The 572,046-nt window shown below is 44.9% G+C and overlaps 6 protein-coding genes across 13 annotated transcripts; 3 read left to right on the top strand and 3 right to left on the bottom strand.

Moving 5' to 3' along the window:
* Window positions 1–28,518: 28,518 nt before the first annotated feature.
* Window positions 28,519–71,455, bottom strand: Tmem71 (transmembrane protein 71). The gene is made up of 10 exons (XM_041672495.1): window positions 71,306–71,455; window positions 69,848–69,928; window positions 68,350–68,410; window positions 64,767–64,979; window positions 62,423–62,571; window positions 50,827–51,015; window positions 43,759–43,834; window positions 34,248–34,309; window positions 34,087–34,147; window positions 28,519–29,744 (listed from the first exon to the last, which is right to left on the bottom strand). Exons 2-10 carry the CDS (start codon window positions 69,885–69,887, stop codon window positions 29,729–29,731), a joined length of 867 nt encoding a protein of 288 aa, XP_041528429.1. The 5' UTR covers window positions 69,888–69,928; window positions 71,306–71,455; the 3' UTR covers window positions 28,519–29,728.
* Window positions 71,456–86,046: 14,591 nt separating this feature from the next.
* Window positions 86,047–154,258, top strand: Phf20l1 (PHD finger protein 20 like 1). Of its 4 annotated transcripts, none has more exons than XM_041671718.1 (21): window positions 86,047–86,317; window positions 88,294–88,409; window positions 103,312–103,483; window positions 103,625–103,709; window positions 107,329–107,417; window positions 107,648–107,725; window positions 112,206–112,419; window positions 112,932–113,057; window positions 117,982–118,064; window positions 121,471–121,720; window positions 123,704–123,892; window positions 124,142–124,351; window positions 131,855–131,911; window positions 133,081–133,188; window positions 138,974–139,138; window positions 141,019–141,200; window positions 142,173–142,272; window positions 144,069–144,264; window positions 148,448–148,802; window positions 149,971–150,136; window positions 152,241–154,258. In XM_041671718.1, the coding sequence occupies exons 2-21, from the start codon at window positions 88,327–88,329 to the stop codon at window positions 152,381–152,383; spliced, it is 3,051 nt and encodes a 1,016-aa protein (XP_041527652.1). In that variant the 5' UTR covers window positions 86,047–86,317; window positions 88,294–88,326; the 3' UTR covers window positions 152,384–154,258. The 4 variants fall into 4 exon arrangements, with proteins under 4 accessions (XP_041527652.1, XP_041527651.1, XP_041527653.1 ...); XM_041671717.1 differs by having other exon boundaries at window positions 88,290–88,409; XM_041671719.1 differs by lacking the exon at window positions 107,648–107,725 and having other exon boundaries at window positions 88,290–88,409.
* Window positions 154,259–165,084: 10,826 nt separating this feature from the next.
* Tg (thyroglobulin) lies at window positions 165,085–343,418 on the top strand. Of its 2 annotated transcripts, none has more exons than XM_041671938.1 (48): window positions 165,085–165,151; window positions 166,461–166,569; window positions 167,551–167,648; window positions 168,556–168,759; window positions 169,071–169,230; window positions 174,085–174,191; window positions 174,857–175,000; window positions 175,162–175,347; window positions 178,922–180,019; window positions 180,725–181,312; window positions 182,271–182,510; window positions 185,493–185,630; window positions 186,008–186,085; window positions 186,625–186,737; window positions 192,826–192,928; window positions 193,776–193,976; window positions 195,280–195,489; window positions 196,678–196,832; window positions 197,046–197,202; window positions 198,858–199,073; window positions 204,982–205,131; window positions 207,136–207,306; window positions 212,929–213,045; window positions 214,329–214,444; window positions 216,602–216,710; window positions 221,432–221,623; window positions 224,693–224,860; window positions 230,133–230,198; window positions 230,950–231,030; window positions 232,416–232,553; window positions 233,611–233,787; window positions 235,245–235,356; window positions 236,823–236,902; window positions 237,994–238,137; window positions 245,646–245,711; window positions 254,769–254,903; window positions 256,252–256,416; window positions 258,773–258,995; window positions 261,328–261,421; window positions 262,302–262,461; window positions 269,237–269,439; window positions 321,379–321,543; window positions 322,600–322,767; window positions 330,761–330,942; window positions 333,797–333,904; window positions 341,712–341,846; window positions 342,176–342,363; window positions 343,223–343,418. In XM_041671938.1, exons 1-48 carry the CDS (start codon window positions 165,085–165,087, stop codon window positions 343,339–343,341), a joined length of 8,304 nt encoding a protein of 2,767 aa, XP_041527872.1. In that variant the 3' UTR covers window positions 343,342–343,418. The 2 variants fall into 2 exon arrangements, with proteins under 2 accessions (XP_041527872.1, XP_041527873.1); XM_041671939.1 differs by having other exon boundaries at window positions 342,176–342,366.
* On the bottom strand, window positions 276,735–326,211 carry Sla (Src like adaptor). Of its 3 annotated transcripts, XM_041671941.1 has the most exons (10): window positions 325,744–326,211; window positions 318,115–318,224; window positions 308,199–308,314; window positions 297,532–297,629; window positions 288,445–288,544; window positions 287,074–287,160; window positions 284,473–284,576; window positions 282,566–282,697; window positions 278,917–279,064; window positions 276,735–277,633 (listed from the first exon to the last, which is right to left on the bottom strand). In XM_041671941.1, the coding sequence occupies exons 4-10, from the start codon at window positions 297,590–297,592 to the stop codon at window positions 277,420–277,422; spliced, it is 846 nt and encodes a 281-aa protein (XP_041527875.1). In that variant the 5' UTR covers window positions 297,593–297,629; window positions 308,199–308,314; window positions 318,115–318,224; window positions 325,744–326,211; the 3' UTR covers window positions 276,735–277,419. The 3 variants fall into 3 exon arrangements, with proteins under 3 accessions (XP_041527875.1, XP_041527877.1, XP_041527874.1); XM_041671943.1 differs by lacking the exon at window positions 318,115–318,224; XM_041671940.1 differs by lacking the exons at window positions 308,199–308,314; window positions 318,115–318,224; window positions 325,744–326,211 and having other exon boundaries at window positions 297,532–297,742.
* A 41,529-nt stretch (window positions 343,419–384,947) lies between the features above and the next one.
* Window positions 384,948–414,900, top strand: Ccn4 (cellular communication network factor 4). Of its 2 annotated transcripts, XM_041672447.1 has the most exons (5): window positions 384,948–385,165; window positions 399,840–400,119; window positions 407,107–407,367; window positions 410,848–411,041; window positions 412,662–414,900. In XM_041672447.1, exons 1-5 carry the CDS (start codon window positions 385,097–385,099, stop codon window positions 412,959–412,961), a joined length of 1,104 nt encoding a protein of 367 aa, XP_041528381.1. In that variant the 5' UTR covers window positions 384,948–385,096; the 3' UTR covers window positions 412,962–414,900. The 2 variants fall into 2 exon arrangements, with proteins under 2 accessions (XP_041528381.1, XP_041528382.1); XM_041672448.1 differs by lacking the exon at window positions 407,107–407,367.
* Window positions 414,901–426,131: 11,231 nt separating this feature from the next.
* Ndrg1 (N-myc downstream regulated 1) lies at window positions 426,132–466,122 on the bottom strand. Its single transcript, XM_041672299.1, has 16 exons — window positions 465,941–466,122; window positions 454,484–454,564; window positions 453,404–453,439; window positions 444,111–444,216; window positions 442,181–442,301; window positions 439,860–439,922; window positions 439,099–439,159; window positions 437,751–437,837; window positions 435,860–435,916; window positions 434,472–434,575; window positions 432,993–433,049; window positions 432,167–432,218; window positions 431,462–431,509; window positions 430,428–430,463; window positions 429,923–429,974; window positions 426,132–427,006 (listed from the first exon to the last, which is right to left on the bottom strand). Exons 2-16 carry the CDS (start codon window positions 454,544–454,546, stop codon window positions 426,765–426,767), a joined length of 1,185 nt encoding a protein of 394 aa, XP_041528233.1. The 5' UTR covers window positions 454,547–454,564; window positions 465,941–466,122; the 3' UTR covers window positions 426,132–426,764.
* Window positions 466,123–572,046: the final 105,924 nt, after the last annotated feature.

Below are 572,046 nucleotides of genomic sequence, written 5' to 3'. Positions count from 1 at the left end.
TTCTTTAGAATAGAAAGGGGAACACAGGTTGAGAGGCTACAACACTACCCAAGATGAATGCTCATGCTGCTCTAAGGGTCATCTCAAAAGACAAGGAGAGGTGGCTGCAAAGCCAGTCCTGGGAAAGACAGGCCAAGAGTATTGCAAAGAAGCCTAAAGAGGAAGTCTAAGCAGCTCTGGCTTGCTGGATCCCTCCGCTATGTCTGGAATGTCACTACTCATTTAGAAGCCAGCTTGCACCACTATTTAAGTAAAAGGATCAGCAAAGAAAAGCAACAGCAGCAACAACAAAAATCTTCCTAGTAACCAAACATTAAAATGGGATATTAACTTGCCCTCCTACTGGGGACACACACACACAGAGATGGGGGGTTATTTTGCTTGTTCCTGTGTATTTTGTTTTTGTTTTTTGTCTTTAGGGGTAGGGATCAAACCTGGGACATCTGCCACTAGGCATGTGACCTATGGATCTACACCCTTAGTCCCCCATGTTTATTAAATAATTGAAATCAACAGACAATGCATAAGTAATGCCACCCACTTGAGACTACAACAAGTCAGTTGTATAAACTAAAATCGTCACCTTTATCTGTAATCTCCAACAAGCATGCAACTTATGGGTGGAGAGGAATAACCCATATTATCAGAGCTATTTTAATGAGATATACGAATTATTCACCACTACTAACTAGACTCTCAAGTGCCTAATAGTGTATCTGTGACTTAGACTACAAAACCCAAATGGAGAGGATGGATTTTTGGAGGCCATGCTGTTAGAACTAAGATGTCCCCATCCAGAAATTGCTCCTTCCATTTAGACCATGCCCAGGGAGGGAACAATGAGATTCATCACCCAAGGAGTCCCGTATCTGCTCCTAAGCTCCTCACAAGTCACTTTGGAGGACCATTTCCAAAACAGGCTATGCCACAGTGTTTGCATTCCCAATAAACACCGCTTCCAGGGAGCATCCATTTGCCAGACACATGGATGACTTGGATGTATAGGCTGAGTGAGCATGGGGTGGAGGAAGAATAGGGGATACAGGCAGGGAACGAAGAGAAGAGGGAAATGAACCAGAGGACCAGCTCTTCCTGAGCCTCCACACTCTAGCAAAAACCCACATGAGTCTGAAAAGTTATATTAAGTGTATCCTTTGGGTTGTATGAAAATGCACTTCTCAAAAAAGGAATATGTACTTTATTAAGCAGTTTAGTTTATAACTTGATGGGCCATTATTTATCTTGTCCCCAAATTCTGGTAAGGCTTCATTTGGTATCCACATAAATACATAACCTAAGTAAGTTTGAACATCGAACATTGCCACCCATGGTCAAGTCAAATGCGTTCATGGGAACCCTGGCAGCATCTGAATTATCACGTGATCCATGAGTCCCTACATGGCCCACCCAGATAACCCGGCTGCTAACGCTTTCACAGCCTTCTCCAGCTCTTTGGCTCAAAGTCTTCACCACTTTTTTCAGGCCTGAAGACTTAGAGCATGGATGAGGTTCCTACTGGTACCAAAAACTACTTCTCTTGCTGCATTTCCCACAATAAAAGAAAGGAGTAAAGCAGGCTGTCAGCATGTGATTGCCAAATTTTCCCTTTCAGTATCATGGATATAGACATGAGGAAGAAATTATGCTTATCCTATTTTCTAAGCACAGAAGTTAAAATGGAAAGAATCACTAACAGTTTAAATGGTCAGAAAGAGGGAAGCTCCTTTAGCATGGATAACCAGTCCCACAGAGAGGAGGGATCCCACAGCTATGCTCAGAACAACGTTTCTGAATAGCAGCTACCGTATAACATTAGAAATATTTAAAGTGTAGAATCACAAAGGAAGGTAGAACTGTGATCATCTGAAGCTTCCTAGTGGCCCTTTCCTGAACTATTTTAAAAACTAACACTTTTATGTAGACACTGAAAATTTCATACATTTTTTTTATTTTGATCACACACATATACCACCACCTCCAAGTCTCTCTAGTATCCCTACCTTATCTTTCTTCTTTTGTCATTAATAAACCCTTTGTATCTAATAAGTGCAAGTCATATGAACATGGGTGTGGGCCATCTACTGGAGCATTCAAGACTCAGGGAACATCACAGAAGAGGGGCAGACAGAATGCAAGAGCTGGAGTGGGTGGATGGGAGGCGAAACTGTAAAATGTTCACTTCTAGACAGCGTAAGTTACTGTATTCATCAACTTAGAGCAACTGTGATTCCAAGCACAGGATCAAGTCAGTCAAAATTCTTAATAGGTCTATAGTAGGCCAACTGCTACATGACAAATTATGTTATGGCACTCGGGAAATTGTTGTGTAATACTGCCTTTCCTGTAAAGGCAAACATCAGCGTGAGATCTAGAGATGTCAAGCATGTCTACATGGTGCATGGAGATTATAGTGTTTTGCAGCTTTAAATGGGAAGAAATTTTGTGATTTTACATACCACCTAGTTTAAACTTTGCTTTTTCTAACTCTGAGCGGCGATGTCACCCACCTTCAGAACGTCGTACACCAAATAATACAGTACTATGCTTACAGAAGATCATTCTAAAACTTACAAATTCTCAGCAGCATTAAAAGCTCATCACACAACAGTTTCAAGAGCAATGGTGCTGCTCAAATGGTATAGAGAACATGACACATAAAATGCTGCTTTTGCTGTCATTCAGAAAACCACAAGTAAGAAAATAGAATCTTCATATGGAACTTAAAAAATGTCCTACTGCAAGGAGGTGCTAACCAATACCTGCTTGGCTGCAGGAATGAAAAACCAATGAAGGATACCAGTAGCTGTAACATACTTATCTCATTAAAGCAGGACACTGAGGAATCAAAGATTAACCAGCCTCTTAATTCTTTAAAGTATGTCTTCACAATGACCTTGTACAGCCTGAGAAGATGGATTAGTGGGTAAAACACATGTTATGGAAACATGAGAACCTGTATTAGAATCCCCAGAACTCAAATGAAATAGCACATGTCTGTAACCTGTTCCTACAGCAAGATGGGGCATGTAGACAAGAAAAGCCACGGAAACTCACAGGCCAGTCAGCCTGACAAACAGCAAAGATGGCCTATCTTTAACAAAGTGGAAGATGAGGACCAGCATCTAAGGCTGTCCTCTGACCTCCAAACGCATTTTATGGCATACACACAACTACTACACTCACACATACAAACATGTACACACACATGTGCACGCACCCCAAAGAACCTTGTAGGGGTTCTGTGTGCAACAGAATAAAGCTTCTGAGTTATGAGAGCACGTTCCAATATGTTCACTTTTGCATGATTTTCGAGGTATTCAGTAAAATTTAACAAAATTCCAAAGCCAAAGATTTAGTATTTATCTTTTAGGATTTGTTTGTTTGCCTGACTTGGGGTCTCATGCTGTAGCCTAGGCTGTCTGAAGTTCATTAAATACTGAAGGCTGGCCTCAAACTCATGACAATGCTCCTGCTTCAGCCTCTCACGTAAAGGCTGGCATTCTACCATCACATATAGATCATTTCTTTATAGTTTATGTCATGTTTTGAAAACAGCTCTACCTTTCTTCTAGGTTACACTAAAATCAACCAATATGTTCCCAGCAGATTTCACAGATTTTCCAAACATCTTGAAATACACATATGGGCATATATGTATATTATATACATGAAATAAAAGATATTTAATAGAAACACAGGATTACAAATATGTAGTTTACCTCTCATAGTATCTAAATTTTTTTCCGTTTAGAAGATACCATTTCCAAGATAACACATACTTCTTTTTCTCACAGACTTAATGGACATGAGGATATATACTGATCCCTAATTCAGCGATACCTTTAAGGGCTATTGATGTGACTGTGGCATTTTAATAAACACATACCACCATGACAGAAGAACTCAGAAAATATGGTTTGCACTACTGAGTCAAAGAAGGGAGGTCAGAAGAGGCTGCATGAAGGAGAGACCTGAACCTTGAAATGTGTGTAGTTGTTTGCCAGACAAACAAATGTGGAAAGTGCATTCCGGGCTATCTTGGAGAACACAATATGTTGCCCGATTTCCCCTTCAAAACTGACAGATTAATTCCAGCAGCTGCTGGGAGCTCTGCCAGCGGCTCATCCTCAGCTGCTCACCTTCTTTCCTTCCAGTTCCCTTAGCTGAAAAAATGTCACCCCAATCCCGTTAATGGCCGCTTACGAAAGTCCATAATGGATGACTTGTTGTTAAGAGCCTGTTGAGGCCCAGTCTTTTATCTCAGCTTGAGCAAATCAGAAGGTCCATTCCAAGTTTGGAGCCCCTGGGGTTGAGTATCTTATCCATCCTGTCTAATCTTGCTTTCTTGCCTACTTTCCCCAAGGATGCCCCAGAATAAATCTCTAGCATGCTAAACATGAAAACTCTGTTTCTTGCAGAGCCCAGTCTTTTCAGTGATACCCAGCACTGATACCCAAAGTGGTCCACGGAAGCATGTGCTAGGCAAGATGTGGGTTTGAATCCAAATCTGTTGCCAAAATGGCAACACAGATACCACTATGGGCACTTAGTGGGGCACAGGCAGTGCTGGGTCCACAGTTGCTGTGCATTTGTGGAGAATTTCTCTGGTTTTAGCAGTGATGGACTATCGGTGGAACGCAATAGTGAGTGTGACCTATTGGTCATGCCATTTAAAGGGCAGTTGCACTGAGAGGTTCTGACTAAACACAACTGCCAAGCAAAGGATTAGAGACCCTAATGGACTATTAGAGGCTAAGTGTGAAGACCATAAAGAAGGAATGGAAGGCTATAAAGAGGTTTTCATCTAGAAACTATAGACCAGAGAAAGCTGAGCGAGCACCAGAAGCAAGCTAGCTCATAAAAGAGCAACAGACTCTAGCTTCTGGGTATAATGGAGTCCTAGGTTAGGATTCACACTCCCAGACTCCACTAACTAAACCCAGGCATGATATATGAAAACATTATTTTTAAAACATCAGACATCAAGAAACAAAAAATAATAATAATGGTAACTGGCATGATGTCTGGCCATTTTTCAGCATCAAAAAAAGTCTTGATGACAGGAATGATTCAATCTAATCTAAAAATACCTGCTCATCCATCACCTTGCAGACACTTACTAGCTTTAGATAAACACCTTCACATTTACTAAGTCTATATAATAAAACTCTGTTGGGGAAGTGAGGCAGCTGAGGCTCAAAGGTGAGGTCCCAGAGCAAAGGCAGAGAGCTCATAGATGGTCATGGGGAAGGGTATGTGTCAAAGCATGGCTCTGGAATCGGTGCGCCCTATCTTCCTTGGTGAGGTGGTGGCATACAGATGGTGTGACCCAGGGCTTTACAGCCTAACCAGTCGTGTGCTAAGGATGATCCACCAAGTCGTCCTGAACTCCCTCTCTCCATGGTGCCCACTTCATAGACTGACCAGCTGCTCAGAGGACCTGTAGAACCTGAGGAGACCTGAAGAGAATTGACTGCGACCTAAAGAACTTGAAAGAACCTGATGGGACTCCAAGGGCTCCTGAAAGAATTTAGGGGGAACTACGTGATAATGCGAGGACATGGTAGGACTTCAAGGGTCCTAAGTGGGCCCGAGACCTGACAGGTCTTGAGGGGACCTGAGCAAGAACTCAGAGGGCCTGGTCCAGCTTTAGGCACCTGAAGGCTGCTGGTCCAGCCCGTAGGAGGAGGGGGAAGAGGGGAGGGAGTAATGTGGGGGTCGCTTACTCAGGCCCATGGTGCTTTTCTGGATCACTGGTCAGGGAAATACAGCGAGGAAGGATTCCCTTCAGCCCTCACAACAGTGCGTCTGCGTTTGGACGCAATCCGGGAGCCATGGTAACGCGGAATTCTATGGCGGCCGCAGGAGGTCAGGCGGCGCGGAGTTTCCTGACCTCCAAACCGAAGCGGGAACGAGTTCAGAAGTGGAACGCCCCTATCCCGGCCGACTCCTGCTCCTCGTCCGCACCTGTGGCACTTCTGGGGCTGTTTTGTCATACTAAGTCAGTCGCCCGCCCAGATCAAAGAATAAGAATAGTAGGGAGTTATTACTTCCCACTGGGGGTCTGTGCGCACCGCCGCCCCTCTCCCGCCACCGTGTGTTCTGCTTGGTCTCTGCCTATTCTCAATTTTATTTGATTTGTGCAGAGCCAGGAAGATTGGATTTGGATCCCACTGAACGGTATTCCCGCCTGCTGGGGGTTACCCGGATTAAGCACAACCACACCGAAACACCTGTTTTCACAGAGAAAAGTAAAAGTGGCTGCTTTCTGATTCAGGCAGATGTAATTTTTAAGAGAAGCAGAGGAGATCTGTGTTAGAATGAGCTAGGTGCCATGCTAAAGGAGGAAGGGAGACAGGGAAAGGGACAAGGGAAGGGGGTCAGGAGTATTTGTCCCAAAGGACAAAAGACATCGTCTGGATAGAGAGGAGACAGATTTGGCGCATTAGGTCAATGACAGTTTATAAAGGCAAAGGGGGAAATCCGGTGTTAGGATGGGGTTTTAAATTTTATTTATTTATTTTTAATTTTTTTTATTGCAAAAAGAAGAAAAAAAACATAAACAAAAAACAAGTTTCCACCTCCTCCCAGCCTCCCATTTCCCTTCCCCTCCTCCCACCCTTCTCCCCCTCCTCCCACCCTTCTCCCCCTCCCCCCACTCCTCTCCCCCTCCCTCTCCAGTCCACAGAGCAGTCCGGGTTCCCTGCCCTGTGTTAAGTCCTAGGTCCTCCCCCCTCCGTCCATATCTAGGAAGGTGAACATCCAAACTGGCTAGGCTCCCACAAAGCCAGCACATTAAGTAGGATCAAAACCCCATGCCATTGTCCTTGGTGTCTCATCAGCCCTCATTGTTCGCCATGTTCAGAGAGTCCGGTTTTATCCCATGCTTTTTCAGTCACAGTCAAGCTGGCCTTGGTGAGCTCCCCGTAGATCAGCTCCACTGTCTCAGTGGGTGGATGCACGCCTCGTGGTCCCGAATTCTTTGCTCATGTTCTCCCTCCTTCTGCTCCTCCTTGGGACCTTGGGAGCTCAGTCCAGTGCTCCTGTGTGGGTCTCTGTCTCTATCTCTATCCATCACCAGATGAAGATTCTATGATGATATGCAAGATATTCGTCAGTATTGCTCTAGGATAATTGGGCATGTTAATTAGGTGAGCCGAAGGGGGCTTCTGATTGCTGGACTTTAATACTTCATTAGCTGGAACTTGGTAGTCCGCCTTAGGAAAAAGAAGTGGCCAAGTGAGGGAATAGACCTTGGTGGCTCACTTTAGGAATGTAATCTAACAGTTTTTAGCAAGGCAGTGGGAATGGGGGAGAAAGGCAGGGCCTGCCAAACCCACACGCTTGAGTGTGTTGGTGTTTCTTCACTCACTATATTTAATGAAGATGTGACCTTAAAAATTTTAACATCTCTCTCTGTGTCTGTAAGATAAATTATAAGACACACTCATGCAAAAGTGAACAACACCCCCTCCAACCCCCCCCCCCACACACACACACAAAACGAATGAACAACAAAAAAAAAACCTTATGGAGTTTAAATACGGTATCTGAACTGAAAAACTGTTGTTGTTTTTTTTTTAATTATTGTTTAAGAATTTAAGACACATTTTAAAAACAGACGCACTATAAATTAGTTGTTACCATTAAATTACAACCCTTGAAATCATAGCTCTATCTTCACCCTCTTCCTACAATTATATTTTCTAAACATACCACCCACCATCCCTTCCCACTTCCCATACATGCCACCCTTTCCATTGTAAAGCACAGGGGAATCATTTCTAGAGCCCTAGCACGGGTGTGGTATCTCCTCTGGCCCCACTTCCCAAGTGTCCAAAGGCTTTAGGAAAGGTTGAATAACATTAATGCTTCACCCTGAAACATTCAGATACATTGAATGTGCTACAACTTAGTAAGTAAATTTGTGTATGCCATAATTGCAAAAGTAAGCATAACTCCATTTGTCTTAAAAATGTAATGGGGGTGAGGGGCAGGAGAAGGGGAGGGAAGGGGACTTGAAGTTGGTATGTAAATGAAAATATTTTTTTAAATAAAAAAATATGAAAAAATAAAAAGTATAATTTGTAAAAGGGTTAAAAAAAACACATTCCAATTACAATAAATCAATACGGTGCATGGCTCTTGATTTGTGTTATGTCTTTGCATTTTAAAAGATTTATTGAGCACCTCTAAGTGCAAAGGGACTTATAATTTCAAGAGGTGCCTGTTTGGCATTTGCTGGCCATCATCAGGCTTGGCCAGATGAGCAGATGGGTGTGGCAGAGACAAGAAAGTCAAAAGATGTGGCCTGAGGGAGGACTAGGTGATGTTCATCAGCGTGGCTTTGAGTGGGATGCACGGAGGGATTCTTGGCAGCAAATCCTGAGACAGCAGATAAGAGATAATGCACCTCACTGGCCAAGCCAAAGAACTGAACCGCAATGGCAGAATTTTACAGACCATGCCCCCTTAGTGGGAGAAGTTCCAAGGAGTTCTCCAAGGAGATGCCCAGTGGTACTCAAAATATAAATTTAGGTGGACATGTACTCCCTCTACAAATATGTCTGATTCTTAATTCCCTGAGTTTTGTTGTTGTTGTTGTTTCTGCTGCTGATGTTTGGTTTTTATTTTTGTTTTTTCAGCAGAACAAAGTAGTGCAAGGCTTAACTGCTCTGCCGTGAGACGTACGATTCAAATCTGCATGTTTATCTCTGCTTGGTACTGCACAGGTGACTCCATCTCTGAAAGCTGTACCTTCCCCCATTTCTACCAGGGCAACACCGGCAATCATCTCTGTCTGCGCCTCTGAACACTGAAGTCAGACTGCTCACAGAAATGAAGTACCCCAAACAGCGACAGTTTAGTGAATTTACCTCTGCTTGAATTGAGGAGTTTTGACATTCGGGGGTTTATGGAGGCTAAAAGGACCCAGTTTCTCAGAGAAAGTTGGTACTGGGGTATTTCAGGTAGAAAGATGAGTTCCTGGGATAATAAAAGCATGCTATCAGGCTCAGCATAAAGGATTTCAGGACTGTGTAGATCAGTAGTTCTCAACTTTTCTAATGCCATGACCTATTAATACAGTTTTTCATATATTTATGTGGTGACCACCAACCATAAAACTCTTTTGCTACTACATCATAACTATCATTTTTCTACTGTTATGAGTTGTCAAAATGTAAATATCTGATATATAGACTATCTGATATTCAACCCCTGTTGGGGTCGTGACCCACAGATTGAGAACCACTGCTCTGGAAGGTTCTCAAGAGCTTTTGTGATTCAAGTGCATGACGTGTTAGCTCTGAGGGTCGATTCTCACTCTGACACCCACTCACTCTGACCTTTACACCTTACTCTGAAACTGTCTACTTGTCACCGAAGATGACATGTTTTGATTCTCTTGGGAGTCTGTGTTAAGACTTAATCTCCAATGCAAACAGTATTAAGAGGCATGACCTTTAGAAGGTGACTGCACCATGAAGGTAGATTAGGTGCACCCAAAACAATTTGAAAGAAGCAGTTTTACCCTTCCATCCCTTCTACCGTGTAAGGACACATGGTGTTCCCTACTAGAGGACAATATATGATTTTGAAAGCAGAGGCATAGACCCTGTTGTTTCCTCAAGCTTGGATCATGAGTAATTAAATGTGTGCTGTTTATAAACAACCCAGGCTTAGGTATTTTTTAAATAGAAGTATAAGGAGACATGGACTGGGCCTTGGAATTTTCCTGTGAACTTTAATGTCTGCAGAACTAAATTATTCCATTCCTTCATTCATAAGCAACTAAAAGCTAGAGCATCTACCCTGGTTAAAAATCTAATGGCTAAATATTTCTTAGATGTTTTCAGCACTGTGTGCCCAACCTTGCTCACATACTTGGCTTTGGGATTGCTAACTTATTACTCCTCATAAAGGGCTTCAGATGCAGGTCATGTTATTAATAGCAAATAGTAGGCAGGGAAGCAGAACCTCAGCAAAATTATACTACTACAAAAAAGTGGACCAGAGTTTTGTGTGCAAACCTGAATCCCATGCTCCATAGTGTTCTAGATTGATAGCTACTGGGCAGAGTTCTTTACCTGATGGTTTGTTTCTACCTTTGAGTCCAAGCTCTCTGAACAGACATTGATACTTGGGTACTAATAAGTATTTGCTGAGTGAGTGACTAAAAGAAATTCATGGTCCAGTCTGTCCACAAGTTCAGTCATCCCCTGTGTAAGAATCGCACATGTGGCTTTGGTAAAATCACTATGCAGACATCCATGCAGGAAGGGTCTAGCAAATAGGCCAGGAAGATCCCAGACAGTTTCTCATCTTGGGTCATTTGCAACAAAATCTAGGATGAGAGCTATTCCATGTGTAGAGTCTTGAGAGACTGCCCCACTACTCTGGTGGGACAGCTTTGAAACCAGGTATATCATTGCTTTTTGTTACAGATTAGGCTAGGCTGCTTATGCCCTGCCATTCCTTGACTGACAACCCAGCATGGCATTTTTTTTCAGAAACAGAGGACCCAAGAGGTATGAGGGCATTGTGCAATGTGCTGTGATTGTTACAGAGTTCACTGACAACAGGGATTATTGGAAAATAGCTTGAGGTCTCCAAGTAAAGCCAAGTTCACTTCAAAGTGAGTGAAGTAATTTAAGATGTCAGGATGAGTGCTACTTATGCAAAACCTGGCTCATAAGGACTCAGTTCTTTGACTCCTGCAAAGACAGCCAGGATGAGTAGTGCTCCCCGCCCCCATGCAAACCACTGCGACATTTTGTGTATGGAAACAAATTAAATAAATCTCAAAGAGCATTCTAGTGTTAAGGTTTCAGTAACAGCAAACTAGTCCTCCTACTTCTTTGCTTTCCTTTTGGGACTGCGTCAGTTTCAAGGACACCCACCTAGAAAGATGCATGCTCTTATTTTCCATTGTTGCACACAATTTAGTGTTTTGACAATGTGTAGCCACTACAAGTGGCCATGGTGCCATTGTATTTGGTATTTATTTTCCTTCAAGAGGATTTCTTCACTGCAAAATCTATTTCCTCATTGTAAATTCCTGAGTTTACACATACTTTTACAACACACTTCCTTTCTCCCCCTCCCTTCCTTCCTCTCTTCTCTTTCCTTCCCTTCTTTCTTCACCTCTCCCTTATTTCTTTCCTTTCACTCTTCCATGTATCAGTCTCTATGAGAGGTGATTGGCATGGTTCATTTAAAAATCTTAGAGGAACTAACCTGAAATCTATGCTGCTTCATAGTCTAGATTGAAAGCTACAGGAGGGCAAGGATCCAGTAGGTTTGTCCTTATCAGTTAGTTTCCATCTCTGTGTCCTCTCTGTACAAATCCTGATAGTTGGATACTCAATAGATATTTGCTGAGTGGCTTAACACATGCATTATTTAGCTAGTCTGTTCTGGAGTTATTATTTTTTTTTTCTAGCAAAGTAATCACCACCATAGATGGTCTATCTAGAACATGGATACTAATATTATCCACTTTGTCCCAATCTGATAGAAAAGACCTGATCAACTCAAACTTCTTTTTTTTTTTTTTGGATAGAGTCTCACATAACCCAGGCTAGCCTCAAGTTCTCTATGTATCTGAGGATGAACTTGAACTTCTGATTTTTTTCTGTCTCCATCTCCTGAGTATTTGGAATACTGTTGTGTACCGCAATGCCCAGTTTGTGCGATGCTGAAGGACTGAACCCTGGGGCTCAAGCCTACTAGGCAAGCACTCTACAAGCAGAGTTACCCCCTACCCCCAGCCCTACATCATCCTCTCTCTCCTAGGTACCTAGCATGTCATGTTTCTTTCAAGATCTCCTGACTGGTTTTCTTATTTGTACTTCTCTGCAGGCTTCAATCCTCTCAGCTCCATCCTTCCAGTGTCTCTGGGAAAAGATAGCTAGTTGATATTTCTGGCTGCTCCTATCCTCAGTGAAAAGACTCTTCAGAGTCTTGTACTAAGTGAAATCTTGCTTGGGTTGATCATGCCTCATAGTCTTATACTTAGGGCACACATTTTTCATGTTTTGGTATCAGATACTTTTCCCTGGCACAAGGCAATCATATGACCCAGATTTTTTGTTTGTTTGTTGTAAAAGCTAAAGTAATCATATTTTTCTTTCAATTCTGGAAAATCAGCCAATGTGTATGCGAGGGGTAGGGGATGGGAGGGTATCATATGCGGGCCTTTCTTGGAAGGAGCTCTCACTGATGAAAACACTGGGGAAACCTGCACTCTTGGTGTCTTTGGCCAGACTCTTTCATCTAGAAGACAGCCGTTATTGAACCTGGCTCTAGCTTTGAAGCACCCACTGCATTCCAGCTTCTGATATTGCAAATTCCCCCATCTCTGTTGCACCTCATTAAGATGAAGTACAAAATTCCCTGTACACAACGTTCTGAGACATGACACTGGCAACAAGTTTGGACTGGGGGTTCCAATATCACCTTCAAATTCAGATCTTGTCTGGAAGGACTCACATATTTTACCGCAAGTTGTTGAACTCTCAGATAGTTTCCCACAGGAAGATTAGGTAGATAGATATCTACTGAAGGGGGAGACCTTGAAACAGAGGGCGGGACTTCCTGCTGTTCTCCCTGTGGTAAGGGTGAGTCATTCTCCCAGCACCCTTTATATGGAAAATACATGTCAACCTGGAAAGCTGATCTAAGCTTTGGGGTCAAGACATTTTTTTAATATGTGCTCCACCACATAGGGGTGATTCATTGACCATGTGGCTAGTTAATCTCAGTCTTTAGGTCAACTGACGTCATGTGAATTAGAGGATTTACCTCCAACCCCAATTATAAGGTTGGTATTTCAGATGTAGAAGTCCCTCACCCCAAAATATGTGAGTGCAATTGGCTCTCTCCATAAATCATTTTTTCAGGCTAATCACTTGATTCCAGGTCCCCAAATAAAGCCAGGAAGAAATTACCTAACATTGAGGACGAATGTCAGACCTCTCTTTGATCAAAGCTCTAGCACATCCCTCCCTAGATATCCACTATGTATAAGAACCTTCTGATACTTGTTCCGTTCTCTCAATTCTATTGCCTGGGTTATCTACAGTGCTGAGAACAAAGAAACTTTCATTGGTACCAAGTTTATGCCTTGGAAAGCTCAGAGGCATTATTCACATTGGGGAGGAATGCCAGGATCAGAGGGCATAGGAGACTACATGTTCAGCCTGTCTCCTGGTGGCAGAAAAGTTCGTCCCACAGCACGCAGTCACAAGGAAAGAAGACACTGCTGATCTGAGCAAGGCAGTGCCCAAGTTTTCCCTCAGTTGTTTGGTTTGCTTCAAATTCACTGAATCTGTCCCTTCAGGGCACTTCCTAGAGATAAGTGGCAACAGGTGCAAAAGGCCTGAAAAGATAAATAAATAAAAGGGAGAAAATTAGAAAAAGAACTTAAGAAAAACAGTCCCTTATCTAATTTAATTTTCTCTACGAATTGAGTAAACAACAGTTTTATTCAGACTCAATGTTACAACACCTGGGGCCAGCTCACAGAAAAAAAAAAAACCTGATGACTACAGATTATTTATTATCTTTGAACCACTGAACTTAGCTAACTCCAGATAAGGACAGAAGTAAATACAGTCTGCATTACAACAGTGTCTCCAAACCCATTAATCCTTTCTAATATAATCCACAAGGGAAAGAAAGTGAAATGGGGCCTCTAGGGAAATTGCAAGTAGCTGCCAATTTTGTTAATGATAATAAGTTTATTTTACTTGCTAATATATTCCTAATTACTCTGGTTCTAGAATGTTTATCTTGCTGTCAGTCATCTTCTTTGATTTATATTCTTTGTGAAAAAGCCTTCGTCATATCAATCAACCCTTTTCAAGTTTGGTGGCAGCAGCTGAACCTGATCTCACCTTCTCTGTCACACAGCCCTGCTAGGCACCATTTACCCCTGAAGGAGAGGGGCGGCATGGGCTACAGATACTTCTAGAATAAATTCATAGCTGTCCATTCCAGCTTGGAGAGAAAAAAAGCATTTTCAAGGCTTTGGCTCCAGGAAGAGAAATGACATTGTCTACACTGGAAACTGTTTTTATATTTCTGTGTTTCTAAAACACTGAGCCAGTGTCCGCATTTTCCAAACTATCATATGATGTTTGCACTTTTTTCGGCAACAGAAGATGATTATTCAATACATGTGCATGTGATACATAACAATAATCTAGGCTTGTACTCTTCTAAGCCTACTCTGTATTTTAACTGCTTCCTGTGGACACAGACCCGATGTGTGTATACATCTTTCATCTGTCATGTGTGTATGACAAAATATTGTTTCAAGAATATCATGTCTAGGGCTATGAAGTGACTCATCGGATAGATGTCCATGTGGGAAATCCTGATGACCTGAGTTTGGTCTTCCAAACCCATGTAAAACATGGATGTGGTGGCATCCATCCATCATCCTAGCATTCCCATGGTTATTGGGTGGTGGAGAGACCAGACCATCACAGAGAACCTCACAGGCCAGCATGCCTGGAATATGAAGTGCAGCAGAAACAGAAGAGACCCTGTTTAAACAAGATGGAAGGAGACCTTTGACTGCTGAAACTTGTTCTCTGACATCCACATGGCACATTCTTGCCTGCAAGTGTGCACACATACACACACACACACACACACACACACACACTAGTTTTATACACACATTTTTAAAATAATTAGCCTTAGAGTATCATGCTTTTAATGTAAAATTTTCTAATTTGCTTGCTTAGGAGGGAGCCGTTACTTCATTAACTAATTTCCAAAATCATTCTTGAGGTCCTGGGATTGAGGATAGAGATCAAGACAGAAAGGCCTGAACCACCTTTCCTTTTCTCCTTCTGGAGAGGATTTGCAAATGATAGACAAAAGAATACTACATTAGACTGAGGTCTACAAGCAGGGTAAGAAAGAAAACTATGGAGACAGAAGAAGCATGGAGGAAGTATTCTTTCAGTAATTGAAGTAAGTCACTGCAATCAAGGGCTGAGACTTGCAGTAAGAAGGAAACGGCTCTATGGAGAACTGTCAGACTTCGTCAGGAAAGAGCAAGGCAAAACGCTCACGGTGGAGAGAGAGAATCTGGCTTTCTAGAAGGACAGGAGTGGGAGGCTGATGGGGAGTGACTGGTGAGTGAGGATAAGATGCCAGGGGGAGGTAGACAATCAGGCTCGTGTGGAGACTGGGTATGGTTCCAAGTGCAATGGAGGAGGTGTGCTTTATCGCAGCTCTAAAGGACAGTTGTGGCTGTGGTGTGGCAGTGGATACAGGGAAGTCTAGCGAGGGAGGCGGGAACAGCAGTCATGAGAAAGATAAAAGAGACAAGAAAACAAGGCGGATGGCATGGCAACTGGTCCAGAGGGAGGACAGTAGTTGTGGAGAGAAGCAGATGGTAGTAGGAAGAGGAGACCCTGGGACTCACTGAGGGAGAAAAGGAGAGGAATCTTTGGTCTTCCAACTTTCCTGTGTGCAGTTTTTGCTGAGATGAAGAATGAGTGGGAAGACTAGAGAAATATGAATTTACATGTAGATTCCAGATGTTGGATACAATAGATACGATACCAATTTCTGTCCACCTGTCAACTCCTTCGTTGCTGCTTCTGGGTTCAGTACTTGTCGGATTTGGTTTAAACCTTTTCCAGCCTGTACATCTTCTGGGCTGTGAACTTCATGCAGACAGAAACCATTCTATTATTATCATTATTATTATTTGCTTTTATGAGTTAGGGTTTCTCTATGTAGCCTTGGCTGTCCTGGAACTCACTCTGTAGTCCAGGCTGGCCTCCAGTTCACAGAGATCCACATGCCTCTGCCTCCCAAGTGCTGGGATTAAAGACACACATCACCACCACCTGGCATTCATTTTCTAATTTTGTCTCCATAGAACCTACCACAAAGTCTTATTCATGTCCAGTTCAATACTAATACAAAGCAGAAATCAAAGAGGGAAAGTTTGCGTAGAACCCCAAAGGATGTTGGCACTCCAATTAGACAGTGGTTATATATCCTTACCACTTGGTGAATTCTTATATCACACTGGTGACTAAATCCCATGATAGAAATGATTTGCTCAATCATTCAATCGGCATTTTTGGAGCAGCTCCTACATATGAGCCATCATTCTCAGCACTTTGGAGCACCCGTGAGCAATGTTGTCAAAAAGATCTCCCTCCAACAAAATGGTGGTGCCACTGTCATCCTGCTCCAACCAGTCTTTGTTTTTCTCTGTCACTAAGGTCCAGGGAAAGTGTGTTTCCCCGAAGCAAATACTGTTTCATTTCAACGTGGTGGATAAGCAGCTGTCGCCATTCTTGTCATTAGTAGGTAAGCCCCACCTTCATTGACTTCTAATGCTTCTACTGCATTCTGCTAATTACTCTTCACGTGTATAAAGAAACTGGGTTTACTGACTTACAGATGAAGATGAATTAGAAATTCAGGGGACATCTCAGTCAGTGTTCTATTGCTGTGAGGAGACACAATGACCACAGCAACTCTCGCAGAGGAAAGCATTTAGCTGGGGGCTTGCTTACATCTTCAGAGGCTTACTTAGTCCATTATCATTATGGAAGGAAGCATGGCAGGTCACAGGTAGGCATGATGCAAAGGAGCTGAGAATTCCACATCTGGATATGCAGGGAACAGGAAGAAGTTGAGAGCCACTTGCTCTAGCATGGTTTCTGAAAACCTCAAAGTCCACCCCTACTGACACACTTCCCCCAGTAAGGCCACACCTCCAAATCCTTAGTAGTGCCACTCCTTGATGACTAAATATACAAATCTATTAGCCTTTGGGGACCTTTCTTATTCAAAACACCATAGGGGATAAGTGATTTTGCACAGGTGGGGAGTTCAGAAGCTCAGCCTAACTGTGTCTGACACCAACCACCAAATAATACTATTTTTGCTTTCTATGCACATCGTCATTCATTGTGTGCTAACTTACCACCAAGCCCATCAAATACTAACTGAGACGTGACCCTCCAGGAACCACCTCATTATCTCCCCTTCCCTGAGGTGTTTGAAGCTAGATACAAAACAACGCACGTCCGCAGCTTTATGACAAAAACCGCATCTTGCCCTAGACAGTGCAAATCTATCAGAAAGATGAAAGCTTTCCATGGTTTAGAATGAACTGTGGATGGATTCCTGAGTACACTCTTTGTAGCTCCACCTTCAGAATCTCCCTGTGCTCTGTTGTGTTGAAGACAGAGTTGTCAATTGCCCAATAGGGGTGCAGGGAATCAAACCCTAGTTGTCTGAAAGAGCAGCAAGTGTTCTTACCCACTGAACCCATCCCCAAATGCCAGAAATCAACCTCAGATGTCTTCCTCATTGTTCCCCATATGAATTTTTGAGACAGGGTCTGTCATTGAACCTGCAATTCATTGCTTCCTATGGGCTGTATAACAAGTGAGCATCTTATTGGTTCTGGTTCTTGAGTCTGCAAAGTTTAGGATGGAAATGTTTGCTTTAGGCAAGCAGTTTCTTACTGCATCATCCCAGGGAAGAAAGTGGAAGACCAAGGCAAGAGAGTGAGATTGGGTAGAACATGCCCTTTTATAATAGCACCAATACCATCCATGAGGCTGAATCTGCTTTTAAGTATCCCACTCTTGGATGCTATAACAATGACCCATTTCAATCTGAGTTTTCTAGGAGACAGATATTTCAACCACAGCACCAGTATCAGCACAGGAAAAAAGTTCTCTGCTGCAAACATCATCAAGTTAGACATTATTTAATAGTATCACCTGGCCAGCATTCACTGTGTACCTCCTTAGCTGGCTCTGGACAGGCCCCAGGCAGAGAGTGATCACATGCCTGAGAAACACAGAGGGAGAGAGGAAGAAGAGAGAGAGGGCAAACTGATTAACACTGAACACACTAAGGGTACTTCTAATAAAAGGTCTAAAGGTAATTTTCCATGTGTTCATCTTGCCCTATGTTGAAAGCAGAGCTGGGAAGATAGTAGTACCACATGACCACTGATAGTATTGCCTCCAGAATCATCACAGCAGGGTCTGGGCCTGTCATCTGGTCAGTGCCTCTTCTTCCAACAGGGCAATGGCATATGACCGACCACAGATGGTAGCTTCTGTACCTTCCAACGTCTCTCTGGGTGGCCTGTTTCCATAGCCTCTCAGCCTTGCAAATAAGTTTCCTTCGGTCAATACTATGGTGTCAGTCTTAGCCTGCATGTGCCTGCTCACACATACTCATGCATGCACACTTATATCAAACATACATACACACATCATACGGGGGTGGGGGAGAGAGGGAAAAGGATGAGTTGGAAGAAGTCGAAAAGGAGGAGGAGGAAGAAAACACAACGAGAAAGATGAGCAATGTGGAAGACACTGGAATGAAGTGTTTGATTTTATTTTGCCTTTTACAGAAAAAGAAAACAGGAGAAAGAAAAAAAAGAGACCAACAGAGAAGATGCCACTGGGTCTCACCAGACTCCCACAAGCCCATTACTTATGAACGGAACTTGAGCTTCGTTTACACAAAGGTAGCTGCTTTGGTTGAGTTGGGCAGAAGACTAGGCTGCCCTTTCTTTTCTAAATGCAAATTCAAATGTGAAATGATTTTTGCATTGGAGTCTTAGCATTACCATCCTGTTTCCAACCACACCGCCATCTCATCTTCTTTGTTTTTATTTCCTGTGAGGCTACAAAAGAATGAGACAATTTTTGCAAATTGGTTGCCAGTCTTTGGCATCCACCTGCTTATGTGCCCCCATCCCAAGGTACCCTGTCTGGTCCTCTAGCAGGTGTAGCTAGCAGCTGTAGCCGACTTCACGCAGCATGGGCAGATGGATGGGATACAGCCCACACAGTGGGATAGATTTTGAGAAAAATAATAGCGGATCAGACCTTCATCAAGGCCCGCCACGGAAATGTGGCAGCGAGGCAAAGTGTGCCAAGTTGGCAGGTGCCTGGGTCTGCTGTTGTGTGTGAGCAGTAGTGGGATTCCTGTTGGGTGGAGGCTGGCAGGCTCGGCAGAGCAGGCTGATCATTCTGCATCTCAGTTGTTTGCTGTAACCATAGTAAATAGCTTTTGGAGCAGATTTGCAGTGGAGGTAGGATGAGGCTGATGGCAAAGGAACCTTCGAGACTTGGGGCAGTGGAGCGAGCTTTGGTCTTCACTGAGCCACGGGACTTGGAGCAAGCTATGCATCCACTCTCACAGCTGACCTCTTCTCCTTTAGTGCAGTAGAACTACACCAGCCCTGGGTGTTTCCCTGATCTCGCCCGCTACCATGCAAACCTTTCCTAGAAGGGATGCTCCAAGCAAGTTTGGAGGCTGCGTGTGGTGGGTGGGGGTGGAATTCTTGTAAGCTGAAGGGGAACTGTCTAAAATGATACCTGAGTTGGCTTTTCGTGGCAGCAACATGAGAGAGGATGGTGATGAGGCCTGCAGGTGAGGTAGGGAAAGCATTAGGCACCTGCAGGTGCTCCTGATGTGGGAGTGATTTCTTATTAATAAAGAAACTGCCTAGACCCATTTGATAGGCCAACCCTTAGGTAGGCGGAGTAAACAGAACAGAATGCTGGGAGAAAGAAGCTGAGTCAGGGAGTCGCCATGATTCTCCCACTCCAGACAGATGCAGGTTAAGATCTTTCCTGGTAAGCCAGCTCGTGGGCTACACAGATTAATAGAAATAGGTTAGATCAATATGTAAAAGCTAGCCAATAAGAAACTAAAACTAATGGGTCAGGCAGTGTTTAAAAGAATACAGTTTCTGTATAATTATTTCGGGTAAAGCTAGCCATGCGGGCGGCCGCATGCCAGGGACGCAGCCCTGCCGCTCGTAACACAACAGAATGGCGCCCAACGTGGGGCTAAATCCACTTAAAAACCTAAGAAGGCTTAAAAATAAGGGAGAGAGACTTTAACACAGATTTTTGCTGTTTGTTGGTGGCGTGCTGTAGAGAGATTTCCTGATTCGGCAACAGCAACAGAAAAAAAAGCTGCGTCATTTTAAAGTGCGGCTTCTTGGGACTGTGCCGCCAGTGCAAACTCTGGCTTTAAAGCATTTCAATGGATTTTATGGGACTGGATGTTTGTGTTCCCACTTGGGATCTGAAGGAGAGTGCTCTCAGCGCTCCCCGCCTGCACCTGGGCAGATGGCAAAATCAGGCTTAGGCAGGCGGAAGAGCATGGTGAAAGAGAAGTGTTTTCAGACTGCGCAGTGCTCTGTGTGTCAGATTTGGTTGTAACTTGGATAAAAAGAGTTTCTGTGCTGCATGCTCAGTCTCAAAATTAAACTACTGAGTGCGGCTCCAATGAGGACTTGCTGTGTGCCTGGAACTGTGCACAGCTCAGGGGCACCAAATGGATCTGAGGCAGGAGCTGCTGCTCCTTGCTGAACTGTGCTGGTTGGCAGGAACTACCGTAATTACCATAATAACAGCACAGTTAAGGTTTAGACTGGGCAGGACACAGGTGGTACCGTATTACCTGTACATGGCACAACTTAAGTTTTTAAGAACTGCTTAACATTTTAAAAAATGCTCCTGGATAGTAAAAAAAAATGTTACAGATTCACAATAAAACAGATTCAGACATAAAAGACCACAGTGTTGGATGAGTGTACGTAGGCTTGAGAGAGAGAAGAAAAAAATATAAAAAATAAAGTTAATGGTTTAAAAAAAAAGGGTAAAGTCTTTAAAGAGACAGAATACAGATAATTAAGAGATTAAAAGAAATAAAGAAAAATAAGCCACGTAAAAATGGAAAATTCACAGAGAGTCTGGATAATGTACATTGTGTTTTCTTTAAAATTTTTGACTATGAAGGAGCTAAGTACAGAGAGACATTTCATTCTATGGGCTGCCAAATGGAACCAAAACAGATATCATGAGGGTATGACTTTAGAATTTGGGTCTAAGGATATGATGCTTTGGAAAGGGTCTTCTTTTGTTTTCACAGAGGACCAGACCCTATGGATTACATCTATCCCGATATGGTATGATAGACCACGACCTCCGGAAAAGTTCCTGTGAACACCCTCAAAAAATTACTTCACTCAACTGGCAACTGAGATAAACCTGGCACACAGGTTACACCCTAAAGATCTGATTAACAGCGCCCCCATTCAGCAGAAAACAGTTTGGAGAGAAAAAACTGCGCCCATGTTCCCAAAATATTGTTTGTAAATGTTCTTTTACATTTAAAGGGGGAAATGATATAGGTATGAGTAATTTGCATTGGTGTGGATTTTACAGTCAATTTTGTTATATGTATATGTATTTCTGATCTTGATTAAGGTATTGTGATTGTGTAGTTCCTTTAAAAAATGTAATGTATAATTAAGAAATATAGGTTAATGGTTAATCATCAATAATAGTCAAGCTTGTAGTCATGTTAGTTAGATTTTCTAGATATATAGAGATACATTTCAGTTAGATAGACATTCTTCATATCTTTCAAAGACTGCAGAATATGGCATTTAATGTTTTAATAACTTAGGACTTTTCATGACAATGAGACATATCTGCTCCTGGTGGCACCAATCTACTTCGAGAGGAAGATGGGCATCGAAGAGGATCCTTATGGAGTTGGATAGCCATTTGGGCAAGAAACTGCTCTTGCCTGGACTGTTGCATAAAATGGACACAGAGAACCCGCAGAGAGAGGACTGCTGAACTTGCCTAAAGGTGAGACGGTCTTTTGGGGTTCATGACTCATGAAAGAGTCTGCGAGATATTCTGCAGGACACAGCAGATAGTGACTGAACTGTCTTTGAAATTTCCTGCTTCATGGAAATGTCTGCTGGATACTATGGGCCTGAAGGCTGAAGATGGATGCCCCAACCATACAAAAGAACTTTGGGTGACTGTCCAGGCAGCAAGATGTCTCTGTCATTTCTAGAGTTTTCTTATTTCTTGTTTACTTAGGTAGTATTATATCCTTCTGGAGTCTTTGATGGAGTTGAAGAATGAATAGATAGTTATAGTTTTCCTTAGTTATGATAAAAGATAAAATAGATATAAATATTGTAACTGTAATTCTTGCTTGATAACTGTTTTGCTATATGTAATTTTACTATGTTAAAGTTAAAGCCTTTCTTTTTTGTTTAAACAGAAAAAGGGGAAATGATGTGGGAGTGATTTCTTATTAATAAAGAAACTGCCTAGACCCATTTGATAGGCCAACCCTTAGGTAGGCGGAGTAAACAGAACAGAATGCTGGGAGAAAGAAGCTGAGTCAGGGAGTCGCCATGATTCTCCCACTCCAGACAGATGCAGGTTAAGATCTTTCCTGGTAAGCCAGCTCGTGGGCTACACAGATTAATAGAAATAGGTTAGATCAATATGTAAAAGCTAGCCAATAAGAAACTAAAACTAATGGGTCAGGCAGTGTTTAAAAGAATACAGTTTCTGTATAATTATTTCGGGTAAAGCTAGCCATGCGGGCGGCCGCATGCCAGGGACGCAGCCCTGCCGCTCGTAACACAACATGCTCCACTAAGGAAACAGCTGGCTTATGAGCCATTACAGCTACATAGGCCTCTGTCTGCAGCAGACATTCTGAAACAGGACAAGCAATCGCATTGTCCTTACTATGAAGCTCATTCATAGAAATTCTGGAATATTGCTTTGAGGACCTTGAGATACAAATGGAAAAAAAAAAAGATCATAGCTCTCTTGGCTTTTAATTCGTCTTCCACCTCAAGGAGAAAGTTTCCTGAGTTAGCTATCTAATGGAAATGGTTCTTGAACTATTTGATCTTTAAGGTAACACCCCCTCTCATGCTCCTCAGTGACAGTCAGCAGTGGGGAGAGCACTACAGTGGATCAGACAAGCCCGACTGAAATTTAGAGCTCCTACTTTGTTCCTCGGGAAACTAAAGACACCTTTAGGGTAGCTATAAGATGCATAGGATGAAAGTTTCCATACCTGTTGGAATAACCAATTGCCCCAGAGAAATATCACCAGTGTGGTATATGAAGTATATTATCTATAATTACATCTTCTATATCCTATATCCCATTGATCATAACATAGATTAAATTTATATATTGCAGATTGAATACTATATTATATATTCTACAAATATGCTGTACTATAAAATTGTATTCTCTATTCATGCTATATATAGTTGTATTATATGCATTAACTAATAAATTCTATTGATTCTGTTCTCTGGAGAGCTTGACAGTGTATTCATCGTGTGCTTATGTGTGTACATACTCACATACATACATACACACAAATACACATACATACAAACATACATATGTACATACATACATACATGAGTATGTATGTCCTCTGGGATAGCATCAAGCTCTCTTGACTAAGGAGTCATCTCTGGAGCTCTACCAGGAACAATGATTTTAGGATTTTCTAGGCTTGTGGTTGCTAGCTAGTACAAAAATCATTGGGAGTAGCTCATGACCTAGTGATTCAAGTTGAGATGATATGCAGCTGTCTTGGGTCACACACAACTCACAGCGTTAACCTGATGGAGTGGTTTTTGGGACGTTTGGTAGATTATGTAATGCAGCCCTTGCAAGGGCAGGTTTGGGTAAAAGGCATGTTCTTCCAGTGATTCTTTCCTTTCACTGCTTGCTAATTCTCATGACTATGGTCATTTTTACACTCATCTTTCCTTTTCTTAATGGTTCTTAATGGTTTGTTGTCTTGTCTTTCCCTACTCTCAAGAGAACTACAATACCTAGGTTCTCAGTATCCTTAAGGAAAAATTGACATAAATTACTGAAACTTTGGTCTTTGTAAAGGCCTTGTAAATGTTTTTGTTTATGTCTATTTTATCTTGTCCCTGAGCATATTTGACACTTGAAATTATACACTTGGTTAGTTTTAAGTCTTTGACACATGTTCCTGGAGAGACATTTTTTTCCTGATTATCTGTGACCAGTAATTATAATGAATGACTCAAAATTTATATAGGTGAATAAGATCAATAGCTATAAATTATATGTAGCTTCTAGAACAAAAATAATATCTATAGTAAAGATCATTAGAAAATTCACATAAATGAAATTTGAATCTTTTAATGCTGGGCATATATTTTCTAGTTTCATTTCTGTGATGAAATGCCCAACTAAAAGAAACTCATTTAAGAACGTATTTAAGCTTAAATCCTAAATTTTAATCTGTCATTGTTAGGGAGTCAAGACAGGAACTTCAAACAGTTACCAGAGCATGTCTAGTCAAGAGCAAATAGAAATGAAAACAGGCATGCCCATATACTTGCTTGCTTGTGCCCACATCAGTTTCTAATACAGTTCAGGATCCCCATCCAAGGGAATGTATCACCCACAGTGGGCTGGGTCTTTCTACACCAATTAAATTAAATATGATAATCCCACATAGACATTCCCAAAGGCCAACACAATGTAGACAGTCCCTCACTGTGACTTTAGGTTGTGTTGTCAATTAGAGATAACCATAGTGAGCATCATAGCTTTTTTTTTTGTCTTGTTCGTGTCCAAATTCATATGCTGAAGCCCTCGTGCCCAGCGTGATGGTATTAACAGGTAGATGTGATAATATAACTAGATCCTGAAGGTGGCCTCCTGTGAATGGGCTCAGTGACTTCATAGGATGAGAAAGGGATACGGTACCTTTCTTCTCCAAATGAGGACACAATGAAGAGATGGCCATCTGCAAACCAATAGTGCCCTCGCCAGACACTGAATCATCAGTAACTAGGGCTCAGCCTTCTCAGCCTTCACATGTATGAGAAATAAATGTTTTTATTTAAATAATGACATATATCATTTTATCCGGCATCCAGAACTAAGACCTTCAATGAACAAGGTCTTCAGTGTGTCCTGTCACTAGTGGCTATATTATATTCTTCTTGTTTTACATAATACTTTCTTTCCCTACTAGACAAAGTTCTTGAAGGCATGTGCCAAATCTTAAATCATTTTTTTACCTGCCCCAGTTCTTGCAGTAGTGTGTCCTCAAAAATAATACATGCCGGCTGAGTTACTCTCTTGACACATATTTTTGTACTTTTTCCCTTCCACTTTGGGATTTTGAGATATAAACTGCCCAAATATTGGAAGCTAAAGGCATGCTTTCTGAGAGAAATCTGTATATGAAACAAATTCCTGCACAGCATCCTCGTCACCTTTGAAAGATGGTAACTTTTTGTTTTGAAACTCAGTAAAGAAAATTAAGCATTCATTCTTCTAGACAATGCATACTGCATCACCAAAGAGCAGGCAGCACATTGTCCATAATAATAAACAAATGAAGGACACAACTGAACTGGAAAGCCATTTTCATCTGCTAATGAATTTAAAGTTTTAGCATGCAGAAATAGCTGTTGACATCAAAATTGTTTATTGTGCTCCTCTCAGTGAAGAGCTTAGAAAATGTTTGAAGCAACTATGCCCCCAAACCTCAAAACTGAAAAGGATTAAACCACCACAATCGACTTTCTATTAGCAGGAATGCAGAAGACTGCAGTGGGGGATCCTCTGCAAGTCGGATGGTTTCTTCTGCATGAAATCCCCAATAAAAAAGCTTCGAGAACTCAAGAACAATGGCAATGGGTTTTTGATCCTACTGCACGTACTGGTTTTGTGGGAGCCTAGGCAGTTTGGATGCTCACCTTACTAGACCTGAATGGAGGTGGGTGGTCCTTGGACTTCCCACAGGGCAGGGAACCCTGATGCTCTTTGGGCTGACGAGGGAGGGGGACTTGATTGGGGGAGGGGGAGGGAAATGGGAGGCGGCGGGGAAGAGACAGAAATCTTTAATAAATAAATAAATGAAATAATAAAAAAAGAAAGAAAGTTTCACAGTTTGCCAAGGGTGGAAGCTGGAGGAAGTGTGTGTATAGTAGAGAGCCCGCAGAGATATTACATAAGCAAAGAAAATCGGGCCATGCTCTAGAATGGTATTTAGAGTACACACTGGCAGGAAAAGTACAAAGCAATGCACTGAAGGACTCATAAAAGACAGGACACAGACGGGGATGTGGATGAGGATAGTTGGAGGCCTGCTCATGTGGCTAGAAAATCTTATCTCTTTTCATGTTTGCTGCTTACAGGACATTCGTCCTTAAGAATTTACAAGTGTATTACTTTTGTACCACCCACCTCTCTGCTTCTCTAAGACTTTTACCCTAAGGCTACCTGGATCCTGGGGTATCTTTACAGACAGGTTTTTTGTTTGTTTGTTTTACTGGCAGAAACCAAAGTCCATAAGTAAACAAATCAAATTAGGTTGAATACTTAGAGGTCTCCACTACATCAGCCACGCCTCCTATAATGAGCACTGGACCCAGAGAAGGCCTGTGTTCTTCCAGGTTGTTTAGGGGTGGTGTTCCTCTCCATACTCACCATGCTTGCTGCCAAATGCCACATCTGGCACCAATACCCTGCCAGTTATTGGCATCACTCACTGGAACAGATGGGTGGGAACCATCCCTGATGGGTCAAGATGGGGATGACAATGGATTTATAGAGGACAATTACGTTCATCCTCAAATCTCACAAAATCCAGCACCTCCTCTCTAGAGAACATGTGGTTAGAGTTTCTAGGTTCTTGATTAATAGTGGAAGAAGAAAAAACCACAGAGACAGAATCACCTAGAGCATCAGTGATCACATTGTCTTAAAATCTTATTCGTGACTACTTTTGAAGCCCTATTGGGACATAATAGGGACACTATTGAAAAAACTGAGTATCTACATGCAAAAGAATGAAATCAAATCCATACCTAACAGCATTCTACAACAATACCTGTCATAAATAAGCACAGGAAGAAAAGATCAGTTGTGCTCACAATTTTATGCATTCCAACCCCTGGCTACTTGAAGGCAAATATCATGGTAGAGAGATGGTGTTGGAACAAGGGTGTTTAACTCAAGGCAGTTTGGATAGGAAGGGGCCAGGTCCCAACATGCCTTTTAAGGGTGTATTTCAAGTGACAAATTACCTTCTTAGGTCCACTTTCTAAAGTTCCTATGACTTCTCAACTGTGTCTTCATTTGTCAACCAAACCTTCACCATGTGAGCTAGTGGGGGCATTCCATATCCAAACTACAACATGTTACATGTAATATCAACTCAAAATGTGTTGAAGTACTAAATGTAAGCCCTGAAACCACGGGAAACAGGAGGGGAAAAAAGGCTTGTTGATATTGGCTTCAGAATCATTTTTTTTATTACCACACAGAAATCTCAGGCAAAAAGGATAAAAATAAACATGTGGGAGTATAATAAATTAAAAACTTATGCACAGTTAAAGAAACAATCAGAAAAGTGAAAAACACAAGCAATGAGTTTAGGAAAAAATATCCCTATGCTATCTATCCCATAAAATCCATAGGACATTCATGTAATTTAAAGTAAAAGTGCACAGTTGCTTTTCGAGGCTCATGACTGTTATCACGACACTCAGAAGGCTAGGACAGGAGGATTGTCATGAGTTCAAAGCCATCCTGATTTACAGAGAGAATTCTAGGCCATTTGGGACTGTAGAATGAAAGATCCTATTTCTGAAAACAAATACAAAAAGAAAGGTCAAAACCCAAATAAACTAGTAAAAAAAATGAGCAGAAAATCCTAATAATCAAGGCTAATAGGTGTGAGAAAGGTATATGGACATAGGTAAATATAAACTATAAGACACACATACTATATATGTATTTTGATGGTGAGTCTGCTTACTTATTAGTATAATTTCATTCAACCAAAAGGTACAGAAGCAAAAAAAAAACGGTATTATATTAGTTACTTTTCTTATTGCTTTGATAAAATACCTGACCAAAGCAACTTAAGGATAAAAGGTTTGGCTCAATGTTTAAAGGGATACAGTCCATCATGATTGGAAGGCAAGAAGCAGAAGCCTGTGTAACTGAGTACATTGTGTCCACAGCCAAGAAAGAGAGAGATGCTGATAGTCAGCTTCCTTTCTCCCTTCCTCTTTTTTTTTTTTTTTTTTTTTTTTTACCAGCCCAGGATACCAGTCCATGGGATGTTGGTACCCATATTCAGGGCAAGTCTTCTCTCTTCAGTTAAACCTCTCTGGAAACAACCCACAGACATGCCTAAAGATGTGTCTAAGGGGTTATGCTACATAGAGTCCAGCTGACAGTGACTATTAACTACCACAGGGTTAACTACAAAAGCGGTTAATGTGGCATTATCACTTTAATGTATATAGTTTTCGACACACAGAAGTTTCTCACCAGAGGAGATAGCATAGAACATCCTCAGCAGTCCATATTAGAAATTTCCTGATGAGAGGTAAGAATAAATGTCTTCTATAACTTTTCAGCCAATTTTTTAGTTTTACCATTTCCTTGTGTTTTCAAACACTCTAATTTTCCCTTTATTTTATACTTAAGGATTTTTTTTTATTTTTAAGGTGTGTGTGTGTGTGGTTTTTTGAGACAGTATTTTTCTGTATAACAGTCCTGGCTGTACTGGAACTTGCTTTGTAGACCAGGCTGGCCTCACTGAGTTCTGCCTGCCTCTGCCTCCCAAGTGCTGGGATTAAAGGTGTGTACTACCACTGCCTGGTTTAGGATTACTTTTTAAAAAAAGGAACCTGGAGCTCTTCATAATTTATTGAAGTCTCCAGTGAAAACCACTAGCAACACCAGAGCATCTTTGGTTTAGTAATCTATAAACAAATGATTTCTTCCTCCCACACCTCCTATGTGATGTGATGCCAAATACCTTGAAATCACCACTAGAATGAAGGAGATGCTGGCACCTGCATTTGAACCTCCAGAACTGTGGGTCATAGGAATCCTCTTTCATTTCTAACTATTCTGCCTTGGGTATTTCATTATAGTAATGGGAACCAAAGGTGAAAAATGAGCAAGAGAGAGAGCTGTTTGTTGGAATACTAATTCTTCTCTTGAATGACTTTCATTGGTAAGTGTTTTTTTTTAAATTTCTGTGAAATAAAGATAATTTTTCATTCAAATTGTGATTAAAATGTGATACCTAAAAATTCCCTAAGGACTGAGGGGTGGACAGAAAGCTGGAGGCAGACTGGGGGTTTGACCATTGACACGTTCTGAAGGAAGTTCCCCAACAAACTAAAGATGTTCCACTGCTCCTGTTTCTTAAACGTCCTACCACTTCTTAACATTGTCCCCACTGACAATCAAGATTTCAACACATGGACGTTTGAAGACAAATCACAGCACCTAATATCACCATCTAATATCAATGGACATTTCAAAATGGGATGAATTTTTCCAACAATATATTGTATGTACAAACTGTTCCTATTTCTTATACAGCATGTATCAACTATATAAGCTTGTTTGCATTGTTTAGAGTAAGTCAGCAAGGCATAGCTGCATGCTGGCAGACCAGAGACATTTATGCTCCAAGCCACTCACAGAACTCTCTAATTAAAATTAATGTTCCAGGTCCATCGCCTTGGGAACAACAGAGGAACATTACCCCAGGTGGTCTGTGCTCTGTCACTTTCTCCCATCCCTTCCCTTTCAACTGACAGTGTTCACAAAAGAAAGGAAATTTAATATTGATGTCACGAGCTAATTACTATTACATGTGGAAATTGAGATTTTTAGAAAGAAATTACATGATCAAATTAAAGGTTTTTTTTTTCTCAGTTGTCCATTTACTCATCCCCTTCCAATAAAGTGGTTGATTCATTCCAAGGAGACTACAAACTGTGTTTCCAGATATTCAGATTGAAGATCTTCATTACCAGTATTCTTCAAGGGCTGTCAAATCTAGATTAGAGAAAGAAAAAATGAATAAATGTTTCATATGTGCGCGCGTGCACACACACACACACTGCAGTATCTAATCATACACAAAGGAGCCTGAACAATCACAACTAGTAAGAGCAGAGGCTCAACTTAGGTTAACTCTACACCAATTTCCCACTGGCAGTTTTCAGTGACCTTTCCTCAGAAACTATAGAGGTTTTAACCTTTGAAGTTCACCACAGAAATTGGGTAATTACCATTTTATAAAAATTTCTCATCTGCATCATCACAGGAGGGGAGCCTAGAGCAGAGGTTCTCAACCTTCCTAGTGTTGAGACCCTTTAATACAGTTCTGCATGATGTGGTGACCCCAAGCCATAAAATCATTGTCATTTCTACATATTATCTAATATAAATATCTAATATGCAAGGGTATCTGATATGTGACCCTTGTGAAAAGGTCATCAGCCCCCTCCTCCCCACATGGTGTCAGAACCCACAAGTTGAGAACCACCACTGGCCTAGAGAGTAACATGGCTGTAGTTTCCATGACTTAACCATAGAGTTGATTGATTCGTATATCATAAGCATGAATGAAAAGTTTCCACCTAACAAGTAGAAAGCACGTGTGTATTCTGGTTTCTTTTAACTGTTAACTTGATACAACCTCCTTACTTGAGAAGAGAACCTCAGGAGAGGAATTACCTGGATCAGCATGTCTGTAAAGAACTGTTATAACTGTTAATTGAAGTGAGAAGACCCAGTCTGTTGTGGGCAGCCTAGGCAGGGGAGCCCTGACTAAATAAAGATCAAAACCAACCAAACAAACAAACAAAGCGAGCTGAAAGGAGAAAGGATACATTTGCTCTCTTTGTACTACACTGTGGATGCAATGTGACTAGATACTCGAGTTCCTGCCTTGATTTCCCCTTAGTGACAGACTATAAGCTAAAATTTTAAGCAAACAAACCCATTCCTCTCCTATATTGATTTTTCGCAGGACATTTTATTATAGCCACATAAATGAAACTGGAGCAATATGCTACCTGTTCTGGCACAGGATGTCTGTCATAGGTATGCAGAGCATTCACACTGATGATTAAAAAATAAAATCATTGGAGGCATAAGACACCTGTGATGACCTTCATGAGTAAGGGCTGCTCCAGCCACGTTGAGTAAGTAGTACAGCCCTCACAACTATAGACTTCAAATTCAAGAGGGAATGCGGGTGAAAAGAAATCAATTTATGGTGTAAAAAGAGATATGACTTGAGAGGACTGAAATGCCAAGAAGGAGGCACCTCATCGAATTCATCCTCACAAAGTTCAAGATGAGTGTGGGAGGATTGCAGTGTGGATGTTTGTTGAACTGAACTCAGTGATTTCCCCCAATGCCTTAAACACTCATCATTGATTGTGAGAGGAGACTTATGAGTCATTCTTGACTCTTTATATTAATCACCACGTATGTGTCTCATCTTTTAGATACATTCATGCAAAAAAAAAAGAGTTGCAGCATCGTTAATGTACAGGCACAGAACTCTTTGCTGTAAAAGGAGTCCTTCAAGCAATGATGCAGAAAACACCTTTGGGCTGATGAATATGCGTAGAGCACCTACTATTTTAAAGGCATTGGGGTGTCTACAGTTCTTGTCTTCACAGGTCTTCAATGTAAGGGAGTGTGTACAGGCAAGCTGGTGCGCAGAAAGCAGGAAAAGATGAAGAGACAATAAGAGAGGAAGAAGAGAAGGAGAGGAGGGGGAGGCCAAAGTATCTATATAAATTATTAGAGAAAGGCTCTTTTCCTATAAATGAAGATGCATATGAGAATGTCAGTGCAGAAGGACTTGCAGTCTTGATGTATTTGCTTCAAGAAGAGAATAAGGAAAGAACTCAGAGCAATGGGGAGGTGCCTAAAATCCAACTCGGGAAAGTAACTGTGGCAGCTCATCTCACACGGTACCTCTTCCAGGAAGGCTTGCCTCTCCCAGTCTGGAGAAACTTCCTTTCTCGTGTTCACTTGGCCTAATTACTAGCTCCATACTTTTATTTACCATTCAGAAAAATTTTACCATGCCTATTGTATTTATGTGTTTATTATTAAGCTCTGAAGTATTAAGACTGGCCACACGCCTTGGTTTTGTGACCTTGGAACCCATGTTGAATACTTGTTTCATGACTGTTCAGAAGAACTGAGCACTGTACTTGGTACAGAGTACAGTTCCCTGCAGAGTTTGGTAGGCTAAGTAATGCCACAAATCAAGGATTAAAAGGTACATAAATCATCTTTCCAAGGTTATCATTGCAAATTGCAAAGAATTACCCAGAGAGACTGTTATAAGTCCTTCAGGACTTGGATTCAGAAGGCCTAGAATGGGGGCAGAGGATAGCTCTTCCATGGCTTTAGCGCCTAGAGACCCTACCATCATCCCCACTTTGAGGAATTCTTCTATAACTGATGGCAATGTATCTTTCCAATTAATTGTACACTTAATTCTTTTAATAGGAGCAATTTGTATATATCACACTAGCAAACCTTAGTGATGTTATTGCTACTGAATTTTGGTTTTTAAAATAGTTCCTTGGGTAAAACAAAAAAAGTTCTTGTTTGTTTATTGTGGTGCTGGAGATCAAATATAAGCCTTGTGCATTCCTAAGCAAACTATATACAGCTGGGCTACTAACCTTCAGGTCACCTTCTTGCTCCCTTTCATTTTGGTGGCTCTGATGAGTCAAACCTAAGGTCTTGAGAATGCTAGGGAATGCTGGGACCATTTCTGTTAGTCTGTTATTCTGGTGTCATCTTAGCATACAAACCTGAACTACCATGGAACATCACAGAATAACAGAGGTAAAAAAAATATAAGACCTAGAGGTGGGGAGCAGCACTGAGAATCTGAGTTACACGGGCATGACACACAGCACACGGTGTATTTGTGAACTCACTACAGTTGTGGTTGCTTGCAGAAGAGCTGTATGAGACTGAGCCCATCAAAATTTCATCATGGGAAGGGGAAGGGCTCAGGAGTCCACACACTTCCCCGAGGGACTTTTGACAGTGAATGATGGTTAGGGGAAGGGTGTTGCTACACCACTGATAAGTTGCTCATGCTTCAATAAATAACCTCCATCTATATTCATTTTAACTCATTGGGTCACAGATACAAAAAAGATATGAAAAATAAGAGGGGTACTTAGTAAGAAGGAGGGTTTCAGCAGAAGAGGAGGAACTGAAATAGGGTAAGATTGGGCAAAAGTGACTAAAATTATTATATATATAATATAAACTATATATATTCACATATGAATGAAACTGTCAAAAATAAAGACTTAGTCAGCATACTTGATCCTACCTAAAGAAAAAAAAAACCTGTAGGTAGGACTGGATAACGAAGCCTGTGAGTCTCCACTTAGATCTAAAATGACCTCAAACATAAATAGGAGGTAAACAGTTATCTTAGAAGAATTTTAAACAAATGTGACTAACAAGGGTTAAAGAACAGGGACTTGGGAGATGGTACCAATACCCAATTATCTCAATATTAGATTCAATAAATCTTAGTTTCATCAATGGCTGTCTTCAGAAACCTGAATGGCTGGGAATTATGGGAAATGTCACTCAGTGTGTCAGAAAATTCTCTATACTACTTAGAGTTGTAAAGAAAATAAATCTCCACACAACCCACTGTGATTTCAGAATCAGAACCAAAATTTCATAAACAAGAAAGCAAAAAGGCAAGTGCACTGGCCAATAAACTGATTTGATTTGCAGACCCTGCTCTGTCTTCAAGCCATTGTAGGTAGCTGTTCTCAACAACCCCAGGGAAGGTCAACAACACAGCCAGTCTTGCAATGAGAGGAGCCCGAGGGGTCTGATTTAAATTCTGTGAGCATCTCCTAGACCATAGAAGCCCTCTGAAATACTCATTAGGAGAGTTAGCGAGGACAGAAAGATTGTAGCTCAGAACAGATCATTTCACGGGCACTTTGCCAGACATTTGGGAAGCTGTACCACAAAGATGTCTTACTAGGAGATGTTTAGAAAGTGCAATGCCATGAATCTCTAATGACACTTTTAAAAAGAACTGAGGACACTGATTTTCCTATTATTTCCAATATCTTCAGGCCCTAAAATATCATTCTAGTTATTTTTTTATATCTTTTTCATTCTAGTTATTTTGAGACTAAAGCGTAATTCTATGACTGTTGCTAGTTTTTATCAGTAAAAGAAAATGTTCTTCACGTGCTGATGGGGCTGTTCACCTATGTGGCCCTCACCATCTCTCACTCAGCAGAGACCTGCCACAAACACCATATTCTGGCATCTTTGATTACACAGTGATGACATCAAAGGCAGCACTTACTTAGCCCAGGCGGTGGCTTTGAAATATCTGGCAAGGCTGAGAAACAACGGCTTCGCAACGTCTTGGGTAGAAAAGAGAAATACACATTGATTTTTATTTAAATAACAATGATTTGAGCAAAGTTCAAGAATTAGAGCACAAACTTTGGAAAAGTTACTTACATGCTGTTGTGACCACCACTGTGCAGGTAAAGATGCTGGCTAATTCTCCTCCCATAAACCACCTGAAAAAACATAATTGTGTCATTGTAACATATTAATCCTGTATTCCCAACATATCCAGTGTTCTTTCAGACCAAAAAGAGACTCTGAATGTCAAAATTGACTGTATAGATGCAGAATAAAAATAATATGTTTCAGCAAAAGGACAGACAGGGCGACAAAAGAGACAAAGAATCCTGAACTAGAAACACATCAATGCACTAAATGAATTTTTTTAAAAAAATATTTATTTTTGTTTTTGATTATGTGTGTTTCTATGCATGTAGGAGGGACAGTCTGTGCCTGTGAGTGCAGAGCCCACGAAGGTGGACGTCAGAGGTATGAGATCACCCTGTAGCTGAAGTTACAGGCTATTATGAGCCACCCAATGCGGGTTTTGGAACCTGAACTTGGGACCGCTGTAAGAGCTTTTGTTCTTTTTTTTCTCTTAATAGATTTATTGGCAAAGTAGACACAGTAGAAAGAAACCTCACTGAACAAACTAGGGCAGTAGAAATTCTTCCAGTGAAGACATTACACAAAAACTGAGGAAAAGAACAGAGCAGCTAAGAGCTCGAAGACAATCCCAGTCTCTCTAACATGCAGAATTGATGTCCTCTTTGACAGAGAAGAAGGAAAACACTCCATAAAGGGTATCAAAAGTAATGGTGAAGAGCTTTCCAAAATCTATTGCTGTGCTCTAGAGTGAGGAATATTTTCCATTGCCACATTTATCTCAACTTGGTCTCCAGCAGGCGACACTGTTTGCAAAGGTCATGGAGTCTGAGGAAGTGGTCATGTGGGAAGGTATTGAGAGTTTAGAATTGACTTATTTCACTTTGCTCTCTCTCTTTCAATTTGCTTCATTTTTTAAATTTTTAATTGTTTTTATTGAGTTATATATTTTTCTCCATCCCCTCTTTTCCTCTCCCCTCTCCTTCTACCCTCAGCCATGGTCCCCATGTTCCCAATTTACTCAGGAGATCTTGTCTTTTACTGCTTCCCATGTACATTAGATCCATGTAGGTCTCTCTTAGGGTCCTCTTTGTTGTCTAGGTTTTCTGGGATTGGGAATTGTAGGCTGGTTTTTCTTTGCTTTATTTTTAAAAGCCACTTATGAGTGAGTACATATGATATTTGTCTTTCTGGGTCTGGGTTACATCCCTCAATACGATGTTTTCTAGATACGTCTATTTGCCCTCAAATTTCAAGATGTCATTACTTTTTTTCTGCTGTGTAGTACTTCATTGTGTAAATGTACTATATTTTTCTTATCCATTCTTCAGTCAAGGGGCATCTAGGTTATTTCCAGGTTCTGTCTATGACAAACAATGCTGCTAGGAATGTAGTTAAGCACATATCCTTGTGGTACAATTGAGCATCATTTGGGTATATACCCAAAAGTGGTATTGCTGGGTCTTGAGGAAGGTTGTTTCCTAATTTTCTGAGAAATCACCATACTGATATACAAAGGGGCTGTACCAGCTTGCATTCCCACCAGCAATGCAGGAGTGTTCCCTTTACCCTACATCCTCTCCAACATAGGTTGTCATCAGTGTTTTTGATCTTGGCCATTCTCAGAGGTATAAGATGGAATCTCAGAGTTGTTTTGATTTGCATTTCTCTGATGTCTAAGGCTGTTGAGCATTTCCTTAAGTGTCTTTCAGGCATTTGAGATTCATCTGTTGAGAGTTCTCTGTCGAGGTCTGTACCCCATTTTTTTTGTTGGGTTATTTGTTCTTTTGATGTCAAGTTTCTTGAGTTCATTGTATATTTTGGAGATCAGTCCTCTTTAGGATATGGGGTTGGTGAAGATCTTTTCCCATCCTGTAGGCTGCCGTTTTGTCTTGTTGACTGTGTCCTTCACTGTACAGAAGGTTTTCCTTCAGTTTCAGGAGGTCCCATTTATTGTTTCTCTAAGTGTCTGTGCTACTGGAGCTATATTTAGGAAGTGGTCTCCTGTTCCAGTGTGTTCAAATGTACTCCCCTCTTTCTCCTTTATGAGGTTCAGAATGGTTGGTTTTATGTTGAGGTCTTTAATCCATTTGGACTTGAGCTTTGTGCCTGGCAATAGATATAGATCTATTTTCACTTTCCTACATGTTGATAGCCAGTTATGCCAGTATCATTTGTTTAATATGCTTTTTTCTATTTTATATTTCTTGCTTCTTTTTCAAATATTAGGTATTTGTAGATGTGTGGATTGATGTCTGGGGCTTTTATTCAGTTCCATCGGTCCTCCTGTCTGTTGTTATGCCAACCCCAGGCTGTTTTTAGTACTGTAGCTCTGTGGTAGAGTTTAAAGTCAGGGATTGTAATGCCTCCATTAGTTCCTTTAATGTTTTCTTTGACCATTGAGTCTATTTCCTCTATTGTATCTTCAGTGCTTGAGATTCTCTTTTCCTTCTCTTGTATTCTCTGGTTTATGCTTGCATTTGTGGCTCCTGATCATCTTCTCACAATTTCCATTTCTATAATTCCCTCAGTTTATGTTTTCTTTATTGTTTCTATTTTGGTTTTCAAGTCTTGAATCATTCCTTTCATCTGTTTCATTGATTTTACTTGATTTCTTTAAGGGATTTGTTGATTTCTTCCAATGTTTTGTTTGTCTTTTCCCCCATTTTTTGAGGGAATTTTTCATTTCCTCTTTAAGGGCCTCAATCAGTCTCCTAAAGTTAGTTTTTAGGTCGCTTTCTTCTGCTTCATCTGTATTTGGGTGTTTAAGTCTTGTTGGTTGTAGGGCCACTAGTTTTAGTTGGTGTTGTGTTGCTCTTTGTGGTGTTGAGTATGTTCTTATCTTGTTTACCGATACTGTCCTTTGATTAGTGTAGTTGGGGCTGTGTTTCTGGTGATCAATCTTCCAGGTGCCAATTGATCCAAGGCTCAGATGGTTGCTCCTCATGGTGCAATCAGGGCCACAGTTCCAGTCACCCAGGAGGTCACAGGGTGTTCCTAGAGGTTGCTCAGAGATCCTGGGAATCACTCTGCAATCCCTGGGGTCATTTGGGCCTGCTCCTACAGATGTTGCTTGCTTGGGGCTGCTTCTGCTGAGGTCGCTGCCTTGGGCCTGCTCTGAAGGAGGTCACTGACTCAGGTCTATTCCCACAGATGACCCTGGCTTGGGCCTGCTCCCGCAGAGGTCCTTGGTTTGGGCCCAGTTCTGAAGAGGTCTCTGGCATGGGTCTGCTCCCTCAGCCTTCGCTCCCTTGTACCTGTTCCTGTGGAGGTCACTGCCTTGGAAGAGCATTCATTCTTAACTGGTGAGCCTTCTCTGTCATCCTGTAGACTGATTTCTAACAGAAATGTAAAAGCCATTCAATGGAAAGAAAGTACTTTTAACAAAAGGTCTTGAAAGAATTGAACATTTGAAAGCATGAGAATGAACCCTCAAGCATATATCTTACCTCACATAACATTTAAAGTAAAATGAATCAGAGACAACATTATAAACCATGAAGTATAATACTTCCAAAAGAAATCAAAGATGGAAACTATATGACTTTGTATTTGGCAATGAGTTGTTAAGGACAGTATAAAGTGCAGAGTCTATTGAAAGAAAAAACTTGAATAATTGAACTTTCTGAAGATTAAAGAGCAAAAGCTTTTCTCCAGGAAGAACAGTGTCAAGAGGATGAAAAGACAATGCAAATTCAGTAGAAAATATCTGCAAATCACAAATCTACCAAAGGGTCCTGTCCAGAATACATAAGAGGGTCTGAATAATAACAAAGTATAATGGCATATATATGAAATACCATAATGAAATCATTACTTTGTATGATAATTTAAAAATAAAACTCAACAACCAGAAAACAAACAACCTTCCAAATGGGTAGAAAATGTGAACACACATCATATGTCAGCCAAGATACCATGTATATGAAGATCAGCATGTAAACATCATTTGTCATTAGACAATGCAAGCTAATTTATCAGCATAGCTCTAACTGCAATGCTGAGCAATAATTGAGCATTTATCAGAACAGTTAAGCCTCTAAATGGCCAAAATAAGTGACAGGATGAGAGCCATCATTGCTTATGGAAAGAAAAATGGTGAAAATATTTTGGAATTGTTTGGCACTTCTTCAAAATTAAAGACAGACTTATCATATTATCCTACATTTTCATTCATTGGTTCATATCCAGCTCAATCAAGCCTTTCTTCTTTGTATAGATTTTATTAAAAAATATTAAAAATTGAAGCCAGCAAGATACTTTTTTCCAGTGACTACATAAAAAATTTGACATACACCTACACAGTGGGACACTGTTGAACAAAAAAAAATGAAAGGTCATAATGTCACATTTATTGTTGCTATTAGGAACACATGTTAAGGAAGTGGATGGTTTTACATATTAATTATTTACATGAGAAAAATCTCATAGAGCTAGGGAACAGAAAAAAACTTAATTTTTGCTAATAAAAATTCAGTATTTTTGAGAATATTTGCATCTATGTTCAGAAGGAATATTTTATAAAAATATTTTATACAAACAACAATTCATTTTATTGTTGTTGGATCTTTGTGTGGTTTTGGCATCAGGGTGATAGTGGTTTGTATACAAAATTAGAACTGTTCCTTCAGTGTCTATTTCATATAAAATTTGAGGACTATCAGCATTAGTTTTCTTTGAAGGTCTGACAGAATTTTGCACTGAATCCATTTGGTACTGGCCTTACTTTGGTTTGGAGATTTTAATTACTGCTTCTGATTCACTAAGGGTTATGGGTCTGTTTGAATTGTACATTCTATCTTGATTTAACTATTGTTGGTCAGGCAGATCAAGAAATTCATCCAATTTGTTGAGGCTTTCTAGTTTGGAGGAATACAGATATTTTTTAAAGTATGTCCTTATGATTCTCTGAATTTCCACAGTGTCTGTTGTAATGCCTCCCCTTTTCTCTTTAATTTTCTTAACTTGGATCTTTTTTATCCATCTTTTGGTTAATTTAGCTAAAGATTTATCAATCTTGGTGATTTTTCTCAAAGAACCCTCTCCTTGCTTTATTGATTATTTGTATTTGAACTCAGCCCTAAGTTTATTTCCTTCTGTCTACTCTTTTAGAGCATCATTTCTTCCAGCTTTTAGATGTGTCATTAAGTTGTTAATATTAGTTCACTACAATTTTTTATATAAGCACTTAGTATTGTGAACTTGCATCTTAATACTGCCTTCATTCTGTTATTTTCACTTTTATTCAACTATAAAATGTTTTAATTTCACTCTTGGCATCTGCTTGACCCAGTTTTTATTTAATAATAAGTCGTTTGTTCAGTTTCCATGGGTTTGCATACGTTCTGCTAATTCTATTGTTTTTGCTAACCACCTTTAATCGGTTTTGGTAAGGTAGAATGCAGGGTATTATTTCAATTTTTAAAATGCTGTTTGCACTTCCTTTGTGCACTAATATGTGGTCAGATTTGGAGAAAGTGCCATGAGCTGCTGAGAAGAAGGTATGCTCTTTAGTGTTTGGGTGGAATAGTCTGTAGATGTTAGGTAAATTTGGATTATGGCATTATTTTCAATTCAAGTGTTTATCTGTTTAGTTTTTGTCCAGATGACCTATTTATTGAGGAGAGCCATTCAAGTTACTGACTATCAGTGTGTTAGAACTAAAAAAACAAAAATTCAATCAGGATATTGGAAACCATGAGGATAAGATGTTGACAAAAGAAAATAACTGTGTTACAAATGGATGATGTAACCTTACTTGGAAGAAGGCAAGAGGTACCAATTTAGAAAATTCGGGAAATGGAGCTTCAACTGGAACTCTAAGACTAGAGATGGGAGGCATTAAGCATAACCATTGTGTTTGCATCAGACTGCCTCTTCAGCGGGCATGAGTTACTAATTCAAAAACTCTTGTACATATACAGTAAGACTGAATCAATTCAGTGCAAAGTAGTGAAAATCAGTTTCATGACTGCCAGGACCGAAACCTGTGGACAACTGAGGTGACAGGAAAACATGGAATGAATCGTATGATATTGGGTCAGGATTAGATATATTAATATAAACACATTTGCGTTATTATATGTGTTTATATATACATAATTTCCACACATGTATGTGTCAAGGGTATTATATACGCACAGATATCCTTCATTTCTGTCAGTACATGGCCTAGAAGCAATGACACCCTGACCTATTCTGCGGATTTCAGAGAAATGACTAAAGCTAGGGCAGATACAAGATGAGTCTGAATTATTTGTTACTTAATTGCTTTCTAAAAAATATAAGGAATAATGGAAGTACTAAGAAATGATGATTCATAATATATTTTGAGGCAGAAATAAGATTTACTGATTGGGAAATTAGAATAAAATCATGAGGAGAATATAAACCCAATGTGACTAAGGATATTTGGTTGAGCTGGCCAAGTGAATGTCAATTTTGCACACAAGCCTTATCTCATCAGTTTAAAGGGACATGTACATTCTTTTAAATCAGGAGTCAACTTACAGATGATAGTGACTCACTATCACTGTCAGCATATGGTGGTGCATTCTCACTGGACTATGTCTTCATATTTTTATTCCTCGTTGCTATACTGTTATTATTTCAATTAAAATGTGTACATTTTATACATGTTGGTTGATTTGAATTGCTATTAAATGGCTTTTTCTACAAAAAGCAAAAGCCAGGTGTGGTAGTACATGCCTGTAATTCTAGCACTTGGGTGATAGAGTCAAGTGATGGAAAAGTACAGCTGCATAGAGAATTAAAGAGCATCCTGGGTTATAGGAAACACACACACACACACAAGTAAATCTAAAATATAAAGGTATAGGAAAGGGCCATAGTAGCCAATCTGCAAGATTGCAAGAGTCCCTGATAGAAGTATTGAGCAAGAAAATTTTCTAGGTGACCAAACCATAGTGCTGAATTATAATCCCAGAGTACAAATTAAAATTCTGTAAAGTGAGAAGACGATGGAGAGGGTGAAGGGATGAGTATTATCAGAATGTGTTATACACATGTATGAAATTGTCAAAGAATGAATTCGGTGAAGCCCATTTAAAAAAGTCCTTGTGTCTATACAGATATGAGTTGATATTTCAATTTGGATTTACCAGTTTTCACCCAATGGCCTTTTCCTGTCCCGGGATCCCATCCAGGAACCCCATTACGTTTAGTCGTCATGGCTCCTTAGGCTCCTCTGGGATATGACAACATGGTCCTGATGGCCTTGCTGGCTTGGAGAAGGACTTCTAATGTGCTGAAAGTCCTTCTTTTCGATTTTTTTCTTCATTTTTCTCATGCCTGGACCAAGGTTTGGGGCATTGAGGTAAAGCTCCACTCTTACTGCCCCCTGTCAAGGGCACATGCAATAATCAGTCTCATCTCATTGATGTTGACCTTGGTCACCAGAGGGGGTGCCAACCAGCTCTTGTCCCCATACTCCACAGACACCATTTCTCCTCTCTTCCTTTAGCTACCCTTTGGAAATCAGTTTCTAAACACAGCTCACACAAAGGTAACATAGAGTTAAGCTCTACTTCTCAAGGCTGAATGCATTCACATAGGTTAAGTCATGAGGAATGTTTCACTGACAGCCCTGTCTAATGGGGTTTCCTGACCAACTTGGAAGTTTGGAGCACACTTAAAAGAATGCTGATTGTGATTGCTCTGCATAATTTCTTCCAGTCATTATTGTCCTAACTCACATTATCAGTTTCCAGCTTGAACTAGGCAATGAAGAATGTTACAATCCATTTTTAGCCAGAGATCATCCTCCTTTTGTTCTTTTGGTCCCATTGTGATCTAAAATCTTTCTCAAACCTCATAATTAAGTGGGAGGCTTATTTTAAAATACCAACTCTCAACAGGACTAAATTCATATCTCAGATGAGAGGATCTAGGAGTTGGTATTATAAAAATCAACCTTCCTGAGCCATACGGAGACATTTGACCCTCAGGATGCAGGAATTCAGAGTGTGTAGCATTTTCCCACCAGAGTCCAAAGACTGTGGAGCTTTCAGGGCTTCACTGTTCTTTTCGTCTCATCCAGTCAAACAAAAGTACCAATGAACTATTGTCATTGAGGATATGGAAGTAAGGACAATACATCGGTAGCCCTTCTGGATTGTCCATATTCTTTAAGAAATACTTTAAATTTTACCTATTTTGTGTGTGCATGCAACCTAATTGTAAGATTTATGTGTGTACATGTGCATATGTTTTCATGGTGCATGTGTGTAATGGGGTAAGTTTTAGAAGTTGGTTTTCTTGTTCCAGTGTGGGTTCCAGGTATTGAACTCAAGACATGAAAAATTAATAACATAATTGCCTGACAGTAACTATTCCAAAAGACTCCACCCAGGCCCAAAAATTTCTCCCAGCCCAATGCAACCTTACATCCAAGTACTTCTATTGGGACATTTGCCCAACAACTTCCTTTCAGTCTCAATACATCATTCTTATTCTCAGTCATTGTGGCCAAGCATTGTCATCTCAAACTACGTGATATATTTCTCTTTATTTCTCCTTTTATAAACAGCACCTTCTTTTAGCCTCTGAATCCACCTATGACTGCCTATGTGTTTCCAAGCAGAAATCTGTTAGTTCCAAATAAGTATTGTTACTCTTTAGAGAACATCTTTTTTTTATTTAAATTTATTTATTTATTAAGGATTTCTGCCTCGTCCCCGCAACCGCTTCCCATTTCCCTCCCCCTCCCCCGATCAAGTCCCCCTCCCTCATCTGCTCGAAGAGCAATCAGGGTTCCCTGACCTGTGGGAAGCCCAAGGACTGCCCACCTCTATCCAGGTCTCGTAAGGTGAGCATCCAAACTGCCTAGGCTCCCACAAAGCCAGTACGTGCAGTAGGATCAAAAACCCACTGCAATTGTTCTTGAATTCTCAGTATTCCTCATTGTCCACATGGGAGCACCGGACAGAAATCTCAAGGTCCAAATCAGGAGCAGAAGGAGACGGAACACGAGCAAGGAACTCAGGACCACGAGGGGTGCACCCACACACTAAGACAATGGGGATGTTCTATTGGGATCTCACCAAGGCCAGCTGGCCTAGGTCTGAAAAAGCATGGGATAAATCCGGACTAGCTGAACATAGCGGACAATGAGGAATAGAGAACATCTTTTGATTCTTCAGTATTTAAGGATAGAAACTACAATAGGAGAAGTGCAGACTCAGTGGGGATTTCAAGTGTTCTGGAATGCATTGGAATGGGAATGTAGATTGTAACTACCCTTGCCACCACTGCTTAAACAGAAGATAGCACATAGTAAAATCCATTTCTTAGCAAGGTACACTGGCTTCTTTATGTACTGTAGAGGATGGAGGGGCTATGTAAAGAATAAAAGGTACTATCATGGCAGATAAATGAACAAGTTTTAGCTATTGAGCTGCCTAAAATGGTTTGTAAAAGGGGGGAAGGAAATCATCTACCAATTATAGCTCCCCATTGATTATGAATTGTTAATGCAAGAAAGCAAAACTAGAATTACCTTGCACATGCAGAGATGATTAAGCACACTGTGAGCAGGATTGCTTGAAAAGAGATCTTATGCATCAGACCAGCTTCTGCAGGACGAAAAAGAAATGAGTCATAGATTTCTGATTAAATATCTGTGAAGAACAAATTCCTGCCAACGTTGCTTCATAGTTTTTAAATGTATGCCAGTTTAAACAATTGACCGTCAGTAACAAGGTGGAATGATAACTCAGTGTTTAAGAGCATGCCTAGTACCTATATGGTAGGTAGTTCACATCTCTAGTTCCAGAGGATCTTATGCCTTCTTCTGGCCTCTGTTGACTCCTGCACAGACATAGTACTTATAAGCTCATGCATATATGTACATATACTCATAAATTTAAAAGATCTTTTCTTTAAAAATATGTCATATTATATGAATCCATTGATTAGAAAATTCCACAGTCAATAAAAAAAATCCTTTTATAACAAGAGTCTATATTCTAAATCTCCCTGCCTTGCTGTTTGCTTTGATATTGGAGGAAGCCTTTGTAGAGCTTATGCTAAAGTCAGAACTCTTAAAATGTGATGATGATTATGACTGTGCCAGCCACAACAATAATAAAACCGCCTACAGTTTACAGAGCGCTTTGTTATTCACAAATACTTTTCATACGTTAGCTTACTTCATCAGCCCCAAACCATGCAAAGTAGGGAGCATGTGGATGAGTAGACCAAGACTGAGAGACATGATGCAATAGTCCAAGATCAGACAGCTATGAGGTGCCAGCACCAAGATTTAAAAACCACATCTAGACAGGACATAATGTTTTGTCTGAAATGAGGCATAGAAAGACAATTGCAACTTCACATACTGGAAATCTCTAAAGACCAAAGAGACAAAAAAATATGTATTATGAAATAGTCCTTTCAAAACTCTGAAAGCTCTGAACTATTTCAACATTGTCAAATCATGGTAGAAAGAAGTACAACGCTTCCAGCAGTTACAGCCACAAGAATCATGACAATCATGACCTTGAGTCTCAGACTAACACCTGTAAGAAATCAGAGCTGAGTTAGATTACTACCACATGAGGACTTTAAAAAATATCTATGAATAGATTTCAATTTAATTTCCCCCAAAGGCTTCAGGGGTTTAATTTTACAATAGTTGTTTAAAACTCAGAACAAGTTTTACAGTGAGTGTTTTTATTTTTGTGATTTATGCTGAATATCGGGTAGAGTTAGCTATAAATCTCACTGAGCCCCTGGTGCGAGTGGAATCCTGAAGTCTGGCAATTCAAACTGGAACAGTAGTAAATTATGTCACTCAAAGTGTGGAGGATTTATGTATACTGTGTGAATTAAATAAATTATTGCGGGTTCAGTGGAATGTCAACCATCCATCTAAAGCGTGTTTGAATCCTATATCTATCCAGATTTCATGGGCAATTAGGAAAATAAATCCAGTTTGAGACACAAAAAAGATCACTGGCTGTGCACACAGAAGGGTGAGTGGGTGTATCTTTGAATTTGATAAAGAAATCAGTTGTGTGACTTTGGACCTGATGTTCATTGCTCCTTCAGTGGTGATTGACTTGGTGCCTATTTTGACTTATCTTCTCAGGAATCTGGCCTTGATTCCTCCAACTTCTCCCAACCTGTAGATGCTTTCTCTGTCCTCCCACTTTACCACCTTCTATTTACTTTAACATCTTTTCACATTTAAGGTTTTTTTGTTTCATTTCTCTATTCCCCACTGAAAAAAAATCTGTCCCGACACACCATCTACCTCCTGGTTTTGAAGGCAATGCCTATTCTTGGTGGTGAATCACTTTTTTCTGCTAGAGGGTGGAGCAGCTGATTTCTTTTCTTTTTCATCTCAGCATCTGACACATTCAACAACTTCTGGAACCTTACATACTTATCAAGAATGTGACTGCTTTTGCCATGAAAATGGAATCCTCCCAGAACTGATGTAGCAATTTCAGGTCTCATGTCATAACTATAAATGAATGAAATCTCTCCTGACAGATTAGAAATCTGAAAGGTATGTGTTTGCAGAATCACAAGGAGCCATCATGGGAAGATGGGCTCTGAGGAACAACACCAACACAGAAGAGAGGGCAGGAGGCAAAGACTGGTAAATGGGTCTCTGCTAGGAATTAGCACTTGCAGGAGACAGTACATCCTATCTCTGTAACTTAGGCCTGGAACTCAAAAGCCATAACTAATACAAATAATGATGCAGGCCAGTGTTCTAAACGTCTTCTGTACCACCTGGAACAGAATGCTCACTCGGGTCCTACACATACAGAGCAGAAATGATGGAGATGGCCAAGAAAGTCGGAGCCCAGCAATAAAGGACAATAAATATTTCAGTGAAGCAATACATGCAAAGTGCCCTGGAATCATAGGAAAATAGTTTATTTCATCCACCAACCAGAAAGATTCAAATAAGGTCCATCAGAGGTAGTCCAATTTAGAGCGGGCTTTGATGAAGAATAGGGGCCATCTAGGTACAGCAGGTACAACAGACACCCCAGATACAACAAGAGCATGCATTTGTCATGATCACATCCTTGGCCATGAATACAAAGGCTTACTCCATCTGTAGAATGTTAGTAACTCATCTGCACAATAAACAGATACACTTAGAAATTGCTTCACCACAATCAGGGAGAACTTGTCCTGCCAAGGCACCTTAGTTAGGGATCAGAGAATGAGGAGAAATACAGACAAGCATGCCATAGTGGTGCAGCTCATGGGCATGATAAAGAGGAGTTTTGGGAAGCAGAATTGTAAGGGTTAGACTCCCTGGAAGAGGTGTCTGCTGAGTCTCAGTAGCCTGGCACTTAACCAGGAACTCAAAGCTAGCTTTTCTGTTATTGAAACTCCTGCGTGGGGAACTTAAAGAACCTTGAGCACTTCCTGAACAGTGAGAATATAAAGCACAGGGCATGAGTGAGTCTTTGGAGGGATACGCAGTGGGACACTATTCATTCGTGGTTTATCAAGGTAAATAAAGATCATGTCCACTCAATCTCTGCCCCCTGCAATGATAACCTCAAATCTGTTCGGTATTCATGTGGACAAGACACATTAAATCGTTCGGACCATTTTAGACACCGCAAAGTAAAAAGTAGGATTATCTCTCTGCACAGAGGCAGGATTAAATGTTAGAGTTTGGCAACCTGCTTGCAGAGCCTAAGTTAATGCCACACCACAGCCCCTGGCATCCATATATCCAAAGAGTCTGGAATGTTCAGATGAAAGTTCCATCCCAAGCCCCCTCTCCTGGGAGTTGCCTCAGTCCAGACTCTACCTCCAAAAATGTCCGCCAAAGATGACTCCCTCCCCAGAGATGCTCAAGACCACTCCCACAGGGTATTTAAATTGTCCCCCAGAGAACAAACACATGGTTTTCTGGTCTCCCTTTCCAGTCTCCTCTCTGGGGGGCTAGAAGGCCACCTGGGAACATTGATATCCATTAAACCTAGGCTTTTCTCATTTTGATTGATTTGGTCTGATTTGGATTATTGCATGGGTGGAGAGGATTATCGGGGCACAGAAACTTTCCATCTGGAGGTCCCACCAAAAGGTTGTTTTTCTCACCTGCCCAGGGCCAAATGGTAAGAAAGCACCCTCCCTTGCACCTGCTCTCCACCAGGCTAAGCTTGGCTTCATCTGGGTAAGTTCCTAGTTCCAAGTCAAATGCCTTAGAAGCCCAGGGCCTCATGCAATTTTCAGACTGTCCTACGAAAGACGTGGCCAAACCAGGTACCTGACCTGACCAAGACAAGGACCTGCCTTGTCCATGTGGGATTCCTTTTTTAGGAGATGCCCTGTTGTAGATATTTCTTACCCCCCTCTGTTTTCTTGATCCAAAGTCTACCACAGTGGATGCATTGCGCTAGGCTATGGATCCTGGCATAGACTTGCAAAATGGTCACCTACAATTCGAGGCCTAATCTCCAAATACTCTTGGGCTACCTTTTAAGCCTGCCGATTTAACAGTCTTTTTTAAATTGGGGCTATCGATCACAATATGTCCCTAACGCCTAAAATTTTTTTGCAGGCATGAGAACAAGTAAACACCACCCACCCACCTCCACCCCACCCCAAACCCCAGCTGCAATGCCCATAGTTTCTGGATGCTGTGCTCCGGCTCCTCCTCCCCACCTCTCTCTTAGCTGTTTGCTGTTTGTCTGCATTCCTGGCATGTGATCTGGTCACGCTAGGATTCTCCTTACAATAGATCCATTCCCCATGCCCTTCCACTCTAAAACTGTATAGGTGTTCTGTCCTTTTGTTTCTGTTCTCCCTTACAGCATCTACTGATCTGACCCTAATGAGACCACCTGTGTACTCGCCTATTCCAAATAGCAGCCTATTCAAAAATTTCCAAGCTGGTCAGCTGACAGAGGTTCCTAAAAAAAGTTTTGTGCATCTGTCTGTTAATATATATGTGTAAACAATGTGACCACAATATGCTTGTTTCATGTCTGTGCGTGTTTGTGTGCTTGTTTTAGAATCTGTAAAACTTGTAACTCCAGATTACAACAGCTCTGGGAAAATACAAACACGTGGATAGCCACCATTTTTGGTTGAAGTCAAAGTAAAAACCTCAGTGCCATCTTTGGTAAGAGTACCCACATGTGCTGGCCCTATCAAGGAGACATTCTGCCTCCAATATACTTTGGCTTACTAAAATATTCTTTCTAATTTTCTTGCCTCTACTGACATTGGTAAGCTGTAACTGATTGGGTAAACTATATGTCCAAATTTAACTTATGTCTAATTTAAATACACCTGACAGATAGTGGTACCCTGACTCTCAAGTACCTTTACAGATTTGAGAGTATGACATTTAACAAAAGTCGATCTTAGGACAGAGAGACATGCCAGCTCCTGCAGCATCCTATAACTTCTCCAAGAAGATGCATGCTTGCAGAAGACTGTCCTGGAGGCTTGCCCTTGGATATGGCAAAGCCACTCACACAGCAAAAAGTTGCCTTCCACCTCATCTACTTCCTGGACACTACACTAAAGGATCAATGGTTTCATCCTGCCAAGACAGGTAGACTGAACCCTACCCCCACAGGAAAATCCACCAGGCCTCCTGGGCTCAGCAACTAAAGGCAAGTACTGCTTCTAAGACTGGTATTTGCTAAAGACTACAGAGAGACTTGGGACTGCCTGCATAGCTAAAACATCTGTCTTGCTTCTGCTTATTTACTTATCCCTCTTATATCTCTCTGATGGCATTTGATGACTGGTACTGGTAGCTCATTACTTCCTTTGTTAAGCTCCCTGCTAAAGATACAGACAGGTGTACCTCTTTCACAGGCTTCATAGTCCAAAATTAACAGGTTTAAGATGTCTCTTCAGAGGTTCAAAGTTTCCAATTTCCTTTAATTGTCTTCTAAAATGTTTGTGCCTTTTAACCTAAAGTTTGCTATGACACCAAGATGTAAATATGCTCAAGCTATCTTACAGAGACCTATAGGTTCATTGGAAAAGTTCTGCTGCTGTATCCAGAAATCTGGTCTGGTGAAGAGTCTCCAGAGTCTATTTTGATTCCACCCATTTTCAAGCATATTTTATAGGTCAGTCCTGTTGTCTGGACCAAGTTCAACTTACAGAGGGCCCTCCAGATAATGCCAGCACCTGCACTAGCTCCTGGAACCTCACCTTGGTACCACCTCTCCCGGCTAAAATGGGCACCTACCCAACAACTAAATTCTGCTTTTAAAGGGAATATCAGTTCTCATGTCTCACTTATTCACCTGAGCCTCTCCTGTACAACCAGGGCAGTTCTTTCTGGTAGCTCATCCCCCTTCCCATGGCTAGCCTCATTTGTAGGACCAGTAATAACAATCTATTTTTTTCTCCTAGCAACCTGCCTTCTCATCTCCCTCAAGAAACAGATGCCTGACAGAATAGCAGTTAATCAGAAGCCTCTCCAACCACACCTCCCACTGAGTGTGAGCCCACCAACTGCCAACTCTCCCCTCCCCCACATTGCCCTATGCCCGCAGGAAGTAGCCAGACTTGACCTAGCACCCCATACCCAAAAAGTCTGGGATGTTTGGTTGGAAGTGTCACCTCAGCCCCTGACATCCATATACCCAAAAAATCTGGAACGTTTGGGTTAAAGCCACACCACAGGCCCTAGCAAACATATATCCAAATAGTCTGGAATGTTTGGATGGAAGTTCCATCCCAAACCCCCTCCCCTGGGAGTTGCTTCAGTATAGACCCCACCTTCGAGAAAGCCCACCAAACAATAACCCCTCCCCAGAGATGCTCAAGACCACTCCCACAGGGTATTTAAATTGTACCCCAGAGAACAAACACATGGTTTTTCTGTCTTCCTTCCCCACCTCCTCTTATGGGTGCTGGAAGGCCACCCAGGAACATTGGTATCCATTAAACCTGGGCTTTTTCTAATTTTGTTTCATTTGATCTGATTTGGATTATTGCATTGGCAAAGAGGCTTATTGGTGTGCAAAAACTTTTCAGAGCCTAGCACATTTTCTTCCCTATAGTGGCTTGTAGAGCTGTAAATTATGAGTGGAGGCCTGAACTTAAATACTCGGCAAACTCAACAGAACCAGCCCAGCTCTTTTTCCCTGGATGAGACTGCATGAAAATGTCATTAAGTGCAAAACTGGGTCGGCAGCATACCGGTGAGCTTCTTTCATTACTCACGTAAGGATATACCAAGAGCTGAATACCATTTTCCTTCCTAGGGGCCTAGCACTAAAAGGTGTGTTTTTCTTCTCTTCAATGTTTCTCTTTTTGAGTATGCCAAGCACACAGTTCAAAAATCAAGGCACAAATAATCGAGACCTGTGCTCCTTCACAGCTTTATCTTGAAAAAGAAGACACTGTAAAGTCAGGGCTGCTGAGGACTTCATGACTACACTCAAAGGCAGGCACTTCCTCTGCATCATCTGCACACCACCAGGAGCCTAGGCTGCCCCTTCCTCAAGCAGGTTGATACCAGTTCCTTAGCAAATATTAGTCACTGTTAACTCGTTCTCAGATGGCAAGAAGAAAGAATTCTTTGGGTGTGGCAAAGATTAAAAGGACTCACTTGAATGCACTGAAATGTTCTTTTGGAAATGTCCTGATGTTCTCATCTGAGGCTGAAGAGAGGAATTCTCGGAGCTTTCTTTGAGATGCTGAGACAGGATGTGGCCAGAAGAGGAGGCTTCTGAAGTGTCTGTGATTGGCTTCTGAGACTCCCATCCATCAGTCAGGGAAGAACAGTCCAGATCACTTTCTGGGAAAGCAAAAGAGTTAATCTCTCCCTCTCTCCCTCTCTCCCCCTCTCCCACTCTCTTTCTTTGTGTGTGTGTGTGTGTGTGTGTGTGTGTGTGTGTGTGTCCAATGATGCTATTGTAGTTTTATTTCTCTTGTTATGATGAAACACCCTGACCTAAAGCGATTTAGGGGAAAAAATTTTATTTGGCTTATAGTTCCAGGTTACAGACCATCATTTCGAGTAAGTTAAGGAAATAACTCAAGCAGCTAGTCACGGAGCACCCCCACCCCCGGCAATATTTAGAAGAAAGAAGTTTACTCGTACCAACTGCTTGTTTCTGCTCAGATAGCTTTTTTATTCTCACACTGTCCGGGGTGCCAGCCGAGGAATTGGTGCATCTCACAGTGGGCTGAATCAATTAATAAACAAGATAATTGCCCATAGACTTGCCCACAGGCCAACCTGATCTAAACAAATCCTAGGTTGTGTCAAGTTGACAGTAGAAATTGATCAACAAAGCTGACCTATGTACGGTTCCCAACAATCAGTGTCTACTGCACTAGTGGGGGAGAGGAGGAGGAGCCTTTCTGGATAAGATGGTATTTTAATATGTCCCTATCCTTTGGAGTCTAAAAGACTTATCTTCAGAATGCTAAGCAAAAATAAGAGGGATGAGTGTTTTGAGAAGGAAGACAACTATAGTGGTGACAATAACATGACCCCATAGAATCCAGGAAAATATAATCTTACAACAAGATAGAGGACAGATCACAGAACACACTGACTTCCCCAGGGTAGGGGATCCATTTATAGATGAAGGGGAGTGATGAACTGTGCCTTAGTAAGGGTGTCACCATGTACACATTCATGTGGTATTTCAACTAGGTAAAATAACATACAGTATGATATATATAGTAAAATCCAGGTGGCCCTGGAAGAAATAATGAAATTGTATTCTAATACCCACATAGGCAAGGAGATGTGTTATCTCACCCTCAGCCTCCATGTGATGTTAGATGGTGAATGGATTTTTTTGAAGTATACATGTGAGCAATTGAGCATCACGTCTTTACAACATTAAACTTCATAACAAAGATAATTCCTCCTTCCAATTTGCATTTCACTTATTTGGCATTTATTGAATGTGACTGTATATCAGACCATGCTGTTGAGAAGCAATATTCAATTAGACACATGTCACCATTTGTTTCATGAGGTTTATATTCAGGTAGGAAGTAAGTGGCAGAATATATTGTGATAGGTGTCGCTATGGAAATCCACTGTCTATAAAACACATGGAAACACTGAATGAAATATTGAATAGCAAATACATGCTTTGTTTTATCATTCACAGAGGATGCTTGGTGCAAATAGTTTATAAAACACACATGTGCTCTCTTATAATGGTTCATTCATAAATACGTTTTACTAACTCTGGAACTAGACTACCAATGCCTCCCAAAGAACGGTCAAGTTTAATCTCAAATCCTGTAACACAAAAAGTTGAAACATGCTAAGATAACTCCTAGGAACATCTGGTATCCTCAGCATGGGTCACTTGGCTGTTGACTCTTGAGCTGAATCTAAGGTTAAAAGACCCCAAACCTTCCAAGTGAGAACATTGCTGGAAAGAGTGAAATCAGTAAATCAGGATGACTTTCAACTATATAGGTAGAATCCAATGATTTGATTCATCTGGAATGAATGTCCTAAGAATTCTCAAGGCTCCGGCTTTGATGGTCTGTGTGATATCTACCCAAAGCTTAGTTTCACTCCCGTGTCTCTAGGTGAGAACTTGAGACAATGCAGAACACTCCGGCTTGGAGACACAGACATTAGCAAAGAGCAGGCAGAAGTCCTGCCTGGAATGCAGGTGTTTCCTGGGCTGGCTCAAAGGGTGGCAAGTATCCAACACACATTCTTTTCAAGCTGCGTACTTAAACTCAAAAAAAAAAAAAAAAAAAAAAGGTCATTCCCAGCAGGCAAGCTGAGGCCACTCATACCCCTAAACAAGAACTGTGGCTGAAACTGACAGGGACTGGGGGATGGAAAGAGCATTTGAATGAAAGTCATAACTAAATGGTTCCTGTTGAAATGGTGCTATAGCGCATGAAGAAAGGCTCCTTATTCTTAAAAAAGGCAGAAAATGAGAACCAAGTCCCTGCAAGGTTGAAATACTCTGTTCCCCCCCATGAAAAGATGAGAAAAAAAAAACAAAACAAAATGAACAAAAATATGTTCAATAGCTCAGACCCAGGCAGAAAACTATCTCCTTGAAACTCTCTTGAAAGTGAGTTTCAAGTTCAAATTTATACTAATCCAAGGAGTTAATATTTCTTCCACCAGTGTTGGCCCTCAATAGCTGCCAGGAGCCAGTATAAAGCCTAGATATAGCATCACTCAATCCAAACTGCATGGCTTCCTTCAAAGAATGTCTAAGAGAGCTGTTCACAATCCCACATTGCGAAATGTATAGAGATATCATCGCACATGGCAAAGAAAAGCAAATGTGGTCGTGAAAGATGGAGAACCCTAGGTAATAGATACCCAGAGTACTTTTGCCATCATTGCTTGGATTTCAGTTTTGACCAGCTGGCCTGGTATTTGGAGAAATTGTTCTAACTTACTTCTGTTTGTTTGGAAGCCTCATCCCCGCCCCTTGCATCAATATATCCAAAGAGTCTGGAATGTTCAGACGGAAGTTCCATCCTAAGCCCCCTCCCACTGGGAGTTGCCTCAATCCAGACTCCACCCCAGAGAAAGCTCACCAAACTATGACCCCTCCAGGGATACTCAAGACCACTCCCACAGGGTATTTAAACTGCCTCCTATTGAACAAATGTCCAGTCTTCCTTTCCTGTCTTCTCTCTAGGGGGCTAGAAAGCCATCCAGGAGCATTAGTATCCATTAAACTTGGGCTTTTTCTAATTCGGTTTGATTTGGCTAGATTCTGATTATTGTGTCAGTGGAGAGACTTATTGGGGTGCAGAAACTTTTTAATTTTATCTTAGGGAAGATGATGGAGTGGAGATTTATATTTTGTTTTTCTCTCATTTGCAATATCACCTAATTTTTTCGATTGTCTGATTAGACAATAATTTTAGACGTAGGAGTCTTGGTTCCATGACTAGTGGAATATTCCGATCACAGACTCAAAATGTTCGCTGAGTCTATATGTCTTGGGCCACTTATATTTGTATGGGAGGGATAAAAGGGAGCAGAGACAGACACTGACCCAAGGGAGGTGAAAATCCTAGTGTGAAGAAGGGCGGGGGAGCTCAATCAGGGGGAGACAGGAAGAAAGGCATTGTTGGTTGGGTAGAGATGCATGTAACCAGATCTCATTGATTAAAATACATCATAAAATTGGATGGAAACTGCCAAGACTTAGGCTTCAGGAAATCTGAAATATGAATTATAATAAGAGCGACATAGGTCATTTTATTTTAATTTTATAATCTCTAATTTCTTCATCTCTAAAGCAGATAGTTTCCAACTTCCACAGTGATGTGATGACTGAGGAAGATGAGGAGCAATGTAAACATCTCATGGCGTGGGATAGATGAAGGACCGGAAGCTTTTACTATTAATATGGATTATAATATGCAGAGTTTGTGGTTAAGTGTGGGATGGTCACTTCAGGGGTGGAGACAGGAAGTCTGGGTTGTCATTAAATGATGTTTCCAAATGGGAAAGATTATCCAGAATATCTCCTTGGCAAAAAAAAAAAAATATTTTGAATTGGACATCTAGGAAATTGTCCCTCCATGTAAGGATTTCTTGATTCTTCCCCCAGATTGTTCTAGGCTCCATTACTTATCACGTACTCTAACCTCCCCTGAATTTACTGTGGGATAAATGATATCCTCTGCCACCTGCTCCTTACCTGGCTGAATGTGTAATGAGAGGATCTCCAGAAAGGACACAACCGAAGTGTGGTGGGGAATAACTATGGCCCTAAAATGATTTTAGAGAGAGCAGAAACTGAAGAGCAGGGGGGAGAAAAAAAGAAGCAGTCTGGAAGGCAGTTTTTTTTCCCCATGCATTCGGAACCTTGAGGGAAGCAAGCTGAAGTTGATCAGTCCTAGTAAACAATCAGAAAGGCTTTTTCTGGTTCCACTGCTGTCAGGGAAAGCCCAACACATGAGAAGAAGGAAGAAAGATGCCAGATGGGAGGACAGAAGCAAGGCAGGCTCCAGTGACACCTCAGGGAAATTCTCAAGCCAGAGGATTTCAAAAACTGCCGCAAAACATGGAAAGACAGGTGCTTCGCAGAAGTAGAGAGGGGAAAGTCTATTTATTTCCTCGATGCACTTATTGTATATTCTGAATGGATTGTTATTTAAGGAACTAGAGGAGCCAAGTCCTATTATAGGGAAAGTCTAGAAAGAATGCCTGTGTCTACCTGGGAGAACACAGTAAGGTTTCACAGAGGAGGCAGGGCTGAAGCAGAAACCTAGAGGGTGAGCAGGAATTCTACTAGAAGGTAGTAGGAAGATAATGAATGGGCCAGGCACAGGGGGAGTAGATGAGAGGGAAGGGAGGGCAAAGCCAAGATATCCGTCTCAAGAGACAATATGGTAGGTTCCCAGTGAGCTAGACGGCTAGATGGAAGAATGAGCTTGGTGAAGAAGACCTCAAGATGGTTCTCATTGGATAATATGATATTTTCAAAGCCTCCTGTCATGTTCGGTTTCTAAGACTATTCTATTAGGAATTTGGAGTCACTAATGAATCTCCAATGCAAATGGGACACAAGCCTCCTAGCTAAAACACTCTAAGCAGTGAGCCCTTAGAGCTCCTGAGTCCTCATTGGAACTAGAACGGGTTTGGGAATACTAAGACACTTGGGGTCCCCTTATAGCAAGAGTTTTTATTTATGTGATATTTGTCTTCCCTAGGACTCTTTGATAACATCTGAAGGCACTGTTGCTTATCATAACTGGGGATGTGTAGGCTATTTCTGTCGTCTGTAAATAGAGGCTGCATGCTCTGAACATGCTTTAAAATACCGGATGTCTGACACACTGATGCACAACCATCCCCCAAGGCCAGTTATACGAAGTTGGAGAATTCTGTCAAAGGGATAACAGACCAAGATAATAAAGTGCTGTGAGCTTTAGAACTCTTCCAATTACTCTGAGGAGTGTTGTGTTAGCTGTTTGCCCTTACTCTTATCCAAATATCCTGTTCTCAGCCTTCATAAGACAGTTCATAATTTACAATATCTTATAAAACTCGACTATGGAATATGTAACTCATGTGACCTTTTGATTCGTGCCCACCTCCATCAGCGGTTAGACTGAAAGCTCCATGAGGAACAAGCAACCTCATCTGCAGCAGAAAATGTAATCAGTACTTAGTTCATAGCTCACCCTCAATTTAAAAAAGAAAAGTTGACTATGATCATGAATGTGGAGATTATGTGAGGCTGAGAAATTGAGACAAGTACAAGGCTTCAGTAACCATAGGCAGTGGGTCAGTGTTCACCCCTATGGAAGCTGAGGCTGATGTAAGACATAGGCTTCAAGAAGTCCAACCCTGTGGCCTCATTCAACCTGGGGTCAAACATAGCCTAGACACTGAACCAATGAGCTGGTACTTTTGGATGGTGGAGTCCCTGCCACACATGCATATCCCTTCCTGCCATTCTCCCATGTCTTCTGGGCACTTGCCAAAGCAGTCTAAGGAAACATCTTTATTGGTTGCCATAGATAAAAGAAAACAACAGATAACCAGGAAGGATCACATGGTAGAGATTGTCCTAGGGCATGTGCTCACAGCAGCCCAAACACAGATGAAACTTGAGTGGCTGCCCACAGACGAATGCATCGAGAAAATGTGGCATGCGTATCTAATCGAATGTCACTCAGCCTTAAATAAGGAAGGTAATCCTGCCACTTGCAACAACACGGAAAGACCTGCATGACAGTTTGCTAAGATGATTGATTCAGTGCAAAGGGGCAGATACTGAGACTACTCCTATAAGGATCTAAATAGATAAACTCACAGAAGCAGAAAATTCAGTTATGGTTACCAGGGCTTCGAGAGTTGGGAGGTGAAGAAAAAAATGGGAGCTTAGCATTTCCATTACATTAAGTGGATGAGTTTTAAGGATGTGTGTGGCACAGTTAGGTGCCTGTATTTAACAATTTGTTAAGAAGATGGATTTGTTACCTGTTCTTAAAACACACCTACATCTGTGCACAACACAGAGAAGGACATAAAGTGTCTTAAAAAGTAACTTTGTATTTCCTTTATGTTAATTATGCTGATAGCTAACAGGTGTCTGCATATAGTGAACTCATTAAGTTGTGCATATTACATGTGTACATTCCTTTGTGTATCAATTACACCTCAGTAAAGCTGTTTAAAAAGAGAGAATGAGATGGCTAGATGACCAAATCAATATGGAAGTAAGAAAGGGTCCAGGATATCCTGGCTGATGACACATTCCTGAAAAGCTAGCTATGATCCCAGAACACGAGGCAGGCTCTGTGGCAACGGAAAAAAAAATATCCCATGCTGTTTTTCAGGATTACCTGGTCTAACTTAGAGAATTAGCACTGATAATTGAATTAAATAAAGCAAATGCCTCTTATGGGGCATGTTAGCAATCCTACAGAGAACATTTAAATGATAGCATTAAACACAGAAATCATAAAAATTCTTAATACTCAAAATGACCAAAGAGATATCTGTCTCCAAAAAGACATAATCTGCTCCAACTCAAACTTTTCTTTGACTGGCTTTCATCTTTTGCTAAATTTAATAATAAATGAATGGCTCTTAACACATCAAATATTTCAGAAAATATATTTAGTTGTGTTATGCTTGAAAGCATTAATTTTATGCTGTTTCATCTATTTTCTTTAAATTCAAGACAGATTGTATTTGCTTAAAAAGGACAAGTTTGTATTATATATATATATATTCCATGAACATTTTCTACACCTTTTCACATAAAATAATCATTCTATTATTTTAGAGAGAAGCACAAAGCCACAGATAAACATAACCATTGAGGGCACATACAGAAGTCCTAGCTAGAGAAAAACTCAGAACACAAGCTTGGGACTTGCCTGTCCAAGGGCCAACAGATGGGGCTAAAGGAAGACCCTGCTCCATTCAGTTCTCCCTGTGCTAATTCTCTGTTCTCTTTCAGGGTGACCCACAGCTCTAGAAACACATTCCAAATTGCAGTGTGGGGTGGGGGTGGGAACTTGGGAACTGCAAAAATGCCAAGGCTAAAGAATGAATTGCGACTAATGAGGGAAGGTATCTGTGTGCAGCTGGGGAAGGGGTGAGAGGAGGACAAACCAAGTAGGCAAAAGAGTCTCTTGTCTCAAAAACGAAGTATGAGAAAATCAGGGGAAATAGTGTTTGATTGCAGCCGCCGCACAGAGAGAAAATAGCAAAACAATTTAATTTTGAATTCTTCTGGAGTCTTCTAACTAGGCTCCATTTCCAGAGAAAAATAAATGGCTGATAAATCAAGAGGCCTTGGGTAAAACCGGAAAACTAGACATCTGAGGAAATTTGATTACAGCTGAGAGCTGAGATGAGAGCTTTCCAAGTCTTGTGTGCACCCAGGTTGACTAATTACTGATTTTTGGAAGGGGTGATTTGATTTGTTATATTTAGAAGATATTTGACAACCATGAGAATCTTAATAAGGTACCTCATGCATGTGCAGCGCCACTGTGGTCCAACTGCTTTCAAGTTGTTTGGGCACATTTGGAAGAACCAACTATGGATGCCAGATGCCAATTTCCAAATACGTGAAAGTGGCCTTTGTACAAACCATTCCCCAGGGCTGTGGTCTAGGTGTGAAATGTCTTCCATGAGCTCATGTGTTGGTCACCTCCTGGTTGAACATGTGGCAGGGTTCTTAGGAGGTGGAACTTTGTGGGAGGAAGTAGGTAAATCAATGTAGGCCTCAGGGTTTTATAAACACAGCTGCACTTCCTCTTTGCTCTCTGCTTCCAGACCCATACACACTCTTCTGCTATCACATCTTCCCTGTGGTGCTGGACTGTATACTTTAAAACTGCGAGCCAGAATAAATTCTTCCTCCTCTAAATTGTTTCTTGTCCTTAATTTTGCCACAGAACAAGAAAAACAACCGCTGAGACACGAGCTATAGTTACCAGGCACCATTTTTGTGTTCTTTGCTACCTTATGGAAACTGGCTTCTCTTGGTCACTTCCAGTTTTTTTGCTATCTCTTTTGTGCTTTTATTTTAAAGGAAATTTGATCTTAATTATTTATAGTCACCGTGAGAAAGCAAATACACAGACACACATACATGCGCGTGCACACATGCACACACAAATGTAAGTCTGTTAAGTACTGAGCATGTTGAAAGACAAACGGGGATGGAGAGATGGCTCAGCAATTAAGATCACTTGATGCTTTTCCATATGACCCCAGTTTGGTTCACAGAATCGACACAGCAACTCATAGTCATTTGTAACTCCAGCCCGTGGGGTCCTTAGCCCTCTGGCCTTGAAGGATGCTTAAAAACAATAAAAATAAATGTGTTGAGTAGAGCATCAATCCCAAGCTCATTTGACACTTTTTATGAGTTACACATTTCATCTTAACAGCAGTCCACATGGTATTATCTTTGTCGTTATATTGACAAAGAAGTGGAAGATCAAAAAAGTTAATCAGTGTGCCTAAGGACACACAAGTGGGAAGAGGTATTTCCAGGACTTGAATTCAGAGGCACTTGACCCAAAAGACATGTCCTCTCATCACTCTGCCTTCCTGTCTATCAGAGCTGACACTGTCAGGTGTCTTTATACCGTGCCCCAAATAAAATCCATCCATTTGTTAAACTCCCCTCACTTCCTCACAGTCTCATTTAATTGTTACAAACCTGTCAATTCTATATATTTTTTAAAAAGCCCTTAACTCTTTTCCTTCTAGTTCCTCTACACTTCCTTGGAATGCTTGTTGCTTTTCTTACTTTTGAGCTCCTGCCAGTGACTCTCCATCCAATCTTCACTTGCATACTATTAGAAAATCAAAATCTGATGTGTCTTCACCCTGCTTACGATCCGTCAGAATTTCCTTGAATCATTCAATAAACTCCGTCTTTTCAATAAGGCACAGAAGGTTCTTCAGGACTCCACCATCTGTCTTTCTTAGTCCAACCCCTGAGTCCTGCTTCCTGTCTGTGTCCTGCTTAGATTTCCTTGTTATTGGAACTAGATTGCACTTGGTTCCATTATTCATTTGTTCCTATTGTGTGATTGATTCTTCATTTGATGAGCTTTTATTCTTTTAAATGAATCTAGCATTATACACACCCTCACACACGTACACACACACACACACACACACACACACACACACACACAAGAGAATCTTCATATCATGTCAATTGGGAAATTTGTAGTATCCATCCAGTTTTTCCCTTTTGGCAACAATGTATAGTACTTCAGAATATTATCCAAACTATGATAAGCTGGAGAGATGGTACAAATTTGTATCATTGCTTTCCCCTTAATTTTTCTCTGCGTAAGTCACAGTTTCTAACATGATAAAGAGTATATTTGGCCTATTTCTTACAACAAAATATAGTGTCCATAAGAATCAGCAGCTTCATTGGCTTTGTTCAACACTGTACTCAGGAAAAAGACAGTTTGGGGCTCCATTAGGAAAAAAGTTTTCCTAATTTAAGGGATGGATTCTTGTAGAGTTCTCAACCTGAGAGCACTCAGTGAAATGATCCATTCCTGCAAACAATGGTGTATCTGTGGTGATCACAGCACAAGGTATGTAAGGGAAAGGAAAGAAAGTGAGGTTGAAGATGGGACGAGAAGCATGGGAAGGAGGTGAGAGCGGTTGTGCAGGGACCTGTGCTCAGGTGTCCCTCACTTGACTTCAGCACACCACTACCACATTTCACACTGTTTGCCCAAGTCTCTTCCTTCTCACTTGTACTTGTTGCTAAAACTTAAGTCTATTCTAAGAATCACAAGAAAGCCAAAGGGATTTATATGTGTTATTAAGGAAAAACTAGCCACAATGTATACCTTGGAAAGGTCATAATCCCAGCAATTTGGAAAGTGGAATAGAGCAGGCAGCAATGCCATTCTGGCTTCCATCTGCCTAGTAAGCCATTTCTTTCTTAAGACCCTCTTGGGTGTTATTATACCTGAAACCCTTCTGGCCTTATCTAGGCTGAGCTCATACTATCGTTCTGGCTTATGTATTAGCTTTCTCACCACCATTCTCTCCATCTTCCTAACCCTGCTACAACACTTAAGGCATTATACTGTAACAGTTTGCAAACCTACTTCCCTCCTTATCTGAGAAAGGAGTTTCCCAAGGTCATCACTGTGTCTTATTTAGCTTAGAAAAAGTGCTTAGTACAGTGGTTTCCATAGGACATGTAGTAAAGGATTTGATGAGTGAATGGGCTTTGAGTTCCTAGCATATATATACACATAAGCACATCTTTATGTTAGATATGCAATTTATATATGTATATATCATCTATTTCAACAGAACACACACATATATGTATAAGCATATGATGTGGGATTTCCCTCTATATGCTGTGAATACCATTGGTTAATAAAGAAACTGTCTTAGGCCTTCACAGAGCAGAACAGAGGTAGGTGGGAAAAGCTAAAACGAATGCTTGCAGAAAGAAAGTAGAGTCAGGAGAAGCCATATAACCCTGCCACAGACAGACACTGGACAGAACCTTACTGGTAAGCCACAGCCATATGGCGATACACAGATTAATAGAAATGGGTTAAATTAAGATGTAAGAGGTAGCCAAAAAGAAGCTAGAGCTAATAATATATTTAATTATCATATATATTATATATTATTAAGATCTAATAATAATAATAATAAGCAGTGATTTAGTTAATACAGTCTCTGGGTGGTTATTTCAAATAACCATTCTGGGCAGCTGGGAGTGAGCAAGCAGCCTCATACTGCAGTCATAGGCATGCATATACCATGTTTTTAAACTAAAGTCATTGAGACTTAACAAAGGTGCTACACCAGGATGCCAAAACTGAGATTTGAACCCTGATTCCAGGTCACTGTCTCCAATACAGGTCTTCTAAATTTGTCTCCATTATTATTTCTCCACTTCTTTTCCATACATGTAAAGCCATGCTGGAAATGGGCCGATGTTTTCTGAGTACTATCAATATTCTGATGCAGAAGTTTACACTCTGACATTTTTGCATGATATGACCTTTGTATGTTTTGTCATTGGGTATGTGGAAGCATGTCAATGAAATTTTAAATTCTGGCATTACCCTATCCACCAAAATGATAGTCATCTCTAGACCATGCCTTGGGTCAGGACCATATGACTGTCATTCATAAATGGCATTGCATCATGAAATGCAAAAGCTAAGAACACCATTTTCATTGCAGTGGTACATACCCAAGCTTCTGATTCCCTCCAGCCAGATGTCCTCGCTTGGAAGTGAATCAGCATCTCCAAAGATTCTTCCATGCAGCCAAGATTTAGAGGCTCTGGGGTCCAGGAGAGAAGAAAGAGAACGGTGGGTTCTCTTCTTCTTTCTAAATACTCTGGGAAGAAATGAAAGCAGTGAGTAGCAGTCACCTCAGGTTGGAAACAATCCACTGGAAATGTGTTGTAGAAGGCCACTTGTTGGTTCCCGGCTTCTCAGCCCCAAAATAATCACACAGAAACTATATCATTTAAATCACTGCTTGGCCCATTAGCTCTAGTTTCTTCTTAGCTAACTCTTACATCTTAATTTAACCCATCTCCATAATCTGTGTATTGACATGTGACTGTAGCTTACCTGTTAAAGTTCTGGCATCTGTCTCATAGCTTCTCCCTGACTCTGCCTTATTCCCCCCAGCATTCAGTTTAGCTTTCCCTGCCTAGCTAAGTTCTGCCCTGCTATAGATCCAAAGCAGTTTCTTTATTCACTAATGGTAATCACAGAATACAGAGGGGAATCCCACATGAGAAATGATTTGATGCACAGAGTAGGTCTACAAAAAACCCATAAAGTCAATTCCTCAAAAGTTTTTTTTTACAGGTTACTGTGTTCTGGGGTTGTGAATTTAAGTTCCCCCAAAGTAATCATGCCTTAAAACATATATCCACTGTAGAAAGGCTTGAATGTTGCAGAGCCAGAGCATAAATACAAATTATCTTTGGTTCTCTTTAGTCCATTTATAGAAATTCATTGCCCATATCTGTTTGTGACTATTCCTGGAGACCCACTGGAATCTGTTGACATAAAAGACCACTAATTCCACTGACCTAAAAGCTAAGAATGTAGTCTGATTGAGCCTGGAACCTATAGTAGAGTTTCTCATTTGGTTGTGCTACCTGAAGGCTATATGGTTTGGCTAAGGTCATCCAACCAGGAAATGCATAGCTTGGAAGCAAATCTAATCAGTCAGACTCCACAAACAATGCTCCTAACCATCATATTATGTTGAAGATATGTGCTCTGAAGAATTATGTAGAAAATGCCCACTAAGAACTGGAATTGCCAGAATAATTGAGAATCAATAAAGCTTTCTGGGGTAAGTAAAGCATAAATTATATGAGACGATTGTTGAAAAATAAATGTCTTTCATATTGGGTCATGGTTAAATGTGAAGATGGAAAGATAGCAAAAAATCCTGCATGTTTCCTGGGGGAGCCTGGGGTTGAATGTTAGAGTAAAAGAAACCACAGGAGTGTGACTTGAGAAAAGGATGGGTAATGATGTAACTCAGGTTTTATTTCCAAACCACAAAGAATGACTTGGAGGATCAGGGAGATATTGAAAATTCATGACAATATCACTTCTTGTCCACCTGTGTGGAATGTGTCAAGCCCTGTGCTGAACACGTTATGTCAGTGAGAAATGCAAAAGGGCTGATCCAAAACCAAGTATCACAGAAAGGAAATGGATGCTTTTATCATGGCAACATTCAGACAGGCATCTAGAACCAATCTCAGAAGATGCATTTTGAAGTGGCTTTCCCATAGTGTAAAGGTAGGTTACAGCAAGTAACCGTGGGTTTTATTTATTTAATTTGCATGGTGTGTGTGTGTGTGTGTGTGTGTGTGTGTGTGTGTGTGTGTGTGTAGACCAGAAGTCCTGCTTGAGTATCTTTCTCTATCACTCTCCATCCTATTGTTTGAGACAAGGTCTCTACTGAACCTGGAGCTTTCTGATTGGACTAGATTGTGCGGTCAATGAATTCCATGATTGTACGTGTCTTTGCCTTCCCAGCACTGGGATTACTGATGCACAATGCTGTGGGTGACTGGCTTCTATGTGGTGCTAGGGGTCTGAACTCATGTCCTTATGCTTGTACGCAAGGCATTTGACCCACTGAGACATTCCCCAAGTCCTAAGCCCTAATTATTCATGATTCTCAATTCGGATATTTTATCCTTCTTTCTTGTAGTAAACCCCTTCCTTAAACTGTATCCCCACCAAGACTCTTGCATTTTCCCAATTGTATGAGGGTTTCTCAAAATCCTTTGCCTGTGCCTTTCTCCATGGCTCTCCATTTCCTACTTTAACAGGCCACCTAAATCTTTTAGAATTCAAAACTTCCACCCCAGCATGTGTATCACTTCATTTTATTTTTATTTGTTTTCATGTTTGCTTCCCCTGCTTCCAATTCCTCTTTTATTCTCATACTTTTGGGCAGCATTGTGTTCAGCTATGTGGATGAACGAGTGGTGTGCAGAATAGCCCTTTAACATTGTAAAGGACAAGGCCTTTACAGTGTTCTCTACTTACCTAACTAAGTTCTCCTTGTACATAACACTGGTATGGGAGGGGTTCAGAGTGATGTGGCCATCTGGGTCACAAAGGAAACTGTCCTCAGTCCAAATGTAGTAGCCATTGGTGAGGAGTCGGGGGCTTCTGCGACAGACATAGTGGGAGCCTGTCAGGGGGTCTATGGAGCAGCATTCAAAAGAACTCTCTCCATCCAAGAAGCCACAATCAAAGCTAAAAAGGAAAAAAAGAAAAGGTCCTTTAAGTCACTACCAAGTACTTACAATCACACAAACCCCATAGGACCATCTAGACACTATGAAGGTAATTTCATTCTTCATAATAAAGACTGCCAAATACTTCCTCAGCCCTTAGCAATGGTGCTCTTAACTTTCAGGACTTTGAACCACACAGCATTTAGTTCTTTCTTTTTTGAATTTTGGTGACAACATTTTGGCCAGTCAGCTTCATCACCTTATGATGGATTTACTACACACTTGATATTGGTCCATTCTTTTGAAAATATCGCCAAACAGCCTTTTCTGGATGTTGGAAACATGCTATTTTCCTGTTTATTTCCTGTACATCCTGTACAAAAATCTGTACACTAAAGGTTATTTAAGCCTCATAGATTTTTATCAAAGATGAAATAATTTCATGAACAGTTCTTTTTTTTTTTTGGTTTTTTTTTTTTCGAGACAGGGTTTCTCTGTGGTTTTGGAGCCTGTCCTGGAACTAGCTCTTGTAGACCAGGCTGGCCTCGAACTCACAGAGATCCGCCTGCCTCTGCCTCCCGAGTGCTGGGATTAAAGGCGTGCGCCACCACCGCCCGGCTTTCATGAACAGTTCTTAATACTGGTATCTTGTATATTCTAAACATTCTAAACCAAACACGTTGGCTACTATTTATATGTGTTCATGTTTTGTGTTTTTGAATTTGGGGGAGATTCTAACTGTTCTAATTTAATTTTTTGTTGCTGTGTTAAGCTTTTGGACTAAAGGCAACTTGGGGATGAAAGAATTCATTTCATCTTACAGGTTACTGTCCAACCTCAAGGACTGACAAGGCAGGAACTTAAAGCAGAAACCTGAGGGAATAGAGCTTATTGTTTTACTTCCTCTAGTTTGCTAAACTAATTTTCTTACATAGCCCAGGTCCACTGTCTAGGGCTGGCACCACTCTAAAAAGTAGCAAGTAAGAAAATGCCCCATAGGCATGGCCATAGGTCAATCTAATTGAGACAATTCTTTGGTGGAGGGTAATTCTTCACAAGTGACTCTAATGGTGTGTCAACTGTCAAGTTGAAGGTAACTATGACACTAACTCTATCAATGTAATAGTTTTAATGTCTTTGTATAATTTCATTAAAATGGAAATGTAGGTAAAAGCTAATAAACTAGAAAGAATACTGAGAGAAGATAAAAATAGGTGATGAAGAAGGATAGAGGGTAGGACAAAGGACACACAGCACATGAAAGAGGAAAGGAAGACCGATGAAGGAATTTAGAGGAGGAGAAGGGAAGCCTAGGGGCAACAAGAGTGGGGAGAACAGAGGGAGGAAAATCACTGAAACACAGTCAGTTCAAAAAAATGCCCCAATAATTTTTAATAATTTCCTGCCAATAAAAAACAACTTATAGACTTACTGATGGTGCCAGGTTCTTACTTTGAATCACTGATGAAAATACTGAACAGCACAAGTACAGGGACCTGAGACTTTGGAAAGGCCAGAAATGACCTCTCTCCAGAGAGGTCTGGACCACTTCATTTCAGCATCATTTTTTGTTCATCATTTCCTCTTTTTTTTTTTTTAGAAAAGGAAAGGAAGACACCAGTAATAACAACAGATAATAATTGTCCAAGATCTTGATGCTTCTGGGTGAGAGGTGAGTTACACATTTCTATTGTTATTATTTTTTTGGCCTCTTTACCTATGTTTTCCTCTCCATACTGTTTGCCTTCTCAAGAATCAATGGAGATATCCATAGTGCACTGGCCGCTTGGGAACTACAGAGCTCTGGACCTGCATTTCTAGCTGCCCTCTAAGGTTCAATCTTCAACAATTATTATCAACCCCAGTTTTTTCTAACACCAAGTCCTTTCTTGTCTTGAGAGATGACTGAAGAAGTCCTGGGAGAATTTTGATTTCTGGTGTTGATGAAGGGACAGACCCTACCATAGCCTTTAAAAAGTTTGTGTAGTTATTCATCTATTGTCGGTTGTAAGTCATGTCTCATCCCCTCTTTCTATATTTCCCACAGACATTTCTAACTTTTCAATTTAAAAACCTATGAACAATTAACATATGAGCTTGCTGTTAATAATATACTAATTAATAAAAATTATTTGTTGAACGGACTGGAGAGATGGCTCAGAGTTTAAGGGTGCTGGCTGCTCTTCCAAAGATCCTGAGTTCAATGCCCAGCAACCACAGGGCAGCTCACAATTATCTATAATGAGATTGGGTTTCCTCTTCTGGCCTGCAGGCATACATGCAGGCGGAATATTGTATACATAATAAGTAATAAATAAATAAATCTTTAAAAAGAAAAGGAAATTATTATTGAAGTTGCACCATGTATATAGCCCCCAATTTATTTGTTCTGCCTTTTGTAAATCTCTCTAAAAGGCAGGGATACTTAGCTTACAGGGGAGTTAGGATGGAATCCTAGTTAAACTGACCCAACACAAATTCATGTTTCTGCCTATGTATCCTTGGCTCATTCATATGGTAGTATCAGAAGACCGGATGTTTACAGGAAGGATAGATTCTAATATTGGTGTTAGATTCTCTTATCTTGCAGGTACATTTCAGAAAATGCTGGAGGAAACCTCGACTAAAGCCTATGGGAAGGAAAACAAAGATTCTATTGCAGGGTAGAAGAAAACGATGAAATCAGCTAGTGTGAGCAGAATATGAAATATGGCCAGCTTGCTGGTAAACACTCTGACTCTCGTAAAATGAAGTGGAAGACAAAAGTGGTTTGAATGGGAATGATCCCCATAGACTCGCACATTGGAATGCTTGGTCTCCAGTTGGTGGAACTGTTTGAGTAGGATTAGGAGGTGTGGTCTTGTCAGTGGAGAAGTGTCACTGAGGATTGGCTTTAAGGTTTAAAAAGTCCATGTCTGTTCCTGTTAGTTCTTTCTTTATCTGCCTCTTGCTTCTGGATCATATGTAAGCTCTCAGTTGCTGCTCTGGCACCATGCCTGTCCCGTTACTGCCATGTTCCCCTCTACGATGGTCATGAACTGTAACACTCTAGAATTTTAAGCATCCATAAACAATTTCTTCTATACGTTGTTTTTGTCATCATGGTGCTTTATTGTGGCAAAAGAAAGCAGCTAAGACACCAGCTTAAGAAACAAAAACCCAGTGATATCTAAGAATTCAATGTAGTTTTCCACTCAATAAAGAAATGATCGTACCTGCCTATGTACTCACACTAAAAAGGAAAAACAAGTCATTCTTCAAGTAGACAAGTTTTCAGTTACTAATGCACAGGGTGGAAAATATATATAGCCATGGTCCTTTTAAAGGAAGACAAAATAAGATGGGCAGGAAGGAAGTTTGATTTGACAGAGAAGAACCCTGTGACATACCTTGGGAAAATGCATGTGGGGGACAGCTCTCCAGAATGTCCTTTGTGTGACCTGGTGGAATCTGTGTAAGGAAAAAAAGAAAGAAATTTTCAACATCTCACCAACATTGGTGATCACAATTGGCCACAGTGGAGACCCATGAGCAGGTATGTCTAGATGTCCCAGTCTTAGCAAGAAGACAGCAAGGTAATAGAGCGGTGTGAAAAGCTAGTTTCGGGGAAGCCACCAACTTGTCACCTATTCCCTATGGGAAGCATAAAACAATGGAGAAATTTCTGTCTTCTGTCCTTTCTCACACTCCACAGTCCTTGAAAATTTTCTTTAAATCATGGCCACCAAACTGAGTTTATGAATGGAAAAGAGAAAGAAATGTGTGTGATGTTGTAAAAAAATCAAAATCCGTGGCTCATTGTATTGGTTATGGTAGGTTACTCCATAATCTGAGAAATTTAATCACTGGCCACAAGTTTTGTTATTTGTGTGTTTGTAGATTTTTACAACAGCAAACAGAAGGCATTGTTTGGGCGGAGTATAAAAATTTCATTTTGTGTGTGCAAGTGTGTGTGCATGTGTCTTCCTCTATTGCTCTTCACCTTTTTGAGATAAAGTCTCTCTCTAGAGCTCATCAATTCTCCTAGAACGTATACTATCTGTACCAGGATTACAGGTACCATCATCCATCATACCCAGTCCTTTCTGTGGGCTATGTAAATCTGAATCCAGGTCTTCATGCTCGCATGGTGAACACTTCACATCACATTGCCACATCCCCGGCCCTGGGTTTGATTTTGTTTCTTTTAAATATATGATTCTTAAAGGTATGAAGCCTGTGAGATCTTCATTAAAGAAGACTTAAATACAAACTCTGGCCTATGAAAATGGGCTTCACCTGGAGGAGGGTTGCAGGTTATTAATAGCCTAAGCTGTGCCACATAATTTTATAACAGGCACCGATGGTAGCAAGACTTCTAACAGTGGGGCTTAGTGAAACTTGGTTTCCTTACTGACAAATACTACTAAAAACAAATAAGGTAATTTAGACTTTCAGCTTGGACCTTTATTATGAGTAGAAAACTGTGGGTGTGAGAGAGGGAGAGAAAGGGGGTGTAGGCAGAAAAATAAGAGGAAGGAAGAAACTCAAAACCACTAGCATTTCAACAACACCCTTATTTTCTGCAAGTAGCTATCAATCTTTCAGCATTTTTTGTAGACAGTTTTGCATCTTAATTGTAGCCAGTAAACAGTCTGCTTTCACATTTATGCATAAGCATCTAAAAAAACAGTGATTTTTTTCTCCTAAAAAGAAAAAAAAATGCCACATTTCTCTCAAGGAAAGAAATGAAGTCAAAATCATTGCCAAAGCACACACTGGCATTTAAGAAACACAAGCTACTGACAGATGGCTAATGGTCTAAGTATCAGCAAAATCAAAGCAAGGAAATTGCTAAGAGGACTCTAATCATTCAAAGATAATTGCACAGAGCAGTTTCATATTTACTTGCTACTGGTGTCGACATCAGTTGAGAGACTCGGTACATCTTGAGAAGGCCGCTTGTTCAAACTTCACAGATTTTTTTTTCTGCAAAAGACGTTTAAAAAAAAAGATGGACCATATATTAAAAATAGACAAATGATGCCAAAACAGATGGCATCTACTAATTGTCCTAGTCAGATTTGTTTGCTGAAATGATAGAGAGACGTAAGATTGAAGACAGCAGACCAGATTGTGGAACTTCAATGAGGTGGTGCCTGCTTCAGAGACTTCAAATTCTATTTTTCATTGTCTCATTGCATAAGGCTGAATATTCTGTAAATAAAGACCCCGTTTTTGGGAGGAAAGCAATACTTACAAAGGTTGATTTGCCCTCCAGATTAAATAGTGTTCCTTACTTAATTAAGAAATCTGAAAGCGTGGCTGGTTCTAGAGTCCTTGAAACAAACTCATGTTATTTAAAGCAGCCTGCAGAGTGTAGCTTTATTATCAAGTTGCAGACAGTGCTTAGGGACTGGTGCCTGTCTTCTTTGCTCAACAACATGAACTATTGACAAGTGGCCATGGAGAAGCCTGGTGCTTTTTGTGGTGACTAACAGTTTAAACATTCCTAAAGAGCATAAGCTACCCTGAGCTACAAATAGCACACCACCACCCAGATCACAAAGCTCCATTTCTGAAAGCATATAATTTACTTTTCAATTACAAAGTAAGCGTACATCCAAGTGTACTCTTTGTGTAAACTTTGATCAGTTACTTCTTATCACATAGTTCTATCTCCAGGTGGCTAGTGTGTGTGTGTGTGTGTGTGTGTGTGTGTGTGTGTGTGTGTCTAATCACTACCCTGGTAGTTTTGTAAGGTGAAACTCATGTCTTTTATGATCCAGTATCTCTGTCTATACTTGTAATAAACATGACAACTAATAATTGACTATTGTAACATAATACGTTAAATCAATCTCATCAATTCTAGGACTCAATATAGAACAGTTTACTGATGTATGTATGAACCATTCAAGGAATCATATACTGCAGCTGATAAGATCCCTTTAAAGAAGACAGGAGGCATTTCTAGAATTCTCTGAAGGTTTCTAAACCAAAACACACATTTAAAATTCACTGATGTGAAAAATAAGATACTGCACACAAACATATTAGCTTGTCACTTGTCACTTCATCATTGACAAATACAATAAGAATATATCTGGTCCAAGTGACTGTATGCTAGTTTCACTTGCTTACTTTTAAGCTGTGACATTCTGCAGCAGAAAGCAAGGAAGGTCTCACTGTTTGATCTTACAAAAGCAAGTAGCTGTGTACAGTGAGGACAACGCCAGTTAGTCAAGCATTAGTAACTGTGAAAACAACTAGCGTTAACAGCTCAAGAACTTTTCAAGAAACAGACTCTGTCTACCCGTTCATCAAAGCAATGCATCTGTGTTCTGAAATAGAACTCGCTCATACATATTCCTCCACAGGGAGTCCCCAGGCTCTTCTTCCAACTGACAAATGACAGGATGGTTACTGAAATATGAAGCTTCCCCGTGGTTGGCAGTGCAGAAATCTGGACCCCGCAGTCCTTCAGCTGAAAGCCCCATTAGAATGCCAACAGGTGCAGAAGTTCCTTCACAAAGGAAATCCCGTCTTCCCTTCTGGTGCAAACTGCCCGCATCCCCGCTACTTGGAGGCATCCACAGTGCAGTTTAGTTCTTCGGTGGCCTCTGGAGCTTTCAACTGTTTCCTAGAATAGAATAGCTTGTCATTCTTGGGAGAGTCAAGCCTCGCAGCCCTTGTTTACTTTCAAAATCAGCCTTCTGAACCAGAGGCAGGGCAGCAGAGTGAGGTCATACTTCCTGTCATGATCATATCAGTGGTGTTCACATAGTGGAACATGGTGAAGATAGCAAATCTCCTTGACCGTGGTAGAACATGGGCAACCCAGAGTCAGGTCAGCTAGATACCTTCTGGTCAATGAAGGGTGCTTCTTAGAGTTACCGTGTCACCCCAACCTGTATGAACACGATAAAAACTTTTAATCAAGCAACTCTTCCTGTCTGTCATTTTCTGATCACATTTAATTATGGGTAGTATATAATTATGTTCTTGGTCCAATTAACCTAATTATATGGAAGATAATATATCAAAGCTGTTAAATTCAGGATGCTATAAAGATATATGATTGTGTGATTTTTATGAGAATTTGCACAGTACTAAACTGTTGAATCAAAAAAGTCTGATTTTTTTCAAAATGTTCAACGGGTAACATTCTACATTTACTTTTTATTAGGGTTCAAATTACTTTGTGCTTCTGTACACATCGATGCTTTTTAAGCGACAATAGAATTAAATCATCCCAGCAACACTGAGCTAACACCAAGTAGTGGAAAGAGCCTGGGATTCACAGTCTCACAGGCTAAGATTAAAATGGCCTACCATGCTAGCTATGGGACCTCAGACTTGTTACTTTGCTTCCTTGAGCTGCGATTTTCTCAAATTTAAATGTAATAATCTATACTCCCAAAGTTGCCTTGGAAAATTAAATGAGATGAAAGACAAGAGAAATAGCTGGGTATCTGAGAAAAAAAATGCAAGATGCATTCCTTATTAGATTTATCAATTGATTTCTCTTTGGAGAGTTGCTTGGTCAGTCTGTTGGAGAAGTTGGTGTCATCAGTTCTTAGGAATCCTTACAGTACTGATGTTTTGTTGATGCTGGGAGACATCAGTATTATTTCACACACAGAACCCACCTCTGCTGTCTCTTCCTAAGCTATCACCTCGTTCTGCCGAGGTTTTATGCTAACATCCCAACTGTCACTTGGTCTCTCTCCAATACATTATGCATACCACATACAGAATTAACTCACTATGAAAATCTGATGATGTCATTCCTTAAATTAAAACCTTCAAGGGCTAGTCTTTGCTACTTCCTCACAATAAGTTCAAAATCATCCCTGTGGCCTCTAAAGTCCTATGAAGTCCAGTGTTGCCTTAGTTTTAGCCTCATAGTGCATCCATTTTGTTGTCTAAAATCCAACCATTCTGACCTTAGCATTCGATCTTGCTCAGTTTTGCTTTCACCTTAGAGCCTTTGTAACGTACCACCTTTGTCTCTCCATCTTGTTCTTTAACCCGCTCTGTCCCACCTACATTGAGCTATAGAGTCCGTGGCTCTCTACGTTGTCCTTAGGAATGGGCATTGTTGCTACAGGTAATGAACCAAGAGTCTGTTGATGTTCTATCTTCTGCTTTACTGTGAGTGTTGGGAGCATATGGTCTGTTTTTCTTGTCATCTACCAGCTTTACATTTATTTCCAGGTCCACTGCACATTAGGAACTCAAAAATACATGAGTTGTGTGTTTTCCATCTAAGTCAGTCTGCGCTTTTTCACACAGAGTACAGAATTTGATCACAGCCTGGCATTGCTCTTCTGGTCATAGCTAGGGAAAGTTAATAACCCCTAAAGAGCTGTAGGGAAGTCATTTTATCACAGCAATTACTCCACAGGAAAAAAACAAATATTTGAACCTTAGTTGTTAATGGTGATATGCTTTTACTTTAACAGGTGGTGGCTTTGCAATTGGTCACCATGACTAAGCTGAACTTTTCCCCAGAACTCTTTGCATTTCATTCTCTACCCACGAACTTGCACAGAAGGCGAAATGTAGAAATGGAGTGGGAGCCTTGGCTGGCTATGAAAAGGTCCACATCTGGTTACTTTCAAATGTCAACTTGGCACAACTAGGATTTAACCGAGACAGAAGTCTTAATTGAGGAATTGCCTAGATCTGATTGGCCTGTGGCCAAATCTTTGTGGGGCTACCATATGGTTAGATCATATAGGAAGATCCAGCTCACTGTGGACAGCACCGCTTCATGAACTATATAAGAACAGAGAAAGCTAACTGAGAGCAAGAAAGCAAGGGTGTATATATTCTGTCTCTGCTTTTAACTGTGGATACAATGCAACGAGCCGCTTGAATTCCTGGCTTGACTTCTCCAAAATAATGCCCTGCAGCCTGGAATTGTAGTCCACATAAACTCTTTCCTTCCCATGTTGCTTTTTGACAGGCTATTTGTTACAACAAGCAAACAATCTGTGTAGGTCAGACTGTTTATATCTTACTCATACATACCTGCAAAAGACATTTGGATCTTTCTGTGGGCTGAGCCCACAAAAAAGCTCCAGTCCCTACTGAGTCCTCATCACCAACTTTACAAATCCTAAGAGAGACGTAAGTAAGTATGGCTGTGAAGAAACAACCTCAGATTCTTTTCAAAGCATCTGAGGTGTTGAGGGTTAGGACTGTCAGGTGGGAGCAGAATGAGACAGCTGTCAGTGACAGATCTGACTCTGGTTGATTCTTAAACACTTCAGTTTCCGTGGCTCTTCTCCCCTCCATGCAAATTTTCTGAACCTCATCAACTGTTGTTTGTGTTCCCATTCTGGACTGCTTATAAGAACACCAAATTCGGCCAGGCGGTGGTGCACGCCTTTAATCCCAGCACTCGGGAGGTAGAGGCAGGAGGATCTCTGTGAGTTCGAGGCCAGCCTGGACTACAAGAGCTAGTTCCAGGACAGGAACCAAAAAGCTACGGAGAAATCCTGTCTCGAAAAATCAAAAAAAAAAAAAAAAGCACCAAATTTGACTCTAACAATCGTGTATACTTGTGTGAGGTTTGCTCCCTATTTTACAATTGCATGACCTGCATCATTGCTAGTTATTCTCATGTCCTGTCCTGTGTTAGTTAGCTGTACAATGGCTACAGTCTAATGTACTTTGGGCTATTATAGTATTTTATTTTGGGGGTACTGGGTATTGAACTTAAGAATTTACACATACTAGGCAAGTACTCTACTTAGAGCTAAAGCCCTAGCCCTAGGCCAAGCTTGTTTTAGTATCAAAGACTGGAGAATCAGCCCCATGATAAGCATCTCCCTTTCTTCAAAATTCTATTTTCAAAAAGGTCTTCTATTTTATTTCATGTGTATGAGTGTTTTGTCTGCATGTGTGAAAGTGCCCTATGTGCATTCAGTGACCAAGGGACATAGAAGGGAACATTGGATTCTTTGAAACTGGAGTTACAAATGTTTGTTAGCGGCTACTACATGGGTTCTGGGAACTCAACGCAGGTTCTCTGAAAGAGCCACAAGAGCTCTTAACTGATGATCCACCTCCCAGGCACAGACATCCTCATTTTAATGCAGAGTGAAAAAAACAAGAGAGTTTACAGAAACACATAATGACTTGCAAAGCTCTTTTGTACAACAGGTGTTTGGAATTTCCACTCGTGTGCCATGCATGAGTTGAAGCAACCTGAATGGCCAAGCTCAATGTCTCCAAAGTGTAAAAAGTTTTTTTACCAAATGAATCATCACAGTCAGAGTAATAGACAAGACAAAGAGCAGATAGCTGGAGGAGGAGGATATTACTGAAATAATCCCTAATTTACTATAGTTCTAGGCTCATGTCAGAGATACATACATTCTCCGCCCTTGACTTTCAAGCATGGTGTATTCATTTCTCCCCAGAGGACATTCAAGAGACAAATCCATCATAATGGCAGAATTCAAATCTAGACTCTCACAATGGCCTCTTCCCCAATGTGATCCCTCTTGATACGAAGGCCATGGAACAATCTTGGATTCTCTGTCCAACAAGAACAACGCAGAATAAACTCCACCAAGACTCTAGAAAGAGGACTGATGGATGGACAGGGCAAGATCATGGAACTCTGAGACTAGAAGGTCTGATGCTCCCATGTGAAAGCCCTGGATCCTGCGAGTGATCAATGTGCTCAGTACAGGGCATGTTCTAGCAATGAAGCCAGCACCTCGGGCAACTGGTTTGGGCATCTTGCTCCGGATACTAAAAGCTTTTATTTCCAAAGCACTCATTGTCTACACCCAAAAGTTAAGAAAATGAGCTTTCCATGGGCCTGCAAAATTCCCCAGACAGACTTGATTCTTTGCAGAAGTTGAAAAATGACAAGAAGCTCTGAGTCTGTGGGTTCTTTCTCATAATCTTCTTGTACCTTAGCACCTCTTTGGCTATGTTTTATATCAAAAACACAGTTGGCATATTTCTTCCGTTTTATTTCATCACATTCCTTATGTTTGTATCACTACCTATAGTTCATTTTAGACTTGTTTCTGTCTTTGTTCTTAATTGCTGACATGCTGGGCTTGGGCCCAAATCTGTGACTTGCTTCTTGGATTTCCGCCAAGTGTCATAGGATTCATTCATGGACACTGTCTGAGTCACTGTTCTTTTGCTATTAAAGAGATACCATGATGAAGGCAACTCTTAAAAAAGAAAGAATTTAACTGGGGGTTTGCTTGCAGTTTCAGAGGCTTAGTTTATGGTCATCTTGGCAGGGGGCGTGGCAGCAACATGGCACTGAAGCAGGAGTTGAGTGCTATATCCTCATCCTCAGGCTGAGAGCTGGTAACTCTGGGCCTGTCTTGGGCTTTGATAACCTCAAAGCCCACTTCCCATGATGCATTTCATCCAACAAGGCCACGGCTCTTAATCCTTTAAATTCTTTCATAGTGCCACTCCTTGGTGACTAAGTATTCAAATATATGAGCTGGGGAGCATTCTTATCCAAACCGAAACACTGTCTTCAAAGTTTGAAGTTTGATGAAAACTAGGTAGATCATAATGACTGTCTAATCTGTCACCATATTGTAGGATATGAATACCAAGGGTATTCTACCTTGTGAAGATTGTGGAAGGAAGGATAGAGATTATTCACATGAGTATAGGGAAGATGTGATAATGATACAGTTGGAAGTTACACAGTAGGACAAGGCAAATAAGAAAAATCGTCAGGCTAGGTAGATTGTGAGGCACTTAAAGTGATTCAACTTTAACCCCTGTATAAAAGCTATGGTCTTTCTTGTTCAGATAGTGACACAATATGAATTCTCTAGTGGAGCCTTCTGAGTTTGGCAATCTATAATTTCTATGTGATTTAACTCACTTCAGCACATTTAGTATTTGCTTTCGGATTAAATTTTGTCTGTATTTGTTCCTAATAAATCTTTTAGGGTTTATCTATTTCCCTGAAACTTGAAGAACATGAGTGTTTTCAAAAGAGAAAGGTAACAAGAGGGAGAAAGAGAGAGAGAAGGAGAGCAGATGAGGAAAACCATCAGCTAGTTGTAAAACCCTAGTGTAAGTCTTTGCAAACATGTCAATCTAGGAGGCAACAATAGTTTTGGATTGTTCTCCATGATCCCCAGCAGAAAGCCTGAGGGTATATGTAAAATATCTAAATATTTCTCAGAAAATGTGTATTTTGATGAGCATGTAATGAGTGGAGGTAGAGCTACCCTCAGGTAAATGGACCACCAAGAAAGGTGAGAGGACCAATGGGAAGCCTCTGGCATATGAACATTCTTTATTGTTTAGGAAGCATGTGAGTCTTGTTTTCTCCATTCAATTCTCATTACAGCTCCATGAAACAGCTTTGCAATGCCCATTAACATGAAGAAAAACCAACCAGAGACACATCTACTTTCTAAACTGCTGGCTCCATATCAAGCCTAACCTAATTTCTAACCTTATTCCAAATCCCTGCCTCGGATACACTTTACTGTTTGGGATTGCTACTGAAATAAGCGATAGCATGGAAGAAGCCAATAGATTTATTTTCTTCAGCGTTACAATTTTCTATGATCTTTAAGATATGGCTAGTCCTAAAACAAGAAAAGAAAAACAAAGGATACTTGTCCTTATTAGGGTAAAGTTGTTTCTGTAGAATCTTGCCAAGTCACTAGAGAGGAAGTCCCAGTAGCTGACCACAGGGGATGTTGCTTCAGAATCTTACAAGGGGAAGCCAGCAAGCCAGGGGGTAGCAATGCTGATGCCAACATACCCTCTGGGATCATCCTCCCCTAACCCTTTCCACAGAGAATAACCTCCTCTATCTCAACATCCAGCAGTTAACTTGGGGATGTAGGATAAGAGGACGAACAGCGAGGCAAATTTCAAGTGGTCAAGTTTACATGATTGTGTGTTCCTGCATGCTAACCCTTGTATGCAATGCAAATAACCTGTTCACTATTAAATGTCTTATGGCCAGGAATTGGAGGCTGGAGATATGACTCAATAAGTCACAGCTCTTGCTCTGCAAGTATAAGGACCTGAGTTTGAATTTGCAGGACCTACATCAAAAGCCAGATGGGTTGTATAGGTGGATCCCCAAAGCTTCTGAGCTAGCCAGCCTAACCAAACCTATGAGCCTCTAGTTCAATGTAATACCCTGTTTCAAGGTGGGAAGGTAGAGATCAGTATTTTTGGCTCTGGCCTCTACAGAAGAATGTTTAGGTCCATGTACTGGCAAAGCTATGTGAATTGACGCCCACCCAATACACAGTTAAGCCTCACACTATTCTTGGATTCTTGGAACATTAGGGATATTTAATAAATGCCTGTGTGAAAGAAATGGAAATAGAGTCAAAATTCTGTTTCACTGACTCACACTTATGAAGAACTATAAGGGACCAATAATTACGGTTTGTAGGAGATGATTGGGGAGATGGCTAGGCAGTTAAGAGCACCTGTTGCTTATTCAGAGGACCTTGGTTTATCTCACAGTACCCACACAGCAGTTCACAACCATATGTAATAGCAGTGCCAGGGAATCTTATGCCTTCTCTGATATTTGAGGGTACCAAGAACACACACAGTGAACAGACATAAATATAGACCAAACACTCTTATACTCATAAAATAAATTTAAAATAAATTGTTGAATTTTGCATAGAGCTGTTATCCTTCAAATCCTAGTTAAAAGTCTGGCCCCTTCTCTTCATGCACTCTTTCCTGATCTCTCCAAGAAGAATGCATGGATTCCTACAATTCCTTTACTTCATGATGTTTTATCTTTGGCCTCACATCGTGTTTGTTACTGTAGCCATCTTCCATCACAGAAATTCACTTTAGTGTAGAAGTCTCTTTTTTTTTCTTTTTTGCTTCCTACACCCATACTTTAAGACACTCACATTTTAGCATTAGAGAAGGGATGCCTAATACAAACACAAACACCCTGAAGACTGCGATGACCTAAATATATACTTCCTAAATTCTCATATTAAAGTGCTAATCCTCAATGTGATGGTGTCTAGAGGTGGGGCCATTGGGAATTATGTGGGTCATGAAAGCAGGGCGTTCATGAATGATATCTGTGCTTTAGAAGAGGCAGCAGAGATGACTTCTTACCACTCTGTCAAGAAGCAATGAGAAGATGGCCAACTGCAGACCAATGACAGGTCCAAGAACCAAATTGGTTGGCATTTTTTTTCTAGAACTTCCAAGTCTCTAGAATAGACATACACTTTGGGTGTTTAATCTGCCTCCTTTATGTGAGGCATAAGCTTTTAAGTGATTTAATAAGTGAATGATGAAGGAAGGAATGCAAACCCCCGGCTGTCCATTGCATTTGAAGATGCCAACAGACTGAGCATGTTTCAAGAAGCTATCACCTAGAGACCTTGGTTTATCTTTTTCTGACCCAATTTATTTACTTATTTATTTTTAAGCTACTGAAGGATGGAACACAGGGTAGGAGAGTACTTTTCAATTTCCACCATTGAGGGACTCCCTTACCCTGATAATTTTGTATTCATTTTGTATATTCAAAGCTATCTAACTCAAAACTGAAGCCAATAATTTGTGCCTCATCTTACCAAACTTGTATACCTACTTCTGCACCAAACAATAGTTGGAGGTTTTTAAATCCAGAATTAAAAATTCAGTAAGTTAAATCAAAGAATACACTTATTGAAAGGGACAGTGTTGGTGGCCGTTAGTTTGTATGACTGCTGTGTTCTGCTACTCAGTCTCTTCCCTGAAGTTGCAACAATTCCCAACAATGTATCCCTAAATTGTAGAGTGGCCGAAAAAGGGAACACTCAAGGACTCTGGAACCAGCTCAGACCAGTCTCTCACTGGATTTGTCCTTCATTGGACTTGATTTTCTAATTTTGCGGCCCAGGAAGTACATGCTCAGCTGTGGAGGATGGCTGTAAACTGTAATTTGGAGCTACAATTAGTCTACACCATTTGAGCTAAATATTAGTTATTTTTGTTGCCAGCTCTCACTTTTTCTTTCAGAGGAAGCATCCCTGCTTTCCTTTAAAGTTCCCACTCACTTCCATCCCTCAGCTGGTAGGGTTTGGGAGAGTTCTGACTTTTACCTGCAGGATAGGGATTTGGGTTTCTGTCAGATCAGGACAAGCCACACTTATGGGCACTCTTCAGTCAGAGTTGAACTTGATTTAGGTCAGTGAAAGAATGGCTTCTAAAACTTGTCTTTTTGTTCCAGAGTATTTCAATGAGAAAACTGAAGCTGCTGGGAACCAAAATATAGATGTTAAGACCCAAGCCAGCCTCAGAAGTAGAGTGCAGGATGTTAGGTCAAACTGACCTCAAAGGAAGTCATAACCTTATCTCATACTAATTCTCCAGTTTAGTAAGTTCTCTTTGTGTTTAAGACTGTTTCCATTCAATTTTCCTGTGTGGTGTGTGCATGTGTGTGTACATGTGTTTGTGTTGCCCTCAGAGGCTACTGGAAGATATGGGGTTTGCTTTAAGTTTCCAGTTTACTCCACATGTGTAGAGTCTCTTGCTAAATCTTGAGTTAGACTGGCAACCAGAGTCCCAGATTACTTTCTTGTCTTTGCCACACAACATTGGAGTTATCGGCCTAAACATGGCCAAGACCAGATGTGTTGTTGTTGTTTATACAGGTGATTGGGATTTGAACTCAAATCCTAATGTTTGCCCAGCAAGTTCCTGTGAACCAGGTCTTCTCCATTAATCACAAGTGAACAAACAAGTCCTCACCCCCTTTGGATCTGATAATTTTGTCCACAGAAGGCCCATAGTGTGGTTTATTAAGACATCACCCCCAAACTCAAATAAAAATTAGAGCCTAGGTGTTTGTATTTTAGCAAACAACCCAGGGAAGTCTAATACAGATGAGTTGGTGGGGGTAAAACTTGAGAGATGCTATTATAGAGAGTAAAAATGATACCAGCAAATAAGAAAAATCAGAGAAGGTACCATCTGCCACCACAGCAGCTGAAAGAAAAGAGCCCTACTTCTTTCTTAGCATGGCTAAGGAGATCATGTTTTGAGGCCTCAAAAAGATTTCCCAAGTCAAATACTGTTTTAAATAAGGTACCCTTCTCCTCCTCCTCCTCCTCTTCTCCTTCTCTTCTTCCTCCTCCGTTTTCTCTCTCTCTCTCTCTCTCTCTCTCTCTCTCTCTCTCTCTCTCTCTCTCTCTCTCTCTCTCTCCAGGCTGGCCTTGAACTCACTTGCCTCTGCCTCCTGAGTGCTGGGATTAAAGATTTGCACCACCACTTCCTGGCCCTGACCTTACTATTAGCACTGTTTCTTGCTGTATATGGCATGATTTTGTATGTTTGTCTGTGGCTGCCAGGGGGTACACCTGTTGCTCTAAAATAATTAATAACTAGCACTTTCTTACACTCTTAAAAGTGTCCAGGGTTGCAGGATAAATGGCTGCAGGGCATTCTTGCTTCAGAACAATTGGCACACTGCAACACATTGTTTCTCTCATGGCATACGTACACCTGCACGTGGGCATGTTCACACATACATGCACACATATCTGTATACACACACACACGCACGCACGCACACACACATATATACTTTTAGAAGTAGGAACTGTGATATCTTAAAATACTTCTACCAAAGTAGAAAGTCTTTAAAATTGCAGAAACTTAAGTGAATATAAGTAGCACATAAACATTTCATAAATATGTACTTATATTAACTTATACATTCGTATAAATTATATATGTAAAATGATATCATCTGGCATCCTACTATTATGCTATAGCCGGTAGTCAATAAGATTGGTTCTTTAGCTATGTGAATAGAAAGGTCTAGTAACATCTGGAGATATGTCTTCCAGTTTGCTGCTAGCTTGGAGGTTTGTCTGTAATTGATACATTCTGAACAGCCTGATAACTGGGTATAGTCAGAGAATAAGACGTGCGAGCTTTAATTCAGCTGAAGGAAGTTACATTAGCACCATTTTCTAATCTGGTAGAATGAGAATATTTGCCAGCGCTGACTATTGCAGCAGCGGTTCTTCATTAAACTAGTCCATTAATGAATATTCTTGAATTATTATGTCTTTGATGAAGCTAATTACAAATATTGGATGAACAGAAAAATATCTGTCTTGTATTTCTGAGGATGGCTTCTATTTAGCAATGACTTTTTCCCTGCTATAAGTTACATACATGCTCAGTTGTTAAATATTCCAGCAAGCATTATGGTTCCACATTCATATTTCTAGTGTTGGAGGAATTCAGATCAATGATTCCTGCCTTACAAGTGTTGTTTCAAGATACTTTTCCCGCTGCTTGTTTGGTTCTGCCCAAACACAGCTGTAAGGCCTTTCTTTCTATATTTGGAGTTGGAGTGACTGATGGCTTACATCCACCATCTGGAAGAGGGTCTGCTGAGTGGAGAGAATAGAGAGGAGGCAGGGATATATGGCTCAGTTACATGGCTGGGAGATGCTCTTAGAGTCTTCTCTTCCCTGTGTCAATGCCCTGATCTTAAATTCAGACTCCATATGACAATGAGGGAATGCAATATGTGAGGTCTTTCTTTCTTTCTTTCTCTCTTTCCCTCCCTCCCTCCCTCCCTGTCTTCCTTTTTTCCTTCCTTTCTTTCTCTCTTTTTCGTTCTCCTCGGCCTCTTGTGTATGTGAGTGATTTTTCAAGAGTGTAGGTGCATGTGAATGTGTGTGCTTGTAGAGGCCCAAGGTTGATGGTAAGAGTCTTCTTTGGTAACTCTCCACCTTAGTCATGGAGGCATGGCCTCTCAATTAGACCCAGAGTTTAACATTACAACTAATCTAGCTTGCACCAAGGATCCCCTGTCTCTGCCATCTGAGTACCACCATGTCTGTCCACCGGCTTAGCATTTACTTGGGTTATGGGGATACAAACCCTAGTTCTTATACTTGCATGGAAAGAGCCTTAACCTCTGAACCATGTGCCTAGACCTAGGTGAAATTTTTGTTAGTTTTGTCGCATCTAATGCCTCCATTTTAGAGTAGATTATGTACTAATCTACTGTAATTAAGTAATTCCTTGAACACTCCCAAAATATCAATATAACTGTAGTGGTTTGGGTTAAAATGGGCACAAATAGGATCATAGGGAGTCACACTATTGGGAGGTGTAGTCCTGTTGGAGTAGTTGTGGCCTTGATGGAAGAAGTGTATCACTGGGAGTGGGTTTCAGGGTTTCAGAATCTAAAACCAGGCCCAGTGGTACTCTCTCTTCCTTCTGCCTGCAATCCAGATGTAGAACTCTCACCTACCTTTTAGGTTAGGGATAGGGTTAGGGTTTTCAGCACCATGCCTGCCTGCCTGCTATCATACCTCCTGCCATGACAGTAATGGACTAAATCTCTTAATTGTAAACCAGCCCCAATCAAATGTTTTTCTTTATAAAGCTGTGGTCATGGTATCTCTTCATAGCAATAAAACTCTAAGACAATGACACAGAGATAACCAAAAGATCAAGTGTAGAAATAATGTACAATAAAATAGCTCAATGCACTATTTTCAGTCGTGATTTACAAAAAGATACAATGTAGTACTCAAGTGTTTACATCTCAGTTGAATTCCTCTTGACTGCAATAGATGCAAATACATATGGATACAAGATTGCCCTAGCAGTGCCTCCTGTTGATGGGTAGAAAAAGTGCACAATTTTCCTTCCTAACATAGTGGCATCATTCTCTGGAAATTGAATATTCCTTCAAACTTACTTTGAGTTTATACCTGAGACTCAGTTTTAGGCATGTTCAATTTTTAACAAGTCTTTTTTCATTCATATTAGTATCTGGATGGACATTCAGATGTCATGCATGACGTGGGGGTAATTCTTCAAGCTAAAGAGCTGCATTGTGCACTTCAGGCTTTTTAGCAGATCTGGTGCCTTTTTGTTGAGTACTAAAGATTTCCTATTGCAGCTTAGTGACAACTACACATGACATCCTCATTTCCAACATGCAATCTGAGGGCGGGTATGAACTCCACGGGAACACAAGCCACTCAAGGCACCAGTTTACATTAGAACTCAGGGCCACTAATTTTTTTTCTATTCTTGATAATTTTACACACTTAGAGGACAAATTTTCATCATGTTCACACCCCATTACCCTTCCTTATCCCTTCTCTCACTAGAACTCCTCTCAGCAAGTCTCCATTCCACATCTCTGTTCTGTGTGTTGCCCACTGAGTTTGTTCAGGGTTCCTTGCCAGTGTAAGGAGGCAGTCCTTTCCAGTTTTCTTCTACTCAGTATTATTTGCAGGATTCTGTATTTGTGCTCCAGCTGAAATAGAAGAGTCATCATTCTTTAGGGAATTGGTTTGGTAGACACTCAACATAGTAAAGAATATATATACTCATATAAATATATGTATTCATGTATATATGTATATATGCATATATATATATATATATAAATTTACTGGTTTACAGATGAGTGGGGTTTATGCCAGATTTAAAGAAGATTTAGGTGTAAGTTGAAAGTCAGAAACTTTAGTGGTACTGCCACTGATGTGATGTGTAGAAATCTTTCCTTATTATGAACACTGACTGCTACAATATTTGCAAACAAATTCTTAAAGCAATATGGTTTAATTAGCATTTAAAGCCAGACCTTTTGCCACAAAGAAGACTAAGCTCATTAGATTCTAATATTTTCATTCCATTTAGTGAGAAGTTGATTCTCCCTCCAAGATTACTTTAGTTTTGGAGGGTTAGACTTTGCAACAAATAATTCATACACACACACACACACACACACACACACACATCCTCTCAACATTGTACATTTTTATGTTTAAATTCTTGTTTATAATTGCATGCTTGTTGTAGATGATGTGTGTTTTCTGGGCTCATCCTGATGTATCAAGGACATGTGCTGCTAAAACAGCAATTGTTGCAAACATTGCAAGTCACAGTTTGAGGCATAGGAACTTTGTTGGTCTGGCATCATACATTGCCAGTACCTGTAATAAATATTGCTTATATTTTAAGTTTATAGCAAATTAAATGAGCAAGCATATTACTAAGAAAAATAGAAAATATTCTGCCTGTGGCAGAAGAAAGATTCTAGAAATATTTAGTTCATTTGAACTAACGACAACCACGGAGGAAATGTATCAGACATTCAAAAGAAAAACTGGATGACAAAAATCGTCTATCAGCTGTCTTATTTACATTGTTTATAGCATCACCAAGCTCAGTATAACTGTGCAGCTATTAGAAACATATCTTTGAATGAATATCTTTTGAATAAAATGTTGAAATAAGTATGTTTGCTTAATTTACAAAATCTCAGTATCATTGAAACTTAGAGTTACTTTTCTGTTTTCTCTGTACACGATGAAGTAAGATAAATATAAGTGTCATTTGTATGCAATGATGCACTTTAAAAACGTGGGAGGCAGAGTGATAAGAGTGGAGAAAGAGAGAGAAAAATAGACGCTTCCTCTCAGTAGTATTTTGTCTGTGATCACTTTTGGGTTTTCTCAAAGCTGGGACAGGGACTCTTGTGCTTGATACAGACAGACTCTGGGGCATGATAGTTACCCAGTAAAGGTAGTCCTTCTATCGCTAGTTGTGTAGACTCATGGAAGTCATGTCATGGTAGCTACAGGCTCTATAGCTGCGCTCCACTTCTTAGGAACGTCTGTTAGTTGTTTAGTAAGAATTTCTGAGGTTGGAGAGCAGTATAATTGTGCGGTTGGGATTATTACATGTTATTTTTATAGAATAGTGTCAGTGATAAAGAATCCATTCAAGAGACACTCTGATTTTGTAATAGAGATCATTGCGTCTGTGGTTAATGTAGGCTGAAACAGATCTCAAAGGAAAGTTTGTGGTGCATTCGTTTGCCCAATGTGTCAGCTAAAGAGATAAGACGAAAACCTACAGCAAGGCCTTCATCCTTCTCCCAGCACTAAGGGTCCCTTCACTCCCTAGGTGCCCAGCCCGGACCGAAGCCCCGCCCCCAGAGCTGTCCGCCAATCGGCTGCGCCGCGTGAGCCCGGCCCTCGCATGTCACGTGATGAAGCCCAGCCCGCTTCCGGTGCGTCGCCCGCGGCTGACGTCCCCGGCCGGCGTCGCGTCAGGGCTGGCCGGCGGCGGCAGCGGCGGCGGTGGCAGCGGCGAAGGCGGCGATGGTAGCGACCCCCGAGCGGGCTTGAGGGCTCGGACCCGGCTCCCTCCCCGCGTTTCCTCAGGCGGACGCGGCGCCGCGGGCCGGGCTCGCTCGGCTCCTGCTCCCTCCCCGGCCGCTGCCCGGGCAGACGCGGACGAGGCCCGCGCTGGCTGCCTTGACGCACCCCGGCTCGGCCCCGGACGGCCCGGTTGCTGTGCGGAGAGGAGGCCGAGTCGGTAAGAGGCGGCGGCGGGGCCTGGAGGCTGCCGGGTCCCCGGGCCGCACTCGCGCCCTCGTCGCTCTCGGCCGGCACCCGGCTCCCTGCCACCCGCCGGCCCTATTGTCTGCGCGCCGCCGCTCTCCCCCGCCTTCTTTCCCTTGCCGGGTAGTCGGCTGTCAACCTGCAGCTCCCGGGCTCCGGGCCAGCCGCGCCGCGGCCTTTCCTGGCTCCTCTTGCCACCCTTGCCCATATGGGCCCGCCTCGTCCTGTCCTCCACCTCTGCTTAGCTTCGCGGTCTTTCCCTCACCGCTCACTTGCTCTGTGTTCCTGTCTCTGTCCTCTCACTGTCATCTCCACTAACTTCACCGTCCTCACACCGCAATTCTTTTTACCGCTTTTCCTGCTTTTTTTTTTTCATTCTTGTTGTGTTTCACCTACCCTTCCCTGTGTTGAGCAGTTTTGCTGTAAGGATCTTTCCAGTAGATTGTCTCTTGTAAAAGTTTTTTAATTCAGATGTCTTCTTCATTTTCCCCATTTCCTCACAAGAGAATGGAGGTGCCTTATTCCTGAGAGTCACGGGGGGATTAGATTTACAGGCTGGAAGTTTGATCTTAGGAAATGTTAGCTTAACTGGCACGTTGCCTCTTCAGATTCGATTTCCGCACATTTAAGTAACAGCCTTGTATGTTGCACACTTACAAGACTGCTATTTAAAATATTTAGATTTGTTGCCATTACACCCAATGCACCAAGGCTACTAATCTTAACTTCACTGAAACCATGCCAGAATATTCTATAGCCCCTTAGGCACAGGCTTGTAATCTTGATCCCCCCTATTTTTGTTTCCCTTTTCAGATTCTAAAAAAAACCAGGAAGGCACATTTGGAATTCTGTTTGCCTTTATGTTTTTCCCTGTTTTGAGCAGTAACCAAACCATTTTAAAAATAAATTTCAGTTGTGTGAGGTGTTTTTTTTTTTTTTTTAGGGTTTTTGTGTTTGTGTGAAGTTCTTTTTATAAGCCGGAGAGAGTCTAGTCAGTAGGAATGTAAAACATGTTTTAAGCATCTTCCTCCAACAATACCAGCTTTATGTTCCTGATTACCAATTGTGTTTTGATAAGACTTGGCATACCAATTGTATTTTCACTCCACTACCGATACTTGGAGAATGTATTCATTTCCCTCAAATACTTAGTAGTGGAAAAGGCCTCAAGTGTGCTAGGAGGCCAGTGTGACCTAAACAATAGCAAATACTTGATCTGTGAATGATCTACAGGGAACTCCTTTGCAGGTTTTATTTATTTATTTATTTTAATGATTATCATTGTGGGCACTATGTTGAGTTAATGATGAAACCATACTCAGAGTCAAACTCCGGCATTATTGATGATTAAACGTGAAATTTAAGAAAAATAACCCTCTGCAACTCTTTTTTGTCAAAATTATGGAGTGGTGTACTGCTGAGGTAGTATGTACTAATGCATGCTGATCTTACAGAAGATTGCTTAGAATCCTCAGTTCCTTAGGGCATGTCTATTGCTTCCTCCGGGGTCCTAATGTTTTATATAGGGTTATACATTTTGACATACTGAAAGATTTCTGGAAATTAAGCTGTATTACCCTCGAGGATTTCAATAAACAGGATTGTCTTAATTTTTAGAAACAGCATTTTCATCCTTGGGTGGAACTTTCTTGGGTATTTTTGAGTTAAGGTTTAAGGCATTTTAGCCATTCTTAAGTTTTAATAGCTTGTCCCTTCTTTTTAGCTAGTTTTCCTTTCTGTATTCCTTTTATTAATGCCATGCCAATATTGCCTTCATGTTGCATGCTTCCTGCAGGTATTGGTAATCATCTAACTAAAAAAAACTGGAAAGTATTATAACTTTCTATGTATTATTTTGAAAGTTACTTAAATTTTGTTTGTTCCTTTAAGCCATATTCCCTGTGCATTTCATGCATTAGAATCTAACTGTCTTTTTTCCTCTTGAGGTAGTGGAAAGAAAATACTGAAGAATAGGATCTCAAGATGAGTAAAAAGCCCCCAAATCGTCCTGGAATCACTTTTGAGATTGGTGCTCGTTTGGAGGCACTGGACTACTTACAGAAATGGTATGGAAAATACAGAACTTTGGCCCAAAACACCAAATATGTAGCTTTAGTCTGTCAGTGGCTATCCTAACCACGTGTCAGGCGAGTGAGTATATCTGTCCCTTGACAAATATACGTGCACATGGGGTTTTAGGTTTAGCCTTTATAAACTTCAGAGATTGTTTAGTACAGTACTTTAGATAGTTGAGATTTTTAAAATATGAGTCAAATAGAATGGTACCCTTGAATAACTATCAGCTATTTTTGGGAGAGGAGGAAGGTTAATTCACGTAATCGGCTTCGTACATTTGGACAGAGGCCTGGACGTGTCTGTTTTCTTGCTATTTATCAGTGGTTAGGATTTTCCCTTTCATAGTATCCATGTCCATCCTTTATTATCTCACAGAAAACCAAAATCACATCTAATCTCTTCCTTCCTAACGAGCAGAACCTCAAAGCCTGTTGTACGAAAAAGGCAGTCTTCCAGAACTGCACTTTCTCCTCTTATTTGTTGTGCATCTATGAAAGATGGTCAGTATAAACACCCTATGCGTGTCACTTACACAGTGGTGTAGGAAAGGGTGATATGCTAGTGTGATATCCATTTGGTTAGGAGGGGAGGGAAGTAGCACACAGAGGAATAAGGATGAGGGAATGAGTTGCTCATTCTAATTGGAGGCTCATCATTCTGCCTGTTAGGCTAATGTCCGCTTGTTGGTATTTGGGGGCCACTGAGAGAAGCATTTGATAGTTTCTGTCTTGCAACTTTGCTCTCTTCTCCTGATGCTCACTTGTTTTGGAGAAGGGCCTAGAAGCTTAGCTACTCCAGGACTTTATTTACTACACATTTTGACATTTTCTTTCACTGTATCTTCATTATAGCCATGATGGGAGCCAGTAGATTCACTTATGATATATTTGCATTCAGTCATCTTATCAAATTGTCAGTGGCAAACAGAAATCTGGTTTAGTCGTAGTATTGACTTGAGACTGGCCTTCGACTTTTGTTAACAACCTAGCCTTGGACCTCCGCATGTCTTTATCACCTAGCTTAATGACCTCATTTTGGGCTCTTTAGACAGTTTGGAACTCTTCTTTAAGGTTGAGTGACAATTATTTAATTATTTTGCCTCTTACTCCTAGCTCCTTATTGGATAGTTCTTGTAAGGAGCTGTTTCTTACGAGGTGAATTGTACATATATTGTTTCGTTGAACTTGGGAAACACCTGAGAAATAGGTTTTATCAGAGCAAGGGTGATTAAGAAACAGTCTCCAGATCTTAGCAGATATCAGCGAGGATGTGTTGATGGCAGTGACGAAATACTACTATGAAGTTTGACTATGCACTGTGCAGTAAAAGATGCCAGTTTGTGCAGAATGGCTTTCTTGTTTGTGATTTAACCAACATCGTTTTACTGCAGAAGTACACTGTTGAGTCTTTGTGAGATATGAGTATAGAAAGAATCCTTTTTTGATGTGAATCTTTACCTTTTTTAAGCTACTGCTTTTGTGAATAACAAGTTATTTTATATTTATATATTCACATAGGCTTCTCAATCAACAAAGTACCATTGAGCTATTGTCTAGCTTTGAAGAACCATTTAGTTTATTAGTTCATGCAGTAGTTTTTAGAGACACTAACATAACTTTGGCCTTGTTGTATAAGAAGTTTACTTTTGGTGATGAAATGTATTCTAATTTAGTGGCTGTTAAATTTGATTTAGTAATTAAATTTAAAAAATATTTTTAGAGAATTTTTGTTCAGACCTTGGCTGATAGTACTTTAGTGTCCTGTGCTTCAAAGTAGAATTCCTGAAAACATATCAGAATTGTAGCTTCTCAACAAGAGGTTCATGCTAGTCGGTATAATGTCTACCTGTATTTCTAGCGAGTTCAGTGATAATGGTCTTATTGAGAAACATTGGCCAGAGTAATCACATGGCAAACACTGAAATTTGTTCTGATTTTAATTTTTATAAACTCATTTATATGATGTGGCTCCTTAAAAAAACACAAACCTTTCAGAGTATTGTATATGTATACATATATACATATACACTCATTTGGGTAATTCAAATAATTTCTTAAGATTGAGTTTTGCTTTTTTTTTTTTGTCAGTATCAGGAAATAGAGTTAAATCAACCTTAAATTTAATATCAAGTGGTTTACCACAGAACATCTGTTGAAGTGCTAAGATCTACTTAAATTTCTAGGTGGCACAAAAGTTATATGAAGCTTTCTGTTTGTTTGTTTGTTTTTTTAAAAGTGGTTATATAGCTAAAGACAATTAACTATTCATACAGAATAGTATGTATGTATATCATCCTACTTGTAAAAAATTCAGTATTTCATGTAAAGTCTTCATATATTTGTTTTAGTGTCAAATAAAAATTAATAACAATTTGGTTTTTAAAACTTCAGCAATTTTATAAGGAACAGAATAGCTAATATTTTAAAATATACTAAATATAGCTGGGCAGTGGTTGTGCATGTCTTTAATCCCAGCACTCAGGAAGCAGAGTCAGAAGTATCTCTGTGAGTTCAAGGCCAGCCTCATCTACACAGTGAGCTCCAGGACAGGCTCTAAGCTACACAGAGAAACCCTGTGTCACAACGAAAACAAAAATAAAACAAAATACTAAATAGAACTTTTTTGTTCCCTCCATTCTTTAATATTTCTGCATGTATAGTGAATGCTTTTATCATCCATATACATTCAGTTCCATTTGAAAATTATTGGTTCATATTTGATATATATATGTGTGTGTATATATATATATATATATATATATATATACTTTGAACTGTTAAGTCACTGGACAGGCAGCGTAGAGCAGTATTGCAAATGTTTACTTTTTTTGATCTTAAGACATGTACACTGAACCACTTACTGTGGAATCAATTTATCACATTTTCTTTTAAAAGAATAATTAGAGGTAATAGAGAGGTAGCTCAATAGTTAAGGGAACTTGTGTCTTTCCCATAGGATTCAAGTTAGTTTCTAGTATCCATATGCAAAGGCTTACTATAACTGCCTGTAACTCCAGCTCCACGGGATCTGATCCTTTCTTCTAGCTTCTAGAGTACCCTCACACACACACGCACACACACACACACACGTTTAAAGAATATTTTTATGTTTTGTGTTAGCCTTTACCTGTTTGATTCCTGAGAAGATCAGAAGAGAGTTACAAAGGGCTGTGAACCACAATGTAGGTGCTGTTAAATGGACCTAGGTCCTAAGAGCAGCAAGTGTTCTCAACCACTGTGCCATTTCTAGCCACTTCTCCATATATAAAATTTAAGATAGAGTCCCTTGTACCACCTACCTAAACAGACAACAGCTAAAAAAGCACAAATATTGATAATGGTATAATTCTCAAAATGTCAATTAGTTTGATCTGTATATATAACAGGTTTTTCATGTACAAAAAAAGAACAATAATTTTTTGTGTGTCCTAGTAATAAAAGAATATACTAAATTTAGTGGGAAGAAATAAAATGAAGTTAAGCAACTTCTTTTATGTTTTTGAAGACTTGAATTACTAGGAAAATGTCAGTCTGTTTCCTAGGAAGAATACCATCAATAGTGCTTGAACAACCAACACCACATTCTCCTTAAAGTTCATAAAGATAGCTTCTCTTTGAAAATTCACTTATATTGTTAAGTGGTGATTTGTTACATCCTATTTTCAAAGTAAACATGCAGCTATATTTGTGAAAGCCATTGATGGCTTATGTATTTATCTCTCTGCACTAATGAATACAGGCCCTACGAAGTCATTGTGGAGTTTGATTTTGTATTTGCCTTTGTTCCCTAGATCTTTTCTACACAGAGTAAACTCCTGCTTTTAATTTTTCAATATTTTGTCATCTTTTTAAAGACATTTTCTTTTAACTTATTTTCTGAGCAACCGGCATAAGGACTTTAATGTTCTAGATTAGCTAATGTAATCAGCTGTTTTAAATTGTAGTTTTCTATCATATTATCCATTGTTGCCTATGTCTATTCACACCTTGACATTGAGTTTTATCTCTGGAAGCCATCATAAGAATACCATAACAAGTATTTTGGTATAGGAATATATTTGGAGAAAGAGAATATTTATAATAAAGTTTTACCAAGGATACTAAATGGATGGTTTTTAATTGATGCAGTTATTTATGATCTGGTAAGTATGGGCAAGTGTGGTTTTGTTTAACAGTGCCACTGACACTGTTATCCATACAATATTTTCAGAATCAAATAAAAACATATCTAAGCCTGGTTTGGATTCTACAATTTCAAACTTAAAACACTGACATAAATGCAAAGGGAGAGGGACAGCTAGAAAATAAACCTCTGTGTATCTGAAGTCTTCAGTGTCCAGTCTTTTAGTAGACTGTAATGTTGGCATGAGAGTGAGGTAGACTCACATAGGAAAAAGATGCCATTGCAGCAGGCTGTTAGAGCCTAGTATTTAACTGCTCAGCATATCTTCTCCTTCAGTAGACTTCTAGATTGCAGAGCTTCTGTAGACACATCAGCAGCTAACCACGTGGAATATAGTTGGTAAGAAGTGATGATACTGGTTTTAACAGTTTAACTGCTGCCATTTGATTAGGCTGTTATTCTGCAGTTAGTAATTTATTTATGAGAACACAGCAGATGGAGTGATATGCTGTTAACCTTAGGAGATTTGAAATACAAAGTATTCAGATGAGTTCTACTCTTCTGACTTCTTTTCTTATATTTCTGTTAATTTTCTTCTAGATCTAAAGAAAAGGAAAGTGAGAGATTAAAAAATGTGGAGATGTCTCCAAGTATGAGAGTTTGCTAGAACAGTTTAAATTTGAGTTGGCAAATGCTATTCCCACACATTTGGAGGGTTTGCACTGTATGGAACATTTGCAAATATGAGTGTTTAAGTTGTTCCTAACAGAATTTTAATATGTGAGAAAGTTAAAGAAGTTAAGATTGTAGTAGTGATACCTCTAATTGAAAATAAGTGCCTATTTCCAAAATAAAAAGTTAACTTTATATTGGTGGCTTTTCAGAAGAATAAAGCGATTTGTAGCCTATATATTTGGCAGGGAATGCCCCTGGAAATTAGTCACTTTAAAAGTAAAGTGGACTTAGATGAGTTCAAATAATTTCAGGATAGAGATTATTTAGCTGATGTGAGTAAAGTTTTTGTCTTTTTGTGTTTGGAATTTCAAAAGATTTTCTTTAATACTTGAAATGTAATTATTTTGAGTCATTCACTACCACTGAAAATCAGATTTCTGGTGCAACTCAGGAAAAAAATGTGTAGTTGTATGTATAGTACCAAAATAATTGAATTATATATTAGGTTCATAAATGCACATACACACACACACCAACACATACCAGAACAACAGTTTAAGGGCCCTTTGTGCAGAGAACTCAAATTGAAAGGTAAAAACTTCGTTTTAAATTCTGATGTTTAATCTGATCATAAGGTGGGCCTGTGCCTGCGTGTAAACACTAACTGTCTACAAACTAGAGCTCTGCCTGCTGTGTTTAAGATGCTAATGATGAGGCCCTACTGATAAAAAAGTATGAAAAGCAAGATTGGAAGTAGGTGGGCTCATCAAAACACGCTTGGTTCCTCTGTCCTTGTCTCAGTGTACTGATGTATTTTTAAATCCATTTTCTGGTTTATAAGTTTGGTTGGTTTTTGTTTGTTTTTTTTTAAGCCTTATTTTCTTTGGAAAAAAAAGATAAGTAAATTTAATTAGAATCCAGAAAATATGTGTTCTCAATGCTTTTTGTGTCACGTGTTTTGTGTCTCTGTGTTGGTGTTCTTCTAGTGAGTGTGTCCCATTGTAGGTTTTTTTTCCAGTTACAACACCCGTTTCCTTTATCTCTTTTCACCTTTTCTGGTTTGACAGATAATTGTATTTATAGATGGACCCGTCATAGATCTGAGATAGAAATAAAGTAGGTATGAAGAATCTATAGGTAGCTTTTCATAACTGCTAGTCACTTAGAAGAAGAAATGGTGTTCAGACATGTAGGGAAAGGCCAATATATCTTGGAACCAAAATATAGGGGTCTGAAACATTTGGATGATAGAAACCTTTCAGTCCAGGTAGGGTGAGGTCAACAGTACAGTCCACTGCATCGTGTAGATTTCCAAGAGCACTCACCTGTTGGCTAAATGTGCCTAGGTCAGCACTGTTCCTGACTTCTCTAGTGGTGTATGTACATGGTATGTAAGAGCCCTCAGGTGCCCTTGTTCTTAGGATTACAGTTTTAGGCAAGGCAAGCTAATTTCAGGTCTGCCTGTCCAAAGAACTTCCTCCTGATTTTGGCTTAGAAGCCAATCTTTAAATTGACAATTTTATTTCATGGCTTCATTGAGTTATAAATATATGAAGGTGAAATCTCAGGCTGGCTGTGCTTTATTTTGTGTGTTCATATAATGGCAGAGATTGGGCACAAACTAAAAAAGAGTGAATGTTTGATACATGATTTAAAGGCAGCCATTTTCTCTACATATCCCTTTCAGCATTCTTACTAAATGTTACCATTGTTGAGATACCATTATGCATAGTGGGTATTTATTTTAGATAATAACTGTCCTATATTCTTGGGCTAACAGAAACCGATTTCAGACATGTTTGTCTAAGAAACAGACTGTTTACAAGAAAAGGTAAATTATTTTAGTTTCCATATTGTTTTCACTAGTAAGAACCTACTAGATCTGAACCATCATAATGATGAGTTGACCAACTAATACATAATGAGAGTTATAAAAATTGGTTAAAAAATTTTGTGGACTAAAACCTGAGTTCAGGGATCTGTCATTTATTACTTCTTTAACTTGAACAAGTTACTGAACCTTTAGGAACACTGGTGACCTCACTTTTTTAAAAAAGTAGCAAGAGTCTGGTGTGGTAACTTATCTGTACTCCTAGCACACAGGAGGCTGAGACATTATTTTGAGACCTGGCAAGCTTTGTCTGCATGTAAGACTCTGTCTCAAAAACAGCAAATAGTGGGGATGTAGTATCTCACATAAAGAATCCTTTGAGGGTTAAAATCCCCATTACATTGAAAACTTAACTTAGCATGGCTTCTTCCTCATGGTAAAGATACATGATAAGCATTAGCATCAAATACAGTAGAGCCAAATGAAACAAGGAGCTAGTGTAAATCTGTAGCACTCAGTCGGGGTATAAACCCTATTTTTGGAAATATTCAGAATGCTAAATATCTAGAACTCTGGATTTTGCTGACATAATTTTTAAAAGTCTGGTTCTAGAAATTCAAACAAATTGTTCAAAGTACATGAACTTTGAATCCAATACCAGGGAAAGGAAGAGCATGCTTTAGTAAAGGTGGGAGGGAGTCCTTAGTAATCTAATGTTTATAATGTGAGAATGTAATGGGTAAACTAAGAAGCAGATTGAAGAAAGAGTTTCTGCTGACAAATGTCACAGGAGTGTTTGCAAAAATCTGAAAAAAAGAAATCACTGATGAAAACTTTTAGAATTCAGTGTTAGAGAGGATGTGTGGTTTTTTTTTTTACTCTTCCCTAATTAACAGTTTTTCCCTTTATTTTACATTCCAACCACAGTTTCTCCTCCCTCTTCTCCTGTCCCCCTCCCTAACACACACACTGCTTCTACTCCCCTCCTCATCCTCCTCTATCTCCTTTCAGAAAGGACAGGCCTCCCATGGACTTAAACATAGCATGGCACATCAAGTTGAGGTAGACTGATTTCTTCCCCGTGCACAAAGGCTGGGCAGGGTAATCCAGCATGGAGAACGGGTTCCCAGAAGCCAGCTAAGTGTCAGGGACAGGTCCTCATCTCACTGCCAGGAGCCTTACAAACAGACCAAGCTACACAACTGTTTTACACATGCAGAGGGCCTAGGTTGGTACCATGCAGTCTCCCTAACTGTTGGTACAGGGTCCATGTGCTCCCATAAGCTTAGATCAGCTGTCTTAGATCAGCTGTCTTTTTGGGTTTCTCTGTCATGACATTGATACACCCCCACCCCCACTCCCACTTGTACAATCCCTCCTCCCTTTCTTCAGGAGGACTCCCAGAGCTTAGCCCAATGCTTGGCTTCCATCTGCATCTGTTTCCATCAGATACTGAATGAAGGCTCTCTGTTGACAAGGTAGCCATCAATCTGATTACAGTAAATGGCCAGTTTAGGCACCTTCTTTACTTATTGCTAGGGCGTCTTTCTTTGCTGGAGTCATCCTTGTGGATTCCTGGGAGTTTCCCTAGCACCAGGTTTCTCCGTAGTCTTCTGTCCCACCACCAAACTACCTCCTGCACCAATAATCTATTATATCAATGTTCTTGAGAATCTAAACTATTTCATATATTTCTTTTTATAATACCAAGTTTAAATTATGATTTATGTTTACATTATTGTGTTAAAATGTAAAAAACTAGCATGCGTGTGAGACAGCAGTAACTTTAAACATACTAGCATAGTGATATTGTTGCATCTTTAATGTAGTAGGAGTGAATAGGTGAAGGAATATTGAAAATGACAACGCATAATATAAACTTAAAGTGCTTCCAGGAAGCTAACAAAATAAAACAGTTATTAGGTTACAAGACTATTGTATTTACCTTAATTTTTATTTGGCAAGTGATCATTCAACCTAATAGTCATACATAAGGCAGCTCTTACATCTGTTTCTGACTATCCTAATAGATTTTATATACTATAGTAGTTACATGATATAAATGAAATTTTCATCTACATAACTTTTATTGTCAGTCCTTACCTACTTGAGTGTCCTAACATTAGATTATTCTTAACTCTTATTTCAAGTTTCTTTATTACTATCATTTGAAACTTACCTAATTTTGTCAAGATTTCCTAATATTCTTTTTTAAATAATACTTGTGCATGTTTTATGTTAATGTTATATAATACTATGTCATTACTCATTCTTATATTGCCATGGCTTTGATTTTCCTTTACTGAAATGAACAAAGAACTGTTAATTCCTAAATTACAAGATTACAATTTTTGTTATTGACATAAATAACTATTACTTAAAAAAACAAAACTTGAAAACTTATTGGTATATTTCTTAAAAATATCTTTGTCATTTTGTTTGCTTGACATTTATTCAAAAAGATTGGAAGCCTGTTCTGGTTATATTTGCTGAGTTGTAACCTAAAAATAGTTGTCAACTCTGCCCTTTGGTTTGTGTGCAAAAGATTCAAAAGTCACTTTCCTACAATTGACTATCAGTATAAAAATATATCAAGATGTAGCAAGCTGTATGACAAATCAGAATGAATTCCTTCAATATAGATAATGCTTATTTTACTGCTTCTCTAAAATGTTTTTAAAATTAATCCATCAGATTATCATCTAACATTGCTATTTCTAGTGTTATACATGCCTGCTGTCTCATGCCTCTGCTCTCTAAAGATAATAAAGAACTGAAGGTAGTAGATTGCCTTGCTTTCTAGAAGATATGTGTTCTGGGCATTCCTTTAAAAATTTTTTCTTTTCATGCCCCCTCCCCTCTAAAAATCTTAATTCAGTTTAGGAGTACCTGTCTGAAGAAAAGTCATCTACATCTATGCTGCATTTGGCAACAAAGAAATTGTCCAGTCTCTTAGGGGATTAGTTAAGACAATTATAAAGTGAACAAATATAATCACACACATGCACATATATAACAAGTTTATTTTGCATATATATGTATATTTATATTTTATATAGCATATATGTGTTTGTAAATTTGTGTGTATACACACATAGCAAATATATATATATATATATATATATATATATATATATATATATCCTATAGCAAATATAAGACAAAATGAGCAGTGTGAGCCAGGGTTGGTATTCAGTAGCAGCGGTGGCTCCTTTTTTGGACTGCTTGTGTTCTCCTTGTGTTTTCCCAGCACTTTGGAGTTGATGCAGTTAGAAACTGAAACTGTTCATGTGAAGCTAACTTCTTTGTCCTATGGCTTTAGCCAGTGTCTGGTTCTTACTGAGTTAAGGATTTAGTCTACAATCAATAGGTCCTGTTACTCTCTGAACAGTCTTATACAAGTTAGAAGCATCAGTTACTGTTCTAAATAAACAAATTTTTATTCAAGTTGGAAATGCCAGTTACAGTGCTGCAATTACAGTATTTGGACAAGGCAGTGAAATCTCAAGAGTTCTGAGAAGGTGAAAGTGATTTTTATTTTTGCCAATAGCATTTTTCTTTATAGCCGGGCTGTGGTTAAACTTGGGTGTTAGAAGACATAGACCTGGAAAGGCTCAAATACCAAACCTAAAGGCCAATTAAAATTAGCAAAAAAATATTTTCAAGTCAAATATATTCTGTCTCCCAGCTTCCAGAATATAGGACTTAGAAAAGCCAAGTTAACCCAGAACAATGCAGTAAATCCTGCTGGACCAGACTGGTGTACTAACATCATCTGCCTTTTGAGGTGGCCTTTTTGCAGGGAAGGTAAATAGTGAAAGCTTTGTTATTTTTCAGCAGTAGTAGAAAAAGGGCCAGAGAACATTCTATAGGATTTTGGCATCGAGGAGTCATCCTTTTGGTGAGGTGACATTCTCTTCATCTCTTTCTATTAAATCTTTGAGATGGGGCAACTATGGAGATTCCCTCTTCACTTTTGTCTTTAGTCATTGTGGCATCTTACTTGACACTATGGATTCTGAAATCTTTATCTCCCACTTAAATATTTTCCTGAATCATTCATAAATGTCTGGGACTAAGCCTAATCACTATTCTTTACTGTAACAGCTTTCTGTGATTCAGCCTTTGAAAGTGTCAAAAACAAAAACATTTAACACCACATCTTCCAAATTCAGGAAGAAAAATCTTATGTTCAGTTCATAGTCAATTATAGTAAAGCCTAACTAGCATGTGAAAATAATACATGCTTTAAGATAGAGAGGCATTTGTGAATAAATTTGCTCAACAAACTTTTTTTTTTCACTGTGTGTATCAAAACATATACTATTAGTATGGGCCATCTGCTGGAAGAGAGGAAATATTTTACTGTCTAGAACTATATGTGAAATACCATGTTGGAATGTACATTGTACTTGTGTTGCAAAGATCTTAGCATGCTTTTTTCTTCCTAAGGTATAACCAAAGGCCAAATTAAATAGAAGCCTTCTGCTCCTTAGAACAAAGAATCATTTCATTAGCTTGCTATTTCAAAAACCCCTTAAGTTTGAAACAGGCTAACAAGTCCAGTTTAATGCTCTCCTGTTCTCATTTATCCCCTGGACTGTCTATCATATAGTCTAGCCAAATGGAATACTATGGTTGCCTTCAGGTGCCCTTAAATCTCTGAAGGTGAAGTCCTTGAGGACAAATGATGCTCCTTGTTTTCCTCTATGACTTATATGCTGTAGTTTCAGAGTCATATTTTTAATAATGAACATTTAGTTAACTATATGCTGTCATTTGTACTCAGAGTCTTAATTCTTCAGACGTCCCACCAAGTTGAATATGGACAGTGTTTCCTAAGAACCTTCAGTGAGGTTTCCATTGTCCTCATAGTTAAGCATGTGAAATAAGGTTGTCTATTCACTTAGAAGTTTTTCTGTATGTTTTAACCACTCATATATAGACTTCACCCCACTTCTACTGACATGGTAGAGAAGCTTTTTATCAGCCTCTGCTCTGAAAACTGTACCATGTATTTTTTTTAGTCCTTATCTGTTAAAGCAGATTATATCTATAGCATGGAAAGAAACCAAGATACAGCATATATAAAGAACCAAGTTTCAGTACACAAAGACGATATACAGGGCAGCATTTCTCATCCGCTTCTCCAAACTGAGCTCACTTATGAAATGCTAATAGAATTTAGTAATCTACCAACAGTGCCTGCCTGCCTTTTTTTCCTTCCTTCCTTTTTCCTTCCTTCCTTCCTTCCTTCCTTCCTTTTTTCCTTCCTTCCTTCCTTCCTTTTTCCTTCCTTCCTTTTTTCTTCCTTCCTTCCTTCCTTCCTTCCTTTTTCCTTCCTTCCTTCCTTTTTTCCTTCCTTCCTTCCTTCCTTTTTTCCTTCCTTCCTTCCTTCCTTCCTTCCTCCTTTCATTCCCCCCCACACCTTTTCATAGTGCCCATGAACCAAACTTCAGGCCTTGTTCTTGTAGGCAAGGTCTTTGTTACTAAACTAAACATCCATTACTACCTTTGACTTATTCGATGTTTAAGTATATGGTGGATTTCTTGATAATATTTCTGATACCTTTAACTAATTAAACTTGTGAAAAATAAAATAGATTATAATCCTGTGCATTTGCATTGTTTTAATTCTTGGCAGTAGTGTAGGTATGCATATCATTCTCTAGGCATTTATATAGAGACTGTCATGCTGTAACTTACCCTGAAGAGGTCCCCCAAGATGTAATTTGTTCAAGCTGTTGCTTTAGGCATCCTCTCAGCCAACAAAATTTAAAATATTTTTGGAAAACCATAAGTTGTTTAAAAATAACAATCCAGATTTGCATTATTTAAATTCATTCAGATTCTGATGTTTTTACTGAATTAAATCATGTAATGAAGTAGAGATATATTTGACTCTGTTACTGTGGACTCTTCTCACTTTGAAGACTGTTTTAAATATGAAGAATTCCATACATTTAGAATTTGAAGGAGCCTAGAGAGCAAAGCGCTTGGATTTTACATAAAATTTGAGGATGGGATCAGTGAAATTAAAAGCTCCTATGCCTTGAGAAAGATTTACCAGTTTTTACAATTAACGGAAAGATCTCTTTATGGTGCTTCAATGGCTAGTAATGTTGCAAATATAGGGCATCCTTGTTGAGAGTTTTCCTGTATGCTATAATACCTTTATATTTTAAAAATTAGAGCAACAAGACAAATCAAGTGTAGCACTACAAATAATGAACTTTGTACTTTTGATTTTAAGTGGCTGTATAGTCATGTCTACCCAAAAACTAATGGAGGTTTGCTGGGCCTGATGTTTTTCTGTAACAAAATGTTTCCTTATCCACTTCTCCCTGAAGACTTAAGAGTTAAGGTTAGAGTCAGCCAACAGCCCTCATAGTTGTTAGGAAATATGAAGACTGTCTGCCATTCACATTGCTTCCTATTCCTGATGAAAACTGCTCCAGTAGCTTTTGTGTGTTATGGCTGTGCCAGATGCTGGGGGCTATGGGAAAGGAGCAAGGCTTAATTATTAATTACATCCAGAGCTCATAGGATAGAGCAGTGTTCTAGCGTCATGATCCTTAGCTATGCATTGTTTTTAGACTTGATAAATATTTTGAGAAAAAAACATTTCCTGTTTAGTAAAATCAGGTGCTTTATCTCCATTTCCTGATAGCAGCCATAATTCTTCAAGTAACATAACTTTTTTGGAGTATTTGAAATTGGAAGCTTGAGACACATATAAATGCCTCTGGCAGTAGAAACACTCTCCAGCCTATAGTTTTGGAGCCTATCTAAAGGCAACAGAAAGGAGTCCAGGAAGTCAGATGTGAGCATCGCATGTTGAACAAGTCCTTAACAATGAACATAAAAAAGGACAGGAAGGTCAGGTTAGGGTACGCAGGAAGCGTAGAATTGAAAGGTATGAATGGAAGGTGAAGGAGCATGGTGTGTGAGGAACCACAACAGCTCAGTGTCATGCTACAAAACTAAGAAATCGTGTTAGGAAAAATCAGCTTATTTAGATGTGTAAATGACTAAACATGACTGACCTATAAAATAGGTAGTAACCTCGAAGTTACAAATGGCTTTATGCTTAGAAAGCTTTGAATTTATTTTTAAAATAGAAAAATATGAGACAAATTATTACAGCCTAATCATTTTCCGTGTATGGCATTTGAGTTCTAATGTTATTCATTTTAAACAGCTGAGTGGACATTTTAATGTAGTATGTTAGGAATAATGTAGTTTTCCTTATACAAAGTTTAAGTGAATTATTTTCTTTACTTTGAAATTAATCATAGGATAATCTACCTGTGAAGAAAACAATCAAATATTTTTAAATTTACGGTCTTGGCTTTTTCCTTCCTGGAATCTATGCTTATAATAGGATGTAGAAAAATAAAATGTGTGCTGACACGAAATGGAAGTATATGTATAGTCTGGGGAGGAAGCTCAATTGAAATTATGAAGTCTGCCCCTAAAACCTACTCCACAAAAACTGGAACTGATATTGTATACTCTAATCTCAGCTCTGGAGAGGCAGATATAGGCAGATGCCCAGGACTGACTCTCCAGCTAGCATACCTTACCTGGCAAGTTCCAGACGAGAAAAACAAAGTGGATGACATGTGGAGAGTGATAGCTGAGATTGTCTTCTGGCCTCCACATTAGTGGCTTCACACTGGCATGCACTCACACAAAAGGAAGCAGCTGTACATGTTGAAATATTTTCTAAATGTAATATACATATGTAATTCTAAATACAATCTTCATTTAATTTTTTACTATGTATGTTATAAAACATGACATTTGAAGATTGATATTATACTCTGTTTGATAGGTCATTGTTTATGTAACTGTGGAATGTCTTTAGCTCTTCCAACCTTATTTTTACCAAGTTTCTATTTTTTATTGTAAATTATACATTTCATATATATAGCTTTATAACTGGGATTATTAAGTCAAAAAAGTAGGGATGTGTTTACTACTTGATACATGTTAAAATATTAACTTTTTAAACATACAGCACTTTATGTTTTGCATTTGGAGTGTATCTGAGGGTTTATTTTCTCAGCTTTTGAGAGCAGTCATTGAAAAATGACAATAGCGATGCATAGTGTATGGGTTTACTAGTTTAGGAGTATACTGATTTTGTTTTTTCTCATAATTTTAATGGTAAGTTGTACCCATTAAAATATTTCTGTTTAATACTTTATACTTGACAATATAAGGATTACACTTGATATGAAGCTTTTTTATTTTTTGAGGTATCCATCACGAATTGAAAAAATTGATTATGAAGAAGGGAAGATGTTAGTCCATTTTGAGCGCTGGAGTCATCGTTATGATGAGTGGATTTACTGGGACAGCAACAGGTTGCGACCCCTTGAAAGGCCTGCTCTAAGAAAAGAAGGGCTGAAAGATGAGGAAGAGTTCTTTGTAAGTAGGAAGGTTTTCCCATTTAAAGCTTTTCTATCTATATAATGACATTTTAAAAGAATTGTGTCAAATTTAGCAGCCTGTTTTTGTTAATTAAATGGGTATCATGCATGAAATTGATCTTATAAGTTGTTTGACTAGGATTTTAAAGCTGGAGAAGAAGTTCTGGCTCGTTGGACAGACTGCCGCTATTACCCTGCCAAGATTGAAGCAGTTAACAAAGAAGGTATGCATTTGACATGACCTCAGGCTTAAATGTAGTAGGAAAATTCCTTTATTTTAAACTTCAGTTAAGGTATGTAATTGTTGTATAGAATCTTCTTTTTGTTCATGTTGTCCTGTGTGAGTTTCATGCTAGTGTTCTTTTTGGGACCATTGTTATATATTGCATGACTCATGATTCACAGCATAAATCAAAAGAAAAAACCGGCTGTGTTAGTGAGATTTCCCATAAGCCTGGGAAATCTTTCAGACAGATAATAAACTGGACTACTTACTGTTTTTTCAAAGAAACAAACACTACACACTGAGTGGTAGCTTCTTTGCAAGGGGCACTTGATCTACCCAGGGGATACTTCCTTTAAGTTGTGAACGACACATAAATTAGTTACAGAATAGCTGTTTATTCTGTTTGGGGTGGAAGAGTGAGGAAATGGTTAGACAGAGGCAAATATCAATATGTGAGGGACTTCAGAACCTTGCTAAAAGATTTGAATTTTATTTGGAAGTGATAAAAGACAGGGAGTAAGTTTAAACTTTGGATTAAAACTAAAAGTGAGCTTGAAAGAAATAGAAGGTAAAATAGAATCGGCAAACCTTTAAAAGGGTGTCAAGGAATTGTGTATGAAAAATAAATCACAGTAGTCCACCTGATAATCATGGTATCATTTTACAAAGATCTTAGTCCCATTTATTGTTGCAGTGATTTGGAGCTGCAATTGAGACTGGTTTCATTTCTAGTGCAGGAAGAGGTGTGAGATAGCTCTGTCATTGAGTATGCAGATTGTTTTCCCCTTTCCTTTGGGTGCTCACACTTCTGTGGAGCTGTGTTCCATAGTGTATTGTTTTAAGTCTTGTACCTGTGCACTCTTCAGCGTCCAGTGCAGAGCCTAACACAGAGTAGGTGGTCAGTAGCAGTGTTGGCAAGAAGAACTAAAGAATCTGTTTTCTTTTTTTTTTAACATTTTTTTAAAATTTATTTATTTATTAAAGATTTCTGTCTCTTCCCGGCCACCGCCTCCCATTTCCCTCCCCCTCCCCCAATCAAGTCCCCCTCCCTCCTCAGCCCGAAAAGCAATCAGGGTTCCCTGTTCTGTGGGAAGTCCAAGGAACCCCCACCTCCATCCAGGTCTAGTAAGGTGAGCATCCAAACTGCCTAGGCTCCCACAAAGCCAGTGTGTGCAGTAGGATCAGAAACCCATTGCCATTGTTCTTGAGTTCTCAGTAGTCCTCATTGTCCGCTATGTTTTCTTAAGATCCACCACAAACCAGACAAAGTAAAAGCACTTAATGCTCTGTAACTTCGATCAGCTTGATGAATATGGAGCATTTTAGGACTTTCCATAATTTGTAAGCACGTGTTTGTGCAATTGTGTACATACACACCATGCTCAAACAAACTACTGTCATTGTTTATCCTATTCTGTTCATCTACAGGTTTTAAAACAGAAAATTAAGTTGGCATTAGTAGAAATGCCACTGGTACTGTGGCTACTGCCATTTCTGCAGTAGTTCTGTGGATTCTTCTCTGAATATTGATAGTTATTTTTTAACTCTTCATTAGAAGTATTAATTTTGATTTCTATGTGCCTTACATAGTAGATGAGCTTGCCTCTTTCTTCCAAAGAAAAATAGGAGTGGGTGAACCTCTAGTTCACTGTAAAAGTGAAAGGAAGCTAGCTATTGTGGACATTTAGATATTTGTGATAAAGCTTACACAAGTGAAGAGATAGCACTATAAATCTATAATTATAAACATAAATATATAGAAGTCAGTTTAAAATCATGACCTTTTAGCAAAATAACATCAGAATGTTCCCCCTTGAGCCTATGACTTTCCTAGGCGCCAGTCTTGACCACGTTTACAGTATCAGTCCTGAGCCTATAGAATCTACCCACCCCGGTGCATATTGTCACTACTACACTAATGAGCACATCTTGTCCAATGGGTTAGTATTGTAACATGTAGGCTAAGACCATTGATTACTTTCTCCCCCAGCAAACTGTACATATTCACATGAGCCACAGTAATTAGATTCACTAGGCTATTTTATAAAAAAAGAGACCATGAACTTGTAAGTAAGTTATGAGTTATGAGGGTGGGGTTTTGCGGGAGAAAGTAGTTGGGGAATGGATATTATTAAGATACATATATCCATATATAACATTTTCTAAGACGAAAAAAGTGAAGAAAGGGGGTAAGAAATATGAACTAGAGTAGTCAGAGATGCTTTCTGCATAGGGTTGGTCATTGAAAAGTGCTTAGAGTTAAGTGCAGTAAGAGATACAGGGTAGCATCCAAATGGAGGAAATAGCATGAACAAGGGCTGGAGTAGCAGGCCCACCAGTAGCTATACAAACAACATGGGCTACCCAGGAGTGCCTTATGGAGGAAGGAATTGAAGAAACCGTTTTGCAGAAATGATGATAGTGCAAGGTATGTATACAGTTTGACATTCTTAAAATTTTGCCATTGTCTTTACATCCCTACTCTCACTTGACCATTAGTTTTTTTAAGTTCTACCTTAGGTTTAGAACTTTGTAATTATTTGTAGAATTATATTAATTATATGAAAATGTGAAATAAAATTGTGATTTTCAGATTACAAAAAAAAGAAAAGAAAGATCTTTTTTATATATGTGGCATTAGCTCTGGAGTTAACTTCATACCTGTTGATAATCATGAGCACATTTCTTATTTGTACTTCTTTGTAAAGGCCAGGTATCTACTTAAAGTGCTGTTCCATTTTTCTGTAAGTGTAAAATCTAGCACTACTTTTTCTAATAACCCTGATTTATATTGATTTGCTGGCATGAGATCTGCCACAGAAAGTGATGCAGGAAGGGAAAGGCACAGCTGGCAGCACAGCATGGTAGAAATGACTATACTGCTGCTGAGATGAGTATCACACAGTTGCTGTCCTCAGCTTCTCACGTTGGTCATGATGACCTGCTAATAACTTCCATCTTGATGTTTTCTAAATTATTTTCTATCTTAAACGTCATATTGAGGATATTCTTTTTTGCCACTTTAACACTATTGTAAATCTCCCTGAGAAAATGATCATCATATATCAGATCTTTTCCTCTGTTACCTACTATAAAAGTAACTTTTGAAGAGAGCCAATGATTCATGTAGAGATATTGTTTTTGTAAATAGTGGTTTTATTTTTATGAGATAGTCTAAGGATATTTATGTCTTTTCACAATAAATTTCAAAGTTCTTCAGTAAAGATCAAAGTTACATGCAGCTAAGTTATTAGGACTTAATTTGTGCTTTTTTTTTTTTTTTTGGTTTTTTTTGAGACAGGGTTTCTCTGTGTAGTTTTGGATCCTGTCCTGGAACTTGCTCTGTAGACCAGGCTAGAACTCACAGAAATCCCCTGCTTCTGCCTGCTGAGTGCTGGCATTAAAGGCATGTGCCACCACCACCCAGCAATTTGTGCATATTTTAAGGGAAATGCTAGTTGATAATTATTTAAAGATAGAGAGAGAAAATATATTTTGTAGCTCAATGGAATACTTACAGGAGACTATGCTTGAGTTAGTGCAACCACAATGCATCTTTGTACATCATATCACTGTTACATGACACTTTCTAATTATTCTGACTGCTCTTATTTCAGGAACATTCACTGTTCAGTTTTATGATGGAGTAATCCGTTGTTTAAAAAGAATGCACATTAAAGCCATGCCTGAGGATGCGAAGGGGCAGGTAAGAGTGTTCAGTATTCCTGGCTACTTAAGGGATGTCTTCCTGAATTGTGTTTGATCAACATACATATGTATATATTTTAATGAATGAACTAATTGTAGGCTTATGTGCTGAGAGCCCCAAATAGCAGCAAGAAAGAGAAGCTTAGACTGTAAAATAAATTATACAATTAATTTTGCTTCTTTGGCTTTAGACCTGCTAAAGTTATAGGTCACTAGTTTCTGTTCCAGGTGAAATCCCAGCATCCACTAAGCTGGTGTTGTCCTATCGACCCAGCTGGATCGTGTAACCAGTCTATGGGAAGTGAGGTAAGTGCCTTTTTGCTTTTAAATTTTGTTTTATTTTATTTGGTATAGAGTATTATTTAGAGAGCTAATTTTTAACATGAAATTTTACTTGAGTTTCTTATCTTCTTCTTTCCTTCTACAAATCATAGTTATTCACTTTCCTTAAAAGGCGCTTACCTGACACTCTGTAGGCTGTTTCAGGTAGGGCTCTCTAAATAGCCTATTGGAAGCAGTGCATTCTATGCTTTGCTACTGCTCAAAGCAGGAATGAATGGTGAACATTTGAAGGAGAATCTGGGATGGAGCTAAAAGCCATGTTCCGTTTACTGAATATGCTTCCTCAGTCATTGAAGAGAAAGGTGCCATTAGAAACAAAAACTGTTTTCTTTCATGTTCTGCTGTTATTTGGGATTTTCAGCACCTGGACCTACAATTAATTTAAGAACTTGAAAGTAATCTATGAAAATGTCTAATGTGAAAATATGTTCCCTGTTTGTTCCATACCATGTAGCAAAAATGTTATCCTGAAGTGTGTTAACAATTGCATGGTTAGTTTCAGTTAGGCATGAACATTTTATGGTCTGCAAATGTCTAATTCCACATTTAAAATAATTATTTTTGGGTATTATAGAAAGTGTGATTGCTTCTGAAATGATTATATATATATATATATATATATGCAATTAAAGTGAAAGTGCCTTCAACCAGTGAATTGCTTTATGTCCTCCTGTGAATTTGTATTCATAAAATAGCTATAGCATCCAGTGGTGTCCTTTTTAGTTACAGAAATAGGAAGACTAGTTAAAATATTGTCATATAACTTTAAATCAGTTTCTTCTTTTGCTTTAATACTGTGATTTTGTAGTTATTCAGATTTCATGAAATGACCCTCTTATTTTGCCTTGAAACTTTCAAAATGGAGCATTGAGACAATTTGGTTTGTGGTTGAATTATAGACTATAGATGTTAGACTTATTGGATGTCATATTTGGAAATATTTAGTCACATCATGGCATACATTAACTTTAAGGTCAGTGCCCAAATACAAAACTACTTAAAGTATACTTGATTGGCAGCATATTTCCTTTTCATTTAATTTTTAATTTTCCCTTATAATTTTTATTTATATGCAGATTGAAAATATTAACTAAATATTTTATAAATTATTTTATGAGTTTTTCCCAAACTAGATTTTTACCTCACCTAGGAAATATCATAAATTGGATAATTAGGCAAGGCTAACATTTTTTTCTAGAATTTGAGTACGTTTGAGAACCTTTTTATAAATATATAAAGTGAAGAATCTTTTACTAACTTAACAAAGAATAAATATGTAATAAAAACTTCTCCCCTAAACCCTCTTTAGGAATTATGTAAGATAAGGCTTTAGTAGCAATTTTATATATGAATTTCTAGAATAATTTTCTTAAGCTTAAATAAAAGTCCTATTAAATAAAAGTTCTTAACTTTGGGACAGTTGGTTGATTGTATTCCACCTCTGGCTGGATTCTGAAGATAACTTGACCCTTCAGAGAACTTTTCGAAATGCTTTTATTGAAGTGTAAGCTGTATGCCTTTTTTGCTATGTTTGTAGACATTGTTCTCCACTGAAGAATATGGAGTGCTAGACATATTGACTGTTCAAACTAAGAATCCTAGGACATTTACCATGATAGAGATCAGTTCTTACACTCAGTGTAACCCTATGTTACTACTTGCTATTCTCCTTGATGTTTCACCATTATCAAACATAGCAGCAGTAACTGCAGGGCAAGATTCTAAGGCATTTATTTGAAATTTAAAGTCTGTAACCACAGCTTCACATCTTCATTCTTTCTGCAAGTGTGCTGATGTAAAGTGTGCATTGAAATGCACTGAGGATTGTCTTATAAATGGATTTTAAATACCTTGGAACAGATTTTTTTCATATATACATAGTTGATGTTTTTAACCTTACAATGAAAACTTCAGAATTTAGGGTTTCATTCTCCCATTACTTGCTGAGTGACTCCTACCTCAAACCCTCTGATTTCAAAACTGCATTCATTGTTAATGCACTCCTCTATTGTACCGGCTACAGAGTGTTTCAAGTATGTCATTGATTCTGATTCATGGAAAAGCATCATCAGTTGTTTTTGATAGTGAGGTTGTCTTATGTAAAAGTTCAAAGGAGGTACACTGGAGGTATTTAATAGCATGGCTGTAATTTTTGCCATGACTATGGTATTTAGGATTAAAAAATATTTTAAAATATTGAAAAGCATTTTAAGTTTTTAAAATTTGAAAGCCAGGCTGATTTTCCTTTTGCTGTCTTTTTATTTTTTATTTTATTTATTTATTTATTTATTAAAGATTTCTGCCTCCTTCCCTCCACCGCCTCCCATATCCCTCCCCCTCCCCCAGTCAAGTCCCCCCTCCCTCATCAGCCCGAAGAGCAGAATAACTCGAGTTGGAAATGACCCTAACCTTGTCTGACATTTCTCTGACAGCTGAAAAAGAACCAAATAAACAACAAACAAACAACAACACCAATACCACTAATAACAAAAAAAAAGCAACAAACAAAAAAAAACAATTGTAGTGTGGAACCTGAAGTCACATTTCCTTCTTTCAATAAGTTTGTAAACTCTTCATGGAGCTGCTGGTGTGGCTGTGCTTACTCCTCCTTCGTCTGTTTTGGCCACTCCTGAATTCCTATTGTTGTTGGACTTACTCACTGCACTATTTTATTGTGAGCCTCAAAGCTCAACCTTTAGCTATAGTAGTCCCCAGCTACTTTCTCTTCGCCTAAAGTCCTTCCACATACATCTCACACTGGCTTCTTTGCCTTTGTTTAGTGTCTTAAATCTTGTTTGGAAGACTTGGTTTCCCTTTTTAGCTATCCCTTTTCCAACCAATTCTTTTTGTCTTTTGAGACCATCTCCTATGCCCTTAGCCCTCAATTCTCCCATTAGTTTTTCTTTTCAGTCAGAATACTCTCTTCTGTTGTCTCAAGTATTTTCATTTCTCTGTGTCCTGTCACATTATCTTTTCTTCTCCATATGTATATTTTTTAAAGATGGTCTCGTGTAGTCTAGGCTGTTCTTGAATTTCCCATATAGCTGAAGATAACTTTTAACTTCTGATCTTCCTTGCCTGTTCCTTCCCTGTCACACTGTCTTATGGTTAATTTTATCGCCTTATAAATTTCTTGCCTAACCCCTTCTATTTTATTAGCCATTGTGTTTTAGTATTATACTGACACCTGGCTTGTCTTGTGTATCATTCAATAGAAAATGAGTTAAAACAAAACAAAACAAAAAACCTTGTTAGGTAAATCACATGATATTTGCAGATCATTTCATTGATGGAGGGGAGGGATATCTGAGGATACATTTGTTGTTTGTTCACGATGGCCTCTTTATCACCGTGTATTTTCAAGGGCAACTAGTTAGTACCTTTATTTTTTGTTTAAACTTTCTAATGATCATTTTATTTGCTTATGTTCATTCATAAAATCCACTAATTAAATTCATTTTTGTTTTAAAATTATTTTAGTTGCTTATAATAGGAATTAATCATGTTGGATGAACTTTATTGCCCATTTAGACAATGCTTTAGGGACATGAGTGGAAGATTAACTTTGTAGAGACATCACAAGTCTTTATTTAAAAAATTTTCCTACTAAAATTCAATATAGTACCACTTTATACTATGTATAGTATAACCACCGTGTTATACTTTCACAATAAAGAATTTTGAGTTAAAAATGAAACATTAAGATTCAGGTAAGCAAGGGAGATGGCTCAGCATGTAAAGGCATTTGCTGACAAGTCTGATGACCTGAGTTTGAGTTGAGTTTGAACCCAACAACTCACATAATGGAAGAACTTTCGCAAATTTTTACCATATGCATGCCAATGCATGTGTGTCCCTCATCCTGACACAGAGTAAATAAATTTAAAAAACAAATTAATTTAGCAAGTAACAAATTTTCTTTACAAGTATTATGAAGATATGATAAACTGATCCTAAAGTTTAAATGTTTAAAAAGTAAAATCATAGTTTGATTTCTAAGAAATTAACTGTGAATTGAATTGTATGTGCTTCTTAAAGAGGAACAGTAGTAATATATCTCAATACTTATAAGAGTTTAATGTAATTCTCTTCTTATCCACTGTATTATGGGAAAGAAAAGTAATGTCACTTTTAATTCTGAAATAGCATATAGCATTCCATATTTCTATAGGCTTTATAAGTTTTTTATTTAATTATATAAAATCATATCCAAGAACTATATGCTGTTAAATATTTTTTATCTTATAGATGCATTTTAAACTTAGTCAACCATTAATTTATTAAACTAAAAACTCAATCAAAATGATAATCTGCCACATAAATATAGCTAGCCTATACATGTGTGTATGTGTGAGTAGCTGTCAAGATGTAATACATAATTTTATTTATTAGTGAAATTAAACTTGGATTTTTAATACTTCATGTTTTATGTTTTCCTTTGGAGGACTGGATTGCTTTAGTCAAAGCAGCTGCTGCAGCTGCAGCAAAAAATAAGACAGTGACTAAGCCTCGGACCAGTGCTAACAGCAATAAAGAGAAAGAGAGAGACGGGGGAAAGTGGCTTACAGTGCCTTCAAGGAAGGCAGAAACTCCAACTTGCAGAGCCACAGTAGAGACTGAGAAGAAGGAGGAGCTACCCACATCTAGTGAACCGTTTGGTACAAAATACATTCTTATTTTCCTTTCTTGTGACACAGGTAAACTGAGGTAGCAATAAGCCCAAATCTCTTGGTTACCTATAATTTTGAACTTAGAATTAAATTATTTGTTCCTAGTTTAATTAGGTGACTAACTTTATTATCTCATACATAATTATGAGGATACCGTCAAATACTGGCATTAGATGCTTTCACTATTCTTGATATAAAGCATTTTATATTTGTTAGTAGGATCTTACTTGAAAGTTTTGGTTTAAGTGTTTAAGGGATTGTGCTGTTTCCATGTGCTGTATAGAAGAAATTATTCTCTTCAAGCTTTCCTTCAAGAAGGAAGGGGACTTTTATTTCTGTTGTATCAATCCAGAGAGATTTTTATTTGTTCCAGTCATAATCAAGCATTAGATTTAAAACAGTAATGTACAAAGTACTTTTACTAATTTGCTATCTATTAACTGTATGTTTTAATTTTGGATTCCAGACAAATTCTCATATATGTGTTCTATTAAAAGTAGGACTTCACATAGACAGCGTTCCAAAGATCGTCTTTCCACAGCCAGAGAGCACATTAACAAACAAGAGGAAAAATAATCAAGGAAACTCATTTCAGGCAAAGAGAGCACGACTTAACAAGATTACTGGTAAACTACAATGATTCTTTTGGCAGTGGGGAAGGCTAAGGGATTCATGTTAGAGTAGTTTCTTTTTAATAAAGGAAAATGGATCTTTTGACTCAATGTAATGAGTTGATTACTTTCTGGTTCTTCAAAGTAAGCATCTCTCAACACTGTCAGCTTTGTCTGTTACAAGCTGAAAATACCATGAGTTTCTTACCTACCTCACAGGGATGTTGTGAGGATCCATCAGTTCCCATGTTATAAGAGTCTGTAGTCTTGAAATCTCTTGCGTGGTAGGAATAGTTTCTGTCAGAATGGGTTATCTGCATTTATCAACTTGTGGTGGCTTTGTTTCTCTGGTTTTAAATAATTTTACATATAAATATCTTACAGATGACAAGGCTTAAGAATGGAACCATTTGTTATAAAAATTAAGTTCCTTACTCATTTGTTACTCCCTGCTTTTTTTCTTGAGGTTGGTCTCTAGAGTACTTTCTTGTAAGGTAGCATATAGTAGTGTAGGGATAATGAAAATGCATACAACCCTAGCCAGGCTAATGCTGACAGAAGAGGGAATTGAAGTATTATAGCCATGGCCAAACATGCTACACCTAACATTTCTAGGCTGTCAGCCTTATTGGTTTCTAGTATTTAAATGAAACATTATTATAATTCATCATTTAAAGGGAAGCTTAAATATTTTAATGTTTCAGACATTGATTTTTTTGTTTTCTTATTTTAAAATTTTTATTCATTTTACATACAAACTATAGTTCTCCCTCCCTCCCCTCCTTCTGCTTCACATCACCTCCTTCCCTAGGCCCCATCCACTCCTCAGATATGGCAAGGCCTCCCATGGAGAGTTAACTAAGCTTGTCATATCACAATGAGGCAGGACCAAGTCCCTCCCCAGACATCTGATTTTTAAGAACAAAATATTTTCAAGGGCCTCTGGTTTAATAAAACTGAATAATTTCTTTGGCATTGATTTAAGTACTTTGAAGAAGATTAGCTCCTTTGTTAGGGCCACAAATAAATATTAAGTGTGGTTGTGTCTGTTTTCAGAAGAGGAGACCTACTGACAGATGCCTGGAGCAGAGGGCTTTTGTGAGCTGCTCTATGACAGGGCCCATTGAGGATTTTGACTCTTTCAGCACTGCAGGGATCAGGCTTATTCCATTTTTTTATAGTACTTTCATGGATTTCTATAATACGGGTTGTTTTTTCCCTTAGTACAGGAAATATCTTAGTATTACTTCACCCAATGAACCCTTTTCTTTAGAAATTGTTAGCCTTGGAGAAAGCCTGAATCTTCTCTAAATTGATTCTTCTGCTGTCAACTTGAGACTTCGGTTGTGGCTTAAAATACAGAACTCAGTGCTACTTGCAGGGCAGAATGGAAAGCTGCTTCTCTCTACTGTGATAAAGATTGAAACTACACTGTTGAGGATTCAAGACCAAGGAAGACGGAAATGCCACTGACAAGATACAACTAATTGCCGGCTTCCCAGCATCATGGGTTTTCCTCCTTCAGCCATATCACCTGTTTTTAGTTTCAGCCAATATTCTTTGACATATGCCTGCTTCTAAATGCCTTAATGGGAGGGGCAAGGTCATTTTTCAAAGAAATAACCAAACTAAAAAACAAGTGAGTCCACAGTGATGCATGGCTTTGGAGAGACAGTAGTAAGGATAAAAGAACCTTTTACCTTGTGCCTCACATTGTCATCCTGGTTGCTTAGTAACACCTCAGGCCTTCTGTGAAGGACTTTTTCTTCAGTTTTCCATAGGAATTTTAAATGTGATGTTTAGCAACAAGAATAACACATAAGGTCTTACCTATGTGAAGCCTTTATGGCCTTTTCCCATTATTAACTCAGAAGATTTAAATGTATCACAATTAGCTTCTCTACTTCTACTTTTGATTTCATGTCACAAATATGCCATGCAAAAGACATTAGATGTTAAGATTGTCTTCAGTTGGCTAACCCTGGATTTGCTTATGTACAAGAAATTTTATTTGTATCCATGAAAAGAAATGAGAACTAGTGTAAAATAGCAGATTCATATTGAAATTTTGCTGTATTTTAAACTTACCAAGTTCTATGTGTGTCTTTCCTTTACAAGAGAAAATGGGCAAGAATCATGGCAGTTTGTTCTCATTTACTCTCCTCTCATTCCACTCTACTTTTTAAAATCTAGGTGAAGATTAGTGAACCAGCAACTGGATAAGTTTAACTGTGTAATGATGCACTGTTTTGCTTTCCTTCCCTTCCTATTAATCCTATGGTGATTCTAACCAAATTGTTGTATAGAGAATGATAAAGTGATGAGGTTTTCAAAGTTTGCAGCTAGGAAGAAATAAAATTGTAGTTGGATTCTGTATATGTGTGTATTCCCCTTGGTTATTGCTTTTGAATATGTGATGTGCCTTATTGACAGTTCTATCATTATATATATATTCATTTGAGGTAGATAGTTATACACTGAAAGCCAGAATTCATAACTTTAAAACAAGTTGCAAGCAAATTAAGTTTTAATAGATTTGAAAATAGCAACTGTAAAATAATAGCACAGGGTAAGATAATAAAGAATAGTGTGTAGTAGTTGGTATACTCGAATCACTGTAGGCATTGCTGGAAGTAAGAAATGCTTGTGCAATGTCAGGGATTTTTGAAATATTTGAAAAAATCCCGAGATTAAATTTCCTAGTGATAAAGTTCACCAGTATTTTGAGCACTCCCCTTTGTGTTTCAGGGAGCTCTGGCCTCCTGCTTCTCAGTGAAGTAGATAATTATGAAGTGAATTTGTTTGCTGATAGGATTCGTGATGATTTGATATTATACTTCTACCTACTGTTTAATATCTTGATTCTGTATCAGGAATTCTCTAATATACTGTTTGTAATGTATTGATAGTAAGTATTTGCAATAATTAAAATTAATTTCTTTTGTGTCTATTGCGTCTGTTGCATTCAAATTCTCATTTATTTCTGGTTTAGAATTGGCAGGAAAAGGTAACTGGTTTTGGACTTTCTCTTCAGGCAGAAGTAGATTATCCTCGTCAAGTGTCTATTTTGTCATTTGTCCCCTTTTGTTTATGCTTAGTAATTAATTTTAAATAGTCATATCCGGCACACAAAGTCTTATTGCTTATATTTGGAGCTTTTGAATTCTCCAGATAGCAGTGTATTTTTAAATCTAATTTTAAGTAGTTTGTTGTGTCTCATTATTATCTATGGCCACATGAAAAGACTGTCCTTTTTCTTCCCAACAACTATATGGAAATAGCTTTTTAATCAGTATGGTCTATACTATTACAATAGGTTATGGATAAATTGTTTTGTTTCTTTTACAACTTGTACCATATTTTGAAATTTGAGCTTATAATTCGTCTCATCTCCTGGTGAATATAAAAAAAAACATTCTATCACTTCTATGAAATGAAGCAGAATAAGTATAATTTATATATTGAATGACAAATATTTGTCATGTTTGAATAGCTTTAAAAGATAGAACTTCTGCTCGTTTCCTAACATAAAAAGACCTTGATTCTGTATCGTTTAACAAAAACTTCAGTAGCTCATTTGTACTCAAGAATGTTAACTGGAAAAGAAAAAAGAACAGGGACTGTTGTTTTAAATGTTAAAGAAATAATCTAAACTACACCTTTGTGCTCATATAAATTATGCACAGTGTGATTAAGATTGAATTTGTGGGCTAAAACCTTTATAAAATAGTTTATATTTCTTTATTTCTCACTTAAATCTAACTATATTATGTGGGAAAGGAAGAAACTATATAGACTGTTGTTTCAAAATAGGTGGAGTACCAGTCACTGACGTAACAAAATCATTATTTTCTACTGAGCCTCCACTTCATACTCAGCTGTAGGTATTCAGCTTTCTAGTAAAGCCAGTGTGCCTTCTGCCTCATGTAATATTTATCTCTCTTACTACTTTAGGGAGGCCGTGTGAATATGTGTGTTCCCATCTAGGTCACTTAATACCTTTGGGATAGTTACTTGAGAAAGTCAGGCCATGTTGCCTTGTGAGTAGCTCTCTATCCTGTAGTGTTTCAAGGAACTCTTTCCCTTCTGTGAAGTAATGTTAACAGTTTCAGTAATAAAGCTGATAAAAATTGCTATATCATGTTTACTATTGGTACCACTTGTTATATGTTTCCTCTTCTAAACAAAGCAGCCATAAAACCGAGTATTTGTCATTTTAAAGTCCTGATAAACCTGGTCTCACAGAAAGTACTGAATGAATGAGCAAAGAATTGTATTCAACTAGATGCCTTTATTAATGAAGGCAGCCGAATTTTGATGTTTTTTTAAAATAGCTATATTATAAATCAAGAATTCTATCTTCTAAAATTAGGTGTTAGTGATAGAACTTTTCATTTTGTCACCATTTATAGAATGAAGTTGTCAGGCCAGGTGTTCAAATGACCCATACACTATACACTCTTCCCCTTTTATATAAAATGGGTCCATGAAATGGTCTTGAAACTTTTGTAGGAAAATAAGACATAAATGAACACTGATACAAATGCACAAAGTTTAGGTTAAAAGATATAGTTTGGAATTAAAATTTAGTAATACTTTTTTAAAGTTAGCAAGATGACAGAATGATATTCTACTCTGTTTTATGAGTATTAGCAAAATAAACTATCTTTATCTGAACTTTGAAGCCAGAAACTTTTTCCCAAAATAAGTGTGTGTATTTAAGGATCTCAAAAGTAATACCTAGAAAAATACTACCCAAGTTTGTGAACAACTCTCAATATTGACTTAGTCTCTTGTTAAGGGTGTTTGCATTTTTTAAAAGATAGCATTTTAATACTTTCTATATATGGGAAATTTCATCTGCTATCATTTTAGAAGTTTATTATGCAGAAATTACTAATTTTTTCTAACAAGCCATTTCTCTGCAATTCTTCTCAAGGTTTGTTGGCATCCAAAGCTGTTGGGGTAGATGGTGCTGAAAAAAAAGACGACTTCACTGCAACAGCTCCAGTCCTGGAGCAGGTATGAAATGGTAGCATTTGATTGTTTCACGTCCCACTGGAGTGGTCACGGAGCTGTAGTACCCACGTGATTGCAGTTGTCCCTCTGATCAGATATGGGAATAGAGCACTGACTCATTGATGATATATTTTTATCTCTGCCTTCTCCCGAGTATGCAGATAAACTATGGACTTCATTAGCTTATGTTTTCCATAGCCTGACATTAACGCCATTGTCTCCAAAATTAGAAGGCTTGGAGACAGACGTCCCAGGGTATGAGCTTCCAGCTGGACACCTTTAGCTTTCAAAAAGACCCTTACACAAATACTTTTTATTTGTGAGTTTAAACAGGGTTTTTTGACATCTAATTAAACTTCTTTTATAAGAAGTTTCTTTTATATTGTAACAGTTGGTGTTGTTAGACTGTGTTTTATGAATTGATCAATGAGCCATAAATTTTTTGCTAGGATGTATATTTTAATAACTACAATAAAAAGAGAATTTAAAAATCGTTTAAGGGTCTGTCTTAAACCACCTAATAGAGAAATTTAAAACTGAAGGCTACGGTTGCTAGAATTGGCCGTGTCTACCTTTGAGTTCCCACGATACTGTACATAATGAGCTGTGCATGCGTTTCCATCCTCTAAGGGCTGACCTGCTTAGGCACTGTACGAACACAGTAATAGCCATAACTGGATTTCTTTGGTTCTCCTGTTTTAAAATCTGAGCCTTAATGTAGTTTCAATATACCCTTTTTTGTATTAATTTTCTTTATTAGTAGCCTAGTAAAGAAGACTTTAAAATGAGTATCTTTTGTTCTTCTCTATATGTGTTTAAAGAATAGCCCAAATTTAATTGATATTGTATTGAGTTTTTCAGTGTTTATTCAGGCCTGATTTGAAAGCAGTAAATTGTTTTGGTGCCTCCATTAATGTTGTATTAAATTGGTGGTCTTTTAAATTGATCAATATGTCAATGACTCATACTTTCTGGTTTTCTATCAGCATCAAACGGTTAAGTCTTTGCCGTTATTGTCAGTATACCAACCAAATTTTAAATAATTTTTTTACTGTGTATGACTATATTCAAGGTCCCAGATATAACAATATTTTGTACTCCTACAACTGTTACGTTTTACTCAAAATGCAACATATCAGGGACTTGGGTAATAAAATATTTCTGGAAAATTCATTACAATGTCAATCTTTCATTACACATAATCTTTGAGGTAAATGTGATTGTGAAAATTAATATATGTGGAAGTTAGTTTAGAGGTCAGTAACCAATTCAGAAAATCAGTTTTAAAAGGAAATTAGAGTGACTCGGCTATTAGTACTTGCATAATTCAAGACTTTTCAAAGTCCTTAGCAATTTTGTAACAGAGACCAATAATCATTAATGGAACCTTTGTAATCTGTTCTAGAGTTTAAGGAACATCATGCTGTTCCCTCTTTTTTTTTTTTGTTATTCAGGTTGATTTCAATGTGAAAATGTTTTGTAACCAAACTCTTCATTTTTATGCTATATGTTAGCCTTGCTTCTAAGCTAAAAAGCCGAGTTATAAAACTCTTAACTATCTCAGTTGGTATCAGCAAGAGACCTAAATGAGTTTTGATTGTTGCTAACTTCTGTTGTCTAAGAAGTTATATTGCCAGTTATGACAGATTGATAACATGCCTATAGCCACAATTTGCTGTGCTAATGGAGTTATAGATTCAAACTATGGTCTTGGACCCCATTATCAGATTATTAGTTATAGATTACTTAATTGTATTAGGGAAATGTCATGTTATACTTACTTTTGGATAAAACTTGCATTTGATGCATAATAATTCAGTAAGGTTTAAATATGTTAATTTGTCCTTGTTTAGAAGTTAAGCACCTTACCAAGTTATTAATTTAAGTTTTAAAATCTTGTTTTATAACTTTGTAACTCAAGAGTAATGGATGCTGTAGTGATGTCTCTCACATATGTGAAGATGAACAATAAAATTGTTTATTTACAAGTAATGGCTCTAATTACTTTCCTGGCAACACCTTTTATGATAAGCTTAGGAATACTTTTCAGTCATGGAGTTCTTTGTCAAATGAAAGTTCCACTTGCACACATTTGTAGTGAAGAAATTCAAGAGTAGAAAATGAAAGTTGAATGAATGGGACACTTGACACAGGCCCTTTTATGTCAGATCCTAAGCATGCCATCTTAGAACATTCAGTGATGCCATATTTAATATCAAATATATAATTTCCCCCCAGAGTCTGAGTAACTTTTATTTTAATGAGAATAGAATTATTTATTTATTTGATTCCCAGCAATGATCTTTTATATTCTAGAAAACTGAAGATTACAAATTCAATGATCATCCCCCTTTCCCAAATACATGGAAATTAAACAATTTCTTGGGGACAGGCATGTTATTCATAGGACTAGTGACTTTACTCGTTATAGTAGCTTGCTATAATACCAATTTTTAGAAGTTCGTATCTCATGTTTTGCTATCAGATATCAGCATGAAAATCGGTGTAGGCATTGCAGTATGACAGAATGTGGACCAACTGTGGCTGCTTTCTGTTGTCTTTAACAGTCGATACTTTCACACTTATTTTTACATGTCCAGGGAATTTTACTGCCACGTGAATAAAATGTTCTTAAAGAAAGAACTTACAAAAGTTCTAATTTTTTAAAAAGTATCAGTTGGCAGGAATAAGGTAAAAACTCATCTAAGAATGCGACGTATTTTGTTTTTAAATCCAATGTTTTAACTTACACTTTATCTTTTTTGTGTTGTTGTTGTTGTAGTTGTTGCTTGTTCTGTATTGTTTTTTAGTCTTTTAACTCTCTACTGCTGGTGGCTCTGATTTCATGATGCATTTTGCTTATGAAACTAGCTTTCAGCACTAAAATGAGTTAAAGAGAATGTTTTGTTGATTTGGTCATTGTTTTCCTGTTGAGATCTTTCTTTAAAGGGAAACTGTCTACTGAGACAGTCACACACTTGATGACAGAGGCTGCAAAAACTCTTCTAAAAGGCAGACGTTTGAATGTATTCCTTCAGAGCTTCAAAACCTGAAATACTTATTTTCATTCACTTAGCTGATAGTAATAAGATTGACAATTAACAGTTTCAGAAGAGCGAAATTTCAAATTAATACTGAAAAAGTTTGTCCAATAGGATATTTAATATGGAAGAATTTCATAGGCATTAAAAACAGACTCATAGTTGACAGTATCCCTTTAAAGACAGCCTAGTCAACTTTTAGTTCATAATTTGTGGGGTTCGTTTTGGTTTTTCATTTGTAATAGAAATGTTATATGTTGCTTAACAATGTTTTTGGATACTAAAGTTGCATAACAATCAAAAATAGACTACAAGAAGAAAAATGAAGAAACCAAAATAAAAATATCAATTTTTTATTATTTATTCAGGCGATTTCACCTAAACCTCAAAGTCAGAAAAAAAATGAAGCTGTCATTAGCAGTTCTGCCAACACTCAGAAACCTGCACTGTTATCCTCAACTTTGTCTTCAGGGAAGGCTCGCAGCAAGAAATGCAAACATGAATCTGGAGAGTCTTCTGGGTGTATAAAAACCCCTAAGTCACCACTTGCCCCAGAATTAATACAAGCCAAGGATTTGACGCTTGTATCTCAGCTTTCTTCAGTGATAAATAAAACTAGTGAGCACAGACTTTACAAATAGTTACTTATCCTGTAAGATAGATTCAAAGCAGTTTTGTTGTAGTACTATTGTTTTTTATGAAGTTGCTTTTTGAAAACTCAAAAATTAAGTGGATATGACAGAAAGCTTAAAACTAATTCAAGAGTAGAAATCATGGACATTTCCTACTGCTTTACTGTTCCAAGTCTGTAGTGCACTTTAAGAAGCCCTGCCATCGAATGACAGGAGTCCCACTGCAGTTGTACTCTCCTCAACTAATAATACAAGGCCTGATTCATTACAAAAAACAAACAAACAAAACACCCCTGGAAACAAAAAGAACTGTAGAAAGACCCTTGGTGGATGTTTTACATAACTCCTCATTCCTCCTGTGGCCAGGTAGGAGGCATCTCCTTTTACCTGTAGTTCCCCAGTGTACTTTATATATTTATTCTTATGTTAACAAGGCAGCCTTGAGTCCTGTCTCATTCTTAGTGAAAGGAGAATGCCTTCTTGGTTATAAAGATTTGACTGCTGGCTACCACCATTTCAGTGTTAGATGTTTAAAAAAAGGGTTTTTGGTTTTTGTTTTGTTTTTAACATGGATTTGACTAGATAAAGATAAGGTTTATTTGACCCCAGGTTTAGCATTCAGAACAGTTATCTGGTACATGTCTAGCTAGGTGACACTTTCCTTTTGCCCCTTTATTCAGCAAATAGATTAGTGTTGTAATCAGAAAATAAGAATGGCAGATTTCCTTCTTTATTGTGTCTTCGAGAATAATGATATTGGCATTTGGAAGACTTTATTAAACATGCTAATCTATTTTTCTCTCAGTTCTCACATTTGTCATTAAACCACATATTTTAAACTTTGATCAGTCTGTATCTTTTAATAAATAAGGAGAAACAAAGGGAATAGAAAATTCTTATCTCTGAAACTTCTTTATAAAAGAACATCAGTAGAAGTCATTAGATTATCACCACACCAAAAAGCATTTTATCTTGAAGTTATTTTTTATATTAATACAACCACAGTATCATAAAAGTTACATTTGTCTTTTGATTTTTCCCCATTATCATCTTGTCTTTTTTCATTATTTTTCATTGTTATCCTTAAATACTCAAAGCATCAGCTCCTTTAAACTACTTCTTTCTAAATTAGCAATACTATATTACTTATACAATCCTACCTACTATATAATTCAACAATTCATAGTCCAGGGTAAAAGAGGAACTCTCAAGTGTTAAAGAATCATCCAAACATTTGGGTTAACATTGCTAAAAGTTAAATAAATGATACAATTAGTTGTTGGAACAAATGAAAATATTTAAGGGCAAGAATAGTGTCATGTTAATTATAGTCTAATTTGGCCATAATAAGCACATTGGTTTGTTTGTGTTCAATTTTTTGAATGAATCAGGCCCCTGATTTCTGTAAGAGTCCATGTGGGAGAGTAAGGATGGGATAGGTTATTTGCAGTAGCTTCACTTGGGGAAGGAAAGAAAGCAAAGCACCAACTGTGTAATGTATGTACAAGCTGTCACCTGTGCCCCTGCCTTCCTTTCCCTTTAGATTGCTTAGGCTTGCTACGTAGCAAAGGAATTTCTCTCCCTGCTTTCTCCCTTTCTCCCTTTACCTGCCTCCCCCTATTTTTGCTTACAAGATACTACTTTCCTGGAGGCAAATGACAGTAGCACAAGACTCCACTGTTGGAGAGCCCTTTCCAGTCTCACACTGTGGGAGAGCTACTGGAAATGAATATCCCATAGAACTGTCTTAGAGTTCTAGTAGGGTTAGATTTTAGAAGTTCTGATGAACTAACTTTTTTGTGAAGAGGACACTTTTTGATTGCCTCTGGAATGTTCCATTTCTTGTGGTTATCTAGTAGCAGTACCAGAGGGCAGAATATGGCTCATTTTCCCCCTGCTTATCTCCTTAAATATTATAAGATGATCCTGGTATGTATCTGCTTCGTGAACATTGAAGATCTTTTTCTAGGTCCTCCACAGCCTGTGAATCCCCCTAGACCTTGCAAGCATAGTGAGAGGAGAAGAAGATCTCAGCGGTTAGCCACCTTACCCATGCCTGATGATTCTCTAGAAAAGCTTCCTTCTTCCTCTTCAGCCACTGATGGGAAAGTATTCTCCCTCAGTTCTCAGAATCAGCAAGAATCTTCAGTACCAGAGGGTAATGTATATTGATTTCCTATAGAACCAAATGTAAAGGAAGATAAATATCTAACAACAATTGTTTGAACATTAAGTTTTCTTCTTAATGTCTCTTGGACTTAGAAGCACTTCACATATTCTACAGATACCTTCTGGTGTCTTCTTTTTGCCAGGCACTGTGTAAATACCAGTGATCTATACTGATATGAACTGAGCCATTTTGTCTGTATTAATATTATGGTTTTCTTTTCCTTTTGATTTTATATAGTTCCTGCTATCGCACATATACCACTCCAGAAGCTGGGACCCTGTCTCCCTCTTGATTTAAGTTGTGGTTCAGAAGTCATAGCACCTCGAGCCCTAGACTCCTCTTTTTCTGGTGGTGAATGTTCCAGGGAAGGAAAGGAGGAGCCACAGTCATTTGCAAATCCCTCCTCCAAAGTAGTGAGTGATGTAAAAGGAGCTTCAGCAGCCTCTGGTAAGGAAGCTCTTAGTTAAGTTTGGCCTAAACATTTAGTTCCACTTGATTAATATGAAATTAATATTTAGTTCCACTTGATTAATATGAAATTCCACTTCTAAGGACTTCTAAGGCTGGGTCAAACTACCAAGTTTTAGGTCAACTAAGACGATATAGCAAGACCCTGTCTCAAAACAACAAGAAATAGATTGTATGAAATCCTTACTTTTATAATTAGAAATTATTAGTTAAATACAATTGCAGAAATTCTTATTCATGAAGCAAGAAGATACTTCAGGGGATGAGTTTACAAATGTTGGTAGAATTTAAATCTAAATAGAATCTAGATTGAGTTTAATTGTGTTGCCTGTGTCATAAGTGTATGTCCATGTTTGGAGACAGAATATCCTGTCTGAATATAATTTATTATTACATTTTGGGGGTGACCATGTTTAGCTCATTTTTAGGTAATGTCATTGTTTATAATCCAAAAACATGGGTGGTAATTTTTTTATTAAGTTGATCTTTTAAATCTAACATAGTTCATATTTCTTATGTAAAGTTGCAACATTTTATTTAGAAATATTATAATTTTAAAGTTTCATAAATAATATATATGTGTATATATACACACATATATAAAATTTTCAGAAGTCAAATAGTACTTTTCCTATTTGTTGTCTTCTTCCCAAGTAAATTATTAATTTGGAACTGGCTGGTGAGAGATTGGAATCAAGTTAGATCAGGAGACAAATATAAAGTAGCTAAATGTGTTGGCAATAATTATGTTTAACAACATCTTCCACAAAGAATGTGGTGGCAGCTTCTTGGATGAAGCCAAAATATAGTTTGCTTTGTTCTGTCCATGCTACACACTAAAAAAATGACATCAGTAGCTTAATTTAATCTGCTGCCTTTAACTTGTTCTTCCTTTCAAAGTAGTAATGTTAGTATTCTCAGGTACATAATTATCTACAATTCCATTTTACCTATAAAGATTTAAATTGGTTTATAAATGATGATGTTTCCTTATTTTAAAAAAAGCCCACATCTGAAAATTGGTTGGTTTTGATAGTTTTTCATTGCGCAGATCTGATCTGTTGTCCTTAGATATTCATCTTATCCTGATCTTAGAGTAATTCAGTTCATTTTCTCTTTTTTTTTACACAAAATTCCTGACTTATCATTGACCTTTCAAGGAAGTTTTCCTCATAAAGGTCCCATCTACTATTTTAATGGTCTGTAACTCCTCACTGCATTCAATATATGAGAATGATCTTAATGTCATAATAACATGTACCTACTGGAAAAATGATTTTTTGATGTGTATGTGAAGATATTTGTATGTTCCTTAAAATACATATTTGAATTGATTGTAATAATAGATCAATAGAAGTACGTGTCATAAATAGTGTCATGTAGGACTGGAGTGATGGCTTGATAGTTTAAAGAGTACTGTACTCTTCCTGAGAGCCCTGCCTTTAATACCAAGCAAACACATGGCAGCTCACAACCATCTGTAACCTCACTTCCAGGGGATCCAGTGCCCTCTTCTGGCCTCTTAAAAATATAGTACAAATGTGGTGCATAGACATGCAGGCAAATACACCTTTTTTAAAAAAAATGTCCTGTCAACCATATTGTTTATTCCAAACATCGAAACAGTGTTTGTACACTAAAATCCTTTCTCTAGATGATTTTGCTTCTAACCAGGAGATAGATTAACTGGGTCCTCTTTTGTTCGGTTTGGCTGTTTTCCCTTTAAATTTCTGGCAGATTTGTAGCTATATGATTGACTACCTTGGAGAGGTAGTCATAATGTTCATAATGTTGAATTATGCAAGAGCAAAGAGAAGGCACAACCATTGTCTTCTCTTTTAAAATGATAGCAGTAACTGGAGAGTTTGGTGGGATGTAGGTCAGTAGGTAAAGGATTCACCCTTTCCACATCACATGAGTGTAGAAAGAATCAGGTTTCTTCAGCATATAAAAAAGAGCAGTGGACATGGCAGTAATAGAAGTAGTGTGTACAGCAAAGGTCTGGAGGGTTGGGAAACTGGGAGGGAATGACCCATTTTAAAAGGATCTTCATGGGGTTAGCATCTGTTACATTGCTTGTAGTTTTTTAGCAAGCGATTCCTACTATTTAAATGTGGGTGATCCAGTTTGAAGTGTTCAGTCCTGGGCAGTTAGAGCCACTCACATGTAATTTCACATCATGCAATTTGGGTGGTTTGCATGAGGACAACTCTATGGCAGCTGGTTGTGGCTAGTTTTGGTTGGCTGTTCTGTTTTGGTAACAGGAGCTCTGTTTTTGAGGAATACTCTAGGGCTAGATTTGCATTGGAGACTCAGCCCATCTTGGTCTCTCATTCATGCCCTCCACAGAAACTGAAAATAGCAAGACAATTTCCAAAGAAAGTGAAAACTTTGGATTTTCATGCAGTACATTTACAGATCTGTTTGTGGAACTGTAATTTTATTGGTATGCATGTAAGTGAGCTTAACATTTTACGAGCACAGTGCTCAGCAGTTTTGCTTGTTTTTGTTTTTGAAGAGAAAGGTTTGTTTGGCCTGTAGTTCTAGGGAATATAAAATGAGAAGACAAAATGGCAGGAGCGTTTGAGAGTTCATCTTATCACATTCACAGTCGGGAAACAGACGGATGAACGCTAGTGTTCTACTTGCTTTCTCCTTTTAATTCAATCCAAGACCCAGCTCATGAAATGGGGTTACCCATGTGTAGGCTGGGTCTTCCTACCTCGGGTACTCTAGATATTTGCTTAAAATAAGCAAATGCATAGTTCTAAGCTAGCTACTTAAAGTTGGGATGTACAAAATCATGTATAGTGTATACAGGGTATTTGAATGGGACAAGGTAAGAATTCGTTTCTGTGACTCTTGAATTTTTTCTTTTTGAAGAAAGTAATGCAGTTTATGCTGTATTTTTTATTTAAAATTGGGTCCATTTGTTTACTTTCAGTGAACTTCTGTGTGGTCTGCATGCTTTTTTCTCTTAGTGTTTTTCTGTTGTGGTAGTAGCTTTTTGTTTTGTTTCTTTGAAACATGATCTCAGCTATTGTCCATAGCTCAGGTAGTATGAAATATAATATGTACCCTGAACTGGTTTGGAAGTCTCAGTTTTCTTGCTTTAGCTTCCAGAGTGCTTAGATTGTAGGCGTGTGCCATCATATCTGGCTTTCTTAATATTTTTGTTACCTAAATGTTCTATACTATCTTGAAGTTATTTTGAATTTCTGTTCGTTCCCTATGTTGATGTACATCTAGAGTCAAAGAGCCAGGTTTTTGTTTCTTCTTTATGTATGCATGTAAATGAGTGTATGTGTACATGCATTTGGTGGGTGTTTATCCTAATTATAAAAATAAATTCTGTTTCTCTATTTTAAACCTTCTCTATAAGGAATTGCTTACAAGAACTTTATTGGCAGCTTTTTAAACTTGAAACTCCTGGGGAGCTTAACTGGTGAGAATGATAGTTAACTAGGAAGTAGTTTAGCAAACTTAGGACTCTTACCAGGTTAAACTTTGCTTTTAATTGTTTTTCCAATAGAGATTATGAGCTTGCACTAATTGATCTACATTCTTCCACTGGGATGGATGCCTACATGACTGACTCTCAGGTTCGGAATATTGTTGCTGCCCACTTTAGCAATAAGTTAAAATAAAAGAAAAAGAAATGGTACTTTTCTGAAAGTTAAGATATCAAAACAAAATAACAAAAATACCCAACACCCTTGATTTTGTGTTATGATAAGTATCAGAATGCTTTTTCTAATAGCCAGTGAATCAGAGAAAGAGATTCAACTTCAGAAATCTTACTTCTCTTACTCTCTGGGAGGAAAAGTAGATCAAGTTTCTTAAGAAGGATCCTTTTCAAAATAAACCTTTCCTGACCTGGGTCTGAGGATATCTGTGTCCTGTCTAAATCGTGCCTAAGGTAAAGGACACAGTACAGGGACACAGAAGCTGCACTCAGGATACTCCGCATTTACAAAGAAATGAAGTTAGTAACTGAAATACCCATATAAATGAGAACTGCTTATTGGAAGATAAAGAATTCTTAAGCATTAGAAGTGGGGCAAAGAGAGATAAGTCAGTGGGTAGAGGTGTTCCCTAAGCTTGAGATTTGGGGTTTCAGTCCCTGGTCCATGAGGTGGAAGGGAAAACTGGCTCCAGTCAGTAAATTGTCCTCTGACCACCAAGTGCACCATGGATATGTATACACCCACACACACAATAAATAGTTTAAATAAACATTTGAACGTTTAAAAAAGAGACACAAGATATGTTGCATACAAGGGAAGAAAATAGAAAATAAGGCCCTCAGAAGCCCTCAGACCAAGAAGAAGGTGTGCTATTACTAAGGGGACAGGAACCATCTGCTTGCCCTCTGTTCTCACTTTCTTTCAGCAAAATTGAAATCATTTACTTTCTTAGCACTGTTTTTTTTTTAATTTTTATAATGGGAATTTTATAGTAGGTAATGTCTGTGGCAACTTCCAGCTCTGAAGTTTAGATTATTTATTTATTGTATCATTCATCATTCATTTCAAGAATCTAAAGTCATTTGAAAGAAAAATCATGATATGACAATATTAACTTTCACTTATAATTTTCAAATAGTTTTAGAATGGTAGCCATTCTTAAGTAGCCTCCATTAAGATAAAATTGGAATTAATATATTGTATGAGTATAATTCTAAACAAATTTAGTTAGTCCTATATTGGGAGGCACATTGTAATATACTTTTATTTTTATATTTTTGAGTAAATCAGTAGAAAATATCAAGAAATATTTGTTTTATTACAGATTATTTTAGTTAACGTGGATACAAGTATTAGACTGATAAACGTATGAGCACTATATCGTTATATTATCAGAATGTACATTATCAGGCCATTCAACTTTTGGCAAATTTAGTTTAGTTTTAGATGAAATTCAATGTAATTTCTTAAATTCATTGTAAATAAAATGTAAAAATAATAGGCATGTAAATGTGTTGATTGTCACAGTTAAGTGAGGAGAGACCTCTGATAAATCTTTGGTAATGAGTCCAGGGATTGCATTATCTGGTTAATGTAAGCATGTGTTATCACCAAGAAAGCCATAGATGGGTCTGAGACTACTCTAAATGAGGATGGCAGTAGGTCCACATGCTCTTGACTGTGACTACCTTTTAAATGGCATTCATTTCCATCTCAATATTTGATTCTGACTCTACATTTACTGTTTAACAACCGTTTAAAGTTTTCCAGAACTTTTCGAAACAAAGCTGAAATTGTGTTTTCTGTTATCTGCTCCCCCCCCCCCCCCCCCACACACACAATTTTCATGGCTTTCCCCCCGGGATTACATTTTGTTGCACTCTGGAAGCTGGAAGACTTACTCAGCGCTCCTCACTCTGCAGATGTGTATAGGAGAGTGGTCAGGCTTCTCCTTTTCTTACTGGAGTCAGGAAAGCCCTTTGCTTTTATTCTTGTATTACAGTGGCTCTAAGAATTTATTTGAAGAAAATGTTCTCTTGAGAAAATTTAAAGATCGTTGTATTAATACCCTAATACTTAGGTTTGCAAATTGTCGCACGTGGTATTATAATAACAATCATAGTTTATAAAACCACTTGTATTCTTTTGTTGAATCTAGAAAAGGTCTGTTTTGTTTTTCTATTTGTAGGTACTTTTAAAAATTTTGCCAATATTGCAAATCTCTGTGTTCGTTTTAATGTCCTTTATCATATAAAATATTGATAACCCCATGTCAAGTTCCCAGTTTTGTTTTTGAAAGCTGACCATCTGTGAAGTTTTAGGCAGGAAGCCAGCATAGTCTGGAACTTGCTTTCCTAGAACCACTCAGAATGGCTGAGTGTTTTCCGGTGCCATCCCCTGGTCTGCAGTGCTGGACTGCTGCTATTACTATCTGTGTGTTCCATCTGTCTGAACTCCCTTAACGTAGATAATTTGATGGTTCTTTTGACATCTCTCTCTCTCTCACCTTAAGCAATCCTAAATCCTAGATATCTTTCACCGGGATATTCAGCAATCCAGATTAGGAACATAGGAGATGGAATCATTGTTAACTTTTCTTCTGCATGTTATGCCACCATTATGGCCTAAGCAGCACTTTTCCCTTTATTGGATCTGTAAATGCTTTCTTAGTTTTAAGAAAAATACATTTTTTTGTAGTTTCCGTGGTCCAGTAGTCAGCAGAAGGAAGTAATGAATGTGTTCAGTCATCTTGATAAAAGGGGCAATGTTACTGTGCTTATTTTTGCTGTGAGGTCTCTTTCATTCTTTCTGTCACAATCAATGTGATGATCATTATTCTTATTAATCTGAAATCTTCTAGAGCCTTGTTGCCACTTAAATTGAGTAATATTTTGATAGTTTTATATTTAAGCCATATAAAATATATTACATGGTTGGTATAAATTGATTTTTAAAAATCAAGAAGAAATCTAATAAGTGGAATTTAATAAAAATGTATTTCATATACTTCAGTATTTTTCTTAGATTAACCCAAGCCACAAACAAGACATTGAGAAATGTTGATCCAAGTTGTGAAGCTTCATTAAGGAAATCTGGTGCTTTAGTTATAGTTAGGGAGGTACAATATTTTTGGTTCTAATTGGATAATATATATCATTAACATGGTATATTTTTATTATATGTATACCTTTGCATTTCACATGTATGTACTCTAAAAATAATTAGCAAAATAGTTCTGTTTGGGTTCTTTATGTTACCTAGCAATAAGAGATTCATGTGGATGATATACAAGTGATATTCACATATACTACCTTGATTTTATGGAACAAGAGGTCAAATATCAGTTTACATGGTATTAGAATAAGTTATATGTTTTTGAAAGCCAGTATGCTATGAATTTGAATATTTCCTTTGAGTGTTCTGAAGAGTAAATGTATCCAGATTGTCACAGAAGCAGCAGTGATAATATGGGTTAGCCATTTAAAAATCTGTCGGTACCTTCTAGGTTGTCTAAGGTTGTGGTACTGCATCAACCTTCAGTGATGGTTAAGGACCTTTTCAAAACTTCTCTTTATGGTTAGAGCCCTATTTTCGCTATTTTTGAAATAGTGCAGCTTCAAATAACCCACTCCCAAAGAAAAAGTAAAGCAACATACTTACCAGGCACCAGCCTAAGCATTTTGCATACTCTGTTTCATACAATCTTAAAAGAACGTTGGTAGGTACTCTTACTCATATTGGCAATAAGGAAACAAGTACAGAGGCATTAAGCCACAAACTCGAAGCATATAAGTAATGCATTGTAGAGGCCAAGCATTCAACCCAGGCGGTATAAAGGAACACAAATATTCCTTGAATAAGTTTTGGTTACTAGTTCAGGTGATAAAATCATGCAGACCTTCTGGAGGTAGGGAAGGATTCTTATTTAGAGTTTTTCAAACAATAGTGATTTTAAAAACTGTATCATATTTTTATCTTTCTGACTAAATTTACATCTTGTCCCCCTAACCCACAGGAATATCGAAAACAGAAAAAAAAGTGAAATTGGAAGAAAAAAGCTCCACTGCATTTGGTATGGACAGAAAGTAATCTTTAAGCAAAAGACTAGAAAGCTTGACAGAGGACAGCATCTGTCTCTTTCCCGCCCTGCTAGTGCTCCTTACTGTGCCGAGAACATCTGCTTCTGTGTAACCTAGTTCAGCATCAGAGGCACCCACTCTCCATGGCATAGTCATACTCATGTGTGTTCTGTGGGAGTTCTCTGAGTAATTGCTTCTGAATGTCTCTGGTTAAAGCTATGGATAGCTGTTTAAAAATAAACCTCTATCTAATACTGAGACTTAGAGTAATGGGTGATATGTTAAAATAGTAATTCTTTTCATACGTTCTTCAGTATGCCTTATTAAAAGGTTACTGACTTTTCTACTGTCTTTTCTACCTTATGTTGAGTAATGACCAAAAGTCAAGAAATGATGGGTGACAATATAAAGTATTATTTCAGTTAGCTAGCTGGAGTCACTGAAAATTGACTTAAAATAATTAGAAAATTGTGGGCTAGCCCATTCTGAACTGGAAAAATCGCTTCTAGATTATCTGTTCAGTTTAATTTGAAATACAGTGTTCTGATATATTGCTTAGACTTATTTATCTTCTTTAAAGTAGATATGATTAAAGAAAAGAATGCTTTTTGGAGTTTTAGAATAATCAATAGAATGAAATAATTTTTTTCTTGTTCTTTTCATTTATGTATACCAGGGGAAATACTTAAATATGGAAGGAACTATGTATAGATTAATTTGATTAAAATTAATTTTGCTTTTCTTTTCTGGAGGAAAAAAGCCATCCATATTTTAAAAACTCTTTAAAACATTATTAAATCATATATAGAACTGCTGATTCTCCATAATGAGGTCTTTTTTAAATTATGGGATTTAACTTCTTGGCACATAGTAGGAATTTTAGTTTATTACGCATTTAAAGATTTTAACTACTGTCTGTGTTAACTTTAAGGTGTCAGGAGTTGGGATTTTTCAACACTGCTAATGAAGATCCCCTCTTATAGTCCAATAAGCTAAGCAAGAGTTCCAGACTCATGACACGAACAGTTTAATTGAATCCGTCCACTCTGGGCAGGTGACTGGAATCACTGATGAAAACATACATGCTGCTTTGAGGGTAACCACAAAGGAGCAACTAAGGATCACTCATGATTATTGAAGGATTTACTTTTATTTGTTTTAGGCAAAAGGAAAGAAAAGGATAAGGAGAGAAAAGAGAAGAGAGACAAAGATCATTACAAATCAAAGCAGAAGAAAAAGAAAAAGAAGAAAAAGAAATCTAAACAGCATGGTGAGTATGCTGAGATCTGTTTTACAGTATTTTTAGATTGTTCAACTCTCCTTTTCTCCCACCAAAGTAGGGGTATGATAAGGTAACCCACCATTTTGTTAAGAACTGAGATATCCTTGTAACTTTCCTTTGTCTTGTCATCCCAAAACCATACAAGTCTGTTCTATAAACTAAGTCCCAGCTGACTGGAGTCTTTTATTTTCAGCAGTATGGTGGAGTAAGTACTATACCACAAGCCCTTTAACATGATGAAGGCAGTTTATTTTCCCCACCGTATATGTGTGTATGTGTAAATGTATATGTGTACATGGTCTTTTTTTCTTTTCTTTCTGTCTGTGTGTGTCTATGTATACAGTCATGTATCCATGTGCACTTGCCCATGCATGTCTGGAGGCCAGAGGTCAACATAGTATCTTCTTCTATAGTTCTCTTAGTTTTTGAGACAGGGTTCTTCACTGAACCTGAAGGCAAAGCTTTCCATTTCACCTAAACTAGCTGTCTAAGTATCCTCTGTGTTCTGAGAAGTTCAGCTTGCATCTTCAGACTTCTAAGCCAGGAGTGATTGCTCACACCTGCAGTCCCAGAACTCAGGAGGCAAAGGCAGGAGCATTTACACAAGTTTGAGGTCAGTCTGAGCTACATACTAAGTTTTAGAACAATGTGGGCTATGGTGCGAGATCTTGCCTCTAAAACAAAATAAAATGAAATAAAAATATTTCTAATATAAACACCAGAGAATAGTATGATAGGGTATAATTTTCTAAATAGGAGAGAAAAGAATATAGTAAATATACTATCTATATCAAAACCCAATTTGACTGAGGATTTGAAACAATAGAATATCAATAAGGTATTAGAAATAAGTATGTCATTAGTTATAATTTATAAGAATGAATGACAGGACTGAAGTGATAGTGCAGACAATATACATACTTCAGTGCCTTGTAAGTGTGAGGACCTAAGTGTGTTCCCAGAGCTATATTTGTATTGACACTCATTAAACCTTTAAGAAAGCTTATTTAACACATAATTTTAGGCAGAAGGTGTCATAGTAGCTAATCATAAGTAGACAAATTTTTCAGATTTCAGCTCTCTCTGCAAATCTAAGTTTTTTACAGAATATGACACTTTCACATTCTCCAACTCTAAAACTGCCAGAGTAAATTTGAAGATTCAGTTTCAAGTGAGTTGATAATCTTAAAACCACTTCTCAGGGAATTCTGAGCATCCTAAGCATTCCTGTGTCTACCTTGTTCCTTACCTACCCTCATCCCATGCTGTCCTTGTTCCTTCATGTATAACACTGCAGGATACATACCCTAGACAACCTCAGCTTGCGAGGTTATATATACAATAGAATATATATACACACACACACAATAGAGTAATATAAATAAATACCACTAACCAGGGTCGCTGAATAAGTGTCAACCTGCTAATGCAACTTCTGGATAAATTCTGGCCTCCGTGCTCAGGGCAGTGGCAACGACTGGTTCTTTGTGCGTCAGATGTGTGCCAGTGCGCTGGTGTGCTCCACCATTCAGTACCAGACAGAAACACTGAAGAGTGGAAAAGGGAAACAACTAGGGCAAATCTGGGGACAGGGAGGATTTATGAGCTGGAGGAAGTTACCCCCTTGGGGGAGGAAGGGTATTAAGGATTAGCAGAAGACAATCTACCCTTGGAGTGGGGATCAATTCAGTAACCTTTTATTAAGAGCCATTTTTAAAATTGCACCTTAAATTAATTCATCAATCTCCTGAAATAAAGACGTGGCCATACCTCTCATATTTTTAACACTTATTTGTATGTATGCATGTTAAAATGTGTATGGAAGTCAAAGGAAATCTTGCAGGATTCAGTTCCCTCTTTCCACCTTGTGGGTTCCATGGATCAAACTCAGGCTATCAGGTTTGGCTGCAAGCATATTTATTTACTCACTGAGTCATTTCTCTGGCCCATATATTTATATGTTGTAATAAAAAAAAGTTTTTCTACTTTTGTTTACAAGAGTATGGCAAATATGGAGACCTTGCTATTTATAAATGAGAGTTGTTAAGTTTGGTTATCACCAATATCTTCAGTATTAATCATAAAGTTATTCTGGGTTGTTTGCATTCATCTTTGAAGTGTTTCTTTCACAGATAATTAATTAGAATGGTCTTTAAACAGAAAGAAAGATATTTCAAATGGCTGAAATTTTAAAGACACTTTGTGCTGAACAGTTCTTATTGTTGTCTAAGACTTATTCTAAATGTTTGAGTCTAACATTAGCACAGTGGGGGAATTTAATTCTTTTATTTACCACTCAGTGGTGTTTTGCATATCCTGTTTTATTTTTTGTTTACCAAACAGTATCTGAGGGTTTCATTTATATGAATTTATTTTATTATGTTATCCTTTGAAGTGCAGCCTGATAGCTGCATTTTATAGCTAATGTAGCAAAGATTTGTTTATTTCATATAGCTGCCAGGTAGTGAGAATCAGATTCAAGCCTGTACAGTAGGCTTCAGTCTTAGTTTTTAACTTTAACCATGAAGCTAGGTTGTTTATTTTATTTCCTTTGCCCTAAAGATTGCTTCAGACTGTATTCTTGCCTTGAACAAGTTTTCTCTTGTCTCTGGTAGTATACTGAAATGTCCTGTCTTCACCTGTTAGTATAGGTGTCATTTAGGAAAGTAATCATTTATTCAAGTAGCTCTTTATAATCATTCCATGCAGTAGTGGGTTAGCATAGGCTTTTATTATCAGAACTGTTTTTCCAGATATAAAGCTGACATTGTGTTCAGTATGTGCATGGTAAGTTGCCATTTGGGGATTTATGAATGACATTTTACCAGTTTTTAGCTTTGTTCCTTTTCAGAGGTCTCTTCCATGTGTTTGTTACTATGAGACCAAAGGCCCTGGAGATCAAAGGAAAGTAGAGCTAGAGATGCCAAAATGCCAAAACTACAGTGGAAAGAGTTTCCTCCAATGAGCTTCCACACAAGCATTGGTGTATCTAGTGTAAGTGATAGGACACACACATAAATGCCTGGATAGCTTGATAGTTCTGTAACAGTGTTAGAAAGTCAGCCTCAAAGCTGGAGGGATCAAAGAAGGGCAGGATTGGTACTCTCACTTAACCCTTGCAACTTAAAAGACTTTTTTCCTGATAGCTAGAGGGGATTGAAGTGGAGATGTATATGTGGACTATAGAATGCCAAGTCATTGTATTTATTTGCTAATATAGTATAGACCAATTAAGTGTTAGCTATGTATGATTTTTAGCATCAAGTTACGATTTCTTTCACTATTATATTATTGGCCTCTACTTCATTTCCTTTTGCCCAGAAAGCAGTCACTATAAGTTACAGGTTTCATTTCTTGGGCATAACATTTACAACTGAGTAACCTTTGACAAATCATTTATATTTCCTATGTCTCAGTCTCCTCTCCTCTAAAATGGTTACTGCATTTTATGCTTCATCTGAGTAGCATCAGGATTAACTGAGGTTATCATTGTGCAGTGCTAGACACTGTATTTAGTATGATAATCACTGTTTTCATGCTTGCCTAGATGATAACGTGGAGTTATGCAGATGGCTCAGTTGCTGTCAAGTCATATTATGTAAAGATCACTCCATCATTTGACAATAGCAGGATGGGTTGACAGTGTTCCTACTTCCTGTATCCTGGGATGGTAGAGAGAAACCTGGGCTTTACCAGACATTCCAGTTTCCACACATTTTAATTCTACTCCTCTTAGAGGTTATTGGTTAAGAGTGAGCTTCCTGGAATCAGTCTTCCAGGACTTATGGGTGTGAATGCAGTGACAGTGGACTGTTTTGAACAGTGTACTCAATGTACCCGGCCTTGATTCTTTGATTCATAAAATAACATTAGTAGCCAAACCAAATTCACTAGAGTTTTAAGAGTATTAAGAGTTAATTAGCACACAAAACTTACTTAAACTCTCATCTTTGCAGAGAGTCCTTAATTGGTGGCAGGTTAGTTATATTCTAGTTTGTATGGTGATCATTGTGTAAGCTCTCCTAGACAATGGTTTACAAACCATCTTCAAATTTTGGAGGTCGGAAGTCCAAATAGTTCTCTAATCTAAATCCTTAATTCCTTTTTGGAGGCTCCAACAAATAGTCCATAAATAGTCAATGCTCCTTGCTTTTCTGGTTTTCAGAGGTTGCTGTGTGTCTTGGCTTCAGTCTTCTCATCTTATCTTCAGAGGAGCACCAGGCAGTCAGATCTTACCTGGGTTGATTCTTTTGCCTTTATCATTTTGAAATAGGCTCCTAGGATTTCACTGAGCCCACAGGGATACCTTGTTCCCTCCTGTACAGACATCCCATTAGTTTAATTCTATCTGCAACTTGAATTCCCCTTTACCATGATACTTAAGTGTGTATAGGTTCAGTTAGGGCGTGAACATACATGGACGACTGAACTGAGTAGCAACCAGATCTGTCATGACTATGTGCCTATGAACTTGCCCTTGCAACTATTTACTCTCTGACCTGCCCTAGTCATGCTCAGTTGAGAAAAGACACAGGAGGCGAAAATTTGCTTTCTGTCCACATGTATGCATTTCCCTGAGCATGTCCATCTTTTCCACTGTTTCTGTTAAAATGAAAGGATTATCTCTGGCATTTCTCAGCACTCCACACTGCCTCTTTAGGTTCATATAGATGGAGTCTAGGTAGTTTTCTCCATCTAAAACAAAAACCTTGCTCTCTAACTACCTGTTTCTTCTCTTATTCCCCATTCCCTGTTTACTCCCTAGCCCCGTCACAGACTACCATCACTACTTGATTCCTTAAATAAAACCTGGAAAAACAATCCTGATGTCACCCACTACTGTTCTCAGCTTCCATTCTACTGTTACTGCATGTTCCTTCTCAACTTCCTAGTCCAAGTCACCAGCACATTTGTGTAGACCACTGCTATGGCCTATGACCCAGATTCCCTTTTTTCCATGTTTTCTCTGCTTCCTATTCTGTCCTACTATTGGAGTGGTCTTGCAGAAATGAAGTGAACCCATGTATCATCCTGCCTTCCTTTAAAACCTGTGAATGGCTATTGGTTATATTAGAATAAAGCCTAAAAAAGAAAAAAACAGCAAAGAGCCCCATGTACTTTGTTGCAGCTGCTCTCAGTGCCTGTCCTACTTATCTCCCATTCTGCCCCAGCAGTAATGAACTTGACAATCATGCGCTGTGCTTTTGACTTCAGTGCTTCATAGCACCTTGGCTCCCACCCATGCTTTTCTCCCTCTATTCCCAGACTCCTCCCTTGGTAAGCTATATGAGCCCTTCTTGCTTGTATGACTTACCCAGGCTGAGAAGAGCAGGTCTTTGGCATATAAATTCATTTCCTTCAAAGGTTTGTCTTATGTGTGCTTTTGTAAAATTGATTAAATTATCAGTACAGTTATACTAGACATCTGGGAGAACCTCTTACCTGATTGACAGAAATAGGCTAATTCCTTCATGTCTGTCTTGCTGGAGGTATAGCTGTGAAAACAATAGAGAGAAATGTAGACATGACCCTTTATCATTCCTTCATTTTAAGAGTTTACTGATAACCATGTAGATTCTGGCAGTCTAGTTATCTACACTATATGGAGTTACTGATTTCGCTTGTTCCTGCCAACATATTCATCAGCTGCATAATGATGTAGCTGGTCACAGATGACAGGGAAAGTGGTTGTATGGTTTTGTGTATTCTCATGACTTGTGACTCCTGATTCCTTGAAGCTTTATTAATGTGTCTTTCTGTTTTCATATTGCAGACTATTCCGACTATGAAGACAGTTCCCTAGACTTTTTGGAAAGGTGCCCTTCTCCATTAACTCGATCTTCTGGGAGTTCTTTGGCTCCACGAAGCACATTTACAGATAAAACTACAGCCTATCAGTACCCGAGGGCAATTCTGTCCGTTGATCTTAGTGGTGAAAGTATGTGTGACTGTGTAGTGGCTATAATAAGACCTGAGATTCCTCAGTATAAAATGGAGAATAAGTATACTTCTTAGGTTGCTGGTCAAGGAAGCCTTTCAATTGATAGTAATTATAGAAGCTAATAGGAAAATCTCAACATTAGACTTAAATGCAAACTACTAACTAATAATATTTTATTATTACCCAAATCTTATAGTTCATTAGGCAGATGCTTGTTTAAGTAATTATGTGGGTGCAATAGTGTTACGTGTTCTTTGGCCTGTTAACTACCTAATCCTTTCCAGGCCAACTCATCTTCTAAGAGGGAGAAAATTTTCTTACCTTACTGTTAAAAATAGGCAAGAAGTGACTTTCAAGATCTTAATTTTCAAAAGTTTGAGGTAGCGGGGAGGATTAAGAAAAAGCTCCTTTCTTCCCACTATTCTCTTTACCAGCAGGCACAGTTCCTTTTTCCATTTGGTCCAGTGGTTTTGTTGGTTTTTTTTTTAACTGGACCAGATGTGCACATCATAATCCTTGCCTTTTAAATGTTACAGTCTTAAGTCCAACCACAGAGCACAGAGGTTGTTAAGATAGAATAGCTGCTTGGTGACTCTGGGGAACTTATAATGTGACCCTTCCCATGAGCCATCAGGATCTGCAGGTGGGCTTTTGCTCAAGAGTACTGTAGGCAAGGGATGGATCTAAAGTGACAAAACTTGAGAGAGTAGAGACTCACAGGACTGCACCCTCTTGCTGTTTGTCTGCCCTATCTTGCTTGGAGAAAGAAAGAGGCAGAGGTTCTCAACCATCAGTGTTTGACACAGCCACCCGGAGAACTTGTTAAACACATTCTTTTAGCCTTGCCCTCAGAGCTTCTATGAACAAATATTCAGGTGATCTGAATATTGCCTGATCTGGAAGCTCTCCTTTAAGAACACTGTCCTGGGACATAACAATGAGAGCTGAGGGGTAGCAGTTTGAAAGGAGCAGGTCTCATAAAGCTGCTCAAAATCATTATCCTGTGACTTCTCCTGTGATAGTGTAAGAAGAACGTTGATATGTATATCTTATGTAACTTTCACCCCAGTGACTCAATTGCTCCTCCCCAAATTGAACCCAACATATGCTTAATACTTGCAAGTCAGTTATATAAACAAGACTCTCTGGTGGATTTCTTAAGTATGTATGCCAGTACTATTAAACCTGATATTCAGACCATGTATGTTTATGTTAATTGTAAACTACTTCCTTTTAATAATATAGTTTAAAATTATTTTTATATTATGATTGCCATCAATTTAGTATCTTACTTTGTAGCCCAGGATGACCTCAAATTCTTGATTGTCCTATTTTAGCCCCCAAATGCTGAAATTAGAAGTGTGAGCCACCATGCCCTGCTAAGCAGTTGATGCTTAATTGCCTTTATCACTACCTGGCTGCACAGTTCAACCACATTATATGTTGTGTGTAAATTCTTGATATAATGCTTGGCATACGAAGTGCAATGATAGTTGATTAAAAGATTATTATTTCTATGGTACAAATTATAAAACTCATTCTTTTACAACCAGAATGGGGCTAATATTTGTGAACATTCAATCAAAACTTTGCAAACTGTATAGAAACTAATAAGTTTTTTTGTCAGTATCAGCCTGAACCATAGCCTGTGTTAGCAGGAAGAGTAGTGGCTAGTTAGTATTACTTTCAGCGGTGTAATTATAAATGAGATGGAAAGCACCTGATCTACACAACCTTTAAAGATGAACTGGTTTTTTTCCAGAGGCAGGTACTCAGTTCACATGTGTTTGTTTGCTGAAATGCTTACACTCGCTTCCCATAGCTCCATTCTTTCTGATAAGTGACATGGAAATGGTATGCACTTTCATGTGTTCTAGACTTGTCGGATGTGGAGTTTCTGGATGACTCTTCCACAGAGAGTCTACTTTTGAGTGGAGATGAGTACAACCAAGACTTTGATTCAACTAATTTTGAGGAGTCTCAGGATGAAGATGATGCTATTAATGAGATTGTGCGATGTATCTGTGAAATGGATGAGGAAAATGGCTTCATGATCCAGGTACTTGGTCAGCCTCTGCCCTGCAGTTCTGGATCACGTGGGTGTTGAGTAGGTGCACAAGAGCTCTTCTCCTTTTTACTGTCCATCCCTCACAAGGTAGTTTATAACACATTGCCGTGCTTTGAGCTCCAACAGTACTGGTTAGGGAGTCTCTCCACTGAATGACGCAGACACGGCTTGTGATTATCACTGTCCATTGTAGGCTCTGTGTTAACAGATTGAGGCCTTCAGACTAAAATGTTTAAAGGTCCATAAGGTGAGGTTTCCTCCACAGTGGAGGGTTGAGCGCAGCATGGCTTTGCTGACACTTAATAATCAGTTACCCTTTGGGTAATAATTAGTTACCCTTTGGGGAGTGGTAATCAAAACCCAAATGTCCAGGATTCCCCAAAGAGAAAAGAACTTGGTTATAAGGGGAAACAATGCTTCCTTCTAAGATGGGTGCCTCTGAGAAATCAGGGCAGCATGGCCCGTATTTGTGTTGGTATGTAGGAAAATTAGGAACATAGACTACAGGAATGAAAAAGGTAACCACCTTCTTTGTCAGTGGTGATGGTGTTCTCAGATAAAGGTGCTGTGAATTTAGAATTTTACCACGAGTATTACCTTAGTGTCATTGCACAGACATTTTATAGATTTGCCTTAGTAAGTGTTTTCAGGATTTGATTGTCTATGAATCAGGAGAGAACATGGGGCATTTCTCTTAAGTAGTTTATTAAAGTGCATTTTAATAGATGTGATATAAAATAGGTTTTTAGATAGTTGACTATTTCAGTGACAAAATTTGTCTTAAACATGACTTTTTCTTATGGCACATAGATCTTTAACTGGCAGTGCCAGAAAGTAGGTCAGCTAGTTAAAAGGTGACAATGTATGTCTTCCCTTGCCTGTCCTGGTCTGAGAGTGCCATTTCTATCCTGGTCTGAGGGTACCATTTCAGCCAGCACTATGGGTCTCTTCTGTTCTCTGCAGTGTGAAGAGTGCCTGTGCTGGCAGCACAGTGTGTGCATGGGGCTCCTGGAGGACAGCATTCCGGAGCAGTACATCTGCTACATCTGTCGGGACCCTCCGGGTGAGGCCCTCCGCCCCGTTTGGGTTGTGTGACGCGGACTCCAGAGTATGGCCACTGTGTAGAGCACCTGCACTTCTTGGTTAGCTAGACTCCTCTGCCATAATGTGGGTTGAAGATACTTTTTGCCTGTTATAGCATGACTATCCTAGTAATCACTGCACAAACACATATATGTAGACATGTTGACATACCAACCATCTTACCGAAAGAGAGATCATGGCTTTCTCCTGTAGCTAGCTTTTGGCTACTCCTATGTATTGATTTCTTTTTTTTAAACATTTATTTATTTATTATGTATACAATATTCTGTCTCTGTGCATGTCTGCAGGCCAGAAGAGGGCACCAGACCTCTTTACAGGTGGTTGTGAGCCACCATGTGGTTGCCGGGAATTGAACTCAGGACCTTTGGAAAAGCAGGCAGTGCTCTTAACCACTGAGCCATCTCTCCAGCCCCCTATGTATTGATTTCTAGCTGGCCTTATTTATACTGGTTTGAGTGGACCAATGTTCATTGCCTGCTGTCCATCTGATGGGTTTAGAAGTTTTGGGTAGTGCCACCTACACAATTATTGTACAATAAATGGGGTTTCAGAGCCTTGCCTATATCTTTTATTTCTCAGGTGAAACAGCTAGATGTGGGAAGTCACATGTTTGTGCCTAAAGAGGCGCCACTAAGTGACAGACTGAAATGAAGCTCCCGGTCCTTTGTACTTGCTTTGTTATGCCCTCCTCTATGCTAAGTACCACGTTCTACCTGTAGAATATAGTTTCAGCTACCAAGGCATAAAATAACTAGTTAGTCAAGTGTACTCTTCCCAAACCCACCAAAAAGACAAAGGAAAAAAAATATGAGAATTCAGAGAGATACGGGGAAGGCTTGGTAAGGTGCTTTCATTCAAGCAGGAAGACCAATGTTCTGATTTCTAGTATCCATGTAAAAGTTAGGCATACCTAGAATCCCAGAAGTGTGGAAGCAGAGACAGAAGGCACCCCTGGGCTTTGTTGGCCAACCAGTCTAGCTGTGTCCGTAAGTTCCAGATTCCACGGAAGATCCTGTCTTAACAACTAACTGAAGAGAAAAGAAATAAAGAAGCATAGCCTCTGGCCTCACACATGTAAACAAAGAAGAAAGAGAATTGTTCAGAGCTATGTGGATATAAACACTAATTTATTGTTTATGCTTCTATTATATAGATGTTTGCTATTCATTGTATGTCTTCAATAACAAATACAGCCTTTTACTGTCCCTTCGATTGTTTTTTTTAAAAAATACATTCTATCTGTAAACACCTAGGAATGATGACTGATTCAAACTATTCATGCTCCTCATAGTTACACAAACACAGGAGCATCTAAGAGGACCTGATATGTATTTAGCATTGAGCTCTAGGATATTGTAGCGTTGTGTGAGATCACTGTCATGAAGATAGGATCTGTACTTGCTTAACTATAGCTTTACTTCATCTGGGTATGATCACATTAGTGAAAGAAACCTGTGGTTTCTGCCAGCCATCTTAGAGGACAGCTGGCTGATTTATAAAATTGAAAATAGTACAGCAGAGTTCTCTTGGCAGGTATCATCTGCCACTGGCCACACCCTTAGTGGCATTCCTTCTCATGGACAGGCTCACCAAAAGTGCTAAGGAGCGCTTGACATCTCAACTTTCCTCAGCGTGCTATCTAGTACAGTTTAGAGGCCACTTTTAGTGGTAGAACTTTTCTTAATGAGGAGCATTAGTGGGAAGGATCTGAATAAATAGGATCCTTTATTATTTTAATTTCAACTTCATCTGCAGGTCAGAGATGGAGTGCAAAATATCGCTATGATAAAGAATGGTTGAATAATGGAAGAATGTATGGGTTGTCTTTTTTAAAAGAAAATTATTCTCATCTCAATGCCAAAAAGATAGTTTCCACACATCATCTGCTTGCTGATGTCTATGGTGTGACTGAAGTCCTGCATGGGTTACAGCTGAAGATTGGGATACTAAAGTAAGTGAACTGACTCTCACACTGCCTTACACAATTTTTTAATATTATTTTTATTTTGTGACTGCATTTATGTGTATCACATGGGCATGGTACCTGTAGAGGCAAGGAGAGGGTTGATTCCCAGGAACTAGTTATACACAGATCTGAGCTTAGCTTTGCAGTCCCATTCTTACAATCTGAATACAAATACAAATCTTTTATTTATTTTACAAATAAAAGTATAACATTAGTTAACCATAAATATAAAGACAAACTAAAAGAAATAAATTTAAATAGGTTTTTTAAAAATTATTTTATTGGGAGGAGGTTTAGAAATAAAATTGTTTTTACAGATTGTAATATAGTTTATATCAGGTAGTCTTTTGGAGGTCCAGAGTAGTACTTCAGAAGACAGAATATTTAAAAGACATCTACTTTTTAAAAGTAAGAAAAAACGATTAACTATTTGTTGGCAAGCTCTGTCTACCTGATTCAAATCCTGCTATGTCAAAAGATTTTAGAGCTCATGTTGTGTGCACAGAGCTAACTGCAGCTGTTGTGGTAAGTCTGTTTTCACTTCCTGATGTAATATACAATGAATTTAGTCAACTAGGGTGATGTGTTCTTCCGTCAGCTTAAAACTCCGAAAGGGTGAGGGTGGAAACAGATTCTGGATCACCTTTGCTGCTGTGCACTGTAATGCTTTAGCCTGAGGTTTGTCTCATTTAAGGAAAGGCCAGGTCCTTCTACCTAATGTCTGGCTAGTTTTGAGGGGTTGTGCTCATTTCCTTCTAAAGCCAGGCCAGCCTTATTTAAAGAACACAGGAAAGATCCTTTTATTTTATATATAGTGGATGGTCTGCTCCCAAGATTTCATACTTCTTCCCTTTTGCATCCAGGGGCCCCATGCCCTTTCCTGTGAGTCTGAGATTGCTGTGTTTTTGACATGCTCTTCTGCCTACTCTGTTGTCTCAGCCAGGCAGTTTAATTTCACCTGATAAGTTTCTGTACCTTTTCGTTTCTGTGCCTCTGTTCTTTTCTTGATTTATTCTTCACTCTTGATAGCAGCATTCACATTAATGACACAGAACATTAGCTTCTGTTATGCTGTAATTTCTTCGTGCTGCCGCTGTCAAAAGATCTTGAATAATAAGATTTTATTGCATACCTTCCTTCTTACTATTTTGACCAATCGTTCCAGCTATACCAAAACATAATCCCTAAATGAAGTATGATTTCTTAGACATTCAGGTCTTTTTACAGCTAGTTTCCCTAGATATGTTTCCATCATTGCCTGCTGGCTAGATTTGAGCCCGCTCTATTTGGTACATTGCATATATACTGAAACCATCATTCCTTTTAGGTAGGTTTTGGACCTTGAAGTCCTCCTGAATTAGGATTATAAGTGTCTGCTACCAGGCCCAGCTCTAAGTATAGGTTTTCAGAGTGTTATGTCACCTCTCCAAACTGGCAAGATTCATTCCACTGGACTGTGGAGGCAAAGAACTAGGTTTCTTCCTAGTATGCCTTCTACTTACTGAGAATTTTAAGTAACTATTTTCTGGATATTAAATTGCTAAAAGTCTAAAAGATAAAAGATGATAAAATGAGAAATTATAAATGTGTATATAAATACTAGAAGAAAACTGATTAGAGTTTCATTTAGAAATTATTAATTTGCAGCCATTGGTTTTTTTTTGGACTTTTAACTATTTTATTGAGTAGTACATATCCAAATGTTGCCATTATCCATCTTAAGTTTGAGAATATTAGCTTAATGCCCTGGTGAACAAAGTCAGAGACTTTCTCATTGACTCCCACAGTGTGAACATTTTTTTTTCTTTTTTTTTTTATTGAGAAAAGAAGAAAAAAAAACATAAACAAAAATCAAGTTTCCACCTCCTCCCAGCCTCCCATTTCCCTCCCCCTCCTCCCATCCTTCTCCCCCTCCTCCCACCCTTCTCCCCCTCCCCACACTCCTCTCCCCCTCCCTCTCCCCTCTCCAGTCCACAGAGCAGTCCGGGTTCCGTGCCCTGTGGTAAGTCCTAGGTCCTCCCCCCTCCGTCCATATCTAGGAAGGTGAACATCCAAACTGGCTAGGCTCCCACAAAGCCAGCACATTAAGTAGGATCAAAACCCCGTGCCATTGTCCTTGGCATCTCATCAGCCCTCATTGTTCGCCATGTCCAGAGAGTCCGGTTTTATCCCATGCTTTTTCGGTCACAGTCCAGCTGGCCTTGGTGAGCTCCCAATAGATCAGTTCCACTGTCTCAGTGGGTGGGTGCACGCCTCGTGGTCCCGACTTCTTTGCTCATGTTCTCCCTCCTTCTGCTCCTCATTGGGACCTTGGGAGCTCAGTCCAGTGCTCCTGTGTGGGTCTCTGTCTCTATCTCTATCCATCACCAGATGAAGGTTCTATGATGATATGCAAGATATTCGTCAGTATTGCTCTAGGATAGGGTCATTTCAGGTTCCCGAAGCCACAATTACTCTGATACCAAAACCACTCAAAGACTCAACCAGGAAAGAGAACTACAGGCCAATCTCACTCATGAATATCGACGCAAAAATCCTCAACAAAATACTGGCAAATCGAATCCAAGAACACATCCGAAAAATTATCCATTATGATCAAGTAGGCTTCATTCCTGAGATGCAGGGCTGGTTCAACATACGAAAATCTATCAATTTAATCCATCATATAAATAAACCGAAAGAAAAAAACCATATGATCATTTCATTAGATGCTGAAAAAGCATTTGACAAAATTCAACATCCATCTATGTTAAAAGTCTTGGAGAGATTAGGGATACAAGGGCCATACCTAAATATAATAAAAGCTATATACAGCAAGCCGACACAGCTAACATCAAATTAAACGGAGAGAAACTCAAAGCCATCCCACTTAACTCAGGAACACGACAAGATCAGTGTGAACATTTTGAGGTTTTTTGTTGTTGTTTTATTATTATTATTTATTTATTTATTAAAAATTTCTGTCTCCTCCCCACCGCCTCCCATTTCCCTCCCCCTCCCCCAATCAACTCCCCCTCTCTCATCAGCCCGAAGAACAGTCAGGGTTCCTTAATTTGCAGCCATTGTTGGGCCTTTAGGAGGAGTCATAACTTCTGAGTAATCTTGTACTTAATTCTGAGCAGAGCCCTGCTTTGCTTGAGCATTACTATAGACCACAGTCGATATGAATAACGACCCTTCCCAGGAGGCCAATTGTATAGTAACTAAAATAAAAATATATTCTATTCTGCAGTTCCTTATCAGGAAATTGGTCTGAGTGCAGTATTTTAACTTGTGTTCAATGATACATGTGCATACACATCTATCGGTGGAAAACTGATGGGATGGACTAGACTGACAATTAATATTATTTATCCATTAAAGTCTAAATAAATAAAGTCTGTGTGTACTGGTGTGGCAAGATGCCCACTATGTGCTGTTTAGGAAAAAGGAAAGGTATGAGGAGTCCTATTTGTATAAACAATTTCTTAAAGTATACTTTCCTTTTTAAAAAAAAACACAAAATACAAAGATTTATTTGTTCCTGTTTGTATATGTTAGTACCCACGTGTATGTGTATACATCACATGTGTGCAGAAGGGGGCACTGAGTCCATGGAACTGGAGTTATAGGCAGTTGTGAGCCACCTGGTGTAGTGCAGGAAACTAAACCATCAGATCCTCTGCAAGAGCAGAAAGTGCTCTTAGCTCCTTAATTTCCTCTCCAACCTCTCAGTTTCCTCTTTTTCATAATTTTGGATGTATAGAAAAAGTCCGCAAGATTATATCACATTTAAAATTGCTACAGTGGAATAGACTTTTGTTTTTTATGTGTTTAGTTGTAGAACTTTTCTCATGAATACAGCTTTTATTTTTGATTTACTAAAGGTTATAAAATATGCTCACATAAAGTTTATGTATCATACAGTGACAGTGAAAAGTATATAAAGACAAGTGTGTAACAATCAGAGACTTTAATCAACAGAATTAAGTTCATTTTTGATTTTCTGAGTAGTATTTCTTTAAAACTGAGAGGGGATTGAATTTTGGATGAAATGTTAGATGAATCAACTTAAGAACAAATTTTTCTTTGATCCTGACCTATTTCTCGCATGGTTACCAAATCTATTACAATTTTCAGGTTGTTGTCATTCTTTTCCTAAGTGCTATGTCTCCCTTCTTCTTTTAAGGAATAAACATCATCCTGATCTTCATCTCTGGGCTTGTTCTGGGAAGAGGAAAGACCAGGATCAGATAGTAGCTGGAGCAGAGAAAAAACTGACACTTCAGGACATAGCTAACTCAGAGGGAAAGAAATATGTACAGAACCACAGAGAACCACCTCTGAAAATGGAAGGAACGTATATAACAAGTGAACATAGCTATCAAAAGCCACAAACCTTTACTCAGGACTGCCAGTCTCTCACAGACCATGGAAGCTCAGATGATGATGATGCTAGCAGTTTTGAAGAAGATGGAGAACTCCGCATGGGAAATAAAAGCCATCTTCTGTATTCAGCAAAAGAGCATGGAGTGTCAGAGAAGGTAATGGTTCCCATAAGAATAAGAGAATGAGCTGTTAGCATTAAACACACCTAATCCTTGGGCTTTGCTAATATAAAAATACCTGGCTAAAGATTTAAAGTTTTATTTTTTCTCTGCCACAAAACATTATCCATGTAAACATTGAGTTGTTATAATCCATCCATCTGCTACCCTAAAGTTCATAAGAACTATTGATGTCTCCAAAAATTAATGACCCACATTTTTTATCAAAATGAAAAATGAGTTTTGTGGGACCATTTGTTATATATGGTGTCATGTTTAATATGTTTTGGATAAAGCATGACCCTATACTTCCAAATCTGTAGCATATTTGTCTGCATATCAATCCCATTATCAGTAACTGTTAACATGTCTCCTGTTTGTTGGGCTTAGCACTGAGATTGAAATGGCTCCTAATGCCTTATTGATTTTCCACTAGCAAGGCCACTTTAAAACTTGTTCTTTATTACTCTGACTTTTAAAATCATCACCAAAAGTTCACAGCTAAATTTGGAAAGCTTGTATATCATGAAACTTGTAGCAAATTATTTTGTCAAATTAATATCCTTCCTCTGAATCTAATTACCTTAGGCAAATCTAAATCTAGATTTTATGTGTATGTCTTGAATAGTTTGCATTCTGATGTTTTTTAAAAGATTCTTATCTTCCTTTAGTTCACCAGTATAACCACAATAATAAAGGCCAGTGTATCATCAACTGAACTTTTAAACTAGTGTTTTATAGTTTGCTTGATTTTTTTTTTCAATCATTGATCTTCCTTCACTCCATTTATGTCACCAGTTGGAATTAATGAATTAACTGAGGGAGAAAATGGTCCACGTTACTAGTCAATCCAACTATGGAATGGAATTAGTGTGTTCATTTATTTAGCACATTTTACTGAAATCGTCTCCTGTGAGGCACACTCTGGAAGGCATTGAGGAGGAGGAATTTAGCAAGATCTTTAGTTTGGAAGAGCACTAGATGGAATTTCATGGTGTGCAGGAACTTTCTCTGAAGACTTTCCCAGAGTCAGATTGTCTTCTGCCTGCCTATGTAGGGGAATAAGTTTTACTCTATCCTTCTCATTTTAAAGTAACATTTCATCCAGTTCTCTGTGTTTTGTTTTATTCTATTTTGTTCTATTTTTCCCACTGGTCCTTTGTAGAAGAATCCTGCTTCAGGAAATAAAGTGTTTGTTTATAATGAGAAAAAGGGCACAGAGGGCCCAGGAGATTCACATCTTCAGTGGCAGCTAAATCTCCTCACGCACATAGAAAACGTGCAGAATGAAGTCACCAGCAGGATGGACCTCATAGAAAAAGAAGTGGATGGTAATGTAGCCCAGAGCTCAGGTGTAACTACTATCATCTATTTAGTGTTGTTATGAAGAAGATGTTTGGAGCTAAGTTGTAGGATGCAAACTATGTAGACCCTACCCGATCTCTGTCTCTTCCTTTATGTTGTATTTAGCATGTGCAGGATGTTGTAGGACAAGATGGTGGTATTATCTTTAGTAGTGGTTTCTTGTCTGTTTGTTTTATTCAAAATTTGGATATTTATTAAATACTGCCCATTTGCCTGGTTTTATATGGAATACTTGGGCGAGTGTTAGTTTATTGAAAAATATTTTCTTCAAAGTCAACACATTCATAAGCATATTCATTTGTACTTTGGCTTCTATTTGTTAAGTAGAATTAGTTCCTGCAAATTAAACAAGTAAAACATAAGTTTGCATGCAAATTTTCAAATAATTTTCTCTCACATCTATGTAAATTTTATCATCACATAGAAACTCTGAAAAGTAGCCAGAAAAATACCCCCATTTTATATTTGAGAAACTAGAATAAATTGAATTCCAGGAATCCCATATGTTTCTTTTGGTTTGACTATTTTGTCCTGACCTCATAGAACATAGCCTGCCTCCACCCTTTAGTCCTTTTCCTGTAAATACTGCATTGTGCTAAGGTAGACATGCTGTGCTTATGCCTTTCTCTCCCTTAAGAGAGGAAGTGGATACCTTTTTCAAAAGCATCTTACATTTGATTTTAATTTCATTAGCTAGAGGTACTTTATCTTCTGTGGATTTTTGAAGAAATGAAACTGTGTTTTGACAATTCCATGTTTTTAATAGATTTTTTAAAAAGGAAACAATGAAAAATGGAGCATGTAAATTCGTTGATTGAAGTCTACCTAGTATTTTAGTCCACTTGAATATCATTTTTCAATGTTTCAATAAAGAAGTGATCCTGAAGAACCCTAAGAAACTGTTACCTCTTTCCTTTGTTAATGAGGAAGATGTGGCTTGGAGAGATGGTAAATGGTAAAGCATTTATTTTGCAAGTATGAAGACCTAAGTCTAGATCCCTAGAAGCCATGCAAGTAAAAGCCAAGTGTGATGGCATGCACTTGTAATCCCAGCAATGATGATATGGGAGGTGGAGGCAAGTTGATTCCTGGCACTTGCTGGCCAGCTAACCTAGCTACTTGGCAACATTCCTGGCCAATGAGAAACCTGGTCTGTAAAATGAACAGCGGGCCACTTCCTGCCACCCGGCTCCCCAGCTAGTTTTACACCCAAAATAACAACACACAAATTGTATTCATTTAAACGCTGCCTGGCCCATTAGCTCTAGCCTCTTACTGGTTAACTCTCACATCTTGCTTTAACCCATTTCTATTGTGTATCGCCACTTGACTGTGGCTTACCAGCATGAGTCTAACCACCATTTGTCTTGGGTAGGAGAAGCATGGCGTCTGCCTGACTCTGCTTTCTTCCTGCCAGCATTCTGTTCTGTCTACTCCACCCATCTAAGGGCTGGCCTATCAAAAGGCCAAGGCAGTTTCTTTATTTGACCAATGAAAGTAACATATAGACAGAAGACCCTCCTACATCACTGGTCTCCAATAAAAGGTTATAATACCTAAGGAACAACATCCGACTTTTCTTCTGACCATCACATGCACACACAAACACATGTACACAAAGGAGAAGATTAAGTAAACATGATTTATATCTAAATTAGTAGAAAGTTTGAGCAGGCATGAGGAACTGTTATTTTCTGTTGCTGAAGAGAGTGAATGAGACATACTAATGAATGTGTTTGTGTGTGTGTGCATATTATATATACTAGAGGGAAGACATCCTAAATGAAGTATGTATGTATGTGTATGTACATGTAGGGTGACAGGGAATCGGTCTGGGTATGTAGCTCAGTAACAGAACACCTGTTTTAGGTTCAATCCCCAGTATTTCAGGGGGAAAGTGTCTGAGATAGCAGATGAAGATCACTTAGAAGGATTAGAACTATTGTGGGTGGAATGCCTGAAAAGAGGGAAGTAAACTCTTTGTTTCAGTCACCAATTCCATCCTTCTAGTTGATTGTCTTCTGGCTGTTCTTCTAATGTCAGGTAACATATTTTCTCTCTTTATCCTAGTTCTGGAAAGCTGGCTTGATTTCACAGGAGAATTGGAGCCACCAGATCCTCTTGCAAGACTGCCCCAACTTAAACGCCACATAAAACAACTCTTACTTGACATGGGCAAAGTACAACAAATAGCAACTCTTTGCTCTGTATAACAAGAGTAAATACTCAGTGGCAAGAATGTGTCTTCAGCTAAGTGGATAGTCAAAAAGCTTAGTAACGTTTGGTCATTTACTGATTTGTGACATCAGTAGTATGGCATCGTGGAAGGAAAACGAAGAACAACTTTATCAAGAAAACTGATATTAAAAATGAGTGAGCAAGCTGCAAATGCTAATGTCATCTATGCCAAGAATCAGTGCGTAGAATACCGAGTGCTATACTAAAGGGGCAGAATTGGCAGGATTCTTATAGTTGCTTTCACAAAGCTCAAGATACCTGTAGAGAGAAATATGGTGTGTTTATATAGACTCTAGAAGAGATACCCATCTTTATAAACCAGCATTTGGCCAAAACAACACTGTAAGGAAATTCAAATTCTGGAGAGTTCTACACATTTGCTCTAAGAATTGCCTTCTCAACAGTTGGATACAGCTGCAAAGATACTTAGGTTATTTAAACTTCTGGAGGATCATGAGCTATTTCTTGGGTGATGAATGTCTTTAATCAGAAAACTGACAATGGAAGTCTCACTTTTGGGGAAACAATTGTGGAATTCTAACTTCATTATGAATGTATTTTAAGAAACCCACCAAATAATTGGAATTTATTGCGGGCATTGTGCTCTTTAAAAACAAAGTGGCTTACAAAAGGGCCCAGTGTGCCAAATGTTGATACTGCTGGAAAGAGGGCTTGAATATTGCAGGAGTCCTGCCACCCGCCGTACACAATGCCATTAACCATACAGTCCTATGCACCACATGCTGTGTGTACTCTGTGTAGGTGAGTGGCACTGTCCAAGCTTCAGCATACAGTTTGATCCTGGATATGCTTGGTGTGTTTGTCTTTTGAAAAAACAAAAAGAAAAAAAAAAAACCAAACCTCAGCTGGGATGAGGAGTGACAAAAATATCAAAATAATATGTGGCTGTAGATTTTTTTTTTAACTGCTAGTAGTGGAATACTGGAAAAGCTTCATTTCTGAAGACAAATTTTATTTTAAAAGATAAATATGCATTCAAAAATTTTAGCTTTGATCATAAATGGACAGATTTATGAAACCAAAGGCAACTAAGTTGCTTACTCAGCTCTTGCTGGATTTTTGAGCCTAGGTCCTACTGTCTGCCAGTCCTGGTGTGAATTGTGTGCACCCCCCAGTGCTACATGTGCAGGTATGCGTGAGTCTGCTTGTTTAAATAGTCAACGTACATATGTACATAATCAACACATATTTATATCACACATATCTAGTTTTATTACTATAGACTATACAAATCGGTGGTTAACATAAAATGTTACCTTTTAACAGACTGTTTTTAAAAACGAAAAATGTATGTACAGGTTTTGAATTTTTTTTAAAAAGGGGAAAAGACTGTAAAGAGGAGGCTATTTGATGACATTACACTTGAATATTTTTTGCCTCATTCTGTTTATCAGTTCTAGCTCTCTGTATAAACTCATTTAGAACTGATAGACAGTGAACTTGAATTTATCTTTGATAAGAATTCATGCCACTGTACATTCAGATATTATTTAAATTTGCAAACACTGTTCTATATGTAAGGTACTGTATGTAAAACTCTATTAAAACTATTCCACTTATCCTAAAATTTCAGCTTGCCTTTTTGTGGCCTTATGTTTTGATGTGAAGATTAAAAGAATGTGCAAAACATTGAGAACTATTTTTATTGCCTTTTGAGATTTTTCCAACTGACAAATGTGCCAAAGATCACCATATGTAAAGTTTATTCCTCTGTATTTACTTGTCATGTCCAAACTTTGTCAGAGCTCCTACTGATGAAAGCTTTAGCAGAAGTCATTGTGGGGTAATTGCTTAAATTTGCATATTAAAGTAAAACTTAGTGCCTATAACCCATGTGTGGAGTAATTTTACTAATGTCTGTTTTAAAATTGATACTATATTGTTGATTTATGTTTTAAAACGATAACTCTAAAGCTGTCAACTGCAGCTGAGACATTGAATTTGCATCTTCTTTTCAGAAATAGAGCCAGTAATGTCCTTAGCCTGTGAATAGTGGTGTTGCCTTGATTTTTGTCATATATGCAGATGAGCTCTGCATTCAGTTATACTCAGCTTCTCAGTTCTGGTGACTTTGGTTAAAGTACTGCACAGTGTTGTGGTATAGACTAAGTGTCCCTAACACAAAAGTCTGGTGTGCTCCAAATGTGGGGTGCCAGCTGATCTCCACAAGAGGAAAGTTCAACATCTCACTGTGTGTGGTAGGATCACTATCAAAATACAGGCTCGCTAAAGATTCAGTGTACAATATCTTCAAATTATGTGCTTCAATTGTACACAAAACAGTAGTGAAGTTCATGTTTAAATTTAACTCTCATGCCAAGAATGTGTCATGATAAAATGTAAAGATTCCACTATTGAAGAAAACACCAAATCCAAAACATTGTCCTTCTTGAGCATTTCCAGTAATGAGCAATAAACCTATATTTCAAAATTCAACCACTTTGTTAGCTGCCAGCAAATTGAGTGCTTCATTAACAGAACATGTTAAATGTTCTGCTTGCTTCTTTGTCAATGAATGAGAAAGCGGATCCTTAGATTTCAAGCTTTAAAGGCTATATCAGATTATGTGCACATATGCTGTTACTATGGAGCCTACCCACAACTGTGTGAGGCCCATTAGCAGCTAGAGAGGGCAGAACTTTTCTTTGAGAGAATATTTTAACTTTGGAGAAGCAAATTGATTGTGAGATGTCAAGTAAGATTTGTTTTTCCTCTTAGTCTTACCTAAAATCATTGTACTGAAATGTGAGCAATGAACTGGAGAGGGTGTTTCCTTCAAAGATAATGTTTCATTTCCCAGACAGAAGAAAACAAGTCCTGGTGGAGGGATTCCTCCTCATAATTTCTGACAAATTTAATTTGTACTTTCTCGTGGTTGTCTATGGGTCAAGTAATGTATTTTCTCCTTAAAGGAATTGTTATTCTCATAATTTCAGGCAAAGCCCCTGTTCCTATTTGTTTCAACTCCATGTTCATACTAAAATGTGCATACTTCACATGGTCAGACTGAAGCATACTTCTTCCCTAATAAACCAAATCTGCTGCCATTGTCACTGTCTTGGTTAATAACATCCTGTCGGTCTGTGTTTGACATGCAGAGTCAGCATTTAACAGTCATTTCATCACCACATGTAGTGATTCCTTAGAACAACATCACTGTCTTCCTTGATCCTGCTGGGGACTCGTAAACAAGGTCATGAAGGTATGAAGCAGTTTTGCTTGCCTCTGACATTCTAGCTGTGTTTTCATTCTGAGCCTTCAAAACTCTCATTGCTAGACTAGAGAATTGCGCTCAGTAAGCACCTGCTCCATGCAAGGCATTGTACATGCTTCCTGCAGTGCCTAAATTCTTTCACAGGACAGGTAAGAATGACAGTTTTCTAAATGAGTGTGTTGAGGTTCAGGCTTACGTTCGGATCCGTCCTGGATAATAAGATAGTTTCCATGCCCTGTGTAGCATGTGTTCCTTGGCTATTGTGATTTCAGTTTTCTACTGTGAAACCTCTAGGGACTATTTCAAACTCTGTTTGGTCTGTGGGATTCGGAACATGTGCAAGCTGACGTAACCAATTCATAGCAATAGAGCCTGGGTGTTAAGATTGTGCTTATTTCTAACTCTGGCAAATGTATTACTCCCTGTGTAGAAGATCCTCACTTGCTTATGTCTCTGTAAATTCAAACCCTCTGTCTTGGGTTTCTCATCCTAAGTGAGAAGTAATTCATTGCCAAAGGTTTGTTTATTATCAAATTTGGGATGAATTCTGTCACTGAGTAATAAATTGCTGTATTAGAATAGGCACAGATTTTGTTATCTCAGTTTTCTGTAAGTTTACTAGCTGTGTGATTACTCCGAGCATTGATTTCTTTGTCTGTAGATGGGAGCATACCAAACTTGGAACTTTTCTTTGATAAAGTACCAAGAAACTTATGAAGTGAATTGGAAATTCAGTGGTCATTGATTGTTACCTGTGTGCAGTCCATTAAGTTAACATGGTTAGAGTTGAATAGAAAATAGGATCATGCTCTGTAGGCTAATGGAGGCAGTAGCATTTTCTAGTGGAAGCTCAACCAGAGAGACCAAAGGAACGGAGATAATTAGACTTGTAGGTAAATAGAGCAGGGAAAACAGATGCTGTATATTCATTGAAACAGTGTTCTCTTAAATTTGAGTAGAACCTCTAGAAAAATTTAAGACATTGTAATTCCTAATGTCTGTTGCTGTTGAATAGCTCTTATAGCACAGCCCAACACAAGACTTCTGAGTGTACTTAGTTTATTAGAAACACAATCTGAACAAGTCAGTAGCAGGAGTAAGGTGAGGGAAATGGAAGAGGGAAGGAGAAAGCAAATAAGCAGAATTGAGAACACTGTTATGAACAGCAATAGGGCTTTGATTCTGCTCTCCTTAGTTCATTCTAGATGGGGTATGTAATTTACAACTTGTAAATACTAATATTATAATCAGTCGGTTAGAACATTATTAAATGTATGCAATTGAATCTGATGCATCCCAGTGGTTTTGTTGTTTACCAACCTAAAACCAACACTATTTTTGAAAGGACATGAGAGGTAACATGACAGACTAGACACTGCCTACATGTGACTTTGTAAAGCAGAGTCAGAATAAGGAAAAGCAAACTCTATCTGATAGAGAAGTTGGAAATCCATGGAGATGGTGTAGACCAGCCTAAAGTATATAGGAAAAGATGAAGAGCGTGCTGAAAAGGGTAAACTAAGTATAGAGCAGTATACCTTTCTAGTAGAGAGAGGGGAAACAGAACCTACTGAGAACTCAAGAACAATGGCAATGGGATTTTGATCCTACTGCACGTACTGGCTTTGTGGGAGCCTAGGCAGTTTGGATGCTCACCTTACTAGATCTGGATGGAGGTGGGTGGTCCTTGGACTTCTCACAGGGCAGGGAACCCCGATTGCTCTTCGGGCTGACGAGGGAGGGGAACTTGATCGGGGGAGGAGGAGGGAAATGGGAGGCGGTGGCGGGGAGGAGGCAGAAATCTTAAATAAATAAATAATAAAAGAAAAGAAAACAAAAGATAAGCCAGGAGGCTCTGGTGAAGAGACTGACAGTTCTACTCTTGGAACAAATGTATAGCATCCACAGCCTTAAATCCAGATGCAGATTTTGGTAAGACAGTAAATGCTCTAGTAGTCAGATCAGCAGTGGAAAGGAATCCTGTTTTATTGCTGGATGTGTGCCATCTTGAGAACTTGTTTAAAATTGAGCCTTCTTAGGTGACTGAGAAATAGGACAATCACTAATCACACTGGATTTAACTTGCTACATCCCTAAGGTAAAGGACAGCCTTACGTGGCCTTTGTGGAGAGGGCTCCCAAGCTTGAAAAGCTTAGGTGACACGAAGGTCTGCCTAGACTTAACTGCATAGAGAAAGGTAGCTCTGTCTTTGATGGCTGGTAACAAACAGCCCTAGAGGTTGTATCTTGGGGTTTGTGATTGCTGTGAAGAGACATCATGACCACAGAAACTCTTAGAAAGCATTTAATTGGGGCTAGCTTTCAGTTCAGAGGTTTAATCCATTATCATCATGGTGACACGCAGGCAGACATAAGTGCTGGAGAAGCAGCTTAGAGTTCTACATTCAGATTCTTAGGCAGCAGGAAGAGAGACTGATACTAGGCCTGGCTTGAACATTTGAAACCCCAAAGCCAAGCCCCAGCAACACTTCCTTCAACAAGGCCACACCTCATAATTGTGTCACTCCCTATGAGCTTATGGAGGCTATTTTAATTCAAACCACCACAAGTTGATAACCCTGAGTCTGACAGGATAAAGGAAAAATCAGCCTCTGGAACTAACTACTTCCCTTCACTGCTGTAGTCTTGAGAGTTTGGAAGATCCCAAAGATTAGTTGTTCAGAATAACCAACTAGTTTAAGGTGTCCTGCTAAGATCTTTGCATTCTGTGAAGATCCAGCAGAATACTTGTCATCACATCTACTTTGCAACAGGTTGATCGGTACTTAAGGATTTTACGAAGTTCAAAAGCAGGTCCTGGCACTATATAAATCTATTGTGGGAAGATACTTAAGTGGGCTTGGCTCTGGTGGACTTTAGACACATGTGAAGTACAGACCAACTTCTTGACCTGTGCAGGAAACACAGTCTCTAAGTCTAGAGAACTTGGAAGCCACTCTGAAAATTCTCTTTTTTTTCCTTTTTGCCCCTGTACTCCTCCCTTAGTTACTTTTAGCAGCTTTTACCTTACCATAGTAAAAAGAAAAACTTGTTCTAATTTTATGCCTTTTCATAAATTCATCTGATTTTGTTGATGTACTTTTTATTATTGGCCAATCCTATTTTCTTTCTCTCTTTTTTTTTTTGCTCTGGTTGCCACTACCACCCTTCTTTTTATTATACATTATTATTTTGACTTTATCTTTTTTGGGGGGGGATTTTGAAACAGGGTTTCTCTGTATAGCCCTGACTGTCCTGGAACTCACTATGTAGACCAGGCTGGCCTTGAAATTGAAGATCTGCCTGCCCCTGCCTCCCAAGTGCTGAGGTTAAAGGCATGTACCACCACTGCCCGGCAACTTTATCTTATTAAAAGAAGCTATTCCGTATTGGTTTTATGTTTTCCTTCTCACATTTATGTAACTTTGTTTTCAAGCTTTCTCATTACTGGAAAATATTTTCTATTCATTTATATTTTCTATTCATTGTGTGTGTGTGTGTGTGTGTGTGTGTGTGTGTGTGTGTGTGTTTGGGCTATTATGGTGTTGGTTTAAAAAACCTGTCTATGCTTATCTTTATTCTTAGATAAATGGTCATATGTATTTGTCTTTCATCATGGTGTGTTTTAGGTTGTAATACTTTTCGAAGTTAAACCAACTTTGCACTCTGAGAAGCTACTCAACTTGGTTATTATATGTAATCTAGTTTTTATATATTGCTTTTATACTATGTGACTAAGAACAATGCATCTATAAAAATGAGAAATAGGTTTTTTCCTACATGTTTGGTCTTAATAACAGGATAATGATTATTTTTGTCAGATGAAATATTCACTTCACTATTTTTTTGGAAAACTTTAAAGTTCATCTTATTTCTTTCTTAATGTTTAGTAGAATTCATTAGTGAATCCATTTGGGAAATTCAGTTTTACTGATATTCATCTATTCAGAGATCTGGAAGGAAGGGGGAATGGAAGGAGAGAAGGGAGGGAAAACTGCAGTCAGATGTAAAATAAATGAAAAAATTTAGTTAATAAAAACAGGGGGAAAAAGAAAAGAAAATGCCTTACAGGGTTGCCTACAGCCCAAGTTACCAGGGAGGCACTTTCTCAGTTGGGGTTCCCGCCTCTCAGATTACTGTAGCGTGTATCAAGATGACATAAAACCAGTCAGTAGAATCTCCTGTGCTAATAGGCATGGCTCTCTGGCCCTCTTCTTGTTCTGAGTGCTGCCTGAGCCATATTTCATTCTTCATTCAAGCAAACCCTGTCAATTTAAATCTGCCTGAAGTTTTACTTCTAGAAAATGTCCATTGCTAGCCATTGTGTTCATCCCCACAAAATAAATCATACATAAAACATTAAAAAAAGGTTTACTTTTATTTCTAGTTATGTGTACATGTGTAAACCTGTGTGTGGGTGTGTACACATACATGCTGGTGCCAGAGGAGGCCAGGAGAGCGTATCTAGGGCTGGAGTTACTGGAAGTTTTATGAGCTGCCAGGGTTCTAGTGCCAAGACATTTCTGCAGCTCTCTAATTTCTTTGAGTTTTAGTTTGAGGTTTGTCAGGGGGAGGGGTCTCCTGACTTCTCAGCGGGGTGGACATCCTGGCTCCTTGCTTGGCCTTAATTGGCTCACAGGTGACTGAGTGGAGTTTTCCTGCAGTGGCTGCTTTGGACCGGAAGTTATTTTCTAAGAGTTTCTATTGTGCCAGGCTGGCCCAGTTTCCTGGGATCTTGCTTTGGGGTGCTGTTCCGATTGGTTGTTTGGGTTTTATCTATGCTCGATGGCGTTTATGATTTGCAAGCTTTACATGTGAGATTGAAATGAAAACCCGGTGGTCTGCTAACAGGCACTCCTCTGCTCCTGAGGCTCGCTAGTCTTTCCTTAGTCCCTCCATTCTCACTGTTCTCTTACGTTTGCTCGCAGGTGATGCCCACAGTTTTAGCCACTCTTAGGAGGCGTAGGGGAAAATATTTCAACCCCATCTTTTTGGATATAGAAATTAAGTACTATTTTTTTTTTATTGTCCAGGTGATCCAAGAAAAAGGAGGATGTGGCTTTGAGTCACTGGGTGGGTATGTGGAAAAGAGGTAGAAGCTGTCCCTAGAGGGAGCATAGGGTCCAGCAGTACCAATACTGTGGATAACTGAAGCTGGAAGAGAGGGCTACAAAGTAGGTCCCTAGGAGGGTTACCGTCATTGGTGGATTCAGAAGTAGAGGTGTGTGAAGCTCCCTTTGTAATATCGAAGGATTGCGTTCTTAACATATCTTCTGCAAGTCTAATTATGTGCAGAGGTCCTGTGTTAGGGAAAGGAGGAGACAAGCTGAGCCATTGCGTTTAGAACAGAGTACCTGAACCAGTGAGTGAAAAGGGGGCCCTCCACCAGCGTGATGAAGGTCTAAGCTTGAAATGGGAGCTCGTGGAGTTACCATGGAAGCCGTGTTGTGGGTCTCCATGGGTAAAGGTACAGCGGAGGTGAAGAGCTGAGTCATGGTGATTTTCAATACTCAGTACTGAAGGCCCTGCTCCGCTCTGTTGCCTGGGTAGAGAGAAGCCGTCTTCTGGGGAGGTTGGGCAGCTCTGATGTAGATTAAAACTCACACTGCTCTTCCCAGTGCTGAGTTCACACTACCCACTTCAGAGGTCTCTCAAGTGAGTCTGGACATAGAGTAACTGTTCTCCCCCAGAGCCCTCTTCACCCTGCTTCATGGGTCATGCCTAAAGGCACTAAAGCACCAAATCCAACGGAGCAAAGATACCCCAGCAAGGATCCGGCCCTGTCACCTACACTCCATTGCTTCCCAGAGTCAGAGCCAGGTACAGTGACTAAGCACTCAGCCCTGCCTTGGCTAACCTGGGCCATGGTGCAAGGCAGGAGGAACAGCGGGTCTGTGACAAACCTCATCACTACCACCTTCGAATGTCTAAGACACATCTGCTTTGAACAATCTGCAGATGGGAGATGCTGGGATGCTCAGGGCTACTTAACAGGAATGGCGCTGGTGGCTTCCAGAGCACGGGGTCACCAGGGCCCTTACAGCGTGGGCAGTAGGGGCTGGGCATGCAGACTTCTTCCTCCTGGGTTCCCTTCACGATGCGCAACACAGCCCCTTGAATCATCTTTGCTGGAAACCTCTTAGTTAGGTATTCTCCTTCCAACTTTTCGGGGTGACAGACTCCCTGCACTTATCTTTTTGGAGCACCTGGGAGTGAGTCTCCATGCCTGGCAGCTGGGGTTGAATTTTCTGACATTTTCTAGAACTGCCCCTGCAGCTGGTGAAGGAGACCCCATGAACTTGAGGCAGGAGCTCTCCTGACTTGCTAGTCTAGAGCTGTGGGGATCCAAAGACGCAGATAAGTGAGGGTGCAGGGAATGGGAGGCTGCCTGCTGGAAGTTGAAGAATGTTCGTTGTGAAGAGAGAAGACTAGGATCTCAGACTGGCAGTCATAACAAAACCAGTGTGGGAAGTATTTGGACTACACAGTCTGCGAAGCATCCAGGGAGAAGAGACCTGAGCTCTGAGGAGAGGCCTGGATGGAGGCTAGGGAGTGATAGAGAAACCATAAAAGTGCAGATACCCAGGAAGGTGATGAGGGGCAGAGTTTCTTACCTGTCTTAACCCCACACTCAGTTTGTTTGTTTGTTTTTTTTTGTTTTTTTTTTTTTTTTTTTTTTTTTTTTTTTTTTGGTTTTTCGAGACAGGGTTTCTCTGGGGCTTTGGAGCCTGTCCTGGAACTAGCTCTGTAGACCAGGCTGGTCTCGAACTCACAGAGATCCGCCTGCCTCTGCCTCCCGAGTGCTGGGATTAAAGGCGTGCGCCACCATCGCCCGGCTAACCCCACACTCAGTTTGTATCATGAATGAAACATATTTAGGTGTTTGGAGATGATTTGTGCATCCCAACTCTAAATTCCTATTTTTTTTTTTAAGGGGGCATTCTCATTCTTTTTTTTTATTTATTTATTAAGGATTTCTGCCTCCTCCCCGCAACCGCTTCCCATTTCCCTCCCCCTCCCCCCGATCAAGTCCCCCTCCCTCATCTGCTCAAAGAGCAATCAGGGTTCCCTGACCTGTGGGAAGCCCAAGGACCGCCCACCTCTATCCAGGTCTCTTAAGGTGAGAATCCAAACTGCCTAGGCTCCCCCAAAGCCAGTACGTGCAGTAGGATCAAAAACCCACTGCGATTGTTCTTGAGTTCTCAGTATTTTTCATTGTCCGCTATGTTCAGCTAGTCCGGATTTATCCCATGCTTTTTCAGACCTAGGCCAGCTGGCCTTGGTGAGTTCCCGATAGAACATCCCCATTGTCTCAGTGTGTGGGTGCACCCCTCGTGGTCCTGAGTTCCTTGCTCGTGCTCCGTCTCCTTCTGCTCCTGATTTGGACCTTGAGATTTCTGTCTGGTGCTCCCATGTGGGTCTCTGTCTCTGTCTCCTTTCATCGCCTGATGAAGGTTAATATTCATGAGGATGCCTATGTGTTTGTCTTTGAGTTCACCTTCTTATTTAGCTTCTCTAGGAACATTAATTATAAGCTCAATGTCCTTTATTTATGGCTAGAAACCAAATATGAGTGAGTACATCCCATGTTCCTCTTTTTGGGTCTGGCTTACCTCACTCAGGATAGTGTTTTCTATTTCCATCCATTTGTATGCAAAATTCAAGGGGATTCGTATTGGAAAGGAAGAAGTTAAGCTTTCATTATTTGCAGATGATATGATAGTATACATAAGCGACCCCAAAAATTCTACCAAAGAACTCCTACAGCTGATAAACACCTTTAGTAATGTGGCAGGATACAAGATCAACTCCAAAAAATCAGTTGCCTTCCTATACACTAAATTCCTATTTTTTATGTATGAATTTCTGCAGCTCAGTACAGTTATATTTGGAGACAGGATCTTGACACAGTAACTAAATTAAAATAAGGCTCTTAAAGGTAGTCCCGAGCCTAAAGTGACTGGTATCTTCAGGAGAGATTAGGACCCAGGCATATCGAGGGAAAATACCACATGAAGAGATTGGCCAGTGACCCATAAACCACAGAGAGGAGCCTCAGAAACTAATCATAGCACCTTCCTCTCAGTCTTCCAGCCCCCAGAAGTCCGAAAAGAGGCATGCCCACTGTGTAGGCTTCCATGATTCTCTGTGATGGCAGCCCGAGACAGCTAACACAGCCACCATCTGTATGTACTTACGTCTAAGACTAAGCCATAGCTAACCTGCCTGGTCTCTGCAGCCTCCCTCCTTGCCTTACATTTGGTAAAGAGAGTTTGCCCTTGGTTTCTGCCCAGTGGAAGCATGTCCTCTTGCCCCCAGCTCTCCTTTCTGTTGCTACAGACACTGTTCTTCAGATTCTGACAAGCTCCTCCTCCTCCAGTCCTCTGGTAAGAGGTCATTAACTGGCCTCTGCCATCTGCCTTGTTGGGCTGTCCTGTGCGTTTGCCATTACACAATGACATAATGATGTCTGGCACAGTGATGCCCTTTGCACACTGAGAAAATAATGACAACAATGGTAATAGCATGGATGAGCCATACTCCTCAATTCTTTATTTGTTCTTTTGAAGAGACCCTGCAGACAAGTAGGCATGCATGGCCGCCATCTGCTCAAATTTGTTTCTAAGAAGGAGCTTGGGGTTCAGGAATAAGGCTTGTTTTCATAGGCTATGCAGGGGCAGCTGGGGAAGGGGCAAGTTAATACTGAGAGAAACTACAAGGACACGTTGGCCTTATGTGTGGAAGAGTCCCATTTCTGCCTCTGCTACCGTGGCGGGGTTTAGACCCAGAAAAGTTACAGAAGGACTAAAGAGAGGTGCATGCATAGGCATGTGTGCTCGTGCTTGTGAGAGTATGTGAGACAGCCTTGGCTTCCTTCAGTACAGCTCTCGCATTCAACATTAAGGAGGGCAGAATTTTCCTGTTTTCTGCCAATGGCTTCGTTTTCTAAAATTGTTTCTATGAATGTTTGGCTCTAAAGCAATACTGGAGGATGGATGAAAGGATAGAAGGAAGGAAGGAAAGAAGGAAGGAAGGAATAGAGAGAGGGAGGAAGGAGGGAGGGAGGGAGGGAGGAGGCAATGAGGGAGTCAGGAGGAGGAGGAGATATTTTAGCCTTCTCAGTGGTACAATCCAACCCTGTCACCCCCAAGGGTACAGAACTTGGCATTGGCCCACAAAGAGTGATTTTAGTGTCACCCTCCCATTTCTTGTCCCCCAAACCTGGAGTGGTCACCCTACTGACTACTTGAGTATCCTTAGGAGAAGCAGACTCAGGTAGAGGGAGTTCCCGTGACTGGCAGAGAAAACAAGGTGTGTGCTGCCCAGTCAAGTGTCCTTGAACTTAAGAGCAGTGCTTGCCTCTGCACTATAAAGTTTCCCCGATGAGGGCACTGAGGCAGGACATTGCTCCTAGCCCTTTGCCCCAGGAGTAGGCAGAAAGATGGCCCTCGTCCTGTGGGTCTTTGCTTTGCTGAGTTCAGTCTGCCTGGTAGAAGCCAACATCTTTGGTAAGTTCTAAGGACAAAGCCATGGGTTTGAGAGTGAGTTTTGAGGCATGGGGCTCGGCCAGGCTCTGAGAGGGCCACTGGGCACATCTGGTCTCACAGATGCAGAGGCTAGATATTTGCTCTTTTCTGTCTAGATGAAAAGAGGTTCAGAAAGGTGAGCTGTATGGTATTCGATCCCAGAGTTAGAAACTGGTGGAGTAGTGATGAAAAAAAAAATGATGCTATCATAGCTTCCCTCATCTCACACTAATCTCATTTTTTGGCATTTGCATATGCTTTAATATTTATTTGGACACTCCAAAGAATATTCCAGCCATACCAACATTTGAGAAGATTATGTCAGGCAACAAACATGGTAGATCACCCTGTGGCTTAAGATAGACCTGAGTTCTGTACTGGGCTCAGACACTTATCTGTTAAACTGTGCACAGATTGCCTAGTTTCCATTTCTATGGTAAAAATCAGACAGAGGAAGGCCAAGAAGATAACTCAGCAGGTCATCTTCTTGGTGTGTGTTTATGAGCTCCTTAGTGTGGATCCCTAGACTCCACACAGAAGCCAGGTCCTGGAATGCATAACTGAAACCCCAGGCCTACAAAAGGCAGAGACAAGCAGATCCCAGGAGCTCCCTAGCCAGTCAGTTTAGCCAATCAGTGGGCTCTAGGTGCAGTGAGAGAGCCTGCTGTAAAACACAGAGAAGTTATGAGGAAGACACTCAATGGGACTCCTGACCTCCACGCAAATCATGCAAATGCACACATACAAATGTGTACATCCTCCAGATCCAGACAGACAGGCACACACACACTCACACACATTGGATGTGTAGGCTATGTGAAGAACATGCACTGAACTCCTGAGATGGCTGTGATTCCTGAGTGAGATCAGAGCATCGTGTGGGTCCTTAGTGAAGAATAAAAGACGTGCGCAGTGTAAGCCCGGAAGGTGCTACCCGCAAGCATGACTGGGTGAGGGCTAAACCAACTTCCTTATGGTGTTGTATCCTAAGCCACATAAGGGGCTTAGACAAATAAGGACCCCAAAGTCAATTCAGGAATCGCTTTGGAAAGGTATACTCTCACTGATGCCTGCAGCTTGATGCCTCTGATAGAGTGGAAACATTCTCATCATCTCCCAGGAGAGCACCCCTGATTTAATGAACTAATCTTATAACGGGGATGGTATTATGGCTGCCAACACTCAGTTAGAGCAGGAAAGTAAAGGCCATGGCTCTGTATCTGAAGGACTGTCTATGTGATGCCCGGGGCCAGGCCTGCCCGCCTCTCATGTGTCCCTTCCCTTCACACAGAGTACCAGGTGGATTCACAGCCACTCCGGCCCTGTGAGCAGCAGAGGGAACAGGCCTTCCTGAAGCAGGCCGAATATGTTCCACAGTGCTCCGAAGATGGAAGCTTCCAGTAAGACTGGCTTTAGTAGGAACTGCAGAAACCTCAAATGTTCTAAAGAACCCTCCCGGCTTGTCCCTGTGATTCCCAATTGTGTCCACCCAGTTCCTCAGAGATCCCGAGCTATTCTGTCATTTGGAGGCTCTTTCTCTGTGCTCATGTACAGATAGTCTGCAGGAGAGATCTCTGACAGCCCCTCAATTCCTGCTGAATTTATCTTTACAGTTTTACAGCCTAATGTGTAAGGCCTCTTAGCAAAGCTCAAACAGAGGTAAGGGTATTCCTAGGCTCCTAACCCCTAGTTCCCTGATGGGCAAAACAGGAACTGCCTGTTAACTTGGCCTTTCCTGTCTTCATAGCTCGCCCCAGGGAGCTCTGCTTTGGAAGGGGCTTTTGCAGGTGCCCTGACATATCCTGGGTCCTGGGATTGTCTCCCTCCATATAGAGTCAGGTTATGGTTTAAATTTCTTTCCCCTATAGAACAAGAGTCCTTATTCCCCCTTGCTGTGCAGTCAGTCACATGAAGAGGCCTCATCTCTAGTTGTGAAATTCCACCTCTGCTTCTTTACTCAAGCTTCCTCCCCTGTCTACCCCTCTCCACCCAAGTCATAGGTAAAAACTGCAGGCTATCTCTCCAGGACCTCTGGGAATTTCAGGGTTGTAAGGGAGGAGTTAAGGGGTATGCCTCTCTTTTTGCCAGCCTTGTGTATGCTTCTCTCCAAGTGTTTCTTCTTCTTGTCACTGGAGTTTAAGGCCCACTTTGTCCCCAGGAAGATCTCCGTATACGCTTCTCTCCGCCCAGCCACCTGCTACCCCAGGCCACCCTGAAACTCTCAGTGCAGCCTCCCTTGCCCTAGGGACTCACTCCGTGGCCTTGTCTGATCACAACTTTGGCTCTTCCATGTGTCTTGCTAGCCCCTGGTCTCCCTGAGCTGGAGCCAGACTGTGGCTTCAGAAGTCCATGTGGGTGTCACATCGTATGTCTCTCTTCAGGACAGTCCAGTGCCAAAATGATGGCCAATCCTGTTGGTGTGTGGATGTTGATGGCAGGGAGGTACCTGGCAGCAGACAGCTGGGGAGGCCGACAGCTTGTAAGTAACAAAGGGACTTACACAGTGATACCTCACATCTAAGGACAAGAACTGGGCTTAGGTGAATGAACTGGGCAAGTTTCCCTAAGGGCTGCTGGCTCCTCACCGTTGAATATGCAGAAGGTCCAGTTTCTCAAAGACCACTGGGAAAATCATATGAGATGCTCAAGAAGGACTTCCCATGGGCTAGCCACCGTGCCCAGCACTGAGTCAATTATGGCCAGTAGACATCGAAGGGTTCTGAAGCCAGGTCAGAGCTCGGCAATATTTGGTCCAATGGTGAAAGCAGGGCTTAAAAGGGAAAGCCTTTTTCAGTGGGTAGATGATAGCTCTATCTGGGTCTTTGGTTTGATGGGGCCAGCATGGCTGGTTTGGGAACCATGATGGACGTTTCATACTCTCTGGCATTATCACTTTAGACAAAGCCACTCATCCTCTCTGATGGACACATACCCATCCCCAATCCACAAAGTGAAGGAGGAACCTCTTTTCCCCATGTGTGGATTTGCAACGTGATGAGCCCTGTGTATGGTAGCTATCCCATAGGAGCAAATACAAAAGGACTTTTCCTCCCAGATTCAAGGCGAGGCAGCTGTCTGCTTGTTTGTAGAGATGGAGAGAAATACAGACTAAAGAAGCAGCTTCCCAGGCAACACAGGCAGCCCAGCTTCCCAGGCAACACAGGCGGCCCGCACAGAGATTCGAATTCACATGCTCTGTCCACCCTCCCAAAAACTCCTCTCCAGTGCCAAGGTGCTAGCGAGAGCCATCCCATTCTATATCAGTTCCCCAAATGACGGAGCCTTCTGAATGTCTGGCTGAGTCCCTCAGGGAGGCAGGGTCCTCCTGGGCTCGATCCTGTGTGCTCCCCAAAGCTCTCCTCTGATGTTTGTCTTTGTGTCCTCAGGTCTGTCCTTCTGCCAGCTACACCGGCAGCAGGTCCTGCTGAGCAGCTACATCAACAGCACAAATGCCCTGTACCTCCCTCAGTGCCAGGATGCGGGGGACTACGCGCCGGTGCAGTGTGACCTGTGGCAGGTGCAGTGCTGGTGTGTAGACACAGAGGGCATGGAGGTGTACGGCACCCGGCAGCCGGGGAGACCAACGGAGTGTAAGTGTCATTGTCATCATGGGCACCAGGACCCTCCAGTGGGCTAGTTTGTCTTCCCACAAATCACATGCCTGACAACACATGTCTGTCTATCCCTCGAGGGAGAGGAAAAGTGTTACGCAGGTATGACTGTAGACAGCTACAAGCCCAAGCAGGGTTTTAGCAAACGCTTGTGAGCCTGTGGTAGACTAGTTCAGGCACTGGTGGGTTTCCAGGGGTCACATGGGTAGCATAAGTACCCACCTTGACTGCAGACACAAACGCACCTACCCATCCATAAGAACTAAACAGCTTCGCATGAAAATGTTTAGGTCCAAGGAGCTGTGAGATACGCAACCGTCGTCTCCTGCATGGGGTAGGAGACAAGTCACCCCCCCAGTGCTCTGCAGATGGGGAGTTCATGCCTGTCCAGTGCAAGTTTGTCAACACCACAGATATGATGATTTTCGATCTGATCCACAGCTACAACAGGTAAGGGGGGTCCATTGTCTCCTTGTCGGGGGAAGCCCTTAGGGAACCCTTCCTCTTCAAGTTCATGTATGTATCAGGATGTGGGAGTGTCGTGTGTTTCATGCAGCCTAGTGGAGAATTAAGAGATGTCTCGCCCTCATTTGTCATGGACAGGCAAGTTCATCCTGTCCCTAGCCCCATTAACAAAGCCAGCTGGGAGTAGTTACTGTAATTACAATTGCATTATCTTAGCCACTGCTCCATTACTGTGAAGAGACACCATGACCGTGGTAACTCATATAAAACAAAGCATTTAACTGAGGACTTGCTTACAGTTTCAGAGGTTTGGTCCACTGTCATCACAGTGATTAGAATAGAGGCATGCAGGCAGATGCTGGAGCAGTAGCTGAGAGCTGCATCCTGATTTGTAGGCAGAGAGAACAAGAGAGATTGAGATAGATAGATAGATAGATAGATAGATAGATAGATAGATAGATGGATGGATGGATGGATGGACGGACAGACAGATAGATAGATAGAGAGATTCTCTGGGCTTAGTATAGACCTTTGAACCCTCAAAGCCCACCACCAGTGACACACTTCCTCAAACATTGCCACACCTCCTAATCCTTTCAACAAAGCTGGTGATCAAATCTATTAGCCTATGGGAGCCATTCTTATTCAAACAACCACATACTTGTGCTCTCTGCCCCACTAGCCCATCATACAAATGAAAACATCAGCTCTGTGAAGACCTCCACATCAGGGTGTTTGTCCCATTGTTCTCCATCCTAACAGAGAACTGGGGGGGGGGCAGGGGGGTTGACGGCTCATCAGACAGGGAGAGTGGCTGACTAAAGGTAATATACCATAAACATCTGTACAGCTGCTTAGAAGAAGGCATCAGAGCTGGAGACGTTGACCTGAGCAGGGTTCTGAAGCATGTTAGGCTAGTACAATTCAAGATGGGTAGTGTAAGTGCAGGATTTATATGATCCTGTGATCAAAAGACTATGCCAGGTCTGGATAGAACCAGGAGCAGAGGGTAATCTTAAGGACCACATCGTTGTTGAAGGCCTTTTGAAGATGAGGGCAGCAGTAGAAGGGTGGTCAGAAAGGCGATCCCTCATCAAAGGGGAAAAGAGCCCATTAAAAAGCATGGATACAATATACACGCACATTTCTGTAAGTTCTGCCTATGTGTGCACTTGTAAAGGACTTTGTTTTTAAAAACAATAAATATAAAGTGAGAAGTACCATATACACCCTGACCCAAATATCCAGGCAGCATCTGGCTACTCTAGATCACCCAATGATTGTGAAGGGCTGTGTAGGCTTCAGATGCAATCAGGCCGTTCTGAATGCAGAGAAAGAAAGCAGCAGCTCGTGGGAACGCGACTGTGGATTCTGGGAGAGAACCTGAGCCTCCACGTGGCTGCCTTCCAGAAGGACCAGTTTCCGTGTGAGAGAGAACGTTCCCACGTGTTGTGCCAGACGGGTCACAGACCATGCCCCAAGTGCAGGTCCCATGGACAAACTCGATCTGGGTTGCATGACTCTCGAGAAACTTGGAGTTTTCATTAGATCACATCCTCCAAGGTTTCCACAAAATTCAGAATCAGCAATTTCATACATTCAACCTGCAACACCACACTCATAGGATGGTTTGAGGAGGTTGTTGTGCATTTGTTTATGTGGTCAAGAAACTAGCCTTGAATTGTAAGTGTTGTACCAAACCTTCTGTGTGCTGGGTCCTTCAGAGCGTGGCCACCTCACTCATGGCAGCTCTGTCTGCTTCCTGTACTATCCACCCCGGCCCTGTAGCCTTTGTCTCTGCCACCTGCAATCTTCGTCTGCATTACTTTGCAAGGTGACCTGGTCATTTACCTTCCCAGAGCCTCCTCTGTGTTCTCAGCCCGGTGCAAGCCTGGGCTCTGCTCTGAGAATGCGCATTAGCCCTACTTGCTCATCTTCAGGGGCAGGGGATTCTTTTTTTTTTTTTTTTTTTTGGTTTTTTGAGACAGGGTTTCTCTGTGGTTTTGGAGCCTGTTCTGGAACTAGCTCTTGTAGACCAGGCTGGTCTCGAACTCACAGAGATCCGCCTGCCTCTGCCTCCCGAGTGCTGGGATTACAGGGGATTCTTGTTTACCACCCAGTTTCAGAAAATGGAGGTCAGGTTCTTCCCCTAGCCGCTAATGATTTGCTTAACTGGGAGCGGAGAACCATTAGGCAGCCCAGCTCTCCGAATGCTCATCTAGTCTGCACAGGCATCATCGGTTCATGCCCAACTGAATGCTAATAGCATCCAAAGGAGTTTTCTAGATTTCAGCTTTAACGCAGACATAACTAGAGAGTGTGGTCTCCGGCATATAGCCAAGAAACCTGGAAGACCATCACTAAAAACCATAGTAAGCTTTAAAGATGTACAGAAACTAGTTCACTTGTCTGTATTTACGCGACTTGTTTCTCTTCCCCCACAGCAGATGGCAGAGTGTCTTGCCTACAATAGGTCTACAGTCCCAATTTAGATAGTAGGCGGATGGATCAAAGACATTAGCAGGGATAGTTTGAGACTGGGTCTCAGTTCACAGCTACTGCCACAAGAGGGCAGTCTAGTTATACAGAAAAGTTGAGAATCAAGTATTCATTGTTAACGCAAACAAAACCATTCAATTCTGAAATGGGATTCTTTTCACTTTTTTTGTGAGTAAGCATATCTTTGAGAAAATTCTGGCCTGGCAAGGTCATGGGAATGGTTGATTAATGAAAGCCCAGGGGTAATCAAGAATCTTCTGTTACTTCATAAATCTGGCTACCCCAGACCCAGTGACTCCTTTGGGCCAATGGAAGGAACTGTGTAATCCACAGGGAATAGGCTCACCTGGGGTTGACAGATATAATACTGGACAGCCAGTTGTAGTTGGGTTTCAGATAAGCAATGGTCAATTTTGTTTTACTGTGTGTCCTTGATATTGCCTTAAGCAGCAGGGTCAGAGTGTGGAGTGAGGATTCGAGTTTAAAGGGCATGGTGTAAACACCACCAGATTCCAGACGTTAAAAAACCTGGAGCAGAATGGTTACTGGGGGTCCATCCCAAGTTCCAGGTTCGGTTCAGAGAAAGAGGATAGTTGTTCCATCTAGAAGAGGAGATGGGAGGGGGGCATGCTAGGGAGATGGAGCTGTATGAGACATATTTACCTCACAGAACTTTGGAATGTGGAGAAGAAACATCTGGAGGAAAGGGAGAGGAACGAGAGACGACTCCATTCTGAGCAGATGGCTGAAAATGTGTTTTGGTAGGGAAAAGCCACAATCTGGCCTTGTGAAAGTCAATCTGAGGAGATGTCCTTGCAGAAGTGGCATAAACAATTGACTTGATGCCAGGGGATTTAGAATCCTGAGACCTGGGGGCAGCTTGTTTTCTAAAGCCCTGTGAGGTCTTAATGATCTGTGCTAGGACTTGGGCTTGAACTTGGCTATTGTAGGTCCGTTTTTCCCCTGGGGAAGAGCTATTTCTTGTTGTAGTAATTGGGCCAGAAACTTAGGAGCCACGTCCGAGACTGGAAGTAGCTCTGCCGGTTCTTCATGCTGCTCCATCGTCTTTATGACCACAGCTCAGTCACAGCTGCAGGACTCGGTCTTGCTCCAAACTGCAGGGGAAGCCCTGCAGAGCTTGAAGCATGGCTGGCCCCATTGTCAAGGTTTTAGTGATTTGTGTTAAAATTCTTTTATCATTTCTTATTATTAATTACAGTGCTTACCCTGGCTGCTCAGCAGGAAGCCTCGCCTCAAGTGCCCTAGCACATTGTCCTGTGGAAAGAGTCACTAGCACCTTAACATACCCTAAAGCATTATTGTAGGTGGAAGATGGAAGGCTAGGAGGAACTCCTCACAGACAGATCAAGTGCCACCTTCAAGGCCACCTGTGGTGGTCACTTTGACTTGGGTTCCTTGCTAAGCTGTGCATGACCCTCTTCTAAGGACTACCTGCTCCAGTGCAGGACAGAGTCAGTGCATTGTTAATTTATTAGCCTATTAGTTGCAGGTTAGGTTTCTGGAGGCCTGCCCAAGGGAATGGTTAGGGAACCTGAGGGTGCGGAGAGAGTGTTGCAAGGGAGCCAGAGGAATGGCGATACTCTGCAAAGAGCTGGACTGGAGACCAGTCACCCACATTCCACGGGGCTTCCTTTGTTATCCCTTTAAGTCTGGGTTGGCCCAGTCTGAGCATAAACTCAGAGATGCTGTCATTTGTCTTTTGCAGCTCAACAAATAGAAGTAACTATTTTACTATCATTGCCTCGTTTACAACCAAATTGTACCAGTTTCCAGTGAATGGACTTTTAAAAATTCTGTCTCCTCTCTCTGTAGAAACAAGACAAAAAGAAATAGCGAAGTCATTTAGATTTTGTGAAGTTTAATGGTAGTACAGAAACATAACCTTCTTATAGATCTCCTGTAATAGAATCCAGATTCTTCTTTGCAAGCTCTTGGAAATTGTAAAAAGTCCTGGAAGCAGTTGCTTTCAGAAAACAAGACCATCTGCAGCCTGACATATACCTGTGATGGGAACCCAGCCTTTTGGACTTGGCAGTTATTCTACTGGGGAAGCTGATGTAGTGCTTGCTCATGACTTGTCTTCTTTCTGGTCCTCCAAGACGTGTGTGAACACAAATTGGCTAAATGCCACCCTTAAGGAAAAGAGTTCATTGGTAGGTGATAGCTAAGCATAGTCTAACCTTGCTCTGGCTAACTTAAGCCACTTTAGGAAAGAGCCACAAACACAATCTCCTCGCAGAGGACTCCGCCACATTGATTTGGATTGAGGATGACTTTGTCTTTTATGAAACAGTGACCATACCTCTTCCTGTCTGTCAGGTTTCCAGATGCGTTTGTGACTTTCAGTTCCTTCCGGAGCAGGTTCCCTGAAGTGTCTGGGTACTGTTACTGTTCCGACAGCCAGGGGCGGGAGCTGGCCGAGACAGGTAACCAGCCACACTTCTGGCAATGGGAAGAGATCGATTGTAATTTTTGGACTCTAGTGCACAAGGCAGAAATAGCACTGGCTTTCCGCATCCTCGGTAGGTTGCTATGGGTGCAGAAGAGGACACGGCCTTAGCCAGCTTCCATCTGTGGTACTCTGCCGAAGCTTCTGCCTGCTCATATGGGTGTCATTGCGGGCTGAAAGAGGTGCCCACCTCGCTGTGCGGCAAGTGGAGGACAGGGCCGGTTATCAGCTCATTCCCTAGTTACACTCCTCTGCACTGCCCAACACCTGCACAGCTGCACACAGCAGTCCTGACTTTGTGAACTCTTAGAATATTATTCCAGGTTTGTCCAACCTATGGCCCAGGGGCTGCATCAGGCTTGTTTGGGCAAGGATAACTACAGATGTGGCCCTATGAAAATCACAAACATACTCAAAATGCTGCCGCTGTTTTCATTGTTATTTTGTCACTCTGTGGTCTGGTTTTGGAGGACGCACTTTGTAGGTAATGAGAACTTACAGAGTCTGAAGGATGGACATGCCTGGACCCACTGCATAGCGCTGCTGGTGTAGACTCTGACCGTTTGACATTGGTTAGCTCAGTCAGATTCGAGCTTGCTTTCCCGAGGACCCGTCCCTGAAATGCTGTCTGAATTTGCTCAGGTTTGGAGCTGTTACTGGATGAAATTTATGACACCATTTTTGCTGGCCTGGACCGAGCTTCCACTTTCACTCAGAGCACCATGTACCGGATATTGCAGAGACGCTTTCTGGCCATTCAGTTACTCATCTCTGGCAGATTTCGTTGTAAGTAACTAGCTAGTAACAGCCATGCACCTCTGCGGGGGAACCACTGGGCCTTGGGTCCCTTCCATCTAAACCAAAGTTTAGAGATAGAACTTGAGGGCAGCAAGCATCCAAGCTGGCTCAGACCTTACTCATACATGTTGTCGTGTGGTCTCTTCTAGGCCCCAGCAAGTGTGAAGTAGAGCGGTTTGCTGCCACCAGCTTTGGCCACCCATACATCCCGAGATGCCAGAGAAACGGGGGCTACCAAGCAGTACAGTGCCAGACAGGAGGGCTGTGTTGGTGTGTGGATGCCCAGGGGAGAGAGATCCCTGGCACTCAGCAGCAAGGGCGGCCACCATCTTGTGGTAAGTTTCCTCTCAGGGTGAACGTTCTGCCCTGCTCGGAGCTGGTTACCATCACTGTTTCTTTGCACCGGTCTCTCAGGAGCTCACTAACCAACTGCTAACTCAATGTCCCCCAGAGGTGTGTCAAACTGTATGTAACTGAAGTCAGTCTGCTGCTATTAACTTACAGTGGGTTTTTTGTCTTGTGTCAGACACAGTTACATGTCCATAGGACCTAACACACCAGGGGACTCATAGGTAACCAAAAAAGAAGAGAGAACTGTGTGTTCATGTGCCATGGGAGGAATGTATACAGGCAGCTGACAGAGCACCAAGGGGCAGATTAATTCTGATTCAAGGCACTGAGGAAGGCTTCATGGACGAGGGACAGTCGCTCAGAGTGTCCATAGCGAAGGCACTTTCTATATGTTCTCCATCTACAAGGATTGCAGAGAGACACTGTTGGAGTATGGAGTACACTTTGTGACTCCAGGAAAGGCAGGAGGGAACGAGACTCTGCAGCCCTTCACCTAACCAAGGCTTGGGCTTCACACTGGAGGGAAGGGAGACCGGTGTGAGCTCATCTTGGGAAGGTCTGGTGGGCTGTGTGTGTGTAATATATGCCCCTAAGCAGTGTTAGGGGAGCCATCTGGTTAAGAGTGCTGCCTGCTCTTCCAAAGGTCCTGAGTTCAACTCCCAGCAACCCCATGGTGGTTCCCAGCCATCTGTAATGAGATCTGGTGGCCTCTTGAGGAAGAGACCTAGTCAGTCATCCTCATCAACTTAGACCATGGAACCCAGTATGGACAAGTTCAACAGAGCCGCCATATATAGGCTGCTCATGCATGCTTCAGCATTGCCAGGGCATAAATTTCATTTCACTTTCAATTTCAGTGTTAGGGGAGCAGATGGAAGAAGCCCTGGACCCAAGATAAGGCAGACAATTAGAAAGTCACCTCAATGTCCGTAGGAAAGATAGAGGTGAGGTCAGGACTTTTTAAGGCTCTTGTCACAAAGTAACACAAACTGTAAGTCCCTTACAACAATCACAGCTCACTCAGTAGCTTTCAGGTCTGGAGGCTGGAAGTTTGAAATGTAGGTGATACCAGAGTCTATTCTTCTGCAGGCTCCATTAGAAACCTCTCTTGACTCCCAGCTCTGGCAGAGGCCACCCTCATCTCAGGCAAAGACACTTGAAGTGACATTTCTGCTAAAGTAGCACATTCTGTGGTTCTGAGAGGAAAGATGCATCTTGAAGGGATGTTATTCTACCCAGTGTGTTAAGGCAGAAGGCAGGCAGATGCAAATCTTAGTATTGTCATGGGCATCTCAGTAAGGCCCCAAGGATGGGCACGGTGTGACTACTGCGGAGGGGAGAAATCCAGGATCACAAGGCCTTCCAAGGGGGGTTAAGTCATGAAACAGTGAAGAAAGAACTCAAGACTCATGGCTTCTACTTAGATATTAATGTTAATTCAATAAGTCCCATCAAGTCCCTCAAGTTCTTCCTTTGACACTTTAGACATTCTTTGTATTGTTTGGTGAGTGTGCAGATGTCATAAAACAAACGTTTAGGCTAGGTGGTGGTGACACACACCTTTTATCTCAGCACTCGGGAAGCAGAGGAGAGGCAGGCAGAACTCTGTGAGTTCGAAGCCAGCCCGGTCTACAGAGCAAGTTCCAGGACAGGCTTTAAAGCTGCACAGAGAAACCCTGCCTTGAAAAACAAAAACAACAACAAAAGAGAAATGTTTAAAGCCTCGCCTTGGAATTATTTATTACCATCACCCAGTTGCATGAAAACCTAGAAAATATTGGGCCCTGCAGTCATCGGGTGAAAATGAAGAAACATAGCTTTCCAAGTTAAAGCAGGAACTCTGTTGAATGCATCGGTGGGTCTTGGACTTTCACTCTTTCTCACTGTCTTTTTTTTTTTGTTTGTTTTTGTTTTTCAAGACAGGGTTTCTCTGTGGCTTTGTCTCACTGTCTTTAGTAGCAGTACTTAACACATGTATGGAGGGGTTGAGCTCTCAGTGTAGAAGGGGAAGTGAAGCCAGGCACACACTTCCTCCAAGTCTCCTGTGACGTCAGTTACAGGACACCGAGGCCTCACCGAGGGATCTGCTCAGTTTTGTAGGTTGCCAGCATGCACGCATGCATATATATATATATATATATATATATATATATATATATATATGTGTGTGTGTGTGTGTGCCTGTGTGCATACACACACACACACACACACACACACACACACACACACCCCTACATGAGCTACGTGTTCCAGTTCTTTTTTTTTTTTGCCTGGTGACGATGGTAAATTGGCCGCCTTCCTTCTTGGCATCTGAGTAAATCACAAGGAAAGAATTACTTCTGCAAGTTGAGAGTGGGGTGGTGGTTTAGAAGGTTCCCTGAGATGTGTGGATTTATGGAGGAGAATAGAGCTTGCTTACATGCCCCTACGTGAGCAGAGCCAGATGCCATCTGAGTTATGTTTGTCCCTCCCATGGGCACTTTCGCAGACTGTCCTGGCTATGCATGGGATTGACTGAGTCAATCACCTTCTTTACTAGTAATTCCACAGGAAGATCCAAAAGCCCAAGGGCTATGTGCACTAAGTGTGCTTGTTCAGTTAGCATTTCAGTACTACAATATAGAAAATAAGACGGTAATGAAATATGCTGTGTTTTTAATATTACGTTTCACAGTACAACAAGGTACTTCTATGAAGCACCGCTGGCATTGCTGGTAGAGGTCTCATTCTGAAAGAGACTATAAACTGGAAAAGGCCACACCCAGGAGGAATTAGAGTCTCAGAAAGAGCGTATGGTGAGGCATTAAAAGTCCATTGAGAATTCCAGCGAGAGAAAGCTAGGAAGCAGCAGCTTAGCAGCACAAATAGGACTTTGTTAGCAAGCAGGGCTCCTAAGGCTGCCAGAATCAATAGCTATGAAGTGGGTGCCTTGAGCAGCGGAAATCTGTCCTCTCACAGTTTTCATGCTGGAACTCAGAAGTCAAGGTGTGGGCTGGGCTGTCCACATCCCTTGAGAATCAGATAATTGGTGATTTCTGGTGTTCTTGGCTTCATGGCTGTATCTGTCATTCCAGTCTGTGGATCTTGACCCTCACATGGCCTCTTTCCCATGTCTCTTCTTTTAGGCACAACAGCCATTGGATTCCTAGCCCACCCTAGTCTAGATGACTTAATTACAGCTACCAAAAGTGCTTTTAATTCACAGTCAAGGACCCCCATATAGGCAAAAAATGTTTTCAGGGGACATTATTCAGACCAATGCAAGTGTGGTCAGGTTTTCAGAAAATGGCTAGTATCTCATAGATTTGCTGTAGAAAAGCATCGGTCTGGTGAGAGGTGTCTGAGTGGTTATGAAGACAGGAATAGTCATGCTCAAAATTAGCCCTATGGAGACCACTCGAGGGAGAAGGGAAGACATAAGTGGATACAGAAAAGAAAATGGTCCACAAGGCAGTATGAGCTTTTGATATCTTACTAGCAGAGGTATGGGGGCACGATGGAGGAAGGGTTCTTGGGACCACTTGCTCTGATAACTATGTTCTTCATTGTTTCACTTAGCTGAAGATCAGTCTTGTGCCTCAGAGAGGCAGCAAGCTTTGTCAAGGCTCTACTTTGGAACCGCAGGCTACATCAGCCAGCAGGACCTGTTGTCTTCTGAGGACAGGCAGGTCCCTGACAGTGGTACCACATTGGCCACATCCTGCCTGCCTGCAATCAAGGAACTCTTTGTTGACTCTGGGCTTCTCCACTCCATGGCTGTGGGGCAGTACCAACAGCTTTCTGCATCAGGAAGTCTACTTAGAGAAGCCATCAGAGCAATTTTCCCCTCCCGAGAGCTGGCTGGACTCGCCCTCCAGTTCACCACCAACCCGAAGCGGCTCCAGCAAAACCTCTTCGGAGGGACGTTTTTGGTGAATGCTGCCCAGTTTAACTTGTCAGGAGCCCTTGGTACAAGAGGCACGTTTAACTTCAGTCAGTTTTTCCAGCAGCTTGGTCTCCCAGGCTTCCAAGTTGGAGACAGAGGAACTGATCTAGCCAAACTCCTCCCTGTGGGATTGGACTCTAATTCTAACGCAGACACTCTCCGTGTCTCTGACAAGACAGTTGCTATGAATAAACCAGTTGTGGGTACCTTTGGCTTCAAAGTCAACCTACAAGATAACCAAAATGCCTTAAAATTCCTTGCTTCTCTCCTGGAGCTTCCAGAATTCCTTATCTTCTTGCAACGTGCTGTTTCTGTGCCTGAAGATGTAGCAATGGACTTAGGAGATGTGATGGAAACGGCGTTCAGTGCTCAGACTTGCAGACGGACACCTGGAAGGCTCTTTGTCCCATCATGCACTGCCGGAGGAAGCTATGAGGATATCCAGTGCTATGTTGGAGAATGCTGGTGTGTGGATTCCCGAGGCAAAGAACTCGATGGCTCAAGAGTCAGAGGTGGACGCCCCAGGTGCCCCACCGAGTGTGAGAAGCAGCGAGCTCAGCTGCAAAGCCTTGCAAGCAGTCAGCCAGCTGGCTCCAGCTTCTTTGTCCCTTCATGTACGAGTGAGGGCTATTTCCTGCCTGTCCAGTGCTTCAACTCAGAATGTTACTGTGTCGATGCTGAAGGTCAGGCTATTCCTGGTACGCAAAGTACAATTGGTGAACCCAAGCAATGTAAGTCTGTTGGATATTTAATTAACAAATTCTTGAGTCTCTATTTAGACCAGAACCTAATACATTGTCAGAAACTGAGTTTGCTCATGACTAAGGAGTAATCTTCAGTCAATAGACTAATTAGACCTGGACAATATTAGTTATTCTAATGAGCTCATAGAGATTTTTGCTTGTTATTAAGAAAGTGCACATACATGAGCTGGGAAGATGGCTCAACCATAAAGTGCTTGCTGCACAGGCATATGGGTCTGAGTTTGCATCCACTTAAAATCATGCTGAGCAATGCACATTTGTAACCCCAGTGCTGTGAGCAGGGGGGAGGTGGGAGTAAGTGGACCTGGGACCGGAGCTCACTGGCCAGCCAGTTTATCTAAATCAGAAAGCTTCAGGTTCAGTGAGAGATCGTGTATACAAAAGTAAGACAGAGAGTGATTGGGGAAGACACCTGACATCAGCCCTTGACCTACAATATTCACAAATGTGCTTAAACACATACACACATAAGCACATAACACCCACATGACAGGACATGTCATCCACATTTCTGTAGCTCCTGTCAAATCAGTAGGTGGGCTAGCCACCAGGTTGGATGTTACTCATGAACTTAGGACAATTGTGATTTCTGCGACTTACCATTAAGAAGTCACCTTGATCCCTCTGGTTTGTTCGATTTATTAAATATCTACCCATATCATTCTTCTCCAGGTCCCAGTGTCTGCCAGTTACAAGCCGAACGAGCTTTCCTTGGAGCGATGCAGGTCCTGCTCTCCAACTTCAGCATGCTGTCCTCCCCTTCCAGTGTTTATATCCCCCAGTGCAGTGCCAGCGGGCAGTGGAGGCGTGTGCAGTGCGACGGACCCCCTGAACAGATCTTTGAGTGGTATGAACGATGGGACACACAGAACAGTGATGGTCAGGAAATGACCCTAGCCACAACGCTGATGAAGATCGTGAGCTCTACAGGAGAAGCTTCCAGAAACTTCAGTCTTTTTCTTCAAAGTCTCTATGAGGCTGGCCAGCAAAGCATCTTCCCAGTGCTGGCACAGTACCCTTCCCTTCAAGATGTTCCACAGTTAGTGCTGGAGGGAGTCCCCACTCAGCCCGGGGAGAACGTTCTCCTGGATCCATACGTCTTTTGGCAGATCCTAAATGGCCAGCTCAGCCACTACCCAGGGCCCTACACAGACTTCAGCATGCCTTTGGCACACCTCAACCTCAGAAGCTGCTGGTGTGTGGATGAGATTGGTCAGGAACTGGATGGGACTCGGAACGAGCCAGGCAAGAGCCCAATATGTGAGTTAACTCATGTAGAGAGCCAATTTCATATTTTCTTTGAAAAGACTTTCTGGTGGGAAAGCCTCCTTAGAAGCGGGTCACTTCTGGGAACTGTGGCAGCACTTATATTTCCATTCACTCTCAAGTCTGTATATCTGTACACCCAAGCAGCCATCTACCCACCTTCTGATAGCTGTCCTAGGTGGTCCAGATAGATCAATCAATGTTCATAGGATAAGATTCTCTAGCAATTCTGAATCAACAGTTCAGTGAGGAACTTGCTCAAGTTATATGATTTCTGCAGGCCTCGGTTTCTTGTCTACATTTATGCAGGTTAATTGTCAATTTGGCACCACCTGGAATTATATTGGAAGAAAATCTCAATTGAGGAAATGTGTAGTTCATATTGGCCAATGGATATGTCTTTGGGGGTATTTTCTTGCTTGTTAATTGATCTAGTAGGGCCTAGCCCACTATAGGCAATACTATTCCTTAGGTAGATGGTACTAAACTATATTAAAAAGCTAGCTAAGCATAGGTTACTTGCCAGGAACCAAGCAAAACTCTCCATGGCTCCTGTTGCACTTCTATGGCTTTGAAAGAAGTTCTTTGGTCAGAGGTAATGCTGCATGAAATATCAGGACTACCTTCGTATTCAACTTCCCTCAGTGATGGTCTGTGGCGAGAATTGTGAGCCAAATAAATCCTTTCTTCCCTATATTGTTCTTTGGTGAGGACAGTAGAGCAACAGAAATGAAACTTGGATGCCTGGGAGCAAGCATCTTCTTAGACTAGTACCCAGATTCAATCAGATCCTGCGAATGTACTTAGCACAAGCCTGGCATGATGTGAGCCATGTATCCCTAATCTCCTGCAGGTTCTTCCATGAATGCTGAGCGAATGAGGCTGAGGAGACAAAGCAGAGGGAGCTGGGCTTGGGGACTAAATCTACCTGTGATTCTTTTCACTGTCCTAGGTCCTGGCCCCTGTGAGGAAATAAAACTTCGTGCCCTGAAGTTCATTAAGGAAACGGAAGAGATTGTCTCCACCTCCAATGGTTCTTCATTCCCTCTGGGAGAGAGTTTTTTAGTAGCCAAGGGAATCCAGCTGACCAGTGAAGAGCTTGGCCTTCCTCCTCTCTACCCATCCCGGGAGGCATTCTCTGAGAAGTTTCTCCATGGGGGTGAATACGCCATTCGTTTAGCTGCTCAGTCCAGTGAGTGTTGGGTTGACGGTTCTCACTCCATTTCTTTGGGGAAAGCAAGAGCTTGCATGTGACTCTCCTGGACTTGACTTGGACTGCCAGGCTCCTGGAAAGGCAGAGTGGTTCTGTGACCCTAGGCAAAGCTTTTCCTAAAGGATCCCTGATCCTTCGGCAGAGTCCTTATAGAGCTTTCCATTGTGTACTTCAGATGCTACCTGCAGCCCTCATAAATCCACAGTTCTGTTGTTAAAAGACTCTGTGTGCTCTCAACCCTTGGCCTGTCTTAAAGTTGCCTCTCCTCTCCAAGGCTAATGGGAGGAGAAAGGATATGACCCTCTTTACCGAGGAACCATTGCTGAGAGCAGGTGCCAAAGGCTGTGTCATCTCTGACTATAACAGAGGAACGCAGTCCTCTGACCTAGCAACAGCCACACAGTGCTTAAGTTTAACCCATGACCAGGTGTTTGAATGACAAGTACATGATTGGGTCATTGTGTTAACTCTTTTAATATTTCAGAACAAAGATATAAAATTACCTGTGATTCTTTACACAAGGAAGCTGAGTCCTGATTTAGTCATTTGCCTGGGTTTGGCCATCTGGTAACTACGAAAGCTGGACCAGGAAGGCTAACAGTCTAGCCCATGCCTTTAGCGTCCTGTGCTCTGCCCAGCTGAACACGGAGCAGCTGGAGTCAGTGCTGAGACCTGGTCCAACTGAGAATCAGGGTCCTTCCTCTGCCTACAGCCTGCTCTGGTGAGAGGCTCTGACCTCACTGAGTTTCCACTGACACCACACCACCAGAACCTGAGCTCCATCTCTCCTTGAGCCTTGTCTGAGTTCCTCTCCTTTCTCAGCGGGGTTCTGGGATGTCCACCTTCTGGACAACATTTTATGTGACATAAATCAGAGAGAATACCTTGCAACAAGCTTGGAGTCTCTCTGTCTTCCTCTCATGACACCTGATTGTTGGCTTGGGAGTGGTGTCTTTGTTCTATCCCCGGAGAAGGATCTCACAGATCAGTCTGTTTGCTGCCTCCTCCCCTCTCCCCACCAGACAACTGTTCAAAGCATCAAGCCTTGCTCACCTTCCTCTACACCCGTGGCCCACTCATCACTCACCTTGCTGCTCTTTTTTCTCTGCCCAGAGTCCACCTTTCTCACTTCCTCAGAAACCTGGGGGCATGTGCTTTTCACAGGAAAGCAGTTATTTCAAATCCTGTGCCCGGATGGACTCTGATGCGCTGTGGGGAGAGGTGGTTCTGGCAGCCCTGTAGCTTGGGTCACTTTAATCAGCACAGAAAACAGAAGAGCTGCAGATACCATAATGTGTCACTGTGTGGCAGGGTGACATTTCAAAAAGGGTAGAGGCCAGACAGGGGAAAAGGATGGGAGAGAAACACAGCTCTGTAAAGGGTGGCAGGAACCTAGCCAGAGGCCATAGCTCCAGCCATTACACACTTCTCTTTGACCTTTTTTCACGCATGTATACATGACAATATTTACTTCAATCTCCCCCCTCGCTGTACCTTCCCTTTCTTTCCTTCATTTGTTCCACTTTTGCTAGTCTTATATATGCTAGGGCCTTATATGTGTTAGGCAATTAGTCTTCCACCGAGCCACACCCCCAGTTCTTTTCTAAAATTAAAAAAAAAAAAATTGAGACAGCATCTCCTTAAGTTTCCCAGGCTAGCCTTGACCCTATAGCTCTGGCTGGTCTCCAACTTGAGATTCTCTTGCCTCTGCTTCCTGAGGAGCTAGGATTATATCATGCCTAGTTCAGTTGTCTCTTGGGTGTACATTCTGAGCCAGGTTCTGTTCTTTGTGTAAAAGAAACACGGATCTCTGTACCAAGGATTCTAAAGAGGAACCCATACACAAACTCGATCAGTACATGTCTAATGTGTTGCATGGCAGTGAGTGCTGAGCAGAGAAGCCATGCAGGGGAAGGAGAGCTGTGGTTGACATACCACATGTATGTCAAATACATTGTGTTTAAGTAGTTATCTGTCTACCTCAGTTTTGCCACTGGTCAGATGATATGCTTATATCTTAAAGAGCCATAGAAACGGTTCAGCTAATTCTTTCTAGGCATGTCCAACATGCATCTCTGTGGGCTACATGTGTCTCAGGATAACTAAACCTTAAGCTTACTCAGAGCACTATGGGACACATATGTGATTTTGTCTTTATAACTCAGCTGTGTGGTTCTTGAGACTTAACTTTGTAGATGACAATGTTGTGGCCATGCCAAAATGTTGGCACACACCTGGTATACAACATACCTTTGGATGCTCATGTGTTGTGGGATATTTGTACACTGTGTGAAGGTGTATTGTATGATTGGTATAATGAAAAGCTGAATGGCCAATACCTAGGCAGGAAGGATAGTTGGGACTTCAGGGCAGAGAGAAGTAGGAGAAGGAATCTAGGAGTGGGGTACAGGGACATGGAGAGGAAACAGGAAGCACAAGATGGAAGGAAAGTAACACCACATGATAGAAAATAGATTAATATCAATGGGTTAATTTAAGTTATAAGAGCTAGTTAGGAACAAGCCCTAAGCTATAGTCCAAGATTTCATAATTAAAAGAGTCTCTGGATTGTTTTTCTTTTGCTTTGGTTGTTGTTTTTTGTATGTGTGTGAGTTGGCAGCCCAAAGAAAAATCTTACTATACCCATGGCTCTTCTCTAGAGTCAAGTGCATGCCATGGATACGAAGTCATCCACCAGCTTCACCACTCTCTGAGATTACCACACAGATCTGTAGAGAGTCCTACCAATGCAGTCTGGGGCTTATCGTCATAGGGGGATCTGTGGAGTGTCTACTGGCTGGCCAAAATTCTAAGTGAAATTTCTGGTTAAATGTTCCTCCGGTTGTAAGAAGGCTGTCTTATATGTTTGCAAGGGTGTGTTCAGGGGTGTGCATGGTTTATCTCGGGACAGAGCCCACAAGGTAGCTGTCATATTCTGTGTTTTTCTTTCTACGTCTCTAGCATTGAATTTCTACCAGCATCTCCGTGCTTCCCAGGGGGAGTCCGATGGAGCAGCCAGTCTTCTGTGGTCCGGGCCCTATGTACCACAGTGTGATACACTTGGAGGCTGGGAGCCTGTGCAGTGCCACGCTGGGACCGGTAAGGAGACTGAGAGAGGGAAGAGGCACACAGCAGGAGGCAGGTGGTCCAGGTTATTGGCCCCTCTTTAGCAACTAGGACAAACCCTTAGCTTCTCCACTACCAGCTGTCTCCCAGGTGTAAGGGAAGCAGGGACCTCCAGTCAGTGTGGGGTTGAAATGCTCACTGGCTCGGAATGTTGGATGCTAAGTCTTGTGACTGTGGACAGTGTCAGGAGGAGAGCCTAGGCCAGACAGGCTACCTTGCTGGTGTTGCTATGAAAGCAAAAGAGAGAAGTTCCTCATTGGGCACTTGGGAGAGTTTCCAGTGTACTTTCGGAGCTTATGGGCTATGGCTTGTTTTTTTTTTTTTTTTTTTTTTTTTTTTTTTTTTTTCAGGACAGTGCTGGTGTGTGGATGGGCAGGGAGAGTTCATCCCAGCCTCACTGACTACACGCTCCTCACAGATGCCCCAGTGTAAGTAAAGCCCATGAGATTCTTTAATCTGCTCTAGAATGGCTTCTATGCTGCTGGACCTGGCTTGATCATACAACTGAGCAGGACTCTAGGGTCGAGCCCTGCAGAGCTGTCTCTGAGAATACCATAGACACATTTTTCTATGTCCCCAGGTCTGGGGCTCATGTTGACTTTGGGTCATCCTTCTTGGTTCTCTCATTGGGGGTGTACCTGGAAGAGCAAAGAATGGTGACAGGGTTTGACTTTGGTCCCTGGGCCTTAGCTCCTGGGCAGCTCCAACTACTGTGGTTCTATCACTGCCACACATGTATTTCTGCAGCCCACTAAGGGTTCCCCCTGAGGTATCAATAGCCCACTTGACCCCTCAAAGCCACCAATATACCCCACATGTGTCTCTGCCCCTGAACTTCAGCCTGCTTATCCTGAGGTTCTAGCTTTGTGGAATGCACATCTACTGGTCTGAAGTCTGAGGTTATCTGGTGATACCCACCCCCGCCTTAGCTCTGTAGCCCCTTTTTCACAGCCCCTCTCTCCCACAGGCCCCACAAGCTGTGAGCTATCCAGAGCCAACGGGCTGCTTTCTGCATGGAAGCAGGCTGGACCCCAAGGAAACCCAGGTCCAGGAGATCTGTTCACCCCCACCTGCGTACAGGTGAGTTTCTGTGGACTCAGGAAAAATCCAAGCAAGGAAGGTTCACTGACACTGGCCTCCTCTGACTAAAAGTGCATTTTCTAGATTTTTAGTTCATTCTCATTAGTATAAAATTCACAGGGAGTCACGGGTGTCCTGGTCCTTCTAGACCTGGCTGTGTGTCCTTGGATTGGTTGCTTGCCTTCTCTGTGTCCAGTTTTGCTTTGTTTTAATCATAGGCCTGGACCACATTCTTGTCTTATCTAGTTCTTAGATTATCTTGAGACTCCAAGACAAATCCTTTACCAAAAGTCTTTAAAAGACTGATTATATACATATACATTATTATATAAAATAACATACAGTATAGTATTTAATAATATATGATATATATTAAATATATATAATACATGTAGTTGTTGTCATATGTTTTCTGAAGACACCTTGTTAAGGTCAATGTACTTGACCCTCAGGTTCCCAGCCTTAGAGGAAAACATTATTCCTTGTCACTCCTGTTGGTAGCTGTAACTCACAGTTTATTGGAACACTAACATAAAAGTGTCCAGAGAAAGAATTCAGGTTCAGTGGACTCGCTGAACATAGCGGACAATGAGGACTACTGAGAACTCAAGAACAATGGCACTGGGTTTTGTTCCTATTGCATGTACTGGCTTTGTGGGAACCTAGGCAGTTTGGATGCTCACCTAACTAGACCTGGAAGGAGGTGGGAGGTCCTTGGACTTCCCACAGGGCAGGGAACCCTGACTGCTCTTTGGGCTGATGAGGGAGGGGGACTTGATTGGGGGAGGGGGAGGGAAATGGGAGGCAGTGGCGGGGAGGAGGCAGAAATCTTTAATAAGTAAAAAAATAAAAAATAATAATAAAATAAATAAAACATAGAAAAAAGAATTCAGGTTCAGGATTTAACCACATACCTACTAAACAGTTCACACCCCCATGCTTGTCCTGTGTCCCTACACAAGGGTGGGTGACCTCACCGCCTGCTCCACTTAGTTCCCAGGAGCTTTGTGAAAATCATATGAAATCATGAATATAAGACTTTCAAGGGTCATGAAATGTAGAGCAATGTCATGGTTATTGTGGCATTCCATGGACATGGTCCACTTATTAATTGATTTGTAAGGAAAGTTGCCAATGTGATTTGGTCTTTTAGCTTGGCTAACAAATAATCTTCCCTGGAGATAAGCCTGCCCAATGTCCCCAGCATGGCTGTTCTCCTGAGAAACAAAATGTGAGGACTGCAGCTTCTGAAGGCCAGAAGTGTGATTGTGGCATGTGACCTGATGATCACATGATTGTGTGGGCTCTTGCCATTCATGATGCCCATAAACAACAACCAAGACCCCTATTTCTCAAACTGCTATCTGCATTCCCAGTTTCCCTTCACCTCCCAGGACTGGTAGTTAACTGACAGCTGAACTCCGTTTGGATCTCAATGAGTCGAGACCAGGATTCACAATTTTAACGTTTTCCCATAACCTTCCCTCAGAATTTTGCTTGAGTTTGAATCTGTTGTAATAGGAGTGGCGGGGCTGCGTCCCCGGCACCCCGGCCGCCTGGTTAGCTTATGCCCCAAAATAATTACACGGAAACTGTATTCTTTTAAACACTGTCTGGCCTCTTATTGGCTAGCTCTTACATATCGATCTAACCCATTTCTAATATCCCTGTAACACCATGAGGTGTCTTACCAGGGAAGATCTTAACCTGTGTCTGTGTCTGGTAGGAGAATCATGACGACTCCTGATTCAGCTTCTTTCTCCCAGCATTCTGTTCTGTTTTCTCCGCCTACCTAAGGGTTGGCCTATCAAATGGGTCTAGGCAGTTTCTTTATTAATAAGAAATCACTCCCACATCATTTCCCCTTTTTCTGTTTAAACAAAAAAGAAAGGCTTTAACTTTAACATAGTAAAATTACATATAGCAAAACAGTTATTACGCAAGAATTACAGTTACAATATTTATATCTATTTTATCCTTTATCATAACTAAGGAAAACTATGATTATCTATCCATTCTTCAACTCCATCAAAGACTCCAGAAGGATATAATATTATCTAAGTAAACAAGAAATAAGAAAACTCTAGAAATGACAGAGACATCTCGCTGCCCGTACAGTCACCCAAAGTTCTTTTGTACCGTTGGGGCATCCATCTTCAGCCTACAGGCCCATAGTATCCAGCAGACATTTCCATGAAGCAGGAAATTTCAAAGGCAGTTCAGTCACTATCTGCTGTGTCCTGAAGAATGTCTTGGAGACTTTTTCATGAATCAGGAACCCCGAAAGATCATCTCACCTTTAGGCAAGTTTAGCAGTCCTCTCTGTGTGGGTTTTTTGTGTTCAGTTTATGCAACAGTCCAGGCAAAAGCAGTTTCTTGCCCAAATGGCTATCAAACTCCATAAGGATCCTCTTCGATGCCCATCTTCCTCTCGAAGTAGATTGGTGCTGCCAGGAGCAGACGTGTCTCATTGTCATGAAAAACCCTAAGTTATTAAAATATTTTAAATGCCATATTCTGCAGCCTTTGAAAGATATGAAGAATGCCCATCTAATTGAAATGTATCTCTATATATTTAGAAAATCTAACTAACATGACTACAATCTTTACTATTATCAATGATTATCCATTAACAACCTATATTTTCTAATTATACATTATACTTTTAAAATGAACTACACAATCACAATACCTTAATCAAAAGCAGAAATACATATACATATAGCAAAATTGACCTTAAAATCCACACCAATGCAAATTATTTATACCTATATCATTTCCCCCTTTAAATGTAAAAGAACATTTATAAACAATATTTTGGGAACATGGGCCCAGTTTTTTCTCTCCAAACTGCTTCCTGCTGAATGGGGGCATCGTTAATTAGGTCTTTCATGGTATAATCTGTGTGCCAGGGTCATCTCAGTTGGCAATTGAGTGAAGTAATTTTTTGAGGTTGTTCACAGCAACTTTTCCGGAGGTCGTAGTCTATCATACCATATCGGGATAGATGCAATCCACAGGGTCTGGTCCTCTGTGAAAAGAAAAGAAGACCCTCTCCAAAGCATCATATCCTTAGACCCAAATTTTGAAATCGTAATACCCTTATATCCATTCTGGTTTAGCTTGGTGGCCCATGTAATGAAATGTCTCTCTGTACTTAGCTCCTTCACAGTCAAAAATTTTAAAGAAAACACAGTGTACATAATCCAGACTCTCTGTGAATTTTCCATTTTTACATGGCTTATTTTTTTATTTTTTTAATCTCTTAACTATCTGTACTCTGTTTCTTTAAAGTCTTTACCCTTTTTTTAAGACATTAACTTTATTCTTTATATTCTTTTTTTTCTCTCTCCCAAGCTTACGTACATTCATCCAACAGTGTCTGAATCTATTTTATTGTGAATCTGTAATTTTTTTACTATCCAGGAGCATTTTTTAAAATGTTAAGCAGTTCTTAAAAACTTAAGTTGCACCATATACAGGTAATATGGTACCATCTGTGTCCTGCCCAGTTGAAACCTTAACTGCGCTGTTTTTACGGTAATTACGGTAGTTCCTACCTGAGACCAGTGCAGTTCAGCATGGCTGAGCTGAGCCACTCCTGCCTCAGAGCCATTTGGTGCCCCTGAGCCACACACAGTTCCAGGCACACAGTAGTCCACATTGCCATCAAGCAAGCCATAGCACTTTATTCCAAATACTCCATTCAAAAGCTCTGTCTCCCGCAGGAGCCAGACAGAGATCGCAATGGCGGCACAGCCCAGAAAGCTGGCATTTTAAAACAGCCAATTTTTTTCCTGCTGCTGAGTCAGGAAAATTTTAAAATGGAGGATGTACCATTTTGCGCTAGCTCTGGGGCTGCCAGGTAGGAGCGGCACTCAGCATTTTAATTCTGAGACTGAGCGTGCAGTACAGAAATTCTTTTCATCCAAGTTACAGCCAAATCTGACATGCAGAGCACTGTGTAGTCTCTGGATGGCGGCAGAAATCTGCCATGCTCTTCCGCCTGCCTAAGCCTGATTCTGCAGTCTGTCCAGGTGCAGGCGGGGAGCGCTGAGCCATCGGCATGGTCTCAGAGCTCAGAGCACTCTTCTTCCAATCCCAAGCGGGAACACAAACATCCAGTCCCATAATATCCATTGAAATGCTTTAAAGCCAGAGTTTACACTGGTAGCACAGCCCCAAGAAGTTGTGCTTTAAAATGACACAGTGTTTTTTTTTTTTTTTTTTTTTTTGCTGCTGTTGCCGAATCAGGAAATCTCTCTACAGCATGCCACCAACAAACAGCAAAAATCTGTGTTAAACTCTCTCTCCCTTATTTTTAAGCTGTCTCACGTTTTTAAGTGGATTTAGCCCCACGTTGGGCGCCACTCTGTTGTAATAGGAGCGGCGGGGCTGCGTCCCCGGCACCCCGGCCGCCTGGTTAGCTTATGCCCCAAAATAATTACACGGAAACTGTATTCTTCTAAACACTGCCTGGCCTCTAATTGGCTAACTCTTACATATCAATCTAACCCATTTCTAATATCCCTGTAACACCATGAGGTGTCTTACCAGGGAAGATCTTAACCTGCGTCTGTGTCCGGTAGGAGAATCATGGCGACTCCTGATTCAGCTTCTTTCTCCCAGCATTCTGTTCTGTTTTCTCCGCCTACCTAAGGGCTAGCCTATCAAATGGGTCTAGGCAGTTTCTTTATTAATAAGAAATCACTCCCACATCATCTTACCTGGCAGTTGACCAGATGGCTGGCCAGAGGCATGCTGTCTGATCTCCCTTTCTCGGTGTAGAATGATGGGGGCAGCAGAGTCCCCACCTTTCTGAGTGCTTGTGGATTCTGTGACTCACCTGAAAGGAAGGTGTTTGTGAGCCTCCTGCAGTAGCTGGGTAAATGGGGGTGACTACTGTCTGCAGAGTGGTCACATCAGAATATAAAGCCGATGAGCAACAGTCAATAAACGCAACACTCAGCACACTTAAGGCTAGATGCTTTTTTGTTGCCAGGTTATGTCTCTGTGCTCAGGGCTTTGCATTGCAGAAATGGGATGGGGCTTCACTGCTGAAGGAGTTCCTGGAATGAAAGGCTCTGGGAGCAGGCCCCAGGAGATGACTTGGTCTTTAAAGTTCTTGTCTTACACACATGAGGGCCTAAATCCCTAGACCCCATGTAGCCAAAACGGAACATCATAGTGTCTTACCTATAATCCCAGTACTGAGGAGATAGAGATAGACAGATGCCTGGGGTTCCTGGCTAACTAGCCTAGCCTATATGCTGAATTCCAGACCAATGAGAAACCATCTCAAAATAATGTTAGGTGCCTGGCACCTGAGGAGCAACAGATGAAGTTGTCTTTGACCTCCATGCACACAAAATTCATGCATGCATATCTACATACACACATACAATCACAGAGAGAGGGGGAGAAGAGAGAGAAAGAGAGAGAGAGAGAGAGAGAGAGAGAGAGAGAGAGAGAGAGAAGAGATGAGATTGGAGAGACATAGAGGCTCAATCTACTCCAGCTTCCAGGCTTTTAGGTGGGGAAACTGAGACCTGAGGCCTAGATAGTTAACGTGCCAGGTCAGGGAAGCATGTTGACCCAGGCTAGGCAAGGAAAGTAGGAGCCCACACTGATAGGTCTGGTCTGAAGGTCCCTAACAGGAGGTAGGGCTTGTTGGGTCACTGCCTTGGAGCATACCTGTATTACTAATTACAGACACTTAAGGCTTCTTTGAGGTTCTGGGTGAAAAAGTCATCTCTGGAATTAGTTCCAGACCATGTGGAGTTAGTGTGTGTCATGTGCAGCCCGGCTACTCGCTAGCTATGGGACATCGCTCCAGTGCCTCACACCTCCTAAGAAGACTCACTTTTCCCTGCTCTCAAATGGTAAAACATGTCCTTGTTTGGTGGCCGTCAATTCAGAGCATGGCTCTAAAGATCGAATGGGACAGTGACTCGTTTATGGCAAACTTTCTTTGCCTGGAGCAGCTGTCACCAGTTGTTAGGAAGGGACATTCTTGTAAGACTTTCTCTCACCAGTAAGTGACCTGCAAAACCTTGCATATCCTGAAATGACTATGGCTTTGTCACAGACAGGACAGTATGCCAGGCAGCAGACATCAAGCACAGGAACTTGGTGCGTGGACCCAGCCTCAGGGGAACGGATGCCACCAAACACAAACGGCAGTGCTCAGTGTGAGTAACTGTCTCTTCCCCTTGTTGTCCTAAAGCCTCCGAGGCGAGCACTGGGTAAAAAGTCCCAACTCTGCCACCTCCACAGCTGGGACACAGCTCCTGACTCAAATGTCCCTTAACTTTCTCATCTATAAGACAGGACTCTTCCCATCTTGAAAGAGCTCAGGAAAGTCAGTGTGTCTAGAAGCTGGCTGTGCTCTCTGTAACCAAGCATCACTACCCAGCATCTGTCCCTGCCTACTGGGACACTGGTACTTTGGGGATCACTGGTCATATTGCTCTGAGGTGCTGCACGCTCTGCCTGGTCCTGCAGCTCTGTGTCATGTGCTTATGTTGTCAAGGCCATCCTGGGGCTTTTTGGCATAGCACAGGGTTCCCACATCAGACTCCGATATGACTTCTTGCCTTCCTCTCTGCCATTACTGGTGCTTGAGATCTTGTCACAAACTGGTTAGCACTTAAAGAGAGGGTGTGCTCTTTCTCCCTGACTTTTGTTCAATGTAATTCAGCTGCCTAGAAGGTATTTATCCCTCCCTACTCCTCTCCAGCAGATTCTCAGAGACCCCTAGCAGTTTCCTGGCAGATTTCATAGGTTTTTCTCTGGTTGCTGACTCAAGACTGTCCCATGACTGCCTACTGTACCCTATCACCCTTCTCTTCAGTTGCTTATCTTTGAAAACCCCTGCGAGGTTCTGAGCCCCTCCATGGTAGGCAATGGGAGAGATAGAGCCCAGACCCCTGGAACCCTACAAGCTGTTAACCTGGTGTGGTAGGAATGCCAGGGAGTGATGTGGCAAAGTTGGGAGCAAACATCAAAGTGTGTTTCCCTTCTCTTGCCTCTGTACAGGCCCCGGCCTCTGTGATGCTCTCAAGAGTGGAGCATTGACCCAGAAAGTTAGCCCTGGCTACACCCCAATGTGTGAGGAGCAAGGCGGGGGCTTCTCTCCAGTGCAGTGTGACTTGGTCCAGGACAGTTGCTGGTGCGTCCTGGACAACGGAGAGGAAGTGCCTGGGACCCGTGTGGTAGGCACCCAGCCTGCCTGCGAGAGTAAGTCTTGAGCTGCTGGAGGGGCTATAGGCTGAGAGCCTCATGCTGTGCCAGGTCAGGGTCTTGGAGATGTTGGGCTGTTGGAACAGGAATGGGCACGGTATCAGGACAGTTGGCTGCTGTGTTATGGTTACTGGTGGGCACTTCCAAAGCTCATTCAAGCCTGGGCTTGAAATTGGGAAGAACCTGGTGCCTCTGAAATCTACTGTGGTAGTTAAATGGAATCTGGCCTGGCTTTTCCTATTGTCTGCAGTCAGAAGAAGCATCCCAACTGCAGGACCTCATGGGGACTCACATTTCTGATTTCTAGCAAGGGACCATCTTGTTTGTTTTTATTTGTTATTCAGGAAGTTACTTGAATATCAAATACAGAGAGAAATGTCTCATGAGCATACAGAAGCATACTGAGATATATTATTATATTTTATAATATACTCATTAAAAGCCTGCCGTGAAGGCAATGCCCATGAACCTGCTCAGATGACAAACATAGCAAGACAGTGTCTAATACAAAATAAAACCAAAGCAAACCAAAAACCAAGGAAACAAAACAATGTGCTGGTTAAGGCCACAAGCTAAGAGCTTAACCATAGCCTTGATGACTGTGTCTGGTAGATGCAATTTTGGAAAGATCCCAGAGCCAGGACACTAAAGTGAAGAGGAGTCCACCCTGTCCTTTTTCCTTTTCCCTGGCCTGGTTCTCCCATGCTGCAGAGCCCCATGGAATGTTCTACAGCTGAGTGTGGAGAGCAGATGGCAGAGGCAACAGGCACACAAGGCATCAAGAGCCCATAGCCAGTTTGTGCAGTGGGGGCTGGGAGGGACATTAGGAAGGGGGACAGTGCTGAAGAGTTCACACAGAGCACTGTTGTCTCACTAAGGGAACAGGTTCAGACAAGGAAGACATAGGGAGGGCAGAGACCTCATTGGCTCCACAGCATGCCTATGACTCGAAGCAGTCAGTGGCTGCAGGTGTCATCCCTTGAGCTCCAAGTTGCTATAGTGGGAAACATGGAGGACAGCAACTGGTCTGTGAGCCCTGAAGTAAAGAGGATGGAGTGGTGGCTCACTGGATTTATAAGGTAGTCGGAGATACTGTTATAAAATTCATCTTTGATTCACTGTCTGGTGAAATCGAGAGATGGTGGGTTTATCCAGAGAAGGAGGGGGAAGGCCCAGGCCCTGGCAGAGCAGGGTACAGCCAGGAAGGTCCTGAGAAATAATCAAGGGACACAGAAAAGTAGACAGGAGCTAGGTTGCAGCCTAGTAGGCAGCCATGACTCTTCTCCCTACCCGCTTCCAGGTCCACAGTGTCCACTGCCATTCTCGGAGTCAGACGTGATGGATGGAGTAGTCTTCTGTGAGGCAGCCTCTGGCCCAGGAGTGTCTGCCATTCAGCGGTGCCAGCTACTGTGCCGCCAGGGCCGTCAGAGCACAGTCCCACTAGAGCCGCTGATTTGTGACCTGGAGAATCAGCGCTGGGTGTCCCCGCCACCACCCCGGGTCTGTCAGCGTGAGTAGCAATGAGGACATTTGTCTTGCACTCTGTTCCCTCTCAGGGCTATTGCTGAGGAACCTCTCTCCCACTCACACACAGCCTTTTTATGGTACATCAGGTGGCACCAGGGCTGGAGAGCTGGCCCCAGGAAGCACTGCTTCTAGGAGCATATAAGCCCACACCCATGGGATTAGGTTTTCTGGGTGGCTCTCTGGAGCTAAATGCTCTATGGGAGAATTAACATTATTCTAGATTGCCTGTGGTTACCTGGATCAGATACAGATGTTCAGTGGTAGATACTCCAGCTGCAGAGTTAGAGACCCTATACAATGTACTTTGATCTTCCTGTTTACCTTACGGCAAACCCTAACCCCTCCTCATATCCATCTTGACCTTTGTGGTGAAGTCCTAGAAAGACAGGGGTCTAAGACCTGTGCCAGATGAGCATCAGCGTCTTGGATAGATGTAGACCTCTTCCTTTGTACAGTTTCTTACTGCCCCAGGGAACCCACCTACACAGTGTGGAAGTATGGGTTTCCGCCCAAGCCTTCCTTGACAAGGCCAGGATGTAAGTAGCTCCAGCAGACCAGTTTGAACTAGAGCATCACACGTGACCCTCCTAGGGTAGGGGTAGAAGCATCTGAGGTGGAGACCCATACCCTGAGGTTGACCTCCATCGCCAGGAGCTAGCTGACAGCCAGAGTGTTCAGGATGGGATTAGCAGCAAAGCACCGTGGTTTGTAGGGGGCTCTCATCCAGAAAAAGTTTAAAATATGTAGTTGGGACAAACAAGTGGCTTGTCCCCTTGATTATATAACAGGGTGGCCTCAGCTGAAATCAAGAACAAGTTAATCCTCATTGAACACTGAACAGCATTAGAGAACTTCTACCCCTAGCCTGCAGATCAAGAGGGATGGTGGTGTTTATTTGCAAAACAGTATGGGAGATTTTTCCAGGGAGATTGTCATAACCCCTATGAAGAACCCCGATTCAGAGGCTGAGCTTGCTGTGAGGAGGCTCAGTGACTCAGAGCTAAAACAGTGTGCCAGAACGTATGGGTATCTTAGGACATCAGTACAAAGAGGCAATGCTTGTGTGCTTGTGCTAAATGAGGAGGAACTCTTTGTACAAAGGAAAATCCACAGGAATGAGTCCTGCAGGCCTGTTGCCCCGGGTCCCCTGACCTCTTGTGCTTGGCTGCAGGGCCTCAGCTGTGGCAGACCATGCAAACACAAGCACAATTCCAGCTCCTGCTCCCACCAGGCAAGATGTGCAGTGCTGACTACTCCGGCTTGCTGCAGGCCTTCCAGGTCTTCATACTGGATGAGCTGACAAGCCGTGGCTTCTGCCAGATCCAGGTATGTGGCAGCCTTCCCCACAATGAGGGCTGAATTCAGCATCAACTCTCAGGGAGCCTCACATGGGGAAGAGGTTTTTCAGTAACCAAAGCCCCAGGAGCAGGGTGATAGAAGACTATAGGATGTAACATAAGCTCCTTCAGATTCCTGACACGTTCTTGATAGCATCAGCTTCTTCTTTGTTCCTAAACCAAGGGGTCATTCTCCATGCAGGTGAAGACATTTGGGACCCTGGTTTCCAGCACTGTCTGTGACAGCTCCTCGGTTCAGGTGGGGTGTCTGACTGCAGAGCGTTTGGGAGTGAACGTTACGTGGAAATTGCAGCTTGGTGACATCTCAATGGCCTCACTTCCAGATTTGCACAGCATTGGTATGTTCACCTGGGCTGCTGTCTTGAAGAGGCCAGGCAGCCTCATGGAGCCTCAGACTCCCTCCTTACAATGAAACCGGGGAAGGTGCCATGTCTTCTCATAACTACTTGGGAAGCGTTGTGTCTAGCTCTTGGGAACGGCTAGTTGTGTGTTTAAAAGCTTATCAAAGTTAGATTCCCTGGAACTGGAGTTACAGGCAGTTGTGAGCCACCCAATGTGAATTCTGGGATTTGAACTCCAGTCCTCTGCAAGAGCAGCAAGTGCTCTTAAGCTCCTGAACTGTCTCACCTGGCAGCACAAACTGGATAGATTATTAGATAATTACTAGATAATAATTACTGTGTAATCAATAGATTACTAGAAAAGCAGAAGACATGGAATTTGGGAAGTGGGTGGGGTGTAGGGCTGATCTGGGCAGAATTAGGGGAAAGAATTGGGGTGGTATGATCAAATTACATTGTATGAAAGTCTCAAAGGGTTAATCACAAATAGCATATATACTTAAAATATATAAAAGTCAGTAAAGTTTTGGTCAATAGGAACAAATAGCATCATAAGCAATAGAGAGGCTAGAGACTTCAATGTAGGGGCGAGACACATTGTAGGGGAGATTGGGTGGAGAGAGGGACTCTTCACTGGCTTACAACTTCCATACCACCCATGTCCACTGAGAAAACACTTCAACCCATTGCTCCCACCTAAGGCCTGACAGTTATGCTAGGGATGGATAGAGAGATCACAAAGACCTAAGAAGAAAGGGTAGAAAAGGGTAGGATGAATCGTGTGTGTGCTATCATGAGTTTGTGCCCTGTTTTCTCTAAGCTTGCTGGTAGGGTAGGGAATAATCCACACATCTGGAGGGGATAACTCCTGTCTCTCCTCTGTCATCCAGTGGCCCAACGCCCAGTTACCCGAGTAGCTGCATCCTGACCTCTGTATTATGAGCATAAATCTGTCAAAAACACAAGACTGGGATAGAATCCAGGAAGCAGGCTACATATCTATCATTCTCTTGGATTCCTGATGCCACTGTGGCAAGAATCTACCTATCATTATGAATAAAGGATTTCCATTAATCTTCCCCCGAGAAAGCCTGGGTAATTTGGGAATGTCTGATATTGTTAAACCATAAGATGTTTGTCCCCAGCTTCAATGTGAAGACAATGATGGCTGTGACTTTAGGTCACACCTAGGGACAGGTTTAGCATGAATGTTTTTTGCACATAGAGGTCTGCCCCAGCACCTTTCATGGCATTTCCCAAGCTTTCTGCTTGGGAAGTCATAGCCTTCTCTAAACTTAGCAGGATAGTAAAAGCTGCATTTCCAACAGAAGGCCATGCCTTTCATGTGGGTGGCCCTTGCATATACACTGTCCCTTGGGAACCTCCCACTAGTAAGAGAAGCATTTCTAGGTCTGTAAAGCAGATGTAGACACTGGGGCTTAGAAGAGAGGCAGAGAATCTGAACAGTGTACCTCAGATCATGGTAAGGCATATCATATGCCATGATGGACCACTTTGGTGCCACAGAATCTGAGACTCAAGATCAGAGTTTGACTTGCAGGTTTGTGACTTTGGGCCAGCCACTCACCTCTGAGCCCAGTTTGCCATAATGTCTAATGAGAGAGAATTCATGATACACCTGTGTCTTACAGAAAGGGCTTTAGTGGGCCAGGATCTTCTCGGGCGATTTGCAGATCTGATCCAAAGTGGCAAGTTCCAGCTTCATCTGGACTCCAAGACATTCCCAGCAGACACCACCTTGTACTTCCTCCATGGGGACAGCTTTGTCACCTCTCCCAGGACTCAGCTTGGGTGTTTGGAAGGATTCTACAGAGTTTCAGTCACCAGTCAGGACCCTCTGGTCTGTGGTAGGTACCCACCTCCCTCTGGACTGAGGTATGGAACCCCAAGAGGCTTCAGGAAAGGCCAGTGAACTCTGGGAAGGGGGGTTGATCATCAATGCATTGGTCAAGAAGTATCTTCCACTGTCCAGTTTTCATGAGAATCAATCAAAAGCCATCACTCACAAGGCTCAGCAAGAGGAAAAATCCAGTGTGTGACATTGTCCTTTCTATTAGTTCTTCCTCAGCTTGAACCCTGGTGCTGGGGTCACTGGGAAAAGAAAGCCAATGTCTACCCTGTATCCTGGCTCAAGAGTTCTGGGTTTTGTTTTAGGATATGTCATTCCTCTCAACCCCTATATAGCCATTTGCCAGCCCCCTCTGTTGCTCATGGAGACGAGACAGGGACGGGTTGACTTGGCTGTTTTTGCTCTAGCCATGAGTGTCTTTGAAGATCACTCTCATGGGAATGCAGCTGCAAAGTAGAAGAAAGATGTGTGTCAGATTCCTGTTGCTCTCTTTATAAATCACTCTAGACTAGTGGTTTTATCTTATAGCTCAGTAGGCTGAATTGCCACATGGGTCTCCTTGGCTAGAATTGAGGTACCCTCAGGACTGTATTCCTCCTGAAGACATTTGAGGAGTCTGACTCGTTTCTCAAAGTCAGTCACACTCCCTGGCCCCAGAATCCCTCTTTCATTGTCAAGGACAGCACAACAGTGCCTTTCTGACCCTCTCTGCTTCCTGAACCACATCCTCTGCTTTAAGAGCCATTTTAATGATCTACAGCTGGATAATCCAGGACACTTCCATGATTGAATGGTCCGTCTATTTTTATTTTAATCCCTCCTCTAATTTTAATTCCTTCTGGCAATATAACTTAATATAAATCTTCCAGGGGTCGGGATGTGCTCATATGTGGGTAGGGTGGTGGAATTGTTGTTCCATCACCAAAGGTTGAAAGGCTTAATAATGGTATGGAAGCCTACTTCCTACACGGAATGAGATGAAGTGTTTTTATCAGGCTGGAGAGCGATCTTCTCTGTTATTTCCCCACATTATTTATGTTGGTTGCAACAGAAAGGTTTCATAGATGTTCTGAAATCTGTGCCATGTTACTGGGTTTGAGCTACATCCCCATCCTAGCACAGAGAACAGGAGCACAGCCATTCCCAGCTGTTATATATTGCAGATTTTATACTCTGCAGTGTGACTTTGCAAATATTTATCTCACAGGAGTCCCTGGTGGCAGAGCCTTTTCCTATGAAACAGAAATGGAGGCTCTGTTAAATGGGTGTGTGCAGCTCAAACAGGCTGTCTCCTAAGAGGGACTTGAAGTTCCCAAACCCAATATCAATGGGTGAGGAATCCTACCTCCTCTTGGGCCAGAACACATAATCTGTCTTTCTGTCTTTTAAGGGATTTCCAAACAAGAGGCTAAGAAGAGGAGGAAGAGTGGATGGTGGCATCTACTAAGTGGGAGGAACAGGGTCACAGAGAGGACAGGTCATACCTGTCAACCACTATGTTTTCAAACTTTAATATTCAGTGTCCCAGGCTCCCCAGATGAACACCATTAAGTTGGTGTGTGGGTGTTTATATACATGTAAGGACACTGTGTTCATGTTATAACACACACGAAATAAAGGGGAAGATGATAATCCAATCACAACTTTCCTCTGGGGTGTTTGATCAATAGTGACGCCCAGATCCTATCACAAGGGCTGACCACCTGACCATCCAGCCTTTCCTCTCTTCAGACAGAAAAGTCAAGGATATGTTCACAAAAGCAACAGAAAAAGACGTGGGTAGCTTTGGTTATGTCTGAGATCCCCAGTGAATTTCTTATATATGTGGGGCCTTCTTGTATGTATGGGCATTTCTGGAGGGTTTGGTGTGCCCCCATTCTATCCTGAGTGAGGTGAGGAAACTGAGGCATAAGCTCTAAACACACCTGGACTTGAGTCCTGCCCACCCCAGCACCTTCTCATCCTGCGGACCAAGGAGGTCACTTGTCCTCCCCTGAAAATCGTAACTTCCTTGATGAAAGCACACCTCTCCTTCAATGAGAAACTCTTGGCAAGTGCCATTGTTATTGCCTGGCCGTGTAGACATGCGAGCTCGGCTCTATCTGCTCCAGAGCTTTAGTTCCGCCCTGTGCACCACGCCTCTCCCTTCTCAACAAGGGAGGTCTAGTGAAATCACAGATTCCAAGATTCAGGTTTCTCCTTTTGGGCTCTTCTTCTAAAACACATCTGGAATACAGCTGTGGACCTACAAGGCAGAGCATTGTCCTATGGAGATGAAGCAGGGTTTTTATCTGTTGTCTCTGAGGTCTGATGTAAGTGGTCCCTGATAGTGCAGTGACTTGGGGGGCAGAAGGAGCTTCCCTCCCTTGTGGCCTGTATGGTCCTTCCAATTCTGGGAACTGATGCTGCTAGGGAGAAGATGCCTTGTTTGCAGTTTTATCAGGATACGTTTAGTTCACTCTCTTGCCTCCGTATATCTTTATGGATCCCGAGGAAGTGGATCCCAGGAGATTGTTAGGATTTTCCATTCTCTTTATATGTGACATTAATTTTCACTTATCTACTATAAATTCTTTCTTCTTATCTCACTACAAAGTCTTCTAGTAGAACTAGGTCCCTGTGGACCTTCCCCACCCCCAAAGTGGTATGTTGTGGCTTTCCCCTTCTCCCTCTCCTCCCTTGCCCCATTCCATCATCTGTCATCCATCCACTTGGGCTTTAAAAATCTAGTATGTGCAGGCCCCATGTCACAAGTACATAGCAGCAAAGGTCACGCACCATACACAACTGGACCAGAAGGCTGTGCTATAAAGAGCCCCTATAGGGCAGTCATAGGGGCATGCTGGGGTAGCAGATGCTGGGTGGGGTATGAAAAAGTGAAAAGGGATTGCTGCTAAGATAGACAGATGGGAGTAAGGTACTTGTATGGGAGTGAATGTGTGTGTGTGTGTGTGTGTGTGTGTGTGTGTGTGTGTGTACTTTTGTGTGTTAGGGTCACCAAAATGAAGACTATCCCAGAAAACTGGTGGATTACTGGAAAAAGCTATGAGTCTCAAAGTCCTTGACTTTCTGAGACAATGCCATGGCAGGAGGTGACCCACTGAGAGAGACAAAATACAGAGAAGGATAGACAAGAAGTTTGGACCACCAGCAGAGTACCACAGAAGAATTTTGAGCTAAAGAGTGACAGGACCAGTGCCGCCCTCTGCTTCCCTCCTCCCCCCACCCCCCCGTGCTCTATGTGCTAGAACCCAGTTCATGAGCTTCGGGCAAGGGACTGGAGGTTGAAAATAACACACAGAGACAGACCAACAAACAGACCTTCCAACACTTGTACCAAAAGCCCCTCTTGGAGGCTTAAATACCCTGCAGTCAATGGCCAACAGGTGAAAATCCCATACTCTGATCCTCTAAGCTAGGCACAGCTTCTAGTAACTTCAATTAGAAGGCTCTAGACAGGGAAGAGCTGCTGAAGGTCAGGACTTAATTGGTCCCAACAACCAGAAAGATTTGACAGGGTTTGCATGAAGGACCATGATCTCTCCCCAAAGATGTTTTTCCTCTTTTCAAAAGTATAGCTGTCATTGACAGGGCTGAAAGATTGGCAGGAAGGATATGATTCAGAGCCTTGCAGACTCTAAACTCAAATGATCCAACAATGTATTATATAAAGGAAAGTACTGATCACAGCTCTCAGAAATTCTGGTTGGTGGAGGGACATAGTTGAAGGGGAAAATGAGCGTGCAGGGGCCAAGGTAGACTTGAGAGAAGCCACTTTCTGAGGAAAGGATGATAGTCATCAAGGCCCCACCTCATTATAATCATGAACAGTGCTCTTTAGGTGGAAAAACTCTTGACATCAGGGACAACCACAGTGGGGAAAGAGCACGCACACTCCTCAGACAGGAGCCTGTGGTTTGATGCTATCTCCCCAGGTCTCACTTTCCTGTCTTCATCAGGACTCCGAGTGAAGATGGCAGGCCACTTGCATTGGCCAGGAAGCTTTTATTTCCTCTAGTCCTGAAGCCAGAGGGCCTTTACTTGAAAAAGCAACTGTCCCAACCAATCATCAAGAGCCTGACTCAAAGAAGTAATGAAACTCCATGCTCAGAGAAGGATATTCTCTGCTAGGGTGGACTGGAAAGTATGACTCAGTTTCCAAGATGTGGAGGAGACTCTGATTTACTCGGAGACACCAAGTATGCATGCAGACCAGGGATAGGAGCCCCTAGGACATTGGCTTCATCTCACCGCCACTCTGTGCTTACATTTTACCAGTTAATTGCCTTGCTGCCAATTCTGAAAAGATGTCCTTCTCATAGGGCTGTGAGACAACACGTGGAAATAGCCGACACTGTGCCTGTCACGTGTCATAACTTCCCCCCTCTCACCTTCCAGAAGAGTGCTGTAGGAAGTGACGGCTGAGCACTTCAGGCTTGGCTTTCTCGCCTGTGAGATGGGAATAGATGCGAACTCTTAGCGGTATATATTAATCCATGGAGCACGCCAAGCAGTGTGCCAAACACACATTGAGGGCTCCAAGGGTGGGAAAGATTCCAACTCCACCTTTTGCAGAGTAAAACTCAGTATTTGAAGCTATTTGACAAATTATTGAGAATACAATCCTGAAAAAGGAGGGAAAAGAGAAAAGTTCTCCATGCTTCTCTGAGCCACCAGGGTCTGGGTGCTGGTTCCTGCACTGCTCTGCAGTGGAGCTCCTGAGGGATCTGACTTTAATGCCTTATGAGATATTTGCCTTTTCTATGGGGATTTTGGGTTCCCCGCCTATGACATATTGGAGAAGCAAAACGAAGAGAGGCTGAAGATGTTAGAGGGAGAGAAGCACTGGGTACCAGAAGCTGAGCAGTATAACAGGGAGAGACCACAGGAAGACACTGGCATCCAGGTTGACAAGTTGACAAGAGCTCTTATCCACAGAATTTGGGCTTTCTGAGTCAATCTGAAGCCAGCAGGCCTGATAGCAAGAACCACCTTTAGTCTGCTGGGTGCCCAATTAGTCTCGCCTTTGTGCAGTATGGGCTGCATTAGTAGTGACTGACAACACAGGGACACCAACCACAGCTGCCAAGTGAGATGGTACTAAGTTGCTAAGAATTACTGGAATCAACCCATTGAGAAGGTACCATTTGTGCATAGCTGGCTGCAAGGAAGGACTTTCTTACAAGTAAAAGTAATTGTTATTTGCTGAGTGCACACATGAGTCTGGTATGAGGACAGACACTGTCTGTTCATGACTGCTATACCCCGTTAAATAGTGTTGACTCCATTTCACACAGAATAAAAATGCTGAACTAGACAGGAAGTGGGATTTCACCTGATCTGCCTGCTCTTTCCACTCTCCGTCACACTCTTAGATTTGGGAAATTGTGGTTGGGCCTCATCTTTCCCATTCATTTCCTGCCAAGCTTATCTCATTTGCAGTCTCAGCTTTGGCTCCCTAGCTGGCCTGGTTTGGCCTTTCTCTTGCCTTTACATCTTGGGGATTTTGCACTTACTGTTTACACTGCCTGGTGTTTGCTTCACAACACACACACACACACACACACACACACACAAACACACACACACACACACACGTCTCTAGTGTTAACTTCTCAGAGACTGTTTCTCTCTAATGTGTCCTGACTTGTCTCCTACTTAATTTGACCCACCTCTGAAATCTTGCCTGAATTTCCACAGTTCCTGCAAGTCCATAGCTTATGGAGAGAAAGGCCTGTCTGCCTTCATAACTGTCTCCTTAGCTTTTGATCCCGAGGCTCCCTGCTTCTCATTAACTGTCCCATGGAAATCCTGGACTGATTTTAGGATTCTGTATGTACTGCAGGCCCTGCCTGTGACCATAAAGCAAGTTCTCACTCTGATGTCTTCTATGTTTGTGCCCCTAGTGAAGTGCCCTGAAGGAAGCTTCTCTCAGGATGGCCGCTGTACTCTCTGTCCTGCTGGCACATACCAGGAACAAGCAGGCAGCTCAGCCTGCATCCCATGCCCCAGAGGCAGAACGACCATCGCTGCTGGAGCTTACAGCAAGACTCTTTGTAAGTTATTCTGGGCACTATGAAGGAAAAACCTTTCCACACAGCGGGCTGCAATACATCTGCTCAGTGTCAGTACTGGAGATCTCTCTGCACCCCAGAAATGACCCACAGTGGTAGGAGGTTGAAGAGCATCAGTATCCCACATCCAATAGATAACAACAGTGGCCTCTTCCCCAAGTTATGATGAGCAAACTTGATGAGAGGAATGGCCAAGAATCTCTTGGGTGGCACGGGGGTTGGGTGGTGGTGGACAACAAAGCTCTCCACTGTTGAGAACCATTGGGTAAAGGTCATTTCTGTTAATGCTAGTCTCCTGTCAGGCTCCAGCCTAGTCATGTTACCTGCAAAGTCTCATTCAGTCACCCCAACTGTTCTCCCAGGTAGATAGTGTAGCCCACTTTTTACAAATAAGATGAGGGTTCAAATAAATGAGCTTACTTAGTCAAATTCACCCAACTAACTCAGTTGATCTTTAAGCTTAGTTTTGCCTGATTCTGAAACTTCTGGTTTTTGTAAATCGACTTTATTAGATCCTGAAGAAAGTTTTCCCACCCAGACACATAACCACTGTGTAACTCATGTTCGGCCTTATGCTTGTTGCCAGGTCCCTGTATACTTGGTCTTCCTATGTGTTATGAAACTCCCAGAGTCATTTAGTAGTCAAATGACTACTAAAACCACCTGGGTATTCTTGGGAAAGGACCCATGCTTTGTAATAGACCATGTTAATGAGAGTCTGCAATTACATCCCCATGAAGCAAATTGTTATTGCTTACAGCATGAATATGTTCCAGAATGTTTTAGAAAGTGATCGAAGGAGATGAAACCACCTCTGATAAGGAAAGTTTCCTTGTCTTCTAAACATCTAACCGCATCCCCCTGAAACTACATCCCAAAGGTGCTACCCTTGAATTCTATCACATGAAAGATTGTGGATTCAGCACACGATTTGGGGCAGACACAATGTCAAGCCCATAGCAAGCAGTGAGGAGGTATCTGATGTGTGATAACACCTTCCCCCCCACACATGCACGCTGATATAGATGCTGCACACTGATACAGGTGCTGCAGTGACATTACTGTGTAACTGTAGAGGATTGGGCTCAGTCATGAACCTTCCTCATTTATCTTCCTGAATGCAGAGCAGTTTTAGTGGATTGTCTGTTCTGAAGACTACTGGGCAGGTGGAGAAAGGATTTCCAGAAAGAGGTGTTAACTTGAACACAGGGATGGAGGGGAGTCCATCCCTGGACTTCATCCTTACATTCATGGATGTTGAGGGGGATTGTACATTTTAGACACCAGGAAATGTAGTCAGCTGCAGGTCCTGGCCTCATGGAGCTTCCATGAAGTGGAATGCAAGAAGTCATTAACCACCTTTACACAGGGTAATAGAAACACCAACCAAGCTTACCACTCTGCAGGAGAGGTGTCAGTTAAGAAAGAATATTAGCATTGGACAAGACCAGGTTGGGGATCTGGGGATGTTGCTGTCTCTCTAGGCAGCTATTTCAAACAGCTATAAGCTGGGTGGATTTTATAGGCACCAGCTCTGTTTTTCACTATTATGGAGTCTGGAAGCCCCAAATCAAGTTGCCATCAGGTTCAGTGTCTACTGAAAATACCACAGACGCTGACTTTCCGAGTGTCTTTATATGGCAGACAGTGCATGCCGGCTCCTTTGTCCTCTTTTGTAAGGGCACCAATCCCTTACAAAAATGTCAAAAATCACCTTCCTACAGCCCTATCTCCCACTACAATCACACTGAAGATCATATTCCAAAATACGGGCTTTGCAGCCCATATGAAGGGTGCTCTGTGGACTGGACATAGCACTTTGGTGGTATGCTTTGCTGAGGATGGGCACACGCAGAGATTTCAGCTAGAATGTCTGGCTTACCCATGACTTTGACATCACCACAGCCCAGGGGTCCTGGAAGGTGGAAGAGAAGGAACAGACCACACAGTCCTGTTACTCATTACCGTGTTCATCTGTTGTTCCAGGTATCACTGACTGTCAGAGGAATGAGGCTGGCCTACAGTGTGACCAGGATGGCCTGTACCAAGCCAGCCAGAGGGACAGGGACAGTGGCGCAGCCTTCTGCGTGGACAGCGAAGGGCAGAGGCTACAGTGGTTGCAGACAGAGGCCGAGCTCTCAGATTCCCAGTGCCTGAGTATGTACTGGTTATTATATCCACTGTGGTTGCTGCGATCAGGGTCTTCAGGGACCTAGAAAAGGGCATTACACACAGATGATATTTGTTTCTGTCTTAGTTAGGGCTTTTGTTGTTATGAAGAGACATCATGACCACAGCAATTCTTATAAGGAAAACACTTAAGTAAGATGGCAGCTTACAGTTTGAGAGGATTGGTCCATTATCATCATGGCGGAGAGCATGGCAGTGTATAGGCAGACATGGTGCTGAAGCAGGAGCTGAGATTTCTTACATCTTGACTCACAGGGAACAGGAACTGGTCTGTGACATTGGGTGGTATATTGAGCATAGGAAACCTCAAAGCCAACACCCACAGTGACACACTTCCTCCAAGAAGGCCTTGCCTACTACAACAATGCCACACTTCCTAATAGGGCTGCTTCCTATGAATTTATAGGGGCCAATTACATTCAAACTACCACAGTCTCCTACTCTATACTAAAAGTTTTTAACCTACAGAGAAGTTGGAAGAAATGTAAAATGAAGATTTCCTTCACTTAGAGCTGTTACTATGCTTGCTTTTTTTTGTTGCTGTTGAATCATTTGAAAATAGTTTCAGGAATCACAAGAACATTACCCCTGAATAACTTGGAAAGCAAAAGAGATGAATTTTTACAAAATCTGAGCTGGTGAGGCCTCCTCTATTATAAGCAGCTTGGCTCTGTGGATCTGGGTAGCATTTTCCTCTCAGCTGGATGCCGTGGAATGATTGGGTATCTGTCCTTATTCTATCGCTTCCTTATGGGGTCACTTTGAGTGACTTGCTCAACCTCTCTAATCACCCAGTCTGTTTTCTGAGACATTGTGAGAATCTACATCTCCTCAAATGTCAACAATTACTCACCAAGCACTACCTCAGGTCCTCGGTGAGGCATTGGATGAGAAGGTCCCAGGAGTACCATTGGAAGGTGTGAGTCTACAGAGCAGAAGAGAAGGGTGTGGTGTCTGTGGTCAGAGTGGCTAAGTCCCCAAAAGTCCCCTTGCTGCTGGTGTAGTCCTGTACACTCACTCGCCCTCAGCAGTTTCCTCATGTGTAAGGTGGAGATCCAAGGGCCTCTCTTATAGGGTATCAAATGCATTAGCTCCCCATGCCCAGCATCGGTGACAGACACTTCAGGCAACTGATGCTGAGGAGCTGTTGCTACCTGCTTCTCCTCTGTTTATGAAAAGGTATGGGAAGGGACGGAAACAATGGGCAAAGTCCCTTTGTGCTGGCCTCTCTATGTCCTTGGGACTCAGCTCCGCCTTCACAGACCTTCTCCCTTTGCTTGAGGCCCCATGGTTTGCTTTCTTTCCCCACTGGACCAGCTGGGGTTGGGATGAGTCCTGCTGGCCAGACTTCTTAACTGTGCAAGAAAAGGATTGTCCTATGTGAGCTCACCATGTGTCAGAATTCTACATATTCACCACAGTATACTTTTAGTGTCCTGAGATTATTTTTCCCAGTATTTTACCTGAGGACATAGCAGCAAGGAATGCTAAGTGCTTATCTTTAACCTAAAGCTAGGATGCCGCACAACTCGATTTAATCTTGGATGTATCTCACTCCCTACACTCTGTCTTTATCATTGCACTTATCTGTGTTTCTATTCAGATTCATTGCATGGATGCATGCACACACACACACACACACACACACACACACACACACATACTCGTACATTTTCTCATGAATTCATAGATATACACAAACAAATACGTAGGGCTTTCTTGTCCTCTGGGGAAGTCAGCACAGCTAATGATAAAAGGAGACACATTTCGGTAAGAAATAATCATTTTCCAAGGGTCAGAGCCATTGTTCCTCTTATCCAGCAAAGTGGTAACAGATCTCACGCATTTTGTGAAGAGAGTGTGTACGTTCCATGAAAATCCGCAGAAGTCTTATATTCTTCTGTTTTTATCATTTGTGTGTGCACATGCACATGCACTTGTCATTGCATTTGTGAGGAGGTCCGAGAATCAGTTCTCATTCTAAGGTAGGCTCAGAAATTAAACAAAGTAATCAGGATGAGCCATCTCACCAGTCCAGAAATCTCTTTTCCTCAGTCCCTCTTCTTGTGGGTAGGGCTAACAGTCACAGGAGTTGGATGCAAACTGGCAGATTCTAAGACCAGATGGGGGCTCATTTCCAGGTGAGATGCAAAGCAGCCCTGATGATAACAGGCTGCTCGGGAATTATTGCCTCGGTGCTTTGAGGTCTCTCTGTGTCCCTGACGTGGCTCAGTGCTGTGCTGCCCTCATTCAGAATGAAAAGACGCTTTCGACGGCAGCCTAAGACGCACTCTGGAGTCACAGCTCGGCTGACAGCTGGAGGGGATGTCCCCAAGGCACTGACTTTTGCTCCGTTTTCAGGGCATCTTCAGCGTCTTTGGCAAAGCTGGGAGTTTATTTCGCTCTCTGGAGGTGCAAGGGACTTCTGTGTTAAGGAATAGCTCTTTGAGGGTGTGTCGGTGTGTCCCTTCTCCACATCTCAAGCTTTTGGGGAGGAAAGTGCGGTCTCACATTGGAGGCATTTCCGCCCAGAGAATACCCAGGCTTTAGAGCTCAGCCTCCCCACCCTCTCACAGTGTCTCTGTGTGGAGCTACCCTTTGCCCAGATCTGCGGTGTCATCTTCAGACACTCCAGGCTTACCATGTCCTCTTTCTTATCCTCTGGTTCAGCCCAGTGATTTCGCTATGAGGGTCCCAGCGTGGTTACTTTGAGAGTCAAGTCTCCTCACGTAGTGTCTTTTGAATGTCTCTGTAACTATGCACCCATTAGGGCAAAGTGAGGTTTCAATATGGCACCTCGTTCCTGTGTCCCAGTCTCATTGAAGTATGTGCCCTTTGGGCCTACAGCTCACTCTGATGTCTTGATTTATTTCAGAGCAATATGTGCTTGATGACAGAGTAGATGAATTGCTCCTCTTAGCAGGGCTTCTTCAAAACCATGCCCTACAGGTCTGTCTGCCAGGAAGGAGAGTCCCTTATGGTTTGAGTTCCTGTGGCCAATTTTGCAAACTCTCAGGAGTCTTCACAGAGGACACACTTTGTAACTCATAAGCCATTTCTCCCATGCTATTTATTGAATTCTTATAGCCAAGAAACTGGGACTCTCAGAAGCTGAAATTGTGCCTGAGGTCACAGAACTAGTGAGGAGTGATTGCATTGGGATATGAGCGGAAATTTGGCTCCAGAGCTAATATGGTGTGGCTTGTGGCCTGCTGTCTCTATGTCTTCAGTGCCTACAGCTGCGGAGTACTGAGGTTCCCTTTACTTTCTCTGTGAATACTTGGTCAGTGTACTCCTATACTCCCCACATTGCCTTGACTTACTCAGGAGAAATAGATCAAGTTTATCTTCTCTTTAACTTTAGATCAGGCTCTTTTGTTTTTTTCAATTTATTTATTTATTATGTATACAGTGTTCTGCCTGCATGTCTACCTGCATGCCAGAAGAGGGTACCAGATCTCATTACGCATGGTTGTGAGCTACCACATGGTTGCTGGGAATTGAACTCAGGACCTCTGGAAGAGTAGCCAGTAGTCTTAACCACTGCAGCCTAGATCCAGGTTCTTAAATCTGCTCTTGTTGACCCATGCTATGCTTTTGTGCACCATACCATATATCTAAACAGAGATATCTCCCTGCTATTGAAATTATACAATCATGACACACTCTCCTGGCTCACCGAGGTGGGAATTACATTGCTAATCACATATGTGTCCGTGTGTTTATCCAGCCGTCCAGCTATTCATTCACCTATCTGCCCATCTATTTGTGAAACAAGGGACTCCATCATTGTGTCAGCTTGCAATGGTTCCGCTATAATTAGTGCATTCCCTTTACCATGGAGGACAATGGGCACAGCCATGATTTACTGTGCAAGAGTCATGGCTAGACATATGCCATTTTAACATTAACCTTTAGGCTTCTTTTACAATATTCTAAAACTCTGCTTTGATACATAAAAAGTATACAAAGAGAGCATGTGAATACCAAAATTAACCTCCACTAGCCCCTCTGCTCTGCTGGCAATGAACTTCTTCATAGCAACCAGGACTGAGAAGAACTACACTACTGGGGCCTGTTCATGTAGAATCTCTAAGCAGAGAGATAAAAGGGATGCACTTTTAGTAGACTTCATTAGAAACTGAAAGACCTGTCAAGTTTGGTTCAATCTAAAACATGGACAGGCAGTCTCCATCAAAGTGTCCTTGTTGACACTGGAACGAGCCTTCTGTGGTATTTGCTAGGCTGGCACTTCTAGAGTATAAGCTAAGTAATAAAGGATGGAAAAATAAAAAGAGAAGGGGATTATGTGGGCTGAGTTTATGAACCTGGCAACTTCAGTGATGAGTGCAGATGGGTCACTTTGTAAACTTGGAAAATATTTTATTTCTTAATTTTTAAAAGTTTTTATATAAGTGAATATTACACACACACAAACACCACTTGTCACATGCTATTCCTTTTCTCATCCTTGACTCTTTGAATTAGTCCTTTTTGTTCACCTAGATGACAGTTCCGCAGACGACTTTTCAACATCAAAGCATCGGAAAGCTTAAAGCTTGTTGTTTATGTATTACCACTAAAGCATTTCTATGCTTCGCATATGAAAGCTGAGAAAAAGACGACTTAATGCTTCATCTACTTAGATTGTTTTCTGCTTCCTCATTAAAGACATGGATGTATTGACCTACACAGAACAATGTAGATGCAAAACTTGTTTATAATGGATTGGATATATATAATAATGATCACCTACATCCAGGTCTGCAATGATGACTGGGTGTGCTAAGGGGATTATACATAACATTTGTGTGTTTTGATTGAGGCCTACAGTACAGGCACACTGGAGTTTTTGTGGTTTGGAAGACAGTTCTCTTTCCTTGACTGTAACTCTCCCTACCCTTTGTGAGGAATGTGTTCCAAGTCACAAAGCTGCCGACATTTGTCTGTTGTTCCTCCTCACTTGCCTAGTTCCCTGAGCAGGTGGCTCTGTGAGTCCCGCCAAATGGATCTCAAGTGTGTTGACGGTAGCTAGAGACACAGATGACAACCTATCACTTAAGTAAATACGGTCTGAAAAAATGCAGGAGCCACGTGACTCATCTCCAAATCTGCAAAACCTCATGTGCACATGTTTGCTTCGGCCTGTAAAAATAGCTTACCTCACTTCAGAAAGAACTCAGATTATTTTAAGGGAAGGACGATTTCAATGTAATCATCATGTAGTATAATTAGCATTCAAAGACAGGGACAGAGATGCTGCTTAGACAGGAAAAAAAAATCAGTTAGCAATGAGAAGAGATGAGATGAAAGGTCTACTATAACATGAGATCTTCCCTTTCCTTCCCGGGAATAGGGTGGGAGAAGGAGACCAGCGAGCTATCCTGCTGAGAACTGTGAGCGAGGCAGCAGGCTGGAGCTCCTTTCTATGGCAATTGCACCATGTGAGACAGATATGTGACCAAGGGTGAGAATGGGTTCAGTGACATCCTGACCTTAACAGGACTCTCTAGCCTGACCTAATAGCTATGTGCAAAATGTCTTCAATACACTTCAGGCTTGGGTCTCATGGGTCTGTTTCATTTCCAGTGATGCAGAAATTCGAGAAAGTTCCAGAATCGAAGGTGATCTTTGATGCCAGTTCTCCTGTGATAGTCAAATCCAAAGTCCCTGGTGCTGACTCCCCACTGGTACAGTGTTTGGCAGGTAAGCCTTAAGGAAATGCACACATGGAGAGACAGGGAAAACCACATTATTCAATGGGATGAAAAATTTAATTAGTCAAAAACATAGGCAACTTGATTTATTAAATGTCTGTGCAATTCCTAACTCCTCTGCGGTTTATCTCGTATCTACTAATTGCCACAAGTTGCGCTGAATGTTGGAAAATAAAAATGTAGCCTCCTGTGTATCACCACGTACATATGCAATCTGTTCTGAGAGGTAGGAGTAACAATTTTTGCTCATTGAACATGCCTCTCTACAGGGGCATCTATCACGCTACAGTCACCCCATAGTGATCCCAAGGCACAGATGAGAAGAAGGTGTTGAGAGTGTCAGTAGATCATTCAATGGCATGGAGTTAGCAAGTGACAAGTCTTAAATTCAAACCCAGGCTAACAGATATTTTACAAGTGTGGCTGTGGCCACATACCTCTTCCAATAACAAAAAAGTTGCAATTGTGGCCACGACCACATACCTCTTCCAATGGCACTCTGGACAAGGATCTACTTTGGATAACATCTCTGTTTAGGCTAAGTCTATGCTCTTGTTTGTATTGTGAACACAACGCAAAGGTAGGAACTAGAGGTCTAACAAAATTATCTGTAGAAGAGTGGTGTGTGGGGATTGGATGGACAGTGCCAAGGGAAAAGTTGTGCAGACATGATGAGGCAACACCAGGACAATAGCCTTTGTAGGTACCTTGGAGGGTCGCTTGTCCCTGCAGAGTATTGCATAGGCACCCGTGTGCACCATCGCACTGTGACACAGCTTGGTTTGGAAAGACAAGGCAGGAGGCAAATGAAAAGGAGGTATAGAATTATATGGAGTGAGGTTAGCAGAGAGGACAAAGTCCTTTGGGAGCACCAGGAGATACTTTATACAAGAGGGTGAAACCCAGTGCTTAAAGCAAGGGGACAGCAATAAACAGAAGTTAGAGTGAAACGACTTTGTCAGGAAGGTCGGGCAAGACAGGGTCTGATAGAGATGTGAGAGCAGGCTCTCCCACTCCAAGGCAACCAGCGCCAGCAGATCTTTGGATATCTTCAACCAGGAAAGTCATTTCCCATGCCTCTAGTATTTGGGTACGACGTGAGTATTTGTGTTTGGATGCTGTGAGTGTGTGTGTGTGTGTGTGTGTGTGTGTGTGTGTGTGTGTGTATAGTGGAGATATGTACAGGAGATGAGAGTGAGAGCAGGTTGTGGGACTGTCCCATCCTCAGCATCATCTGAGAGTCCAGGGGTTACTCTCTCATGGTTCTTGCAGATTGTGCAGACGATGAGGCCTGCAGCTTCCTCACAGTATCCACAATGGGGCCAGAGGTTTTGTGTGACTTTTATTCTTGGACACGAAGCAACTTTGCCTGTGTGACGTCTGATCAGGTAAGTCACAGCAGAGAGCTGTACTCCTTTTCCTCTGTGCTGAACATGCTCTTTTGTTCCCGTGGAGGCAATCAGGTGGCCCCTGTGCCTGAAGATTGTCCAAGATGGTCAGTTCGGGAACTGTAGCTGTCCTGGGCTAGAGAGACTAAGGAAGTGACAACAGGAATAGTATAGCATCTGACCAATCAGAACAGCGCCTCAGTGTAAAGAAACCTCATCCTCTGCCATTGCTTACCTCATCAGGCAGCTTAGGTCCTCATGCTAAGGGGTTATTGTCCAGAGCCCTAAATATCATCTGACTCTTGAGCTCTGGACACCAGCATTGCTTCCATTGTAGAAATCAAGTGTGATTGTGCTTTGGAAATATAAAAAGGTTAGACATCCATCAGACCTACATGCGACTGCTGTTTCTACAAGTGGAGTTATTGGGAGATGAGAAGTTTTAGGTTGTGCTGTTGCATTAGGGTAGAAGGGCATCCAGCCAAGATCAAGTCCCAGGTCCCAGGGTCCTAAATGCCTGATGTTGCAAGTCTCCACTTTACTATCCAGATTTTCCTGGGTCCTCTTAGAAATGTCTACATATTGTAACCCTTTTTTAGTTTGTGTGTATGTGGACACAATTAGTCTTCTTTTCTTTCCCAACTCCCTCATGCATTTTGCATGTCTGCATCTTTTTTATCGTGGTAGCCAGTCCATAGCGTGAGTATGTATGACCCACTTCAAGTGCGTTCAGTTTAGGACACCCAGGTGCACGGTTGCTTTAAAGCATCACCGGCCATGGACACAGCATGTGTCTGTGTCCATGAGTTAGAGTGTTCCCGCGTGATGCCCTGCCAGGTGCCTGGAGAGGGCTCCCCCACCCTGGAGTTTTAGCAGCTTGTTTGATGTAAATGAAATGTTGGCAGGACTCAGATTGAAATATAATTTTTCTGCTATTTAGTCTCCAGGTCCTTCAGACACCATCCCCCCCCACAAGTAATAAATGACTATATACCCACATCACAGCAGGGTTGTGAGGATGGAGGGTGGCTTCCAACTGCCACACAGGACAATTTCTGCTGTGAGCTTTGCTATGAATGGATATCGCTGCTGTCAGTGTTATTCCCTCCCCAATCTCGAGCTGGGCCAGCAGGAAGTTTCGCTGGAAGCCCTGCCTGGAACATTATTAAGGTTCCTCCCCAGAGTCCTGGGCTCTCAGTGCTGTTCTAAGGTGGGAGTGGGGCTTGGATGTTAGTTACATCTTATCTGTCCATCTCCTTGAGGGTTAGGACCCCATTCCTAGCTACAGCTCTGCAGCACCAACTCCTTTCAGATTTGGGAACCGTAGTGCAGGAGTTCAGTCTCTCAAGTCCAGACGTCCATCTTGACTCCTGCCCAGGCAGGTAAAACCAAAAGGGATAAGGAAGGCCCTCACCACTCTGGATCTCTACCTCAATCCCTTTCAGGTCTTCACTGCCCCTTCATTTTATGCCCTCCCTTCCCTCCTCTGGCCTTGGTCTCTTCTGTAAGAAAGCATGAAGAGACAGTACTTTCGAGTAGCCTGTACTTAGTCTCTGCCCTAAAGAGCCCTCACGTGAAACTCCATGGCTGGCAAAATCCTAGAAACAAACCACAGATGAGTGTGGTCAGTTTTGCCCCACCCACCCATCTGGCAGAACCATTGAAAGCCAATCAGGAAAGAGATCAAAGGTGACCAAGAATGGGAGGGGCACTGGAGTCTGACTCACCTTCCCAAGCCTCAGAACCCATCTGTGGTCAGGCCTCCCCTGAGCAGGCTCCTCCCACCTCCCCTCTCCACCCACTGCCCATCTCACTGGATAGAGTTCCTGGTCTCCAATTCGAGCCCTGTTCATATTCAGTTTTTCTGGGAAGCTCTCCTAGGTCCTGCTTCTCTACAGAATCCACCCCGTCACCCCTGTCACAGACTCTTCACCAGTTGCATGTCTTTTACAGCTGCCAGCACAGTTGATGAGAGAGTTTGCTGCTCCCACGGTGCCCCTCTAATAAAGCTGGAAGACCTAGAACCAGACATCCCCATGAACTTCCCTGGCAGTCCCTCGATAGATAACTGTGCTTATAGTTTAGTAAATATGTAACCGCCTTGCTGTAAACCATGGGGAATACTGGATAATAATGGGGCCCGTTGTCCACTTCCAGGAACAAAATGCCGCGGGCAACTCTAAGGCAACCAGCTTCAGGAGCCTTACGTGCCAGGTGAAAGTGAGGGCTAGCGGTGCGGGCTCTCTGGCTGTGTATATGAAGAAAGGTAGGTCGAGCATGCTGGGTGGCTGACGCCATGAGAGACAGAAGGGGTGGATCTGGATGGGAGGGGAGGTGTATTGTGAATAACAAGAAATATTCTACTGTGTGTTACACATCTCACTTTCCCATGTATCTTTTCTTTTTCTTTATGGAAACTTGAAAGTCCTCAGAAACAAAGACTTCCTTTAATAGTCCATGTATCTTTTAAAAATGACTAACTTTCTATCTATTATCTATCTATTATCTATCTATCTATCTATCTATCTATTATCTATCTATCTGTCTATCTATCTATCTATCTATCTATCATCTATCTATTATCTATCTATCTATCTATCTATCTATTATCTATCTATCTATCTATTATCTATCTATCTATCTATCATCTATCTATCTATTATCTATCTATCTATCTATCTATCATCTATCTATCTATCATCTATCTATCTATCTATTATCTATCTATCTATTATCTATCTATCATCTATCTATTATCTATCTATCTATCTCTATTATCTATCTATCTATCTATTATCTATCTATCTGTCTGTCTATCTATGTATCTATCTATCATCTATCTATCTATTATCTATCTATCTATCTATCATCTATCTATCTATCATCTATCTATCTATTATCTATCTATCTATCTATCTATCTATCTATCTATCTATCTATCTATCATCTATCTATCTATCTATCTATCATCTATCTATTATCTATCTGTCTATCTATCATCTATCTATCTATCATCTATCTATCTATCATCTATCTATTATCTATCTGTCTGTCTATCTGTCTATCTACATCATCATCATCTATCTTCTATCTATCTACCTACTTAACTATCCTCTCTCTCTCTCTCTCTCTCTCTCTCTCTCTCTCTCTCTCTGTGTGTGTGTGTGTGTGTGTGTGTGTGTGTGTGTGTGTGTGTAAGTTGGCGCACATACACCACAGGATGCATGTGGCAGTCAAAGAACAACTTGAGGAAGTCATTTTCTTTTTCCACCATATGGGTTTTAGAGATCAAATGCAGGCTGGCAGCCTTGGCAGCAAGAGCCTTCGCCTACTGAGCTATCTTGCCAGCTCTTCACAGTCTCTCTGTCTGTTCCTGAAGAGCTGTGCTGGGGCCTCAGCATTCTTAAAATAGCACAGGGATAGCAGGAGGAAAGCCCGGGACCCTGGGAGTATGGGAGGGGTGAGTAGCAAATGTCTCTAGTGTCCTGTGGCCTGCACCCCTCTGTCCTGCCTTGTTTACCCCCTGCTTCTCATCTGCAATGTCAGAGAGGGGCCAGCAGTATGCAGCTGGGTTCTGTGGCCTGTGGCTCCTTCCCCAGTTCTGTTCTCTGGACTATAGCTTTCCAGTGGTTCTGAGAGGCAAGATTTCTGACTTCCATGTCTGATTTCTGCCTTGGAGGCAGCTGAGTGTACTGAACCCTCACAGGGCTAGCTGTTTGATCTCTGGAATCTTCCCAGATAGTCTAGACTTTAATGTTTATAGCAGTGAGATCTGAGTGTCAGGAAGGTTCAATGAGGTAGCCCTTGTTACCCCTGGAAACACTGCTTGGCATGAACTGGAAAAGTGAGAATGCCTGTTGGCTGATGACCAGAAGGCAAGTAATGGAGGCAGGACTTGGGTTTTGAGGGTGGAGAGGAGTGAGGTGGGGTTCTCTGAGGACTGCAGCTCTAGGCACATGGACTAGAGCACGCTGAAGCTTCAGCCTTGAGCTGGAAGCTGCTGGCATTAGATGGGCAGGTCACAGCCTCAGCTGACCCTACAGCATCCTTCATCCTGTGCAAGGACAAGCACGGTATTTTCTCCCTCACATCCCTGTCCCGATGGAACAGGGCATGTCTGCAATACCAGCATCTTTTGTGTTGGCTTTCTCTGACCTACAGCCAGGGCTGCTACAGCTTCTGCCTCAATGTGTAACTGTGTTCCTACCATCCATTTTTAAGTATAACAAAGCTTAGAGATTGCTTTATTCTACAATAAAAGCCAAAGCAAATGAGGCAAGCCTAGCTAAAAATATCCCTTGAAAACTGTAATTTAGCCTTTTATCACACTTAAAAATACAATTATGTTTAAGTGCTTGTTGCTCTGTGCCTCCTCCTGTCTCCTGGAAGTTTATATTTGGATTACAAGGGAAAGTGAGAACCTTTTTTGCAGCCAAACTCAACCTAGGGCAGAAATTGGCTCGGTGCTTTATTTTGCTTTCTGTCTGTTTAAAGCCAAGATGTGTTCCCGCTGTACTGGAAGTGGTAGGCAGCTGGACTCAACCTCCTGTGTTTACTCCACCTCCGATCAGACTATTTCCCACTTCTACTTTAAGCTCAGTTCTTTTTTCAGCATGCTAATAATACAGGAGGAAATAACACAGGTTCTAAACAGTCCTCACTCGCTAAGGGCCTTGTTGTCCAGTTCCACCCCTCACCCTAAGTCACTTGTGTGATGGAACCAAAAGAGGGGGGGGTGGTTAGAGACTCCCAGTTTTCTACAATGCCCAACATCTCCTGCTCCTTACCCAGTTGAGGTCTATGGTCCTGCAACCTGTGAGAGGAGCATGCGATCCTTAGCATCACAGGAAACCAATGCTAAGAAACTCCTGTTATGGGCTAGCCCAGCCCTCAAACAAAAGACGAGATCTGGAAAGGGGACGCATCCAACTACCCACTACATCCAGGTGAAACATCCTTCACATATGATCACTGGGACCTACTCCATTGTGGAGAACACGACAGCCGTATAGAGCATATAGCCTTGCCGTGTCCTGAACTTCTCACTGGGCCTCATAGGACTATATGGGCTTTAGTGAGTGACCCAGTGGCTAAAACTGTGAGCAGAACATAACACTGAACGAGAGAAGAATGAATTCAGTGAGGAGAACATTTTGTAGCATGTGATGTTCTCAGAGTGAGGAGGAGAGATGGGACCAAAGTGAACATGAACAGCTTTAGCAGTCAGGGGAGGGGGGCTCTAGAAGAGATGGCATTGCGAGTGATACTCCCAAACTGGGAGGAAGCCTATTGTATAGCAATTGAGGGTCTTCTGTGACACGTGCCCTATGTGAAGGACATCCAGGTTAGCCTTGACTCTGGCCTTGGCACCAGGAAGTACTGGCCAGTAGAACTGCAGCCTGAGAACCTAGGCAATGAAAAGGACAATCAGCAGTCACGGGCACCACTGTGCCTTCAGATGGCGGTGGCAGCATAGCTCTGATCTAATGAAATCGATGTTCAGAGAGTGACGTCTGGCTGGAAGCTCATGATGCATGTATCTGGGAGCTGCTGTGTGAACATTTTCTCCCATAGTTTAAATACACTGGGGGTGTGGGTCTTTTCTAAAGGCCCAAGAAGGGCGTAAATGTAGGGGAGGAGTGGCAAGTCCTAAGGTGACAAACAGGATGTCTCCTTTAAGGGGACCTGGGCTCCACTGCGGGATGGTAGCGGCTTTCCATGGGGTAGGAAGCAGATGGGGCTGAATGGGTCCATGCTTGGAGGGAAGAGATGCTGGCATTTTGGAGAGTGTACAACACCTGCTGGGCATCTGCTAGCCCTGGGATCATTGCATAGCTCTTTTCTATGCAGTTTGCATCCATTCAATGTCTGTGAGGAGAAGGGTTCTCAGGCCTGCGTGTAGGTGAGGAAGCAGAGGCCCAGAGGATCCTGGCATTTGTGTAGTAAGGAGCCATCAGGGTCTTCCCTTGGGACCTTCAGAATCTGAGGCTGGGCCACAAGCCTCTGCAGTGTCTCTAGAAATGGGAGTCAGTGTAGGCCTGGACCGCCGATGGGCTACTGGAAGTCAGTACAGGAAAAGCATGGACTCCTCTGCCACCTGAACCTGCTGTAGACCAGGGACACCAATTCACACCACAGACTAAGGCTCTCTCCTCGGAATAGCATGAGCACAAGAATAAGGCAACACACTCACACTGTATAGATTGGTGCTCTAAGGAGAACTAGAATTAGGAACAGGCAAGCCTCAGAGCAAGCCACTTTTAATCAGAGGGTTAGCAGAGACAATATGACCCGGCTAAAGCCGATGGCTTAATGACAGAAAAAGGTGTGCTGAGTTCCTTAGAAACAGCTGTTTTGGACAGTGGGGAAAGCAGCTTGAAAAGCAGGTGTCAGCAGGGGCTGAGTGATGGTAGGTCACATAGTGAAGGGTCGTGTGTTAGGGACTTTGGAAGAAAGAACCTAAGGCAGGCTGAAAGCAAGAGGCTAGACCCCTTAGCCTGCAGCTGCCTTTCTACTCTAAGCTCCTCTATTGATGTTTGGTATAACAGGATGGAAGAGCTAGCATCCATTGTGACTTCTGAATGATGGCAGCCTAGTTTCCTTGTCTGCCGCTGCCATGTGTTCAGGCTTATCTATGTTACATACATGAAGCAATAAATAAGAAATGAGATAGTATGGGGTGCAGTGTCTATGCAGACATTGTTGCCACATCAGAATAATCAAAGGAACAGCACATGCAGTTTTCTAGGTGTGCTGATATTCACAGGTATAATGTGTGTGGTCCAGGTAAATGGCTTTGAGGTCCATGTGTGGCAGTCATATCCTCTCTATGTACAGAGGTTTCATGCTCAGAGAGAATCCTGTCTTGGTTGCACAGTGTTCCCCGCACACATGGGCCATACTCAGTGACTTGATTGAGATCAGAGAGCTCTGCTCAACCCCACAAGGGTTCTGAGGTCTTTTCAGACTCTTTCTGCCTCTCTTTAGGGCATGAATCCACTGCAGCTGGTCAGAAGAGCTTCGAACCAACAGGTTTTCAAAACGTGCTCTCTGGGCTGTACAGCCCTGTGGTGTTCTCAGCCTTGGGAGTCAACCTGACAGACGCACACCTCTTCTGTCTGCTTGCCTGCGACCGTGACTCGTGCTGTGACGGCTTCATCCTCACACAGGTCAAAGCAGGTATGGCTGACTGGAGGGCTGGGCCTACCCAGGGGTATGGGGCACCTGGAGCCAATGCTGAGAAGAAGTGACGATTTCCTTAGGTCTTGAATAGAGTGTATACGTTAACTTGGTGACTCGAAGAGGTTATGATAGTCCTGGATAGAGTAAGAAAGAGAGTATGTTAGAAGTCAGTTCATGATGAAGAGGAGGAACTTCAAGTTGGCTGTGATCCCCAGAACAGAGAGAACAAGCAGTTGTCAACCATGGCTTAAGAAGGAGCAGCAGGAAGAAGGCGCATCAAGGGGACCTTTCCAGCTGCACTAGCAAGCGTTTTCATCTTGAGAATACCTGGGAGCCATGGAAGGCTTAAAGCCAGTAAGGGTTGTGGTCACATTTGCCTTTGAAGCCAGCACTCTGATTGAAGCGTAGAAAAAGTGACAGATGATGTTCACTTGGGTGTGGAGGGGTCAAGAAGGTGAGAAGCTATGCAGAAGACCAGGTGGCCTGGACTAGGGTGGTGGCAGTGGGGTGAGGAAAATAAGGCAAATTCAAGAGGACTCTGGGGATGGAAAGAAGAGGTTTGTGGCTGGCTCTCCCAGTGGGATTTGGCTCTGTAGTCAGTAATGAATAGCAGAAACACCAGGTTATCTATCGCACGGCCTCAGAGGGAGACTTAGAGAGCTCAGGAGTCCGCCTGGACTTGACACACATTTGAGACATTTACAGAATGTGTCTCATCTTGGATGCAAAGCTCCAGGGCCCAGAGGGGCCGCGTGGATGGAAGAGGATAAGCAAGTAGCCTCAGAGTGAACAGAAGACAGAAACCACCTGGTGACATCGGACATTGTGGGACTAGGGCAGGGGATGTGGTTCAGTGATTAGAATGATTGTCGTGTATGCATGTGGCTCTGGTCTCCATGATTAGCACCACATAAAGCCAGGTTTGGAAGTGCACACCTGCAATCCTACTAAGGAGGCAGAGGAAGGGAATTAGAAGTTCAAAGTCATTGATATAGAGGGCTGCCTAGGATACATTAGACCCTGTCTTTTTTAAAATAAAAAAATAAAAGGTTTGAGTGCAGGTGAGAATTCTGGGGAGACAAAAGGTGATGGGTGAGAAGATGTGCAGTGTGTCAGACCCTGGTGAATACTTGGAAGAAAGGTAGAGCCACTAGGCAGGGAGAAAGAGACCCAGGGCTTCTAAAGGTAACCGAACGAGGGAGGGTAGGGCATGCAGGGAGCCTTGACGGTCCCTCATGCTGCTTCAGCTCCAGGAAACATCCATTGGAAGGTGCCCAGCTGAGTTCCTTCTGGTCAGTAGTGGTAAGAATGAAACTGGTTGGTTTTGTCATTTTCATTGGAACAGGGTCTTGATTATCCCAAGTTCAAATTTTTCTAGGTAGCCAAGGATGACTTTGAACTTGTGACCTTCCTCTTCCCACGTCTTTAGTGCTGGTGTTACAGGCATGCTCCATTAGGCATGTAATGCTTATGGTACCAGGGACTGACCCCTGGCCTTTATGCATGCAAAGCAAGCGCTTTACTAAGGAAGCTGCTTTCTCAGGCCCGGAACGAGACTGTTTTGTTGAAAAGATGGTTAGAACAACTTCATTCCTAACTGTCCTGGCCTTAGACCTACAATTATACAATGTGGGTTCACGTTAGTGTTTAGATGGGCAAACCATTCAGTGCCCCCGATGTGGGTATCAACACATGTCTTCCTGCACACCCATTTGGAAAGTCTGCCTTCAAAGCCAGGTTGCCTCCTTGAGATAAACATGTCTTCTGTGGGCACCACCATTTCTCCAGATGCTGTGTTACTCACCAGACCACGTGATTATTCCATGTGGAAACACTGACTTCATTTTCCCTAGGATCATATATGAAGGATCATTTTGTTCTGTGGAGCAGTGAGCCTTCCAAGCCCTGTTTTCCACGACACAGTGGTTGGCAGCCTGCTGGCTGTTCCCTCCAAGTCTAATTAGTGAGCTGTGAATTACCCTGAACCCAACATCTTACCTACCCCTACCCACAAATGCAGTGCCAGAAACTGGGCCCTTGGGTCCTGCCTAAACCACCTGGCTGTCTTTCCAGACTCATCCGGTCCTGTGGGTGGTTGGAAGTTTTAATTTAGAGGGCTTTGGCTAGACCTGCTGAGGTCTGGAAACAGAATCCCGCTACATCCTCCACCACAGCCTGCAAAGTCATTTAGCTTTCTTTTAAATCCCTCCTTTCCCTCTCCCCTCCTAGCTGCCCCTCACGAAAGCTGCCAGCCACCTCCTACCTCCTCTGGCTTCTTACCTCCAGCTCCCAGTGAATGGCTGTGTTTTCAATAGAAAGCAGTTAGTGACGATTCATGATGCTTGAAGCCTGCATTGATTTAAGTGGGGGATACTGGGAAGAGGGACTTGGGGGCTCCCATGACCTGAGGTTCAAGTGTCACTGGAGCTGGAGGGTGTGACCAGCAAGTAACAGGTCCCTAGCACACAGGAACATGAGTAACACAGGGACATGTAGTGCTAGTAGAGGAAGCTGTTTGATTTCCTTCTGAACTGGGGGTCAGAGAACAAGAGCACCAGCCTCTGCCTGCATATTCTCATTCTCTCTCTCTCTCTCTCTCTCTCTCTCTCTCTCTCTCTCTCCAACCCAGTCTGCTCCTTAGTGGGGCTTCGGCTGCCTCCACTCTTTCACTATTGCTCAGACACTAGAAAAAAAAAACTGCTTCTCCTTTTGTGGTGTCTCAGTGTCCCCCTCTGTGAAATTAGGGTATCCAATGAGGTCAGTGACTCTTGAATCTGGCTCTACACCAGATTCTTTTGTGTGCTTCTTGTGAACACTGACTCTCCAGTAGTACCTCACCCCCCGTGTGACCAGACGATGAAGTCCACAGCTGGTACACTCTCCCTGTGTCGTGTATCAGTGCCACATAAGGACCTCTGAGGCCATCTTCAGAACGGGATTTGAAAACAGACTCCAGTACCCCAGTGTCCCTCTCCCATCCTCGGGAATTGTCCCGGCTCTCAGAAAACAGGAAAGCTATGCCGGGCCCCAGGGGTTTCCTTCACACTGGCCTCTCCTCTCTGACAGGGCCCACTATCTGTGGACTTCTCAGCTCTCCTGACATTCTGGTTTGCCACATCAATGACTGGAGGGATGCCGTTGATACTCAGGCCAATGGTACATGTCCCGGAGTGACATATGACCAGGGCAGCCGCCGGATGGCCTTGAGTCTGGGAGGCCAAGAGTTCCTGCAGGGTAAGCCTCTACTTTTTTCCCCTTTTCGTCATATTTCCAAGTTCCTCTTCTCACCAGCGGGGCCTCTGCTAACTTCTGAGGTACAGTTCTGCATCCTGAGACCCCATACCCCTCCTCAGCTATAAATCTCCCAGGACACAGGTACATCCTCCTCATGCTGACCTCTCTTCTCCAGAATGAGTAGTCTCCATTTATAAAAAGGGAAAGGCACCCATGATATTGCACAGAAAATTGCTGGCTGAGTTTAGTGCTATCCCAGCAAAACGTTTAGTTGATTCAGCTCACAAAGCTGAAGGCTAGCTGGGGCCAAGACACCTCATGAATCTAGCATGCCTGGCTGCTAGCTAGTCAGTCCTGCGCCAACTAGGGCCAGGCCTGCTGCTGCCGGTCTTGCCCTGCTTGGGACGAGTGTGTTCATTTCCTGCAGGTGGCAGAAGCAGGGCAGAATAAGAATGAAAGGCAAGGCCTGTGAAAGTCCGGATACACTCGTCTGGTGCATAAACAAACCACACGGGGAAACTAGAAGCCAAAAGACGGGAAATAGTGTTTCACTAGTGGGAGGTGTTGCTAAGTCTCATGTAAAGTATCTGAAGCTAAGTAAGGGTGGAAGACTATAGTGAGATACCCTGGGCATTTTCCCTGGGAGGTTCAGAGCCTCAGTGTTACACCTAATGCCCTGCCAGTCTAATCACAGGAGCACGGGGGCAGACGTGTTACAGGTGAGGATAAGCAGTGAGCAGAAAGAACAGATGAGCCTGGAATGTTCCCTTCTCCCATAAGCTCTTCCTACTTTTCTGTAAGCGTTAGAGACAGCAGGCTGGCCTCAATCCACAGGGGTGGCTGGTGGGTTTCCGAGGTCTCCCTGGGCCAGTCAGACAGCCTTTCTGCTTTCTTGCCTGGCTGCCCCTCTTAGCAGGCCCAGGAGAGAGAAAAAGGTTTCGTTTGCAGTCCTAAACTGGCCCTGGCTAGGCCAGTGCTGTTCACAGGGTTAGGCACAGCAGGGCCAGTGTCACCCAGAACTGGTTAGACATGCAAAGTCTCAGGGCCCCATGCCAAAGAGGCTAAGGAATTTGTTTTCTGAGAAGCAGTTCTGATAATGTGTAAACCTGTTGCCTGCTAGGTTGGAGCATAGGCTAGGAGTATCCTGGAAACAAAATAGTTCATTGTAGTGTTAGGTCAGACAGTAGCAAGACTGAGACCTGCACATGCACAGTGGTTCAAGAAAGGCACCGCTGTTGTGGTCATGGCCATCTTACCGCTAAGGGGAAGCAGGGACATGGGAGTTAGGAAACCCCCCTAGGGAAGTTTTGCCTGAAATGGGCTCCGGGTGTCTTAGCCACTCCAATAGCGGCAGGCACATAGGGAGAGCTTTGGACAATGTTGTGTCTTTTTTTTTTTAACTCATGCTGATACCAAGGCCAATATATAGCATGTATGTTGCTCTTTGGAGAATCACGTATGCCTCAATAATTCTTGGACTCATGACATAGAGCATAAAATCCAGTGTAGAAAACACCTAGGAAGTCCAGTTGGCACACACAACCAAAGCCTGGAGATACACATTGAAATCTGGCAGCCTTCCAGAGAGCCTAACTCACTTCTTTTGGGGTAAACAGAATCCAATGTCTTATTTGCGGGATGCCTGCTTCACAGATGCTCATCATTACTCTGAGAGGTGCCCAGGGTGAGAACAGGCATTTCAGGAAAGACATGTGATGAGCTGGCAGCCGTAAGTCAGTGGACTGCTTAACCAGGACATGTGCTTGGTGCGTGCCCAAGGAGCCAGGAATGCGCCCTGGACTCGCCTCCACTCGGAGGGGTGACAATGGAGGAAGGGCCTTTGTGTGTGTGCGTGTGTGTGTGTGTGTGTGTGTGTGTGTGAGAGAGAGAGAGAGAGAGAGAGAGAGAGAGAGAGAGAGAGAATCAGAGGACAAACACCTTGGCTGTCAATCCTTAGGTGCCTTTCATTTTTGTTTGAGACAGGGTCTCTGGGGTCTTACTGAGGCTAGGCTAACTGGACAGTTCCAGGAATCTGCCCTTTTCTCGATGACACCTCACTATCACTGCAACTGCAAGTATTTTCCTAGTTTATTAAATGGGTTTTAAGGATTGGATTCAGGTCATCACATTTGTGACGCAAGTGATTTATCAACTGAGAAATCTCTCCAGCCCACCTTTGGCGTTTTCAATGCAGTGTGTGTGTGTGTGTGTGTGTGTGTGTGTGTGTGTGTGTGTGTTCATTCTAGGGCTTTCTTATTTCCTATTTATTCTGATCAAATGTATAAGACAACCTTTGGTTTATAATCCTAGGGTCATACCTCAGGCTGCCCTGACGTCCCTTTTAATAAAGCACCTTCTCAAACAGAAACAAACAAACTCTGTCTTCATCAAAGTTCACCGAGGGCCAACCCCTTTCTCTCATTCCACAATTTCACAGAGGCCAGCTGAATTGCAGAGTTAGCAGATCCATGAACCAAACCCCATTGTGAGTGCCTGTTCCATGCTGGGCCTGCCCAGGTCACAGTCTTTCCAAGTCTGAAAGAGAATTGCAATGATGGTCCTGGGGACTGCTCAGAGAGTTAAAAGGCATGGCAGGAGGCACACAGAGGCAAGGAGCTGCATGAATTGTTTGCATTCCAAATTCCTGTAGTTGAGCCCCATATTCTCCCTCCAAAGTTCTGTGACCTTCTTCAAGCACTTAGCTACCCTGAGCCTCAGGGTGACCCTCTGTGAAGTCTGAACACTTTACGTAATGGAACGACGTGCCAGCATGCTGTACAGACAGCAAAAAACAGCTTTGTTTTCTAAGGTCCCACTCTCTGGTCGTTTACCTGTACCCCAGAGCAACCCTCACTAAGGTGGATTGCTTCTGTTTCTTGGCTAGGTGTCGATGTCCCAGAGTTGAGTCCAGCAGAGACCTGGTTGTGGGTCAGGCAGGCTTAGATCTGTATTGGAAAGCTAATACGGCTAGGCTCCCAGTTGTAGGAAACAGCAGCTCAGTAAAATGCATGACCTTCAGGCGGGAAGCTCACCGAAATCTGCTTTGCGTGATTGCCTTCCAGATCCTTTGGATCTCCTGCCCAGGCAAACCTGACCCAGATAGTATACTTCAGAACTGAGTGTGTTGTCCTGCTCATTAATGCTCACTATGGCTCAACCTTTGAACCTCCAAGTTGTTGTGCAAACTCCCCACCATGCCCTCTAGGGCCACTTTCTACTCCCGAGGTCCACATGTGATTTCCCGAAAGCAGAAAATGCTTTCAAGTCATCTGTGGTTACAGCAGCAGATTCTTTGGCATCTGTGATAACTGGGAATTCCTCTGCTCAGATGCCACTGCAAAGCCTCTCTCCTGGACTCCGTCTGAATGCCAGTTCACAGCAAGCTCTGCTTCAAAGATGGCAAAGGGAAGATATTAAAAGGCCACTGCAAAAGGAGCAGAGGGATCAAGAAGAAATGGGGTGGCCAGCCATAAGTTGGTAGTGGTCTTCACATGTTACCACCACAGCCCTCTGGTGTATCCCTCATAACCAAAACCCCCCAGGCACATGGGAGGCAGCAGGCCAGGTACTGGGTGCAAAGGCTGCAAAGGTTTCCATTGCCAAGGCCAAGAAGCTCCCCAGCTAGCTAAACAGATGGGCGTGGGCATTTCTAAAGCAGTGTTGACCGAGGTTTCTGTCCTGCCTAGTCCTGCAGTCGTTAAGTCTCAAAGACTCAAACAGAGGTCTATATTAGTTATAAACTGATTAACCCATTAGCTCAGGCTTCTTTATAACTTATATTAGCCCATAATTCTTGTCTATGTTAGCTACGTGGCTTGGTATCTTTTTCTGTGAGGCAGTCACATCTTGCTTCCTCTATGACTGGATCACTATTGCAGACTGAAACTTCCCTCTTCCCATTGCCACACCTCTACTTCCTGCCTGGTTGCCATTGCTCTGCCTCTACTTTCTGCCTGGCTACTGGCCAATTAGCATTTTATTAAAAATAATACAAGTGACAGGATAAAAGACCATTGTCCCACAGCAGCACAGACCTGCACTTTGGCTTCTTAGATTGGTAGGACTTTGCAATGCTCAAGTAGAACCCTTTTGCTCAGCAGCTAGGAACTAGCTAGGTTCTAGGATCACTTAACCCATCTACAGCTGATTTCTGTTCCCCACAACCAGAATAAATACATAAATAAACATGCCCACCATCAACCCACAGAGAACCAAGAGATGATTTGGTACAATTTGACCCCATGGCAGGTGTACATGGGAAGTTTCTCCCTCAAACTATTAGGGGTGTGTGCCAGATGAGAGTGCTCTGTGCCTGAGACTGAGCAGGGGAAAAAGAGGAACACTTACCACCAAGAGGGTGTGAGAACTCTAGCTTTATCTGGTGTGGCACCAGGGAAGGAGAACTTCCTAGAAAAGAGAGGGGACTAGCTGGAGTGGTAACAGGAGAGGAATGGGGAAAAGGAGAGGATATGAGGCATTGTCAAGACAACATAGATGATAAACATCATTGAAAATGTCTTTATAAAGCCCATAACTATATATAATGAATATATGCCAATAAAAAATTAAAGAATAATTAGTAACATTAACAACAAAACTAAATAAAAAAAGTTGCCAATGATTGAATATGTATCCCATGTGTAGGATCTAAGAGATAACTTCTGTAGAGTATTGCCATCATTCAGTTGCCAGGCCCAGTTAATTTTTACATTTATTAATTTGTGTATTTGGTGTGTATGTGTGTGCATGTGTGTGTGCATACATGTGTATATTGCATGAGCACACATGCCACCATGTGTATGTAAGGTCAGAAGAGGACAACTTGACTGGGTTAGTTCTCTCCTTCTACCATATGGGATGTGCGGATCAAACTGAGAACACAAGCCTTGGGAGCACATGTCCTTATGACCCACCCTGCTGATCCAGCTTCCTTAAGGAGGTCAGAATCTCAGCAGTTTGATGTCAGAAAATACCCACAATGGGACCTCGTAAATACTTTGTTTTCTTTAAACCACCCTTTAACTGCTTGAGTCTTGCTCCTGTGTTGTAGGCTTGTGACCCTCCCACATTAGTCTGTCTGGTGCCCTGCGCTGGATTCCTGAAGTCTGACCAGGTGCTGGGATGGCACTCCATGAAGCTTTGAGGGATCCTGTGTAGAGAACAGAGTCAAGCCAGGAAAATCTTGGGGAGAGGGGGTGATGAGGCAATTGTAAAGGTGGGTGACCAGTGAGAGCAAGCACCAGCAAGGCTTATAAATGGCAATCTTCTGCAGGTCTGCCGCTCTTGGAAGGCACTCAAGAAACCTCTATCAGCTTCCAGCAGGTGTACCTCTGGAAAGGTGAGCTCCAAGGTGGGGAATCAGGGGTGACAGGACAGTCGCTTCCTGAGTTTGGTCCCAGTTTGAATCCACAAGGTATTCTGCTCCCAGTGGAAGTAAAATGCAGACCTATGTTCTATGGGCTTGCTCTCTATGGAGCAGAAGGGCTCCCATTCCTCATCAGAGGAGACACACAGGCTAAAAGAATGGCATGTGAAAAGCCTCCAAAAGATGGGGAAGGCAGGAAATGCTTGGTTCTGGGGACATGGAGTTCACGACTACAGGCTGCCTTTATCAGCAGAGTGGGCTGTTGTAAACCTCAGGAAGCATTTCCCCAGGGAACTTGGCCCCATGAGCCTCTGCTTCCTGGGGCTCAGGGTGATTGAATGTGACCTAGGTGATTGTTGCTATGGGGTTTAATTAAACTTTTTAAATCCTGCCTTTCCTGCTGACCCTCTAAGAGTCTTGGGATGAGTTCTTCTCCCTCACTGAGTCTCATTTCTCAGAGGATGCATGTGAACCTTCTTCATCCCCTTCAAGGGTGTTGTGAGCATATATGAGCATCTTTAAAGGGTAAAGGTTAATAGTTACAGTGTCACAAGCAGTCTAGTTCTAGCCCTGAAAGATTGGCCAGTGTTAGGTGCAGGACCAAACCTGCTCACCTGAGTGGCTGGATCTGCGCCTGCCTCGTACTGAGTTCCTGGTTGTGGGATGTGACGATTGCTATGTGGCTGCCTCATCATTACCAGGGGTCTTATTTTCTTCTTCCTAGAGTCTGATATGGGGTCCCGGCCTGAATCCATGGCATGTGGAAAGGACGTGGCGCCGAGGTTAGACCCTCCAGCAGAAGCAGGTATTGCCTCTAAAGAGTTCATACAGTTGGCTCCTGCCGACAAGATAATGGCATTCAAGGTCTAATCAATGAATGGGCCTCTTATTTTTACTCCATTCTGAAGCCTTGGAGCAGTGGTTCTCAATCTTCTTAATGCTGCATTCCTTTAATAAAATTCCTCATGTTGTGGTGACCCCCAACCATAAAATTATTTTTGTTGCTACTTCATAAATGTAATTTTGCTACTGTTATGAGTGTAATGTAAATATCTGATATGTGACCCAAGGGGGTTGTGACCCACAGGTTGAGAACCACTGAGAGCCTTACAAAACACCAAATTCTGCCCCTGATCTAATTATTCCCTCACAAATACAGAGACTCCTGAAGTGTGCAGTAAGAACAGAATGTAAGGAAGCTTCATTGCCCATTCTCAATGCTTCAGAAACAGGAACAAACACAAGAGCTATAGCAGGAGCAATTGCCTGCTTAATGGGCAGAATTTAACAGAGCATTTTCAGGATCCCAGCATCTCAATCCTGTAGGCCTAGAAAAAAATGTTACTATGTGTCAGAAAATGTCAACCCACTCGAAATGAACAGTCTGTAAGGGGTCATGGCAGGCAGGGGACGAGTTCATCCAGACAGGGATTGTGGTTGTGCCTGGGGAAGTGTGAGAACAGCTTGCCCCCAAAACCTATAGTTTTACTATAAGGTGGCACTAAGGTCCATGAGGAATGGAGAAAGAGAGAAGTCAAAAGAGATGGAGGGGAAGTCTGAGAGCAGAAGGAGGGTGTCTTAGCCTACTCACTTCTGCGGTAATAACATTCTAGACTAGGTACTATGTAATGAATACTCTGAAGGCTGGCAAACCCGGCACTGGAAAGCTACCTCTGGTGAGTGCCTTCCACTGGGCAGTACCATGGGAGAAGGTGTCAAAAGGCTCAAGAGAGTGAGAAGGAAGCCAGCTTGCTTTCCTAGCCCACCCATGCAGGACGACCTGCCCACTGTGCACTGGATTCAGGGACTGAGTTCCAACAGGATGCAACAAACTGTAGTGTGGCTGGCTGAAATTTTCAGACCAAAGAATCTGGTGATGTGGCCGCTGTGATTGGCTCAGCTATGTCACATGAAGCTACCCAGGCATGAACTGGAATCCCAGGGGAAAGCCCTGCATTGGGTAGAAAGGTAGACCAAGGGGCTCCTAAGGTTTCTTCCAAACCAGAATTCTGGGTTTCACAAGTGTGTGATTTTTATGATTTCCTAGGACCTTCTGAACTCCCGTTTGTCTGTCCAGATCCACACTGTCATTTTGTATCTCCTGATCTGTCCCCTAAGCCTGCTTCTTTCTGCCTCATGCATACTGGAGAGATAAAGGTAAAGGAAGCTGACCTTCTCCTTCTTTTTCAGCGTTGACAACAGAACTTTTCCTCCCTGTGGACACTGCCCAGGTCATTGTCAGGGCAAACCACTCATTGCCCCGCCAGCAGTACTGGCTTTTCACACACCTGTTTTCAGCAGAGCAGGCAAACTCATGGTGCCTTTTTCGTGAGTATCCTTAGACTGAAACCTTCTTCCAGACCCTGGTTCAACAACCCCTAAGATGTAGATAAGTTCAAATTCACTGGCATAACTCAGCGGTCACTACTTTCTTAGCATAGAGATGGGAGTTGTTTCCAGCCTTTAAGATGCTCACAGTGAAGGCAGTGTCTGCTCAGCAACCAGAACCTATCATCCATCCGTCCGTCTGTCCATCCATTTATCCATTTGTCCATCTATCTGTTCATCCAATGTTGAACATTCATTATGCTCTAGGACTTCCATTTGACTTTGTGGATGAAAGCCAAGCAGAATGAGTCACAACCCTTTACTTAAACTGGTTCATATGTATCTTTGGCAAGAATGACATATGCAGAAGAACAGAGTGTTCACATACAAAGACCTCGGTCTCTGGTCTGCTCACTCTTAGTGCTTCCGGGAGACCATGGGTAAAGCCACTGAGTTTTCATCCTGTTGACTCCCGTATTGCTGACTTTGTTTCTGACCTCTCATTTAACTTGATCACCTGTACACAAGCCACATCACTTATTTCCCCATTTCATAGATTCCCCAGTGTTTTTGTTAAGACGTCATGACTATCATGGGTGTGCTAGTATTTTGCCAACTTGACACAAGTTAGGGTCAACTAAGAAAAGAAAGCCTCAATTAAGAAAATGCCTCCATCAGATTGGCTGGAAAGTTAGTCTATGGGACATTTTCTTGATTGGTGATAGATGTGGGAGAACCTAGCCCATTGTGGGTGGTGCAATCTCTGGGAAGGTGGTCCCTCGTTGTGTAAGAAAACAGGCTGATCAAGGCATGGAGAATAAGCCAGTAAGCAGCACCCCTCCGTGGTCTTGCATCAGCTTGCCTTGAGTTCCTTTCAAGGTAGACAGTAAGCTATAAGGTAAAACAAATCCTTTCCTCCCCAGGCCGCTTGTGGTTGTGGTGTTTACCACAGCAATAGAAAGTAAACCAGTGCACTCTGCTCTGAAAGATTCCCCAGACGAGTCTGTCCACTCAAGGCTTTGCATGGACTAAACACCAACTGCCTTCTTGCCTTTAGGGTGTGCCCAGGAGCCTGCTTTCTGTCAACTTGCAGACATAACGGAGACCACACCTTTGTATTTCACCTGCTACCTCTACCCAGAAGCCCAGGTCTGTGACGACATCTTGGAATCTAATGCCAAGAATTGTAGCCAGATTCTGCCCCACCAACCAAAGGCCCTCTTCCGGAAGAAAGGTAAGCACAGTGATGTTCATGAGCTGAGTGTCTGATAAGACCACCACTCTGCAGATTAAGAAACAGTGAGATTAATTTCTTTTCTCTTTAAGAGTATTATTCTTCACACACGCACACATACACACACACATACATAAACACAGACACACATAAACCATTAAAGAAAAAAGAGACCATGAATTTTTTAAAATAGAGCAAGAAGGGATGCATGGATGGGATTAGAAGGAGGAAAAGGAAGGGAGAAATGGTGTAATTATAATCTCAAAAACTAATATATGTATATATAAATACATAAGATTATCCATGGTTCTTCAGAGCTATGAAGCCATTGAGAAAGGCATCAGGCTGACACCTCAGAGAGTTCTGCTCTGGGGTCTGACCTCAGGCGGAGCCACTACTGATAGACTTGCACCAGGATTTCATGCAACTGTGTGATACAGAGATCTCAGAGACAGTGGCTTTTATAATGCCAAAGTTGTTCTCCCTTTTCAAGGACATTGATAGTGTCATTTTGCCATCATGGTGGTGATGTCATTTTTCACCCTATTTCCCTGGTAGCTTGTTTTTCCACTTTCTTTGTCAAGGACCTTCACATATCTGGGGGCCCTTGGCTTCCCCTCAAACATCAGAGGCCACAAAGCTTGAATCAGCTCTATTTGGTGGGAGCTTCTTGGGTGTTGGTTTCTCCTTAGTATAATCTGATCCAGTTGTTTTTGGTAGGATCCTTTTGTTAGTACTCCTAGGCCCTTTTTCCGAGAAATCTTACAGTACTTTGCCTGAATATACACATTAGCAAGGTGGGAGAATCTCGGGTCTCTGTGAAGCCTAAATCATGCTCTGTGAGGTTTATGTATCTTCTATCAGAGGACACAAAGGGACCCTCTCTTCTGATCCTTCTAGAAATAAATTTTCAATCTTTGCTCTTGTGGTAAGGGCACTTAGACTATCAGTTGCCTAGAGATGCAGGGTCTCTGGAGGCACACATGCTCCCTTCTTGCTACTTCACACAGGGGAGCAGAACCTGCCTTCCTAGTCTCTGGAGCCAAGGTCCTCCACAGGCTTCCTAGACCCTGAGATTGTTCCATCTCTCTAATTCTCATTTCCCCATGGGCTCATGCCTTTTCAGGAGTCCCTTGCAAGAAGCTCTGGGTTCCATTCCAAGTGCTTACTAGTAATTCATATTTGTAATCTTGGGACTTGAGAGGTGGAGGCAGGAGGATCAGAAGTTCAAAGACACCCTTGACTACATATTGAATTCAAGGTTAGCTTAGGTACACAAGACCCCATCTCAAAAACCAACCATACAAACAGAATCTTATGAGTCTTATTCTCGTGAGATTTGGGAGCAAATTTATTAGTTTCATGTGCCACCTTCCTGGAAGTTCAGTCTGGTTTTTACTCATTGTCTCCATATTTGCGAAAGCATAATGCATTTTATTTCTTTTCCCTCTGTGAAGTTGTGCTGAACGACCGAGTGAAGAACTTTTATTCTCGCCTGCCATTCCAAAAGCTCACAGGGATTTCCATCAGAGACAAAATCCCTATGTCTGGAAAATCCATTTCCAATGGGTAAGTGGCCAAGTTCTACCTCAATGCTTATTATTCAGATTCCTTGGCTTCCATGAGTAGGTGGCGTCTCAGCTCTTAAAGGCAGAATCATAACAATGATCCAACCCAAAGCCAAGGGTATAGGAGATGACCAGAATAGAAGTCCTTGATGGGAAGAGATGACAAACACACATTTGGCTCTGAGCCTGCAGTCTGTTGAGGGAGATCAGATGCACTAAGCTATATTGTCAGTTAATAAAAGTGATCAAGATGGTAATAAACTTGTGCTTCAGAGATTTTCAGGGCTGTTCTCAGAATCTGGAAAGCAAGCTGAATCTTTAACAGGACCTTAGCTTAGAAGAATGCCTTACTTATGACCACTACAACCTATGCTGGTGTTCCTTCTTTGGCTTTTTTGTTGGCCGTTATAACTGAAGATGAATTTACTCTTGCTACCCAACATGGGACCTCATTCTTCAGAATCTCCAAGTGTGCCATTGCCTAACCACATCCCTGGACCTTCCTTGGATTGCCTCATTTTGAGGTCCTGGGATGGGACTCAAGAATCAGAATTTTAAGGAAAATCTCCAGAGAGTCTTTTGTATTTCTGTAGTCACTGATCCGTGAACTGCTAATCTGTGAAGTGCTGTTGAATTAGGGAATTGCATCATGTTGCTGGCATTTAAAAGTGATTTCTGAGAATGGAGCTCAAAAGATGACACCAGATGCTTTGTCTTAAGGTCCAACTGGACATCACCTTACTAGAAGAAGGGATAGAAGCTAGATGTCACCATACTGGGAAAGGGGATAGAAATAAGATAGCTCTTTATTGGACATCACTATGCTGAGCCAGGGACTGGGACAGGAACTGGTGCAGTAGAGCTTGAGGTCATAGTACAGGTTTTCAAAAAGAAAGGGAAGCAAATGTAGGCAGGTCAATAGCTGGGCAGGAATCTAGAGCAAAGAAAGCCAGAGAGATGCCTGACCAACTTCTGGGTGGAAATGTAGCCTGCACTGGAGAAGCTGCCCGGAAGATACAAACTTCAACACTGGGATTAAGACTTGGATTCAGGAAAGAACAGCAAGAATGAGGCAGGATTTTCATACCAGAAACGGCCAAGTAGTTAATCAAGCTCCCAGGAGTTAGGAGCAAGAGATCAGATCAAGACATGAGATCAAGGCAAGAAATCTTAGAACTGGACTCCAGATCACTGAAGTGCTAGAGCCCCTTTGCTGTGAAGCTGCACGGTAAACGAGAATGGTCTTGGAAAGGGCTCGAACGTGCGAGTAAATACACAGAGGATCTGAAGAAAAGAGTGGGGCTTTGTTTGCAGAAATCTAGAAAGCTAGTGTTGGCCAAAGCGCCCAGACTTTATGTGCTTACAGAGAAATCTGATCCCCAAGGTTCGAATTATTCCATTCATTCTACACAGTATGTCATGGGTGCCCATGGGAGTCTTCATACTTGCCTTCTCTTCTGACTCTAGGTTCTTCGAGTGTGAGCGGCTCTGTGACAGGGACACATGCTGCACTGGCTTTGGTTTTCTAAACGTCTCCCAGTTGCAAGGTGAGGGTGATAAAGGAGGCATCCCCCGCCCTCTGGCATATCACATCAGTGCAGAAACACACTTATAATCCTACATGGTCTCTGCTATCTCCTCAAGACAAGAAGGATGAGTGAACCTCATTACAGTAAGGAAATAGGGCTGGGTGAAGCAGGCAGCTCATCAGTATGAAATTAGCAGTGTGGTGGCCCTGGTCCCTAATCTATCCCTTCATATACAAATATGTCCATCTGATCCCAGAAAATGTCCCTCCTTGTTTCCATACTTCACTTATGTGTCTTCTGAGCTATTTTCAGAGCTCTGTCCAGGGATCATGGTTGACTGAACTTTAGATACATCACATGATCTATATTGAACACTCATTCAGCCACTTACTGATGCTATGATTCTAGAGAGTTCTCTTCTAATCTCTCCAGGCCTTGGCATCCCTTTCTGTAAATAGTAACACACATTGTTTTGTTGTAATGAGGCCGCTTGGTCGTTCCAGCTGCTTGGCAGCTCAGACCCCAAATAATCACACAGAAATCATATTATTTAAATCACTACTGGCCCATTAGCTCTAGCTTTTTAATAGCTAACTCTTACATATTAATTTAACCCATCTCCATTAATCTGTGCATCACCATAAGGTCGTGGCCCACCAGCTAAGTTTTAGCACATCTGTCTCTGACAGTGTCTCCATGGCTTCTCCTTAACTCCACCTTCCTTCTCCCAGCATTTAGTTGTCCCCATCTAAGTTCTGTTCTGCTCTGCTATAGACTCAAGACAGTTTCTTTATTAACCAATGGTATTCACAGCAAACAGAGGAGAATCCCACACCATTGTTTCCCTCCCCAGACATAGTGAAATGATACCCATAGATCTGGTTCACCTCTTATATATGATTGGAAGGTATTCTGTTATGAGTAGCTACCTCCATTCCTGGACTCTGAGGCTATGACTCTTAGATAGAGGAGCTGAATCTGTAGGAATGGCCAAGTCCATGCCTGGAATACAGAGCAAAAGCTCAAACAGCGATGGCTTGCAGAATCCCTCCTGTTCAGTTCATCTTTCTCCCTGGCTCACTCTCCTAAACTCCTGGCTTCTCCACCAGGAGGAGAAGTGACCTGCCTAACTCTGAACAGCATGGGGATTCAAACATGCAGCGAGGAGAATGGAGGAACCTGGCGCATTTTGGACTGTGGCTCTGAAGACACTGAAGTCTACACCTATCCCTTTGGGTGGTACCAGAAGCCTGGTGAGTAACCTGCTCCTGGCAGTTGTACCTTTTGTAGGCTGTGTCCCAATCCTGCCTTAGAATGACATCTTAGGTTCAGGAAGATTAGTCAGAATTCACTGGGTGCCAATAGCAGAAACTGATTCTATTTACTTTAAGAAGAAAAGAAATGCCCTGGGGACTGTTTATTAACCTAAAGGAAAGGTGACCAGTTAGGTCTCAGGACAGATGGAAGCAGACCAGGTTCCATAGGTATAATTAGCCAGTGTCTATAGCCAAGTTCTTCAGTGTGCCACTCCTGACTGATTGCTTTAGGAGGGCAATCTTTGTTTCCTATAGAAGCTTCACATTCAGGATCTGTCTGCCCAGCATGTTCAATAAATACGCCCACTGCAGAAGGAACAGCTTGAGTGACAGCCTCAGCAAATCCAGAGCTACTGGAAAGAAAGGAGGCTAAGGTCCTGTTACTGGACAGGCAACAAAGTCAACAGTCGTCTCCTCTACCTTGATCCCCCTGTTTCCTCACTCAGGATGACATAATGCATGGCAAGGTCAGGGAAGGAAGGGGACAGCCTGTATATGCTTTTATGCACTTGAGTTAAGATTTCAGGAAAGGCCAGTCCGAGCCCTTTGTGGTTCATAAAGGCAAGCATCTAAGAATCATTTCCAGGGATATTTTAGAACAATCTGAAATCGAGGAAAAAAGAGCGAGTGTTTTTGTGTGTGCTTAGACATAACTAGACGCATATGAGACTTAGCATCCTCCCTCTATCAAGACAGACTGGTCTTTGAGGACTTGTACCACTCCTTAGATTCTGTCAGGAAGACAAGTGGCTGAGGTTCTAGGTCCTTATTGCCTAGGTGTTGGGTGTCTATGGTGTGGGTGACTGCATGGAAACGAGAAGAGACTCTCCTTCTGCTTGTGTCCCAGGAGCAAACTCATGAAGATGTCTCAGCGATGAAAGGATTGTTTCAGAAAGTAACAGAGAGCCCGAGAAGGGGATCAATGTCCCCAGCCTGTCCCATGGGTAGCTCACTTCCAGTTGTGAGCGAATCTGGACAGTGCTGGCCATTGTTGACACTTCCCTAGAAACTAGAGTTATGCAATAACTGATGTGACAGGAGGCTTAGAGAAATGGAACTTTGCTCTCCACATTCTTCCCACCATAACCCACCATTTTTCTACCTAGTTTGGGAAGCGAGGGAAAACTGGCATTTTTCCTGTGCCTGCTGTGTGTCAGACACATGCTAGGTCTGTGTGAGCCCTGCTATTTCACCTCATAGGAATTTAGTGGAGTGGACATCACTTCCTCCATTTTCTTATGCAACAAGTGAGGCCGACAGTGGAAGATGCTGGCCCAGTTACGTGGCTATTGAGAACCAACCAAGTTGAAATCCCAGGTCGTATTGACCCCAACTTCCCTGTCTCGTTTTCAATAATTCCTGGCAGACTACCTAGTGAGTGGGTTATTAAAATCTCCAGACACCTTTCCTGGCTGGGTTTCCACAATTCTAATAACTTATAAGCGATTGATCCATGATCTGAAACAGGCTAACACAATAGCAGATCAGCTGCTCCTAGAGTGGCCTTTCTAGTGTAGGCCATGTTGGAGCTAAAGGACACATAGTTTGGTTTCCAGAGTAAAGATGCCTTTGGTCTTACTCATACACCTATATGTTCTTCAGCTTCCCAGCAACTAGTATGGACATAATTATTTCCAGGTTGGAAGGCATCTTCTTGCTCATGCTATCTTCTGCGTCCTAGGTCTTGATTTGAGGTTGTCCTGTTGGATTTTTCTTTCAACAGCTTGAATTGTTTTTTAGGAAAAATGGGAGTTGTATAATGATATTGCCTCTGTGGGTTTATATGCCAAGGGACATTTTTCCAGAGACGTCTCTAGGCTTGATCTTGAGGGCCAGGGAAGAAAAGGGCATGCTTGCCTAATACATTAGTTCTGAAGGACCCCATGGACAGCTGCAAGTATTACGCTGCTCCAGAGGCATGCTCACCTCAGGACCTCCTTTTTGCCTATCCTCTCACCTTTTCACCCCGCCAGCATCTGGAAAATACCACTTTCCATTTTCATTTGACTGTGGAAGAGTTGGACAGAAAGCAGCTTAAGCGGCAATTTGTTCAGAATGTGATGGAAGTCAGTCCAAGCTGTTTCAACATCTTGACAGGGGCTGGCAAGGACAAGAACCTGAGGAACTCCTGGTTCCAACAGGTCCCAGATGCTCTGTTCCTTTTCATCCGACTGCCCGGAGTGTTAGTGTCTTCCAACACACACTCTGTGGCTCTGGGTAGGGACTCAGGAGTCCTAACCAGAAGCTACATGGCAGAGGATGAAAATTTATATCAGAACTGTCACTCAACTGAAAATAGTGCTGTCAGGAGTGCTCTAGTGTGACAGCCTGGCCTCTGTTCATTAGGATCTGATGCTGGAGGCCGGCACTTTGTGAGCGAGCACTTTCTCATTATATCCTCATTCCCCTCAGAGAAGAAACAAGAGGTACAGGGAGACCAAGGGGACACATCAGGTAGCTGACAGGCCTAGGACCCAATTTCCTTTTCCTCTGATTTCCTGTGTTATGTGGCAGAGTGTATATGGTTCTGGTTTCCTGGCCTCCAGGAGCTCCCAGTCTTAAAGGGAGCTACAGTTGCCAAGGAGGTAAACCCCTGTTGCTGGAATTCCCACCCTAGAGCTGGAGCCTTCAGAGCTTCACTGGGTATTTGTACTGGTGTGCTGCGCTGGTCATTGAGGAATGGGAGAAGAACAGAACGTTGCTGTTTTTCATAGGTACAGCCCAGAGAGGTCAGCGTGAACATGTGCGAGCAATTGTAGCACAGCAAGAACAGCTTAGAGGAAGTCTGATTGTACAAAATATTGGCAAATAAGACATGGGTTCTCCTGGGAGCCCCAGATGTCTGTTGTAGAAGTTAAATGGGTCCTCCTTCTGGCTTCAAGGGTCACCTCCCCATGTCTTCTGGATCCATTGGCACAGAGATATCCACACAGGCAAGCTAAGCTAAACAGTTGCTCTCATTGTTTGGATGCAACTGAGAAGAAAGAAAACTTATTCTAATGGCATCAGCCTCATATCTTCCATCTGTGGCTCTGGTACAAATCACCTTGGTTGCATACATGGCTGTGGATGTTCTGGTGTGAGGCCCCTTATGTGTTTTAGGACAAAGAGAAGAAGGCTGGCTGTCAGCGGACACTCTGACAGGACACAGTGTAGCTCTCCAGGATAGACAATGACTTTGTCCTTAAGTGGTTTTCTTCAGAAAGATATGAAGACGTCTTAAGACCATAGGATCTTGCTTCCCAAGATCTAGACAGGGAAAAAAAACCTTACTGAAAAATGTCCTCCTCCCAGTCGACTATACTGACCAGCTCCAAACCATCTTTTGACTCATGCTATATTTTCTGAAATGTAGTCTCTCTCTGTGTGTGTCTACAAACTCATTTTCCATGGAGTTCCCCTTTCTCGAGTAGACACAAACACACAAGCATGCTGTGCAGTTTCCCTGCACATGCAGACACCACAGGCATGCTCCTCCAGTCCTTGTCTTTGGATCAACAGATGCCCTACAATAGCCGAGAAGGATCTGTCCAGGGCTGGGGAAAGCACCACATACAGCAGCAGCACTGAGCCAAAGCCCTGAAGGGTAGGTGTTATCCAAACCACCTCCTCTTGGTCAGTCCTTGCACAAGAGGCAAAATGTTCACGGAGGACTCTGACAGACAGAAGCTGTAGGAGACTTTGGCCTTGCTGCCATGAAGAAGGAAGGTAGCCCTTCCTAAGCACTGGCCATCTGTAGACATGACTGAGCTTGCATACAGCATCAGTGTTCTTTCTGTGAGGAGAGTTCCTTTCCTGTCCCTCGTGGAGGAAATGCTTTCTCTGATCAGATCACATCATAGCACAGCAATGTGACAGGTGTTGCTGCGCTGAGTCCTCTGGCAGAAGCCGTGTGTGTAGCAGAGTTTAGATGGGAAGGAAAGACTGCTCTTTTGCAGGGATCACTCCAAAAAGACTTTAGGAAAGAATGAGTCTGAGATAAAGAGTAGGAGGCAGAGAAGCAGAGGGTAGAGACAAGGGAAGCGTATTCTCACCTCACACACCTCCCTCACAGCCTCAGCAAAGAGGGTGATCCACTAGCCATTGCTTTTCACCTTAGCTGCACTCACAGAGGACAGAACAAAACTTCAGTGCCGGGGAAAACGAGTTACACACCAAGAACATGGAAGTATCAAAGGGGATCCTCATAGATGCCGTGGGAGTGTGATCCTGTGGGAGCAGCTTCCTGATACTGCTGGAGTTACACACCAAGAACACAGAAGTATCAAAGGGGATCCTCATAGATCCCGTGGGAGTCTATGATCCTGTGGGAGCCGCTTCCTGATACTGCTGTCCTTGAGTTCATGCAAAGTTCGGTGTATCTTAGCACATCTATAAGTTGGCAGATGTCCTGGCCAACTTTGTGAATGAAAAATAAGTTTTGTCTTTAGTCCACCCCAGCAGCAGGGCCCAGAATGGAAACAGTTTTGGTGTCCAGAGGATCAGGACACAGGGACCTCTTGGGTTCACAGTATCACGAGCCCAGGACTCCCTGCATAGGTGGGAACAGGCTCTGGTACCCCTTGCATTTTGGAGAAGACAATGTCACTGCATCACATGGGAGCTTGTGGGGCAGCAATTGGCTTTGCTCACAGAGTCAAATGTGTCTTCTTGAAATGTCACAACTCTGGGTCCTCTCTTCTGATAGGCAAGGGCCCTCAAAACCTGGTGAAGTTGTAGGCACAAAAGAGACATTAGGAAGAGATGGGCAACCTCTCATAGTTATTCTTGGGACCCACACAGATGGCGCTACTTCCAAAGCAGTCACTGTATCCTTCATCCTTACTTCCATCACACCAATGCTCTCACATTTACCACGCACTATGTGTTCCTACCATTGGCTTAAACCCTTTAAACATGCTTAGTCTTCGTGGCAAATAAGTCCTATCTGGAAGCTATGATGGACCCCAGTTACAAGCACAGTCACTGATGCATTGAAGCTTGTCATCCTTAGTCCCAAGATCCAGGTCCTAGGAAGAAGATAGCAAGATAAAATACTCTTCAGTTCTCCTGTCCTTCTGGAAATGTCAAAGGCCTGAGGAGCCCTCTGCTAGAAAGTAGAATAAAGACCTGATGTACAGATCTTACTACATGCCAGTGTTATGAGTGCTTGCTGTGCTGCTTGAGATCAATATTCAAGCTATCCATGGCCTGTTATGCCTCTAGATTGTTGCTGCAGGCAGATCTAGGAAGCAGTATGCATAAGTGGCTGCTGGGAGCTTTGTCTCCATCCCCTGTCCTCAGTTCAGATATTTCTGCTGTCTCTAACTTTCCAAAAGAAGCTCACACATCCAAACAGAACTTTCTGTGGATTTCTAGAACAGACTGCCCAGACAAAATGGAGCACACATTTGAATAAACAAACACCCTCAGCATACACCAGGCTGTTACTTAACGACTGTACTCTCAGATTCCCTATTCTGAGCATCTTCTGGGAAGGGAAGGCATTTGGTAGACCAGAGACAACAAAGCAGGGTTACTGACTGGAATCTGGCAGATGACCAGGTACAGAGGAGTGCAGAGGGAAGTTGTTTGCAATTGCAGCCATTCTGTATAATGCTTTCAGTATGTGGGAGCAGAGCCTCAGCTCAGAGGTTGGCATCTGGGAACCTATTGGAAATGTCAAGTCTCAGGCGTACAATTGGGCCTTAGAGTTGGGCCCTTGGGAAGTGGGGCTCAACACAGTGTTACCTGTTGTTATCTAGTCTTGAGGTGGTTTTAAAGTCAATTAAAGTTTGGCAATTGATATCTGGAAATGATGGCAAGAAGTGGCTCTGGGCAATTGGAACCAAGGAAGAGAAGAGGCTTAGGACTGAAGGTTCTGGAGCCTTGAGATGCTGTGGGTCTTAGCTTGGTTTGTATGGTTATCACAGAACACACAGACAGGGAAATATACAAGGAAATGCCTCTCACAGTTCTGAAAGACCAATCAATACCAAGGTGCTGGCATCTGGAGATGGTCTTCTAGCATTTTTACAGGGTAGAGGCAATGTATGGTGAGAACCAAGGCGAGGACAGGAGAGTACACTGGAGACAGCATCTTTGACAAAAGGACTGCTTATAGGATCATATCGAGGTTAATACACACCTCCCCAGGCCTCACCCCCACCAAGGCATTTGTCTATTTGTGAAGGTGGGAGCCCACAGACCTAACCACCACTCAAAACCCCACCTATTGGTTGTTGTAGAAGCAAATCAACTTCCACAAGAGTTTTGGAGGGAACATTCGAGTCACAGCCTGGTATTTTGCACACCTAACAAAAGGGAAGAAGATGGGAGATGGAAATATCGGGGGAGCCATCCAGGACTTCTGGAACCAGCATAGACATAGACTCTGACCCAAGGCACAAGAGACAATGACATGAGTGTGTCATTATGAGGGGAAAATATTCTGAATGGACCATGCCCAAGTTTGTTGACTGCTTACTGTATTTCCCTGGCTGTAATTTTAACCCCTATAAACCTCACAACCCTGAGATAGGACGCTGTTGACTTCTGAGCACAGAACCTATAAGGGAATTCTCAAGATCATACAATTGTAGTGAAAGTCACAGTAATCTCATTCTGGAACCTCTGGCCCTGGAGTCACTGCTCTCAGTAGATAATCATGGATTCCTATAGCTCCCAGTGAGGGAGAGGGGCTCTGAGCTTCATTCTGTTTAAGTCGTTAGACGGAAAAAGAATGAGGAGGCTTTGAAGATTTGGATTTGTTCAGTGAAGGGAGAGGAAGGGAGGCTAATTAGCATTTCTGTGTCACCTAGAGGGTTCGTGTTTCTCACTGGCTTCTTGGGTCAATTTCACTGTACAAACGCCAAGGCCAGGCATCAAAAGTAGATGACCTGTCCCTTTGCCCTGCTTCTCTGTGATATGTTATGTTCAAACCCAGGCCTGTCTTTCCCCAGCATTCAGGTATCCCCATCCCTGTAACTTGCTACTTATCACTGCTCTTTACTGAACTTTTGTACCTTGTTCTATGGCAAATATTACACATTAGGTCACCTCTGTAGTCCCACAGTCCCCTTAGCAGTATACTGGTAGTGTGACCTCCATAGTACAGATGTAGAAGCTGAGGCATGGGGTGCTTTGCCCACATTGTCAGATTCAGGGAAACAGTGGCAGGCATTTGCAGTGTGGCCAATGGCAATGACATGTCAGTGGATGGTGCTACTCCTAGATGGAAGCTGTAAGGCAGTATTCAAGTCTACTACGGCCTATTTACCTTGTGTGGTGCGAACTGTAGCATGAATTCGGGTAAAGCCTTCCTGAGCCAGGGTCGTGAGAGAGGAAGTCAATGTAGAGCCCCTCCCCCAACTCCTTCTGACCTGCACAGACCTCCGGTTTCCATCACTGCCCTGGACCTTTCCTGTTGTCTCCATGGCTGTAACACTGCCTCTGCTTCTTTCTAGCTGTGCAGAGTGGCACTCCCAGCTTCTGCCCTTCTGCTGCCCTGCCATCCCTCACCGAGGAGAAGGGTAAGTTCATTGTCTAGGTGACCATTCTTGGGAAAAATATCATCTTCTTTCCCTTCTTTTCCTTTGTGCAGTGGCCTATCTTTATAAGATGGGACACTGTTATATTCGTGAATATTAGACTCTTTCTGTGGGAAAAACACATTTAAATAGGCTGGATTCCAGCCATGTGCCCTTTCCAAGGGCATAAATGATAGTAGTGCATGCATAACAGCTCATGGAATCAGATGGGGCTTACACCTGGTGTTTTCCTTGTCCTGTCTAGTAATGTGTCACCCTCCCAGGTACAGACGTACACACTAGACTCACAGAGTTCCACCCAAAGTCAGGAGAATGGGTGTTGTGGTTCCAAAGTGAAAAGCCAGTTGTTTATTGGGGCAAGTCATCTGGGGCTTTCAGTCACTGGACAGAGAGTACAGTAAACACTGAAGCTAGTCCCATAGCCAAGAGTTCAATCAAGACTGAGGCAGCCCACCCTTCTGTTCTACTGCAACATGCTCCACGTGGCTGAGGGATAGCCCAGGAACTCAGGACTGTGGGGGCTGGGACTGCCCTGTGCTCTGGGGTAAGGTCAAGGGGTCTGGCCAATGTTGGTTAAGTCTTCTGCACTGTGCTTCCTTCCACTTCTTCCTATTAGGAAATGAGGTGCACATACTAGGTTCCAGGTGCCACATACTTTTGATTTCTGTCCTATGACATGATGCTTGAGAAGTTTGAGATACCCGTCATTATGTCTCTAACTGGGGAGATAGACCATAGCTCATCTAGGAAGGGGTTATTTGACACCAAGGCTACACCAAAACATAAAAATGTCAGCCTGTGTCACTAGCCTGCTTCTCACAGTCAAATCAGATGACTTTGAAAATCACACAGCATACATGTATAGTCATTTTCTCTATTGGATCCTCTATTGGATCACTGCTACACATGTAATCAGTTGCCAGTTCCCTGAAGTACCACGAGACGGGTGTCATTATTGGCAGTCATAGATGGTAGAGGTGTAGCTTAGAGAGATCTGATGACACCCAAGTCCTTACTGCAGATATATGTCTGAACCAAATTTATCTTGAATTGTATCGGGGTAGTATATAAATATGGTTGGGGTAGTCAAAGTGCCCAAAAGATTTGTGGTTTAGGAGTAGCCTAAGTACCCAAAAGATTTGTTGTTTAAGGTCCACATGCATGTATGCATGTGCGTGCACACACACACACACAATGTATATGACCTCTATTCTCCCTGCCTTTCCCATGCCGGAAGCCACCACTTTGAACTCTTGTGACTCTTTGTTGTTACCTTTGTCTCTGTGTTTCTCAGTTACACATAGATCCCATTGCTGCCTGGTTTGTCCATTTTAGAAGAAAACCCCTCCCTCCTAGCAAGAACTAGCTGACACACTGGCTAGCAGGGTCCAGTCTTACGCGGCTCTATTTGTCCTGCCCTACTGCTATTATCTCTACTGTAAGGTTGCGAAACCTCACTGGTTTTTAACCATTGTGGCATTGTGTGTGTGTGTGTATTTCCACACTGCTGCTGAGCTCTCTAAAGCATGCATCATCATGTAGGCTTCTGTATGGTCATCTGCTTACTCTTTCCTCTCGTGTCCTACATGACAGTCACACTCCAGTGGTGGGCAAACAGTTAAAGACAGCACTGTGTCGACAGTGGGATTTTCCTGTTATCCCCAAGTCTACCAATGTTTCTCTCGTTTGGAATATTTGGATTTTATGAGTCTTCACTGTCATGAGAGTTTGAGGAAAAATGAATACCCTGAGCCTCTTATGACAGCTAAACTGTTTCCTGAGCTAATTAATTCTCCAAGGAGAAATTTTATGCCAGAGAAAGTGATATTTTAAGACTTGGATCACATTGGCTAATTGCCCTCAAAATTCCTAGTTACATCCTTTTGGATGTGAATTAATTGGCTGTTTTTTTTTTCACATCACATACTCATCATCCTAAAATAGTATATTAAAAATAGTTAATTTATATAAAAACCATGCTTGGTATATAAATGTCAAATACAGTTACAGATATACAAATCAAACCATAACATTGCTGGAAAAGGTTTATAATGCTTGCTCTGTCTGTATTTAACTTTTGTTTTATTGAGACTTGACCTCTCTCTCTCTCTCTCTCTCTCTCTCTCTCTCTTCTCTCTCTCTGAAAACAATGGAGAATGGAATACTATCTTCTTCCATGTAGTTCATAGCCCCAAGAAGATGCATCCAAAAAAATGTTGATGTCCCAGTAATTTTAAATGTGCCTTCACTGAGTCAGACCTAAAAGCAGAGCAGAGTCCGTCTGTGCTAAGAGTTCCCTGTTGGAATGCAGAGTTTGGGATTAGCCCTTTGATGTGGACTAGAGGCAGGGTTCAATTCTACCTTCAGTGCTTTGGCTTACCACTGTTTGATTCTGATTCAGACAAGTGACTCTGTATGGATGTGTGTGCGAACACGTGCATTTGCTCACACACGTGCACAGTGCACGTGTGAGAGCCTCATTGTTCTGAACTTTCTGTTCTGGGGAAAAAATGAAATATCAAGCATTTGCAAATCACTTGATCAGCACCAGGAAAACAGATAATAATGTGGTTTATTTTTCAAACGAGGAAACCGAGGATCTAATGGGTTACTAATCTAACCTAGGGCTGGGCTATGAGCCCATACCATCTGGCTTGTCCTATAGTTAGAAGAGATTTACTTTAATGGTGTTCCTGGAACAGGTTGACAGAGGTGACCCCTTGACTCTAGGTCCCTACAGTAGTCTCATCTCTTGTCTTCATTACTCTGTTGTGTTTCTTACCTTTCTGTTCAATGTTGACACTCCAGCATGGACTGCCTGTGATAAATCATGGAAAATGGGGCTCACCTGAAACCCAGATCCCAAGTAAAGTCATAATGAGTAAAGATGGAGTTTTTCCAATGGAGAAATCTGTCCTTATAAAAGTATAAGGTGTCAGTATGAAGGGGTAGATACCGTAGAAATGGGCAGGAGTTGGGTGAGCCTGTGGGAAGATGACAATTGGGTACTCAGTATCTGTGGAATGAAGGGTAGTAGGGATGGCTGGGAATTGTCTACTGTTATCAATGGTAAAGCAGCCAGGAGTGCCTGCAGTAAATGGGAGGCATTTCTCTGTGGGGACACGATCAGCCAGCCGATCTCTCTGGTCACAGTGACCACACAATAGGAAGGTGCTTTCTTCCTCTCTTCCTGTAACTAAAGGAACATCTGGGTTTTCATGATATTAAATGGGGAAACCATATAGCACACCCATGACGTGGTTCTCATTGAGAGAAGGTCACACATGAGAACCAAGTGTCTGAGACTGAGCAGTGACTGCTGGCACTGTATGACTGGTTGAAATTGAGCAGTGCTGAACTCTTCCTTCCCTTTGGGGACCATGGGGCTCATCAGAGCTTCAAAGGCAGCATTGTCTGTTCCGTTCCACAAAGAACAGATAATCGGGCCTGGAAGACTGTGGCTGCCAGGAAGCTTTGGCCTGACTGCTAAGCTGGCTGCTAAGCCACTTTCCTGTGGCTCTGACTTCTGGGGGTAGGGCTGGGGAGGGTGATGTGGGTGTGGGTCAGCCTGGGTCACAGCGGTGAGATCAGAATATTGAAAAGTACAAAATTACAAAGCCTTTGCCATTTGCCTCCGGCAGCCCGAAGAGTGTAGGGTGCACACCTCAGCCTCCCTATAGCTCCTCAGAGAAAGGTTGAGCAGCTAAAGGACTCCCTAGTTCTTCACTAGAGCACTAGTGAAGACCCTGCACACTCTAAGCCCTCAGAGTAGACAAGGGCCACCCTGCTATCTGTAGCTGCAACCTCTTAGTTGAAAAAACAAAATGGCTTGTGAGTTTTTGGGCACTCAGAGGAGCATCCAGCATCCATGTCACCTCTTTTTAAATATTAGGCAAAAATCCTGAAAGGTCGTTTTCCAGAGCTCACACGAGAAAGGTGAGGGTTCGGGCAGAAACCAGCTCAGATCTCCTGGCTGGCCAGCTCAGCTCTCCTTCCTCTGTGTTGACACAGCACCTTAGCAACCTTCTTTTGGGAGAATTTTAACCCTTGAAAATGCTCCAAACTGCCAGGCGATGGTGGCGCATGCCTTTAATCCTAGCACCTGGGAGGCAGAGGTAGGCGGATCTCTGTGAGTTCGAGACCAGCCTGGCTGGTCTACAGAGCTAGTTCCAGGACAGGCTCCAAAGCCACAGAGAAACCCTGTCTCGAAAAACCAAAAAAAAAAAAAAAAAAAAAGCTCCAAACTCTGGAATGTAACCTTTCCCCTGGAGCTGAGCTGGAATGAGGAAGCTAGGGTAGTTTAAACTGGTTCTCTGCCTGGACATAATGAACATCTTCAAATGTATTCTAGTCTTGCTTTTAAAAACACAGTCGACATTAGCAAGAAAAGACACAAGGAATGAGTAAATCAACCCAATTAGCATATTCATGACCTCATTCTCTTTTTAACAGCTTTTGAAGAGAATGTTTGAAATTTACTCTCTTACACAAGGCCTGGTGGTGGCACATGCCTGTAATCCAAGTACCTGACAGGCTGAGAAAGATCAAGAGTTTCTACGTGAGCCTAGACTACATAGTAAGAAGCTGTATCAAGAAATAACAGTACTGAGAAGGATGCTATTGATGGCGATAATTAAGATGATGATGACTACAAGACATACTTTTTTCTTTCACAATGTGAATCTCACCACACTGCAGAGTAGCTTCCCAGAACCTTCTTCTTCGACATTCTACACATGTGTCCTAATGTCACATGATCCATCAACATACATGGCTGTAATTGCCAAGTAATAATCAAAAGAGACTTTAGAAAGGCACATGAGTTTTTCACACGTCTGGGTTGCCAGGGCTTTGATGGCGGGCCTCTCAGGCCTACAGTCCTGGAGCAGCTCAGGCAGACACAGCTTGCTCTATCCTCCCTCCCAGCCTCTGCTCTCCCCTCTGCCCCAACTCTTCAAGGGCTCTGTGGTTTGTAGAGGGGCATACTGCTGTTTGATATCCTAGATGCATATATAGACTTCCACCTAAATGCTGACTGGCCTTGGGCAAGCCTGTCTTCATGTGTGGCAATAGCAGGCTGGAACCCTGATTGTGGGTAAGGTTTCTGTCAAGCTGAGGTTGCTGTATTGTAGTGAGGGCTGATCTGCTTGTCACCAGCTCATGGAGGAGGATCCAGATCACAGTGAGACAGAGCCAGAAGAGCACAGTTCTAGGCTGCTATGCCAAGCTCTGCCATGTGACCTGGATTGGAGCCTCTGTAACCTTCGGATGCCCTGTGTACTTTCCTCCCAGACCTTAGCACCTCCCACTGTCAGGAGGATTGGTGTAGATTAGAGAAATTCTATCAGCTTCATTTTGTTCCTGTTCCTATGACTTGTGCGGAGTAGGCAAGTATGGATGCCCAAGCCCAGAATGTGGGTTTGGGAGAGACTCATGCAGCTGCAAACCTCAGGGAACCCTCCCTGCCAGTCATAGACTGTCGCATTCCTGAAGGATGCCTGGGGTGGAGTGCTGTAGTTAGATTTAGATTTATAGCCAACTGAGTTTATCCACAGCATGAGAGTGACCACAGCCAGCCAAAACTGGCAGCAAAGAGGCCCACCTAGAGTCTCTGAGGGACAGTCCCCAGGCAGGCTAGAAGGTAGATTGGACAAAACAAAAAAAAGCCGTTAAGGTAATATAAGGAAGGGGCCTCATTTGGGGACTTACTAGCCTATTTTTTCAGGTTATCCCTTTTGCTACAAGGTACTGTATATGGGGACTAGAAGGAGGCTTGAGCTGGTCAGCTATCCATCACTATGACAAAGGTCCCTGAGGAAACTATCATGTATGAGGAAGGACTGGTTTCAGCTTGCTGTTTCAGCCTATGATCTCTTGTTCCCACTGTCTCCTGGTCTGACCGTAGCTAAAGTAGGAACACAAAGACATCTTCCCTTATGACAACAGTGGCCATTTTTAAAATAGAGAAGGAAATATGTTCTGCTTTTGGCAGCATCATGTATTAATTCATAACATCCAAACTACAAGATGATGGTAGAATTTTAAGATCATTACATATGATCACCAAAGGAGCATGCTTGAAACTTACTTGACAGGGAGTTTCAAATTTAATCTGAATAAATAACTAAAAGTGTTTTTTTTTAGGAATCAAAATAATGTACAAAGACTGCTACAAACAGATGGTAAAATGTGAAATAAGATGTCTTTGGTTAAAGTTGTGTGAGAATAAATTCATCATTCTACAAGCAATATTTGACAAAGAAGTGGTACCCACCACAACAGTGATTGATACACAATGTGTGTGTGTACAAATATACATATATAGAAAGAGATGGATAGATAGATAGTATATAGATAGATAGTATATAGATAGATAGATAGTAGATAGATAGATAGATAGATAGATAGATAGGATGCCTATGTGTATAATGCAACTTTATGAGAAGGTCTATTTTATCACAAATGACTCTGGTGTCATAATTATCATATATGTGCTTTTGAAAAAGAAAGAAAATAAACAAATGCAGAGGGATCAACAGGCATCATGAGGTTCACATGAACCTCTCCCCACTAGACAAGCCCCTAAATGTTGCCATATCATCAACCTGGAAGGGAGGTCACCTCTAGTAGACCCTGGATACAGCCTGTGAAGATAAGGCTCCATCAAAACCAGTGCCACTCCCTGATCGGTTAAGATAGTGTTGTTCATGCCAATGGGTTCAGAAAATGATGTATTATTAAACTCTGACATCTTGAACAAGTGATAGTGCAATGGTGTTGTGAATTCCTGGCTGATAGTAAATTGACATAAAAAGCCCCCAGGATCTCCAGCCATCCTGCTTCAGCATGCTTCTGTGTCCTCAAAAGCTTTTTTCTCAGTAAGACTATAGGAAGTCTATGAGGTTTGGACCCTAGCATCCCTAAACAACAAAGGCCCATTCAGGAGACATCATGTAGGTTTGCATGGGGATGGGTAGGGACATCAACAGGGACTTGGCTTCAGACCCTAGGGAATGACACAGGATCTGGCTCTCACTTGGAGATGACATTTACTCTTTAATTACAGAGACAGTAGTCTAAACATGGGGTATAGTCAAAGTTTCCATCTTTGAACTATAATTGGCTGCTGTGGTCCTGAAACCCATGATCACTCTTCTCTGAAATTTCAGCTGCTTGCCATCTAAGAACATCTAAGAGTGACCACATCACAAAGATGCCATTTGAGTTGTCTGTGAAGACAGCAGCATGCAGAGCAGCCTTAAGAAAATGAGAGCCCAGAGGAGCCTGCCTGGCTAGAGCCAAGTACAGACAGACCCAAGTCCTGACTCCTCTGTCTCAAGGATGGTGTTAGGACGTAGAGCACAGGAGATGGCAAATTGGACAGTGGGGCCCTCCTGGTGGCATTAGTACTTTTCCAGAAAAGATGGGAGAAAGCTTTCTTGTTCTCTGTTCTGCCATGTAACAAGAAATTATATGACAAGAAATCAGTAATGTAGTAAGAGGCTGCTTGTTTGTTCCCAGCTGCTCAGCTCTGATTTAATCACACAGAAACCATGTTATTTGCAATACTGTTTGGTCAATAGCTTAAGCGTATTTCTGGCTAACTCATATCTTAAATTAACCCATCTCCATTAATCTGTGTACCACCACAGGGCTGTGGTTTACTGGGTAAAATTCAGCGTCTGTCTCTGGCGGGGCTACATGGCTTCTCGCTGACTCTGCCTTCTTTCTCCCAGAATTCAGTTTAATTTCCCCCGCCTATCTCTATTCTGTTAAGTTTCTTTATTCATTAACCAATCCTCATCTGCCCAATAAAAGCAACACATATCTAGACGAACCTCCCACACCACAGTAAGCCATGAGCCATGAAGAGAAACCAAAAAACCCCAGCCTCATTGATACTTACATCCCAAACTTTAAGTGCACAGAACTAGGAGAAGCTACTGTTGCTATTTAAAGTGTTCAGTCTGGTGAATCTTATTACAGAAGGGCCCCAGTGAAGGCTGGGGGCAAGGCTGTCTAGTAGTTTTATTTACCAGGCTAACTTTAGTGGCATCTCACCCAGCAGCGGCAGTGTTAAAGACGGATTGGAGATAGAAATTACAGGCTCCCCATATAGCTTGCGGTACTGTGCTGACAAAGCAAAGACCCCCACACACCTAGAAACAGTGTTCTGGAAAGGGACATTGAGACAGTGACCTCAGAAGCCTTACTCTGATATGACTTTGGCCACTGACCAGCTTGTTATTGATTAATTAGTTTTCCTTTATATCACGTTTGTGAGGATTCCTACTCCTTGCCACACTTGGAGTACTGGAAGATCAAATTTGATAGAGCAGACATACATAAAATGCGATACTTTAGACCATCAGTGTGCTTTGCCAGCTCAAGGTCCACACTCACAAGTATTTGTAAGAACAATAAACTGCTGTGATCTTCTGAAGCAAAGAAAGACACGGGGAGTGGGCAGTGATTCTCTCTACTAATCTTCAGAGCTGTCCCACTGGGATGGGCTTTTCTAGAGTCAGCAGTATTGGATGCTCACACAGCAATACCAGGGTGGGGCAGTTTCTGGCCTCTTTAAAGTTATTTCTGGATGCTGACCTAAAGGTATACAGTCCTTCCTCAGAGAGGCATCCTCATCCCAGTGCTCAGACTCATCACTGTTCTCTCATGGCCTATCTTTACTCACAGTCTCGGTGCTAATGAGAGACTCCAGCAGACCTGTTGGTCCACACCGACGACTTATGCTTGGCTGCTAGCTCTTCATCCCTGTTCCTTGTACCACATGCCACATGCAGAACTTGGGGTCATTGGGAGACAACCATTGTCATGCATAGGCTCTGTAGCTGTGAAGAAAGTCTCCACACACTGGCCAGTCGTGTCATTGTCCCAGGGCTTCAGTTTCTTCATTTTCTTTCTGTTTAAAAACAGATGCCATAACTGTATCTACCAGGGGTAGTTTTGGGGGTAGTCTCCACAGTCTTCATTCTGGACCTGGTGATAACCACATGCAATCGTCTCCTCTTTGTCTCCCAGTTGCTCTGAACTCCTGGCAGACCCTGCCCCTCTCTTCGGCGATTATAGATTCATCCATCAAGCACTTTGATGTTGCCCATATCAGCACTGCAGCCACCAGTAACTTCTCTTTGGCCCAGGACTTCTGTCTGCAGGGTAAGGGAATCGCTCAGAGAGGGTACAGGAGGGCGTCAGTCAAGTAATACTTCCCTGGATATTAAACAAAGATAGACAAGAGATTCCAGGATGGCCTGGGAGCTCCTGACAGGAAATAACTAACAAAGAGGATCCTCCCACTCCTCTCTAGACAGTCTACAGTCAGGGTTTGCAACAGCCAGACAACCAATGAGGGCATTGAGCAAGTATAGAAGAAGATCAGCAGGCAGAAGTGGGATTATTGTGAGGGTAAGAAGAAAGAGGTTCGTGGAGCCAGGTGGGTACCCTTAGATAGCAGGTGGACTGCAATGGTGAGGAAGTTTATGACCCTGGACAGGCTCCTGGTACTAAGCCAAGATCTATTGGTAAACACAAAATTATAAAAGATGTTTTTAATTCAATTTTCAGAGTGTTCTAGTTGGCACAATTATCTCCAGATGCAATTTTCCTCAGTGTTTCTAGGCATGGGTAATACTAAAATAGTAACTAGGTGGCCACACAATTTTAATGTTTCCCCTTTCTAAAAGTGACTGTGTTCCATTGATATTTGTACCCTGATATTCTGAATACCTTCTCCATGTGTCTGGATGTTTATCATGGAGACTATACTGCCATGTGTAGTTGGTAAGTTGTGTGCTACACAGCCCTGGACAGTGTTGTTCAGAAACTGGGCTTTGAATAACGCACATAGCTCAGACAGTCCATGTGAAGCTACCCCATTTCCAGAGCGATTCTTAGCACCGAATGCCATGAAGTAGGTTAAATTATATCAGACAGCATGTGGCTTGTACAGGAAAAGTCATAGTTCAGGATGGAACGTGGTGAGCATGTCACAAGTTAAGAAAGAATAAGAGGAGGCCAAAGGAAACAGACCTGAAGAGGGTGCCAAGAGATTGGAGAGTTGTGTTGCATAAGAAGCCCATAGGAAGCTGCAAAAATCTCTTTCAGCAAGGGATTGAAAAGAGTACATTTATGAGATAATTAAGCGAAAAGAAACATGGCCACTTTGTGAAAAACATCTTGATGGAGGGTTGGGTTCCCACCATCACTGTTTTATTCTCAGCCACAGTGCACAGAATTTATAATGAGTTCTTCTATAATGGACAGATAAGAATGGACAGATGGAAGGATGAGCACATGCATTGGTGGCTGTGTGATTTGATAGAAGGATGGGTGGATGGTGAGTGGATGAATAAATAGGACGAATGATTGATTGCGTGAATGGTACGGCATACGGATGGAACAGTGTATGACTAGATCAGTGCGTGGATAGATGGGTGTATGCATGCATGTTTCATGAATACGGTAATAGCTCTGAGTTCAGGCCCACCTCTCTTCTCTTCTACAGAATGTTCCCGTCACCAGGCCTGCCTTGTCACCACCCTGCAGATCCAGCCTGGGGGTGTGAGGTGTGTGTTCTATCCTGATTTACAGAACTGCATACACAACCTACAGAGTCAGAGCTGCTGGGTGCTGCTCCGTGAAGAGGCTGCTTACATCTACCGGAAGTCCGGTGAGTCAAACTGGGCCTCTGAAGCAATCCACGGTTTGGTGGCTAGGGATGGCTGGGAAGGATTTGTGTGTGTGTGTGTGTGTGTGTGTGTGTGTGTGTGTGACTTGGAGGGCAGTGACTTTGAAACTCTTAAGGGAGATTTGGCCAAAAGTGGTTGGCTAGGCAGTATTCTTCTGGGAGCAATAGGGAAGGTCAGAAAAATTCCCACTTCTGTACCACATTTATTCTTTGAATCACAGAAACTATTTGGGCCTTTGAATTTCATAAGAAAATACTTAAATGTGTTTTGTTGATGCTGTGTGGTTAAGAAAGCTCTTGTCCATGCCTTCTTCTGCCTACAGGTCTAGCACCTTCTCTTCATGTTGGAGGTCAGCACTCTGGGACACAGAGTGGTCAGGTGACGGCAGAAGGGGGAACCTGGAGACAGATCTCTCTCCCAGTGGCTCCCTCTGCCTCAGACTCATGCTGCCTAAGGAGTAGATCATAAATGCTCAGAGGGAACTATTCTCATCTCAGATGAGTTTAAAGGCATTCAGAACTGGAGCTATATGTATAGCTCGGTAGCCGGTACTTACCTAGCAGACACATGGCCCTGGGTTCCACCCCCAGCATATATATATATATATATATATATATATATATATATTATTCAGAGATTATTTACAATGTATTCCAGGCACTCAAGACACAGTCAAGGGGAGAGGTGCTTATAAGCCTATCACAGAGGAAGCCAGTAAAGAGCCATGAGTCAGGAAACACGAGACAGAGACTGGACACACGTACAGGGGAAGTGAGTGTCTGTTGATGTGTTGGCTGTACCTGCTACCCTGTCTTCTGAAGCAGGGTCACACCCTTTCTCTAGAAAGGATGGGATGAAAAATAGAATAGGTTTCATAGCTATATATTATTATTACAGATATTCAACTGCCATTGTAGGATAAAAGCAGTGATACACATCAAAGCAATGGGCCTGACTCTGTTCCTCTAAAACTTTATTGACAAAACCAGGAGTGACTGAGACGTCCCTACACACTCCAACACAGACTGTTATTCTTTAAGTCCGCTCTGCATGCCAGGGACTTCCTCCTCCTGCCTCTTCAGCACTTAGCCTATGAGTATCTCCCAGTTGTGGCAAGCTCCTAGGCCCTTGGTCTTATCTTCTATCTGGACATTAATACTATTGATTTGATCTGCCCTCCGCCCTTCTCTCTTGCACTTCTGTTTGCATCACTGTGTTAGACACATTTCTAGAGTAGAAGCCATGCAGAAAGCACAGTAGCCTTGTTTTCTGTTAGCTCAGAGCAGAGCAAGTCTACTTTAGGACAAGAAGAGATTTCACAACACACACACACACACACACACACACACACACACCACATCTTTCTTTGATGGCATTTATAGTATTCTTTGTGAACGGCCTAAGTCTTACGAGGAACCATCTCAAGATCCCTTGGCATTGAGGCATTGAGTTTGGATACCAGTAAAGTTCACTGAAACAACAAATGAAGGGAAAGAGAGAAAGTAAGATAGGGTATCCCCCAGTGGCCAACAGTGACCTGATAAATGTGGTAGCAGGGCTTGCGAGGACCTCTGGTGAAGTGAGCAGGCTTGAGAAGTACCAGCTATGACTGTATGAACCAAGACTTGGGACATGAACCCCAGGAGGGAAGGCCTGCCAGAGGAGGCAGGGAGCACAGGCCAGGCTTGACTGGTGTGAACAGCATGGTTGGGCAAGGGGGGAAGGGAGAGCTCTGAATCCAGCATCACTTAGTGAAGCTTGTCTCCCAGGACTGTAAACCCTTCAGTTACAAGGCTGAAGAAAAGGTGTTCTAGAAGTTAAAATCAACTAAGGGTAGACACCCTTGTCCCAAATCTGAGCCGAACTGACTGGAGAAATGCCTTTATCATTCTCTCAGTACGAACGATCCAGATAGTCCATCTCAGGAGTAAGAGACTAAAAGAAGTGTTTGTTCTACTCCAGATAGCCAGTTGATACCCAGGTGTCCCTTTTCTAGGCTCCTGGGTGTCTGATGTGTGGTGTGGGCCTGGGTTAGCACCCTCTCCTCAGGAGCATAGGAGAAAAATGCAGGAAACAATCCATGAACATGAATAAATGTGGGGTTGCACATGGTTCATGTCTCACGGCACGGAGCACCTTCCACTATTTCTATTCACAGTTATTGTTGTTGACACTGAAAGCTAACCTTGGCTAATCCTTAAATATGAATACAAATGGACCCATGATATTGTTCTAGCTGCCTCAAACTGTAAGGATAATTGTTTGCTTGCTGAAAGCTAGCAAGAATACCATTTCTCACTGTCCTTGTCTGCCTTTCTGCCCTTGTCTTCCCACCAGGAATCCCTTTGCTTCGCTCTGATGTAGCAGCCACACCTTCTGTACGCATTGACCCCTTCGGCCAGCTTCAGGGTGTGTCCCAGGTCGTCAAGTTGGGCATTTCTTGGAAGCAGGTCTACCAGTTCCTTGGAGTTCCATATGCTGCCCCACCCTTGGCAGACAATCGCTTCGGGCCACCAGAACTCTCGAATTGGACAGGCTCATGGGATGCCACCAAGCCAAGGTATGGAATAGTGGCACCATTTTGGCGAACGCCCCAAGAATGCATATCCTGGTCTAATCTGTCATGGGCGAGCCAGGTGTTCTAGTTAGAGCAGGAACTGGGACTGCATTCTATTAAACAGCACCATGGCTGGCAGACCCAGGTACCCAGCTTCAGCAAATCAGTGCTGCTTTGCTCACAGGTAGGGAGGCATCTGGTGAAAGGCCTGTCTCTTCTTCTCCAGGCAGTGATTCTGGACTCAGGCCAAGGAGGGGCTGCATTTGGCAGCATGACTCTTCCAAGTTCTCCTTGGGCATTTGTGTCCATGAATATGAGGCTGTGGGAGAATCTCTAGAAGGTTCATAGGGGTCAGAGTTGGTCATGCGCATCACACCAGTCTTGCAGTTGTCAAACTCAGTGAGTGACATTTGGCTTTTTAAAAGTACTTTCTTGTTTCAGGGAGAGCCACTTGGTCATTCTGGTCATTTAGCTTGGAAATAATCAGACAGAAACTATATTATTTAAAACACTCTAGCTTTTTATTTGCTAACTCTTACATCTTAATTTAATCCATTTCTATTAATCTGTGCACCATCACAAGGTCGGGGCCTACCAGCAAAGTTTCAGTGCATCTGTCTCCAGTGGTGGTTCCATGGCTTCTCTTTAACTCCACCTTTCTTTCTCCCAGCATTCAGTTTAATTTTCTCTGCCTACCTAAGTTCTGCCCTGCGACAGGTCCAAAGCAGTTTCTTTATTCACTAACAGTAATCACAGCATACAGAGGGAAATTCCACATCACTTTCTTTTTTTCTTTCTTTTCTTAATCTTCTTTCCTTCCTCTCGTCCTTCATTTTTTTTTCTTTCTGTCTTTCTGAGATAGGGCCTCACTATGTAGTTCTAGGCTTGCCTTGAACTTGAAATCCTCCAACCTCAGCCTTCCTGAGTGCTTGGGACTATACGTGTGTTGTCATGTCTGGCCAGACATCTAACTTAATGGGCCTGAAAATGCAGCATGAGGCAGCAGGACCAGGATCTAACTCTAATGCATGCACTGACTTTGTGGAGCCTATTCTCTAGGGAGAGATACCTTACTTAGCCTAGGACCCCCCCCCCCGGAGGGGGGGCTTGGTCCTGCCTCAAGGAGGGGATGGAACACACTTAGTTGACTTCCCAGGGGAGGCCTTAACCTCTCTGTGGAGTGGATGGAGGTGGGGTGGAAGGAAGGGAAGAGTGAAAGGAGGGGAGGGAGGGGGAACTGGGATTGGCATGTAAAAAATTAATTAATTAAAAAGAAAATGCAGCATGACAGGAAAGATGAATGAATAAAAAAAGAAAGAAATCCCTAGAACAATATAAGTTCTCTTTCTCCTTCCCCGTCTTTTCTGAGCTTGTCACTCAGACTCTATCATTTCCCCTCATTAAACCATTCATTTCAAACATTGACACGTGATGAATACTGGAGTTTTGTGAGTGAAGTCGCTCAGTCCTATGGAGAATAAACACTAGATACCTCTGCCACTTGCTTTCCCTCCTTGGGCATTGTGTAGCTCTGTCCTGAGGAATAGTGTTCTCTATGTCCTCTGTGGCTACTCTCTGGCTGCAAAGCAGGTGCCTCTCCACAGAGGGATAGGTTGAGTGAGGGGCTCCTGAAGCCCTGTGGGGAAGATGGAGGACAAGGACCACCCTAGCAGAGTAGCAAAGGAAAAGTGCAACAGAGCAGAGTTGAGTTGGCTCCACTATAGGAAACCCCAAACCCAGAGGCACTAACAGGGGCCTTTCTATACTAGGCTGTACTTCAGGGACAGAAGAGGTAAGTGACCACCCCTATCTTCGGTAGACAGTGTTTACAGAGTTCAGTTGTTGTAACCCAGGATTGGTAACACCTGGAGGATAAATCCAAATGGACTTGGGTAGGTGTTCCTTGTGTGGTCATTGGGAGTGGTCCTAGATGAGCCCCTATGCAAGGGGACACTCAAGCTGGCACCCAATCGTCTTCCCTGATGCAGAAGGTGGGTCTGACAGCACCTCTTCTCAGAGCAGAGTCTGTGAAACACAGCAAGGAAAGCTTAGGCCCTGCCAGCTCCCAGTCTTCTCCTCTGGCCTTGGTCTCTAGTTAGCATACTTACCACTGGGTGTCAAGTTTTTCCAGTCCAATGGCCAGAGAGGTCAGAGACAGGCTGCTACTCCTTCCACTCTCTGCCCATTCCTATGACCTGGAGCCTCCTCACTGCTCCAGAGCTACAGCAAAACCAGGCCCTTGGCTCTGACAGCAAGTTGTGGGTATCCAGGAGAGGAGAAGTGAGAGCAGGTCCCTTTGATAGCTCTCTGAAAATCCCGTGCTTTATTTCTTCAGGGCCAGCTGCTGGCAGCCAGGTGCCCAGACTCCAACGCCTCCACAAATCAGTGAAGACTGCTTGTATCTCAATGTGTTTGTCCCTGAGGACTTGGTGAGTTTAGAAGTTATTGTGTTATCTGGTGAATAATTCCTTTAAACAATCCTGTTTCCCACCTTCACTGGGCTCTATAGAACCTGTGCTTTTACAGCATCATTCTTAGAGGCACTGAGCTCCCTTCATGAGAGCCAAAAGTGAACAAGGGGCCTCGGAGCTTTCCAGGCAAGTCTTATGTGAGATTCACAAAGATGAAGTGTTAGGTTTGAACACAATTCTTCCTGTATCTGCTTAAGAAGCTACTGCAGTCTTGGGGCTGAGTGGCTGGAGGACCCTAGCCCATGAAAGGAAAAAGGGTACTGGGAGAAAGAGGAGCTCTAAGTCTGTATTGAGCTTTGCTTCTACTCCCATTCACCTTGAAACATTAGCACAGCATCCTTACCTCTATGAGCCTCCATTTTCCTACCTATGAAATGGGGGTGCAGTAGTGCATTAGAGCTGACATCACAGACTTCCATGGTTAGGCATCTTGAACTACACATCCTTTCTTTTCTCACAATCTGGAAGTTTGAAGTCCAAGATCAAAAGGCTAGTTTCCTTATTGCACATCTTTTTGCTTGCACTTGACCTTCTACCGGGGTCTTTCATGGTCTTTCCCTTGTGTGTGCCTGTGTACAAATTCCTTCTTTTCAAAAGGACACTGTTCTTACGGGATCAGGGTTCACATATTGGACCACAGTCAAATCTCCGTGTATGATCACTTTCTGAACTAGGGTGTCAGTGTATGAATCTGGAGGATAAAATTCAGCCCATTGCATATGGTTAAGTGTGTGCCAAGGCAGAGCTGGCAAGAGGGCTCAGAGTCTGGTTTCACAAATGACAGTTGCCCCTTGCACAAGCTCAACTTCCACCTCCTCCCTCTCTCCAACCCCTTCAGGTCTCCAATGCATCAGTTCTGGTGTTCTTCCACAATACCATGGAGATGGAAGGCAATGGAGGACAGCTGACTCTTGATGGCTCCATTCTGGCTGCAGTTGGCAACTTCATTGTCATCACTGCCAATTACAGAGTGGGGGTCTTCGGCTTCCTGAGTTCAGGTGCGTTGCTGGTGTGATGGACAGGTCAATCATTCCTCCATTACTAGAAGAGCTTCCTGAGACAATTTGCTTAAAAAAGAGAAGTATTCACTTGGGCTCACTGTTTTGGAGGCTCAAGTCCATGGTTGACTGCCCTCTTGCTTTGGTCTATGTAAAATTAGCCCAGCGTGGCAATTGGGATGTTCAAACACAGCTATACTCCTCATGGCCAGGCAGCAATAGAGAGAGAGAGAGAGATACGACTAAGGAGCTTCAACGTCCTTTGAGAAAATGAAAAGGTTCTATCAGTAGAGCCATTCCAGCGTGGCAACTGGGATGTTCAAACACAGCTATACTCCTCATGGCCAGGCAGCAATAGAGAGAGAGAGAGATACGACTAAGGAGCTTCAACGTTCTTTGAGAAAATGAAAAGGTTCTATCAGTAGAGTCATTTCAAGTCAAGCCTTTAGAACACAGGCATTCAGAGACCTTTTAGATCTAGACTGGAGCAATTGGACTGCTCGCCTCTCAGCTGTTCCCTGCAGAAGTTCATCCCCATCTTCTCCAACTTCAGAACCTCTTTGCCTTTCCCCTCCTGTGGCCAAGCTAGACATATTTTTGAGATCTTCCAAGGGTGCTTTGATGTTGAAAATTTGCTGTATGTCTAAGACTTTTGTTGTAATAGGAGCGGCGGGGCTGCGTCCCCAGCACCCCGGCCGCCTGGCTAGCCTATGCCCCGAAATAACAACACACAAATTGTATTCATTTAAACACTGCTTGGCCCATTATATCTATCCTCTTCTCGGCTAACTCTTGCACCTGGACTAGCTTATTTCTTATAATCTGTGTAGCATCAGTCTTACCGGGAAAGATTCTAGCCTATGTCCATCCTGGGTCGGAGCTTCATTGCGTGTGCCTCAGAGAGCAGAGCTCTCGCGTCTGCCCGGGAGAGGGGAGCATGGTGTCTCTCTGAGCTCACTTCCTCTTCCTCCCAGCATTCTGTCCTGTTTACTCCTCCCACCTATGTTTTAACCTATCAGGGCCAAGCAGTTTCTTTATTGCTTAACCAATGAAATCAACAGATTGATATATGACACTCCCACATCAGTTCCCCTTTTTCTCTTCAAAGGTGGTAACCTTTGCTCACATTACCCTTGTTTTTTAGTGTTTTTTTTTTTTTTTTGGTTTTTTTGAGACAGGGTTTCTCTGTGGCTTTGGATCCTGTCCTGGAACTAGCTCTGTAGACCAGGCTGGTCTCGAACTCACAGAGATCCGCCTGCCTCTGCCTCCCAAGTGCTGGAATTAAAGGCCGGTAGGATTTGCTGAAGGAGGCAGAGGCAGCGGCTGGGAGCACGCTCGCCAAATTTATAGGCAAACATTAGCCCGAGGCGAACATGCCCCCTAAGGGGCGGGACTTATCCCTACATAAGACTGTCCCAGTACATCTCATGCTTTATTGTCTAATATAATCTAATGTGTTCTGAGTGTGTGCATTCAAACATATATGCATGCATGTATATGTTTAGAAGGAAGATTAGGGACCAAGGAGGTTAGCGACTTGTCTAGGAAACAGAACTGCCACAATGGACCATGAATACTCTTTCCTTGGCTGTCTCTGAGGATCAAAGCTCTTCTACCACACAGAGACCACTGGGCTTGGTCCAAAGGCTGTGTGAATAGAGTGCCTCCCTCCTCTTTATTTCTAGTCTCACTGTGAATCTATGTGTGCTCCACCCACTACCAACCACATGGGCAGAATAGAGTCCTGGTCCACCACAAATGCCTTCAATATACCTTTATATACCTCTGTGATATGGGCAGGTTGGTCACTAGTGGAGACGGGAGGGCCTTGGGATCTGAAGAGCCAAGGCCAGTACTGGCTCTCATCAATCGCTTGACCTTAGACCAACTCTCCCTTTCTCCCAGTATGTTAGATCCCTCCTCTCTAGAACAGGAATGGTTTTGCTCTACTTTCGAGACTGATGGGAAGGCTAAGAGGTTTGAGCCCAGGAGTATAGGGGCTGAGCCTCATCACTGATTTCCAAGTATCTCCTCTGAGTCCTGGGATGTGCTAAGAATGGACAGATAGGTGGAAGTCTGGAGGACCAGAAAGAGTGCAGAGGGGTGGGGTGGACTAGGGGGACCACGTGGTATAAGCCACAGTGTGGCCTGTAGAGCAGGTAGCAGTCATTGTAGGTTAAGGAGGTCCTCCTTAAGGCTAAGGAGAGGCTAATGAATGGCAGCTGTGGGTTTCCTTTGGCACAGCAGGTTCAGCTGAGAGCTATGGGCTTGAATGGGTCTTCTCCAGTTTCCAGCCCCTGACAAACATCGGGTGGTGTGAGAAGGGGAGGCAGTATAGGGTGTGGAGGAGTACACATTTCTCATCAGGGTGAAGTAATTATTCTCTCAGGAACTTTCTTTTTAGACGAGGAAAATTTTTCTGTGGAGTTTTCTGTCCTCTATTCAAATGCAAAGCTGTTTCTCTGGAGATTTAAGGGACATTCATGGCTTAACTGACTGAAGCTGGCCCCAGAGAGCCCTTTCCAGACACAGCTAACTTTGGCTTAAGTCTTCTCTAGACAGCAGAGTGACTTTCCATATGTCCTCTGTTCTGAGGGGCATGGGGAATTTGGATTTCAGGAAGAGAAATCCTGTTGAGAATTTATACCCTTCTGGAGAGGTAAATTCATTTTGACCTCTGGTGTAGGTATCTGAAGGAGGGTGAAAGAAGCCTCCAGAACACCTACTCTTCTCCTTACCGACTTACATCAATGCTACCTGATCATTTTGTCAAAAAAAAAAAAAACTGAAAAACTATTAGTACCTAGAGAGAGTTACACTTCAGTGGGCCTCTCTCCACCAGCCGTCCTGTCTGAATTTCCTCACACAGTTCTCAGGCAGCACTGAGGCCTGCATACTCTTCCATTTTACAGAAGAGAGGTCAAGGCTCAGAGAGACTGAAGGACTTGCTGATCATCCACAGGTAGTGCAGACTTAGCTTGAACTCAACTCTCTGCTGCTCAGACAACAGCAACAAGAAACACTGGACCACAGAGATTTCTGGGAGGTCTGGAAATTATTCTGATTGCCTTGTCCACCAGAGTTTCTCTTCTGCTGTCCTTTAACCAGGGAAGGCAGTTCCTTTGGTGTTGTTCACTTGACACCTGGTCTCAGGGTACCTCACTCATTCCAGAGCTTCTGGGTCTATCATACTTTTCTCCCTACAATCTGCCCAGAGTGGGGAGGGGGATTGAAGGTAGACAGGGAAAGCCTGTTTCCTCCACCTTGACTCTTTGGCATTATCTTCTGGCAAAGGACCCAGCCAAGGCCCCATAGTGCTGGGTACTAAGGAAGAGAGGGTAGACAGTGGGTCCATAGGCCTTTGGCAGAGTGTAAAAACAGAGAAGGTTCTCCTTCTCCCTCCGTGTATATACCCTGTACCAGGAGTCTGATGGAAGACCATCTGCCACAAATAACCACACAGTGACATGACTACAGTCACCAGATACTCTGGACCTCTTAGAAGATCTTATATCTTCTCTAACCAATAAAATAGCAGCCATTACTACTATAAAAGTGAAACTGGCGCTGATAAGGGTATCAGTGGGACACTTCTTGGGCCTCAATATGTTCAATTATATTTCAAAATAAAAGCACAGCTGTGATGCCTACTTTGGGGGACAGATCGGTTGTATTTACAGTGATTTAGTCATCAGCAGAACTAAATAAAGTTTATTCTACAAACACCCACTGTACACATGGAGACAACCAAAATACATGGACACTAAGTAGGCTTCCCAGGGTCCTGCTCAGGGCAGGTGTAGGAGCCAGGATTTCATCTAGGCTCATGCCATTCCACCTCCCACTGGAGTCCACGGACAAGACTAGGTACTGCTGGGGCTGGGATCCTCTAGAGTGGTTGAATAAACTAAATGAAGAGATGTGAGCCATTCATGCAATAAAAGGACAAGTGGATGTATACTGGACAGTCCTGTCTAGAAGGCTGGGGCTAGATCAGGGAAAGAAGACATAAACAATAACAACACGATGTCCAGGAAGTCTCCTCTTGCATCGGCCTCCCTCTGTGTAACCAGGTTCCAGGGCTGGGCTCTCTCTCTCTCTCTCTCTCTCTCTCTCTCTCTCTCTCTCTCTGTGTGTGTGTGTGTGTGTGTGTGTGTATTTGTGGTGGTGATGGTGGTGGTGGTGGTGTGTGTGTATGCACATGAAGACACATATGCACAAGTATAGGGATGGACAATGATTCAGGAAGGTGGCTCTGGAGCAGGAGCCTGGGGGTAAGGCAACTTGAGCTTGGCCCTACACACCTGCAAGGGAGCATCATAGATCTGCTGAGCAGCCCTGGGTACCACTGGAGCTGACTGATTAGGATGCAGGCCTGGAGGACCTAAGGAGTAGGAAGATTCAATGTGGTGGTAATGAGGAGATGAGGATTCTGAAAACCAGCACATGAACTTATAATACCTGTCATAAAATCTTCAAGAGATGTTTATAGAATTGGATTAACTTTTAAGACAAAGAGTTCTGAAGTCGAGTTAGGATTTGAGTTCCCTGCCCAATCTCACATTTGCTTCTTGCATCTAGACAATTTTTTATGCTCAAAAGATTTTATTTCTTGCCGGGCAACACGCCTTTAATCTCAACACTTGGGAGAGAGAGGCAGGCAGATCTTTGTGAATTGAGACCAGCCTGGTCTACAAGAGATAGTTCTAGGAAAGGCTCCAAAGCTACAGAGAAAAAAAAAATAATAAAAATATATATATATATATATATATATATATATATATATATATATATTCTTTACCAATGAAGGCCAAGGCTGAACCAGATCCAGACCCTTCACAGCACAGTGGCCTATCCCTTGCCTTCGTGTGCCTAGGGAGAGTAGACCCTGAGCGGTGTGTACACCACAGAGTGTATTTACTGGGAAGTGTATTCACGGGTGGTATGGGCACTGGGAGGTATGTGCAATGGGAACTGTGTGTACAGGAGACTATACACATTGGGAACTGTGCCCACAGGAGTAGTTAGCTTTCGCCTTTAGTACTGACACAGTACGGGCATTGGAGGAAGCCAAATTTGTCCCTTTTTGATGAAGGCCTTACTAGACAACCCCAGTTGTTACTTCCCAGGAGTCTACAGACCTCAGAACTTGACCTCATCACTTGGTGGGAAGCTGACACATGGGCAGGAGCTCCAGGAATGCCCCTCCCGCACTGTTGCTGGCAATGCAGATTGCAGTTATCTCTCCCCAGACTCACGCACAGGCTTTGTCCTTACTCACTCAGCACCCTGTTCTCTTGGACTCACAGAGGCTGGGAGGAAACAGACACATTGATCTTGACAAATGGGGCGCAGGAGGCATCCAGAAAAGGCCACTGTGAGGACAGGGTTTGCCAATAGCTTCACCAGGCCCAGAACATGGAAAGCAATTGAGGAGAACTGGAAAGCTGCACAGCTGCAAGAGTAGTTTGCATTATTCATGTGCTCCGGGCTGGTGTTCTCTTCAGCTTTGCAAATATTGGGTCAGGCGATCAGCAGGCAAGAATTTCCTACCTTTGTCCTTTTGGGAATATGGGGTCTTCCTGACACATTCTTGTTCTATATGGAAGCCCCTTGTTCATAGTTATAGATGTCTCAGGAAGGACTGTGCGTGGAGCTTAAGAGAGGTGTGGCCTGTGGATATAGCTGTATGCAGATGGCGACAGGAGTCATGGTGTCTGTGTTCTTTACTTTTCTTGTTGCTGTGATAAAATATCTAACAAAAGAACCTTAAGGAAGCAAGAGTTTCCTTCGGCCCACGTTTTGAAAGTATGGTCCATCACGCCGGCAAGAGCTTGAGGTAGCTGCTCCCATCCTTAGGACACAGACACCCTCATTTTCTCCTTTTTGTTCAGTTCCGGATCCCTGTCCATAGACTGCTGCCTTCCACATTCACTGGTGGTCCCCCCACCTCAGTGGGGTCAGTCTAGACACTTGTTCATAGACATGCCCAGAGACTCCTGGAGGAGGTGATGCTAGAACACGCCAAGTGATTAGTATGAAGCATCACAGTCACTAAGAGCAAAGACAGAAAAGACAAGATGCGTGTGAGCTTCAGTTGACAGCAGAGTAAAGCCCGCTTCTCATGATGTTACTGGAGGGCCAGCATGTGGGGCAGACCGACAGGGAGGCTCTATCATGGCAGGCAAAGAACAGTGCAGCATCTCAGACGATCTAATGAGATGTGTTCATTTTTGTTATTTTGTGGGTATGTATGCAAATAATTAAAAATGGTGCTACATCTTCAACAAATAGTTATTAAATTCTGTGATTTACGAAAGAGATGTGGGTTTAGTGGCACACTTCTAAAGTCATAGATTAAGCTGGGATCCCTTGCCTGGCCTGATCTAGCCACTGTTTGACTGGCATACCTGTGGTAGGGTCTGAGCCCTTGGGTGGGAGTCATCTCTTTGCCTAGGCTGGAACTGAACATTCATGGCCCCTGTTCTGAGCCCCAGTCCTTCACATTTCCCTGTCCACTGACAGACAGAAAGCCATGGCTCAAAGAGCAGAGGTGTTTCCATTCTCTTGGCTAATGCAGTCCAAAGTTCAAAGACAAGCCAGATCATGCTTGATTCAAAAGCCCAGGTTCTTTTCAGCATCCTCACCTGTGTAGCTTATAGTACTGGCCTAGGTGGACAAGTTCCCTCAGAGAGTCTTGTGTCTGATATAGCACTTTTCCTGTAAACTCTAAAGCTGTTAGGACACACAAGCTAATGACTTTCCTCTTTTGCAGGCTCTGACGAAGTAGCTGGCAACTGGGGGCTGCTGGACCAGGTGGCAGCTCTGACCTGGGTGCAGAACCACATTGGAGCATTTGGTGGAGACCCTCGGCGTGTGACACTGGCATCAGACCGTGGTGGGGCAGATGTGGCCAGCATCCACCTTCTCATCACCAGGCCTCCCAGGCTCCAGCTCTTCAGGAGGGCTCTGCTTATGGTGAGTGGTATGGCCTGCTTTCACTACTGCCTCGGTGATCTTCCCGACTTTAGAGACTAGCTGACTGCCGTTGTTGGTATTCTCTTATCCCTCACACTGTCGTGGATCCTGTTCCGGCTGTCACAGCAGGTATGTGTGGTCCACGAAGCTAAAAGGCTTCCTTTCTGCTTTTTACTCATTTGGAAAAGTCTACATGGTTGGGTGTTTCTATTCCCTGGGTACTTATTAAGGTTAAAAGCCATTAGGACTTTATCTAGTGGGCCGAGATGCCTGCTGAGTGGAGATGGTGGTGATGGAGCTGCTGTTGCTGCTGTTGTTGACTGTTCAGTGATGCTGATGATGACAAGAAGGAAGAAATGACCTAATTGGCTACATCGGGAGCTGTCCTGCCACTGGCTAGCCACTGCTTGTGTTGAGTGTTTGACTCACAGTGATAGATGATGGACTGCCGTGATAAATTAGACACGTCCCAGTGCCGGGGCAAGGGGCACCCACACTTAAGACTTAAGGCAGATGTTTTAAAGGATAATAGGACATTAAAAAAGAAACCCCTGACAAGGACAGGGGAAGGTAATAGTACGAATGGACATGGCCCTGCAGAGGGACTGTTGAGTGAAAAGTTAAAGGCTGTGCTAGCAGTAAACAGAGGCAGAACCCTAGTGAGAGTGGCCGTGTGGGGACAGTGTGCACAGCCTTGCCTGACTGGTGCAAACCTTGGGCTTTTCCTATGATCATGGAAACTACCCAGGGGCTTTGCTTGTGCATTTATCCAGTTTCTTCTTCGTCTCCTCTTATGATCCTAGTCATTTTAAGAGTCTCATTGGTGGCACTAAAGACGTTCCCAGTATTGTGTGGCCATCAATGGTCTCTGATGCTAGAACTGTTTTTATCACCTAGTGTAGATAGTCTGTACCTTCTAAATGTGAGTCCTGAACCTTCTTATCCCCAAAGCTTCGGGAAGGCTCTTTCTGCTTCATTCTGATTTTGTCTATTCTAGAACTCGGGGTGTTCATGATTTGTGAATTCCATGTAGCATGAGCATGGTACATTTTATAAAAGCCTTTGGCTTTAGATATAAGTGGGCGCAGACCAGTTTTTGTATCCATTCATTCACTTGTCAATAGACATCCATTATTTTCCTTTTGGCTCCAATGAGAAATGCTTTGGGGAGAAAGGGATATAGCCAAGGCTTTTAAAGCAGACCGGAAACAGTTTGCGATCCCATCTTGGAAAGATCCCCTTAGAACTGACAGAAGAGAGAATTTAAGAAGTGGATATTTCAGGCAGAGGAGTAGTGAGTAGAACACCAGTAACCCAAGCTAAGGAAAGATGGAGGTGCTGGGCGATAGCTCAGACACAAAACTTCAGAACCTGTATTTAAAAAAAAAAAAAATCCTTGAAAATCTGGATCCTATAAAAAGTTGGGCATGGTAGTGCATGCCTATAATCCCAGCAACAGGGAGGAGGACACCGCTCCAAACCTGAGACTCAGTGGTGTAGTGAGAAGTTAGTTTCCAGCCACTCAGCCCCGAACTAATCACACAGAAACTGTATTGTTTAAATCACTGCTTGGCCCCTTAGCTCTAACTTATTTACTTGGCAAGATCAGACCAGTGTTGTGCTCTATTTCAAACAACTATAATACAAACACCAACAACTAATGAACAACACTTAGGGAATGACACCAAGGTTCTTCTCACACATGCATGCACACACACACACACATACTCACATGCACACACACTCACATACACACACGGAGAAACAAGGAAAGATTGAGGACCATTTAAACTAAAATCTTAAGCCTAATCCTGCATAGACCTGCCTTTTACCAATCATTCTAGACCAGGTAACCAAAAACCAGATTTACCTAGCCCTTCTGATAGCCACACCTTTGATTATGAGGGAGGAAAATGTCACTGCTTGGTCATATCTGATGCTAGACAGAATTGTCACTGTTCCTGACAGAAGAGCAACTTGCCTCTCGGTCTCCCTCTTTGAGCAGCAGGGATTTCCCATCCCTTGGGCTTTTTCCATACCTGTGCAGATAGTTTCATTCACAAAGAACACTCATTTCCCTCTTTCCCCACCTAGTCATTATTTCAAAAGAACTTCCAGACTTTTGGGCTCAGAACCAAGCTCTTTCTACAGCATGGGCTACCAAAACATCTACTGTACAGCAGGTATCCTGGTTTCCATGAGTCTGGCTGCTTCCAACACCAGGTCAGCCTCTGCTACATGCCTACTCTCTCTGGAGAGGAGTGACTGGAATGCCTTGTGCCCCAAGGCTCCAGTGTCTGGCTCAGCACACCTTACAGTGTACACAGGGCACAGTTCGTATGTAATGAACACAGGGCATACTTCCAGTGTGCAAGTGAATAAACAGGTAATCTGGTGTTCTCAGGAGCCCAGGGATTCCTGTGAGCCTGGTCCTTCCGGCCATACTTTTCTTATGCTTCTTGCCATTGGTTCAACTTTTCTTCACTCTGCCCCTTTGAAGTGGATCCACCTAGTAGATAGCTTGGAGCACGAATATCTCCTAATTCTGGGTAATTAAACTCAGGTCTTTTGTGCTCTAGGTTGATCTTGGAGGGGTTCCCCCAGTGCCCTGTGTTGACAGGGCCTTGTCAGGACCTGGGAGATGCTCAAATGCCTTCCCTGGGTCCAGAAGGCAGACTTTTCTTTGTGGAGTTTAAAGTGTCTGGGGAATTTCAGAAACAAATGGCAGTGCATTTAAAAATAACCCCGCCGTCTGGTTTCTGCATTTGGAAGCAGCTTTTACAACCACTCCCAGAAGTCCTTGGGATCGTGTGAGCTTATTTGGGACTGAGCAAACAGAACTGCTTCGATGCATTGGCGGCTCTTAAAGTGTTCTTTACCAACAGATGTTTGGGAAAGGAGCGGGAGCTGCCAGTTTATTCTTGACTAAGATCTAACAGCTCTCTGCAAATATCAGGCCTGAGGCTGTTTAAACATCCATCAAGAGAAGCTGCTGTGGTGATAATTAATAATCTATATTTAGTGTACTGTACTTGGCAAAAAAATAATCACTATCTTATCTCAGATTCCTTCCACTGCCTGGCACTGGGTGTTTGTTTTATTTTCTAGCTAGAGATAAGAAATTTGAGGTTTAAAGAATTTCAGTGACTTTAGCGAAGAGCACATACCAAAGAGAGAACTTCATGAAGGATCAAGACCCAAAACCAAATTTTCTGTTTTCCCACATTATGAGACTGCTCCTCTAGCAACTTGGGGCCTTCTCGGCATTTAAAGATGTACTAGAAAGTGCTCAGACTAGAGCCAGGTAGGGCTGAATTAGGATCTTAGGACAAAACCCTTCACTTTTTTTTTAACAGGTAAAATCAGTGTGTTTAATTCTATTGCCCAATATTTTGAGAAGCTGATGGTCATAAAGCTTCAAAGGCCCTGCCCACTCAAGAAATTTAAGCCCCTTATTACTCCTTCCCAGTCCAAGGGAAACCACCTCCACTCAAAAATGTCCCAGGATAGCTTACTTGCCTGGAGCCAGGCTGGAGAAGAACCCTCGATAGAGCTACACATCCCACAGAGCTGGATTCTAGGCCAGTTTCCATGGAAGGAGAAGAGGCTCTGTGCTAAAGAGTAGGAAAACTTGTCCCATGGCCTCCAGTGTTTACCCAGGACTGTTCCTCTCCTGGCCAGCTCCAGTCTCCGGAAGCCCACTGCATCTGCACCTTTCCCTGTTCTATTCCCATGTGACCATCGCCATCATAGGTCCTAGAAAGCATCCTGGTGTGTCAAACCTCAAAGCCTATGGGCCACATGTGTCCCAAAACCCCTATGAAGGTGACCCAACACTTTTGTACATGACATCATTGGCAAATGTCAAAAGATCACACACTGCTATTGACCTTTCTGTCTCTGCACAGTGGACAGTGTGTGTCAGGTCACTGGGAAATGTTTTTCCCTGAAGCTCCAAGCCTTCCCAAGCCTTCCCAAACCTTCCCTATCTCCCAGTGTAGAAGGAAGTTTCTGTTAGAAACAAGATTCCTAGTTAGTAGCTCTGGGGAACTCTGCCTAATTTTTTAATTATTATTTCATGTGTATGGGTATTTTACCAATGTATATCTTTGTGCACAAGTACGCCTACTACCTGCACAGGCCAAAAGACAGTGCTCTATCCCCTAGAACTGGAGTTTCAGGCAACTGTGAGTCGTGCAAATGCTGGAAATTGATTTAAGTCCTCTGGAAGAACAACCACTAGGCTATCTCTTCAGTCTCCTGTCTCATTTTATACTGCCCTTTCCCCAACAAATGTGATTCTAGCTCTATCATGGATAAGAATATCAATTCTTTCAGGGGTTTAATTATCTTACCGGGTTCTTGGCACTTAACATCGCCTCTGGCTCATATGATACAACCAACACCTAGGACATAGAAAGAGTATGGTGACATGGTCTCCCAGACTGTTACCAGTGGCTGTTGCTTATTACTTAGTGGGAGTGGTCTCTTCTAGCTGGTCTCATTCTAAGTTGTCCTGACTAGTATTGAGAACAGATATTTCTGCTCAGACTTCAGAACGACTTTACTGATGTTTGTTTTATTCTAATAATTCTCCTGGGAATTTGAGTATAACTTCATATACTGGGCATATCGAATTTTTGATGAGGTTTCCCCATAGTCTTCAGATAATGAGTGTCTGGCTTCTTTCTGTACTGTTGGAGCAAAGTCTCAGATGGAGTGACACAGAGACCCTGTACCAAATCAGCTCAAGAAACTGGGTGTCTGTAGTAATCTGAATTAAAATGTCCCCCATAGGCTCACAGGGAGTGGCATTATTTGAAAATATTAGGAGATATGGCCTTATTGGAGAAAATGTGTCACTGGGGGTGGGCTTTGAGATTTCAGAAGCTCAAGCCAGGCCCAGTGGCTCACTGTCTCTTCCTATTGCCCACCAGTCCAAATGTAGAACTCTTGACTTCTCCCCAGCACTGTGTCTGCCTACTCATCACCATGCTTCCTGCCATGCTGATTATGGACTAAACCTCTGAGCATTTCCTTTTGTGAAGATTTTCTCTTTACTCGGAGAATTCTTAAAAAAAAAACAAAAACTAGTCTTTTCTCATTTCACATACCAATCCCAGCTCCCACTGCCTCCCCTCCTCCTGCTCCCCCACCCATCATTCATGGAATTTTTTCTCATCCTCTGTCAAGGTGGCTTCCAATGTACCTTTAATGGTTGTTTAATATATTGTAAAAACGGTATCCTTTTCAGGTTGTAAGCCCTCTCCGCCTTCTCCCTGGACTGCTTTTCCTGTAAGTGCATTACGTAACTGATTCTCACCTTACATCTTTATGGAGCCCAAATTTTCCTTGTGCTCATTTTTCTCCATGAAAAAAAAAAAACCTTCCCCATGTGCATAAGGATCACCTGAGCCCTGTGATAAGAAATGTCTCACAACTGCACCCGTACATCCCTCCACAGAATCCCTTCCAGATGGGAATCTACTTCCACAGCCTCCTTTCCCAGTAGAATGTGGGTCTGCCTGGGACTCGGAGTCTTGAATGCCCTCTTTATTTTATGACTATGCGCTCATAGAACTATGTGTTTTATAGGTAATATGACGCTGGAATTTACAATATCCACTGTCCATCCAGCATCCAGTTAATCTTTCAAATCACCTAGTGAGCTATTATCACTCTTCTATTTCCATCCTTCCCAAACCTGCCTTCCTCCCATACCTAGGTTAGGCTCTACCCCTTCAGGGCCTACAGACTCCTCCCTCTGGATGGGATGATGCTTTTATTGCCCCTGCCCCTCAGGCTCACCCATGCATCCCTTTGGTCTCTTGGACCATTTGAGCTGCAGACTCACTCAAGCCTGCAGGACCTGCCCTGCTGACCGGTTGCCTGGACTGTGCATCCTAAATCTTTGTGCAGCTATCCATTGCTCCTGCCTCAGCATCCATATGGAGAGTCGTGGCTGTATGGAAATGCAATTTTGGCATAGCGCCACCACCCCTCCCTCAGAAAGTGTCTTCTTTGTTAGGGGCATCCTGCTATGTGATGTTAGGGACCTCCACAGCCACAAGCCTCAGCAGCTAAGTTGAACAGGTGCCCAGATAATGTTTGTGGAAAGAAATTCTCAGAAGACTGAGTAGTTCAAGTGATGGTGGTTGATGTCATGACCTCAAGAAACCTCTCCTTCTTGAGCCCTCCTTTGTCTACTCACATGAAGTGAGATGGGGACCCCCAGCCATAACGGTATCTCTTGTTGGCCTTTATTCCCATCCTTAGGTTGATCTCTTCTTTGAAAACCAAAGTCTGTAAACTCCAGAGAGGCATATTCGCGCTTCCCAACCCACAGATCCTTCATCCAAGGTTAAATAAGTGTGTTTTACTTTAATCAGGAATAAATACATGATTGAGCAAAGTGTAATGCTTCCCACTTAAAAGTACTCCCAAAGTTCCAATCACATGGACCACAACAGAAGACAGCATAGAAGATAGTGAGCTGACGTAGCAGGAGCTGGAGATCGTGGCCTCATGCAGAAGTCACTGACCTTGTGTGACATTTGTTTCTCACACACTGGCCAGTCTCTTTGAAATAGCCTTTGGGTGAGACCATACAAGCCTCCTGGTATAAAACACTGGACAGGACAATAGATGAAGTCATGTCAATGCATATGCTTTTGCCCTGTGCAGGGTGAGTCCAGGCATGTGCACAGGATGGGTGACAAATCACCCCTGCATCCCTCTTACCAAGAATACCTTTGATAAACAGGGAGGAATGAGCCACAGCTAGCCTGCCTCCCAGCCAGGAAAGAGGTAGCATGAGACTGGAAGGAGGCTTCTCTTTCCTGAGTGCCCTGTGAGTTTTCTCTCGCTTCTCAATCCTATATGGCAGCATTCAGCTTCTCCAGCCCCCCTTCCCCAGAAATGGGCATTCTTATTCATGCAGATGCCAGCCCTTCTTAGATTAAAATATACAGGATAAATTAATTCATTAAAGCCCATCAGTCTCCTTTAAAAAAAAAAAACCTAACCTTGCTAATCTACTTGGTCCAACAGTCTTTGTATTCCCACCAGATTCATGGGAACAAGAGCTCCTTAGGTAACCCTTACTTGTCCCTAGCACATTATAACCATGAGGCTTCCTTCTGTTTCCCAACCACTGTTCCATTCTGCTGTTCTGCTCATCCCTCTGCCCCTGCTAGAAGCCCAACATTAAGGGATGCAATGCATGCCTCCTTTATTCCCATTTAACCTCAGCCAGTGGCCTCTGCCAATAGGCATAAGAAAGCAGGTTCTGGAACAACACAGGGCCCCAGTAGCTGGAGGAGGCCTTTGATGTGAAGAGGCAATTCTGTCTTTCTCAGAAGTTCGTGCAGTAGAGCTGAAACCTGCCTTCCCCAGCTACCCCTTCACTGACCTACATTCTCCCATGACTCCTACCCATGCGGCTTTGGTGCACCTGAATGCAGAAGGTCCCGCTTGGATCAGAGCTGTAAGTTCTTCTGGATAGTGTTTAGTGTCGCAGGTCCCTTAGGAAGAGAGAAGACATAGGCCAAAGGTCTCACTGGTCCTTTAAAGGTCACTCTGCTCCACGTAGAGGTCATTCTGCATACCTAAGAAGCCATCTTCCTCATGCTCTTTCTCGGATGGATGCTATCCGCAGGGTCTCAGAGATGGACCATTTGGACTGTGAGCTGGAGACAGTCTCCACGCACTCTCTTTCAAGAGTGTTCTGTCTTACACACACACACTCATACACACACGGCTCTTTGAAGCTCTGCCTCGTTATATCGTGATTCAAACATGATCTGGCTCCACAGGACTGATCAGACACCAGGGAAGAGTTCCTCTGGTCACTGTGTAAAGGCAGTCTCTGCACGACTTCCATTTGTTTCTCGAAGACACAAGATGACCAGGGAGTAGAGAACTCTGGTTTGACCACAGGTGGCAGTCTAAACCTTTGTCTTTTGCATACCAGCCAGGGTATTAATCTTCAAAGTACTGGGGAGCTGCGAAGAAGGAACTCTTACGTTTGCTCGCACCGTAAGTTAGGGAGAGACTCTTCTTCTTCCTGTCAAAGGAGCTGGTGTCATCTCCTGTCAGAGACAGGTACGATGCGATGCTTTCCCGGAGACCATAGCTGAAAAGGGATTCGTCCACGCTGAGTGGGTTCTCTGCCCCCTCTGGATCGCCCTGCAATCTGAGTGTTGAAAGATTCAGACAGAGGAAGTAAAAGAAGAGAGACATTAGACAGTGTGGGTGATGGGGACAGAGTGCCAGGAAAAGGGAAGTGGAGAAGGAGAAGAGGAAGAAGAAGGGGAGGAAGAGGAGAAGGAGGAAGAAGGGGATGAGGAGGAAGAGGAAGAAGAACAAAGAGAAGAAGGTTATTCTTTTTCTAACTGGTTTGAATTCTGTTTCTTGTGTTTGTATGCTGTATAATCTTGGAACTAATGTTTTCTCATGTGCTTAAACTTCCCACAGTAAACCTTAATCAATATTCTTTATGATATTTACAAAAATAATCATTTCATTCATGTCTTGGACAATTCTGATTTCCCATTTGCTTTAAATTGCCTGATGAGATACTTGGGTACATGCTCAATTAATGAGATACCCAACAATAGCAACCCACAACCCACCTAAACACTCAATAGCTGTCAGTGGAATAGAGGAACGAACTAGTCAAGGTACTTTTCTTCCTTTCTTACTCAAAGAGAATGAGTTACCTTAAGATTTAGGTGGAATGTATAAGCTTTGTAATTAGATTTTAAATATTAAATGTATGCCAGAATAACTTGTGTGCTACTGTCTTGGATTCTAATCATTAGAAAGAGCAGGGTGGTTGTTTCTATTAAAAATGTGGTGTTTGCATTGAAAATGGACTTGGGGAATGTCTGAAGCTCCAGAAAACTGTGGATACCATATGCTGTGTGACACTCTGTGTTCACAGAATTCAGAGTCTGCCCTTGTTCATGGTGCCCATGGGGGTATTAGCAAGGTTGGGTGCTTGCTTGTGATTTTCTTATGCTGGGGTCACCCCGTCTGTAGCGTGAATCCTAATTGGCCTTAATAATAAATACCAGGAGTCAGATATTAGGGGGTTAATGTTGAAAGATCAGAGATGCCGCACAGCCGGCCTCCAGAGTTCTTACCTCTATGAAATCTTCAGAAAAAGAGCTGAGGTCCTGTCTCCTCGTGCCTTATATTCCTCCCTCTGCCTGGTCATATCACTTCCTGTCTCCACTTCTCAAGTGCTTGGATCAAAGGTGTGTGCCAACACTGCCTGGCCTATATGGTTAACTAGTGGCTAGCTCTAGCCTCTGATCTTCAGGCAAGCTTTATTTGTTAGAGCACAAACAAAATATCACCACACCCATCTGGTGCTCCTATGTGTTCATGGAGGGCACACATTTATGTGCATGCATATATATGTATACAGACACACACACACACACACACACACACACACACACACACACACACCTGGATGCCCTCTTCCAGTCAAAGGTCTTCTGGCGCAAGGTGACAGGTGAACCAGAGGTGGTGCACGGTGATGAGCCAGCTGTCGATGCAGGTGTGTTCTGTGCCAGACAGGGTGTGGTGAGCACACAGCATAGACCATCAGCCACCTCTGTTGGATGGAAGGGCACCACAATCAGGGATACAACAATGTCATAGACAGTGTGGAGAACAAAACAGAGACCCAGAGGAGCAGTATAGGCCCCTGGTTACTGGCATGGGGAAACTGAGGCCAAGATGTCAGTGGGGAATGGACCTTGGCCAATGTTGCTATGCCCTGAAGGATATGAACTCTAGGCTTACACTGCCATGGAAAGAAAGCAGACGTGGAATCAGAGACAACCAAACTCGGGGCTGTGCTACAACGTTGCTCTAATGAGGTGAATTACCTCAAGCACCTCGGAGCCTCACTCTTCCCAGTCACAGAAGGAAATGACAGGAAAACAGCTGTCAAATACCTATTTGAGAGCAGAGTTTTCATAGCAGGCTGAATTTCACTTATCTGTCCCTGCCTGGGCCAGAGAATGGAAGCGTATCCATCACAGGCACCTTCAAACACTTTCGGGGCAGGAAGACAAATGAAGCGTGGACGGAAGAAGGAAAGGGAGAAGGAGGGAAGGAGAAAGGACGAGAGAGTGGAACAAAGGAGGAGGCAGGTGAAAAGAGCAGAACACAAAATGGCAGACACAGGAAGAGGGAGGAGGAAGCACAATTAAAAGGGCAAAAGAGAGTGAATTGGTGATGCAAGAGTAGGGAGGACCTTCTGACCCTGCACATTCTGTAGGAGCAAAACAAACACGAGGTAAAACCCTTGTTGCTCCCCTTGGCTGGTGTGCAGCCTCGGGTCTGCAGGGTTTCATCTCTCGCAGAGCAGCAGGAAGTAACTCCCATGATTCCAAGCTTCTCTGTGGCAGGGCATCATTACAAATACAGATGTTGTGGTCCCAGACACCTAGGCCTAACGAGTCATTGTCACCTTACTCAGGACATGGGTCCCAGCCCTGTCCTTAGCCCCGGGGAGACCCAGAGGCCTAAGATGTCAGACAGTCAGCAAATCTCTAGCAGGACCCAAATACCTTGGTCTCCCTCTGCTCATCCTGGAGCTTTATTGAGCATCCTACATCCCTGGTGGCTTCTTTTCATCTGATCTGTGTGTTTCTGGGGTGTTCTTATCCAATAGAAAAGGAAACTGTCTGAGGAAGCACATCAACCTAGTAGAGAGTGGCAGACACCCCGCCCCTGACACACATACACTTCTGGTTTCTAGGTGGACATCATGCTAATCCAGTATGTCACTAACATAGACATAGATGCTAGAGCTGGAAGGGAAAACTTGGTTGGATGTGCATCTGAAGCAGTGACCTATTGAGGCTGGAGATGGACAAGGAGCGATGTCACAAGGCAGACATGAAGCCTAAAGATAGTGCACCTCTACTGCGCGGCAAGATGGGCTCTGAGAGTGGTCTACTTTAGGTCTACTCCCACATCATGTGGCACGGAGTGAGTAATGTCACATAGACAAGAGACATTAGTCAAAGGCTGAGCTGCCCTCACCTAGTTTTCCTCACTGAGGCTCCGTCTCAACATCCTGCAGTTAGCAGACTATCCCGTACTTGGGATATGGAACAAAAACACCACAGAAATGTAAACAAAAGTCCTGATCCACAGGCGTGGGACCAGTGATGCATGCCAAAAGCAGTGCATGGCTTGGAGTAGAAAATCGGTAACCTTGTCCTGCCTGTTGGCTATTGTATATAATAATATAATTCACCCTGGTCCTAGCAACTCTGTTCTTGACCCCAATTTCCCAGAGAGATTTGATAAGAGATACAGGGAACATCTGGATTCCCAACCCTCCCCCAACACTGCCAGGTTGGCAGAGGTGAGCCCCTGGCTGTAGCTCGTTGGCCCACAGGATGGTCAGGAGTGTCTTTCAGGAAGGCGCTAGTTCTGCACCAGCCTTGCTGTAGACCGAAATTTCAGGAGGAGGTGGGTATGCCTAGCCCAGTAGTGTGCCATCTCCCAGTCATGAGAGCTCTGGTGGGTGGCTGATTTGCTGTTTTCTATGCAAAATTTCTGGTCAGCGCAGTCCTCGGGTGATTGTTATGAAGCGTCAAATACCACAAACAACCTTTAGGCTTAGGGAGTTGAAGTCCAAGACTCCCTTCCTCTTTCAGTTTTAGCTAGCTGCTGGCTTAGAGGCCATCACAAAAGTGATGCTTGTAATTGTTTTGCACCTGTCAGACTACATTAGACCCAGCACATAAGTCATTACGTTTAGCAGTCCGCAAGAGGCTGTTCCCACCACTTTCAGTGAGGGAGAAGTTGAAGCCTTATCCAATGCCCCTCACAACCTAGTTTAAGCACACGTCTGCCTCTCCCAGCAGCCTTTGCTGTTTCTCATACATCAGAGGTATCACCTATGGGCTCCTTTCTCCTTGCAATGGCTTTTGCTTCTTCAGCTAAAGACCTTAAACCCTAACAGATACTAGTGAGAGTGCCAGCATCTCGAACTACGGAAAAGGAGATGTTAGCAAAGCAACTGCAAAGCCAGTTTTTCCTCCCTCTGGCTAGGTGGAGGAGCAGAGGAGGAAGAGGCTGAAGAAAAGCAGTTGCTATCCTGTAGCTGCTCATGGCCAGGTGCGTGCTCTCTGAACAGCGCTTTGCACATCTCAGTAATCCTCACTGTGCCTGTGACAGGTAGGAATAATTAGCATCCTCTTTGCACAGTAAGAAGTGAAACAGGAAGAGTCACCCAGTCCCAGGTATACCACTGCCAGCCAGCAGACATGGCATATAGAACACAGGGCCAGATCCCGTCTTTGGAAACCTAACAACTGCTAATCCCTTCATGCAGTGCTTTAGCATTTTGGGGTTCCTCCCCATCTTGGTTAGCCTGGAAGACACATTTCTCTTCTAGGAGCTTGATGGTGAACACAGGCAAGACCATAGTTAACTGTTTGGGGTGCTAGGGAGAGAAACATTGTGGTATGCTCTGCAGATGGAGAAGTAGCTGCTTGTTCTACTGCTACAGGTTCCTACAGAAGTGGGGAGAGGTTGGCCTTGAATGCTGAAAAAGTTTTGGCAAGCAACAAAGGGGAAAGGCCTAGTATGTCAGAACAGTGTTTCTGGGTCACCTTCAGGCCTCAGTTCTCAACCTGTGGGTCGCAAACCACTAGGGGTTCGAATATCAGCTATCCTGCATATCAGATATTTACATTAAGATGCATAACAATAGCAAAATTACAGTTATGAAGTAGCAATAAAGTAATGTTATGAGGGACCGTATTAAAGGTTCACAGCATTAGGAAGGTTGAGAATCACTGTCCTAAGGAGACAAGCCCCTTAAAGAGAGGCCGAGTGTCTGCAGCACAGGCTGTGATTGTGAATACGGGGCATCCTGGTGTATTCTGTTTATGCAGGGGGGACATTCTGCCATCCGGGCAGCATGCACAGATGGTCTTATGTGACCTGAGGCAATGAACTGAGCCTATGAAGGAGACAGCATGGGTAGGAGAAATCGCTGGCTTTTCTCGGTGACCTGCACCACCTACCAGGCACTGTCATGCACCAGCACACGGGGCTCACCCCACTGACCCTGGCTGCCCCTTACCAGAATAATGAGTCACCAGGTCCTCCAGGCACTGGAAGGTGAGCCGTGGTGAGATGTAGTACCAGTTGTTGGGCAGGCGGAAGATGCGGTAATGCTTCACCTGCCTGTGTCTTACCGACAGCGAGTAGAAACCTGCAAAGGGGACAGAAGGGGTCAGGACATAGTCATAGCATTCCACGTAAGGGGGACAGGCTGCCCAATCCACTATCACCCAGGTAAAAAGATGCCCCCTTGGAGCTCTCTGTGTTTAGTCTATGGGCAGCCTCACCCCATCTTTTAGGCTGGTTCACTGAGGAACTTCTCCACATGACTTGATCAGACCTGAGGGAATGGATAGTGGCTTTTCCTCTTGCCCTTTTTGAGGTAAATTCTGTCATCTCTTGCATTTGATTAGGGAAGATAAAGTCTTGGTGGTCCTTGAGCCCTTTCCAAACGCAGGCTGAGATGTTTTAGCTATTGTTCCCTAGAGTTCCTGTATCCCCAATGTCACCATGCTATAGGAAAGGGATTCCATACTTCTTCATCCTTTGTGCTTTCTGCTCCTTAATTTAAGCCAGCCTTTCTTAGAAACTTGGAACAAGCATCAGTTGGCATGTGTTCTGGGTCATTGAGAAATCTGTAAAGGATGTGATTTCTCCTTCAGCATCATCAGGGAAAGAGTACCAGGCAGGTACCATCGCCTCTTGTAGCCTTGGTGTCCCCAAGTGGAAAGTAAGACCCTTGGGCTTACATCATGTTTGGACCCCTCCCTCCCTTTGCTCCATCCTTTGGCTCTCCTGAAATGGCTCACTCTGGGGGCAGTGAGAGGGCAAGGCACTGCTCTCACTGAGTCTGTGCTACCAGTAAAGGCCTGGGAAGACTGTTACTGAATATTGTATAGAGAGTGACAAGGAGCCTCTGGACCCTGAGTGATTTGTCCAGTTTCACCTCCCTGGAGATGGCATTCCTGGATGCAGGCCTCAGCCTCAGCCCCCTGACCACCGTGAAGGGCACGTGTATCTAGTTCCACTTGAGTCCTGACTTTGGAATCACCCACTATGTGACTTCTGGCCATGTGGATAGGAACTAGAAGTGTGGCAAGCAGGTTTGCACTGGCAAACAGGAAATCATGTGAACCATTCTTACACATTTACATCCCATAATTTTTGTTTATGCTGTAGCCCTTTACAGTGGGTACCCAGAGCTAGAAATAAAGGAGTATGCTGGGGATGAGTGAGTACTGTGAAGTGTTTGGGTCCTGTGACTTGAAGCCGGGAAAGCATACAGGCGAGGTGATGAGAACCTTCCCAGACTAACGTCCTGCCATGGGCAGGGCCGTGGGCGAGGGATCCAGGCTGAAAGACAGGAGGCAGCCCCCTAGCAACTCAGTGCTGACACTGTACTGCTGGGCCCCTGCTTGGAGCAGTGGCAAGGACTTTGTTATTTCTCTTTTTACTGTCACAGGAAACCAGAATGATAACGATCTCTGTGAGTTTACAAGCTCACACCTGCTTGCCCTAATTCTCGGAGATGCCCCATTTTATCCCAGCGCAGAGGTGACTGCTGCTGAGGGCCTGCACACAGTGAGAACACCCTGAATACTCTACTTGACTCTCACCACGACTTCACAGATGAGCACAGAGTTCAGAGAAGTAAACAGGAACCGAGCTAGTGAGCACAGGCCAGGCCGGGATGGATACCCCTAGTCTGTGTGTCGACAGGCTGCCTAGGCCTGCCATCCATGTGTTCTCAGTTGATTGTGGCCTGCCCTATCCTTATCCCCCTGCTCTCATGGTGGGTATGACACCAGGATCCTGCCCATAGCACTGGCTCTGGTTACATGGATGTGAGCGAGGGGGAAGAGATCCCTAGCAAGGCAGTCGAGAGATGATGCCCTGTGTGGCCACCTGTGAAGGAAAAAGGCTCACCTTTCTTCGTTTCACTCTCTCGGATCATGAAGGAACCAATCTTCGTGTCTGGCAATTGGAGCAGCTCCTCGGCTTTGTCCCTGCCCAGGCCTTCAAACAGCCAGCTAGGAGTGAAGAGGACAGTCTTAAGTGACCACAAAAAAAGAAATTAAGACTGGCCAACAAAACAGCACAAAGTTGATGGCTAGTTCCCAGAAAGCTGCCCAAATTCCACAGATGAGGGAAATCAATGTTTCATTCATTCATTTGCTCACTCACTCTGCAATCTTTCAAATGAAGTGCTCTGAGTAGCTCTTTGTGCCAGTGTTAGGTAAGGAATGACTAGGAATATATACTAGGTTTGATATTTCTTGGCTGGTTTCTCGGTACTGACTAGGGCAGGCCCCTGATCTTGTTATATCAGGTTTGTATACCATGTGGTACTCTCCTGTGCCAGACACCTCTGTAAGACCTCTACTCCCTGCCAAAGCAACACTCCCAGCAGAGGACTATTGTGTTCCCTTTTGGTGTCTAGGGCATCATACTTGGTGTAGGTTCAGGAGCAACAGGGTGGACATGGGGAAGGAGAGCCATGCAGTGTGGTCCTGCTACTGAGCAAGTGGCTCTCTCTCCTGCTGCATAAATGCCTTTGCATGTTTGTATGTTTCTGGCTGCTTTCACTTAAGGGTGAGAATGAATAACCAACCACTACGCTACGGTAGCCCAATAGGGGAGGAAGGGCTGCTTCCAAAGGACAGTGACACACAGGCTCATCAAAGAACACTCTGGACCAGAGCAATCTGTGTTCAAATTCAGTGACTTCTTCTTACTTTTCATACTGGGCTCTGGCAGTTTTCTGCTGGGAGGGACATGTGTTGTTAGTGGATGGCCAGCATAGTTCCCACTTTAACAAGTGCTGTGTTTGGGAGAAAGGACACTGTCTGTTAATCCCCAGGTCTAACTCAGGCTGTGAAGAGCAGTGACATTTCAGTCTTGCTGCCTGCATTATTCCCCAAGTCACACACAGGCTGAGCACGCCTGAGAACTGGGGTCCAGGACACCACTGGTACAGAAGTGGTTCCATTTTCCTATGTGCTCAGCACCATGATTGCTTTCCTTCTTAGAACCATAGTACATTGTAATTTTTAATTTTCTTGCTATTACAGAGTGCAATAAAAATATACGGTGTATTAGTTTCAATGTATATGGCAAACATTTATACACGCAAGTGCTTCTCAAAGTCCTACTTACAACTGTGAAAATAAGACAGTAGCAAGAGCCATGTAGAGATATGAATTATTTTAGCATACTGCTAGTGTATTAAGAGTGTGAAGGCTAACCCTCCCCTAAATCTCCTAAATAGGCAAGACTTCTCCCCTAGCACCAAAGTAGAGCCCCAAAGCCAGAATGATTAAGTAATTTATTCAAATTATCATCACTAGTTGAGGGAGCAAAATTGTGCTTTTTTTGGGGGGGGGGCACACAATTCCTTAGCCGTTTTACTACTCTTCCTTTCTTCCAATTCTGTTTTGGGAAATGCTATCACTCTATTAGGCAGCTGCCTGATAGGGCCAGGATTATGTCAATCATCTAGGTTCTCATCACCGCAGCTCCTACAATATGTAGGAGCATGTGAGTGTGTGTTCTCTAGAAAGGAGCAAGCACTTCAGAGTTCCTGGTTTATAAGTGATGTCAAACTCCAGTCTCTCTGGACATGACTACCATAGGAGCCCCCTCTGTCCACCTTCCCGCTTTGAGCACAAGTGGTTAAGATCACAGTGGAATCAAGAGCTTGAATGTCAACTTCCCGGGCGGGGGTGGGGGGCTGTGACGTCAGAATCTTTACAGCTTGAATAGTGGCCTTTGCTTACTTTCTGGCTCCTCTCTGCTGCACATGTTTGGACTGAGGTTTGGCCTGGTAGCTTGACAGAGGAGGAACCTGTGGTTTAACAAGGCATAGCCACATTCCTAAGGCCCTCCCATGGCAGAAGGGAAGTCGGGCGTGAGTTTGGTAGTACCCGAAGTCCACTGCAACCTCCCAGGGGGCTGTGAGGCCCCTGCCTGGCTGCAGGAGCAAACATGCCTGCTCCTCCCCTACAGAGCCGAGGGTGTTGGCTGCTCCACTGTCTGTGGCCGCCTTTAGTCAGAGATCACAGAAGTCTGCTCCCTGTACTTCTAGCACCCGCCTAGTCTTCTGAGAACTCCACTTCAGCAGTGTGGTTCTGTATCCCTAGCCCACGATCCTACACTGTAATCAATACCTGGGGATGCGCACAGAGCTAAGGAGTTCTATATTATTTCATGGTCTGGAAGTGACAGGCAAGATTTGAACCCACAAAGACTGACTTTTAGTTAGTACTGAACCGAGGTGCTTCCTATAGACAGTGCTGGAGTACTCAGGTATGTGATAGGAGCACTATGACTAAGCAAGAAATTCCAACTTACTTCATTTTACTGCTCAGGAATCAAGGCCCAGAAAGTGGGGAGGATTATCTTTGAGCTGGGACATAAACTTCCTTTCGCAAGGGATGCCTTCTTTGCACTATACAGTGCAAGAGCCCCTCCCCCCCTTTAACCCCATACACATCATGACTGAATAATGCCATGTAGACATATACTTACCCATGGTACACTCTGGCCACACACATTCCTGGAATATAACTTTCCCGTCCGGTGCTGAGAGAAATGGCTTTCCACCAGCCCCCTTCACTGTCGGGACAAAGCAGAGAGGGGACCGTGCATGAGTAAATGGCGAAACCAAATGTTGTGTGCATCATATATGTGCACGTGGAGGCCATAAGGGAACCTTGGATGTCATTCCTAGGGATACTGTTTCATTTTCAACTTATTATATGTATTTCTCTCTGTGTGTGTATGCATGTGTATGTGTGTGTGTTTGTGCGTGTGAATGACGTGGGGGATGGGGACGTGTGCTTACCACCACAGCATGCATGAAGAAATCAGAGGACAATTCTGTGTAGTTATTTCTCTCCTCTCACCTTTACATGCGGGATCGAACTCTGGTCATTGGGGTTGTGTAGCAAGAACCTTTACAGTCTGAGCTGTCTTGCTGGCCCTAAGCTTGTTTTCAGAGACTGGGTCTCTCTCTCTCTCTCTCTCTCTCTCTCTCTCTCTCTCTCTCTCTTGGAAGTTGCTAAGTAGGCTAGGCTGGCTGGCGGGCAGAGCCTGTCTTTTTCTTCTCAGCACTGAGATGACAGTTGTGAGCTCGCCTGCCCTGCCCAGCTTCTTTATTTCGGGTTCTAAGAAACTGACCTCGGGTCCTTATGCATACATGGCAAGCATTTTACCAACAAAGCTATCGCGACTAAAATTTTAGTCTTTAAAGTCTGTATAACCAGCAGCTATCCCTCCCTCACAGAGAGTCACCTGGGGAACCTGCTCACATGCTGACAAGTGTCACCCCTGGGGGACCAGTCGTTCATTTCCTCAGCTGATACGCACGATTGAAGAGTTTCAAAAACAAAAGCTTCCTGTACTGGTTTATCCCCTCAAGTATAACCAAACATCCGTTTGCATGTCTCGATGAATGAGACTCTGAACCAAAGGACTCAGAGCCCCTAGTTTGTGCTACAGGCTGCTGGAAATCTTGCTTACAGATGCTGGCAGGAATGAAGGTGGTACTATTATCACCTACAGTGATTTGGACCCTGCTTCTTCTTCCCAGCATGCCCTAGTGCATAACATTCTCCGGCACATTGAGAGACTGATGAGCTCAGCGGGGAAGCAGCATTTGTCATAAGGGGGCTCCATCCTTAAGGAGCTTAGATTTATATGGCAAAGGAGGAGGAGCCACGGGAGGCTAGCTGTAAAGTCCTGGGAGTACTCAAAGGACAGGTCACAGCAGGGACCAAATTTCTCCCCTCATTGCAGGCTTAGGAACACCCTCCATAGAACTGGACAACTGACCATATCTGAAAATCTGATGGTGTTAGTCACGGTTGGGGATATACATGTTTCGAGAGGATCACTCACTCAGAGATTACACGCAGTTTCTCTCCTCTCCGGAATATTGGGGGGCTGATGTCAGGAGATGGATAGTCATTCAGCACAGCCAGGAAGTCGCTCTCAAGTCCTAGGAAGCAAAGCGGAGGGTTTTGACTGACGGGGCACAGGAGGGAATTGGGAAGAAGGAGAGATGAACCTCCTGGGAGTTTTCCTCTGGAGCAGTGGTTCTCAATCCGTGGGTTGTAACCCATTTATGGGGTCCCACACCAGATATCTTGCTTATCAGATATTTACATCATGAATCATCACAGTCACAAAATTACAGTTATGAAGTAGTAGCCAAAATAATTTTATGGGTGGGGGTCGCCACAACATGAGGAACTGTATTAAAGGGTCACAGAGTTAAGAAGGTTGAGGACCACTGCGCTGGAACTGCCTAGTTTGTGCTTCTGAAGCTCTCTTCCCTCCCATCCAGTGTTCGAGGCCTCTTCTCCATGGAGATGTCCCTATGTCAGGCCGCCAGGCCTCTGACAGCTATAGAACATGATCTTAGTACAGGCCCACCTTGGCCACAGTGTTCCCATCTGAAAAACTCTGCCCAGAGACCTAGAAGTTAGTCACACACAAACTGGCTTTGTCTCACGGTCTGCCCTGTGTCTACAAGCCTCAGTGTTTCTATTGTAAAAATGGGGTGGCAGGTGAGAAAATGCCTATCCCAGAAGGCTATGAAAAGACTCCTCCTTGGAGGGACTTACATAGCCTGACTACTCCTTGAGGCAGTTAATGGGTTGCTATGGAGAAGGAGCCATTCCCTTCAATGGTGTGGTCACTGAGAAGTTGCCTGAACTCCTGTAAATATTCCCCCATCTGTGCTCACACAAGTGTCCTACTTAAACTGGGGGAGCCATGATAAACACAGATAAGAGAAGGCCTAGTTGGAAAGAAGGCACCCAACAGGAGGAGAATCCAATAAGAGAGTAATAGCGGTGAATTTGATCAAAATACACCAAATACACGTATAAATGTGATTTAAAAAAAAACACCCTTAGTACTATTTTTTTCAGATGCCCTTCCTAGGACCTGTGGTCACTTGTGGAAGAGGGTTGGGCTAATCAGTTTGGAGTCTCCAGGGCCAGGAGGCTCAAGCTCTGTGGTTTAGAGCCCCCTTCTCTTGGGGTGGATGGGCACTTTGTCAGGCACCCAGACAGCAGGGATCTTAAGTGCCACAGCAATGGCAAATGAAACCTGAGTACTTCCTGATGCAGGTACATTAAAATTTCAGTTTCTTAACTGTGGGCCCATATTTCGATATGGCACAAAAGCCATTTCCCTGGTCCGAGCTGATCACAGAGCTCTGGAGACAAGCTGTCTGTGCCCTTAACAAAAGCCTGCTCCTAGCTTCTTTTGTTAAAATGTGGATTACCTGAGAAGAGATGTTTGACTGAAGCTGATGACTTAGGAGTTCAGATGTTTGGTGCTTCCTTCCTTTTGTAAGTTGGAAGGTGTCTTATAGAGATGCTAATTCAGGGCCTACCTGACTGCTAGATGCGGATGTGACTTGAGCCCAGGCACCTGGTTGCCTAGGTGATGGCATAATGTGTTTTCCACCCTCCCCGCTCAATTTGGCCTGGGTATATCAAATGTTTGGACAATAAACGGAGGCAATCGGGCCTTTTCCATGATGACAGTGTAAGCTGTGTCAGCTCTTTTCCTCGCGACTCCATTCCAGCCGGTTTAAGGAATTAGGGAATTTATGTTGGACCCTCACGGGCCACGACACTTAACTTGACATCTGAGACTCTGCATGACCTAAATTCTGCCTCCCTCTAATAAGAGCTCATGTATGTATGAAATTTTAATGACGTTTTGCAAGGGGGTTGTATATGCTCTTTGGTTTGTGTGAGCCCAGCTGGCTGCAGAGATCCAGTGATAAGATGCGAATCTCCTTCTTGATGCCAAGCAACGTTGGCTTCCATCCTTTGTAGTTCTCCATAACTCATATGCACTGATGCAGGTTAGTGCTGGTGTTCACTCAAGGGAAACAGTATGTTTACAAAGCAGCAAACATGGTACCCACTGTATCTGCTAGCTGGGTGTCAACCTGCACTTCTCGGTTGCATCTTTTACTTCTTCATTTAGTGGCTCTTCTTTGAGCCCCAATCCTGAGCCAGCCTTGTCCTGCTTCATAAGACACCACGTTCTAGATCCTAGGGTCACATGAGCCGTTGCTTGTGCCCAGTCACAGAATGTTCAATAGAACCCCAGTACTCGGCTGTGCAGGCTGGGCCCCTAGCAAGCATCTTTCTGTGAGGTAGTCCCCTGTACCAGAACCCCAGCTCTGACCTCTCATAGTCTGAAGGTCCTACTGGCCAACTTTTCAATCTCTTACACAGACTGAGCCAAAAGAGAGATTGAAGATGAGGCTGAGTGAGTGAGATGAAGAAAGGTTCCAGGAAAGGCGTGAACCGCCGATTGGGAAATGAATCAGAAATCTATTATCATGGTGGAAGAGTCAATGCAGATATGTTGTTCATTTGGGGAAACTGAGTCATGGGTAATAAACTATGTAAATTTTGTGAGAGGAAACTAAAAGCAAGTGTCCTAATGAGTCACTGGAGAGGAGGAAGGGCTTCCAAGAAACAGCTTTGCCGGACCTGAAAGCTTGGCTCAGTGAGACTGCCAGCCTGTGCCTATGGGTGAAGGAGCCCCACACTCTGCCTTAGGATTTTAAAAAAGAGGTTCTTCTCTTTGTGACCCAGATACCACCCCAGAAATTAGAAGCAGTTGTCAGTTTTGAATTAGGTTTGAAGTCAGAGGTCCTCAATCCTGATAAGGGACAGAGCCAGCCTCTGGGGCATGAAGCTTGTGCAAACTTGTAGGTTCCCTGTAAGTAAGACAAAGGCCAACTGAAGAGTGAGGCACAGGAGAGTGGAAACTTAGAAACAAACCTTCCCTGGGAGTCTACCCAGCTGCCAGGGCTAGCTCTGCAGAGTCCGGGTACCTAATGATATGCCACCTTTCATGCCCACCCCCACCAAGGGTTTCCTGTTCTGTAACCACGATAGGTTGATAATTCTCTTGAGATAGACATACATTTTCCCTGCCTGATGTACTCAAATATGAAACAGCCTCTTACTCACTTGGCTGCCTCAGCAGAGGGTGACACACCTTTCTCAGGCTTGCCTTACTTCCCAGACCCCAGAGTCTTTCTGGGTGCTGTCTCTCTGCTGGGTCACCATGGCTCTCTCTCACTTCTACCACCCCTCAGCAGCTGCAGCCAATAGAAGAGGGTTGATGCTCTGTTATTCTTAACCTGAGGTTCTCCTTCGAAGCGATGTTGCCAGGTTTCCCTGGCACATCTGCGTGGCTGTCAGAGGAGTACTCTACCTGGCTGTGAGCTCAGAGAGGACCGAGCACTTGAGTATTTAGTGTCATGCAGCCCTGGATCCAGCCTGGAGTCTGCCTCTTAAAGGACATTACAGACGTGTGTATAGAGAACAACAAGGATCAGACCCTCTTTCCTGGGGTCCTCTGTGCTACCTCTCCAGAGTATTTCAGACAGAGAAGTACTCATTGGCATATCCCCTTATGACAAACAGGGTAGAAATGACTCTTAGAAACTCTTATCTGTGACAAGAATAGAACGTTGAAATAGAGCCTGTTCTCACCAAGGTGTTTGGGGTTTGACGCCAGCACACTGCACAGTCAGGGTTAAAAGTGTGAAATATGACAAAGCCACCTTTTATAATGTTGAAAACAAAGTGGAACAGAAATAAACAAAACACAAAAGCCCATTGTGAGTGCAAGAGTTCCAGTGAAAAAATGGAGGGGCTTATGGGTATTACCGTTTCATGGTAGCCAAGGCAGCTTCTCGTGGAGCTTCCCTAACAGCCATATTTTCACAGCAATGACAGTGAAATGTCACCAAGAAAGCCTTGAACTTGGGCTTCATCCTAAGGGTTCTCTTAGGAATGTCGTATGTGCCCTCATCCCCTTATCACCAGAGGTAGAACACCAAAGGACCAATCACTAGAAGTCACACAGCCTGATCTAAACCTTAGGGACAACAGCCTAGCCACTGTGAGCAAATTAGATTACACAGCCCCTTCTGTCTTTCCTGAGCTCTGGTCCCTAGGAAAATAAATATTGAGAGTAGGGAATGTATTTTCTCTTCAAGACATCTTTTGACCTAAGTTTAAGCTACCTGTTTAGGCAGACATGCAAAGGTAGCATCTAGACTTCTGGAAACAAAATGAAAGGGTGGTATAACTCCATTAGGACTTTACCTTACATACAAAGTGGATTTTGTTTCCATTTCCAGAGAGCTGAACATTTAGATCCAACCAGATAATGAGTGAGGCAGAAGGAGGGGGCTAAGGAAGGAGAGGCATGATCAGGATTCAGATTCACAGAACAAATGTGTCCTGACTACGAGAAGCCCATAGCCTTTGACACCATCAAGACTGACCCAAATGCCCCTGCTTCAGAGCTCAATAATTTGAAGGAAGGCTCTTTAACAAACCAGAGCTTGATGAGTTCCCAAATAAAAATGGGAAATAACAAAATCTGCCTTGTGGTAGATTATGCAAGGCTGGTTTCTGTGACTCACAGGTCATTCCCACACAGAACAAGCATACTCTTTCACAATCAAGTCCAGTTCTAGCCAGAGCATGTCCAGGAAAGGCAATGGGAGAAAGGTATCTTACCACCTTTAGGTCATATAAACACAAACTCCACTTGGGAAAAGGGAAAAGGAATTTCGGAATACCAAATATTTGCTGATACCTGGTGAGTGAGCAGGGGAACAGAATATAGAAATGGATCATGCAGGGAAGGGAACCAGAGTAGAAAGGATCCAGGCAGAGCTTACTGGGTGCACATGATACCTAGTTCATAAAGAACGGGCTTGTGAGGCATAATTATTTTTTAGTATGTTATGACAGCTTCTTTTCTATGCTAGAACCTATCCAGAAGCTCCACCAACAACTTTTGTTGTAGCAAAAGCTGTAACCATCCCTTCCTCATGTTCTACCCGACCTCATAGGTCACCTGATCCTATCTGGAGGATGAGGAAGGCAAAGCTGGAGAGAATCAGTGGCATGTTCAGGGAACAGCATGAGTCTGCAGGTCTAAGATCAATTCATACAGCTCTCTTTGCAGCTTTTGTCCAGTCAACACTCCATTCTCCAGGGAGAAAGCCCAGACCCAAGGGAGCCTTCAGTGCTGATGCAGGCAGCCCATGTGGCTAGTGGTTGCAGGGCTAAGTGGCTTAACAATTTCAACTTCTGCTTTCATGCTCCCTTGGGTCATCTCCAAGGTCACCACCATTAGGCCTGACTTTCAGTAACTTTGTCAGGAAGCAACACACCAACATAGCCAATCATATGGAGCTACAGGCTGACATGCAGGAAGGCCCTCCAAGTTCTGCTGATGGATGTAAGCCAGGTCTGTGGGTCCTACTATCTACAAGCATGGATTTGGTAGGGTACTTACTTATATTTTATGACATTCATTAAGTGTAAAGTGACTCAAAAAGTTAAATCCACTTCATTCTAAAGTCATTCCATGTTCTAGGAGGGGGTGGGGTCAATGATTATAGAAATGAAGACCCAGACCGAGATCTGACTGGTGCTTAATTTACGGGGTCTCTCACAATAGCAATGTCTGTGTCATTGAATTAGATGAGCAGGCATTGCTCCTAACTCTAACCCTGTCCGAACACAGTCTTCCCCAGAATCTGACGGAGAATAAGAGGGACACCAGATATTAATCTCAGGCAATCCATTTGTTTAACTTCCCTTCTCCCTGATGAGCTGGCAGACTTTAGGAGACTCACTTAACCTTCCTGGCCTCAGTTTCCTCAACTGTGAATTGAAGAAGATGATCGTGATGATGCGGTTGGGCTATTTTAAGAATTAAGCATCAGTGTGAAGGAATTTGCATGTGGTATGCTATTCTTACAGGAGATGTGCATGTGCATGCAATGGTCCCTGTCGTGTGCACAAAACTCTTAGAAGTGTGTGTGGCACACCTCAGGCACCAAACCACACGTGGATTACTTCTGTCACAGAGGCACCATGATGCGCTATCAATCACCTCTTGATGTGTATTACATGGGGAGTCAGGACTATCCTGAATCTGCCAGTCTTAGAGACTTAAAACCCACCAGAGCCTGGTAGGAAATACAGTTTGCTGTTCCTAGCCACCTTCCACCCACCGTCAGTTCTGCTGGATATTGAGGTTTATGTTTCCTTCTTCTCCGCCCCCCTTGCCTCAATCAGCTATTTCTTCATGAGTATCAGTAATGTCAATGCATGTGGGATGGGTGTGATTCCCACCCTGGCACTGTGGGATGGGTTCTGAGCACAGCTGGTTTGTGTGGACGACTATGACATGAGATGTCACTGTAGGTCACAGTGATGGGGAAGGAAGAAACTGGGGGGGGGGGGGGGGATTATCACAGCAGAATCACTAAGTTGTCTTTAGCGGGTGGAAATATGTATTTCCCCCAACATCCTGGGAGGTCCCCCCGCCCAGATTTTAATTAACTCTGTGCTGTATGAATATGGCCCAGGGGAGGTATCTGAAGTTTACATGGTCTGGGAAATTTCATTATTTGCAATACTGTGAGAAAGCTCCTGGGGTTTCCAGTTCCACTGCTTTTACACTTGAGAGATGCTCACACTTGAGTGAAGTCCACATTTGGAGGGAAGTCCACCCTTGAGGGATGTCCACAGAGTATACAGCCCACTGACGTAGCTGACCTCACGTGGAGCTTAACGCGTTCCCACCCTCACTACTAGGTCACTGTTCTTTCTTTGTTCTATTATGGTGGTAAGGGATCTTGGCAAAGTCCCTGATGAAAGGCTGGGGTAGTTCCCCAAGGTCACAACAGTTTCTGAAGGACACCATCTGGGACTCCAAAGGATCATCTGCCTCTGACATTTGCATTATTCCTACTGAATCTGACCATCTCCTTGTGACATTAGTCCCTAGGAGTCACACTGACGAAGAATATTCCAGAAAGCTTAGTTGAGAAGAAAACAAACCATAAAGCCATATGCCACTGTCCTGGCATACTGAAAGAAGGAGCTTCCAAAGGCCAGGAGAATTCTTTTGTCTTGAGCTCCCTAGGGCAGAACCAGGAGCTTTCCTGCCCTGAGCTCTCTGTCACCCAGGCCAAGAGAGGAAGCTATAGCCGCGAGCTGGCCTGAAGCATCAGCAATTCAGGCACTGCCTGATGGGAACCTATTAGAACCTATTAGAACAACAGCCTATTAGAACCTATTAGAACAACAGCGCCCTGGCGCCTTCTCCCGTATTCAAATAGGTACATGAAGAAAGAGGAAACCAAGTCAGGCCTGACAACAGAGGAAGTTTTCAGGGTGGGGCAGCAAAGCAGCCTGTCAAATACTGGATGTGACACTCTGGATTAGAGCCTGCTACAGGCCTGGGGAATTCTAACCAGCAGCCAGAGGGGAGACACCTAAACCCCCCTCTTAGGGGTGACCTCCAGCCCACACAATGGAAAAAAAAAAGAAAAAGAAAATTACTCCATAGCAATTTGCATTTTAAAAAAAGGCAAATGGGCAAGTCTTTGGAGGTCGATGTTTTCGTGAGGCTTGCTCAAGCATACTTACAGGCCCTTTTGCCCCAGTCTGAGAAGCGGCAACTCAGCAATGGATGTGGAGGAAGTGACATTATTTTACCCATTCTCTGGTGCTTGTCCAGCCAGGAGCTGGTTAGAAAAGAGTTAGTTTGGGGAGAGTAGAAGGAGGCAGATTGGGCCACTCTGCCTGGGACAGCCCATCCTGAACTGCGTGTGGCAGGCAGAGGACACACACGCTGTTCACCTTACCTTGCAGGCCTGTGAGCATTCTTACTGCTTTCTCCTTTAGAAGGGGAAGTATTAGGGTTAAAAATCAAAAGTCCCTAGGAGTGCCCCTGCATTTGACTTGAAAGGGTACAGGTGCAGGCCCTACCCTTGTTCATAGCTGGCCTCCGAAGGACCATCAGGCTATAGGGTGAGCAGTTTGTCGGCTCTGTGTGGAGAAAGTAAGCGGCTCCTTTGTTAAGGGCCCACAGGTGTCATGGAAAAAGCTACCAGCAACAGGGCAACTCCTGCTTTTATGAAGTCCTCGTTTGGCAAGCAGGATGGTTAGCTGAGCTTTATGAACTCGGTGTTACAGGGTGCAGTGGGAGATACTGTCACCTCTTCTAGGAGATGAATGAGATCTTGAGTGTGATGATTTGAGCGGGGAGGAAAATTGTCCTGTGGTACCCTGGAGCCACCCTGCAAACACGGTTGGCTACCACCCTTCCGACTCCCTACAGGGAGCTCTCCCTCCACACAGCCCTTCTCACTGACCTGACTAAAACTTTTCAGAGAGAAAGATGAGGGTGTTAGGCCACATAGTTGACCCTCAAACTCCGATGATGCCTTGCCCTCTGCTCACACATGTCCCCTCCACCCTGTGACCAATTGTTGAAGGACTCTTTGAATCTCTGGAAGTCTGGTGCAATGATACTTGTTAACACATAGCTGAGCTTGGCCACCCCGATTAACCCACAGCCCCAGCTGCTTCTCTAGAGTTCTGGTCTATTGCAGCCTTTGTTAGACAGGAGATTTCTTTATCTTCAGCAGGATGCCTTGAAAACAGTGTCTATATTAGTAAAGGGGCCCTGACCACACAGCTCTCCAAGACTAACTGTGTACCTAGGTGTGTGTATGGGGGGTAGGATTTATCATGGATGGGCAAGCATGATGACCAAAAGTCTAGCTTTCAGAATCAGATGGTCTTGGGGTGGGTCTCTGGGAGCAGTTAATGATATGACCTGGGTTGCCTTTGTGAGGCTAGGTTTTGCTGACTGTAAAATAAAAGGACAGAACTCACCGATCTCAGGGTTCTCTCTCAAAATGACAACACTTTCAAACCGCCAAGTGTCTGACCCTTTCAGATGTTTGTCATTAAAAACTTGAGCCACAAAGTGAGGGACTGAGCGCCAGTCCCCACGGCACAGTTTCAACAAGCACCATTGTCTACCACTGTCCAGGCTTTCCTGTTGATCAATGTAGGACCAAATTAAACACATCTCCAGAGAAGTCAGACTTACCCTCGGTGCCAGGTAATGGCCTCTCCAAAGGTGGAGGTGTGGATTTCAGGCTGTTCCCCATCTTTCTCTTGCCTGGGGCTGTGGAAGGTACTTGAAGCCTGCGGTACAAGAGACACACACGTAGCATGAAGCGCACGCAGAGCTCCCTGAGTGGAGAGTGACCTAGTTCAGAGCGCATGGTGCATCATTTCTCAGGCAGCACGCTCCTTGAAAGGCGGCTGTTTTTTTTATGTCAAGATGCGATGCATGAGTGTTGGTTACAGAGGCACAGCTCAATTCTTTTATCAAGGGAATGACAGAGAAAAACCACAGAGAAGGAAGTTGCTCACAAGGGCTGTTGGTGGCAAAAGTTTCCATTCCTCCACGCCGTTGCTGAGCAGAGCAGGGGGTGCTGGAGAAGTTGAGCAGTGTTTTAGAGAGCCCTGAAGAAGCTGTGCTCACTCAGACTGTAGCCAACAGTTCTCAAGGCCCAGGAATTCAGGCACAACACACTTAAGAGCCTGAACACACTTCACAGCCTGAAGGGGCAAGGCCAGGCCAGGCTGGGGGCCTCTGGGTCTGACTCTTCCTTGACTGTTTGAATTTCCACACCTGTGTTAACGAAGAGCGGCAAAGGCCAGCTTTGTGACCACACCCTTTACTTGGTGGGTGTCTGCTCTCCCTGCTGCAGAACTCATTCACCTCTGCTGTAACCTTGATCATGGCAAAGCCCTGTGCCCTTAAAGAAACAGGCTCTAAAGGGGAACATAATTGACTCAAGCTCATATACAGGGAAAGGAGCAGCTGTCTGGGTTACCTCAGGATGGTCTCTCTGGGAGCCCCACACAAACTACAATGCTGTAGTTCTCCCTTACGAACCGATAACCTCTTGACAGTTTTTTTTTTGTTTTTGTTTTTGTTTTTTTTTTTGCCTGCTGTTGGGGACTACAGGCAGGGTGACTTTGGTTAGCTGCCACAAAACTAAGTGAGATGAAGCTGGTGAGACCCAGCACATGGCCTGACTGGCGAGCATCACGTTAACAAGCATTCGAATCCAAAGATTTTGCACAAGTATTTCGAAGAGAGAAGAGAGTCTCAGTGAAGCACAGGGAAGGGGGTCACAAATAGGGACAGAGTGGTTCCTGTTTCAGGGGAAAAAGGGAAGAGACTAGCCAGTGTGGAGGAGGACAAGAAACACATAGTCCAATGGGAAAATATATTCTGCTTGTTCTGAGTACACAGCTTGGGTCAAGACCTCGTGAGTTTGAACCAGTCTACACTCCCTAGACCCTGGCTTCAGATCTTATCCCCATGCTCTGTCTATGCAGTCAGTCTCTAGCCACAGGGCCAGCTCCTCAGAAGCCCCTCATATGCTGAGGATATCACAGGTCAAAGTTGTATTTGTGCACCCAACCTACTATGTGAAACACAATAACATAGCACCATGTAGGGATGGGGTGTTGCCCCTTGTGACCAGGTAGCCAAAGGCGACCTTGACTCCATCCTGGTGCACATTATTAAGAGAGAAGATTGGACCACAGATGTGAGTCTAGGAAAAACAAAAATATCATCATTCAAAATTTGAAGTACAACTTTGACCGAGTGCACATGGCTTTTGAGCCACTGCTAAGCTTAAAGTCTCAAGTCCTGTGTCCACAAGTTCTAGAAAGAGCTACGCTCTGAGAGCAACCCCTCTGGAGGAGGCAGAGGGAGGTCTGCACTACTTCCTAATTCTGGAGGAAAGGAGACAGGCGGTGGAATCCCTCAGCTATTCAGAAGCAAGGAGAACAAAAGGGAGGCTTTTATTTTAAGAGTCCTGTGTTCTCAGCGTTTATATGAATAAATAGTGACTGGTTGACAGTACTCCATAGAAGGCTTTTAAATACAGAATGGGTGATGACTTAACCCCTCTTCCCTGCCGGTGCAGTGAACAGTTCTGGGACTTCTAACCCACACCCAGCCCTGAGCCAGGGGCCTCTGAAAGACAGGACCTGCTGGCCAGACACAGCACGTGTGCTCTCATTCAAACCCTTCCCGGTTCTTCTCAAGTGTTTGCAAGCTGTTTGAGGAGCCTATGTTCCTAAACTTCAGAGAGAGAAGGAGAGAAGAAAGGAGGGAGGGAGGGAGGGAGGGAAAGACGGAGGAGAGAGGAGAAGAAAAGAAAGGGAGGATGGGAGGAGGAAGGAAGGGACGTTGGAAGTTTACATTTTTTTTTTTCATAGAGGAAACCTGAGATGTACAAAAGAGACAAACCCAAAGACATTAGCTGATGAGGGCACAGGATGGGCTGGCCCTCCCTAGGCCCGGGCCTTCTGCTCTTACCTTGCTTCCTAGGTTCTGACATGCTATCCTCTCTCTCCTTCTCCTGACAAAAGGACCGAAGAGCCTCTTGGACCTTTGAGTCCTGTTACCTCAACAGCACCATAGCATGGCCTACCACCTCATAGAGCCTCCAGGAAGGGGTTAAATCACCACGTGAGGGCTTTTATTTGAAAAGAGTGGCAATGCCCAGAAGCAGGGGAGCTGGGGCCTCCCTGAGGAAATAACTGAACAATTTGATTTAATCTGTGACAGTTTTCTGCAGTGGCTAGAGAAGGTGCAGGAGACTAATTGCTTCTATGAACAATAAGAAAAGGGCAGAAGAGAGCTGAGTTAATTAACGCTGGTCCCGCCTCTCCCTGACCTCCTTCCCCTTCTCGGAGGGAGGAGTGTCTCCACCTCCAGGTCCAGGTGGAAGGACTGCAGGGGCTCATCGCATTATCACATTCTTCTTCCTCCATTCCTAGAGCTAAAGCTATTTTTCTGTGTGGTCTTTAGCCTCGGTTTTCACTTCTGAACAATGAGAGGAGTAGGAGAGCGGCTCTCCAGACAGGGAGCCTTTTTACCCCACTTCATTCTAGCAATCAAGACTCCATGGATTCTGGAAGATTAGTAATAAGAGAAAAGAGCCTTCATCATTTTTACAAAATCCCACTGGGGAGAGTATGAATTCTGTCTTTATATTTTTGGGATGGGGATATCAGCATTTCTGAGAGCAGACCCTACTTTTTTATCCTAAGAGGGTAAAGGGTCAGAAGTTGGCCCAACTGCCTCGGGTTCCAGTATAAAAACCCCATCATTCTTGACTACAGGCAGCCTGCCCTCTGTGCAACCATGCTGCTGTCTGTCCTCTAGAGGACACCGGACAGTGCATGTCTGCCCGCTGAGCGGTCCAGGAGGCTGGGCTGTCTATGTTTTCAGCAGCCCTTCTCTGCTCCTCCCCCATCCCCCTCCACTGTGGGTCTGCATCAGGGCAAGGGGTCTGCAGCTCCCAAGCTGATGGCCTCCCACAAGAGAACCATGTGTCTTTCCTACACAGCACACTTACTGCCCTTGTCTGCCTGTGGAAAGGAAGGTTAGCTGTGCAATTTTCAGACCATCAAAAAGAGAGAACATTGAAAATCAACCAGGGGCAAAGCAGAGTCCACTCTGGGGGGCACATAGGAGCCAGCCTTCACCACAGCAGGCATGAATATAAAACCTGAGAGGCCAGCCTTCCCTTTGAAGGAAGATATCTTCTACAACTTGACACCTAAAAAGTATTCTGGTAACCATCCTGTAAGATCTGGGATCCAGAGACTGCTAGTCAGGAGCTCCGGTGTCCACTTGGCATGTCACCTCTGGTCACAACAGTGATACATGAAAGAGCCACCAAGCAGATCAGTTTTGCGCTGTGCTGCACGGCGCTAAGCACTGTAACTACTGACTGTGCACTCAGTCCAAACTAGCTGTGGGCAGAGGTTTCAGAACTAGGCAGAGGTGATGCAGAGGTCAAAGCAGGCTCCCTTGCTCCAAAGCCCACACTCTCCCCACCTCCGGGGACTTGCCCTATCCTCTTATCCTCCCTCCTAGTCTGAGAAGATGACAGCAAAGGGATTCTTCAAAGTCACCCGAACAAAACTTGGCAGTCATAAACTCTGAGGGGAACTGAGGGAAAGGAAGGCCAAGGGGCCTCTTAGAGAAAACACAGCCATGACTGGAAGCCTAGGCCTGGCAACACACTGTGGGAAGGAGAAGGTATTGAAGGCATTCATGAAGGCTTGCTGCTATTTCAAGGTGGGGGGCAGGGGTGTGAAGTAGATCCTAGACTTGCCAACACTCAGAGCTGTGGCACGCTAGGTCAGAATGGAAGAGAAACTGGTGACCATGCTGAGGTAACATGTAAAAAATTACCTATGACCATAAATATGTAATGAATGTATGATACATATTTATGGTCTTGCAATATAGCTCAGGCTGGCCTAGAACACTGGATCCTTTGCCTGAGCCTCTGACGTGCTGGGGTGACAGGCATTCACCACTCTGATCAACTGCATGAAAATGTGACAGCATACGCATGCGTTAATATATCAAAGTAGCCCGCGAAACTTCCGCAGGAGTTTCCAAGAGCTCTCTCTGGGTGTGGGTGCTATCACAGGTGAATGTGTGAGCTTCTGGGGTGCACATCTCTGTAGTCTCCATACTTGTCTTATGTGCATGAATCGGTTTTGTGCCTCAAAGCTGGGCAAGACAGAGAGAGCTCCGCAGGAGGGTCTGCAGAGCCAGATTAGCATTGCTAGTTCCTGTCTCCACTACCCGCTTACTGGCTGTGTGGCATGTCTCCACTCCCTGCTTACTGGCTGTGTGTCTTCAAGCCACTTTTTTCACCCTTCCTGGCTCTCTACATTCTGTTCTTTTCTACCCATTTAAAATAAAAATGTATGCTCCACAGGCTTGTTTGGGAGAATTAAATTGCTATGTGTAAGTAGAGCTGAGGTGTGTTTGGTAAATAGTAGCCCAAATATACCCACGGCAGGTCCTTTTATAGTGCCAGTCATTAAATCACTCACTGTGCCAGCTGAGCAAATAAATCACTTGCCCTTTCTAGGTTGTGTCGCTTCATCTACCCTAGCCCTACCCCCAAGGCATGACTGGCCCCTGTATTTCCATGTCTGCTCGAAACTTGTTCAGTGATGGCTGAAGGTCTGACACTTCGCTTCAGGGAAAATAAGAGCTGCAATGGGGGCTTAATGCCAGGATCCACTGAGAACCTGGCAGGATCTCCTGGGGTACCACACCACATCCTGGCCTCAATTGACAGGTGTTTCTCCTTGAATAGGTGTAGGAGGCTGCCAGGGCAGCCTGCCCTGTAGCCTCTCCATTCCTTGCCCATTGCTCTGTCCTGCTGCCCATTCCTGTTTGCAGCACAGACAAAGTGGTCTGGGCCACTGCCTCCATCTCCTAGGGTACCAAGTAATGTTGGTACCTACACAACCAGGGTACTTGATGATCCAGCCATCCTATATCTATCTCACAGGTGGATGAAAAGTTTGATGGGAGAATGACTTAGGGTTTTCCCAGATAAGTCAATCCACACCCATGGGTGGCAGGTGGCCAAGGATACCAATGAATGTGGTAGAAACGTATCTAAAACATTATGAAGCCTTTATTTTTGTGACTTGATTGCATGAACATAAATTTTATAGACAGAAGCATTGCTTTACAGTGTGGAAAGGATTAGACAATGCCTAGTCTAAGATGGTTTAAAACTGTTAGTCTGAATGTATTATTTTGAAGAAAGATTCCCCAGGAGCTCAGTATACAAAGCAGACCAAGTCAAGTTGCTTCTTAGCTCAGATATGGCCTTGGGAAATGGAGGAGGCGGAGGCTGGGAGGGACTCCCAGGGAGATGCTACCATGTGCACAGGAATCTGGACCCCCAAACTAGCAAGGCTGTGATTTCTTCATGATTTCATCTTTCCCAGCAAAAGTTCCTTTTGCTTTTCATTCACACATATGAGTCACCAACATGACTCACAACCTTATCAGCAAGATAGAAATCTGGGTTCTGCCCAAGGCAACATGCATAGCTGATGGTCCCTTCCCTAATACTCAACTTGGCGAGGTTCTCAGGTCTGGTAGCACTAGGGCAGCTGCCCTCCCACAAGGCCCAGGGTAATTGTTACAGTTGATGGAACACTCTGGCCACTACTGTGAGCTGAATGCTGACTCTAAGTTGTTGGGGCCATGACTGTCCATTGCTTGTTGATTTCTGTATCGTTTCTTCCCCTCACAAACCCAGAGCACAGTCCTCCAGGAGATCAGAAGTAGATAAAAAGAAAGCCACAATGTACCGACAGAGCCACTTGCAGTGACCTGGCCATCACTGAGCAATCAGTGCTGAGAAAATCTCTAGTTTGGAGTGTTTGACAACGTTTGTGGTGAAAATGTCATGCCATGACCTATTACTGGCTTCCTGCTTTACATCTCTGGATGTGTAGGACCCATGGGCCTCCCAGCAGTACTAACTGACCCTGGAAAGTTGAAATCAACAGCCTATAAGCTGACAAAAAGTTCATTAGAGTATATTTATTATAGCATGTGATTGGTTCATATGACATCCATTCAAGTATACCATGTGCTTTGACCATATTTACCCCTTTACTCTCTCCTGACCCTTTCCAGTGTCATTAGCTCCTTTCCTTTTCCCAATTATTGTCCCTTCATTACCTGCATATATGCATATATGTTACTTAAGTATAGGGGTGTACACATGTGGTGTGTGTGTGAGAGAGAGAGAGAGGGTGGGGAGGAGATTAAGGTTCAACATAAGGGAAAAAATGTAATATTTGTCTTTCTGAGTCTGGCTTATTTTATTTAATAAGCTGATCTCAAGTTCCATTTTCCTAAAAATAGCCTAATTTCAGACTTCGTTATAGCTGGATAAAACTGTTGGCTATGGATGGATGGATGGGTAAAGAAGAAGCATGTGTTCTTCATTGTCCTGTTGATTAATGTCTGGGCTGGTTCCTTATCTTGGCCACTGTGTATACTCCTGCAGTAGACACAGATATGCAGTTCCTGGTGTTGTTTGCGGACTTGGAGCCATTGGCTCCATGCTCAGGAGTGGGTTAGCTGAGCCGTGTTGTGGTTCTACTTTTAGATTTTTGAGGAAACGCCATATTGATTTCCTTATTGGCTAGACGGTTTCTATTCCCAAAACGAATCAACCCATCTTCCTCCTGCCAGTTTGTGTGGAATCCCTACCACCCACAGACATCCTCCTTAGTTTTCACAGGAAAGGAGGCACTGAAGTCCATGAGCAGCCACTGTGAGGAAGGCCTCCTGTATGCTTAAAAGACTCTGACTCATTTGATGTCCAGAGAGCTCAACTTACAAAAGAGAAGTCTGAGTCTCAGAGATCTTAAATTACTTAAGACCACGCAGTTCATTCAGGGAAGGGGTCAATTTTAATGCTTACTTTTTCTCATTCCTAGCTCTACCTCCTTCTGTCATGTTGACCCCAGGAAAAGAGCATTGTCCTACTAACTGCAAGTGCTTTGTGAGCTGGGCTTGCTTGAGATAGCCTGGTAGGAGATACAGAAACCTGTAGCTGGCTGGGTCTACTGTGTCTGACCACTGGAGGCCCATGCCTACTGCACAGTGCCTAGTCAGAAAGTTGGTTCTTGGATTCAGGGTGTTGTTGATCCTGTTGTGAAATCGTGTGGAGGTTGATTGCAATCCTGTCATGAAGTTGAGTTAGACACATTTCACTAAGTTTTGCTTTCCACACATTAAATATACTTTTTGCACATCTTTAGCACCCATAGTGGGCCAGCTCGAGTGCGCGATGGGCAAGTTACTATCCTTCCTTGGGCAACCATCTGCTGCTTCATCGAAGAGTAGGCCAACCAGATGGAGAACACACTATGCTCGTCATGCTCGTCACAGACTGGGGCTCATGAGTCCCAGAGGCCTAATCCAACAAGGGCCATGGGCCATGGACATGGGTGGACATATGTTGAGAACTTCTGATGTTACTTTATTCAAAACACCACCTCCCTGGACCTCCACAACTCCATGGAGCATGTGATATTCTACTCAGTTTCGGCATTACTCAAAAAACAGAGGCCAGAGAAATTACTCAACCATAGTAAAGGCAGGATGTGAACCCAGACCTCTGCCTCCAGAGCTGGCTGATACCTCTGATACCCTTGAGCATTAGGAAATGGCAGAGTTACCAATCAAGAGTGTCATGTCATCCCAGGGCAACTTTCTAAGGCTAGATACAAGTACTCTCAATGGAAAATAAAAGCATGATCTGCATGTGTCTAGTACCTAATATATGCACAATAATTAGATGCAATAAATGAAGATGTTGTCTAGCATAAGTGAGACCCCACAAAGCTGTCTGATAACAGAAGTAAGGTACACTACTCCTGAGGCCTCACATATAGCTGTAGCTGGAGTTACTGTACTCAAATAAGGTCCTTCCTGAATGGCTCTGGGATAGGAGGAAGTGGTTGGGACATGATGTACTTAATTTCTTTTCAGAAGCTTGGGTAGATTACAAGAGGAAGGAAGTCAGTCACATGGTATAACTCCAGTGTATATGCACTGAAGGAACAGACATATAGATGGAAGTAAGGGTGACTTGATGGATGGACTGGTGGGTGGATGGATGGATGGATGGATGGATGGATAGGCTGATGTTTGGGTAAGTGGGTGGACAGATGGGTAGATGGATAGATGGAAGATGATTGAATGGAAGGGTGGATGGATGAGTGGTTGGGTAGATGATGGGATGGACATACAGAGACTTATTACTAGTGGTACTCATATGTCCATTCCTCATGTGACTAACAAATGGTTTGCTCTGATTTGCTAAGGATTCTTAATGAGAATTTTCAGTCTGAGCCCATGGCAGAACTGTGGTAAACAGGCTCTTGATCAGTAGGAAACAAGTCATTATGACCAACCCATCTCTATGAACACAGGAGATAGATGAAGGTAGTCTGAAAAGAGTCATTTCTGGGTTTAAGAAGTACACTTTGCCATTCCCAGTTTCCCAGCCTGAAGAGAAAGAGATTTCTCTCCGTTAGGAGCAGGTTCAGTTTACTGAGATGGCCCTCCCACTGATGAGGTTTCTTTCTGTTTAGTGGAACAATAGCAGAAATCTGTCTTCAGAAAAGAAAGGGAGTTCCATGTCTTGGCTTTGCAGTTTGACACCACTGTACTTAACACTGATAGCAACCCACATTGCCTGTGGGATTACGTAGATTTCGCCTGGCTCAGGAATAGCATTAACAGCTATGGTTGGATGCTTAGCATCTCCTGCATGTTACACATAGCATGCACTTCTTACAAACACCACAGAAGTTAGGCTTCTTCTGATAAAACTTAAATAAATAAATAAAAAGAAAATAAGCAGACATTCAGAGAGACAAAGGAATTTGCCCAGAGTCCCACAGTCCTTTGTGGCAGACCTGGAATGCCTCCCTAGGTACTGCTGTCCTAAAGCTGTTTAAAAACCCGATGTCTAAGTAGATTTCAGTATGTCTATCCACAGGTTATTATTACACTACTAGAGTGTTTTAATCATTTTGCATAGCATCTGTTAACTGGAAAATATCAGTCACAACAGAAGTTGCCAGCATGCTCATCCCTCTCACCCTAGCACAGCTTGGTTGAATAGACTTGAAACTCAGCATCTTCTAGCAGCCCTCAGAACAACAATCTGCAAACTACAGGATGTGTGTCCCCTAACACTAAAGCGCTGTTGTCAACAAAGACCTTTGTCCTTCACACTCTCCAAGGCTCTTCCTTCCCCTCTCTGGGCCCTTAGAGCTCCTAGCTGTTTATATTTCCCTACCAGCTGGATGACTGAATGAGTTGGTTAAACTCTCGGAGCCTGATCTTCTCCCCAGTCAAAAGCAAATAACAACTGGATACTTAGAGTGTTCTGAAGACTGGATGAAAGGAACTTATTCTATCTTCCCTGGTCACTCTGCACTGCAAACATCTGTTCATATCCCATACACAAGTCGAGGCGGGCCACTCTGAGTCTCCAGCCCATAGACCTGTGCAGGTCCCCTAGGCAGATCACTCTGAGGCTTCAGCCCAGACTTTTCTCTGATGCCAGTTTCTCCCAACATGCAGGCACCCAGTTAACACCGCAGCACGCCATGTTTCTGAGGAAATTCTGTGTTTTCCACATTTCTTTCATTTATATCATTTTATGATTTTGAAATTTAAGAAGCTTTGCATGTTGGCCTTCTCTTTAGCTCTTCCTCTCCTATCTGCCTACTTCCTACTTAGATAATTGTCAATCGTCTGTGCCGCTTTTCCCAGGAAGATTCTAGCCACCAGCCTCCACAGGGCCCTACTACTGTCATTCAAGCTCCTCTGTATCTTTAGACACAGTGGCTGGCTGAGAGCCCTCACCAAGCACCTACTGTGTGTCTGGACCTACATGGGCATCATGTGTATGCTACATACACTCATCCCACCAACATCTGTGTGATGCAGGCAACACTGTTTCTATTCCAAAAATGAGAACATGGAGATCTATAGTGGTCTAAACGACTTGCCCGTGATGACGTGCTCAGGGAAACATAGCTGCCACATCCTAGCTGTTTCTTCAGTCAAACTGTCTTCTGGCAGGCAAATGGGCTGCCCACCAGCCTGCCACAGTACTCCCTCTTTCATATTTAGCTGTTTAGCATCTTCGGGGCAGTCAGGGTGCTAGGAGGTAGGACTTCACCAGTACATTCCCATGCTCAGTTTCAGGGGTCCTTCTCCGGCTCCCGGAAGCCCAGCCCTAACAATTACACTCCAGAGAGCTCCTAAAGTCTCTCCCCTCCCTGTCCCAGACAAGGTTCCCTAAATACCTTCAGATGCCGCAGAACATGGCCTCTTCTGGGAGTTGGCAGCAGAGGGCCACCAGGCACGGGGTCACCAGCTCTCCATCAACTGCGGTTGCTCCAGGCGGAGTGGGCCACACAGACTGGAAAGGGAACACAGGCACAGCCCATGTTATCAAGCAGGCTGCAGAGTTGTAGTTGCTAAAGGGCCGCACACTTCCTCTGCCGAAACAAGGAAGGCAAAGGCGCAGGGCTGGCAGGAGGGCAGGTTCCTGTTTTCACTAACCCACAGAGCAGACTTCTCACTGCAAGGACGGCGATGGGGAAGAGAAGGGCCTTATTAATTCCTTTACAAAGCACTTGAGAATATAGCCAGCTTGATTGTAAATTGCCAGGGCTTACAGAAACTCACTTTTCCCCTCTCTCTTTCTAATTAAAAGGCAGATGGGGCTGTGAATTTGCCTGTGCATGTCCCCAGAGCTCACTGGGCCTGAGGAGGCTGAGGATAGCTCACTGCTGCCTTCCCTTCCAGAGTTTTCTTTCATTTTTACAGTTCTCTTGCTACAGAAGGTAGCCAGAACAGTCCCTGGAGCTGCAGCTCTGCTATAGGCCGGTTTCAGCTGTCAGAGACCTACGACAGAGGACAACTGCCCCTGAGCATAGCAGAACTGGCCAGCAGCACCCCTGGGCACAAAACTCACCTCTGCTGTGGTGCTACCTGAAGAATTGAAAAAGCTCTTGTGATAGAGCTTAACACAGAGAAGGGAGTGGTGGCAGATGGGAGCAAGGCGTGATCCCTGGGGGATCCCAGATTCAAGGAGAAAGAACTAGAAGCAACTGTGTTGCCTTGAACAAGTCGTTTTAACCACTGGAGGCCTCCGTGTTCCCATCTGTGATGGGAACATAGATGACATCACAAGGAGGTCAGTGCTCTAGGAGGCAAGGATATTAGTTTTGTGGAAGGAGGTTCTAGTTCCTAGGGAACACCTGTGTACTGACATACTTGATGAAAAGGATCGTTCTGAAATAGTTTGCTAAACAAATACACTGCGGGGGGGGGGGGGGGGGGAGGCAGGGAGAAGAGAGGAGTGAGGCAACTTCCATGAGGACTCAAATGACAGGGGACGTGGGTCCATTGCTCTTTCAATATTCCCCATGGTTTGGAAATAGAATATACATGTGACTTTAAATAACATATTGTTATAGGTACAGAATATATAATTTCATAGTGTGTGAGTCTGTGACAAGGAAATCTGTGGGCATGCTACTAGGCGAGAGGAAGCGTGTTTCTGATCAGAAAATGGCAGCCAGCAGTGCCAGGAGGACCCTCCTACAAGCTGCTTTCTGCCATTCCCATTCCCAAAGTGGAAAACCCCTCAGAGAATTTAGTGATATCCCTCAGTCTGCAACTGGTCCCTACAGAGCCAGAGTAAAGTCCGGGGCATGCGTCTCAAGGACCCCACCCAGCTAAGACCAAGGTAGAAACTCAAGATAGTCATTTAGAAACCTCGCTGGGTGTCCTTTACAAAGATAAATTACAAACAGTGGGGCAGTATCTAAATTTAGCAGTGCTGTGTACTAGACAGACTCAGCTGGCTTGTGCAAAGCCAGCTCTGTGCAGGGCATGCTGGGAAGGTGCAAGCAGATGGTGTAAGAACTTGGTGGAAGTGGCCGAAGTGGGGAAGAGCAAGCAAGTGGAATACGCTAAAGTGGGGCTTTCCCCCACATGCACACCGAAGTGTGTCAGAGCTTTGAAGGGAGGGACACTCTGAAGGCAGGAGTGAGGGGACAGCTTTTCTGCACCTATTGGGAAACCCTCAGGCTTGAATTAATGTACTCCTGATGCCGGCATCCCTTCAGTTAATGTGGTTGATTGGAGTGCCATCTAGTCACTAGGATTCAGCCATGATGTGGCCTTTATCAGAGCCATCAGACAGAGACCTGGAGGGCAGGCCACAATTGCACAGTTGCAGGACTGCTCTAAAGAAGACATGGTGGGCACCGGGACAGTGTCCACAGGTGGTGGTGGTTAGGGACAAGGTGTGTGTGTGTGTGTCAGAAGGGCGGTCATTGAGTCATTATTTCAGGGGTCAGATAGCCTCAGAAGAAGCTAGGGTGAAGGGTTTACACTGAAGAAACTACTGCTGTGACCTTGGGAACCTGGAGCACATGAGTGGCAGAGGGAGATAGGTACTGGATAGAGTACACCCAGTCCTGACCTCAGACCCTGTAGGGTCAAGGTCTGTGGGAGAGCAGAGGTCCTGCGGAGGAAAACCATGGTGATTTGCCTCAAGGGGCTCTCCTTCTGCTCTGACAAAACCCTTATGTGGTTCATCTTCCACCCTCTACCCCAGAAGTATGCCCACCACCTTCCTCTGATCCACAAAGGTGGCCTGAGCATAAGAACCCTGTCATTTTTTCAGGCATATGTTTTGAGATTCATTCATTCATTCACCAGCCTTGGGTATCACTTGGGTTTTGCCAGGCACTGTGCATACTCAGGACTATGTGCCAGTAAAATGAGACCCTGTCCTCAAGGCGCACCTGGGAAAATGTTCCCTCCAGTTGCCCAGGCCCAGAACAGAATGGATCACATCCTGATGCTGAACACTGGGTGGAACAGGACTGCAAACGTCTATGTCCACTCAGAGCCGAATCCACTGAGATGACATGGACGGATCTGCCCATCCTTGCCCTTGAGTTTATAACCTAAACTAGCCAGGGGAACCAGCTAAAAACTACAGACTAAAAGCAGAAGTAGGGAGGGAGCCTGGAGAAGAATGCTGAAGAGTCCTGGGGCCAGCTCTGCAACGCACTGAGGTTTAGCAGGATGAGACCGGATTTTATCCTTACAGTGGGGTTTTCATTCAAGGACATTAATGCATGGAATTGGCACAAAAGCTAAAGATAGGAGGTAGCCTTCCAGGGGACTCAAGCTAAGTGTGTGCTCAGCCAGGCTGAACTGTACTGGCAATTGACAGCAACCTCTCAAGAGGTCACAACTTAGGATCCCCAAAGGCACTCAGGACCATCTGTGTCACATTTCCACAGGGCTTCGCAAATTAATTAGCTCTCAGTGCCCAGATAAACAGCCACAGGGAGACACCAAACTGTCAGCCATGAGTGAGCCAAGGATCACTCCATGAAGTGGGACAGTGTGGTCTACCCTTACTAAGGTGACAAGATGCCTTGTTGGGAATCATTTGCAAGAGTCCCCAGCTTGAGCTGGCAGCCTCCCAACTAGAGCAACTCGAAGCTCGTTTCTCCAGCTTTAGTTCTCCTGGAGGTTTCTGGCTTAGGAAAAGATACACTGTAAGGCAATTTGATGTTCCATGTCAAGAGTATAGGATTATCAGCAGGTCCCAAGTCTGGGAAGTTTAGGGTTTGTTTCCCTTCTTCCCACATAAACATTGAGAATAATGGATGTTGGGGAAGTCTACCTCAGGAGCCGGTAAGTAACATTTAAATAGAAAGAATCAGGTACCAGTGACCTAGGTTTCGCAGTTCAAAAGCACTTGATGCCTTTCCTGCTTCTGTGGACACCCTGCCTCCTGCAGGTGTCCTCCTCCTGGGTGTCATCCTCCTGGTGACTCGGAGCTCACCTGATCCCTGTAGATCTCAGAGCTCCTCCACCCAGAGGCAAAAGCTCCCTCTTGGATGCACCTGGGAGTTGATTTTGCAACGTAGGAGTCAATATCTAGAGATGGAGTCCAGATATCTAAGGGCTGGACTGTATGGCCTTATGCAGATTTCCAAGTCTCTCATAGAGCCTAATACCTAATACTTCTAGCTCATGAAGAAATATACATAAATGTTCTAATGTGGCATTAAATCATCGAGGCTCCCTTTTTTGTGGACTCTTGGAAAGACTAAAGTGGATCGGATACATGGGCACCGAAGGCCGTGAATCAGTGTGGCCCTGTACCTGCCCTGAAGAGGTAACCCACAAGTATCCACTGAATGAATAAAGAAAGGAGACTGTGTCTAGGGAATGAGATCATTTGCATTATTTCACCTTACTCTGCCCTTCCCGTGTAGGGGCAGACAGGCTGCATCCTGCTTTGGCTTAGAGTTAGAGAAGCGATCTGCGGGGCGATCTGAATTCACCCACTGCAGCGGAACCTGAATGTATCAGGCTCTGTCTCTGCAGGAAGTTTCCTGGGACTACAGCTCCTCAGCAAAAGTAAAAAAGCAGAAGCCCCGCCGCATGGCCCCCTCTGCTCAAGAGAGCTGCACAAGTACCCTGACTCATTAGAGCCCCGTTCTTCCATCCTTGCTCAATGAAACCGGCTAATATGGCTCCAGAGCCTGTGTGCTTCTCAGCCCTGTGAAGGTTATTTTACTGACTTCTAGATGTGCTAGCTCGCAAGCCGCCGTTTTTCTTAGATCCAACTCAGACACTTATCTGTTGAAATACTTGTGATAGAACCTCTGTGGGCTAGCACAGGGCAGAGCTATGGGAGACAAGGCTGCCGCTTGCTCCATCTTCTTAGGGTTAACCTTGAGTGGAACAGGGGACAGAATAGGCTGGCATGGTGGGGGTCTCTGGTGCACAGGGACCTCAGAGGAAGCATCTGGAAAGGCTTTGGTGACTAATGTTGACCAAAGTCTGGTGTTCAGGGGATCATAAAAAAATATGTGAGAATTCGGTCCAGCTAGACTTTGACAGGCTCATAGAATGTGTTTTTGTACCTCTTTCTCAATTCCTTTTTCTTGTGGGATGACTTCAGTTTTGTCTTGTCTGGAGTTGATGATGATGTCAGTACTGGCCACTGAGAGTCGTCTCGCTTCTTTCACTCCTTCTCTGTCCCTCTCAAATCTACTAGGCTGATGAGTAAGCCCTCTCTGTCCTCTTCTTTTCACGCTGTTCCTGTTCTTATTGCCCTGGGCCCTTTGGGACTACTCGTCAGGGTTTCACGGGCGATGCCATGTGGCATTAGGCAGGATGCAGGATGGCAGGCATGGTAGTGTCTGTCTGCAGCTCAGCAATGTCTGAGGGTATAGAGTAGATTGTATAGTGTAATCTATCTCTGTCCAAGGTCAAATGGTTTGCTGACTTGCTTGCTACTATTAACAGAGCATAACCAGACCCCAGTAGCAGTGTCCTCCTAGCTCCCCACTTTTCTCCAGCATCTCCTTACCATTTGACTAGTCACTTCCTCACTTTTGATCATGCACCCACAGTCAAAACCTGAGAGTGATCTCTCAGGATATTCATAGTTAGTCATAAACTGTTTCCATAGGTAACTCAGCTTATGTACATGGAAACTGAAAAGAGTGGCATTTCTGAAAAGATATTGATACTTAAATGCTCTGGAACTTTCATCCAGGGCTTCAGTGGTTATCTTTGGGTATCCCATTCAAGAGAGAAGGACACCAGGGAGGAAATAGACTGTTTCTAAACAGGAGTCTTGAAAATGTTTTTTGAAATCTTACATTTCACTCATCCTGGTGTCTTCAGGGAAAGCCCAGAGATCCTCTGAGCTCTGCTGAAGAACAGAGCTGTTACAATGTCTTCCCATAAAAGGGCATTGGGGTGGGGGAGTGCTGAGGGTTGCTGAACCCCACAGAACACATTTTTCAAGGGTGCCTCGTAAGACCAGTCACCATCGCTGCAGGCCTGGGACAGGTGCGTGCAATCAGTGTGGTACAGCATCTGTACCCTATGTGGCCAGAGAGAGCAGATATGCATGGGGAGGGGAAGAGGTGGGAGATTGAGGAAGCAAGTTAAAAAAAAAAAAAGAAAAAAGAAAAGCTGCCTTCCCCCAGATCTCAAAAGACCTTGAGGCCTTAATCATATTCTGCTGATTCAAATTCCCTGGGGCATCTTTGTGCCGAAGCTACTGGAATTAGCCCCATAATAGAGCAACTCCAAGCAGCAGCAAAGACCTGTACTGGGATCTGGAAACAGCTGGCTGCCCGCCTGGTGATAAAGCCACTGTCCCAGCCTTGTCACCTCTCCGCCACATTACCTCATCTCATGAACAGCCGCCCCAAAGCAACTGGCCAGCTACCTCTGGGTATTCTGAACAGCACAAAAGGAGCATGAGCTCTCTTTTTGGTGGCTTTCATTGAAATCCCAGCTCATGCTCTCCCACGATGCCTTCCCAGGCCTGCATGTTCCACTTAATTCCTCATGACAAGATTTTGTTGGCAGAGGAAGAGCAAGTACAAGATTGGCGTTGATGTCATTTAAGTCACTGCCACCCGGTTAGAGCCAACTCTGTAAAATCACCAGGCAGGGTCATCTCAGCAAGCAGTGATTCGCAATTGATTGCACCAGCAGTGGGAGGCTGTGGAAATAGCCTCAACTGAGGTGAAACTCCAACCCTAAAGGCCTCTGGTCCACTAGAGCAGTAATTCTAGTTCAGCCTTCCTAATGCTGTGACCTTTTAATACAGTTTCTCATGCTGTGGTGACCCCCAATGATAAAATTATTTCCATTGCTACTTCTTAACTGTAATTTTGCTACCGTTATGAACTGTGAGATAAATATCTGTGTTTTCCCTATGGTCTTAGGTGACCCCTGTGAAAGGGTCATTCAACCCCAAAGGGGTTCACAACCCACAAGTTAAGAACCACTGGACTAGAGTCTGCTCTGCCATTTTAAAATTCTAGTTTCAGTATCAATAAGTTTAGTAAACAGTTATATGGAGAGTGTTTAAAGGGTTATACCATCTTGTCATATCTTTGATTTGAATTGAATTCACAAGGGCTCTCTAAAATATTGCTTAGAGTATCTGAAAACATTGGTACTCTTTACTGGAAACTTGCTACACATAAACTCTTTCATGCTGCCTCAAAAAAATTCCTCCTAACAAATATATAAGGAAAGTATTTTCTCACCCATAATTTAAATCCAAGAAAGCTTCAGCCCAGGGACTTTAAATAGCTTTCCTAAGGTTGTGTAGCTGATCAGTGAGTGCTGGACTTGAGTTTGGGCTGATGACCTGATCAACTCCACGCCTCAGTGCCTCTCCTGTGACATTGCTACATATCCACTTGACAGATGAGGAAACTATTAGCCAAGGAAAGAAGCTAAGTGCTGTTGTGAGCAGAATTTTGCAAGAGTCCCCAACCTGAAAGCCCATTTTCCGACTCGTCTTCCTATGTCTCTTCAAAATAACAATAATTTGCACTTGCTTTCATCTGACAGAGTGGAAGGACATGATAGGAAATAGAGTCCAAACATGGAGCTGCAGAAGTATGCGTACTCTTCTTGTAGAAGTACATCAGAATCGGGGCAAGAGACTCTAGGAGGACCTAGGGTAGCCTTTGAAGTAAGCATCTGTTTGAGTGGAGAGCTCGGAGGCTGTCAGTGTCCTCATCCTGGTGGCGGTTGGGCTCAGACCATGAGATGAGGAAGTGGGCTCTGCCAGGAAAGTGCCAAACCCATCTGTCTAAAAAGACTATGAGGACAGCAGGTCTCAAGTAGGCACGGGAACCACAGGTTGCAATTCAATGGGTCAAAAGACAGTTGGCTCTTGAGAATGAAGACGCAGACTCCACCTCGGCTATCATTAAGGTGACATTTTTCAAGGGTGCCTAAGCCTGGAAAGTCAGTCATCTTTAACTACCGTACCCGTAAATGGTTTCTGACAATTAGAAGGTGATGGAGCTAATTAAACATGACACATGTGACGGGTAGCAAAAGGTGTTTGTCCCAGACTAGTCCTGTCTGCTTCCAACGTGAGGTTTGCTGTTGGAGCCCATCCTCTCACCCAGACCCTTCTCCTCGGGGACTTGTGTTTCATCTCATCACGTGTTTCCCTGTGAAGGTTCCTTCAGGGACTGTAGCCATACTGTTTACTTGTTGATTTGGTCATGTGGCAAGTGTGAGTGACTGCTGTCCCCTTGGCCAGGATCAGTCAAACTATAGCATGGAATCAGTTCTTAAATGTGACCTAAATGCTTCTCTAGTTGCATCCGCAATAATAATTCATGGAGACAGTGACACTGTTCTTGAAAATGTAAGGAGCTGGTATAGCTCCACAACTGACTCATTATGCGTGGATATAGGGTTTGGAGAACTGGTAAGGTTGAAATATCCTTGCAATCCAGAGAGGGGCACAGGTAATAGGGGTGAAAAGTTGGAACAGACTGTCTATGAATCTCACCTGGATTCTGCCATCTACTTGGGCAGTGTATTATCATGGAAAATCACACTGGAATGAGAATCCTTGGATCTCAGCCTCTTCTACTGTGTACCAGCAAGCTATCAAACCTCTTTGACACTCTACCTATGTCTACAGAAATGCTAGGATGAAGTAGGGGCACACATAGAAAAGCATCAAAATAAGTAGTGTGTGTTCCTCTTCTAAGCCCACTCTAGCATGTGGAGAATCGGCTCCATAGTTGGTGGGTCTGTACTGTGCAGAATGCAGAGAGGTTATGAACATCAGACAGGATATTTGTTGTGTATCTGTGGACAATGTTGTGTAGCTGTGGCCTTCCCAGTCTGCAGATGTGACACCTCATTTTCAGAACCCTGTGTGAAACTCGCCTCCATCAGGCACTCCCAACCCCCATGGGAGAAGAAAGAGCACCCTTGTAAGCCTCTTCCTTATTGACTGCCACCAGCCAGCCACTTATGAGTGAAGAATGAAAATTCGTGATATGATGTGTTACACCAGGCTGGGGCTGTGCTCAGAGGGCGGTAGTAGAGCGTGGGGGAAACTAAAAGCTTTATAGTTTGGGCTGTCATTACCAGCCTCAAGATCTCATATACCTCACCTCCTCATCCAGGACTGTGGTCTCTTCATCTGTAAAATGGGGAGTGGGGGATGGGAAGGTTGTCAATAGGTAGAGGGTTGTTGTGGAGATCACCAGATAAAATCATAAATAAAGAGCCCCAGCTCTTAAGAGGGCGCATGTGAAGACTGAATGCCTTTCACTTTCCCTGTAAGTGCGGGCACATGTGCAAACCCATGGACTCATACACATCAGTCACCTTCAAATTCTACCTACAAAAAGCACCCCCTTGGCTGTTACTTGCACTTAACTCCTGTTAGGAGGGCCAAAGTAGACCCCTCCCATCCAGAAGGCCAAGGATACTAAGCAATAGCGAGCCACACCTTGGCACTTCTCACCCCGGTTCTATAGCTTCTGCTAACTAAAACCAATAACCAGCAATTTCAATGAAGAAGAAAAGAGAAGTGAGCGGTTAGCCCATAGGGTGTAGTTTCAAGATGAAAGTTGTATTATCTGTTGTCATCACTCATGTTAGGATTTGCCAAAACTGAACTACAGACTTCAGGAAAACTCACAGGCTCGGGGATCAAGCAAAGAGATGACTTGGGCCTAAGGGCATGCAAGAGAACGTTAGCACAGACTTGGATGGTAGCCATTTAAAAAGTCTATTTTCTGAAGTTTCCAGGTCTGTCTTTAGGTTCTCCTTGTCTCTCAGAAGCATGCTCTGATGCCAGTGCCCATGGGACTCAGCGACAGGCTTAGATTTGGATGGATTTCCAGAAAATGAAGGGTACAGAGCAGGGAACATGCACTCTGGCTCTGCTCTCTGTCCAGAATCCCTGGACCACAGCCTGGGCTGGGCCCCTGCCTCAGCTGTTCCCTCCTCAGCTGTTCCTAACTCCTCCAACAAAGAAGAGGTCAAGCTACACCCTTTCCTTTGCCCCAGTTCACTTCTGCCCTCCATGTCTACAGGAAAATGGTGATGAACATACGGCTCTGGCCAGTGATGAAAAAATCACTTCGCTACTCTGCCCTCAGTAGTCCACACTCTGGAGGCACTCATAATCAGTCATTGCTCAAGGGCCTGCTTAATGTGTGCTCAAACTACTTCAGCCTGACCATGGACAAATGTCAGCAGTGATATTCCTAAATACTTAACAATAATCTGTCCAAAAGCCCCCATGGACTTCCTGTAGTTGTAGAAGCATGCCCTGTACCCTAGGGTTCACATCTTCAAGGTGATGCCTCTCACCTGGCTGTGATTGTCTCCTGATCTTACTTCTCAGCGTCTTCTATGCAGATTCCTTCCCTCGTCCTAGAAAGCCCAACTGTATCCTCGTCCTTCTGTGTGTTGGATCCCACCTGTAATACATAGAGAGGTCTTTACAGGGATGCTGGGATCTGGAGACCACAGCTGTGTTGTCTTCAACATTCCCAACCTACCTGCCATCCTTCCCACTCTCCCAGGGACCTGGAGTGCCCCCTTACACTCATTTTCTCCCATCAAAGTCAGTCCTCTCAAGTCCTGCCTCTCCTCTGTAGGCATACAGGTGCCCCACACCGGCTTCTTGGAGTTCTCAATGCAAAAGAATTCTAGGCTTTCTTTCTGATTGCAATCACAGAGGTCGTGTCTTGAGGTCACTCTGATGTGTAGACTGCTAAGCACAGTCCGTACTTTGAACAACTATGGATCTGGCCACTTCTTGGGGACTTAAGGCATAAGACTCTACATAAAAATCTCAGACAGAGTCAAAATATACTTAAGCTGGTTCCCCTTAAGTAGCTGAGTGGTTGAATTCACTGTAGTCCATAACTCAATGGGAGCTTGGGGTGAGGGTACTCCTCAGGGTGCTGCAGTGCAGTGGGGCTGTGGAGTTTTATATCTGCTTCCTCCCAGCAGGAACAACACATGGGAAGAGACACCACCAATGGTTAATACCATTCCCAATGCTAACTAGTGTTTCCTGTCACTGAGAGCTGATTACTGGTGTGGGGTGTCTTGTATCTTCTTTGGAACTGTTGATCCCCTTCCATAAGAAGACAGGGGAACTTACAAACCAGCAGGCAACACTGAAACCAAAACGTCAGTCTGTCTGTTTCTATAGGCAGGGCCTTTCTAGTGGGTGTTGTTGGCCCCACCTTCTCACGGAGATAGGCAGGGACCAACGGCCACAGATAACCTACTAATGCATGGCCGGTAGAGTGTGGAATGCTGGGTGGCTGCCTGGGGTGGACTTCATGTCTGTCCCTTCCCAGCTGTGAGACAGGAGGTGCACAGCTTCACTTCTGCCCGCTGCCTGGCACCTCTAGAACCAAGATTCGTGGGTTGTGCTGAAGATGGAACAAAGCTAGCCACTGCCCGCCTCTTGCATTTGTCATCTGTCTCTGAGCTGAGCCCGCCATAGCCCATGCAAGCCTGGGTGCTCACTGTTGAGGACGTGGCTGTGGGTTTCCCACCTTCTCCTTCCCTGGGGACTTCCTACCTCACAGTGAGGATACAGGAGCACTGGAGAGTGGTGGAGAACTAAGAAGCATGGGGACTCTAGAAAGAAAGTAGAGCAGGCCTCTTGGGGACTCCTTTCCTGCATTCCTGCATAAGAACATTGACCCTTAAGGCAGAGCCATCGGGGTATACCTGGGGTAGCAAGACTGTCACAGAAAATAAAATTGTGCCTTTGTTGCTTTATCTGCTAATGACTTCTTCAAGGAAGGCCTGACAGGGAGTCCTCGTGGGGTACACACTAAAGTCACAATTTCAGGATGACTTAATCAGAGTGACAGAGTTGGAGTTCCCCGCCTGCTCCCTTTCCCTCTAAACTCAGGCTTACTTTTCCCAAGCTCTGCTCAGCAGGGACCATCACTTCTGAGTCCTAACAAATGCCCCCCCAATGAGGGCAGCTTGTTTAACTGCTGATTTTCCACCAAGAACACGGTTTCCTTCAGAAAGATTGATTACAACAGAAAGAGAGAGGAAAGTTTTCTAAGCTATCTCACAGTGTCAGCGAAGCCCACGCCTTTACCCACTTCCTCCCCATATCAAGAACCCCAGCTATTTATAGCTGGCAAAGAAAAAAAAAAGAAATAAAATTGAAAACATCAGAGGCCCACCCTGAAATCCTCATGCCTTCAGGCATTCCCATAGGCAAAGCTGGGTCCACTTGGCATCACCTCCCATTCCCACGCTTTGCAGCGCAGAATGCGGGGCTGCAGCGGGAACCACTTCTGGTGGTAGTGCCATTCTGTTACAAGAATATATTAAGGGGTTTCTCATAAAAGCTGACCACTTGGTGTTACAAAAATAAATTGAGGGTGTAAGACTCACACTCAAAATAAGTTGCCCACTGTGGTTCATTGCCAAGATCACTGCCCACCTGGTCCTGGCTGGCTGCGTGTTTGATCTGTACTGCTGTTGATTCTCATGATGAGCCTGGCAAATTCTCTCTTGTTTATAGATGCTGATGCTCAGAGGATCTGGTGTGCACATCTTGCAGGAGGTAGCAGCAGGCAGTTTAGTGTATAAAGCACAGAACCCCCTTCTGCTGTCTCACACTATCTCGGGTCTGCAGCCCAGGCTCTCTGACCTTATCTGGACAGTTCAGGGATGTTGGGAAGGGCTCTGGTCATCCGTCTATGTATAGCTACTGGGTTTACAGTCCTCCTCCTGCTCATCCTGTGTACTTTCTTGTCCCTTCAATGAGTTCCTCACTGATGGCCTGGCCTCAGGCTCTGGTCACAGGTCCCGCCAAGACCTAACAACTAGACATTGATATGGAATAGGTATAGCACTCTCCCATCAAGAGCCTCCAGGTATGTGTGAGAGTCTGCCTCGCAGTGACTGAGCACTTGACCACTGTGCTCAGGTTCCTGATGTGTCTCTTATTAGCATTGGGATTCTCAGAGAAGCTGAAAAAATTGAGTTAGGAAAATAATCCAAAGGGTGCAAGACTCACACTAGGGAGCCTGTAGAGGTTCATTGCCAAGATCACTGAGTCTAGGCTCTCTTGTCTGGTTGCATATCTGACCAGGCACCCACTTTTCTATACCTCTGATATCTCTTCTGTTACGTGAAATGATGGTGTCTTCTGGAGGGGGGGAGGGGAAAGATCTATTTTCATAATCAGCTACATCATAGAGTCAGGAAATCTTGCTGCTTATGGAGCTCCCTGGGGGTAGAGGTGGATGCAGTTGTAGCTTTCAGCATTCTTTTACCAGAAGCCCTTCCGGTCCCTGTTCAGAACCGTCATCCTTTGCCTCTGTATACTTCTTCGGCTGCACAGTGAGCCTGGAGATGAACTTATCTGTATCTTCACTAAATAGATAAGGAAACCAAGTTTTTCACACGGCATACTGCTACACGCTGGTCAGCCCTGATACCCACACGTGTTATATCTCCAAGGATCCTAGGTATCTGTGTGTGGACAAGGGTACAGAACTCTGCTAAGGCCTCAAGGTCCCCAGCCTAACTGGCAGCCAAAGCCATGCAGACTGTCAGCCCAACCCCCATCCTTTCTTCCAGGGAGGTTCCGCACTGTCCCCAGCTGCAGTCATCAGCCCAGACAGGGCCCGACAGCAAGCTGTGGCCTTGGCAAAGGAGCTTGGATGCCCTACCTCATCGGTCCAAGAAGTGGTGTCCTGCCTCCGCCAGAAACCTGCCAACATCCTCAATGATGCTCAGACCAAGGTGGGCACTGGTGTGCATGCAAGGTGGGGAGGGACAATCTTTTGTCTTTACAAAGGGAAGACCAAGTTCTAACAAGGAGGTGCAATGATCCTTGCCACCCAAGCTAAGCGTCCAGTGGATGACCAACTAAAGATAAATTTGTCTCCTGAGTCCCAGTCCATGTAGGAGCTGCAGGCTGTGATGGAACACACAAGGCTACTGATGGGACACAGGCTTCTCTGTCATTTGGACGTTTTATGTACAGAATGGGAACTATGATGGACACCCAGAGTTGAGAGAGGAAATGCAATAGCACTTGAGAAGGGGCAAACCCCATGCTAGGACCAAACAAAAACAATGTCAGGTCACAGCCCCTTGGACAGATAGCTGGGCCTCCCTTTCTACCTGGAAAGACCTTGTTCTCAGCCTGGGTCTCTGGCTGCCATTGGTAAAGAAGACATGATCAGGCTTGGTCCTCACATCCTCAGAAGTGTAAGTTTGGCCCCTGACGCTTGAACCAAGTCTTGTCCTCAGCCTCACCTATGTGGGCTTGTGCTGGCTAGTGTCATTCATCAGAGCCATTGACTTTTCTTTAAGGCCTTCCCCTTATTCCTGTTCATCCTGAAAACATCTAGTTACTTCATCAGACTGTGAGGGTCTCCGGGAGGCCAAACATTGCTGAGAGGAGATTTGCTGCCCAGCCACTGGCATTGCCACAGGCTGTCCTTCTTGCCTGTTGTCATATTGGTTTTACCCTTGCTTTCTATTAGAACTCCCTGGATTTAGAGCATGAACATTTGTGATTAAGATCCCATTAAGGAAAGCAATCTAATATAATGGAGAGTCACTTTGAGGCACTCTGAGGCAGAATTATGGGGCTCTGAAGGTAGAGAAAGACACGGTTCCATCTTTCAGAGTTCCCTTCACAGAGGTCCTTTTGGTCCCTGTCCCTGTTCAGAACCAGTAGCTCTTTGCTACAATAGTCAGCTTCAGCTGCACAGCCAAGACTGGGATTGCCCCTTTTTAAAAAGGAAAGTAAAATGCAGGCAAGTAATGGCCTTCTTCCTCACCCTGCAGCTGCTGGCTGTTAGTGGCCCTTTCCACTACTGGGGCCCTGTTGTCGATGGCCAGTACCTACGTGAAGTTCCAGCCAGAGCGTTGAAGAGGCCTCTGCCAGTGAAGGTGGATCTACTCATAGGGGGTTCTCAGGACGATGGAATTATCAACAGGGCAAAGGCTGTAAAGGTAGGTGAAGGGGGGCAGGGTGGGGCCTCTGTACCCTTCTGGTAGGTCAAGAACGTCTGACTGACTTACATCTCTGGCTAGCAGAGGACTGTTAGCCAACTCTGCAGAAGCCTGGAGGTAATCATGGCAGAAGCTGGCTTCAGAACTAAGAATTTACCAAAGGTGACTAATATTGATATGCCCATAAACGTCAGCTGGGGATCAATCACTGTGAAGAGCTTAGAGTAGAAGCTGACCTGGGTGTTCCCAGCCTCAGGGGACCTCATCGTGAGCAAAAGCACTGCTCTCTCACAGTGTGTGGACAAGGACGTTTATCACAGCATTAATTATTGGAGCAAAAAAAAGTTGGGAAGAAATCCAGATGTCCCTTGACAGGGAAATGGTTGGCTAAATTAAGATACACTCTCACTTCTAAATATTATGCAGCTGTTAAAAACACGAGCCTGATCTCTCTGCTGGCTTGAGGAATGCCTCTGATGGACAGCAAAGTAAAAAGCAAAGAGTAGAGAGACATGGAGTTGAGATAGCGCTCTTGTATCTATGTAAATGTGCATATTTGTGTATTTCTGCATGAAAGGATTATGGTGTGAACAGATAAAACCAAGCAGTTAACATTGGCTGCCACAGGAAGGGTGAAACAGAATAGCTTAATCTCCGTCGCTGCCTTCTTCACATAATGAGTTACATAGATTATAACCCTTTCCTTGCAATCTCACATACAATGCTTCCTTGTGAGAGAGGACATGTGATCTTTGGGCAGGAGACCCCACCCTCATGCTGCTGGATCTGGAAATGTGTGCTGAACACTCATCCCATCTCTCTGTAATGAAAGAGAGGAAGGCTACTTTCAGAGTCTCAGCTTAGGGCTCATCTAAGACAGGGAGCATGGGGTGGGGGTGAGGGTCACCCTGGCAGGTGCTTCCTACACTACCTCCAAGCAAAGGAAGTTCTCCCAACTAGTGATGGAATTAGCCAGGCTTCCTGCTAGTCGATTTGTACTGTGATGGGTCAGAGCACAGCCCAGTTCACCATTCTCCATGATGCTTGTCAATCATAAGAGGCTGCTAGGCTGTGTGGCTGTCTCAGGCTTGCCCTTCCTAGCCCCGTCTCAGTGGTGTTTGGGGAACTTCCTGTCCCTGCTGACAGACTGCAGGGCCAGAATCCTTCCTTGATGCTGCATTTTGATTCAGGGCAAAGTTCCCTTTGTTCAGTCACAATGGAACACAGTGATATATGGCAGGAGGCTCACCACTAAACCAGCACTGCTAGGGAGGTATAGCCTTGGAGGTGACCAGAGCAGGGAAGTCAGTGTGCATGTCTGTGCTTCTCCAGTTCCACCCCACAGGGAGCTAGGCCTTGGTACACTGCCCATTGGTCACCCAGTTCCTTCTACCTGAGTTCTTGTGTTGTCTTAGGACCTTGCGTCTGATGAGCACACCCAGGCCCTGTCTGTCTAGAGGATGGGGATGGCAGAAGCAGTGGTTGATGGGAAGCCAGAGTTCAGCTCTCTGCGTCTCGGACCCTGTTGAGTAGGAAGTGTACACCTCCAGCCCAGCTGTCCGTTCAGCAACCCCCAACCCCTGCTTGACCCCAGACTGCTGCCAGAGACAAGAGACTGCTAAACATCTCAATTTAGCCCCTCATCTTTAGCTCACAGTGGTCCCCACTCAAATTCACATCCCCAACACTATCATCCCTGCTCTCAGGCTTAGCAACAGTAGATTCACCTTACCTTCTCTCAGTCTACAAGCCAAGCCCTTCTCTGGCAGTCAGAGCAGTGTACCAACAGCGGCCCCAGAAACTTGTTTGATGGGATCTAAATTTATTCCTTGCTATGCCCTCCCTGGTCACCTTGCATGACCAGAGCAGTTCCATGTCTTCAATTTTCCTTAGTTAATGCTGAAGGGTATGATATATGCTGCCCCCTCTCCTAGGATGTCCTCAGGCTTCACGGGCCTCATTTCATCTGGGATCGCTTCTGAGACCCTAAACCCAGGAAATCACTGCATCACACAGGTTGCACGGCATGAGTATCTAACACTAGCACCTGTTGGCTGTGCCCCTGAGAGCGGACCAGCCATTTACACTGTGCCAGATGCAGGGCCAGTTAGGGTGGTCCTCACTACCAATTGCATCCTGCTCTCTAAGAGGAAATGATCAGATTGGAACATAGAGAATCAACACGACACACATCTGGGAATGGCTCTATGCATGCTGTGTAGAGAAGTGGGCATCATGTCCCTGAAGGTAAGAAAGAGCTAGGGTGGGGTCCATTGCCCATAGTGGCATTGCCAGCTCGGTGACAAATGAGCAAAGACTGACCAGGACCCCTACCTTAGCATTCTGCCAGCAGAACAGGGGCAAAGTCCTGGATGTCTTTTGTCTGTAGTTGGAAGCATGTACATTTCCCCAGAACCAGAGACTTAGTTTCCCTATCTGTAAACTGGGAGACAATTAACACAGATCCTCTGAATATTCCCAGAGAACTCAAACCTACTCCACTATCTAGAAAATAGTTGGACCTGACAAAACGATAGATAATTTTATGCTGAATCCATTAATAAAATAGTTAATGACACTGGACACGAGAAGAAATACAGAAGACTTACAGCCACTGAACCATCTGCCTTCATGTCAGTTTTCCAAATCACAGCAAAAGTAAACATACATTCTAAAACAGGCGCGTACACACACAGACACACACACACACACACACACACACACACACACACACACACTTTCTCCTCATAGCAACCTACAGAAATGCCAGCTGGAGCCCAACCCACAAACACACACAGTTCAGGGAGGGATAGGTGCCTCCTAGCCCTCATTCAGCCCCTCAGCCTAGCTGTTCCTTCAGAAGAGACTACCAAAGGGAGGGTGGGTAGAGTTTCATTAAACCCCAAATTCCCTCACCCTTGCCACCCAGGCCACCAGGGTCCCCCCAATGAGTCCTCATAATACTCAGAGACATACCTGCAGAGCATGGGGGTTGCATAGATGCCTGGGAAGGTGAGAAGCCTCCGTTTGCTCAAAACGATCTCATTTCTGAAGTCGAAGCATTCTATTGAAATTCTTCATTGGTCTCTGAGATGGGAAATTATCCCCCCCTTTCTCCTTCTCCTCCTGACTGCTGAAGTTGACAGTCTGTCTGCATTAACCAAGACTACATTTGCATTAGCAGAAGCAGACTTGTTCCAAGATGCACGGTGCCGCTTCCCCTCGGAGCATCTCCAAGGAAGGCAAGAAAAATCCAAAGCTTAGTATAGCCGACGTGCCCTGGGCTTGGCTGGGAGTTGGCCTCATTCAGGAGCAGGTGCAGTGGGGCCTGTGAAGGGGGGGCTGTCTGAGAGTTGGAAAGCTGCACCTGGCAGCCAAGTCGCTGGCATGAGCCCCAGTGCAGCAGTATCGAATCCTTGGTGGCAGCTCATAGTAAGAGGCGGATGCAGGAATCCTCCGTGCGTGTGTGTGTGTGTGTGTGTGTGTGTGTGTGTGTGTGTGTGTGTGTCCGAGAGAGAGAGAGAGAGAGAGAGAGAGAGAGAGAGAGAGAGAGAGAGAGAGAGATTTCTTGGAAAGATGTGCCACCACCCCAAATCCTCTTACTAGGTCTGGACCTAGACAGACACAGGATGTGAATTAGAATAATGGGTCATGATTCATGGTTTAGACAAGTTGTTTAGCCAGTCGAAGCTGTGGCTATTGTAGCTTCCAAGTAGCACAGTGAGCCCTGTCTGCTTTCTGCCTATCTAAGAATGGAGACAGCTCTCTACAGAGAGGGACTCCGTGGGGTTCCAGCTCCAGGATGCCCTACCTAAGAATCCATGACCCTTCCATTCCTACTTGAGTCTCAGACCCTCAAAGCCCGACACCCCATAACTTCCCATCTAATGCTTTAGAGGCTCTCCCTAAAGGTAAGACATGTGGACTTAACCCCCTAATATACAATATTTTATGACTGTTAATATAAAGATGAGTGCCAAACAAGCTAGAATTGTTTTATTGTCATCGCAGCCCTGCCGTCCTATTTCCTCTTATAACTTGGAAAGAAGCTAATAGAATGTTTTGTGTGTGTCTAAACATGTGGTAGACACTTGGCACTGATCCTGCCCCATCTGATAGAAGGCCAGCTATTAGCTCTTAGCGCTCTAGTAAGATAAGTAGTGATCAACGGTTCACAAATGACTTACGCACGTACCCCCAGGGTTTCATTAAAGACTCTGTGTCCTGATGTCTTCTGGGGTTTGGGAGGAAGTTCTGAGCACACAGAGCCTGTGCCTTGCAGAACTCACAGAAAAAAGAATCAATGACACATAAGCACCAAGGGTTTTGGGTCTTGAGAGGAGCCCTGGAGGAAACAGAGCCAGAGAGCTGCAAAGGAGACTGTAGAAAGGGAAATACACTTTAGGGGTGGACAGGGACAGCCTATCAGATGTGTCCCTTGGATTGAGACCTGCATGGGAGGAGACAGCCATGGAAGAGGGACATCTGAGGGCAGATGGAGATATAGTAGCCAGAATGGGAATGGCTGTCTGCCAGACCCAGGAAGATTATATTCTAGGAACCTGAGGAACAGGAGAGGGGGCTGAGGAAGAAGCGGTCTGGGGAGAGCAGTGATGTGCTATCCCCGTGGATACTGAGAGAACCCTTTCAAAATAAAAACACAAGCATGCTCGTGGCCAGTTACGACCCTGGTGATGGTTGGGTAGTGGGGAAGGTAAAAACCAGACTGTGGTGCTGTAAACATGCAAAAGACTCCTCGTCCTTTCAGGAGGACCTAGAGAGAGGGCCTGATTTGAGTGTGATCAGAGGATGGTTCTGGTCTACCTCGCTAGAATGAAAGCCCAACAGGAAGAAGGTGGCCCCGGGTAAGCAAGAGTATGTACGGAGGAAAGAGCTGAATGGGACATGCATTAGCTGTGCATGACCGGCAGCCTCCAGGAGGTGGGGGACATCTGAATAGAAGGCCTGCAGCTAGGGCTGGACACAGAGTTAGACCTCCCTAATTTGATCCTGGGTGTCTCAGCAAGAGGCCTCATCTTTACACCAGTGAGGGAGAGCCACTGCCTTCAGTGTACACAGTATTCCCCGGCATGGATGGTAGAACACAAGGGTCCTGGTACTTGGACATCTCTGTCCCGCCCCTCATGCTAGGAAGTGGAGGTGAGCTATGCCTTCCCAGTGTCCAGCAATCCCATTGTGACTGCACATCCCCCGGGATCCCAGAACTGAGTCTTCTCACCATCATTTCTACATCAGCACAGGGGCCTTGCAAAACATCTAGAGACAGGAAATAGACACAGGTGTCCCTCTGCCCCCTGCTCATCAGTGCCTTTGCTGAGGGCTGGGAGCTGGGCCAATGGACCAGGGAATTTGACATCCATGATAGTTCAACCATCAATACTTGCACAGCCCTTCAAAGATCCACAGCATCCACCTAAAAAAATAAAGATATGAATAAAAGCAAGAGCGGGACCTTGTTCTGTGAAGTCAGACCCACAGGGCTCTCTTCATCCTGTAGTAAAGTGGTTTAGGGCTTCTAGATTTTCTGTAGTTTTCTCATTGATGCCAGTGAAACTGACAGTTAATACAAATTTGCTTTTTACTAAGTGACCTAGGCCAGAGTTTGTACAGGGTGTTTCAGACTGCGATTCTGAACTCTAAAGACAATGCCGCACACAGCCTTGACTTTAGTTAACTCCAGACTGCGCACGAGGAACGTGAGGACTGAAGAGGCTGTAGGACAAGCCAAAGTCACACCACCAGGGAATGCAGAGGACTGGGAACCAAGCTGGGTGCTGTCTCCAAGCAGGTCCTTCTGAGGGAGCCTCTTAGCTGCTCTTGACCTTCAGTACAAACGACATAATGGGGTACTACAGGTGACTGCCTTGTGCTCCAATCCTCTCAAAAGCCACCCAGGGCTGGACCACAGCATCCTCTATGGTTTAATGATACTTGGATCAGAAGAGATGAAATCATCCTTCCGAGACCTTTCAAAGGCAGCTTGAGACTCGGACCCTCACACTGATTCCCAACTCAGTGTTCTTGTCAATACGCTGGGCTGGGATCTGGGTCAACTTCCTTCCATGTTGTGTGATCCTGTGTTTGTAGTGTAACTCTGGGTCATGATTAAGTTAGAGCTGAGGAAGGACTGGGTGCCCCCATGATAAGGCCTGGGCTAAATACCAGCCCATCCTAGCTCACTGTATGGTGGCCCTGAGGGGTACAGGTTCCACTGGTCTGAGATTGTAGCTGGAAATAGGGTGATGCCATACCCAGAACCAGGGCTCTTGGAAGACTTCGGTGAAGCAGTCAGGAAATGCTTAATACCAAGCTGTAAGTGGCAGGAGGTATGTGACAGCTTTAGTAGCTATTTTGTTATGAGCAATTCCAGAAAATCATCCAATTCAGTTTCCCCCATGCCATTGGAAATTTATGAAATCAGTATGATAGACAACAGATGGGTCGGTGAAAAACCAATATTATTACCCTAGAGTAAATGAACGGTAGCTCCCAGATTCTAATGAAAAGAGTGAAGTGGGTGCGTGGTGTTCAAGGGGAGCTTTTGCGGGGGTCTGTAAGAGAATGTAGATATGTGGGTGAGGATGGAGTATGTTTGTGTGCTCTTACACAAACCTCTTCTCATTGTGACCTTGGTCTCTGGTCACATCGAGTGGTATTTGGAAGCTGTCTTTGCCTGGAATGCTCATGTACTCACAACCGTGCTTGGCAGATAGTGATGAATTTCATATTTCTTCCTAAAACATCTATCAAGACGAAAGAAACATGGCCCTTTTGCATGCTATCCCCTGTGGCCCTCCTCACTGTCTCCTGAGGCTAGTGTTATGCACCTGGGACATGTCTTCCGTCAGTCATCCCTCAGGTGGGTAGGCCAGGCTCCTGTCCTACAGGTGGAACATGCTCCTTAGCTCACCAACATGTGGCTCCTTATGTCCTGATCCTGGATCGATCCCTGTGCTTAGAGGAGTTTATAGAGCAGTGTAAACACACCAGGGCCTGCCAGCATAAATGGGCTCGTGGTATGCAGAAACTCCTGGAAACACGTAAACATATATGCATCCTGAGCCTGTCTGGGGATCAGGCATCTTGGCCTCACTCCCAGACCTGCATCAAGGAAAGACCTGCATCTTCTTCCCTCCATCTCCAGAAAGGAGAAAACTGAGGCCAGGAGGTAGGAGCTGAGTGTTCTCCACCCCACAGAGTAATCAGCTGCCAGGAAAGAGCAGGGCAGGGAGGCCGAGAGGGGCAAGAGTGACTGCTGCCCCTGAGCAGTTAGGCAGCCCCTCAGCCCAGCAGGGCAGCTTCTTTGTCTGTCTCTCCTAAAGCAGGCCTGGCCCCAGCCTCATCCCTGTACCCTTGCCCATGCTAAGCCTACTCTGTGAGGCCCTGGACATCCACTTACATGTCCCTGTCTCTGCCCACTGGGATATAGCCTAATAGACAGGGGAGCAGGACCTTATGGTCCCAGACACTTCCCAGGCAATGGAGAATTGGTTCAGGGGAAGAGTGTGTTCTTAAGGTAACACTATCTGATCATATTCTGAACGACTAGGGCAGTGTATGGGATGGAACGAAATGTCTCACAAAAGACCACAGCTAGGCACATGCCAGTTAAACCTAGCCAGATAAATCCAGAAAGAGGCAGCATGTGGTCCAGTGTCAGACAGCAGTCAGGACTGAGATGGACTAAATGGGAAAATGGGGCTGGCTTCTTCACATTCTTCTTTTAAAAACCCTAGGGGAAGGCACTCACATTTTCCAATGGGCAAAGGAAAGCACAGGTGGGGAAGAGCCACTTGCTTAAGGTCACACGGTAAAAAGCAGGTGGAGCTGGAACAAGTACAAGAGCTTAATGCTGTGCTTCTCTGAGAGAAAATTCTAGAACAATGTTTGAAGTACACAAAGTATACCTTTCGGGATATGATTGAGAAAATCCGTATCTTTCTCTTTCCTTCCTCCCTCCCATTTTTCAAAGCAATTTGAAGAGAGACAAGGCCGAACCAACAGCAAAACAGCCTTTTACCAGGCACTGCAGAACTCGTTAGGTGGGGAGGACTCAGATGCCCGCATCCTCGCAGCTGCCGTATGGTATTACTCCCTGGAGCACTCCACAGACGACTACGCCTCCTTCTCGCGGGCACTAGAGAATGCCACCCGGTAAGCCAGGCCCACCAGGCAAGTTGGAACCACTCAATATTCTAGTTCTTGCAGGATGTAATTCCTCTGCCTACTGTGGATGAGGGTTCGGAGGCTTCTCCAATCTTGACAAAAGTACTGAGTACCTGGGTCATCATTGAAGCTCAGGGTGTCCTCAGTACCATGAGGTAGCTCTCCCTGATGGGCCCTCAGACCACTTGGGAAGGAGACATGATAAGGCCCAAGGGTATAGATATGTGCTTAGATCCACACTCAACTCCACTTGTGACCAGAGTCTACTCAGCACGTGGGAATGGAGACCTACTAGAAAGTTTCCATCTCTTACCCAAGTAGGATGAGCCCAGAGTTGCCAAGCCCATGTGAGTCCTTTCCTTGAGATGATGTTGCCTTCTGTTGATACAGTACCCTCATCCCCACTCATTATTCAGGCTCCTTTCTTGAGAAGCATGTCTTGTCCCAACCCCAAGGAAACTGAAGACTGCCCCCAGCCTCTGCTGCCCCTAGCATCCCTCTGTCACAGCACTGTATAGAAGGGGCTGCACCATTAATCCACTAAAGCCAAGACAATATTCTTTTTTAATTCATGTTCATGTACATTTGCAGGCACATGTGTGAGTGAAGATCTACATATGCATATGCGTGTATGTTATATATGTATGTATGCATGCAAGCATGCATGCAGCATGTGGAAGGCCAGAGGACAATACTGAGTGTCCTCCTCAGGAATGCCTCCCACCTCCTTTGAGACAGGGTCTCTCCCTAGTCTAGAACTCCCCACTTAGGCCAGACAAACTGGCTAGTGAGTCTAGGGATCCCGCTGCCTCTTCCTCCCCAGAGCTGGAATTTACAGTAACAGACCACTATCCCTGGCATTTTTACACAGATCTGGGGATCAAACTCGAGTACTCAGGCCGCTGAGAGAAGCACTGGTATTAGCTGAGCCAACTCCCCAGCCGCCAAACGTTAGTTTATGAGCGAGTAGGTGAACTAGGACTGCATTTAGAGTTAAGAATCAAGGGGCAAACAGACTGTAGCCCTCTTCCTTTAGAGGCCCTGGGCATGTGGCCGCCAACTCTCAAGTGACCTTGCAGGTTGTGTGGCACACATGGTGGTTTGTATTCTGATTTCCCCAACAGGGGAAAGCTGGGCCCAGTGGAACCAGTGTCTCACACCTGTCCCTCTTTCTCCAGAAGGAGCACACTTGCCTTTGCTCTGTGTTATGGGGTCAGGGTCAAATCTCCATCTCAATGCTCTCATTGACCTTGGCTGTCAGGAAGAACGGACTGGAGGCCCTATGTGGCCTCTCTACCGGGGAAGCCATGGCTCTACTTGGACAGTCTGCAGGAATAGGACTGTGGGACATCTACTTGGAGCCTAGAAAGCCTTTATATGCCTCTTGGTGAAGATCTGTACTCTAAACCAAGAAACCTACCACTGACTTTGAAGCTGGACCTAGACAGATCATAAGAGCCCATAGACAACAGTTCCTCACTCAGAGTGGCTTCAAAACAGACTTGAGGCTACCCCGGATTTCATTAACAGATGAGCTTAGGCAAACTCAGGGTCTTACTTCAAAGTTGTTATCTGGCCTCAAAGGCAACTTATCTCCAGGATAAAAGTTGAGATCTAGTAATACTCAACTGGAGAGCTACAGCCCTCACAGCTCAGGCCCTCATTTCCCCCTGGACAACTTAGACTACAACCCCCCTCAGCCTGTCTGTCTCCAGTCTTCCGGAAGTATCCCTCCCTGGGATGGCAAGCATGAGCCTTTTTCTTGATGTTTCAGTCCCATCCTGTGCTGTTCACAGGCAACACCCAGCTGCCCATATATACCCTCTGTGAGAGACCCCTTCACTAGTCCTACCTTGGAGTTCCCCCAAAAGATGTCAGCTTTACCAACAATCACCAAACATTATCAACTCCGTGACCAGGAAGAGGGTGACAGCCCACTGGTTAGACAGAATTCCAGGGTGTCCTCAGCCTCCAGCATTGCAAAGTCTCTGCAAGACAGGGTCCTGGGCCAAACTTCTCAGCTGGGAGACCAAAGAGGCCCAAGAACTATTGGGCCTCACCTTACCAACAGAGCAGTAGGGATGCAAAGCCCTGGAACTAAGGTCAACACAATCTGTCTGATTCCTGCATTTGACCAGCTGTTGAGGCACGGGGCCTGCTTGTCCATACATATGGAGCTCACTACTACAAGCAGAGCTTCTTAAGTTGGTTCCCATCACTTGCCTGAGGAATCCACATGAATCTCCATCACCTCACCAGGCTTTACACCGCCTGCCTCTTACCATTTGGGCTGAATGGGGCTTTGCTTGGCGCTTTTGTGAGCAGAAGCCTGGAGAAACTTTCTAATCCCTGTGAAAACAACCAAAACGGTCTCCAGGCATTGCTAAAAGTTGCCTAGGGTTTGAGGTTTGGCAAATTTAGTCCTAGCTAAAAGCCCTAAGACCAAGGGTATTTTGTTCATGAAGTGTGTTTGAGAACTCTGCCTTCTGTTCAGAGGTACACCTATTTATGTTGCTCACATCCACTGGGCTTCCTAGTATGTTTTGCTGGCAAATCTTTAAGCACTGTTAATGTTCAGAAAAGAGGTTCAGACCTACAGGAGGACTCTTGACTTGGGAGACCCATCACCATGGACACATTTCAAACTGCAGTCCCATAAACCAAGCTGTACATCTACCAGTATGGCCGTCGGGGAACTGGAAGGCACCTCTGCAGGGCTGGGCAGGGAATCTTGGTGGAGATGGGCCTAGTGGGCGGGGCCTGCCTATGGGAAGTCACTTACCTGGTGCAGCCCTCCCCCTACAGCCATGAAACTGAATTTTCTCCTCTATCCTTTCCTCAGGGACTACTTTATCATCTGTCCCATGATCAACATGGCCAGCCTCTGGGCAAAGAGAACCCCTGGAAACGTCTTTATGTACCATATGCCCCAAAGCTATAGCCATGGCAGGTAAGGTGATCATGTGACTATAGCAAATGTAGACAGAGAAGGCTGCCTGGCAAGGGTCCCTGTCGCCACTATGATCCACAAAGAAGAGAAAGAAGGCAGGATGAGGCATGGGCCATTCCTCTGTGATGTGGGATAGGGCTTGACCATGTATGCCTTGCCAACATCAGCTGCAAATGGGGCAGTGGTCAAGGGTACTTTATTCCATGTGTTTCTGCCTGGGAAAACAAAATACAAAGTTATGAAGACTCATACACCATAAAGGACTTGGAGCTCTGACTTAAGTTACTCTCTCTTTTAGGCAAGAAGAGAGCCTTTTCCTTTGCTAGGATCCTACGTGTTTATGCCTCTGAGAACCGAGTACTTAAGAACAGACTTTCCATAGAAACAAGAGAATCTTTTTTATTGTTTGTTTTCTGTTTATATTTATTTATTTATTTATTTATTTTGGTTTTTCGAGACAGGGTTTCTCTGTAGCTTTGGTACCGGTCCCGGAACTAGCTCTTGTAGACCAGGCTGGCCTCGAACTCACAGAGATCCGCCTGCCTCTGCCTCCCGAGTGCTGGGATTAAAGACGAGCGCCACCACCGCCCGGCTGTTTTTCTGTTTATTTGGTTTCATATTTTCTTTACTCTGTAGTTCAGGCAGGGCTAGCACTCAGTATATAGTCCAGGTTAACCATGGACTCTCGTCAGTACTCCTACCTCAGCCTTTCAAGCATTGGGATAGGAGGTATGAGCTGCCAAGTCCAGCTGAGAGGGTTCTGTTTACCTCAATATCTCGATTGTCCTTACTTCCAGAAGAGGTTCAAGGGCCTGGTAATAAAATCCTGGGGTGAAACAAAAGCACCAGAACAGGAGAGAGACATGAGAGGCACATATAGGAAAGAAAAAATGATGGGATGAGAAGCAAGGAGCTACAGGAAGAATGCAAGGAGGTGGGATGAAGACATAGATGACAGCGTTTGGAGGGAGGGCTGTGGAGCCCGGGTTCTACTTCTGCCCTCACTGCATGTGGAAAGCCCATTCCAGAAGCAACTGAGATGTCTACATTAAGGGACATCTGAATGGCAACTTCACACAGCAGCCCTTGGGTAAGGCCTTGAAAGGAGTGGCATCCTGGTCTCAGCCTTAGAGTCTTGGAGGATGTGGTCCCATAAGACTGTGGTCTTTTCCACTCAGTGAAACTGAGCTGTAGTGTGTCCAAATGGGCTTCTTGGTTTTCTTGCACCCAAAGGAAACACAAGGAGTGTTTGTGAGGGTGGCAGGTTGAGACGGTTGTCCCTGCTTCGTAGACAGAGGCATCTTGAGCCAATCAGGTCACTCTAATAAAGCACCTTACAAACAGTCCAGATTTATCACTTTCAGTTGCGGAGGCTGAAGTCCAGACTCAAGACACCAGCATCTTGGGGTATCTATTGAGGGCTGACCCTCACCAAGAGGCACCTCTGTGCGGGAAGGTGAATGAGTTTCTTGGGACCTTGTTGATTCTCTTCATATCAACCTTGTGAGTTAGTCCCCCAAAGGCTCAGCTCTTAAGACCAACAGACAGAGGATCAGTCTTAAACTTAGGAGTCTTGGAGGATCACAGACACTTACTCTCTCTGAGGTTCAAGAAGGTTCAGCGTTCTCCCCTGTTTCCCAAGATGAGCATCTGGCTCAGTGCAGAGCAATGGCTGTCTCTGCACCTCCCAGCCTAGAGATCTGCTTCCACTAGACCACATGGTCTATCTGCTTAGAGCTGTCTATAGTTTCTACCACATCAACCTCTAGAGTCAAACTGTGTCCTGGGGTTGAGGGTGGGAGGCTAAATAGTCCGCTGTAGCTCTCATGGGAGCACATGGAAGAAAGAAATGAAGGAAGGAGAGAGGGAGGGAGGGAGGGAGGGAGGGAGGGAGGGAAGTATGAATGTTCGAAGGAATGTTGAAGGAACTCAGGAGTGTGAGCACAGTAGATGGAGCCACTGTGACCTGGAAGCCTACCCCAGAACATGCTCCTAGAGTCATCCTTAGCCATGCCTTGCAGTGCCAGGGCCTGGATTCATGGCTCTCTGACCAGTATTTGCCTTCTTCTAGTGATGTGGAGAGGCCACGGAAAGGTCCCCCCTCCCCAACAGCAAGGACGTGTTCTCAGGATCCTTAAGAAGTTTGTATATCTTTGTCCCAAATATTTACAGTAGGAGAGAGAGAGAGAGAGAGAGAGAGAGAGAGAGAGAGAGAGAAACCAAAGGGAAAGGAAAGCACCAGCGTGTACACAGTTCTGGCAGAGTCAAGAGGGCATGAACCCTGGGTTGGTTTCAGAGGCTCCCCTGGGGAGGGCCCACAGACTTTGTGGCCTTCAAACAGCAGAAATGTGTTGTCTCATATTTGGAAGGACTGTGGGCCGGAATGCCGATGTCATAGGGCTGGGGTCCTCCACAGGTTCTGGAAAGGGTGTGCCAGGGGACCTCTGGTCTCTGGTTGCTTCAGGTATTGCTTACCAAAAAGAGCCAGTCTTTCTGCTCCCCAATTCCTTTCATGCCTTGGGTGTATCCCTGTGTCCAAATTCCCACTTCTTTCAGGGACATCAGTCCTCAGTTGAACTCAGTCATGTGATCCCGTTCTAAGGAACTGGAGTGAGGGTGCTAGAGTCTCTTTTGGAGAGGACACAGATGTACTCTCAAGAGCCCTTAGCCTCCTGTAGATCACAGAGTCCTGTGCTGGAGGCTTCTGGGGTCAAGGACCTGAAGTGGATAGTCCTTCAGGGAAGGACTTAACTGCAGCCAACAGCACCCTCAGTGTGCTAGGCTAGCCAGGGTTTCTCTCTGCTGGTTAGCCTCTGCCTGTGCTTCTGAGCACTTGCAGACTGGGTCCTTATCATGATCCTGGGGACCTTCATGGAACAACCACACGCTGTGTCCGATTATGAAGGACCCTCATGACTCTCAACACCTCAGTCTGAGGCTCTGTGTTCAAGGAAGGACTGGATAGGTGCTCACAAGACAGTGAGGAAAGACTGAAGCCAGAAGCCAAACCATCCCTAGGGACAGAAGGGGACAAGCCTGCATTTCTGCTCTGTAGGCTCCCTGGGGCTGGTGCTATGGCTTGGAGCAAGCAGGTAGTGAGCCTGGAGGACCAACTTCCCTGGGATCCATGGAACTTGGTTCCCAGATACCAGTGTGTCAAGGAAGAGGTGGGCTCTCTGAAATCAGCCCTAACTGTCCATCCTAACCTGAGCGCTGCAATGCCCAAGGCTGTCCTATCATTTCCAGAGGAAAGACACGGAAACATCTGAAGCATGGCTATGTGCCCTGATGACAGGCAGGGACTCAGCATCCTCTCCTTCCAGCTAGCAACATGCCCTTGACTCTTACCAGCTACTGCCCTGAGGCAGGTCATGTGGTCTTCTTGGTGACTCGGTTTCTTCATCTGAACAAGGAACACAGGAATAGTTCTCTCTCTCAGGGCCACTCAGTAATGGATTTGTGTGTAGACCAGGGTCTGAGTGACTTCAAACCACAGGATTCCCACTGTTCTCGACAATCTCCCCTGTCACAACGGTCACAATGTAGAGCCATCGATGTAGTAGACTCTGCAGTTACTGAACCGATGAATGAAAGAACCTGAGACTTTTGGCAAGCCCTCTTTTTACTGCTCCAAACTCTCCCTTCCCCACAACTTCCTTCTTCCTTTCTACCCCTCCCCCTCTCCCTCTAGCTTCTCCCCCTCCCTCTCCCTTTCCTTCCCTCAGCTTTCTCTCTCTTCCCCGGAGCTGTCTCTTCTCTTATTTTATTTCTGGTGTGTGTGTGTGTGTGTGTATGTGTGTGTGTGTGTGTGTGTGTGTGTGTGTGTGTTGTGTTACATTCCTGCCGTCTGTCTCCTGCCTCTGTTCTGTTGGCATACAGCAACTTCCTGGCAAGGACCAGCAAGCAGACGCTATACCACTCTCTTCCATATAGAGCAGATGTCACAAAACAGCAGTGCGGCACTCTTGTGCCCGCCACATTACGGATAAGCTGTCCTTTCTGCCTAGAGCAGGAGAGCAATGACACCCGGGCAAGGCCAGAGAAGCCCTGTCCTTGTAGAGTAAGAGAAAAGCCTCATACCCAGAGGCAAAGAAGACTTCTCCTCATAGCCTTTCATTTTCCCAACACAGAAACAAAAGTCCGGGGAAGTGACGGGATCTGTTCCCCTCACATGAGTGGCAGTCTGGACTCTCGCCTGTGTCCTGCCCTCTCCTCTGTTCTCTTTCAGTTGTACCCACTTTAGCCAGAACTAGATTGCTTAAGACCATACTGGGCAAAGTCCATATTAGCTGTGCAATCCCGGGCAACTCACTTAGCCTCTCTGGGCCTCCTAGGAAATCCTTGGGAGAAGAATAACTGTTGCACAGAGTTGCTGAGAAGGGAGATGGAGACAGGACCTGTAAAAAAAAAAAAACATTCTGAGGCTTGCATATATTCTGCGAGGGTCATGCCCACATACATATCTGGTAGACTTTGAATGCCAAGACTGTAGATGGGAGGAAACTCTCCATGACTTTCACTCTCTTCCCCCGTTTTATTGGCTGTTTTGTCTAAGCAAATTCCTTTGCCTCAATGTTCTTGCCTGTGAAATGGGTGTTGTTTCTTCCACTTCATCTTTGGAGCACGAGAGTTAAAGATAATACATGTTCAATATCCAACACCCTGTAGACCCTTCAATGTTTATAATCAGAATTCGGTTATTTTAAAGAGTTAATAAAACTCTGCTAGAAAAGAAAGGAAGTAAAGATGACTATGAAGGCAGCCACACTCCTTCTTTAAATGCTGCTCAGCTGTGGGAAACAGAACTGTGAATCTTAGCCTTGAGATGTTTCGAACACCACTGGTCTGCATTCTAGACACTTTTATGCATTCCAGGGGCCTGCCTATTCCAGATCCAAAATACCATCTCTTCAGCCCGTTATCCAAAATACCATCTCTTCAGCCCGTTATCTTGGTGACTTTGCAGAAACTGGCAAGCCAGAGAAAATAGTATCGGGCTAGATTCTTGAACAGGGTCCACGGGCCCAGCCACATCCCGTGTGATCCTTAAGATTCTCTCCCAGGGTGAATAAAAGCCAGGCACTGCTGACATGCCCACCCCACCCTGCAGTGGTCCGTCCACCCTGACACGACAGAGCCCTGCCTGCTATGGGGCAGAGAGCACACCCATCCGTCTGCACACATTCAGGTAACTTGGCAGTGCCAGGAGGGAGGAGCCCTAAGGTGCTGGGCTCAGCGCTGAGGGAAGAACCAGATAAAACGACAGCATTTGAGCTTCCAACCTGAAGGACAGGAGACAGCGCTAATGCAAAAGTGAACCCCCATAATGGTGGTCAGGTGCCAGGGCCCTGAGGTGGGAAAGGCCTACATGTCTATAGGTAAAGAAGGCCAGGCAACGGGGATCTGTTGAAGGTGAGGAAAATGGCTGCAGCTGTGAGGAAAACTGGTAGGTCTTAGCAGTTTTATAGGTATTTATGTAAGTGTGAGAAGATTATCATTGCAGTCAGTGTTTTTATCTTCAAAGGCAAGTCATTCGCAGTGCACACGGATCTTGTCCCTCACACCCGAAAAAGTGGCTCACAGAATCACTGTAACTTGGAGGTTGTTCATGAGATATAAAAATAAAAACCCCATTGTCCAATATGATGGTCAGCCGCTCAGAAATAGCCATGCTAGGTGAGAAGCAGCCAGCGTGACTCAGATCCTGGTTTTTATGTGGAATCTGTACCTGTGTTCATTCCCTTCCTGTTCCATTTCCAAGTTTGCAGCCTAAGTAGGAAGATGCTGTTTTCAGATCCCCTTCTGAATTTCCTGCAGAAACCATAAACTTGGTGTGTGTTCCACAATTTGATTTCTAGGCTGGGCCTCTTGTAAACGGAGTATCTGCGTGATAGACAAAGCATTTAATGAGCCCCAACGGTAGCTCTTGGAAGACACTTAGCCTGAGTGCCGAGAGAGTGTGGGGTCTGAAAAGTGTTGATTTGTGTTCATGGCAATTTATGGAAAGAGTTAAGTTTAGTCCAGTTTAGTCCAACCAGTCAATTAGAAGCTGCGACTGTCCTGCAAAATAATGTACCATCAGCTCTGCTGGGCACTAAGGAGGCCAGAAACTCTGCTGCACTCTGGGTAATTTCTGAGATGAGTTGGGCGCCTCCAGGGCACCGTGTTCGTAAGAACTTCCTCTGGGGCAAAGGTGGGACCGGAGTACGTTAAGTAAACAGAAAGCTCACCTTTAAAAGGTTGCAAAGGAACACATGTGGTCTCTGAGGCCCACGATGACCTCCTGATGCATTTGGGAGCAGGATCTCAGTTTCTCAGATTTACCCAAAGAGAGACATGAGCCAGGTACTTAACAAGTCTGTGGTTCTCTAAAATAAGCAAAGAGGCCAGAGGCCGTGGAAGCAAGACTTCCCCTCCTCCTTTTCCCAGACTTCTTTCAGAGGAAGGGCTGCAGGGCTGGGGTATGCTTTGTGGGTACAAGGTCAGCATGCTTCCTCTTACGCTGAGAACTTCAGGATCTCTGTGGTTACAGACTCATCCCCAAACCTGTCACGTGGTTAGGGGCCAGTGGGCCTCTTCCAGTATTGCCTCTTACCCTGTCATCAGAAGGATGATGACTTCCAGCACACAAACTGTAAGAAATGTCGTCACTATCTCTACCCCCGCACCCCACTCTCTTCTTGGCTGGAGGACAGCCCAGCTCGGCCACCTTCCAGCTGAGGCTATTATTCAGAGTTCTTTGGGGACAGCTCCTGTTACTGTTTTCTGCAGCGCTTTGTGAGTTGTGGCTCCTGGCCATGGAACTCATGTTGGAAGTCAGCAGTAAGCAGTTCTTTCAGTCTGACCAAGCTCTGGCTCCCTGGGAAGGATTTTAAGTTGAGCGGGGCTGAGGTACAGTCAGAGATCTCACGTGGATTCTGTCCTTACTGGACAGTAGCAGTGGTGGCCCTGCCTCAGCTCAGGCTTCTTCCCATGAGGCTCAAGGCCATGGCCAAAGGCTCTCTGCCTCAGACACTACCCAAATTCCCCACCTTTTCAGGCCTGATTTGCAATTCTTCAGGACTCAGCTCTTACCTCGCTCTCAACTGGAGCCTGATGAACACGAGCAAGCATGCCATCTGTCACTCCTTGGATTTTTCTAGAATAGGAAAATGACCCCTTTTGATTCTCAACACAGAGCAGTTGTCAGTAAGGGTGTGAGGCCTAGAGGCCTATTGCCTACTAGAGGTTCACTTCAGTCATGACACACATTTACTGAACACCTACCAAGTGTCCCGTGCTAGGGTGCTACATGAGCAGAAGTCACCCTCGAGGAGCTGATAACTTGCAGATAAAGGGCCAGTGCAGAAGAGGGACCTGAAACTGGCCATGTTTTATGATTTTGTTCATTGAGTGCTGCAGGAAGGTTACAGCTAATACCTACCCACCTATAAATACCCATATATTTCTTAGTTCTGAGCTACTGTGGGATTCCTTTCATTAAGTGTCCGATCTCCGCCCTCAATTGAGGAACAAGCATCCAAAGACAATATAAGTATTGCAGCTAAAATAGAGTCAAAGGGTCATCCTGGAGCATCACCTGGTCATCAGTTCTCAGCAGCCAGTGAGCCTCAGTCACCACACATGCCAGGGGTCTACTCCAGACCAGGTGAGCCCCTGGATACAGGCCCAGTAGGATGTCACACTAAACAGGCATCCTACACATGGTAGGAGGTGTGAGGAGACTTTGTTTTCAATGGGGGCCTGCTAGGTTTGGGTTCATATTTACCACCTCACACTTCTTGCCTCTCTTCCCCTGTTTCCTCAGCCTGGAATTGCTGGCAGATGTGCAGTATGCTTTCGGACTGCCCTTCTATTCTGCCTACCAGGGCCAGTTCTCAACGGAGGAGCAGAGCCTGGCCCTGAAAGTCATGCAGTACTTCGCCAACTTCATCAGATCTGGGTATGTGGCCCACTGTTCTCCGAATCCTATCATGTACTCCCTCCCAACCCCACAGCTGAACGCAAAGACCGCGTGTTTTATCATTTGACTCAAAACTGCAGTTCTCTGTTATGTATCCCTGCCTTGGCTTCCCTGTTTCTAATCAAACAATCTTTATAGATAAATAGTGAAGAAATTTTCCAGCTGAGTCCTTCCTTGCTCAGACCCACTGATGCAATAAGTCAGGATTTCTTTAGCCTCTGGACTGTGGACACTAGGGACTAAGATGTGTGTGTGTGTGTGTGTGTGTGTGTGTGTGTGTGTGTGTTGCTTTCTTCTCATTTCCCTAGAAATCCCAACTACCCACATGAGTTCTCAAGGAAGGCAGCTGAGTTTGCAGCACCCTGGCCTGACTTTGTTCCTGGAGCTGGAGGAGAGAGCTACAAGGAGTTCAGCACCCAGCTTCCCAACCAGCAGGGCCTGAAACAAGCTGACTGCTCCTTCTGGTCCAAGTACATCCAGGCTCTGAAGGATGCAGGTAGTAGTGCCCTAGGGGCTATGAATTTGGGAATGGTGTTAGATTTGGTGATTCAGTGCCTACTGATTAGCTGTGTGCTGGCTTCCATTGCATGCATGGAGGCCATCAGGTCACTGGGTACTGGGTACATAGCCTTTTTGCATGAGGTGCGCACAGTCCAAAACTCTTCCTCTGCCAAGAGCCTCCTGATCAGATGGGGGAGATGAGAAGTAAGGGCGAGGCTCACACTGGACAGAGGGAAGGAAGGACATGGGAAGGTTGAGTGATAAATGGCAACCAGTTCTAGCCAGTAGCACCCGTGCAGGAGGAGAAACATCTTCAACCGCTTGCAGTCCTTTGCCTGGATACATAGAAGATCTCAGAGAAAAGGAAGTGGTGAGGCATAAGATGGTATTCCCACTTCCTGCTGCTGGGGCTTAAGGGGTAAAATGGACCATGGTAAGACATTAGGACTGTAGGAACAATATGATATTCTTAAGAAACTTCCAGAAGAGTGAGGAGACAATGTGAATGTCCTTCTTTTTTCCTTTCACTGTAGTACCTGTCCCCAATGTCCTGAACCCAACAGCCTGAAGGGGTCACAGAGAAGGGATGATTTGAGGGAGCGTCCAGAATGGAAGTCCTGTTGACAGAGAGGGAGAGGTGGAACATCAGAGAAGAGACCTTTGTCTAAAGTGTTCTGAACTCTCAACTTTGCTTTAAGCTTCAAGACCAACTGAGTCCCTTGACATACCAAAGGTCCCTGCATCCCAGAAATGATTCTAATATTAGCAGGGAATTGATAAGGAATGAGTCTGGTCCTGGGGTCACTTAACAAAGGATCAATTCTGGTACAACCTATGCTTCCTTTCTGTTTTAGATGGAGACAAGGATGACCAGTTAACCAAAAGTGAAGAGGAAGGCTTGGCAGTGGGATCTGGGCTAGAAGAAGACTTCTCAGGTTCCTTGGAGCCTGGCCCTAAGAGTTACAGCAAATAACCCGCCCTGAGACCACCTATTCACCCTTCCAGTTTCATTTCAAACTACCCAACTTCGTGGGTTTGCTATATACAACCACTGGCTTTCAATAAAGTGTCTGCATTCAGCAAAACATTGGTGATTCTGAGTTGTGATTTCAAAGCAGTTCTTGGTGACACTACAAGAGGTGTTCATGTAAATCTTCCTGAGATTTGGCTCCCAGGTTACTGGGTTGTCAACAATATTTATAAAGTATCTACTCTGCTTCCTTAGGAAAGCAAGGTTCCTGTCCTTCTGAGAGAAGAAGTCTGACAAACAGAAGACAGTAGCACAGAAAATGGAGCTCCATCAAAGGCAGGGGCTCAAGAAAGACAGTCTCATCAAAGTGAAGGAAAGTCCAGAATGCAAATAGGAGAACTAGGCTTAGGGCAGCAGTATATCAAGAGGCAAGGAGGTCTGAAGCCTTGTGTAATGGTAGAAATGGATGGAACAGGAGGTTAGAACTGGAGGCTTTGGTTACGTATGAGAAGTAGTGGGTAACAGGAAAACAGGATTACCCAAGCTCCAGGACAAGCATCTACTTTCTACTTACTCTTCCTAAAGGGAGCACTGGTGAGAGCAACTCTCTCTGTCTCTGTCAATCTGTCTGTCTGCCTCCCTCCCCCTCTCTCTCCTCTCTCTCTCTCTCTCTCTCTCTCTCTCTCTCTCTCTCTCTCTCTCACACACACACACACACACACACACACACACACAAAGGCTAAGTTGGAGCAGGTGGAATTCATTAGCACTCTCTGTCATTTGCATGACACATCATAAAATATGTTCACACCCATCCTCTCACTTGAGTTCAGACCAAACTCTGTGATGCTTTGCAGGTTAGATGGGGCACAGCAGGTCTAGTGAAGTGTTGGGATTTAGAAAAGAGTAGGGGAGGGAGATGGGGTTTAATTGAGTTTCATGCCTTAGTGGAATTCAGAAGCATATGCTAGCCCAGTAAGTTTAGATGGTGTAGGGCAAGTCCTTTGAGTCAGTGGCTCCCAGCTGTGGCTTGTTAGAATCATCTGATAACTTTTACCAACCCTAGTACTCTGGCTTCCCAAGGACCATACAGGATACAGTGCAGGATGGCTGCTCTTAATAATACAGAATATGGAAGTTTCACCATCAGGTGGATCAGTTATACTTATTGGGTGGGCATCATTTGCCAAGGTATAAAATGGAAGCGGTTTTAACTTTCATATGGCTGCCGTTTTGCAGTAGTCACGATAGTGTCCCCACCGAAGCTGTACCAGCCTAATCCCTGGGACTTTAGGTGGCATGTAGACTTATAGTTGATAATCGCTGGCCTTAAGGAGCCAAGAATTACCTTGATGTACTGTAATGCTAAGAGCCACTTAGGGTAGACTGGGGAGGCAGAACAGCGGATCAGAGGGAGGATGGCATGGGAAGATCATGCCTCGGCGTTGCTGGTGTTTAAGATGGAAAGAATGGGATGTGAACAAGGGAATGTGTGTAGCTCCAAAGACTGGGAAAAGCAAGGAGATGATTCTCCCCCGGGGCCTCCAGAATGAGTACACACTAAGGACAAGGTTTCAGCCCACTGGAGATTCTTGCCTGATTTGTGATCGACAGAAGTATAAAGCAATGGACCTGAAAGTTGGCAGTAATTGTTATAGCAGCCATTGAAAGCTAATGCATCATTATGCCTGTTCAGATATATGTATATATGTATGAATGTTTGTACGAACGAATGTATGTGTGTATCTTCCCATGCCCTTGACCAAGCATAGATAGATCATTGTTTTCCTGAAAATAAAACATTCACTCCACTCTAGTTTAAGACTGAAACTCCAGATCCACCAATATTACTGCTAAAACTGGATGGCTCCCATTTGGTTAGACTGAGGGTGGAACACACTGACTGTCTCTATGAGCCCTGCATGTGTGTGGTTGCATACTTCAGGATGGGGAAGAAAACATTCTGTTACAGTGGTAATGCCTGATTGGTAGATTGTCCTGTGGATTGTGAGAACTGGTGCATGTGGCCAGGAAAGCGTGAAGCAGTCAGGATCTACAGGTCCTTGAGGCTAATGATGAATCTTGGGTACCTCCTATGTGACAGTACAGTCCATGAGAAAGAAAAAGAAGAGAGACATCAAAGGCAAAGCTATCACAGAACTGCCCCCACAACAGCATTGGTGAAATTTGTTTAGCCAGCATACAATAGTAAGGATGTTTGTCTACAGGGCACCCAGGCCCCCAGGAAGATAAGAATGGAGCAGCACCCTGTCAAGTGCCTGGCCAACCTGTGGGAGCTGCTGCAAAGCTCTGAGCTCCAGACTTCTCATCATGTAGTTTCTTAGAGCTGGTACCATGGAGATTGTTATAGCCCAGCCCTATGAGCAGAGGGACAAGGCCAATTGATTCAATGAGGCAGGCAAATATAGAAAATAGCTTATCAACTTCGGACTCCACTTGGCCTGAGCTATGGGCACAGCCCTCTCTGAATGTGCCTAGCAACCTATCAGCAACACAGGTCCCCTCTGCATAGAGCTGCCTTGCTACGTGTTTCAAACCATGGGGAAGAGAACCACTCCCCTCCACCTCCACAATCTCTCTTCTAGTCAAACACATAGTGGAACACATTCCAGGAACTGGGTTGGTTGCATATGCAGTGAGGCAACACTATATTCCTAAGTGTTTAGAGAGGAACCTCCCCTTTGCCATGTTACCACTGTGTATAAATGAATATGTGCATTATCAAAACTGAATGTATTATGATGGCGTGGGAGGTCCTTCTATATATATGTTGCTTTCATTGGTTGATGAAAAAAACTGCTTTTGGCCAATGGCTTAACAGAGTAAAGCCAGGCAGGAAATCTGAACAGAGATGCAGAGAGAGAGAGAGAGAGAGAGAGAGAGAGAGAGAGAGAAGGTGGCGTCAGTGATACGCTATGGAGCTGCCTAAGGAGAAAGACACCAGCTGGCAGCCAGAACTTACCTGGTAAGCCACAGCCTTGTTACAATACACAGATAAATAAAAATGGGTTCATTTAAGAAATAGCAGCTATCTAATACTATGTTTGAGCCATTGGACAAACAGTGTTGTAATTAATATAGTTTTGTGTGGTTATTTGCATCTGAGCAACCGGGAAACAAGCAAGCAGAACTGGCAGTCTCTGACTACAAATTAGGACCAATGCAGTCAACTAAATCCACTTAAAAACATGAGAGAGCTTGAAAAGGAATTTTACACAAACACACACACACACACATAAAGAAAACAAAAAAACCAGAGTTTAATAGAGTTTAATGCAGCTTCCTGTTCTGTTTGCTGGTGGCAAACAGAGATGCAGATCCTTTAAGTGGTTTCCTGACTCAGCTGTAGCAGTAAAAACTAGTTTAGGATATAAGAGCTAGCTAGAAAATACACTTAAGCTATTGGCCAAAAAGTATTGCAAATAATATAGTTTCTGTGCAATATTTTTGGGTCTGAGCAGCCAGAAACGAACAAATAGCCTCCGGTTACATTATAAGAAAGGACATTCATGAGTAGAGAAATGATCATATGACCGAATCTATCAAGAACTATCCAAATTGTGCCTCTTAGTAACCAAACTCCTGTGAAACACCAGGAAAGGAAACTTCAGGATGTATTTGAGACTGTTGACATTCTTGTTCGTGTGTTTTCTGACCTATACTATAGTTTCTAGGTGCTTTAAAATCTGTGTGGTCATTTATTCTATTCTTGAATGAAAGGTTATAAAACTGGAAATGCCCAAGCCAGTCCCTGACCACCTGTGGTAACAGCAACTGATCATTGAAGGCTTCTTAAACCCTGCCCTTCATCTGAAAGGTCGGGGAGGTCACAGAACACCCAGGTTAGGTTCACATGAAGGTCACTAAGTGAACGGGGAATCTTCTATGAAGAAATAGAGTGACCTTGAGGCTTGAGCAAGCATGATTCAGGAGGGAAGTGTTGCCATTTGCTAGAAACCAGGTATAGCCCATTTTCTTCTAGAGAGAAGTACCAGGAAGCAAGTGTTTTTTTGTTTTTTTTTTTTAAGGGAAGCAAGACATCCCTGTAGGTGTCCTCTGTCCTTTCGGAAAAGAGGCAGTAGATACCTAGGATCTAGGGGCTGCCTATATCTTCACCAAAGCTGGGAAGGATGGCTCCTCTCGGGCTATCCTAGTCCACAGGTGCCTATTGCAGGACCAGGGTAAGAGGGTAGAACCCAAATGTCTTATTAAAAATGAGAATTCCTAAAAGGGAATCTGTAATAGCAACTCCCTAGGAGTCTGGGGCAGGAGCATCATAAGTTAACATATGATTCGCATATCCACAGTTCTGAATGAATAACACCTTCAAGTAGGCAGTACCTCCAGAGGCTTCTCAGTCAGCTATAGGTGTGCCTTCCCATGATCTCTTTTACCAGCTCCCACCCGATTCCTGTCACCCACGGCTCTCCATTGCATAAGAGCCCTGTCACCTGTTGTTACACTGATCTTACTGGCTTCCTTCTAGGAAAAGTGAGTGTCCAGCCTACAAATGCCACCCACCCCTTGTACCCCCACAAGTTTGGTAGCATCAAAATTTCCAATTCTTCCTTGGGTCACTTCTGTATCACTCCAGTACCCTCTCTTTGCCAGTGGCCTTGCTAACAGTTTCCTGGCTTGCTGTGTATATGAGTTGCTCAGCTTTTTCAGCCACAGCCCCACCTCTTCCTTTCCCTCTCTGACCTTGTCCCTAGCTAGCTACCCTCTCATTTTGACTAGCCACACTCTCTCTTGCCTTGTACTGGAATCTCAGCTAGGTCTTCCAGGGTCTGTCCGCAAGGTCCTACACCTGAAAATCAGTAAGCCCCACTTGGCCCCAGTAAGACTTTGTATTGTCCATAGGCCAAGCAACATGCATGAATCATGTACCACATCTCATGGCCCATGCTTTGTTGGTTTTAGAGCAGTTTCTGGCCAGGGTCAGAGTCTAAATGTTATTTTATATGACTGACTTCCCTTTGTTGCTTCTTACTTCTCTTAAGATCCTGACTCTCACCTTACTAAACCTGGATGGAGGTGGGCGGTCCTTGGACTTCCCACAGGTCAGGGAACCCTGATTGCTCTTCGAGCTGATGAGGGAGGGAGACTTGATCGGGGGAGGGGGAGGGAAATGGGAGGCGGTGGCGGGGAGGAGGCAGAAATCCTTAATAAATAAATAAAATTAAAAAAAAAAGATCCTGACTCTACTCAACCAGCTCCCCACTCAGAGCAAAATCATAGAGCCCACCCCCCCAGGTGTGTCCAATCTGAGACTCATTGAGCCACATGGGTTCCCATATCCATAGCTATGAATGTGGCCCATATGAAAACATCCTGTAATATGTCAAAGCTGCACACTCAGGGAGGCATTCCTGTCTCCATTGTTTCCATGGGAACCGGAGCTCTGACCTTCAGAGTCACAAAGCAAGGGATGATTAGTAGAGAGAGAAGAGAGACCAGGGGAAGGAATTCAGAAGCAAACATTAGGTTCTACCAAAATGTCACTGAGCCTGTGGCTGTGTGTATCACAAAGTGAAGCAGGGCCCAGCCCTTCCGAAATCTTTGCTGGTCCTCCGTGGGAACTATTGGTATTATTTTCAGCCTTCTTGGATCTCCCTGGATCTCTCTTCCCTCTGAGTAGAACTCAGGGTACTCCCTTACTTGTTCTTACACATTTGCAGCCAAATAGTCCTTGAACATGGTTATATGGCAAGCCAAGGTGGGTATAATGGGGAAGAAAGGGCTTGCGCCTCCTCCTGGTGATGACACACACCTCTGTATCTTGGACTGAGGAGCTGGAGTCAGAGGGAAAGTTGTTCTATGTGAGCCAATACCAGAGAAAACAATAAACCAGGTCTCAGGAGCCAAGCAGACCGTGTATACCTACACCATATGGTTCATCAACAGCCAGCAAGTGTGTTGATGCAGGTAATCTTGGAAGATCAGTAGAACGACATGCTAAAGTTTCGTTCAGGGTCCAGAGGCACCAATTATCCTCCTCTCCTTTGGAGCCCTTCCTCACTGCGGCCTTGACTCTGAAGCCAGAGCCTGTATCCTCCTGCCTTTGTGTGCTAGAAGTTACCTATCTTCCCTTAGCCTCCCTTGGAAGCCACGCGACTCCACCCCTCATGGGTGCTCTGAAGAGGAAAGACACTCTCGCCCAGAGATGCATGTGGAGGGACCGGCACACTGCAGCTGCTCACAAGAACTGCACCAGGGGACTCTCCCAGGATGGGACAGTTCCCACTGGAGTTTGTTGATCTCAGCGCTACTTCTCTTTGTCTTGTTCTGTCATGAGAATGAAGTATTTCATTTGTCCCAGCTTCTCTAAAAGATTGTAGCCTTCAAAGTGAAGCCAATGGCTCATTGCCCTTTGAAGGACAAACTATAAATACATTGAGTCATTAAAAAGAGGAAGGACTGCACCTGGTCACCAAGAACATGTAAATTTGACCTGGGCGACCTCTGGGACCACAGTCTGCTGAGTCTATCATCTCTTCTTGGCTTGAACAACCCTCTAGAATGGAGACTGCTAGCCACCACTGTCCCATTCAGTGACTCCAGAAATTCCATGTGTCCCTCTAGGAAGACCATACCCTTAGGCAGGGGTGAGGAGCAAGTCTTTGACCATGATCAACTTCCATTTCTGAAGAAAGAAATGTAATGACCCGTAATGAGGAAGGTCTGTCTAGAGGCAGCCTTAGTGATGGGGGCATCTTTGGAAGATATGTCTGTGCCTCTGGATCCATCCTGAATGTCAGGAATCTGCCATTGTGACTGCTGCAGTTACTTTGGGTGAGTCAGCATTGCCATTCAAGACATCAGAGCCTGTCTTGGCTCAGCAATGCCGCATACACACACTGTGATTAAATCCGATTTAGAAGAATAACTGATACAGATCATGCCCACATTTTTTTATTTCTTTTCTTAAATGCTCAACAGCATAATATATTGCACACCAGTCTCTTTTATTCACACGTGCAATGATTGGTGATACAGGAATAAATTTCTGAAGATGGCCAATCTGTGAGGATTAAGGTGAAAAGGCTGTACCATTGATAGTTGTACTAAAGGAGAAGATTTGAGCTTTCTTTTACCCCTCCCCAAAGAGAAACAAAATGAGGTGAAGGTTACATTCATTAATAACGGCTTTGCTTGTGTTATGTGCCCTTGACACTGGGTCATATACCTTAGGCAGGTGGCGTGAGATGTCCTTATGAGATCAGGAATTGGAGTCTAGGAGGACGTATTTGGAGATGGCAGAAATGTTACTTGGAGGGCTGGGCATGGGTGACAATGTGTCTCCAATTTTGGCTTCTGTACCTCTTGTCTTGTCAGATTCTGTCTCTATAATCAGTCGTAGAAATCTCTTCCCCAACTATGTTTTCAGTCTCCAGTGTCCAGAGGGATTCGGCAGGATGGTGGAAGCTGAGAACAGAGGCCACCACTGACCTATGAGGAACTGGTGATGTCACCTAGTGGGTCAGCACATACCTGTGACATCATCTGCTCTCTGGGTGGGTAGCTCAAGCCAGTACGGTGCAGAACAGAATTTCCAGAAGCCTTCTGTGCCTTCTGCGGAGTGCTGTGTCATCTGGCCTCAGTCTCCAGAAAGACAGCAAGACCACGTGAGAAGCTCCAGAGCTGCCTATAGGGAGCAGTTGACAAGAGTCAAGCCCAGATTCACAGGCCTCAGCCCTCCCAGGCCTGCTCTGCCTCCAGGCCTCCTGCCGCTCCACGATGGAGAAAAAGCCTAGGTCTGCTATATCCATGTGGTTTTGCAGGAGTTTCTCAAGGGGCACCCTGATGATTCCCAGAAGCCTTCATGTCTAGCTCTCACTTAACTACATTGCCAGGAGAGAGCCCATGCTTAACACCACCTCGGCAGCCGGTGGGTGGTTTCTGCCAGCTAGTTGTGAAAGAGCATGTTCCCTGTCCCTCCTTACACCACAGTGACATCTAGATGAGATGCCTGGTCACGGCTCTCTAGCCATGACCTGACCAGGCTCAGAGCCTTCTCTCAGCCTTATGACCATGGGCCAGAGTGCTCTCCCTTCTGGAATCAAGTGAAATGTGTATGCCTTCAGTCATTTTGTGTGACAAGACAATGAACAAGTTCTGAGTGGATTTTGCCCACAGATGAGTCTGACCAGTAACTACTCCCTGTTCCTTCCTGACTCTGAGATCTTCTCCTTAAGGACACCCTAGAAAGTTCTGCCCACCTCCCCAGGATTGGCTTCTCAGTGGGAAGGAGTATGAGTAAGGAGAATGAGGAAAGGAGAATGACCCTCTGTGTGAGGGTCAGCTGAGTCTCATCTTCTCCTGCATGGCGGTGGTAAGGGCCTTTAAGAAAAAGGTAGTGGAGACTCGACACCATGTCTTGGTTATTGGGGCCATCTGATTGAGTTTGACCACAGTTCTGCCTATACCAACCTGGGTCCAAAACTCTAACCTGCTTCTAAAGGAAGAGAAAATAATGGCCTATGCTAACTTTCAGGGACATAAAACCACAGGCAGAAGATCTGACCCTCTCTTGGTTAGTTTACAGGTCAGCTTGGGCCAACCTACTCCCTTCTGCAGAATCAGAGCTGGGGTTCACGTTTCTGAGGAGCCAGTAGGATGTCTAACCACAGGGTTGTGTTCAGAGACCCTTGTTCATTATGCTGGTTGGTTTTAACTGTCAACTTGACATAACCTAGAATCAGCTGGGAAGGTCTCAAGGAGAAGATGCCTAGATCTGGTTAGTCTTCAGGTGTGTCTGGGGAGGTTGCCTGGATTTTTAATTGCTATAAGAAGACTCCAGTTCACAGTGGGCAACACCATTCCTTAGGCTGGCTTCTGAACTGTCTAAAAGAGAGGAAAACTAACGAACAAGTGATGGAGGAAGGTCATTGGCTAATAAAGGAACTGCCTTGGCCCATTTTATTGGTTAGAGGATAGGTGGGAGGAGTAAACATAACAGGATACTGGGAGGAAGAGGAAGTGCAGGCAGGAGAAAGACAGTTTAAGGGCCCTGAAATAACAACACACAAACTGTAAACAAGCAAGCAAGCAGCATGAATGAATTTATTTATCTTTGCACTCAAATGTGGACGTTCCGTGGGTAGCTGCTTGAGTGATGCAAATGTGCTTGTTATGTGACCTCCTCCTGGATATCAGCTTAAGTTTCTGAGCTTGGTATCCCCAAAATGATGGCCTGTAGCTTGAAAGTGTAAGCCAAATCAGCCTTTCCCTCTCTTTCGTTGCTTTCCGACTGAGCATTTTATCACAGCAACAAAAAAGATGCCACGGAACAGAACGTAACTCCCTCATCCAACTCCAGCCACCTTCCTTACCCACTTGCTCAGTCAAGTCCTGTCATGAGGACAGTTGTTCTCTCATCATCCATGTAGTAAAAATAAAGAAATTTAAACTGGCCACATAGGTACATACCTTAAATCCAACACAGAAGAGGCAAGAGGCACAAGGCCATCGTGATGTACATAGTGAGCTTCAGAACATCCAGGACTATACAGAGAGACCCTGTCTTGAAACAATAAAATAAAATAAAATAAAATAAAATAAAATAAAATAAAGATGCAGAAATCCCTCCAACTTGCAAAACACCAGCTATTAGAAAAATGGAAAAAGTCAGGAAGGGCATTTGGGTTGTTGAATGTCCAAAGCCAACACATCTGACCAAGACCGTAGTCTTAACTATTATAAACAATGAGCTTGGGGTGTGTGGGAGGTAGAGGAGAAGGCCTGTCGGGAAAGAACAGTGTTCCAAAGCACCTACTCTCTGAGGTCAGCATCATTGGGAGGTAAGGAGTTAGGCAGACCTCTCCCCTAGCACTGGTACACATACATGAAACACTAATTTTTCTTATGCCTGGGACTTCCTTCTTCCTGTTGCCCTTTCTGCCTTCCTTGGTCCCTCTAGGCAGATGTGAACTTTCTACTGCTCCACAGACTACCAGATTATCGCTGGCTACTTGTCGTCCTGGCTACTTGGGAACTGGCTACAAAGCATCTCCAAGCCTCTGTCCTCCAGACAGTGGGCAGTATGGGGTTTGCAAAGCATCTTCATTGCTTCCAGGCACTCTGGAGTCTGTAGTAGTTTCCTGCCTGCCACCTCTCCACTCTTTCTTGTGCTGATCTTTTCTCTTTGCTAAAACGTCACGGCTCTCATTCCTGTCCCTCACCATCCTCCTCATGAACTCTGGTAATAAGACAGGTTGTTTGGAGAAGTCCTGGGAACTCAGTCTGAGTGTGTAGACATTGAGCTGTCCAGGACCACGAGCTCCTCTTGCTGCCAGAGACCAGCACCCAAGCTGTGTTCTCACTGGACTAGACCTTCCAAGCCAGTCAGAAGTTACAGCTTCTAACAGCACAGCTAGATTGCCCTACAACAGCTGTCCACAAGTACCCTGATGCAGATCTGCCATGTCATCCCCCACCGTCATGATGCTCCCTTAGGAGGGCAGGCTGTTCTACTACCATGGGAAGTAACCGGAAAGCTCTGTGATGAGAAGATGGCCTCTCTTATCTTGTCAATACAGCTTTGGCAAGAAAACCAGCTCCCTGCCTGTGGCATTGCAATTTAGCCCAAGTCCCAGTGCCTGGCCAATGGTGAAGGCCAAGCAATGCCCTGGGGTGCCTCTTCAATGGCCCTGAGGTGCTCCCACAATGGCCCTGGGGTGCCCTGCAATAATCCTGGGGTGCTTTACAATGGCCCTTGGGTGCCCAATAATGGCCCTAGGGTGCAGCATAATGGCCCTAGGGTGTCCCATAATGGTCCTCAGTTGCTTCACAATGGTCCTTTGGTGACCCATAATGGCCTCTGAGGTGCTACCACAGTGGCCATGAGGTGTCTCACAATGGCATTGGGGTGCCCTGGAGTTTCCCATAATAGCCCTGAGATGCTCTCACAATAGCTCTGGGGTACCTACCCCACAATGGCCCTGGAGTGCTACCACAATGACCCTGGGGTACTTCACAATGACCCTGGGGTGCTCCATGCAGCTCCACATGCAAGTGTTCCTCGTGTTCTCTCTCCCCCACTGTTTGCAGCTTCAACCCGAGCCAGCTCAGTTGACATCAGCCCCCTGCTCTGCCCCCTTCTTCCTAGAAGCCTTGCCCTCACTGATGCCTTCACTCACCCCCTGGCCAGATCTGCAGCTCAGGTAGACTCTTGCCAAAGGCTGATGTCATGAGTACAACCCACAGAACATCAGGAAACCACTGAATGTATGATTCTAGATCATTCTGATTTCTTGGCCATTCTGTTCCAGGCTCAGCCGCCCCCTGGCTTGTGAAATCTTCTAAAGAGAACTAATTTGTGTCTTTGTCATTTGGTTCAGATCCTGGATCTGGTCTTTCTTACCCCAGCCCATTAAAAAAAAATATGAAATCATTTTATCTTAGCAGATAACACAGCCGGTGTATTCTCATGACCTGAGTAAGGCAAGTCAGAGAGGTTTGGGAGTTTGCTTTCCCAACCTCAAAGGCACAGTAAGACGTTTTTCTAGAGAAACAACTACATAAATTTCCATCTAGTTCCAGCAGGAAGTTTCAGAGGGTTCGAGATAATAATAATTGCTCAGTGTTCTTCGGTAAGTTCCTATACTCATTTCCTGGCCCTCTCCAGCTACGCCGTTGATATCAGGGAAGACACGTGTACAGCAAAGTTTCCATGGTGTGTGACTTACTGATACATGGAACAGTATGTTGGTTGGAGAGGGTAAGGAAGCAGATACATGAAATGTGCTGAGACAGAGTTTTAAAGTACCCAGGTTGTGTGTGGGTCGTTTCTCTCTCTCTCTCTCCTCCCAGCCCCGTGTGTGAATGTGTGTGTGTGTGTGTGTGTGTGTGTGTGTGTGTGGTGTGTGCGCATGCAATCACGTGTATATGGATGTACTCCTCACGCTCATGGGGATGTGTGTACATGTGAGAGCTTACATGTGCTGTGGTTTGAGGTGATCTGTAGCAGTGTTTACGAAGGCCGGAGCTAGAGGGCCTGTGGAGTGTGGGAGAGGGAGAAATTTGTGTGCAATTTCAGATTTCTCAGCCTGTCTCTTGCCAAGTGGTTTCCTCTGAAGCTCAGAATCAGCCCATATGGCCTGGGGTGGAAAATACCACCGTAGGCAGCCAGTGCCTGACTCATTCCGAAAACCTGCAGGCTTCTGCTTACTCCTGGGTTCCACATTTGCATCTCATCAGCCCAGCCTCCAGACTGTTCCTTTGAGGTCCCACATCCATCCCTCTTGGAAAGCTTGGAAGGGAATGTGGAGACCCTTGAGCTCACATCTCATCGTGATTCTCTCCTTCCTGCCTGGCCTCTTCTATGGAAAAAAAAAACCTACTCTGTATTCAGAGAGCTCCCAACTACAGACTCCCTTACTATTCCCAGGGGTCCCTGGCAAGTATCTCCAAAGCCCCACATATGGTTCCATATGGTTTCTTTCTTCTTTATCTCCCTTTCTTCCTGTTCTACTTGACCCCTGGGTGACATGTCACTTCAGTGGCCCTGTAGGAATGACGACATCACCTCTGGAGACAGAATGAAAAAAGTTAAAACTTTGTGGAAGTGGCTATTATTGGGGGGAGTACTGGAAATGAACCTGTGACCTGATGCCCAAGACACTTTGAACCAATGTTTAATCTTAGCTAAAATTCAGAGAAGCAATATAGGCTTTCAAGATGATAGTAGCTTTTTCGTGGGCCTCATCAAGTTTGTCCATTCCCTTCCCTTCTCACACTATGATGACAATGATGGAGGGCACATCCAGGGGAGTTCCCCACTATTTCCACATTGTATAACTATTTCCTGTGATATAGCACAGTATGAACAAGTGGGTAAAGGACTGGATACGCTTTCTCTGCTGTGTTTCCAGTCACAGGGTTTAAATGAGTTGTAAGTCCGTGTCTGTATTTTAAGAACAGGGAATATAGACCCCAGGCACTTCTGCCTCTAACCCTCCTTCCACTAGGGAGGGTGGGCATGACATGAGATCCCCAAGGCTTGGGAGCATTCATCCAGCTTGATCACCAGTGTGTAGGTGGCTATTTTGTCTCACAGAAAGCCAACCTGTCTCCTTGCCCTTCATCTTGATGCAGCCTATAGGGACTACAAAATGGCCACCTCTTCTGAGTTCCTACCGGATCTGGGTGACGCTCGCCATGCTGAGAGTGTATTTCATCTGCAGGATATTGTTCTAGGATCTGGGCCCTGCTTTTCACAGGACACAGATTCTGTAGGTGCCAGAAGATTCAGCACTGATATTCCATAGAAATGTGGGCCAGCCACTTGTCACATTTACTGCTGAGAGGCGAAGTGGTGGGCTAGAGTCTGCAGTCAGTATGTTCCTTCTGTTAATGGTTGCTCTTCCCTGCGATGGCAACCACTCCCACCTCCTTCTGTACATCTCCCATACTAAGACAGTAGACACAGTCACGCACTTACAACCCGCTGCTCTGAGACACCATGGAAGAGATTTTCTCCTGGTACTGCAGTTTTTCTTTCTAAGCAGAGTAAATGTCCATTTCTAACTACAACCTCCTATTCTAGAAGTTACCAGCCTATGAGCACAGCCAAAGAAAAATCTGTTGCCACTTTCTACAGCTCTAAGTCTCCTCCTCCCAGCCCTCTGTGCTCCTTGGACCCTGTCCTCCCGCTCTAATTTGTCCCTGGCGTCAACAAAAACAAATTGACTTCTGGGTTCCAACCATGCCCAGTGAAAAAGGCAGGACAGTTGAGGCTGACAAAGCTGGGCTCTGAATGACAGAGGTTACCCCCCTTTTCAGCTCCTAAGTTCCAGAGGAAACTTTCGGTGAGTTATTAACATGATGGACTGTGAGTTATGCAGTCAAGAGATGGGCAGAATTAAATGTCTGTTGTACGCCCCTCTCCATCTTGCCAGGTCATAAAAAAATGTCACACATATTTGGTGGCAAGTACACCAAAGTCACCACAAGTACAATGTACAGCATCTAGAGTAGAACCTTCTCCTGTCTTCTGAAGGGGTGTCTGAATTCTAAGGCCACAAAGAACAAATGGTGCCTCAGTTTCTTTTCCTCTTGCTGGGATAAACTCCCCAAGACAAGCAGGTTAAAGGAGAATGGGGTTTGCTTTGGCTCACAGTCTGAGAGCACACAGTCCGCAATGGTAGAAAAACTGAGGTGACAGGAGCTTGAAGCATCACATCATGTTGGTAAGGAAAGATGAATGCCCTCTGCTGCTCAGCTCCTCCTCCCTGCCGATACTGTCCAAAATCCCAAGCAGAAAATGGTCCAGGGCACCATTAAGACAAATCTTTTATTGACCAATGTTATCCAGATAATCCCCTACAACACTGGTTCTCAACCTTCCCAGTGCTATGACCATTTAATACAATTCTTCATGACCCTCAGCCATAAAATTATCTCATTGGTATACCATAGCTATAATTTTACTACAGTTATCATAATATACATATCTGCTATGCAGGATGTCTGATAAGGGTTATTTGACAACCCCCCCCCAATGGGCTGAGACCCACAGGTTGAGATCCACTGCCCTAAGGCATGCCCCCACATCCACCTTCTAGATGATTCTAGAACCTGTCATGGTCACAGATGCGGAGCACATGAGTGGCTCATGTCCCCATCTTCCATCCTTCTCTAGTGACAGGACCTGGTGGAATTGTCTTGAAGAGTCGGCCTTCATGTGTTGGGATGGCAGGAGAGGAACATGTGTGGTGGGCTCTCTCAGGGTGGGCAAAGGAAGCGCTGGGCTGCTCTCTGCCCTGAACCCTTCTTCTCTGGGCCGTTTCAAGAAAATGAGTGACAGCCCACTCAATTTGGAGAATACTCTAGAAGTCTTGTTTGTGTTCTATACATTTTGCTCCCCAGTGGGATTCTGGGTGGTCATAGGAAGTTGCTGAGAACGAAGGATTTTCCCGCATGTGTGTAGTGGTTACTAACCATTGGGTAAGAACATGAGCCCTGGAATAGAAAGGTCCTGCTGTATCAGACACTGTGAACTCTTGGACTCAGGAAAGTTGGAATGTGATCCGTAGCCCTCAAGACCAAGTTGAGGACATTCGTATTACAGCCATATTTTATTGAAGGGCCTAATGTTTCCCGTAAGCATGTTCATTGCAGCTTTTTTTTTAACTGTAAAAGTCACATAATTCCTTACAGAAATTGCTCAGTGTAAAGACAGTATAAACGCAAAACCCATGGTTCCACCAGGAAGCTGTAAAATAACCCTGTAAATACCATGACATGTGTTCTCCTGGCTCTTGTCTCCCTGTGTGGGTGTGTGTACGTTTAGGAAACTCTGCTGATTCTTTACCTGCACTTCACATCCTTTCTTTGTTTGTTTTCTTACATCTGCTACCATGAGTCGTTTCAGTTTTCTACTAAGACGTCAGTGACGCCACCAATGAAGTTGAAACTGAAACTTTAAAAAAAAAAATGTATTTTTCTCAAAAGATACATTATGTGCTAGGCAATGAGTGTTTAATATGCTTTATCCCTTCTTCCTTTCAGAAGAGGTAGGTTTTGATTTTTCTCTTGTTTTCCAAATCAGGAAACTAATGTTTAGATACATAATGTAAATTATGAAAATAAAAATGGAGCTAGAAAGATGGTTCAGCAGTTGAGTTCTTCCTATTGTTGCAGAGGACCAGTTACGTTTGATTCCCAGCACCAACGATGGCTTAAAACCACCTAGAGCTCTGAATTCACGAGTTCCATTGTTCCATTCTGGCTGTTGTGGGCTCCATCACACATATCAACTCATAGGGGCACACTCACACATGTACACAGGCACACACATGTGCATGCATGCACACACACACAACATAATAAATATGCATTTTAGAAGGAATATTTTTGAAATTTAATTAGTGCATGTGATTCCAGCATTCAAAACATTAAGCATCTCTCTTCTTTCTCTCTCTCTTTTATAAATGTTATTGCCAGACATTGCTTTAGAATATACCAATAAGAACAGGTAAAAACAAACAAACAAACAAAACCATTCTCACAGTGTTCTGATCAATTGGGAGTTGGTGAGGCAAAATTAACAAGTGGATGAGATAAGTACAGAAAGAGTATTATAAATGCTTCTAAGTGCCATGGAGGATAAGAAATGGGAGGGGAAATAAGATAGTAATTGGCAGTGCAATGCTATAGAAGATGTGATACAGGGCAGTGGATAAAAGGTAGTGAGGGAGGTGGCCATTTGGGTGTTATGAGGACATGAAGTGCTCCACCCAGATTCCTGTGTTGAATCTCCAGCTGGTAGGTTCTATTATTAGAAGGTAGTTGGTTCCCAAAGACTCTGACTTCACCCATGAATGCCTGTGCTCAGCTTCTTTCTCCAATTATTCAGTCCAGGATCCCAACCCATGGCGTGGCATCAATTATATCTAGAGTGAGTTTTCACGCTTGGCTAGCTTAATCTAGATAATCCCTCAGATGCCTGGAGATTGCTTTCCACTATGATACTAAATCTCATCAAGCTCGCAACCAACGTTAATCACCAAGATTAATTAATTAATTAATTCCCTTACATGGGATGTCTGCATGGTTTCTCAAGCACATGTCTTCTCCCAAGATTGCTTTTGAAAAACTTGAAATGAACACTTGGGTGTGACACAGGATGAGGTGGAGGACAGACATAGCCAGTGAAACTGAGCACAGCCTATGGCATTTGGGGGAGCACGTTCATGTGTCAGTATATATGGTACACGTGGTCCCAGGCACACATCCTGGTAGGTAGGGACTCACATCAGAGTGCCAGTTCATAAGCTTAAAACCAGAAAGGAAAATGTAAGCAGACACTCATGTAAACACTGAACAAACAGAATGCTGTTCTTTGCTCCCAGTCACTGTGGAATTTCTGAAACCCTACCCTGCCATATGCACACACATACACACACACACACGTGTGCGTGCGCGCGCACACACACACACACACACACACACGATGGATAGCTGTTGAGAGTGGAGAGGGAAGACAAGGCTATTTTGCTTTGAGGATTTCAAAATTACTCTCTCCTCCCTGTCTCCTCTCTTACTCTGCCCTCCAGGTCAGAATGGAGGATCTACTGATCTACTGAAGGGAGGCCCTGAAGCTTCCAGAAAGAGTAGCACTCTCCCTATGCTCTGAACAGCCAGAAATTCACTGGCAGATGCTGGATCACCCAAAGTCCCTTTCACGCGTCACCTCCTTTTGAAACTTGAAGGGAAATCGTGAGTGGGAGTCCAATAGCTCTCAGTTGGGTAATGGAAAGTGTGGGCTCGTCACCCACCTGGGTTCATTCAGCCCATGGCTAAGGCATTTAGTGCTCTGAGGATGGGCCTCTGGCCTGCGAGAGGGGTGTGTAGCTAGCATCACATCCATGAGGGAGGCTATGAGCCTCAGGTAACACTGGAAATCAGAAGAGACACCTGAGAGAAGAGACTTTACCAGATGTATTCATGTTCAAGTCTGATCTCTGCCATTCCTGGGACCATGGGAAATAGTGCACCCATTTGATCCTGTGTGATCAACCTCATTTAATTTAAATGGCACTGTGCAAACATTCCAGTTGTTGACTTACAGGATGTACCTCATGATGTTCCTTTCCTCTGTTTCACAGATTCAGCTGTTTCCAAGGAGACTGGAGGGAAAGAGAAGCAACAGAGTATGTAGAAGACTCACCTCAGCATAGCAAAGAGGTCAGGAACTTCCAGGACTGATGCCAATAGCACGTGTGATTTAATGGTCTTGGTGCAGCCTTCTCCTCACTGTCAACCCAGGGACCATGGCCACAGGCGACGAGACTCAGAGTTTAGTCATCCGGTAAAATGCTGTAGTCTATCCGAGTGCTTGTCCAAAGAAACTAAACAATGGTAGTTTTATTTTCATGATTATAAACTGAAGGCCAATAAAGCAAACTTTGAAATACAATCCAGAATGAAAAGATCATCCATAACTCGATCAAGCTTTGAGTATTTCTCTGCCATGTCTTTTGCTTTCTTGGCTTTTCCTTGAGCAAAGTACCATCCAACACATGGTAAATGTTATAATCTTAATTAATCAGCTTTTTTAAATGTCTGGATTATTTCATTTCCCAAATATTCTTGGGCTACACCCTGAATCATTTGATTGTTTACATTCTCACAGGCTTGTCTGATGCCAGTGGGCACGGGATCCCAGACGTGGTCTCATTATATAACCAGGAGCTGGCACTTACTGTTTGGTCCAGGATGGACTTGAAGTGACCATCCTCCTGCCCCCGCTTCCCGACTGTGAAATGACAGGTGTGCACCACCATACCTGGCTCTTTAAATTGGTGATACTTGTGCCTATGTTTCATAATTCAGAGCATTTGAGATAGATTGAGAGCATCTTGGTAGGCAGCTGATCCTGGCCTGTGACCCACAATCCTCCTGCCTCAGTCTTCGTCATCATGTCAGCTCTGTCCCAGTGGCTTGTAACAAGTCTTTCTTTGTCTTGCCAGCCAGTTTCCAAATAGCAACATGGAGACTTACTGTCAGTAACAAAAGCTTGGCCTTAGCTTACGCTTATTTTTAACTAGCTCTTATAACTTAAATTAACCTATTTGTATTAATCTTCATTCTGTCATGTACCTCCTATCTTGCGTCTCCCGTATCTCCTGGCATCTCTTAGGTACCAATCATCTCCTACTTTTCTCTTTACCCAGAAGTCCCGCCTATACATTCTGCCTAACTATTCAGCTCTTTAATAAACTAATCACAGCAATTTATCTCTACACTGTATACAAATATTCAGTAACAGTGGCTCCAACATTAAGCAGGCTTTGCTTTGCTTCATCCCACAATCTAGTTAAGTACTTGCTAATCTCAATTTTCTCTCTGTGCCCTCATGATTTTATTCAGGCTTAATCAAATTTCACTATAAAACTAATAACATTTTTAAATGCACACTTAAAGGCAATGGATCTCATCTATGAGTATCCTACCAAATTCACCTTGGGTGATAAAGTATGTTAGGACTATAGCTACTCTTTGTCTATAGTTGAAACAACAGCTACCCCTTGACAGCTTAGCAAACAAGGGCTAGACTCTTCTACTGTGGGCCCATTCTGACCCATGTGCCTATTCTATGCAAAGAGGAGAAAGAAGACTTTGGACAACTTCTGCTGTGAGAGACTCAGCAACCATAAGCTAGTATGTGAGAATTTTGATGCCAGTGGATCTAAGAATACCATGAAAAACAGTCCCATGGCATGATCATGACCTTGTGAACTTTTGTAATTATTTTAAATAGTTTCTTACTTAAATGATAGAGTTTAAACAGAATGGACCCCAAATGGCTATGGAGTCTACAACTGGCAGGAGTGAGCTGATTGGTGGGTAGAGTTGTGTAAGGCCCAGGCTTCAGAGGAAAGAGATGACAAAGAGATATCTCATAGCCATGTGAGAAGGTGAAGGGTGTGAGGTGATGGTCCACACTTCATTTGCCTCCCAGTTTCCACAACCTCACGGAGAATCTGACACACACTCAGATGTGTGTTCATGTAGAATTGATAAAGAAAAAGGAACAAGTACAGTGTTAAAACAAAACTTGTTGCCAAGACTACAAAATTTATAATTAGCCCTACCCATAATTACCAGGAACACTTGAGGATGCAAAAGGTCCACGCTTGATTTCATTTTTTAATATGAGTCCCTGCAAGGAACTTTACAACATGCCGGTTATCTGGCCAAATTTATAGCATTTAATCCTCCCCCAAACGTTGGCAGGAGCGAATTATGAAACGTGATAAACAAGGCAGTTGTGGGTTCTGTCGTGTAAATAATTAATGCCTACTGTGATCATTAGAAAGCAATAAGGGGCAACAGGGGGCAGAGCCTCAAACAGCACCATCAGGAGGCCTCTTGGGGGAGATCTGAAGGTTGGAGTGTGGTGACCAACGGAAAGGCAAGAGCATAAGGAAGATGTTTCAGGAGAGAGAGAGTTAGGATACCGAATAACGTATGAGCTCAGAAGGAAGATGCACTCGTGGGATGTTTTGACCCCTGAGGTGAGGCAGGGGAGACGGCTTCTTGGGAAGGAAGAAAGGGAGGTAGAAGCCAAGCCATCTTCAACAGCAGGGGCCTTTATCATCTGGTCAGCTGAAGACGCTGGTGTGTTTCAACGAGGGAGTGACAAGAGGGAATTTCATGGTTTGAGAAAACATTGCTGTGGGGTGAAACACCACTCAAACTGCTGATCAGTGCAGGTTGCAGAAGGACGCACTGAATGAGGAATCTTAGCAAATCACTCTGATTTCCAGGGACAGCTGGGGAGGGTCAGGCCAGAGCAATGGCAATAGGAAGGGGAGAAATAACAATCTCTGACCCATTTAGAAGGCAAAGCCAAGACGCTGTGTTATAAGCAACAGTCCCATTTCTCTGGCTTTAGTGATCAGCATGGAAAGAAAGGGGGAGACAGAGTTCTCAGGTCCCACCAAGACCTCAGTTTTGGACATGCTGTCCCTAGCATGTCTATGAGAGGCCACAGGACATGTGAGTCTGGGGCTTGGAGGAGATTGGGTGGGAGGGGCACATGGAGAATTGCTGCTGGCACATAGTGGAACTGAAGCCACGGGAATGTATGAAGTCACAAAAGCATAGAGAGACCCTCAGAAAATTCAAAAAAACAACTCAGCTACTCCAAACAAAATAGAAAGGTCCTGTAGGATTTTGAAGTAGATGACTTGGAAGAATTCCCTCTGTGGTGTGGGATTCAACAGTCATCTTTGGCTACAGGAGGGACATGGCTGGCCCCAGGCTGTGGTCTATTGACAGGCTTTTCATTGAGCCAGTCTGGAAACCATGTCTCCACCCACAATCCCCTGCCAGGTCCTGTGATCCCACTGCCTCTCTCTCTCCTTCCTTCCTTTCTGGCTCTGCAAGGATACCATAGCATCTAGGTCTTGAAACTCTGAAAAACCCTCAGGATTTTGACAAAGCTTGGCCTTCTGTCTCTTGTGCTGGCAAGTTAACTATCATCTACCACAGGGGTCTAACATGAATAGCAGGGGCAGGGGCTGGTGAATTTCACTTAGGGAAAGTCAGGCCCAGGATGGGGGGTGGGGGTCATAGTGTCAGGCAAAGCCTCTCTGTGGTGGACAAGAAGGTAGCCACAGAAGAAGAATGTTAGTGTGGACATCTTCTCAGGTGAGTGATGGCTGCAGAAAGTCAATTTCTATTTGCCATGCACCTCACATCCATCCATTCTTCTCCAAAACTGTCACCAAATGTCCACTTGCTATGTCCACTCATTATCTCATGACCTCCCTCACTCACTTTCTCTAGATGAGACTCTTGATGTCTTTTTTCTCCTTCGTCAATCCTCATCCCATCTTCCTAATTTCTATTAACAATCCCACTCTTCAAATCGCTGAAACCAGAAGGAACAAGTCTTCCAGGACCCCTCCCTTCCCCATTAGCCACATTCATTAGTTTCTTGAAACAGTAGTGATGGTTACCCTCTCTCTTCTTGTTCCTATTCTCTGGCTACCATCTAGGCTAGACCTTCTACCAAGTTTGCTCACCATTCTGCCTGGAGTCTAGTATCCTTGCTGCCCCCATACACATATAACCCACCCATACCTCCCATTTTTTTTCCTGTTACAATCTGTTTCTCAGACTCCAACACCAAAGTCTGGCAGGTCCCTACACTCACTCAGGCTAAAGACTCTCCAGAACTCAATGGCAAAGCCATTCATTGCCTGCTCCTTCCCCATTGTTGACTCTCCCCGGTTTCTCCACTGCCCCCTGTCCGTGAGGCACATATGTTTGCCACATGCTACTTTGAGCATCTCTTACCCGGATGCCTCGCTTGTCCAGCAATGTCTTCTCATCTTTCCCTGGTTGTGGCCCCCAAGCAGAATAAATCATGACTGAAATATACCGGGAGCTTCAAAAGAAAGTTCTAAAAGTTCAAAAACTTTGAATTGACAGGGACACTCAGAAGGAAACGCTTGCAGATTATCTGCCAGTATTTCTGTACTTTCAGGTTTAGTGTGGGGAGAAGGAGTTGGCATCCAAGCCTTAAATCCTACCTAGTAAGGTTCTATGGTGGTCTGAATATAATTGGACCCCATAATCTCATAGGAAGTGGCACCATTAGGAGGTATGGCTTTGTTAAAGTGGGTATGGCCTTGTTGGAGGAAGTGTGTCCTGTGGGGGATGGGCTTTGCTCAGGATACTACCCGGTGTCTCAGTTGACTTCCTGTTGTCTGCAATATGAAACACTCTCAGCTACCTCTCCAGCAGCACATCTGCCTGCGTGCTGTCACACTCCCTACCATCATGATAATGAACTAAAACTCTGAAACTGTAAGCTAGCCACCCCAACTAAATATTTTCTTTCTAAGAGTTGCTGTGGTCATGGTGTTTCTTAGCAGGGATAAAAAGTCTAACTAAGACAGGAACAGGATCTAAGAAGATGGGTTAGGCCATGTTCTCCTTTAGCTCCCTCCTAGCCAGCCCCTTAGTCTCCCTCTCTCCCCCCTCCTTCTCTGTTGGTCCCATTTATTCACAGCAGCATCCAGTCACTCCATGTATGTCAAACACGTTAGCCACACAGTGCTGGGTGCTCAGAAGATGCCAGTGTGTGGGGGGACACAGCCTAGCCAAATGGGAACAGGGAAAAGAGAAGTAATTTGTTGCATAATTAACCTATGATTTTACAAGGAGAGAAATATTCTAATATAAGGAAAAATAATAAGACAAACTGTGAATATTGGGAGTGAGCAGAGAGAAAGTTCAACCCTCACAGCAAAAGGCTCACACCAGCATCCAGTCTCTTACACAGACTTTCTTACTTCATACTTTCCCTATTAAGTTTTTTTAAGTAAGCTTTTTATTAGAATTTTGGGATTTTTGTGCAGTATGTTTTTATCATATTCACCCCCTCTCCTAACTGTTCCCAGATGCACGCCCCCTTTCCTATCCACCCAACTTAGTGTATTCTTTTTTTACTCATCGAGTCCAATTTGTGATGTATTCTTGGGTGGGTAGCCTTCCACTGGAAGATGGCCAACTTGCCAGGGGCTACATACTTAAAATGGATTCTTCCTCTCCCAGAAGCTACTAATTGCCAATAGCCCTTCAGCTAAGGGTAGAAGTCTGTGCCGATCTCCCCTCTCCATGCTGGAAGTTGGTCTGGCTTAAACTTGCCCATGTTACGTGCATGCTATCACAATTACTGTGTGTTCATAGGAGCAGCTGCCCAGCTGTGTCTAGAAGAACACAGCTCCAAAAAACACTCCAGTGTAAAGATATTCTCTGCCCCTCCTGCATGCTCACCCTCTCACACACGCACAATTCTTTCCCCCGGTGGGAATGCAAGCCCTGTGGAACTGAACAAGATCAGCAGTGATTGGAATTCTCCTCATCTCACACTGACATGGTCACTCTCACTGGCACATGTCTTCTTTCTTTAATCTTTCTTTCTTTCTTTACATTTATGATTATTTTATGTTTTGGTATTTTGCCTGCCTGTGTGTCTGTGTTGGGGTATCAGAAGCTCTGGAACTGGAGCTACAGACAGATGTGAGCTAGGGGGAGTACTGGGAATTGAACCTGGGTCCTCTGGGAGAGCAACCAGTGCTTTTAACCCTTGAGCCATCTCTCCAGCCCCTACCACATGTCTTTTTAGTGAAAGCAAAGCCTGTGGCTCCTCCCACCTCAGTAGTGCCTTTTTCCAAGTCTTTTGCCGTAGCTGTTTTCTACTTTTGCCTGCAGATGTTACAGTGAGCATTTCCATTATCTATTCCCATATAAAAAGCACTGGAAATGATGGAAGGGTTTTAAAGCCTCAAAGTCTGCCCCCTGGGACATACCTCTTGCAACAAGGCCACACCTCCTAATCCTTACAAAACAGTTCAATCGACTGGAGAATAAGTATTGAAATATATGAACCTATGGGGGGGGCATTTTCACTCAAACTGCCACAATGCCCACCCCAACTCCCATAGGCCCATGGCTGTATCACAGTGTAAAATGCATTCAGTCCAGCTTCAAAAGTCCCCGTAGTCTTTTAGAGTTCCAACACTTTTAAAGTACCAAGTCTTTTCTGAGACTCAAAATAATCTCTTAATTGCAACCCCCCATAAAGTCAAAAAGCAAATCACACACTTTCAACCTACAATGATACAAACTATATATTACCATTTCAAAAGGCAGGAGTGGGTATTTTTAGGAAATACTACACCAAAGAAAGATTGAAAGCCAGAAGAGTAAACTTCAATCCTGTAGGTCCATGTCTGATGCCAAAGGCTTTAGATGGCACCACCCTTTTATCTTAGCTAGTTCTACTCCCTGACTGCAGCTCTTCCTGGCAGATATTCCATGGCTCTGGCACTTGTAATGTCTTGTGAATCTTTCTCATCTTCATGCAATGGCCTCTCAGGGCTTTCATGTAAGCACTGCTCAGCCACACACTGCCTGGGCTCAGCAACTCACCTTGATGACCGAGGAAGATTCTATAACCCATCAACTGTGTATCCTTCATGACTCTGAAGTTATAACCACGTAGATAATATTGCCAAGTTCAGCTTTCACATTCCTCCAAAACACAGCATGATCAGGTTCTTCACATACCCCACTCCTGGTACCAACTTCTGTCTTAGTGATAGAACATCATGATTACAGCAGTTTATAAGAGAAAGCATTTAGTTGGTCCTACTGTTTCAGAAGGTTAGAGTCCATGATGAAGGAGTGAAGACATGGATGCAGCTAGCAAAAGAAGCAGTTGAAAGCTTACATCTCACAAGCAGGACTCAGAAAGAGCACAGTGAGAAAAACAGGAGACTTTTGAGACCTCAGAGCTGCACACTGTGACATACCCTCTCTAATAAAGCCGCATCTCCTGATCTTTCCCAGACATTTATACCAACAGGTGAGCAAGTATTCATACATGGGAGGGGGCATTCTCTTTCAAACTGCCACAGTATCTGTCCTGCTGTGGCTGCTATTACTGCAGCTGCCATCCTTGACTGCCCTCACCCAGCTTTTTTAACCCTCAGGAATTTAACAGACTGGGCCTCAAAGACTGAGCAGCTACTGTGATATCAGCCTCTCTGACATGCAGGCAGCCATGGTTGAAAGGCCTGGCCCTTATCATGTAAACCAGTCTAATAGATCTCCTGTGCAATGTGTATTTCATTCTAGCTATCTGTTTCCTCTGGTGAACCCTGGCTAACACACACATGCTGGACTCCATCTGTACCTAAGTTTCCTGGCCAGCTAACCTGTAACTCCATGACTCAGCTCCTGCCAATCTCTTGTCTTCTGGTCGCATACACTCAGTACTCAGGGCTCTTCACTCCCCTCCTGTTTATTCTTCAACAAAAGGCACAGCATTCCTCAAGACGATTCTACTTCCTCTGATCTGTCCGAAGCCCCCTACCTCTTATGTCTCTGTTCTCACTCAGGAATCGGGTGATAACTCAGTTGTCAGCAGTTCTGTGTGATTTTCCTTGAACTCAGCTAAACACACTGCCTTAGCTTCACATACCATGTTACCTTGATTTTCCCTGCAGCAGCATTGACAGGATCCGTCATCATCTTGCTTGGTAAGGTGAGTAATTATTATGTGATTTTCCTCTCTGGGAACAGATCCAGTTTGTGTGGATGCTGCTGTGTCCTCGATGAGAAGAGAAGTGCCTGACACCCAGTACCCAGTAGAAATACGGTGCAAGGACAATCACTGTTGACTGGAGATATTCACCAATACCATGGAGCTGATTATTTGATTAAATTTGAACTTCGATTCTAGTTCAAGCCTGCACTTACTAGGAGATTTGCTCAGCCTACTTAAGCATTCTCAGTAAAATGGGAGTAACAGCCAGTCCTTCGGGTGTCAAAGGTCATTGGAGCTGAAATTTTAATTGTGTCGAACACTGTGAATGTTCTCACTTAATCTTTCCAACAGCTTCTGTGAAGTGAGTGCTTTTGGCCCTTTCTACAGATGAGAGCATCGCATCTCAGAGCTGTTGACTGATACCCAGAGAATCTCAAATAATTGATGGTTTCAGAGCAGGATGGGATCCCACAACTGTCTGACACTCATTAATAACGCTACTGCAGGGCTCCCCGTCCTCTTGCCTTCGGTTCCATTTGGCTGTGAAAGTGAGCCTGGAATCCAGCTTCCTCCTTCACTTGGCCCAAGCCTCTCTTCGCCTCAGGCTCTTATCTGTCAGATGAATGAGTGGTCTAGACAGCGCATCTGAGTCTGGGTTCCCCCTCTGGGCCACGTGTCTGAACAAGGCTGACACTGGTTTACACCGCATTCCTGAGACGTCTGCTCATCGTTCACAGCAGGGAAACAAAACCGCCAGGAACAGAGCAACAGGCAGCTAAGAGGGGTGGAAGTCTGAGGTCTACTATGGGCTCCGGGAGTCTCTGGCCGGCCACAAACTTGTCCACACAGGCGGGCATGGATCGTCCATTATCTCTGAAATCATACGTGGCTTACGAGTGAGCTCATGGTGGTGAGCCATGGGAAGGACACAAGATCAGCTCGGGTTCCTCAGCACGCTGTGTAGCCACGGGAGAGGGCTGCCTCAGACATGTTAGGAGAGTGCAAAGGCTCGGAGTGGGGGTGTCTGCAGAGTTAGTCAGACCTCAGGCATGACCTGGGTGAGTTGGAGATAACAGTAACAGGGGAGGAGGGCAAGGATTCTCACCAGGGATTGGGACAGTGTGGCCAGGCTAGTGGTGCCAGGTGGGGATGCAGCATGTGGTAGCCATCTAAGCTCCTCATTCAGGACCTATCTTATTGATCTGACATATCTCTCAAACCCAGAAATGGGCACTGGATCTCTAATAAAAATTAGGACACCGATCATCTTACTGGATAGTACAATTAATTTGTTAAAGGTCTAGTTGGCACCAGGATTCATCCTCTCATTCACATTTTCAGTCATTCAGTCATTCCAGTATCAAATCTTCACTGAGTTCCTGTAGTGTGCTTTATTCTGAGACGCCATAGTCTTAACAGTAGAGACCACAAAGCTCTTCCTTCCTAAAGTACACACAAGGACAGGGAGAAGGACAATGATGCACACAGTGTGTGTCACTCTGCGTAAGCTTATAGATAAGAGGTAGATAGAGAGCCTGTCGCCCTTGAGGTCCCAGTCTGAGTCCATCTGCATGGAAATGGCTTTGACAGCCACTTGAGGGTGACATTGGAATTCTGAACAACAATGAGGCTTTAGATCAGGGGCTTCTAGAAATAAAGATGGACTCAAAGTGGAAATGGGGAGGAAACAGAATAGAGAGGCTGTACATGTGACACCAGGACTAAGAGAATAGAGAGGGTAGAGATGGCTGCTGTGGTATTAAAGCGACATACACAGCTTGGGTTTTTTTTTCTCTTTCTCTCTCTCTTTTCTGACACACACCACAGAGACAGAGAAAGATACACACAGAGAGATGGAGAAATTTGAAGACCACGTCTAGAAAACATGGAGGACACAGAATAAAACTGCAGTGGTCTAAGGATGAGGTGACTGTTCAGGACAACATTGGTAGCTAAGCAAGAGTCTTTTGGAACGGATGCTTTTTCCTAGTTGGGTTCAATGTCTGACCACTCCCAGGCTCTCTGCACCTCACTGCTCCATCATGTCACAATAGCCAGGCATACTCCCCATCAGTTCTCACTGTCCGGACCGGTTCCTTAGCAGTCTGGGGGTGGGGGTGTCTGGTTCTTTCCCTGGCATCTACGGATGCCACCTTTGACATCTCTGGGCTCACAGCTGTCATTTCATTTGTACCTTCATCTTCACCGAACTTCCTGTTTGTGTGACTTCTTCTGTCTTCATCTCTTCTTCTAAGGACAGTAATGTGGGTTTTAGGGCCTAACATCAAACCAAAATGATTTTTTTAAATCCTAAACTAACAACATCTACAAAAGCCCATTTCCAAATTGAGATGCTCCCCGAGGTTCCTTCCAGGTAGGCATAGATCTGGGGACATGCAATGTACCAAGTACAAATAAGCTCAGGAATGCATTTTACAGACTCGGGGGGGGGGGCAGGTTGAGGCTGTGGGAGAGAATAGAGAAGAGGAAGGAATGCTAACGAATTATAAGCGAGTGTCTATTCATCCCAGAAAGGATCTTGATAAAAGACTAAAGAAACAATCCTACCCCAGACCTAGCCTGGTGAGCCAATGAGTTGATTTGGGTTACTTACAGAAGCATGCATGGGGGACCCAAAAGTAGCTGCATTAGCAAAAGGCCCAGTCTGGTGTGGGTGATGACTCATGAAAGCTACTTTCCTGGAACCTCCAGCATGGCTTGCAGGTGGTCTCTGCCAGCCTGAGAGTCTCCCCCTCCTCAGCAGTTGCCATGGCTTATATAACCTTAAGGAGGGACCTCGTAACTTCTGGGCTTCATGGACTTTGTAAGTCACTTGCATGGGCTGTTGCTCCTTCCTGTAAGAGAGAGGGTTTCAAATCAAGAAAATGGCTACCAGAGGCCCCCAGGGGTATAGGTGGGGCACTGGGGGTAGGAAGGATGAGAGCAGAGGGATCAGCAGAGGTCACTTGTTTGTGGGCTCTCAGAAAGAACATGAGAGATTGAGAGAATTTGAGAAGCAGGGCAGAGGGACTTGCTGGATGTTTTGACCTCCACAGGTAACTTTTGGGGTCCTCCAGGAGTCACCGAAGTACCACATCCACACACAGCAGGCAAACCGTCTTACCCAGCACCCAGCATGGTGTAGAGCCCGTGGCTTCCCAGTTCCCACCAGTGTTTCCTTATGTGGAGTAAACAAAACCAGAAAGACATGGTGCTGGCTTCTCCCACACAAACAGCAGCAGCCTGGGGGACTTGCAAGAGCAGCTTCGAAGTTGTGCTTTGAAGTTCTGGGCCAACCCATGAGGAAAATCAGATTCGCCACAAGGAGCATCCTTGAAGCAATGTCTCCCCATGCTCCAGCCTCCCTGAGTCTCCGGTCCCTCTCCCCTTCATTCCTGGCAGGGTACATGCAGAGAGGGCGATGCGGGCTCCAAAAGGACACATCTGAAACTCTTTAACAAGCTGTGTGTGGTGCCTGGCTACTGGGCTTCTAGAGACAGATGCTGGGGCGAGTAAAAGGAGAATAAAGGTGGCATCCAAGAAGCTTAAGAGACATCAGAGCAGCACCGAGGCCTTACCCCATAGGAATACATTGCAAGTGATAAAAAAAAAAGTACTGCATGCTTTGAGTTCTTTTTTTCTTTTTATTTATTTATTTAGTTAGTTAGTTATTAAAGATTTCTGTCTCTTCCCCGCCACCGCCTCCCATTTCCCTCCCCCTCCCCCAATCAAGTCCCCCTCCCTCATCAGCCCAAAGAGCAATCAGGGTTCCCTGCCCTGTGGGAAGTCCAAGGACCACCCACCTCCATCCAGGTCTAGTAAGGTGGGCATCCAAACTGCCTAGGCTCCCACAAAGCCAGTACGTGCAGTAGGATCAAAAACCCATTGCCATTGTTCTTGAGTTCTCAGTAGTCCTCATTGTCCGCTATGTTCAGAGAGTCCGGTTTTATCCCAGGCTTTTTCAGACCCAGGCCAGCTGGCCTTGGTGAGTTCCTGATAGAACATCCCCATTGTCTCAATGTGTGGGTTCTAATATAACTGGTTCCATATCGCAAGCCTACTGCAAAACTAGAAAGCCAGAAACAAGCTGTGCCCAATGAGAGGGCGTGACTCTCCATAAACAGGACAACACACACCCCTTTCAAACCAGGCCCCCAGAAAAGGCACCATAGTCATAGTGTAGTGTCACTTTAAATAAATGAACCAGAAGAAAATTCTCAAAAAAAAAAAACAACAATTTTTGTTTCATTCTTGATTGCTGGCAAGAGTTATCTATTATAACATCCATTAAGTATAATAAAGAATTAAAATATATATGCTCAACTATGTCTCTTCTACTTTGCAAAACTATATGAGAACAGAAGGTATTGTTGAACACCTTTCTACAGGTCAATAATACTTTGCTTAAATCAGGGTGTTGAAATTTTTATTTAGTTTATCAATTAATTTTCTAAGAAAAAAAGGCAACAGATAAAATGTTTCCCTTACCTGGTAAACTATATACACTTTCCTGTGAAAGAATTAATGAAAATATTCCTGTGTCTTTCGAGTTGCATATAGAATGGCTGACAGCTAGTCAGTGTAATATTAAATATAATAAAAGTATATTAAATAAGATGATGCCTTTTGTGGGGAAGTAGACCAGCAAAATGGCATGACTTCAGCTTTTAAATAATTATGTACCATATACATATATGTAGAAAATGCTTAAAACTTCTCAAATTACAACAAAACTTATGCGTGAGAATTAAGTCTATGTGTACATTTTTTTCTTAAAGCGTAAGGAGTGGGGATGTGGCTCAGTGGTAGAGCATTTGTCCACTTTGTGTAAGACCCTGGTATTGAGCAACATGGCCATAAAAACCAAAATTGTCAACCAGGAGCTTGAGAGATGGCTTGATGAGTAAGGGAACTTCTTACTCTTCCGGAGGACTGGAGTTGGGCAGCTTACAACAAGATGTAGCTCTAGCTTTTTGGGATCCATTACCCCCTTCTGCCCACCACCCACAGGACACTCATATAAACATAGGAAAAACAAAAACACACAGGCCTGTAGACATAAACACACATAAGTTGGAATTAAAAGTAGCTGCTGACTCCATGTGCCAATCTGTGGCCAGACTTTCTAAATGTTTTAGTATGCTTTTCATAAAAGCTCATGGCATCCAATTCTTGTAATTTTCCTTACAGATGGGAAGGAGACAGTGAAACTCAGAGAAGAGGGGAATAACAAAAATGTAGAAGGCTTATCTAACCCAGATCTGAAGAAGAAAAGACAGGCAGTATTGTGACCAGGGTAAGTGCAGGCTGCGGACAACGTGGGATGACTGCCCACACAGAGCCGGAGCTGCCAGAGAGTCTGCAGAGGCAAGGGGATCAGATGCCACCCCAGCTAGAGGCTGCCAGCCAGCCAAACCAAAAGCTGTCCCCAAGTGCCCTCAACTAAGAAAGGGGCTGGAGGCCAAGGTGGCAGGAAGCTTAAGAAGTAGAGTGTCCCTCAGAGAGGTAACTTAGTCCTAGAGAAGGAAAGGACACACACAGGGACACACAGTGAAGGAGTGTAAGAGTGAACAAGAACTCAGACCCTTCGAGGGGTACACTAGCTCTCACCAGGCAATGTGCCAGGCAGCAAGGATGCAGCAATGGGCAAGGTGCATAAGTCATTGCTCACTACCGAGTCATTATTGCTCACATTGCACCAGTTACAGGTGTACCAAGACTCTGTTCTCCAGTGCTTTACCCCAGTCACTTGTCATACCCACTGGACTCTTCACCAACTGAGCTTCCTGTTGCCAATGCTCCCCCAGTCATGTGCCTTCCCCCTACAGCATCCATTCAGAACATTCTAAAAGGTCTGAACCATGTTGACCCTTTCTAAGTGTTCCCTCAGAATGACAATGCAGGTTTTCATGAGGTGACAAGTGTTTAGGAAAACCTGGAACTTCAGAGTACCCTGTCAGGCTGAAGTCTTTAAAATTCCATGAACATGCAGAACTCTGTCTGAGCTTCTAATAAATAGAAAGCCATACTCTCTGCTATATAAGTGATCATACCCATAAGCTAACATCTACCTCTGACATCACCCTACTCCACTCAGTCTGAGTAAAAGCCCCCCTGATATTCCCATAATCATTTGGGCTTGTTTCAACTAAAACCATAATGGACATAGTCGATATTGACTTTTTGCCTATATGTTAATTTCCTTAGAGATCAAGACTATGGCTACTGGGCTACAAAGATCCAAACTCCTTCCTGTGTCTGGCATACAATATGTGCTTAATAAGCAAGGATAGAGTCTTTCTCTAAAGTACTCAGAGAGTTAGAGGGCAGATAAGGAGCAGGTTCTGGAATATTATCTGTCATTGGCTAGCCAGTGGGATGTATGTCATAATTTCTCTGCATCTCACTCACCTTGTATGTAAAATAGATCTGGTGTGAGGAAAACATTTTTTTCTGTCATGAAGATTAATAGATTAACATGCAAGGTGCCTTAAATAGCACCTAGTATTGTATAACAAACAGTAAATACTGAGCTCTATTGAAACAGGGCAATTGTATTCCTCTTCCTCCTTCTCCTCATTCTCTTTCTCTTCCTCCACCTAATTAAAATCCTCTCCTATCCCTTTACCCAGAGTCCAAACTCCTGTTCATTTTTCATGACTTACCTATCTAGGGTTTTGCCTCTTTGACACAGAGAACCTCTTGACCTGCCCTGATTTCTGTGGTGGCTTGTTCCCTTGCTTGTTTCTAGAGCCCTTCTGCGTAAGCTCAGGCCTGATTCTTGGGTGAGCACACAGGCACACATGGAACAAAAAAATGACCCATTTCACCCACACTCCATAAAAGGCAGGTAGAACCAGAACACTGAGTAAGGAGAGAGGGAGAAGAAATGGTCACATTGTTTCAGCATGGTGACATGCTTGTCTCTCCCTGTGGCCTGGAATCTGGACATAGGGCTGGAAACATTCTCAGATGATGCAGCACCCACAGACTCAACCCCAGAGCATGTCACCCTCCACAGAGGCATGAGGAGGAATCCCATCCTGTTCTTGTCCAAGATTCCCAGACAGTCTTGACAGGAAGATGCTGTGCTGGGGGAAGGGCTGTCTGGCTCTCACAGCCTCCGGAGTGTGTGAAACCCTGTGCTTCCTCCTGCCAGATTTAAAAAAAAAAAAAAATCCTATCTACCTCCAGCTTACTGCACTGAGGCCAAGGGAAGTATGGCTTGTCACAGACCTGCTCTTTGTCCCCGCCACATGCTCCCTGTGCTCTGTGAGAGACCCGGTAGCCACCGTTCTTCCCCCAACTCAGTCTTCAAAACTGTTAAGCCATGTCTGGCTCTGCCGGTGCCTCCGCACATCTACTTCCTGTCCTCGGGGGAGCTGATGATAGATGCAAGGAAATCTGGCTCGAGCACACTCAGAACCAGAGCCCAGCTGCTCAGACACCCCTGAGTCACCCTGGTTTTGAAGGGTATGAGGGTAAGAATGGACTACAGTTAGGTGTGCCATCCTGCGGATGAGGGCTGAGGCTTTCTTGATGGGGTCAGGCCCTGAGCAAGTACACCACCACTTGTTTACTGTGGGCACCAACAGTGTGTCCAGAAAAACATCTTGGTGATGTCAGTGAACATTTTGGGGTAACTAAAGCGATGAATGAGCTCAAAGGTGTTGGGCCTCAACTTCACTTGTGTGGGTAACCAGCTCTCTGACAGGGGCTGACCTGTACCCTCCTTAAGACAGAGATGTTGAAAGTTTTACCCAGACGACTCAGGTTTCTGTTACTGTCATAAAACACCATGGCCCCAAGCCATGTGGAGAGGAACCAGTTTATTTTGCTTTATAGCATCTAGTCTTTCCTGAAAGGAAATGGGGGCAGGAATTCAAGCGGAACCTATGGAGGAATGGTGCTTACTGGTTTGCTCTTCATGGATTGCTCAGCTTACTTTCTTATAGAACCCAGGACCATTTGTCCAGAAATGACACTACCCACAGTGAGTGGGGCCCTTCCGTAATCCATTATTAACTAAGAAAAGGTTCCATAGACTTGCCTGTAGGCCAATGTAATATAAGCCTATAGACCTCACCTGAGGTCTCTACTTCCTAGGAAACCTTAGCTTTTGTTAAGTTAACAGAAATAAAGAAAGGAAGGAAGAAAGAAAGAGGGAGGGAGGGAGGGAGAAAGGGAGGAAGGAAAAGAGAGAGAGGATGGGAGGGAGGGAGGGAGGAAGGAAGGAAGAAAGGAAGGAAGGAAGGAAAAGAGAGGGGAGAGAGCGAGGGAGGGAGGGAGGAAGGAAGGAAGGAAGGAAGGAAGGAAAAAAGAGGAAAATCCATCAGCATGTCTCACAATTTGAGGGTTTGGCAGATCTGGAGCCAGGTTCTTAAAGGCACAGGTGCAGTGAAATGGTATCACAGGAGCGGCTCCTTACTCCAATATGACTCTTAAACCAGGAGAGGGAAGATCTAAGAAGACACAGGTAAAGATGATTACCTTCAAGGCTAGGAGAGAGGCAGGCCCTGCTGAAACCTGGATCCTTGATTCAAAGACATTAAACTATTAGAACATAAATCTCTGTCATTTTGGTCAATAAAATCCACAGTGTTTTGCACAGAGGCCCAGAGAAGACAATACTTTCTCTGACTCCTCCCCCTCCCCCCTTCATGCCTACAACACAGCACCCACTCTCCCAAGTTCAGCTCCTCCCTCTACTTTCTCTGAGCAATCCCTGATTTATTCTTTTTCTCACTCGTGAGTGTTATTCATGGGTGTCACGGGTGTCTTCAGCGCTCACCTGTGGAAGGATGTTTCATGGGTGTCACGGGTGTCTTCAGTGCTCACCTGTGGAAGGATGTTTCATGGGCATCATGGGTGTCTTCATCACTCACCTGTGGAAGGATGTTTCATGGGTGTCACGGGTGTCTTCAGTGCTCACCTGTGGAAGGATGTTTCATGGGTGTCACGGGTGTCTTCAGTGCTCACCTGTGGAAGGATGTTTCATGGGTGTCACGGGTGTCTTCAGTACTCACCTGTGGAAGGATGTTTCATGGGCATCATGGGTGTCTTCATCACTCACCTGTGGAAGGATGTTTCATGGGTGTCACGGGTGTCTTCAGTGCTCACCTGTGGAAGGATGTTTCATGGGTGTCACGGGTGTTTTCAGTGCTCACCTGTGGAAGGGCATTTTGCTTGTGTTCCACCTAGGTATTAGAACTGATGCTGCTGGGAAGAGCCCTGAACTTGGTTTGGCACAAATGTGACTTTCCCCTCTCCCCTCCTGTTTCTTCCTCTTTCCCTCCTCCCTCCTCTCAGCACACTCTTTCATCCCCCCTCTCCTTCTCCAACTTTGTTTTCTCCTCTTTAAAGTCCTTCTTCCAATTTTCCAGTTCCGCTGAGATAGATGGCACTTCCCTGGGAGCAGAGGACTAAAGTCACTTGAATTTTTCCATCATCCATAGCTCAGTGCTCATGGGTTCTTCTCTGGGTTCATCTTGGGGTCCACCTCCCCTTGTTCACAGTGGTAGGCAGCATCTCTCGTGTGTGTCTTACCACACGTACCTACCTTGTAAAATGTGTGCCTCTGACTCCCTTGCAGGTGGTGGTGGTTGCTGGGGCTTTGTTCCCAATGCTCTTTCTTTAGTCACTTCTGGGTTAAGCCTTTGCCCAGTGTCCACTATTTCTAAAGGGATCTTGTGCTGTTACCACCCAAGGCTTACGCTCTCCTTCTTCGGGCTGCTCAACATTCCATTAGAATTAGCAATACTGCAAAAGCATCATCCCTCTTGATGACTACAGAGTGTATTCATTTTCTGAGGATCAGTGGATTCCATTGGCCAAGGAAACAAATGAGCTGTCTTCCTACCTCACACAGGTGACACTTGGAGCCCTTAACAGAGTCTTTACTTTCCAAGGCTGACTCAAGGCCCAACCTTCACATATTTTTTCTCCTTGGATCTCCTCTAACTCAGTGGGGACAGGGGCTGCTTGGAGACACGCTGATTCAGAAGCCCAGTGTGCACACCTAGGGCTCTGTATGCCTTGAGAGTTTCCAGTGAACCTGGTGAACAGGCCCTGAGAGATGCCCCCTGTCAGTACTGCACTGCCTCTGAAGCAGTCAGGGCCTGGCCTAAGACCCCAGCCTGAAGGCAAATGTCTCAATGAGGGATCAACCTACAGTCAGATGTTACAGTGAGGCCCAGTAGAACCATGGAGAGTCATTGGCATGGCTCAGGTGTTAGCCTTCTCCAATCACCAACTGGATATGATCTACATCTCTACCCCTCTTTCCGTTGTTCCCTAGAACCCCTGGAACCTAGGATGGAGGCAGTATGCCATCCTTTGTGGCAGCTGTGTAGCAGCTGCTTTCTGTTCCCCAGCCTGGAATGCTCACTTACAAGCTGCTGCCAACCTAAACCAGCCAAGAGCCAAGATGCAGCATGTGCCCAGTTCTTTCATTAAGTCTGCAGGCCCTCTGAGCCACAAACGCTTCCTCCTGTGAGTATTCCAGAGGCCAGAGCCTCAGGATACTGTTGCTCAGGGGCTCCACAACACTTGGAGTTCGAGACCCTTGCATCTGCCCGAACCTTGGGCAGTCGTTAGTGACTTTTCTTTAGCTGCGACAAAACACCACGTTCAAGACAAGTTAGAGGAGTTTGTTTGGGCTTACAGTTCCAGAGAGTAAGGGGCCCATCGAGGTAGGGGAAGCATGACAGCAGGCATGGTGGTTGGAGCAAGTGTGAAGCAGAGAGAGCAAAGTCAGAACGGTATGACTCTCTAAACTCTCAGAATCTCCAAATGCCTGAGAGTAGTTCTTTCTGAACCTTGCCTCACTCAGAGTCTTCAAAAGCCTTAGAGCATGGGCTGCCTTTCTTTCTGGGTCTTGCCTCTGTGAGATACAGAGGAAATTGATGCCTACCTTGCCACGAAAAGGCCAAGCCCAGCCTCAGTAAGCAGCAACAGCCTATGTTACTTCTTGTCATACAGAACTGAGACACAGAAAGATGAAAACTCCCTTCAATTTAATATTGCTGAAAGATGAGAAAGACAGCATGCTTGGCCTTTTTTTTCTCTCTACCAGAAAGATGAAATAACTTATAACTGTGTGTGTATGTTCCTGGATATGTGATGTGAATTTGTGTGTGCGTGTGTGTGTGTATGTGTGTGTGTGTGTGCATGTGTGTCAGCACCGATGCAATAATGGGAGCCAAAAGTGAACCTCTGGTGTCCATCTTGGTTTCAGGCACGTCTTCAGGGGACTATCTCTTAGTTGAGATGGGAAGGCCCACTTTCACTGGGTGTAGTCTTGTGTCTCAGGCTGAATGAACAGGAGAAAGCAATCTGACCCCTTCACTGTGGTGGGCTGTACCCTGGAGCTGTGTGCCAAAATTAACCTTTCTCCCTCAAGTTATGTCTGCCAGGTACCTTGTTACAGAAACAGGAAAGGCAATTAACACAGGGTTGCTCCCTGAGCCTGCAGCTCACAATTTAAGCTAGGCTGGGTGACCAAAGAGCCCCAGGGATCCACCTGTCATCACCTCCTCCATGTTGAGGTTTAAAACTCATGCCATATTGAGTGGCTTTTGACATTGATTTGGGGTCTCGAACTCAGGTCCTTTGCCAACTGAGCTATTTATTTAGCCCCCACTCTTTTCTCATAATGAACACCTATTGAGTGCTTACTGCATGCAAGACAAGGTCAGCCCACAGAAGCATGGAGATTCAAAAGGACTGATGTGTCCCCAATGGCCAACAGCAGCCATCTTTCCCCCATCTCAGACCATTGTGGCTAGAACCCAGACCCCAAGTCATAGAATGAAATATTGGACAAAGATCCAGATGGATCCCAAAGCATATGTTCCATACAACCCAACCCCAGCATCCCTGGCTGCAGTCACTACAGGCATTAGATGGACCTCCAGATAAGGAAGTTAGACGTGAAAGTTCATGGGTTCTGGGCATCCTCCCCTCCACAGAGGCACTGTGGGCACAAGAGGTGTGGGTGTGGACTCCAGTGTGACAGGTACTGAGATCGGAGGACACGAGGGAGGCAAGCTTCCATCTTGATCTAGAAGAGGGGTCATGGGATGCTGTCAAACGTGCTCAGAGACTCTTAAGTGCTTAGAAGCAGGGCCACAAGACCCTGCAGGAGCTGGGAAGGGCATCTCTGCTGGAGTTCAGAACCCTTTGCGTTTGGTTTTGAAGCGTAGACAGGCTGTATCTGCTGGTCACACCAGCAATGCTGACTAGAGAGGCATTTCTTGTCATCTCGTTTCAATGTCTCCTCCCTGACGTGCGCGTGTCCTTACCAGAGCAAACCAGCAAGACTGTAGACTTTACCTGGCAACCAGTGATGAACAAAACTGGAGATCCTGCCTCACACCACAGCCAACCTCAGGGAAGGGATGCTGAGAGTGAGAGCTGAGCCCAGGTGCCCCAGGCTGGCAACACAAACTGAGCCTCCCTGATAAGCCCAAAGAAGATGATGAACAACCGTTTGCTCAACCTCTCCCAGGTGTTGAGGACCAACCTGTGCATCAGGATGCTGGAGGCAAACATTATCCTTCATATGGTTTAAGTAACCTGGGCTACCATACCAAGGCCCTTGCTTTCCCCTTTTTCCTCCCCTTATGAGTAGTGGCATGTCCTAGGGTTCCCTATCTGTGGCTAGACTTTAGCAAGTCAACATCAGCTAAGGGACCTAGGAGCAGAGACGGGAAATGAGAAAGACTTGGGGGAAGCAGGAGGCTGGACACGGTAGAACAGTAACCTTGTTCCTGTTAGCAGCTAGTTAAAGCGGTAGCCCAGAGCTCCCTGCGTGGTTTGGGTCCCAGGAAAGGAGGGGGTGCCTGGGCCCGACAGAGCTCAATCCACCCACAGCCACTCAAGGCAGCTTTTCAAATCAGCAAGCCGCTAATGTGTATGCTGAACAGCCAGCCCGGGCCTGCATAGACCTGGCCCTCTTCCACCTACTTGCAAGCAGTGTGGGCTCCCAGCATGTTCATGGGATGAAAAAACTACAAACAAACAGGCTGTGAGCAGATCTGATACAGATGGAAGCCTCGGGGCCTCTGGGTACCTGGAATCTTCTGTGCATCTGGCTCTGGTCTGGCTAGCCTCAGTGCCTGGTGGAGGAAGGCTGTTCTCTGACCCTATTCTGGAAGCCCTCCCCCGATCCGCTCTTTGGAATTTATTTATTATTTACAGCTGCCCGGGAGATCTGCCAGGTCACCTCCTGCATGATTCCAGCTCCTGCTGGTGCAGGGAGCCTGCCTGAGATGAAGTAGAAGGCAGAACTTTGATAGGAACAAGGGGACAGCCAAAAACAGTCCTTCTATGACCTGCACACGAACAGCGGGTTTGGGTGTGGGACACAAGAATGCCCTGGGCCAGACTCTTGCCTTGGGAATGTTACCAGGACAGGGGCCGAGAAGGTAGAGATCGTTCTACAGACATGGTTTGGGGAGGGAGCTACTAGCGCGCGTGCCCATTCGTACGCGCACACATACACCCTATCATCACCATCATCATCACTTTCTCAGTGCCAGGAGCCGCAGAAAGGAAGCAAGAACACAGAGAACTCCAAGGCCACACAGCTGAATGTTGTCAGGGGGCAGGAATTCAAGCCAGTTGTCTTCGGGTAGTACTGGTCCATCCATGAATCACATGGGAGTGGTATCAGGTAGGATGGTAGCCAGAGACTGAGTTCTGAGAAACTTTTAAAAGGTGAGAGGCTCTCTGCTTCTGCCGTGGGGAATTGTAGGTACATCAAGGACATTCACTGGAGAATAAGATAGAATAAGGCCTGAAAACCAAATGCAGTGGACACTGAGGCAGCCATCAGGAGCCTTGTCCTAGGAAGATGTTCTCGGAGAACGTAGTCCAAGTGGAGATGGAAGGAGGCTGTGACACCTGCCGTTGACCTGGGGCAATACCCCACTTATGCCCTGAACTCGGTACCGGAATTAAACTCAAGTAACTGCTCTCTGTTGACACTAAAATGCTTGCCAGATCTCTCTTCTCTGGGCCTCGGTTTCCCCAAAGACAGTGTTCCAGTGAACATTTTTAAAGAAACAGCTGCCGGGAAGTTGATTGAGACATGGGACAGTCAATCACCGCAGCTGGAGAGATGGAGCTGGCTGTCCCTAGAGATGAAAAGAAACGGAGTTCATGGGGCGCAGGGTGGGAGAAGACCCAGAACAGAGGAAGGAGCCGCAGCATGTGTTCTGTAGGCTCAGCTTGGCGGGCTGGAGATGCAGAATCCTCAGAAGCTGAAGTGGCCCAGGAGGCCTGGGAAATCTGTTCCCGACCCTGTGCATGTCAGCAATGAGAATGCTCTGGTGTGTGAGCCTTAAAATTGCCTAGCGCTTCTGAGTTTGTCCTGCCTGGCCACAACACAGAGGGAGTTGTAAGATGGTCCATGGCATGGGACATGTCCATGCCCGCCGTCTGTCCAATGACCATAAATTATTCACTGGTCCCCAGTACTTAGGGAGAGTCCTTTAATGTCAAGTGCCAGCATGCTGGCCTTGAGGAGTCCCAGCTACAGAAGCAATTGGATGAGCTAATGAGAAGAAAATCATAAGCTACTGGGGCAATTGACCTCATGGCTCCACACTCCTGCCCTGTTTGCTTATGTATATGATTTTTTTTCAATTCTCAAATATCAGTTAATGTGAATTGGCTTTAGAGAACAAAATACCTGACTACCTGAGACTAAGGCCATGAGCTGCCGATTCATCTCACGTGTGGTTCAATAACAATATAAACTTCCAGGAACCCAGACTTTTTCATCAGTCTCAGCCTTGTTCTTATATCAAAATGGCTGCTCCAGCTCCAGCCATCACAATGGATGCCAGAGAGCAAATGAATAGAGAATCCTCTTTTCTTAAGAAATGAGGTCCCTTTTAAGACTTCCTCTTATGTCTCACTGGTTAGAATTGGGTCAGAGGCCCAGTCTAAGTGAATGACTCAATAAACCATCAGAGTCACCTTTTGGGGGTCATGTCTGTGATGATCACAAATGATTTCTGTGGGTACAGTCACTGCTGCTCCAAACAGACAGCATCCCCTACTAGTGAGCTGCCAGGAAAGGGAAGGGAGATGAACGCTTAGTGCACAGAATGGAGTCTTGTAGGAGACAGGCAGGTAGCAGTAAGGGATGGGACAGAGGGATGGTACTCAAGAAGGAGAGGAGCCCCTGGCAGGCATTGGCTGGCAATGACCAGGATATGACCCACACTGGCCATAACGCCCCTCTGAAGTCTGCTCTGGTCTCTCTGGGATGCAGTAACAGGATAGTGCAGAGGAGAAACTGAGGCAGGAGGCTGAACAGTGCCTATGCAGAGATTCTGGAACTACCTGGGGTGGATCTGGATATTCTCTGCTCCCTTCTCTTTGGCAAGCAAACGTGACATTTCTTTGACTAGGTCTAGAAAGGATAAGGACCAAGGCCGGGAGCCCCATCCCACCAAGAAGAAGAAATACCCAAAGGCACTGAAGGCAGGCTGATGGGTTAAGGAGTCCTGGCTGAAGAGCCAGCTGAGAGAGGCACTGCCACCAATGTCCATGGCCTTGAGGAGCAGTGCAGACCCCACTGACAGTGCACACCTCCAGGCATGGCAGTGGTAAAGTCTTGTCATTTCTGGGTGGAGCTGAGTCAGAGGTGGGAGAGACAGGGAAGAAAGGCTAGCCTATGGGAAGAGGGCAGTGAGACAGAAGGGAGTCTCTCCACACTCAGACCCCTTGCAAAGCCCCCACAGTGTCACCAGCATCCCCACCTCCAGCCTGGACCCTCCTTCCCTGAGAGCCTGGGCTCTCTGAGAACATGGAGGATGCTGGGTGAGAATTCACCTCCCCATGTGGAGTCAATCCTGGAACTTTCCCTTTAAGAGCTGTCAGAGCAGGGAGGCTGGCCAAGCTGGGCTGGAGGTGGGGACAGAGGGAAGAAAAGGAGCGAGAGGGAGAGAGGCAGGAAAAGTTTTTTTTAGAGGAAAATGCAGGGCTGGTCTGTTGGCCTGACGTCAGATGTCGCTTTCATAACCCCCCCTCGGGGGCTGAGGAAGGCTCTCCGCTGCTCTGATGGGCCAGCCCAGTCCTGGCCCCGCTCCCCGGAGAGGCATCTGCATCCTCTGGGCTGAAAGGTAGCGCCTGTGCCGCTGACTTCCAGGCATGAGGTGGCTCCTGCCCTGGACGCTGGCAGCTGTGGCAGTCCTGGTGGCGGGCAGCGTCCTGGCCACGGTGAGTCCTGCCTGGAAAGGATTGGTGGAGGGGGACCTGATCTCTTCCCACCTGGTGCTGAGGCCAAGGGACTGGGGGTCAAGACAAGATGGATTGGAATGGTGCCCTGAGAGGGGAGAGGGCTGCTGGGATCTGAAGAAGCTGGCGGAGTGGGGGGCAGAAGGAACACCCCTCAAGAGAGAGCCAGTCTTCTTTCCTTTATTTTCATAGAGTAACACTCAACAAAATGGGGGGTTGGGGGATCAGCACTTTGGACTGGCTGTGTGATCTGGGGTGGATCATTCACCTATTTCAGAGCAGCATAAAATGAGGGGGTTCCTGGGGAGTTTGAAAACCCCAGGACTCTGAGCATCAGCGCTCCCAAGAGGAGAGGTACTGGGAGACCCCAGGAAAAGCTAGGAAGGAACTTACCTGCTTCCAGCAAATTCCAGCTAAGCCAGCAGCGCTGGGGGAGGGGGGGGGTTGCAAGCTGCATTTGTTGCCACCTTGAGCTCCTGGGGCCCTCCATGGTTTGTTCAGTGAGTGTGTTCCTATCCTGCCATTCCCAGAAGGTTTCTGGAGGCTTCTCTCCCACCTGGGTCCAGAGGGAGGAACAGCAGTCTGCACCCTCGAGAGCCAGGGGAAGCAGACACGTGGCAAAGTAGGAAGCTTACTGGAGCAGAGCACGGTTGGGGGTGGGGGGGTGTGGCTGGGCAAGGGGGAAAACTACTAGGGGCAGTGAGGTGGATGCTAGGCAGAAGGGAGGCAGCCTGGGGCAGCAGGGTGAGCACTAAGTCTGAGGCCCACATGAGAGCCAAGAACCGTGGGAGAAGGAAGCAAGACTATTGCCATGGAATTATGCCAAGGGTTTTTTGGGGGGCTGTCATGCCTATTCATTGAGGGGACTTGGAGTCAGGGTTAGCTACCTGCCTATGTGTACACAGGCTCAGTCCATTTCCAGTGAAGCTCAGACCTGACTGGGACTAGGTAACAGGCACCCTAAGGTGTTGCATGCATGGAATAAACCTGTCCAGTTTATACCCAAGTCCTCTAACCCTCTAGCATGGTGCTTGTGGGGGCCAGCACCTAACCCTACCAATAACAATAATAGCGATCATAATACCAACTCTGTCCACAAAGGATGGCCAGAAAGAAGCAGAGGTTTGGCATGACTCAGGACTTGCCCAGTGTCAGGATGAGTAAGTGGCCAGGATCAGACACTGTGTCATTGTGTCTCCACTCACAGTACTCCCAACATCTCCTAGTCTGGAGCCCAGGAAGGAAGGAACTATGCCTGCCTCTGCCTCAGGCCTGGATGTGACTGGGTGTGGGCCTCCAGGTGGCTGGGCCTGGGAGGGCCGGGTGTGGATGGAGAACTGGTCAGAGTCAGGGTGAGGGCACGGGAGGAGAAGCTTAGGGTAAGTCCCACACTGCGGCCTGCTCCCTTGCCGCCAGAGCTCTTCTGACTGCCGGACAGTGGGGGACAGAATCAGAGCTTTTCAGGGGATCTCAGCAGAGAGATCTGGGGTCTGGAGGGATCTGGGGTCTGCAGGGGGTGCTTCCAGCAAAAGCTCCCAAGCTACCCACCCCATCCTTTTAGGGAATCTGAAGCCTCTTAGTACAAAGGTCTGGGGTTCCCGGACGGCCTCAAAACCCATATCCACTGACACGGTACCCTTAACAGTAAAGAGCTGGGATCTGCCCAGAAGCCAGTGCCTGGTTTTGTGGCCAAATTCCACACATGGCATCCTCCAGAAATAATACAGAAAAGGAGTTCAAGTCCAGCAAGAGGCCAGGGAGCCCCGTGGAAAGAATGATGCTCACTGGCCATATGGAAGGAAAAGTATATGGGAAGTGAGAATGGCCAAGAAGACTTCGAGGAAGTGGGCTGGGAGGGAGACTATCTGATGTGCATGGAAGGAAGGGGAGGCCAGCTGGGGAGGGGTCCATCTTAAAGGGAGGAGACACAGCCTGAGCTCAGATACCAAGCCCGCTACGTATGGCAGTGTTGCTGTTGACACTCGGGGTGAGGAACAGTTTGTTTTACCTCTTCTTTCGCTTGGACAAGTGTTGACTGCCCACCGGCTTGGAGGAAGGAGGTAGAGTATGTGAGCCTTCCCAAGGACTGTGTTCCCGGTAATTCCCACCCATGTGCCATGCCTGTGCGGAGAGAGAAGACTTGCTTAGGTACCACCAACATCTTTTGATGCTCAGCATCTCTGAAATTCCTGTCACAGTCATAAGAAAATGCAACCATCCTCCAATGGAGATGCAAAAGCTGAAGCTCAGAGAGGTTAGGTAAATCACCCAAGGCCATACAGCTAACAGTCTATGAATATGACATTTGAACTTAGAAACAGTCTTCTTCAATGAAATCTTACCCTGCTCTGCGTCCTTGTGCCGAAATGGAACACATGTAGGCTAGACCCCAGAAGAATTGGCAGGTTGGTGTGGCTGGAGGTTGGAGACATCCACACACGTGTTGGAATGAGGGATGGGAGGGGACAAGGCAATGTCGTTCAGGATGAATAGACTGAGATGCAGGTTCTGCAACTGGCTGAATCTTCTCCTCTCTTCCTGTCCAAATGTGTGGGCTGTTCACACAATTGTGTGTGTGTGTGTGTGTGTGTGTGTGTGTGTGTGTGTGTGTATGTGTGTGTGTGTAAGAGAGAGACGGTGGTGGGGTGGGGTAAGGGAAAGAACTCATTGCTTGGGTAGGGAATGCAAACTTCTTCTCTGTTCCCAGAATATCAGGGACCTGGGCGTGTGTTGAAATTTTCCCTGTAAATGAGAAATTGGGCAGGACCCACAGACAGTCTCCATATACAGAGCAGTGGTGTGAGTTGGCAGCTCCTCCCACCCTTACCTCCAGATCAGAGCCCTGCAATGCCTTTAAGTCTCTGCCTGGCTCAGCCCCACCCGAGGCTTGTCAGGGAGCTGCGGGAAGGCTTCTGACAGTCAGTTTCCCTCTGCTCCTCCCCACCCCGTATGGCATTTATTCAGGGATGGGTCTCAGGAGGGCTCCCTACCCCATTGACAGTCATGTGCCCCATCTTTGGGCTGGACAGACCTCTGGTCCTTTGGCAAACCCACACAACACACAACACAGGGTTTAGTGACAACTCTGTCTAAGACAACTGAACAGGAAGCTGCCAAGAGTGCTTGGTGCCCCACTATCTCCCACAAACCACAAAAGTCTCCCCAAAATGGCTCCACTGAGAGCAAAGGAAGGATTCATAGCCACAGCTAGGCTTCCAAAGCCATAGAAGCTGCTAAGCGTTGGGCGGGTGACTGTAAGGTCTCAGAGTTACGCTTTGGCATGTGAGCTGTTCTGGTCAGCAAACCATGGATGGCCCACTTGCCAGTCCCTGGAGAATAAGGATGGCCCACTCAGTTCTGACATGGGGCTTTAGTCTCCATGTAGACCAATGCATTGGAACATTGCTCCCTGAGAAGACAGAGTGTGCTGTGGTCCAGACCCTCACTCACTGCACTTTGCAGCCACTGGGCCCCTAAAGCCATGCTGAGTGGTCCATTGGATACCACATCAGTGGAGACAATCCAGAGCAGCAGATGTTCTAACTCCTACCCTGACTCCTGTTGACTGGATATGTTTAGACTGTGCTTTGGGTTTAACAAAACATACCATGGAAGTCAGTTTCACCTGCTTCTGATTCCTTTTGCTATAACTGCTAGAAAAGTCTGTCTGTGGTTTGCAAATGGACACAAGGGTACTGGGTATGGTGAGGAGGGGTCAATTCGGAGGGTTCTGAGCCAGGTTTAGAAGCCGAGCTTCCTGGGGAAAAGGATCCCTGATGCAGCATTGTCCCTGTAAAGATTCACACTAGATTCCAGGGATGGTGGGTGTGTGGAGAAGATAGAGGGAAGGAGTAGCGAGCAAACACATGAGGCCTGAAGACTCAGCAAACGGTCCCACTGTCCCAGCAGCAATGCTGGATCCCAAGCAAGTGAAGACCCAGACTTCAGGCAGACCTCTAGTCCAGGAGTACAGGCACTAGGGGGACTGGACTCACTACCCTACCACGCATGTACAGAGCAGGACAGGTATCTGCTATCCAGGGCTCAGAGCCGGGAATTTTCTAAGGCCTGTTAGCCAAATCTCTGGCCCTGAAAGCCAAGTCAGTGAGGACTCCAGGGGACTGTGCAAGAGAGGGACATGGGCGACATAATGCTGCTGGTGGTGACAATAGCGGTAATGACGGTAATGGTGACCATAGCGATGGTGGTGATATCGGTATTGTGATGATGGTGAGGTAGTGGTGATACAGATGGTGGTGACAGCAGAAATCAGGAAGATGGTGAGGACGGGGACTAAGGTGTTGATGGTAATTCTGGTGATGGTGAGAGAGATCACGGTGATAATGATGGTGGTGGAAATACTAAAGACGCTTGTAGGGTGTATGTGTCTCAAAAAGCTGAGTCAGGGCAATAGCCCCTCCATTCTGACTGTAGGACTCACAGCCCATCCTCTTGCTTGTTCTATTGGGAAGCAGGAACACCAGCATGGGGTCTGCATTAGGTGCTTAAGGAAACGTGACGCCTGCCTGGAAGACGATTTCCTGATAACTCAAGCTTGCTTTGGACTTTAAAACAAAGGATGAGATAAATTATTCTGTGTTCACATGCTGACATCATGACATTCATTGGCCAGAGCTCCCCTTCCTCATCCTCTCTCCTCTACCTTCCTCCCCACTGCTTCCTCCTCCTCCTCCTCCTCTTTTCCATACACGAAAAGGAGAAGAGGCCTGGAGGGAGGAAGAAGGTAGAAGAGGGAGAAACTGGGCCTCTGAAAGGGATAATGGACATTCCAGGGATGCGATTTGATCTTGGCCCGCCCACTAGGCTGGGATCTGGAGGCAAGTCCAGGCGAGGTCTGTGCTGTTGCCCTTCTGCTGGGGGCAGGGAGTGGGAGGACAGGAACCAAGATCTAAGGGCTCCTCTAGGGACTCTGCCTCCAGTCTATGAATGAACAGAAGGAAAGTGGACTGTGAGCTTCGCCAGGGCTGGAGAGGTCTGAGGAGGCTCGCAGGATAGAGGAATATTTAAGAAAGCTAAACCTGAACCTTGTCTTTAGCACAATTGCCGTACGACGCTATGCATATCACTCCCCTCCCTATGTTCATTTTCTCATCTTGGAAGCGAGGAGAGGTTGAACTTGACTCTTCAACTTGCTTCCTGCGGAAGCTGCCTGGAATCCACGTGTTCATTTCTGGGGTCGAGTGACCACCAAACAAATTGCAGGACTTGTACTGGCTAATCTTCACAGTTGGTATTAGGCAGGGGTAGGGTGGGGGTATTGCTGCCTTCCTGCAGAGAATTGCTAATCTTGCTGCCAAAACCAAAGTGTCCCTAGTTGGAGTTAATGGGCATGTTCCTCTCTCCAGGTCCCAGGGCTGTTTCTCCAATCCCTGTGTTCTTCGTAAATCTACAGCTGTTCCCTGTTGTCCTGACCACAGCTAGCCCAACCTAACCTTGTGTGCGGGGGGGGGGGGGGGGTCCCACCATCTTGGTGGGCATAGCAGGGCCCTTAACCAGTTCTTTCCGCCCATAGATGTTTTTCAGACTCATTCTTCATGGCTGCCTTGTTCAATTTTTTTTTTTTTTGAGACAGGGGTTTCTTTGTAACTTTGTAACTTGTTCTGAAACTTGCTCTGTAGACCAGGCTGGCCTTGAACTCACAGAGATCCACCTGCCTCTGCCTCCTGAGTACTGAGATTAAAGGAGTGCACCACCACCACCACCACCTGGTTTACCTTGTTCATTTTAAAAACTATTTCCCAAGTCATTTCCCCAATTCTCCATTCTGTATACATATTCTGGTTGTTCTTCCATCCCAGCCTTGTCCCTCCATGCCACAAGTGGTACCTACTTGGGACACCTCCAGGAGTGCTTCCTCGCATCTCCAAGTAAAGCTACAGACAACCCAATAAATCTTATCCTTGTCACGGGGGAAGGGAATCACATCACCCAACTGAAACGGCACTGGCCTCACCCCATGGAAGACCTCTCCTCTGCTCAGACCCTGTACTCCTACGAAGCTAAACACCTCTTAATTCTCAAGACACGTGAGCTCCTTAAGCCTTTGCACGTGCTGAGTCTTCCACAGGCGTAGCTAATTCTAGGTTCCTTCCTGGTCTGGCATGACTCCTAATGGTCTGTCAGTGACTATTCCAGCACAGCATGGATGCTCAGGGCCAAGTTCACAGTGACTCATAAAGCCAGGCCAGTCCTAGTTGGGGCTAGGCAGATTGCACATGAAGAGGATGGACAGGAAGGGGTGACCAAGGACCTTTCTAAAGTGGAGGTGGCTTGCTGGGGAGGGACAAGGAATGTTGAAAGAGGACCCGACCCAGTAGCTAAGAGGCCAAGCAACAATTAGTGGCTTCCAGACTTGCTACCAAATCAAGAGTCTTGAACTCTGAGATCTGCCTGTCTCTGCCTCCTGAGTGTGCACCATCACTGCCTGTTGAAATAAGAGTGGCAGGGCTGCGTTCCCAGCACCCCAGCCGCCTGCTTGGCTAGCTTATTCCCTGAAATAACAACACACAAACTGTATTCATTTAAACACTGCTTGGCCCATTTCTATCTAGCCTCTTCTAGGCTAACTCTCGCACCTGGACTAGCCCATTTCTTATCATCTGTGTAGCACCGGTCTTAACGGGAAAATTCTAGCCTACATCCATCCTGGGTCGGAGCTTCATCACGTGCATCTTCCTGGGAGCGGGGAGCATGGCATCTCTCTGAGGCGTCTGCTCCCAAGAGGAGAGCTGTGGAGTCTGAGCTCACTTCCTCTTCCTCCCAGCATTCTGTTCTGTTTACTCCACCTACCTATGTTCTAACCAATAAAATGGGCCAAGGCAGTTCCTTTATTAGCCAATGACCTTCCTCCATCAACTGCCCAGTTTCATTGTGATTTTTCTTAAAACTCCCAAAAGAAACCACCTCTTCCTAGAAGCCCTGAGGTGGCCGTAGCCAGGCTGTGGCTGCTTTCACTCCTCCTTTGGTCCTTTGCACACATTTGTCTCCTCAGAAGGAAGAAGAGTGGGCATGTATCATTGTACCTGGAGGTTAATAGAGCTTCTAAGTACTCTGTCCTTTGCTTTTGAGATTGAGTACTGATATACATTCCAGGCCAGCCTAGAACTCACAGTCCTTCTATCTCTGCCTCTCAAGGGCTAGGTTTACAATACTGTTCACCATGCCTTGCCTCTGTACATTTGAAGAATGAATGAATGAGTACTGTAAGTTTGCAAACATCTTTATCTCGTGCTCCCTTTATCCTCTCCACACACAACTGCCCTGTTCTGCCAGAGGCCTCCCAAAATGCAGTGTGTAAAATGGATGGGAAGAAGATTACAAAGTCTTTCGCGTTCCATGTCCTGATCCCTAGCCAGCTGGCATAAAGACTTGGGGCGACTTTCTTCCCTGAAAACCCTCTTGAATGTGCAACCTGGGGGTCCAAGGCTGTGTTGTGAGGGGGAAGGACCTGCCACTCATGCCTGGCTCGGGCCTCAAGGCTTGGACCAAGATCCTCCCACACAGTAGTCTAAGTGACTAGATGTCCTGAAGCTCCCACAAGGCTCTGGAAAAGTAGCACCATTCAAAAAACCAGAAATACAACAAGGCAGTGAGACCCACAGGTTCCTGTAGGACATGCCACAGCCTGGGCCCAGGCCCACCCTATCGCCCACCTCCTCCAAAGACTCTTTTTTCAGAAACTGCTTCTAGGCAGGGAGACAATGCTCCCCATAACCCCGTCACTTAGAGGTCTTTAGAGGTGTGCGCTACCATTCCTGCCTCCACACTGACCTCTGGTGGAGCATTTAGGCACAGCATTGCAAAGGCTTCAGCCAGGCTCTCCATCCTGTCCTGCTATTCCCTGAGCATTGCCCAAGTAAGCCCTGGAACCTGTGGGCATGTGGGAGGTTTCCCCTTGCGGGATGAATGGATGTAGCCATTCTCTCCTCTTCTGGTGCCCTTTGGAACCAAGGATTATCCCTGTTGGGTTACAATACTGCAGTGGTCCACGCTTTGTCCCTTCGGGTTCCAGGCACTCAGTAGCGACTTAGTGCATAAGTGTCGTGGGAAAGAACAAATGAATGAACCTAGATGGATGAGGGTATGGTGCAATGACAAATTGCACATCCATTTGCACAGCAAGGGGAAGCCTTCTGAGTACCCACAGGTTCCAGGGGCACACTTGGGCAATGCTCACAGAACAGCAGGAGAGGCTGGAGAGGCCAGGCGAAACCTTTGGAATGCTATGCCTAGATGTTCCATCAGGGGCCAGCTAGCAAAGACAAGTGCATACTCTGGGGAGACACTAGGGTCAGACATGACTCACGGGCAGTGAGACCTCAACTGAGTTCCTTCAGCTCTCTGAGCCTTTGTTTCTTTTGTTGGAGATGGGGCTGAAACTCCTCATCAGGACGGATGAAGGGCCCTGCCACTACCACCTTTTTACAAATAAGGAGGAGAGTTCAGACGGGATGACAGCCTCCAGTGCCCCACCCTGGCAGTGGCGAGGATGGGAGGTTAGCACGTGAGGTCCCCTCGTTTCTCTGTGTCGTCTTACCATCGGACCACTCATGCCCTAAGAAAGGAGAAGACAGACATCACTGGGTCTCCTGTAGGGTCCTTTCCACCTAGACAGGATTGCGTTTTCTGATCCCATGTCTCTAATGGGCACCTTCGTAAAACAATGAAGCAATCCCATTGTGTGCCGCCAAGAGGATGGACTTTGCTTCTGGCTCCATCTAGAATGAGAGACCATGCTGCCCTGCCCTTACTCACTGCTCACCTGTAAACAGCGCATCAAAAATGCGCATGCAGGCTTTCCCACGGTGCTGGATTTTCCTTCTCAACTCCAGTCAGCTTAGGCATTCCTGTAAGTATGACGGCAGAGATTTCACCCTGCCTACCAATTATCCCCTTTGTCCAGAAGTGTGTGATTAGGGACATTGCCACGAAGCTATTTTCAGGCACTTTAACAAACTCTCAAGGGCTATAATGAAGTTCTAGCCATTGCTTCACCGTGTTTTGTCCTGAAAGGTAAAATAATGATGTATGTCCCCCAGCTGTGTCTGATGGCTCTGTGTAGGGCCCTCTGAGGCACTTTATACTGTGCACAAGGTTTAGGCGTCACAAGAACCAAATGCTAAAGAAGGAAGGTGACCCAAAGCTCTGCCCTGTCCCTAGCCCCCACCCATTATTCTCAAATCATTGTTCCTACCCTCTTAAGAATCACAAGGACTACGGGCCAACTCAGGCTGTAGGCCTGTCTAAAAGAATCCAGAAAATTCAACTGGGAACAGGGCGTCTGTGTTGGTGGTGGCTGCATTCTGAACTAGCCAGAGCTGCCTTCCTGCACAGCCTCCTCTCCAGTGGCCTATGTTTGGGTTTCTGGGGGCAGTAATGGGTTGTCAGTTGACTCTGGCTATCAAAGTGATTCTTTTTGGTGGGCAAGAAAGTCCAGGAAATTAGTTCCGTTGGGCTTTGCTCCTGCTAAAGACCCCTGAGCAGGCAGTGGAGAGGGTCTCAGAGAGGAGAGGGCAGGCAGGCCAGCAGCCGTGGAGCTGGGTAGGCCAGCTATGACTGAGCATGTACTGTGCATTCGGTCTGGGCGGCATCTTGGGCATGCCACTTTGTCCTTGTCTTCCCATTAACACGGTAGCATCTTCAGGGTCTGGTGCCAGAAGCACATTGTAAAAGAAGTTTTATGTGAACAACTTCAGCTTGGAAAGACCAAGCCTTTTTTTTTATATTTTATTTATTCCTGTCTCTTCTTAGCCAGCATTCTCCTTACTTGCTGATTTATTTTCTCTTTCTTCCTTAAGAGTAACACAGGGTGCAAGTAACATTGTGTCTGCACAGATCAACCTGCCTACTTTCAGAGTAGGCACCTTGGCCCTGTGAGCTGTAAGAGGATGAGAGCCAGATCTCTGGGGAGAGCACAGAGTTAATGCTCAGAAAAGCAGGGGCATGAGCCGGGCGGTTCTCTGTGAGTTCGAGACCAGCCTGGTCTACAAGAGCTAGTTCCAGGACAGGCTCCAAAACCACAGAGAAACCCTGTCTCGAAAAACCAAAAAAAAAAAAAAAAAAAAAGAAAAGAAAAGAAAAGAAAAGCAGGGGCAGAATCCCAAGAAAATTAAGAGTGTGGGAAAATGGTCTTATGGGTCCAGGGCAATATCCCCCAAAAGGAGGGTGCCACTGGGATATCCCCCAAAAGGAGGGTGCCACTGGGGGATCCTATGGCAGCTTAAAGAGCACAAGTGGCTGCTTCTTTTTTTTGGGGGGGGGTTCACCAGGAGATTCTCCCCTTCCTCCCACCTCACCTACGGCCATACTCCCAGACCATGTGAGACTAAGCTTTGCAAGTTATTGAGCTTGCCTGCATGCCTGTTGCTTCCACAGGACAGCAATGGGCTTGCTGATTGCATTCTGAGTACAAGGCTCATCAAGTCCTGCTCTCTTTGGCCACCACAGTCCTCGTGCTGGGTTTATTACATGAGCAGTTGAGTTAATTGCTTAAAACCTTCAGGGAAAAGGCCGGAGAGCCAGCTCTGAAGTTATGTGCACTTGTTCCTCTTCCAGAGGACCAGAGTTTGGTTCCCAGAATCCATGTCCACCAGTTTACAATCCCCTATGACTCTAGCTCCAGGGGATCAGATACCCTCTTCTTGTCTCCATGGGCACCTGCACACATGTGGCATACACACATATAGACACACACAAAAATAATAATAATATAAAGCATTTTTTCTAGAGCTTTGGGCATAGAGCAGCTTGGTCCCATCCCTTACTCCCTAGGTGACCTTCTACAGATCAATTTTCAGGTCACCAAGGTTCTCTGAGGGCCCAGCTCCTCACCACTCTGAGGAAAATCAGCAGCCCCCCTTTTTAATATGTTAGGCAGTTTGTGAGCTAGTGTGTGTAACAATGCTACAAGGAGCACCCCATCGATATTAGCTGTAGAAACCTCAAAGATGTGTGTATGTGTGTGTGTGTGTCTGTGTGTGTGTTTATTCACCATAAAACAGGGGAATGGCAGGGAAATGTACATTAGTTCATCTTTTCTGCTGGCACGGGCATATTAATACCTACTGTGTGCCCAGCTCTGTGGGGCCTGATCTTTGCCCCCATAATTGCCAGCTATTTAGTTTTTTTAATTGTTTATTCGTTTTTATTTAGCATCAGAGTGTACATGTGTGCAGGCCAAAAGACAGATTTCAGAAGTCGGTCCCCTCCTTCCATCTTGCTAAGACAGAAAGTAGTCTCTTTCTTTCTACACATTTGGGGCTAGCTGGTCCACAGGCTTCAGGGAAATCCTTCTCTCTTCACCAGCCATCTCACTATAAAAGTTCTGGGATCACAGATGAATGCCACCATGTCTGTCTTTCATACCTGGACTCCACGGGTTGAGCTCAGGTCATCAGATTTATTGACTAAGACATTGCACCAGCTCCAAGGTTGCCTCCCCAGACACTATCCAGAATGTCTTTCAGCTAGTTTCTTCCATCAAGAAATTCTCCCTTCGTGCACAATAGTGGGAAAGTTACTAAATCCAGCAGACATGAGTTCTAATCCCTGTTCTGAGATAACTAGGTGTTCTAGTTATCTCATTGAACTATAAAATACAAATGATATGCCTGTTGTCATGGGGAAAATGAGGTAGTCTGAGTAGCAGAGAGCCCATTCGATGCTGGTCCCAAGTGTCCTCAGGAAGGTGGCTCTCAGGGAACAGGCTGAACAGCTGGGGGCTATAGCATAAAGTTGTTCCCTCAGGGATAAGAATGCCACTTCAGAGGAGCAGACTGAGCCTCAGATAGATTCCTCATGCCACGGGAATGATGACAAGCAAAGGCCTGGCACAAAGGCTCAGTGTGTTTTGCTCCAAGCCCACATCTGCCCCAAGCATCTCCTGCTAAAATCTCTTAGTGAGTGAGGCCTTCAGGACTATTCTTGGCCAGCGTACTCAGTGGGCATCAGCAGCCAATCAGCCTTTGCCTCTTCACACCCACGCTGACTGACACACACACTGCTGAGCTCAGGACACTGCATGCCACCAACTCAGGACTCAGTCCCCTGCCCCCTTCTTTCCACTGGGTCCATTTTTACTCTTCCATCATGGTTTCATGATTTCTAGAGCCTTGGCACTCCTTGGAGAAGTTGGCCCCACCTTGTACACTTCCACGTTCTTTCTCTCTACTCCTGAAGTCAGCTATGCCTGTTTGCTCACACACACACACACACACACACACACACACACACACACACACTTCAGCACCTAGCCTGGTACCCAGTATAAAGTAAAAGCTAGAGTTGTGCTGAGTCAACAAACAGGAAGAATGAGTGAATGATGTCACTGTAGCGTGATCACCTTGTTGCAATTATCATCCTCGTATCAGCACTGGGTATGTGTTAGGGAAGAGAGGGACTCTATGCAATGCTGCTTCCACTAAACCCATCACAGAGCACAGCACACTGTAGATGTTCAGTAACAATGAGTGGATTCATTAGCCAAAGAGCTGGTGTGCGTTTCTGTCTGAACTGTCTATCTTCAGGGGCAGAAGTCCCCTACCAGTCATCTGTGTGTCCCTGTATGTCACGGAGGGTGGATCAGTGGGAGTCCGAACTAACTTCTGGCCTGTAGTCTTACACCCCAGATAATCCTGGAGTAACCTGGGGGCAGAGGGATGGCAGTGTGCTTCTTGCTTGGGGTAGCGGGAAGCCTTATCACCACTAGATGGCACCAAGAGCCAAGACTTGGCCCAAAGTTAGTTTTGCCTGCCCAGGCACTGCCCAGTGGTTCTCATTAAGTCTGATAAGGCCTTCCTCTCTTCCCTACCCAGATGCCTTAAATCAAGGTTACAGTTGCTACAGGTCCACTATAGTTGCCTTGCTGGCCTGCGGTGTTTTCTTTCCTTTGCATCAGTCTGTATGCACTTGTGATGTGCTGCCGCATTCAGAACCTGCCGGTCGGACTAACACAACAGCTTATCTCTGGTCCTCTTTAGCAAGAACTGTTCCTGTCCCAAGTTCCAGACAGCTTCTCTGTACTCTTCACAGCAACCATAGTCTTACATTATGATCCATAACTCCTGCATGAACTTCGAAAAAGTAAAGGGCCTACTAAATCTTCAAGTGTCTAAAACATAGAAACATGCTACATGCTAGCTCACCACACATGTGATGAATGGCTGAAAGAGCCCGGAAATAACTGCAGAGTGCAGCTGATTCTCTTCCACCCTTCAGGCTTCAGTCTCTTTCAGTGCACGTCAAGGAACCCAGATGGGTCCTGGGTGGGCAGGTGACTGGATTACAGAGGTGCGAGCATCTTATGCTTGGACACCAGGGTCCTTCCACCTGCCTGTTATCCAGGACAAGATGCACTGGGATCTTAGTTTTCCTTCCCAGATGTCCTGTTCTTCTGTTTGCCACATAAACTTGTAGGCTGGGGGATAGGATGGTATGCAGCTGCTGAAAAGAAGTTCAGGCAGAAGAAATAAAGAGTTTGTTTTGAATGAAAAAAGACCTTTTTTCCATCTGTTTTGCTTGAGTCACAGAGCCCAGCTGTCTCTCCTAAAAGCCAGGGAAGACAGAGCTGCAATGAGCTGAGGCTGTAAATCTGTGGCTGCATCTAGGTGGCCCTGGTTACTAAGGCTTATGTGTCAACTACAGTGAAGAGCTAGTCTTCTGAACTTGAACTCAGTGAGGAGCCATGTTGGGACTGGAGAGATATCTCAGTCAGTAAAGAGCTCAGCAAACACTAGGAAGATCTGATTTCCATCCGTAGAACCCCTGTGAAAAGCCAGGTGTGGTGTAATCCCAGCACTGGGGGAGATGGGGACAGGCAGAACCCTAAGGTTGATTTCAGCCACCCTAGCTAAATCAGCAAGTGCCAGAACAATGAGATACCCTATCTCAAAAGTCAAGGTGTGCAACACCCGAAGAAAACAGCTGAAGAAGTTCCTCTGGCACACACACACACACACACACACACACATCAACATATATGCAGATATACTACACGCAAAGGCATGTGCGTACCCATGCATGCACACACACCAACACACATGCACACACACATACATCAACATACATGCAGGCCTACTACACACAAAGGCATGTGCACACCCATGCATGCAGTCATGCATGAACACCGACACATACACACAAACACACACACACAGACGGACAGACGGACACACCCAGGAGCACCATCTGACTCTACCAGGCTCAGAAGATTCAGTGGAGGAAGAACTTGGGGCTACAGCAGGAAGCAATAGCTGTGAGTTGTGGGCAACTCCCCTGCAGCAAAACTTATCAGCATGTCTGCACTGCCTAAATCCTGGGCTCCCTCTCTTGGAACTCAGTGCCACCACACATACTGCTGGGGCTATTGAGACACCAAGGAAAGAAGGAATCACCGTGGGCTGAGGTGGCTACCAGGCCCCAGCACTTTACAGGCTGGGAATTGTTTTGGCCTCTCTAAACTTTGAACCCCTTAATCTTACTGGTTTTATTGAAAGAAATAGATGTTTGTCTATTGATCGTATGGAAGCCAATTGTGAAAGAACCTAAACATAATGAAGATGGAAAGTCAACTGCAGTCATTTGGGCTTGGGAACCTTGGACTCAACAACCTCTTTCCATCTCTCCCCTTCCTCCACAGGTCATCTCTCCGACCCCCACAACCATGGCTTTCACTCCAGTGCCACCGGAGGTCACAACTACACGCCCCGAGTTCTGCAAGTGGCCCTGTGAATGCCCACAGTCTCCACCTCGCTGCCCACTGGGTGTCAGCCTTATCACAGATGGCTGTGAATGCTGTAAGATATGTGCCCAGCAGCTCGGGGACAACTGCACAGAGGCTGCCATCTGTGACCCGCACCGGGGCCTCTACTGCGATTACAGTGGGGACTGGCCGAGGTACGCAATAGGAGTGTGTGCACGTAAGTGAGAGCCTCCATACCTTCCGACTGCCCCTCGCCCCAGCTCTGGCCCACGAGCACCCACAGCCGCTCATCTGGTCAGGTTTAGCTTGGTAGGAAGAATGCTCCAACCCTGTCCACATTTAGAAGGCACAGGAGGATCATCCTGGGGAGAGACCAATGACGGTGTTATTCTTCTCCCTAAGATCTCATTGTGTCTTGCTCTCTTCCGTATTAGAAGCATTTACCCCAAGGAAGGGAGTTCTGCCAAGAAATACTCAAGCCTGGTTCTGTTCCCTCTGTAGATAGGACTCTGCAATAGATGCCCAATGGCCTCTCTGATGACACTGAATCACTGCCATACTACAGATATTTTAATGATCCTTTAAATTAAAATGCTTAGTAATATGCTTTAAAAAGCCAGTGGCCATGGAATAATGAAAGCTGGCAGCCTGCAGTCCCTGTTTCCTGGGAGCCATGCTTTCCCAGTTACTACCATTACTTTTAAGTTGCTAGCCCTTTATTTTAATAGCCATTGCGACATAGCAATGTCTTCTGCTAGATCTTAATTGGTTTGCTATACTAATTTTGGATCATTTATTAATATCCCTACATGATAGTTAATGGCTAAGCTCCTGATGCTGTCAGATACCTTTGTTATCTTCCAAATGTCCTTCTTCTGATTTTTGGCTATATAATCATGACTATTTATTACGCTCTCTGTTCCCTGGAACCTAAGCAGTGTACGTGTTTGACTTCCCCCTTCTCATAGTGCCTTTTGCTCTTCCTACTGTTCCTACCTGCCTTTGTTTTTCTTTGATTTTGGTCTGTATAGTATCCTTGTGTTTGAAGGAAGACTGTTGTTTATTTTTCATGTGGTCCATTCTGTGTCCCCTGTTCCTGCTACTGTTCATAGAGACAGTGTTTCTGAGACTTTATCACCTCCTGCTTCACTCTGGACTCCAGTGTTCTTAGTCTGAATTCTCTGAGCATCGCTTGCCAAATGGCGCAGACCAGCATGATGATGAACAATAGCCTGAGACAGGAAAGGTTCCTCAAAGTCTCATTCATACAGGAAGCCCTCTTCCAGAAGTATTGAATCAGGACTCCTCCATATCATCTACCCCTTCCCCACTCTCTGTTCATAGAAAGTGCAGCCCCTCATTCTCCCCAACACTTTAGATTCCTGTGCGGGTTGTTGATGAGGACTGTGCACATGACCCACGTCAGTAAACCCTACCTGAGCCTCCTGGTTCCTTTGTGGCTCTTTTCTTTTTTTTTTCCTCTTTTATTTTTTAATTTTATTTAGAAAGGCCAACCATATTCATTTGTCCATTTTTCTTCAGCTTTAAGAAAAATAGTTTTAAAAACATAAAGTTGTAAATACACTCAAGAGTGACTGCTATTAAACAGTTCTGAACAGGCAGAAAATGTACTTTTCTTTTACAGAAAATGTTAAATCTGTAATAGCAGCATAATTTATATATAGAAAAAGCTGGCTTTGAAAATCCAGACATTTGTATACATAAAACACATCCTTTCCTTTTCATACACAGAGCAGCACTGTGCACTCTGGAAGGTTTCTTTCCACTATGGTACTCCACAGTAGGCAGCTCTCTCTGGTCCCCATCAGCAGCCCAGCAGTCAGTCCAGTACCAGGGCAGAAAGGGCATTCAGGTCCTTCATGTATGGATGAACTACCAGGGTCTGGTTGATCTTCAGCTTTTGCTCAGAGTCAGGGAAGATCTTCAGCAGTGCCTCCCTCAGGTCACTGGTATCTGTGGAAGATCTCTGTGCTGGCATGAGAGAGTTCTGCTGTATTCTGGGAACAGTGGCCAGGGGTGTGAAGTGGGGCTGCTGAGGAACTTTGTGGCTTTTTCTTTCTTGTCTTGTCTCCATTCATTTACATTTACACCTTTGGCTTCTCAATGCCTTGCTTCCCCCCATCTCTCCTGTGTTTCTCCACTTTCTGGAGATTTTTTTGTTAATGCCACTAAACTGTTCAAAGAAGACTTGTGCCATAGCCTGCACATAATCACCCAATGCATTAATTAAAGATGTGTTTCCTGCACACCAGCCCAGGCCGGTTTAAATAAACCCTTGAGTTCCAGGTGATCTCTGCTTGCTAGTTCTCAAGACCAGCATTAAATAGTCATCTACCTTTTTTCATAACGCAGGGAGACTTAGCAAGTCTCCCTGTGCTGGAATCACCCATGAGACCAGGCCTATGGGAGTAGCTAATAATTTCTCTCCTGGCTAGCAGCTATCCCTAAGGTCATTTGAAAGGTAATTCAGTTCACCGTGATTATACTAATCTCCAAAGGCATAATGGGATCTTGCCCCCTTATAGACATTGTCTCATGGACCCAGAGATTGTCTTCCCTGCTTACCACCCACCCCCACCCCTCCCTCACAGCTTCCAATTGCAGGTCCCACTCCCAACCACGACAGTTCCTTAGCTCCCTGCCACCAGGAACCTTGATACAGTTCCTTTCCATTAATTTAAGAAAAAATACACAAACGCCTTGATTTAAGGAAGGATTCAAAAGGTTTATCCATTTCCTATCACTTCCCTGGCCATGTGGGTTTACAGACATTGAAATAAATACAGTTAACCAGGCGTTACGGGGACTCGAAATGCTCCAGCCCATTGTTAAGTGTGTAAAGGAAGCCTCCACAGAGCCCTGTCATGTCCAACTCCAGCTCTTAACTCTTTCATCCCAACATTCTCACCCATGAGCCTCAGCACAAGCACTCTCACAGACACACATCAGGTGCATGCTATACACACACACACACACACACACACGTATGCATGTGCGCACGCACACACACATATGCACACATCTTGCATCTGTAAACACATATACATACAATTCACTGGTGTCCCACAAGCATTTCCCCATAAATATGACGTAATGTCAGAATTCATGAGGCCCAAATACAAGAAGCAAGACAGAGCGTGAAAGCACAGAGTGGCAGCGGGGAAAAGAGCGCCTCCCGAGCAGACAGTCCGTCAGCACATGGTCATGCAAATCTCCAGGACAGGCTAAAGCCATCTGGAGATTTGCAGAGAATTAAGGCCAAGACAAGGCAAGTGCAAAACAAGTCATCAAAATGCTGCCCCACACAGGACCCAGGGAGCTCAGAAGAGACGTCGGCATGCCAGCAAACGCCAGCTTTGGCTGTTAGTGGTCACCCTCCTGGGCCCTGAGGCCAGGCAGAACAGTGACTCTAGTCTTGCCTAGACTGCTCAGCTGTCAGAAGGAATCTAGGCTTGTGTGTTATTGGTAAACCCTAGAACTACATTCAAGGAAACTTTTAAAACTGTGTCTAGGCCAATATAAACACGGTGATGGGCACAGTGCCCTTGACTTCAGAAAGCTCCACTATTTTGGTTGCCCAAACACTGCCCTAATGCAGCTGGGACAGGCACCGGGGCAAAAAGGTCGTTGGAAGAGAACATGGTGTTTACAGGCGGATGGACTTGAGGTTTCGATCCCTGTTCTGCCTCTTGCCGCTCCCCACCTTGGGCCACACACCTGAGGAACTTCGATACATCAAGGGAAGGAGAAATGGGAGAATGGTGTCTGTGGCTTTCACTTGCACTCTGAATAACAGCTCAGCCCTACCCACTCTTATCCTTGGTAAGGGGAAGGTCTTACTACAGGACCACCCAACCTTGCATTGCTAACGGAGGGAAGGGAAAACTCAGCATGGTCCTTGGGGCTAGACAACCTGAGCTGGAATCCCAATGCTACCACTAAGCACTCCTGCAATGTTAGACAAGCTCCTGAATCTCTTAAACTTCAGTGTCCTTAGAAAGGACAATGTGAGGAAGAGTGAGATCCATGGGGACAGGCTGTCACAAGCTTAGATACAGTAGGTGTCTAGTGGAGGTTAGGGGCCCTGACACATGTGTGCCTCTATCCACCCATCAGCCCACTAACTTAAGACAATATGCAGGTGAGGTTGTAGGACTCCAACCTTGTTTCTACTCTCACAAGGCCAGAGATGATGAGGGCTTGAGAGTCCCAGGAAAGGAGCATGGTAGCTTCACTGTTGCAAGTCCTTTAGCTATGAGAAGGCTGGCCATATTTCACCTGAACATTTAAGAGAGGTTAGAAAGGAGCTGGCTGTTTCCCCTCACCCAAAACCAGTTCCCTGGGATAAGGTACAAAGGCTGTATGAGCCCGAAGAGGGGGTCACACCTCTGCTGTGGATAATTCGTGATCATCATATACCCTGATCTCCCTTTGCTCTATGTGGGACAGGTCTATCAGCTGTCCGTGTGTCCCCGTTAGCAAGTCTACAGATATAGCATGTTCTGAGCACAATAGTACTTGACTTTCACTGCACACTGGACACTCCTGGAAGAATATCGAGTCTGAGGAAGGCAATGTTCCAGCATCTCAGGCTGTCTCATGTTATGTGGCCTGGATATCAGCATTTTCAAAGGTTTTTCTGTGAGTTCCTTTGAGCTGATAGGATTGCTTTGCAGGCGACTCCAGAGCCCCGAACTGACATCTTTACACATAGGAACAGAGCATAAGCTTTAGTCTCCTTCCCACCTATACACACACAGATGAGAGACTCACACACACACACACACACACACACACACACACACACACACACATATGCATACACACACATATGCATACACACACACAGAGATGAGAAACTCACACACACACACACAGACGAGAGACTCACACACATACACACACATAAGCATACACACAGAAAGAGGAGAGACTCACACACATACACACACACAGACAAGAGACTCATACACATACACACACATACGCATACACACACACAGATGAGAGACTTACACACATACACACAGAGAGACAAGAGACTCACACACAAACACACACAGATGAGAGACTCACACACATACACACATGCACATATATAAACTAGCATGCACAAAGATGTACACACACAAGCATACATTTGACTACACACTCACATGTACACATATGTACAAACACATCTTTCGGGAGTTTGAGGATGTGGTGTGGTGATTGAGGCTCAGGGGCCTCCTTGCATCCTGTTCCTCCTCCTGGGCCTGAACTTCTTTCTTCCTCTCCCCTCATCTCCCTCCTTTTCTGATGTCAGGTAGAAGGAAGAAGGCTGTGGGTTTAGCGTCTCCTCTCTGTCATTCACTTGCTCCATCACTCACGTCATTTGAGCACATGAATCCCTCCTTCTCCCCGGCCTCTCCTGTCCCTAATGCAGTAGACAAAGCTCTCCTGATGAAGTCGTTATCGGGAGACCTGAGTGAGATCATGGGCCAGGAGCTGGTGTCGATGCATGCCAGAACCTGCTTCCTGGATGTTCGGGAAAAGACAACAACAGCGAGAGGCACACACCCTGAAACTGTGCCTTATGGGCCAGCTTGCACTCTGATGTCACCCTACTGAGACTATTTTCGCTATACATAACAGTGGAAGGGACAATGGGTTTCCTTACAAAACAAAATACGCTGTGAAACCCAAAACAGAGACCCTGGTTCTGACAGTGTTTGCACCTACCAGATGTCCTGATCCTTATGATCAGCCACCACCCCCACCAATCCAGCAGACAGGACAGAGTTCCTGCAAACAGCAGACTCCTAACTGCCTCTTTCCTGTGGGCATTCCTGATGTCCCAGGACCCTCTATGGATTGTTCCAGATGCTATTCCCAAGGAGCACACAGCACCAAGGGTAGAATCTGGCTCAGCATTCCCTAAGCCATGCAAGGCCGGTTTCTATAGCCAACTCCACCAGGCATATCTCATGTCTAATGGAAGACTCTGGAGCCAGCCTGCCCCAGTCCCAACTCCTCCGGAGAGGAGGGAAGAGCTCACTTTCTGGGCCTCAGTACAGAGCATTGGAAGTCTTCTTTGACCCCTGGGGGGGGGGGGCTTTGCAGCTCTTCTTGAAAATGTGTCTGGATGGTGAGCTTTTTCTTTGCTTTGGTCTGAGAAGCCACCATCCTCTGCCTGTGTCATCGAGGTGCCATCCAGGGCTGTCTTGTGGCTTTCTCCAGCCAATTGTCTACTCATTACCACAAGATTTTCTCATTCATTCAATTACTTATTGAACATCTACTATGCTCCAGGAAGAGATCTAGACACTAACAGTTCTGGATCTTCCGTTGAGACAGGAGGAAGATGGATCTAGTCTCATTGCCTCCAACACACCCTTTTCTTTTCTTTCTCCTTTCCTGCTTCCCTCCCCCAAGGCCTGTTACCTCATCAGTTAGCTATAGTAGATGCCCTCCCTACCTGGAAGATTGACATCAATGCCTGGTCTGCCTCTCTCTCATTCTGGTCTCTGTGGAAAACAAACAGAAAGCCCTCTCAGGTCCGTGAATCTTCCTGGTTCACTTGTCTCAGTCTACAGCCATGTTTATACCCATTACTCCCTCCTTGTTACATTATCCCTCAACACTGATTATGAGTGGCTGTCATTATCAACAGACACTCCAGATGACCATTGGTCCCTCTTCCCACCTCATAAATCTTCAAAGACCATCCCATCCTCATTCTGTTCAGGATTGGGTCCTCAGCTCCTGCCATACTCCACAGTCAGTACTGATGAAGGCAGTCCAGTTTGCATCTAGGTTCTGGTTTCATGTGTATGCCTTCCTCCCTTGGACGGGCATTCATCAGTACTAGGCCTAGTGCTGGGGACAGTGTAGGGCAAAAAAAAAAAAAAAAAAAATGCCTGAGCTCTTGCACTATGGAGCTGGGCTCTCCCATCCGACATCCAACAGACTCTTCAGTAGCTAAGACCTTCACTGTACCCTTTCTCCTTGCTGGGTACCGTCTCTTCACGTGTCCCCATCTTTGCCCTTGGGGTGCAGCCACCTGATATGTGGGACAGCCCCTCCTTCCTCACACGAGTGATTTCTTGGCACGGCATCCTAGGCAGAGGGAAAATTGCACAGAAACATCTTGGCACAGACCCCACCCCTCCTGGCCTGACATGTCCACCACCTGTGTTTGCAGAGGTGGTCGGTGTGGGCTGCGTCCTGGATGGCGTGCGTTACACCAATGGCGAGTCCTTCCAGCCCAACTGCAGGTATAACTGCACGTGCATTGACGGCACAGTGGGCTGCACACCGCTGTGCCTCAGCCCCAGGCCCCCGCGCCTCTGGTGCCGACAACCCCGGCATGTGAGGGTGCCTGGCCAGTGCTGTGAGCAATGGGTATGTGACGATGACGCAAGGAGACCACGCCAGACAGCACTTCTGGATACCAGAGCCTTTGGTAAGTGTGGGCAAGGACGAGCAGAGTCTCTGCATACCACAGAACCCCCTAGAGTCCTGGTTTTCTTTTAATAAATCAAGCTTCCAGGCCATTACCCACTCCACAACTCACCAGTTATAGAGCCTTCGGGATGTGCTGTCTGGGATCCAAATTCTCCATCTGTAAAATGCAAATGACATCATCTTTACTGCCTGTCTTGCAAGCTGCTCCCAGCATAAAAGCCTGGTGTGGTGTGTGCTGTCCTCTCTCATCTTACTAAAGTAGCCTAGAGAGTGGTTAGGGATCTAGAAAAAGGATCAGGTGGCAGGGCATAGGAGGGGGTAGATGGACCTTCCAGGTAACTCAGGGACTGCATTGCTATCATGAGGTGAGCAGATGAAGTTTTTCTAGGTAAGCCTGAGAAAAGGAAGCCCTAGGTGGGAAGACAGGAGCATGATTTTTTTTTTCACCATTGCCTAACAGAGGCCAGTGCACTTGCCTGATTCTTGAAAAGTACCCAATTCATGCTTGCAGAGGAAGCCATATAAGGTTTTGGCTAGAGGTGACTGATCGTGAGTGTGTGTGTGTGTACTGCACGATCAATACACACATGTATGGATAAATGCATAGAGGAGAAATGGTTGGAGAATGGAAGGGGAATAGATGGATGGATGATCAGACAGATGGATGGATGGATGATCAGACAGATGGGTGGATGATCAGATGTATGGATGGATGATCAGACTGATGCATGGATGGATGGATGGATGGTTGGATGGATGGCTAAGTCAATAGAAACACGGATGAATGTATGTAGAATGTTGGAATGGATAAGCCATATAAGATATATAGAGTTTATTCTTATAGATGGTTACAGATTGGATGGAAATAGATGTATAGAATTAGATAGATAGATAGATAGATAGATAGATAGATAGATAGATAGATGATTGATAGAATGAATACAATGAATGGACAGATGGTAGGTGGATGGGTGGATGGATGATAGGATGATAGATGGGTCAATAAGGATAGATAGATGGTGTCTGGTTGGATGATAGTGGATAAATGCATAGTTAGGCATCTGAACTAGGGCAGAGGGGATAGAAGAAGGAATGGACAAGGGCAAGAAGCAGTGCTAGAGTACACCCAGGGCCTGGCATCTGTGCTGTGCATGGCAGAGTGGGAGGAATTCATAGTGGTTCCAGGCACTGGCCACTGCCCAGGAAAGAAGACAAGAGAAGAAACATATTTAGGGTGGTGGTGGACTATCTGCCATGAGCAGGCTGAGCTAGGGGAGGGTGAAGGGTAGAAATGTTCAGTGTGGGCAGCCTCACGGAGGGGGCCCCACAGGAAGACATTTCTGCTTACAGCAGCTGTGAATGGTTGATGAGGTCTGGGAATAACACACAGTGAGAGAGAGGAGCCTAGAGCAGAGGTCTAGGGAGGCTGACCTTTGAGAAGTAGACAAGGGAAGAAGAGACCAGGGACTACAGAGACATGAAGAGGTGGGGCATGGGCCACAGAATGAGGACCTTGCTAGGGGAAAGTGCCTCTGAGGCAGGGGGTCCCAAAGGAGAGCAGATGGCTTGCTGCTGTGCCTTTAGGGGTGTTAATGTTTTTAAAAATTCTAAGCTTAAAAGTTTGTTCAGAGCCTGTGCAAAGCTGGAGTCTTAGCCTTGGTACCAGTAGCACCAAAATCAGAAGGATTTTGTTGTTGTTGAGGAAAGGGGCGTTGCAGGCTTGGTAGCATTTCCTAAGCTGTCCCTTAGATGACCATAACCATTTCCTAAGTTGTGACCATCAGAAACACCTCCAGACATTAACACATGTGGCTAGGGAATAAAGTCACCCACATGGAGAGATGATGTGGCAGGGAAGGCTTGGTCTCTGGCAGCTCAGGACAGCATGGCAGCTCCTCCCAAACCTCCCTCCAGAGTATCTGAACAAGAGTCAGTGGGTGGTGGAGGGGAGGCAGAGGCTGCCTGCTCATTGTGTGTGACCCAGTGACCCAGTTCTTACCGTCCCATGCAGAGCCCCTGCAGCGGTGTGAAGGAGATCCAGAAAGCAAAGCCCTTTGATCCTCTCATCCTCCCAGGCAAATCCCTCCCTCCTGGCTTGCTCCATGCTCCCAACCAGCTCATTCCAGACTGCCTGCCGCCTCTGTCCTTGGATGCCTCCATTACTCTCTCCCTTCTGCCTGTTGAAGGCTTCCCTATCTCAAATCCATTCATCAGCAGTGCTTGTTGCACGCCTGGAAGCTCTGGGGACTGCATGAAGAACTCTGTTACCCTAAGGAGATTCCTCGTTTGCTTGATGTGTTTTTTCCACTCTTCTTCTCCCTATTCCTTGATTGCCTTGTCTGTCCTTGCTCTTGTTCTCTCCCCTTCCATCCCCCCTGCCTCCTCCCCGCCTGCCTCCTTTTCTCCCATTTCCTGTTCCTGGGGGATCTCTGTGTGTCGACCCCATCTTTCTGCAGGCTGTTCCGTCTTGCCTGCCATCTGCCTGTCTCCCTCCACAGCTCACCCATCTCTCCTGCTCACCTCTGGCTAAGCAAGTACCCGTCAGATAGATGCCAAGGATCTGTATGTTCACAGGATAGTCAAGAGCAAATAATCCAATGGGATTATAGTCGAGTAACTATACCAGCTGGCTTGTACTAGGACTCACTAAACCAGGGAGTCCCAGTAAATACACAAACACGGACATAATACTGTAATGTCAAAATAAACAATACTAAATAAACATAAAAGTCAATCTCACTTCAGTGAAAATAAGAATACAAAAGGCAGCAGGAGAATGAGGCAGCAGTTGGTCACAGAGCATCCAGTCTGGAAGCAAACCATGATGAATGCTGTGCTCAGCTCACTGTCTTCTTTTTACTCGCTCAGGAACCCCAGTCCATGCCCATAGTTAAGGTGGAACTTTACTCCACCTTAACTTGTGGAGCTTGTGGAGGCTTCAGATTCATGAGTATTCTGGTGACCCTCTACAGCAGCTTCAGGCACAGTGTAGTAATAGCATGGGAACTACATAGCCTATGCCAGCCCAGTCTATGTCCATAGTTGAGGTAGGTTTCTTACTTTAGTTAACCCAATATAGAAAATCCTCGCCAGACATGCCCACAAGTCTAGTTCCTGTCAGGTTGACAGTCAATATTAACTATCACAGAAAAGAATTTGCCCTGGGGACCATCTTGCTCTAAAGATGAGGTTTCCTTCCATGATTTAATACTTCATCTCTTGGTCAGAAAAAAAAATGTTAAGTGCAAGAATGTAGTCTCCCCTGCCCGGGTGCCCCTACCAATTAGAAGGTATTTTGTCTTCCTCTTTACAGGGAGGTACAGCCCAATTCTGTCTGTCTGTCTCTGTGTCCTCATCTCTATCTGTTTGCCTCTTTCTGAGTCTCATGAAGCCTAAACATTTGGGGCATGGTGATGGTGAGGACGGGAGGAGCTTGTGGAGGCTGCAGACTCATGGGTGTTCTGGTGTCCCTCCACAGCAGCTTCAGGCACAGTGGAGCAATGGCACGGGAACTGCATAGCCTACACCAGCCCCTGGAGTCCTTGCTCAACCACCTGTGGTCTAGGAATCTCAACTCGGATCTCTAACGTCAATGCCCGGTGCTGGCCAGAGCAGGAAAGTCGCCTCTGCAATCTCCGGCCGTGTGAAGTGGACATCCATCTATACATCAAGGTAAGGCCAGAGCAAAGGTGGGCATCTCAGGCAGGTCTAGGCATGATGAGCATGTATAGCATAGAGTTGGCTTTGTGCATGGCCACTAAACTTCATAAGATGGAAATAATGAAGGCAGTCTAGCAGGCCCAGGGTAAGTGATTTAGGAAGATGCGGCTGCTAGGCTGGTCCATGATGGATTTCACTGAATGGATGCTTTTGTAGTTCTCATCTGGTCAAAAGCAAGGTCACTCCAAACAGAAATCGGGAACCTTCTCAAGTGTTCTTTCTGTAGTGATTCTGAGGGACTGTACTACCTTTCATCCCCATGGCATTCCACATCCACCTGCACAGGCACAGGATAGCTACCTGGACAATGTGAAGACTGTTAGAACTTGAAACACATAGGGTCAAAGGCTTCTCTCCTGTTTGTGTTTGCTGCTATAGCCAGGGCTGGCCCAGACCTTAGTGCTGGTTCACCCAATGTCACATCTAACAAAGCAAACTACACAGGGCTCATCACTGGATCTGTTAGTGGAGCAGGAAAATTTCTTTGGATGCCGAGAAAAGGATGCAGTAGAGAAGAGAATCCCACTTCTCACCATATCCTTTAGGCATGTCTCCTTATCGAGATAGCATCTTATCTTTTATAGGCACACATTTTTCTTCTTTCTTTTCTTTTCTCCTTCTGTTGTGCCAACCCTGGGTGCTTGAGTGTCTTCTAATAGGAAGTAGGAGTGTTTGAGGGCCCAGCATAGAGAAACATAAGAACTAGGACCCTAATCTGGGATAAGAAAAACTGTCACAAGGCTGGGCTAGTCACTGTAGGCTTGTGATTCCCTCGCCTGTCTCCATGATCATCTACCCTAGCTGGCTTCCCCAACTGGACTAGCTACACGCCCCACCCATATTGAATGTGCTCTGCCCCCAGCTCTGATAAGTTGCTGATAATATACTCTAAGAAATACTAACCCAAGGCATTTAGTAAGCGCCTAAATGTATACCAGCTTCGCAATTACATTAGTGAGATATGGAAAGAGGCTTAAGTATCAAGGCGCCCACAGCCTCATGGGAGACTATTATTGGATTAAAGTAGTGTCAGTGCTATTCAAAATGTTGCATGGTGGTATTGTGTGTTTGTGTGTGTGTGTGTGTGTGTGTGTGTGTGTGTGTGTGTGAGGGGGGAAGGGGGGAGGGAGAGGGAGTGGGGGTAGCATTGGAGTAGAGGAGATAGGTGAGTGCAAAGCACGTCCCTAGCTGATTGTGGAGTTCCATGCCAGCTCAGTCACTCACTGTTTGGGAAGATTGGTTTGCTAAAAGAGATAACAATTCTTCCTGTGCTGATGACACTGGCATACGGGCACCAAAAAGGCAAAAATGCAGGAAAAGGGAGATTGCAGACTGTGAGATCCGAGCGCAGCCTGGTAACCTCCTTCTGCAGTCTTCAGTTTACCTATGCCATGGGGTTAGGACTTGTGTTTGCCGACAGCCTCCCTTGCTCGAAGGTGCTGCGAATCTGGAGCAAAGGTGATGTTTGCCGCACGTGCTGACGGGAAGGAGAGTACTGGATGCTTGGTGGGAACGAAGTGGCTGTGCATCACCAGAGTATAATTAACAGAAGGTCCCTTTCCTTTCCTGAAGGCTGGGAAGAAGTGTCTGGCTGTGTACCAGCCAGAGGAGCCCATGAACTTCACTCTCGCGGGTTGTGTTAGCACCCGTGCCTACCGACCCAAGTACTGTGGAGTCTGCACTGACAACAGGTGCTGTATCCCCTACAAGTCCAAGACCATCAGTGTCACATTCCAGTGTCCAGAGGGGCCGAGTTTCTCACGTCAGGTCCTATGGATCAATGCTTGCTTCTGCAACCTGAGCTGCAGGAATCCAAATGATATCTTTGCGGACTTGGACTCTTACCCTGACTTCTCAGAGATTGCCAATTAGGTGGGTGTGTGGCTCGGGGTAAAAGCCCTGTGTTTACAAAGCATCCAGTCTCTTTGACCCAGGACTTCACAAGTGAGTCTTATTCCATCTACTTCCTACTCAATTCTAAATTCCCTGAACCTGACCATTTGCCTGTGTTCCTATTTTGACAATCCCATTGGCCCAGAAGAGCATTGCTCAGACTCAGACAATGCGTCCTTCCTTGGGGATAGTCTATATCACTCCAAAGGAAACACATCTCTGACTGTTCAACATGAATCCCAAGCCTGACCCAGCCTGTCCGGTTCCAACCTGGTCAAGTTGTCAGAAATCATGATGGGGCCACCCAAGGAACAGAGTCAGCTGAAGAACCAACATCAAAGACTCCTTCTTCAGATGCCAAACCTGATGATGTTGGGATCCTTTCAGATAGATGGATGGGACTGGAGGCACAGGAATAAGCTATGATTTGGGCCTTGCCAAATGATACAATCAAGGGCATTTCTGCCCACAACACACCAAAGAACTTTGTACCACCAAGTCACCAAACATGTTCCAGGTGATGTCAAGGGTTGTGTCCTTTTTCTTTGCAATAGAAAGTCATTTCCACTAATCTGGGCATAACTGAAAATACATTTCACTTCCCCTGTAGTGTGAAGAGCTCAAATTGGGCTCATGCTAACCAGAATGTAATTTGAGAAATTTCATTTTGCCCATCCTATAGAGATGGGGCAAGGACAGCCAGTCTCACAGACCATAGCTGATCAGGTCATTAAATCTGCAGCTGACCAAGTTCTTAGGGCAATTAGCCAACTCTTTCCAACATCTGGGCCTCCCTTGCCCTGGGGCTCCTGGGAGTTAGTAGGGATCTTGGGGTGACCTGTCGGATGTCTCAACAGCACCCTAAAACAGTGGGATAGTTGGGAAGATGCCCTCATTGGGCTTGGAAGATTCTTTTGAAGTTCAGATCAGACCTAGCAGGATGTATGTATCAAACAAATAAGTAGGTCACCCTTCACTGGTCTGGGTGGCTTCTGGCAGGAGTGATGAGGCCACAACAGTCCCTGGCCCATGATACATCTCTTCTGCTTTAGTGAGCTACTTCATAGTTTTAGTGGCTCAGTTTTATAGCCTTAGACAGAAGTTGACCAGCTGTTTAGAAATGGAAGTCTATTTAACGGAGGTAAAAGCCAAAGAATTTGTAATTTGAAGAAAGAGATTTCTCCTATGTGATAATAATGTTACTGTTTATTTTAGCAGCAGTGTGAGATTTTCTGTCGTCATTGGTTTACTGGGTTTGTTGTATGCGCTACGCTTTGTCTATGAGATTTGCCACATCCTTGCTCAGTGAAGCTTTGTGATAACATTGAGGTGTTCCCTTCATAAGTTCTGCTCTTGAAACTGTGAAATGGAAGGCCAAAGAAGAAAGTCAACCAAAATCACCCATCTGGAGATTCACATCCCAGATAGATTAACTTCCTAATTCATATTTCCTCTTTGCTTCAGAACCTTCCAAACAAGTCAGGATAGGAAAGGCAACTGAAATCAGCAGCTTGTCCTTCTCAGTTTGGCCCTTAATATTGTCTCTCTAGCTCCTCTCCCACAAGAGGGGAGTGTTTAAGTATTAAGCATTCAAACTAAATGAGACAGGAAAAGGCATGCATGTCTCCCATGGATCCTCCTGCCTTGAAATCAGAACCAGCTCACAATATGCATTTGTAAGATGGTTCTGTTTGCCCAGCACCATATGTGCAGTGGTGGGAAGATGCCTGTGGGAGAACTATACACAACACACAAATGAATTCTTAAATAGGAAAGGGAACTTGCGATTTCCCCTCCTTCTGGTAACCTCCCAAAGACCTGGCCTTGTGCAAGGCAAACAGTGGTGCTCAAGATGTATTTAAGGAAAAAATACATTATATTTACACTCCTACTTTTCCTTAGAAACACTCTTCTTCCAAGAACTCATCTTACCAGTGAAAATCCTCTATTAAAGGCGGCTTATAATACATGTATGTTCATATGTGTACAAGAGCTTGCATGTAAAGATATGCTACCCCTGGGGATTATCACTTATGTGAGTTCTTTGTGGATCATGTTAGATTTTTTTAGCTTGGAAAAAATCTGTCTTAATATCTAATTCTAAAAGAGCTTCCATAAAAGCTGTAAGTTGGGGTCTTACCAGGTATCCTTCCTATTTGGGGGAATTGAGCCTAACATCTTTGATCAAAGGGGGCTCAGTTAGAGGAGTTGGGGTGATCTTGGGACTAGAAAGGAGGGATGGCCAAAGTAGCTCAGCAATGATTGGTTTTGAGAAATGAACCTGGCCTATATGAGGATCAGAAGAACTGTCTTAGAACCAAGAACTAAAGTCCCAAGGAAGAAGACATGGGTGCAATATTAAGACATTCTTTTTAATGGTTAAAAACAGCCTATAATGGTGTGGCCTGGTTCAAGGAAAGTTAAGAATAGCAAATACGGTTTTAAAAAAAAAGTCCATTTATTGATAGCTTATTTGGTGCTAAGCACTGCGGTGCCTTTTATCAGGTTATCAATTAGAGCTGTGCTCAGAACACATCCTTTCTCCATTTGATAAACAAAAGCTCTGGAACTCAAAGTGACTGGGGAGCTGAGGCCCAGATCCATACTTACTCCACCCCACTGTAGGAGGAGATCTAGACAGAACCTAAGAGACTGATACTGGAGGCTCATATAAGCAAGGCCTTTGATCCACACCCTCCCCCACAATGCTTAGAGGCAAAGAAAAGAGCAATGAGAAGGCGCTAACCATCTGTGAAGAAATTCACTGTGGCACCCTGAGTGAATTTCTTGAGTGTGCTGAGAGAGAGAGAGAAGTGTGGAACATGCATCAACCAAGACCACTACTCCATACTTTACTGACATAGCCCACTTAATCCTTTCAGTGAGCCCAGGAGTTATGGCATTACCCTGCCCATTTTAGGATTGAGACGGGAAGATCTTTAGAAGTTAAGTAATTTGCTCAAGTTCTTATCAACCAGACAAGCTCCGAAGCCCAAGATCATGTGACACCCATGCCATCTCCCATGATACTCACACTCAGACTACTTACCTGTCCTCCAACCAAAGGCTCCAGAGTCACAAGAGGGAATTCACAGACCCCAGTGCTGAAATTCTAATTTTGAGGTGATTAGAGATTGATCAAAAAAAGTAATTTCAAATGATCTGATTGTCTGTAATCACACTAATTGATTTTGGATGCTGTACACATGGAGATTGTGGAGAACATCGCAACCTCTGACTATGGTGTTGACTCATGTCATTTCTTTTTAAAGACTTGTGTTTGGCTGGGTGTTGGTGGTGCATGCCTTTAATCCAAGCACTTGGGAGGCAAAGATAGGCAGATCTCTGTGAGTCTGAGGTCAGCCTGGTCTACAGAGTGAGTTCCAGGGCAGGCTCTAACACTATAGAGAAACCCTGTCTCTAAAAACCAAATAAATAAAATAAAAAAAGACTTGTTTTTTGATTCAAAGGAACTGCAGTGACAGCTCTGAATGGCTGGGAAGCAGGAATGGCCATGATTAGTCGTGTGTCCCTGCATAGCTGTACACGTGTGTGTGTGTGTGTGTGTGTGTGTGTGTTTGTGTGTGTGTTTGAATATATGTACCTATTTTCAAACTGTGATTGAGTATTTAAATATTCCTACTGCCATGTTGTAAGTGAATACCCATGAAGAAATGTCTTTAAAGTGCCCAGTAGAGGAAAACTAGCCCTTGGGCAACCTGTCATGTTTACCACATTCCTCTTTTTTCTCATGATTTGTGGAGCAGGGAATGTGTTTGTTCACCCGTGACGGGTTTGCATTGTGCAAATTCTTTGTTTACAGCTTTTCTCCTTAAAGCAATAAATCATCAGCAAAAGTGACTTCTTTGATTTGATGGTTCTTTTTTTGTTTGCTTTGTCATTTTTTTTTCCTTGTGGATTCCATTGTTAGAAGGCAATGATTGAGGGCTGGGCATGTTCAACCAATGTGCAGACTGGAGGAATTAAGTCCCAGATATTGGATAGGAGGAAATAAAAAATGCTTGAATGCTTAGAGACAAGTCTCAAAATGTAGATCCTGAAACTCTGAGACTGCCAGTGTTACAAGACACTGTTCCTGAAGAGACCTGAACAAACATCCACTCACCCTAGACAGGGAGCCCACAAGATAGCATCAAAGGAATAGCATCAACGTCTGATTTGGTGAGCCAATGTGCTTTATTGGAGTTGAGTACAGGAGTGTAGATGAGAAGTTATTCACGGAGCGCATATAACTCAAAGGCCACTGCATCACAGAAAGAGCACCCAGCAGGGAAGCTGGGATTTCCCAGCTCACTGTATGACTTGAAGACTCAGCAAGTCAGAGGATCTCTGTCTCTCTGGGGCTGCTCAGCTGATCTGTCTTTGTAAGCAGCCCTGCTGATCTGTCTGTTTTAGGCAGGTTCAATTGGCCTTTGTTTCCTTAGTAATTCTTACTATTTTCATAGCCTTGAGGGTGGGGGCTTGTGCTTCTGGTCAGTTTTAGGGACTTTTTGAGTATCCTGAGTTGTTTACTTCTTGAATTCTTGGGATTTTTTTTTTCTTGAGAACAAGTCTGTCTTTAGACTTTTTTGAGGCTAAACAAGCCTCTTTTATAACTTCTCAGGTCTTAAGCTTCAGCTTTGGGGGAAATTGCTACACAACAATCAGAGTTGCAATGTGCCTAATCTTAAAGACAAATTGACGGAGCATTTTTAGCACCCACTCCCTTAGTGATTCTTACTCATTTGTTTAGTAGCTTGTTATAGTCTTTATGTTGGGTACCATGAGGTCAGGGTCGTGACTACTAGCACAGTACCTGGAGCATGTCAGGGGCTGGTGAAATGACCGAGTATCTATTGCGAGATGACAAGGTATCTATTGCATACTGTCCTCAGGGCCAAAAGGAGCTCAGAGAAGCATAAAGCAGGCTACAAGTTGTCACGGAAACAGTCCTGCCATTAGCACTCAGGAGGTCTTAAAAGACAGTACTCCTTGCTGGGATGCCTCAACACAGTCTCTCAAACTGGAGAATTCACAAAGTGATAGCACCTACCTCTTGGGAGCATGCACCTTTTTAAAATAGAGGGCTAGCATAAAGTAAAATGTTTAGCAAGCGAACAGAGGGACCTAAGTTGGATCCCCCAGAACCCACGTTAGAAATAAAAATCTGACCGTGGAGACAGGTGCTCAGGAAGCAGAGACAAGTGAATCCCTGAGACTCCCCGAGTAGCCAGTCCGCTTAAATCAGCAAAAGCCAAACTAACAAAAGACTGCCTGGGTTTCTGATCCTACTGCATGTACTGGCTTTGTAGGAGCCTAGGCAGTTTGGATGCTCACCTTACTAGAACTGGATGGAGGTGGGGGTTCCTTGGACTTTCCACAGAGCAGGGAACCCTGATTGCTCTTTGGGCTGAGGAGGGAGGGGGACTTGATTGGGGGAGGGGGAGGGAAATGGGAGGCGGTGGCGGGGAAGAGACAGAAATCTTTAATAAATAAATTAATTTAAAAAATCTTCTAAAAAAAATAAAAAAAAAGACTGCCTGAAAAAGCAACTGAGGAATGACAACCAAGGTTGACTACTGGCCCTGACCGCACTCACACACCTGTGCGTGTGCAAACATGTGCATCCACACAAACACTAGCTGAGTTGTGTCATGGCAAATGTGCTGGTAGTCATCTACGTCATAGGAAGACTTAACATTTTATATATATATACATATATATGTGTATATGTATATTTAAGGTAGTCATTATTTAAGGTAGTAAATATGAAACGTCATCACTATCTAGTTGCACTTTTCCATTTTAATCATGAACTGTTTAATCACCAAATGTTTGTCCTTGGCGTGTTTTTGTTTTAAGTTGTAACTTGATTTACAGAGCAACTTCTCTAAGACAGGAAGAGCATGGTGCTTTTCTCCACACAGTGGTATGTTTAGTCATATGAGCAGCTGCCGGTGGCCATGCTGGGTGAGGTGAATGACACCCAGTCCTTTTAGACAACCTCTCCCAAAGCAAGTGGTCTCACTATACAGACCAAGGGGACACTCCGTTCCAGTTTAGAACAGCCACAGCACTTATTTCCATTCACACCTCTGTACTCAAGCACAGATTTTCATTTTCTCAGAAGGACTCTGCATCTTGTCACGAAGATATGGGTATGTCCACTCTCATTGCTGCTCCGTTCACAACAGCCAGGGGATGGAAACAACCGAGAAGTCCATACACGGATGAATGGAAAGGGAAAACATGCTACATATGCACAGAAGAATTTTACTCATCCATGAAGAAAAGTGAAATACTGTGATTTGCTGGGTAATGGATGGAACTGGAAAATATAGTGACTGGGGGCTCAGACAATTGCCATGTATTCTCTCTCATATATGGGTCTAGCTTCTGAGTTTTAATATGTATATTTATGTGGGAATTGATGTGAATAGACAGATTCCAGGAAACCAGAAAGAGGCCCGTTAGAGGGGGGAAATGGCTTTAAGGGAGAGAATTTGGGAGATTAATAGGCACATGTAACATGACAGTGGAAAGCAGGATACTGGGGATGGACGAGAATAAGAAGGGTGGGGTAGGGAGATTGTAGAGAGGAGGGGTGAGAGAACAAGACACTAGGTGCATAACATCTTGCTACAAGAAAACCTACTCCTGTAAAGTAATCAAAGTATAAACAAAACTTAAAACAAATTAGAAGCTGGGGCCTGGAGTTCTGGGGATGCCTCAGGTTCAGAGGGATGAGTGGACCTTAGCTGACATTTGCTAGATATCAGCTGGTTGAAGTTGGAGAAAATGGGACCTGAGGAAATTGTAAAGACGTATATAATGATTGCAGGGCAGGGTGGTGATCCTGGAATCCTGTTCCATGGGCTAAGGCAAGACAATTGCTTAAGAGTACAGTATTGAGGCCAGCCTGGGCAATAGAGCAAGACATTCTATCAAAAAAAGAAGTCTGTCCGTCTATCTATCTATCTATCTATCTGTCATAAATCTGTCATCTATCTCTAGGTATCATCTATCAATTACCTATCATCTATCAGTCTATGGTCTATCATTTATTTTTTATCATCTATCTTCGTATCTATATCTGTATCTATCTATCATCTATCTATATATATACATATCTCTGTCTATCATCATCATCCACCTACCTGTCCACACCTTAGTGACATCATATTCAGAAATCTGTGTCATTTAGGAATAGGGGCTCTTTCTGACATAGAACTGTTCAGACACGGATTCTTAGGAGATGCCGGCACAGTCTGCTCACTGTTTGGTACTCTCTGTAGAGCACACCTCAGGCTCTTCACTCTAAGCCTCATTGTTCTGGCTTTTATATAATATAAAATAAAAACTGTGGGTTTTTTCAGCCATTTCAGTAAAAGGGAGAGAGAGCGGCTAGAAGCAGGCTCACTGAGAAGATTAAGAAATGCCAGTGGAGGAAAGGGAGAGACTCAAAACCACATCAAAGCTTTTGTGTCTTGCAAGTTCAAATGGGAGCATTTAATGGAAGAACAAAGGCACCTGGGGCCAGTGAAAACCTTTCGGGCCCACAGTGCAGATCCCTGAAGCCAACAGATGTTCCGCCATCCCTCCACATTGGAAAGTGAGAGCCCCAGCCAGTCCTGTGCTCAGGATTTACCCGCAGAGAGACAATAAATCACAGGAATGGCTAGTCAAGCCACTCAGTCTGTCTGGGTTTTGAAAACTACTCTATTGGGGAATGGAGGCTCCCCTAGGCTCATTGGCCAGCTGGTCTAGCCAAGTTGATGAGTCCTGAGCTCAGTGAAAGACTCTGCCTCAAACCATAAGGTGGGGAGCAATTAGGGAAGGTGTCTGATGTTGACCTCAGGCCTCTAAACACATGCACACATGTACACACACACACACAAAATATGCACCAAATAAATGCAATTACAAATTATTTTTTTTTTTTAAAAAATCAGTAGTTTGGGAATGGAGAAAACAAGGTAGTGTACAGTATGCAGCTGCAAGTCTCCTTGTTCCCTGAGAATGCTGGGCCTGTAAGAATCCCTTCTCAGAGCAGGGATGAGTGACAATGGGTTTTGTACCCATGGACTTGGCCCTCAGCAGATGATGTCACTGTCAAGTCATTAACTCAACTGCTCTGATTCCTGAGAGCTTGTCTTAGTTATTTTTCTATTACTGTGATAAAACACCATGACTGAGGCAGCTTATTAAAGAAAGCATTTAGCTAGGCGGTGTGGTGGTGCACGCCTTTAATCCCAGAACTCAGGAGGCAGAGGCAGGCAGAGCTCTGTGAGTTTGAGGCCAGCCTGGTCTACAAGAGTTAGTTCAGTCCAGCTATAACTGTTATACAGAGAAACCCTGTCTCAAAAAACAAAACAAAAGGAAGGCATTTAATTTGAGATTTACTGTTTCAGAGGGTTAGAGTCCATGACCACAATGGTGGGGAGCGTGGCAGCAGAAAGTTATGGAGCAGGAGCTGTAGCTGAGAGCTTACATGTAGACCTACAAGCACAAGGGAGAGAGAGAGAGAGAGAGAGAGAGAGAGAGAGAGAGAGAGAGAGAGAGGAGAGAGAGAGAGAGAGAATTGGTTATTGGTTCTGGGTTCAAAAACAGAATGATTAGGCTATCTTTCGATTAGGCACACATTTATACCTCAGACTTGCAGAAGAATACATTTCCAGGAGACTGATTTATGAGCACTCCTTCAGCCTCTCCCACTCTGGGATTCTACAATGGCCACTGTGGAAGAGTATGCTGCCTAAAAAGCTCCGGATGAACATGAGGAGGTAGGTGTGACTCCATCTAGAGATCAGCCCAGGGCTCTTCCAGAGTTTGAGAAGGGACCTGGAGGAAGAGGGCAGCAAGAGACTGGGTTGTCTCTCTGGGTGTGGCTGAGCTCAATAAACTTCTGATCTCACAATCACTCCTGAAATGCAAGGTCAAAATTTTAAACCTTGGCCTTCCACAAATAACTCTCTGCATGGGAACTATATTCCTTAGGTGGAGAGGCAGCCTCGGGGACACTAACCCTGAATAGCACCAGACATGCAAATATCTGGTTGGTGCAGCTTTCCTGTCAGGGCCAGGCACTTCTGGACCCCAAATTTCAAAGCTGATTGCTTGGCACCATGCTCACCTAGCTGGATAGGTATTTCCTTCTTGTGGTGGTTTGAATAAAAATGACCCACATAGACTCATATATTTGAATCCTTGGTATCCAGTTGGTGGAACTTTTGGGAAGGATTAGAAGGTGTGGCCTTGTTGGAAGAAGTGTGTCACCAGAAATGAAGGTGAGCTTCAAAATTTCAAAAGACTGCACCATTTGTTGTGTGTGTGTGTGTGTGTGTGTGTGTGTGTGTGTGTGTGCACGTGCATGCATGTACCTGTCTGCCTTGTGGTTGTAGATTAAGATATGAGCTATCAGTTATTCCCTCACCCCACCGTTATGGACTCTAACCCTCTGAAATGATAAGCCAAATGAAATGTTTAATTTTATAAGTTGCTTTGGTCATGGGGCTTTATCACAGCAATATAAAAGTAACTAAGACACATCCTCTGTCATTTGAATGTTGACTATTACTCCCCTCCCCTTGTCTAAAGTTAGCTGTCAGGTCCTGGGGAATCCATGCGTTGAATTTGGTAGTAGTGATCTTGAATGAGGAACAACTAGACTCTGTTTCTACTAGCCTCCGGTTGCAATTTAGCACTTCCTCTTGCTTAAATGTAGAGGGTAAATCCCCCAAATTTCACCAGTTATGATTGGAGACTGGTGTCTCAGCACAGCTTGGGCAGTGAACACATGCTGGCTTTTGCTTTGAAATTGCATGCATGCTGGGGCCTGCCCCAACCTTCCCTTCAGTATACTTATAAGAAAGTTTGTCCTATGATTGATTGTTGGATAATCACACATCAGTATAGCCAATTCCTTCGGTAATGTTAGAAATTTTGTTCTATACATTTAAAACTTTTGAGAGGGCTCCAAAGACTTCTTGAACTCACATGTGGCCTCAACAAGTACTGCCTTCCCTTGGCCTCTGCTGGGACCACACAGAGCTGTAGAAGAGCTGGCCCCATCCCCACCTCTCTAGCCTTGCTTTCTGCCACAGAGGATACTAGGTCACCTGGCCATGTCCACATATCAGGTTCCTCATCTATGCTGTGCTGGTACTCAAGCTGGACAATGTGTAGTTGACATCTCCTTTCCTTCTGTGCTGAGACTGTTGCCCTTTTGTCATTTTGGGTATATTTATGTCCTAAACAGAGTGTGTTGAACTGTGGCTCTACCATGGTATAGATTTTGTGTGTTTATAGCACAGAGTAGGAAGTTCAAGGAAAGTGAAGATACTCCAAGATAAGTAACAGTAGGAAGTAAATGCTGAGTACCTAGTGACTTGCTTCCAAGAAAGTGAAAAGCAGAGGAGCTCCTTGGTAGTGGAGAACCCCAACATACATGATCCTGGCTGAAGACCAAGCTATATCTCACCTTCGAAAATCCATGCTGTAGCACATGTCCTTGGCATGTGGCAAAGGCACTTGAAGGCTTGGAAGATGACTCAGTTGGTAAAATACTTGCCCTGTAATCATGAAAACCTGAATTCAATTCCCAAGAACACAATCTCCACAATCAATCTCTCTCTCTCTCTCTCTCTCTCTCTCTCTCTCTCTCTCTGTCTCTCTTATATACACACACACACACACAGAGAGAGAGAGAGAGAGAGAGAGAGAGAGAGAGATCTGACACCCTCTTCTGACCTCCACAAGCACAAAGCAAGCACACATGAAGTACAGTCATGCAAACATCTATACACATAAAACACTTTTTTAGAAAACCAGGCATGGTGGTGAATGCCTGTAATCTCAGTGCTAGGGAGGTAGAGATGGAAAGATCACCGGGGCACTCTGGCCAGTCAGCCTAGCCTACTTGATGAATTCCAGGCTAGAGAGACACTATGTCTTGAAAAATAAGTAAACCATAACAACAGCACAGAGATTATTCTCTAGACTCCAAGAGCACAGCTGTGCACCTGCACAACAAGAGGCATTGATTTCCATGGCCATCCTCCTGATGAGAAAAACCCTACACAGCTCTCAAGTGAGTGACCTTCATGGAAACACTTAATGCTGAAACCAACTACAAGTAAGAAAGACCTGCAAAAAGACAAACAATAATAAAATAAGACACAACGTTCTATCATGAAGTATTCCATGATACAGAAGAAACACTAAGAGAGAACCAGTGCCATCCTGCTAGTGTCTGAACCCAATTAAATGTGAGGCATTAGTGTTTGCTTTTTAGTGACAGGGCCCCCAACAACCTGTAATAGGGAGTCTCTGGAGTGATTGGGCAATGACTTGGATATAAATTGAACCTGCTCCAAAAAAAACTGAAACCCTCACATGCTATAGACTTAGTCCTCAGTGCAACTAGGAGGGCACTGACCATGAGTGGGTTTACTCCCTCAGAGGATTCAGAACTGAATGGACTGTCTAGGGGTGGTCAGCCATAGAAAGCGGGGCCTGGCTGGGAAAAATGAAATGCTTTTCAGTTATGTCCTTTCTGGATATTCATTATCTCAGCTCTTTCTCTTTCCTCCTGGCTGTCATTACATGACAGTTTCCTCTCCCATAGTCCTGCTACCAAGATTACTGAACCATCGGGCCACTGTGGTCAAGTCAGCCAACCAGACTGAACTCCAAAAACTGTGTGCTGAAATAAACCCTCCAGATGTTTATGTCAGGGATTCTGGCATAGCCACAGAAAACTGACTGGAACTAACTACACATAGTCTATAGATTTTACAAGAACTACAAAATGCTTAATAAAGTGAGGAGTTAAAGCGTTCTCCTCTCATCACTATGGTGACCTTCTATGGGATGCCTAGTGTGTAGCCAGGCTGACTACACAGGAGGTTCCTTAGTACAGAAGAAGATGTGTCTGTCAGTTTGCATCGAAATGGTGATCGTTTAGATATATAGGGCTAAGGGGATGTAATATGTAAATTACCTACACCTGTTTCTTCTTTCTTCAGTATTACTACCTGAAAGTTTAGGAACCCGTATGACTGACAGTGCCATTTCTACTGGCCAGTACCAGTCTGTGGCAAAGAGCTCCAACAGTAAGGGGCACACAGGGGCTCTGAGTGTCAAGGGTAAAGCCCCACCCCCTCCTGTTTCACAGTGTCCCACACACCCTCACAGGGAGGGAAGGAAAAGACACGCCACTGCAAAGTTACAAATTTATTGGTCTGGAAATAAATACAAACATGTCATTAAGAAACTGCCCTGGAAAGATGTGTACAATGGTTTCTTGTCCTCTTTCAGGCACCCTGGTCTGGATCCCTGATCTTTCTCTACAAGGCTGGAGGAAGCTTCCATGGTAGGAGTTGGTGGGTAAACTGGTCCTTGCCTCCCACGCCTCCTATAGGGCGTGACTACCTTCCTCTAGCAAGTCCAAGGTCCTGGAACTCACCAGGCCTTGATAACTGACTTTCAAAGGTCTAATCTGACCACATTTCCTATAGGGAAGTCGATGGTTAGCCACGGTGAGATTCAAAAGACAGTAGTACAGGGCATGGGGGCATTAGGCTGGCATCGCCACTAACCCGGTCAGCAGGAAGAGGGGCAGCAGGAGAGGCAAGTGACTTCCCATGGAATGTACAGCTTCTGCAGCCACCTTCTCAGCCCATCCCCCACCAGAGGGCATGGCTCACTCTGAAGAACCAGCAATGGGTCAGTTGAGAGACATTTAGTTATCAAGTTTAGAGCCAGCCCCAGATGTCAACAACGGGAGCGTTCACTGAAATCACACCCACCAGATTCTGGCACTTGGGTTCTTCTATAAATCACCCAATCCTATACCTACTGCAACCCCAGCCCTTTCCAGTTTAGAGACTCATCCCAGACAAGGATCATTGTCACCTGTTGAGTTCTCTGTCTCAAGGAATGCAACTACAAATCAAAACCACCTTTCCTGGGGACAAAGGTGTAACCCACTCATTCACACTGTGGGGTGGGAGCCAAGGACAGTGGGGCAGATAGGCTGTAGGGCAGGAGTCTTAAACCACTGTGACATCCAATATTTGCTGGATCACTTTCTTTACATAGCCCGGACTTTTTTTTTTTTTTTTTTTTTTTTTTTTTTAACCAGTCTCCCCTGCAAATTAAAAAAGGTTGTCAGAAAAACAGGCTGTGGGTTTTGGCATCCAGAACTTTAAATCCAATTCCTTCAAGTGAACTGTGTGGACTTGGTTTCTTCTACCTGCCCTAGATCCCGCCTCTTTCCCTCCTCATCTTGTTTTTCCTTCTTAAAATAAGACTCCCAACTTCCCTGCCTCACTCCCCTTTCAAATCAGAAATAAGTTTGTTTCCAGGAAGGAGTTTAGTGGGGGAGGAAACAGGAAGCAGGGGGGAGGGGCTGGCAAAATGCCCGTGAACCAGGATGCTGCTGGCTCAGCCTGGGCTTTGGGCCAGGCAGTGTTACAGCTCTACTTTTCTTAGTTTTGGCAGTTTGGTGTCTGAGGATAGAGAGAGGGGCCACCGGGGCCACTTGCTAGCAGAACAGAACTCCGAACTGCTTCTTCCTTTGTCCACCACCACCCACTCTGGTCCCGGGTAGCAGCCTGAACAGCTTGGGTCTGCCACCGCCAGAGTTCATTTGTAGAAAAGCAGCTTTGGATTAATACCGCATTAGCGCAGGGTGGCGGGTGACAGGCAGGGGTTGGGTTGTAAGGGAGAGCCCACCAGTCCACGACGACTGATACGCAGACTGCCTGATGCGCAGACTGCCTAGCAGGACACTTCCATCGACTTGGGCCCGGCATTGTTCCCAGTGGCACCCGAGTTGGGGGTGATGTTGAGGCGGGCATCTTCACTGGTGTGGGAGCGGCTCCGGGACCCCTCGCTGGTGTGTGAGCGGCTGCGGGGGCCATCGCTGGTATGGGAACGACTGCGGGGACCCTCCAGGGATGTGACGCTGGATCCAGAGGCTGTGCGGGACCGCATCAGGCGGGTCATGCTGGCAGAGGGCACTGGGAACATAGAAAACAATGTGGTTAGGATATGGGAAGCCTCTACAGGTGTGGGACCGTAGCCCTGTCTCAGCCATGGTGTCCTTCTAAGAACCCAAATGAACGCCCCTTCCCTATTGCTTTCATTCTTGGGGCCATCCACCTTCTATGTTCCTCACAAAGGACCTAGATTTGGGAAAGGCATACAACGATCACATGGCGAGAGACCAGAGCCATTATGGGTATGAGCCACAGTCTGTTATGTGCTTATTAGCTGGGTGGCTGCGGGAGAGTCACTTCTGAAGCTTTCCTGTCCCTGTCTGCAAAATAAAGACCTTCGTATGGTCACAGAACCTTCTCTGCAACATACTGTTAGGAGGCAGGAGAACATGGAGGCCAGCAAGGCTAGTCTCTGCCCATCCTGGGAAGGACCCAAGGTCTCACCACATGGTTCATATGGAGATGTTAGCAGTCTGTCTACCTTCTAAGATCCTGCTAGCTCTCAAGCTCCAGCAAGACTCCGACTGCCCATGACACAGCAGGGAACTGACAGAATAGAACAAAACGATCCTCACCCTGTCTGGGGTTGCAGCGCTTCCCCCAAATCCATGCCCACTTAAAACCTCAGAATACGACCTTGTTTGGAATACTTTTTAGAGATATTTAGTTAAGAAGAGGTCCTTCTAGATTAGGATGAGCCCTAAACCAAAAGCAGTCTCAATAATAATAATAATAACAACAACAACAGCAGCAGAGGGCCAAACCCATATGGATGGAGACTGGTAGGATGCAGCCACAAGCCACACAAGGCCTCTGACTGATGCAACAGAAGTCAGCAGGCAAGAAAAGGTCTTGCAAAGTAAGCCAGCCCTGACCACACTTTGACCTCATACCTGCAGCCTCTGAGCTTGTGGGGAAATGCATTCCTGATATTTAAGTGCCCTATGGGGGGGGGGGGGATCTCTTAGGATACTTACTGGGGGGATTAATGCCACTCCCCAATGAAGCAGTGCCCTAGAGCAGACACCCAAATTTGGATAATTGGATTAGTCCTTGCTCATCCCTCCTTAAAGAATCAATGTTGTTTCCTTCCTTCCTTCCTTCCTTCCTTCCTTCCTTCTTTCCTTTCTGTCTTTCTTTTTGGTAAGGATCCATTAAGTCCAGGAAGACCTCCAACTCTATGTGTCTGAGATGACCTTGAACTCACTGAACATCCTTCTGCTTCTGCATCCTAAATACTGAGGTTACAAAAGTGGACCACCACACAACTGACAGCCTATTTTTAATTCAGGAAGAACTGGGGTCAGTGCACATCTGTGGCTCATATGTTTTTTACCCTGAGTCTTTATTTCTCCACCCAAATCCGTGAGTCCTGATGACCTCACCAGGAAATGGTAATTTCCTATGACACCAGGCACACAATGGACGGGACCTGTGAGGCCAGCATCACAGGAAGACACTCTGTGAGCCAGAACCTCCTCTTTCAGCAATGCCTTTGCTGTGGCTCTTACTAGTATCTCTCCAAGGCCTATTTGTCAGACTGAACTGGGAGACAGAAGTGAGACAGATTTTGGGAACAACCAAGGCCTAACTTTTGCTTCTTTCCCTTCCAGAATACACAGCAAACAGGCTAGGATACACACCCAGCAAGAGAAACTGGACTACCTGACAATTTTCACCCATTTCCACTAGGGAAAGCATGCTGGGGGGGGGGGGGGAGGTCCACAGGCAAATGTGTTTTGTTGGTGAGGGACAGCTGGGGACATGGACCTCATCTGAGGCACTCACATCAGGCTGCCTCACTCTGTCTTGCTGAGAAGCAAGTGCAGGTGAAGGCCCATGGGGAATTTATAGTGCTTCACCAAATAGGCCCATCTGTTTCTAAACGGGTGGGTGGTGTAGGGAAGAAACACGAGGTTAGACTTTTCCAGCTAAGAAGTTCGCATGGATGGTAACTCTAAGCAGCAGGCAGGAAGAGCCGCAAGAACTGCTTTGGGCCAGAACCGTGACCAACACGCCAATCAACCAGTGTCAACCAAGGCAACCCAGCCAAACCTGTGAGTCCTGGTCACAGCTTGGCATTTCTGAAAAAAAGAGGCCATATGGGTGACACACGTACTCTAAGCTTGAAGCAGGAAGAAAGAAGTCCCTAAAGCAGGCTGCTCGGTCCTTCAGTTCCCTGACTTAATGACCTAGCAAAAAGGCATTATACTTTTGGTCTCAGGCACTCTGGTCTCTGTTACTTGGAGCTGGGGCTTCACCAGCCTTTGGGCCCTCCCCTGCAGGATTATTGTGATGGTTAAATGGAGTGGGAAGATGTACTAATCTTCTTCCCCACTTTTGCTACAACTCTGATCTTTTGAGCAAGCATGTCAAAATTAGGGGCATTCCTTGTTCATCTGTGGGCCATTGTTTTTTGAAGGGGAGAGGGATTTAAAGGAACAGCCATAGCTTAGTATAGCCGTTCTTCTCTGTAATCCTAGCACTTGGAAAACTGAAGAAGGAAGATATTATAAGTTCAAGACCAGCCTGACCAATAGGGATATTCTATCTCACTCCTGCCCCCAAATAATCATTAAATGATTCTCACGCAAAACTAAATAAATGTTGGATCCACTGTTCATGCATACGTAATGGCGTCTCATTTAAGGGGCTGGATACACGATGAGGTCTCCTGAGACCACACTGCTCAGAGACACTGTCACCATCTTAGTTGTGTCGACATCCTATGTGATGTGGGCTGCATGGAAACCAAATTGGTTGCTGATTCATTCCTCATCCAGCCTTGCGTGGTTGTGATGGCTCCTTTCTCAAACCTGCCTAATGCTTAAGAACTAAAGCCACCCAAGATGACGGAGCCCCCTCCACCCGCCCCATACCGCTAGCTGGGACATTACCATCCCCACATCTGCCTAGTGCCCAAAGTGTCATACTCACTGTATCCCATGCCCTGCACAAAGTACTTGAAGGCCTCAGCCAGCTTGGCGGGCTGTAGGAAAGAGAGGGAATATGCGGTCAGTTTCTGGAGGTCCAGATCATCATCGGCCACCTGTTTCTGCAAGCCAGAGCTCTGTCCAAGGCAGAGCCACCACAGTGTGCTGTCATAGTCTCTCTGTCCCTCTATTCTGGGCTTGAGCTCCCAGTAGCCCCTGGCTAGATAGAGCAAGACAACCAAGATTCTGACCCCATGGCCAAGCCAGGTTTATCTGGCAAATCTCTTAAGCCTGCGGACTTCAGAGTTACCCAATCCCCCAAAGCTGCTTGATGGAGATCTAGTAAACCCACAATTATAAAGCACATTTTATGAGAATATATGCATAAACTGCCATTAGATGCCACACAGAGGGAGTGGGGAAAAGGGAGTTCTTAGGTCACAAAGGCACACACGCCCCCCCAGTGGGAGGCGACAGGTGTTGAGTGAGAAAGCCACAGTTCCACTCACCTGAGAGACCTGCGGGAGGCCGCCACAGTCTGCCATCTAGAAGGGAGGGAGGCTGGTTAGCACTGAACACCTAGATCATAGCTGCGGCAGTCTGTGCTCTGCCCCTGGGTTACCCACCCGACTCTGCTCTAAAGGGGTTGACTGTGGGTGGGTGCTGCTGTTGACTATAATCCATTATCTTCCTTGGTAACTACTCCTTGATGCTTACACATAGCAACAAACCCCTACAGACCACTCCATGTAACCCCTGAAAGCATACCTGGCTCAACTATGTCATTTAGGAAGCCAGGGTGGCTTATGGAACTTTCAAGATCCTGGCCTCCAGAGTATACCAGAGGGGAGATCCTCAGGAAAGAGCCTGAGCCTGTGGCACAACCCAGGCACAGCTGCCACTCACAGGTGGCTTTAGGGGTGCAAACAGCCCTGACTGCATGCTGTGGGATTTCTGCAGAACTCTAACCCAGCACAAGGTAGCAATCACACTGAACTCAGGGGACACTGCCAGAGGAGGCTGCTGAGCCTCACACCCTCTCACTACACAGGGCTGTGGTGTATTCCTCTGGTGCAGGGATGTCCTTGCCCCATCCTAGGAAAAGGAGACTCTGGTCCTGTGCCCAGTCTATCTTCCCCCACCTGCATGTACAAAAGTACGTAGCCCCCCTGCAGTATGGTCCCCAGAATGGACCACTTTGTTTTGCAACCTCAGATTGGCTCCAAGCTTGCTTGCTTCCTAAACTAACTCCTTATCCCCATGTGTCCTTTCCTTCTTCCCTTTCAGAGGCAGGGTCTCAAGTACAGTCTAGGCTAGCCTAGAAAAAAAAAAGGTTGTGTCATCTGGGAGGGCCTCACACTTGAGATCCTCCTGCCTCTGCCTCTGGAGTGCTGGGAATACCGGGATATGCATGACACCCAACTCCAAACCCTTACTCTCAAGGCTCTTAGAACAGTCCTGTGTTTCAACTAGCTGGGCTCAGGTCTGAAAACATTTGGGGGCCTCTAAACTATGCCAGCTGCAGCCCTGCTGTTGCTCATACCTTGAGCAGGGTGGTCTTCGTGGGGTCCAACTTGGAGTTGCATTCCACCTGCACAAGAGGAAAGACTAGGTAAGTGCTTGACTCATAGCTGAAGTCAGGAGTGCCCTGGTCTCCCCTGTACTCCGCCCCACCATCCGGAACACTCCTGTCCCATCGGTCATGAAGAAAGAAGGTGGGCATTGGTTTGTTCAACACGTGTGATTTTGGAGCCTGGCCCTGCCATGACTAGTTCTTTATGACCGGGAGACAAGCCAAACAGGTTACATCCAGCTCTGTGGAGCACTGAAGAGGCAGAGCAACGGTCTGGACTCTAACAGCTTCATGCCACATATCTCCCCAGGTGTGGGGATGTCCGAAAGCAGACATCCTCTCTGTATCTCCCTAACACTGCAGGTGAGAATTAGAGGTGACACTGAGGCAGAAAGCTCTGCATGATCCAGCTCTAAGCATTGCTTTTCTGCTAAGGGAAAAGCCCACCTGTTGCCGAGACTGCGGGAGAACGCCTAGCCATGAAGCCTAGCCTTAATCCTGCCATGTAGCTGAGGTGCCCTGGCCGGGCAGCCAGGACTGAGGGCCACACTGAGAAGCTGACCTGAGCTCTGCTCCAAGGCTGGCATGGCAATTAAACAATATCCTTGCATTGGGAGGGAAAAGCAGAGAGACTCATACAGATGAGCATCCAGGGTCTGCTGAACTGATACCTACCACAGCATCCACGGCAGGAGAGTTGTCCCCAACCACCAGCAGAGCAGGGCACCTGCACAGGACAGGGAAACAGGAGTCATCCCAGGAGCCAGCTCCAGGTTCCCACATGCTAGACTCTGGGCTGCAGCAGGATTCTAACAGGCTACTTAGGTTTCCTAGCACCTTTTGCTCCTCGATGTCCCTACACTAGCATCCTCTGTTTTGAACTTTGAATAGAGTGGGCTAGTAGTTTTTTCTATCTTGGTAAAAAAAAAAAAATTCAGCCCAATGATGCCTGTGTCTTAATGCTTGTTCCAAGGCAACCTCTACCTGGGGAAGGAGGAATAGGAATTTTCCAGGGATTAAGAGAACAAAAAAACATCTGGCATGAATGATAAAGAAAATGACACTGGCCAGGTCCACAAGTATTCAACAGTGTGGTGCACACGGAGAACCATAGAAAGACACCATCACTGCCAGCAGAATGTGTCAGCTGCAACCACTGACTACTAAATATACATAACACTCATGCCAGGTCCTGTATCTTTCAGTTCTAGGCTTTGGGAAGCACAGCCTAACTTAGCCACTGGTGCTGAATGTGCTTAACAGAGGCAGTCAGCCTCCTGATTCAAAGGCTCCAGTTATGGTCGCAAACTCCCTGCTCCAATGTTGACTCCAGCTACACAAGGAGAGGTTCAAGTCAGATCACTTGGGTAAGATACGGTCAGTCATCTCTACCAAAGTGTTCCACCCTACGGGGGCATTTCTGGCACCCAGCAGAAGCCTGCACCAGCAGCCCTGAGTAGAGCCTGATAGCCTGGCCACAGAGGGGAAGGAAGCCACTCACTGCAGGGTGACGGTGTGGGTTCCAGGCATTGGCCGCTCAATCTCCAGGTCCCGTCGGCTGTAGACAACATGAACATTGTTAGCATTGGCAGATCTGTCTTAGGAGCCACTCCCACCATGCCAGTACTGGAGATCCCACCTTAGACCATTCTAGAAGATCATCTTTTGAGGTCATGTAGCTCTCAAGACCCCAGGACCACTTAGTGTCCATAGAAGTAATTATGAGTCAACAGGTCTCATCTGTTTCTAATGAAGCCTTCCTCATTTTTTCTGGAATTTATCAGTGTTAATATTATTTCTACAGGAAAACAAAGCAGGTATTCACTGAATGTCTCTGCCTCCCTGTCCCCCTACCTAGACCCCCCCCCCCACCATTGCAAAAGCTCCAGAATGGCCTCCTGGCACCCCTCCCCTCTACTCCTAACTGGAGGCTGTCTCCAGCAGTTCTGAAGCCTCAACACAAGAAGCCATCTCTAAAACTCAAACCTGTCCTCTCTGTGTGCCAAAGCCTGCACTAGTATCCCACTGTGCTAGCAGAGGTCCAGGGTGGACCTGGTCCCTGCATGTGAACACTTGACCCCTCTGCCCTCTGAAGTTCTGAGACCAAAGCCAGCATTGCAGCATTCAAATCATACCCCGCCATTTCCTAGCTGTGTGACCTTGTGAAGAACACTAAACCTTTCTGTGCTTTGCTTCCTCTCCAGGAAATGGTCTCAGTAACAGCCCCTTTCCATCGGCTGCTGTGCAGACACCAGTTCATTCCTGTGATTCCCACTGTCCATCCAGGAGCCCACCCCCCTCTTCTTGGTACCCATTTGCATCTTCTCACAGCAGTGAGAATGCCACAGGTCTCCTGCACTGAGACACTGACAGGATTGTGAAAAGAGCATCAAAGCCCATCAGAGATGCTAAGGTCATTGCACTCATTGCACTCCTCACTGTGAGGAGCTTAAGTCCTAGGCACTGTCCCAGGTTAGATGCATGCAAGGCTCACTCCTGGCTCCTGTGCTGGAAGTACAGCAGAGGCGCCTCTGTAGGCTGCATGAGTGCGCCTTCCAGAACCTGTCACTGATTCTAATAACCCTGTGTAGTCCTCTCCCCAGGAAAGCTCCTAACAAGGTCCTCAAGCTTCCCAGCAGCCTCCAGGGTTCTACATACCCACAGTGTTTCTGTTGCCACAGCAGCTTTTACTCTTAGTTAGCCTTGGGCACAGGCCTCAACTCTCCACCCTGACTGCTCAGCTGGTTCCTACTCACTTGGTCCCACTGCCTGGATAGAAGCATCAGATAGATCCTGGCAGAGCTCACTCAGTGCTAAGGGCCAGGCAGCATCCACCCAGTCATCATCCTCCCCAGACTCCATTCTACTAACCTCCAGCTGTACAGCCCTGGCCTTCGCTTCCACTGCAGGCCTGCTGCAGGAGGCGGATGAGGACCCCAGTTAGACATGGCCAAGCCCACCCCTGCCCAAGGGCTCTTACCTGTTGTAGGCGCTGATGAACAGGTGTAGGTTGCTGGGGTTCATATCATTGAGGATGTGCTGGCGGTATGTGTGCACCACCTCCACGTTGTTGTGCATCTCCTCCTGTGGGGACAGAGGGAAAGGCTTGTCATCGCTCGAGCCGCAGCGGTAGGGAGGAAGAGCATGGCTGAGGCAGAGACAACTGTGATGTAGGTTCATGGCATGTCTGTGGTGGTCAGTGCAGACTACTGAGTGACAGCGATGGGCACCCAGAAGGATTCCACCAGGGAGGCCCAGCTTTCCCTCAGGAGCCTCATCTAAACTCGGGATTCCTACTTCACGGTAGACCTCCAAGCAATCTGTTCTTGTCACTTATAGGATCAGAAGAAACGTTTGTCAGCAAGGAGGCTAAGCCATGACAAAGACACCCTGGGGGATCTGACCAAAATGAACAGCAGCAGCTTGGGGGTATCAGCCAGCCTTCAGAGACTTGAGGACAGTCTGAACTGAGTGATGATACCCTCGGGTTGCTCTAAGTCATTTCAGTTACAAGCCCTGGGCGACCCCAAAACAAAGGGGGATGTTTTCTGCTGCCCTGAAACTCAGGGAACATCAAAGTGTCATCACATTCATTATCTCAGCAGCAGAGAATGCCCCATACAGAAAAGCGGTGCATTGCGGAGTTTGGGCAACCAAGGGGTTTTCCAGACATTGAACTTGAATGTGAGCCAAAAATATATATCCTCTCTCATCCCGTACTCAGCCACAGAGAGTATGGGACTCAAGGACAAATCTAGAGTGACAGAGAGCAGACCAGAGGTGCCTGGGAGGAGAAGAGGTTCAAGGACACAAGAGGTGTGTGAAGGACACTTCCGCCATCTTAGTCACTCTGAGGGATGATGGATTTGATCAAATATAGGCCGCACATTGTGCTTCAACAAAAACAGGTTATCGAGAAGCTCCACCCCTGGCTGAGGAGCCATTGGCTGTTGATGGCTGCTGGGGGGAAGGAGGAGGATCAGTTTTCTTCAAGGATGGTGTCCCAGGTAGGCTGTCCATGCCAGCAGATAGCCCTATACTCTTGCTTATAATAGCAGCACAAGCAGGATTTAGTAATTTTTAAAAGCACACACATTTAGTTGGGAGGGAGATCTGGAGGGGAAAAACTCGGGGTACATTTGATCAAAATATCTTGTACACATGTATGAAATTCTCCAGAGGGGGTGGGTAGAAAGCAGTGTGAGTGGCTTGCTGACTGTGAGCTGATATTACACAATTCACAGACTCCAGCCTGGGTCACCCCTTGATTGTACCTTGTGTGTGCCACCTGCCCATGTGGCCCTGTCTGTGCTGGGTGCCACATGGTTAACTGCTCTGTGAGGATAGCAAGACACCCCCACCACTCACCTTGCCGAAGAGGTGGGACACGACCATGTCTGGCAGGGCTTGGGTCCATCCTGAGATCTGTGGAGGGAGAACGAAGAAAAATTGGCAACTGGAACTCAGCAGTAGAAAAAGAAAGTCAGCCAGCCCAGGGCCCTGGGGGCAGAGTAACACCTGGCTCCCTGAGCCTCACCCAGGTCTCCATGACAGCCTGGCCAGAGCTTGGCTCTGGGATGGATGCCATAGACCAATTTAGTACAGACCTGCTCACTAGCTTAGCACTATTGAGAGGTAAGGGGGAACTTTTAAAAGGTTGAGATCCACAGTAGGCCTCCAGGGCAGGGAGGTAGTTTATTTTATTTTTGCCACCAGCCACAAGCTGGCCTACTGCCATGACTTGGTTTTGCCATAGGGACCAAACCCTCCAAACATGTGAGTCCACACAAACCTTCCCTCAGCAGAAGTCAGCTAGCTCACACAACCGCTTGTGTAGCAGAAAAGCTTCTGTCTCTGGTCCCCTTCTGAACCTACAACCCAGGGCAGACCAGGCCTGGCTTTCCATCAGTTCCTCCCTCTTAGAGCCTACACGGAGGAGACATCCAGCAAGTGGGGTGGAAACACAGCTTAGCGAGGCCAAGCTTTCCCTGCTCCCAAGTCCTCAGTACTGCGGCCCTATCACCCCAACGCATGACCTCCCTTCTCCACTAGGCAGGGTACACTCGGCCCTAACTCCTCCTCCTCCATCATCCCCCAGCTTCTCCCCTCCAGTCTGGTTACTGGTCTGTGAATTCCTTGAAGTCTCTGAAGTCACTAATGACTCCCACAGCACCTCCAAAAAGCCTGTATACAGCACAATCTAAAAGCCCAGTAGTTTTTGCAGCTGATGCTCAATAAATGTTCAGACCATGACATAAAATTCAAACCACCAGTTATACAACAGGAGCTGTATAAATGCTACGTGTGCACTGTGGGTATTAGACAGATAAGGCAGATATCACAGGTAGCCCTGTTTGGCTAGAGGTGGTAAGAAAGATGAACATTTGACCTAGGATCCTGGACTGGCTTGACGACTGCCTGAAGCTAAAGAGCACCAGACTGGCTGAAGGCCCTGAGCCTCAGGTCTCTTGGTTATAACTGGAGGTGTTAAAAACCATGCCATCAGGACATAGCAAGGCTCCCACAGTAAGGATCCAATAAGGCAGCCAGGCATCACAGACTCTGGCATTTACTCCTGGCATACCAAAGCCCCTAGGTATGTCCGTCCCTCTGGCCTTGACAGGCGTGGGGAATTCATTGAAACCACAGTCTGTCTCAGCTGGAGGTCAGTGCTCCAGCCGCCCTTGTTTGGCTCGGAACAGCTGAGCAGCAGCCAAGTGGGCCCAAATGGAATGTCCCTCTCTGGGCTGGAAAATAAAATAAAAACCAGGGAGGATGCTTTGCTCCAGGCTGCCCTACAGGCAGGGACAGGACTATCAATGCTTTAGGAAGACTCACAGCATCTAGCAGACAGGAAGGGGGATGGGTACAGTTCATGCCTGCTTCCTCAACAGCTGCCCATAATAACAAAACCACCATCCCAATCAGAGACCAATCACTCCAGCCGAAGCGGCTTTATCCCACCCTGATTGGAAGCTTCTCCCTATCCTTAGAAATCACTGGGGACTTCACAGGAAAAAGAAAAGCAATAATTATTGTTTAAAAAAAAAATCAACAGACTCAACAGGGACCCTTGGGACAGCAGCCAGGGCAGAGTTACTTAGCTCGCCTGAGCAGCAGCAAATGGTTGCTAGCCTAAACAGAGCCAAGGAAGGTTGCTCTCTTAGGCAGTGGGGAAAGGGACTAGTGGGGCCAAGAAGGCGCTCCCCTAAGGGGAGGTTGGGACCCCACCTGCCTGCCTTGCCCTGCCAAATCTCACCTTGGAAGCAGCCCAGTCCATCCAGCCTTCTGCACAGGGGTTCACATTCATGAGCACGAGGCCCTCCACCATATCAGGGTTGTTGAGCTGCAATCAGAGACACAACGTGAGCTATAACACTCAAGAGAAAAAAACACTGAGGCTTTGAAGCCAACAACAGGGGAAACTTGGAGCAGGTATGGATGGCTCCCTGGCCTTGTCAGTGCAGAACGGAGGGTCTAGCTCAGGCAAAAGTGGATCAGGTCCTCACGAGAGCAGAAAAAAGAAGCCGTAGAAGAAGAAAGAACGCACTCACACTTTGGGGACCTGTCAATCATGTCCCTTCACCTCACAGAGCCTCGGCTATCTCAGATGTCCAGTGGTGCAACAGCCAAGCCACACTAGAGTGTGAAGGGCCCAGTAATGCTCTCTGGCTCTGTCACCTGGAATGCCTATGTATTTAGGACTCTAAGACCCATCCAGCATCTACTTGAAGCTGATGCCCAAACTCGTTTGCACTTTAACAGTATGTGTGAGCACTATCGAGGCGCTGCACTTAGCAGGCATCAAAATACCTTGCGTTGGATGACATGATCCACTTTAGGGAAAAGTCACAAAGGCTACCCATAGTGCCAGCAGTGGGCATGCCACATTTATGTGTCTGACTCTTACGTAGACTCCACCAGGATCCCAGAGGACCTGGGTCACAAAACCCTGAGCTAACACAATGCAGGATCAGAGGAAGCTATGAGTGGGAAACCATCCACATTTCCTACTCAGGAAGCAAGGCCAGTGACCCTGTCTACCGGTGGCATTCCAGCTGTTAGCATGAAAGGAAGAGGTGCGTGCACAGGTACCCATGTGGCACATGCCACAATGGCCCCAGGGGTTCTCCCTTGGGAAATGGAAGCACAGCTCATTTCATTTTCCTGTTTGTTTTTTTAAAACACTTTTCAAATTTTATTCATTATTTATTTGTGGGTCTGTGTGTGGGTCACATACACGAGCGTGCAGATAGATACACAGAGCATAACCATGAAGAAGCCAGGGCAAGGCACAGGAATCTATCTCTGTTTCTCTCCACTGTGTTCCCTTGAAACAGGGTCTCTCATCAAATAGGAAGCTCACCTTTTAGGCTAGGCTGGCCAGCCAGAGACCTCTCCAGAGTCTCTACCTATCTCCAATCCACTCCATACTGAGGTTACAGGCACCTGCAGCCATGCCTGTCTTTCCATGGGTTCTGGGGATTTGAACCCCAGGCCTCAAGTCTCTACACTTGCATGATAACACTCTTTCCTACTGAGCTAGCTCCCCAGCACCTAAATAATTTTTTTTTAAATATAATTTTACAAACTGTAGAGAAACTTACTGCGAAGCGGGTCAGGATGTAGGCGCCAGCTCCTGTCCCCATGCCAATGACACTCTTGAGCCTGAAAACCAAACAGACATTCAGGTCGCTGAAGGGAGACATGATAGAGCCCCTGCTTACCCCTATCAACTTCCCTCACTTGCTCTGAAGAGCTCTGCCCCTTAGATATCTTTGCTGAGGATGCCAACAAACTAGCTCATGCCATGAAAGGCAGGCGGCCCTGATGTGCCCTCCAAATCCAGCTGTGACCTAGGGAGCCTCTTCCATCTTGCTCCTTTCCCCCTTGCTGCAGCCAGACTCTGAGATGTTGAGCATTTACAGGAAGCCTCATAAAGAATTTGCCTCATCCCGCTCCCATGCTTTATTCTGGCCTCTGAAATTTGGAGTGAGAACAAATTGGGGAGCCATGGGGTTTAACCCTAGGAGAGGCTGCAGTGAGAAAGGAAAGGAGCTTGCAGGGACAGAATGAGAGTCTGGAGACAGAAGCCAAGCTCCCAAAGTACACTATTCCAGAAGGTTCTATAGGATAAGAAAGCAAGGACAAAGTGGGCATTGGGGCCACTAAAGAAGCAAGACTAGGGTCACAGGACAAAGAACGATGTTGAGCTGGGAGAAGCAGTGGGTACCAGCCACAGCAAGCTTCTTTTTGGACTCATCTGAGAATTCCAACCTGTATTTTAGTGGTCAGGCTAAGAAGGAGGCCAGTGGCTTCCCTTCTGATCAAGGTGACATGCTTAGAAGAAAGAGTCCCTGGCTCTTACCCAAATTGGTGAAGGACTCCAGGAAGCATTTCAGCGAGCTGATCCATTGAGGGGTACATGTACCTGTGAGAGACACGGAGAGGCAGATATTGAGAACCCAGACCATCGATGAAACAAGTTATCCATATTGGGATATTCTGAAAGACCAGACACCAGCTGGCCCTTCCACGGAGCAATACAGGCATAATATTCCCACCCCTTGGCATCCACTGTGTGAGGACACTCCCAAGCAAGAAGTAGATTCCAAATGGGAGGAGACAGCCACTTATCCTCAATCCTTGGTGACAACCAAGATAGGGAGTGTCACCTAGTCTCAACTCCAGAGGACAGGGGGAAGCCACATCCTGTTCCAACATGTTCTTTCTACCTTAGGCACACTGAAGTCGCCTGGTAAACTTGGAGGCACACACCTTACATCTTAATCTGCAGATAAACTTCACATTTTTCTCTGAGAAAGGCAAGTCTAGGAGCATCATGAGGCTTCACTTGGGGAGTAAGAGCCTCCGCATGACATCCCCACCCCATCTCGCAGACACTTGTCCAGGCTGACTTAGCGGAGAAAGCCCTGGTATTGTCAGCTGATTAAGAGTTCACTGTACCCCATTGTTGAACAAGTTCTTTAGGCCTGGGCCTGTCCCTGAGGGGCTAGGTGTCCCTTCCCTTCTCTGATAAAAGTTGAAAGAACCAGTGACAAAAGAGGGCATCTGTACCCTGGACAAGGAACCTTGATTGACCAGAGACAGAAGCCTCCAGTGCAGACCAGAAGTGAAGCCTAACTTTCTATCTCTACTGTATGGCCTTTTGTAAGCTCTGAAGTCCTCTCCATGCCTTAGCATCTTCACCAAGATTAAGCTAATAACCCCAGCCACAGATTACTGGCTGATAAGGATTAAGTGAAAATGACATTTGTCATTGGGAAGCATGGCAGTGGTCATGTCCCTCCCTCCCCCTTTCCTTTTCCCTGTCTAGGGTTTCTCTACTGCCCCATTGGGTCTGCACAGGAGAGACACAACTGTCTCAAGTCAACCTAGCTGGCATGTGGAGTCAGGGTTTACTGGACACAGTATCTCCATCTTGACAGAGGAAGAATCCTGGAGAATGATGGCAGCCACACCATGTTACAATGTATCCCATCAAATAGGGCTGGGGAGATTGCTCAACAGTTGTTACAATGTATTCCATCAAATAGGGCTGGGATTGCTCAGTGGTTGTTACAATGTATCCCATCAAATAGGGCTAGAGAGATTGCTCAATGGTTAAAGCTCTTGCCGCACACCATGTTACAATATATCCCATCAAATAGGGCTGGAGCGATTGCTCAATAGTTGTTACAATGTATCCTATCAAATAGGGCTGGGATTGCTCAGCAGTTGTTACAATGTATCCCACCAAATAGGGCTGGAGAGATTGCTCAGCAGTTGTTACAATGTATTCCATCAAATAGGGCTGGGATTGCTCAGTGGTTGTTACAATGTATCCCATCAAATAGGGCTGGAGAGATTGCTCAGCAGTTGTTACAATGTATCCTATCAAATAGGGCTGGAGAGATTGCTCAGCAGTTGTTACAATGTATCCTATCAAATAGGGCTGGAGAGATTGCTCAGCAGTTGTTACAATGTATCCCATCAAATAGGGCTGGAGAGATTGTTCAGTGGTTAGAGCTCTTGCCGCACAAGCATAAGAACCAGGGTTTGGATCCTGAGAACCCTCTGCAAATCCTGGGCAAGCATGGTGGCCTGCCTGTAATTCCAGCCACCGAGGGTGGAGACAGGGCATCCGTAAAGCAAAGCAGCTAGGGAGATTAACCATTATTAGTGATCTCAGGTTTGATAGAGGGAGCCTGACTCAATGAATAAAGTAGACTTGGGAGTAATTCACAACATCAGCTTTGGTTATCTACACATAAATGTACATAAATGCACATGCATCCCTACATATAAAAATGTATACACACATAAGTGCATAGCACACATACACAAATGGAAAAAGGAACAAGTTAAAGGGTAAATGCCATGTTAAACACATGGTAGCCATAAAAAGTTGTTGAAATAAGCTATATTGTTTTGGGTTTTCTTTCTTTTCTTCATAAAAAATTTTTTGGAGATGGTTTTATAATGAGTCCAAACTAACCTCAAACTAGTGAACCTCCTGCCTCAGCTTCTTAAGCGCTACGTACGATTCCATGTACACGTCACCATGCCCAGCTTAGAGATAATAAACCTAGTATTTTTACCATAGCTAACTTTTATTTTATGCTGATTGACATTTCCCACTCTTCCTGCACCCCCACCTGCTCCTGGGGTGAAGGTCTCTGCTCTTACCCCACTGGGAAGGAAGGGGCACCATCCTGTTGCCCAGGGGCATCCACATGGCAGACAGCAAAATGTTGTGTGATCTCCTGCATGTCCTCAGAGTTGAAGAGGGGGTTGTAGCAGGTCTTGTCTGCAGGACATGAGAAAGAAGTTAGGAGAGGGGGCTACAGCAAAGCACACTCAGTTACTCCTTCACTTAGCAGCAGCAGGGCAGAGCTCCCAAGAATTGTGCACCTCTGTGAGTTCGAGGCTAACCTGGTCTACACACAGAAAGTTCTAGACCACAGTTTCACATACTGAATGAAACCCTATCTCAAACGAAAGATACAATTCTTCCCACCTCACCCCCAGGCCTCCCTCTGATGACAGAGGCAGGAAAAAGTCAGAGCTAAGATCTGGTATAGGGTAGAACTGGGTGGGCTTTAAGTTCCTTGCAAGATCGCCATGGGGCTAGTACAAGGCATAACCACTTTTCTGGGACTTCCAGGCTGTAGGATCTGGGACATCTTGATTTTCAAACAAGAATTATCCACTTGGATCTCCTGGAATGACCCCTCCATACGCACACTTGCTAGGGGGCGGACGCAAAAACAGCCAGCTATGTAACTGAGACTGCCCTTGAATTCCTGATCTTCCTGCATCTACCCATAGGATTAAGACTACAGAGAGGTGCACCACCACCACCACACCTGGCTTTTTGTTGTTTTCTGTAGCTCAGGTGGACCCATAACTTACTATGTAGTCTAGGTTAGTCTCCAGCTCGCAATGATCCCCTGGCTTCAGCTTCCCAAATGCTGGGATGACAAGCATAGGCCGTCAAGTCTGTTACTTCCTGTCATCTTAAAAGTCAATGAGCCAACACTCACTACAACACTGTGTTAAGTTCAAAGAGCCCAAGTACCCACCATCCAGTGTGGTGATTTGAATAAAAACGGCCCCCACAGGCTCATGTATTTAAATACCTAGTCATTAGGAAGTGGTATTATTTTAAAAGAGGAGAAGGATTTGGGAGTGGTCTTGTTGGAGTAGGTGTGGCCTTAGGGGAAGGAATGTATCACTGGGGGTGGGCTTTGAGGTTTCAAAAGTGCATGCCAGGCCAAGTCTCTCTCTCTCTCTCTCTCTCTCTCTCTCTCTCTCTCCCTCTCTCCCTGCAGATAAGGATGTAGCACTCAGCTAATTCTCCAACACCATTCCTGCCTGCCTCCATGCTCCCTGCCATGACCATGGACCAAGTCTCTAAAACTGTAGGCAAGCTCTCAATTAAATGCTTTCTTTTCCAAGAGTTGCCTTGGTCATGGCATCTCTTCACAACAATGGAACAATGACTCAGACATAAGCTGGTGCTGGGAGTGGGGTATTACTATACAGGCCTGACCATGATATTTGTTGAAGAAATACAGACTAACAAGTGTTGTTTCTATTCAGTAGGATTCAGAAGTGAAGTACTGCCAAAGTCCACAGCACATAAAAATCTTGAAAACATGGACAAGGCCAGTCATGAGCCAATCATGAAAGACCACACACTGGAGGGGTGTGCTTATGTGAAAGTCTAGAGACATACAGAAGGAGACAGAGTGTTCTCAGTAGGGCTGGAGAGTGTGGGAGATCTGGGCAGGGGAGAAAGGGTTCAAGGCTTCTTCTCAGAGTCACTATAGTGTCCTAAAGATGTTTGTGCTGATGGCTGCACAGCTCTGTGGTGATATCAAAGTCTGATGCACGCATTTTTTTAAGTCACTATAACAGGTTGTTAGGTGGCAGCGTCACTTGCTTCCCGTCTCCAGAGCATCCTGTACTAATAGCTTTGGACCACACACAGTGTGACTCAGGATTTTCCAGGCTAAGGCAGGAGAATTCCCCGAAGCTGAAAGAGAAGCTGACTATCACCAGCCCTTCCTGGCTGGCATTTCCCTCCCCTGGTGACTGGGCTCTCCAAACTCACGGTTCATGCCAATGTCGTGATACGTGAGAATGACTGGACGGTTGCCCTTGGGGGTCCCACACAGTGTGACATGCAGGGAGCCATGGAGAGTCTCAATGTCCTGCTCCTGAGGAGAGATCACAGACAGAGGCTCGTCAGGTGAGATTCACAGCAACAGTGTGGCTGACTCATTGGCGGTGAGCACCTGCTATGCTCCCAGCTGTTCTGAGGATGCCAAGTACACATTCCTTTGGTCACCCAGAGCTCTGCACTGGCAATGAGAGATGTCTGAGGCCAAAAGAGGTAGGGAAGGGAAGAGAAGGGGAGGAGAGGGGAAGGGAGAGGAGAGGAGGGGAGGGGAGGAAAAGGGAAGGGAAGGGAAGGGAGTGCAAAGCAAAGTTGTGTCAGGAAGCAGAAGACAGGGTCCTGGGAGGTTGTGCACCACTCTCCAGGGACAGGTGGCCCCAGCCACCCTCCCTGGAAAGGACTTTGTTTTCTGCATTTGGCATGAGCTTCCTATCCTACAGGCAATATACTTGTTTATTTGAGGTTTTCTAGAAGTCACTCCCATTTCAAAGGACAACCTCAGTTTCCTGTGGGAACACACAATGTTGTATTTTGAATAAGAATGGACTCCATAGGCTCAATATTTGAATGCTAAATCAGCAGGAAATTGAACTCATTAATAGGATTAGAATTAGGAAATTAGGAGGCATGGCCTTGTTGGAAAACCACTGGGGGTGGGCTTTGAGGTTTTCAAAAGCTGGCAAATGGCCTCCTATTGGTCTTTCTTTCTCTTGCTCCTCGCCCCATCCCTTGGCCTGTGGATCAGGATATAGTTCTCAGCTACTGGTCCACCTCCATAGCACTGCTGTGTTCCTTGCCAGGAGGATAACGGACTAAGCCTCTGAAACTGTAAACTAGTCCCAATTAAATGCTTGTGTTTTGTTTGTTTGTTTTGTTTTAATAGAAGTTGCCTTAGTCGTGGTGTCTCTTCACAGTGATAGAATAGTAACACACAGACACACACACAAATACACAAAGCAGTGGCTCCCTTGTCTCTAGCATCTGTTGATGTTCGCCCTTCCTCTTTCACAGGCTGAGGTCAGTTCCCACCTTGCACCTCTCAAATGTCATGTAATATTAGATGATACCAACCAGAGCCAACCTCACTCACTGTGGAAGTGGACTGGACTTTGTCAAGTTGGGTAACAGACTTGACCCAGCAAAGCTTCCATAGCAGTCATCCTATAACCACAAGGCAAAGGTTTGCTTGAATTAAGCCATCATCCAAGGGATGATAAAGGCAGAAAGAAGCCTCAGCACAGCAGCCACCTCCTGGGGCTGCCAGCGTGGTGGGCTAACAACTTCCCATTCTGAATTGACCACAGAACCTGCAGTGATCCACCCAAATCCCTTCTCTTTCCTGCTCCACTCTGAGGCCAGTCCTCAGTAATCCATAGTCTTCCCCATGCATTCCCATGAAAGCAAAGAACACGTCTATCCTTCCTCTGCCCTCAAGAAGACAGGCTCTGTCTTGGTTCCAAGCCCCAGCTCCCTGCGAGCTGATTTTCCCTGCCACTGTCTTCTGAACCTCCCGTGTAGAAGGTTGTGAGCCTCGATGACCTTCTGTGACCCTGCCTTTGTTCCATGCTGTCTGTAGTCTTTGCTGTCAATCAAGGCTTCTGAGGACCCAAGACACAGGTCTCCCGGGAGCAACAGCTTCCTCCTTGGATGTGGTTAGCTCTTGGCTGCCCTCCCTAGGTCATCTGGGGACATTGAGGCCTTCCATGTAGCTGAAGCATTTCTCTCCAGGTCATCTCTTGCAAGAAACCTGTGGTGCTATGTGACACCATCCATCCACAACTGGTGATCAGAGACGGGCAGATGACACAGAGGCAGGTGCACCAGTCCACCAGCTGTGTTTCCCTGAATCTTTCACTCCCTACACTCACAGAGGTTGGAAATATCAGGGCCCTCTCGCAACCTCCAGGCCACTATAGACCGACTTGCAAAAAATGTGAGACTAAAAGACACCAAAAATTCCAGGTGCCACCAACCTTCTCCCAGAATCTAGGACCCCCACAAGACCCTTGAGGCAGGAGACAAGAAACAAGATTGGCACTCATGGTCTAATGTGAGAGGAGAACGGACTGGGGAGTCACTCAGGAACCATGGTCTAGGAAGTCACCCTAACCTGTCTTGGGAGCAGCCTCCCTCCTGCAAGACTTTGGGAGACCAGAATAAGACTGTGAAACCCAGGGGGACAGGGATTCCCTGACTGGGGCACTCTTGGAGCACAAACAGACATTCATACATATATAACAGAGTACAGGGGTGTGTACTTGTACCCCAGTGCTCATGCCTATACTAAAGTAGCAACCCACGTGTGTGTGTAGGAGAACAATGCATCTGGGTGAACTAGTCCAACATGGCACATGGATGGACAAGCACAGCGGCAAGCATGAATGCATGACTAATGCGGTTCACATGAATGCACTGGAACTGCAGTGCTCACAGATTTATTGGTAAAGCAGCACACATAAATATACGATTACAACACTGCACACGGACATGCATGGACTCGTTTTAAGTAGAGCAGGGAATGCTTGTGTCCTAGCAAACAGTACACATGGATGGCTGTGAACAGCAGTACACATGGATGTATTAGTACAGCAGCACACATGGTTGTACTAGTAAAGGAACATACATGAATTCTCTAGTACAAAACAGAATGAGCCCTCATTCCAGGGTCCCACATCAGAGTAGGGTGTTTGAGTGCTATGTTTTCTTTTTTGCTGTTTGCACATACTGGAGATGGAACCCAGGGCCTCACTTGCATCCACAAGCCGAGTACTTGACCACTGAGCTACACCCGAAGTCCCCAGTACGACATCTAGCCAAGGCTTCACCCGAGGTGATTGTGGTCACGCACATTGAAATCCCAGTGCTACAGAGGGTGATGCAGGAGGATGGAGAGTATGAAGATCACATACTCTCAAACACATACGACCACACATACACTTTCAAGAGCTGGGCCTGTCCCCACCAAGGCAGAGAGATGCAGGGGGTCCTAACCCTGAAGATTTCTAAAGCGAGTAAGCCCAGAGCCCTCCCCTCCCACCTCTATGGAATACGAATTTGAACCTGTGGCAGTGTCTATGAGGGAGTGATGATACACCCAGCACAGGCAGGCCTTGGCCCAAGCACAGGCAGGCACTGACAGGCGCAGACAGACACAGCCAGGTACAGGCAGCCAGAGGCAGCCAGCAGACAACACAGACAGGGATAGGTAGGCACAGAAAAGTAGGGACACTTTGCTCCTTGTGTACCTAGCACAGGGGTCTCCTGATCCATATTGTCACCCCAAAATGAGTCCCCTCCCCCCAGGGAACACAAAGTCCAGCCCTGCCTCCCTCCCCGCTTTAACTTCAGGCTCAGCACTTCTTTCCTGCCTAGAGCACACTCTGGAAAAATCCATAGGACAGGAGCATCAGCCCAGCCCCATGGGACACGGGTCATCTGCCAGCCCTGAAGCCACCATGGTAACAATGGTCCATTGTGGGGCCACATTCTTTATTGTCTTCGGGGCTAACCCACATGGCTCATTCTAAAAATAGGCCAAGCCAGTCTCCCTGTGGCAACTACCCTTCAAGCCCTTGTCCCATTTGATAAGCCTTCAGGGCCTCAGCTCTTAAAAGGGAGAGCATGTCCCCAACACAGGAGTCTCAGCAGCAGCAATGGGGAGGAGAATTGGAGCCCAGCCAGGCAGAAGGACCTCAGCACCCACTAGCACGAAGACCAGCTTTAGGGGTGGAGATGCACATCTGACTTTGGTTAACCTCTTCAGAAGCCTTACAGATTATGATTTTAACTCGAAGGGGTCTCTCCTCCACCCAAGAACAAAATACTATCCTGGTGTGGCTTCCTGTTCTACAGAGGTGCTGCCTATACACAGCAGGGCTTGGGGCTGCAGGGATGTCAGAACTGTGTACTTTACCTGTCCTTGTCCCAGACAACAGGCAGTCCCCTGTGCTGGGAGTCATCAGGAGACACTTCTGGCTGGGATGCTGTGGGACCGGTCTCTTGTTCCTCCAACTCTAGAGTCTCACACTCAACACTACAGCAGGTCAGAGGCAGAGAGCATGTGACCCAGCTCAGAGGTCACACAACCAGGAAGACGTGAGACAAAGGCCATCTCTCACCTGCTCTGAAAAGTCTAGAAGCTCTTTTTCTACCTGGGTCAGCCTGACAGATCCTGACCTGGGGCAGACATGTTGGCACAGCCCTAAGCCGAGCTTTCCTGTTCCAGGAGGATGTTGCTAGGAAATCCCAGAGTAAGCAGCTATCTTGTCTCACCCATCCAGATGTGCATCCTGTCATCTGCCAATAGGGTTTCTGAATCCCAGAAGCTTTGTTGGGAAGTGAGACCAGGAAAAGGAAAAGGACAGGAAATGGGGGATTAAGAACTCTGCCTTCTGTGGGAGTTCTGCTCCCCTCTACCCACAGGGAATGAAAACAAGAAACAAATGTGTAGAGAAAAAGAAACTAGTCCAAGATGGCTGCTTGCCAGGCTTTCCCATGAGCTAATGGGCTTGCAACAGAAGGGGAAAGACACAGTCTCCCGTCTGGCTTGCTCCAGTGAGACAAGAAGCTGCAGGAAGTAGGAACTGAGCTCAGGCCTCCCTGAGGCCAGCCACCCTGTCTGGCCCTCTCCCCTCCAGGAGGCCCTGCAGGGAACAGCTGCTCATTTTCCATAGTGCTCCATATGCTGTGTGTGCCAACATATTTCCATGGAAACCAAATCAGATGAAGCCATTTGAACAAGCACAAGGCCTAGGTAGAAGGCATTAGCCACTGAAGACCAAATAGCAAAAGTCAATCAGTATGGAACCAGAAGTGAGAGAATGGACCTGAGCTCCCAACCTTAGCCCCCAAAATACTTGCAGAGGAAACTCTGGCTCTGGATGTAGGCATTGAGTCAGCATCAACACCCATCTCATCACCATGTGGACTTCCCCAGGGTCGTATCTTAGACGTTCACACAAAAAGAGCGGGGGTATTTCCTTTATCAGTTGTCATGAGACTCACATATGACCATTTGTGGAGAGCACAGGGCAGTTTCCAGATGACATTTTGTGTTAAGAAGTCAGCTCTTTCAACTGCGCTACCTTCCTGGACTACTGTGTTTTCAGGAGTCAACCTGGACTTAAACTTAGGACTATCCTGATAGTACCCCTGGGCATCTTCACACAGATCTCTGTGTGAACAATGGAATAGTGCCAGCCATGTGGTTGGCCAGATAGACCAAAGAGGTATGGCAGAGGTGAGCCACAGTGCAGTCTTAAGGACAGGGGATCCCCAAGTCTAGAACTATAGGAAAGTTCTTCAGAAGAGAGTTCCAGCCAAAGTGGACTCATGGAACCACCTGACCGATGCTGGCATGGTCTCATCATCCACGATGATGATGATAACACAGGTCCCTGAGTTTTCATCAAGAGCACAGGACACCTGCCCTGCTTGTCTATGGACATCATGGCAGATAAGTGGCATCATTTTACTACAGTATGACAAGCTTCAGGGTTATGAAGCTATATAAAATTAGCTACAGCTGTTATGTGTCCCCTTTAACACAAGGAGATTGTAAACAACAAACTCAAGCAAAGAGAAATGGAGGTGGAATGGCAGGGAAGGGGGAACGTGGACTTTTAAATTTTATGCATATACTGCCACCAGGCCTCACACTTAAAAGTGGTAAACATGTCACCTAGTCTGTGCATTTTACCACAATGAAAATCAGAGGAAACCTACAATATACGTTGGGGTGTGTTCTGCTTGAAATGGCACTGTCGTTATAGCCCCACTTTACCCTCTCTATAACACAAAGTCACTTTACAAAGGCTATCGACTTTCCTGTATCACAAATGAGGAAACTGAGGCTGGAGGGACTGGGTTGATAACCAGAAAAGGACAACTGGTCCTTGCATCCCACTCTCTGAGTCCACACACAGCCTTCACTCCGAGAACAGATAAACACTAGACCAATCACGCACTTAGCAGGAAGGTCCACAGAGCAAAGAAAGCAAGTCACCAGGCTCTTATCAGGGAGAGGCTTGTGTGGCTCAGCCCTGACGGCACAGGTGGGCCCCCAGGACTCTCACTTACAGCTATGTTCAGCCTACACAGCCAATTAAATAGCCAAGGTCTCAGGGGACAGTTTCATGGGTCTTACTACCCCGGAATAAGAGAACATAATGATTAGAAACAAAGTCACAATCTTAGCCACCACCAATATAGAACTTCCACTCTTACTCAGTCTCTCTATGTCTCCAGCAGGACAGAGCAGGGCTGAATAAGATAAACCAAAGTCCTCAGGATATTCCATTGACCTCCGGCTCAACACAGTACCTGTCCATCCCTGAGTCCTAGAAAGTGAGATGGGAAGTGTGGCGTTCTGGACATTGCATACAAAGCAAGGAGAGCAAACATACAAGCTTAATACCTGGAAACAATGAGACAAAAAAACCTGCACTTCTGCCTGTGTAGCCAAACATGGACCTGGTGAGACACCCAGTGCTACCACTTTGACCTCTGTCTGAGCTAGGTGGACACAATGCTTCTCTTGATTGTTGAGGAGTTAAATGAGGTACTGGCTGGGCAGCCTTTGGTATGGTACCTCGCATATGAGAACAGGCAGTGGCTTTATCAACACCACCCAGACATCTGTGGGTCTGAGACAGGAAAGGACAGGCTGTGACACTGCCTCCTACAGCAACCACAGGGTGGCCTCTGGCAAGCCACTCTCCAGAACTGTCTCTCCCCTTCTTAACAAGAATGTGGGTGGAACTGGGGGCACCAGGAGCTCCGCTCTCCTTGGAGACCAAGATATGTGTTCGTGGTGCTGGGCACAGACAATGAAATGATTCTCCCAAATCCTCAACTATCCGATGAGCAATGGACCAGATCACAGGGAGCCAAATGGGATATATGTAATCAGGCAGTGGTGGGGTGGAGTGACAAGCAGTCCTTGGTGGGCCTTCAATACTCTAAGCCCCTGCCTAGATCCTTTGCACCCAAGGAGCTGCCCCCATCCCATGCATAGCCCTCTCCTGCTTCTGCAGGCAACGCCAGTGGACCGGGTCTACTTGTTTTTCACCCATCTCTGATGGGATGAATACTGAATGCATACTACCTTACTAATTTGGGGGGGAGGGGTTTCTCCTGATGTCCCCACCCGTGATCCTTAGAAGCATGTTTCTGGCCTAACCTCATGTCTTTTCACCCACCAGGAACATGCAGATAAGGAAACTGGTGGCTAAAAAGGCCTGGATCTTAAAGGCCACTTCTGCCCACTCTTCCTTGCAGGTCATAGCCTTTTCTCCGAGCCACTACTGGGAGTCCTACTGGTATCTTAACAAGTCACAGAATGGGAGGCACAGCCAGGAGAGCTCCCCAATAGCCCCAGGCATGTGTCTCAGCAACATCAGTCATCACCCAGGCAACATGGAGTCTCCCAGCAAGAAATGACACAGAGCCCATCAATTCTTGGCCTTCTGACTGAGATTAAGTGGGGATTAGAAATTTGTACCCAGGGCTCTTGTGGAGATTGGATGAGCACTTCTCACAGTTGAAGTACCAAAGTAAGACTCAGAGTGCTCGTAACGATGCTTAGTACAGAATTAAGTACTAGAACGTTCTTATGTTCATTGGATGAAGCTTACTTAGCAAGGTGAAGTAACTCATCAAAGGCACAGAGTTTGACAAGTAAGCTAAAACTAACAGTGTTGCATACTCTTAAAAAGGTCAGTTTCTTCAAGATGCTGAGGTTTGAGCTCTGCTCTCACATCAGGCAAGTCTCGGTTTGGATGGATTCCCCATAGAATGCAGAAGTGACAGCCATACTGGAAATTTATCAGCTACAGACAGAGACTGGGGAAGCCAGGGAGCTGGGAACTGGGCTGTGTGTCCAGGAGACTCCTCTGGAGGGGAGAAGGCTAAGCTGCTTCCAGACAGGAGCCCTGGGTGAAAACCACAACATGATCCTCCAGGTATCCTCATTTTGCCGAGGGTACAGAGTTGTGAGGGTTCATAATTCCATGGGCATCACCCTCCAATGGAAGCAAGTGTCGTCTCTGTATAGCCTTCAGATGGTCACTGTCCTTGGCTCAGGGCTCCTGTTCAAAAGCCACGATGAGTGTATGCTTGTAAGATCAAACCCCTCAGCATTTTCCACCAGTTGCACAGGTGTGGGCTAGGCTATTTACCTCTGCTTTGGAGACAGACGTGTCCCCTGCTTTACAGCATTATTGGGGTTCAAAGGGAAATCTCTGCACTGTGAAGGTTCTACCTTTTCTTAGTGGACTCCGAGGCTTGTATATAGCAATAGTTTAATACCCGCTTCTTGTTGCCAGCTACGTGGGATAGGTTGTCCTCACAGGAGAAGAGGCAGAAGCCATGGCCTCAGACCTACGCTGGGAGTCCCTAGAACCCCAAAGTCAAAGTACCCTGTGATCAGACTGATAATACACCCTCAAAAGCCTACCTCATACCTTCATACAATTTATGGGGACCAATGATGGAACTAAGCAAACTTCTAACCCTTGTTCTAATTTTTTCGTTTCCTTAGAGTCAAGGCCAGAATCCCCACCTCTATGCAGAAGGACGAGTGTATATCAGAGAAGGAGACCCAGAAGGATGTCACGAATGTTTCCTACACGAATGTCAAAGTCAAGATGCATGGGTGGGAACTGGTGGAGATCTAGGTGAGCATGCATGCAGACAACCTACATGTGCCTATCCCACCCTCCATGGTACTCATGCTTGGGAAGGATGGCACAGGGCATTGCTCAGACCTGGGTTTCTCCACTCTCGACAGATGGCTCTGAGGCGAAGCTGGAAACACACCCCTGACTGGCCCTCTAGCTAGTTCTGAGTGGGCTAGATACTCCAACCTTGGGTAAAGGACCCCAGTTTCAGATTTGCTAACACAGCCAAGATCAGTACATCTCCACCTCACAGGGTCCCAAGTCCACTGGACTTGCGTTATTCCCCCCCCACACCCCAGCTCTCCAGGGCCACACAGCAGTATGTCTGTCTGCCCTCCTGGGGGCTGCTCAGCTCTCACCTCCCTGGCTGAAACTCAGACTTGCTTCCTCCAGGGGAAGCTACAAAGTGTGGAGATTGGCTGAGCTCATTCCCTGCTCTCTGCTGGCTTCACATATAAACAGCAATCCACTCCACACTGATGGGAAGAAGAAAGGGAAAGGCTTAGGCGGACCAGTGGATATAAATGGAGACCCACACCCTCTACTTGCCTGGACATCGAACTCTTGCAGGAGGCCGGTGATGGTCTGTGGAGAGATGACAGAGTCGTGGTTAATTTCCTTGGTTAGAGACAAACATTGGCACTCACAGTCCTCTCTGGTGCCTGAATCCGAACTCTGCTCAGTGGGCTTCCCTTAGTCCTTGCAAAGAGAGACTGTTTCATCTCAGGGAGCAGCAGCCCCGTGGACAATTGGCCCATCTGCTAGGTCCTATTCTGAGGACAGTTGGCCAAAATAGACCTGAAGGTAGTCGCGAGGCACAAACCTGAGTGACAGACACTGCAAGTGGCTATCCAGTTCATACGGACACCCATGTGCTGAACTCCCGGGATGCAAATTGGACCTTGTCAGTTCTGCGCTTGCAATCTCCTCCTGCCTGTCAAGGTCTGCACTCTGTATTTAAATACAGTCTTTTGTGGGGACAAAAGGATAAGGGAAACTTCAAAGCCTTTCCCTCAATCTATACATAATAAATTTCAGCCCAAACAGCTTTCATCCTTGAACAGTTTTCTATGACAAGAAGGTCTTGACTCCACTGAAGCCAGGGCAGTGTGGTTCTGGGAGGACCTGGAGCCTCACTGGTCCAGCCAGCATCTGTTAAGGATTGCTACCGGCTTATTTTCTGAGAAGACTGAATGCAAAGCGTAGAAGGCCAGGCACCAGTCGGAGCCATGAGCCTCCAGTACAGAAGATGGCACAGCAGTGTCTAATGCCCAAGCGGCCAAGGAAACAAAGCAGGGTGCAGAGGGCCACAGGGGCTGGAAAACTGTAAGCCAATCAGAACAGATGCCCTGCTCCAGGGGCTGTGACTGGGTGGTAGACAAGAGTATCAAGAGTCACTAAATGCGGATTGAAACAAAGGGGATTAATGCCTGTACTGCGTGTGTGTATGTGTGTGTGTGTGTACACGTGAGTGTGTTTTCCATAGATTTGTTTATATGCTATGCTCTTGTTCACATGTGTGCATGCCATGTACAATGAATGTATACTCATAGCTATGACTGTGTATGCCATGGATGTGTGTGTCTACTACAAGCACAAGATGGAGCAGTATGAAGCAGCTCCACTCACCTCCCCTTTTTCCACCAGAGGCTTCACCTCGGCGAGGTCCACGTCCTGTAGCTCGCGGGACATGTCCCTGCTATTACACACCTACCAGGAGAAAAAGGCCAGGAGGTCAGCACTTCCCAGTAGGATAACTTTTTTGGAATAAGCTAATACATGAACAAAACAAACAGAAAGGCCAGGCTTCTCCACTGCCCCCTAGCTCTTCCCACCCACAGCCATGACCATGCTGTGGGCTGCAAGGAAGCCTTCCTGTTCTCAACCTTTCCCAGGCTTCCTAGCAGAACTGGGTAGTAGATTTCTGAAAGAGGAAGCAGGCTTACAGTCACAGCTACAACGAAGCAGGCAGATGGAGAACCAAAAGCAGGCGCCATATCTAGTCCAGACCCATTAAGCATACCCCATGCTTCATGATACATTCTAGAAGGAGACCCCTTTACCAATCATCCCAAAAACAGACATCCTCAGATTAACCATCAAGGGACCAAAAAGCTCCTGGGTATCACCATGTACAGGTGCTATATACACCTCTGGGCAGGAGGACTCCAGGTAGTCTGACCACAGTGAAAAAATAGGACATGGGGACAAACCCAGGCCAAGGGTCTTACAGGCATTGAGTGCTTGATAGGATGTGGAAAAAGGAATCTAACACAACTGGTACTTCCTGAGCCAGACCCCACCAGGGCAAACAAGAGTGGCAATAGGGAATTCCTTGGCTCGCACTGGGGCACATACTCCTGTAAGTCAACAAATAAGGGCTACAGAAATAGACAGACACAGAGTTCAGAGCTGCTGGAAAGTCTGACCTAATGGGCTTGTGGGGAGAGGAGAGGGCAGAGGGTGATACCCACAGACCTAGGAGATAAATACACAGACTTCTAGATCCACAGTCAAGTTGGAAAAGTAAATGCCCACGGAGAGCAGGCATGGATGGGGCTCAAAGAATTCTGGAAAACAGAACGGAAGTGTCCCAGAAGGTACACAGAGTTCTGGGGCGGAGGAGAAAGCCAAGACTCGGGCCCAGGATATGATCTTCTAACCACCTATAGGCAGAGTCTGAGTTAGAAAGAATCCCAGCTGCTCAAGGACCTGTAGATTTTGCAGCAAAGGAAGTTAAAGTCTCCAAAATTCCTGAGAATCAGCTGCCCAAGCCCACAGGAACCCTGTGACCCTCATCTAGAGGTCAGCCACTCCAATACATACCCAAGCCAAAACATGGCATGCCGTGGGTGGATGGGGTGTGCTGGTCTGGGGCCCCAACGTGACTCTCCCCAGTAGATAACCACCTCACAAGAATGTCTTTATGCAGCCTTTGGGGTCTGGGATCCAGAACATTTCAAAAACAAAGTCAGTTTTATATCTGTGAACATTCCTGGGCCTCGGCCAGCTCAGAGGCAGCAGGCATGAAAAGCTATGGCCTGAGAGTCTTGCTAAATCAGCATGTTCACAGTCCTGAGACCTTAGCTGTGGAATGCCTCGCCTACACAGCCTAGAGAGACCTTCCAAAAGCCCTGGGCTCTGGCAACACCAGCTCTCATGCTGAGAGTGGAAGACTTCACAGTTCACTGGGATCCTGATATAACTCTGCTCAGCAGAGAGCCCAGGGTGAAGCTGAGGTCTTCAACTTGCCCACAGGGAGGGTTCCAACAAGCCCTCTTTAGTCCTTGACTGTGTGAGCATCACCCATTAGATAGCACCCTGCCTTGGGCTCTAGCTTCCCACCTCCAGCAGGGGGAAGCTTCAATTCCCCTTGGTTGGTCACTGGCCTGTAGAACAAAATGCCCTGCGCACTTCCTTTGCACTTACAAAGACTCATCACACACTGTAGCCTAGCTCAGTTTGGTCAGTTCTCCCAGGTTCTAGAACATAATGCCAGCCTCTACCATCTCTCTCCTCCTTCAGAAACTAAAGGAGATCAAAGCATAGCCTCTGGTTCCCTCACTGAACTTCCTGATTCACCCATCTTACGCCCTTTCCCCTTTCCCTAGACCACAGGACAAGAAGAGCTCAGTCTCCCAACACCTCAAGCACTTGCCAGACTGCTCCTTGGAGCCATAGAGCCCTCTTCCGACAGGGCTTCAACCAACTCAAGGCCTGACGGAAGCCCAAAGGTGAAGGACACTGAACATCGTCTCTACTCTGATTGATTTGTCTCCAAGAGACCTTTTCGCAGTACTTCAAGACCTTTTGTTTTTGTTTTTGTTTTTTCAAGACAGGGTTTCTCTGTGTAACAGCCCTCGCTATCCTGGAACAAGCTCTGTAGACCAGGCTGGCCTTGAACTCACAGAGATCTACCTGCCTCTGCCTCCCGAGTGCTGGAATTGAAGGCGCGTGCCACCATTTCTTTTGATTCTCATGAATGGAATATTCCTTGGAATCATCTTGATGATGAGAAACTGCTAAAGATCCTCCAGTGCACAGGACAGCAGCACGGTAAAGACCGCCTGACGCACGATGCTAACCATGCAGAGTGAGACATCTTTGTCTGGGTGAAGACGCAGAAGCTGGTGGGGAGGACCACATCTTCCAGCAGGCCAGGGGGCATGCTTGGGGACAGAATGTTCTACATATGAAAACACATGTGCTATCCAGGTCACTGTTTCCCAGTAATCAAGACTGTGCCGTAACCAGGACTACAGACACTGGGCGACCACAGGCTACTTCTGTTCCATATCTCCATCAGCTGCTGGGACCCAGAGTATCATCCTTCTCCATTCTCTCTCCTCACAGGACCAATGTGGAGGGTGGGCGGCTGCATTCCCTAACTGGCTTTGGCAGCCCAGCAAAAGCATCTTCTAAATGTTTATTTTTCCATATGCTTCTGTACAAATATAGTCTTTTTTAGGACACTCAGTAAAGAAAAACAGATTCAAAAGCAACAACAGGAGACTTGGACACAGCTAGGGCTATAGGTATGGCCATTCTGTGGGCCCTTGTCCTCCTCTCCATCCCTACCCATTCTGCTTTGCCCCTCCAAAGTTGCCTTTAGCCAGCAGCTGAATGCCATGGGCAACTTACAAAGTCCATGACATAGTCTTCGTTTCTTTCTGAAGGACATTATTAACAGCCCCTCACAGGATGAGGAACGAAAGCAACTGCAATGTTGAGGAGAATTTTCCACGTGATGGGTCTGCTTGCTGATAGAGCCATGACTGCTCCTAGGTCCTCAGTCTCCGGAGCTCAGGCTTGTGTGTGGCCCTCAGGCTCCCTCGGTAGCCAAAGTGGCCCATCTGTCTGTCCCTACATTGCCTGACTCTCCAGGATCACGAACAACTGACCCTCCAGTATGTCTTAGCACTATCACATTCAGACCCTAAGGATCTTATGATGTCCAGAAATATCCCTGGCCCTGGCTAGCCACCCCCTCAAGCTGTGACAACCCCAAATGCCTGCTGACACGGCCAAATGTCCCCTGGATGCAAAATCAAATCTGTCCAAGATTGGCTGAGCTCGGTCGTTCCTGGTATGAGGTTGGCATCCAGAAACGTCAATTAGTCACAATTCTTTAATCCAGTACACATTCAGAACCATGTACTCTTGCCTCCGAGTCTAATAACTTCCGCTCACACAACCAGCTGCAGGGATTAGAGAAGGAAGAATCTCCTCCCAGTGAGAATCTCCTACAGAGGTGGGGCCCCAGGTCTTACCACCAGCTAGCATCCTGGCTGGCACAGCTTCTTCCTGCCCCACCTGCCTACTCCAGGAGTTAAGGCCACCTGGAGTTAAATAGCAGGCTGAGGAGCAGACTCTAGTATTACCACCAGCCTCAAAACCCACGTTGTCTGGAGCTGGAGCTCCACCTCTGTGTGCTCATCGAGGTGTGCATGATGCCAGGGACATTGTAAGACCTGCTCCCAGCAAGCAGCAGGACTTATCCTCAACAAGGGATCTGCAAACAGCTGTTAAACGAGCTAGTGTCTATTCCTTCCCGAGTTGCTGGGGAGTCCCTGGGGCATTATGAGGACACAGCCTGTGCTTTACACATTGTTAGTCCTAGAATAGCCCGAGAGGGAGGAGAACAAGTAAAAAATGTTCAGTAAATGCCAAACAGCGAAACACCATGAGGTCCCTCTGATATCAGCAATGTTTGACCATGAGTGACAAGGCTCAAGAAGGCTGGGCAAACACATCTTGGTCAGCAATGAACAAGAATTCAAGGACTCCTGGCCCAGCCAGGCCAATGTTTGCTGGGAGCAGGTAGGAATGCAGCCCTGGGCTCAAAGGGCAATGTGTCGCCCCCTCCCCAACCCAAAGTCCCTTGAGAGTCATTAGTCAATCTCTGAGGACAGTGGGGACAGAGTCTGGGATTCTTAAGAACCCTCAGAGAAGTGGCAGGACATGATTAAGAGTTCCTAGCATGAGAATCATGTCACCTTCTTGCCTTATGACTCCAAGTCATCACCCCTAGGAGCTTCAGTGTGTCCACTTGCAAAGGACTGACAGGGCCCTTAGGCACACGTCCATTCCACCTTGATTTAGGGCAGAGAGTTCTGCTCTCTCAAGGTTGTTGTCAACAGGTGTGGCTAATATCCAGACCTGATATTTCAGGTATTAAGAAGTAGATCTGTTTCTACTTCAAACAAAAGTCTAAGGATCCAACTAGGTCCCTACTCCCTTAGGGAGGTAAGTATGGATTCCACCCAGGGAGTGGTTTGCCTCCAGAATGTTTTGGTCTAGGGTGTGAGCGTTACTTGTCTTATTCTGGCAACAGACTGTTTAACTAAGAATGTCGACCATAATCCTTCAACTGGTCTGTTCATTTCCCTGTATCATGTTAATGCAGTTTTTGTTTATTTGTTTGTTTTAATCTTAGTCCTACCTTTTGGGGTCAGGGTACTTAAGCAAATGGAAATTAAACACGGGTGATTTCTCAGTATTTACTGGAACTCCCTCCCGGTACTATCCAATGTTTCTGCTTTATTATTTTCACTCGTGTCTTTGTTCTCTTATTTTTCTTATCCCCATGCCCCTACCCTTTTAAGTGGTATCCTTGTCGAAGTTGATCTCCCACAAAGGATGCATATCTGTCCTTTGGACACTGCAGAAGTCCTAACAAACTTGGTACACATGGGGACCCAGGTAGGAAGTCGTAGACCTGAGTCCAGAGTGCCACATGCATTGTGCGCAGCTCTGGCTGAATGCCTCACTCACCCTCTTCTTCATTAGGCCTCAGATCCCTCACCACTGACACTGAGTTTTTTACTTAATTCTATCACTCCTTGCAGCTGAAACTACTCTGTGCAGCTCAGCCTTCTGCGTACCCTCTTGGGCAAGTTCTCCTGGATCTCCTAGATTCCCCATGGGATGAAACAAGAGGCATCCAGCAAAGACCCATTTATGAACTGTTCCAGGGCTTCCAGGACCCAGTCTCCCAGGAAGAGTATCCATGGAAACTGGACAGCATGAAACCCCACATGGCTACACCACAGTAACTGCCAGGGTCACTTCTATGGCACTCCACTCATTCCTGTGTTCAAAGAAGTCCTCGGCAGGGGCATTGCCAACTTCACAGAAAGGAATCAGGAGCCCTGTGAATGTCCCTCATGTGGCTTGCCAACAATTCCATGTCTCAATCCTCCAGCCTGGAGAAGGAGAGCCACATCTCACTCCTTTGCTGGAGGCAGACAACAGGCCCTTGGAGTCCTGCACTGAAGCAGAGAAAGGAAAACCGGAGGGGACCACGGCTGGCTCAGCATTGACTGTTAAGTCAGCAGCTGGCCCAGATTCTGCCCTTCAGGTAGCAGTCACAGAAGCATGGATATTCCCAGCCTGCCCTTTACCAAGCCTGGGCTGGAGATCAGTGTGTGCTACCAAGGGTTGCACAGCATAACATGGTAACCCCAGGAAGGTCTGGAAGGCAGTCTCACTCCTGTGTTAACCCAGGAAAAACTACCTTGGGACATGCTCGGGTTTCCCCCACGTGCCTGTTGGGGCATTCCTATGTCAATTGAAAGTCACTCTGAGGTCACTTTGTGAAGCACTGGCTCTCCTGGTGTTTTCTGGACTTTTGGAAGTAAAGGCTATGGGAAGGGTGAGGCGGTGGAGTTCTGAACCAGTTTTCTTATGTAATCCAGCTTGCCAAGACTGCTCTGGATGGTGAGGTGGATGGGCTAGAGCTTAGGGATAGTATAGAATGGGGTGGAAGATCTCAGAGAGATCCAAACAGCCTTCCCAGAAACTTCCAGACCAGGGTTCTTTCAGGGCCTCGGGACTCAGCACAATACTGAGCATCACTGACTGGGTCCATGTTGGAAAAATGAGACAAGGGTAATAAGGAGAAATCATCTGTTGCCAGGCAACCAAAGCTCCTCCATCCTTCATGCATCTGTGGGGACTGGAACTTTTGTTTTTTAGATTGAACCTAGTATGTGGCCAAGGCTCCACATACTATGCTGCCCGCCATCTTTTTCTTCTGAGACAGTCTCAAGTTGCACAGGCGCTGGCCTTGAACTCACAATCCTCTGGCCTCTTTATCCCAAGCAGGAGTGCACTACCTGCTGAAAGGGTGTGTGCGCACACGCGTGTTCAATCAGAGTAATGGAGCAACGAGCAGTGAGGGAGGGCAGAGTAGAGGGCGGGCTAGAACAGAACAGTAGGAAGAGCGAGTGCCTGGAACCTGCCCGCCACGATCTTCCCACAGTGCTCAGTGGTGTCTTGGCACTGGAGTTCTGGCAGTTAGTGGCTTGGCAGACGGCTGTCTGAGGCATAAGCCAGTAACTGGAAGTCCGAAGAAGGACATTGGTCGCACTAGAGGACTATTCTGTGAATCCGTGGGATGGGTGTAAGCTGTGCTGGCAGGGCTGAGACACTTTATTGCCATCACAGAGCCAGTGTTAGCCTAGGACGGAAATGGATCCTCATACCGAGCCCTTTGTCCCCAAGATCAGACAGCATGCTGGTCACCCTCCCTAATGAGATCCTTCCCCCAAACGGCTCTATCACTTCCACACTCCATAACAGTCCCTTGTAGTTTTTCCTGTACGGATAGGCTGGTTTATTGCCCTCATCAGTGGAGATTTCCTTCGGATGCACACGGAGAGAGTATTCAGTGAGTGCCAGGCTCTCGGGCCCTGGGAGGGGGCATGGGAGAGCAGAGACGACAGGACAGTGTGGTCCCACAGGACAAATGGGAGCAGGGTGGGAGCCATGGGAGGGTCTGGAAGGAAGGGCAGAGGCTGGCTAGCTGAGGAAGGCTTAACGGTTTTTTCAGATTTAAGGAAAGAGTGAACCTATTTTTTAAAAATCAACTGCTTTAGGCAGTGGTGATACACTTCTTTAATCCCAGTACTCAGGAGGCAGAGGCAGGAGAATATCTGTAAGTTTTAGGCCAGCCTGGTCTACAAAGCAGGTTCCAGGACAACCAGAAGCTGTTACACAGAGAAACCCTCTCTAGAAAAAATTAAAACAAAAACAAACAAAGAAACAACAACAACAACAAAACAAACAAACAGAACATGAACTGCAAGTCCCCAGGTTCATGAGCCTTTCTTTGGCCCCCTTGGGTAGGGAAGGGCTGGCTAGACCGGCAGTCCTGGACAGTCCAGGGGTAGGCAGTGGGCACACAGGTCTACAAAACAGATAAAAAAATAAGAAACTCTCGGTCCAAAGAGGCTGTTTGTGGGCCTCATTTTGTATGTTAATAAGCATGTTCTTATTCTGGGGTGCCAAGGCAGACTTCCTCGTGTTCTCCTTAAGGGCTTGAGCTCTCCCCACCCTAGACAATTAAGTTCCATGCCAACACCTAAACCCAAATGCTGTCCTCCACCTCTGAAGTTGACCTCCTGTGGGACCACAGTGCTCCCATCTGCATCTCTACAAACCCCCTTCCAATAAAACAACTGGTGGCCAGGTTTAGCAGCTCCATTTCCCAAGAAGAGAAAGAGCAAGTGAGAAGGGCTAGCCTAGAATCGGAAGTGACCAAGAAGGCCTCAGGGCCTGCAGTGTGTCCAACCAGGTTGACCACCCACCCCAGAGGCTCTCTGTGGCCTGAGGGGCAGGGGTAGGGTGTGAACGTGGCCAGGGGTGAATGCATTTGGCCCAGATCCACTCACCTGGTTTTGAAGAAGTGCCCAACCTGTTTTCTAACCTGGGAATTAAGATTCTCCTACTCAATTGCCTGAGCCAATATGCTAGACCACAAGGCAACCTAGGTAGGCAAGGGACTAGGAATTGAGCAACTATGAATTCCCAGACCCAGGGAGGCAAGAAGGCGTGACAGGTATGGCCTCCTCCAGCCTCCTGGAGCAAAATGCTCCTGGGGGCAGTGCCTAGTACCTTCAACCTAATCCTATTGTTTAGCTTTTTGAAGACTCTCAAAAAGAAAAGTCTGGGTCCATTGGGAGTACTTAGACCTGGCTAGGGTTATAACAAACAGTGATCCAGACCCATTGTCAAGGAGGTGGCTCTTTAGTGCCCTTTGCAGTTGTTATGGGAAACATCCACACAGTGCCCGCCCCCCATGTGCTGAGCCCTGGCCTCACTTCACACAAATTAGCCTAACCAACTTCTACACAGCCAGATGAGATTGTTTGGGTTATTCTCCCTTTATAGAAGGGGAAACCTAAGGCACAAAGCTCCTGCGTGTTTCATTCTGCCCTGCTCTCACCAGGGACCTGGAGATATTTACACACACACACACACACACACACATATTGTTAGGCTAGAACACATATTTTTGAGGACTGACTCAAAGGGTTCATTCAGTCTGGTTCTCCCATTTTTAAACACATAGCTTCACACAAGCCTTTGGGTTCCACATCGACTCAATAATACAGCATAGGCAGTATCTCTGTGGAGACTGGAAGAACTAAAGGGACCCCAGGATACTCTGTCCATCCCATCCCAAACTTCCTTCCTAGCCTGTATTCTCCCTGCTCTGGCTAGATCCAAGGATGCTAGTTATCATGGTGGCTTAGCTCCAAAGCCACAAGACCTTTGAGGCCTACCTTAAATGGCTCCTCTGAAACTAGGTCTTAAGGGAAGCCCTGCAGCTGTGGGGACATCAGAAAAAACACACGGCCTTTCTGCTCTCTGCTGGGATGAGCTCAGGCCACCAGGAGTCAATGTACCCGGGGGCCCCAGCACTGTTGGGGAAGGGGCAGTGAACTCAGAAAGCCACCAGAAAAGCACCCATCAGCTCACTCTGACCCTTTTCTCGTCTTCACTAAACTGACTTGGCTTCAACCTCAGCACCTGATTTAAATGCTTATAAAGAAAACAATCAAAACAAAAACAAAAACCACTTCTACTGTGCCTTTCCCTCCAGGTGGCCTCACCTGAAACTTAGTAAAAAGAGAAATTTTCATTCGCATTCTGCAGCATACAGGCAAAAAATCATGTTCCGTGCCAACCAAGAGACCTCTGAGAAGGGACCCTGGATGCAGTTCTGGCTCACGCTGACACCGACACTGATCTCTGACCTCAGGTCACATCTCTAAAGCGGCAAGAGATGGGATAGGATGATGAATGAGCTTGGTTGGACTAAGGAAGTCTAAACAATCCAGCCAGTCAGTGGTTAGCCATCTCTGGTTTGCCTTCACCGGGAGAAAGCTTGCCAGGGCAGGAGACCCTACAGGAACCAAGCAATTCCTTCAGGCATAGGATTGCATCAGACGCCTACCTGGGACCAAAGGAAGTCAGAGCAGAAGGCAGGGTTGTCCCAGTCATTTTTAATGTATGTGTGAACCCTTCCTGTGAGCCAGGCTACTGTCCTAGGGGTAGCAAGCATCCTTACCCAAGTACCTGGTGCTACTGGCTACTGGGAAACCAAGCCCCACCAAGCAAAGAAGGTACAGGTAGGATTAACTCCCTGACATCATCAACTATAAAGCTCCACCCCTTGAAGCTTCTCCAGCCCTTCCTGAAAAGTCTCCCTCACACCTTTCTTAGCCCCCCCCCCCCCATTTAGTACCCATCCTGGCCTGGATCTGGTTGAGCCACCTACCCCACACACCAACAGTGGTCTGTCCCTTCCCCGCCACTGCCCGAGAAGTTGAAACTAACAAAATGCTAGGATTTTTTTTTTTTTTTTGGTTTTTTTTGAGACAGGGTTTCTCTGTGGTTTTGGAGCCTATCCTGGAACTAGCTCTTGTAGACCAGGCTGGTCTCGAACTCACAGAGATCCGCCTGCCTCTGCCTCCCGAGTGCTGGGCTTAAAAAATGCTAGGATTTTTAACTGGAAAAAACAACCTGAAAGATTTGCCTTGAAACTCATTTCACCCATCAGTTCACTTGGAGGTAGTACATTGGCGAGCTGAATTTCCCACCTTCTACAGGAGCTTAAAGAACACTAACAGTCTGGCATGCCCAGGAAACCTGTGAGGAAGAGCTGAAGGCTGTTCTAGGACATGGACCACTGGACTTCCCTCTTTCAAGCCCAAGGGGTGGTGCTTTGGGGATCTGTGACAACTGCCAGCAGGGGCGACCGATAGGGAAGAGGGAAGGTGGCAGAGTAAGGAAGCTATCTATGAATCCCAGTTTCAGCTAATTTGAGAGAGGCGGTGACAGCGTGTTTCCCCCCCGAGTCTGCAGCATTCCGCACGCCCCTCCCGAATCTCCCCCAACAGGCTGAATCAGAAACCGCGAAGGGTCCCCCGGGAACGGACGAGCAGTTCCAGCTGCACTCCGGGCTAGAACAGCAGGGAGAACTGCCTAAGAGAAAGAAAGGGGAGGGGGTGTAGGCGAAAATGACGGCACTCGGAGCTTCGGAGCTTCAGCCGACTTGGGGGCTGCCAAGTGCCCAAGCGACCCTGCGGCACCAGCCACAGCGCCAACCCCGGAATACCTAGAGGGCCTCACCCTGCCCGTGCAGCGCTCGCCGCGGACACTCGCTTTGGCGCGTGCAGCACGCGCCGGGACACACCCCGGACTCTCCCCCAGCACACACACGTTCTCTCACACGCACAGCTTGAAAAGCACGCGGTTCTGCGACGGGATGGGAACCTGGGCTCAGATCACACTGGTTCGGGACCAGGCTCCGAAGCAGACATATCCTTGCCCCCTTCGGCAGAATCCCCCCTCCCCGGGCCCCAACACTACTCACCCCGCGGGAACACGCTGTACAGTCAGTCACTCTTTCCCTGGCCATCCCAACACCCATCCACACCCCTTCACACTCTCAACACACAAGGTGTTCCCATGAGCCTACTGGACAGAAGAGTCAGCTGTGACTTGGGGGTGACGCCAGGAAGAAGGACCCAGGTGTTCCTAGGCTCTCCGCTCCAATTTCGACCCCTGTCCCCAGTTAGAAAGAAGCGAGACAGAACATGTTTTTCCCTCTTATAGTAATCGAAACGCCCTCCAGTGATGCCAAGAGTCCCTCTCCCGCGCTGGAGCCATGAGGTCCTCGCAAGGGCCACCAAGGCAGACGGGGAGTCTAACAGCACCTCGAAGACAAGCCTCCTGAGGGTCCTTGTTGTGCCCCGGAGGAAAAAGGCATACGGGGCGGGGGGGGGGGGGGCTTACCTAATGAACGAGCACGGAAAGATGCCAACAAGGTTGGCGGCGAGGTGCCCAGCGGGAGGTGAAGAGAGAGGCGAGGATGAGTGAGCGAGCAATCAACCGCGGTAGATGTTGGCCTGGCAAGATTTGTTTATGTCAGGGCGTAGGGCGAATTTATAGGCGCCGGGGCCCCGCCCTCAGGGCCTTGCCCCTCCCCGACCCTCGGCTCCCTGCGCAGCGGGGGGACACACCCCTTTCCCGGGCTCGCCCCACACTGCACCCAGCCTGGGCTGGGCTGGGCGGGCTGGAGCCGCCGCCTGTTGCGCAAGCCTTTGCAGGGGCGCGGCGGGAGGGACTGCCAGGCCCGGGCTCTGGCTCCTCCCTGCAATCCCCTCTAGGGGACGCGGCGTGCGCTGCGGACGTGTGTGCACCGAGTGGTTGTGTGTGTTCCCGTGCGCGCTCGTGCGTGTGCCTGCGGGCTTCCTTGTATCTCTGCGCGGCCGCGTGGCCCCCTTCGCCTTCTTGGAGTTTCCTAAGCTTTATGTCGGCGCCACGCCCTACTGGGCGGCACATCCACTTCCTGCGGGTCTCCACGTAGTCACTCAGGAGCCCCATTTACAGCCAAGGCTCCAGACTTTCTCTCCAGGTTCCTTCCCCGCGTAGCCTAAGCTCTCTTTATTCTCTAGGATCCTGGCTGCCCACGACTGAGCCCTTTCCAATTCTATACGCAGCAACCGGTCCCCAGTGGCGGTCTCCCTGCTACACCAACCTGCATGGTCAGCAGTGAGAACTCTACAGGCTGCCTTCGTGGTCACCAGAACTTGCAGAGTTTCAACCTTTTCAACCATGACCGGCCCTGGCTTTGGTGCTGTTCTAAAAAATCCTTGACCTGCCTGTTATCAGATTTTCAGCCCTGACCTCCACCAGAGACTCTCTTGGGAGACTTGAGACTCTCTAGAGAGGCCTTTCTTAAGCAGGTGGATATCTGGCTACACCTCAGAGCAGCTTAGTCAGAGTCTTGGGGAGTGTTCACCAACACTGGGGCTTTTTTAAAAAGCTCCGCAATGGGTGCAATGATGGCTCACATGGTGAAGGTGCTTGCCTGGCAAACCTGAGAACCTAAATTCCATGCCCAGAAACTAAAATGTAAAAGAAGAGAACCCACTACCATATGTTTTCCTCAGAACCCACATTCCCCATCCCTACTAAATAAACAAATACTACCCGATTGGCTCTAATATGAAACCCCATTGAGAACCTCAGCACCCAGCACCGAGAAAACATTGTGAATAGAGAGACTGAGTCACAACTAGGCCCAGTCTAGTCATTGTCTCAAGGTCACCTGTTCAACCTCTCTGTCCCAAGTGACCTTCTCCCACTCCTACTAAACCATAACCTCAAAGCCCAGTACCCACACTCCTCTTTGCTCTAGATACCCTGGCCCTCATTTTGTTGGTCTAGGAATATCTAGGAAGCTGCTTTTTTAACCTGGCCTGTGCAAAGGCACTGGACAAGAACTAAAAAAAGGAAAGCCCTTTGTTTTGAGAGTATAGCAAAATTGAGCCCTAAGGTTTCAGTGTCCCAGGACATCGGTAGGAGATGGCTAACCTGAGATTATTCAGTATGTAGCTGTACTAAGCACCTACTATATTCAAGAACGGCCTGGACCCTAGGGCCATGAGAGTGAACACTGGCATCCTTGGGAACCATCCTACTGGTTAACAAACCCCACTAACAACCATTTCCCCAGAATCTTCTGTTTTGTCTTTCAACAAACATTTATTGAGTACTGACAGTTTGCTCCCTGTCAGTGCCTGTCCCATTTGAAATGCTGGTAGTGTTGTCGACCTTCCCAGCAATGGGAAATGTAGCATCAGTGTGGACTGAAGGAAGGCATTTTGCCAGTAGAAGCCATTTCCTGTCCATTTGAGGAAGTCTTCATTTAAGACAAAGCATGTAGAACAGCCCAGACCTGCAGCTGAAGTCTTGAGTATGTTGCGTGTGGGAGCTGAGTCTGTGTGGAGGAAGCCAGACCTTCTAGGCAACCTGCAGCACTAAATTCTCAGCTGGACAAGCTGGGCCATGGTGGCACCACCTGCGATTCCAGCCCTCAGGAGGTTACAGCAGGGGGATTGCCAAGACCAGTATGGGCTATGTAGGAAAACCGTGCCTCAAAACAACAACAGTAAGAAAACAGGGTCAGGAGAGTGGAAGAGAGAAGAGCAGAGGTAGGAGGAACCCCTGGACCCTGGTGTAGAATTTTCATAGCAGGGACCTTCTAACGCCATATCCAAATCACCTTGGGAATGTTCTGAGTAAGGGCCATTTGAAATTCAACATACTGTAAGTTGCCCTATGCCAAAACAGCCGTCATTTCCGTTCCTCATACAATTGATTGGTCCATTGAGTATTGGGGGAAGCAAATATGTGTGGCTACAACACAAAAGCATAGGTAAGAGACTTCCCTAATGCCGTTGTAGAGGCACTCCCAGGACGGTAGAGGCTTGCTCTCAACTTAGGTCACCCACCAGGGAGCTGAGCCCTGCCTGGACACCCACCTCCCCAGCCCAGGCCAGCTGAGGCAGCAGAGTCTGTTGAGCTGAAAGTGGTTCTCACTGCACTGAGCTGTTGGAATGAGTCCTCTTTCTCACTGGTCAGCAAGAGAATTGGATTTACTTAGCAAATACACATAGGCTGCCAGCCCCGCACAGGGCGAGATTAGATTTTCTAGATTAATGGGCACTGGAAATTTCTATTGGGCAACACCTTAGATTTCTAGATGGCTACAAGACTCATCTATTTCTGATTTTCTTTCTTGTAGTCTGTTGTGTACTGGGATTGGGAGAGACCCCAGGGCTAGCTGGTCTCCTGGGAAAAAATGTGGAGATCTCTGGTGTCTTGTATACGTTCCTTTCTATCTTGGGTTCTAGGAAAATGACCCTGTTCTCTGTGATGAACAACTGTGAGTCACTAAGAAATCTGTGAAAGAAAACTGAGCTTAAACTGGGCAAAACAGAGGCTTCTCTTCCAAGCACAGAGTAAATATTTCGAGCATAAATGAAGAAGTGGCATTTGGTCCCCAGGAAGGTAGTAATGTCTCTTGGCTCCTGACTTAGATGAGCTTGCTAAAACAACCCCAACCAAGTCTCACAATCTGGTGGGAAATAAAGGCACCAAGGCTATTGTCCCTCAGTTCCAGAGAACTGAGGCAAGTGTCAAGGCACAAAATGGGGCCTACTCCTTGGGAAACTTTGCTGGGGTCTGGTGCTACTGATGGTCCTTGCTGTCCTTCCCTCTGACTCTGGGTCTCCTCTTCTTAAGTGTTCTTTCAGAATGACTTCTATTATAGTTATGTGATGATTCTTACATGTATGTGTATGTGCATATATGCTATGTGTGTGGGCACATCTACTACAGTGATTGTATGTAGTCAAGGGACAGTTTTTATATATGGTCCTCTGTGTGTGTGTGTGTGTGTGTGTGTGTGTGTGTGTGTGTGCATGTGTGTGTGTGTGTGTGTGTGTGTGTGCTTCATGTGTCCAAGCACCTAAGGGAACTCAAACTCAAAAAGGGTGCCAGATCCCTTGGAGCCAGAGTTACAAATATTTGTGAGCTGCCTGACGTGGGTCTCTCTGGCCCCAGAGGACAACTTTGTAGAGCCAATTGTCTCCTTCCATCTTTGTATAGGTTCTGCAGATGGAATTCTAGTTGACAAACTTGCATCAAGTGACATCTGCCTTTACCTGCTGAGCCAGCTTGCTGGCCCTATCTGTGGTGGTTAATTGTGATTGCTCACTCGACTGGATCCGAACTCAACTAAGAGACAGCCTCTGATTCCATCTGTGATGTGTTTCCAATAATTATCTGCCAGAAGAAGACTTTCCCTGCGCCTTTTTTGCTTCTGGCTGGCCAGTGAGTCTATCCCACTGTTTCTGTTCCTGACTGCTCACTGATGCTAGAAGCCACTTTCTTAGGCCTTCAGTGTAGACTGAAGATTTCTCCAGGAGTCCTACAGGTCTTCATCAGCAGATGAGGACTGCTGAGGTGTTTAGCTGTGTAGACTGAGCACCAACTAGGCTCTCAGCCTCTCCAGCACACAGCCAGCCATTTCACAAGGCTTATTCTATGAGGTCTGTCCCTCTAGAGAAGTGTGATTAAGGCAATCTCATTTCAACTAATCATCAGAAAATGAAAACAAGCCACACCAGCTATTTCCTAATGCAATACTGTTCGCAAAGTCTGGGGAAGTGTACATTTGGAGGTTACTATTCAACCCAGCAGATGGTTAACACGGAAGGAATCTAAAGAAGATTCCTGGGAGACCTGCTCAGTAGTCTGCTCAGGAAACCATGAGGCTGGTACAGACCTTGGTGGCTGAAGTAAAAGTAAGAAGAATGGAAGAGTGTAGTCCCAACACTCTTGGGACTATGACCCAGACGTTGGCTATGACCTTTCCTACCTGGAAGCTGGGTCATCTCCACTCACCTTTCACCTACTGTGTCCTGCTCCTATGCTTCACTTCAGGGAGGGACAGCAGGAAGCAGGGAGCTGTTAACTTCAGGTGTGGATGGGGGAGAGGTAGACAGGAGAAGTGTCCCTGGAGGAAGGATGTGGGTGGAGCAACAGCTTGTGGGGGTGTGGAGGAGGGGGGTGAGGAAGATATTTGCAGAGAAATGGCTAAAGAAGCATGCAGATAGGGAGGGAAAAGCTTGGGTTACTGGGGGGTGGCCCCATTGCCCCAAAAGGGGAGAGGGCGGCAGTCTTGATAGGAAACAAGAACCAGGAAATGTGTATGAGGCAGAACCTATTATCTAAGTGACAGCTGGGCATGGGTGTTACCGGAAAATCTCTACCTAGAGGAAAGAAACTCAGAGCAGCACTCCAGACTACACAAAATAGACATGTCGGGTGGTGTCTTCTTCCAGTGACTCAAAAACAGGGACAATAGAACCTTCAGCTGAACGTGGTGGTGAGGAACTGGAATTCCAACACTGAGAACACTCAAGTAGGAGGGCTGTTGTAAGCTTGAGGGTAGCCTGATCTACATGGTAAGATTCCCATAGCCTGAGCTAGCCCTGTCTGACCAGTTAGTCTTCCTCCAGAATCTATAGAGAATGAGGGTTTCCCCAGCAAACCTTCCTCCATCTCTGCCAGGCAGGTTTTTATTTAACTCCACATCTGACTAGTGATAATTTACAACTCACCTGGTGCAGTATGATGGGAACGGAGAATAGTGGGATTAACGAACATACACATTTCCTGCCTTTATGGCAATGACTATCAGAAAAGCAGCCACTGAATCTTCTGAGGTAAGACTCCAACACCCTAGACAAAGAGACCTAAGAATCTCTCCTGCCGTGGAGATGGAGGGAGAGGCCTCTGGAAAACAGCATCTGAAGCTGCCTGGGTAAGAGCAGGTAGCTGTGACCTTACCACTTCTGATCCCCGAGGCCAGTGGTTCCCAACCTTCCTAATGCTGCCACCACATTTTAATACAGTTCCTCATGTTGTGATGACCCCTCCCCACCATAAAATTACTTCATTGCCACTTCATAACTATAATTTTGCTACTGCTGTGAATTGTAATGTAAATTTCTGATATGCAGGATTTCTGATATGCAACCCCCAAAGGAGTCTCTACCCACAGGTGAGAAACACCGCCCTAAGTCCTCAACATTACCGTCTTGTTACTTAGAATTATTTAGTGCACACCTGGCATAAATGTAATTTCAACTGCCCTGAGCAATAAAGAAGGGGGTGTTTGGGGTGTTATTTGTTTGTCTCATTCTTAGTAATAAAGTCACAGCCAGATCTTTCTAGGCCTCTGTCTCTGTAGGACTCCCTGATTCTCCGATCAGTTTTACTTGGCTTTGTTCTCAGGCACCTCCTTTACTGATTAAATTACACTTACACGTTATGTGATTTCAAGTCAGTTAGAGACTTCCTGATCGCTGCTGAAGGTAGAGCCCCAGGCTTTGTGAACTTGACACCCACCTATCCAGAGCTCACTGACTTTATGCTCTCCCTACCTAGCTGGCCTCTCCTGACTAGATGGTCCATCTCCAACAATTGTCCCTTCTAGCTGAACATGACTGCCTGCAAGAGCCAGTCATGACAATATCTTTTGACCCTTCCGTCCTATGCCTCTACAGGGTGGAGCTTATTTACTCTTGAACACAGTGTCTCTGCCACCCTGGAAACTAATGGGCATATGTAAAGTGAGCATTTAGTGATGTTTAATGGAAAGAATGCAGGGAAGAAGGAAGGAAGGGAAGGTAGAAGAAAGGGAGAGAAGAAAGCAGGAAAAGAAAGAGAGGAAGAAGAAAAGGACAGAAGAAGGAAGGAAGGAAAGGATCGAGGAAGGAGGGAGAGGCATAGAAGGAAGAGGAAGAGAAAGAAGAAAGGAGGGGGAGAAAAATGGAAGGAATGAAGGAGGAAATAATAAAGGATGGAAAGAGGGAGAAAGGAAAGGAGATAGAGCGTAAATGAAAGGGATGGGAGGGGTAGAAAAAGAAAGAGGGGTGCTTTGAGTCTCATTACACCTACAATTGGCTTAGAACTACCCCAGTCACCCAGGTTCCTAGATGTCACCACTCCATGGCATTTCCCAGGTTTTAGCCTATTCTTTGTCTGCAGGATTGGCTTTATTGTATCCATGGAGATGCCCATTGAGTCCCAGGAGCTAATGAACATCTTTGTAAACAGAGAAGTTTATTCTAGCCTGACTGTTGTCCTACCTGGTTCCAGGGGTAAGGTTACTAGCTCTCCCTAACCTGGGGCCTGGCCCAAGAAACAGAAGAGAATTTTCACAGCAAACAGGTAACAGGAACTCCCCACCCTGATCACAAGGCAAAAGTCACCTGCCTGCATGCCTTGTGATGAGTTACACATCAGGCAGCCCCGCCCCTTGCTAGACCTAGTAGTAAATTCCATCTTGGTCAATAAGGCATCCTGCAGGATGTTCTCAGACCTGGGGAGTCTTGTGTCTTTACTCCCCTTTTCCCCACCACACTCTTTTATTTCATTTTACTTCATTCAGTCTGTGTGCGTGCTCCTGAGTATGTGACCTGTAAGCCTCGGAGATCCGCCAGTCTCTGCTCCCCTAGCACACGGCACCACCTCTAGCTTTCGTTTGTTTGTTTGTTTAATGTGACTTCTGGGAACTAAACTCGGGTCCTCATGCTTGCGTGGGAAAAGGCTTCGGTGACAGAGCCAACCCTGCAGCACATCCCTTGCCATGTTTTCTGAAGCTAAGTGTAAATGGCCATTAGAGTCACCATGGCCAGGATCCTCAAGCTCAGCGTCTTCCCTGGACAGGCATGGTGGCACTCACCTAACAGGCACTGAGACAGTGTGTGCTTTTGATACCCACTAGGGTCAGAGATCAGAGAAGGGGGTTTCTGTGCACATTACCCATACTGAGTAACAGGAGCAGAATACTCACCCCTGCCAGCCACGAGAAGTGGCACACAACAAACATCTTTGTCCAGGGCATAGTGCTGGGGCCCGTGGCCACCCTGAACATAGGCAAAACTAGGAGTGACCAGAGGGGAAAGCATCAACCTTTATCTCAAACCCCAGAAGAAATTTAATGGAGTGGGTGAGTTCAGTTTTCAGCCCGTTGCAAAACTGCGCAAACTGAGGACCATGTCTCTAAGATGACCAGGAAGTGTAATTCTTTGCCAGGGAAGGTGATACAGAGGACCTCAAGGCACCACAGTTGCTAAGCAGCCATCTGAGGATGTGATCAGGTGTCTCGGTCACATAGCAAATCCAACCAACAACCCTGTTGATATGGCAGAGGGAGCCAAGCCAGGAGCCACTGGGAAAAAGAAACATGACACAGGGGCACTACCGTCTGTGTCCTGCCAGGGTCACGCCCAGGAGAGGAGTGGCCCCATTTGCCTAGAACACATGACTGTCCCCACTTTATTGCAGGTCCAAGCTCATATTTGTACAGGCAGACGGTGACTTTGCCTCTAGCACACAGAATGTCAATAGAGCTTGCCTTTAATCCAAAGCTTCCCATAAACCAGGAAATGCTGTAAAAACAGTGGATAAATTCATCTTAGAAAGTCTAAAGGTTTTAGGAGGAAATTCTTTGTGTGTAATTCTAGCAAATGCTACATAACTTACATATACACACATGTATACATATACATAAATAAATACAGCACATACGTAAACATACGTCTGAAAAGTAAATCACAACAAATTATAAAATATAAGACACACAATGAAACATAAAACAACCTATCACATAGAAATAATACATTTCTGAGTTGCTCCTTCTAGAATTTTTTCTCTAGCCTTGCATGTGTGTTTGTGTGTAAACTATTTATACTTTCATAATATTTTAATGAATTCTTAGAGAATTTCATGCAATGTATCTTGATCTTCTTCATCCCCAGCTTCTCCAGACAAACATCTAATTGTGTGATTTTTTTTTGTTTTTTTTTTTCTGCAACAGGGTCTCACGTAGCTTAGGTGGCCTTGAACTTCAGATCTTCTTGGGTGCACTGTCCTGTGCTGAGATTACAGGCATGTGTCACCACCCCCAGTTTATGCAGTGCTGGGGATCAAACCCATGGCTTTGTGTGTAATGAAATAGTTCTCTCTAAACCAAGCCACACTTTCAACCAAAGTATATATAGCTTTTTTTTGTAACTCCCCCTTTCCCTATAACCACACATTAGGTGTGTGATTTATATTTAACGAATCTACCCACACATCCTTTGCACTTATTACAAAATTGTCTGTGCATAAAATTAAAAACAACAACAACAAAAGGCATCACACTTGGGTGTGTGGTGTAATGAAAACTTTAGGTGAGGAACATCAGGATGCAGCAGTCTCCTGGGAGAGACAGAGAGCAACGCAACCCCCACCACTGTGTCTGCAGACACCCTCAGGGACTTGTGACCTTCCTAGGGACATATAGAGTCTGGGTACCCACAGTCCATTTTCTGTGTCTCTTGCTGTCAAACCTTTGACTGTTTCTGCTTCTGGGCTGGCATGCCTAGTCCTGCGTACTCCCACGCATACTTTAAAAGAGTATCTAGAAACTTCTTCAGGTAGACTCCTAAAAGGGAAATCTTTGAGTCAAACGATCTATATGACTTTTGAGACATTGTTGCACTCAGTCTTCCAAAAGCCACCGGAGGGTTGTGCCTACAGGCTGTGCCCTCCCTGTCTCTCCCCAGATGCCTGCTTGCTTGAGAGGGGAGAGCCAACTGGGCGATGATGGCGCATGCCTTAATCCCAGCACTTGGAAGGCAGAAGCAGGCAGATCTGAGGCGAGTTAGAGGCCAGACTGGTCTACAGAGTGAGTACCAGGACAGCCAGTGCTACACAGAGAAACCCTATCCTCTCTCAGCCTGTTTCCTCGGTCTGAAAACCAAAACCAAACCAAAAAAAGATGGGGGTGGAAGAGCCAGAATCCTCCTTTTGACTCAGTACACTTAATTGTCTTCTTTGCTGGAGAAGTTAATGATGTTATTTATTTCCTGTATTTATATTTGACCCTCATGGATTGCAAACGAGAGGTCCTGCTATCAAGACATACCTTCTCAAGAGCTGGTCCTATCTCTGTGAACTAAAGCCCCCATCCCAGCCCTCTTCTCCATTCTACACTTGGAAGACACTGCTCAGCTCCCAGACAGGAAGTCAGACTGAACCTGAATATCAAGCCATTAATTCTAGCTGGGAAGATGGGGGCAGGGATGGGTGCTGTGGAAGCTAGACCAAGTTGCTCCCGTCTCTGAACTGATAAGAAGCTAGCCAAGAAGAAAATCAGGAAAGTAGGAGATAATTATAGCTTTAGCTATAAAGAAACCAGCACTTGTGCCACACCTGATGACGGCTGGATGTGGCGTTAGAGATTCAGGACGTCTTGCTGCTGACTTTCTCCAACCACCCTATGGAGCAAGAATTGCAGTCCTCAGACCACGGAAGCAGGCTGAGAGGGGACAGGCAGGTGACTTGCAGGAGGCCTCAGTAAATTTCTAGAACCTGCTTGCTGGGCAGACAGATATCCTCAGCATCTCTAGTTGTCATGTGGAATGAGTGTCACTAAATAGTGCCCAGAACGCTTTTCCAGATGATTCTCAAATAATCTTGCTCTATTCCTTCCCCCTTCCCCGTCAGTGCTACCACTGCTTGTCACACACAGCTAGAACTAGACGAATGTTCCTCGTTCTTTGACGGCAACTCAGAAGGCCTGAACCGAAGGGCTTTCAGAAACAAAGGATTTATGGGCTTGCCATCATTAAATGTCTGCCAGGAACTCCAAACACTCAACACTCACAGGAAGCCGCCTGACCACCAAGGAAGGGTTGCAACATCACCCTTACTTAGATAGGGAAGCTGAGCCGCAGACAATGCAGGCCTTGGCCCACCAAAAATTCTCTATGGAATATAGAAATAGCTCAATAACACACAGTACCAAGGACGCTGTAAGCCATTTTCATGTCATCATCATAATCTTTACACCTAAGAAGTGAGAATTCTTTTTTTTTTTTTTAAATCATCCCCACCTTATGAATGGAAATACCAAGGCTGGAAGCAAACAAACACAAATCAAAGACAAACAAGCCGAAGGTCATTTGCTCAAAAAGTCCCAGATAGCAGCAAAGCTGGAACTGGGAGTCAGGTATTCTACAAACTCCCTGGCAGCCTTGTCTTATGATCCCTAAACCCACAGCCAGTCACCAAGTGCTCAGCTCCTATGCACACCTGACTCTGAGCACGTTCTTGTAGGTAGAGTTGATGGGAACTCGCTTGGAGCCTGTACTCTCGCTGCCACCTGGGGAACCTGACACCCACAGAGAGTACACCTGGCCCCGGGGACCAGGTCTCATGACTAAATCCGGTCCTGCAAGAATTCAGGCTGCCCCTACCTCCTCCCTGGCCCCTGGGCAGATATGGTCCTGGACTCTGAAGAATGGATACAGGCTTAGTCACCAGGTGAGTAACCCTGGCAGCTTCTTTGAGTTGCTTATTAATAGAATGCGGGCGGGGTGCATGCTCAGGGCTAGTCTGGTTGCTTGGGAAGCAGGGCTGGCTTGCTGTCTAAATTCATGATGTCACTTGGATGAATCAGGCTTTGGGTCATACCCCTTGATCCTCTTCTGGCAGAGGGCTTGGCCTGTCACTTCCGGCATACCTCACTTCCAGAGCAAATCAGTGCTTCACCTGCCCCTTCCTGCTCACTGACGTCATCTGTTCCCAGGCTGGCTGCGGCACCTGAAGCCTCTAGAGGAAGACTTGGACTGAATCCTAGGAGACCCTGACCATACTGTCCAACACCTTTAAATTCAGTTTTCTTGTCTTTGTAATGCATTTACCAAGAAAGAACTGCACATCGGCACACAATAAGTCACCAGTCACCACCGTAATGGGTATGACTAGGTGGCTGTCAGATAGAACTGTTGTCATAGGAGGGCCTCGCCCTTTTCTTTACTTTTATTTATTTTATTTGTTATTGCTTCTTTCACTTTTTGAGAGTATAATGTAATTATATCATTCTTCCTTTCCCTTTCCTTTTTCTTCATTAATTATTGTTATGTGCATACATATATGCATACATGTATACACATATATTCCTAAATATAGCATCAATCTGCATAATATCATTTAAATGTATCTGTTTTCTGAACATTTGGTATTAGATAACAACTGGTGTGCTCTTCCCTGAGGAAGACTGTTTCTCCCGCTCTCAACTTTTCTTCGTTGCCTGTAGTGCTTTGTATAGGGTTGAGGCCTCCTGGGTTTTCTCCCATCCACTTTAGCAAGCCTACTGTGTATGGGCAGCCATGTTGCTGAGACTACGAATATAGCTTCTGACACCATAAGGAAACACAATCCCACAGCAAATTCCCTGACCCTCAGGCTAGTCTTTCTTTCCCCTCATCTTTTTCTTTTGCTATGAATGTTTTTGTTTGTTTTTTTTTTTATTTTTATTTTTTTTGCATCTCCAACAGTCCTCAAACCAAGGGGGATGACAGACAGATGAGCAATGATGAAGCAATGCGGTATTCAACAGTGGAGTTCATCTTATTTTTAGTAGAGACCTCCACCCAAAGATTAGAGTTACCGAGCCCCAATCAAGACACAGCCCTGCTGGCTTTTGTTTTGGTAAAACTAGAGGCATGAAAGATTTGGGCCAAGAATACCAGAATGGAAGGAAGAAAAAGTGAAGTGGAGAGAATACCACGCTGTTCTGGGACGGGGCAGGACCCAGGTGCTGGGAGCAACTAGGTCATCTCTTCTGTCTTCCACAGCAAGCCAGGGGAGGGCTGCTGTGCCCCCAGCCTCCTTTCCTTGTTTCTTGAGACCCTTTAGGAAGCAGCCCTGTCCTGAGGCCTTGGATCTATTCTGGTTCCTCTTGCATAGTCTTGGGATCTTAGCATTAGTTGGAGAACTGCAGTGTTCTATTCCTGACTCTGCTTTAACTTGCCACCGAGTCAGCAAAACACGAACACGCGTCCACACATCCACATGTCCACACTGACTTCAAGAAAACAAAGGAATGGAGGTTATCTAACTGTATTTTTGTTGGTTGTGGTGGTGGTAGTATAATGAGATTCTTTATAAAAAAAGAAATTTATCTTGGCTCAGGATTCTGCAGGCTGTTTGGGGGGTGGGGTGCATCCAAGAACAGAGCCTGCATCTGGGGAGGAACTGGTACTGCCTCAGTCTGTGCTGAACACAGACTAAGTACATAGGCATGGAAGAGTGCACCCTGCTTTAAACAGCCTGCTCTGAAGGCGGGTACAGGGGTTGACATTAGTAATTCCACCATTAAAGACATGAGACAGAGGGATTAACAAAAGCTGCCAGCCTGTTTTATATATGGTTTGAGAGCCTGTTTCAACTTCAGCACCTCCAGAATAACCCAACCTGATCCAGAGGTAATGAGTTCAGTCCCATAGAGCTAGAACTTACTCCTCCCTACGAAACACTAACAATCCATTCTTGAGGTTCTGTCCTGAGATGAGGCAGGTTTCTGGGTGCTATGAGCAGCTGGTCGTCTTCTCACTTCCATGAGGCTGAACTTGAGGGTGATTCTGGATTCTGAGGAGGGCATAAGCTATCATGACTAAACACCTCCCACTAGGCTCCTCTTCTGACATTGCATTCAAGCCTGAAGCTGTGGTTGTCATGGATAGCCCCACCTTAGCAGATGTTTTCTGCCCAAATTCCACATTCCCCACCCCTACAACAGGGTCCTGCACCCCCGAGTAAGACAACTACCATTAGTCCATGAGGTCCACACAGAATGGGGAGAATAGAGGATTTCTGGGCTGCAAGAATAGTGCCGGGGGCCAGGAGGGAGTATTGTTCTCCACGGCTAGACGTGGGCTGCCTCACTCAGCAGCCAATTGCTATGTGCTTCAGTCAGATAAAACGAAGAGATGACACTTTAGCGTCATTTCCACGGATTGATAACCCAGGTGGTCATTGGCTGCTGCACTCATCAAAACACATTTCGAACATCGAAGAAAGTTGTACTAGTTTACAGGCTCAAGAGCCTAGAAAATTCTATCTAGAATGACACAGAACAATTCTTTAGTAAGCTCTGCAAGAGGGGGCAAATCAAAACAAAGGGCTTCATTCCATTAGACAAAGGTAAAGGCTCCCATTTTTAGGGGCAGTTTTATTTCCAACTGTTAGGGTTGAAGAAGAAGCCTTAAAAAGATGACACTGGGCCGGGCGGTGGTGGCGTATGCCTTTAATCCCAGCACTTGGGAGGCAGAGGCAGGTGGATCTCTGTGAGTTTGAGGCCAGCCTGGTCTACAAGAGCTAGTTCCGGGACAGGAACCAAAAGCTACGGAGAAACCCTGTCTCGAAAAATAAAAAAAAAAAAAAGATGACACTGGGCAAAAGTTACCTGACGGAAGAAAGCATGTGTCAATCATTTCCTGGAGTAGGAGGTCTGGGCCCCTGTGTTCTCACAGACACTTCCCTCCACAGGTCCCTTCTTTGGAGGCCTTTAGGGACATTATTCAGGAATCTCCACTGCCCTGGTGTCTCTGAAGGTTTTCTAGGTCAAGGTCACATAGTCACTGCATTTTCGTCCTGAGGTCTACTCTGCCCCAAGGGTGCTGGCTCTTGGAGAAAAGTCTCTGGGTCAGGAGAGTAACCTACCATCCCCAGCCCGTGTGCTTGTTAGCCTAGAGTCTCCTGGGAAAAGTCTCAATGAGGGATTGTCTTCATTGTGTTGACTCATGGGCATGTCTAGGAGGAAGTGTCTTAACTAAGTTCATCAAAGTGTTGTAGGACAACCCAGGCTTCTATGGCAGGCCTCATTCCCTAGGCAGCATGTCCTAGACTGTATAAAGGTGGGGAAATCGAGCTGAGCATAAACAAACAAGCAAGCAACATGTGTGTGTTCATTTCTCTCTGCTCTTGACTGTCGACGTTATGACCAGCTGTCCCAGGTTCCTGCATCTGAGACTTCCTTCCCCGCAGCCATGGGCTGTCATCAAGAACAAAGAGCTAAGACGAACTCCTTTTTTCCCTATGTTGCTGTTGTCAGGATATACTTGATCATGGCAGCAGTGCAGCTAACGTGGTCACGCTGCACCATAGAGGCTTAGCAAATGTTGGCTTGGAATGGCTGCCTATGACCCACACAGCTCATTGCAAAAACCCTGTCTTCTCTAGGACCTACCAGCTTTGGACATAATCCTCCTCCATGATTTCCAGATTGCTTTCTGAACAGCGCCCAGCAATTCAGGGCTGAGCAGAGCTACATAGCTGTCTTTGTAGTTATAAATCAGAGCTGAGTGTTCAGTGATCAGAAAGGAGGAAAAGAGGGTTTAGGTGAGAAGTTGATACCCCATACAGAGCAAGAAAAACCCGTGTAGGGATTTGAAGTGGATAGACCCTTCTGTCCTAAGGGTTTCCTCATCAATGACTGGAAATCGTGTGGCGATGAACGTGCACTAATCCACGTGGGTCTTTTATCAGGATATTGAGAATCCTGTAACAGACAAGTTCAGGGAAAGCCCTTGGGAAAGCATTCCTACAGGCCAGTGTGAAGAGGAGCTCCGCTTGGAGCCCAGGCCCTGAAGTAAGCCAGACCCTGAAAGGTGGACAGACTCTGACAGATCAGAAGGCCCCCAGTCTGGAGGACGCTCTCTGGCTGACCACCTAGTCCTGGGTACCACTCAGCCTCAGTATGATGTGATTCCAACTTTAGGGACATCTCATCTGCCTCTCAGGCTGTAGGCTTTGTCTGCCCTGGCAGCTCAGCTCCACAGGTAGCTGCCAGCTCCCTGGGTAGGGCCAGTTCCCTGCACTGGCTTGCCCGTGTGCTCCCTCACGTCCCTCTCGTCTGCCTCGTTCCCCACACAGTCTGCACAGCCTCCTGACTTGCACATAACCTCTGGCCTGAGGCCAGGTGTGTCTGGTCTGGCTGCCGGCTGGGCGGGTGACTGTTAACATCCCTGCCCCCACTCTCAAAAGAAACCTGTCATTTCCACACACAAACATTCACTTACAGTTTAGCTCTGGTTTCAAACATCGGTAGTTCCCTGGCCTGGGTAGATCACTCTGTCAGTGAAGTACTTGAAGGAACATGGTTGCCCATGTTTGTAATCCCAGCACTGAGATGGTGGAGACAGGAATATCCCTGGGCCTCACTGACCACCTGCCCTAGCTTATGTGATGAACCCCAGGACAGCGAAAGAGAGACTTTGCCTCAACAAACAGGTACATGGTATCTGAGGAACAACAGCTGATGCTGCCTTCTGGCTTCCACATGCACACACACACTCATTCATACACACACAGAGGCAAGTATACCACAGCACACGTGTGTATCCACACGTATGTGGATACACAGGTACACACACAGCTCACTAGCTATGCAGGGACTTTAGTCGCCCCCCCACCCCCGTCTCTTCCATTGAACACTGAAGCAGCATTCATTGGCTTGTTATTCATTCAGTCATGCAATTGTCCAATGGGATCCCGACAATGACTGAAGTAGTCTATCCTCCTGAACAGCAGAGCCAAGCATACCTGAAGTCACTTTCCTCAGAATGTTCTGTGACTTCAGGTATGCGAGGCTCTTGGTGTAGGGTCTGGCTTCTGTGGGCACACACTATAATTATGCCAATTGATACCTCCCAGCTTGGCCTCCTGACTTAGTCAAGGCTTATCCTCCGTTCCCTTTCTCTGCTCCTAGGGCAGGGGTGACTAATTATCTGCAGCGGTGGTGTAATCCCGGGGATAGATTTCCTCAGTTCTTAAGGCTGGCATCCAAGGCCAAGGTGTCAGCAGCGCCAGTAACTCCTGAAGCTTAAGGATGGTCCTTGCTTCTTGACTCTTCAGTCTTTGCTCTGCATCTGACAGTGTCCAAATGGCATTCTTTAGAGACCCCACCCCCACCAACCCTATCGGGTTAGCTTACACCTTTAACCTCATTTTAACTGGGTTTGCTTTTGAAAGACCATACAGCAGTCACATTCTGAGGTTCTGGGAGTTAGACTTTATTATGAATTCAAGGGACACACAGTTCAGCTCATATCACAGTTAGCAGGTGGGAGAGCCCAGATTTGACCCCAGGATGGAACCCCCGAAGTCCATGTACTGCCTGTCACAGAGAGGTCTCCATAGGCTGAAAGTGTCACTGAGGTCTGAGACCCTGGACCTGAAGAAGGGTGCCTGTTCTGGCTAGTTTTTATGTCAACTTGACACAAGCTAGAGTAATTTTGGAAGAAGGAACTTCAACTGAGAAAAATGTTCCCAGCAAATTGGCATATGGGAAAGAAAGCATGTGGCGTATTTTCCTTTTTTTTAAAATATTTATTTATTATGCATACAACATTCTGTCTGTGTGTATGTCTGCAGGCCAGAAGAGGGCACCAGACCTCATTACAGATGGTTGTAAGCCACCATGTGGTTGCCGGGAATTGAACTCAGGACCTTTGGAAGAGCAGGCAATGCTCTTAACCACTGAGCCATCTCTCCAGCCCCTGGCATATTTTCTTGATTGGTGTGTGAGGTCCCAGCCCACTGTGGATGGTACCACACCTGAACTGGTGGTCCTGGGTGATAAAAGGTGATAAAAGTAAGCCATGGAGAGCAAGCCAGGAAGCAGCATCCTCCATGGTCTCTGCATCAGTTCCTGACTCTAGGTACCTGCCTTGAGTTCCTGCCCTGACATCCCTAGATTATGGACTATTAGCTGTAAGAGGCAATAAACCTTTTCCTCCCCAAGTTGATTTTGGTCCTGATGTTTCATTATGGCAATAGAAACCTTAACTAAGACAGTACCCAAAGCAAAGGCTTTCATGAGGTGTAGACTTTTGTGACTTTAGGTGGCCCTCAGATTCCCCCAACAGTCCACATGTCTGAGTATCCCAAACTCCCATGATCCCAAATCCGGTGCCCAAATCTGTATCTTCTCCCATGATCAAGGAGGTCAGGGATCTTCCCCTTTGCACATCTGTAGCAGGAAGGCATACAGGGTGCTTAAAAAAACAAGGGTCCCTTTTCACCCATGCCTGGTAGCCACTTCACCTGGGACTCACCCAGTGAGAAAAACAGCTATGGTCAGTGGCTGTTATCTCTAAGAAGAAAGACTAGACAGTCCTTCCCATAGACCTCAGAGACATCTGGTTATAGTAAAGCTGAGAGCCCTCCTGGTAAACAGATCTGGGACAAAGTCCCAGAGCTGTGATGGTCAGCTCTAGGCTTCCACAAGGCTTGCAGGCCACCAAAGCCACAAAGCCAAAGCCCATTCAGGACAGAATCTGGTCACCCTGGATTCCAGGATGGTGACTCAGAGGAGTGCAGGTAAGCCCTCTATGGAAATTTGTTTTAAGAAAAACGAATATATTAATAGGAAATGAATGAATGAATTCCAAGCACAAACCCTTGGTTTGGGACCCATATCACTTAGGAAAATATCACTAACTTTCATTCTCCTGCCCCTGTAAACACTTGATCTTTAAACTCATTCCCATCTAGAATAAATATGCTTCCAAGAGCCCTGACATGTGAATATATTTTGACTAATAATTAATTAGAAAGGGTTAAAGGCTAGGAAATATACTTAAAAGAAAGGAATGCAACTATCAATCTATTTCCTGATTAATTCTGGCAAAGATAGGATGTCATGGTTGGTGTCCTCATAGCCATGATGGAGCATGAAATGACTTTAGGTAACAAACCAAAGGAACAGAAACAACAGAGACAGACTGTAGTTGCTCGATACTGTAAAGCACCGTGGCTACCATGGGCAGCTCCTCTTTGCATTTGGAACACAGGAAAGAAGTATTTCTCAAATATTTTATAAACTACTGTTATTTTGGAGTTGTTTCTTTTTAAAGTGTTCACAACTAATAATCTGAAATCCTCTGGGGAAATTAGCATGGCTCTCAAGTGGCAGGGAAGCCACATAGTCACAGGCTCAGGCTAGATGCATGCAAGCTCTTGATAGGGTGTGTCCTTTTTTTTTTCTCTGCCTTCACTGAGCTAGCCAGGCAGTCTCCCTGGATTGACAGGGTTTGAGCTTTCACTGGAGATAGGTGGGTGGCTCCCGCTAGTTAGGGAACCTGTGATTTGCAGCAGACAGGCCATTCCAGGCCAGCAGCACGTTCATCACGGCCTCACCTTTGCAAGCTGTTTCTGCATGCAGGGGCAGGGCTGCTGCTGACTCAGACTTCCTGGCCTCTGGGTTGCTGACTGCAGTAGAGCGGCACTGTTAGGACCTGCATCATTCTGCTAGCCTCAGACAAGGACACAGAAAATCTGAGGGCCTGGGTAGGCTCGTGTCAGAGCAGAGGGACCAGCTTTCCCTCTGGCTTGTACTGGTCTCTTCCCACTGCCCGTGTACTGAAGCTGACAACGCTCCCACATTCATTTGGGTAGGGGAAATTTTAATAGCTTGCCAAACAGACAATGTGAAACAGAATACAGCAAGGTCAAGGTGCAAACCCTGACATCCCAGCTCATGGGAGACTGAAGACGGGAGGACCAGAGTTCTAGGCCAGCCTAGGCTGTATAGCAAGTTCTAGGACATCCTGAGGGAGATCTTGTCTCAAAGTAATAATAGTAATAATAACGTAATACTGATGATAAAGATACATACACAGAAAAAATGTCTTATTGTTATAGTCTTATTGTTCTTATTCTTCGTCTTCCTCCAGTCTTTGAGTTCCCTGCCCCCATCATCATTCATTTTGCACATTCCTTTCTTGAGGGTCCCACAGAAAATAAACTTATGAATACACATTGGCCACTTCTGTTAGGTAGAGTTCAGCATATGGTTGCCCAGACCCACAGCCCTTCCGTCACATAACCAACATCCCAGAGCTCTCCCAGTTCGCGCTGTGAAAGGCTTCAGTCTTTGGGGTATTTGAATATATTCCCCTGAATGAATATGCTAGAATCATTTCATCTCCTCTCAACAGACATCCTGTGTGTCTCCAGCTTGTACACAATGCTGTAACTAAGCAAGATGAACAAGTATCTCTGTGGGTTCAAAGGGTATGCACACACTTGCAACTTTGCTGGTGCAGATGGTTCTGACTCACGACCATCTAATTTGTTTGGTTTGATTTTCTGGATATGTGGTCTTTCTCTGGGTTAGCAATGCAAGGTGAGATCTGCTCTTGGGCAGCCCAGAGCCAGCTGTCGGATATCTTCCTCTATCTCTGTCTAATTACCTCGAGATGCAGTTTCCCAGTGAGCTGGAAACACACTATTCTGACTAGGGTAGCTGGTCAGGGCACTCTCAGAATCTGCTTTTCTTGTCCGTCAATGCTGGGATTCTAGGTGGGCACAGCCATGCCTGGCTTCTTAACTCGTGTGTCTGGGATTTGAATTCATACCCTCATGCCTTTACCAAATAAGCTGTTCTTGTAGCCTTTTTCTTAGTTTTTAATGGATTTGTTGGACCATTATACCCTCACAGGTTAGGAAGTATCTCTCTGGACCAGTGCTTTCCAAAGGACTTATCCTAATTTATACCACCACTTGATTGATATCTACCCAACTTTAACATGAAAATGCATCACAAATATATTTTAATTAATCTTCTGGTTTTCATTATTTTATGTCTTGTACCAAGCAATAGATACTCTTTACATTTTTTTCTCTTTTTTTTATATTGAGAAAAGGAAAAAAAAAAAACAAGTTTCCACCTCCTCCCAGCCTCCCATTTCCCTCCCCCTCCTCCAACCCTTCTTCCCCTCCCCCCACTCCTCTCCCCCTCCCTTTCCAGTCCAAAGAGCAGTCAGGGTTCCCTGCCCTGTGGTAAGTCCTAGGTCCTCCCCACTCCGTCCATATCTAGGAAGGTGAACATCCAAACTGGCTAGGCTCCCACAAAGCCAGCACATTAAGTAGGTTCAAAACCCCGTGCCATTGTCCTTGGCTTCTCATCAGCCCTCATTGCTCGCCATGTTCAGAGAGTCCGGTTTTATCCCATGCTTTTTCAGTCACAGTCCAGCTGGCCTTGGTGAGCTCCCAATAGATCAGCCCCACTGTCTCAGTGAGTGGGTGCACCCCTCGTGGTCCTGACTTCTTTGCTCATGTTCTCCCTCCTTCTGCTCCTCATTGGGACCTTGGGTTCTCAGTCCAGTGCTCCAATGTGGGTCTCTGTCTCTATCTCCATCCATCACCAGATGAAGGTTCTATGGTGATATGCAAGATATTCGTCAGTATTGCTATAGGATCGGGTCATTTCAGGTTCCCTATCCTCAGCTGCCCAAGGAACTAACTGGGGACATCGCCTTACTCTTTACATTTTAAAAAAATTATTTGATTTTTACATCTTTCTTCTTTAGCTATGTAGCCCAGGGTAACCTTGAACCTCTGAGCTTCTTGCAATGGCCTTCCAAGTGCTAGGATTATCAGCATGTGCTACCATGCCTAGCTTTGTTTGCAGACTTTTGTGTCTTCAGCCACACTTCTTTTGGGTTACTAGTCCTTTTTAGTTTATTGCCATAAGTTCCTAGCATATTAGAAATATTAAAATATTAGTGTGCAATAAGAATTATGAATATTTTTCCAGTCTGTTTATCTATGATTTGCTAATGGCTTTTGGATTGCTATTAGATTTTGTTTAGCTATGTAAAATATTAAGGGATTTTTTTGTATACTAAAATTTATCAAAAGAGTGTTTTATGAGCATTGGATTGGAAGCTACTACATTTTGTAAATGATTTACATGTTTCCTCTCAAAAGCCCACTCTGTAGCAATGTGAGTGGAGCCGTATGGGAGGTCCTTAGGTCTCTCTGGGCGTACTATGGGAAAAGCATACTCTCCTGTTTCAAAAATTGATCTTTCACTCTTGTACATGCTTTCCCATCCACCACGTGACCTCATCACTTCTCTACCCTGTTTATACTTGAAACTTCCCAAACTATGAGCTATGCAAGCTGCTTACTGTATAACGTCATCTCTATACTGTTTATACTTGAAACTTTCCAAACTATGAGCTAAGCAAGCTGCTTGGCTATATAACGTCATCTCTATACTGTTTATACTTGAAACTTTCCAAACTATGAGCTAAGCAAGCTGCTTGACTGTATAACGTCATCTCTATACTGTTTATACTTGAAACTTCCCAAACTATGAGCTAAGCAAGCTGCTTGGCTGTAAAGTTAGCCTGCCTTGGGTTTGTCACTATAGCCACGGGAAATGGACCAATCCATCTTCAGCAGGACTTCATGCCCCGTGTTTCCTTTGTGTAGCACAATTTGTAATTGGTCTTAATAGTAAAATCCTGGAGTTAGATATCGGGGTAAATGTTGAAAGAGCAGAGAAGTAAAGGAGCCAGTCACTAGAGAGACTTTTTACCTCTACCAAATCCTCAGATCGAAGAAGATAAGATTCTATCTCCATGAATCCTTAGATTGAATGGTGTATTCTGTCTCTACAAGCCCTTAGACTCAAAGCTTTGAGCTCCTCTTGTCTTTTCTCACCTTATATTCCTCTCTCTGCCCAGCTATATGCCTTCCTGTCTCCACCCCACTAGTGTTGGGATTAAAGACATGTGATTCCCAAGTGCTGGGATTAAAGGTGTGAACCATCACCACCTGGCTCTGTTTCTCTTTGAGACTGGATCTCTAGTGTAGCCCAGGGTGGTCTTGAGCACAGAGATTTATCTGCTTCTGTCTCCTGAGTGCTGGCATTAAAGGAGTATGCCACCACTGCCTGGCCTCTATGGCTAACTAGTGGCTTGCTCAAAACTCTGATTCTCCAGGCAAGCTTGATTTGTTTTAGCACAAACAAAACATCACCACACCTTTGAAATATTTATGGTTCAGATTTTAAAATGTTTTATCCGCTTGTACGTAGTTAACCTGTTACCACTTTCCCCATTATCTTCTTTCCAAGATTCACTTGTTTTTATTTAGTGTTTATGAGTGTTTGCCCGCATGTGCATTTGTGAACCACATGTGTGCCTGGTTCCTACAGAAACCAGAAGAGGATGTGACACCCTTTGAAACTAGAATGACAGATGGTTGCAAGATGCCATGTGGGTGCTAGGAATCAAACCCAGACCCTCTGCAAGAGCAACCAGTGCTCTTAACCACAACTCCTCAGCTCTTAGCTCTCCCCTATTATATTCTTTCAGTTCCTTTCTCTTTTCCCTGATGGCCTCAGAAGCTACTTTTATTTTTACACCAAGGATAGTTCTACTTGCTTTCTATTCTATTACGTTGGATGATTTCTGTATCCATGTCATGACAATTTAATTAACAGTTAACTGATCATCAAACTTCATGATATACTTAAATACCTGCCATCATTCCTTCTTTAGATTTTAGAAGCCTTGAACTCACTATGTAGACGAGGATGCGCTGAACTTCAAATCCTCCTGTCTCCACCTCCCATGCTAGCATTGCATGACATGGGCTGCTATGCCTGCCTTTATGAAGTGAAAGGGATTTCACTCGGGCTTTCCGCGTGCTAAGGCACGCACTCCTCAGGTCTCCCTGCAGTTTAGTGTGAAAACCACCAAGTCTGCCTCTAAAACAAAAACAAAAGCTTGAATTTTCTTGTTGAGGTGACACTACGTTTAGAACACAACCTTCACAAACTCTGCTGCTGTTGTGCGACCGAGTCTTCCTGGCCAAGGTCAGGTTTCATGTTGTTTTTGGTTCGTGTCCACCATTATGTCTTTTGGCAATGTCCTACAGTTTCCTCCACAGCAAACCTTACTCCCGCTAAAGTTTATTCCTAGACACATAAACATTTTATAGCTGCTGTTCTTGTGTGTTCATCCACTATATCTGTTTGATCAGTCCGTCAGTAAAAAGAAATCCCGTTAGGGCTTTCATTCTGAGGAGATGGAATACAGGCATTGGCTTCAAAGTAGCTGGAAGTGCTGGGGAACAAAAGAGAAGTGGGGTTTCCTTGGACCAGAGAGGTGTTTGCATACCCATTAAGGACTATTACGGGACTGCCAGTGCAGTGGGGTCCCTGGAGTTTTCGGTGGCCACACTAAGCTGATGCCACGCTGTGGTGTATCTGCCAGAAGAGTTTGAGGCCGCCCGCCACCCCCACTGCATCTCTCTCTGGATCAAACCCGAGGCCTTGCATGTGCTAGGTCAGTGTTCTACCATTGAGCTAGACCACAACCCAATTAACTTTATTCTTAGTTTCTTTGCAACCGTCTTTCCAAACTCTTGATTACCGGGAAACAAACTTTATGTATTACATTATCTTGTCCATAGACATTTCAGTATTAATATTTAAAAAACAGGTATTCTGGGTTGAGGAGACAGCTCAGTTAGTCAAGTACTTGCCTTGCAAACATGAGGACCTGAGCTTCCTCATGGGAACCCACAGAGAAAAACCAGGGAGGCAGGGACAGGTGACTCCCCGAGGCTTGCTGACTTACCCTACTTATCCAGTTCTGGGACAGGGAGAGAACCTGTCTCCAAATGAAGGTGGCTCACATTGGAGGCACGCCATCCAAGTTTGCTGTCCAACATCCTGTAACCTTGCTATGCCTCAGTTTCCTCCTCTGTGGAATGAGGATAATAATATACCCCCAGAATCCTTGTGAGGAGTCAGTGAGCTATAGCATACAAGAAATATTGGGACTGCCCAACACATAGTAAATATACATGTGTTAGGAATTATTTTATTCTAGTTATTACCTTCAGCCTTCCTATATATGCCTCACTCTGCTGTGTGTTACATGAAAAGACATATGTTGCCCAGATGTGCACCCTATCCCTACCCACATCCTTCACTTGCTTACTGTACAACAATCCACCTGTAACCTGCTAAAAATGTGCTAACCTTGTCCATGTGAGAAAACTGTTTCTATGGTTTTCTAGCCAAGGACCTAATTTGGAGACACTCAGTGGGGTTTTTGCATGTGGTTCTGGGCTTCATAAAGTTGTAACAGAATACCTAAGGCTGGCTAAATTATAAAGAAAAGAAATACATGTCTCACCATCCTGGAGACCACAGTCAGGAAGCTGGTAAGAGCCTTTTCAGAGCATCAGAACACGTTGGAGGTCACCACGTGATCAAGGCAGGGAGTCACTCTCTCATGATAATGATGTCAACAATGAGGTCAGAGCTTCCTTGATCTGATCTCTTTAAACTTCCCAATGACCAACACTGAAACACTGACCACAGGCCTCTAACACATAAACTTTGGGGAACCCACAAACCATACCAGTATGGTATTAGGATTGCCTGGGTTTTCTAAGAAGTAAACACAGGGTAAGTGGAGAGAAGCTTGTGCTCCACTCTCTTGGGACGGTCACATGACTCGGGAGAATGCTGATCAAGAGCTGAGTCAGGCCAAGCACATCCCGGTCTGTTTATAAACAATTCAGGGCAGTTCTGATTTTAGGTGTTTTAACCTGACTGCTATTTGCATCTCCCAACATGGCCATACTGAAGCATTACAAATCATCTGGCCTTTGTTTCTCTTTACGTGTGAAAGCTTGAACATACTATATGTCATCTTAATACTACATGCATAGGAAGATCACCCTCTACAATTTTGGATGCCTTCAAGGACATATTTGGAGATGTGGAATAACCAGTGTTGAGTTTAAGGCATATGAACACCCCTTAGAGACTCCACCCGTTTGCCTCCCTGACTTTTACACTGCATTTTCATCTGTCTTCTATAAAATAGACAGCATCCACACTTCTTTGGTTTGTTTAGTGCATATTCCTTGTACAAAAGAGCAGGCTTCGTGCTCACCCTTGCATATCTATGTGTGTCATGTACTTCGGTCACTCTTTCTTCACTTCCTTCACTCCAGCTGGTCCCTCTCACTTCACAAAGACCTACGCATCTGCTCTCATGGCTTATTGTTGCTGGACTCCACACATGAAACAAGTCACAGGATTTTCATTTGTCTTTCTTAAAGCAGTGCTTTCTAGTTCTCCTCATTTTCCTGCAAATGTCAAGATTTCACCATTCTTTTTGGCAGCATAAAACTCCCCCAGAATACATTCAGGATTGTCTTCATCCACTAGTTTGTTGATGGGCATCCAGGTTGTTTCTCTTTCTAGACTGTAGCTATTAATGCAGCAATAAGCATGGGCGGGCATGTATCATTTGGTGGGTTGACTTAGAGGCCTCTGGGTATGTATTTAGGAGTACAAGAGCTGAGTCATATGGCATTTTTCTGATTTCCATAGTGACTGCACTAATTTATATTCATGACAGCAGTGTGTTAGGATCAACCCCATCCTCGCCAGCATTTGGTGTTTAATTTCTTGATGATAATACCTCTTAGCCTCTTTCCCTCTAAGCCAGTGGTTCTCAACCCTCCTAATGCCACCATCCCTTAGTAAGAGTTCCTCATGCTATGGTGACTCCCAACCATAAGATTATCTTTATTGCTACTTCATAACCCTAATTTTGCTACTGTTATGAATCATAATATAAATATCTGTGCTTTCTGATGGTTTGAGGTGACCCCTGTGAAAGGGTTCTTTGGTGCCTTCCAAGGGATCGTGACCCACAGGTTGAAACCATTGTTCTAAAGGGTCTAAGGCTAAAAAAAGTTTCTATGCCCTTACATCCTGGTTGAGTTTTATCTTTCAGAGTGAAAGACATGGGAGACATGTTTGAATCTTCTTTTCATTGACACTGTGCTTCTCTGGGCCTTTGTCTCTTCATCTGTCAAAGTGAGAGGAGGATGTTTGGAGATCCTTCTGGCTATAGGAACACACGACAGCAAGACCACATTCTCTGGGAGAATAACTCAGACTGGGCCCAGAAATTCAGGCAAATTAGGAAGTGCTCGAGACCAGCTCTGCCCACTAGCCCATCCCATTCCCACTGACTGTTTTCCTTTCCCCAAGTATAAAGCAGATGTGGGCAGAGCTTACTAATGAGAGGTAGACTGAGGCCCATCTACCCTCAGAATCCTTCAAGAAACCTGTTAAAGGTTGGGTGTACTGAGAAAGGGAAAATGCCTCCATGCGGAAGAAACTTTCTATGAAGGCTGAATTTTATGAGTTGACTTGCGTTGATGAAGGGTTCAGGGATTGAATACCCTGTGAAGTCTACAACTGTAAATCTGGATGAGCGTCACAATCCACATAGCTGATACCCTCCCCGGGGAGGCTGGGCACCCTCCAGTTATTTGAGCAAAGGAGGAAGGAGGAGGGATTTACTCCCTTTTATACACCTCACTGCCAGGGAGGCAGCACTTTGCTTCTTCTCTTCTTGCCCCTGAACTGAGCCTTGTCTTGTGCTATCCATCCCTTGGCACTTCAACTTCTGTGCACAGTCTACAACCACACCCTTGGTTCCTCAGACCCCCTTCCCTGGCTAACAAGGATGGATCACTGTACTTCTCAAATTCCAGGACTGCAGGAGCCAAGCCTTGTAATAAATCTTATGGTTATGAGTTAGCTGTCTAAGGAAGTTGGTTATTGTGAGAAAGAAACTAGATTACACAAGGACTCATCTGCAGGAATCTAGAAGTACTCACAAATGCCTCATTGGCTGGGACTCTGAATGATATAAATTCCAGAAGCCCTTGGTAAAACCTCAGTGTCCTGTGCTGGGTTGTTGAAATTCATCTCAGCATCAACATCAGTTACTTGCCCTGTTGCTATGACAGCACCAGTTCACTTGCCCTGTTGCTATGACAGCATCAGTTCACTTGCCCTGTTGCTATGACAAAGATATCTGGCAAAAATGAGTCAAAAAAGGAAGGTTTTACTTTTGCTCACACAGGTCTCAGTACTGTCCATAATAGTAGGAAGAGATGATTAAAAAAAAAAAAGCTTGAGGCAGCTGCTCACACAGTCTTAGTTAGTGCTGTGAAGAGACACCATGGCCATGGCAATTCTTATAGAAAAAAGTATTTAACTGGGGCTAGCTTACAGTTTCAGAGGTTTAGTCCATTATTATAATGCCAGGGAACATGGCAATACACCAGCAGATGTGGTGCTGGAGAAGCAGCTGAGAGTTCTACATATAAATCCTCTGGCAGCAGGAAGAGAAAGACATTGGGTCTGTCCTGGGCCCTTGAAACCTCAAAGCTTACCTGCAGTGACAGACTTCCTACAACAAGGCCACACCTCCTAATCCTTTCAAATAGTAGTGCCACTTCCTGGAGACTAAGCTTTCAAACCTAAGAGCCGGGGTGGAGGTGGGGGAGCATTCTTATTCAAAGCACAGCCCATAGCCACATAGGAAACAAACTAAGATGAATACTCACACCCAACTTTATTTCCTGTTTCTGTCTAGTGTGGAGATCAAAGCCCACATTGAGACTGTTGTTCTTAATTCCTGCGGGTTAGACGAGGGTTACACGAGGAAAGACACAGACACGCGGCGGTCCCACGTGGTACACTTTTAATGGGAGGGGGAAGGGTAATAACAGGTAAGGGAGAATGTGCAGACACACTAGGAAAAGCGGAAGGAAGGGGCAAAAAGGGGCAAGAAGGGGCGAACTCGTGGCTTGTCCTTGCTTTTAACGGGGGATGCAAAGGCTTCTGGGAAATGTGTCCCGCGCTGGAGTCCAGAGGGATGTTGGGAGTTGTAGTGTTGCAAGAGAACAACATTTCACCCTTTTGGTTTGATTAAAAAAAATTGGGGGACCTTAAAGGGTAGGGAATGGGGGCATAGTCCAGTCTCTCATGGCTGCTTCCTGCTGGCTTTGGGCGTTGAGGGGTCCAGGGAATGTCCGATTATCTTGGCAATGTCCCATTGGCGTTTGTGGTCGCTGGTGTAGTTGGTCACTGATGTCCAGGGTTGCTGGCTGGTGTAGTTGGTCAATGATGTCCAGGGTTGCTGGCTAGTGTAGTTGGTCAATGATGTCCAGGGTTGCTGGCTGGTGTAGTTGGTCAATGATATCCAGGGTTGCTGGCTGGTGTAGTTGGTCACTGATGTTTGAAGTCCTGGCTGTCGTCTGAGGCGGCTGATTGAAGAAATCTGTGTGGCTTTTCCTGAGTAGCTGGGTCATCATTAAGATGCTGACGACTGAGGATGGTATGGTATGTGAAAATTCCAGGGGATCCCGAGCGCTTTAGACAGATTTTGAGAAATCTGAGAAGTAAACTCTGGACCGTTATCTGACTGAACAGAAGTTGGGAGTCCAAACCGAGGAATAATCTCTCGGAGAAGAATATCAGAGACTGTCTGGGCCCTCTTGTTTGAGGTGGGGAAGGCTTCAACCCACCCAGACATTGTATCCACCAGAACCAGGAGATATTTAATCCTCCTGACTGTGGGCATATGAGTAAAATCCAGCTGCCAATCAGTTCCCGGAAGGGAGCCCCTTGCTTGGTGGGTAGGGAAAGGGAAGCTACGATATTTAGTCCTGGGATCTGACTTTTGGCAGATCTGACAGGAGGCAGTGGTGGCTTTTAGAAATCTGATGTCCTCAGGCGTGGGTTTGATATGTGTTTTTACAAAATGAAGCAGAGCTTTTTCATTAGGATGAAAAAGCTGGTGCAAGTAGGACAGGATCTGTTGGGTGTTAGGAGGTGCCTGTGAGGTTGTAGGCTGTGCTGTAAGGACTCCCTGAGGTAACTGAGGCAGGTCTGAGCTAAGAGCTGCTGTCTTAGCTGCTCTGTCAGCCCGATTATTTCCCTTGGAAACAATAGAACTGTCAGACTGATGAGACCGACAGTGAATAATTCCTATAGCTGACCGGTGACAAAAATTTGCCAGCTCCCGCAGAGTGTCAGGGTCAAATGATCCCTGGGAAGGCCAGCGGATAGAACCTTGTAAATTGTATTTAGGCCAAGTCTTGGAACAAAGCCGTGTTAACTTGGAAAGTTTTATGGAGGGAATGAGGGCGTGAGGTTCGAGAGCTTCCAGAAGCTGCCCGAGCGGGGAAGATGGAGGGATTGGTTTAGAATTTTTTGAGCCCATGGCCGAAGTGTAGCCCAGCTGCAAAAAGGTACCAACAGAGTACCGCGAACACGGCAAGCCAAAAACGCAGGCGTCCGAGCGAATTTGGGGCGTGTTAACACTTAACTGCCTCGAGCCCAGCAACCGTACGGGGAAGAAAAAGCCCCGGCTGGAAGGAGGCGATTAAGCTCTTTAGGAGGTGCCGCAAGGAGCGGCCCGAAAGGGGACAGGAAAAAGTTAGAAAAAAAGGAAGAAAAGAAAAAAAGAGAAAAAGCCCAGAGCATCGAACTCCGGTTGCGCGGACTGAGCGTTTCGGCCGAGGGCAAAAAACCGGGGGAGGCAGGTTAGCAACCTAGCCCTAGCCCGGGGTGCGCAAAGAAAGCCGGCCGGACAGTCTTTGAACGCCGGGGGGGGGGGGGGGGGAGTCAACCCAGGGTAACTCACGGATCAAGATGAAGCGGTGGAAATGGCCGTGGAGAACAGGTGGCGGTGAGCGAAGGCTGTCGGTTCTTTAGACCTTGTCGGTGCAACTCAGAGGCAAAAGCCTCGGGCATCGGACGGAGAGGTCTCCGGGTCGAGGATGGCACCAAAACAACAGAGACCGTCTTCCCATCTCAACCTAATCTAGGAACTCCCTCACAGACCTACCTAGATGTTGTTGTTGTTTGCTTTCTTGTTTGTTTGCTTGAACATGGTAATTCTAAGTCAGATGAAGTTGGCAGTCAAGATTAACCATCAAGGAATCTACGAAAGGATGTGAATGGTCTCCATAGCACCTCCGGATCAAATATCATAGTAACCTAGAAACCATGGGAGAAGGTAGGCCCATCTAAGTCCATCATTCTTAGAGTCTTTGGTTACCAGAGTGTTTAGAAATGGAGAGAGAAGTTTCCAGTTCTCTCTGTGCCAAACAAGGCACTGTTGCTTCTGTGACAAGCTTTCATCTCCCTCACAGGTCACCCCAACCCTGTTACCCCAGGAGCCTCTGATCCTTGCATTCTTCTCTTGGCCTTTGTGGGTGTCTCATTCCTGCTGAACCGGTTATGGTGGGTAAGAAATGCTCTCCGTGAGCTTTGAGAGAAACCAAAGTTCCCACTTGGCCTTTCTCAATGGACCCACATTTTCTGTCATCCTCAGCTCAGATCAGGTTGAATGTTCCAACGTCTCTGCTCCCCAATTCCATGGTCCCTGAAACATGCCAGAGCTGTTGGTTTTGAACCCATCCAGAGCTCTGAGGAACTCCCTGGGTCTTCCTCCTGCAGTTAGACAGTGAGTGATCCTCCTAAAGAGGCAGCCTCCTATCTCCGCATCTCCTCATCTGTCTTTTCCGTCCTGGAGTGTGACTGCCACCGTGCTGTTGCTCGAATCTTGGTAAGTGGAGGAACCTGTGAGTGATTTAACAAGATATTGGTAAGATAATGGGTGGTTAAAATGGGTCTTTGGCAACTTAACTGGGCCCAAAATAACCTTTTTTTTTTTAATTTTTTTTATTTTTTCGAGACAGGGTTTCTCTGTGGTTTTGGAGCCTGTCCTGGAACTAGCTCTTGTAGACCAGGCTGGTCTCGAACTCACAGAGATCCGCTTGCCTCTGCCTCTGCCTCTGCCTCCCGAGTGCTGGGATTAAAGGCGTGCGCCACCACTGTCCGGCCAAAATATCCTTAAGGCTTAAGGTCTTAGGGTGAGTCTCCTTTTTACCTCTCAATTCCACTCTTCAGAGATTGATGCCTATGGAATGTTTCTTCTGTTTTGAGACATTTCCCTTTTAAATGTTTTACACAGTTGGAGAAATGCCATACAAATTGCTCATAAAAAAATGTAAAATGAAAAATCAAAAGACTTCTGCACTCTGAAAAGAAACCAGACTATAAAACAATGATTGCTTAGTTATTAGGTTTGCTTCTTTCAACAATATAATGAGTACAAGGAAGAGTTTTATAGCATTCACACACACACACATACAATTTTAATTAGAAGGTGTCAGGCTGCTCCACAACAATGCACTTTGAACCCTCAGACTCTTGACACAATACAAGGTTGCTTCTTGCACACACACACACAAAAAACCTGGTATAGGTCAGACAAACATCCATGATGACTCTCTTCTGGGAAGTCATGTCCACTTCCTCCCTGATCTTGGCAAATTTTATGTTATCATTTCATCATGTGGCCACGAAGGTCCTAAAAAGAGGAGAAAGAGAGAGAGAATTTTCCAGGGCCTTTTATACTCAGGCTGAGAAATGGCACGTAGAACTCCCAGCCACGTGTGTTGGCCGGTGCTCCTGTGCCCTCAGCGTGACTGTGCTGCAGTGGGCAGCACTATTCTGCTGTGGGTTCGGAAGAGGAAACAGCATGCTGAGCACAGAGTATTGTGTTTGCTCTATAAAACTGGACCGTAAATCTATAAACACAGAAAATGAAAACACCATTAGAAAGTGACTTTGTCTATGAGCACATTATGAGTAATTTCTTGTTGTTACGTACCTTGCAAATAATTTGCTGGTGTATCAGCCAAACAATGGAAAACATTTTTTAAAACAAGAAAAATATCTTGATATTTTCTGTGCCTTTGACATTTCAAACAAAGCACACCCCCCCCCCTTTTTTTGTTTGAGGATGTGGCTCAGTTGGTGGAGCGCTTACCTAGCACTCATGAGGTCCTGAGTTCCATCTCTAGCACCGTAAGAAGGAGCATGGAGACACAGACCTGTAGTCCCACCCTGCATTTGGGAGTTCAAGGCAAGGCAGAACTACATACAACCCTGTCTCAAAAAAGAAAAAGACAAAGGAAGAAAGAGGGGAGGAAGGGAAAGAAGCAGACAGGCAAGAACAAGAACACACCCATTATAAAGTTTATAAGACTAAGCAGGAGAGGATCAAATGAAGGCCCAGTGCCTTCCAAATCCAAGTTTTCTCTGATTCCAACATTCAGGTGCCCCTTGCTTCCTAACTAACTTATTTCAGTTTGTTTATAAGAAGAAACATGACTGATAGCTTTGGATTCTCCACCCTTTTCCTTATTTGCTTAGAAAACATTCCCAACGATCAGAGTTTTTCAGCAGAACTGTGGAAAGTGACAAACCCAAACTAAATGGCCCTGTCTGCAGCCTCTTGAATGTCACATGAAGTCCCGAGGAGAGAATAGGCCTGGAACCCACAGGAACAAGCCCCAGCAGGAACATGCAGATCTCACTTTCCCAAGAGGGCAGATCTGATGCCAATCTTCACACAGGCCAAACTGTGAATGGAAGCTGAGCCCAAGGGCTGAGACACATGAGCTCTGCCAAGCACTGCAAAATAACCTGCCATTCCCTCAGTAGACACACCATGAGATTGTCTCCCCGCGCCACTGATGCCTGTAGGCTTAAGAGTAAACAGGAGAAATTGATGCAGATCTTTTGGATGCTAGTCACAACTCAGAGGTTAAAAGGAAGAGATTGGGCACTCATATCATTGAAACACCCACGTTCTTTGAGCCTGTGGCTTCTCTTTGTCATTCAATTTGACCATGGGATGCTGGCAGGTTTTGTTCCAGATTCTCAATGAATCTGGATCATTGATCCCAATGTGATCATTCATTCCTTTACTTGTTGTATAACACAGGTAGAGTGTTGTACAAGGTAAGCTTCATGACATGGATTTGGAATCATGTCATGGGTAATTTGCCTCCTCCATCCAAATCCATATGGTGAAGCCCTAAACTCTGGCATCTCCACTGGGAGACAGATCTTCATCATGGTGATCCCTTAAGTGTTATCATCTGATCCATGCCAATTTCACAGTGAGTGATGTCCAGAGGAGAAATGGAGGTTAAGGCAGAGATAGGTTGGCAGAGGGCTGCAGGAGCACACCAAGAGAGGATCCTGACTGCAAGCCAGGAAGGGAGGACTCAGCCCTGAGGCCCTTGATCTCGGACTTCCAGCCTCCAAACTTATGAAAGAATACTTTGTTGCTACGGAAGCCAGTGATACTTGCTTACTATAGTCCTCATATAGCAATGTATTAGATCCCCACCTCTGGGACAAAGTACCAGGTGTCCACAGCTCTGTGAGTGTGTGTGAGCATGTATGGGGGTCAGAGGCTGACCCTGCTTGTCTGCCTCAGTCATTTTCCACAGGGTCTCTCACTGAGCCCGGAGCTCACTAAACTCCACCTACCCACGGTAGCACTAGGGTGATAATGACACATTGTTTCACTTGACTTTTAGATGGGTCTGAGATCAGAACTGAGAACCTCATTCTTGCAGGGCAAGCACTTTATTGACTGAGCCATCTTGCTGAGTCTTGTAAAACAAAAGGTTATTTGCGTGGGCTACCCCATGCACTGTGTGAGGTGTCCTGCGTGCCAAGACCCAGCTTGCACAACCTCTCTGACCTCCCGGCTGCCCTGCCAGGTCATCTGGTCCATTGACCATGCTCACACATTAAAAGACCTGGTCGATGTCTAGGACATGGCTTAGAAACTGGGGCATAGACCACTATCGATTAGTGGAGACGAAGCAGGCAAGGTCACAGGGAGTTCATTTATCCATTCACCCAGTTATTCATCCAGTCAAGAAACTGGTTCAGAGCCAGCGATTACTGACCCGGAGGGTGGAAGATAAATGAGAGTTGGTCCCTATGCTCAGATACTCACCATCACACACCCAAAGATATGGGGCTGGCTTCCCACCAATATATGTGCTGTCCAGAGTGGATCATGACTTGAGGGGGGGAAAAGCCAGTACCTTACTAATCCAGGCTGGGAGAGAGAAGAATAGGCAGAGGGACATACAGTGGGGGCATGTATAGCAATGCTGGTGTTTTTTCTTGTATTCTCTCCCCACTAGAATCTCAAGACACAGCACAGGTTAATCTGAAATTCGCAGTTCTCCTCCCCTGGCCTTCTGAGTGCTGGGGTTGCAGACAAGTGCCCCTACACTGGGCTAGGAATGCTGGTCTCTTCTGGGGCTCTGTTTGGGACAAAGAGATTCAGGTAACACCAGCTTTATCTTCCCAAGGCTCCCAAAGCCTCAGTTGAGTCTGCTTTTATAAATGGGGAGTCGTGCAGAACAAGATGAGGCAACACTCTGTGACAAGGAGTTGGTGAGGTGCTGGAAATGAGGCTCGGCACACTTTGCCAGCATGTGTAAAGCCCTGAGTTTGAAACCCAGCACCTCAGGATTAGGTGTGAGGTCCAAAACCCAACACTGGAGAGGAATCACAACTCCAGGCTTCGCTGCCACTGCTAGAGATGGCCCAGGCTGTCCAGGTAGAGGATACTGCCGCAGGAAAACGTGGCTGTGGGAGGGGAACCTGGAAGAGACTGAGGCCAAGAGTCATGCCAAATGGCTTCACTGAGCTGTTCTTAATTCCCAAAGAGGTTAAGGAACTTGTAACGGTTCTGGAAAATTGGGGACAAACTACAGAAGCTGGTATTCTTTTTTGCAAGGTTAGCCTCCTGGGTCCTGGGAAACCTTGCAGCCAAGGTCATTTGGCCATTGGGGGTAGAGGTGGGGAGATGGGAGAGAGGGCTCCTGTGCCTCTTTTCTATTTTTCTTCTTCTAGTTAAATACAAACCAAATAATAAATGTGCTGCCGAGGTTCTCAGGACATGTGGTAGCAGCAGCTGGGCGTGTGTGCTGATCTCTGGTGGAACTCCCCAATAGATGGGGCCACAGCAGGGGAATGTTTAACCAGGGAGGGTGCAGGGAATCCGTGTTCCCCAGAGCTCAAGCAGCAGCAGTGACCTTGGGCCTTCCGGAAAATGCTGAGCAGGGTTTCTGCTGCTCAGAACCCCCTCCACTGTCCAGCCAAGGCCTGGGCTTTGCTCAGATCTCTTTACCTTCCCTGCCACAGCAAAGGTCCACCGGAGATGATAAAGGGACCTTACAAACCAGGGCAGAAGTACTTGGAGGTCGGTCACTCTTTCAGAGAGAAATACTGAGCACAGAGATGGGGTCCATGCTAAGCAAGGCTCTGGGTCACTCTAGTCAAGGATGTGTAGAAAGGAGGAGCCAATCACAGCCTCCTTGCTGTCCCATGAACAGGGGTGGCTTTCACAGAGGACCCTTGAGACCTCATTTGCAACATGGAGCTGGCTCAGGACTAGATTCCCAGTAGTTCACACTGGTTCAGGACTAGACTCAAACAAGTTCACACTTGATTCAGGACTAGATTCATGGTAGTTCACACTGGTTCAGGTCTAGAATCACACAAGTTCACACTTGGTTCAGAACTCGATTCCCAGTAGTTCACACTACTGGGTTCAAAACTAGACTCACACTAGCTCAGATGGTGTCCTCGTTTGAAGGCCAGAAGGATCCCATCTCATCTCTTGTCGTCTCTTGTCTCTTTGTACTCGAGGTGATCCCATCATAAAGCCCCACCCCATGACTTCAGGAGTTTCTCTACGTTTCTCTGCAATCCCCCAGTCCCACAGCTGGCTCAGTCAAGGCACAAGCCGGGTGCTGGACTGACTTCCTCTCTTGAGGCGCCACCCACCCTGCCTCCAGATTTATCTTTCTGTGATCATTTGAGGGGGAGTACAGGAGAAAGCTGTGCTGCACAAAGGCCCTGAGGCAGGAGTGTTCACAGTCATTACTAGGAACCTTGTTGGGACCATTTGGAGTCTTGGCCTCCAGTTGCTCTTCCCTGCTAGAGATCTTTACTTTCCTTCTGATTTGAGTTACTGAAAGCTATGTCAAAGTTGTTTACCAGCTCTGCTTCACACGCATGTGTTGCCTTGGCCTTGAGGATCAAAGGATAAGGTTTACACCTGTTGGCCCCCCTGACTGTTGGGTATATAAGCTATTGAATAAAGGGCTTCTTACCAGTGACTAGAGGTCCGTGTCCCTGTATGGGTGTCTCTGACTCTGTCTGTATGTCATTGTGTGTTTCAGCCTCCAGCCCTTTGCCCAAAGCTCGCAAACTGTATGGTAGCGCATAGAGCAGACAGGCGGTGTGCGCTGCAGAACCTGAAGGAGGCCACAGTGGCTTCAGGACAGACTGCAATGCGTGATGGAGCAGAGCGATGGTTAGTATAGTTGCTGTTACTAAACCTGGCAGTCCATTCACAGAGATGCCTGCTAAGATTCCCAGTGGGTACTAAGACCTCATTTATACTGTTTTCTTCTATACACATGACTTAGTGTTCTGTTGCTGTGAAGAGGCATCATGACCATGACAACTCTTATAAAGGAGAGTACTTGAATGAAGCTTGCTTACATTTTCAGAGGTTTAGTTCATTATCTGCATGGCGGGAAGCATAATGGTACACAGGCAGACATGGTAACTGAAGGAGCCAAGACTTCTGGACATCGGGATCTACGGCAGCAGGAAGAGAAAGACAGTGGGCTTGGCTTGAGCATTTGAAACCCCAAAGCCCATCCCCAGTGACACACTTCCTCCAACCAACCAGGCCACACCTACTCCAACAAGGTCACATCTACTAATCCTTTTCAAGTGATGCCATTCCTTAATGACCAAGCATTCAAATATATGAGCCTATAAGGGGCCATTCCTAGTCAAACCACTACAGCGTACATACCTATGATAAAATTCAATCAATAAATTGGACACAGTAGGAGACTGACAACAAGTAGTAAAATGGAACAATTGAGGCAATATACCAGATGATAAAATGGTTACTTATTTCTACTCTTGCACACGGAAGCCATTGGTAACTACAATGAAGGTAACTGGACCACACTCACTGTGAAGACTCAACAGTCCATCTGATAACAGAGATGGCCACTAAGTAATGGGGGCTACAGTATGCAGTGACTAGTTGGCATAGGCAGTAGGCAACAGATGGGGATTAGAGCATTCAGTAAATGATTAATGGCACTTGTGTATGGAAGGTAGATATGCTAGACGGAGATGGTTATACCCCAGGTAGGACAGGCATGTGAGAGAGTACAAGGTTTCATAATGCTATTCAGAGCAGAGCAGCACTGAAAACTTATCAATTGTTTACTTCCAGAATCATCCATTTAACGTCTTTAGAACACAGTGACTGTGAGTAACTGAAGCCACGGGAAGCAAAACTGTTGGAAGGGACCCCTATGTTTTAGACTTGGGCCTTAAGCAGCAGAATAATACCTCCATTGAAAGTGCAGTTTTCTGAAAAGTGCCGAGCTGGTTTCTGCTGAGACCTCCAGCCTGATTTCATTGATGGCTCCTTTGTCCCTCTGTCTCACTTTGTACCCATCAGTGAGTGCCTTGGTCTTCTCTTGCTAAGACATCATTCAGAATGCTTTAGGGCCACCCTCATTACCCTCTAACTGACTTTTAGAGATCCTCCCTCCGAATATAGTCACATTCTGAGGCTAGGGTCAGGGTTTCAGCATGTAAATCTTAGGATGCAGCTCTGCCCATACAGACAAGACCTAGCAGAGCCTCAGAGTGACCTGATAGATGATCCTAAGTTGACCCAAGGCCAGCAGAGGAGGGGATCAGAGGAACAACACACTTTTCCAAAAGACTCTCTGGGCTGATATGGTGGTTTGTGTCCAAGGAAATCTTGTCTCAACTAAAGAAGAGGTCTCAGGAGTAGACAGCAGGGAGAGCCCAGTGAGGGAGTATAGTGGGGCATTTTGGGTAGGAAAATGGCTGGGATTTGGAATTTGGAAATTGAATTCAGTTCAGACTGATGGGTGATTAGAGACAGAATGTGAGAGAGAAAAAATGGCCAAGGTCATATAACCTCAGCACACTTCCCTATTAAGTGGTTTTGGGGAGGGACTTCACGTCCCTTCATGAGGAGATTGGTTGCCTTCTAATGATGGACAAGGAGGTAATAGATCCTTAGGGTATTCATGGTACTGGCACAGCAAGTGAATCTCTTCTGGGCTGAGGATCATTGGTTCAGCCCCATGGGATGCCTCCTGGGCATTGGAATCTATCCAACACCCCAGAGCTCATCAGATTACACACTGTAGTTGCCCTGCAAACCGTATCCTCTTTCATGCTTCAATCTCAACTCTTTGTGTTGTGACATTCCACGCCTGGTCCTTCAGGTAGGGAGGGATGTCTCATGCCCTGAGACTGGAATCCTGGCTCTGGCTGTGTGATCCTGGCCCATCCCTTTACCTCTGTATGATAACATGAGGATAGTCATAACTGCCCATGGGCCGCTGTGAGCAAGAGATAAGCCTCTACAATGATTAACTAGGGAGAGAATGTTTTATCAGCCATTAGCCTTCATCTAAATTCTACATGTGACCATAGTGAAAGGTGCTAACCTTTTCCTCACTCCGCATCCCCAAGGCTTCTCACAGGCCAGAAGACAGTGCAGCCTGCAGATCACACAGCTTTGTTTACTGGAGACCAGGAGGCCTCCAGCTGAAGCCTCTAGCAACAGCTTGACTAACTTGGGTACTCCTACCACTACATACCACAGTGGTCTTCTCTGTATGGAACACACCTTGTCACATGAGGTATCCAAAACATCCCATCCTTTCTTGCAACTGTAGGCTAAGTCCAGGACCTCATCAACTTCTTGTTGATGTCCAGCCACTTCCTGCCTCCTCTATTCTGGTATCTTGGCCACCCAAGGTGGCAGGTTCAGGTTAATATAGGCTCAGAGTGTTGAATAAGATCAAATCTCAGAGTTGTAAATCACCTTGAGTTATCTGTTACATTCAGTGACATCTGACACCAATGTTTCTTCCAGTTTCCTTCCCACCGCCATCCAGAACAGCTGCTCCAGGCTGAGCAGCAGTGTGCAGTCAAAGGGAAATGGAGAAAGAGCAGACACAGGTTCTTTCCTACTACTTCCTGCCACTGTGACAGATGCGGTTCTGGCTGGCACTGCCCACTGCCATGAAACCTGAGCCCTCTGAAATTGAGCCAAATTAATATTCCCCTTCAAAGCTGTTTGCCACAGACAGTTCACTAGTGTCAAGAAATTAACTATTACACAGCTACAGCTTCATATGGCCCACAAACATGCACGTGTTCCTTTCTCTATTTTGTATACACACACACACACACACACACACACACACACACACACCTGTGTGTTCCAGTAAAAGTCCTTACCTGACAGGTTGAAGTTAGCATTTCTATCTACACTAACTCCATGCAGAGAGGACTGGGGCAGAATTATTGCTGCCTCTGGGCTTAGCATGCCAACTCCGCAGCTCTCCCTGTCTCCTGGCCTCCACATGCTGGGAATCTGAACTTAGGTCCTCATGTTTGCCCTACAGCACTTCAGGATCCCAGACATCTTCCCAGTCCCTTCATCTTTTTGTTTGCTTGGTTTGTTGGTCAGAGTGTTGGGATGGAGTGGGTAAAGGCTTACTGTACATACATGAAGATGAAAACACCTTTTAGCAACAATGCAAAGTGATCTGTGATGGTGCCTACACCCTTCCAGCCCACAGTGGCTGCACCCCTCCAGTCCACGGTGGCTGCACCCCTCCAGTCCATGGTGACTGTACCCCTCCAGCCCATGGTGCCTGCCCACCTCCAGCCCACAGTGGCTGCCTGTCTCTGGAGATACGGTCTGTCACTTGGGCTTGGGGTCTCTTTTCCCTGACTAGCCTTGGAGCAGCTGCTAACACAACAACCCTACACACACACACACACACACACACACACACACACACACACGTAGCCCAGGCAGTCAGCTGCCCTGGGTCAAATCTGGAATGCGTTGTTTTGTTGTGTAATTAACAGTATTCACTTTTAGGGCCTGACTTGGGGCTGGGTGCCAAAAGCATTCCTTCGGGGTCAGAGGGAGCCTGTTTACTGAGGCAGGAAGCTCCTGCCAGGAGCTCAGCAAGCCTCTCTGGGCCCTGCTGTATTCCAGGCCTAGAGAATCACAAAGATGGGGGTAGGGATGGGGGAGGGGGGTAAATTGTAAGAGAACTGCTGTGGGAAAGTCAGTGCTAATCAATGAAGAATGAGAACAGAGGACACAGAGGGTGGCTCCATGGGCCGTGAGGACCAGTGTCCCCTCTATCCTGAAGAGTGGGCCATTTGGAAAGATACTTTTCAGATCCAAAGAGTATTTTAAAAAAAGAAAATAGCTTACTCTTTCTTCCTTTCAAAACTACAAAGGGCTGCAGATTGTGCCTGTTAAACAACACAGGGTCCTCATAAAGCACCCACGTGGGCCATGAACATTTGCCCCCCCCCCCAGCATTTTCTCCCGGGTTTCAGAATAACAGCACCCATGAGAACTCACACATCACTGGGGCTGTACCCAGGCCTCATACAGAGCCTGTGGGTCCAATCTTCACAGTGCTGATGGTCCCAAGTGCGCCTTTTACACAAGGGACTGGTCACTCCAGACAGGAAGGATGAGATGAGTCCGGATTCACAATAGGATAACCTGGATCCCTTTCCGAGCACAAGCTTGACCCAATGGCAGAAAGTTCAGTAAATCATCACCTTCGTTAGAAGCCAGAATTTGCTCAGATGGAGTCCACTCTCGGCTGCCATCAATGGGACAGGTAGTACTGCATGTGGTATTCTTGCCTGGAATTCCAAAGCTAGGGAGGTGGAGGCAGGAGGATTTGGAGGTCAAGGTTAGCCTTCAGTTTTTAAGACCTTGTTTCAACAAAACTCATCAACCAACCAAGCAAACATAAGAAAAAAAGAAACTGTGGTGGTGTTTGTCAAGTTTCTGAAATCTAGAACCATCTGAAAAGAGAGCCTCATTAGAGGAATTATCTAGATTAGTGGTTCTCAACCTATAGGTCACAACTGCCTTGATAACCCCCATCTCCAAAAATATTTATACTTCTATTCATAGCAGTAGCAAAATTATAATTGTGAAGCAGCAACAAAAATAATTTTATGGTTGGGGTTATTACAACATGAAGATGTATTAAAAGGTCCCAGCACCAGGAAGGTTGTGAACCTCTGATCTAGATCAAGTTAGTTTGCAAAGTGTCCGAGAGGATTTTCTTGGTTGTTGGTTGAAGAGGGGATGACCCAATCTCAGGGTGGGTGACACCTCATGGGCTGGGTTCTGAACAGTATAAGAGTAATGAAAGCCAGCTCCATACAAGAGAGCAAGCAAGATGCTTTTATCCTCTCTCTGTTCCTGACGGTGGATGTAATGTGACTAGCTGCTTAGGTTCCTGCCTTGCCTGACATGGATTGTGACCTGTGATTGTAAGTCATACCAACCCATTCCTTCTCTATGCTGCTTCATAAAAGCCACAGCTAGGGCAGAAACCAAAGAAAATGATTAAATACACACAGTGGAAAACAATAGAGGGTAACAGAGTGTAGAAGAAAGATAAAATATAGCCTGTCTTCTCTTGAGTAGAATCTGAAGATGTGTGTGTGTGTGTGTGTGTGTGTGTGTGTGTGTGTGTGTGTTGCGTATATGTGCTGTGAAAGCAGAAGGGGAATGTTTGGGGAAGTTAGAGTGGGGGAGGGGAGTGAGGATGAGCAAGACCAATGATACGTATATATAAAAATATCTTGTTTTCTATTCTAAAAAAGTCATTAAAAAAGAAAGAACTAGCATCTGCTCAACACACATCTCCATGAAAACGTTATTCTGTGAGCTGCACACACTGCTCTCCAAGCTGGTCTGGTGCCATTTTCATGGTTGTCACAACACGTGACCTTGCTTTCAGGAGGATGCTGTGCTCTGAGTTTCAGCATCCCCTAGCTAATTTGCCTGGTCTCCTCCAGGGGCACTTTGCAGTTTCTTTCTTTCTGCTCTATAAGCAGTATCTAAAGGAGGTCTGACGGAGGCTGTGGAACTTTAACCAGGTTGCTTTCTACAAGAGGGATACCGAGTAAATGGTTTGCACATGCGTACCTGCCTAAGGCTCCCCTGACTTCTAGAGGAACAGGAGAAGCCAGCAGAGCTTCACTGCTTCCTTCCCCATTCCCAGTGTAACTTGGAAGAACCGTACTTCATAGCTTCAAAGTGCTTGGCCTTTTCAATTGCCCTGTGGATGACTTGGAGAAGCTTTGGATTTGAAAATAAAGCGTCACGCTCAGGAACAGCAAAAACTACATGTGGTCAGCACCACCCTCTGGGGACACTGGGTTGAGCCTGGCAGTTCTGGTATGTAAGCTACACATAGCTGCCACACACACAGCCAAGAGAGCAGATGCTAGCTGTATGCAGCCTCTGTACCCCACAGTCAGGCCCTTGTATAGTACACAGCTTAGCCTGCCTTACACGTCAGTCTGGGCAGCGCCCTAAAGGTGTTCCTGAGCTGCCCGCACTCGAACCCTGGTGTGGGAGGTCCTTCTGTCTATGTGTTGCTTTTATCAGTTGATGAATAAAGAAACTGGTTTGGCCTATAGCAATGTAGAACTTAGTTAGGTGAAGAAAGCTAGGCTGGATGCTGGGAGAAAGAGGGCGGAGTCAGGAAGAAGCCATGGAGCCACTGCCAGAGACAGAAGCGCTGAAACTTTGCTGGTGGGCCACAACCTCGTGGTGATGCACAGATTAATGGAGATGGATTAAATTAAGATGCAAAAGCTAGCCAATAAGAAGCAGTGATTTAATTAATACCGTTTCTGTGTGGTTATTTCGGGAGTCTGGGCAGCTGGGAAACAAACAAGTGGCCTTCCTACAATAAAACCTATCTTTAATTTCTAGTTATTCTATGTCCTTAGACAAGGTCTTTATAGTCTTTGTTTCAATTTCTTGGTGTGAAGTTGATTCTTGCTGGAAATCTCAGCGTCTGCCTTATATAATGCAGCCAGAGAGTGAAGTTAAAATACTGGAACCTTCTGAGAGGACCTGGAGTGTAAGGACCCCTTGGCATCTGCTATCAGGCTGCCAACAATGTCCCCGCTTCTGTGTACACATCCTTGCCATTTTACCCCCCACTACCCTCACCTTTCCTCTCACGCCACAAAAGCCTTCTTTGCTTTGTAAGGTAGCAGATGTTCTTGGAAAGATTGCCATGTGGGAATCAGAAGGGGATGGACCTGGTGTCCCAGATCCTTCCCTCCATCCCACTGACTTTCAGCACCCTTTGGACAGGACCACCTGTCCTCCATAGTGTGGAACTTTGTTCGTGTCTGCTATCTATAGGGGTGCCTTGCAGGGGGTTCACAGAGGATGTTTTCCTACAGCTGCCATGATTCTGGGGCCCAGAAGCTGCATCAGGAGTGTGTGAGGCCTGGAGGGAGAAGGGCTATAAAGAAGTAACCATAGAGGGCCAACACAGAGCTGCACGGCGTGGCTGCCCCTGCTGAGTTGTAGGACATGACTCCATGTGCTGAGGTGTAGGGTCTTCGCATCCAGTTCTGCTCACTATCCAAGACCCAGCCCCATCTCCTGGTAGCCTGGTCCCTACATCTTCCCCAGTGCTTAACTCAGTCCTTCCTACAGGTGCCAACCTGGGTTTTAACCTTAGTTGCTTTATTATTGTAGGGAGATTGAACAATTTCTATGGGCAGAGGTTGGGGTAATGCAAGGTACGCAGGGTGGAGGCACAGGCAGTGAAAATATACAGGGATAAGTTTGTGAGGTTCAGTTTCCAGGTTTCCTTGAAGGGGACATGCCACCTCTATGAGTTTATCTCCTTGGCAGTGTCACCATTTATGCATGCCTACTCTGTCCCACTTAGCACTGGGCGGCCACATGGCCCACTCCTTGGTCCTTAGGACAATATTTTAGTCACTTTTCCTTTTTCTGGGATAAAATACCCTGATCAAAGCAACCTAAGGGACAAATCAAAGCTCACAGTTCAAGGGTGCAGCACATCCTGGGGAAAGTCAAAGCAGAGGACATTCCAAGAAACTGCTCAGATTGTCTCCCAGTCAGGAGGCAGGGGTACTGGCCTCACTTTCTCCTTTTTTTATAGAGTCAGGACGCTGGCCTAGGGAGCACTGGCCCCCACACTTACAGTGGGTCTTTCTACCTAAGCCTCAGCTAGATAGAAAATCCCTCACAAGCTTCCATGGGGGGAGGGAGAATAGTGAACTAAATAACACCTCACAGGTGTGTTGGGAGGCTTGTCTCCTAGGTGATCCCAGATCCTGGGGAGATGACAGTCAACAGTAACCAAGAAAGCCAGGAAGGCCTGAAAAGATACAGTAGAGACCCACAGGCAGCCTGGCCCACATTCCTTGTCTTTCCCTAGGGGCAGGAGACTCATTGCACAAGGTGGCTCTGAGTCACAAGCTTGGGCCCCATAGGCCCCTTAACCTCCAGGCTCTGGTGTGCATTGTGCAGACTCAGCAAACTTTGAATATCTCAGCCTGGGTGGAGCAAGCAGCCCAGCATTGCTGTAGCTGTCTCCTCTAGGCCTGAAAGATCCATTGCTTATTGCCACGCAGAGCTATGGGCTGTGGTGATGGACAGAAGCCATGCCCTGTAGTCATGGCAATGAAGTCTGCAACAGACAGACTCATTGCATCACCTCCTGCTGCTCCCGGGGTGCACATGGTCTTAGGGTGCTCAAAGGAGTGTATAAGAGATAGAAGTTGATTAAGGATGGGACTCCAGGTTACCCATGCTCCTGTGAGTCACCCCTTATCCATGCTTCTGTAAGTAGCCCACCACCTGGGGCTCTTGTATGTAGCCCACCATCCATGCTCCTGAACTCACCCTTACCATGGCTCCCGTGGATAATGCTCAACCAGGCTCCTGGGGGTAACCCTAATCCAGGCTCCTGGGGGTAGCCCTAATATTCACGGATTCACCGAGCTGGACTTGGGTAGACTCATTTTTTTCAGTCTGTCAGCACCCTATCTTGAATATCCCAAGTTTTCCCAAGGAACGTTACACAAGTACCAGGTCCTGCTAGGCCCTGAAACTCGGCCTGGATGGACAGGTCGGGGGCCAGGTTTGAAACTGTGTTTATTCTACTCAGGCTGTAGCCCTGAAATTGTCCCCCTCCCCCTCATCACCCTTCCACCCCTACCCCCTCACCCCTGGGTCTGGGTGTCATTTAACTGTGTTTGCCTGGAGGATTTAGAAACCAGGTGAAGAGCACCTGGCTCAGATCCCCCACCAGATAGTGGTAGGAAACTCCCACTGAGTTTGTTCTAGGGAGATTGCAGGACAGTGACACACCACACAGGGACCTCCCAGTCCCGTGATGACCATCCCATGAGCCACTCTGATCCCAGGCTCCTGAAAAAGACAAGACCTGACCATTTCCATCCATCTGGCTGTTTGGTCTACAGGCTGTGTTTATATGATTATTCCAAAGAAGGACTGGTCCCTACACATAAAAGTAGTGTCTGAATCCCCGTTCTCCTGTGTCCACTGCCTGCAGTTATTGTGATATGTCTGTAGTTTTTTTCTGCTGATTCCTGAGGACTCTGTCTGTCTGTCTCTGTCTGTCTGTCTGTCTGTCTGTCTCTCTCTCTCTCTCTCTCTGAGTGTGTGTGTGTGTGTGTGTGTGTGTGTGAGAGAGAGAGAGAAAGAGAGAGAGAGAGAGAGAGGAGAGAGAGAGTTGAGGTCTCCCTAGGTAGAGAGAGAGAGAGAGAGAGAGAGAGAGAGAGAGAGAGAGAGTTGAGGTCTCCCTAGCAACAGCCCGAAAGATGTCAAATGCTTCTGTGGGTCTCTGCAGCCACCACACAGAATGCTCCCATCTCTTAAACTGCCCCCAAAAGAGATTTCAGTTTGGTAATGGTGTAAATCAAGGCCAAAAACATTAGTTCCTATAAAACTGTTGTTCTTTACCCCAATGGGTCCTTTGCTCTATCATGGACTGTTTTGGGGGCCATTGTAACTCTAGGATCCTAGTTCTAAGCTGAGTGATCCTGGGAAAGTCACCTAATCACTCTGTTACTGTCTTCGCTTGATAATGATATATATATTCATCTAGATGCCGAGGATGAATAAACAGCTATGCTTTAAAAAAGAAAGCCATACTGCAATAAACAATATTTGGTTTGAATTCTTTTTTTCTTCCTTGTTGTTAGAAATGATATCCTCTAATATCCTCTCTCTCTCTCTCTCTCTTTCTCTCTCTGTCTGTCTCTCTCTCTCTCTCCCTTTCTTTCTTTTAGTTGATATACTAGCGGATCCAAACAAGTGGCTGCTTGCTAGCATCTGACCCTGCCACACCTCTTACTGGTTAGTGAATCTGTGTTTAGGAGCTGAATAGGAAGGAAACCCAAGACAATATCCCAATCTTCGGCATTTATTGGGCACCACTATAAGACTAGCCTAGATAGCTGTGTGTAGACAGAGAAATGCCAGTGCCATACAGTACATCTCAGGATTCTAGTTAGTGTCGCAGGGACCAAGAGGGCCTGACAGGACTAAGATAACTCATAGCCATAGAGAGGAAGAGAAGTTGAATCTCACCTCCATCTCTAACAAGTTCCCAGGTGCTGCTTGGTGGACAGCAGGAGAGGAATGGGGGGAGGGGTGAGATGGGGATCCAAATTCTCACCGGAGTGTCACCGCTTGGCTGCCTGCTGGGTGACACCCACATCTGTCCCCCACTGGCTGTGGACAACAATGGAGCTGTACTGTCTCTCACTGAGAACGCTCAGGTGCTAGCTCTGGGTGGACGCTGGACAGAAGTCACCACTCTGAACTTGGCCACATCCCTGCCCATCTGGGTTCATGGTCCAGGGGATGGGAGGGTGGATATTGTCACATAATGTCACAGTGCCCACTTGTCCCTGGACACTGGGATGCAGTTGATTCTGAAGGAAGACTTGCCACCAGAATCACCCTAGAACCCTAGAGAGTTGAGGCTGGGAGGGTTTCTTTCAATTTCCTAGTAAATGGAGGGTTGTGCTGTCTGTGGGATGTAATACAGGGTCAGCTGCTTCAACGGTAACCAAATTAACAGTGCAGAAGGAGACGGGAGTTCCTGTCTCCTGCCACAGTCTGGCTCAGTCGGTCCTGCTCAAAAGGTTGCATAGCTCTTTTTAGTACTCCAACAGTCCCAGCTAAGGGTGTGACAGTGGTGACTCACCCAGGCCACCCCGCACGTGATCCCTGGGCGCCTGGCAGAGAACATAGTGATTGATCTTGTGGTCTCTGGAGTCACGGACACAAATGGCACTTCTCACTTCTGTTCACGAGCCACAGATCACAGTTAAGCTAAGCCCCATGGGCTGGCCTGACTGCAATGAGGTCTGGACAGGAAGCCTGTGTCTTTGTGTCCCCATATTCAGTTAAACATAAGACCTCAGTGACCACAAAATAGTACCTTCCATCTCACCCGTGTAGACAACAGTTCCTTCTAAAATGTCACTCTCCGTCACCCTGCTTTCTCCTTTGTAAGGAGGAGAAACATAGAGATGTAGCCATTTCCTTTTGAGCAGCTGTTGTTGTTTTTAATTTTTTTAGTGAATTCTTTGTGGATTTTACATCATGCGTCTTGATCCCACTCATCTTCCCTTCCCTTTGAATCCCACCCTCTGCTTTTGCAATCCCCACCCTCACCCCCGCACACACAAGATAAAACAAAATAAAACTTAAAAGAAAATAAAAATCTCATTGTGGAAGCTGTAGTCACACAGTATACCCTTTAGTCTGTACATTTTACTTGCAAGTGTTCATTATAATGTGTTATTGATTCTGGGCCCTCGCTTGAGTTTCTCTGGGATATCCTGTTGTTGTCCTGTGTTATAGAGACCCTGCAACTTCGGGTCTGCAGGACCTGCCCCTTCACGTGCTCCAAAGATCACAGCTTGAGTGGAAGCTGGGCACGGTGGTATACTCCTGCAACCCTAGCAATTAGGGAGGCTAGGGAAGGATCTGTGCTTGAGAGTTCAGGCCCAGCCTTCGGAGCAGCTGTTTTGTCCCATTGCACTTCTTTTGGACTCTTCTAGAATTCAGGTTAGTTATGTGAGAGCCAAAATTGTGTTTTCAAGTTTTAATTACTGTGCCCAAGAGACCCGCGAAATAAAATGCCACTTACCCAAAGATAAAGGGTTGCAGCCTTGTCTCTCTTGTGTCCGTTAACTATTGCATATGATCACGCGGTGACCTCAGACAAGGAGACCATCGGAAGTTGCTGATGGGGTTCACAGCAGATGACTGTCTCAGACGGTGCTCCTGGGAAAGGAGACTGTGTGCTCTATCCTGAAGGTGAATCAGGCAGACAGTGTGTGATAGAGCGTACTACTTGGCTATCTTGGTTTGCTGTGTGTGTAAATTTGGGTCAAGTGCATTTTGTGTTTTAGTGAGGTCAGATGTTATGTTCCTGGCTCCAAAGCTTACATATGCCTGGCTCGTCTTGGTGCCTCCATTGGATATGAAAGATGATGAAAGGTGCAGCCAAGGTTACTGCTGACAGCGCTCTTATGATCAGAGAAGAACAAGTCACAGGATGAAGCCATCACAAGAAAAGATAGGACAGAGATGGGAGACAGTAAATCTTGTTGACAGCCATAGAAGTTCTGTATCAAGTCTCTTTGAAGTCCTTTCCAATTGCTGGATTTTTTTTCTTCCCTTTTAACAAATTTCCTTTGTCGTTTGGTTCAGATATATGGTAGGTGCTGTCTGTTGCAACGGCTTTGAGAAGTCACAGCAGTGTCCACAAAGTAGCAAGTAGCAGATCAAATTTATCAGCCTTGAACTCAGGCCCCATGCCACCAACACATCTATCCCTCAACCTTGAAACCAGATGAAATGCAGGTGGGGTGGGGACCAGCGATGGTCTTAAGTGGACACAGCAATCCATAAGCATCTCTGTGTAGTGTGGGTGAATAGAGGTCTCACAAGTCATACCCTTGGAGCTTTAATGAGACTTATGTCTGTCGGTTTTCTGACACCCACAAAATGACCAGGACAATGAGCTTAAAAAATAAAAGTTTTAACTAAGTTCTTCGTTTCGGGGATGCTAGTCTGTGGTCACCTGACCTTTGTCAATTTGGGCCTGTTGAGATGGCACAGGACACATAGCGGCAGTCACCTCATGGTGACTAGGAAAATATACCCAACACACACACACACACCACACAGAGAGAGAGAGAGGGCACAGAGGTAAAGGGGCTTGCTGCAAAGCCTGAGGACCTGAGTTCGAACACTCGGGACCCACAATGTGGAAGGAGAGAACTGCTTCCCACTACTTGTTCTCTGAGCCTCACAGGCCACCATGACATGTGCATAGCCTCATGCACAAATACGTCTTAGACAAAAGTAGTCTGATGCTATAAATTTTGTTACACACCAGTGGAAGTTGGTGGAGTTTTTTTGTTGTTTGTTAATTTTGTTTTTGTTTTTATTTTTTTTATTTATTTATTTTTTAAAAGTGGTTCCAAACTGGGTCCCTGAATAGCTCTGTGGTTTGGGGAAGCTCCCTCAATCTCTCTGGGCTATTTCTCTTGCTGAGAAATTGAGAAAACAATCATATCAGGCCAACTAGTAGCCCACCAGTGATATCCAAGTAGAGCTCCCTGATGGTGTGTGAAGGGTTCTGTGTAGATATGATCAAGCTTTGGACCTTGTAGAGGGAAAGTACCCTAATGCGGGATAGCTCAGTGGGCAAAAGTACATGCTGTGCAAACCTGATAACTTCAGTTTAAGCAAAAATAAAAATCTGGGGGCTGGAGAGATGGCTCAGAGGTTAAGAGTACTGGCTGCTCTTCCAGAGGTCCTGAGTTCAATTCCCAGCAACCACATGGTGGCTCACAACCATCTGTACTGAGATCTGGCGCCCTGCTCTGGAGTGCGGGCATACATCAAGGCAGAATGTTGTATACATAATAAATATTAAATAAAATAAAATAAAAATCTACATAGGAAGTCAGATAAAGGTGGGTATGATGTATGGTGGCACGTGCCTTTAATCCCAACACTCAGGAGGCAGAAGTAGGTAGAGCTCCAAGACTGAGGCTAGCCTGGTCTACAGAGTGTGTTCCAGGGTGGCCAGGGCTACACAGAAAACTGTACCTTGAAATACCAAAACGGAGAGAGAGAGAGAGAGAGAGAGAGAGAGAGAGAGAGAGAGAGGAGGTCCTATGCATCTGTAATCCCAGCATTCCACAGGAAATGGGAGGCTTAGACAGGAGAGTCAGCTGGAAGCCGAAGACCAACTAGACCTACTATGCGCAGCTGTACAAAAAACAAGAGAGACCCTGCTTCAAAAACGAGATGGAAAGGTGAGGACCAGCTCCAGAGAGCTGTCCTCTGGTCTCCAAATGCACAGCATGGCACATGCATGTCTATACTTTCTCTCTCTCTCTCTCTCTCTCTCTCTCTCTCTCTCTCTCACACACACACACACACACACACCATATACACATACACATATACCACATGCCATACTCACAGAGGAAAAAGAGAAAAGAGGGAAGCAGAGGAAGAGGGAAGGTAGTATGACCACAGAGGAAGACACAGACTGATGTGACATGTCACAGCAAATGCCATCATAGCCCCAAGAAGCAGCGGAAGGGCACATTCTGCCCTGCAGACAACATGATCTTAGCTCGATGAGATTAATTTTCAGAATTCTAGATTCTAGACCATGAGAGACTGAACTTCTAGTGTGGACAAGCTGCTTCCAGGTTACTGTGATGCTCCATGGGCCCTGGAACCTAACTGATAACCACTAGCACATTTGGGGAGCCCTCCCCAAAGCCTCCTCTTCCAAAGTAACTTCTAGAAGGCTTGATAGCAATTCAGATTCTGGGGTGCCAGCCCAGATCCCCACAGTCAGAATCCCCGTAGCAGAAGCCCTAGGCAGTTGTGTCACCAACAAACATGCGATCTGGATCTTTAGCTTTGGCTGCAGCGTCAAGGTCACCTCCCCTTTGGGCCTGGGGCACAGAACAGGAGGCTGGAAGAGCATGGAAAGTAATCTGCCTAATGAGGTCAGCTGTGTGGGCCTAATGCCTGGGCACGTACAGCCCCTCTCATCCTTACCTTCTTCTGGGTGTGCCAACACAGCATGCACACATGTAAACTCCCAAACGGCCATCCTCTCAAAGGCGAAGGGGATGGCCTGCCCATTTGGCTTAGCAAATCATCTGCTTGCTCCCACCTTCTGTGAGCGTGTGCCCAGAGGAGCGTGGTATGCAGAGAAGAGTGGGCTCCCTTGGTCCCCAAGTGTTCATGTGGCACAGGAACATTTCACAGATCAAACGCCACCAAAAGGACTGCTGACATGCAGGTTGCTCATAATGCAGAAGGGGCAGATTCCCCCCTATGCAGTGTGTAATGCTGCAAAATGACTGGATACTGCTATGATACGGATTTGTCGAGCACCAGCTATGACCAGGCTCTAGTTTAGGTGCTGGAAGCAACAATGAAGTAGAAAAAAAGCATCATCCCTGTGTGGTCCACCACATTCTAAGTAGCAACCAGGCAACATGGCGAGTGAACAATGAGGTAAACAGCTTGCGCACGGGACACCAGAGAAATGGAGAAAGAAAACAGAGCAGGAAAGGAGTGTGTGTGTGTGTGTGTGTGTGTGTGTGTGTGTGCTTCAGTTACTCCCCACCACCCCCAGGACAATCAGAACAGTATGGATTTGTCACTTCCCAGCCCTATAGCCTAGGCTGAGCTCAGTTGGATGGATTTCTTGCTCTCTGTGAACCGGCTGGGACTAGATGGACCAACATGGCATCTTCTGTTCATGCATCCCTCCCTTTTGAGGGGCACTCCAGCAGTGTAGCTTCCTCATGGCACAGACTTCCCATGAACACCAAACCTCTTACATGGTTATTTCCACAGGTGGGAAGCAAACTCCTAAAGTCCCAGACTGGACCTGCTCAGTGTACACCCACTTTCCCAGGCAAAAGGAGTCTGAAGGCAGCTATGATGTGAATGGCAATGCTCACGACATTACAGCCCAAAACAGCTTGTAAAAGAGATAGAAAAGAACTCTAGCAAAGAGAGAACCGCAGGTGCAAAGGCCCCAAGTCTGAAAGTGTTTGACATATTGGAGGACCAGCAAGAAGCCAGTATGGCTAGAGTCGAGTTCATGAGGCCAGATGTAAAGAGATGAAGCTACAGAGGGTGTAGGTATTGGTAACCACATCGATGAGCTGATGGCATGGGTGTACACATGCATCAGGAGATCGCCCAAAGGACTAGGATTTAACCCTGTGAAGATGTAATGTCCACCAGTTGCCTGAATCTGTCCAAGGTAAGTGAGTCCCTGGAATATGACATTTTTTTTTCCACACTAAAACTGGGAAGTGTGCTAGGTGAGATTGGAGCAGTGTGGGTACTGTGGCAGGCCCCCAATGTGGGGTGATACAAGTTGAACAAGTGAAGCAGCCAGAGATGGAAGGATACAGTCTTCAGCCAGTCCTATAGAATGTATGTGTGGTTTGTTTCAACTTTATCCTCAGCAGCTCAGAAGACTTCCAGAGGTAATTGCAATTCCAGGAGACTGCATAAATAAGGTAGAGGCATAGTTTGACTTCTAGATGGTAAGACTCCCCTGACGTCACAAGCTCTGTTATTTCCCTAAGGTGCCATTCTGTTCCCAGGGTCCCACACAAAAAGAAAGGGCCGAGAGCAAGGGGCTGAGTCACTGCCCTGGTATCCAATTTAGAATTCTCTTGGCCAGAGTCCTGGTTTCACTTCTGCTCAGTTGCTGCTGGGGCCTTATGTTCAGGTCCTGGAATAACAGCGTGGTACCAGTCAGTACATCCCAGACCCTAGTAGGCCCTTATCACTATTGGTTTCCTTATCTTCCCGAATGGTAATGGACATTTGAGGAGGTACCACCAGCCTAGAGAAAAACACTGCAGCTCCAGGGTATTGGGACAGCTTAATGCTGTTCTCTATGTCTGCAAACGAACTGGGCAAGCATTTCCAAAGTGCCCATTTGAAGGCTGGACCTTAAGAGAGATCAAGAGCCTAGCCCTGAAGTGTGAGAGGGTAAATCACAGGTCCTACACATCACATACAATGCATGGCACTTATTTAGCATCTAATCTCCCACAGAACAGGGTGCAAAGTGATGAGGGTAGGATCAGAGAAGGCCCCTACCCGAGGGAGGAGGAGAATGGTGATGAGGACCTTCCAGGGGCAGGAAAAGGAAGCTGGGTTATAATATAAGGCATATATTCTGATGGGGGAGAACATTCTGGTTTGGCCTGAGAACAAGCTTGGAGAGAAGAGGCAGAGGTAGGTGAGGCGACTCAAGAAAATTGGGTTCTTCCAACTGCAAGAAGCTTCTGGAAATTTCCCTGAGTGAGACACCTAACAAGAGCCTTCCAGGTCAAAAGAAGGGCCCTCCTTCATTCCATCTCTATACTTAGCTCTCATTCCACCTAGCCCATCCCAACCTAGACCCAACCCCAAACACAACAAAGGTGCTTTCCCTGTCAGTCAAGGTTGCTCCTGACTTTGTCACCTTGACCAAGGAGTCCAGCAGGGCAGGGCTTAATAATGGGTGGCCTACAATCATATTCCTCAGATGAGAACTGGGATCCCCGAGAAGAACACACAGCCCCAGAAGTCAGGGTTCCTAATAGTGTCCCTCATCTCTCGAGGTCATCAAAGATGATGTCAACCTTCAAATGCCTTCTGAACACCTTACATAAACAAAAGCCAGGGCTGACTTTGCAGTAGCTCATCTTTCATCTGTAACCAGAGACCCTGGGTTTGTCTCTGTTGCCTCCCTCTCAACAACAGATAAAGCACATGTAATGTGTGGGTGCTCTGGAATGCTGTGGAATAGTCCTTCTGTTCACTGTGAATGTGCATTACTCTCATTGGTTAATAAAGAGCTGACTGGCTGATGGCAGGATTTTGGGGACAGAGAGAATGCTGGGAAGAAGGGCAGAGTCTGAGGAGTCTTAAGGAGAGATAGGAGAGACAGAGAGAAGCAAGATGAATGTGCCATGCTGAAAGAAAGTACTGAAATGTGGCTAGATAAGAAATGTGGGTTATGTTTAGATGTAAACCCTAGTTAATAACAAGCCTAAGCTATCGACCAAGTGTTTATAAATAATAATAAGCCTCTGTGTTGTTATTTGGGAGAGAGTGGTGGAACAGAGCTGACTGGTGTTCCTGATGAAAAACTCTGCATACAAATAGCACCCCCACGTTGGCCCCAGATACTGTGTTTTCTAATTATTCTTTAATCAATAAAAAATCAGGAGTCAGATATTGGCATAAAAACCTGAATGATCAGAGAAGCAGCAGGGAAGCAACCAATGACCTCCTATCTTTCTGTTCCTCCATCCAAAACACCTGAGATCTTCTCTAAGCCCCATCCTATTGCTTCCTGTCTCTCTATCTGTCCTCAGTCCTCCAAAATCCCTATGGTTGATTTTTGTCAGCTAGTAGCTAGCTCCGCCCTCTGATTCAAAGCAAGATTTATGTCAGAATGAGACCAAATTATATCACACAACACTGGAACTTGTTGAGTGGCTTCTATCACCATTCTTTAGGGCACAGAGTTCAGACAGTTCTGAATTCCCTCCGGTGTCTCAACTCATGCATCTGAAGCCTTGGCAATTAGGGATCATCTCACCTGTAGGGGAACAGTGGGTCCCACTAGAAGGCTAACACCCTACATCAGAGGACTCCCAGCACAACCTCCATGCAGGTATGCAAGCCACACAGACCATCCAGCAAACTTGTCCTGGCCTCAGCTAAAGTCAGCGACTCCTCTATCGAGCCTGACTGACAGCACATGGGGGCCATTCTCAAAAGAATGGAAGAGCAGTGAAGCCATCTTCCCTAATCCCTAGTCATCCCTAGACCACCGCATCTCTGCATCCCTGGCCTCTCCTGGGCTGCTATTCCCAGCAACTCAGATCCAGACCCTCAGGGACTTCCTGGAAGCTTCCCCCAGACTCCAAGTGGCTCCTGGCTTCTCCTAAGCTCCACTGACCTTCCACTTTGGGGACTTAAGTCTTATGACCTCAAGCCATCATTACTCATGGAACAGAAGCCACCCAAGAGCCAGTCTTATCACTGCACGGACACCAGAATTATAGTCATTTAGGTTCCTGGTGCTTGCCTTGCCTGGAGTCTGCGCTCTGTTTTTAAAAGAGCTCTGTAAGGCACCACTTTCCCCAGAGCTAGCTAAGTGGAGACGTTAAGGTGGTTTTAAATCACAGGTTGTGAACCCAGAGCAGGGCTGCTGGGGAGAGGGGTAGGGAATTGAAGGAGGAAGATGAGGGACAGCAACAGAAAGTAGGGAAGGAAAGAGAGAGCTGGAGGGAAAGGGAGGAAGGGGAGGAGTGAAGAGACACTGAAGCAGGGAGATAGAGGACTAAAGAGAAGAAGGGACTGGAGAGGGAAGAAGAGAGGAGGATTAAAATGCATAGCAGCAACTGTGGCTGAATGTGGACACAGTAGTTTTAGGGGAATATTCTAGACTCTGTCAAGTGGCTCCAATGGGAGGTCTTCTTAGGAATGGTACCGGGAGCCTTCAGAGCTGTCCCTGGGAGGTCAGTGCCACTGCAGGACGTAGTTAGTCACACTGGGAGCAGCTCCAGGCCAGGGGCCAAATTCAATTCTAGGAATGGCTTTGACAGGAACTAGGGGGTGACAGTGGGCAAACAGTTGAGAGCCTTGCATTCTTGTGTTACAAAACAGTGCATCCTCAGAGACAGGGATAGCTTGTGTGAAAGCCTCTCTTAATCACCAGATGATGGGAGCCAGAGATGTGGGCAGAGCTCTGAAGGGAGGAATGAGTAAAACCAGGAGCTAGGTCCCATCCTTTCATGATGGTTAATTAGGGGATCCCAAGACTACACAGCAGGATGGCACAACGGGGCACAGAGGGGCATGTGCAGTGCAGGCAAGACCAGGGATCTAGGATGACTGTGGAGTGTAGTAGGGAGCGAGTCTGCAGGCGGGAAGGGGGGCTGATGCTACATCCTCAGCTCTGCTTCTGAGCCCAGCACCTTTCCATGAATGGAACCACAGGCACACAAGTCTGAGACTCCTTCCCTCCCCTCTCAGCCAGTCTCTAGCCCTAAGGAAAGCTAGCAGCATCTCATGTGACCAAAATACGGAAGGACTAAAAGATGCAGGGATGGCTGGATTCAGGCACCGTGACGCTATTCCCTGTCTTCAAAATACCCCACATTTGCGTGTGTGTGTGTGTGTGTGTGTGTGTGTGTGTGTGTGTGTGTTTGCATGTTTATACCTGCATGGGCACGCACATGATTTATGTAGGTGTACAGAGTGTATGCATGAATGCATGCATATAGGCACATGCATGTATGTTGTGCCCCATGCCATGCTCTGCTTCCTCTTTGCTCTCTTAAGGGTTGGGCACACTGCCCTCAGGCAGTCACAAGAGAGGGTTCTTCAGCAGCCTTGGCTTGTACCCTGTGGGCAGCAGATCCCAGGGGAGCACAATGCCACTTTCTGTAGAGTCAGCAAAGCCTTGGGGACCCTCACTGGACTGATGGCTACATAGCTGACTGAACTGTATCCCTGCCTCTCCCCTAAATAGAAGCCTGTGTCCTCACCCCTGAACAGGGAATGTGTTACCTTATATGGTTAAAAAGGACTTTAAACCAGCCCATTTAAATTAAGGGTCCTGAGATGAGGGCATGGCCCTGAGTCACCCTGGTGGCAGCAGTCTAAGGAATACTTCCTGTATGAGGGAGGTTGGGAAAGGAGAGATAACCACAGGTTCTTGGTTATGGTCCTGCTTGCAGATGAAGGAAAAAGGATGCTTAGGGAAGCATGCAAAGGTCACCAGAAGCTGGAAGTGGCTAGCAAGTGGATCTCCATGGAGCCCACAGAGTGGAGATGGTCCTGGAAACATCTTTTTTTTTTTTTTTCAAGAAACACCCCCTTCAAGCAACTGGTCCTTCCAGAGCAGCAAGGAAACATATTCTCATTGCTTTCAGTCACGCACAATGGGCTGAGCAACATAGGGATTAATAAACCCTCTTCACAGCCCGTTTTTGGGAACCCTCCAGAACTTCTGATGGCCCAAGCCCGAGGAGGTGGAGCCTAGGGCGGAAGGAGGCTCCCTTACCAGAGAGAAGGCTAAGGACAGGCCGGCCCGTGAGAAGGCTGAGATGAGTCATTGTGTACTGTCTTTAGAAGATGTTCAAAATCAGATGCGACAAATCAATGAGAAAGGGGCCCTTTGGGCAGGGAACCCTGATTGCTCTTTGGGCTGATGAGGGAGGGGGACTTGATTGGGGGAGGGGGAGGGAAATGGGAGGTGGTGGCGGGGAAGAGACAGAAATCTTTAATAAATAAATAAATAAATAAATAAATAAATAAATTTAAAAAAAAAAAAGAAAAGAAAATAGAGTACGGTGTAGTCCAAGCTGGCCTCCTTGGTATATAGCTGAGGATGACCTTGAACTTCTGATCCTCCTGCTGCTACCTCCAGTGTGCTGAGATTGCAGGGTTCCACTACAATGCCTAGTTTATGTGGTTTTAGGCATCAAACTTGGGGCTCCGATGCTACTACTAGTGTCAAACCCTATTTGACCAAACAGAGGTGCCTATTTAACATATCAAAGTGGACCTGGCCACCAGGTTTTTCCCAGCATCCCTCAATCCCTGCCTGTTATATGGCATACCCACCCTCTACCCTACACTTGCCAGCTAGGGGCTTGGCTGCCCTTCCCCCAGAGGCTCTTCCCTATATAATCTAGACATTTTGTTACCTGCCCTCTTTACCCTCTAGGATGCTGTGCCTTCTTCCCCTCTCTCCCTTCCCCTTCTCTTCTCCCTCATAGCCCACCTCAGTCTGATCAAGTCCACTTTGGACTCTCCCAGATGTCTCTGCCTTTGGCTATGTTCTCCTACATATCTGAAATAAACGTTCTCCTCCGCTATACCTAAGAGCAGTCATGGCCTTTTTCTTCCCTTCCCTTCCCTTCCCTTCCCTTCCCTTCCTTTTCTTTTATTTTTTTCCTCCTTTTTCTTTTTTTAATCTACCAACTGAACTACATCCCAAGCCCATGAAACTGAGTAACCTCTTGGGTCTGGGTATTAACCAGGAAGGAACAGGAGTTTGTTTTGCTCTCCACACATGTCAAATAGCCTTCCACCACCCTTCAGACCCACACATCTGTCCTTTCCTCTGCACCAGGCGCCTTTGCTGTAACATCTGGCCACGAAAACGAATGGCAGAAAAGCCTGCCTCTCAGCCTAGCTACTCTCTCCTCTCACAGCTGTGTGCCCTCAGCTCGCTGCTGATGGAATCTTCAGTGACCTCCTGTGCAGTGAAGTTCTTACCTCCTGAGGAAAAAGTTAGGGCCCAGCCCAGGGTGGAGATAATCAGGCAAGTGAGTCAAGGAGCAAAATGATAGACGACCATGCCTGAGCTAGCTGCGAGCAGGTTCTGTGTCATACCAAAAGGGAGGTGGCACTTCCATCATGTCCTTTAGACTGAGCACCCATGTCCCAGAGAAGCAGCACCAAGGGGGAATCAGGAGCTTCCAAATCCTACCAGGGGTTACTTGACCCTCTTCAGTGCTGGGGAGCTGGGGAGCCCCCCTTTTCCTCCAAGAGGGCTTTGTCTCCCGCATGGTTTGTGACCCAGGTCCCCAGAGACAGGCGGAGACAGCTTTGGACTGTCTTGAAGATCTGCAAGCCCACACTTGAAAAGCAAGATCGGAGAACCGCGCCCAAGTCGCCCCTTTCCAGGAGCAAGGGGATAGAGTTAGAGACAGTCTTTGTTGCTGATTCAGCGCTTGAAAGAGTGTGTGTGGGGGGGGGGGGAGGCGGGGGGAGGCGGGGGTTGGGAGTTCAGTTTCAGAACCTCAAGGGGTTCTGTCCTGGGTGTGTTTGTCCTACTGGCCCTATTTTCATGGCTGCCTTCTCAAACTGGGGTGAGGCCATTGGACTGAAGACCTAAGAGAGAGGTGGTGCTGGCAGCCCCGCCCGACTCGAGACAGACGTGCAGCAACTCACACCCCTCCCAGAAATCTCTGGGCAGGAAGGAGACTCAGCTCGGCCAGATCCACAGTGGGCGGTAGGGGAGGGCTGGAACGTGCCGCCTGACACCTGCACCCTGGAACTTTGTTCCAGAACCAACAGGCTTCTCCCTTTTTTTTCCCCCAGCAGGGGCCTGGCAAGCTCCTCCCACCTCTTCAACTTTCTCCCACTCCTCAAGCTTAATCTCTTGGCCTGGGGCTACTGGACTGAGGGAGGCGCCTGCAGAGTAAAAGCAACCCTCTTGCCTCATAGGTGGTTCTGTGGGAAAACTGAGTCTCAAACCAGCCGTTTTGGAGCAAGGGCCAGACCCTGTGATTCTGGGTGGGCTGTTGGCGGGGGGGGGGGGGGGGGGGGGGGGGGGGGGCGGGATCACGGATAGAATCAGTTCCCCTTTGCCCATTTTAGAGAAAGGGGGACTGAGGAAAAGGAAAGGGAGGTGACAGGTCAGGGAAAAAAGACACCATAATCATTTGTAAGGACCTAACCATGGATCGTGGCATGCCCATGGTGGGCAGCGTGTGTGTGTGTGTGTGTGTGTGTGTGTGTGTGTGTGTGGTGCTGCCTGACCTTCCTTTGACAGCTGCCGCCGCCTTTAGTTTTGGAGCCTTGACATGTGGCAAAGGAATTGAATTTTTAACTTTATTTCAATCAAATCAATTACATGCATGAACCTGAACCACCACGACTGCTAAGCCAGTACATTGCAGGGCCTAGAGCCTACATTCTTCTTCCCAAGTTTGGAGAAGCCAAGAGACTTCCATAGCTCCCACAACGAGGAAGTGGCAAGACCAGAGAATCAGAAACCAGCAGAGCTACTATTTGAACCCTGGCATTCTGAGGCTGGATTCTGAAAGTTTCTTCAATGGGTGAATTCCCCTCAAAGATACAAGATATTCTGTATTTGCTCAGGCCTGGCTCTTGTCACTCAGGGCCTAGAGGGTACCTTTGCTTCTGGGTACTGGGGGGCCCCTGGGAATGTTGTGCTTAAGACTTTGACTTCCACGTGGGAGGTAGAGGAACTATCTTGGCTTGAGAGCAGAGCAGGGAGACAGGAGCGGAGATCCAGATGAACAAGTTGAGAGACACCCAGAGCTGCATAGGCAGTGGAGAGGAAATAATCAGGACTAGCCTTGGAGATTAGGGAGAGGCTAGCCCGTGCACTGAGGACTCAACCTGGTGAGTGTTGGGGTGGGGGTGGGGCCAAGTCCAAGAACTCCAGGAGGTGACCACTCTGCCAGTCTGCCAGGGAAAGGACCCCCACAGACTAGAGCTTCAGGCAAAGGCTTCTGTGGGGTGCTGAGGGTGCATGGGCACCAACCCCCTCCACCTTCCTAGTCAGGTCACCCAGGTTCCAGTGTGCTTGAGCACTTGATGAGAAGCTGCTTAGCTCTTAAACTGCAGCAGATAGAGGAGGACGACATATTCACCTTGTCAGCAAGGTTTTCAACGTAAGTACAGCCACAGGGAAAGTGCGGGGCTGGTTCCTCTACCATCTCTGTGGTCCAGCTTTCAGAGGGAGCAAATTTTCTAGAGGGGAAACAGAATCTGTTTGTAAAGTACTGATTCACTTTGGAGAAAGCTGAACACAGTTTTAGGGATCAGGAGAGATGGCTCAGCTGGCTGCGTGCCCATGTGGACCTGAGTTCAAGTCCCCAGCACCTGTGCCGAGAGTAGGGTGTAGCTGCACAGGGCACCTGGCATCCCCACAAGCAGTGCTCTCCTCTGCCCTCTGCACGGGCAGACCTCTGTACACTACCCCCACCCCCCACCTGATCCAACACACACAATTTTAGCCTTGTGTAGTGGTCCAGAAATTCAAGGTCATCTTCCCCTGCCTAGTGCATTTGAGGCCAGGGGTACAGGCCATCTTGTCTCTATACTCCCAGACCATAAACACACACACACACAAACACACACACACACACACACACACACACACACACAAAAGAGATATTTAGAGGCACTGCAGGCCAAAGGTGGAAGCCACCCACTGTCTTGGCACGTCCTCCTGGGTTCTTTAATTCACCACTGACCCTGTCTCGCAGACACTTCTGTATAAAAAGTAAGTTTATTTTCCCAACAGCTTCTCTCCTCCAGGTCAGAAAATAGGCTTCTGGACAAGGAATGTTCTAGGCTCCTGCTAACTATAGGAGCCGCAGGGTACAGATTGTATCTGGCACATAGTAGGTGGTCAGTAAATTTCTGCTTGATGAGTCAGTGACAGCAGTCACAGGAAACACATAACAGAAATAATAGGGCTGAGGCTAGGCTCCTGGGGAAGGGCTCTGTAAAGGGAGGTCAAGGAAAGGGTCACCTAGAAGGAGAACAGTCTCCTAAGCCTCTCTCTCAGTAGGTTTGCAAGATATAAGCCATAATGATTGGTAGCTGTTGATCCCAGAGGCTTCCTTGTTTATCCTGAGTGCCTAGTGTCAATACCTGCTTCTCCACACTCTACTCCTCAGCACCACTCAGCTCCTGCTTACACTGGAAAACTAGTCATTGAGTCCTCAAGACTGGTTACTGCAGAAATCTGGAAGCCTTCAGAATCAGAATGGAAGGGCATACCAAGAGGCAGGCCACAGTAGTGTTGGCTACTATTGATGGATGCAGAGACCTGGTGGGCACAGCTCAGACCATTTAGGGGCCAGCTAAACCAGATTTCCTTCAAAGTGTTCCCCTGTGTTGGTCAGTATTCCAAAGCAAGGAAAGGCATGTTTAAATCCTCCAACACTATTTTCTAGTTGAGTGATCTAGAGCCAAAAGATGGCCTACACACACACACACACACACACACACACAAAACCATATGCGCACACACATGAACCCATGTATGCATGCATATGCACACATACACACAGTGTGTTTTGCCTTATGTCATTAATATGAATATCCATGATTTACATATAAAATTCCCCTTTCTGGCTTTAGTCTGTTTCACTTTGAATCTGGAATCTGGAATGTTCCTCAAAGGCTTATGTGTTGAAAACTTAGTCAGCCGATTTTGAGTGTCATTTAGAGGTGGTGGAAATGTCGGGAGGTAGGTCTAGTTGGAGAAGTAGGCATGCCCTTGAAAGGGATCTGTGTGCTGTTGTCAGAGACCACTTGTTCGTTCCAGGCCACTCAGATCTGTAATCCATACCAATGCAAACTATTCATCTCTATATCATATCCTTCTTTAAATATAAACAAAGATGTATAAACAATATTTGGAATTTGGGCATAGTTCTATCCAAACTGCTTTCCCAGGCTGGGGTGCTGAGTGGCAGGCATGCTCTCAGCTACTTTCCTCCTAACCCTGAGTGGGCATACAAGCACCTGGACCCAAAGTGTGTGGCTTGCCACACAGGTTAGCCCCAGTGCCCCATTCTGTAAGCAGAGACCGCTTGTTTGTTCCTGGATGCCCAGACCTGAAATAACCACACATAAACTGTATTAATTAAAACACTGATTGGTCTATTAGCTTATGCATATTTCTAGCTAGTTCTTACATCTTAAATTAGCCCATTTCTATTAATCTATGTATCGCCATATGTTTGTGGCCCACCAGTAAGATTCTGTCCAGTGTCCAGCGTCTATCTCCTGCAGCAGCTATGTGGCTTCTTTTTGACCTGCTCTCATGTTCCTGGCTATGCTATCTAAGCTGGAGAAACAACACCCTGCTTCTGCTCTGGACCCTGCTAATGAACCTCCACCTTTCTGACCTCAGCAGACAGCTACTTCTACCTCTCCACTTCTCCCCCCCAACACGCAGTTGCTCCATCAGCCCCTCCAGATCCCTCCTTCTCTCTGGTGCCATGCCGCAACAGTTGCCCAACTCTAGCCCCTGCTTTTACCCCTCCTCTTATGTGCTTGACTACTACTAAGGAACCTAACCCTGAACAAACCAAGCTGACTACAGTTTTCCTGTTGTGAGAGGTAGCCAGTATGAATGGGCTGGTTTAGGTAGACATTCCTTTCTTGCTCTCAGAACTCTCTCACATAGAACAAAAACTGGGTTCTTATACGTCTAATTCTACCTCTTTCATAAAGCAATTTCAATACATTACCCAATCTTATAGTCTCACCTTTCATGATGTTTTTATGATCCGATCTAATAACCTACTTCCTGAGAAGCACAGGTGAGTTTGGGAGCAGGCCAGAGTACATGCAGATGAGGTTCACCAGACTAAAGCAGCATACTCTCCACCCTGGGGCAGAGGCAGTCCCTGAGCAGGATGCACACTGGGATTATAACACCTTAGGTGGTAATTTAGCTAGAGACCAGTTTATGACTTGCCTTCTGGCGGTTCTCCATAAGGTTACACTCAAGTAGTAAACTGTGATACACTCTTAGAGGTTATTCAGGATACCAAGGAAAATCTGTCTGCATGTTTAGAACGCCTCACCAAAACTCTGTTACAATATACTAACCTAGATTCAGAGACCCCAGAGGGTAGACTGTTCCTTATGACCCATTTTTTTTTTCCCTCAGTGCTTCCCCAACAGTAGGGCTAAACTTAAGCATCTGGAGAAGGGCCCCTTGACCCCACAGGCAGCGTTGTCTTTTAAGGTGTACCATGCAAGAAATGATAAAACCTGTAATCACAACTGTCAAATGCTAGCCACGGCCTCCAATTGGCCAACACGTCTGACTATTCTGTCTGTGTTTGCTCCCTGGGGCTCAAACAGACCCATGTTTCAAATGTGATAAAACTGGGCACTGGGCCTGAGCATGTCTTAATCCTCATATTGGTCCCATGAGACTGTGTCTGAGGTGGCATAGGGAAGGGCATTGGGCAGTCACTTGTCCTTGTGTATATTGTGACATGGAGACATCAAACCCAGACAGTTCCCAAACTGACCTTCTAGGTCTGTCCATGGATGATTGAAGTTGCCCAGGCTCCTTTGACCTGACCACAACTGTCATCTGTAACAGGGAGCCACTGGTAAATATTACAGTATCAGGATGGCCCATCTCCTTTTTCTTGGACTCCAGAGCTACATACTTGGTACTGAGGGAGTTTTGGGGACCTACCTCTCCTTCTAGCTTCTTTATTGTCTGGGTAGGGGACAGCCTTATCTACCTCATCAGAACCCATCATTTAATTGCATTTTTAGGGGTATTTACCTCACTCATTCATTTTTAGTCATGCCAACCTGGCCAGTACCTCTTATGGGATCAGATCTTTTAGCTGTTTGTTCTTTCCATTCGCCTCAGCCCAGACTCGCCAACAGCTCCTCTCCTCCTCCTAGCCTCCAACTGTTAAGTCTGTAGTGTAGCCCCAGCCCCTGGCATCCATCCCAGCCCCCTGGCCTGAGAGTTGCATTAGTCTGGACTCCAAATCTCAGCATGCCAGGGAGGGGTCCCACGGGGTATTTAAATGGGCTCCCAGAAGAGAGAGACACATGGTTCTAGGTTTGCAGGTGCTCCCCACTGTCCTGTTTCCCTGCCATGAGCTCAGCCACCCGAGAGCACTGTATTTAATAAAATGATGGACATTTTAATTCGGTTTGATCTGACCTAATTGGATTTCTTTGTGCCAGCGGAGCTGCTCATCTTAGGATCTTTTCCTAACACCATTTCCTTTGCTGCCCCTCATGGGAACGCTGCCCCTCATGGGACCGCCACCCCTCATGGGACTGGCCTTCAGTGCACCGTGTGTTTATAAACAATAGCAGTGGGTCTTAGCAGCAGGTAGATGCTGTGTGTCGCCACTTGGATGACCCATCATTTGTTAATTCAGTTTCACTTTATGTCACAAGACAGCCAGGGCCCTGTGTCGGCCTGTATGAATGTTGGTTTGTCAGAAGGGTTTTTAACTAGCACAGAATGCGGAGGGCAGGCAGTGGTGGTCATTGTCATCTGAGTGCCTGGGTCACTTACCTTCAGGGGTGTCTCTGGGATGATACTATTCATAATCGTCCTCTCTGAGAACTGTCTCTGGGAACGCAACACAATCTGTATCCTGTTGTCTGACCTATACCTAGACTAGGTAGGAACCAAAGGTGACCCAGCCTGCCTTTAGGGGCCTTGTCATCACCAGGCATCAAATGTGACGCATTTCCACTGTCCCCATGAGTTGCATATTCTCCCTGTGTCATGCGCTACACCCCTTTAAAAGGTCCCTGTCACACGGCCCTTTATCTCCATCTCACCCTCTATCTCTGTATCTCTTTCTGCCCCTCCTCTCCCTGTTTCCTCTCTGCCTGAAGGTGAGGAAGTTCCTCCCCCACCTCCTCCAGCAGCCTGCCGTTCAGCACGGACTAAGCAATATGAAACCGTGAGTCAAAATAAATCTTTCTTAAGTTGTTTTCTTAGGCGTAGTCACAAGCTGACACCATGGGCAGGTAACCGGTCTGCTGAAATGGCTCCAGGACAAGAAGCAATTGGGATTTCCAGGAAGACAACAGAGGGTGAGGAGTCCACGAGCTGCTGTAGACAACATGCAAATGAGTGGCTGTGGCTGGAATCCAGCAACACTTTATCTGTGGACGCTAACATTTGGATTCTACATCATCTTTTAACTGTTACAAAATATTATCCTTTTGATACATTTTTTTTCATAAGTATGAAAACCATTCCTAGCTCTTTGAAGCTAGGAAAACACACATGGGACTGAATTTGGGTTGGTATTCTAGATCATGACATTTAGCTTTTCTGGGAAACAACTTAGACAGAGCCAGGGCCAGGAAGGGCAGGTCATCAAGCTTTCTCTGCTCTTGTTTACAAGGCCGGAGAGGGTGGGGAGCAGGGAGGATCTGGGTGCTGGGGCCTGGAGTCAGCCACAGGGCATAGTCCCTGCTTCCCAGCCTCAGGGTGACTCCTTCCAAAATAAATCACGCACCCAAGGGCCCTGGCTCGGCCTCCACCTAACTTGTTTCTGGAGCACTGAGTCTCTGAGGCTGTGGGGTGAGAGGTTGAGGAGATTGCTTATGAGATGGATGGGACAAAGCAACAACCAGTGGGGGTTGGGATACTATCAACCTGGTAATGGGTTCCTAGCTCATGGCGGCACCACACTAGATCAGTGAGGATTACTGCTTTAGCGCCTCTCATCCCCATAGGCAAACGATGACACAAATGAGGGAATCCAAACTCAGAGAGGTGAAATCATTTCATCAGATACAGCTATCAGGTGACAACCACAGGATTTCAGTCCACTACAACTGTATCATTATTGGAGATTCAGGAGTGGCATGATTGAACCTTCTCTGTCCTCCTGGTCGTCAGGAAGATGGTGGGCCACTAGGGTATTTGTCAGTACTGAAAGTAGTTATTGTTAGGGTTTAACATCTGAGAATACCTTGGTGGATTGGGGCCAAGGAATGCTCAGACTCCACAGCTCTCCTCTCGGGAGCAGACGCCTCAGAGAGAGACGCCATGCTCCCTGCTCCTGGGCAGACACACGCGATGAAGCTCCGACCCAGGATGGACGTGGGCTAGAATCTTCCCGATAAGACCGGTGCTCACAGATTATTAGAGATGGGTTGATCGGGATATCAGAATTAGCCAGTAAGGGCTAGAGCTAAAGGGCTAAGCAGTGTTTAAATGAATACAGTTTGTGTGTTGTTATTTCTGGTGTAAAGCTAGCTGTGCGGGAGCCAGGCGGGACGAAAAGCAGGCCCACTGCCCTTATTACTACACAAGATTTCAAAATAAGAGCTTTGTGCAGTGGGAGCAAACACAGTATAGCCTCTAACACTACCTCACTAGATATAAGGCAGACTACAGGAAGTCAGGAATCTGGACCATCGTAGTGACTTTAATATCTGCAGCTTTTCTATTCATTAATAAGTGTTGTTAGCATGTCAGAATGGAGCCTTGACTCTGAGTGTGCAATAACATTTGAGTTCATTATGCCTTATTGTAATGGTCTGCTCTGTCCCTTTAAGAGACAAGTCACGTCCACCCCCCTGACCCCTTCGGCCAAGACAAGTTGATTTTCAGCTTCCAGCCTAGTGTTCTCTCTCTCTCTCTCTCTCTCTCTCTCTCTCTCTCTCAGCTTCTGTCTCTCCCTTCTCCCCACTTCTCCCCTTTTCCCTCTCTGTTTCTCTCTCTCTGCTGTTCCCCTCCCCTTCCCTTCCATAACCCACTAAATAAATAAACATCCAACTTCACTCTGCATGGCATGCCTATCTCTATTGGTCTCTCACCTGTCACTTGACTTCCTACCTGGGACCCAGCTGCCTTCATGGCCTGCCGTGGTCTCGGGACCCGCTGCCCGCTGCCTGCCACCACTCGGGGACCTGCAGCATTTTACTTAAATAATTTCATTACACTTATGGCAATGACTGTGCTGGAGAGAGAGCTGGGCAGCTCATCTACCGCACAACCTCCGCACATGCTCTTTGTGCCACTGTTGTCCACATCTGTGTTGAAAAGGAGACTTTTCCATAGCAGGATTTCTCAGTGGCCCTGGGTGACACTGCCTCTTAACCTCCATTATTCCCCCTAAGGATGGAAGTGGGCCTTGGCGCATAGTAGGCACTCCACAGGTCAAGCTGAGTGTGAAGGATTCGAGGGCAGCTTGTGCTCTGGCCCAGTCACGTGACTGCAGGTATTCAGTTAACAGAAATAAACAATTCGTTCTCTCAACTTGAGCTCACTCTTTGTCCCTTCCTTCTAAACAAATCTGCATCACGTGTCACACGCACTTGGAACCGGGACAGCACATTACTTACTGAACAGCCACGGTCTTTTACTGGCTTCCTCGTTACCTTTCCCTGGTGAGTTTGCATTTCCGTCCTGAGGAATAGACTGTTCTAGAAAGAGTGAATTTTCTATTACCTCCAGCTGCTTCCGGTTCCTGGGGTGCAGCTCTCTCTCTCTGTTGGGAACACTATTACAGATGAAAGGGCTTAACAGTGAGGCCGGTCAGTAGGGTTCAAAGTTATGTGACCCCCATTTTCCTCCTCTCTAGGTGAGTGGACTCATTCTCTCCATAGCAGCCATCAGAGCTCTTCCTTTTTAAGGGGATTCCAGCCACAGACGTAGAGGAAGAGAAAACTGGATGGAGAAAGGAAAGGAAGAAACCTCTTGACCAGGTGCAGGGGCAGAGCCAGCAGCCTGCAGCCACAATCACTGGGGACAGGCAGCTGCCTCATCCCAACAGGTGTGAGGATGTGTCAGGCCACACACAGAAGCTGGGGAGAGGTGACTGGAGAAAGGTCCTGCAGGGCTTCCTGGGTTGCTGGGCTGTAGGAAGCCCTGGGCTCGGTGCTGGGGCTGAATGGCTCTTTCTGTCTGAAAACAAACGCAGGCCTTGTTTGCAGGTTTGTTTGTGTCTTTTGCATCCCCCAGGCACTTTCTGTTCTCCTCCCCCAGGCTCAGCCACAGGCAGGCCACTCTGAGAGCCCAAGCTTCCAGAATTTCCGGAGCTTGCTCCTCAGCTCAAACCAAGAACAGAGAGCCCCCTGGGAGCCCAAAGAGGAGAAAGGGCTTTGCCCTTCCTGGTGCAGCCTGGCCTCAGCTTCCAGAGCTTCTAGGTTTGGCGTGGCTGCAGAAGCAGACTCCTGCTCTTCACATTCATCATGACAGGGGTGATTAAATAAAAAGGGACTTGCTTGTGAGGACTGTCTACCGTATGCAAAGGCAGATGGCTCTGAGCGCAGTTAAATCGGGCGGGTCCATCAGTTGCACTGACCTTCAGGTACTTTCACCCTACAGCCTGAAGCTAATCCCATCATAAACGGAAGCGTTTGCAAAAGCAAACCCTATCTGCAGAGTAAGGACAATACTCAGGGTGCCAGCTTCAAGGCCAGGCACCACGCTGGGCCTCACAGTACCTTGAGCCAATTGTACAGATGGAGCAGAATTCATTGATTCTATCACTACCATTTCCAGAGCCTTCAAGGCCCAGCTTTGCAGCCAGAAAGAAAATCCTGAGGCACAGAGTTCAGTGCTTTCTTAGCTCCTTGACTGAATTTGAACCCAGGCCTTTCTAGACTGTCTACACTCCTGCTCCCCGGATCAAGGCTCAGCAGGCTTGTTCTCAGTCAACTCCTAATTGGGACTTATTTCCCTGTTTTGGAAATCAAAAGCTTCAGTACTTCCTATCTACTGGGTCTGCTTCCCAGAAGAGAAGATTTACTTAACACATGAATAAGCCACTGGCCTGGCATTTCTTCTCATCAGCTGAAGATCATCTCAGGCAGGTTCTGCTAGCATCTTTATTTCAGAGACGGGACCACTGAACCTTGGAGCAGTTAGGAAACTTGCCTAGGGCATCACACTGCTGAGAACAGGAACTGGCCGGAGGGGGAGGCTGTGTATGTAACAAGTGCAAAGCCTAGAGACTGGCAAGGACCTCACACATGTCCAGAGGTAGAAGATGAGGAAGGCATTGCGCAGGTGCAGAACTTGAAGGTGGGTCAGGCCTCTGTACCCAGGCAGAGGCTCCAGGGTGGAGAAGGCGTTGTCCTGGTGCACAGCTTGAAGGTGGGGTAAGCCATTGTACAGGTGCAGAGCCCAAAGGGGAGACATTCCACCGATGTTGGCACTCTGCAGGCGGGGGCTGGGGGGGGGGGGATGAGGTTGCTCAAGGCAGAATATTAAGACCAAAAAGATTACACAAGTTCGGAGCTGGGAGGGGAGAGTCTGGAGATGGGTGGGGCCACTGCACAGGTGCACAGTCTGAAGGGGACACATTCCACAGGTACACAGCCTTCAAGGGGGCCCTGTACAAATGCAGAGCCTGGAGGCAGGAGGCCCAAAGCTGGGGAGGACTTTGCTCAGCTGTAGAGCCTGAAGAGAACGTTGCGCATGCTCATGGCTTAAAGTGGAGGCAGCTGTTGCAGACTGGGGATTGGGAAAGCAGCACTTCCACCCCCATCCTCCACAAAAGAACAAGGAGGTGGGAGTCTGGTGTTGTGCAGGTAAATGCAGAGCCTAGGAGCTAGAGACGGTCAGTCTTCACGGGCGGAGACCCTGGACCTTGAGGGCAGTCATGCGCAGATTGGTGTTGCTCTCCTGCAGAAGGCCGTGGAAAGGCACCAGGGAAGAGCTGATACACTTGGCTGGCTTGCAGACATTGAGGACATTTGAGTAGGCCCCAGTGTCAGTTTCTCAAACAGCCTTCCTTTGGGAGATCCTCTACCACAGCCACATAGCTGGCATCTCTGCATGACTCAGAAGCCACACATCCTTCTGAAGGCATGTGTGGGCGGTTTGATACAAGCCAGCAACAGTGAACACTGGAAACTCTACCCACATCTCCACTGAGCTGTTTTCTCCTGTTTCCCATAGGGGCCCACTATACTGCCTCGCATCAGCTTCCTCCCAGTGGCAACTCCGCACCCCTTCTCTGTCTCCCTCATAGAGCAATGGAGTCATGGGCTCTTGTTTCCCTAGGGTGTGTGAAACAAAACAGTACCAGGCAAGGCAGAGATACCGTTAAGTAAAAAATAATAAGAAAGGCGGCTCCGCTGGCACAAAAAAAGTCCAATTAGGTCCAATCAAACCGAATCAAAATGCCCATCGTTTTATTAAGCACGATGCTCTTGGGTGGCCACGCGCATGGCAGGGAGACAGGACAGCAGGGAGCCCATGCAAGCCTGAAACCACATGTTTCTCCCCTGGGAGACCACTTAAATACTCTGCAGGAGTGGGAGCGTCAGGACCTGGCATGCTGGGATTTGGAGTCCAGACCAAAGCAACTCCCAGGCCAGGGGGGCTGGGATGGATGCCAGGGGTTGGGGGCTACGCTCCCAACTTAACAGATACCTACTGCAGTTTCTAGCCATAATTCTGGGGCTCCCCAGACTGAGTAATGGGGATGGATGCCCCTTAGCTGGGAAAAGGTCTTCAGCCAGGGGTAGAATTATTCAAAGGGTATTCTGCTAAAGGAGGGAGGGATGGGAGGATGGAGAGAGTACGTGTGACCAAGGGACTCTATCTTAGCTTTTGAGTGAAGCCAGATCTACAAAGGAGTACCAAGGACAAGGACAGTGTGATGATTTAATTATCAGCTTGACTGAATCTGGATTCACCTGGGGGATAGGCCTATGGAAATGACTATCCTCACCAACTGATGAGGGAAGACTCATTCCTTGGGCAGAGCATCAGAGACTGTGCAAATTAAGATCACAGATGCAATGTGACCAGCTCCCTCAGGCTCTTGTCACCATGACAACCTGCCCGCTTGTGTCTTACTTTTCCTTTGCTGTGATTAAAACAAAAACAAATACAAAAAAACTCTTAAAAAACAACTCTGAGAAGAAAGGGTTTACCTTGCTGACAATTCCAGAAATGCATATAGCCCATCCTGGCAGGGTAGGAGAGTGAGACTGGCCTGGAAGTCAGGAAGCAGGCAGAATCACACTTCCCCTTCACACAGGAAGTAGACGATCACACTGCACCTGCACTCAGGAAGCAGACAGAATCACACTGCACCGGCCTACACAGGAAGCACAAACCCAGAGACAGGGAATTCAAGTCTGCCTACAGACTCTCAAAGCCTGCCCCCAGTGATGTACTTCCTCCAGCAAGGCTCCACCTCCTAACCTTCCTAGACCCCACCGCCATCTGGGGACCAAGTGTTCAAACACATGGCGGTGGCAGAGGGAGTAGGACACATTGCATATTCAGACCACAACAGACTCCACCCTGGAATCCTGAGCTCAAAGCACCCTTCCTCCCTTACATGGCCTTTATCAGACTGTTTTATCATAGCAACGGGACGAGAATGTGAGACAGGCTTGCTTGCTTCTCCCTGGTGGATGGCCATGGGTTGAAGATGCTGAGACTCTGGGGCCTCATAGCTCTATTTTCTCTTTGCTATAACAACATGCCTGGAAGTAGGTTATTTATATAGTGAAGATTTGTTTTTCTTATGGTTCTAGAGACTGGGAAGCCCCAGGACATGGTCCTGACATACAGATGATAACCTTTTTGTTACAAGATAGCGTAACACAAAGTATGGTATGTGAGATACCAACTGTGCCAGCTCAGGTCTCTCTACTTTCTCAGTAACAGTAGAGAAACGTGAGCTGGCACAGTTGGTATCTAATGAATACCATCACAATCTCATCTAGTTCCAATGGCCTTACAAGAATCTCACCTCCAGATGCCATCATCCTGTGAATCTACGTCTTCAACATATGAAAATTGGGGGATACATTCAAACCATAGCAAAGGGTACCGGGATACCAGGGTCACTTCGTCATCTTTCCTTTCAACTGTGAACATCTGGGTGCTGGAGACCACGAATCTGTCCTCGCTCTGTCCCCAGGTCTGGGCCCAAGCTGTTGTCTTTTCGGTGCTTTCCTGGGGGTTGCGCAGTCATACTTTCAAAGGATTTTTCTGTTGCCCTCACCAGTACTATTATCTCTATTATGCAGATGAGAAAGGGAAAGCTTTAGAGGAAAGGTCAGCTTGCTTCATCCCTTGGATAAGTAAATGGTTAGGTGTCATTGCCCTGCTGCAACAGGACCGCACATGTTCAGCCCCTACTGGCAGCCTGTGGGCTTCCGGAATGCTCAGCTGAGTTTGTTGATGGAATTAAAGGAGGTGACCTAATAGAAAGGATACAATGCCTTGCTGGATCTTGATGGCGTTTCCCATTGGCTTCAAGGGACTGATTGTACAAGTACTGCTCGGCCATCACAGTTGTGCCTGGTTGGCTTCATTGGTTATGGAATAATGTGGGTGTTGGAATCCATGTGGAAACAACCCTATAATTCACCCTGCCCCTCCAGCTCTGGCCTGAAAGGCAGCCATATTTTCTGGGAGGGTCCATCATTTGGAGGGAATGAGGCCACCGATAGGTGACCTTCCCTGTGGAACTTCAGGAATGAGGATAGACACAGTAGTGTTGATGAGTAAGCATTAGTACATTTGCTCTAAGACTTTACACTCGTCAACTCACAGATAAAATGACTGTTGTCCTCAATCCCTTTTGTGGGTGAGGAAGCCATGGCTCAGAAAGGTTGAATAGTTGACCAAATGTCACACAGCTCTGTTAGGTGGGAAGCTGGGACTTGGTTGATCTCACCACCTTGTTCCTCTCTTAAGTTAGTGGGGAGAAATAGACCAATAGCTGGATTCATGGGGCACAAGCTGATTTATAGTTATGGGACCGGATCTCCCGCTCTATGAGAAATGCCTGTGTCTCAAGAATAAATGCATTTTCTCTAAGACAGAGGTACTAAGAATGGATCACACATTGGATCTAGATAGTGGAACACAGTATGTCTGCCCTGTCTGAATTAGAATAGCTAGAGGAAAACACCCCTAGCCTGCAGCTTACCCACACAGTTGGCAGCAGGCTTTCAACTGTGATAGTACTATTCTGTAGGTTCCTGACAATGTTCCCTTGTAGTGCTCCCTCACAGTAATCCCTCACGATGCTCCCTCATGGTGCTCCCTCACAGTGCTCCCTCACGGTGTTCCCTCATAGGGCTCTCTCATAGTGCCCCCCTCATAGTGTTCCCTCACAGTCTCCCTCACAGTACTCCTTCACTGTGCTCCCTCACAGGGGTCACTCACAAATTCACAACGAAGAAATCCTGAGAGGGCCCTGCGGCTTGTTCTTCTTCCCTTTATCATTTTAGACTGGAGAAACAAGAGGAAAAAATGAAAAAAAAAACCATTACGTATTTTTCACTTCCTCTCCATTTGTCTGGAATATGTGGGTTTAAAAAAATTAAGAAAAAGAAATTAAAGGAGGGAAGGTGGGGGGAAGGAGGGAGAGAGAGAAGTTTGACTCTTCTGGTGAGCTGCCCCATAGGATATATCATGATCAGAAGTTCTAGATCAGCTGTTCAGTGGATCAGAGAAAGTTCTAAAAGGGACATTATTTGTCTCCCCTTTTTCTTCCTGGTGAACTCTAGAGGCTGTTGTTTAGCCCTCCCAGAGGCAGACCAGAACAGAGAACAGCACACATCTAGATTCCAGTGCTGACATGCCCCTTGGGAAACCTAGGGCAATGACTATGGATAGCTCCCTAAAGGGGAAGTAGTTGATGTTTCTCCAAGAGGGTGTACAAAAGGCATCATGGGACATCATATTGCATGATATAGAAACAAGCTTGGTTCAGGATGTGCATTAAAATCTTCTTCTTCTTCTTCTTCTTCTTCTTCTTCTTCTTCTTCTTCTTCTTCTTCTTCTTCCTCTTCTTCCTCCTCCTCCTCCTCCTCCTCCTCCTCCTCCTCCTCCCCCTCCTTCTCCCCCTCTTCCTCTTCCTCTCCTCCTTCTCCTCTATTTTTAAAAGTTTTCTTTAAGTGGACTTTTAAAACTGTGGAGCAATATCGTCCATATGCGGCTGGAAGTTGGTTTAAATATGAAATGTCCTCATAGGCTCCTGTGTTAGAACTTGGTCCCCAGTTCGTGATGTTGTTTGAGAAGGTCATGAACTTCTAAGCAGTAGAGCCTTGCTGAAGGAAGTATGTCATTGAGGATGGACTTTGAGTTCATAGGGCTGGCTCTTGTTTCCTGTTCTTTCTCTCTGCTCAGAGATAGGGCTGAAATGGGATCATTCTGCTTGCTGATGGTCAGGCCAACCTCATGTTCTGTTACCATACCTTCTCTGTCGTGATGGACTATATCTCCCCCTCTGGAACCATAAGCCAAATGAAACACTTTCTCCTCTAAATTGCCTTTTTATTGGACTATTCTATCATAGCAACAGAAAAGTAACTAATACACCAACCAACCAGAAATCTATTTGTGTTTGAAGCTAATCTTCTAGTGCTGGGGACCACTGCTAGGCTGCTGAACACCCCTATCTGCCAATAAACCCTTATATTATTGGGCCTGTCCAATTCTATATCATGCAGTATGATGTCAACCAACATAATTATTGGGGCCAAACTGAATTGCAATTAGATATTATAGTAGGATTTTTAGCCTAGCTGCCTAAAGGATGCATAATAGCTTCTTTCATGCTTCACCTAGCCAAGAATTTCTGTACAGCACTAGCCACCATCTTATACCATTAGGTATTCTTATGGCTTGCAATTGTTACTTTCCTTTTTGTTGTTTCAAAATTCCTGACAAAGGTGACTTAAGGAAAGCAAGGTGCATTTGGTTCACAGTCTAAGGGTACTGTCCATCATGGCTGGGAAGGCATCTTGGAAGGAGTGAGGGGCAGCTGGTCACATTGCTTCTGCTGGCGCCTAACTTTGTGTGTGTGTGTGTGTGTGTGTGTGTGTGTGTGTGTGTGTGTGTTTAGTCCAGACCACAGCTCATGGAATGGTGCTGCCCAATTAGGATGGGTTTTTAGGCCTAATTTAACCCAGTTAAAGACCTTTCATCGATAATGCCCAGAGGTATGTCTCCAAGGTGATTCTAGATCTTGCCAAGTTGACAACCAATTTTAGTCTTCAAAAATACTTACTAAGGATGGTGGACTAGAATGACAAATGGGGCCCGAGTTGATAACCAACAGAGATTCAGCCACATTAGTTCTATTTATTCTCAAGCAGACCCTACTATGCCTACTAAGCTAGAGGTTTCTGGGGCTTTTGTTGAATGAACCTGGATCTGATTATAACTGATGAATTTTCTCTTTTACCCTCTATTAGGCCTTCTGGCATTATGATTGCCTCTTTCCATATGCTGCCAGCAAGAATCGAGACGGGTACATGCAAACAAAGTGATGTCATGCTATGTAGTTGCTTAGTAACACGCTATTGATAAAACCCCCAGGTCTGCAATACAGGCATCTTTGTATCACTAGACTATCAAGTGGAATGTGGAATGGCTGCACTATCATAAACAGTCTCGGGGAATTTCCAGTTGCTTTTTAACTAATGTAGGAAAGACATCTGGTACAAATGGCCTGGCCATTTTCATAGACTTCTAGGGGGGATGGCTAATTCCTGACCCTTTCCAGCTTCTATCTTTCATAAGTAAGACAAGAGAGATGATGTGCCAAAGATGACAGAGAAAGACCCTGGCAGCGATGTCCCCTGATTCTTGAATGTTTCCCATGTTTGGTAGCATATGTGTTGAAAGAATATTCAAAGTAATCATTATAGGAAAAATGTTCCCAAAGTCTCTGCTTGGATATGCTTGGGAGTCAGGGACAACACCTTACTACCTTTTATTTAATCTTTAGAGAATAGGAAATTCTACAATGCACCAGAATCTAATCTTATAAAACTCCCACTTGCTGAGTTCAGTTCATATTTCCAGGTCCTTGGGCACTTCCCATCTCCTCCAATATCAGGTAGGTTCCACCAATAAAAAACCTGGTGGAAATGACAGTCCAGGGATTGTCTCTTTGTAGCACTTTATCCATAACATGAGACCCCATAGTAATGCTTCCTTTCCCTCTTCCCTATCTGGAAAAGCAGGCAAAAGGCACACAATCCCTAGCTGTTTGCCCTTTCAGCATTCCAAGGCAGTCTGCTTGATTTGGCCATGGCCAGGATGGAACTCTTTCATAAAACACTATTGTCATTGTGATTAAAGAAGCATTTTAAAGGGGGGTGTTGTTTTTTGGGGTCACATCTTGAGGACATACAGTCCATCATGGCCAGGAAGGTACATTGGTGAGCCATGGCATCAGGAACATATGGCCACTTGCTCACACTGAGTGCTACAGGGAGCAGAGATGGAACATGGGACAAGAAGTGGGACTGGACTATAAACTTAAAGACTTCCTAACCCTTTGCCCCTCACGCTGCCATCAGCTGGATACAAGATGTTCAATTGTACAAGCTTGTGAGGGACATTTCATATTTAAACTGACTGCTTATTTATCCAAAAGCAAAACAACAAGTGAAGTGTTGGCATACAAAAGAGTTTTACTAGAGCCTGAAATAGAATATAACAAGTTTATTTATTTGGGGATAAACTTACAGAATGGGTAGCTATCCACAGTCCTCTGCGTGCACTGGGAACTGGAACCAAACCCAGCAGCTAAGAGGCTGCTCACGCTTTTGTCTACATTTATAGTACATGAGACCATGCCCAAAGTGGGCCAGTATCTTAAAGGTGATTTGCTGAAGGACTTCCTACAGCAGTGAGGTCTATAGAAATAACAGCTCAGCTAAGGAAACAGAAGGGGCAGGCAGTACTCAACTTGGAACCCTTCCTCAGTCCCCAGAAGCCAGGCGACCTCCACACACTGCTGCTCCTTGTGGTTTCATAGACTTATAGACAGAGAAAAGGAAGAATATTATGGATATAAATGTTTTTTTCAAGAGAAAAAATTAAAAATAAACAATAAGATAAGTGACCCTCCACAGAATGCTGGACCTGGTGAAGGTAATCAGAAGTTTTTGGCTTTTCCCTTCCTGCATTTTCACCTGTGATGTGGATTAATGAGCAACTTTCTGCCTGTTCTCACTGGGTTGTGCCCCCGTAAATGAGGCCCAAGTAGGCTCCCTTGTTCCTTCCATCAAGTGTAAAATGGAATAGAGAGATAGGTTTCTACAAGGTCATGAAGCCAACTGGTCTACCAACCTGGCTCCTAGTTTCTATCTGACTGACTCTACTTGGTGTAAGGACAAGAAAGTATTTGAGTAAATGTCATGAATATGGGGGAAAAGACCCCTGAAGTCCTGTGTGGCTTTCACCTCTAGCCACCACAATGTCCTGGGCAAGTTGGTGAAGTTCTATGAGTTGCAAGGGTTACTTTGTAAACCAAGGATCCAAACACACACTCACCTTCCTGAATGTTTCAACAAATCCCAAGACTGTCCAGGGGTGAGACAGAGAATGATCTGGAAGGAGCAGATTTCTGGGTGGAAGGTCACCCATACTAAGGGAACAGAAGCTTAAGTTTTCATCTATGCTTCACTTGGTGGTGGTGGGGGGGGTCTGCCTTCCTTCACCCTGCACACAGCAGGCTGACCTTTGCTTTCCATAGCCTTGGTCTCTTTACTGAGAGGCATCCTAAGGCCATGGCCTGCCCTAGAACATTCCATGGTCAATGATTGCCAACCTGACCCCATGCAAGGAAGTGCAGCAGATACTGCCCTAGTGAGGTAAGTGGAGGGTGACTTTGGACTGAGGCAAATGATTTTCAGATGCCTGTAGCAGCAAGGCTTGTACAGCCACAGAGCATCCAGTCCTACAACAAGACACTGGTGTTAACGCATTGGAAAGCATAAGTATTTGCATATTCATAATGACTAATCTTATTTGAAGGCTTATTCTGTGCCAGGGTCTTTGTGTGCTTACACTATTTATTTCACTTGCTGTTTCTGCAGACTTTGGGATCCACTGATATGTCTGCATAAATTGGCGCTAATCAGCAGCAGCTAAGTGTGCCTGAGAATTGAGAGCACACTTGGTACGAAGCAAGACTTCTGTAGCACACATCATGCCAGGTATACACATGGTTTGCACACCCCCTCTCACTAACTCTTTGCTTATCTGACCACAGTTAGCATTAGTGTATTAGGAGTACTGTAACAGGAGTCTCCAAGTAACAACAGCTTAAGTAGTACATACATATAAATAATGCAAAAATCTAATGACGATTCCAATATATATTTGAGTAGGTACGACAGAGCTCATATAGTGGCTCTACAATAATCAGAGCCTAGGCTTCTGCACCTTGTTCTATCATCCTCACCACTCACATCATATGTTCCAAGATACCTGCTTGCTTTGTACCAATCACACCCATTCCAGGTAATGACAAGAGGGGAAGGGAACTTTCACTCAGTACCTCTTCTCATATCCTAGTAAACAAAATTGAGGGATGATGTGGGATTCCCCTCTGTATGCTGTTAATATGTTTTTTATTACCATTGGTTAATAAAGAACCTGCTTTGGGCCTATAGCAGGGCACAATATAGCCAGGTAAAAAATCTGATATATAGAGAGAGTAGGCAGAGTCAGTGAGATGCCAGAGGAGAAAGACGCCTGTGTACCAGTACAGGTAAACCATGAGCCTTGAGGTAAAACATAAAATAATAGAGATGGGTTGATTTAAGATGTAAGAGTTAACTAGAAATATGTCAAAGCTATTAGCCAAACAGTATTGCAATCAATACAGGTTTTGTGTGATTATTTCAGGTGTGGGTGGCCAGGAAATCAACATGCAGTCTCGCCTAACAGAGGAAGTTGCGATCTTGATGGTGGCTGAGACCATCATCAGCGAGAGGCTCCGATGAGACTTGCTGAATGGCTTGCCTTCATGACTGTTGATGGAGCCTCCTTTCCTTGTCCTCTGAAACACTGTATGGTGCTGCAGAAGAGACGTCACTGTGGTAGCTGGCTCTTCCTAGTATGTTACTTACTCTTTTTCATTGCTGTGATCAGATACCTCGCCAAAGCACCTGAAGGAAGGGTGTGTTTTCTCTCACAGCTTGAGGGTACAGTCCATTGTGATGGATTAGTCACAGTGGCCAGAGTGTGAAGCAGCCGATCATGTTGTACTTATAGTCAGGAAAACAAGAGAGATGAACGCTGGTGCTCAGTTCACATTCTCCCTTTTATTCAGTCCAGGAGCCCATCCTAGAGAATGATGCCACCCAGTTAAGATGGTCCTTCCCACCAATCTAGAAACTCCCCCAGAGACATGCCCAGAGCTTTATCTCCAAAGTGATTCTAGATGCTGTCAAGTTCACAATCAGTTAACCATCATACCTAGAATGTGTAATTCAAAGAAAGAGTGGGGAGGAAGTCATGTTGTCTCTAACATCATGGCTTGGACCACAGTTTTTCTGCCAATGTCACCAAGGGCTTCTCATACTCACATGGGGTGGGGGTGTGAGAATCCATCTTCCAATAAGAGGATCAAAGAATATGTTAAAGTCACCATTGAAGTTACCTATTCTTGCTATGGAGATGTAGCCTCTTCACCTATAAGAGAGCAGTAGTGTCTGCCTCCAGGGGCCAGGAGGGGTTTAGAAGGGGTCATGGACATGGAAAGAACCAGACACAAAAAGAGCAGGAGAGAAAATGTAATGGGTGCTGCCCTCTGCCTGCCCCTGGGTAGGGGTGACCTTGCTCTCTTGTAACTCTGGGGTAATCTGAATGTTCACAGAGTACACAAGAAGTACTGCCATGAGGTCTCCCAAGCCTGGCATGTTTGTGAAGATGCTCATAGCTATAGTGTAGTAATTAATTCAAATCCAAGTGAGTGGGTAGCTCTGTGTTGAGGGATGGGGAGTGTTCAGCCTCCCCGCTGGCACAGCACTGGTTCCCATATGGAACCACGTCAATACAACTCCTCGCTTGCTCCACATGCCAGCTATGATGACTGACACGTGCTGGAGGATGCTGCAGAATTTAAATGACTTTTCATTACCGCATGTTGGCAGCCTTTTAAAGTTTTATAACATATGATGATGTGGTTTGAATATGTGCCTCCCCCCCCCCCCCCCAATTCATCTGCTGGATACTTTTTACTCAAGGTAGTGGTGCTGAGGTTGGAGCTAACATGGGACTCTATCTTGAGAGCCCTGGCCTTATGAGTGGATCCACGTAGTTGGCCCTGGTGAGTTTGTTTTGAAAGTGATTTGGGCTCCTTGCCTCTTCCTTACCCTTCTGTCTCCCACTGTGGGCTGACTCACTAACATGGTCTTAGCCAAGGTCAATTCCTTGACCTGGGACTTCCCAGTCTCCAGAATGATGAGAAATGACGGATTTACCTTATAAATTGAGCCTCTCCTCCTACCATGGTTTGGCAACACAAGACACTAATCAGATTCAAGTGGGAGGTATGGTGTCGTGTTTGCTATAATGGATTCTTTAAAGACAAACATCACCATAGCCAGCCAGGGAAGCTCTGCTTCTTCTGTTTGTATGCACCCCTGCCCACTCACCCCTGCAGTAACTATCAGGTGTCTGAATGATGTAAGCACTTGGCAGAAATCTTTTCCACATCAGCGTGTCCAGCCTCTTGACATCATAACATGATGTCATCTGCACAGTTCATGCTCAAGAACAATGTGATTGAGATACCAAAGGGGAAAAGGAGATCACAAACAAATCTCGCAATGCTTTTTATTAAGCCTTGTATTGAACCTTACTCAAAGCTATTCTGGGACTCACAGGCTGTAGCATGGGCTTGGCTGTGGCAAGTTATCACCAAAGATAATTGTTGTTGCTGTTAGAGTTGATTACAGGAGTGTCTGGTTCTCCATTTCTCAAGGGCTCAAAGAGACAAAGCCCAAGAGACTGAAGGCAAGGATGGAGAAAGGGTAATGGTAAAAGGAAAGGCAGACAGAATGCAGAAATACATCAAACAAAGAATAAAAATAACAGAGAACCAGGCTGGGCAGATGGTTTAGTGAATAAAGTGTTTTCTTTTTCTATAAACTATAAGCATGAGGACCAGCAGTGCATGTGCTAGGCATGTGTGTGTGTGTATGTGTGCATGTATGTGTGCATGGATACACACATGCATTGGAGGTTGTTTCATGTGCAAGGCATGTGTGTGTGCATGTGTGTGTTTGTGTGTGTGCATGGATATGCATATGCATTGGAGGTTGGTTCCCTCTCCAGTGGCTTTAGTGGCTTGGCCACATGTCTATTTTTGGTGAATAACTTCCAAGACCAACCAATCTCTCCCTATTCTAGATCTTTATACCTCATCCAGCCAGACACCCCAGCCTCCCTACATATCTAGCCTGCTTCAAAAATCAATTGGACCTCTCCTCTCTTCCTCTGGCTTCTCTCATCCTCTGGAGGGTTTCTAACTGCAGCAAAGAGCAACTACCATCCTGCTCTAAGCCGCCGCCACCGTCTGTGTGTGTGTGTGTGTGTGTGTGTGTGTGTGTGTGTGTACCTTAGCTGTTGTTTCTCAGACTCTACTCACCTTGCTTTAAAAGACAAGATCTCCCACTGACCTAAAGTTCACCACGTAGGCTAGGCTGGCTGCCTGCCCAGTGATCCCTTAGGATCCGTCTGTTTCCACCTGTTCAGTGCTGGGACTACAAGTGCAGGGCAATACTCCTATGTTCTGTTTGTTCATTTGTTTGTTAATATGGGTATTAAAGATCAAAATCAGGACTTCATGCTATAGAGGAAATGCCTTACATGTAGACTATTTATTCCTCCTTCTGAGCGCCCAGGCCCTGGGACTCAGAGATGGATGAAATAAGGTAATAGCTGCCAAGGAGAAGCTGCTGAACAAAATGATTCAGAGTCCGAACTCTGAGTCACACTGACACAGTTCTTGCTCCTATCATGTGATATCACTGCTCTATGCTTGAGCAGGTAGCACAGCTCTCAGGACCCTAGTTCCAAGTTCCAAACCAGAGCAACCTCTGTCCCTAGCTCCTCTCCCCCAGAGGGTATGATGAGATCAAAAGAGTTATAAACAAGAGGAAGGCCCAGGGTACCTCTGGGCTGGAGGCTAAGGGTCCAGCCCCTCTCCAGCAGTAATGAGCCATTGTCACTCAGTGGAGGAAAACGAGGAAATGTCAGTCAAATCAGAAGTTTTCAGTGTCATCCAGAGTCCAACAATGAGAAAATGCTCAGGGTTCCTTTCTTAATCACTCGTCAACATCCAGGAAGCGTTTACACTCACCAATAACAGATAATCAACAGATGTTGTTGCCAGCAGTGGAGGCGTCAGAATTGTCTAGCAAAGAGTTTAGAATAGCAATGATAAAAAGTAAAAAAAAAAAAAAAATAGGAAGGTGTCACCAGGACTTCAGAGATGGGTCAGCGGATAAAGCACTTGTCACACAAGGGTGGAGGCCTGGGTTCAGACTCTCGGCATTCATGTAAAACTGAGCACATGTGTCTGTGATCCCATCATTCCCACAAGAACAATAAAATCCTGTCCCAAACACAGTAGAAGACAAGGACCCACACCTAAGATTTTTTTCTGATGTCTGTGTCTCAGCATTTGGGCTGTGGCAATACACATCCTTACTCCAACACATTAACATGCACACACACACAACACAAACACACATACACACCAAAGACAAGCTTTTAAACAAGTTTTAACAAGAAGCGACAAACACATTGGAAGTAAACAAAACAACAGAGAGCCTTTCAAAGCAGTAATTTCATGATGAGACAGAATATACAGGGAAGGAATAAATGGGAATTTAGAACTGAAAAATACCACAACTGAAATAAGGCATGTGGGTGGACGTGAGATCAGAGTAAGGGTGTGCGTGTGTGTGTGTGTGTGTGTGTGTGTGTGTGGTGTGGTGTGTTTGTATGTATGTGCATATTGTAGTGTGTGCATATACATATATATAGTGTGTATGTGTGTGGGGGGTGTTTGTGTATGTCTTGTGGAGGCCAGAGGTTGCCACCATGTGCCTTCCTCAATAGCTCTCCTCCTTACTTTTTGGGAGAGAACCTCTCACTGAATCTGAATCTGAAGCTCAAATTCAGCTAAACTGGTTGGTCAGCAAGTCCCAGAATCCTCCCGTCTCCACCTCCCCAGGACCAGGGTAACAGGTGTGCACTGCCACGCCTTGATTTTATAAGTGGTGCTGGGGTCAAACTCAGGTCTTTTGGGGTTGCAGAGCAAGCTCTTTACTGACTTAACCATCTTTCCAGCCCAGGGATATAATTTTAACCTCAGGGTTAATCTCCCTTATTTTCTGCAGTGTCCCAAACGGTCGGAAACCTGAGAACCGAGTGACCATCTCTGCATCATCCCGAGGATCCAGACCCAGACCTTACTCCAGGATTGCTTGAGTGTTAGTGAAGTCTGGTTGGCTGTGAGGTCATAATTCACAAATAAAGCACATACAATGGAAATCTCCCTCTCCTGTGTAGAATTTCAGGGGCCACAGTGCCAATTCCTGGGGTGGGGACACAGTTTCTAGTTCAAGGTAACTGATTGTGGGGTCTTTAAAGGGCCTTCTCTAACAAAAACCCCTCCTCTAGGGGGATGTTAGCCCACAGGGAACAAGTTGGAAGAAGCCCCCTGCAGGGTTGGTGGAACCATCATAGAACCTCAAATCTGAAGCCCATTTTTCATCCGTGGAAACCATGGCACCAAGGGGAAGGGACTTAGCACAGGGCCAGTTTGTGTGGTGGGAGTCGGAATGAATCTAGGCCTTCGGGTTAAGCCTTCTCACCTTGAAGGTAAATGTGTTACATATTGGACCAAGAGTGCCAGTTTCTGGGACCCATCCTGACCTAGATGGAGCAAGGATGGCAAGAAGCTGTTGCTATCTTGTACTGCCCACTTGCTCACACTGAGCACTACAGGTAGCAGAAATGGGACATGGGACAATAAGTGGGGCTGGAGTATAAACTTAAGGGCTTCCCACCCCTGTGGCTGTCACCTCTGGAGGGTTCCACAGCTTCCCAGTGCCATCATCTGGGGACCAGATGTTCAATTATACAAGCTTGTGAGGGAAATTTCACATTCAAACTGACTCGTTATCCAAGAGCAAAGTAGCAGTGAAGTCTATAGGGAAAAGAAAAAAACAGCTCAAGAAACAGAAACAAATTAGTTTCTGAGATGCATATTTTCAGGAAGGTTCATAGTGTGTGTTGTTTCTGTGGAACCGCTCCACACCCCGGTGGCCTGAACCCATAGACACTGGACATGGTCCATAAGTCCATGGGTCAGTGGGAGGTGGTGGACATCGAGCCAGGCTTGAGTGATCTTGATTGACTTTTCTGTTCCATCAGTAGAAGATATGGAAGAGTCCTACTTGTTGGGAGCAGGCTGTGCCCTGCTCTGTTACTCCATAAAACTGGGTTTTCAGGATGCAGCTTACCCTAGGAGACTCTTAGAAGCAGCTTTTGACTCCATTGTGAAGAAGGAGGAAGAAGGAAGCCCCGGGGGGGGGGGGGGGGGCGTGGCACAAGCATCACCACCTGCCCAGCACTAAGCTGCAGCCCATACTGATAAATGCCTCTCTCCCGAGAATAGAAACGGGCCACCCTATAATTTTATCATGGCAAATCGAGAGTGTAAGGACATTTGAGCATATTAAAACCCTAATAGGGAAACCAGGGCTGGGAACTTCTCAGACACACCAGGCCAGAGAAAGTGTGGAACATCCTTGCTTGAGCCCCATTAAATGGTAGATACCTAACAACCCCAGGGCAGCACAGGGCTACCTGGTGTGCATTAAGGACTGACAAACAAAGAACACCTGTCTGTCTGTCCCTGGAGCTTCAGCTTGGGCCCTGCTATTGATTCAGTCGACCTCATTGCCTGCTTTCCATCCACTAACTGATCTGGGTCTCAGTATAGCGCTCTCTCAGTGCTAATCTTACCATTATTGATTCTTATCAGCACTCCTGAGGCTTTTTGAATTCTGCTATAGGTTTTGAAACTTGTATTTATTTTGTAAATCACGAATATGATTGTATCTACATATATATATGTATAGATACATACAAAAGATTTATGGGCTGTAAGATATGAGTGTTAGTATTAGTAATTAAGATTGGAATCAAAGGATTTGCATTCATCCTGGTCAGATCACCAAGGTGATCTAGCAAATTGTTGCCACGGAAACTTCAGCACCTTGTGAATTTACTGTTAGTTAATCAACTCTGACACTGCGGAAAGATACAACTGTGGTGGCTTGAATGGAAAATGTCCCCTCCAGGCTCACGTATTTGAACACTGGTCCACAGTTGGTGGCGCTGTGTGGGGAGCTAATGAACTTCTAGGGGATGTAACAGCCGCTTCAGGAAGCATGTCACTGCAGACAGACTTTGAGAGCTTATAGGTCCATCCCACATCTAGTTCTTTCTCTGTTTCTTGTTTGTATTTTTATTTCTTGCTTACTTGCTTGCTTTTTGTTTTTCTTGAGACAGAGTTTCTCTGTGTAGCCCTGTCTGTCCTAGAACTCATTGTGTAGCCCAGGCTGTCCTCGAACTCACAGAGATCACCTTACTTCTTCCTCCTGAATGCTGGGATTAAAGGTACGCGCTGCCGCCACCACCCAGCAAAATTCTAAGCACCTGTTTTTATTTTTCTTCTGCTTTCTGTTTGTGATTGGAGTTGGGATCTCCCAGCTTCCTTATTAGGCTGTCTCCTGCCATGCCTCCCATCTTCAGTTACAGACCCTCTCTCTGGAACCATAAACTAAAATATATTCTTCATTCCGGAAGTTTCTTTTAATCATGGTGTTTTATCACAGCAATGAAGAGTAACTAATACTGAAAACCACTGGACCTTATGAACTTAACATAGTTCAAATAAACTCTGACCTTGAGGAAAGACACAACTATGCTGTTTGTTCTGACTAAATGTGCTCATGACACTCATCCGGTAGAGGTATAACGGTGACTGGGCTCACCCTGATTCATCTTTGAATCTTTCTTAGTAGACTAGTTCAGGTTCATGTTGGACAGGCCCTGCAGGAACGAGTGGATACTGAACAATTCAAAGTCCCAGAGCCCTCTGCTTCCAGCTTCACAACCTCACTCTGTATATTCTTTTGACCTCACAAGTACCAGAACTCTAGGCACGGGGAGTACATTCCATCTCCTGATTGACAACTAAAAACTGCACGCCAAGGGGCCTGGATGCAGGGTGACAGACAACCGTGGCTATTTTCTATTTTTGCACTTCATCCTGGCACTGCTTCTAAAGACTTTGTTTCCCTTTCTTTCTGGTTCTCCTAGGCATGCTTTAGTTAAGAAATGCTTTAGTCAATAAGATGACACCTGCAGCTTTTCGTGAGACCCGGGGTGTGATTCTTCATGTTTTCTTCTGTTGACTATGGAGAACAAGGCCACAAAGGGGGTCTCTACCAGCCTGAGACCCTGAGTGACTATGACATTCAAAATCTGTACCTTCCCTGTCCCCCACTTACACATGTCATACATGTAGCATTGCCAACCATTAATGAAAAGCTGTCTTCTTCTGGTCCAAAAAAAAAAAAAAATGGAATCTGGAGTCGGGTGGTAGTTGGTGCACACGTTTAATCCCAGCACTCGGGAGGCAGAGGCAGGTGGATCTCTGTGAGTTCGAGGTCAGCCTGGTCTACAAAAGCTAGTTCCAGGACAGGCTCCAAAGCTACAGAGAAACCCTGTTTCGAAAAAAGAAAAAAAATAAAAGAAATCTGTTTTTGATCTTTGGTGAATGTGTACGACTCCAAGCTATGCAAACACAAGAGTTTATGCAGTGAGGCTGTCAATCATCTGTCTAAGAGACCATGCCTGGGAAGGCAGATTGAACTAACACTATGCTAATGAGAAGCAAGGAATAATGACGATTTTAATGACATGATAGACGTTTCCTTCCCATAAGCCCTGCTTTGGTGCAGATGCTATGGAGCTGCCGTGAGGCCCTGCTGGGTCTGCTTACCTATCTGAGTCCTAACTCGGGAAGATGCAACCTTTCTTTTTTTCTTCTTTTCTATCTCTTCCTTTCTTTTCCTGACCAGAGCCTAAGTATGCTTTCTCTGGGATTCTGTTTTTCCCTGTTAATCTGAGGCTACCTCCTTTTTGCCATGGGGCTACTTGCTAAGCCTCAATGCCTAACTTAAAAAAGACACAGCTTGCTAGCTTTCTCGTTCCCGTATTTCTCCTCTGGGTGGCTTCTGCGGTGTGCAGCTGGCCTGTTTTGTTGGTTTTTTGTTTGTTTGTTTCTTTAACCTCTAATAAAATGGTGCCCAAGCCTTTTCTGAGTCCACCCTTGGAGACTGAGAACCCTGACAGGAGACCCCAGTTTCTTAGTAAAATGCAATACCCCAAATTTCCAGGAAGAACATGACAAGGGATCCTTTATTGTTTTATGTCTCTGAGATCTGAGGGCACTTGTCACATCCACAGAACTTAGTGTGTCCTGACTGATGCAGACCCTGGCCCTATGCCACACACCACACACTTACTGGCCATGGAGGTTAAAAAGGAAAATCCTCGTCTCTTTCAGCTCACATCCTCATGAAGGCAAACGCCCAAGGAAGTCTATGAGCAAACAAATGTGTATTCAAATCGTGATCTATATGGTGAAGGAAAAGACTAGGACTTTGGTGACTGTGCAGCTCTGTCACTGGCTCAAGGCCAGGTTTTTGGAGGAAACATTTAAGCCAAGATGGGAAGGAAGAAGGAAGGTCTCAGCCATGTGGGAACAAAAGCAGCATTCTGGGGAGGGATTGGCATGAGAAGAGGTCTAAAATGGGCAAGGCCTGGCTCACTAGAGGAAGTGAGAGTAGGCCAGTGTGGCAGAAAGAAGTGGGAGAGCCTCCGAGGATGAGGCTGTGGGCTGGAGGATGTCAGACCTTGGAGTTATGAGAGGTATTTTGGGCTTATGAGGCATCCGTGGGGCTCCACAGACTAGCATGGTGGGACCCAAGAAGTTTTATACCTTCAGAGGGAACAGAGAAGGTAAGATTTTGCCTTCCTGGCATAAACACAGATTCTAAGGCTTGGTTCTGGCATTATGGGACGTCATAAAGGGAAGTGTGATTTCCCTGCAATGTTTACAACATGGTGTGTGTAGTTAACTTCTCTCTCTTCCTCTCCAGAGCTGGAGGACAGGTTGGGGGCTGGGTAGAAGGTATCTTAATGAATCCTGGTCAGGCTTGAAATCCTCAAAGACTAAGAGGTATGTATGGACGATGAGATGCTTGCCTTTACACACTCATGTCAGGTCAGAGAAGGACAGGAAATGTAGGCTAAGCTGGCTGCAGGGACAGACGAAAGCTAGGCCAGTCAGACTCCAGGGAACAAGAGTGGGATCTGTTAATCCCATTGGATGAGAACGAGACCACTACCACAATTTTTGAGCCAAATTTGAAGCACGCTTCATTAAATACTGACCAGGACGATGGACACCGGCCAGGTCAATACCTGAGATTCCCACCGAATGGCCACTATTTACATTAGTCTGGTGCTTATAAAAGGCACAACCCATAAGGCTATTCACTCCCTTCCTTTGTCCAATCTGGGGCAAGCATACATCATGACACATTTCCTGCCTACACACCTTCCATGTATGTGATCAGGCAAATCCTGCACAGTTGGGGCAAACAACCTTGTTTACAGGAGTGAAAATACATGGTTTGTTATCTTGCATGAACAACAGCCCTCAGCATTCCAGGAAGTTAACTGTCCTTAGTTAAGTGGTGTTTACAGGTTAGAGGCATTTTTGCTTTATAGCTCTCTTCAGCATACTAATTTAAACTTAAAACATAATTTAGCCCTCACAGGTCTTGGCTCGAGTCTTAGTTCTTCCTTCCTACAAGCCTGTTAGCAGGTGAGGGGAACCAAGTCCAAGAGGCTCAGACTGCCTGCTTTGGCTTGCCTAGGCTGTTGGCTTAGTGGTTCATAGAGGATGCAAGGCCTGAACTCACTGGAGGAAGTGAGAGGAAGCCAGCGTGGCAGGAAATGGAAGATGATCCTTTCAGGATGGAAAATATAAGCACAGAGGGGGTCAGACAATGGGCCTTGGAGCTGTGAAAGAGGCTTAAGACACACACACACACACACACACACACACACACACACACACACCATGTTTTCCATACTCCCATGATTTATACTAGATACAGTCCATAGTAAACATGCATTGCACTCAGATACCATAAACACTGTGCCACTCCACATATACCCCATACTGCATTTTCTTGTCATAGTATACATACGGCACATACTACACCAAACATGCACACCATATTTTACACGTATCATACACCCCATGTATTCACAAATGCACAAGCACCATATGAAGCACACACACAAATTACTTCATAATATATACCATATCACACTATGCCACATATATGAATACCTAGACATGCATACCATACATATCTCCCACATGTATCACATGTAGCATTGATCATACCTACACTACTATTAAATACTACTACTACAACACACACACATACACACAACTCCTCTGTATCTCAGGTATAGCAGGTGCAATGGAAAAGATCAAGGTCTCTATAAAAGCCTGGGGAGGGTTCTGAAGAAGACTTCCAAGAGGGCATGGGGTGGTACTGATTTCTGACAGTTTCCTTTACCAGGAAAGCAGTATATGTTTAAAGCCACAGTTCTGAAAAGAACCTGTGGTAGCATCAGAGATTATTACACAATAGCTGCCCCAGTGACAGAAGCACACTCTCTCCCAGCCGTGGAGGTAAGAGCCTAAGATATCCGGGACCTAGCTCGGAGGCACATTTGCTCTCTTGTCCCTCACTGCTGATAGCCTTCCGTGGATGGCGTGGATGGTTAGGCACACCCCTCAGACCGCTACCTCCATCTTCATAAGGCACTCGACCCATGTCTTCTTGTTATTCTAATAAGAATTCAGTAAGCCCAGGCCTCATCTTGTGTCCATTACTTAAACCAGCAAAGATGCTATTTCCAAATGACATCTCTGGAAAGCACCAAATCATATCAGGTCAAAGGCCTTTCTCAACTCTCAGAGATCTTTGAAGAGGAGCCCTGTGACTCTGGTTCCACCGACTAACTCTGTGTGCTCACCTGTGTCCCATCCAACTAGTTGGAGAAATAGGATCTATTACCTTTGAGAGCTTCGTGGTTGTCTGAGTTCTTTTTTTTTTCCTGTTGCTGTGATAAAACTCTATGGCCAAAAGCAACTTGGAGGAGAAAATGTTTATTCGATGTGAGATTTCCCTCTATATACCATTTGTTAATAAAGGACTGCTTTGGGCCTGCACAGGACAGAATATAGGTAGGCAGGGGGAAAACTAAGCTGAATGCTGGGAAAAAGAACTGAAGAGTTAGGGAGAAGCCATGGAACCCCTGGAGACAGATGCCGGGGACTTTACCCAGTAAGCCACAGCCATGTGGCAATACACAGATTACTAGAAATGGGTTAAATTAATATGTAAAAGTTAGCCACTGAGAAGCTAGAGCTAATGGGCCAAGCAGTGATTTAATTAATACAGTTTCTGTATAATTTTTTTTGGGCTAAGAGGCCTGGAACTAACTAGTGACCTCCCCCAACATTTATTCTTCTTACAACTCTCAGGTCACAAACAGTCACTGAGAACAACCAGGGCAGGAGTTTGAGGTAGGAACCTGAAGGCAGAACTAAAGTAGAAGCTATGGAGGAATACTGCTTACTGGCTTGTTCCTCCTGGCTGGCTCACGCTGCTTTCTTATATAAGTCAGGACCAACTGCCCAGGGCCCTCCCACATTAATCATTAATCAAGACAGCACCCTACAGACTCACCGATAGACTACCTTTACTGAGGCATTTTCTCAGTTAAGAATCTCTCTTCCTAGACATGCCTGGGTTTGTGTCAAGTTGATCAAAACCAACAAGCATAGGGCTCAAAGAGTGGCTGAGTTCTCTTTGGTCAACTCCTTCGGCTAACTGTGCCCTCTCACTGACAATGGGAGATCTTGGTTGCAGCTGTCCACATTCCCATGGACAGCAGAGGAGACAGGATGTGTGAGAACAATGTTATGTTTTATTTTAATTACTGTGCCTAAGAGATCCATAAAACAAAAATGCCTCTAACCTCTAAGTCTCTTGCCCAAGAACAGAATACTTCCTGAGACGCTGGGGGTTACTGTTTATGGGAGACAACAAGGTACACGTTTTCTGTCCCCTAAACAAGATTGTCGGACTCAACTACACCAGATGTGCTTGATCACATGTAGGTGGAAGATACATAGGTAGAAAGTATGTCACGATGAATGCTTGCCCCTGATTGAATAGGAGGGAGATCCACAGGCAGTAAGTACATCGGGATATATGCTTACCCCTGATTGGACCCCTGATGGGAAATATGGTGGCCTTGTAGTTTTGCGTTTTTTAAGCCTCTGTAAAACATGACTTGTAGCCATTTCCCAGGAACCCTGGAATGGTCCTGGCCAGAGTCTATCATCCTGGTCAGTATTTAATTACAGTTTGCTTCAAATTTGGCTCAAAAAAATGTTGGTAGTAGCCTCATTCTTAACTGATGGGATTAATGGATGTCCCAGGAGGATCAATGGAGCTTTGTATTCCCTGGATGATTTGCCTATTTTAAGGACCTGAAGAAAGAAAGGTCAAGAGGTAGGCCCTAGCAAAGGGACATCATTGTATCACGTGGAATGGGGCAGTCCTCACCCTAACACTGACTCCCATCATGTGACAATGTCCACTTGTCCACTTTCCTGGAACAGAACCTACTTTTCAAAGAGACCCAAGGAGCTCTTTAAGCTGATGGATTTATCGACGTGCAGGGTTTGTAACATCAGCATCATCAGGCAAGACAGTGACAAAGTTATTATAGCCATTTTTTTACCTTTTTGCCTTCAAGGCTTGAGTTTACAGGCTGTCAAAAAATTATCAGATGCCCTCATCCAAGAAGCAGGACAGTAATTCCCCTAAGATTATGACCCCTAGGGAGTGTTTTTCTCCACAGTGTTTCTTCCCTTTTACCACTGCCCAATCTCATCCTTTAGAGTGTCACATGCCATTCTGCAATAAACTCTGTCTTCCTAATTCTGTCTCTGTTCTGAATCTACTGGATTGAGGTTACAAGGACTGAAAACCCAAGGAGGCTAGAGAAAATCCAGATAACAACCATGTGGCTGGGAATGAGGAAGGATGACTAATACAGACCACGGCAGTCGCCACCTTGTTACACTGACCACTTGCACCACACCAAGAACCAGGCTGCTTAAGGACAGAAGATCCTATACTATTGTTTTTCATACTTGGGGAAACTGAGACTTGTAGACAATTCTTACCCAAGCACACCCAGTTGGTTGGTTGGCAGGAACAGAAACGCAGATCCAAGGCACTGAAATCTTTTCACAGACTCTAGCAAGGCTCCTTTGTTTTAGATTGTCTTTTTTTTTTTTCCATGAAATTCAAAGCTGGGTGAGTAAAGAAAGGAATTTGATAAACTTCTCCAGTCTGGAGCTCTTCCCAGAGGTCTGGGGGCAGAGAACCATGTTCTGCTGACACACCTTCTCTGCTGGAAAAGTTTTTAAACAGCCATCTCTGCTCTCCGGGTTTCTGTTCATGCCATGGGATAGGGGAAGCCTGGAGTGTGGAGTGTGTTCAGAGAACTGTCTCTCCTGGATCCTCATTCTCTGGACTGCCTGGCTCTTTCCGGATTCCAAATGCAGAGACTTCAGAGTAGAGTGATAAAGTACCTGCTGCTGGCCCAGCAGGGAAAAGGGGATCCCAGGATACAAAGTGACTTCTGTCACACCACAGAGCTCCTTACAGCAAGCCTCCAAACAGCTTTCAAAATAGAGGTGGGCAGAGGCTAGAAGAATGAAGGCTTATTCTACTCCAGACCTGTTTCTAGAACACCTCTCCTCTCCCATAAGTGTGGGCAACAGTTTGAACTTCCAAACAAGAACTTCTCCCCAGGATCAACAACTCAGCCCTACCCTCAAGAACTCTGCCCCAGGGAACCTCAGCTGCTGAGCAAAACAAGAGTCTACATATTGTTCCCTTTCCAAAACAACAAGGCACGTTTAGCCACAGCCCCAGCTTGCTCCTCAATTACCCAGTACTTTTGACCTGGGAAACCTCCACAGAGCAGCTCTTGGAAGCAGTGAGCATACCTGTGGGAAGAGCCGGGCCGTGATTCATCACTGCCTTGCCCTGTGATGGTGGCAAACCTAGTTCAAAGGCATTTATGAGGGAGGGGGTACCGTCCTCAACGACCTTCAAACCTGCTTATTAAATAGCTGCCTAAACTTGGATGTCTTTCAACTGTTACTCTGGTTTCTTGGTCATCCAGAAATTTCTTATCTTTAAATATTGCTCAGACATGCACTTATTAATGATCCTGTGCAAAACACTACACTCTTATTTTTTCCTTTATTTTTATTTTATGTGTACAGGTGTTTTGCTTGCATGTACATCTGTGCACCACATGTGCACAAGAAGCCAGAAGAGAATGTTAGATCCCTTGGGACTGGAGTTACAGATGATTGTGAACTACCACATGGGTGCTGGGAATTGAAAGGAACCCAGGTCTACTGGAAAAGTAGTTGAATGAAAAAATGAAATTAAAGAACTATTTTGAAATTATAGGGAAGATTTTTATCATTGATATAAGGCAGAAAGCAGGCAGAGGGAAGAGCCCAGGCTGATCATAGCTGGCAGACCAAACAAAACCATGAAAGGAGAGAGGAAGAAGGACAGCAATGGAGGAGCCACTGACCAAGAGAGGTGGCCAGGGCCAAGAGTCCAGTGTAACCAAAATGGTTGAGTTACAGAGGGATCAGGCCTGGGGAAGGGGAATGGAAGCCCAGCCCCAGGGAGAGAGAGGCTTAGATTGAGGGTGTGGAGAGAAGTACTGGGAGGAGCCACAGGTACTGAGTGAGACACTGAGACCTATCAGTAGCCAGTGATCTTAACTGCTGAGCTGTCTGTCTGTCTCCCGAATATTACAGTCCTTAGACCTCAACTTTCTCCATTGAACAAGCAGGAGTTCATCCAGCTGTGACCCTCAATGTCAAAGTCATGAGTGCTGGGATCACAGGACTGTACTATCATGCCCAGCCAATCTTGTGACAGTTTTTGACCCAAATTCACTTTGTGTAGGATTAGCATAGCTATTCCTGCTTTCTCTGGATTACCATCTGCAGAGACTATGTTCAGTCCTTTTGTTTCCAGTCTGGGTGCCCTGTAACTACAGTGAGTTTCTTGTAGGTAGCCCTTTGGTGGTGGATCCTAGGTTTGTTTTCCCAATCAACTACATTACACCTTTTGACCTTGGATGATAACGTGGAGGAGAGTGGAGTGGAAACACCTGTACTCTTTCCTTCGAGGTTTGGTGGCATCCTCTTGGTGTCTTTGGAACCTTCACAGCTACTGCCTGGCACCGAGGCCACTAGGCTGTTATAAGTCGGCTTATAGCTCCTCAACATTCCATGCAAAAGTATAGACTTTGCCCTTCTGATATTTTGCAAACACGGTTTCAAGCGTGGAGCAGGAACTCTGTTCCTTCTCCTAAATGAATACTGCTGATGAGCATATTAACCTTTATCAAATTCTTGTACCGGATCAAGAGCTGTGTGAGCACATTCTTCTTCTGTCTTAGTTAAGTGAAAGAGACACCATGCTCAAAGAAACTTACAAAAGAAAACATTTAATTGGAGGCTTGCCTACAGCTTCTTAGGGTTAGTCCATCTGGTGGAGAGCATTCTGACAGACAGAGTGCTGGAGCAGTGGCAGAGAGCTGCTATGAGGGGATGAGAGAGAGAGAGAGAGAGAGAGAGAGAGAGAGAGAGAGAGAGAGAGAGAGCAAGATTGAGCCTAGCATGGGTTTTTGAAACCTCAGCGCTCACCCCAGTGACATGCCTCCTCAACAAGGCCATATCCCCTGCAATAAGGCCACACCTCCTAATCCCTCTTAAATAGTCCACCATCTGGGAACCAGACATTCAAATATATGAGCCTGTGGGGATCATTTTCATTCACTCAGACCACCACAGCTTCCATCATCTCTTTTCATTCTCCCCACAGGTTGGTGAAGTAAAGGCAATGATTAACGATTGCTTGAGTACTGGAGAGTAAAAGAAATCTCAGTCTCTCTCAGCTGGGCAAAGCAGACCAATATCCCAACCCAGGCATCCAGTTCTGGTGACCTCCTCAATATCACCTCCTTTGTTCCACGCGACAGAAAAATGCCAAAGGACTAATGACCTAGACCAAAAGGAAGCTGTGTATCTCTCATTTGGAAAAAGCCTGAGACAGGTGGCAGAGATTGGCACAATTATGGAGCAGGCTCACCAGGATCCCAGGGTTCTGTCCTCTGGGCTCGCCCTGCGGAGAAGCACTCATCTCTAAAGCCTCGTGGTCAAGATAGCTACTACAGCTCTAGTTAAAGAACATGTACATCCCAGGTCTCTGAGGCCACTTTTTGAAGCTTGCCCAGTTGAAGTGGCAGCTAGATCTATGGCTGTCCTCGGTCTTAGAGAATGTGAGCATTTATCTTGGGAAATGATGGCCTGGTGAAGGAAGAGGATCCCCGAGTCTTGCCCTTTGGCACTTCTCTTGCCACAATCTCCAGTGTCGGGCCCCAAATAAACACCAAACAAGGTTCATTCAGTATGTGTGGCTCCTCCCTGCATTTTTTGCCTTGCCCCCTACCCTAAACCTCTCCAGCCTGACATCCAGGATTGTCAGTGTCTGATGGAGTCTGGGGAAGGGATGAACAGCACCTTCGGGTCCACAGAGTTTCCATGAACTGACAACAGCACCCTGAGGAAAACCTTCACATCCTGCCTGCAGACATCACGGCTGTTGTCCTATTCCTAATGTCACCAAATGTTTTCTGCTTGGAGCCCATGTGTCAGCCTGAGCAGGAGCTGGCGGGGCCTGTATTAAAAATCGCTCTCTTTGTTGCTACAAAACACCTGACAAAGAAATAGAAGGAAGAAAAGAAGGAAGGAAGGGTGGGTCTGTTTGGTTCAAAATTTTACATTACAGTCTGTTGTGAAGGCAAAGGCACTGAAACAGGAGCATGAGGCATCTGGGCACACTGTACTACAGTCAGAAGCAGAGAAAGGCTGTACTCAGTTCTCTTTTCTATTCAGATCAGGACTCTGGTCCATGATGTTGCACACATTTAAGATGGCTCTTCCACCTCCACTCCCTACATTTCAGCCTTTTTAACCCAGAAACTCCCTCACTGAAGTGCGTTGAGGTTTGTTTCCATGGCGATTCTATCAAGTTGACAGTCCAGCCTGACCATCACAAGGCTCACACATGGGCCAGGCTGGAGAAGCAAGAGGTGTTGGGTTTAGGCCCAGCTCCCTTGCCCATCCTGTGTTCTCTGCATCACCCCCCACCAGCATGGTTGTGGATCTGCAGTGTAATCTCTCCATCTGCAACATGGATATGTCTCTGCCTACTTTCCTTCCCCTGTCCTACAGTTCTCTAGGCCATTTCCAGAATTAAATAGCCTTCTCAGGCTCCTTTTAATGTCTGATTCTAGGGAAAGCCAGCCTGAGGCATGATGACTCTCCACACCTCTGCTCCAGCATCTGGAATCTTCTTTACTCCTCCTGCATCTTACTCCAGGGCACAGCAAAGCAATGATCAGCACTCTTAGCATGGAGATGGAGGAGCTACTGGACATAGGCTGATGGTGGCTAGTGAGTCCATCGAGATACTGAAGCAATTCAAAGAAGTGAAACAGAGAGCAGGTTCTATTCAAGGTCACGTTGAGAAAAATCAATGGTGAAATATGCAGGAACCAGGAGGTTGGAAAGGACACTAAAAGAAGACGAAGGTCACAGACTTCTTCACCTTACACAGTGGGAAATTAATAGACATTTGTGAACCTTAGACCAGGTAAGAGCCCAGACAAATTCCAATGACTTTGTTTTATGGTACACAGTCATGCACGCTGAAGAATAAGGGCAATGCTCTGAAAGATGTGGCGTTAGGGACTTCCTCGTTGTGTGACTAAGCTAGTGTGTACTTACATAAACCCACATGGTAGAGATGGACCACTCAGTATGGCTACAAAGAGATTCTGTGAACCTGAGATGCACAGCATACTTTACAAACATACCCAAAAACAGGTGTTCTCACACAATGATGAAAATTGTGCTATAGTGAATATATAAACCAGGGTGATGTCTACTTGATTGGATTGAGAAATGTCCCAAAGATCAATAAGGCATACTTCGAGATGTATCAGAAAGGGCATTTCTTGAGAGGACTGGCATGTAGGACAGCAAGAGAGAGGGACCCCGGGAATACAGACAGTACCAGCCGACTGGATAGGGACTAGAGGGAACAAAATTGAAAAGAGGAAGATGCACTGGGTCACTGCTGCATTTCCTGCTTCCTGGCTGCCACATGGTGAACAGTTCAGCTGCAACACACCCTCCCCCATCACGATGATTCTGCCTTGCCACGAGTCTTAAACAAACAAGCAGTGTAGTGAGCCAACCATGGACCAAAATCTCTGAAATCATGAGCTCTGGGGAGTAGATGAGGTCCTGACCTGAGCAAACATGTACTGTTGACATAAGCACAGCCATGTCAAGGACCCCCATAAGCCCACATCAGATGCCTCTTGCTAACCTTTCTGGTTAACCTTTCTCTGTCCCGTACCATCTGCTTTCTCATCTTACCCTCTGAAACATTTATCTAAGAACTCGGGAGTCAGATATCAGGGTAAGAATCTGAATGATCAAGAAGTGGCAGAGAAGTGATCAGTGATCCCCCCCCCCCACATCCAAAAGGGACCACAATCTTTTTAAGCTTCACCCCACTACTTCCTGTGTCTCTCTATATGTCCTCGGTCCTCCAAAATCTCTATGGCTAATTTTGATCAGTTATTAGATAGTGCCACCCTCTGATCCAAAGAAAACTTTATTGGCAGCCCTCACTATATGGCACAGCACAGCATTTCCATGCTCTATGCCTGCTCTCTGCCGAGTCCTTGACCTCTCTGTTTTCTGTTCCTAATATTGTTCCCATATCTTCTACAAGACTGCCTCCTCCTTGGTCTGATGGGAATGCCAATCCTCCTGCCAATAAGAACTGGTCCCTTCTGTCCTTTGTCTGCCCAGAGGCTCATGATAGTAGCTGAATAGACATTCAGTACAACATGCTTTCTTCATGACGTGGCATGGGACCCTCAGCTTTCTATCCTAGAGCCCTGCATGTAGATCATGAATATGATGTATGTAATATGTATGTAGATATGTATGTAAAGGTACAGAGTATGTGCCTGGCACTGTTCCTGGATTCAGTCAATCCCTTGGCTGCGCAGGTCACGCTAATAAGCCTAAATATATCTTTCATCCTTTTAGTTGTTTTCTCTAGGTATTTTGTCAAAGCAGCAAGAAGTGATCAGCACAATTAATAACACACTTAATAATTGTAACTATCAACTGCTATAGCCTGTAGAAAATTGTGTGTGCTGTGCTCTTATGAGACAAACCGCACAGCACTTTTGCTTCTGCTCGCCTTTATGAAGGTGGGAATGGTTGAGAGCAAGGATGGATGACATAGATGCTCAAGTGGAGGGATAGGAGGCAGGGGAATGATACAGGAAAGAGTGGATCTATGAAGAGTTAAATGGATGGATGCTCTCTTGGGTAGATAGCTGAATGCTACATTGAAGAAAGCGGAGAGACGAGCTGTGTGAATGTGTGGTATGCAGGTAGGCATGCCTAAATAAAAGAAAAGCTAGATGGTTGTTGGAATGTATCGATGATGAGTGTGATGCTCTTTTATTTATTTAGTCCCTAGTCAGTTCAATAATTTTGTCATTGTGCTTAGTGCTGTAATAAACTTTGATGTGCCAGTGTCTCTGTGACATGGTGAGGCAGAGTCCTTTGGATGAGTCCTCAGGAGCGACACAGCTGGGAAGAACTACACTTTAGTGTTTTGAGGAGCCTTCATACATAAAGGTCGCATCCTTTTCAGCACTCACTGATATGTGTTTTCTTTTCTTTCTCTTTTTTTATTTAGTTTTTTAAAATGATCTTTTCTCATTTTACATACCATTCTGAGTTCCTCCCCTCCTCCTGCTCCCCCACGTTCCACTCACCTCACCCTCCATCCACTCCTCAGAGAGGGTCAGGCATCCCATGGGGAGTAAAGGAAGTCTGACACACCACTCTGAGGCAGGACCAAGGCCCTCCCCCATATATCTAGGCTAAGCGTGATATCCTGCCAATGAGAATAGACTCCAAAGAGCCAGTTCAAGCCCTAGGGATAAATCCTGATCCCACTGCCAGTGGCCCCACAGACTGCCCCAGCCACACAACTGTCAAAGAGAGGGAGGAGTTATTTAAGAACTGTCTATTCATTTGTTAGTCTGCTTGTGTCAGAAATCTAGCCAAGTCCCATCATCTTTCCTCCATGGAGTACGAAATAAACTCTGACCTCTTTACTGTGCCATATAATTTGCTTGCTGACTATCTTCCTTCCCTTCTCCTTAGATTATTTAGCATAGAAACTCACTCCTAACTCAGCATCTTCTGTGTAAGTATCTACACACTCTAAGCTCCAGTTACGCTGAGCCCCCGCCACAGCCTCGTCTGTCGTCTGCCTGATTTGCGCTTTAACCTCCTTTACCTTGGTCTTTCTCTTTCTTCATTTTGTTCCTCTTTTTTTTTTTTCTGTACAGAATTCTGCCTCTGCATCTCACTTGTTTATCTCAAGATTTACCTGCGAGGTCACTGAGAATCTCAGAGTAAAGTACCACATCTGGAAAAGAGCAGGCACTCGATAAAAATATATGCTCCAATAAGAGTGGGGTGAGGCAGAATAAGGGCCTTTCAGGATCTTTGTGTTTTCTTCCCCAGAGCCTGTAGATAAGGAAAGGAGACCTTGCAAGCATAACAAAGGGAAGGATTCTGAGAGAGGGAGATGGTCTTTGCGGATGGGACTGAGGTGGTCATGAAGGTATTTACAGTGCAGAAGCAGACAGCAAGAGAGTCAGAGACGGAAATGGGGCATTGGGAGCTGGGGTCAGTGAGAGGACTGCTGAGGCTGAGTGTGGATGAAAGGCCACAGTTCAAGATGCAGGCAGGCTCTTGAAGTTGGAAGAAGCAAGGAAATAGAAAGAAAGCAGCCAGCTGACACATGATTTCAGCCCACTACGTCCACTTTAGAACCTACTGCAACAGAATTGTCAGACTATACACGGGGCTTGGTTTCATTTGAATTTGTGTCTCTGTGTTTCTATGTGTGTATATGTCTGTGCGTGCATGGTGTGCTTGTGTAATTGTGTGCATGGATGTGTGCATATGTGTGTATGTTTATATCTGTGCATGTGTGTGTTCATGCACAAATATATGTGTATGCATGCATGCATACGTGGTATGTATGTGTGTGTCCAAGAGTTCAGTCTCTTGTGTCATTACTCAGAAATTCTCCGTACTTTGTTTGGAAGTCCTGGAGATTCACCTCTCTTTTCTTCCCTAACACTGAATTACAAGTATATACCACCATGCTGGGCTCTTTTGTACTGACTCTGGGAATTGAATGCAGCTCTTCATGGCTTGTAAAGGAAGCACTTTAACACCTGAGTCATATCCCAGCCCTTGTTTTAAGACACAAAATCTGTGTTTGTTCTAGGAACCCTAGGATAGCGAGGCACATGACAGCAGCTAGACCTTAATGAATCTCCTATGCCCACCTCCTCGCTACACTGGTTTCACATCAACTTCCAGGTCAGACAGAAGCAAAGCCTCCTTCATGTCTGGAAGCTGTTGGTTTCCTGGTGCTTTACTTTCGGGGCCTCTGAATGCAAGGCTGCTAGCAACCTGCCTCTGTGGTCTAGACCTTCAGAGCTTGGTAGCAAAGAATAAAGAATGCTTTACTTCTTTCTTCAGTCCGGATCCCAGAGGCAGGAAATCTCTGTTTCCCTTTTCATTTCTGTGGTCAGCTAAGAATACAGCCTGGTGGGGCACAATGACCTGGCCTGTAATCCCAGAAACGGGGTTGGGAGTTCAGGGTGGAGTCAGAAGGATCAGGAAATCATGGCCAGTGTTAACTCCCTAGTGAGTCTGGGGCCAGCCTGGGATACATGAGACCCTGACTCAAACAAAGAAAGCAGCGTTGCAGATGTTCAGGTTTAATAGAAGCTCCGGGAGCCAGCGGGATGCCCGCCTGCCTCCATCTTTTCTATCTTTTACTCCGCAGTCCTGACCTCCCACTGAGAAGAAGAAGCCAATGATCTTCGGGTCATCACTAGGGTGCCAAGTCAGCCTCCAGCACCAGCCAGGTGGGCTGTGACTTTCCCAGAAGTCTTTGTTCTGTGCCAGATTCTCCTGGAAACCGCCTGCTCATGCTGCCAGGCAGATTCCTGTTGTGTGCTCTGATCTCCTCCAGGGGAGCCAATAGGGTGGGGTGGGGTGTGGGGAGAGGCCGTGCTGAAGCTAGGGCAGGCATCCAGGCATGACTGCCAAGGCAACTCCAGAGTCAGCACTCACTAGAGGTCTGTACCCTTGATTCTAGAGGGCACAAAGGGCCCCAGGAGGACATAACAGGCTCCTGATTGAAGAGGTCTAGCAACACACCTATAGCTGTCTACCAAATCCTTGCAGCTATAAAATTTACTGATGGGCACTGTTCTTGACGGTCCTGAGACACATTTTCTAAATGCCAGTTTAGACTTATAGTTTTCTCTAAAAATGTCTTCCTTCTCCTCCACTCCCTACACTCCAGGGAAGAAAAGAGACAAACAAATAATACCACCCAGAAGAAAACAAAACCAAAGACGCCATCTGGATCATGCTTTATATTGAAAATAAATATCATTATAGGATTGTTTCTATGAATAAATGTAAGAGACAATACAAATCGAATGGCAGGATATCGGATAAATGAATTTTTGGAAATTCTGGATACTGCTAGGCTAAAGTGGCTATAGGCTGAAGGTTTCATGGCATTTAAAACAGGATGAGAGGAAGCAGGAGGCAAACCTGTGAGACTGTGTGATTCAGCAAGGTTGTGCGTGAGAGTGGACACACACACGCTTCCCGAAGAACGCTCCAGAACACTCAACATGGTTGCTTTGTGGCTGAGGCATAGTTTGTAATTTTCTGACTTATAATTATCTGTGTTGTCTAAAATAACATGGTAGTTTATGGTCTGCTCCCCTCCCCAGAGAGACAGGGTTTCTCTGTGTAGCCTTGGCTGTTCTGGAACTTACTCTGTAGACCAGACTAGCTTCCAACTCAGGGATCTTCCTGACTCTGTTTTTTGGGATTAAAGGCGTGTACCATCACCTGGCTATATGTTGCATTTTTTAAAGAACTTTTTTTCTTGTGAGACAAGGTTTAGCTCTGTAGTCTGGGCTAGCTATGAACTCACAGTATTCCTTCTTTCTCAGCATCCTGAGGGCTGGGATTATAGAAGTGTGAGACTACTCATGACTGAAGTATTTTTTTTTAAACACATTTATTTACTTGGTGAGTGTGTGTGTGTGTGTGTATAGTGTGTGTATGCACATGCGCACACATGCATGCGTACGTACGTGGTGTGTGTGTATATTCATATGCCCAGGTTGTCATGGCGGTGGTGCATGTCTGGAAATAAGAGAGCAGCTTGTGGAAGTTAGCTCTCTCCTTCTGCCATGTAGATTTGGGGGACTAAACTTAGGTTGCCAGTTTTGCCACCTAGTACCTTTACCTGCTGCTTCATCTTGCTGGCACAAAGTGCTTCTTTTGCAGTGAAATAAACCCATGGCCAGCTGACCCCGGACGAGGGAGACCATGTATTCTCTGGCAAGTCAGATATACCCCCAGCCCAAAGTCCCCAGGGAGTTGGGACCTCTCAGCTGTGTTTATAAAAGGCAGGTGGAAGCCTCAGGCCCCTGGTTATTCATTACACTTTATGAAATGCTGATATCTCAAACGCTCATAAATAAGCTAAGGAATGGTGAGTCACCCAAAGGCCAAACCAGACAAACGACAGCCTTACTGATTAACCAGCCTTGCAGCAACCTGCCAGCTGCCTAGCAGCTTGTGGGGGACTAGGGCCCATGCCTTGCTGAGGTGGTCAAGGGTCAGAGGCTGCCTTGGGTCTATAGGGCCTGCTTATCAGAAAACTAGACATCGCCCTTGGATTTTAGAAACTCCTGGACTCTCTTGTACTCTTAAAAGCCCAGAAATGTCGTCCCTGGACCCCCACCTTTGTGGGTTCCATTGTGGGGTATAGATGTTACTCACGTCCTACCGAAAACATATGGTGACTTTGTCCTCTCCTCTTTCACTGAGCTTAGGGCCTCACCTTGAACTTCTGCTCTGCTCCTTACACTGAACTGAAGTTGAGAGCAGCAGCAAGCATACTAGGGCACCCCGAGGACAGATCCAAAACCTCTTCCCTGCTCCAAGTGTCAAAGGACAATTTTTGTGCCAGAAACAGAAAAAGAGGGGGAAAAATGGCTCTGAGACCTGACCTCTGAGGGTTGTGAACCGCTAGGGATAAAAAGTTTCGGAGGCACTGCCTTGGTTGATGGTTGGATGTGGTTACAGTTTAAATGTGAAATATCTCTCTGAACACTTGTTTCCCAGATGGCCAACAGTATTATGGGGGAATACTGAACCTTTCAAATGTAGAACCTGGCTGGCAGATGTGGGGCATTAGAAGGATGCTCTTGAGGGATGGAGTCCAACTCTGTTATCAGTTTGACCCTCAGCTTCTTAATACTCCAGGAGGGGAAGAGCCTCCATGACAGGCTTCCACTGTCACAAACTCCAGCAAGCCTTCCCACTGAGAGTGGCTGTACCTGTGGTTAAAAGTTCACCTTTCCTATCCTTAAGATGTTACTGTCACGCAATTGGTAGACATTGGGCCTAACTGCCTCAAAATTATGGAATAACCTCTTCATCTCAAGATGCTCAACTCAGTCATCCATGCCAAGTCCCCTTGACTGTGTCAGGTGAGGTCCTCCCTGATTCTGGGGATGAGGAAATGGTCATCTTTGGAACTAAGTTCTTTCTACAATGATCAGCTGATGGATCCTTTGTTCTAATGATCCACTAGTTTCCCCTTGGCTTAAAGACATAGCGTTTCAGACTTTTTTCTTAGATCTTTCTCTAGGGCTCGAGAACACACCCTGGGACTCTTGGTGTGACAAGGTAGGAGGACTTTATGTTATAAGGCTTTGGTTCCTTGACAGAGCCCTGTGAATACCTTCCGCATTCGGATCCCGGGAAACCTTGGCTACTCTCTCGGTTTGAGTCTGAAATTGAAACTTGGACTTGTCCAAGATAAGACCATGAGGGACCTTAGGCAAACTGCTCCCACCTTTGGACTCCCTGTTTCTTCATGAACACAATAGGGCCTAATGACATCCCATCTCCAAGGCTTTTATGGGAACAGCATGGAATGTTGGTTGGTTTACTTAAACACCGGAACAGTCTCCTTGTTCCTTAGAATCAAGCTGAAGCATTTGGAAGAGCTCTGGTTCTGGTCTCTATGCTCCCTGTCACTGGAGGTCTTTCATGAGGCTCCTGGAACACATCTACTTGAGAGAGACCCAGAGTCTTTCCTGAGGGATGTGTGCTGTATGATGGCAGGCCTTTTCCAATCTCACCCCAGCACATCCTTTCTTGCTTGGGAGGCAGCAGCTATACTGGCCTAGCATCTATCCCTCAAGCACACCAGATGTGGTCCCCATTCTGGACTATGTACTTACTTTCTGCCCCACAGCACTCTCCCCCAGCCAGTGGGCAGATGACTTCTAATTGTCCTTTCCTCTTAGCCCAAGATCCTCTCCTCCTCCTTGGCCTTAGTAGGAGCTACTTTTCCCACTGGTTCTCTGCCTCCATTCTTTCTCAATGTCCTTCCTACACTTGTCATGTCCCTTCTTTTTCTGAACCTGACTGACTCCATATCCAAGATACATGTGCAGTGGGCTGTGACCTGGGTCTTCTTGGGGCTCTGGTGTATGGTATGGCCTATCTCTAGATCTAGTTCATAACTCTATGATCTTCCCAGCCCGCCCTAGTCAAACAATGTGCCAAGCATCAGAAAAGACTATGGACTTCCAACCAAAGGAAAAGTCATGGGATGGTAGAGCCTGAACCCCCAAACCAAGGCAAGACCTCCGATAGCTACTCCTGTCATATTCTCCATGACCCAGATACACATTTCTACTGTGATTCCAACACGGAGACTCTGGAGTCATTGGTTGTTGGTGTTTTTACTCTTCTTGGTTTGTTCATTGCCTGTCTTTTCCACTGAATTAAAAATTCAGAAGGGGAGGGCTTGTCCATCATGGTCTTATTGGTCGGCACCAAGCATGGTCTCTGGCCTGTTGTGGGTGCACAGCCAAAGCTTGCTGAGTCAACAAAGCAAGTCCGAAGTTCCAAGTCCCCTTTCTAAGCTCTGTGAATGTCCACCCCACCCCAGACCCAATCTCTTCAAATCCCCAGGGATTTGTGCCTACCATTAGGTCCAAGGACTTTCATAAATCACACATGCATCTTCATTCCTTTCTGACATACGCATTCTGTAACACATGCACACACACACACACACACACACACACACACACACACACACCTTCCTGAGGCCTTTGTGTACAGGATATTCAACTCAAGTTTAGGAAACGGTGTTCACACCGCAGCAATGCCTACTGCTGCCAAGTGAAATCAACAACCAGCATTTGGCTCCCAGGCCTGTTCAATTCCACTCCCCCACTGGCCTAGGCAGTTTTGCAGCCATTTCCTTCCAGTGTTGTTCTTCCTGCAGGCTATTTTTTCTGTTCTTCCTCTTCCTCTTTGGCCTCTCTTCCACCCCCTTATTCCAAATATGCTTTTTTTTCACCATGAATGCAGCCCTGCCTCCCACATTCTCCCATCACTGATCCTCTTCTTTGTCTCCTCTCCA

This window comes from Microtus oregoni, unplaced genomic scaffold (genome assembly GCF_018167655.1).
Source record: "Microtus oregoni isolate MIOR12 unplaced genomic scaffold, Mior012 000022F_ref0000154, whole genome shotgun sequence".
Lineage (NCBI taxonomy): Eukaryota > Metazoa > Chordata > Mammalia > Rodentia > Cricetidae > Microtus > Microtus oregoni.
Note: the sequence above shows the minus strand (reverse complement) of the source record. Positions and strands in the feature narration are given on the sequence as shown.

Coding starts and splice junctions, on each gene's coding strand:
- Ccn4 (XM_041672447.1), top strand. CDS start 385,097: ATGAGGTGGCTCCTGCCCTGGACGCTGGCAGCTGTGGCAGTCCTGGTG. Junction 400,120..407,106: donor CGCAATAGGAGTGTGTGCAC/GTAAGTGAGAGC, acceptor CTGTGTTTGCAG/AGGTGGTCGGTGTGGGCTGC. Junction 411,042..412,661: donor ACATCCATCTATACATCAAG/GTAAGGCCAGAG, acceptor CCTTTCCTGAAG/GCTGGGAAGAAGTGTCTGGC.
- Phf20l1 (XM_041671718.1), top strand. CDS start 88,327: ATGAGTAAAAAGCCCCCAAATCGTCCTGGAATCACTTTTGAGATTGGT. Junction 103,710..107,328: donor TGAAGCAGTTAACAAAGAAG/GTATGCATTTGA, acceptor CTCTTATTTCAG/GAACATTCACTGTTCAGTTT. Junction 121,721..123,703: donor TTCAGTGATAAATAAAACTA/GTGAGCACAGAC, acceptor ATCTTTTTCTAG/GTCCTCCACAGCCTGTGAAT.
- Sla (XM_041671940.1), bottom strand. CDS start 297,709: ATGCGCTCTGAACTAGGTCACTCTCCACTCAGGGAGCTCTGCGTGCGC. Junction 287,161..288,444: donor AAACTGCGTGTAATCTCTGA/GTGAGTGATCCT, acceptor TTGTCCCGACAG/TGAAGGGGGCTGGTGGAAAG. Junction 282,698..284,472: donor AGAGAGTGAAACGAAGAAAG/GTGAGCCTTTTT, acceptor TCCCCTTTGCAG/GTTTCTACTCGCTGTCGGTA.
- Ndrg1 (XM_041672299.1), bottom strand. CDS start 454,546: ATGTCCCGCGAGCTACAGGACGTGGACCTCGCCGAGGTGAAGCCTCTG. Junction 432,219..432,992: donor ACCCACACCGTCACCCTGCA/GTGAGTGGCTTC, acceptor TGTCCTGTGCAG/GTGCCCTGCTCTGCTGGTGG. Junction 430,464..431,461: donor CGAAGACCACCCTGCTCAAG/GTATGAGCAACA, acceptor CCTCCCTTCTAG/ATGGCAGACTGTGGCGGCCT.
- Tmem71 (XM_041672495.1), bottom strand. CDS start 69,887: ATGTACCGAGTCTCTCAACTGATGTCGACACCAGTAGCAA. Junction 51,016..62,422: donor GGAGGGAATCAGAAGCTTGG/GTATGTACCACT, acceptor TTGCTTTCCCAG/AAAGTGATCTGGACTGTTCT. Junction 34,148..34,247: donor AGTGGTGGTCACAACAGCAT/GTAAGTAACTTT, acceptor TTTCTACCCAAG/ACGTTGCGAAGCCGTTGTTT.
- Tg (XM_041671939.1), top strand. CDS start 165,085: ATGGCCCTCGTCCTGTGGGTCTTTGCTTTGCTGAGTTCAGTCTGCCTG. Junction 186,738..192,825: donor TCACCCCCACCTGCGTACAG/GTGAGTTTCTGT, acceptor GCTTTGTCACAG/ACAGGACAGTATGCCAGGCA. Junction 261,422..262,301: donor TGTTTGTCCCTGAGGACTTG/GTGAGTTTAGAA, acceptor CAACCCCTTCAG/GTCTCCAATGCATCAGTTCT.